Source organism: Lissotriton helveticus, chromosome 2_1, assembly GCF_964261635.1.
Source record: "Lissotriton helveticus chromosome 2_1, aLisHel1.1, whole genome shotgun sequence".
Classification (NCBI taxonomy): domain Eukaryota; kingdom Metazoa; phylum Chordata; class Amphibia; order Caudata; family Salamandridae; genus Lissotriton; species Lissotriton helveticus.
In genome coordinates this window covers 1,981,558,386-1,982,135,101 of record NC_136059.1, presented here as the reverse complement: position 1 = coordinate 1,982,135,101, position 576,716 = coordinate 1,981,558,386, and positions in this window count along the sequence as shown.

The window sequence follows — 576,716 nt, the reverse complement described above, 5'->3', positions numbered from 1 at the left end:
ATTTAAGGCTGCGTTTTAAATCCAGAGAATGGAGAGCTCTTTCCGGTGCCATTTGAGGATTTGGAAAGAAAGTTTTTAAGACAATGGGCTCATTTAAGTGAAAGTCCAATGGTACTTTTGGAATACATTTTGGGTTAGTCCAAAGAATTACCCTGTCATTTTTAAATTGTAGAAAGGGATCTTGAATCGTGAAAGCATGAAGGTCACTAAATCGCCTTGCAGATGCAAGGGCTAAAAGGAGCGCAGTTTTCCAAGATAGGAACTTGAGGTCAGCTCTGTGTATCGGCTCAAAGGGTTGCTTCCTCAGCTGACCAAGTACTGTGTTCAGTTGCCATGATGGAGGTGGCAACTTTACAGGAGGGAAAGTCTGAAACAGGCCTTCGAGAAACTGTTTTATTAATTTGTTCGACCAAAGAGAAGGTCCATTATAAAATCTCCTGAAATGGGATATTGCTGCCAGGTGTACTTTGATGGAAGCGTGGGCGAGGCCCGAAGTAGCCAAATGAAGGAGGTATGGTAATCTCTCTTCTGGAGAGGATGTGAAAGGATGCACTCCAGCCGACCTGCACCAGATACAGAATCTCTTCCATTTAAAGGAATAAGTCTTGTTTGTGCTATCTGCTCGGGCACGGGATAGGACATCTCTGCATTCCGGAGGAATGTTCAAATTCTGAAACTCGTGGGACTCAGGAGCCAGGCCTACAAGTTGAGAGAAGCTGGGTCCGGGTGCTGGACTTGTCCTTGGTTCATTGTGAGGAGAGATGGAAACAGTGGCAATGGAATTGGTGTTAGCCGGGAGAGGAGATGTAGCTCCGTGAACCAGTGTTGGAGAGGCCATCCTGGGGCTATTAGAATCAGTGTGCAAGGTTCTGCCTTTATCTTCCTTAGGATTCTGGAGATCAGTGGAATTGGCAGGAAGGCGTAGGCGAATACGCCGAACCATGCTATTGAAAATGCATTCCCAAGCGATCCCTATTGGGGATGCCAACTTGTGAAGTGTTGGCATTTGGCGTTTTGCCGTGTGGCGAAAAGATCCAACAGGGGTTCCCTCACAGAGAGAAGACACTGTCGAGAGAGAGTGTGTTGGTCTAACTCCCACTCGTGGCAGCTGGTCGGCATTCTGCTCAGTGAGTCTGGCAACGCATTGTCCTATCCTGGAACGTATTCCGCTCGTAAGGAAACTTTGTTCCGAAGAGACCAGTGTCCGATTTTTTGTGATTCTTAAGAGAGTGAGAGTGAACGTGTCCCCCCCTGTTTGTTCAGGTAGTGCATTGCCATAGTGTTGTCCGTCCTGACAAGCACTTGCAAATCTTTTATTCTGGGAAGGAAAGCCAGGAGGGCTAGGTAGACAGCTCTGGGTTCTGAGTTCTAGGAGGTTTATGTGTAGTCTTCGCTCAGGAGGTGACCACTTCCCGCTGATCTGAAGCTCCTGGAGAAAGTCTCCCCAACCTTCCAGAGACGCATCCGTAGTTATAACCTGAGGAGTGGCTTGAGTCAGGAAGGGTAGGCCTTGAGACAGATTGTGTGGCTGAATACACCATTTGAGAGCGGCGACCATCTGAGGAGTCACCTGTATGGTGTTGTCGAAGGATCCGCTGATTTGAATCCATTGTGTAGAGAGAGCCTCTTAAAGAGGACGCATGCGGAGACAAAAGTATGGAACCAGGAGGATGCAGGAAGACATCATTCCAAGGAGAGATTTGAAGTGGCGCACTGAAAGAGACTTTCTTATGCGCACATGTTCTGCCAATCGTAGGAGTTTTTGTTGGTGCTCCTGCGATGGATAAGCTTTCTTTAGGACCGTATCTAGGACCGCTCCCAGAAATGTTATCCTCTGAGAAGGCTGTAAAACGGACTTGTCTGGGTTGAGGGTAAGACCCAATGTTTTGAAAAGCTGTAGACAGGCTTTTGAAGATCTTCTCGCGCTGTCGAGAGAGTATGCCTTGACGAGCCAGTCGTCGAGATATGGAAAGATTTGGTGATGCTGTTGCCTGAGAAATGCAGCCACTGGCACAAGGCATTTTGTGAAAATGCGTGGGGCTGACTTGAGCCCGAAAGTAATGACTCTGAATTGGTAATGCCTGCCCGCTACAGCAAACTTTAGATATTTTTTGTGCCTCTTGTGGATCGGAATATTAAAGTAGGCATCCTGGAGGCCCAGGGATGCCAAGTAGTCGTTAACATTGAGAAGCTGTAGGACTTCCTGGATTGTGACCATGCAAAATTATTGTTTTTTCAGATATTTGTTTAGACTTCTCAAGTCTAGGATCGGCCTCCATCTCTTTTCCTTCTTTCGCACCAAGAAGAACCGGGAATAAAAGCCTTGTCCTTTTTGACGGACAGGTACCCGTTCTATAGCACCCTTCTGGCGCATCGCTGATATTTGCATGAATAAGAGGTGCAGATGTTTGTGATTTATATGTTGAGGGGGTGTTGGCGGTGGGGTTTGGACAAATTCCAGGGAATGTCCGAACTGCACCAGTTGAAGAACCCAATGATCAGTTGTGATTTGACTTCAATTGCGAAGATAGTGGGACATTTTTCCTCCCACTCTGGAAGGTGGAAAAGAAACAGAGACTGGCAGTAGAGAGAAGTCATTGACGTCTCGCCCAATCATTCTGCCGTCCGGCATTTCTCAGAAAGAAGACTTGTTGTATGAAGTTTGCGCTTGCTGTCTTTGCTGATATTGCGGCCTGTACTGGTTAGAGGAGGAATATGAAAACCTATATTGTTGGTAGCCCCCTCTATTGGAGTATTGTCCTCTGCCCCTCGTGCCATGAAAATTGGTGTTTTTTTATATTGAAAAGTACCCAGGGCTCTGGCTGTATCTATGTCTTCCTTAATGCCTTGGAGGGCCTCCTCAATGTGGGTACCGAAAAGGAGTTGTCCAACATAAGGCATATCAAGAATCTTGGTTTGTATTTCAGGCCGGAATGTTGTTGCCTTAAGACACCCTTGGCGCTGCATAACCAGTCAGTTGGTGGAAACTGGTTGAAGCGATGTCCATAGTGCAATCTATTATTTCGGAAGCTGACCTTTCGCCCTCCAGAAGCACTTTTCTTGCTTTGTCATTGGATTCTTGCGGCGAGGAGTCCAACTATGGTGCTATATCTGACCACATTTGTCTGTTGTAGCGTCCAAAGAGCGCCAGTGAGTTAGATGATCGTACTGTTATCACTGACATAGAGGAAACCCGCTTCTCTATATTTCCCAGGCGCCTGCCCTCCTTATCCGGGGGAGCTGAAAGTGTGACGGAAGGGTTTTCAGAGCTGCGCTGCCTAAGTGATCACAGAATCAGGCTTTGGATGCCAAATGAGACAGGCTGGAGTGTCGTCTGGAGCCCTATATTTCTTGTCCAACCTTGGCAGAACTACAGGGATTGTAGAGGGATTTTGCATGATATTGATGCCCTGATCCCAAATATAGTCAATGATGGGCATCGACCGAACAGACTTTTTATAAGATTCCTTAAAATCGTGAAGGAAACAGTCCTGCTGGTGAGAGGGTCTAGGTAGTTTGAATCGTTGGGCAGCTCTCTCCAGGAGATTATGAAAACCTCTTACATCCTCAGGAGGTGAGTCCGCCTGAGGAGGCAAAGGCGATGCGGGAAGAGGGATAACGTAGTCGTCCCATTCATCATGGTGTGACTGTATCCTGAAGCTCACCCTCCTCCTGTCCATCATCATCATCATCGTCCTTAGATGGAAGGGGTGGCACCAGCACCTCAATGGGAACACGTGGTGGAAGTGGTACGTGCACTCTGTGTGGCGGTGACGACACTGGAGCCAGATGCCAGTCTACACACACCACCAGACAGATGCCAGTCCACACACACTGCAAGACAAATCCCAGCTGCACACCCTGATAGCCACACACCAGTCAACACACACCACCAGCCAAATGCCAGTTCTTATATACACATCACCAAACACCAGCCAGAGCCTAGTCCACATACACTGGCAGCCAAACACCTGTTCACACACACCGCCAGGCAATTCCCAATTAACATATAGCACTATCCAAACGGCAGTTGACACACACAGAAACATATTCCCTGGCCTCTACTGGTTTCCGTCCACCCGTAGGCAGATTGGCCTGAAAAAAAAAAGTCTGACGTGCTTCTGGGGAAGCCAGAACAAAAAGGCGATGCCCATTTCAAAATGGGTGTGATGCTTGCCCAAGGGTCCGCTTCTCCAATATATGTAAATAAAAATTACCTGGTGTCTAGTAGTTTTCTTTAACCCCCCCCCCCCCAGGGAGAGATCAGCCTAAAGAATGGCTGAACACCCCCAAAGTGGTGGGAAATGGGCAAAAGATTTGTCCCAAACATGGATAGCGACCCCTGTCCAAGGGACTGCTCACCATACCAAAAAGACATCCCTGGTGTCTAGTGGGTGTATTCCTGCTGTGTGATCACAGACCCTCCCTGTCTCTTTTACATTCCTTTCTTCTTTTCACTATGTGCAACCAATTGACTCCTTGAAACCATTGGGTCACTGACAGGGAAGGTATGAAAAGACTATTAAAGCCCTGGAATCATACTTAGGAGCACAGGATTCCGTGACAACTATCACTGCCCTCCATATAGTGGCTAAAATGCTTTCTTTCCAAGCGCAGAAAAGCCATGTCTCTTGGAACTTTCCTATCTGTTGAGTGCACTATCACAACAGGAGTGCCTCAGGGTTCTACGCTAAGCCCACTGTTATTTAATATTTTCATGACTCCACTCATCTCGCTGATTACATCATTTGCGATCGAAGTTACTTCCTCCGCAGACGATACCCAAATTATCCTATACCTAGATCAAAACTCCAAGGACGCCGAACTCAACTTCAAAAGACGTCTAACCAAGGTCCTCCAGTGGATGAAGGATACCACCTTAGGTGTAACACTGATAAAACTGAGATCCTACCAATGGGGAAAGAGGTCTCATTCTTGCCGGGTGAGTGGTGGCCGGAGGGTACATCACCCCCGCCTGATACGGTGAAGGTTGCAATAAACCTAGGAGTGCAGCTTGACTCCGCCCTCACCTTCCAACCACATGCAGTGATGGTAGCAGGGACCTGCTTCAGCCTTATAAAATCCTTGAAGAAATTTTTCGATCTACTTCCACTTGCTGCAACGAAATCAGTAGTAGTCGCCCAGATGTTTTCATGACTAGACTACTGCAACAGCCTCCTGGCAAGAGCCAGCAAATAAACATTAAAAAGACTCCAAGTAATCCAACATGCAGCGGCGCAGTTGGTTTTAAAACTACCATGAAGGTCCTCCACATCCGCATCCCTCAAAACCCTTCATTGGCTCCCACTACATAAGAGAATACTTTTTAAGATCCTCCTAATGACCTTTAGAGCATCACTCAAATAGGGCCAAAATACCTCTCATCAAGATTCACCTCCTATATAACCAGAACTCTCAGGTCCTCATCAGCCAACCTGCTCAAACCCCCCAGTTTTAGATACAAAACAAAAGGAGGTAAAACAAAGGATGTATTAGGAACCAGAGCCTGGAACCTACTGCCTTTGCAACTGGGAATGTTAAAATCTGAAACACAATACAGGAAGGCACTACAGACTTGGATCTTCGGATCTTCAGATGAACTCTGTCTCTCTCTCTCTCATTTAAGTACTTCAGAGCTTCCTCTTACCTCCGTACCAGTGCCAGGATGCTCCTTTCGGAGTAGCAGTCAGTGCTCTATAAATACAGCTTTTCATTTCATTTAATCTATGATGTCAGAGAAAAGAATACATTCTGTATGACTCTTAATGCTCGATAGTGCTTGTGAGGAAGAGCATGCCCAATTTCCCGAGAATAAGTCATTACCCTCAAGGAACCCCGACCCGATATCCAAATCCAACTCTAACTTACCTCTTTCATCTAAGCACGACAAGCAGATTCAACAGCTCCTTCCCTGGGAAACAAAAGAGGAAGGGGTTAAGTCTCTCACGGTGGAGTCGCTGACAACAGAAGAAGGCGGGCGTACAAACATCAGGGGCCAAACAAACAGTCAGGCCGTGGGTAAAGAAGACGCAACCAGATTGGAGGAGGCAGACAGGAGGCTGAACAGCGCGAGGAAGGGCGAGCAAGAAGGGACATCCTATGTCGCCACTAAGTCGCGATAAACGGAAGAAGAAGACGAGACTCCGGAGGACTGGAGTGAAGAGTGATGGTTGCCCAGGGAGGTGTAGACATCCCGCTGCAACTCAGGAGAGTTGCGACTACTGCAGTACGTGTCCGGGAAGGAGGAGGGGAGGTGGGAAGAAAAGTCTGGGTTAAGAGTCAGGGGTTTGCACCGTTACTAATGCTGGGGCAGCAGTGCACTGTGAAGGCTGCAATTTCTTTCATTTCATTGTTTTCTCTCTCTCTCTCTCTTTCTGTCAATTATTTTTTATTTTGGACCATAAAGATTGATTCAAGCCTAAAGGTTGGCCTGAGGTGAAGGCCAATTGAATTGTGTATTGTAGATTTACCCTCCAATAGTGAAAACGGGTACTTTGTGATAAGTTTACCATACAGTGAAAACAGAAAGACTTCCAGGGACAGCAGTAGAACAGGCAAGAGGGAAAAAGATATACAAGACAACCAAGATAGGACAGGGAGTTGACTCAGCATAATTTCACTTACCTTCAGTGTGCACATTCCCTTTCCTAACTTCTAAGTGCCATCACAAGAGCCCCAGACAAATAAAAACCACCTAAGCCTTCGTCTGAACTGGAATCCTGCCTAGCACTCCTGAGTGTGGTGACGGTCTCTATCCTCAACAGGAAACCATTAGTTCAGTATACTTACCGGTCTCTCTATCCCTGTCTTTCATGGCATCCCGGGACAAACCACCAAAGTAAAAATCAAAAGAGAAGAACACTGTTAAGAGATGATAAGGATTGACAGCATATCCCTACAACTTCACACACCAATTATATTCCGTTCTGTTATTTTGGGTTTTTGATGTTTGGACTTCTCCCAAATAAACAACAAAATTGAGAGACATATGCAGCCTCCCAGATTCATATTTCGCCCATTCCTCTCACAGTGGTAAACTACTAAGAAAATAATTCCTTAGTGTCTAGTCAGAACTACTGGATTTTCAATTCTTTTTTAGTATAAATTATGCTGTACCATTTACCACTTTACTCTGGTATTTTTTACATGATCTCATGGAAGGTAGGTTCTCAACCCCTAAAAAATATGGGGGCATATTATCAAGCAGAGCGTTGAAAATTATCGCCGTTTTAGCGGCAGAAAACTGCCGCTAAAATGGCGATAATGGGCTTGATAATATGGCCTTGGGAATTCCAATAGAAACCCATGTTCTGGTGTGAACATGAGCTTCTATTGGAATTCTCCAGGGCATATTATCAAGCCCATAATCGTCGCTTTAGCGGCAAAACGGCGATAATTTTAACGCCCTGCTTGATCATATGCCCCTTGGTGTGCTCAAGGCTCCTTCACTTAGCTCACTCACATGGTCCACTTTGAAGCTGGTATTTATACACCATCACTTTAAAAGTCCAATAACTATCACTCCATGCAGGTGTCTGCTGCTAACATGGAAGACAATAGGCAATGTCAGTGAGGGGTTGAAGTGGGCAGTCCTAACAGAAACAGTGGATGACACTCTCCAAAGAAACATTTGAGGCCTCAGCACTAACTCTTTGGAAAATAAAGCGCTGGTAAGAAACAAGGAATGTCAGAGCTGGATGATTCACATTTTTTCCCTTGACATTTTGTTCCTACATTATAACATTACATCATGCCACATTACATGTGGGTAGAAATACAATGCTCTTATAGCCTTGATTGCAGATTGATGTAGCCTCCCTGATTGCAGATTGATGTAGCCTCCCTGTGGTTGGCTAGGTTATTTCTGCCAATTAAGGAGCCATTTCAAAATATTACCTTTCCTTAAACACTCCATGAGCAGCCTTTTACATATGGAAAAGTGGAATACTTGTGCTTTTGAAATGTCAAATCAACCCCTGTTGATTGAAACATTAACTGCAATGAGCACGAATCTAGCGTTGGTAAATACAGCATTTTCTCTTCTGCCTTATAACAGCACAGCTAAAGTCCTGTTTCGTAGAAATGTGTCATGCACTAGCCTTGCAATCCGGATCCATCGACAGCGATGTGTACTTCCACACTTCTCTACACCCACTCGCAACCACACACTGACAGTATGTTGGTCGGGAGTAGAAATGGGGAAGGTGAATGGGACAAGAGAGAGAGAAACAGAGACACTGGATATCGTCACAGTGCCTGGTTGCACTTCCGGGCTTGGCCTGCACAGAGTAGGCTTCTAGTATTCATATTATGCTGAAGGCAGCACCTTTCCTCTGATATTTTATATTATAAACCTATTGACATTTTTCCATTTTTACCTATCAGTGGTTGAATTAAACTCTGGCCAGATTTATCAAGGTTTTGTATCACCCTTGTGCCACACAAGGTGTGTCGCAAAACCTAGAATGAGATTTACCATGCCATGCAGAGGCACCATGCATGAACCATTTCTCTGTACCAAGAGTGTACACCGATTTTGTGGGTTGGTGTCTACTCTCTTTAATCTTTTTTTTTAGTGATCTTCAATATATTTCAATGCTATCGAATGCTGATGTTCTTTTTATTGATGGTCTCTGCGTCATCCTGCTCTTTGCAGAAATTGCTGTGCTGCTAAAATGCACTGAAAAATGCAGATAGAACATTGACAAAAAGCATTTGCTAATTACTGCCATAAAAATAAATTGATAATAAACATGAACCTGTGATAATGGTCTGTGGGAAAAAGGCCAAAATAAGATCTTTTATCAGTATCAAAGTCAATCATATGGCATGTGTTCATTTTTTTTATTATCTGATCTTCGCCCAGCAGATAATCTTTCATTAGTAGGACAAGCTGACAAAGCCAACAATACAGTAACTTTCACAAGTTATGCTATTACTCAAATTAGACAAAACCTGGAAGTTGAGTGAGTACAGAGGCCAAGGGCATTTTGAAGATTACTGCAGCTCTTCGTGGAGCAGTAATCTGGAAGTTTACACATAGTAAGTCAGTAGAGTTTGTGGAATAAACATTTCTAAAGTGGTTAATAGTGTGTCCAAAACCAGCACCATCTATGTGTCCAAGGGCAGAGATGGTGCTAATATGGATTAGTGAAATTGCTGGTCTTAGAAAGTTATTAATATAGTTAAGGATATGGCCGTATATTGCTGGCGAAGTCTATAAAGTTATGGTACAAGTTATATTGGGCCGTACATACGAAAGCAAGTGTTTGCGATTTCCAAATAGCGATTGTTTAGAGATCGCTATTTGGAAATCCCAAAAGGAGATGTGCAAAGTAAAGTATTCCACTAATAGGGATTTTTTTAAATTTGCATTCGCCAATAGGAAATTTCCTGTTTGGACATCGCACAGATGTGATTTCCAAATAAGAAATCGCAATTAGGAAAAGTTGCATTCTAGATTCAGAATGATGATGGAAGAACCAGGAAGTTTAGAAATGCAGGATGTGGTCACAGCCCAGAAGCCTAGTAAGGTAGTGGAAGGAAGGAGTGCCCTGTCTGACTTCTGGCAGTGGAAATATAATTTATGAAAAACACTTTGTCAAAGCAAGATGGGGACAAGGACCCTGGCAGCAGGAAGCACAAAGTAATATTTTCTGAGAAGGTGCTGGAGCTATTGACAGAGGAATGTGTGACACACATGGACTAGCTTTTTGGGAAGCATCATTATCTGGTCCTGAGTCCCAGAAAACTAAAACTTGGAACAGTATCCTCAACTCACTAGGTGTCACCCAGAAAAGCATACCAGAGGTTAGGAAACACTTGTATGACCTAAGATCCCACATCAAAGAGAAGGTGGCCAGCAGGATAGCTGAGGCGTGTGGCACATGTGGTGGACCCTCCAAACATCCTCCTTTGGCTCCAATAGAATCCCTGATTGAGGGGACACTTAAACCTGAAAGTGTTGAGGGAGTGTCAGACATTATAAATTGATACTTGCAAATTGATACTTGTATAGCGCACTACTCACCCGCAAGGGTCTCAAGGCGCTTGTACGAATACCGCTGTGGAACCCATCCTGGCTTTCCCTGTGAGGTGTCCACTCCTGGGCACCCCCAAGGTGGAGGCCAGGCATCCGTAGCGTTGTGGGGGCCGTTGTGGAGACTAAGCAAGCTATTGCCCAGAGTTGCAGAGTGGGACTCCATGATTGGAATAGGCACGAGGCGAGAATTATCAGGTCTGTGGAATTTTTTAGCCCAAGACCCGCCAAGGCAGGGAATTGAACCCTGGTCCCGGGCTAGACCTCTGCATCAGGGTCTGCTGCTCTAACCATTGAGCCACACATTGGCACCTCTACTCCCGCAGGTTTCATCCAAGGTAAATCATTTTCCTGTTAATTTCTTAAAATAACATACTGTCTTGAAGTCCACAAGTGCAACATCTTAGCTAGCAAAACTGCATGAAAATGTTTGCTGTACGTCGGAAATGCATTATGGGAGTTGTAGCACATCTTTAGTTTCATGGTGTTCTGTGTGCTAATTAAACTACATATATCTATACATATTCTCCTTGTCACAAACACATAAATTACATTTTCAACAACATCACGCAAACATCTTAGCTATTTATTTACAATAACTATATACATACATTTCCAGAGGTCACACCCAGGATGCATCTGAAGCCATTGAGGCTAACAAAGCAATTGGCACATGTGGAAATGGAGGAAAGCACAATTACTATTCTACACCCAGTACAACAACTCCAACTACTATCAGAGCAAACCTGTCACTACCAGACTATCGCTGAGCAGGAGCACACCTTATCTATGCGCAGGACACACAGAAACCGTAGAGTCCAACAACTAACAGTCCACAATAATAATGTTTCGGATGACATGGAAAACAGTTCTCCATTGTTTGGTGGCCATGAGAAATACATCATCACAGTACAGCACCTGCAAGCCAAACAGATAAAACTGTTAATAGACATTTGCAAAGCATGTCAAGGTTAATGCTGCCATTACAGAAAGGACAAGAACATTGGATTGCTGCCATCAAAAAGGACCAACACCTGCAAAGATGCAGGCATCAGCAGCACACGGCATGCTATGAGCTTGCACTAAATCTCTTGCTTGATTGGCCGTAGCAACAACCACCCTTGCCAGGATAACTTTCAATATCCAAAATGGCATGGGTCACTGCTGCCAAGATGTTGCACGCATGCTCGTCCAAGGGCCCACAGCTCTGGGAAACATAGACACATAACCTATCTGACCCCAACATTTAGCCACCACCTGAAAGTGAAGATAACTCTAGACCCAGTTCCACGTCTGTGCCAGATGCATAGTGTACCATGCAAACATGCCGACACACATCTGGAATTGATATATCCACTACCACAGCCCAGTTCTGCTGGGAAGGTGACCAATGTCAGAGGCCATAAAAGTGACTTTTGTAGATACTCAGATGTATGAGACCACTTTGTTATGTTTGTCTTTTTAAACTTTGTTGCTTTATTAAAAAAAAACATCCTATAAGGATACTGTTGATGATGAAGAATTAAATTGTTAAAACCTGAATATAAGGTTAACTTTCAGTCATTCACAAAACATTACCATCATGTGTGCTGTTGAGGGCTGTGAGCCCGAAACCTGTCCCAGGATGCTTGTTTTCAGTCCAGGGAAGACATGGCTTGGCAGTTTGGGCTGGACTGTTCCCATGAGGCACAGGGTCATACTGATTTGTACATAGCCATGTCTGAACTGGGGTGACGGAGTGAGCTAAAGAATGATGATGGATTAAACCCAGATCAGTTGACTGGGGGTGATTGCTTGCAATGTTCAACACTCCGTCCATCATCCCCTTTGGTTTTGCTTTGTTTCTTAGATGTGGTCCTCGTTCTTACCTTAAAAATAGTTGTTGGTGATCTCTGTACATCGAGCTTGAAGCGCTGCTGCATGTGTCACATCCTGCTGAATCTAAAGTGGTGGTAGTTCGTCATCTGAGTCTGATTCTGGTTCTATGTTGATTTTGTACAGACCCCTCCTCATGGCTATGTTGTGGAGAATGGCACATGTGGCAATGATTTCACAACAGGTGTCTGGTCTGTAAGGTAGTGCTCCACCAGTTTTGTGGCGACATCTGAATTGAGATTTGAGTATTCCAAAGGTTTGTTCAATTATTGATCGCATTGTCTTATGCGCCCTGTTGTACTGTCTTTCACTTCTGATTCTTGGATGCAAGTATGGTGTCAGTATCCAAGGGTGCAAGGCATATGCACTGTCTCCTTAAATAGTATGAGAAGGATAAACTATTAGGTCATTTTACAAACACACTAGTGGACACGGTTTGAATTGAGTTTGCAATTCTCTTACCAAGTAAAAGGCCACTGTCAAAATCACCCTGAGATAGACCGTTATGTATTCCACTGTGGCGGAACATATACGAGTTATGTGTGCTGCCTGAGAATCTGGCTACAAGGTCAGTTATGATGCATGAGGCTTGGCTTCACACACTACCTGAACATTGAGTGAATGGTTGCTCTTTCTGTTTTTATAAATTCATTCATTTCAGAGGGGGGATGTATGGCAATATATGTGCCATCAACAAAACCAATTACACTGGGAAACTGTGCTGCCTGTTAACACATTAGATTTGTCTCTTGCAAATATTGGGGAGTCTTTGGAAAATAAATATATTGGTTCACTTTGCTAGCCATAATACTCCGAAACCTGTGGGAAACCTAGTAAAAGCATTTTGTGAGACTCCTCCTGCCATTGCTATGACTCCCTGGTAACTGCCAGAAGCTAAACTGAGACAACAAGATACTTGCACATGAGTTGGAGTTGCATAGATTCGGAATTGTTGGAGTCTGTAGCACAGGAATTAAATCCAGATTTACCCCACTACTCAGTATGTACTTCTCATATTTCTCCTCTTCAGTCTGTTCAAACAGTGTGACCCTCACCCTAAATATACTCTACTGTCTTCTTTTCCTTCTCTGCCTACCAGCCACAATGCTCATCCTTTTAGCCAAGACATAAAGCCACCATTTTGAAAGAACCAGATGCATTTTGGGTGACATTTTATAATTTGCACCTGGTTACAACTTGATACACATTGATGGTAAGAGCATTTCCTAAATAGCCATTTTGAGACTATTTGCAATCAGAAAAATCCTTTAATATAGTGTTAGTGATTCACTATATAGAATTCCCAATTCGCGATTTCCCATCCAGAAATTCCAAAAATGCGATTTCTACATGATGCAACTAGCACCATCGATAATGCCTTTTACATGTAACAAAATGCGATTTTCCCTTCCTAACGGCTTGAAATTGCAATTTGCACCATTACGAAATGCAAAATGCCTTTCTACATATGACCCATAATCCCTTGAAAATGCAGAGAAAATACTCTGGTAATGATATGTTAAGAGCCATATGTACAAAACATTTGTGAATAGGTATTCATTTGCAAACTGAATTCTATTTGCAAAACTTTGAAATCTGTATGTATGAAACACATTCACAGCCCTAAATTTAGTGGTGCAAATGTATCCCGATTTGGTAATTTGCTGACTCCAAACAGCGATTTGAAAATAAGAAATGCTTAGTTCGTACTTCTTCTTTGTTAGCTCGGTGAGGGTGCTGCCGTCCATTAGGTTGGCGCGGTGCCCCCTTTCCAGTTCCCTGATTTGGTTTTCTAGCTCCGCTACTTTTTTATTTCTTTCCCTATTCATCCTGGCTTTGATGCTTAAGAATTTCCCTCTGAGTGTGGCTTTCAGGGCGTCCCACAATGTGCTTTTGTCAGTATCTGCGTTGTCGTTAAATTCAAGGTACTCTTTAATGGCCCCTACAATCTCTATGACATTGGCTGGGTGTTTGAGATGTCGCTGTTCAATCTCCATCTGCTGCTGTGTGTCTCGTTGTGTCTCCCGCTAAGTGCTAGGCTAATGTGAGCATGGTCTGAAAAAGTTATCGGTGCTTTTTCGGTTTGGTCTATCAGGTGTGTGTGGGAGGCTGACATGAGGATGTAATCTATCCTGCTTATGAGTTGTGTGGGTGGGAGTAGAATGTGTAATCCCTGGCATCTGGGTGCTTTAATCTCCACGGGTCACTAAGCCGGAACTTGGCACACAAGTTCTTCAGGGTGTTTGGTACCTGGGATCCTTGCTTCATTCTAAGTGGATGTCTGTCTAATGTTTGGTCTAGTACCTGGTTGAGGTCTCCTGCCACCAGCAGGAGCTGCAACACGCCTAATGTAACCCCAACGGCGTCGATTGCACAGCTGTATTACCCTCATTGTATAGATACTGTACTGTATGTATGAATATCTCTTAATAAAATTGGTTGAAATAAAAAATAAAAAAATAAGAATTGCTCATTTCAGTCGCAAATAGTGAATAGTCACGGAAACAGCAAATTGCACATGCAATTTGCCACCAACCCAATCCACATGGTAATCATGTGCAAACTATATAAATTGCCCCAGAATGCATCAGATTTTTCTAAAATGGCTGCTCTGTATGTTATGGGAAGGAGAATGTTGACTTTGCCTGGTTTACAGGGAAGGCGGAGACCAGAGGAGAGGATCTTTAGACTAAGGATCACAGTTTTTCAACAGGCAGATGAAGAGATATGCACAAAGTATAGGCTAAGTAGTGCAGTAATCCTTGATCTAATTGCTGTTGTACAGCCCCAGCTTGATAGACACACCTTAGGTCAGATGTACAAAGCATTTTTCTTGTCGCAAACAGCCTGATTCTCAGAATTGGTCCATATCGACCTGAAAAATTATTTATCAAATGTACAAAATGTGATTGGGTAACTTGTTACAGAATCGGATTTTGCATTTGCAATTCGGTATTTGGAAGACGCTTGTTTAAGCAGTTCTTTCCAAATACTGAATTGGTATGGTCTGTATTACTGTTGTGTGGCCGAATTCCAGTCGCAAAGCAGTAATACTTTACCACAAGTTTAAAACTGGTGGTAAGCCACGAGTAAAAGGGAAGGGGACTCCAAGGACCCCTTCCCCTTTGAGAATGTAAATAAAAATATTTTTTACAAGCAGGCAGTGGTCCCATGGACTTCAAGGTTTATTTTTTTTTTAACACATCCCATTTTCTTTTAAGGAAAACGAGCTGCATTCAAAAAGAAAAGAAAAAAGTTTAATGTATTTAAAAAAATCTTAGACATGGTTGTCTGCTGACCTAAGCAGGCCACCATCCCTGAGATGGCTGTGATTCCTAATGGGTCACAAACTAGGATGCACCTCATTAATATTCATGAGGTAGGGTTATTTGTGACCCACAAGGAATCCCGAAATGTAACCTGCTGAGTTTCATACGTTAGGAATACCGATTTCCTAATTGTAATTTGTAGAGAATTGCAATTAGGAAATATATGTTCCTAGTATTTTTACATCTGACCCCTTATGCAGTAAGTCCATCCCCACCCATGTATAGGTGTTACGCAGTTTGCATCAAATAGAGTATGGTAGCTATCAAGGTTTGATTGCTGCAGCTGGTGGGCAGTCCCAGAGTTGCAGTTTTTCTGTGCATTCCTTGATGCTTTGTTAATGCCAATCAATACCTACATATATCTCAATAGAAATGAACAGGAACGGCATACAGTGGCGGCCCTCACAGACACAAAGAGGAGGGGAGGGAGAAGGTGGGAGGAGCACTGGACGAAGCACGGGAGGGAGCACAGGAGCGGGCGTGAGGGAGGGTGGGGCGACATGAGCACTTAGGGAGTGCACTAGCACTCCCCCCCCACGCCACAGTCCAACCCCTCCCTGCACACACTAGCTACGCCAGCGGCTTGAAAATAAATTGATACTGAAATATTGTTTTATTTCTATGCTGCTGACTTTGAGCTAGTGGGGCGAAGCTCCTCTGTCATTACGGAGAAACCGCCCCTAACTGCACACAACCATGCTCCAATTCTATCATGTAGCCAACTTCCCCAGTTTCATAGGCTGTGTAAATGGTACACATGTGTCAATTTGCCCACCCTCCGCCATTGAGTATCTATTCTGCAACACGAAAAATACTCATTCTATGAATGTACAAGTGACATGTGATGCAAATCATGTAATTACAGACATACTAGCATGATTCTCAGGGAGCGCCCATAGTTCATTCATATTCTGACACAGTGACATTCATGCAAGGCTGAAAAGTGGAACATTTGATGACAAATTTGTTTTGGGTAATACGCCTATGTTACATTTTTATTGAAATATAAAAGCACTAACTTTGCAACTGTGATGTGCAAGACTATACATTATTATTTCCCTTACTCCAGCCACAAGCAGTGACAGTCACACATAGGAAAACTAAAGATGTAATTGAGCGCATATTTGGAAAACTGAAAAGTACATTCAGGTGCTTGTACAAAAGTGAGGGTGTCGGACTGTACTCTCGAGAAATCTGTTGTAAGATTGTAGCCACATGTGAATTCTCCACAATGTAGCAACTCGCTTAGGCTTGCCAGTTACTGTATCTGACTCTGAAACTGGTGATGAGGAAGAACAGCTAACACCATGTATTCAACATGATGCATTTTTTGTGAAGCAGAGGGTTAAATGCGCTGAACCACCATAACTGACAATTATTTTTCCGAAAAAGTGAACTATTGACTCTATTTTTGAAATCAAGCTCAAAGGCATGTATGCAGGTAAACATGAACCAACCTGTATTACTATGTTTTGTTCATAATGTTAGAATAGCAAATTACATTACATCATGTCACAATTAGATTTCGAGTATAGTTAGCCATATGTGTACAGACACACAGGAAATAAAAAAAAACACATGAGGGTATCGGGCTGTGGTTTACATTTGTTATGAACAGAAGTGCTGGCACCACATTTACACCTCGAGCACTGGTTTCAAGCACCCTCATTGTGTCACTGACAGAAATGCTATTGTGACTAGAGCAGTCCTCACTCTCAGGACATTCTACCTAACTGACACCTGCTATCTGATTGGTTTATAATACCTCTACAGCATTTGTTACCTTTATGAGTCCACGAGCTTCATCACCACTGTAGTGCCCCGTTTCTAGGGTGACAGTACGCCTTTACAACACAGATGTTGCCATTGCAAGTTTGTTAATTGATCTTGTCAATACATCAATGCAGGAAGACTGTTGGCATTCCCTACATCTATGTTGTACATGGTTGGAATTTGGATCTATGCATAGGGACTTCATAGCTTCAGTGGGATTGTCAACCTTTTCATTCATGTTCTATACATTATCAGATATGGTTGTTCCAATGTTTTTTCATTCTGTGGGTAAACTTTTTTTCAATATTTGTAACATTTTAATTGAGCAGTTTTATTTCCCTCTGTGGCAGGCTCTGAACTATAAGCATTGATGCCTCCAAGCCACCAAACACTGGCAAATTTGGGATATGTCACCACGTTCACTGTTTGCATAGGAGGGGGTATTGGCCACGTGATGAGTGTGACGTCTACGTCTTCTCCCTCCTGACCTGGGTACAGGTTTCTGGCTCACATTATGTGTACTTCCTGAACCCGCTACATTTGCTGGCTGTGGGTGTACTTGATCTGTGGGACATTGGTTGCAATTCTTAGGTTGTGCCATGGGTCTTATCGTCAAGTGGCTAACAAAACTGCACTTCGTAATACTCAAGCACCTCGACTTCAAATCCATTACTCCCATGGGCATGTATATCTGTTTGAAAATGGAATCCTAGTTATTTTCTGTACTTTGGCTAAGTAAAGTGTATTTAATTTTGTTGTGTTGGAAAAATAAACTTTGAAAAATATCACATCAGCCCATAGTGAATACACTACATCTCCCATGATGCACTGTGAATGTGCAAGGGCAATTTAGTTACACTGTAATGTGTATGGGCCATATTTTATACATATTTGCCGTTTGATATACACACATTTACACAACCCTATGCTATATTTACTGTGTCAATAGAAAACCTTTTATGGATTTAGTATAGTTATGAGAGTCTTCTAGTTAATTTACCTTGAGAGGGACTGGGAATCTCTGATGTGTACATTGCGCCGAAGCCTTTCACTGACTTTGGTTCCAAAGTTGTTTCCACAAGTTCCTCAAGGGCAGTAGCAGGTGGGACAGTGGCTGAACCTCCTCCAGTTGCTCTGGCCTCAGTAAGATGGTTTGCTAACTTTTCCTTTGTCCTGGATCTGAAGTCATACGATCTTTTACAGATTTCCTCAATGGATCTTTGTGCGACTCTCACTGCATTAATTCACATACTCATGCACCGCAAGAGATGCTTTACCAAATTCTTTGTCACAATGGGAGACATATTTCTTCGTAGGTATCTTTATATCTTTTTCAAAAAATGTCATTTTTAATTTTCTGGCCTCAGCCTCAGAAACGTTAAGCATGGATGGCAAACCCTTAGGGAGAGGAAGAATGGATTCTCACACACACTTCCAGTTCTAATCCTCTCCATTGTTCACCGATGTACTACTTCCCGGATGTGATGTCATCAGACAGGAGTAGAAATATCGGGGCATATGCATCAACATAATGATTTGCGATTCCCAAACTGTAAATTTTACAGACTCTAAGGGCCAGATGCATCAAGCATCCATTTTGCGATTCCTTATTAGCGAAAAATAAGGAATAGCTAATAAGGAATAGCAAACTGGAATGCATCAAGCAATCACTACAAAAATAGCGATTCCTTAGAATACCTTAATTGCGACTCGCAAATTGCGAGTCGCAATTAATGAATACCTCCCCATTTATTCCTATGGGCCCAGAGGCCCATAGGAATGAATGGGAAGACAATCTCAATTTGCGAATCGCAATTAGCGATTCACAAATTGAGATTGCGAGTTCAAGGGTGCAGGGGTGTCCAAAGGACACCCTGTTGCACCCCTGATTTTGATCTGTGCACATATGTTGCGCACACAGGCATGTGTGTGCGTAACATGAAACTTTGAAATATGCACAAAAGTGCATTTTTCAAAGTTTTTGCAAATTACCATGAAGTTGTACTTTGCGGTAATTTGCGTGCCCTATTAGCGAATTCGCTATTTTTGAAACTTTCATGCATTGCATTTAAGGAGTCTCAATTTGAGATTCCTTAAATGCAAACAATCGCAATTTAGCGAATTCTCTATTTGCGATTTTTGCATTTGGAATGATGCATCCCAAATGCAAAAATACCGGTCGCAAAGGGGCAGATTCTGAGAATCTGCCCCTTTGCGACCGGTTTTTAGCTTGATGCATCTGGCCCTAAATCACTATTTTTTGCAATTCGGTAAAATTCACAATCGCAATTTGCGATCATGAAATACCGACTCGCAATTATAGCGAATACGCTATTTGCGAATCGCAAATAGCGATTCCGAGAATCCGATGCAGCATGATGATGTCACAATCATAAAGTGAACCATCCCATGCTGTTACCTGTGTGCTGAGAGTGAGGAGGAGGAGGCAGACTGCAGGAGAACAGCATAAGGAAGCATTTTGGGACATCTGAACCGGTGCAGTTTCCAGCATGGCATGAGAAACACCACAGTAGGAGCACACAAAAAAGCTGAAATTCAGTGAAAAGGAGTTGGAAATACTCATTAAGGAAGTTGTGAGGAGCCATGAAAAACTTTTTGGCAAACAGTAACTACTGGTCCCAGAGACAGAAACACAAAAATTATGGCTGGGAATCCAAACAAAATCAGCCCCGTGGGGGTCACACAGCGCTCCATACCTGATTTGCATAAATGGTGGTATTACCAGCAAAGCTGGGCCAAGGAAAGGGTTTCTGCAAAATAACTGGAGGAGGTCCATCCACACAAACAGCACCCACAGCCTAAGAGGACCTTGTGAAGTCCACCCTACAACCGGAGGCTGTTGTTGGAGTGATGTCAATCGATTCCTCACACCTCCCAGTACCTTTCAAGCTAAGATGCATGCAAATTACCATACAATGTTAGAATTACTAAACATACTCCATAACCTAGATCTGGCTTAGTGTAGAAAATAGAATTCCAGGCCATGTTTTGCTTGTAGCACACAAATGTAGTATGGGAATAGCAGTCAGCAAATACAAATAGGCAGGCAAGTGGGTAGCAAACCAGCATAGTCGCAATCAATTGAGACAAGCAAGATAATCTCCACACACAGTGTGAATTGAAAAAACTTTATTTAACAATACAATGTGCAGCACTGTAAACATGTCCAAATATGCAAACTAAAAATGCACAGTTTAACGTCAGAGATGCATCCACCTGAGCATGAGTTCACCAATGCAGTGGAGCAAATGCAAACTAATTTGGTTGCTGCCAGTAGTGTCATGGTTTGAGGTAATTGTGAGGATGCCTCCAGCCACCAGCCGCAGTAGCAGCATAGCACCTGTGATGGAATGCTGGAGATGCAGAACACGGAATGCTCCAGCATCAGAATGCTCAAACAGGGATGTGTCAGAACACCCAGAACAGGCAGTGGGAGTGCCTGGATGCCGAAAATAGTGTGGACACGTGCACAGGATTGTCGTTTGGTGATGGAACCATTATCTAGATTTGTCTGGACTGATGTAGAAGTACCATGGCAAAGTTTTCCAGTTGCGTTCAAATTTACATATTGGAATTTCTCCTGTTGGCATGTCTGCATTAACACAAACGGAAGTCTTTCTTTTTTAAATAAATCCAAATGGCAAAGAAACAATGTAGTGTCTGGTTTATCATTACCATTACACACCTCAGAAATAATTCTACGTTATATGTGCACGCCGCGGTCTTCCTTCTGCTGCGCTCGATGAGCTTGCTGTGGTTGTGATGTCTCCTCGTCTTTGTCAGGTTCACTATCTGATATTTCCAGGGGTACGCATCTAGCAGTTGCTATGTTATGCCACATGGCACAAGTGGCAACAATTTTACAGCAAGTGTCTGGCCTGTACTACAACACTCCGCTGGTTTTATGTAGGCAATGTAAGCGACTTTTCAGAAGGCCAAAGATCCTCTCAACCATATTTCGCTTTGACCTGTATGCTGCGTTGAACCACAGTTTACTTGGTGTACTTGGATTCAGGTATGGTGTCAAGATGAATGAGCGCGCAGCACATGTGCTGTCACCTAAGGGGTAAAAGGCAATAGATTAGTCAGTGCTATGTCTCATAATGACCAGAGAATCAGCATAAGAGAGTGACATGTGGTTACCAAGCAGATATCCTTCGCCAAATTCACCCCCAAGGAGACTTGTATGTATGCCACCGTGTCTGAAGATGTAGGAATCTTGTCACTATGTCTGTGATGATGTGCATTTGCATTGCATATGACTTGAATATTCAGTGAATGATATGACTTCCTATTCCTGTAAACAAAACTCATTCACTGAGAGGGGACATATTGCTACACGTGTCCCATCAATGCAGCCAATTACATGGGGATATGGGCTATCTGATAAACATCCAATTTTATTTCCTGCAATTCCTGTGGGGTAGAGGAAAATCTTAGTGGTGGTGCATCCTCAGCAACATGGCGTCCAGGAATGAGTTAAAGAAACGCGATAGTCTTCTTTGGGAAACCCCTCCTGCTGCAACTATTACCCACTGGAAGCTACCTGAGGCTAGAGGTGCAGTGAACATAGGACCTGCACATGGGTGGGGATGGCATGTGTTCTACAAGTCTGATGCTGCAGTAGTGGATCTAATTCAGCTATCAGATCATAGATCATTGATGAATTCAACTAATATTTCTCAATAATCTCTTCCTCTGTCTGCCCCAACAATGTAATGCCCACTCTAAAAATGCGTTCCTGTATCCTCCTTCTTCTCTGTGCTGCTGCTTGTATCCTCATCCTCCTCGCCATGATGTACAGCGCAGCAATTGTGAAACATTCTGAGGCATTCTGGGCCTGTTTAAATAGTTTTCAGTTGGTTAACACCTGCTGTGAATTAGTGCTATTGTGCATGTGCTAAATAGCGAATACTAGAGTAATCACAAATTAAGAATGTTTGATGCATTGGTTTGCGAATACATATTTGCAGATTCACAAATAAGGATTTGCTATTTCATGATCGCAAAATTGAGAATCGCAAAATTAGCGATTTCACATCAAAATTTGCGATTTCAATGATGCATTGCATAGTGCTATTTTGCAATCGCCAACAGCTATTTTTTGTGATTCACACTATTTGCGATCGCAAATTAGCTTGATGCATGTGCACCATCATTCACTATTTGCAATCTGATTCGCTATTTAAGTAATCGCTATTGTGATTACCTAAATAGCGAACCGAATGAATACTGACTCTCTAATTCGCAATTCTGGAATTTCATAACATGGCTCCAAGTTATCACCGTTGTGTGTACCAAAAACATTACTCTGGAAAGGAGACTGTAAAAAGTGCATATTGGGTTTGGCTGTTTGAAACTTAATAGCATCAGGCTTTGTGTATCACGATGACCCCTAGCTAATTAGGAATAAAGTTTTCTTGGAGGGTGTGAATGGTAATTTGAATATATTGCATAACGTTTACATTAAATTAAGGCTGGCCATTTTGCAAACATGAATTGGAAAGGCTAAGGTAATAATGATCTGATTGACCATTTTTCATCTTATCTATCCCAAAAGCTACATATATTGTGATTCTTATTAATGAAGACTACTACCATCTGCTGAGTGTCAAGCCAGTCAATGAACACGAGACTCTTGGCTAATTCATTAGGGAGTATTTTTGAAAAGCTTAAAGACATTGAGTACCCAACCATACAGAAACTGTCACAGAGTCCCCAAAATTAAAAGAAAATTGACTCCAGGCAAGAGCAAGGTGGCGGACATATTAGAACATAGGTGCCTCATTTTAAAGAAAAGAATCCCCTGCAGTAAAAGGATGTGAATCAATATTTTGGGATCCTGTGCTTGACTCGTGGTACTTGACTAGGATTCGGCGCCACAGAGGAAAATTCACCTGATAATTTATAGTCCCTGTTTTTACAGTATATGTACGGTGCTATAAGGAGAAGAGAACCACATACCCTCTTCTAGTTTGGCAAGAGCCACAAGATACTTAATACTCCTTAGCACACGTTAGGTATTTACAGTTTCAACAGTATACTTGTGTTTCCACCATTCATCAATCATACAGTCACAAAAAGAATGTTTTCAGTTCCTCTTCATTCAGGGTTGTCGTTTGTTGTTATTTTATTTCCGGAGATGTTACAGCCGACACGTGTTTCGTCGTCATGGGGATGTAACCCACAACTTTTTCAAGGCTGTTAAGTAAAGAAATTATGTATCGTGACATACTTTTTTTTTTAAATAAAAAAACACAAATAATATATAATAGCATTACATGCATATTTGGTGTGCTGATCAAAACAACATTTTCAGGTGGTCAAAGATATGCATTTTATGTACAGTTACTTCGATAGTGATCAAAGTTATGTATAGATGGATATTCAATATTCTTCCTTTTAACATATACAGAAGCTTCTGAAAATTCAGAAGGTTATTTGGACCTCAAAAAAAAGTATTAAGGAGTATTAAGAAACAATATTTTGGGATAATGGCATTCATACACGTTCTTTGGACGGTAGCTAGATAAAACATTAAATTGATCTCAAATAAAAAATAGCATTTGCAATGCAATATGTCTCGCATTCATGCGGGTTTCAGCTATTGGCATTGTACATGACAATGCCTTTTATTTATTTTTGCGCTTTAAAACATAAATAAAAGGCATTGTCATTTGCAACACTAACAGCTTAAACTCTCGCTAATGGAAGACCTATTGCATTGCAATAAAGGGCCTTCTCAACCGCTTGTTAGATTGGAAATATCAGAGGAAGAGACCGGCCTGCAATGTCTTCAAAGTAGTGATAAATCGTGCAGTGAAGAAGATGTGTAAGTGTTGTAAATTACACAGACACAAAGTGTGAAGTGACAGTTACATATGATCTGAGGTATAAGCACTAACAAAGCGCTCCAACACCTTTTGCTCTGTGAATACACTGACACGGCTCAGGAGGAAGAGCGGGTGGGAGGGCTATTTCCTGCCCTCGCCATGATTTGAGTGTGCAGTGTGGCATTGCATGTTATCATTGCTATCTTTATCCTAATAAAAAAACACTCCAGCTGTAGTAGGGCCCTGGCGTCACCTCCTGGTACAGGGCGGGCTGTGCTTTACAGCAGGCATGAAGGGAGGGGGGATGGTCTCGGCTGAAGCTCTGGTCTCGTACTGAGCCCCTGCTATTACTAGTGAGCGAGAGGCACTGAGGTGATGATTTTGGTATTGGTGGTGGTGGTAGTGGTATAGGTGGAATTGGTGGTGGTGATGGTGTTGGTGGTGCTATTGGTAGGGGTGGTGGTGGTATTGCTATTTTTGGCGGTGGTATTGGTGGTGGTGGCAGTGGTATTGGGGGTGGTATTGGTGGCGGTATTGGTGGTGGGGATATTTTTATTGGTGGTGGTATTGGTGTTAGTGGTAGTGTTGGTATTGGTGGTTGTATTGGTGGTGGTGGTGGTATGGGTGGTGGGGTATTGATTGTGGTGGTATTGGTGGTGGTGGTATTGGTGGTGGTATTGGTATTAGTGGAGGTCATGTTGGTGGTGGTATTGTTAGTGGTGGTATTGGTATTGGCGGTGGTATTGGTGGTGGTGGTGGTATTGATGGTGGTGGTGGTGGTATTGAAGGTAGTGGTATTGGTGGTGGTGGTATTGGTGGTGGTGATGTTGGTATTGATGATGGTGGTATTGGTGGTATTTGTGGTGGTGGTAGTAGTGGTGGAATTGGTGGTGGTGGTGGTAGTGGTAGTGGTGGAATTGGTGGTAGTATTGGTTGTGGTATTGGTGTTGGTGGTGGTATTGATGGTGGTGGTATTGGTGGTGGTGGTGGTATTGGTAGTGGTGGTATTGGCGGTGGTATTGTAGTGAAGTTTCTATATTCCCATTAGGCGCTGCACATTGGAATAACATATCCTATAGATGTGACGTAGGACTTAGGTCGACTTGGTCTCTATCGAATATAGTAGACTTAATTGTGAGTGCCAGCTAGCTCAGAGGTCACTAGAAACTTTCTCGAATAAACAAGAAGGGATTCGTTTCTGACAACCGCATAAACATGCCAACTTTGTTTCCCCAAGAATAAAACTGATCTTAGGAGTCGTGGAAATAATAGATAGATATTTCACTCACTCAATTGTGCATGCTTCGTTTCATCAGAGTTGCAGAGAAATAGAGAGACAGGCGTTTTCAATAAAAGGGTTTATTGAACAGTCTTCTTTCTCAAGCAAGTAAAGTGAACTGCTACAATCGCAATGCTGGTTGCAAAGTATAATGCGTACAGTAAGAAGAGTATTATAAAATAATACTGTAAAAGCATTGTATGGTTCCTAAACCATAGATAAATACATACATAAATAACAAAGCTAAAAAGTACTCAACTGGTGCTTCTAAAATACACCTACCCCGATGTACCTAACCTAAGTCTCGTACAAAGGAAGAAGTAAGTGAGGTGTAGCATAGGTTTAGTTTTTCTTTGCCAAGAATCTAACCAAGATTTCTCTTAGGGTCTAATCAGCTCCGCACCTTGGTTTTAGAATGAAGGAGGTCTGTTATCTCTGTCTCGGGACTCAATTTCCCAACACCCCGTGAGGGGAGCTTGGAAACACTGGAGCTGGATTCTCAGCGAGAGAAAGGACAGCTTCTCTGTCAGTGCATCAGCTGGAGGGTCGGCTTCCTTCGGCACTTGCTGTAGCGCACTGTGTCGGGCAAGTAGATAGTCGAGCTGCTCAGAACCACTGTGTCTTTGCTAGGGTAAGTGTAGGCATATTTATACCTTGAAGGTGCCTAGTTTGACGTAAAGTCGGACATAATAACGTCACCAAAGAACCCCAAGAGAATGGTAGTTCTTTGAAAATGCCATGATTTCTAGGACAAATCAATATTCAAGTAAGGGGATGTCCCTGACTGCTGAAGCCGAGTTTTGCAAGAAATCTTTGTGGCTTTTTGGAACTAGTGGAAGTAGCCATGCCTGTATTTGGACTGGTTTGGTTATGTCTAAATATGGGTATGATTTCTATGTCTAAATAAGGGCAATGTGAATTATACATATATAAGGGCATGAATCGGTAAATTTTGCTCGGATCCTAAAATGCCATATAACAGTATTGGTATTGGTGATTGGTATTGGTATTGGAGGTGGTATTGGTGGTGGTGGTATTGATGGTGGTGGTTGTGCATTCCTTTCTGTGCAGGAACTGGGGGTGCAAATCTACAGGGGGACACAACATCTGCCCCCCCTTCATGCACTCTCATGCACAGGGGCTTTCTTTCCCCGCTGTCAGCCGCTATATAAGGAAGAACCTCCATGACACCGCTGGCGGTGAACAAAGTTGTATTATGCTTGGCGATGCCTCAGTGCATCACCACCAAGCAGCCACGGCCCGTGGAGGGAGTTCCGGTGGGGCAGAAAGGCGGGGGAGGGGCAGGGTGGGGGGTGCTAAAAACCGGAATATGGATAATTGGATGTAAGTAAATAATGTCATTATTAAAATGAATTTCGTAGCGCGCCCTGCATCGCAAAATGCACCCTCTGTAGCACCCCCCACCCTGGCCCTCCCCCGCTCCGCCTTTCTGCCGCACCGGAACTCCCTCCATGGGCCGTAGCTGCCACCAAGCATATTGCAGCCCTAAGACTGTCCCAGGACCACCAGGGAATGAGATTCCATGGCGGGTGTGATGGTGCAATGGCGATCTGACCTCCAAAGTCCTGGGAGGGTGGTTGGTCCGCCGGTGCGGTGGTGGATAGACTGCCTTCGTCGCAGTCCTTGGACCAGCAGGCTCGTAATCAGGGCCTCTGTGTGAACCCTGCACTCCAACGTTGCAGCAGGTGAGACTGGCACAGGTAAGAGCAGTGGGTCCGAGCGGGGCAGGACTCGGAGGAGGAAGTCAACAAGATAGGTAAAATGACATAGAAAAATAAAGAAAAACACCTTACTTTCGCTCGCTGCATCGCCAAGTCGGCAATGCAGCGAGCACAAGGTAAGTGGGTTTCTTTTTTCATTATTTAATGGTACCTATCCTGTCGCCTGTCGATTTCCCCCACCCCGGCCCTGTGCCGATTGCACCTGCGTTGCACTCAATGCTCCAGGTGATACCCTGTGATTTTATCCTTTTTTCTGTGCTGTCACTCTGGACTCCCAGCTGCACCCTTTCCTCCCTCTTCCTCCAGATGCTTGGTTACACTCTGCACCTCCTGCCCCTCAATTTAACCTGTATATACTGAAGTGGGGTTACCAAACTTCACTAACATACAACTCAGCTACAGCACCGCATGCACGGCTGGGAAGCATCCATAACACAAATGCCAGTTCCAAAACAGGCGGCAGCAGTGTATGCTTGATGTAATAATGAAGATAGACACTTGTAGGCAGGATGTCATGTAATCAATAATGAAGAAAATAAGATGAAGGTTTATTTTAAAATATAAGTTCAGGTTACAATTAGTTAAGATGGTAAATGTAAAGTCCCACCAGGAGGACTCTCCTCCTGCTCAGTCCACTCTCTCCAACTGATCTCTCAAGCATGCCTAAACATTCTATGACATCACACTCACACTCTGAGCAGTAGGCAACTAGTAACCGAGGAGATCCCTCTTGAATACACACACGGTCATTTCCCTAATGAAGTGCAGGGCCGGACTGGGAACCACAACCTGCCCTGGCAAACTGCTAGGCCGCCCCCCCCCCCCACTCTGGGGGGAGGGGTGGGGGGCGTTGAGGTGCCGGCGAGCTCGTTGCCGGGGCCGGTTTTCGGCCGATTTTGGTACAGGGCTGATTTTGCAAAAACGACCCTGTAACAAAAACGGCCCCCACCCGTGCAGCGCACCAGGGGTTTGCCCGGTGCCTGCTATGGCCAGTCTGGCCCTGATGAAGTGATTATTTACTATTCTAACCCGAGACATGCTTTGATATTGAAAAGTTAAAAAGACCCAGAGTAAATATTTCTGTGCTTTTAAGGTTTTTAAATACACTCACTCAACACACCACGGTGCCTGTTCCTCATAGCACAATGATACTCACATTGATAAGGTTTGTCTCAATTGGTCTCATTCTCACACACCAAGCTTCAGCAGTGTAAGAGTCCATTATGTATGAAAACAAAATCATCCACTACTTCTACCCATATTCCACCTCTTCTGTGTATTACTCACGCTTGCAAACAAGTTTTCAATTGACAAAAGCCACAACTACTGTCAATGCCAATGCTTGTCACTTAGGACGTGTTAGACACAAAATGTGTGAAAGTAAACTTTCTAGACTTACTCCTATGTTTTAAGTGGGCACATTACTTTTTTTATGGGGTCTCACCGAATACCACGAGATTCTGCATGAAACACTATGATAAACATAGATTTACAGGAGCACTTATTACCAAGATGCGTATTCTAATATAGAACTGTGCAAAAGCAATTGATTTTACAATAACATTTTCTCCATAGTGATAACATCGTCCTCATGGCGAGATCCCTACTCCTAATTTGCAATGACTATGAGGTGCAGCTATTCCTTTCAAGGTGATGCATACATTGGTTCACTGCCATTAAAGTTTGTTCCGTAGTGCATGCCATCATCAATGTTATTTCATAATCAACATGAATCACAGTAACATTTCATATAATGGCTCATGCACATGCTCTGCTAGTTTTCGTCTTCGGTTTTTACATGCCGCATGGACACGAAAATTGTTTCATGGATATAATAGACACCTCCTATGATGAGGGATGAAAGAGGGAAGCAACAAGTAGAGGCTCTTCTGCTATGGCGGAGGAGCGTCGCCCACTGCTTTCAAGCAGTGCGAGAAGTAGAAACATAAAATGATAATAACGTTCAGTTATTATCATTTTATGTTTGTGCTGCTTTGCGGGCGAGCGGGTGGGCGGGGCTGCTCTGCTCTCGGAGCAGGGGAGGAGTGGTTTGCCCACTCCTAAGTGCACAGTGACTGTTTGGTCGACCCTCTCCGGCTGCCCATTCCAGTCATGCGCACTTTCCCCTTGCTCCATGCAGGTTGCATTACAGCCTGCATTGAGAACATGCCCAGGCCCCCATCACTTGGTTGAGCATCATACCAGGATGCTCAAAACCAATCACAACGCTGCATTGCAGCATTGTGATTGCTCAGGGTAGCCTGGGTGCCTACCAATCAGAAAGCTACATTGCAGTGTTGTGATTCATCACTGGGGCCTGGCTGTGCTTCCTTTCCCTCGAGGAGAGCAGAGACGAGGGACCCGGTGGCAAAGTAAGTTCATTAAAAAAAATATTGTAGTATGCGCACCCTCCCACAATTGTGACCCCCCAGCAACCCCCTGTGCCCGCCCCCGCCTCACCACCCACTAGCCATGCCAGCTGCCACTGGAAGCAGCGGTTCTGCGAGAGAGCAAAAGAATGGTGCGGAGGGCCATGTAGTGAAATAGCTGTTATGGAGTTTGAGTTGAGCATCAGGCAAAGAGTGCCAGTGTGCCACCATCACAGGAATAATCAGGTTTCAAGTGCGTGTGAGTCAAGGACCATTGCAGACCTGTCGAAGCATCAAGGTTGTTTATCATTTGATTTTATATTTTTCCATCCAGGGTTGCTTGGGGGGGTCTTCTGCCACTTTCCATTACTCTGCCGTAGACATCATTGATTCACCTTCTGACCATCTTTCTGTCCTAACCAGGAGTATCGAAGTCTGTTTGATTTCTAGGTTACTCAAAAGTGACTAGTCAAACTTCATGATGGGCCTTTCACTGTGTGGCAACACATGTCGCTGCTTTTCTAGTAAATTTTTTTTGTTAACATTTGGAAATTATGCAGCAGATGACTGATTATGTTGCAAATGTGGTAAATCCCATAACTAAGCAAACACTGCAGCTGCCGCAGAATCGTATAATCCCAGTGGCCCTGCAGCCAGTTTCCCTTTGTGTTACATACTCGCCCTCTTCCAGATCTGCACGTCTATATCGCATAGACCACAGAATTCAGTGTCGCTCCGTGACGGTATACTAGCGGCATATGCACATTACCACTCCATTTTGGTGAGGCTCCTCGGCAGCAATATATTGTTGTACACTTCAGTTTAGGAACCATTGAGGGTTTGCAAATACCCTTCTCATTAACGCCTCAGGTGGTGTTAATAGTCTGAAACTTATTGCTAGTGAATAGACTGTGTATGATTTCTCTGCCGCACCCCACTTAACTACACACTGCAACTGAGCCACCAGGAAGCACAGTAGCAATCAACTGCCACCACCCACTCCTTCCTCTGACAGTGGGAGATGCTGATGAGTGCTATTATAAGCCTGCAGGAGTCCATACGAAGTCTTCTAATAAAAAAATTAAGTCCCTAAATATGGTGTGAGGTAATGTCACTGGTAGATTAGTAGAAAAGTACAGTAACTATGGCAACAATCTAATTTTGGAAAGGGCCACTCTGCTAATTCTAGACATTGGCAGCAGTTTCTAGAAGGTCAAAGAGCTGCACAGTGCTAAAAGGGCTATTGTGTTAAGGATGTCAAAGAATACTTTCTTTGGTCTTTCACTAGCATATAACACAGTAAATACCAAGCATTGGCATAGCCAATAGGTCTCGCCTGTGGGACCGTATACGTGTTTATCCATGCAACATTTGATGTTGTTGCACCAAGGATATTGTGCTGGATAACTAAACACTTATAAAGACCCAAAGGCTAGACCTATTGACTATGCCAATGCTTGTTTTCTTAAGGGGTGTTCTTAGTGACTCAATGGTGGGCTTTTAGATAAGGGCAGGTGTATACACTGATGCTAACTTTTTATGCCATAGTTTTGTCACGTGGCTGATTTTGAGTTTTACAACGTGCTTTGTTGAACCTAGCAACTTGAAAATCCTTTGCCTCAGGTCACAAATGGTAGAAAAGAGTATGACATATTTGAACCAATAGCTCGCCTACCCTACAGAACATTGACAGGTATTCCATGTCCCAAAAAATAAGCTTCAAAGCCCCGTAAACAGTACCTTAGACCTTCCTCAAAGAGGAGCCTAGATTCTTTGAAAAGAAAACTACCACACGTACACCACTGGCCCAAATGATGTGCAACTCGTCTTTCTGTTAGCCCGTCCCACAGCCAAGGGCAGATACACACGAGACGCGGCCGTTCAACTGCTGAAGTTTTGGCAGAAACATCAGCACAGACACATGATGCAGCACGAGAAGCAGCACACCTCCCTGCTCAGACCACGCTATGGCTGTAAGTTAACGAGATAGTAGGCTGGCGCCCCCCAAATAAATCCAGTATTATATCACTGCATTATCAAGAAGAGTCTGTGGTTTAGTTCGTGTGCGGGGGTGTTGTGGATGTACGATAAAGAGAAAATGGGCCCTAAAGGTTAGACTGCTTTGTTTTGGTGCTTTTTCGATTTGTTTAGTCTGCCCATAAAACATACTGTAATGTCTCAGTATTACCCAGGAAGAATAACTTTGGAGGCAGGTGAAGGTTAAACTCGTATTTATTCGATTTATATTGCTGCTAAGGAGAGCGCCGGGCGTCCGGTGATCTCCGATGCTTGCTGCGGCTCGCGCATGCGCAATGGCACCCAAAATGGCAGCACGCGCGCTACGTCGTGACGTAGCGCGCCTAGACTAGAGCGCGACTCTACATATCTCCCCTTTTTTCATATCAAAGGAAAACATACAGACTATATACACATAGAGGGCTATTTAGCTTCTCCCAGTTCAAAGTCTCGAAAACGGGTGGGCCTTACCACCACTCTGCCTGCTCACGTGCGTCTTACCGGCGTAGAGGAAACTTCCCTAGGGCTGACCTCTGTAGGGCTCACCGCCTTCTCGCCTTGGGTAGAGAGCCTTTCTCTCCTCGGGGTCGCACTCTCCCCTCAGGGCTGTTCCTCTGCCACTGGGATGTCATTGTCTCCCAACTCCTCGCTGTTTCTACCTGCTCCTTGATTCTCTTCTCCTCCCGGGGTAGTTTCTTCATTCTCCCGTGGCACCCGGTCTTGTGGTGTCCTTCCATTATCTTCATGGGACCATTGTACAATCTTATTGCATTTGGACATGCGGTCTTGGGGACCATACATTTCCATCGCTGAGCAATGCTGCTCTGTCGTATACTTCTTTTACTTGTAGGGGTGGGCTGTATTTGCTGTCCCCTTTTCTCCTTAGCACTGCTAATTTGACTCTCACCCATTCCTCTCTCTCAAGAGCGGTTTCCTTCACGTTCCTTCTCCGGTTGTAATGTTCGGTGTATATCCTCTGGGCCTTCTCTAGCTTGTGCTGCACCACCGCTGGGGACCACTTGCTTGTTACTGTCTTTTCCTTCCACGCTAAGTTGTCTTTAGTAAAGGTGCCTCGCCCTCTTAGGATCTGGAAGGGGCTATATCCGGTGCTTGTGGGGGTGATGCAGTAGGCCCACATCATGCTTTGGACCTCCTTTTCCCAATCCTTGCTCATCGTGATGGCGGCTTGTATGGATCCCATTATGACCCTATTGAACCGTTCCACCTGACCATTACCTGCCGGATGGTATATGGAGTTGTGTTTGGCTTTGATGCTGTTCCTCTCTGCGTACTTATACCACTTCTCCGAGGAAAACTGTGGTCCGTTGTCGCTCAGAATGGATCTGGGAATACCTTCTCTGAGGAAGATGGATGTAAGGAATCGAGCACTGTTTCTGTGTCCATCTCTTCCTGTATGTGCACTTCAGGCCACTTCGAGTACCTGTCAATGAGGACACACAGATATTTGGGTGTGCCCTGGGTATCTAGTACTGGTCCCAGGATGTCTACAGACACCTCCTCCCATGGATTGATCGGGTTGGCAAACTTCCCCAATGCAGGCCTTAGGGGCGTCAGAGTTTTGTCTGCCCTTTGACACTGGTCGCAGTCCCTTACGTGTCTCTCCACTTGGCTGTCCATTCCTGGCCACAAGTACATTTGCTTCGTTCTCAGCTTTGTCTTTACAATTCCTAGGTGACCCTCATGCAGTACTGCCAACAGGTGGGGTATCAGTGAAGTCGATTGAATTACTTTGTCCCCTCTGTAAAAGAATATTCCTTTGTCCCCCACCGACAGTTCCTCACGGACTTCAAAGAATTTCCTGAGTGCTGCCCGTAGATGTTTCTTTTCTGGCCATCTATGTAGTATACATTCCTTGACCTCTCCGATGTCCTGGTCTTCTGAATACGCTTCGGTCCACTCTTGGTTGCTTATAACTTGCTCCGGGTCTTCCATTAAGGCTACCATCTCCTCACTCTCTTCCACCTTGTTGGGGGCTTCTTCCATTGCTGAAGCTCTACTGAGGTAGTCCGCTACCTTGTTTCTTGTTCCTGGTATGTATTCCACATCATACCTGTACTCTAGTAGTTTCAAAGTCATCTTGGCGATGCGCGGTGTGGCGCTCGCATGTCCCCTCAAAGTGAGAACTTTGACTAGAGGCTTGTGGTCGGTCTTGAGTTGGAACCTCGTGCCCCATAGGAATTGGCGGAACTTCCCCAGGGCCCATACTACCGCTAGGATCTCCTTCTCTATTACGCTAAATTTTTGTTCCGTGGAAGATAGGGACCTGGAAGCGAAGCTGAGGGTCTCATTGTTCCGTCTTTTCTTTCCTGCATGAGGACTGCTCCCAGCCCTTTTTCGCTGGCGTCCGTCGTCAATACTGGCCGCCCTTGGGGGTCGTATCCCTGTAGAGGTATAGCTTGGCTGATTGCCTTCTTCCGGGTGTCAAATTCTTTTTGTGTCTCCTCCGTCCATGTGAACACTGTTTTGTCCCTAATGAGTTGCCTCAGGTGGTGCCTCTTGGTGACGAAGTGCTGTAAAAATTTGCTGTAGTATTCTGCCATCCCTAGGAAGGATCTCACCTCCTCTTTGCTGGTGGGTGCCGGGGTGTCACAAATTGCCTTCACATTGGCTCGTTTGGGCGTGATGCCGTGTTCTCCGATCTCGTGCCCCAAGTATGTGACCAACGTCATTCCGAGTCGGCACTTCTCCCATTCCGTTGTTAGGCCATTGCTCTCCAGGACTCGAAGCACCGTGTCCAGCTTCCTATCATGATCCTTTAGATCTTTTCCCATTATCAGTATATCGTCCTGGAAGTACTGTACGCCTTCAATGTCTTTAAATAGACGGTGCATCAGTTTCTGAAAGACTGCGCCGCTGATGCAAGACCAAAGGGCATGCGGAGGAATTGGTAACATCCGAAGGGTGTTATAAATTATGTCAGTTTCCGGCTTGCTGGGTGCAGGGCTATCTGATGATAGGCGGAAGTGAGGTCAATAGTGGAGAACCACTTTACCCCTTTCGTCTTGGCCAACATCTCTTCGATGCGTGGTAGCGGGAATTTTTCCACAATTATGCATTTATTCAGTTCTCTAAGGTCCACACAGAGAGGAACTTCGCCATTGGGTTTCATTGCTACCACCAGGGGCGCCAGCCACTCTGAGCAATTTATTGGCTCTATGATTCCATTCTCCTCCAGTCTGCGCAGTTCCTTCTGTACCGCTTCTTTTACGGCTATGGGCAGGTTCCTTACTTTGTGGAATATTGGCGTGGAGTTCTCCTTGAGGTCGATCCGATGTGTACATTTTTCTAATTTGCTGACCTTCCCGCCGAATACCTTAGGAAACTCGCTCTTCATCTTCTCGAAGTCTGGCCAGTGCTCTGGGGCTGTCATTAGCACTTGTGTGTCTCCTCCGGGATCCAACTGTATTCCTAGGTCACCTTGATCCATCCACCCTAGGTCCGACGGTCCTTTCTCTGCTACGTACAACTTGCATTCAGCACTCCGCCCTTTGAACTCAAAAGTTAGGACTCTGTAACCGACCATCGGAACAGGTTCACCTATGTACATGACTGGTTTTCTGTCTGGTGGTTCTAGCTTTGGGCCCAGGCTGGGTCTGAAATTCTCATTCCACACTGTCCTTTGGACTATGATGTACGGGGATCCCGAGTCCACTACAATTTTAATCTTCAGTCCTCCAATCACCATGTCACACTGGGGTTTACGGGAGCGCCTGCAGTCGGTGCCCAGTACCTGACCTTCTTCTTCTTCCTGCTGGTCCTGCGCCACGTACTTCACCGTGGGTCTTCTCATCTTGCGGCGGCATACCTTTTCGTAGTGACCCACCATGCCGCAGAACATGCATTTCGCCCTGAACGCCGGACATCGTTTGTCATGGGCCGCATGGGACTGGCTTCCACACCGGTAACATGTAGACGTGCTTTCTTTGTTCTGCTTCCTTTGCTGTACGGGTTTCCCCGTCCACCTGTGTGGTCCTTTACCTTCTGCCGTCACAGCTTTCTTCCTTCCTGGTGGTTCTGCATCATCTACTTTGTTCACCATGGGCCTTAGGGCAGGTTCTCTCTTTGCTGCGTCAGCACACCGTTTTGACAGTTCTGCTTTTTTCACCGTGGCGATCACCTCCTTAAGCGTGGTGTCTCCATTCACCCACAATTTGTCTTGTACTGTCTTATTGGTGGTGTGCATAACTATCTGGTTCTTTATGAATTAGTCGTGTAAGACACCGAATTTACATGTTATCGGCAGCTTCCTCAACGCGGCAATGTAGTCGTCTATCGATTCGCCAGCTTCTTGTTTCCTCTGCTGGAAATTGTATCGGTCAATGGATGTGCACACTGCTGGTCGATAGTGGTTGTTCAGGTCTTCTATTGCGTGTCTGAATATGTCGTCATCTACATTTGGCCTGGGAGTGGGCACAAGGTTCTGAAATCCCCTAATCCCCTCCGGGCCTAGGTTGTGCAGGAGTATCCTCCTCTTCCTTGTACTGGGGAAGGCTTCTCCATTCTCGTCCTCCAAAGCTTCTATGTAGTTCATGAAATACTCACTCCAGTCCTCCCACTTCATTAGAGGCTCTCCTGGCTTGGGTAAGAACGGGATCGGCGTCGTGAGCGAAGACGCTTGCGCACTCATTTTGGCGCATCTTTCTGTTTCTACCCCTGGACCTTTTGGGGTGCCTGGTGCGCTTGCACCCTCACCGTGCACTTGTTTTGGTTGGGGTCCCTTTGCGCCCCCTTCTCCGTTCCTCGCTGACTCCGCCAGGGCCTCTGAGGGGTGTGGGTGCTGTCTTGTATTCGCCACTTCTCGGTGTCCTTCTTCAGCCCCTGTTCTCTCGCACTCTGTGTTCACAGTGGGGTGAGTTCCTTACTGCCCACTCTAGTTGTCTTGTGCCACTGTATCTGGACCAATAATGTGTCCTTATGCTGCTTCCCCCTTTGGCCTCGGGCCTCTGCCATGCTCTCCTGCTGTATTTTCACACATAGGGTTCCCTCTTTGCTCCTCCTGTTGCTCCTCGTGGTCGCCCTCTGGTCTGTGTATGGGCCTCTCCGTCCTTGTGTTGGGTCCTTTTTCCTTATCTTTGTTTGTTTTTTTCTTCTTTATTGGGCATCCCGCCCTCGTCGCCACTGTAATGTCACAGTATTACCCAGGAAGAATAACTCTGGAGGCAGGTGAAGGTTAAACTCGTATTTATTCGATTTATATTGCTGTTAAGGAGAGCGCCGGGCGTCCGGTGATCTCCGATGCTTGCCGTGACTCGCGCATGCGCAAGGGCACCCAAAATGGCCGCCGCGAGCGCTATGTCGTGACGTAGCGCGCCTAGACTAGAGCACGACTCTACACAAACCATTGCTCAGTGGTGAACAGGTGCAGGTTTGCGAAGCACTCTATTTCAAAGAAGCACCATTTGTCTTGCTCATCAGTAAAGCGGATGACTTTACTGCAGCCCTGGTCTCAGTGTAATTGTCGCTTTGGCCTGTGCTGGGCTTTGATCGTGTTTACAGGGAAGGATCAGCCTCCTGTACCCAAAGCGGGCTCAGCCTCCTCGACTGTTTTTGTCTCCTGGGCGGGCATTTGGCCACTAAGCTCCTGGTAGTTTTCTTTCACCATGCTGAGCCAGTCCTTGGGGCGCGGGGTCACCTCACGGGGTGACCTCTTGAAAACCACCAAAGCACCGGCGACTTCAGTAACTCCAGCCGCTAAATGCGCCTCCTGGACCCCACTCCCCCACCCATGAACATTAGCGGGTTTTATTTATAGCTGGGGAGAGTGAGTGCACAGGGGACCAAGGACATGGGGGTGGGTGGACTGCCACTGGTATTCAGGTGTGTACTTCTTGTTGCAAACGGTGGTCCACGGATCTTCAGACGCGGGCCACTGTCGCCCTGGACTTAGTACTCCATCCAAGGGTTTATTTAGTGCAGGGCTGTACCTCTGAAATCCGCGGATTTATCGCAGATAACTAAAGATAGGTACCGCTGACCGCCAGACACCTTCACCTAGGCTATATACCACTAGAGCTGTGCCACTGACATCCAGGGACGTGCTGCAGATATCCAGAGCGGGACCACTGGCATCCAATGACGCAGTACGGATACCTAGCTGTAACACTGACTTCCTACGGTGTAGTCCTGAAATACAGAGCTTTCCTGCTTGCGTCCAAGGCCGTAGCAGGGTTTTCTAGAGCTGCACCGCTATCATCCAATGACGTATTACTAATACCCAAAGCAGTGCCTATGGCATCCAAGAATATAGTTCGGATTTCGAGTAATGCACCGGTGACATGGAGTGGCGACGTATGATACTGAAGTGTGTGCCACTGAAACAAAGATAGCAATATACACATTTGACCAAAGAAATATACAAAGAAAATAACATGTGAAAATAAAACAACCAACGGGCATTAGGAAGAAAGAAACAATGAAATAGGGCAGAAAGAAAAATATTATACTGAGACTATCAGTGTAGAATTTGCATAGTTTTTGGTGACAATATTCTTTAGATATCAATATACATTACAAATATTTTTAAAGCATAATCGTGCAAGATGAAACATTTTTTTAACTACTGTACTTGTTTTTCTATGCACATATTTTCTTCTGGAAATTTATGCAAGAAAATTGTCCATCAAAGATAAAGAAATTCATGCAAAAGTATGATAAAAATGTATGCATAATGGGTTACAGTAAGATACACAAAAATAAAAATGGTATGTATTTATATATGTTGTGGGGCGGGAAGAGAGCTACAGCAGGAGAAGCAAAAGGAAAAGACACAATGAAAGAAATAAATATAATAGGGAAATATACAAATAATAAAGAATGGAATAAAAGACCCACTGAAAAATATCTAAAGAGAAAACTTTTATAATATGAACCGAGGAAAAGAATGTTATAAAGAAAGAAGGGTATGGCGAGTACAGTGAGGGGAGCAGAATGGGCAGAAGAGAAAAAGCAAATAAGAGAAAGAAAAAGGAACATCTAGAAAACAAATTGTAGGAAAAAATTAGCCAAACCAAAAACACGAATAATGGAGTGGAAACAATAGAGCTGGTGTGTTTTCCAGTCATAGCTCCTTTCCCAAAAGTCTTGATAATTGAAATATGTTTTGGCGAGCCTGGTGCAGCTACACCTCATCGAGCCTCATACCTGCATCCAAAAACAGTAAACTCTAACATGCGCCCTCAAGCAAGAACAGCCCTTCCTGTCTGAAAACTAGGTCAGCCGCAACCCGCCCGAGCCTGCTTAGATCCCAGCTCACAGTCCATCACGTTACCTGTGGCTGCGCCCGCTCCCTCCTCGGGACTGTTCACTGAGCTGAGAGAAATGATGCTTTTATAAACCTAGCCCTATTTAGCAGGTATCCTAGGAAATGGAACAGCCCACTCCCGCTCCCCCGTCATTCATAAGCTGGCTTTTAATGCTTTCTCCCTGGTGCCTTACATGCACGGGAGCCAGCAGCGCATGCAGCCAGTGCGCAGGGACCAGTGTCCCCGGAAAGGGCTCCAAGAACTGAGGCCTAACCACGGCCTCCTTTATGTTCACACTTCGAGGGTCAGTGCAGACTCAGGATGTGCCCACTGCCTTCACAAGACGGCGTATTTTTAACGCCTCGTTAACAAACAGATTATATGCAAACCACTATCACCCTAAACCCACCATAACGGCGACCCTATTGTCAAAGGGCGGCATGCATTGCTAACTAAGGTCTGTGTGAAGGCAGACATGTCTTGTCTGTGGGGGAGGGGAGAGAGGAGGGGGCCTACGCCTGTTTCCCTTGGAGGAGTGCGCAGGGCACCATCTGTTTGCAAGTTAATTACAAACAGATGGTTCCCGCAAGGGAATCACCACGTTTTTGGGCGAAAAACCAAATCGATTTCAAGAGGTCTCCTCCTAATCAGCGCATGCACACAGCGTAGGCGAGACCTAAAAAGTTTAAAAAATATTTATATCTAAAATCTACCATGTACAAAAATTAAAAGACACAATATTAGCGCAAGTTTACAGTCCCATTTGTACCCTTATTCACTTAATTAGTGTCCACTTTTCGAAGGAGGGTACCAATCATTGTGAGTAACTTTTCCCCTCTACAGATTAAAAAGTTTGATGAAACCCCCGTCCAGTAGGTCACGGCCTGCCTACAAGCATGAATGTTAAGTTAATTTAAAATCAGTTTTAATAACGTCCTTCTTGTGTCGTTTACTTTGGGGCAGACACATATCAGGTGGCATATGGATTCTTTATGGTAACTACATGGGCGGCAATTTTCGTCTTCGTGTTTGTAACAATTCCTTAGAGTTATGTTCTCCTAATTGATACTGCATGAACCTCTTTTTTATCGCAAGTCAGGATTGTGCTGCTAAGTAAGCTTGAGTTTTAAGTTGTGAATAAGAATTTATTACAGACCAGGCGCGACAACGTTTTACTAAAGTTTTTTTGTCTTCCAAGAGGGACAGTTTATTTGCAGTAGCGTTGCACACTCTGTTAAATGCTACCTTTTCCATCTTGCAGTCCCATGCCTCTTGGATTTCTGATTCCACCAGAGCTGATCTCAAGTATTCGCCCCATGTGTTGGATATTTTCTGATCGAACTGGGCCTTTATTTCGGTCCAGCATAAATTGTTCATGGATCCAGGTTCTGAAGAGCGGAATTTCCAACCTAATTTAACAAAAGTGATTTTTCTCTGGTATTTTTGGTTCTGGGGACCGAATTCCATGTGGATCTGTGCCGGTGATGCGGCTTTTGTTAGGTTAACGACTGCTTTATACACCATGGTCTGAAGCTCATTTAAAATATCAATTTCCCGACCATGCCATGTTTCTAGGCTGTAAGCCAGTGTAGGTAATTGTTGTGATGCCATTACTTTCAGGAGGTGACTATAAGAGGGGCAGCTCAACTTCTTTTGCAACTGTTTGTATGCAAAGGTTGATGCTTTTCATTGTTTGAGTTGCTCTTTATTAGGTTGGTGTTGAAATCGCCTGAGATTATCAACTTGCAGTTTTGATGTGTGATTTGCAATGCCTTTAGCAGGTTCATCAAGCAAGATAGTCTGTCCTTTTTCTGATTTTTATCAGAGTCAACGTATGTATTTAAAATCAAGAGCTGTCAAGGCTTTTGGTATATGGAGCTTTTGTCTTCCAATTTCAAGACTTGCAGACAGTTTTCTCCCATGTCTAGCTCTTCCGATTTCCAATCCAATTTAACGTAACATATATTGACAACACCCCCCTTGAATACCCGTATTTGGATGTTTTTTCTGCCAAGACATGATGTTCTTCACAGCCAATAATGGATTTGGGTGTCAGATTCCATGTTTCTTGTAGTCAAATTATATTGAATCTTTGAAAATAGGATAAGGTCTCCTGGCCTTGTGACATTTTTCTGAAACCATGGGTGTTCCATGAACAGATTCTTATATTGTTTTCCTGGTGTCAACTTGGGCCATGCCTTGGTGTACTGTTTCCTTTTGAAACCTTTGCTTTCATCAGGATCATTATTGGCTGTTTTGGTCGTGTTTTATTCCAGCTTTATACCTGAATTTGAAGTGGAGCTTTGGGTGTGGCATGCCTTGTCCCCCCAAGATTGATGTTGGTCCTGTTTAATTTCCTATTATTTGCAGAGCTTTCGTTTTTTGTACTAGTGGATATGGGTATTTGGGGCTTTTTGGATGCGTTAATAATATTAACTACACATTGAACCGGTAGTCTCAACAAAATGCCACCAAATTCCAAAAAGAACAGTGAAAAGTAGGAGTATTGTAAAAAACAACAAACAGGGGACCCTTAAACAGAGCTTGGATTCCCATCAATTACCTTGGTGATCAGTATCATCATCTGGTCATCCTCCCAATTAATCAATATACCTCTTGACCATAGAGGCTATCTTCTTGGGAAAACTCTCTCAATTGGGTCAAGAAGGGAGAGCCAGAAACAAATGAAGCGCAGATCATGTGTTTCTTCAAAAAATGATCACAAAGGAATTCTAAAGTAGCTCTGAGAAACCGTGAAGTGCATGAATAGTGAGTGCAAATTTTAAAATAGAATTATTAGGAGAGAAACAATTTTTATTATAGATATTCCCTAACACTCTAAATAAAAACAGTGCAAAAAGCAGTGTTCACAAATAACTGCTTGCTATTAAGGTCGACATGTTTCAGCCATTTGGGTAAAAATACCCGAATCCTTCTTCGGGATCTGTCTCTGTCAATAGTTTGCTACTGCATCAACACAACATCAAAAGTGACCTCTAAAGTGTCCAAATCAAAATAAATCTTATAAAAATTATTATCACCACAATACAAGGTTGGAATGAATACAACCTTACTTTACAAATCCTCTGCTTCAAGGGATGCAGATGGCACCTAGATAGAAAAAAGAAAAAAACATCCAACACTCCTGAACAATTCACTTCCAAACGGGCCAACAGGCCTCTATTTTATCAACTGTTGCTATCACAACCTGCACAATCTATTATGTAACAGTCCAGATTGCAATGTATGAATTCCTGCTTACCCGTCTTGATTGGGGAATGGACCTCACCTCACCTGGTACCTCACTCAGGAATACGATGCCCCGCTCTATAAAAGGAAGAAAAGAAGGGGGTGAGAGAGACTGGTCCTAACCACAATCAGTCCCTGTCCTCACAACCAACCTCAACAATCCTGTGTAAGTATACTTTGTAATAAACAAATATGTTCTGCATAAGCATTCTTTCTTTAAAATACAACCATAATATATGTCTCAGTGTCTTACTTGGTAAGGTACTCTGACACAATTCTGAGGAACCAGAATCCAAATAACCAAAAAGGAAACTCTGCCTCAGAAAGCTGCAATGTTTTAACAGTTTCTTAGATGGTATTTTGAGCCCTCTAATCAAGAAATCTACCCTCCTTAGTGCATTAGCTCCTGATCCAGGATCCATACTTGGAAATCGTTTGGCTGATTTGAGCGTCCAAGTCATCGTATAGAGAAACCCCGAGTAGAGCTAAATTAAAAAAGAACCCAAGTAAAGCTCAATTCAAAAAGACGTCCCCTTACCTGTCCGTCGTTGTGTGGAAAAGTAAATTTTGCCATGTTCTGTGTCCCTACGCGTCCTCCGTCTCATGTTATGTGTGCATGATTAATATGCATATGTATTCCCCATGTTTGATTAAAGACGCAATTACAGTTGTGTCCATCTCTAGTATGTCAGTCTTCCGCTCTCGTGAATAATACGAGTATCAGACCTATGTAAAGCTACGTTGCCACGTTTCTCAGTGTGCACGTTATTTCATTGTAAAGTCCCCGTTCCTAGGCCTCAAAAGGGCCTGGACACTCGATTCAGCTTCTGTCTCCTGAGCCCTCGCTGAGGAGCGATACAGCCCCCACCTGTGTTCCTGACCCTTCACTTACTTCCTGCCTCACAGTGCCCGGTTCAGCCTGGCTCTGCCTTCGAGTCTGCCAAGAGTATGTTATGATTCTAGTTATCAGTCCAGCCCTCCTTCTCCGCATTCCTAAAGCTACTGAATCGCATCAATAGTTTCCGTCATTGTCTAGCCTTTACGTCTCCATGTAAGAGAAATACTGTATTAATGGTCATTTAATATTCTTCATCACGCACTACATGTAGAATAATGCATGCTCCAGTCTTAGAGTCTGTTAGCCTTTCCCCTCCTGATTCTTAAGTTTATATCAACATGTTCTCTAAACATCAGATACTAGATACTGTTTAGGTACATGTCGCTCCGACCCTCCAGACTTCAGTCTCTGCTCCTAGCGCAGAAGTCATAGCCCCCAGCTTCTCCTAGTAACACGTCATTGCCAGTTTGCGCGCACCATTAGGTTAGAGGTCCCGGCTCCTTAGGTAGCCCCCTCCATGTTTTCCGCCCCATTCATGACATATTCTGTTACGTCTGCATCACATGTCTATGTATACGCCCTGTTACACCCTCTTTCACCCTTATCTTTCGCGACTGCTACGCGTCACGCCTTCTGCTCCACCCACTGCTACGCCTACTGTATTCACTTGTAATGCTATTATTTTAGTATATATATGTTGTACATTGTTATTAAAATGAGAGCTCTGCCCTTCCTGCCCTCGGCAGCGCTGCCATTCTGTTCCCGTGCAGGTTGTCCTGTTCCTGTCCTTTATGCTGTATTAAAACCTGCAAAACTCCTACTACCTCGAACCTTGACTCTTATTTATTGAGCTATCTGTTATTGCTATGTCCAGACAAACCTAGATCCGGTATTATTTATTTATATACCACATAATGGCGCTCGAATAGGGACTTGCCCTTTCCCCACGCGCCGGTGAAGCCACGCCGGCCCCCTGACCCTCTGCAGCCGTGACGGAACCATACCGTGCACGTGCAGATATTTCTGCTTCAAGTATCCCTCAGGCCCACGGAGGAGACGGAGGTGGCGGTCCAGCATCCAGACGAGGCGGTGGAGGAACGCGGCGAGTCCCGACCAGAGCCCAAGCCGAGAGTCCAAGGTCCGAGGTATCCGGAGGCCCACCCGTAACTGAAGTCCGAAGTTCGTCCGTCCGGCGTCGTAGCAGTCCAGTCCAGTCCGAGGCCTTCCGTTCTTGCTGCCCGGTGAGTACCGTTGCTGGGGTAGTATCTAGACAGGGTCAATCTAAATTGTCTCTGGTCCGATGGGTCTGGGTACGCAGATCCGAAACAAAGTGTTCACCTAGGTGGATACGGGTCTTGATGCGTCCCTTTATGGGACCGGTATGTTCCGTACTGTTTCAGCAGTGCATCCAGTAACTCTAGTCTGTTCCGTTCTCGAGAAATTCATGTGTTTCTGTTCTCAGTATTCCAGGTAATATTCTGTCCGAACTGTTATGTTATGATGTTGTTCGATGTATTTCCAATGTCGTGGTATGCCTGAATTGTTCTCCCAATTGTTATTGTTCCTCGTGTATTGTATTGTGTTCCGATTCAAGTTTACAATGTCTCTCTTTTCGAGATTACGTCAGTTAAAAACTAGAAAGGGTCTGTTAGAAGAAGCAGTTTCTGTCCCGCCTAGGGACAGTCCAGGTCATTTCATGTATCAGAAGCATGGCATAAGTACCATATTATATCTAGATTTATGGGTAGAGTATACCAAAGAGTTGGAAGAAAAGTATAGATGGCCCGTATCAGGTACGTGGGATGCCGAGTGCATCATGCGAGTAGAAGAGGCATTATGGAAAAAGAAAGCCAGACAGTCACAGAAAGATGCCATCGAGTTATGGCGCAAAGAATCTCATAAAAGAACCGAAAAAGAAATCAGAAAGTCAGAATTAAGTAGAGAATCCTTAGAACGAGCCCAGGAAAAGGAATTAATCGAGATAGGTGAACGAGTTAAAACCGAACAGTCAGACAGACAGAGGAATGCCCTTGTTAAGGGTATGTATCCCCTTCTGGCCGAGGGCTTGCCAAAAGCGACCCCGGAGGCATCCAGTAATTTTCCGCCACCATTAGTTCCGACCAAGCTACGTCACAAACCGACCGCAGCTGATATTTTCATCTCGTCCTATTTGGACGACACAGTCCCGGAATATGCGAATCCTGTTCTGCCAGTCCCTGTAAATAATGTAAATCCAGCTCCTCCAGACACCGGGGCACCTCTGGCAGTACCTGCTACGGCACCCCCGGTCCAGCCTATATTCCAATTTCCCGCCGCGTCAGTACGAAGAGTATCAGTAGATGATTCCAGTTTAGGGGCCGCAGGGGGAGGTCCCCCTGGTACCCCGCCACCACACCAGCGTAGAACGTTGGCCGAGTTACATGAATGTGCGTTACAGCGTACGCCTAAATATAAGTCCGTTGCAGAAATCCGACGCGCTCTCACTGAATGCCGCTATGATCCAGTTGCAGGGGCCGACAGTACAGTAATATATTCCATCCGTGTAAGACGGGTGACCGGGTATTTAGACACCCTACCAGACATGAAAGAAGATCTAGACAGAATATATCGTTTCATCCGTACAGGGAATGATCCAGAAAGCATTGGCGAAGCCATGTCTCAAAGGAAAGCTGAGATCCAGCTCATGTTATTGAAGTTTCTGATTAATTGTTTAATAAGGGAACAAGATTACCCGTCTAAAGATCCGGCCGAAATGAAAGTCCTGACAAAGTGGAGTGATAACATAGCCGAGGGTAAGCACAGAACCATCAGTAGTATAGAGAGTATGTACAAGAAAATTCGTAAAGAAATTATAAGGTTACACGAACAACGTAAAGCAGCACAAGTAAGCGAGAAAGAGAGTGACTCTCCTACGGAGGAGGTAGAGGACGAGAATCCCGCTAGAATAGCGTATGTAGGAAAATCTAGATTTCCAGACCGACATTCACGTCTAGAACACAAGAAAATGTTCCATCCTCCAGCACCAGAACAAGGTTCCCTAGAACAAGTATTTCAAGCTACCGATCACATTCTGAAATCACGAATCGGTTACAGTGAGCTTAGTACTATGCATGAACAAGAATTAGCCCGATCAGCAGTCCGATGGATTACTGATTCTACCACTTTTCCGGACGTAATAGTGGCACAAATGTTTCTGAAACTGCCCCCAGCCGAGCAGCGACTGGTGGGTATGTATATGATCCAGCACCTCATTACATTGTATGAGGGTCAACATTCTGATCCAGGTCCGTTACACGATGTCCTGAACGAATTGCTCCAGTATAAATGGAAAGGTTTAGGTACCGATTTAATTAGTGTCATTCTAGAACAGCGCCACAAATACAGAACGTTTTTGAACCCGCATTTTGTTCATGTCTCACCCCCAGAAAGTAAACCGTTTTACATAGACAGACAGAATCCGTTACGAGAAGTACACCCAGTTAGGGCAGCGGGTGGCGAACTAGAACGAGTGTTTGTTTACACCCCGATTACAAAGATGGAACTCTTAGAGATGAAGAAATTAATTCCCTGTCATGATAAAGATCCAGCAGGGTTCCATAGAGAATTAAAAGACATGCTCCGTATGGGAGAATACACGTATCCAGATATAATTAAAATGTTAAAGGTTCTGTTGCCCGCAGGGGTATATGAGAAACTCAAGGAAAAAGATTGGGAGGTGGGAGAGAAAAAGATCGATTGGGCAGTTCTAGAAGCTGAAGATAAGGCACGAGTACCAGGTACCGGGCTTGGAGATAAATGTAAAGAATTACCAGAATTATTGATACAAGTTTTGCCTAGATTATTGGCAACTAGAAAGGAAGACTGGGATGCAATCTCAGCCTGTAAACAGAAACAAGATGAAGATACTAGTGATTTTTATTCTAGATTCGAGAAATGTTTCACTATAAACAGTGGCCTCAAGACAAGTAGCGAGTCATACCCTCATCTTTTTGTTACTAAATTAGTCGAGAATTCAAGCCCACAAGTTAAGAATCGAGTTTTGAAAGTCGAAAGTACTTGGCAAGCTAGTACCCCGTCCCAGATGTTACAGATGCTCCAATACCACCAGAATAGAATCAGAGAAGAGCAAGAACATGAGAGGAAACATATGAAAGACACGAAAATGAAAGTACTAGTTGCACAATCTGTTCCACAAGACAGAAGAGGGGTCCGAATCAAGCCAGTCATCCTGCAGCTCCCGTTAAAGGAAACTGCAACTATTGTAAACAGCCAGGTCATTATATAAACGAGTGTGCAGTTCTGAAACACAACATAGCTACCGGTAAGACTAAAGAAAGACCACGTCCGCCTAGACAAGAACAAGTTTCACAGACTCCTCAGCCACAGAATGCACCACAGACAGTTACAGTACCGCAGCCTATTGCTGCAACACAGCATGTTACACAACAGATGTACCAGTATGCACAGTCTGAGTATCCAGAGTACCAGCCATATTCATGAAACAGCCTAGAGAGGGAGGGAGGTAGGCTTGCCTCTCATCGAGATACCTGTAGATCAAGAAGGTCCCTATGTTCACAGTCAAGTATTAGGGAAAGACAGAAAGTTTCTGATTGATACAGGGGCAAGTAGGACCACAATTAGTCACGCCGAAGTTCCAGGGGCTCCGCTCTCAGGCTCTAGAAATGTTTCCCTTGGATTTTCAGGAAAGCCAATAGTTAATGAGATATCAAAGCCAGTTACTCTAGAAGTAGGTCCATTGTCCCGTACTACTGATCTGTTACTTACAAAGTCATGTCCAGAAAATCTATTAGGTATTAAAACACTGAAAGAGTTAGGTGCAGTTATTTGCTGCTCCCCCGAGGGAATACGATTGTTCTTACGTGACTTCAAGGGTCACTATGTATTACGAGATTTCGATCCGAGATTGTCTAATGTTCCGCAGCATCTATGGGCGCAAGGTCCAACTGATGTTGGTTATATGCAAATCACACCCCATCGTGTGACTCTCAAGCCAGGTGTAGTGTTACCACGAATCAGACAGTACAGATTGCCACCTGAGGCTGTAGCAGCCTTATCCAAAATTATTGACGAGCTCATGGCTCAGGGAGTAATTGTAGAAACTGACTCCAATGTATGTAATTCTCCGATCATTCCAGTCATGAAACGTACAGATCCAAATGCACCTCCAGTATATCGATTAGTGATTGACCTACGAGAACTTAATAAATGTATCATTCCTCAGTACCCAGTTGTCCCAGACATTTCGTCACTATTGACAGCCATTGATTCTGAAGCCACATTTTTCACAGTAATCGACCTCAAAAATGCATTTTTCAGTGTCCCCATTCATCCAGACAGCCAGTTTCTTTTCGGATTTTGTTTAAATGGAAGGAGCTATATGTTCACACGCGCTCCTCAAGGTTTCACAGAAAGCCCTAGTATTTACAGTCAGGCACTCAAGAGACAACTAGACAACATTCACATGCCAACTGACACTGCCCTGCTCCAGTATGTCGATGATCTACTGATCACAGCCCGTTCTGAACGTGCTTGCGAGCAAGCATCCCTTACAGTTCTGTATTTCCTAGCCGAGATGGGGCACAAGGTGTCCCCTTCAAAGCTTCAATTCTGTGTCCAGCAAGTGGTCTACTTAGGACACTTACTGTCCAAGAGGGGTAGGCAGTTGACACCAGACCGTATCCGGTTGATAGCGAGTCTTCCTCAACCCAAGACCCAGAAAGAGGTACGAGCTTTTATCGGCCTCACATCCTATTGTCGACAATGGATTTCTCAGTATGCATTTCTAGCCAAACCACTGATGCAGTTAACGACACAGGAGGCAGCCGTCTCGACTGTCCTCCCTTGGACATCTGAACATACACTTAGTTTTCATGAGTTAAAGAAAGCTCTATGCCAAGCTCCAGTTCTAGCTACACCAAACTACAGTAAGCCTTTTACACTTTTCGTCACTGAACGTGAAGGTACAGCATTATCTGTTCTTACACAAGATCAAGCAGGACAATACAAGCCTTGTGCTTATTTTTCGAGCACATTAGATCCCGTAGCCCAGGCTCTGCCTGCGTGCCTCAAGTCAGTTGCAGCCACAGCACTAGCTATCAGACAAAGTGATTCCATAGTATTAGGACACTCCTTGACAGTACAAGTTCCACACTCCGTGGAAGTTCTTTTAAACCGAACACAAACTCAGCACTTGACAATTGCACGTTTAACAGGTTATGAATTGACACTGTTTCAGCCACACATAGAAATCAGACGCTGCAACGTCCTAAATCCTGCTACACTGTTACCATCAGCTAATCCAAATCCTGCCACACACGATTGTGTGGAAGTAGTTAACATCATGACGAAACCAAGACAAGATCTGACAGATATTCCATTACCAGATCCCGACCTGACACTTTATGTGGACGGTTCATGTATGAGAACAAGTACAGGAGAACTAGTCGCCGCGTATGCAGTGACTACTGACACTGAAGTTATAGAGACACACCGTATTGACACTCTGTCCGCTCAAGCAGCAGAGCTAGTTGCTCTGACTCAAGCCTGCATACACGCTAAGAACCTGAAAGTTAATATTTACACAGATTCACGCTACGCATTTGGAGTCGTACACGACTTTGGAGTGCTCTGGCAGGAGAGAGGTTTCATGACTTCTCATGGAACCAAGATTCAGCATGGTCTCCTTATTCAAGCTCTGTTAGATGCCATACACTTACCGACATCCATTGCTATCATGAAATGCAAAGCACATACGAAAGTTACTGATATCATTTCTCAAGGTAATGATCTAGCGGATCGCACAGCCAAGCTTACAGCACAGACTCCAGACATTTCAGTTAACCCGACACAGACACTTACTCCAGATCCGACTACATGTATGACAGTTAAGGACCCTACTCAAGATGTCATAGATATCCAGTTACATGCTACTCCCGATGAAATCAAGAAATGGTCCGAACAAGGAGGGGTCCAGACAGATCAGGGATGGGTAACGAAGGGTAAAACCACATGGTTTCTCCCCGACTCTATGGTTCAAGTCATTATCAATACCGCACATAGTCCAGCACATTTAGGAGAAAAAGCTATGTTAGACAGTATCCAGAACCTTTGGTTCAACAAGCATTTACGAGCTGCAGCCAAGCAGAAAGTCCGTACCTGTATGATATGTTGTCAGTTTAATCCAGGTAAAAGTGTCCCGGTGGAACAAGGGGGATTCCAGCCCCCTGACCACCCTTTTGAAGTCCTCCAAATGGATTATATTCAGATGGAGCGATGTCGAGGTTTCAAGTATGTCCTTGTAGTTGTATGCGCTTTGTCCAGGTGGACAGAAGCATATCCAGTCCCAGATTACACAGCCGCGACCACTGCCAAGCAGTTGGTTCGTGAATTCTTCCCCCGTTACGGACTCCCTAGGGTCGTATATTCTGATAACGGCCAGCCATTCTCATCTGAGTTGATGAAACACGTTTCCCTGTTGTTAGGGTACCAGTGGAAGTTCCATTGTGTACGCCATCCTGAAGCAGCCGGTCTCGTAGAGAGACATAATCAGACCCTGAAAATCCGAATTGCAAAAGTTTGTCAAGAGAAAGGTGTAGACTGGCTAGTAGCTCTGCCAGTCGCTTTATTCTATATGCGCATGGTCGCACATTCCAGATCAGGTCTGTCCCCATACGAGGTCGTTTTCGGCCGCCCCCCTAACATGTGGGGTACACCTAGACCCCGAAGTATTACCGATGTTTCAAGTAATATGCTGACAGATTACCTAGCTTCCTTGATGTCTGCCCTCAACTCTTGTCGTTCACAGGTTGCCGCCGCATTTCCAGACAATACCGAGGTGGCACCGCATGAAATCGTTCCCGGATCCATGGTCCTAGTGCGAAATTTTGATCGTTCAAGTCCGCTGGAGCCTCGCTGGAAGGAGCCCCGACAGGTCCTCCTGGCCACCCGTACAGCCGTGAAGTTGGAGGGACGAAAAGGCTGGGTGCATCTTTCGCATATCAAGAAGTTTTATGGATTGAAGCCCGTTTCAAAGAACATTTCAGATCATTTGAAAGACTGCCAAAGTACTATTCTTAAGGACTGTCCCGCAAAAGACAATGATACTGCACCCTCCCTGTTAGAGACAACTCCGCAACAGGAGTATAAGAAAAAGCTAAGGTCTAGTAAAACAAGTCAGCCAGTTTGATTGTCTAAGTCCTCCCCTAGGTGAAACGGTTAGACCGGTTTCTGACATGTATAAAATAGACCCCCATAGTGAGAGAGTTAGTCAAAACTCAATCCGATGTATCGTTTTTCTAAGTTTCGTTTTGTTTCTCAGCATTATGATTTCCTGCACCAGTTATGCATTTTACCTGTATTTTCCAGTTTCTCATGAAAATAAGTCTTCTAATGCTACAGTAGAGCACACGTTTAGTGATCTGCCTCCTCATGAACTCTCTTACCGCCTCGCTATGCGTAACAATTCCTTTATCCGCATGCTACATTATTCACACCAGACCAGCAATGCCACTAATTGTTGGGTGTGTGGTCGACTCCCCCCTTTCCAGACACCGAAGGGAGTTCTGCCACTCTTTCCTTATCCATTTTCACATAATGGTTCGTGTGGAGCATGGTCCACGTTAACGTCATCCTCAACAGATATGTCCCTTCTAAACAGTACATGTTTTCCAGACAAGCAAGGTCTTTCCCATAGAACCGGGTTAGATCTAGAGAATGAAGTTTATAATTTAGGTAATTATTCTTCGAATTTCATGGTCCTGAATGTTCAGTCTGATACTACTCCAGACTTACCTGCAATTTCAGTACTACCAGTCAAAGGCGAATTATGTGTCCGAAATAATGGTTCTACACACGTAGGACATAGTGATTGTACTACTATTGTCAGTTATAGTGACAGTGGGAAATCTATTTTCAAAGCCTCACGTCATTCATATTTTATTTGTGGTCAGACCGCATATGTTCGTCTGCCCCTCGATTGGGAGGGAACCTGTTACATTGCCTTCCTACTGCCACCAGTTTTCCTAGCCCCATCTGATTATCATAGAAACACACATCTAGTACACATTAGACATAGAAGGGAGATCGAGTCCCCAATTGTCGATTATACTGAAACTGCTCTAGAACAATATACAGATTTCAATAAAGGATTCTTTTTCTTTATAGGCCCTGTCCAGAATAGTAAGTTAATACGTAGATTAACCAGAACCCTTGAAGCTGTAGTTAATGAGACTGCCTCTGCTCTAGGTAACTTAACCGAAGAGCAATCTGCTATGAGATTTGTAGTTTTGCAAAATCGTCTCGTCCTTGACGTCATACTGGCCGATAGGGGCGGGGCATGTACAGTCATCGGATCCAGTTGCTGCATTTTCATTCCTAATAACGCGCCGTCTGTTTATTCAGCTATAACCAGACTTCATAAAATTGCCCATCTGTTACACCAAGATCCAGGCACCTGGACATGGTCCGGTTGGCTCTGGAGTATAATCTCCGCCTGGGGATGGAAAGTATTGTCATTTCTAGGTATTGCAGTAGCGATCATATTCAGTTGCTGCCTCTGTTTACAATGTGGCCCTGCGATTTGCGGCATTTGTGCTACCTCTTGTATTCCTAGTCCCAAGTCCCGTCCTAAATCTCGTTCAAAGACAATTCGAGACGAGCAAATGATACTGTATGAAATGATAGATGGTATCATGAATATTGATGTTTCCTGATGGAAACGTAGTGACAAGGAGGGAATGTGGAAAAGTAAATTTTGCCATGTTCTGTGTCCCTACGCGTCCTCCGTCTCATGTTATGTGTGCATGATTAATATGCATATGTATTCCCCATGTTTGATTAAAGACGCAATTACAGTTGTGTCCATCTCTAGTATGTCAGTCTCCCGCTCTCGTGAATAATACGAGTATCAGACCTATGTAAAGCTACGTTGCCACGTTTCTCAGTGTGCACGTTATTTCATTGTAAAGTCCCCGTTCCTAGGCCTCAAAAGGGCCTGGACACTCGATTCAGCTTCTGTCTCCTGAGCCCTCGCTGAGGAGCGATACAGCCCCCACCTGTGTTCCTGACCCTTCACTTACTTCCTGCCTCACAGTGCCCGGTTCAGCCTGGCTCTGCCTTCGAGTCTGCCAAGAGTATGTTATGATTCTAGTTATCAGTCCAGCCCTCCTTCTCCGCATTCCTAAAGCTACTGAATCGCATCAATAGTTTCCGTCATTGTCTAGCCTTTACGTCTCCATGTAAGAGAAATACTGTATTAATGGTCATTTAATATTCTTCATCACGCACTACATGTAGAATAATGCATGCTCCAGTCTTAGAGTCTGTTAGCCTTTCCCCTCCTGATTCTTAAGTTTATATCAACATGTTCTCTAAACATCAGATACTAGATACTGTTTAGGTACATGTCGCTCCGACCCTCCAGACTTCAGTCTCTGCTCCTAGCGCAGAAGTCATAGCCCCCAGCTTCTCCTAGTAACACGTCATTGCCAGTTTGCGCGCACCATTAGGTTAGAGGTCCCGGCTCCTTAGGTAGCCCCCTCCATGTTTTCCGCCCCATTCATGACATATTCTGTTACGTCTGCATCACATGTCTATGTATACGCCCTGTTACACCCTCTTTCACCCTTATCTTTCGCGACTGCTACGCGTCACGCCTTCTGCTCCACCCACTGCTACGCCTACTGTATTCACTTGTAATGCTATTATTTTAGTATATATATGTTGTACATTGTTATTAAAATGAGAGCTCTGCCCTTCCTGCCCTCGGCAGCGCTGCCATTCTGTTCCCGTGCAGGTTGTCCTGTTCCTGTCCTTTATGCTGTATTAAAACCTGCAAAACTCCTACTACCTCGAACCTTGACTCTTATTTATTGAGCTATCTGTTATTGCTATGTCCAGACAAACCTAGATCCGGTATTATTTATTTATATACCACAGTTGCCTCTGACGACATCCGAGTCGAGGGTGGAGGTAACGCACCCTGTTCCTCGTTCATTGGAAACCAAGGCGCACTCCGATTACCTCACCAGGAAACTACGAAATGACGTCATCGGGATAGGACCTATAGTTCCACTAGTCTTACCAAACCTTTCCTAATTGGTTGGACCGGTCCTGACTGTCCGAACTAGAATTTGGCATCCAAACAGTCACGGCAGTAACTAATATGTCATAAAAACCTGATTCACTAGATGTAGTAGTTCGTCAGAGCCGTCATTTGTTATAACATTCCTGGCGCTCTAGACATGTTCTGACGGCGTCTCACATGAGACTACAAAATGACGTCATTGATACAGGAAACTGTAGTTCCACCAGTCTGTTCCAAACTTTACATGGTTAAAAGTAACTCCGTTGTTTGTCCCACCTGCTCTAAATGTCAAATCATTGTATACCTCAATTCCCCAGGACTAGACCCTAGATACAGTCGCATCCATTCTGGACGAAACTGACTTGAATTCCATAACTCTGGTACATTTCATTATGTCACTTGCCCGACTGGCTATGAAAGAAAACATTTTCAAATTTGAAGGTACAATTCCTATCCCTATGAGGTCATTTCGTAGTTTCCTGGTGAGGTCATCGGAATGCGCCTTGGTTTCCAATCACGTGGAACAGGTGTGCGTTTTGTCGACCTCCCATAAAAAGCGAGCAACCTGAACCGTGCGTTACCTCCACCCTGCCCTGACTATTTGGTTCTCTTTCTGGGTTAACTACTTTTTCTCTTTTTCCTATCCTTGCGGGCTCTTGCGTGGTATTTGTTTCAATTGGTAGCTTACATACCCTGCCTTGTTTGTCGATAGTGATTTTTATTTGGGTTTTTGCTATTTTTGGTGATACCCTGAAGTCCTGGTTTGAAGTTTGGTCTTGTTGCGGTCTTATAGGAAGGATTGTGGCTGAATCCTCTTTGTTGTTTCTATAATTGGAGTTTTAACTTGTGATTCCATGAATTTATATGTTTGCTCACTTGTCTTGTAGTTACAGCTTTAATTTCTGACCTCGTTTTCGTGGTTTCAATATTGGCCTTTGCCTGTTTTGTTAATTTTGTTACCACGTTTTGCTCCATCAGTGTTTTACTTTTTCTTATTCAAATGATATTGATTTGCTTTGAATTGAAATATTGGGGCTTTTCATAGTGTTTTGAGGATTTCGGCCTGGACTGCAGAGGTCCGCTGTTGTAGTATTGTTAATGTGGTATTAGTTTTATTAGTTTTATGATTTGGCTGGAATACATTTCGGATATATTTGTCTTTTTTCCAGGGCAGCTTGTTTACTGGCATTGTGCCTGGCCTTCGAGCACGTTTTTGTTGTCTTTTTGTTTGTACGCCGCTTGATAGACTATGTGTGGACATTTGTTGATGAGCATTTAGCTTTTTTTCCTGTACCTTTTATGACCACTACTTCCTTTTCTGCTATGCTGCCATCATGCTGTAAGTTGCGAGTCTTCTTTGCTGATCCTGCTGAATCTTATTTGCCGTCTTTTTGTTCGATCATGGTAATGCGTTTCTATATTTTCGGATGGTTTGACTACATGTAAGATTTCTGTGAGTATTTCAGGAAGGGACACCAATGTATCTACTATCTGTCCACATCCGCAATTTAAATTTGAAAAAAGATGATCGCTAACCGGGGCAACGTTTTTATTTCCTTTTGTGATTTGTGCTGTTATTAAGTCCAATGTTGTGTTTATTCCTGCGATATGTACCGCTATCAAGTTAATTAGGTCAATCTGAACTTCTAGTTTATCGGATTAGAAATTTAACACATCTATGGCTTGCTGTAGTGTTCTTAACAGTGTATCGCTCCATGTAGGTGTATGAATTAATTGCATCAAGATCCCCGAAATCGGTCCTATTCCACTAACTGATGAGATCAAAATTGGGGGTGAGAGTGGTTTTAGGCTTTCTAAAGCTGAAACGTTTCTATTGTTGTTTTTTCCCACTCGCTGATCCTGACTGGCAGGTGGTTTATTGGTGTGGAGGCGGCCCCCCTTTTCTCCCCTACTTGCCATTCCGTGGGTGAACCGACGTCTAGGATTGTCCCTTGTTTGTTTGTATGGGTATCCTCTTGGGGTTGTGTGTTTAGGTCCAATGCTTGAATGTGTTATTTGATAAGGAAAAAGAGCTGTACCACTCGTCAATTTGTATTTTATCTTGGAAACCGGGTTTACTAGAACTTCCTTTTATATCATGGGTCTTTCCTCTTTCCCGTCCCCTTCCTGACTTAAGTCTGTCTTATCCTTGGCAAATGAACCTGAGCTGTTATTACTGTTTTCGCTTTTTTTATGTGTTCCGCTTCAGGTTTCCGCCACAGAAATACTATTTCCTTGACCGGATTTTCTAAGTTGCGGGGGCCTTTCATTTTGTTGGGATGGTATCACTTGTATTACTTGTGTATTTGGGATTTCCAATGTCTGAGGACTTGCTTTTCCTGATTTTTCTGGAATTTTGGGACCTGGCAAGCCGAGGCCTTCATCAAGGGATGCGTAGATTGCAGCCAATGGATCCTTTAGAAAGTAAAACTTCTCCCCCCAAATTTAAAAAGAGCTGTTCCTGGTGTTGGAGCCGGGACCAGCCTCTTTTTGCAAAATGGATTTTTCTTTTTGTTTGAGTTGAAAATTGCGTTTTTTACGTCTTTTGTGGGTACGCTTTTCCTGGATTTGCTCAGGAGTGCCTTCTTGTCACTTTACTCAAAACCCCCTGCGAGACTGTTCCTCCGCGAAGGCTCTGCTTTTGGCTGTTGGCTTTTGGCCTCTCGCTTTCATTTTCCTCGGTCTAGTGTTCTACACTTGTTCTCAAACCTCACTGCCACTCCTGCCACCGGTCTGCCAGACCGCCAGACCCGGCAACCTATCTCCGGCAACCGCTCCTCTCGCTGGTTTTGTGGTGTCTGTTACAAAAGGCCGTATGCTGGATGGTAACTAACAGTGGCTGAAGCAGGTTAGCATCCAAGGTGGCAACTAGTAACTTGCATCAGTTACAGAGCTTGAACCCCCGTCTGTGCTGGAAATACTCAGGTGCTGGTCTAAAGAAGCTGAGGGAGTAGGGGGAGTAGAGGATTTGGGCAGAGAGCAGGGCACACTGACCGACTGCAAGCTGCACCCAACCTAGTTGGGCTGCTTTCGCAGTCTTGCAGGCACCACACTCAGCGGCCGCCAATAGTGACGGCTGCGCTCTCTGCAATGCTGCTCACCTCACCTCTCTCTCGCTGTTTGTGGTTCCGGTTGTGATCACCCCTGGATCTGTGGGAGTTGCGGGTATATCGCGATGCAGTGATATTTTCCGATATGACATCTGCACCCTTGTGGTAGACCTAAACCTCCACTTTTTTGCCTTGGAATGTCCCTACTGCAGAGTTTGGTCAACACACCTGGTTCACGAGTGTAAATAAGCATGACTCATCCCAGCTAACCTTCATTGATGTTTGCTTCCTTGCCAAGCCTTCCAAGAATATGGACAGACCCTTGAAGTGAACTCACTAATAATCTCCTTATGAGAAAATTCCTAGGGTAGAAAAATGACATGACCTATTTATGGTTTTGTGTGTGTTCATAGATGTTTTGATGAAAACCCTGTCAACAACATGCCCTTTTTCTTCGATGGCTTTTTCCAGCATTTACTCCAGCAAAAAGTCTGGGAAGCTGACTGGTTGTATATTTCCATGGGTAGAACCCTTTTTTGTGCAAATGTGTGCAAAACATAAGTGCAACCTAAATTATATATATATATTCAAAAACAGAAAGGTTTCATTGGCATGTAATGCACAATTTCTACAAAACCAGCAAAAAAAATACAAGGTAATTATAAAAAGTCAGCACAAACACTTCAATGGGGATTCAAAGTTTTTTCTCAAAATATATTTATTTTGGACGGTAAGCACATAGAATAAAGGCGGAATAATGTCCGCTCAGTTTAGCACTGGAACAGTGAGTTTTATAATTACCTAAACTGGGCCTAGGCTGATTAGTGGCACTGATGCTGCATGTGGCCAGTGAACTATCCGGCGCTGTAATTCTTAACAGTGTCTATTGAACTAATAAAAATATATGCCGAGATTGGAATGCGCGTGTAAAAGTATATGTTTCGTATCATTGGAAGGAGGCAGTAAAATGCTTGCAGCTTTTACGAGCAGACATAAAGATTCACCCTCCTCCCCTACATCCTGCCGACTGTTTCTCGAGGCTGTGACACTACATGCCTGCCAGCCTACCTCTCCTCCACTCCCCACTAAAATATGCCCTCAGACCTTTTTATTTATAAGGTCACTGAAGTTTCATAATATCATGTGGCTTTCTCGTAAACGTCAGCACTTCTGTGGGGACGTGAAAGGCTAAATCTACAATAAGTTATCTATATAGGAGAATCAACTCACGAAGACAGGATGTCCACCGTAGGTCTAGGAGGTATGGATGCATGACAGATTTTTAGAAGCACCACTGATGTAAATGAAAGCTATGCATATTCAGTGAATGTAACTTTATCTTAAGTGGATATCTTAAAGATTTGGGGCCTTATTTATGAGGCCTTGAGCCATTCTTACGCTTCCTGTGCGTCACTTTTTGTGACGCATCAGCGATGTAAAAAATGCGCCATGTTGGCTCCTATTTACAAAGTGATGCATCTAGGCATGTGCATCACTTTGTAAACCCCTGCTCCACATTATACCTGCATCAGGTATAATGTATGCAGGGTGGGCGTTCTCCCGCATCCAAGCCCCATAGAAGTGGCGCATTGAAATCTATAAGATTTCAGTGTTCCATTTCTAGGAGGCTACTGCGTTAATATCTTACGCCTGCCTCATGGCAGGCATAAGACTGATGCAGGCCATTTCACATGGGGCTTGCCCCATCTAAGAGAAACATTGTTCTAGTTGCGCCACGCTTCTGACACAACTCCAGAAATGCGTCAGTTTTGCGCCGACAGATATGTCATTAATACTGATGTATCTGTTATTCCTTGCGACATGATGCATCATACAGTCAATATGACGCATCCATCATGTCGCACGGAGGGTGCACTGAGGGGGGACGCATCGCTGTTTTCACGCAGTGATGCGTCACTTCTCATAAATAAGGCCCTTGTCATCGATCAGGCTCTTTTGGGCCTACTTTGTACAAGCTAGTGTTAGGGGTTCTTTCCAGTGATGTCCCAGCAGAGCGGGCTGGTTAAGTGCTACCTAAAAATCAGCATATATTAGAAACTGGAGATAATCGACCATTTTGGTGGTATGGTTGGCGAGCTGGTTTGGTAAGCATTATGGAAAGGACGTGAAAGAACCTCTGAAAAATACATTTGACTTACCTAATGTCAGAATTAAAATGCTAAAATAGAAAATAGCACACACACACAACTGCACACAGAAACTCAAGGAAATATTGACAAAGACAATAGGTCAGGACTGTAGGAGATCAGAAAAATGGGAGTGTGAGAAATGGGTAGAACTAAGCCATTTTGTTTAGTCCATGTTTTATTTCATGAATGTGTTACGAAACATTTCACATAAATAATTAAACATTAAAGCCTCTGCCATACGCAATGAAGGTTAAGGGCCACAAACCTTAGTTATAAGTCCAAGAGTCAGACATGGGTCTAAAACAAGGGTGAGAACCTTTACCAGCCGTTGTAGCCCAAAGCTATTAGTACATTTAACCTATTAGAGGTAGAATGTTATATATTAAAAAAACAGAAAAACAGAAAACAAACATTGAATGTAGAAGCAGGCCTGTACCAGCACTTATGGCTTCAATGGAGCTCAATGTCTTCAACAGGTTGTTACAAATCAATTAATAGTTTATAAAATAAAGAATGGAACTTCCAACATTTCAATGTTCTATTACAGCCTTGTAACTCACTGCCAAGAGCTATATAAGTTATTAAAGGCCCTGAACCCTAGTTTTAAGCCTGAGCTGAGTTAATAACCAGTATAGGCAAAGGCAGAAGTGCTGTATGGCTAGTGAGGAGTTACGGTCTTATTGCAGCAGAACAATAGAGTAAACACTACCAGCAAGGAAGATGACAGACTTAAATACTGGCAGCATTGCATTGGAATTTGACAGTAAGCAGTGATAATGATGATAATGATATTGATATTTATAAAGTGCACAAATACCAAAATGGTGTCTTGGCGCTGAGTAGTAACAAATGGGAACACATGGGGCCAAAGCTCTGACTTGTGGCGTGTTTATGTCAAAATAGGGGTTACTGAGAAGGAGGCATTATTTGAGGGATCTCTCCCATATACCAGTCTTTACTCTCAGTTAGGGGAAATCTGTTTCTAGAACAGTTGAGATGAAACACTACTAAAGAAGTACGGCAGCTCTGAACACTGGAGTTAGGACCCTGCTGGATTGAAAAACGGCTTCTGTAATAATTTGTAAGAAATTACACTAACTGCTCCAATAGGAGGATACCTGGACTGTGGAAATTCTGTGTAGATGAGATCATGGGTTGTTACAAATCTATGAATAGTTTATAAAAATGGCACTCCACCATCTCATCATAACACAACCAAGGGGCTCATTAGGATGGCGGACGGACCTGCGTCCGTCCGCCACCCTAGAGGAGGAGGGACCGTCCGCAGGGGCAGCGGCGGTCCCTCCAGTGCAATTAGGATGTGACCGCCAGCCTGGCGGGCACATCCTCAATAGTTAACATTGCAGCGGGTGCTGCTTTAAGCAGCACCCGCCGCAAGGTTAAATGTGCATGCTTAGTATTCGCATGCAAAAAGCGGCATGCACCGCGCGGTGCCTGCCGCTTCGTGCACGCAAATGCAGGGGGGTACCATAGGTACCCCCCATGTGCACCCCCACCCCCCCAATCAGCCTGGGGGCCCGCCACGGGCCCCCAAAGAAATCACCGTATGCCTTTCCACGGCGGAGATTCAGCCGCGGAAAGGCATCTGTTTTCCGCCATCCTAATATGGCTGGCGGTGTCTGATAGACACCGCCAGCCATGTTGGAGCTTTTCCGCCGCGGTCGGAAGGCGACTGCGGCGGAAAAGCTGCAGACCGATTTTGAGACCCACCGCCATCCTAATTTGGCGGTGGGTCTTTTGTGCCTCCCCAGCGGTTTTCCTGCATCCTCCGGGCTGGCGGTGGCTTCCGCCGGCCCGGAGGATGCGGGAAAACCGCGATCGTAATGTGCCCCTCTGTTTGGGAGAGACCAAAACACAAAAATAAGAAGAGGTCTGCTCGATGGCTGCTGTCTACTTTGACAAAAATGAAGAATTTATGGAAACCTGCTGCTCCTTCTACCATTGCTTTGAAAGTGCTCTCAAGGGTTAGTTTGGCTAGTCTTGTGTTTACAAACCAGGATGAAGAAAGGGACTCATCTGAGGAAAAACAGCTGACCAGTTGGCAGTAGACTTGACTTTGCTAGGCCCCTTTCTGGAATAAGAGTCGTTGAAACTGTGTCCTAATTCTAAATTGTGCCCTGGACCATAGAAGTCTCTGTCTGCTGTTTTTGAGTCTTGGGAGCGCCCAAATATAATTTAAGAAGAAATTTGGTTATTTGAATGCAAACCAAAGTAGAAGCAAAGAGTTCTAGAGGACCCCCTACTCCAAATTAACGATTCAGTCTCAACCCTTTCTTTTAGCACTTTGCTATACTACCTTTTCTACATCTTTTGCTCTATAACTGTTGCCTTCTTTCTCTCATCTTCTTTTTAAGAATCATTGTTCACTCCATTCTTTCTTTTTTCTACATCTCACTCTCTCTTTATCTTCATTCTCACAGTCACTTTTTCTTCTCATTCTATCTTGCCACCTCCCCTCTTTTGGCCCATTCCCCATGTCTCACTCTCTCTTTGAACCTCTTTCTCCACCACTACCTGTAACTCTGTCACCTATATTTTTAGTCTAGTTTAAGAAAGGTTTAGCTCTATCAAAACAAAGTGTCTGACGTAGCATAAATAAAAGGGACATTTTGGATAGACCTTGTCAGGATGTAAACAACATCAGATTAATGGATCCAATGGATACAGCTCAACTTTTCATTGCGGTTCAACTTGTAGTAGTCATGTCAGAGTGGATTAAGATGGACGTCTAATCTATTGGGATACAGTGACTTGTAAAGTAATACTATTTCTTTTATTTAAAATACAGAGGCATGCTACTATAAGAAAAGCTGGGCCATGATCAGTGCTTAATTTGTAAAATAAAGTGTGTGCCAGGGCTCTCGTCAGGAGGCCACTACTGCATGCAGCACCAATTGCCCCTACCAGCACTGCCAATGACAATAACAACACAACTACTAAACATCACACTCCTACAAGTGTGACAATTCTTACTATTCCAGCCTCAAAAGCTATAAAAATGGCTTGGGCGGCAGGTAATAGTCGTTTTAATGTAAAATGAATTAATAATTACCTGATGTTGAGGTCATCTTTAAATTAACCAAAGAGCAACACTGTGGCAGACTATCACAAGCACCGGTGAGGATAATTACGTCCCGCTGCAGAGCACCAGAAAGCACTGGCTCAAATTAAGCACAGCATGATGTTTCCCAGAAGAGGAGACAAAACATGTATCCATTTCCACCATGTTCTGAGTGCAGCTACATGAAACCACAAAGTGTTGTTGGTAGAGACTGATTCAACCATGCAGTCTCAAAGAGGAAATGTTTCATGTATCAGACGACAGTGAGGGATTTGTAGAAAAAAAATATTTAAATAATTATATGTTTATGCTTAACATCATAGGTATGCCATATAATATGGATAACATATAAGTAGAAGACTGTGTACATATGGGTTTATGTTTTTCTATGATAATACATATATATCACCATAAGTAAATAGGATTATAGGAAAGGTATGTGTAAGTGTTTAAAAATGTATTTAGATACAAAATAAATATATGTTTATTTATGCCCAACACATGTGAATGTCTAAGCATGTAATTATTAATACATGTATGGACAGAAGTGTATTTATATAGTGTGGTTTGTGCCTTGTACATAAAATTACATATGTTTAATGTGTTTAAGTGCATATGTATGTATACATATCTTTACATTTTTGGGTGTGCGTGTATGTCTCTATATATTTATATATAACCGTTTAATTGATGGGGAAGGGAACAAATAATTAAAAAAAAAACAATTCAATCTCTGCCCGTACCTCCACTCTCTGACTTATCCCAAAACTCTGGAACTACTATGGATTCCCAAACACCCTTTCCAGACTCTTCCCTTCTTTATCCAATTCATCTAACTAACAGGCACCAATGTCCACCACCAACTCACATATTCCCATTACTAATCCACTTCAATTAATCTTTCCCTTCATAACAATGCAGTAAATGCATGAGACCTCAATGAGCACCACCCCAATACATTTACCATAAACAATCCAATGGGAAACAAAAAAACAGTAGAGAGACAAATGTCACTTTCTACTAATGTACTCGCTTTTGAACTTTAACCTTGGGTTTCCGAGTGGCATGATGCTCGCCACAAACATCTTCAATGACTCGTCAGGGGTATTAAAGACTAAATAAATGCAATCTACAATTACATTTACATTTACAATCTAGCTGTGTGGTCCTCTTTATCCAAGAAAGGTGTTAAATGCAGTAAATAGCAGTACAAGATAGATGTAATTAAGCACCTTCTCCCATGTTGACCTTGATGAGTGGTTTATCAGTCTGCTAGTAAGGCAGGGGCCCTTTCTCCACTTCACTGGCACAGAGCCACTCCCCAGATTTTGAGATCTACACTGGCTTGGCAGTGTGTTGTGTAAGCACTGCTAAGGTGCATTATGGTAGGTTAGTCACTTGCCACTCATTACCATGTGGTGCATGAGTGCCCTCTGGGTGCAATGCAGCATGTCTAGTTAGTAGTTCCAGGATGCCATACAGTAAGGTAAATGAAGTCTGGGAATGAGGCAATGTAGTTAAAGTCACTAGGATGGAATGCAATATGGTGCTTTATTGTTCCCAGAGAGTATATCTGAATGCTGGGTAAGTGTTTCTGGGATGCAGTGAAATGAGCTAGGTTAGTGGCCATTGGAGGCTAGCCACTAGAGCCTGGTACACAGCACTATTACAAAAAAGGCTGATTTGCATATGGCCATGTCTAAAGTTGGGTGGCATGGTGACCAAAAGAATGATGGATTTAACCCAGATCTTTTGACTGGGGGTGAATGTTTTGATTTGCTCTGCATTCCGTCCATCAATTATGTGTCTTTTGCTTTCTCGCCCTAAGTGTGCCAGGTATGCCCAGACGTGGGTCCCCTGCTCTCCATGCCACTGGAAGTCAAGCTATCCTGGCTGATGAAGGTTGAAAACCCGAAACCGGTCCTAGGATGCTTGTTTCCAGTCCAGGGAGGACCTGGCCTGGCAGTTCGTGCTGGACTGTTCCCATTGGGCACAGGGTAAACCCTGATTTGCATATGGCTGAGTTCAAACTGGAATGGCATGGGAAGCAACAAAACTATGGATGTATCACATTGTTCTGCATTCTGTCCATCAACTGTTCTTTGTCCACTGAGCCCAAGGTCTAGGAATATCTGTAAAAAAAGAAAGACTCGAAGCCCTTATCACATTTTGTAGTGGAGGCATTGTTTTGTGTTATGCAACGGCCACTAACCAGCTGGGGCATATTTACAAGGGGATTACGTCACCTAAATGGCACTGTTACCGAAGTTCCGGTGGGGCCATGCCCTGCACCATATTTACAAATTGACATTAAGCCACTATTTTTGTGGCTTAGCGCCGCTTTGTAAATAAGGTATTCTGCCACGTAGGTATCTGCGTGAAAAGGGCGTGCAATGGGTGTTGCTGTGGGTGTTGCACCGTAACACCTATTGCTTTTGTACGCTACCCCAGATTTACAAGAATCTGTAAATTTGAGGCAGCGCCTAAAACAATGGCCATGCAATAGCAGGCGTTAGACTAGCGCAACGAAGAGGAATACCTTTATTTCTTCTTGTTTTTGCTTTTTCTATCTGTGTTGCATTCTGCAGCACACATGGAAACAGCAAAATGCCATTAATGATTGTGTGTGTACAGGAAGGTGTCCCTTCCTGCACATGAACAATCATTAAATAATTACAATTTTGCTACTTCTGCAGCACGCATAGAAGTTGCAAATTGCCATTATTGATTGTTTATGTGCAGGAAGGGACACCTTCAGGCACATAAACAATCATTCCCTGCAACGCTGGCACCCATACACTATGACACAAGGGTGTCTGTGTTGGGGCGAAGCAGCTATTTTTACCGCAGGTACAAGGGAAAACACAAGGGTTCACCATATTGTTGTATATACAGCGCATCCCTGCGTTTTGGAAATAACATAGCACAGCGCTGTGAAATTCGCTGCGTTCCGCCATATCCTTGTGAATATGCCCCTCTGCTGTTAAATGTTCTGCTTATGGAGGAGCTTCAAAAACGTTATGGAAGTCTCAAAAACTGATCAGTCAAATGAATTCTGACTGAAAGATCAGGTATGAAGGAGGGCACAGAATCTACGACTAAGGGATAACTTGCATATAATTAATGGGTTCATTTCATGCTAGTGACCTTCCCAGGGAAGGCAAAAAATCTATATTCTATGTTTGACTGGACTCGTCTAACTAAACTGGGCCTCTAAGCAGGTCAATAGGAGGTTAAGGAGAGGATTGCGGGATAAGTTAAATTCATATGTAGGGAGCAACTTGCATATAAAGTGTCCTTGTTTCATAGTAATGATTACATGCTAATGACCATTTCAAAAAGGTCAATGATCATATTAGGTTCACCAAATGATCTCTGTGATTTATTACAGCTATAGCCACAAACCACAACAGTATATTAATGCAGCCTTGAAAGAGGAACGACGACACCATGATCTCAAAGATTGACATTCACAACAGAAGGAAAGTAGCAGACGTTGTTGGTGTCCTCATGAACGGAGGAACGTTAGTGACAGTGGAAAGGGAAATTACATAAAAGAAGCAGACCTTGAAGAATATAATACAAAAAATGGCTATGAGATCAATCGCGCTAGATATGTGGGCTCAGAGTATATGTCAGACTGCCGCATACAGAACACAATACGATATTATCATAATGATGTCCTAACACCACATCAACATATTCATAAGCAAGTTCATACTATTCAGGATCCTTTGATAAGTCACCACTAAACAAAATCCCAAACAAGTACAAAACATATGAAGTCACCTCATGACATATATATTTTTGGAAAAGTATTAAGAGTGTCTATTTCTACCTGCAACAGTTTATAAAATAATTCTGTACATTTAATTACCGTAAAACGTGCATACAACAAAATGAGGGTTTAAAATAATCTACTCATTTGCCTTATACAAAGCAATCTGAAATTAATTGCTGCAGTATAGTTGGATTCATGATTTCTCTGACTCTATCTCAGTCTTTCTTTTTCACTCTATCTACACGCAGAGTTTGCAATGGGTAAGATTTGTAGGTTAACTCCAATACATAAATTGAGTGTGTGATATATTTGAAAGCAGCCTTCAGTGCAAAAGCAGATTGAGGAGCCTGCTAACCAACTATATGCATAGCCCTCGCCTGAAAACTCCTTACTGGCACACTTATTAAGTGGGAAAAGCACTACCCTTTTCTGTTGATGCCTCTCCAGAACGTGCATCCATGTTGGCAAAAAGCAGAAAGAAAGTACGGAAATGTTCTAACTGGACCAAACACTGTATTTCTGGCTAGTCATTATCATCTCATGAGAAGTTGGTTATTAAGAAGTTTTAAAGTTCAGAGATTTAGAGTTTGGCAGACGTAGGAGAACTGGCAAGAAGCTAAAGAAGTCCTGTCCACCCTACTTACAGAGTTCAGGCATGTATGCAGTCTAGATAGGGTTGACAGGTCAGTCTCTGCCTTTTGGTGGGTGTACCATATCTACTAAACTTGAAATCATGCATGTATGGCAAGATGTATCATAATACTGGTTGAAAACCCTAGTCGTAAATTGCAAAACATATTTTTTAACCTGTATTGAACTATCTAATTAATATTCATTAGGTAGGTCGCAAATTGCCACTCACTACAACTGACCTCGATATTAGGGATGGTGGGCTCCAAGAATTAGCATATCACCATTCCTGTGATTGATTTCAAATAAAGAAAACTTTTTTTGTAAGTAGCAAAATTACTACAAAATGGGGTGGTTTAAAAAAAATCTTTTTTTTGAAGTTTCATTGAGAGTTGGCATAGGTCCCTGGACAGCTGACTACTCTCTCTGAAGGTTTTGCCTCCATTCGCAAAGCAGAAGAGGTCACAAGTGGGTCCATTACGTTTACGTTTGGTGAATAGGTTAACCCCCAACTTGGGAGTCTGTAACTTTTCAATGATTTGTGAACAGAATTCTGTTTGCAAATCACTGATGAAAACCACTGATGCATATGTTACTGAATTGTAATTTGGACGGGACTCCCATGAAATGCCCCTTCCAAGCAGCAGTTCAGTAACCATTCTGCATTCCATTTCAGGAGTCTGTATATATTTACAAACTTCTAAAATCGATTTCATACATTAGAAACACCTATTTTGCAGTCATAAACGCTCAGCTTTTGCGAATTGGATTGTTTGAGATAAAAAAATATGTTAGTACTTCTGGCCCTTAGTGTTTTCAATGATTTTACTATCTGGCCTTCCAGTTGCAACAGCTATCTGTTTCCAGTAAAAGGGAGGCACACCAGCACCCATACATCAGACCACAGATGTCTTTCAAGATTTGTGGTAAGCTTGAAGGAACTAGAGTTGAATCCTTTCCAGTATACATTCGAGAGTCCTTTAGTGTGAAACTACATCATCTTCCAAATATGTCAAAGTCTTTTAGAATGGAAAAAGATTGAGACCTTCACTCATATAGACATACTATGAGATGTGGCAGTTATTTTGATGCCCCTTATAAAAAATTGCCTTAGCCTCAAACCTGAGTCTGTTGGCCAACTGTGTAGGTGAACGGTAGCAAGAGGGAGAGGGTGGACCTATATACTGCTTTAAGGCATGAGGAAATCATCTGAAAGTTCACCATTAGTGTGTACCATTGCAGAAGGACATTTACAATTGACGCATCAATGAGAGAAAGAGAAGACCAAAACATTTATTCACCATACAAAATAGCACCAACAAGGGAATAGTCTCATACCTGGACCTGTCACTACTTTGAATAGCTGACATATGTTTTGGATGTTAGGGTTGTGGGGGAAGAAGCAGATTTGATCTCAGTAACAAATACAAACATCTTGATATACGATGTAGAAAATAGAAATCCGATCAAAACGTTATTAACTAGCATTTTGAGTGACATACAACTGTTTGACCCATAGTTTATCAACTCTTTACTTAATTTACTAAACAGCAGCACTCCATTTCACAGTGCTCCTGCTCGATACCTCCATGGAAATAAAAGTGAGCAGAGACAGACGTTCCAGTACATGCTCCCCTGATAAAGATACCTTGTCAGTGGTAAAACACTAGTTAGCTTAGGTAAATCAAGCAAAGCCTCCAAAGCCACCACAAAAATTGACTCATAATTATTAGCTAGGATCACATAAGCATGTAGCCAGTAAATGTAGCACTGTAATCCCCAGTGGCAGGACACAGTCTAACAAGAAAAGTATTAAAGTACATAATTAATATTGTGTCACTCATTCATACCCTAGCCAGACATCTGAGTGAGGCTCTGATACAGAGGCTGCACCCAAAGTGCAATACTATTGTTGGTAGTGACTACCTTCCCCTCTACCAAAGACAGGGGATGCTGGCTGTGGTAGTAGGCCTAGCTCTGGTAATCCTATGGTGGGACAGACTACAAGCGCCCTTGATGTAAAGTCTGTGCAGTTTCCCCTAACAGAGGTCCTTTGCCTTCAGCTTGTCTGGGACTAATCTTGGATCCTACCTGTATGTGTGTGTTGCTTGTGTCCTTGGGAGAAGGGGTTAGAAATGTGTCTAGTCTGCTGAATGCTATAGTTCAATGGATTCTACATGTGCAAGAACCTAAATATGGTGGGCTGTTTTGTTTGAGGCATCCTGAGGGTCTTTTTGAGCCTGGGAGCAAAAACATACACAATAGCTTTTCACCATGTGTCTACATAAATGGGGAGTGGTAGTAGACCAGCACTTTGAAGTTAGATATGATTAGTGTTGAGTAAGATTTTTGTGGGTTTTTATTTTTGTGCATCATTAACAATGTGCAGAATGCATTTTCGTACTTGATTACACATGTATACACTAATACTGTACTATTGCATTTCCTGACATATTACTTTCAATTATCGTGGCCAGACACGGGCTCGATAATTCAAAGCATATGGCAGGAAAGGTGCACGCACCACTCGCGGCTTTGTTTTCCCGATCGCAAGGCATTAAGAGTATAAAATCCATGGCCCTTTTCTGTCCCTCCGCCGGGGTCAAAGTTTTCCTTTCGTGTTTACTTTTGCTCCCTCTTCTCAGGCTCTGCTCCTTTTCCCTTTCGGAGGCCAAGATTCCTGGAGGCCGAAACGCGTCCGCGTCGACATGCCATTTCAGACAAGAGGAGTCTTTTGATATTTTTTTACCTGATTTATTTGTTTGGTTGTACACAATCTTTAAATTTAGGTTCTGAATTGAATAGAACTGACTGTGTGAGTACAGGAGGTCCTCTTAGTGTACCCTCTGATCTAATAGGGGGACACTCCATTGAGTTTGTATGATCTTTTGGGTGAAAAAAGAATTCTTGTCTTAGTAGAATATTATTATTTTATTTTTTTTGCAGAGTTTTATATAGCGAGAACTAGACCCGAACCGAATCAGGTATCAGAGCGCTTTACTTATTTTTCCAGTTACGTTACATTTTTACGTTTTCCAGTTACTTTCATTTTAGGCACGGGGAGATTAAGTGATTTGCCCAGAATCACAGGAGGTTTTGGCGTCGTTACCGAGACTCGAACCCAGTTCCTCCAGGTCCGAGGTCGAGCGCCCTAGCCGTTAGGCCAACTCCTCTCCCCAATGTGGTTTGTTGTTGTTGTTATATATCATTTGTATTTGACTGTGAAATAGAAATGTATGTGTATATGTGTATTTTGTATGATTAACTAGATTACATATAAAAAAAACTTTACTTTGAAGTACAGATTGCTACAAATAAAATTAGTAATCTTGTTCACAACTAGGCATGTGATCATTGGTTACAAAGTTCCAAATTTATATAGGGAATTGTGTGCTCACTGTAGGGGAATTAGTAGTCCCTTTACACTGTAGGAATTTGAGATTGATCCCTCCCGACCACTTTGTTTTTTGCACCTTTTCCCTTTAAGGCCAACAATGCTCCCCATACTAATTTATTCATGTGGACTTGACGCAATCATTTTGTGATACATCGCAGCCTTTTCTTTGGCGATCAGGGAAGTGTCTGTCAGATTTAGGGTCCCCGGTACAAAGCTGTTCCCGGGGGCGCTGAGACGGGCCATTGATTCCCACTGGGAGCCGAGAACTCGCGGCGGCCATCATTACCTCATCACTCACGTGGCTTTAATAGAAGTTGAGCTCGACTGAGGTAAAACTTTAGCCATCCTGTTTAGGCCGTGGCGGACACTGTGAAGATTCGGTGTGCTACATTACTCCTTGGGGTAATGTTTGAAGATTGGGTGTTTCTCTCTGAAGTCTTCTTTTAATAGATAAAGAATTGTGCTTATTTTATCGAACTTGGAAGGATGAACATCCTAGTTTTTAATTGTAATTCCTCTCTATCACTCCTGTTCTCTTCCCCACCTCTCTCCTCTCAAACTCTGAAGCATGCAGTCAAGCCGAGATGTAGCGGTTTACTTCCATGGTTATTGATATTCTGTTCTCCAGCTTAGGTCATAACCTGCAACATTTCCATGGTTCTTCTGTTGGTTCACTGTGACTATTTATTCACATGACACTTTATTGTTAATGTGACTAGTTTTGCTCTACCATCTTCCAATGACATTAGCATAGAGGGCGCTGAATAAAATTATTACATAAATAAAGTGGGATAGGGCTTATGTGTTAAGGCAATATGATGTTTATTTTTCATGTGCTCTTATTTGCTGATGAAATGATACATTTTCTCACACCACGGTGAGTGGATTTCATATGTGAAAATAATGGATCAAAAAGCTCATTTTTGGGGGTGAGCTGGAAGAAGGCTTTCCTGTACTACGAGGGATGTGGGTTGTTTCTCTCTTGATTTTGCTGCTCATTTGGGGGCAGATTTATGTTAACTGGCGCATCCCCAGGGATGCGCCAGTTAATGTGCGCCACACTGCGCCACAGCTCCGCCACCCATGGTGCGCCGCATTTACAATGCGGCGCACCATGGGGCAAAAACAGCACAGATGCGTGACGCATCTGTGCCGTAAAGGTGGCACATTGCTGGAGTTGCGTCGCAAGCGCGACGCAGCTCCAGCAAGGCTCGGGGGTGCCCTATCTGACCAATGCTGCATCAAGACCTATGCCTGCTTCAAGCAGGCGCAGGCTTTTGACGCAGCATTGGCCTGAAAGTGACTGAGTGAAATCTTATAGATTTCACTCAGCCACTTTTGCGAGGCGCACCTGCCCCGGAACGCCCACCCAGCGCCGGAACGCCCACAAGCGGCGCAGGGCTTTACAACGTGACGCATCTGCCTAGATGCGTCACGTTGTAAATCGTTCGTAGGGATGTGCCACGTTTACGCCGCCTTGCGTGACGCAACAGCGGCATAAACGTGGCGCAAGGGCCTCATAAATCTGCCCCTTGGGACTTAGAATAATTTCTGATCTTGCATTTCTCTGTATACATTTCCACTTCTTTCATGGCACTGACTCTCTAATGCCTGTTTTTAAATTTGCAATAAAACTCTTTACCTTTTATTTGACTTGAATCTCAGTTGTTGAGTGAGCCCATTTACTTATTGGATTCCTAATTTTGATGATTTAGAGGGTGCCTTAACGTGGGGACTTATTGCGTCACAAAATTGAGGTTTAACACAGTCCTGAGTCAGTTAAATATGAGCATTTCGATTGAGGTATATTTTGGGGTATAACATAAACCAGATAAGGGAGGGTCTAAGGGATAGTTTAATGACCCAGCAATACTAGTATCCCAAAACCATATGCACAACACAAGATAGTAAGGCGTCAAGACATATGTTCTAACTGAATTCAATCTCTACAACACCGAATGGAACAAGAAGACAGACAGGAGAAAACAAAAGGAGTGTCAAATAAATCACACCTAGGGTCTCCTGTTGCTAAGGGAGAATTCCCATCAGTCACCACTCGGATCCGCCCTTCATCATCTGGGATCCTGCACCCTCTGAGCCACAGATGTATAGACCCACAGTGGATTGGCAGATGTCTAAGTGCCTAATCCTACATGTGGCGGACCATGAGAGGGAGAACATAGGTATTTGATGGTGACTGGAAGCAGTGCTTAAAGTGCGAAAAACGTGAAGTGCACAGTGAATAGTGAAAACTGGTTATAAAATTAGGTAAAGAAGCAGAGAGGAAATTTATTAGAGTTCGCTTCTTTCCTAAATATTAAAAGAAAAGAGTGCGTAGTGGTTTAAACAAATAACCACTGTTGGAAAAAAAAGGTCGACATGTTTCTGCAGACTTATCAGATCAAACAGTATCCAGCTGCTTCCTCAGGACCAAATTACGCTACTGCTTGTGCAAAGAATAAGTGGGAAATCAAAAAAGTAAATGGATATCACCTGCAATGTAGCGATACCATCTTTCTCCTGGCTGATTTGGTTCATATGCCATAAGCAGGTCCATTCAAAACAACATATATGTAGAGAAAGAAAACAGAAGAAGTACAACGTTTTTGAGTGCAAACCACAATGTAAGTGCACAAAACAGACAACCTTTCGTCATTATCAATGCTTGCCAGATGTGGTCGCCTGTGCGTGCGTCTAACACATCTCTATTTACAACACCAAGTTTGTAGTTGCTCACTTACCTAACTGGCAGGAGAGAAAGACCCACCTCACCTGGCTACAGCGCAGGTAAAGCGAGGCACCGCTCTAGAGTAGCGAAAAAACATAAGTAAAATGAAAGGGAAATATTAGGACATCAGAGTCATCACGCTATTCCAGCAGGATACCTCACACACAAATCATGTTTTTTAAAAGTATGTATCGTCCTGTTTCTCTGACCATAATAAATCGTGATCAGCCCCCTAAGAGCCCCACCAGTGATCGTTTTCCGATGGTACAGAAATGGTTTAGAGAATGGCAGAAAAACTGGCTCTTGGTTACACATGTGAAAGACCTGCACGTTATGCAGATCGCACCGGTGTCAGAAACACGCAGCCAATGCGAAATGCACTGCACATATAAACGATGTTACAAGTTACATGGCATGAAAGCCAAGACTACCTTCACAACCTCTTGTCAGAGCAGCGGAGAGCAAGAAGCCGTAAGCAGAAAGGATCAGTGAGTGGTCGCGCCTCTCGTGAGCGAAACTATCTAGAACGCTCGACGGAAGGAGCAAAGGCTGCCTCCCGAATTCCGAAGGGGACCTGTCTTGAATTGTTTCCCCGGGACCTGAAGAAAAGCGCACTAGTGGATTTGATGGACGCACCAGACACCGCCCTCATACAGACAAACAGACGTGGTCTAAGCCTACCTGTCCGTCGGTACCCCGGGCGTCCCTCTGGGCTGTCGTGGGAGGTACCGACGCGGCGTTCGGCTTGTTGATTATATCCGGCAGGAGCGGAAAGCGCCGCATGCCGATGACGTCAGTCTGTGTGCGCTCTACTGGGCATTATGGGGATTGTAGTCTTCATCCTGATTTCACTTTTGAAGAACTGAGCGAGTGTATTATTGTGGTAATAGTAGCGCTGATGGCATACATTACAATATGGTGTTGGCGATCATAAAGCGCTATATTAGAACAATGGAACACGGAGTGTCCAATAAAAATACACATCAATCTAACAGGTCGTAAACAAAATGTTGCGTACGGCGCTCAGTTGGAAGGGGTATATTGCAGGTATGTACCAAGCTTCAAAAGATCTTACTATTTGGCATTAGTGCAAAAGAAGGGGGATTAGTCAGTGATATTAATATGCAATGTGCCCAACAAAGGGGCCCAACTGATATAACTCAGTGGTCACAGAATCACGTCCCTTTCATCATAATGACATCCATGGGATCGGCTCGTTGAGACCTATTTTATCTGATCGGAGTTTGTACACCCATTTTTGCTCTTTACCGAATAGAAACCCACTGATGTCTGTAATGTGTGATGGAATCAGAGGTTGTTCGATAATTGTCCACTTGAGTTCGGAAGGAGAATGGCCAACCTCTATGTAATGAGCTGTTAGTCTGGTAGCCTGTTTAGAGCACCGGATGGAGCTCCTGTGCTCAGAAATCCTCAACTTCACTTTTCGTGCGGTCATCCCTACATACTGCATATTGCAGGGACATGTAATTAAATAGATGACATTTTGACTGTTACAATTAGTGAAACGGCGCTGCTCCCAGGGACGCCCTGTACCAATGTCAATCTGTGTCGATTTGGTTGTAAATGGACAGGCCACGCAGTTGCCACAGGGATGGTGTCCCGTGACGGCTGGCATATCCCAGAGGGTTCCTACAGTACGGGGATTCATGGTCTTAGGTCTCGTATGGACCAACTGATCCTTCACATTCCGTCCCCGTTTAAAAGCAAAGAGGGGAGGGGGTAGAGTGACAGTGTCTCCCCCTGTATTCAGGATGGCCCAGTGCTTCTTCACTATTTTCTGAATTAGGTTTGACTTAGTACTGAAGGTGTTGACATAAGTTATTCTCTTTGATGCTATTTTTGGAGGCAAAAGTTCAAGAAGACTATCCCTGTTATTGTTTAAAGCGCGCTTTTTGGCTGCTTTAACAAGTTTGTTAGGGTACTTCTTTTCCACCAACTGTTTCTCGAGGTTCGAAGCATGTACCTCAAAAGCCGGCCTGGTGGAACAATTTCGTTGAATACGAAGAAATTGTCCGTATGGCAGATTATCAAGAAGGGCTTTAGGATGAAAGCTCTGATAGCTCAAAAGGGAATTCCTTGCTGTGGGTTTCCGATAAATTTCAGTATGTAAACCTAACGGGGTGGGTGTAATCAACAGATCTAAAAAAGATAACTCCTCTGCACTATATTCCATGGTAAATTTCAGAAAGGGATTCAGCTCATTTAACCACACATGGAATCTGTTCAAGTTCTCAATTGTGCCACGCCATACCACCAACACGTCATCAATGTAACGCTTCCATAAACGCACATTGTTCCTGTATTTTTTGCTTTCGAGGACTCCCTGTACCTACAGACTAGCGGGACCAGCATGGGCAGCGTTTTTGCCCCTAGCCTCGCTAATTTGTATGTACATAATTTTGAGCAACAACATGTGGTCACTTCAACTAACCCATACAGGAACAATGTGCGTTTATGGAAGCGTTACATTGATGACGTGTTGGTGGTATGGCGTGGCACAATTGAGAACTTGAACAGATTCCATGTGTGGTTAAATGAGCTGAATCCCTTTCTGAAATTTACCATGGAATATAGTGCAGAGGAGTTATCTTTTTTAGATCTGTTGATTACACCCACCCCGTTAGGTTTACATACTGAAATTTATCGGAACCCACAGCAAGGAATTCCCTTTTGAGCTATCAGAGCTTTCATCCTAAAGCCCTTCTTGATAATCTGCCATACGGACAATTTCTTCGTATTCAACGAAATTGTTCCACCAGGCCGGCTTTTGAGGTACATGCTTCGAACCTCGAGAAACAGTTGGTGGAAAAGAAGTACCCTAAGAAACTTGTTAAAGCAGCCAAAAAGCACGCTTTAAACAATAACAGGGATGGTCTTCTTGAACTTTTGCCTCCAAAAAAAGCATCAAAGAGAATAACTTATGTCAACACCTTCAGTACTAAGTCAAACCTAATTCAGAAAATAGTGAAGAAGCACTGGGCCATCCTGAATACAGGGGGAGACACTGTCACTCTACCCCCTCCCCTCTTTGCTTTTAAACGGGGACGGAATGTGAAGGATCAGTTGGTCCATACGAGACCTAAGACCATGAATCCCCGTACTGTAGGAACCCTCTGGGATATGCCAGCCGTCACGGGACACCATCCCTGTGGCAACTGCGTGGCCTGTCCATTTACAACCAAATCGACACAGATTGACATTGGTACAGGGCGTCCCTGGGAGCAGCGCCGTTTCACTAATTGTAACAGTCAAAATGTCATCTATTTAATTACATGTCCCTGCAATATGCAGTATGTAGGGATGACCGCACGAAAAGTGAAGTTGAGGATTTCTGAGCACAGGAGCTCCATCCGGTGCCCTAAACAGGCTACCAGACTAACAGCTCATTACATAGAGGTTGGCCATTCTCCTTCCGAACTCAAGTGGACAATTATCGAACAACCTCTGATTCCATCACACATTACAGACATCAGTGGGTTTCTATTCGGTAAAGAGCAAAAATGGGTGTACAAACTCCGATCAGATAAAATAGGTCTCAACGAGCCGATCCCATGGATGTCATTATGATGAAAGGGACGTGATTCTGTGACCACTGAGTTATATCAGTTGGGCCCCTTTGTTGGGCACATTGCATATTAATATCACTGACTAATCCCCCTTCTTTTGCACTAATGCCAAATAGTAAGATCTTTTGAAGCTTGGTACATACCTGCAATATACCCCTTCCAACTGAGCGCCGTACGCAACATTTTGTTTACGACCTGTTAGATTGATGTGTATTTTTATTGGACACTCCGTGTTCCATTGTTCTAATATAGCGCTTTATGATCGCCAACACCATATTGTAATGTATGCCATCAGCGCTACTATTACCACAATAATACACTCGCTCAGTTCTTCAAAAGTGAAATCAGGATGAAGACTACAATCCCCATAATGCCCAGTAGAGCACACACAGACTGACGTCATCGGCATGCGGCGCTTTCCGCTCCTGCCGGATATAATCAACAAGCCGAACGCCACGTCGGTACCTCCCACGACAGCCCAGAGGGACGCCCGGGGTACCGACGGACAGGTAGGCTTAGACCACGTCTGTTTGTCTGTATGAGGGCGGTGTCTGGTGCGTCCATCAAATCCACTAGTGCGCTTTTCTTCAGGTCCCGGGGAAACAATTCAAGACAGGTCCCCTTCGGAATTCGGGAGGCAGCCTTTGCTCCTTCCGTCGAGCGTTCTAGATAGTTTCGCTCACGAGAGGCGCGACCACTCACTGATCCTTTCTGCTTACGGCTTCTTGCTCTCCGCTGCTCTGACAAGAGGTTGTGAAGGTAGTCTTGGCTTTCATGCCATGTAACTTGTAACATTGTTTATATGTGCAGTCTATTTCGCATTGGCTGCGTGTTTCTGACACCGGTGCGATCTGCATAACGTGCAGGTCTTTCACATGTGTAACCAAGAGCCAGTTTTTCTGCCATTCTCTAAACCATTTCTGTACCATCGGAAAACGATCACTGGTGGGGCTCTTAGGGGGCTGATCACGATTTATTATGGTCAGAGAAAAAGAACGATACATACTTTTAAAAAAACATGATTTGTGTGTGAGGTATTCTGCTGGAATAGCGTGATGACTCTGATGTCCTAATATTTCCCTTTCATTTTACTTATGTTTTTTCGCTACTCTAGAGCGGTGCCTCGCTTTACCTGCGCTGTAGCCAGGTGAGGTGGGTCTTTCTCTCCTGCCAGTTAGGTAAGTGAGCAACTACAAACTTGGTGTTGTAAATAGAGATGTGTTAGACGCACGCACAGGCGACCACATCTGGCAAGCATTGATAATGACGAAAGGTTGTCTGTTTTGTGCACTTACATTGTGGTTTGCACTCAAAAACGTTGTACTTCTTCTGTTTTCTTTCTCTACATATATGTTGTTTTGAATGGACCTGCTTTTGGCATATGAACCAAATCAGCCAGGAGAAAGATGGTATCGCTACATTGCAGGTGATATCCATTTACTTTTTTGATTTCCCACTTATTCTTTGCACAAGCAGTAGCGTAATTTGGTCCTGAGGAAGCAGCTGGATACTGTTTGATCTGATAAGTCTGCAGAAACATGTCGACCTTTTTTTTCCAACAGTGGTTATTTGTTTAAACCACTACGCACTCTTTTCTTTTAATATTTAGGAAAGAAGCGAACTCTAATAAATTTCCTCTCTGCTTCTTTACCTAATTTTATAACCAGTTTTCACTATTCACTGTGCACTTCACGTTTTTCGCACTTTAAGCACTGCTTCCAGTCACCATCAAATACTTATGTTCTCCCTCTCATGGTCCGCCACATGTAGGATTAGGCACTTAGACATCTGCCAATCCACTGTGGGTCTATACATCTGTGGCTCAGGTGGTGCAGGATCCCAGATGATGAAGGGCGGATCCGAGTGGTGACTGATGGGAATTCTCCCTTAGCAACAGGAGACCCTAGGTGTGATTTATTTGACACTCCTTTTGTATATTTTGGGGTGTCTAGAATCTCTGGGTACCCCGTGCTCACACTGTTTCCCAAGTTGATGTGACATTTGCATTTGTAAAATATATAGATTTCTGTTGGGGTCCAACATTCATTTAATCCGAGAGAGTTACCTCATGAGTGGCTCCATTGAAACATGAATAAGCCAGAAGCTGTCTATTCTGATGACTCAGACCCAGACTCGGCAGTAACCCGCTGAAACCAATACAGTGTTCAATGTTTTCTCTATATTCAAGTAGGAGATACACATTGGTGTAGGTGAAAAGAACCGATGATTATGAAGTAGAACCTTTGCATATTACTACTCTCTCTGGCCCAGAATGCACACAAGTCTAGAGAGGCTCTCAGAGCAGTTCTGCTGCTGAAGTGCATATAGGAAGACTTTTCTGTCTTTCTTAGAAGCTGGACTCCAAAGAAGTGTGACTAAGCCCACAACAGAAACCTGACCTCATCCTCTTAAAAGGTCCTGTTTAGGGCAGCCCAACATACTTTGACTATCTAAGGAGAAAAGTCACTAAGCCAGTTGATCAGGAAGTAAGATCTAGAGTGCGATGAAACATTGGCCAAGGAGATGATTTTTGCCTGGGTCTCATGCTGCAGGGCTACATCCTCCTCTCCAGTTGTCCCCCAGATGTCTAGAGAGATCTTCAACTTCACCATCTGGACTGAGAATCTATTGAGGAAGGTAGTGGAGGTTGCCTTGATTCCACAACTATTGGAAGTATCATTCACAAATGGTTGTGGGGATATGGTAGTTTGAACCCCGACTCAGGACCTTGTGCCATCTTAGTTTCCAGCTTTGTCTTGGTGTCATTGATGGCTTTAGGGAATTCCCCAAGTCATATGGTTGCCAGGCATAGGTAGAAAGAGACCGATCAAGAATCAACTGTGAGAGACCTCAAGGAAAACAATGCTAAAATCACAAAATAATTGAAATAGTCGAATGTAAGCATCAATAAGCCATGCTTCCCATTCTTATTGTCAAGCAAATTTGAAATACTGTGACCACGTCTCCCTTGACATTGTTTTGCAGTTCAGAGTTGTGTGGCTCACCCAAATACAGGCAGTTTGCTGGGTGTGTGCAGGAAATCCACCACTTTCCTTGCCCTTAAATGGAACAGATATGATTCAAACTGGAATCTGCTCTGCTCTGTTAGTGGCTAAACTCAGTGGATTTCAACAATTTCACTTTTTGAGAACATCTCTCATTACCGCTTTGCTCATTACCTGCCACTCAAGCCCACCAGAATACTCAGTCTTTTAGGCCAAAGGAGCCAAACTAGATATATATATTTTTCGTTATCATGAAAATACCTTATAGGGTATTGCATATTTCACACAGAATGATCTGCTACCATTGTGCAGTGAGCATATACAACACACCTCACTAAATGTATGTAAACTACTCATTTGACCCTAAAACACTCTGGCAAATAATACGTGAGGCATTACCTTAATAAAAGATGCTTGATGATTATGGAAGCGTTGTTCAAAAGCTCAATGACGCCCAGGTCTCTCTAAATATCACAAGAGGAATCCATCCAGTATGATGGTTTTAAAGATACTTCCTCACCACTGAGATAAGACTTCTGTAGAATTGTTTGAAGCGGCAGCAGGCCGTCATTTTATTCAAAAACTAGTTGTATGAACAAATATAGGTTTTCTTCTGTCTTTGGGACTTTAACAACACACTTATACAAATTGAATGTGCTTTGTGCTGAGTATTACCCTGTTATTTCAGTACAGTGTACAGTGTATAGTGAGTATTCCTTGAAAGGTTTCATTAACAGGCACGTCTCTACATTAGCAAAACTATTGTCTAAGGGCCTCATTTATGAAAAGTGACGCATCGCTGCGTGAAAACTGTGATGCGTCACTTTTCATTGCGCCCTTCTTGCGACATGCTGGATCCGTCATATGTACAATATGATGCATCATGTCGCAAGGAGTTACAGATACATCAGTATTTCTGACGTATCTGTAGATGCAAAAATGATGCATTGCTGGAGTGTGTCACAAAGTGACACAACTTCAGCAATGGGCCATTTAACATGATCAAGTCCCATTTCATGTGCCTGCATCAGTCTTACTCCTGCTGTGAGGCATGCATAAGATAATGGCACATTTGCGTCCTAAAAGTGACACAGTGAAATCTCATAGATTTCACGGCGTCATTTCTACGAGGCTTACTCGCGTCAAAACGCCCACCCTGCATGCATTATAGCTGGCGCAGATATAATGTGGCGCAGGGGTTTACAAAGTGACGCATCTACCTAGATGCGTCACTTTGTAAATATGACGCAACATGGCACATTTTTTTACCCTGCTGGTGCGTCACAAAAAGTGGCGCACCAGCGGTGCAAAAGTGATATAAGGGTTCATAAATAAGCCCCTAAGTTCCTAGGCATACGGCGGGTAAGCAAGCACGTTTCCCAGCAACACTCTAAGTGTAATAAGAACACAAAACTGTGTCCCTGTGGCCTGCAGGTAAAAGAAAGGACAAGTACGTCTTTCTAAACATCAGTAGGAGCCCATAATGTAATGAAAAAGAATTACAGTCTAAAATCCTACACAAAATGTAGAAAAATTACTACATGAACAAATGGATCGGTTTACCTCTGAAACTGCTCCTGTCAAAAAACATTATTTCCCAGTAATGCAACTGTGTTTTCCTTGCCTTGGTCACTTGTATAAGAAAAGTACTGCTTTGTATGTGTCACACAAAATGTGAATCTCTTAAATATGGTGAGATAATCATACCCATTAAGGATTTAAGTTGCACAACATTGGGTTCGATTTTAGAAACCCGGTCCAGCAGCCTGTGATAATACAGGAACTGGGTACAGCTGTTTTATGTATGTTGCTTGGTAACTGCATACTGATGCCCGTGCTCGAGTATCGGAATGCAGTAGGAAGGCAGTGAACAGCTGGCATAGGTCGTTGAAGGAAGTGTACAGGCCATGCTCTAGATATTAAAAGTGTGCACACAAACTGCGTCCTGTGCGTTTGTACACAAGAACATTTGGCGACGAGGATGCCTTGAGCTGTTCCCACGCTGATATATTGCCACGACAATTTTAATGCAAGTCGGTTTCTGCTACGGAACTTTAGGGGCATATGCCAGAATAGCCAGGTTGTCTATCCTCAAGCAGGATTATATGTATAAGGTGGGGTGGTGTATCTTCCTAGCAAAGAGAATGTCCTGGAAGACTGCTTATCTAGGTTGCCTGTCAAGTTCGAGGAATGCAAAGATGAAGTATGAATAATTTCCAAATTGCTTTTGTACATGGTGATGGAATTAGTGCTGTAAGCAAGGTAGGATGGTTGTCTGAATATGAAATGGATAGTGTGGTTAAACAAGTTAAGAAATGTATTCACAATAATTGAGGGAATGTGGGTAAAATTAACTCAGAACTTCGACCATTCTGGGAAGTCAGATCACATCTTACCATCAATAGTGACATCATTTACAGAGAAGAAAGAATTGTACCTCCAAACAAATCATGGAAATCGTTGAAGGTCAATTTCATAGAGTAAGGACAAAAAGTGCTATCAGGGATCGATTTTGGTGGCCAGGAGTGGATCTAGAGGTTGAAAGTTATGTGAGGGATTGTTCAGGCTGCTCTTCAGCTGACAAGACCTTACAGACCTTAAGACCACCTATGTGCGATGAACCTACTCCTAAGCATCCGTGGGATACTGTGGTGATAGATATTGGAGGTCCAGTTGGGATTTGTTAGAAATGTATCATCTTCCTTATGGATTTGTTTTCCAAATGGCCTGCAGTAAACATTGTGGACAAAGTTGACACCAATACTGTGTTAGAATAGTTTTACTCAAAGTTCATGTCTGAAGGGTTTCCTACCTCCATTCTCTGCAATAATGGAGTGCAATTTGTGTCCAATTCAGCCAAAGAGTAGTTAAAAAAGTGGGTGTAACAGACAAAACCACCTTTCTATACAACCCTAGTGGGAATGGAACCGTTGAGAGGTTGAATAGAGGGATTAAAGGGGCTATCCAATCTTCAATGATCAACAAGTTAGATTGGGAAGCTCAATTGTTCAAAGCTGTTTGGTAATACAGAGTTCCTCAGCATCATACTACAGGGTTAGTCCCTTCCATTATGATGAGAGGGTGCACCCACAGGTGTAAGTACAAACCACAATGGTTATGTAAAGCTGATGTACAACACTGGTCCCTGGAATCTGTCCAGTGTACAGTGGCTGAGAGGGACTCTAAAACGAACGAATATTATGATATAAAACATGGGGTGAAAACTCTAAATATTAAAGTGAGGTATTGAACTCGGGGGCGGGGGGGGGGACTAAGTAAGAAAAGGAGAGAGTCCATCCTTTCAACCTGAGGAGGTAGTAGAAGTTCTTAGAAATGCGGTTCAAGTAACTAATGGCCAAGTTTGAAATCCTAAACACGTGGCTCCTGTTTCAAAGGAAAAAGGGGGGAAGTTCCCTGTTACGAGCTGTGAAGAAGATTTTCAATGGTTGGAAACTTATGATGAGAAGTTAAATGGAGTTAACACCAATGAGGGGAATCCAGGGGAGGAGGGTGTTGTTGTGGAAAATGCAGAAAATGTAGTAGAGGATAGTACAGGTGATTATGCTGAAAAAGTTATGTCAGACAATTTGCATGATAATGATGTAGTTAGAGAAGAGGAGGGAGAAATGAGGGCAAATATGAGGGTGAGAAAACACCCTAAGTGGTTGGAAGATTAGTTATGTGAAGAAACAGGACTGCAAGAGTAGATTGTCTCTCAATTTTCTCTTTCCCCTCTTACTGCAAATGTAATTCTTATTATATTTGTTTTATTATATATTTTACATAGTGCAGTTTAAGTTTGCCATAGAATATACCTCTGAGTAACAAAGGAATATGTAATTGTGTTAGTTGTGTCTTTCCCAAATATAAAGGAGGGGGTGTGTTATGTATGTTGCTTGGTAACTGCATTCTGATGCTTGTGCTCGAGTTTCGGAATGCAGTATGAAAGCAGTGAACAGCTGGCGGAGGTCGTTGAAGGAAGTGTACAGGCTGTGCTCCAAGACATTAAAGAGTGTACACAAACTGCGTCCTGTGTGTTTGTACACAAGAAACTGCCTTTTCCAATGCAGGAAAGGGGGTACATATATCTGCATTAATGCAGGATGTGGGAGCAACTGCCTATATTAAAACAGAAACTAATGCAGGAACTGGGTGTAGAGGCCTCTACAAGTGTAAGAACTGGGTTCAGATGCCTGTACTAATGCAGGAAAGAGGTGCAGATGTCCACGCTAATGCAGGAAGTGGGCACAGATGCCTTCACTAATGCAAGAACTGGGGATAGATGCCTTCACTAGGGCAGGAACTAAGTGCAGATGCCTGTACTAATGCAGGAACTGGGTCTAGACGACTCTACAGGTGCAGGAACTAAGTGCAGATGTCCGTTCTAATGCAGGAAAGGGGTGCTGATTCCTACACTAATACAAGAGATGTGAGAAGCTGCCTATACTGGTGGAGGGGGAGCAGCTACATGCACTAAAAGACATGGTCCGATCCCGCCACAGATTTCGCAAGCTCTTTTAAAATAAAGGCACATACAAAAGCCATGTGTAATGCAATGGTATCAGGATTTGAATTCTTTGAAAATCTCCTTTTCTGTTTACTTTTCTGTACTCATGTGGAAAAAGCACCTTAGACTATTCCACTTTCAATTGCTGCCAAAACTATGGTGTGCTAGTCTGCAACTTTATTCCCACTTCAATGTGCAACTCAGGCAGCATAGATGTTCATTGAGCAAACTGGCAGTGGTTAGTGGAAATTACATCACAATCCCATCCATGCCCCCTGAAATCACCGGAACTCTGCAGCATGCTTTTTTCGGTTGGAGGAAAGGAATGGTCGAGAAGTGAAAGATACAGAATATAAGCAGACCCTATTTACTTTCTCTTCCTTGCACGCCTTTCATGGCCCTTGAGAGGAGGCTGGCACGGGCAGTGCCAGTAATATTAGAGTGCAAGACAGGGTTAGCAGCCACTACCTTTAAATAACGTCAACGAGTAGGCAGCTACACCGCAAATTGTTTTCTGCCTGTGGGGCTCCCCAGCTCTATGTTTAGGCCCACTTGTTAAATTGTGGGGTAAGTACACACGCGCAAAGACAGCTACAAAAATCACTATCATGATGGCACTGCTTTAGATGTATATTAAGTTCACATTTTTTTCTCACTTCTTTATCTCTGCCTTTCACCTTTATGCAACTACCACTACTTACTTACTTTTCTCCCCCTCCCTGTTCCATTCGCATTTTTCTGTCTCATGAGTCTGCACGTGCAAGGCTGTGTGTCCTACTTTAATTCATGACACGATTTCCGGCCAGGGAACAGATTATGGTGGCGCCTGCCTATCTTCTTTTGTGTGTTACTACTTTGTTCCTCTTTCCGCCCCCAAGGCCAGTATTTTTTATTCCTAGTGATGAAAGACTCATGCTTAGAATCAATGCAGCCGATGCCAGTGTAGCGAGCTGTGATGGACCTGAGAGCTTAATCAACAGGCGAGCAAGACAGGTTTAATTTGATCCATGAATCCAAATGAACGCAGATATGAATAAGAATTAATATAGACAAATATAATAAAAATAGATTGACTCGTGCATGGCGAGTGCGGTAAAATAGAAGCCCGCAGTATCCCTCTTCTATCACTTTGCCTAGGGCCATAATTGAAAGCCTCGCAGTGCTCAGCCTGCCCAGTGCAGGGGAGAGAAGAAAGACAGCGTGGACGAGCACGTATGACTCATCTTCTGCGAGCCTCGGCTGCTGCCTCGCCTCTCGTCATTTTACATTGAACGCTAAACTGACTCCCACCCACTGTCTCTGGCTCTGTAGGCGCATCTGGTTCCCGCGCGCAGCCCCTTCCGACGCAGAGCTGAAGAGGAGGTCTGAAGAGGTCGCAACGTGTTGTCAAGGAAAAAGAATTGCCGCGCTTTTCTTCCCTGTTGACTCCGAGGCTTCCTCTGAGACTGCTTCAGGAGCTTGTTAATATGAATGAGCTAAACACTGCAGAATTTCAAAACGCCTTCTCTCCCCAGCAGTACTTATTGAGAGAGCTGGTGGGGTGGTGCCTAACTCTTCTGGGAAATGCCTCTGAGGCATGCTCAGGTCAGATGATGTACAGTCTTTCTTCTGTTTTTTCATCTCCCGGCTTGCACAGCTCGTCAAGATGGAGATCAGATCAGTTGTTGTGCCCCATTTCCATCACCTGACTCAAGTAGGTGCGACGTTCTAACACTGTGAGGTCATATCTTGGTTTACTAGTTTAGTCAATCAATCAATCAAGCAATCAAGGCCTTGTAGAGCGCAGCTACTCACCCAAGGTGCTTATTATGAACATTGTAATAATAGTTTTCAGTGACAACACAATCCATTTGATACTTGAAAGGTGTGTGAACAATACCATAAGCCACATAAAGTTGATACACAGTATTTATAATTAAGGCTCCCAGTTTTCATTTTTTACCGATTTTTACAGATACAGACAGAAAACAATGTGTTTCCTGTGGTATTGATTTTTGAAAGTGAAAACATGCAGAAAATTGAGCTTCTTGTGGGTGACTCTCCATGCTGTTTCTTGTGATTTCCAGGAAAACAGCCGAGTAGATAGACAGCATGGGAAGTTAAAAAACCGGTTGAGATTTCCCTAAATACAGGTTTACGTTAACACGTTGTTGCAGGGATTCTGCACAAATACATAACTGTGTGCAGGAACATGGGACCTTGGTGTTTAGGGACTGGGTCTTCCTACCACCTTAGTACCTATAAACCCAGGACTGACTAGCTATAGTGTCTCTCTTGGTCTCCTACTCACTCACAGAGAAGCAAATGATTGCACACCCCAAAACACAACACTTCCAGATCTCTCAGGAATTGCGGTAACAAGACACACCCTTTCGCTCACACTCTTGTACTTGTGCACAGTAAGATTTGACAGAGACCCGAAACAGTTTAAATATTTATTTTAACTTACGTGCCCAAACATGCAGTATACGTGCCACAACAAGCAGGAAAATGCATAGTACAAACTTAGTCAGCAGAGCAGCTAGTCCATATATCATGAAGGGAGATGTCATCATAAAAAGACAAGGGAGAAAAGACTATAGTGCCTAATCTTCCTCCCATTGCTAAGAAGATATATTATTTTTTAATACAAGATCTCTGGGCTCTGTCAGCTGACCCCACACCTTAGCCTATAGTTTGGTAGATCTACATCATAGGTGCTGTCTCGCTCTTCTCTCTGGAAAGATCCCTCTCCAAGCAAGTCTCACTTATTTGTGTACCCCACTAAAAACCCAAGTACACTGTCCAAACGACAGCTGTATCTGTATTTGTCTAAGGGCTAAGGTCTGGCCAGAACAAAACAACAAGGGACATTGTATTTCGACCTTACACATAATGTTCAATCAAAATCCCAGACATATGCAGAGAATGAACACAGTGATGAGTTCTCATGTGAAAGCAGTCATAGAAATTATTGCAAAAAATGAAGACGTTTTAGTAACGTGTGTAAAGCAGCAGGCAAGGTGCAAAGTGCTCATGTTAAGTGAGTGAAAAACAAAAATATCCCCATGGGCCAAACACAACATATTTGTATAATAATTCTGTTATTTACCAGTGGGTGCTTGTGCAAAAACGTGAGAGGCAGCAAAGTATGAGTGCGTCTTTATCAGTTAAACATACGTGGAAATATACCATTTTACGACTCCAATTGTTTGTAAAACACAAAATAAATATGGCAAAGTACCAATAAGATGGCCAAAAATAAATATGGATAAATACAGACAGAAATGGTAAAAAAATAAATACCATAAAACCGAGAACCCTATTCATAACATCACAAAGAGAACTACAATTCTTTTTATTTCTTGTAAATGTACATTTACACCGTAATAGTGCTTACATGACGTCTGCTTAGACATGCGCTTATACAATTTTCTCAAAAATATCTCATATTTTCCTGAACATCTGCTGGCTGTGTTTATTTTTTTAGCAATTATCATATTTTTGTTCATTGGTCTCTGGATCATTGTTTACAGTGGCCATGGGTTTCATGCTGGAGAGTCGAAAAGAGACTACAGATCCGTGAACTTCTGCTACATGTTAGGCTGAAAGCCATATATGGGCACATTATAGACTGGTGGGTACCTTAAGCAGTTCATTTTCCCATATGCAAAGCACAAGGGGATGGATCATGGACTAAATAGTCAACTCTTCTAGGACCATGACGGAAGATAACATTAAAAAGCAGGCCAATCCAGATTATCTCAATGGCAATGCATCAGATCAGTGTCCTAGGAGTACTAAACCTCTTCTATGGCCACCTTAGCAGCAGGCTCTTCATGCTCCAGTAGCACAAGCCTTCCAGGCGGATCATTCAATTCTTTGAAAAATTCCACTGAATATTCTTGCCATTATTCGTCTGTTCTCAAATGCTGACTCCATCCATAGAAGTCTCATCATGGCTTTCTGCCAAAGACAATACTTTGCCAAATAGCGCCATTAAACGTTCCAGTTGCTTCTCTTGCAATAATGACTGCTGTGCAAACATCACAAAGACTGGTCCCGGGAAGCCTTTTCTCAACAGTTGATGAAGCTTTGCATATGATGTGAAGAGATGAGAAAGACTTTTGATGATTTTATTATCTGTTGATATAATTAGAGCTTCATATGTAGGCAGAGAAATTGTCTGCCCTTCTGATGAGTTCTGATATTTCATATTTCTAAACATATTTGTTAAAGAAATGTATTGTGAAGTTTTAATTAGGCATGTAACAATGGTATCTTGTCAGACATTGATTTTGTCTACATCACTATTATCAAAAGTAGCCCATTATGTAGTTTATATATGTCTGAAGCCTTATAAAATGGAGAACTGGGTCCTACTGCCCACTTTAATACTTCACCAAACTTTGTATCAATCTGGGCAAATAACTTCACATTTCTGTGCCTGATATCATAACTATGTGTAAAGTAAACATGATAAAGAAGTCAAAATGTGTTATACATATTGTGACTTGAGGTTGTACAACGCTTTGTTCGCCCTAAGTTGGCAGGGTATGCCCAGACGTCGGTCCCTTGCTCACTCTACCACTGGATTCAAGATAGCCTGGCTGATGAGGATTATGTCTGCCGAAACCGGTCCCAGGATGCTTGTTTCCGGTCCAGGAAAGACATGGCTTGGCAGTTCGGGCTGGACTGTTCCCATGAGGCACAGGGTCAGACTGATTTGCATATGGCCATGTCTGAACTGGGGTGGTGGAGTGAACTAAAGAATGGTGATGGATTAAACCCAGATCAGTTGACTGGGGTGAGTGTTTGATTTGCTCAAACGCTCCGTCCATCATCCCCTTTGGTATCGCTTTGTTCGCCCTAAGTTGGCAGGGTATGCCAAGACGTGGGTCCCTTGCTCACTCTACAACTGGATTCAAGATAGCCTGGCTGATGAGGATTATTAATCCGAACCCGGTCCCAGGATGCTTGTTTCCGGTCCAGGAAAGACATGGCTTGGCAGTTCGGGCTGGACTGTTCCCATGAGGCACAGGGTCAGACTAATTTGCATATGGCCATGACTGAACTGGGGTGGTGGAGTGAGCTAAAGAATGGTGATGGATTAATCCCAGATCAGTTGACTGGGGGTGAGTGTTTGATTTGCTCAAACGCTCCGTCCATCATTCCCTTTGGTATCGTTTTGTTAGCTCTAAGTTGGCAGGATATGCCCAGACATGGGTCCCTTGCTCACTCTACCAATGGATTCAAGATAGCCTGGCTGATGAGGATTATTAATCCGAAACCGGTCCCAGGATGCTTGTTTCCGGTCCAGGGAAGACATGGCTTGGCAGTTCGGGTTGGACTGTTCCCATGAGGCTCAGGGTCAGACTGATTTGCATATGGGCATGTCTGAACTGGGGTGGTGGAGTGAGCTAAATAATGGTGATGGATTAAACCCAGATAAGTTGACTGGGGGTGAGTTTTGATTTGCTCAAACGCTCCGTCCATCATCCCCTTTGGTATCCCTTTGTTCTCCCTAAGTTGGCAGGGTATACTCAGACGTGAGTCCATTGCTCACTTGGCCACTGGATTCAAGATAGCCTGGCTGATGAGGATTATGAATCTGAAGCTGGTCCCAGGATGCTTGTTTCCGGTCCCGGAAAGACATGGCTTGGCAGTTCGGGCTGGACTGTTCCCATGAGGCACAGGGTCAGACTGATTTGCATACGGCCATGTCTGAACTGGGGTGGTGGAGTGAGCTAAAGAATGGTGATGGATTAAACCCAGATCAGTTTACTGGGGGTGAGTGTTTGATTTGCTCAAACGCTCTGTCCATCATCCCTTTGGCACAGGGGAGGAGCCACCACCAGTTCAATGCATCTGTCACATGCGTCTGGCAGGCTAAGATCTCTAGATATAGCAGGTGATCCTCCTCCGGGGTTGGGGTGGTTTGGTGAGGGGGAAGGTTTGGCTTCCATTGTCGACTGGGGATCCCCAACCAAACATTATCTGACACCCCGCTGTCAGTGAGCCTCTTTCAGAATAATGGTATTCTATGGTATCTCTGTGAACATATATGACTGAATGTCATGCAAGCGAGAAAATCCCAGTTACCAGCTGTTGTCTGAGAACACCAGCCTGTGGCCTACATCAGTATTTTCAAATGTCGCAGTAGGTTCATGATGATGACCTAGTTTAGCAGTTCTAAGAGGTCACCTAGATTTGCAGCCCAGCTGAGCTTCACTCCTTTGGATTTTCATAATTGACAATCCCTCGCTCCGGGTGCATGCAAGACAGCCCTCCATGCATCACATTGCAACAGGAGCCAGAAGGGCCACTAATTTGTTTTTATCCAACACTGTGTTGTGATTTCGTGAACTGTGCATACTTTACCAGCATGTTTATATTTCTGATCATCAAACCCCTGTATTAGCAGTAATTCACTTTGCCTGCCTCTGGGCTTTGTTTTCCAAACAGAGCTGCAGTGCAATTGTTTCCTGCTGCTAAACCCAGCAAGCTGCCCAACAATTGTTTTTATCTCTTATAACAGCTTTCGATCTGGCCCAATTCCTAATTTATTTAAAAGAAAGAAGAATCAATTTTAAATCATATGCTCACCCAGTGCACCAGCATGAAGCCTTTCACTTGGTGTTTCTTTTTCTCTCTTTTATGAGCGGTGAGGCTGTCTTAAAAGACAGTGCTTACTTTGAGCAGGTGGTTACAGGTGGGGCACACCGGTACACAGTTTTTGGGGACCAGCAATCACTTTTCATCAGTAGACTTTGACCCCAGAGCAAGGGAGAAAAAACACAAAAGGGGAACATTAAGTGGGAGGAAAAGATGGGAAAATAGTGAAATTCAACCAAAGAGAGTGAAATAAAGAGGCAGGGAATGTCTTGTGGTGGATCAAAGGCGCATGGGATAAAATCAAAATTACGTGGCCTTGGTATTCGGCAACGCAACATTCAAGAGTGCCAAACACTGGATTCTTAGCAAAACTTTGGGCACATTGAAATTGTAATTGTATTTATATAACGCTTACTATCTCTGATTAGGCATTGAAGGGCTTCTCGGTGAGTAGAACGCTACCCCGGAACCCAAGGCGGATTAGTGGTGGATTAGTACAGGGAAATATAAGTGTTAGCTGGAGTGGTGTATGTAGGAGAGTGGGGTCTGCAATCCCATGGCCACCCCAGATTTTTGCTTTTTGCTTCACTGGTTTACGACTTTCCCTGGCTGTGGGCCTGCTAATCAGACCCACAGCCTAGCTGTTCTCTCTCTAAATTACAACCATGTACCTTAGGTGCATTTTACCAATTGGTACTGGGCCACCTTATCAGTCCCTGTACAGCATACCTTAGGTATCCAGGGCATAGGTGTACCCAGGGCCTACCAGGGGCTGAAGCATGTATTATGCCACCCCTGGCTGGCCACCCAAACAGACACAACTGCTGCACGACAGCTGGGGCAAGGTGGTGTAAACACCCTTTGCTTTAGATATAGTATTCCTATATCTAACCCTAAAATGAACACATATATTCCTATCAGTCACTCCTATGGCAGGCCTTATCAATCCTGAAGGCAGAGTGCTTGGAATTATGTGAGATGGTGCTCTGGCATGAGCTGAGCCCATTTGCAGCTTGCGGAACCAAGTCCTGATAGCTGTTCCATGATAACGCTATACCATATACTCTTAAGTGCATTATAATCCTCGCGGTTAAATGCTAACTTTGGTATAGCATTATCAAAACATGTTGAGTAAGGTGTCATACGAATTGGAATACTAACCCCTCGCCAATTCTGGCGACGGGGTTAGCATTCCACTCTTCTAGAGGGACACGACATGTATGTAACTGTGAACCCCGGTTAAAGTCAGACACAGCCTCAGCTCCACAAAATGGATGCTGCCACCGAGACACAAGTCTGCCCTCCTGCTGCTGGGAGTCCTTCCAGCAACGGAGGCCTGGACAAAGGGTTTCCTGTCAGGGGCAGTGCTAGCACCATCCCAGACAGGATTTTGTGTATCCCAGGTAGGCAGGGCTGAAAGGAAGGTGACTGCAAGTGGCACCCCGGTGCTCACTGTGCATATGCCGGCTCAAACCAGTTCCTGGGGCACCCCAGCCCCTGAGCTTGGGAGAGACCGGACAAAGGAGAGGGGTGTAACCACCCCCTCCTGGTCCCACCCATAGGGCAGGACCTAGTCGCGTGCCAGCCCCTTTTCTTTGGATAAAGGTAGGAGCAGGCCCCCTTCCCAAATTAGATCATCTTGAAACTTGAATTACTTTCTACGAAAGGAACTCTTGTCATCTCTGAAGACTCTCCCTTGTGGCTAAGGAGTAGCCACCCTGCACCAGCAGGCACCATCGAAGCTCTTGCGGTTTGCTGCACATCCATCCTCCGGATCAAGACTGCCCAGCTCGACGAGACCCGGATTCCCTGCCATCTCTGACCTCTACCTACATCATCCAGCCCAGCTGAGATTCGTGGGAGTGACGAGACCCGTGGGACCGGCCATCTTCAAGACCTGCACGACGCTTCACCAGCACGACCCCGAGAGACCCTCGAGTAAGTGCACTGGGGTTTGGGAAGCCCTAACCCTAAGCAGCTCCAGCACCGAAGTCCAGCCCCCCAGCATCCACGAGGTCTGCGTGGGGCCCTTCTGCTTCTTTGCTGCTTGCCACGTTGTCCGGTCACTTGCCCGTTGGCTAGTGACCCTCTTGACGACGTACCATGACGTTTTCACCGCTGGTCTAGGTCCCCTAGACTGGCCCTTGCTTCTTGCCCAACAAGAAGTGCCCTGGACCCTCCTGGTCCACTCCAGACGCCATCTTGACTCCACCGCGTGGGCTTGCCTTTGCCAAGGTTTGTTGCTCAAATCCTGAGTCCAGCATCGCCGACAGCCGACAGCCTCGTGGGACAGCTCGCACCTCCAGCCTGGACGCCGACAACGCCTCCTAGCAGAGTCCAGCGTTGCCCACTCACCTGGTCGAGGTGACTTCATCCGGTGCCATCCTGGTGCCCACATAATCACTGGCTAGTGATTAAGAACTAAGTCCCCTCTGCTTTCAGGTCATCTCCTTCACTGATCCAGCCTTGGATCACACCGAACTTCTTCACTGGTCGCCTGCCAGCAACTTCTTCTTTCAGGCTCCATAGACTTCAACGAGGATTCCCGACGTCTTTTGAACCCTATGCAGCCGCGGCCCCTGGGCTAGGTAACTTGAGTATTTTGGTGCTCCAGCACAGGTTCACTATCCAAGTGTCCAGATCCTTTTTCGTTTTTAGTCTACCTAGTCGGATTCGTCCGGAAACAGTAACTTTAGAAACGCTAGCATCCATAGACTTCTTCCCGCATCCCGCGTGAGAGTGCACACTCTGCACCCAATCTCCCTAGGCCTCCTGCTCCTAACCTTAGGGATTAGTAGTGTAGTCCTAGCGATCCTGAAGCCTCTGGATCTTGTTACTTACCTGCTAGTATTTCGCATTCCACTTTTTGTGTATATGGTTTTTCGTGCCCCTCGGGCATTTGTGTAAATTGAGCAACTTGAAGTATTTTCATAAGAGTTTTGTATTGTGCTTAGCTCCCTGACTCATAAAGAGTTCAGGGTAGACTTGTTATTAATAAATATCCTATATTTTTATAACAACTTGTGTGGTGTCCTTTCACTTGGTGTTCAAGGGGTATATGTGATGGTAAAACAGCTGGCTTAACACGCCCTCTAGAGTTTAGCCTAAAGACTGCTCTTGTCCACGCTACTAGGATAGCTGGTCTAATAAGGTTGACTTACAACCAATCATCAATAAGGGTTGTTTGGTATGATACAAAGTGATCACTAGAATAGTGAGCACTATATATCAGGCCAACTTCTCACATTGGTGTGCAGCGGTTGGGATTTGAGCTTGCTGTTGTTTTGCCTCGCACGTATCCTAAGAATATCAATTGAAAGATCACATAAGTACCCAGGTACATATAACTTAACTTAGAATACTCTGAGTTCTACTGAACCAGCTGTTGTAGTGCAACAGGGCTTAGCACACCCTGACTACAACTCTTAGCAAGGGATCAGTAGGTAAACCCATAGTGTAGGTAGGTGCATCACTTATACCACACTAGAAGCATGTCTACCCATGGAGAGTCTTCAGAGACTCCCCTTGTGGTTGTTGACCCTCCACAGGTCACTTCCAGATATGCAGCCCTTAGCTTCCAGGAGATGAGACAATTGTGTACCTCCAGGAAACTAAAACAGGGTTCTAACCCTACCACTCCCTTCCTGTTAGGTCTCTTAGAGACTTATGATGCTAGAAAGGTTTCTCATACAGATGGGAGCATGCCCCCCTTAGAAGGTACCCTTGGTGATCCTGACCTCCCTTAAACTGAGGAAGTAGAGGAGGAAGAAGATGAAGAGGTTATTTCTGGGGATGAGGCAGACAATTGTCCTGAGCTAGTCAGCAGACTTACTAGGGCCAACTTAGACCTACATAGGGAAGGATCTGGAGGACCCCCAGTACTGACCCTAAGCAGGCCTAACTTTGGAGTTAGAAGAGATAGGTCTCATTCTAGGGACTCCAATAGATCTGTGCACTCTCATGGCTCTGCTCAGAGGAGAATAACTTCCCCTCAGAGGAGAGAACATGAAGCAAGGATGAAACAGGCTAATCTGAGGATTCAGAGGGAAAAACTTGCCCTTGCCAAGGAGAAGCTTGCCTTTGCTAGAGCGCAACGGTTAAGTGGGGTAGTCCCCACTGGTGGCAGCAATATCCCTAAGGATAAAGACAGGAGTTTTGATACTAGACACCTGAGTAAAATAGTGCCCCCCTTTAAACAAGGGGATGACATCCACAAATGGATGACTGCTTTGGAGAGGGCCTGCACTGTCCAGTGCATCCCTCAGAGTCAGTGGGCAGCTATTTTGTGGCTCTCCTTTGAAGGTAAAGGTAGAGATAAGCTCCTCACTACTAGAGCTGAGGATGCTAACAATTACCAAGTCTTGAAAAATACACTGATTGATGGGTTTGGCTTAACCACTGAACAGTACAGGTTGCTGTTCAGAGACACCTAGAAAATTCAGTCTCAAGATTGGGCTGACTTTGTAGATTGTGCCACTAAGGCTTTTGAAGGCTGGTTACTGGGAAGTAAAGTTACTGATTACACAGGATTGTATAATCTAATGATGAGAGAACAAATCTTAAGTAATTGTCAAAATCAGTTGTTGCATCAGCACCTTATTGACTCAGATCCGACCTTTCCCCAAGAATTGGGAAAGAAGGCAGACAGATGGGTCAGGACAAGGGTCAAGCAGCAGAACCAGAACCAGGGTGGTGGCCAGAAGAAAGCAGATCCCAAGGGTAATGAGAATAAGCAAAATGACCAGAAGTCTTCAACAGGGCCCCAACAATCTAAAGAGGGTGGGTCCCAGAATTCCCAGAATTCCCAAAAGAAGAAGAATGGTCAGAAGAAACCATGGTGCCAATACTGCAAAAGTAATACTCACTGGTTTAGTGAGTGCACCAAGAAAGGCCCAACTCCTACCACTACTGCCCCTAAGGCATCTGCACCCCCTAGTACAGTTAGTAGTGGTAGTAATCCTCCTAAGGCTATAGTGGGGTTAACCCTGGGAACTGAGGCGGGCTCTGACTTAGTCAGAACACCTACTCAGGCTGTTCTTGTTTGTACTGGGGACATGGATATGACCCCTACAATAAGTCCCAGTACTCTGGGCAAGTACAGGCAGACGCCTTTGATTAATGGAAAAATGGCTCAGGCCTACAGGGACACTTGTGCCAGTGTCACCATGGTGACACCTAACTTTGTGGACCCTGACCAGGTAATACTGGGAGCAGACTACCTGGTGACCAATGCTAGCAATGCCACTACCTCCCATAGTATGGCACTTGTTAACTTCTCCTGGGGAGGGGTAAATGGCCTCAAAAGGGTTGTTGTTAGTTCAGACCTCCCTGTGGACTGTCTTTTGGGCAATGATTTGGAATCCTCCTTATGGTCAGATGTGGAGTATAGGACTCAAGTGGAAATGTTAGGTTTGTCAGCACATGTCCTTGCTGTGACTAGGTCACAGGCCAAGAAATGCCCAGCTGAACTAGTGCTGGATCCTGGAACAATGGACCAGACACTACCCAAGAGAAAGAGCAGTAGGGGTAAGATTGACTCTTCCCCCCTGCCTCAGGTGATGGATCAGCTCTCTCGGGAGACTGACCCCAAGACCCCAGAAGGAACTGTCCTAGAAGAGCTTGAGCCTGAACAGGTTGAGTTTCTTGGGACAGGGGGCCCTTCCAGGGCAGACTTGAGGCAGGCACAGTTAGACTGTTCCTCTCTTGAACCCCTCAGACAGCAGGCTGCTGCTGAGGCTGCAGGGAATGCCACAGGTGCCCATAAAGTGTACTGGGACGATGGACTCCTTTACTCTGAGGCAAGAGACCCCAAGCCTGGTGCTACCAGGAGGCTCGTCATCCCCTTGTCTCTGAGAGGTTTCCTTCTCACCTTGGCCCATGAAATTCCCCTTGCAGGTCACTTAGGCCAGAATAAGACTTGGGACAGGCTTGCCCCACACTTTCACTGGCCTAATATGTCTGAGGACACTAAGAACTTTTGTCGTTCCTGTGTCACCTGCCAAGCCAGTGGCAAATCAGGTGGCACAACAAAGGCCCCCCTTATACCACTACCTGTGGTGGGGGTTCCCTTTGAAAGAGTGGGGATTGACATTGTTGGACCATTGGACCCCCCAACAGCATCTGGGCACAGATTTATACTGGTGGTAGTGGATCATGCCACCGGGTATCCAGAAGCTATTCCCCTTAGAACCACTACAGCTCCTGTTGTGGCAAGGGCCCTGGTTGGAGTTTTCTCCAGAGTGGGGTTCCCTAAGGAGGTGATCTCTGACAGAGGTGCAAACTTCATGTCAGGATACTTGACTGCTATGTGGAAGGAATGTGGTGTCAATTACAAATTCACCACACCCTATCACCCACAATGCAATGGGCTTGTTGAAAGATTCAACAAGACCCTCAAAGGGATGATAAAAGGGTTACCAGAAAAGCTTAGGCGAAGATGGGACATCCTTTTACCCTGCCTTCTGTTTGCTTACAGAGAGGTCCCACAGAAGGGGGTTGGTTACAGCCCTTTTGAACTTTTGTTTGGACATCCTGTAAGATGACCCCTATGTCTTGTGAAGGAAGGATGGGAGTTACCTCTCAAAAAGCCTAAACTTGACATAGTGGACTATGTACTTGGTCTCCGCTCCAGGATGGCAGAGTACATGGAGAAGGCATCTAAAAACCTTGAGGCCAGCCAGGAACTTCAAAAAGCTTGGCATGACCAAAAGGCTGTCCTAACTGTATACCATGCAGGACAGAAAGTGTGGGTGTTGGAGCCAGTGGCCCCAGCAGCTCTCCAAGACAAATGGTCTGGACCCCACATCATCATTGAGAAAAAGGGAGAAGTCACCTACTTGGTTGACATGGGAACTCCCAGGAGCCCTCACAGAGTACTTCATGTGAATAGGCTCAAAGCATTTGTTGACAGGGAGGACATGGGCTTGCTCATGGCCACAGATGAGGGACAGGAGGAAGAGAGTGACCCTCTCCCAGACCTGCTCACTCAGAACCCTGATGATGGGTCAGTGGATGGTGTAGTCTTTTCTGACAGTCTCTCTGAGCATCAGCAACAGGATTGTAGGCAAGTCCTTCAATCCTTCAGGCAAATGTTTTCTCTGACCCCCAGTCAGACAAACTGGTGCACACATGAGGTGGACACTGGAGACAGTCTGCCTATAAAGAGTAAAATCTACAGGCAACCTGACCACGTCAGGGACTGCATAAAAACTGAAGTACAAAAGATGTTGGAATTGGGAGTCATTGAACCCTCAGAGAGCCCTTGGGCTAGTCCTGTAGTTCTAGTGCCTAAACCTCACACCCAGGATGGTAAGAGAGAGATGAGGTTTTGCGTAGACTACAGGGGTCTCAATGCTGTCACTAAGACAGATGCCCATCCAATACCCAGGGCAGATGAACTGATAGATAAGTTGGCTTCTGCAACTTTCTTAAGTACATTTGACCTAACAGCTGGTTATTGGCAAATCAGGTTAGCTGAGGATGCCAAGGCCAAGACAGCATTTTCTACCCCAGGAGGTCATTACCAATTTGTGGTGCCCTTGCCACTTTTCAAAGGTTGGTGAACCAAGTTCTCACTGGGTTGGATGACTTTTGTGCAGCATATCTAGACGATATTGCTGTCTTTAGCTCCACCTGGAAGGATCACCTGAACCACCTGAGGAAAGTTTGGGAGGCCCTGCAAAAGGCAGGCCTCACTATCAAGGCTACTAAGTGCCAGATAGGGCTGAGTCAAGTTGTATACTTGGGCCACCTTGTAGGTGGAGGCCAAGTTCAACCTCTGGAGAGCAAGATACAGGCCATAAAGGACTGGGCTCCTCCAACCACCCAGACAGAGGTCAGAGCTTTCTTGGGCCTGTCTGGTTATTACAGGAAATTTGTCAGAAATTATGGGTCCATTGTGACACCACTTAATGACCTGACAAGTAAGAAAATGCCAAAGAAAGTTCAGTGGACAGTCAGCTGTCAGAAGGCATTCGATGACCTAAAGCAGGCCATGTGCACTGCACCTATTCTCAAGAGTCAAGACTACTCCAAAATATTCATTGTCCAAACAGATGCTTCTGAGTTGGGTGTGGGAGCTGTTCTATCTCAGCTGAATATTGATGGTCATGACCAGCCCATTGCTTTTATAAGCAGAAGGCTGACCCCTATAGAGAAACGTTGGTCAGCTATTGAGAGGGAGGCCTTTGCTGTGGTTTGGGCTCTGAAGAAGTTGAAGCCATACTTGTTTGGTACTCACTTCAAGATTCAGACCGGCCATAAGCCCCTCTTATGGCTAAATCAAATGAAGGGTGAAAACCCCAAACTTCTTAGGTGGTCCATTTCCCTACAGGGGATGGACTTTACAGTGGAGCACCGCTCAGGGACTGACCATGGTAATGCAGATGGTCTCTCCAGGTACTTCCACTTAGAGCAAGAATACTCACCTGGTCAAGGTTAGTTTAATGTCCCTAAGTTTGGGGGGGGGGTTATGTAGGAGAGTGGGGTCTGCAATCCCATGGCCACACCAGATTTTTGCTTTTTGCTTCACTGGTTTACGACTTTCCCTGGCTGTGGGCCTGCTAATCAGACCCACAGCCTAGCTGTTCTCTCTCTAAATTACAACCATGTACCTTAGGTGCATTTTACCAATTGGTACTGGGCCACCTTATCAGTCCCTGTACAGCATACCTTAGGTATCCAGGGCATAGGTGTACCCAGGGCCTACCAGGGGCTGAAGCATGTATTATGCCACCCCTGGCTGGCCACCCAAACAGACACAACTGGCTGCACGACAGCTGGGGCAAGGTGGTGTAAACACCCTTTGCTTTAGATATAGTATTCCTATATCTAACCCTAAAATGGACACATATATTCCTATCAGTCACTCCTATGGCAGGCCTTATCAATCCTGAAGGGAGAGTGCTTGGAATTATGTGAGATGGTGCTCTGGCATGAGCTGAGCCCATTTGCAGCTTGCGGAACTAAGTCCTGATAGCTGTTCCATGATAACGCTATACCATATACTCTTAAGTGCATTATAATCCTCGCGGTTAAATGCTAACTTTGGTATAGCATTATCAAAACATGTTGAGTAAGGTGTCATACGAATTGGAATACTAACCCCTCGCCAATTCTGGTGACGGGGTTAGCATTCCACCCTTCTAGAGGGACACGACATGTATGTAACTGTGAACCCCGGTTAAAGTCAGACACAGCCTCAGCTCCACAAAATGGATGCTGCCACCGAGACACAAGTCTGCCCTCCTGCTGCTGGGAGTCCTTCCAGCAACGGAGGCCTGGACAAAGGGTTTCCTGTCAGGGGCGGTGCTAGCACCATCCCAGACAGGATTTTGTGTATCCCAGGTAGGCAGGGCTAAAAGGAAGGTGACTGCAAGTGGCACCCCGGTGCTCACTGTGCATATGCCGGCTCAAACCAGTTCCTGGGGCACCCCAGCCCCTGAGCTGGGGAGAGACCGGACAAAGGAGAGGAGTGTAACCACCCCCCTCCTGGTCCCACCCATAGGGCAGGACCTAGTCGCGTGCCAGCCCCTTTTCTTTGGATAAAGGTTGGAGCAGGCCCCCTTCCCAAATTAGATCATCTTGAAACTTGAATTACTTTCTACGAAAGGAACTCCTGTCATCTCTGAAGACTCTCCCTTGTGGCTAAGGAGTAGCCACCCTGCACCAGCAGGCACCATCGAAGCTCTTGCGGTTTGCTGCACGTCCATCCTCCGGATCAAGACTGCCCAGCTCGACGAGACCCGGATTCCCTGCCATCTCTGACCTCTACCTACATCATCCAGCCCAGCTGAGATTCGTGGGTGTGACGAGACCCGTGGGACCGGCCATCTTCAAGACCTGCACGATGCTTCACCAGCACGACCCCCGAGAGACCCTCGAGTAAGTGCACTGGGGTTTGAGAAGCCCTAACCCTAAGCAGCTCCAGCACCGAAGTCCAGCCCCCCAGCATCCACGAGGTCTGCGTGGGGCCCTTCTGCTTCTTTGCTGCTTGCCACGTTGTCCGGTCACTTGCCCGTTGGCTAGTGACCCTCTTGATGACGTACCACGACGTTTTCACCGCTGGTCTAGGTCCCCTAGACTGGCCCTTGCTTCTTGCCCAACAAGAAGTGCTCTGGACCCTCCTGGTCCACTCCAGACGCCATCTTGACTCCACCGCGTGGGCTTTTCTTTGCCAAGGTTTGTTGCTCAAATCCTGAGTCCAGCATCGCCGATAGCTGACAGCCTCGTGGGATAGCTCGCACCTCCAGCCTGGACGCCGACAACGCCTCCTAGCCCGTGTGACTGCAGAGTCCAGCGTCGCTCACTCACCTGGTCGAGGTGACTTCATCTGGTGCCATCCTGGTGCCCACATAATCACTGGCTAGTGATTAAGAACTAAGTCCCCTCTGCTTTCAGGTCGTCTCCCTCACTGATCCAGCCTTGGATCACACCGAACTTCTTCGCTGGTCGCCTGCCAGCAACTTCTTCTTTCAGGCTCCATAGACTTCAACGAGGATTCCCGACGTCTTTTGAACCCTATGCAGCCGCGGCCCCTGGGCTAGGTAACTTGAGTATTTCGGTGCTCCAGCACAGGTTCACTATCCAAGTGTCCAGATCCTTTTTCGTTTTTAGTCTACCTAGTCGGATTCGTCCGGAAACAGTAACTTTAGAAACGCTAGCATCCATAGACTTCTTCCCGCATCCCGCGTGAGAGTGCACACTCTGCACCCGATCTCCCTAGGCCTCCTGCTCCTAACCTTAGGGTTCAGTAGTGTAGTCCTAGCGATCCTGAAGCCTCTGGATCTTGTTACTTACCTGCTAGTATTTCGCATTCCACTTTTTGTGTATATGGTTTTTCGGGCCCCTCGGGCATTTGTGTAGATTGTGCAACTTGAAGTATTTTCATAAGAGTTTTGTATTGTGCTTAGCTCCCTGACTCATAAAGAGTTCAGGGTAGACTTGTTATTAATAAATATCCTATATTTTTATAACAGCTTGTGTGGTGTCCTTTCACTTGGTGTTCAAGGGGTATATGTGATGGTAAAACAGCTGGCTTAACACGCCCACTAGAGTTTAGCCTAAAGACTGCTCTTGTCCACGCTACTAGGATAGCTGGTCTAATAAGGTTGACTTACAACCAATCATCAATAAGGGTTGTTTGGTATGATACAAAGTGATCACTAGAATAGTGAGCACTATATATCAGGCCAACTTCTCACAGTGTACATGTGAATCTGATAGCAGGATAAAGGAGGGATATGTGAGGAAAGAGTCTAGAAGGGGTTATTTGGATATCATAGTAATAAAATGAGGTTTTGGATGAGTCAAAGGAGGTATAGAGGAGGGAAGAGTTTAGAACGGGTTATTTGGGAGATTATGGTAGTAATATGAGTTTTGGGATGAGTCAGAGAGTGGAAGTAGAGGATATATTAAAAGAGGTATAGGCTAACACAGAGCAGTGAATTGGAGAGAGTTGATCATTTTTTCAATCGACAGTGGGAATAAAGTAATAAATATATAGATACATAACTAGATACAAAAGGAATAAATGAATATGAAACAATAAAGAGATATAACATTGTTTGATTTAATGTTGCATATGTAGATGCATGGATAAATACTTAGATAGAAACTCAGGCTTTCAAGTTTTGCTGCACATACAGCTAATCGATTTCTCTATTTTCATTAATATTTGTTTGTCATTCTGTGTTTTTTTTAATTATTTAATACTACCACCCAATTAAGTAGCAATCCATTTCTCAACCCAAGATAGATGAATGGCCAAGTTGGTCTTGTAGATAATAAAACGCCTGGCTTGTACATCACAGATACCAGAAGTAAGCATTTAACAGAGGGCAGACATAGTTTCCGCATTGCACATAGCAAAACTTGATGTTGAAATCCTCCTGCCTTACAGGATTGCCTGTTGCAAATATGGTAGTCTGCCTCCCGATGCAAGCTGCATACACTATGTACATGTTGCAGCATATCCTGAGCCTCAAGCAACAAGGGTATAGTAAACAGTTAGATAATAGTAGTTTTTATTTTTTGAAATAAGACATTTCCCGACAAAACATCGAATTGTTTTCATTATTGAATAGGGACGCCATTATCATCAGTAAGGACTGAGCTAATTTCATGTTCTAAATATAGCCCTGGTGTATATTTAGGGGAGGTGCCTGTTAATGAGAAAACACAATTAGCTCTGAATTGTAGATGACCGACTTCTCTGCCTTGAAGAATAACCACACGTGACAACATGACTGTCTCCTGAGCTGCAATAGGGGATGGGGTGTGGTAGCTTTAATCTCAAAACGCTTAGCTGTTCAATCTTCTTCAGGCCTACTATTCTCCCTATCCCTACTGTATCCCCCTTTAGCTATATAATGATCACAGTAACAGTCCAAGGTCCTGGAATCCTATAATATACTGGCTGGTTATGCACCCTCCCTAATGGCTGAATACAAGCTCATGACCTTGTGTAGCAACAAACACAGGGGTTCACTGGAGCAACAACATAGGTTGAGCTCCTATATATACTCTGATAACCCAGCCAAGCCCACCTTAACCTGGGGGAGAGGGGGGAGTCAGAGCCTGGCCTCTAGCACCCCTAGGAGCAATCTTCCAACCCCGATTCTCCTTCCCTTCCACCTATGGAAATGTACAAATCAGCCCCAGCTCCCTCTTCAGTTGTCCAAGTGCAGCCAGCTGAGGGACAAAGAGAGATTCCTAATCCCAAGGGATTCTCCCATACGAGTATCCATATAGCCGCCTGTCTCCAGCCATCCGCAATTGTGATGAACTATGCAACAAACATTACCTACACCCAACACATCACACAACATGTACACAATATTAGACCAGCAATAAATTAACATGTCTCTGAAAGGCATGTTGCAGTTCTGTAGGGAAGGGTAAAACATGCGGCAAAGAACGGGGTTTTTTAATCTAAGAGGACATACCCAATAAAAGCAGACTGGTAGAAGAACACGATATCTTCTCCCAAAGATAAAGGGAGCGATGCTATAAAGGTGACAAAAACATTACCCAGAGCAGTACATTCAACTGTTCCCCCACATACTTCAATACATAGATTGTTAGAAATTGAGCTCACTAGTTGGCAGAGGTATGCACATTGTCCAATACAAACCCTTCCTTCTAGTCATGGTAAGGGAATTGCACTTCTAAAAAACCCTGCTCACATCCTTGGGAGCTAGGCACTAGCAGTCCGGCTTATCTCAGGGGCAATGTGTAAATCATTTGCACATAACACACAGTAATACAGTGAAAACACTACAAAAGTTCCCCACACCAATTTTAGAAAAATAGCTGTGTAAAACAAGATCAAAATGATAAAAATCCAACATACAGTAATCAGGATACGAATATTGCTAAAATATACTTAAAATACGGTTCTTTGAAGTCGATAGCTTCGCCTGTGGCTACCCTGACATTGTGAACAAAAATCCCAGCCATGGTGTCGGAAAGACCACCAAACAGTACCTTGGAAATGCAGGGCAACGTGGACCTTGCAGTGAGTTCCAAAGAGGCGGCGTCTGCAGGCATCAGTCCCAGAGGTCAGGAGCGCCAGCATCGGCAGGCACCGGGACAACACTGCTAAGAGGAGCAGTGGGGCATGCAGTGTCCTCTTGTCATGGTGCAGGCAGCGGCTGGGTGGCCCATCCAGTGGGGTTGGTAAGACGAGTGTTGTGGTGCTCCCTGTGGTGCTGGCAGATCATGGTGCAGGAAGCTGCATCATCGTTGCTGAAGCGCTGTCGTTGGTAGAAGATTTTGAGTCAATGGTGCCAGTGGACCATGGCTGCGGTCAGTGTGGTGCATTGAGTAACTTAGGAGCAGTGCCCCCAGGCCACGGTGCAAGCAGTGGCATCAATGTCAGCATGGAGTGATGGTGTCAGGGATACCAGGGTTACAATGTGAAGCAAGGCAGTGTGAAGTGAGCTGCCCTCAGGTCATGGTGCCAGCAGTGTCTCGGTGGTAGCGTTGGGTGGCATCGTCGGTGAGGCCAGGGTTGCTGTGCGAATGGGGCAGTGCTCTCGGCAGGGCCAACGTTCATGGAAACAAACAAGGAGAACCCCTCACACCATAGATACATCCGTTATTTTAAGTAGGCTACATAATATGTCCGCACCTCTTGATTCCACCCTATGTTGGGGATGTTTACTCTATCTTTTGTTTGTATAGAAATCCTCCCATTATTGCACTATGCTTTCTTGCATTCAAACCCACATTGGATGTGTATGTTGAAACATACAATGAAACAAAACTTTGACAAGACTTTACACTCTGGACGACATGAAAAACGTTAGTCTTGTGGACTATTCTGTCCCCAAACATTATATTGATATAGAAGTACACAACAATACTTTACATACATATAAATTACATAAGTCATAAAGGTTAAAAACTTTGACTCTCAAATGATTGACAATTACTAAATATTTACACATCATTCAACAACAACATGAATAAGTGTCAAACATATATACTATACTTTTTCTTATGTATATATTGTACTTTTTTATCTTAGTGACCGAACTAAACAAACACAGATGAATAGGTATCCATATATAGTGACATTTCCTGTCATGTTGATATATTGATACTCTAGTGGGTATATATATTTTATTTTATCACCAACAGCTGTATGATCCAGCAGTTGCTGGAATGCCCTATCAGGATTGGGGTGCACACAAATTGTTTAAGAAACCATAAAGTCAAAGAGATTTAAATCTTCATATTCTTTTCCCTGGTATTTGTATGTTCATTGCAGCAAATGGGTGCCCTCTAATCCTTAAATTATGCTGATAAGTTTCGACCTTCTGAATAGGCCTGTCACTTTAAAGAAGGTCTTCCTCACTGCTTGAAATTACAGAGGATCATGTAAGTGGGACATAGAGAAAGGGTGGCTTTAAATAACCAGAGTGTATGTCACGGTAATTGATAACCACATCCGTCCATCCTTGCATAATTACATACTATTCACCTATTGCTCAGTATGCCACATTGTAGGTGCTCACATGTATTATATGGTATTGTGGAGAGCTCAGCTTCTAATTAGAGTTAAAATCAAAGAGGAGAGAAGAGGGATTGGGAAAATGACTCAATTAGACATTCTGATGTCATCATGGAGCATTTCAGCTTTTGTTACAGGCCAATTGTGTTCAAAAGTGTTCTAAAGCTCTGGGGTCAGAGCCCCAATATTTATACTGCTTTTCCCTTTGAACTTGTAGGCCAAAGGTCTCTTTGGCTCAGTAACACCAGTTCTGCCCTCCCTGGTCCAGCTTCACTACAGGAGGTGGAGACAGCATTGTTCAGAGCAGACACAGTCTATTCAATTGCTAGTAAAAACTCCTCCCCCCAGTCTAAATGCAGAAATGTCTATTCAGCCTGGCAATGAGTCACGCAGGAATGGCAGGACACACCTCAACCCCCCTTGTGACTGTCTACAGTGAACACATATCCTCAGCTCCTGCCACTCTAAAACCAGATGGTGAATACACAAACAGGCAGAGGTACACAGGATGGCTATGCAAGAAAATGCCCACTTTCTAAAAGTGGCATTTTCAAACACACAATTTAAAGACCACCCTAACTAAAAGATGTGTTATTGAATTCTGTGCTCAGGGAACCTAAACTCAGTTGTTCTATCTTCTCCCAGTTGGAAAGTTACACTTGTAAAATATTACTAGGCAGCTCTAATAATCATCTATAGGAAAGACATCCTTTCAATAGCGAAAAACAAAATGCACAGCATTTCACTATCAGGGCATGTAACACACACTACTACACACCTTGCCATTCACATACACTGCAACCAGCCCATGGGGCTACCTTGGGCCTACTGACTTACATGTAGGAGAAGGGAAGGTTAGGGACTGGCAAGTGGGTGCACTTATAAAACACTATAATAGATGAAGGGTCTCAGGGAAAGGTATAAAGGCCTGCGTGGATGAAATCTCCTGAGCAATTATGTATCAAACAACAGATCCGCGGGTCTATCAGACTCCCTAAAGAGAGCTTTTGAGAACAACAGTATAAGCAAAAAACTCCTACTAAAACATGGAAGAAGTCCTATGTAAGAGGACGGAATCCCATCACCCACCGAGGTGGCATGCTTCATCATCTGGGATCTCCTCTTGGTTGCAAATCCTAGTGCAACCAAGGGCTACAACCCCTTCACTTGATCAGTTGATCGAATCCCCTAAAATCTGTTGATGTGAAGCAGAAAAATGTTAGGGGGGATGGTTGCAGTGCAAGGGATGTGTAAGGTGATGTTAAAAATGGCTACCAAGAGAAAAAAGAGAGTTTAATGATTAATGTGCTCAGTAACACCAGTTCTGCCCTCCCTGGTCCAGCTTCACTACAGGAGGTGGAGACAGCCTTGTTCAGAGCAGAGACAGTCTATTCAATTGCTAGTGAAAACTCCTCCCCCCAGTCTAAATGCAGAAATGTCTATTCAGCCTGGCAATGAGTCACGCAGGAATGGCAGGACACACCTCAACCCCCCTTGTGACTGTCTACAGTGAACACATATCCTCAGCTCCTGTCACTCTAAAACCAGATGGTTTATACACAAACGGGCAGAGGTACACAGGATGGTTATACAAGAAAATGCCCACTTTCTAAAAGTGACATTTTCAAACACACAATTTAAAGACCACCTTTACTAAAAGATGTGTTATTAAATTCTGTGCTCAGGGAACCTAAACTCAGTTTCTCTATCTTCTCCCAGTTGGAAAGTTACACTTGTAAAATATTACTAGGCAGCTCTAATAATCATTTATAGGAAAGACATCCTTTCAATAGCGAAAAACAAAATGCACAGCATTTCACTATCAGGGCATGTAACACACACTACTACACACCTTGCCATTCACATACACTGCACCCAACCCATGGGGCTACCTTGGGCCTACTGACTTACATGTAGGAGAAGGGAAGGTTAGGGACTGGCAAGTGGGTGCACTTACAAAACACTATAATAGATGATGGGTCTCAGGGAAAGGTATAAAGGCCTGCGTGGATGAAATCTCCTGAACAATTATGTATCAAACAAGAGATCCGCGGGTCTATCAGACTCGCTAAAGAGAGCTTTTGAGAACAACCAGTATAAGCAAAAAACTCCTACTAAAACATGGAAGAAGTCCTATTTAAGAGGACGGAATCCCATCACCCACCGAGGTGGCATGCTTCATCATCTGGGATCTCCTCTTGGTTGCAAATCCTAGTGCAACCAAGGGCTACAACCCCTTCACTTGATCAGTTGATCGAATCGCCTAAAATCTGTTGATGTGAAGCAGAAAAATGTTAGGGGGGATGGTTGCAGTGCAAGGGATGTGTAAGGTGATGTTAAAAATGGCTACCAAGAGAAAAAAGAGAGTTTAATGATTAATGTGCTACAAAAAGGCTGAGCTGTTCCTCAGAACAAAAAGGAATGTTCTAGTCGTACAGGTATGTGAGGATGTTGTAGAATCTCAATGGGAACTACAGCTGGGCATCCATAGTGTTGGATGTAATGCCCTCACACACCCTTGCGAGTGTCATGCTTCATCATCTGGGCTTGCTCCTCGTTGGGTCGGCGGTGCAATACCCAACGGGCGACATCTCAAATGTATGTGATACAAAAAGGCTGAGCTGTTCCTCAGAACAAAAAGGAATGTACTAGTTGTGCAGGTATGCGAGGATGTTGTAGAATCTCAATCGGCGACACCTCAAAGAGGGGCACTTTGGCGGAGATCTTTTATCCAACTGCCGTATGATGAAGTGGGGGTGTGGGGCCAGAATAACGTAGACTTGGTCTGTGAGTTTAAAATAGGGCTAGGAGTACCAGGATCAGGTTTATTCTGGGGGTCCCCTGCTCTAATTAAAAATTAAAACTAACTGGTGCTAGTTGGAATATTATGTTTCCTGTATCGAGTCTAGGTTTAGTATGTGCTCTGGTTGGTCGACATGTTTCTCGCCTTGTCTAGTGACTGTCGATTCTTCAGAACCCAGAATATCAAGAAAAATAACAAGAAAAATATTTTCTTTTGAATTACTGTCTACGTTGGTGAGATCTGTTCTACGATCGAATGTTCCGTGACTATTTAAACAAATAAAGTGAGTGTAGTACAATGTCTATACCTGTTTGCGCGTCATCTGCCTGGATGGGGAGAAAAGAAAGCAATGCAACAGGTATGAAACCCTTGACCAGGGTGACTCCTAGCCCTATTTTAAACTCACAGACCAAGTCTACGTTATTCTGGCCCCACACCCCCACTTCATCATACGGCAGTTGGATAACCGCCCTTCCCTAAATTATCTTTCTCCCTATTGCTGGAAAACAAGTTAAATGATTAATTCATGGTGTCAAGATTAAAAAACAGTGAAAGCGCGATTTGAAAAAATTGTCGAACGCGCAGGTCTAAACAAAAGGTCTACATGTTTCAGCAATTATGATAAATTTCGGATTGCGGCCTTACTCAGGACCTAGATGATTATTGCTACTGCAAAACTATGTGATCAAAATAGTAGTGTTGTGAATAGAACAATACAACCTAAACACATCTGTGGTCTCCTTTGTGAAGAATCTACAGGGTAGTTGTTGTCACCTCTGAAAAGAAAAATAATTTGACACACTAAACCATGATAGAGTGGAGAAATAAAATGTTAAAAACACTTTTACTGTACTGTGGGCTCTATTTGTTGGAACAACTTCCTAATTATTGTTCCAAACGTGCTACTAACAATGAGAAATTAGTAAATAAGTGGTTTCCTTATCCATATGTCCACAGGTGGATGCCTCACCTCACCTGGAAACAGGGAAGGACGTGAGGCACCGCTCTGTTAAAAGGATAGCTGTGATTATAGGCACTGTAAGTATACCATAAGACAGTTCTCATATGTTTGAAATCAACTATATCATTTCATTCATGACAAGACCATATATAGCAGATATAGGCTGTATGTTGTCATATGAGGCTGGCACATGATGTAACAAAGTATGAATCACTGGCTAACTCTCAATTCAGAAGATAGCTAGAAAAGAAATGTCAGCTATCAGAAGTAAGTACTCCCTAGGAATCAATGTCTCAATAGCGCATTGGTAAAACAAGACACCATCGCATCACTACTGGTAAAAAGCGAGGCTAATGTATATTATAGCAGTTGAAAAATGAGACATATAAAAACCATGGTAAATACAAATAATATGTTAATATTATAGTGAAGTGATGAACCAATTTTTGTAGAAAAATAAGACCTTCAAAGAAGGAGTGTAAATTACACAGCACCGCTGAAAGAAGTATCGGTTGTAGAGGAGGTGACTAATCCCTGGCATACAATGTCTAGGTAGCAAATTGTAATGACAAGATGCCATAGTGTCACCATTAGCACAGCACGGCTAGAAGAAGTGTCAATTACCAAAGAGAAAATGTGCTGAAAGTCACGGTTGATAAGGCTACCCTTTGCTGCGCGTTACCGCTTTGCTTAAAGTGCTGTCATTTTTTAAACTCCCGTTTTTGTATTTGCTTTGACTTTCTTTTTAATGTAACCTTGATTTTAAAACTTCCGCCCACATACTTGCACGTTAAATTGGGTCCTCACCGCGATTTAGCAGGTCTTCTGTGTGCTCTTCGTCACCCTTGACGCCATCTTAGGGGTCAGAAAGGGACGCTTGAGGCCAGTGCAGGTTAGCGCTCCAGCAGTCAGGTTGAGTGGTCTGAGGCAAGCGCGAAGCGTGAAGTGTATTTAAGGGCAGTCTAGAGGTAAGGTCAGCCTTGATAAGGCTACCCTTTGCTGCGCGTTACCGCTTTGCTTAAAGCGCTGTAATTTTTTAAACTCCCGTTTTTGTATTTGCTTTGACTTTCTTTTTAATGTAACCTTGATTTTAAAACTGCCGCCCACATACTTGCACGTTAAATTGGGTCCTCACCGCGATTTAGCGGGTCTTCTGTGTGCTCTTCGTCACCCTTGATGCCATCTTAGGGGTCAGAAAGGGACGCTTGAGGCCAGTGCAGGTTAGCGCTCCAGCAGTCAGGTTGACTGGTCTGAGGCAAGCGCGAAGCGTGAAGTGTATTTAAGGGCAGTCTAGAGGTAAGGTCAGCCTTGATAAGGCTACCCTTTGCTGCGCGTTACTGCTTTGCTTAAAGCGCTGTAATTTTTTTAACTCCCGTTTTTGTATTTGCTTTGACTTTCTTTTTAATGTAACCTTGATTTTAAAACTGCCGCCCACATACTTGCACGTTAAATTGGGTCCTCACCGTGATTTAGTGGAGAAGTGTGGCTCAGGGGTTAGAGGCGGCAGACCCGGAATCTGAGATCGGTCCTGGACCAGGGTTCAATTCCCCGCCCCGGCGGGTCTTGGGCTAAAAATTCCACGGACTCGATAATTCTCGCCCCGGTGCCTCCTCGACTCACGGGTTCACACTCTGCGACTCTGGGCAACAGCTTGCTTAATCTCCACAACGGCCCCTCGCGGCGGGATGCCTGACTTTCACCTTGTGGATACCCTGCTATCTCACAGGGGAATATCAGGAAGGGTTCCCTAAGCAAGCGCCGGGAAACCCACTGCGGGTAGCTGTGCGCTATATAAGCTCAACTACATTACATACACACACACACATTTAGCGGGTCTTCTGTGTGCTCTTCGTCACCCTTGACGCCATCTTAGGGGTCAGAAAGGGACGCTTGAGGCCAGTGCAGGTTAGCGCTCCAGCAGTCAGGTTGACTGGTCTGAGGCAAGCGCGAAGCGTGAAGTGTATTTAAGGGCAGTCTAGAGGTAAGGTCAGCCTTGATAAGGCTACCCTTTGCTGCGCGTTACCGCTTTGCCTAAAGCGCTGTAATTTTTTTAACTCCCGTTTTTGTATTTGCTTTCACTTTCTTTTTAATGTAACCTTGATTTTAAAACTGCCGCCCACATACTTGCACGTTAAATTGGGTCCTCACCGCGATTTAGCGGGTCTTCTGTGTGCTCTTCGTCACCCTTGACGCCATCTTAGGGGTCAGAAAGGGACGCTTGAGGCCAGTGCAGGTTAGCGCTCCAGCAGTCAGGTTGACTAGCCTGAGCCTTATTTTAATGCAAGGATGCTAGCGCACGGCGCATGCGCACGGCGTGTGTGCCGCAGTAACGCCGGAGTCACGCCAGAGTCCAGCCCGTCTGCGCCCGTCCGCGCTAAGGACGAGCTGGACGAGGGTATGCCTAATGGTTTTAGGGGCCACGCTATACGACTCTGGTATCCTCTCAAAGCACTGTTAGATCTGAAACCGGCTCGACTACCTTGCCATTATACGTTCCCCCCGGAGGCTGTACGCTTGTCCTCTACTTGTGGATGTTCTAGGTCCCATTGTATTGTTGCTGGGCCCTCATGCCGATATTCTAATACAATTCCTTTGGCGGACCGTCCTTCAGATACAACCAGAGAGCTTGGCTATCTGATTAACGCTAGATCTTTGATCAGGAATAATGTCTCGTTTAAAGATTTTGTTGGGGTAAACAACCCCTCCTGGGTTTTCATAACGGAAACATGGGCCAGGGAATCCTCGGGGCCTGATCTCGTTGAGGCGGTCCCAGATGGTTATACCTTGGCTAGGCTGGATAGAGTGGGACGTGTTGGCGGGGGGCTTGGTATCCTGCATAGGGACTCTTATTCGTGTCATACGACGCCTTTATCTGTTCCTGGTGAGGATATCGAGGCTATGCACTTTTCTATCAGTGCATCTCACTCCATCCCGTTTAAGGGGGTGCTCATATATAGACCCCCAGGGCCCAGAGCGGATTTCACTCACCATTTGCTCACTATTCTGGAACCATATTTTGGATCCGAGTCTGTCACAGTTCTGGGAGACATGAATTTCCATTTGGAAAATTCAGAGGTAAATGACACTCTCTGCCTCCTAGATACTTTATCTGCCTGTGGCTTGCAACAATTAGTCAAGGGTGCCACCCATCAGGCGGGCCATATTTTGGATGGAGTTTTTACAAATGATAGACGGCTGTCAGTTGAAGCACCTATGCCGCTTTCCTGGTCAGATCATTTCGCCATTCCAATGTTATTGGAGACCACTCTTACTAATAATATACCGAAAGGCCCCAGCAAAATGGAACTTAAGCGGAATCTGAGGAAGGTGACTAACGATTCCTTGGCGCCATTAACCTCTACGTTATTAATCCTAAGAGATGAGGAAGTAGACTCCGCGGTACAGAGGTTTGAAGACGTTACCTCTGCAGTGCTGGATGTGCTTGCACCTCTCTCTTTGCGCTATAGTGCTAGAAAAAGGCCATCGGCTCCCTGGTATGTTGAGTCCCTAAGGCTACTAAGACAAGCCTGCAGAAAGCGGGAACGATGTTGGAGATCCAGTGGGAATATGGAGGATAGAGAATCTCATAAAAATCTTCTGAGGGAATACAGGACGGAGCTCATTAGAATTAAACAAGAATATTTTTCACCTCACTGGGGCTCTTACTTCACCGAAAGAGCTCTTTAACATTGTCGACTCTTTAATCACTTTGAAGACCCCTGATCCTGTTATTAATTCACAGCAGCTTTGTGATAACATAGCCGAATTCTTTCAGGACAAAATTGAGGGTATCGTTTCGACTCTTGAGCTCCAAAGGATCTCTGCATCTCCACCCGCCCTCCCCGTTCCTCAGATCTCTTCTTCTACTGAGCCAGTCGGACCGGCAAATTCGATCTCGCTGTCTAGCTTTCCTTTACTTTCTTTACAGGAATTAGAAGTCCTCTTGACCAAGACCAAATCCGGCTCACCCCTCGATCCCTGTCCTCTTCATATCCTTAAACAATGTAAGGAAACCCTCCTGCCCCCGCTACTTCAAATTATGAATAAGGCCTTAAGTGAAGGCATCTTTCCTTCCCAATGGAAGAAAGCGGTTGTGAAGCCGCTCTTGAAGAAGCCGTCATTGGACCCAGGAGTGCTGAAAAACCTCCGCCCCATTTCGCTGCTCCCAGCCCCAGCAAAGATGCTGGAAATCCATTTACACCAGCATCTTTCTTCCTTTCTGGATTCCGCTGGTCATTTGGATCACTCGCAGCATGGCTTCCGGAGGGGTCATAGCACGGAATCCGCCCTGACCGTGGTGCTTGATAATATCCGGACCACGGTCGATAAGGGCAGAAGTACGTTGCTGATCCTTCTGGATCTCACAGCTGCGTTTGACACCCTGTCTCCCCTCGTTTTAACATCTCGTTTGAGGGAGATAGGGGTGGAGGGGCACGCGTTAAGCTTGTTGGCCTCTTTCCTGGACCAGAGGGAACAGAGAGTGAAGCTGGGAGAGTTCCTATCTCCATCCATGCCGCTGAATTGGGGGGTCCCACAGGGTTCGGCGTTGAGCCCGACCCTGTTTAATATCTATGTGACCCCCCTGGCCAGGCTCATCAGATCTTTCGGGATGGAGGTAGTGTCGTACGCCGATGATACGCAGATCTTACTGTCGCTCGCCCAGCCTGTTAGCTCCTCTGCCTCCAAGTTTAGACTCTGTATGGAGGCAGTTGCCTTCTGGATGATTAACAATTCACTGCGGCTAAATGGCAAAAAGACGGAGATCCTCGTATTCGGCGAGAAGGAAGACATCTGGTTTGCGGAATGGTGGCCCGAATCCCTGGGGACCTGTCCAGCTCCAACTCGGGCAGCACGAAATCTGGGGGTCATGATTGATTCCTCCCTTGATATGGCTCTTCAAGTAAGCCGGACTATTTCTACTTGCTGCGGTATCAATGCAATCTTGCGCAAAATCAAGTATTATTTGTCGGTGCAAGCTCGGAAACAAACTGTCGTAGCTTTGATAACATCTCGGCTCGACTATTGCAATGCCTTATATGTCGGAGCTAATAAAGGTCTGTTGCGAGGTCTTCAATCGGTGCAAAATGCTGCGGCGAAGTTTGTCCTGAACCTTCCGAAAAGGTCGTCTGCGACCGCTGCCAGGAAATCTTTGCACTGGCTCCCTATTGACGCCAGGATTTCATTTAAAGTGCTATGCCTGGTGTATGGTGCCTTAAACAGGAAAGAGACTGGAGGTATAAAAAATCTCCTCTCCCCGTATTTTCCCGCGAGGAACCTTCGCTCCTCGGCGAAATTGCTCCTTACTGTGCCTCGTGTGCGCAGAGCTAAATGGGGAGGCAGAGCCTTTTCCAATCTTGCTCCAAGATGGTGGAATATCGTTCCCTTGGAGATCAGGATTTTACCCTCAATGCCTTCTTTCAGAAAAGCTTTAAAACATGGCTCTTTGGTAAAGCATACCCTTAGCTTTTGGTTTAGCCTTTTCTTTCCTTTTTCTGATTTTTTTTTGGTAGGCGCCTTGATGCCTTTGGGCAAAGTTGCACGTTTATAAATTTACTTTCATTCATTCACGCTTACAAGGTTTTGAATCGTACTTAAAATTAAATAGGACGCCATTGACTCACCTCTCTGTGGGTACCCCGGACTACTCTCTAGCTGCCACCAGAGGTAACCGACAAAGGGAACATGTCTTCTTATATGTAGCGTGTTTAGATTAATCACACTCTGCTGTGTTTGTACTGATGTGTATTGATTGCATCATTCCGAGCTACAGAAACAAGCTGGGACTGATGGGAACCATAGTTGCAATTTAACAGACTCTCAATGGCACGTCGGAACTACTGAAAAACTGTGTGATCATGGGATCTGTAGTGTACCACTGAGTTGCCATGCCTGTATGTTGTATGGTACAGAAGTGAATTGAACTCCGTGGGGAGAGTCTCAATATTTATGCAAGTGCGAGCAGAGTGCACCTTCACTGCACAACGTCAACATAAGCAAGCCAGGTATTATTCAGATAAAGTTACCTTGAACATACCACACACCTCAAAATAGTCTCTCACACAGCTAGCAAGGGCATCCTGAAAGAACTCTGAATGGTTAAGCGATTGACCACCAAGGTCACCAAACAAACAAAGGGGTATATGTAGAAGGAGTTAATGCCACCATAGCGGCCCTTTTTTGACATTATTGCGCCAATATTTTTATCGGCATATGTACAAGCTGTTGCTAACCTCAGTTAGCTGCAGTTTTCCGGTGAAAACGTCCATAGAAAAGATCAGCACTTTGGTTAGCGATAATGACATGCAAGGGAGGTGTTCGCGCACAAAAACGGCCACTAACCCCACTTTGTGATATTTACAAGGGAATCCTTGAAGTTTGGAAGACCAAAAAAACGGGTTCTAATTGCAGTTAGAGGCAGTTTTTTTAAGACCAGAAAATAGCTGGTCTTAATAATGGAAATAACACTTGGGGCCTCATTTCAGCAGGTTTTGGTGCTGGACAGCGCTGCAAGCAATGTTGCTGCGCTGCCCTGGGACAAAATTACAGGGCAGGAATGCACACCACCAATAAGATATTCCTGGGACTCAGTCATGAAAAGTGTTGCAGCGCTGCGACAAGACAGCATTGTAACACTTTTCACTACGCCCTTCTTGCGACACCGTGGATGGGCTGTATTCACTGGACAGTGCTCCATGTTGTAAGTAATGAAAGATACGTCTGGAATCCCTATGTAAAGTCACGCATTGCTGCAGTTGGGTTACATGCATGACACAACTCCAGCAATGCATGGGGCTAGCCTATCCCTGTGGCACTGCGTCACCCTTATGCCACTGATGTAGTGCTGTCCTAAAATAGTTTTTTTTTTTTTTTTTTTTATTTATTTATCACAAAACAGCACAGTACAATAACGCAGTCAGCCATTCGCCTACATCCCTTCTCGGGCCGGCAGCAGTTCAAGTCATCTTCTCTGTGACTCCTAGACATAGTCCATGGAAGGTTATCAAACATCATGTTAAGCAATTGGCCAGCCAGAGTCTGGACCTCTCCGGCATTCTAAAACTACGGGTAGTGTGATGTGCATTGTGTGTGTATGGACAAATCTATATATTTTTCACTTTTTCACCCAACTTACCCCCCATCCCCAGAACCTCGCTACCCCCCAACTATTCCCCTAGCAGTGCTCCTCAGGTGTGGCAGTGTACATGATATTGACGTGTTGTGGCTTGCGTTGCATGCTGCATTCCGTGATTCCAGGGGACGTCCCCTCAGTCTACACCCTATCGGGGAAATCGTAACTCCCACCGGGGCAAATCACGCTGCCTTGTAAGGGACCCCACTAGCTGCACTCCTCCCCCTCCCCCGCCATCAGGTCCTCTTCCTCTACCCTGGAAGATAAGTAGGTCTGGTATAACCCCCAGAAGTTCTTGGGCCGGCTTCGTGGTGGGAGCAACTCACTGTAAAGCTCCGCTTGAGTATTGCAGTACGTCATGTCGTTCGACCAACGTTTCAGCGTCGGGAGTGGGCCCCTCATCCAGTGTAAGGCAACTACTCGTTTAGCGAGGAGCATACCCATACTCACTATTTTCCTCACCGGTGCGGGAACATTCTTAGCATAGCCTAGCAGTGCGAGCGCTGGGTCCCTGTCTAGCTCTACTTCCACAATAACGCTCATTTCAGCGAATATCTTGCTCCAGAACCTCTGTACCCCCGGACACGACCATGCCAAATGCAGGAAGTCCGCAACCGGAGCGTGGCACCTCTCGCAGCTTGGCGTGTCCCGAAGACCAAACCTGTGCAGCCTTTCCGGCGTATGATAAACCCGCTGTAAAAATTAAAAGTGGATCAGACGGTGTCGCCCATTCAGCGAAATCCGCCTTGTGGCCGCACAACAGTACGCCCACATGCTGTCGTCCAATTGGGTGTCCAGGTCGGCTTGCCAGGCCAAGCGAGCTCTCGTGTACTGTAGGGCCGTATGCTCGTGCCCTATTTTGTACAGTTTAGAGATCAGCTTCTGGGGCGCTATGGCAGCTATGACATAAACCAGCTCCGGTATTTCAGGGGGTTCCTCCATGTCTGGGCCCAACAGGTCTAGAAGGGCACTTCTGACTCTATGATACTGAAAGCGCTGGAGTAACGAGGGGCGATCCGTCCCCCGTATCAGTTGGTCCCATGTCTTTACCTTTCCATTCTCGAAGAGGTCTCCCATAGTGTTTGCGCCTAGTGCACCGAGGGCTCTATGTACTGCCGGTTCCGCCAGGGTGGGGAGCCATAGCGCCCAACGCGTCGGCATATTGGGTGCATACATCAGTACTTTGTCTTGCCGTTGTAGTATGGAATGCCAAGCGTGGTTAGTAGACAAAAGGGAGTCCAGTGTTCCCACTCTGCGGTCTCTGGGGCCGCAGATAGTTGCTGGGAGCGGGGTTGGGTGTGCGAACAGCCGCTCCAGTATCACGTGCGGAATGTCCTGGTTACCATGGATCCAAGTGTGAAGGTGCGAAGCCTGCGCAATTCTATAATAGCGCTCCATATCTGGCGCGGCCAGCCCCCCTTGCTCGTAAGGCAGCTTGAGGACCTTCCATTGCACTCTGGGCTGCTTTCCTGCCCAGGCCAGTCGCACTAGAAGTTTGTCTAAGGTTTTGAAGAAGGCTCTGGAGAGCACAATCGGGATATTGTTAAAGAGGAACAGGAATCGTGGCAGGACCACCATTTTCATCAATGCGATTCGTCCCATTAACGACAGCGGAAGCCTTATCCAGAGCTCAACGTCGTCTGTGAGTTTGCTAAAGGCTACTCCGTAATTTTCCCTCACCATGATTTCGGGATCCGTGTGTAGCATTATGCCCAGATACCTTATCGGGTCTGTGGACCATTGGAGCGGGTACTCCATCTCAAAGGGTTCAGTGACAGGCGTCAGGGGGAACGCCACTGATTTGGACCAGTTGACCTTCAGCCCCGAGAGCGCTCCAAAACGTACCACCTCCCGCAGTACCGAAGAGAGATTGTTCACTGGATCACGTACATATAGCAGTGTGTCGTCCGCGTACGTGGATATACCAATTTTGTAGGTGGGGTAGTTGATGGCTTCATATGAGTGGTACTCCCGAATCGCACAGGCCAGAGGCTCCACCACCAGTGCGTAAAGTAGAGGCGAGAGGGGGCATCCTTGTCTCGTGCCTCTGCTGATGGCAAACGGCGCCGAGACTGCATCGCCCAGTCTGACACGCGCAGTGGGTTTGTGGTAAAGCGCACCCAGGAGTTGCAGGAAAAGGTCTCCTAGTCCCAACTTCTTCAGGACTTTGCGCATGAATACCCATTCTATGGAATCAAACGCTTTCTCCATATCGAGGAAGACTGCGATGGCCTTAGTGTCTTGCTTAGTATGCTGCATGGTTCCCATCACTGTGCGGATGTTGTATGTGAGATTCCGAGCCGGGATAAATCCCGCTTGCTCCGGGGCCACTAGTTCTGGGGCCACCAGCGCCAATCTGGTAGCCAACACCTTAGCATAAAGCTTGGCATCAACATTGATAAGTGACAAGGGGCGGTATGAGCCTGGACGGTCATGCGGTTTTCCGGGTTTCAATATTGTTACAATGAGAGCCTCTCTCATTGAGGGCGGCATGGCGCCTTCCTCACAGATTTCGTCAAAGAGCGCGGAAAGGTAGGGCAAAAGCTTATCTTTGTACGCCTTGTAGAAGGTCACAGTTAATCCGTCAGTCCCTGGGGCACTCTCAGACCTCATGCCATCCAGCGCATCTGATATCTCCTCCCGGAGAATGGGGGACATTAGGAATTCCCTCTGCCAGTTCTCGAGGAACGGCATTTTGATATAACTTAAGTAGTTGTCAATCTGTTCTTCTACACCTGAGATCTTGTTTGTGTATAGCTCCTCGTAAAACCCCTTAAATTCCGAGAGAATATCCTCCTCCGCCGTTAACACCGTTCCCCCCGCCGATTGCATTTCTGTGATTACCTGCCATCGCCTGCCACCCTTCATTATCCTGGCTAGCAGTGAGCCTGGCCGGTCTCCCTCTCCATAAGAGCGAGCCGTCGCGTACTTTCCTAGGTGCCGCACTTCCCTGTCTGCCTCCTCGTGGAACTCTTTCAGGAGCTCCTGCAGAGTCCCGTCTCCTGTGGGGGTCTGGCCCGCCATCTGAGATCTTTCACACTCTGCTATGCGGCCCTCTAGGTATGCCAGCCTGTGTCTGATGGCTCTCAGGACACTGGGATGTTTTGCCATGACCACCCCTCTGACGAAGACCTTAAAAGTCTCCCATATCGTCCCGAAGGTGTCCACCGTGCCTATGTTGGTGTCGAAAAATACATCTATTTCTTCCCCTAGTTCGGCTCTGAACGTCTCGTCCAATAGTGAATATGGTGGGAAGCGCCACGTGAATGGGGGTATCCTCTGCCTGGGTGTGTCAAATACCAACAGTATAGGGGAATGGTCAGATAGTGTTCGGGGAAGCACCCTGCAGTCCCTCACAGCAGCCAGTAACGGGAGTGTGGATAGCCAGTAGTCTATTCTAGTGTGTATATTGTGGTACGCTGAGTAGTGTGTGTATCCCCCTCTATCTCGGTGTCTTTCACGCCAGACATCTACCAGTCCTAGTCTCACCATTTCAGCTTGCATTTTGCAGTGCGGCAGCTGCCGGGCGTCGGGGTGGACCCGCCGACCTATCCAGCTCCGGGCTAAAAATGAAGTTGAAGTCTCCCCCCCACAGCATTCTATCTGAGGGCCACTCAGTACAGTGTTCTGCCACCGCTGCATAGAAGTCCGGAGAGTCGTAATTCGGTCCATATACATTCATGACCAGTAGACTTTGCCCCTTGCCTGAACACTTGCTTCCGGGTCTGCGCTCAGCAGTGTGAGGGATAGTTTGGATTTTGGATTGACCCAAGTGAGGACACCCCTAGCATGCGTGGTGAAGCCTGCATAAGTAGAGACACCCTGGAGGCCCCTATGCGTAAGCATCTTACTGGAGTTTGGTAGGTGTGTTTCTTGCAGTAGGGCTAGGTCTATGTGGTGTCTTTGGAGGTAGTGTAGCACCCTGCGGAGCTTACGATAGTCGTTCAGTCCCCTTACATTCCATGTCAATGCCTTAATTGTCTCAGTATCACTCATTGACCCTTCGTGTGGTGCGTCAGCCATGTATAATGTAGCAATACATCATATGCAATACAAGTATAGGTACTGTAATTCGTCATACGAAACTACTGCCAAACATCACCATGTGAAAAAACACTGCGGAGCACAATAAACCCCCCCCCCCGAACAAACCCAGACCCCGAACATCCCCGTCCCCCCGCCTCCCACAGTCAACCATCCCCAACCTGGCATGACCGATGCCCCATCTCCCTTCCCCCCCACCCTTTTTCAAACCCATACAACAAAACCCCCAAACAGGCTCAACGCGAGCCGTTACTGCTGAAAGCGCTGGGGCAGAGGTAGTCTAAGCAGTCCTTTCGTCGTCCACCGTCTTCCGGGACTCCCGCACAGTGTCTATAGACTGCCCCTTCGCCAGCGCCATAGCGATAGAAATAAGCAGCGAGTGGTACACACAGTGTTCTACCAACCGGTTTTAATCCTCGCCACCCCTCCCCTCCGACCCCCAGCAACTCTGATCTCCCCTGTATCATGTGTGTAGGGACTAGGCCCTGCTTAGAGCGAGTACCTTAGTTTAAGCGCAACCCCATAGCGATCCCAACTGAAAGTGCGTAGATCTCACCCACAGTACAGCACACAGAAGTCCGGCGCCTGCAGCATCTCAGTTCGTGAGGTTCTCATCAAGCTATCCGCGGAGGGGGTCGGGGGCGTGCACGCAGCCAGTTTCCCTTGGGTTGCCATCCGCACCCCCCTTCTCATCAGTCCTGTTCCTCAAGAGCGCCATCACAGGTTTGCTCCGCCGTACGTGTCTCCGGACTCCCGCGGTTCTCTTTAATCCACACCTTCAGGGATTTTTGGAGTTCCTTGGGATCGGTGAAGAAATGCGAATGCCCCTGTCTGTTGATGCGCAGCCTCGCTGGGTACAACATGGCATAGTCCAATCCGAGGTCTCTAAGTTGCTGCTTGTACGGGACGAATCTACGTCTCTCCTCCTGTACTTTCGTGGTGAAATCGGGGTATAGCGATATGTCCATTCCCTCGTACTGCAGCTTCCCCTTCTCGCGGGCAACTCGAAGGGCTGCGTCCCTGTCTCTGTAATTTAGCAGTTTCGCTATGATCGGTCTAGGGTTGGCACCCGGGGGGGGGGCCTCGGACCGAGAGTGCGATGGGCGCGCTCCACTATAAACATATGGGAAAAGGTGTCATCCCCCAGCAGTGTCTTCAGGAGTTTCTCGATAAACAGTTCCATTTTGCCCGTTTGGGTCGACTCAGCCACTCCCGTTACGCGGATGTTGGAGCGTCTCGAACGTGCTTCCAAGTCCTCCGACTTGTCCTGTATTACCTGTAGGAGTCTTCCAAATTGTTTACGATCGGCATCCCATTCTGTTTGCGCCTCCTCCGCCTCTGTCAATCTTCGCTCCGCCATGTCCAGCCTCTCCGCTTGCTTGTCCACCCTTTCGGTCATGCGATCCATCCGATACGCCAACGCGTCAATCTTGTTGCCGATGGCCGACATGCCTTCCTGCAGGCCCTTCTCCATTGTAGTAAGCATCCCTTTTATCTCCGCACACAGTGAGGTACTCGGGTCGCCCGTGGCACCCGGGGACTGGGCAATGGGTTGTTCTGGTTCCTTCTGTCGCCATTGGTCAAACGACAGTTTCGTCTGGGTCCTGTCTCCCTTGCCCATCGTTATGTTATCCGATAAGGCCGGGGCCCACGTGGATGAGGGACCACCTGCACACCAATGCGCCGTGCGTGCCCCCTCTCTGAGTGCTAGCGGTTTCAGGGTACGTAGGGCGGGCCTCCCGCCGGGGCCCGTTAGTGTCACGAGTGGTCGCAGGCCTCGGTTGCTGCAGCCTGTAATACCCCCTCCGGATCCCCCTGTGTGGTGCTGGACAGTACTGGAGCTCAGTTCTTGTGGAGGGGGGGCCCTCGGCGATCAGAGAGACTCTTCCTTCCCAGTAGTAGCGCAGCTCCCCCGTGCCACGGGAAAGGCTGTGTGCACAGGTCCCGGGGCACTCGTACCTTCCGGGGGCTCCCAGTTGGCCACGTGGTCCGCCACCAGCCTCGTAGCTGGACCGGCGTCTCCCTCGCTGTTGCTGTCGGCCCTCGTGACTCGTAGTGCACCTCCGGCGCGCTGTCCAGGTGTGTGGGGTAGGCGGGAGGTCCGCCCCTGCCGGGTCCCGGCGAACCCGAGTCGTCAGCTCAGCGCGGCCGCACGTTGGGTGACGTATCGCGGCCTCGGGGTCTAGGAAAGACCGGGGATCTGGGCCTGGTCCGGCGTCTGCAACGTGGTCGGAGAAAAATGCGGGTTCCCAAGCCCGATTTTCCGGCAAACTTCGACCGGAGGTACGTTTGGGGCCGAGGCGACGATTTTTGCCGCTTCTGCTGTGTTACCACCGCTTTAACAGGATCTTTGGCGGATAGTTGGTAGCGCTGGCTCGGAGCTTCGCTCTTACGCGTCCACCATTGACGCCGGCTAGCTCCGCCTACCCCTGTCCTAAAATAGTTGCAGTGAAATCTGATGGATTTCACTGTTCCACTCCTACGAGACCTTGTCGCGTGGGAACGCACATCCTGCATACATCATACCTGATGCAGGTATGATGTGACACAGGGCTTCACAAGGTTGAGCAAATGCCTACTTGCAAATACGGTGCAACATGGTGGTAGATTTTGCCTGGTCTTTTATGGAGGTGTACTTGGGTGTTTGTGCAGTAGGAGATTCATCGGTGGCATTTGCGCGCTACAGTTTTATCATCTGTAAGCGTTGGCGGAGAGGGAGGGACGAGAAGTTCTTTGGTGGCCTTGATCCAGCTGCGAGGGGGGTCAATGATGGTGGTGGTGTCCGGTGGGTATGGTGAAGAATAGATGTATACAACGATGGTCAGTCCAGGAGAGTCCAGTGGTGTGGCTGTAGTTGAAGTTCTTGCTGGTGGAGGAGACATGCTCAAACCGTGTGTCCTCCTATGTGGCTTGGTGCGGTGACTAGCTGCTTGAGTCTGAAGTTGGCGAGCTTCCCCAGAAAGGGGTGGTGTTCTGGTCACTGGGGTTGTCCTGGTGGAACTAGAGTTCACCGAGTAGGATGTTGTTGGTGGATGGGAGAGCCTGGGGTGCAATGAGGTCTACAATGGTATCGGAAAATGAGGGTCCATGGCCCGGGGGCCTGCAGATGAGGGTGCCGCAGAGAATGGGTTTGGGGTTGGTCCAGATGTGAAAGTTGAGGTGTTCCATGGTCACTGTTGGGTCATTAGAGTGCGTGCTCAGTCAGAGTGTGCTTCTGTAGATGATGGCAATGCCTCCTCCTGCACGGTTGGGGTGGACCTTGCGGGTGATTTAGTAGCCGTCAGTGATGGCAAAGGCGATTTCCAGTCCGGTGCAGATGTTTGGCCTGGCAGGCAATGTGGCGTCCAGGGTTAATGACGAAGAGGGTGCTGGCGTTGTTGTGGTGGAGTGTCCGAGAGGAAGGGTCCTTGGTGCTGAGTGCAGTCCAGCGGCAGACGGACGCAGACGTCATTGCCTATAGCTTACCTTTGGCACTGAAGACGTCCACTACAACGCATGTACAACGCAACTTCAACAACACAGGTGCCTTTACATTGCATGCCATTCCAATGCATTGTGAGGTTAGTAATGGAGATTTTTAAGTATCATAGTGGGTATGGGTTTCTGGGGTAAGAGATGACATTTGGGGTGTATTATGCGGTCCAATATGAAATTTAGGGTGTGTTTTGGGGTCAAATATTAATTTTAGGGTGTGCTTTTGGGGTCAGAGATTAATTTCAGGGTGTGTTTTGGGTTTGGGTTTTGGGTGATGTTTTCGGGGGCAAGGGTTAGTTTTAGGGTTGCACTCACAGAGGTACACAGGATGGTTATTCAAGAAAATGCCCACTTTCTAAAAGTGGCATTCTCAAACACACAATTTAAAGACCACCGTTACTAAAAGATGTGTTATTAAATTCTGTGCTCAGGGAACCTAAACTCAGTTTCCCTATCTTCTCCCAGTTGGAAAGTTACACTTGTAAAATATTACTAGGCAGCTCTAATAATCATCTATAGGAAAGACATCCTTTCAATAGCGAAAAACAAAATGCACAGCATTTCACTATCAGGCATGTAACACACACTACTACACGCCCTGCCATTCACATACACTGCACCCAGCCCATGGGGCTACCGCGGGCCTACCTTAGGGGTGGCTTACATGTAGGAGAAGGGAAGGTGAGGGACTGGCAAGTGGGTGCACTTACAAAACACTATAATAGATGAAGGGTCTCAGGGAAAGGTATAAAGGCCTGCGTGGATGAAATCTCCTGCACAATTATGTATCAAACAACAGATCCACGGGTCTATCAGACTCCCTAAAGAGATCTTTTGAGCACAACCAGTATAAGCAAAAAACTCCTACTAAAACATGGAAGTAGTCCTATTTAAGAGGACGGAATCCCATCACCCACCGGGGTGGCATGCTTCATCATCTGGGATCTCCTCTTGGTTGCAAATCCTAGTGCAACCAAGGGCTACAACCCCCTCACTTGATCAGTTGATCGGATCGCCTAAAATCTGTTGATGTGAAGCAGAAAAATGTTTGGGGGATGGTTGCAGTGCAAGGGATGTGTAAGGTGATGTTAAAAATGGCTACCAATAGAAAAAAGAGCGTTTAATAATTAACTCATGGTGTCAAGATTAAAAAACAGTGCAAGCGCGATTTGAAAAAATGTCGAACGCGCTGGTCTAAACAAAAGGTCTACATGTTTCAGCAATTATGATGAATTTCGGATCGCGGCCTTACTCAGGACCTAGATGATTATTGCTACTGCAAAACTATGTGATCAAAATAGTAGTGTTGTGAATAGAACAATACAACCTACACACACCTGTGGTCTCCTTTGTGAAGAATCTATAGGGTAGTTGTTGTCACCTGTGAAAAGAAAAACAATTTGACACACTAAACCATGATAGAGTGGAGAAATAAAATATTAAAAACACTTGTACTGTACTGTGGGCTCTATTTATTGGAACAACTTCCTAATTATTGTTCCAAAAGTGCTACTAACACTGACAAATTAGTAAATAAGTGGTTTCCTTATCCATATGTCCACGGGTGGATGCCACACATCACCTGGCAACAGGGAAGGATGTGAGGCACCGCTCTGTTAAAAGGACAGCTGTGATTATAGGCACTGTAAGTATACCATAAGACAGTTCTCATATGTTTGAAATCAACTATATCATTTCATTCATGACAAGACCATATATAGCAGATATAGGCTGTATGTTGTCATGTGAGCCTAGCACATGATGTAACAAAGTATGAATCACTGAGCCAACTCTCAATTCAGAAGATAGCTAGAAAAGAAATGTCAGCTATCAGAAGTAACTACTCCCTAGGAATCAATGTCTAAATAGTGCATTGTGAAAACAAGACGCCATTGAATCACTACTGGTATAAAGCGAGGCTAATGTATATTATAGCAGTTGAAAAATGAGACATATCAAAACCATGGTAAATACAAATAATATGTTAATATTATAGTGAAGTGATGAACCAATTTTTGTAGGAAAATAAGACCTTCAAAGAAGCAGTGTAAATGACATAGCACCGCTGAAAGAAGTATAGGCTGTAGAGGAGGTGACTAATCCCTGACATACAATGTCTAGGTAGCATATTGTAATGACAAGATGCCATAGTGTCACCATTAGCACAGCACGGCTAGAAGAAGTGTCAATTACCGAAGAGAAAATGTGCTGAAATTCACGCTGACAAGGTTTTGAATCGTACTTAAAATTAAATAAGACGCCATTGACTCACCTCTCTGTCGGTACCCCGGACTACTCTCTAGCTGCCGCCAGAGGTAAGCGACGAAGGGAACATGTCTTCTTATACATGGCGTGTTTAGATTAATCACACTCTGCTGTGTTTGTACTGATGTGTATTGATTGCATCATTCCGAGCTACAGAAACAAGCTGGGACTCATGGGAGCTATAGTTGCAATTTAACAGACTCTCAATGGCACGTCGGAACTACTGGAAAACTGTGTGATCATGTAATCTGTAGTGCACCACTGAGTTGCCATGCCTGTATGTTGTACGGTACGGAAGTGAATTGAATTCCGTGGGGAGAGTCTCAATATTTATGCAAGCGCATGCAGAGTGCACCTTCACTGCACCACGTCAACATAAGCAAGCCAGGTATAAGTCAGATAAAGTTACCTTGAACATACCACACACCTCAAAATAGTCTCTCACACAGCTAACAAGGGCATCCTGAAAGAACTCTGAATGGTTAAGCGATTGACCACCGAGGTCACCAAACAAACAAAGGGGTATATGTAGAAGGAGTTAATGTCGCCCTAGCGGCCCTTTTTTGACATTATTCCGCCAATTTTTTTATCGGCATATGTACAAGCTGTTGCTAACCTCAGTTAGCTGCAGTTTTCCGGCGCAAACGTCTATAGAAAAGATCAGCACTTCAGTTAGCGATAATGACATGCAAGGGAAGCTTTCGCGCACAAAATCGGCCGCTAACCACACTTTGTGATATTTAAAAGGGAATCCTTGAAGTTTGGAAGACCAAAAAAACGGTAGTTCTAATTGCAGTTGGAGGCAGTTTTTTTAATGGAGATAACACTTTCAGCTGGTTTTGGTGCTGGACAGCGCTGCAAGCAATGTTGCTGCGCTGCCCTGGGACAAAATTACAGGGCAGGAATGTGCACCACCAATAAGATATTCCTGGGACTCAGTCATGAAAAGTGTTGCAGAGCTGCGACAAGACAGCATTGTAACACTTTTCACTACGCCCTTCTTGCGACACCATGGATGCGCTGTATTCACTGGACAGTGCTCCATGTTGCAAGTAATGAAAGATACGTCTGGAATTCTGATGTATCTGTCAGCGCTAAAGTCATGCATTGCTGCAGTTGGGTCACAAGCATGACACAACTCCAGCAATGCATGGGGCTAGCCTATCCCTGTGGCACTGCGTCACCCTTATGCCACTGATGTAGTGCTGTCCTACAATAGTTGCAGTGAAATCTGATGGATTTCACTGTTCCACTCCTACGAGATCTTGTTGCATGGGAACGCACATCCTGCATACATCATACCTGATGCAGGTATGATGTGACACAGGGCTTCACAAGGTCACGCATATGCCTACTTGCAAATACGGTGCAACGTGGTGGTAGATTGTGCCTGGTCTTTTATGGAGGGGTACCTGGGTATCTGTGCAGTAGGAGATTCATCTGTGGCGTTTGCGCGCTACAGTTTTATCATCTGTAAGCGTTGGCGGAGAGGGAGGGACGAGAAGTTCTTCAGTGACCTTGATCCAGCTGCGAGGGGGGTCAATGATGGTGGTGGTGTACGGTGGGCATGGTGAAGAATAGATGTATACAATGATGAGTCCGGAGAGTCCGGTGGTGTGGCTGTAGTTGAAGTTCTTGCTAGTGGAGGAGACATGCTCAACCGTGTGTCTTCTAGGTAAATGTAAATGTAAATGTGGTAGTACTTGTATAACGCACAAATCGACCCATGAGGGTATCTCGACGCTTGTACGCATACCGCTGTGGAACCCTTCCTGGCTTTTCCCTGTGAAGTACCCACTCCTGGGCAAGGTGAAGCCAGACATCCTAGCATTGTTGGGGCCGTTGTGGAGATTAAGCAAGCTATTGCCCAGAGTTGCAGAGTGGAACCCATGATTAGAATAGGCACCGAGGCGAGAATTATCAGGTCCGAGGAAATTGAGCCCAAGACCCGCCGAGGCGGGAATTGAACCCTGGTCCTGGGCTAGACCTCTGCATCAGGGTCTGCCGCTCTAACCATTGAGCCACACTTCTCCACTCCATGTGGCTTGGTGCGGTGACTAGCTGCTTGAGTCTGATGTTGGCGATCTTCCTCAGAAAGGGATGGTGTTCTGGTCACTGGGGTTGTCCTGGTGGAACTAGAGTCCACCGAGTAGGATGTTGTTGGTGGATGGGAGAGCCTGGGGTGCAATGAGTTCTACAATGGTATCGGAGAATGGGGGTCCATGGTCCGGGGGCCTGCAGATGAGGGTGCCGCAGAGAATGGGTTTGGGGTTGGGCGTTGTTGTGGTGGAGTGTCCGTGAGGAAGGGTTCTTGGTGCTGAGTGCACTCCAGCGGCAGGCGGACGCAGACGTCATTGCCTATGGCTTACCTTTGGCACTGAAGACATCCACTACAACGCATGTACAACGCAACTTCAACAACACAGGTGCCTTTACATTGCATGCCATTCCAATGCATTGTGAGGTTAGTAATGGAGATTTTTAAGTATCATGGTGGGTATGGGTTTCTGGGGTCAGAGATGAAATTTGGGGTGTATTATGCGGTCCAATATGAAATTTGGGGTCTGTTTTGGGGTCAAATATGAATTTTAGGGTGTGCTTTGGGGGTCAGAGATTAATTTCAGGGTGTGTTTTGGGGGATCAAAGATGATTTTTAGGGTTTGGGTTTTGGGTGATGTTTTCGGGGGCAAGGGTTAGTTTTAGGGTTGCATTCACTTAAGTGGGAATAGTAATTGTTTCATCTCCGCTATCCAGCACTTTCCCTACTGTTGCAATGTGCGTAGTATTAGTATGCATTGAAATTGAATGCGATGTAATTGTATGCGTATGAACATCATATTTACCTTTGGCACACCAGTGGTACGCCCGCTGCGCATGGGCACACAGCGCCCGCCATTGAAAAGTACTTCAGGGGGACTTGGAAGCTGGGAGGTGGGAAACGCGGTAAAGGACACTGGATGGGGCAGGGACGCAGGTGTGTGTGTGAGCGGGTGTTGTAAATATTTTAATGAATGAAATCTTACCTCGAGGCCGGATCCAGTGTCTTCATTGCTCCTGCTGTCCTGAGTCTGCTTCCAGGAAGAGAAGGTAGGCAGCCAGGTTCCCTCCCCACAGCCAATCACAACGCTGCAATGCAGCGTTGGGATTGTTCTTGAGCGCCATGATCAGGACCATACACTTTAAACAAAAGATTTAGACTAGATAACCCAGTGGAGTAAGTAACAAGCTAAGTGAATCGTGAATGTAAGAATTTACATAAAGGAACATTCAGAGCTGGTCAAGACTGTTAGCTTACTGAAAACCATAAACTGCATGCCTGTCTCACAATTCTTCATCACACTGTTGTGCTCAATAACATGATAGCCGCACCTCAGTGACCCCTATACTTGACATGAAAACACTCCCACACAGGATCAAAACAAAGACAACACTATTCCAACTACACAACCTACACAGTTCAGCATTTTACCTACGTAGGCAAGTGCTTCAGTTAGTTCAGAGATGAAGATATGCAGGGCTGTTGCACCTAAGTACACACAACACTCTACATCTGGAGCACTGTGTAACTGGGACTCTGAGCTCCCGTGGGCAGACACACACCAGAAAATACAAGGGTGGGGGAGGGTCGAGGGGAATATTTAAAGACCTGTCTACGCATACCCCTATTCACAGACTACAATACACAGTAGAGTAGACCAGGTCTGGAAAAAGTGTGTGTCTAAACCGGACTGTGATCCAGTTGGATGACTGTGTGGAAGTACTCTTGAACAGAAAAGCGGTGAAACGCATGATGTTATAAAAAGCACAGAGGGCTAGAGTGATTCCCATCAGACCACCGTTGTGGTGGAGATTGCGTCATGTGGGAATCATTTAGACAATCCATCATGCGACCGACCAGATAGTGCCGGGGCGCAAGTGGATGTCAGTAGTCTAGCTCTAGTGTTGGACCTAGACCAATGTGAGGAAAGTGCAGTGCTCAAATGATAGTGAAAATTGGATAAAATAGGCTACGTGGATCCTTGTGGCATTGAAAAGGGAATCCAGGTGTCTATGGTTAAAAACACGCTGGGTAGTAAGACTACCCTATAGCGCAATGTGCAATGGTCGACATGTTTCAGCTGTCGGGGCATTGCCCCAGCTTTCTTCAGGACCTATACCAGCTACTGCAAATACACAAAATACGTGCAGTGAAAAACAATTCATTTTGGTCAAAAGATTAATCAATAGATGTACTAAAAAGTTACATATCTGATCGGAGCCTTGCCCACTGGAGGAAGAAGGGACTGGCTTCTTCCTACTGATCAGAGCCTTGCCCACTGGAGGAAGAAGGGACTGGCTTCTTCCTATTGAAAAGACAGAAAGTCTTATTTCATTACAACAATACTTAAATACACAGAACAAGCCACTTGAATACACAATAATTAGTAAAGACAAACACACATGCATGAATAATCGGCATTCTGCATAATAAAGAAAAGCATATTAGCTTGATCACACGGAGGCATTTCCTCAATGTGATACTCACCCAGCTTTGTGTGGGTGAAGGCCTCACCTCACCCGGCGACCGCTCGGGAGTAGGAGGCCCCGCTCTGTAGTGTAGAAAAAGGACACTTGTAGCACATAACCATCAGGTGTCCAGCCTAATTGCTCTACACCTAAAACCCAGCCAAGGTGTGTAAGAGACCCACTCAGACCCCAGCGCCCCCTCTCACAGAGACTTGCACTAGTTGGTATCAGGGTGTTCCAAACAACGACATTGGAACCCAGTCTAGACACAAGGAGGTGCCTCTCTCCATCTAATAATGGAGACGTCGCTGAGCAAGAACTTCAGCTAAAAGGTAGGAATGGGCAATGAAAATAACAAAAGAATAACCCACTTAATCCCCTAGAGGAAATTGTTGAACAAGCGCCTCAGGACACCATAACTGACATTCCAAAGATAGCAGTCCAAAACGCTTAGAGAGCCCTCTAGGTTGCTGGCCGTCTTAATTCCCTTCAAGGTAAATCAAACCCCATGCACAGATACTGACTCGTGTGCTGTGAATGCATAAGCGTGTGGAGCAGAACCATCTGCAGCTTACCTGTCCGTCGGTGCCCCTGATTGAAAACCAAGCGGAAGTGGAGGTCATGATGAACCGGAATATGCCCCCTAAATAGACCCCTGTAATTGGGTGGTCGCTCTACCCTACAATCTCGGAGGGGGGGAGCGCGGAAACCGGCGTGAGAACAGGCGCTACTCACTCGCGCATGCGCGGAAGCGCTTCTCATGCACGCATGCGCCATGGTATTAACCGGCAAATTGCATATCACTAAATGGCAATGTCTGTGGCCCTGTCGGTCGCCACAAAGAATACTAGTATGTATTCAAAAAGTTCATATTCAGACCCCATGTATAAGGAATACTAAATAATACTGTTGTCAGCAGTCCGCCCTCTGACAACGCGCAAGCGCCCACAGGGAACACTAATCCCATAGGCATGTGCGCGGGGGCGTCCATAGGTACGACCCTAAATGAAATGGGGTCAACAAAATAGACACAAGATCTAGTAGAAAGACAACCCCAGAATCTGGGAAAACATAACTACACAGATATTTAAAGGTAGTTAAAACCTCTCTCCCATTGTTCCAAGTATGGAAATACACCATCAGGATGGCAATAGTAGTGCCCCACGAACAGGGCTGTATGTTGTAATGAACACTGAGGGAACTGTGGACATAATAGCCATAAAAGCGGCCCAGAGAGGGTCTCTATATGGTAGAGCCTAATTCTACCCCTTAAGAAAATTTAGTTTCTTTAAACTGCGTTCAGTCTAAGTATGCCCCAGCTATTACTAGAGAGTGCACGTGAAGTTGTCATAACTCTTACGTCAAAGGAGAAGAGGATAGGGAGAGGTGGGAACATACAAACCCGGGCTGGGTGAGCTACTGGTGCAAACGGAAATTCGTTCGCAGCTTCAACAACTGACCCGCAACTGAAAAGTTGCTCAAATACTAGAAAATACAAGGGTGGGGGAGGGTCGAGGGGAATATTTAAAGACCTGTCTACGCATACCCCTATTCACAGACTACAATACACAGTAGAGTAGACCAGGTCTGGAAAAAGTGTGTGTCTAAACCGGACTGTGATCCAGTTGGATGACTGTGTGGAAGTACTCTTGAACAGAAAAGCGGTGAAACGCATGATGTTATAAAAAGCACAGAGGGCTAGAGTGATTCCCATCAGACCACCGTTGTGGTGGAGATTGCGTCATGTGGGAATCATTTAGACAATCCATCATGCGACCGACCAGATAGTGCCGGGGCGCAAGTGGATGTCAGTAGTCTAGCTCTAGTGTTGGACCTAGACCAATGTGAGGAAAGTGCAGTGCTCAAATGATAGTGAAAATTGGATAAAATAGGCTACGTGGATCCTTGTGGCATTGAAAAGGGAATCCAGGTGTCTATGGTTAAAAACACGCTGGGTAGTAAGACTACCCTATAGCGCAATGTGCAATGGTCGACATGTTTCAGCTGTCGGGGCATTGCCCCAGCTTTCTTCAGGACCTATACCAGCTACTGCAAATACACAAAATACGTGCAGTGAAAAACAATTCATTTTGGTCAAAAGATTAATCAATAGATGTACTAAAAAGTTACATATCTGATCGGAGCCTTGCCCACTGGAGGAAGAAGGGACTGGCTTCTTCCTACTGATCAGAGCCTTGCCCACTGGAGGAAGAAGGGACTGGCTTCTTCCTATTGAAAAGACAGAAAGTCTTATTTCATTACAACAATACTTAAATACACAGAACAAGCCACTTGAATACACAATAATTAGTAAAGACAAACACACATGCATGAATAATCGGCATTCTGCATAATAAAGAAAAGCATATTAGCTTGATCACACGGAGGCATTTCCTCAATGTGATACTCACCCAGCTTTGTGTGGGTGAAGGCCTCACCTCACCCGGCGACCGCTCGGGAGTAGGAGGCCCCGCTCTGTAGTGTAGAAAAAGGACACTTGTAGCACATAACCATCAGGTGTCCAGCCTAATTGCTCTACACCTAAAACCCAGCCAAGGTGTGTAAGAGACCCACTCAGACCCCAGCGCCCCCTCTCACAGAGACTTGCACTAGTTGGTATCAGGGTGTTCCAAACAACGACATTGGAACCCAGTCTAGACACAAGGAGGTGCCTCTCTCCATCTAATAATGGAGACGTCGCTGAGCAAGAACTTCAGCTAAAAGGTAGGAATGGGCAATGAAAATAACAAAAGAATAACCCACTTAATCCCCTAGAGGAAATTGTTGAACAAGCGCCTCAGGACACCATAACTGACATTCCAAAGATAGCAGTCCAAAACGCTTAGAGAGCCCTCTAGGTTGCTGGCCGTCTTAATTCCCTTCAAGGTAAATCAAACCCCATGCACAGATACTGACTCGTGTGCTGTGAATGCATAAGCGTGTGGAGCAGAACCATCTGCAGCTTACCTGTCCGTCGGTGCCCCTGATTGAAAACCAAGCGGAAGTGGAGGTCATGATGAACCGGAATATGCCCCCTAAATAGACCCCTGTAATTGGGTGGTCGCTCTACCCTACAATCTCAGAGGGGGGGAGCGCGGAAACCGGCGTGAGAACAGGCGCTACTCACTCGCGCATGCGCGGAAGCGCTTCTCATGCACGCATGCGCCATGGTATTAACCGGCAAATTGCATATCACTAAATGGCAATGTCTGTGGCCCTGTCGGTCGCCACAAAGAATACTAGTATGTATTCAAAAAGTTCATATTCAGACCCCATGTATAAGGAATACTAAATAATACTGTTGTCAGCAGTCCGCCCTCTGACAACGCGCAAGCGCCCACAGGGAACACTAATCCCATAGGCATGTGCGCGGGGGCGTCCATAGGTACGACCCTAAATGAAATGGGGTCAACAAAATAGACACAAGATCTAGTAGAAAGACAACCCCAGAATCTGGGAAAACATAACTACACAGATATTTAAAGGTAGTTAAAACCTCTCTCCCATTGTTCCAAGTATGGAAATACACCATCAGGATGGCAATAGTAGTGCCCCACGAACAGGGCTGTATGTTGTAATGAACACTGAGGGAACTGTGGACATAATAGCCATAAAAGCGGCCCAGAGAGGGTCTCTATATGGTAGAGCCTAATTCTACCCCTTAAGAAAATTTAGTTTCTTTAAACTGCGTTCAGTCTAAGTATGCCCCAGCTATTACTAGAGAGTGCACGTGAAGTTGTCATAACTCTTACGTCCCTGTTCGTGGGGCACTACTATTGCCATCCTGATGGTGTATTTCCATACTTGGAACAATGGGAGAGAGGTTTTAACTACCTTTAAATATCTGTGTAGTTATGTTTTCCCAGATTCTGGGGTTGTCTTTCTACTAGATCTTGTGTCTATTTTGTTGACCCCATTTCATTTAGGGTCGTACCTATGGACGCCCCCGCGCACATGCCTATGGGATTAGTGTTCCCTGTGGGCGCTTGCGCGTTGTCAGAGGGCGGACTGCTGACAACAGTATTATTTAGTATTCCTTATACATGGGGTCTGAATATGAACTTTTTGAATACATACTAGTATTCTTTGTGGCGACCGACAGGGCCACAGACATTGCCATTTAGTGATATGCAATTTGCCGGTTAATACCATGGCGCATGCGTGCATGAGAAGCGCTTCCGCGCATGCGCGAGTGAGTAGCGCCTGTTCTCACGCCGGTTTCCGCGCTCCCCCCCTCCGAGATTGTAGGGTAGAGCGACCACCCAATTACAGGGGTCTATTTAGGGGGCATATTCCGGTTCATCATGACCTCCACTTCCGCTTGGTTTTCAATCAGGGGCACCGACGGACAGGTAAGCTGCAGATGGTTCTGCTCCACACGCTTATGCATTCACAGCACACGAGTCAGTATCTGTGCATGGGGTTTGATTTACCTTGAAGGGAATTAAGACGGCCAGCAACCTAGAGGGCTCTCTAAGCGTTTTGGACTGCTATCTTTGGAATGTCAGTTATGGTGTCCTGAGGCGCTTGTTCAACAATTTCCTCTAGGGGATTAAGTGGGTTATTCTTTTGTTATTTTCATTGCCCATTCCTACCTTTTAGCTGAAGTTCTTGCTCAGCGACGTCTCCATTATTAGATGGAGAGAGGCACCTCCTTGTGTCTAGACTGGGTTCCAATGTCGTTGTTTGGAACACCCTGATACCAACTAGTGCAAGTCTCTGTGAGAGGGGGCGCTGGGGTCTGAGTGGGTCTCTTACACACCTTGGCTGGGTTTTAGGTGTAGAGCAATTAGGCTGGACACCTGATGGTTATGTGCTACAAGTGTCCTTTTTCTACACTACAGAGCGGGGCCTCCTACTCCCGAGCGGTCGCCGGGTGAGGTGAGGCCTTCACCCACACAAAGCTGGGTGAGTATCACATTGAGGAAATGCCTCCGTGTGATCAAGCTAATATGCTTTTCTTTATTATGCAGAATGCCGATTATTCATGCATGTGTGTTTGTCTTTACTAATTATTGTGTATTCAAGTGGCTTGTTCTGTGTATTTAAGTATTGTTGTAATGAAATAAGACTTTCTGTCTTTTCAATAGGAAGAAGCCAGTCCCTTCTTCCTCCAGTGGGCAAGGCTCTGATCAGTAGGAAGAAGCCAGTCCCTTCTTCCTCCAGTGGGCAAGGCTCCGATCAGATATGTAACTTTTTAGTACATCTATTGATTAATCTTTTGACCAAAATGAATTGTTTTTCACTGCACGTATTTTGTGTATTTGCAGTAGCTGGTATAGGTCCTGAAGAAAGCTGGGGCAATGCCCCGACAGCTGAAACATGTCGACCATTGCACATTGCGCTATAGGGTAGTCTTACTACCCAGCGTGTTTTTAACCATAGACACCTGGATTCCCTTTTCAATGCCACAAGGATCCACGTAGCCTATTTTATCCAATTTTCACTATCATTTGAGCACTGCACTTTCCTCACATTGGTCTAGGTCCAACACTAGAGCTAGACTACTGACATCCACTTGCGCCCCGGCACTATCTGGTCGGTCGCATGATGGATTGTCTAAATGATTCCCACATGACGCAATCTCCACCACAACGGTGGTCTGATGGGAATCACTCTAGCCCTCTGTGCTTTTTATAACATCATGCGTTTCACCGCTTTTCTGTTCAAGAGTACTTCCACACAGTCATCCAACTGGATCGCAGTCCGGTTTAGACACACACTTTTTCCAGACCTGGTCTACTCTACTGTGTATTGCAGACACACACCACCCACAGAATAATGATACCAGATGGCACAGGCAGCAAAGAGGACACAAGAACCCAACAAGCGAGGCCGGCGTAAGGATGCGACCATGCACGGCTGCTGAACCCAAGTACATCCTTTAAAGACACATTCCATGCATGTAACATCTGGAGTAAGATGGTCCGGGTACTCTGAGTTCCTTGGACTCGCACACATCCAACCCATAGAATACCAGAGTGCACATCCTGCACCAACACTGTCAGAAAAGGGAGAGCACAAGAGCCCTGCTCTCAGCAGGGTCCAGCCAGCGAGGCAGGTATAAGCAGGGCTTTAATTGGGCATGGTCCTGCCAGTGTTGCGCACCGACAGTTCTGAAAAACAGGACCCCGGCCAGGTCCCTTTTGGGCTCATTTGTTTTAGACTTTTCAGCGATGCTACTAATGAAAAGCAGAGGCTAACAGATTTAGCCAAGTCTGTTCTAAGGTTGAGCAGAAGCCAGATAATCACATTTCTCTTGTGAGTTTGTAAGCAGGCTAACAATGAATGGAAGCTCACAGTAGTCTTATAAAATCAGTTCACAACACGTATTTTCCTAATCTTTAATTTTCCGGTTCATCCAGCTAGTTGTTATAGAATTTCTTAAACAAAAGCTCTGCTTTTAATGCGTGTGCCTTTTTCAATCTGTCATTCTATTTCGAGATTGACACTCCTTAGACTTATATCCGAGGAGAGAAACAGGGATGGTCACAGCAAATATATTCCAGTTTTTTTTTTATTGTGCTAGTACTTGTCCCAGACAACAAACAGTGATACACGCCCGTGCTTTGTCCCCAGCCACTTCCCTCTTTCTTAAAATTATGATCCTCGAAGGCCTGTGACCAGCAAACCAAACAGTAAACCCATAATGAGCATGTTTTCCCTTGTCTACATTTGACCAAAGATCTCAAGTTGCCCAGTTCAATGTGTGAGTGACTCACCCAGTTCACGTTTTGTTCATTGCATGCTGAGATTTGTGGTCCTTTGTTTTACCCTTTGTTAGACCTGGCATCAGTAGCGTGGGTTTCACCTGTATTTTTGCCTTTGCCGCCTTTATTTTTGCTGCGTGTTGGACTCCGTTTTGCTGTTCTAGATTCTTTGGGAGCTTTGCCACTGCTGTTCAGTGCCAAAGTGCAAGTGCTCCCTTTCTAAATTGTTGTTTCCATGATTGGCCTATTTGGTGTACTGATAAGTCCCTAGTACAGTGCACTTTATGTGCTCAGGGCCTGTAAACTAAATGCTGCTAGTAGGCTTGCAGAATTGATTGTGCCACCTACACAAGCAGCCCTGCAACAAGGTCTCAGGCTTGCCATTTCAGACCCTTTGTGCCCTCCGTTACTGCTATGTTCACTTGGCAAGTGTACCCACTTACCAGGTCCTAACCTTCCCTTTTCTTACATGTTATTCACTCCCAAGGTAGGCCCAAGGTACCCCTGTAGGAAGGGGGCAGTGTGTGTGAATGTAGGACATGCCCTGATATGTGTGGCATGTCCTGATAGTGAAATACTGCCAATTTCGTTTTTCACTATTGCCAGGCTATCTGTCCCCATAGTATAACATCCAACGGCATTACTACCCCTGGGAACAAGACAGGAAAATAAAATGTGATATGCCTGAACGCAGAATGTTAAGATGCATCTTTTAGTGAGGGTAATTTTTACATTCTGGGTTTGAAAATACCACTTTTAGAAAGTTGGTGTTTTCTTGCCTAACCATCCAGTATGTCTCTGCTAGGTTGTGTATTGACTTTGTGGCTTTGGAGTGACATGGGCTGGGATGTGAATTCTGTTCAGAGGGCCAATTGGGGGTTGAGGTGTGTCCTGCCTTTCCATGGTGAGTCAGGGCTGGGCTGAATAGACCTGGGCTGTATTCAGAGTAGGGGGATGAGATTTCTCTCACACCTGAATGGGCTTGGTCTGCCAAGGACAATGCTGTTTCCACCTCCTGCCAGGAAGCTGCACCAGAGGGGACAGAACTGGTTTTAACTGAGCAAAGTGCTTCTCTGCCACAGAGAACAAATAGATTTACTGTATAAAAAAGAGGGGCACAGATCTCAGACTATTATATCACTTCTGGGAATCAAGAGGAACTTTTGCCAAGGAGAAGAGCTGGAGAAACCGAGGAGGAATACTGCTCCTGTGCTGCTTGTTATCTGGGTTTGGCATGCAGTGGCTACTTTCTGCCAAAGAAAGGGAAAAGGACGTTGCTGTTTGCTGTGTGCCCTGCTTGAGGAAGATCTCCAAGGGCTTGGAACTGAGCTTTTCTCTTGTTCTGAAGTCTCCCCTGAACTTCCTTGCTGGAAGGTCTGACCTGCTAAGAGGTGCCTGCTTTTGTTTTGGACCTCTGCAGACTGTTTGCCGCCGAGAGGTGGAAAAATAAGGCAACTTCGAGAAGCGCAACTGCACCAGTTTCCGACGCATTACCTGAGAAATCGTTGCAGCGCCTGCCCCAGAAATCACTGCACACTGCAGCGAGTGTATCGATCTCTGAAATCCGATCACAGCACCAATTCCTTTGGAAGCCCTACTGTGCAGCTGCAAGAACCCACGCATCTTCTCAGATCGTAGCATCGCATCGAGGCGCCAGGTCTGTTGCATCACTGGGGGACGCACTGAGAAACCGACGCATCACCTCCCACGAAGTATGAAACCAACGCATCACCTCTTCTCCGGTAAAGAACCAACGCATCAACTTCCCTGCGAAGCAGTAAGAAACTGACGCATCACCTCCTACAGAGCAAGGAACTGACACATCACCTTACCTGAGTGTAAGGAACTGACTCATCACCTTCCCTACAACCCTTTTTGTTTGTGTGCGCTACGCATCCAAGGTACTTTGTGTAAAAAGAGTTTCATATGCAATTTGCTTTGAACTGAACTATTTATACAATTTGAAAGTCATATTTGTATTACTGTATTGTGGATTTTTGTTGTTTTAGTCTTTTTTGCTTTAAATAAAGATTACTTATTTTTCTAAACTGGTGTGGTGTCCGTTTGTAGTATTTTCACTGTATTACTGTATGTGTTCCAAATGCTTTACACACTGCCTCTGAGATAAGCCTGTCTGCTTGTGCCAAGCTACCAAGGGGGTGAGCAGGGGTTACTTTACAGGTGTTTCCCCCTTACCCTGACTAGGAAGAAGGGTCCCTACTTGGACAAAGGTACATACCTCTGCCAACTAGAGACCCCAATTTCTAACACCCATTAATAAACGTGGATTACAAGTTCCAGGATTTAAAAAAAAGTCCTGGACCAGCTGAACTACTCATACATGGAATTAGGAACTCAAGACTGGGTAACTTTTGATAATATCCCACCTGAGGGTACTATAGAAACTGTTGACTGTCTTACTCTGGTTGATTTCCATTATTGTCTCTTTAAGGCATAGCTCAATATATACAGCTAAAAAGCATACAACTCTAGTCCACATCTATTTGATCATTATATAAATCCTGTCTCTAATTAAAGGTTTCTTGATTCTGTTTCTAAGTCCATGCCCCTTTAGATACTCCTAGTGCAAGGAGTCAAGTGCGGCTGAGGTCTGCACCAAATGCATCCTAGGAAGAGACATGTCAGGAGTGGAGCGTTCCACATCTGGAGGAAGGCATAACTGGGACCCGAATTCCTGGACTCCCACATACATCCAACCCCTAAAGAGTGCAATGGTAGCGCCGAGCAGGGCAGGCACACAGCCCTCCTAAGTGTCGGAGCCACCGGGGAGTGATTCAATTGTGGAGAACAGAGGCCAGAATCAATAATATTTATATAAACAGCAGTACCTCGGACACCATGAATTACGCTTTTTCTTATTACCTCAAAAGTCCCTTTTATTGACTTTGGGTTTTTCGCATATAAATTTTCAATTATTTAATTGTTTTATACATTGAAATTATCCTTCATTCCAGAAAGGTTTTTTTTCTCTCCTAGGTTCGAAACTATACATTACATACAAATACACAATTTATACAAAATATATACATTTTGATCATTTTTCGATGCAACTTGTCATTTTTCAATGCAACTTAGAGTATTTCTGTGTGTAGTAGATTCATCACAATTGTACATACCATATTGGATCATCAATAGATAATAGGATTAAAGCAAATCATTTTCATATTTGTCCTACGGGATTTAGCAACACTATATACACCGGGACCAGAACCATATATTAGCCCTCAGTGTCAACTTTTTATAGAGTCCTAAATAGGCTTGAGAAAGTTCAAGCTCTTTTTCAGTGGAACACCTAGTCCATTCCACCGTATTTTATGTCAAAAAGAAGAAATCTATTCTTTTTTTGTGTAGCTTTTTGCACTCCAAACCACTACTGGTACCAACGCGTTTTGACCTTCTCTTGTGAGGACCAAGTTATTTTTGTCAAAGGTCTTCTTCGGGGCTGAACATTTTTTGTGTGGTAGGACAGCTTTACACCTAAAAAGGAATTAGAGTGTTTTTAATGTGTGAATCTTTTGAAACTATATTGTGTCTCAGCACTGTTGCATAATCAATGGAGTTTTATTGAGTTTTTCACGTACCAATATGTCTTTCAGAAAAGTCACTCCGAAGATGCTTCTTATCTTGATGTGTCAGCTCTCAGGTTTCCGTTATTTTTAACCACCTTCTCCTGATGGGAAGATGAAGGGTATTAATGTTATGTCTCTCATACTTTTATCTCTTACTGGCTCAAAATAGTTACTTTCTACATAGCCCAGGTTAAGTTGGTATCGCTATCTTTAATTTGGATCTGGTTTGAGCCATTTATTGATTGTCTGTTCATGGTGTTAACGATACAGGCCAGAATGCGACTGATATATTTTTTGGTTGGTGGTGAATAGATATTGTCCCAACTCTGCCTCTGAATACTATGCGTGTCCATCGTCCATTACACAATTATCGCGTGTGGTTTGGCATTTACCTTGAGGCTTCGTAGGTCCTGGTATCTTTGTGGCTTTTCCGTTGGACGGCGTCTTCCTCAGCATCGGAAATTGCTTCCTGTCCGGAACATTTCCTGGGTTTCGCGTGTGATACGTCGGTGCGTCGCTTCTGATTGGTTTGCCATTACTATGGAGAGAGGAGCGTCCTCCTGTTTACGCGTCCGGCTCTCTTCCTTGTTTTTTTCATTGTTTGTTTTAAGCCCAACTTTATTGCACAAGAGTTTTGTTTGCGATCGTTCATGTGCTGTATATCAAAAATGTCCGGTTACTTGAGAAACAAAGTTCTGTTTTCTATCCTCGGATTTGGACGGGTCTATCTCTGCCTTTGTTTAGGTGCCGGTGATCTTCTTAAGTCATTTGATTAGCAACAGAAGCTCATTATTTTATAAAGTGTTTATGGGTGGCGATTGGAGCCTCTGAGATTTTATTGCCTTAAGGCCTTTGTTTATTACCGCGAGTTGGAACAGGTTTTCTTCGTCCTATGTCTGTGAGCCGTTGATCATTTTAAAGTGTGTGAGAGTGTTTATCCAGTGAATTGTTGGTTCCAGAAGACTTTAAAGGTTCCTACCTTGGTCATCCACAATTCGTCAATTCTGACAGTTCGATGAGTCCATTCTCCGTTGTGCCCAGGAACATAATTGATTTGGCCTCAATTTTTGAGAGTATATTTTCAGTATCTTTTCCGGTAATGTGTCTTAATACCGTCCATTTGATATCATTTGGTCCATGACCCTTTTCGATGCAGTGTGCCACCATAGGTGCATTTATAGTTTTGCATCTAATCTTTGAACGATGTTGTGAGATGCGTGTTTTCACTGGTTGACTTGTTTTGCCGATATAGGCTTTACTGCAGTGACAAAGGATACAGTATATGACATTATGGGTGTTGCAGTTCGTAAAGTCATCATGTCTTATATACTTGTTGCCTTACGTAAACATAGTGCCTTCCAAGGTGCTGTCGCAGGATACACAGGTGCCACATTTTCTGTGCCCCTTGATGGGCGGCAGGGAGAGCATCGATCTCAAAGAGATCTCCTGTCTTGGTATGGAGGTGTCTGCTCTTACAAGTTTATTCCTGACACTTCCATTTTTCTTCAGTGCAAAAATGGGCATTGTTTGGAAGGGTTTCAGTCCTCTTACTGTATTCCAGTTCTTCCGGACTATTTTCTGTATCTCACTCGTTATCCCAGAAAATGTAGTCACACATACCAAGGGCATCTCTACATTCTTTTCTCTAGGGGAGAGTAGCGCGTCTCGGGGAGTGTACCACGCCCTCTTCATGGACCGCTTTAGGAGTTTTTTAGGGTAGGTCCTTTCCAACAATTTACTTACAAGCTCTTTTGCGTTGGTGAAATAGTCTTCTTTCGTTGTACAGTTTCTTCTTACTCGAAGAAACTGACTCAATGGCAAATTTTCTCGAAGATTACGTTGATGGAAACTTGAAAAGTGGAGGAACGTGTTTCTGTCTGTTTCTTTAGTATAGAGAGATGTGTATAGAGACCCATCTTCATGTTTTATCATTAGGTCCAGGAAGTTAATTTCAATTTTATATTTGTTCATCAAATGGTTGGTTTTCAGGAGGGCGCACCCCCACGCAATTACTCCGGTCTGAAAAACACCTCGACATTTTTTCCAAAAACGTCCGACATGTCGATGGAACTATTAACATTCAAGAAAAATGTACTACGAGATCTAGATGTCCTCGACAAAAAAAAAAGAAAAAATTCACAAAATGGAATTTGCGAAAAGAAGAAAAGCAGGCGCTAGAACAACTTAAAGAAAATAAAGATCTAATAATAAAGCCTGCAGACAAAGGCGGTGGAGTCGTTATTCTACCACGTGAAACATATGAACTAGAGGTGTCAAGACAAATATCGGATGAAAGATACTACCGGAAGACAGAAGAAGACTAGAATCCGAAAATAAAAGAGAAATTGGTCAAGTTAACAACCTATGGCGAACAAGAAGGTTGGCTATCAAAGAAAGAGGCACGGTACCTAATCAATGAAAATCCCCGGACTCCTTTAATGTATATTCTCCCGAAAATACATAAAGATGTGAGGAATCCACCAGGACGCCCAATTATTTCAGGTGTTAATTCAATACTATAACGTCCGACGAAATACATAGATATGTTCTTGAAACCTCTGGTGAGCTCAACAACAAGTTACATCAAAGACACAATGCAGGCAATCAATCTTCTGGAAAACCAACCATTTGATGAACAACACGAAATATTAGTAACATTGGATATAGTCAGTCTGTATTCAAATATCCCCCAGGAAGCTGGTCTAGAGGTCCTTGAAGTGTTCCTGGACAGAAGAGAGAGACCACATAATGTTCCTTCCAACTTTCTACTCGAACTAGCTGAAATCTGTTTGAAATACAACTTCTTCACGTTCAATGGTGTTCAATACCTGCAAGTGATGGGAACGGCGATGGGATGCCCTTTAGCGCCGGAAATGGCTATAATGTTCATGGCATTATAAGAAGAGCAGTGGATTTTTAACAATAACTCATACGACGGCCATATCAAAATCTGGCGTCGTTATATTGGCGATGTTTTTATGCTATGGAGAGGCAATGAAGATCAACTTCAGGAATTTGTGATCTGGTTGAGCAACCGGAATCCCAATATCCAATTCACATTGAGCCAGAGTAAAATTGAAATTAACTTCCTGGACCTAATGATAAAACACGAAGATGGGTCTCTATACACATCTCTCTATACTAAAGAAACAGACAGAAACACGTTCCTCCACTTTTCAAGTTTCCATCAACGTAATCTTCGAGAAAATTTGCCATTGAGTCAGTTTCTTCGAGTAAGAAGAAACTGTACAAAGAAAGAAGACTATTTCACCAACGCAAAAGAGCTTGTAAGTAAATTGTTGGAAAGGACCTACCCTAAAAAACTACTAAAGCGGTCCATGAAGAGGGCGTGGTACACTCCCCGAGATGCGCTGCTCTCCCCTAGAGAAAAGAATGTAGAGATGCCCTTGGTATGTGTGACTACATTTTCTGGGATAACGAGTGAGATACAGAAAATTGTCCGGAAGAACTGGAATACAGTAAAAGGACTGAAACCCTTCCAAACAATGCCCATTTTTACACTGAAGAAAAGTGGAAGTGTCAGGAATAAACTTGTAAGAGCAGATACCTCCATACAAAGACAGGAGATCTCTTTGAGATCGATGCTCTCCCTGCCGCCCATCAAGGGGCACAGAAAATGTGGCACCTGTGTATCCTGCGACAGCACCTTGGAAGGCACTATGTTTACGTAAGGCAACAAGTATATAAGACATGATGACTTTACGAACTGCAACACCCATAATGTCATATACTGTATCCTTTGTCACTGCAGTAAAGCATATATCGGCAAAACAAGTCAACCAGTGAAAACACGCATCTCACAACATCGTTCAAGGATTAGATGCAAAACTATAAATGCACCTATGGTGGCACACTGCATCGAAAAGGGTCATGGACCAAATGATATCAAATGGACGGTATTAAGACACATTACCGGAAAAAATACTGAAAATATACTCTCAAAAATTGAGGCCAAAACAATTATGTTCCTGGGCACAACGGAGAATGGACTCAACAAACTGTCAGAATTGACGAATTGTGGATGACCAAGGTAGGAACCTTTAAAGTCTTCTGGAACCAACAAGGCACTGGATAAACACTCTCAAACACTTTAAAATGATCAACGGCTCACAGACATAGGACGAAGAAAACCTATTCCAACTCGCGGTAATAAACAAAGGCCTTAAGGCAAGAAAATCTCCCAGGCTCCAATCGCCACCCATAAACACTTTATAAAATAATGAGCTTCCGTTGCTAATCAAATGACTTAAGAAGATCACCGGCGCCTAACCAAAGGCAGAGATAGACCCGTCAAAATCCGAGGATAGAAAACAGAACTTTGTTTCTCAAGTAACCGGACATTTTTGATATACAGCACATGAACGATCGCAAACAAAACTCTTGTGCAATAAAGTTGGGCTTAAGACAAACAAGGAAAAAAAACAAGGGAGAGAGCCGGACGCGTAAACAGGAGGACGCTCCTGTCTCCATAGTAACGGCAAACCAATCAGAAGCGACGCACCAACGTATCACACGCGAAACCCAGGAAGTGTTCAGGACAGGAAGCAATTTCCGATGCTGAGGAAGACGCCGTCCAACGGAAAAGCCACAAAGATACGAGGACCCACAAAGCCTCAAGGTAAATGCCAAACCACACGCAATAATTGTGTAATGGACGAGGGACATGCAGAGTTGGGACATTATCTATTCACCACCAACCAAAAAATATATCAGTAGCATTCTGGCCTGTATCGTTAACACCATGAACAGACAATCAATAAATAGATCAAATCAGATCCAAATTAAAGATAGCGATACCAACTTAACCCGGGCTATGTAGAAAGAAACTATTTTGTGCCAGTAAGAGATAAAAGTATGAGAGACATAACATTAATACCCTTCGTCTTCCCATCAGGAGAAGGTGGTTAAAAATAACGGAAACCTGAGAGCTGACACATCAAGATAAGAAGCATCTTCGGAAAGCCTTTTCTGAAAGACATATTGGTACGTGAAAAACTGAATAAAACTCCATTGATTATGCAACAGTGCTGAGACACGATATAGTCTCAAAAGATTCACACATTAAAAACACTCTAATTCCTTTTTTGGGTGTAAAGCTGTCCTACCACACAAAAAATGTTCAGCCCCGAAGAAGACCTTTGACAAAAATAATTTGGTCCTCACAAGAGAAGATCGAAACGCGTTGGCACCAGTAGTGGTTTGGAGTGCAAAAAGCTACACAAAAAAAGAATAGATTTCTTCTTTTTGACATAAAATACGGTGGAATGGACTAGGTGTTCCACTGAAAAAGAACTTGAACTTTCTCCAACCCTATTTAGGACTCTATAAATAGTTGACACTGAGGGCTAATATATGGTTCTGGTCCCGGTGTATATATTGTTGCTAAATCCTGTAGGACAAATATGAAAATGATTTGCTTTAATCCGATTATCTATTGATGATCCAATATGGTATGTACAAATGTGATGAATGTACTACAAACAGAAATACTCTAAGTTGCATTGAAAAATGACAAGTTGCATCGAAAAATTATCAAAATGTATATATGTTGTATAAATTGTGTATTTGTATGTAATGTATAGTATCCAACCTAGGAGAGAAAAAAAACCTTTTTGGAATGAAGGATAATTTCAATGTATAAAACAATTAAATAATTGAAAATGTATATGCGAAAAACCCAAAGTCAATAAAAGGGACTTTTGAGGTAATAAAAAAAAGCGTAATTCATGGTGTCAGAGGTATTGCTGTTTATATAAATCTACTTTTAGTTTTGGCATAAATGTGCTTTAGCAAAAATATAGGAAAAATATTTTATTTTTAATGTAAGAGAATGGGCCTTAGGGCAGGAGGTGTCTAACAACATCTCATAACTTACCTCTTATTTAATCCCCAGGTACATGAGAATACTTACTCCCAGGTGTAGGAAGAAATCAAGAAAGATGATTTTAGCCAGTTCGCAGCTCACACTGTACACTGGCAGTCAAGTACAGAGTCTGGAACAAGTGGTTAGCGAACAACAGGTATGATGGTCTATCGAGTCCAATCACTTATGACCAGGAGTAACTCTCCAGACAGGCACAGAAAGCTCACTGCTATAGTAAATACTCTTTATATACATTAAAAGTAGTTTAACACGATTACATTTCTTTAGCAACTCCCTCTCAATGAGATGAAAGGGACTGGTGGGCATTACCGGCTCTTCCTTGTAGAAGGTAGTCAGGGTAAACGACCTATAGTAAGCACTAACTGATGTGACAAGAGCAACTCATCACCTGTTGCACTTAGGTGATGAAGAAATTAAAGACCAGTTTTCAAGGTGAGAGGGAGACACTGGAGAAAGAGGGTGCTCCTGAAGAGTAATCCACCTCATGCACTGGTTATAGGTAAACATGGTACTTAAGTTTCAAACAAAGACCCTAGGGAAATGGCGCAAACTAAACAATCACACATGGTAGGCCTGCTTATGTCTTCTTTGCCAATACCCCCAAATACTCATGCGACTGTTTCCTCCCTCTAACTATTTCCAGCTCCTGTATGTGTGAGTTGCTAATGTTTGTTTGAAGATACCTCCCAATACTGATGATTTAGATAGGGATTCGTGTTTTAAGCCACAATTTGTTTTGGCTAGCTAGCTAGCTTTCTTCCACTTAAAACGTTCTCATTTTTAATCCAAGTAAACGGAGAAATTAATTTCCACCAAATTTATTTTCAACATCTCCCTCTTATCGCTTGGCATGTATATCCTTGCTCCCCAAGGAGCCTCCGATATTACTCTTGTTTTCCCTCCCTCTAAGCTTGGTTGGTGGAGCTGACAAGAACAAGCCCTCACCAGGAACTCTATGACACTGGTAGAGGCCGAGGGCTTGATTTACAAAACCATTCTGTAGTTGTAAACCCTGAATTTCGCAAAATCATAGGATTTGCAACTGTAACATGCTTTTTTACAATGCACTAAACTCATTTTGAGATTTAGAAAAGCATTTCCAAATTGCAAAACGAGCTTGGAGACCCATTTCGAATTACAATTGCGGTCTTTTGAAAGAAGTGTCCTTTTCTAATTGTGATTCTGAACTGTATTAGTGGTTTGCAACCACGACTGGTTCGTTTTTTTGGGATTATTTTTATTAATTTTTCAATAGGAAATCAGCAAAGTTACATCAGCAGGCTTACCTATACCTCACAGAAATCTTCCTCATAGTGACTATGCTTCTCCACTGGTGGGTTACACCTCATATATAATTTTGTCTCTTGTGCACATAGGAAAGAGGCAAAGCATAATTCAAAAAGCATCCGTCGTTTAATATGCCAAATAAGTACAGGAAACAACCCATGATCCAACAAAGTAAAAGAAGAACCCATACTAAAAAAGAAATAGAAAGGAAAAGGGTAGTCAACAACCAACAATTACAAAGAGTCTGAGTGTGATGGCAAATCCAGAAGTTACATTGTTATTAAACATTATCTACCAAGGGATCGATTAGGGCCAGGGAGCATTTTTCATAAGCATGGGAGGATGTTGCGAATCTGGCGTACGCGAACTTGCGTATTTCCGGATTCGCAATCCGCAAAATCCGCGAACTCTCGCGAATTTGCGGATTTTTGTGTTTTTTTGTGTTCGCAAGGGTTTCTGCCAGTTTGCGAGGTTTGTGTACCAGTTCGCAATTTCCGAACTTACTTGTCGGCTCGCAACGGCCGCGACTATGTTGTTTCTACGTCTGGTTCATCATCACAGGTTCACAGCACCCTCTGTTTCACCACTGCCACCCTCTGGTACACCCATGCCACCCTCTGGTACATCCTCACTGCCACCCTCTGGTTGGTTTATCACTGTGGATTATGGGGGTGAAAAAAAGCAAGCACACCTGCCCTGCTTCAACTGCCATGAATTAATTTGGGGTTGATTAATGTGTCACTGATTTTTAAACTTCCTGTCTGGCTGGCACCTGCTTCCTTCCTTATCTGTAATTTGCTTTCTGTTGCAGTGCAATTTTTTTTCACAGGACCTTTATGGTCTACTTGTAGCTATTCTATGAGCCTGCTGTGAGGGTCAGAGCAGGGTCATAGAATAGTTGCAAATAGGCAACTGAACTCTGGAGGGGCCCCTCAGGAAGCACTAGAGTGAATGCTTACTAATGTTAAGATTGAACTTTTGCACCTGCTGAGTGCTTTCAGTTTTGCAAAAATCGTTTTTCTGCAATTTCGCGCGATTTGCGGGGCGCGAATCCGTGCGAGATCGATTTCGGAAGCCGCGAATTCGTGCGAATACACAATTTGTTTTTTTTGCGGCGTGTTAGTTTGCGTGATTTTTTGCGTGTTCGCAAGCCGCTTGTAGCGCAACGTTTGCGAAGTTACCCTAGTGGTCGTACATGTGCGCGGCAATCTTGTTTGCGTGACGTAATTCCGTTTCGGGCGCTATGTGTAATCTCGCAAAGTGTGCGGCTCGCTAGTACAATTTCGCGTGTGATCGCGAGGAAAATCTCGCGCGAACTTACCCACGCGGTCGTGAACAGGCACGGTCATCTTGTTTCTCATTCATTGCTATGGTTCTGGGCATGCTCTCTGTGTCCTTTCTTAATCTCTGCCATCCTTTGCTTGTTTGAAGTTTTTTTTAATCTATTTTACTTATTATCTATCCCTCTATTTTTCTAGCTCTATATTTTTGTGTTTTCTGCTACTTTTTGTTAATTTTAAACTACTTTTTTAAACGCTTTTCTTTTCTTCTTCCCTGTTCTATTTCTTTTTTCTTATTTTGCTTCCTTTCTGCCCAGACCATGGTAAAGGGAGCCGGGAAGAAGCCCGCGAAGGGGAAGGGTCCCGCACCCCGTGCCCGGCTCCCGTGCGGGCGTTTGAGGGGGGAGACAGTTATAGCTCGGGAGATTTTTAGTGCGGAGGAGGTGGCCGCACTAGTCTTTCACGTCCAGCGCCGCCTCCCCAAGACCATCATGGGAGGCGGCAAGATCGCTACCGGCTACGGGATCCGGGAGCGCCGGAAGCGGTGGGAGAAGGTGTGCCGGGCCATGTTTGAACACTCTGGGGTCCGGCGCACCTATAACCAGGCCACCCACCGCTAGACGGATCTCATGGACCGGGAACGCGACTTGCTGGACGTGCTCGGCGTAGAGATCCCCGGGCTTGGTGAGTAGTAGTAGCAATTTCTAGCTATTTCATCACTACTCTGTTTTCTCCCGCTCTGTGTGTTATTATATTGCAAATTTTTGTTTTTTACCAAGAGCAATAATGCTGCCGATTACATTGTAGGTAAATTATATTTCAACATCGTCTGTGCATTTCAGGTGCACTGCTCTCCTTCTCAGTAGCCTTGCTACTATGCTTATTTGTTTTCTATTTTGTGTTCATTTCATTGGCCTGAGAAATTATGTATGAGTGTAGTGTAAAGAACTGCGTAATGCTAGACACTAAGGGTCAGATTTTCAATTACCGGCGCATCCCTGCAAAGTAGCAGGGATGCGCCAGTAATTGTGCGCCATGCCACCACCACCCATGGTGCGCCGTATTTACAATGTGGCGCACCATGGGCCCAAAACGTCACAGAAGCCTTACGCATCTGTGCCGTAAAGGCGGCGCATTGCTGGAGTTGCGTGACAACGATGGCGTAGCTCCAGCAATGCTCTGGGGTGCCCTATCTCCCCAATGCTGCATCAAGCCGTACGTCTGCTTCAAGCAGGCGCAGGGTTTGAGTCACGCATCATTGTCCTAAAAGTGACTGATTGACATCTTGTAGATTTCCCTCAGCCACTTTTAGGATTCGTTCCTGCGCAGGAACGCCCTCCCTTGCGCCGGAACGCCCCCTGATGGTGCAGGGCTTTACAACGTGATGCATCTCCCATATGCGTCACGTTGTTAATATACGCGCACCATGGTGCCTCTTTTGTTCTGCCGCTGCGTCACAAAAGTCACGCAACAATGGAGCAAATGAGCCGCAAGGGGCTTCTAAATCAGCCCCTACAGACTCAAGTCCAGTCCTTCCTTTAGACACATGGCTATAAGAAGAAATAGTGGTGGTGGTCGGTGGATTGATAGTTTGAGTATTCACTGATCTGCAATCACGATGGACTTTGTCTGTCACTTCGCGTGCTGCGGACTGTTGCCTGCCAGGCCTAGGCAAACCTTTTTAGTAGTTTGTTTAGTGAGTTACATAGGAACTTTCCAAGTCAACGGTCCGCAAATCAAGCAATACTAATAATGTAGTAGACCACATGAGATCGGTCAATATATCCTGTGGAACAGTTGTCTATTTGCTATTCCGCCAAAATATTTTGTTATTGTTCTTTTGAAATGTTTGATTTGGTTGACAATAATCAACCATGTTTTCGGGTCTTTCTTTCTTTCATGTTGTACATCAGCTCCCCCCAGGGGCAAGAGGACAGAGGAGGAGGTGGTTGCTGCTGCTGTAGAAGGCCAGGATCGGCCAGGCGAGGGCAGTGGCCCCAGTAAGGTTTCATTTTAATATAGAGTACCTATTTTTTCCTAGCGTTCCTCATTCAATTTTTTATAAATCGTCTTTGATCTTGTTCTAGACTGTATCTAAATTCTTATCCTGCCTCGACTATGACTCCCTGTGGTATTACTAGATTATTCTCATTAGTCTGTCTGTGTAGCTAACTAAGATTGCACATTTGGCAATTCCATTGGACTCCCATTCTAGTCAGCAATAGCTCTATGCACTGAGCCTTCCCTGGAAAAAGGAACATTTTTACTTTAGATTAGACAGTCACAAATTATTACATTGTTTTCTGTTTTTTTTTCACATTTCTTTATTCCTAGACCAAATATTATATAGTAGTGAGTGGTGTATTCTAACATTCTTAAATGTACTTTGTAGGTGGAACATCTGGTGGCGGGGCCAGCGTGGAGGTGGTGGTGGTGGTCGATGAGGAGGACATTTCTGGGGAGGAGGCGGTGCAAGTGCCGGACGACACCAATGTGCCTGTGAGGGTTCACACGGTGGTGGCGGGCAGAGGTAAGCTATATTCCTTACTTATTGAGATTGAAGACTGCAGAGTGTGCTTTCTGCACGGGTGTATCAACCAGGTAGTAGCCTCCTCTAAATGTACTTCGACTTAGCTGTGAAGTTTTTGGCGAGAAGAATCCCAATCAGATCTGAGATGAACTTGATGGATGGGATGAATGAAAAGCAGTATTTTATGTGCATATGTCTGTGGTTACTGCTTTTGTCACAGAGAATCTTTTGTTAGTGTGCAAATAAAAAAACGAAAAGCGAAAGAAGGGTGCAAGTAAGTGTGGAAGGACGAGAAATTTAATGATGACTGGCAAAGAAGAATGATATGTGTTTGCTTGGTCCCCAAGGTGGCTGAGAAGAATATGGTATGGTGCATGGCTGGGTGAATGATGAAGCAAGAATGGGTGGAAGGAGAACAGCCTTGGTGGGTGAAACAGAAACTGTATGTGTGCATATACTTTGAATAGATGGATGCCTGGATCATGGTACTATCTGACTCTTAGATAGCATATGTGTATCTAGAGAGAGTAGACGGTCACTGGATGAACTAAGTCAGGGGTCTCCAAACCGGTCCTGGAGGGCCGGATACATGCCAGATTTTTAAAATAACTACATGTATCTCAATGGGGATATCCAAAAAATCTGGCATGGATCCGGCCCTCCAGGACCGGTTTGGAGACCCCTTAACTAAGTGTTACTTTGAAGAGCATGTAACACCGCACCCGCACGTCCGTTCCAGTGTAGGAAAGGCAAGGAAAAGAAGTTGTAATTTTGTCCAAATACTACCATGAATAGTAGCAGTAGTTTGTATGCAACTGCAAGCACAGCATATATCCGGTTATTACTGTGGACCCTCCCTACCTCTCTTAATAATTTTTGTTTAGTAGTAGTACGTCATTCATGTGTGGGTGTATCACTGTTCACTCAAAAAAGCAAAGCACCTAAAGTCATCCCACATGTAATCAAATACATCCCATGTGAAGTGATAGATAATCAGATTATTTAGTTTCTTCTTTTTCCTTCTCTAGTACTCATTTGCACTGTAGGGTGAAAGTTAAATTAATTAAGCAGTAGCCCTTTTAACAGAGTATTCTCAGTGCCACCTGTAATGGAAAAATATGAGCTTCACCACCTGCATGTACTGTACCGGTACAGTAACAAGTCTGTCTCACTCATCATGGTGTGCGTCTGTTTTTCTCGGGTGCAAGTTCACTGCGCTGGCATTATGCCGGCTTGCAGAAGATAACGTACCAATTTTCCTAAACAAGAGAGAAGAAGAAGAATAAGACTGGTGTACTGTCATAGTCGACTGTAATGGAAGTCCATAGTGCTCGTAGAATTTGTTCCTTAAACTCCCACTAATGTTAGAGCAAGGATGAAGAAGTGGGAGGTTAGATAGATACTGGCCTCAATAGTTATGTACTGTGCATTCAAGTTGCTAGTTGTACTGTGACACAACTTTCTGCTCAATCATTTTGTGTTAATCTTAAGAGCATTGGTTACAGACTATGTCTTTCTTTCTTTATATAGTTGCTCCTTCCAAATCTCATAAACCATCAAGGAAGGAGCAGGCTCGAATGGCCCGGCAACGGAGGCTGGATGCCACTGTCGCTGAATATCGGCGGCTGCTGGCCCTGGAGGAGGAGGACACGCAGTCTACGACTACATCTACTGCGACAGCTGCATCCTCCCCCGGGCCCACACGGGCTGCCAGCCAGCGCAGTGCTCCAGCGGTACGGAGCCGGGCTACCAAAGCCAACCGCCACCGCCGAGCAGCAAAGACATCAGCTGCACCTCACAGGAGTTGCAAGGCACACCAGCGCCGCTTATCCCTCAGAGTGTCCTACCTGGAGCAGGAGGTCTTGACCTATAAGAACTTGGTGGAGGGCCTCCGCTTCGACCATGCCACCCTCCGCAAGGAGTATGATGCCCTGGCCGCTACAGTGAACAGCAGCCTGCCGTAGTGTCCCTTGCCCCTTTTTTAGAGACTTTTGGGGGGTGGGATTTGGGAGTTGGGTTCTTTTTGGGACTTTTGAAAGACAATCGTTGGGGTTATGGAGGGTCTTGAGGGAGATTATTTTGTTAGAGCTATACAAATATACTTTTTGAAACTTTATCTGAGCATACCTGTTTTTTACTGCTTTTGAGTCTGGTGGGTGGTGGTTTAATAGTAAGTTTGTTTTCCTGAAACTTTAGTCTGTGTCATTTTCTTCCTTTAAGTGTAAATGGCTAAATGTTTTCAACACTAAGTGCCTCTCACAGAGTAAGTGATCCCCCCTTTCCCACCATGGATTTTCTTCAAATCGCTTGCAACTAAAATTACACATTCCCACGAGTGCTCTAAAACCCCAGAACTCAGTTGCAAAAATCAAGAACACCCTGAAACACATGCAATCCTGCTGCTAGGGCTAACCCTAACGAACCCTAAGTTACAAAAAGTGACAAAACCTTTTTCCTCATGGATGTTGTTTAAACCAGTTTTATCCGGTATTAGACCTTCCCAGCAATGGCCCCAGAGCCGTCAACCCAGGCGAAAACAAGTAGAAGACCCCCAAACAGCCAAAAAGCAAAAGTACAAAAATGTGGACTTAGTCACTTTTCTGAAAATGTCCAAAATCACTCAGCGCGCGCTCTGCAGCTAGGCCCTAACTCCCCTCTGCCTCCATGGATTTCCTTCAAACCTCTTGCTATCTAAACTATCCATACCCAGTAGTGCTCCCAGACCCCGAAACCCACACACAAACACCAGGAAGCCCCCCAAACAGGCCCCCGAAAACGCTACATTGAGCGAAAAGTCAGAAAATGCAAAACCTTTTTCCTCATGGATGTTGTTTAAACCAGTTTTATCCGGTATTAGACCTTCCCAGCAATGGCCCCAGAGCCGTCAACCCAGGCGAAAACAAGTAGAAGACCCCCAAACAGCCAAAAAGCAAAAGTACAGGTGATTAAAGTTTTAATTATATTAACTTGTGCAAAACAAAGAAAGACAGAAACACAGGAATAAAAGTGAATAAGTACGAAAAAGGAAATTTCTGAATTCATTGGCTCATTTTCAGGCCTCGGTGTCAGGGAAGAAGAGTTCGTCCTCATACTCTGCGAATTCAGGCAGGAGTAGGTCAGTGTCACCTAACACAGAAGAAATTCCCTCATCTAAGTTGCTGTCCTCCTCGTCTTCTTCCGTCGTGCGATCTGGTACTTTGAAATCTGGTGGTATGAGGTGCGCATTCATCTTGATCATTGTCAATATCTCCACATTTTTGGGCGAGAGGCGGGTCCGTTTGCAAGTTACAATGCCACCAGCAGCACTGAAAACACGTTCAGAAGACACGCTTGCGAGTGGGCAAGACAAGTAATGTATAGCCAGGCGGGTGATCTCTGGCCACAATTCTTTTTTCCCATGCCAATCAGCATTAACATAGACCTCTGTTGAGTCATTCAGATAGTCCTGCACCATCGACTCAAAGTTCTCCACGGTTCCTCCACTTTGCTGAATTTTCGCTCGGACCTTTTCAGAACCATAACCAATCTCAGCTAGCCAATCCTCTTCATCACCCGATATTTCTGTTGTGTCTGGTGCAGATGATGCAGTTGCCGGTGTCTTTAACGGCTGAGAGGTCACTTCTGCCACAGCCACAGGTGCAGAAGTGGAGTCTTTTGACTGGGGATGGCCTGCTGATGCTGATGTACTGCCTTTTCCTTCAATTTGCTTCCCTTCTCTTTCAAACCTGATGGCTGACCAGGCTAGCCAACGTTTGTACTTTGTAACATCTTCATCACTAAAAGGAAATAATGCAGAGCCTGCCAGCGCCTTTTTGTAGCGTGGATGGAGAATAGTAGCACAAATGTAATGCTTTTTGTTTTTTGGATCTTTTGAAGACGTTCATCGCCAAGTAGGCGCTCTAATAATTTCTCCGCCAAAACAAAAGCTTCTTGCTTTTCTTCATCTTTTTGAAACTTTGAAGACACCGCCTTCAGTTTGTGCTCCAGCATGCGCAACAATGGGATAGCTTTTCCCAAATTACAGTTCTCCCTGCTGACTGCACGCGTGAAGACCTCAAAAGGACGAAGCATGTCTGTCAGGCTTTTAACTAGCTCCCATTGCGCCGCATTTAACCTCAGGTCCTCCTTCACAGCTGTACCCATTGTTAAGAAATACTGATCGAGTACCGTAAACTGCTCATACAGACGCTCAAGCATGTAGAAGGTTGAGTTCCAACGTGTTGGCACCTCCTGGATGAGTGCTTTCACTGGCATTCGACGTTCATGTAGCAGGCTCCTCAGATGCTTCCGGGCCTTAAAAGAATGGCTGAAATGGTTGCACATTTTTCGGCAGGTGACCACTAACTGGCATGCTAGACTGTCTTTATCCAAGAATTTTTTAACAACCAGGTTTATACAGTGCGCCAAACACGGCACTCTGAAATAGTCACCCAGTTCCATGGCCTTAACTACACTGGCGCCATTATCCGTGGAAACATAACCAATGCCGCGTTTTTTTGGAGACAGCCAGTGAAAGATCTTTGTGTTGAACTCATTCAAAAAATTTTGTGCTGTATGACGTTTCTCCAAGCCAAACATGGCTAGTGTTGCATGTTTCCGAGCAGCTTTAAAAACTTGGTCCAGGTCAGCACCTGCGTTTAGCTTTGCTTTAACCCCTGAAAAAGAGACCCAGTGTGCAGTGATGCACATGTAATCAGTGCCTGCGCCACTGGTCCACATGTCTGTTGTCAGATGTATAGTGTGAACAGCACTCTTCTGCAAAGCTGCCCCAATCACCTCCAGCACATCTTCATGTAGTGCTGGAACCGCAACTCGGGCAAAATAGTACCAGCTAGGAACCTTCCATTTAGGGCAGAGCGCTGCCACTAATTCTAGAAAACCAACCCCTTCTACAAAAGAAAAAGGGAGAAGATCCAGAGCTAGCATTTTAGCCAGCTTAGTGTTATACAGACGCACCATTGGGTGGTTGCGGTCATATGGCGCGTCTGAAAACAACATTGTTTTAATGTTGCCCTGGACCATTTTACGGGATGATGATGATGACTTCTTCGACCCAGTTACGCTCGCTGATGAACTTTTTCACATTGGTGTCTCACTCTGTCCCACACTCTTAGTGTGGCTCCCAGGGGTACTGGGTGTAAGTGAAGTGTGTGACACTTCTTCCTCCTCGTCATCATCAGATGGAACATCAACGTTTTCTCGACTTGCAATTCGGGCTTCCTTGATCTCCTTTAGGTGCGCCAACTTTTTTTGGGGCCATCTTCTTCAGATGCCACTCTGAACAGCAGGCCGCAGTTGCACAAGTTGCAGAGTTGTCTGTGGCCACACGTGACATTGTGCTGCACACACCGCAGCAGGACTTCTTCCTGGCACTGGTGGTTCTCTTGTGCACCTACAAGCAATGGAAGACAGAGGAACATCAGTTATACACCCCAAAAAGTTGAAAAAACACACAAAAACAGCACAATCCCAGCCCATCCATGGCCTCAATGGTGTTTAAATCCAAGAAGACACCCCACAGAAAGACTAGGCCCATGCACCACTCACTACCCCTGGGCAAAAGGCCCCACTAGCAGCCCCAAAAAAACGACAAAAACACACACAAAATTCAGCACAATCCCAGCCCATCCATGGCCTCAATGGTGTTTAAATTCAAGAAGACACCCCACAGAAAGACTAGGCCCATGCACCACTCACTACCCCTGGGCATAATGGATGAAAGCTAGGCAAAATGGGTGCAGGCCTCAGACACTGCCTCTCTTCAAAATGGCCCCTTGAACCCCAAGCACATGTTGCCTGTACCAGCACTCAAGATGGCCACCACCACCACCCACATGGCCAGTCCACATCAACAGTACACCCCAAAAGGAAACGAAAAACACACAAAAATCACCACAATCCAATGCCATCCAGGATGTTTACATTAAAAAGACCCCACAGGCAGACTCAGTCCATGCACCGCTCACTACCCCTGGGCAAAAGGCCCCACCAGCAGCCCCAAAAAAACAACAAAAAACACAAAATTCAGCACAATCCCAGCCCATCCATGGCCTCAATGGTGTTTAAATTCAAGAAGACACCCCACAGAAAGACTAGGCCCATGCACCACTCACTACCCCTGGGCATAATGGATGAAATCTAGGCAAAATAAGTGCAGGCACATGTTGCCTGTACCAGCACTCAAGATGGCCACCACCACCACCCACATGGCCAGTCCAAATCAACAGTACACCCCCAAAAAAAGAAAAACGCACAAAAATCAGCACAATCCAATGCCATCCAGGATGTTTACATTAAAAAGACCCCACAGGCAGACTCAGTCCATGCACCGCTCACTACCCCTGGGCAAAAGGCCCCACCAGCAGCCCCAAAAAACAACAAAAAACACAAAATTAAGCACAATCCCAGCCCATCCATGGCCTCAATGATGTTTAAATTCAACAAAACAGTTGTATCATGCACCCATAACCAACCCTGGTCCTACTGGATACTGTGGCTACCCACAATCTATTTTATTTAATGTTCTGAAAAAGTTCCAAAATTGTAGTTGCAGCAACTGTAATGCCCCAAACAAACTTACTTGTGAAAGTTGATTTCTAATCCAAAAGTGATCCAAAGAAAGTCAAAAAGGCCTCAAATCCAAATATCCAGCAGCACCCACAAAAAGTAATCCTTCCAGGTCAAGGTCCAAATGAAAGTGACCAGCACATGAAGAAAGCACTGGGAGGAGCCTGCTGGACAGGAACAGGAAGTTGGAGACTGTGGGGCACTTCCTTCCTCCCCCCCCCCAAAAATGGACTCCTTGCAAAAAAAAGTGATTCTGATAAAAATCATCATTTTCTGAAGGTTTATGCTGTTTGCTGGTGGATTTCTTGTGCAGAATTGCAAAATCTCTATTTCGCGAGTGCGAGATTGTTCCTGCCCGCCGCACCTACGTGTTCGCAATTGCGAACTCTCGCGATGCGTGCTGTGCAAGGTAAGGTGGCAAGCCGCGATTACGTATTCGCGGGCGCCAAACTCCCGCGGGATCCCGCAGCAAGATCCAAAATGGCGCAGCACTCGCAAAATATCGAGAAAAACAATTCGGCAAACGCTGAATGACGGAAAGTGAACGCCGTGCGCCACGCCGCGCGCCGCAATATTGTATCACCAAGCAAAAAAATCCGCCGCGTGCGGATTTGCGGATTTTTGGCAAATTTGCGAGAGTTCGTGGATTGCGAATTTACCGAAAATCCGCAAATTCCGCGAGCGGAACGGATTTTACGCCCATGCTTAATTTTTTAGCAGATCTTCAATCTTGGCTATCCATGTAGCGAACATAGAGGCCTATTAGGATGGTGGACGGAAACGGGTTTCGTCCGCCATGGTGGAGGCAAAAATACTCCCGACCGCACCGCGGATAATTCGCAGTTGTGATTACGATATTTCTGTCATCACACACCGACCGCGGCGGACGGATCACACCAAAGACCGCCGTAAGACAGAAACACCCTCCGCCGCGGACGCATTGACCGCGGAAACAGGCCCAACCGCTGCCAGAACTGCGGAGGGTCCGGTCGCACGATTAGGATAACCCCGCCATCCCAACGGAACTCACCACCTTCCTCGACCGCCACGGAAAAAAAGCAGCGACAAACAGAGCATGACTGCGGAAGGACCAAACGGACATCACCCCTGCCGTCAAACCGATTAAAAAATGGCGGTCGGAAGTAAATAGAAAACACCAAAAACAGGACACACACCCACCTGAAACACCCACCCCCAACAACTACATGCCCCAATGACACCCCCCAGCACAAACAAGAGCACCCAAGTCACCACACCCACAGAACACCTGACTGGCAACAACCATTGGGACACAACCACCACAAAGAGTATAAAATGAATCCCTCCCAGTACCACAATCCTTTGCATCACAGCACAGCTGGAACAAAGAGGCAGAATAGCACAAACTGCAGACACACATAAACACACATACAACCTGCACACCAACACACCCACCACACAAACGCCCACAACACCATCCCTACATACCACACACCTGCACACCCCACCCCACCCCACAAACACCTTGCACATCACACACCATGGCACCCAAGAAAAAGCCCAAGTTCTCAGAGAGTGAGTTGAAGGTCATGGTGGATGAAATCATCCGTGTCGAACCACATCTGTTCGGTACCCTAGTCCAGCAGACCACCTTGGCAACTAAAACCACCATGTGGTACAGGATAGTGACCAGAGTGAATGCTTCAGGGACCGTGCCACGCACCAAACACGAGATCCAGAGGGGGTGGCACGACCTCAAGGCAAGGGTGAAAGGCATCAGGGCCAAGAACCACCTGCGGGCACAACACACTTGCGGCGGCACTCCCCCGGAGCCTATACCATTTGCCGAATGGGAGGAGAAGGTGCTGGGCATACTGCACCCTGAGAGCCTGGAAGGAATCGAAGAGAGACTTGAGGCTGGTAAGTACAAACCAATGACCACTATCACACTGTTATGGTCTGCCTTGCACAACTGCCAATACACATCTCCCAGGCTCCAATCCATGCAGTCACCCAAATGTGAAGTCCTGGGCTCAAATGCACCCACCATGACCAACCACAAATGTTGCCTCCTACGTTCACAGGCTTGCATGTTGTCAAAGCAGCCAACACCACAACTCCCAACAGGCCCACATGTCCACAGGCCCACATGTCCACAGGGAGGGTGGGGGTGGGTGGGTGAGAGTCCAGCACTACAACTCCCAACAGGCCCCCATGTCCACAGAGAGGGTGGGGGTGGGCCCAGCACTACAACTCCCAACAGGCCCACATGTCCACAGGGAGGGTGGGGGTGGGTGGTTGAGAGTCCATCACTACAACTCCCAACAGGCCCCCATGTCCACAGGGAGGGTGGGGGTGGGCCCAGCACTACAACTCCCAACAGGCCCCCATGTCCACAGGGAGGGTGGGGGTGGGTGGGTGAGAGTCCAGCACTACAACTCCCAACAGGCCCCCATGTCCACAGGGAGGGTGGGGGTGGGTGGGTGAGAGCCCAGCACCACAACTCCCAGCAGGCCCCCATGTCCACAGGGAGGGTGGGGGTGGGTCCAGCACTACAACTCCCAACAGGCCCCCATGTCCACAGGGAGGGCGGGGGAGGGTCCAGCACTACAACTCCCAACAGGCCCCCATGTCTACATGGAGGGTGGGGGTGGGTGGGTGAGAGTCCAGTACTACAACTCCCAACAGGCCCACATGTCCACAGGGAGGGTGGGGGTGGGTGGGTGGGTGAGAGTCCAGCACTACAACTCCCAACAGGCCCCCATGTCCACAGGAAGGGTGAGGGTGGGTCCAGCACTACAACTCCCAACAGGCCCCCATGTCTACAGGGAGGGTGGGTTGGGTCCAGCACTACAACTACCAACAGGCCCCCATGTCTACAGGAAGGGTGGGGGTGGGTCCAGCACTACAACTCCCAACAGGCCCCCATGTCCACAGGGAGGGTGGGGGTGGGTCCAGCACTACAACTCCAAACAGGCCCCCATGTCCCATCCCAGAGCTAGATGGAGTCCGACCACCATTTGCTGACCAGTGCATCTCCTCCTTCAAACCTACAGGTAGCTAGCCATCTTCACAGGGGCACCATCCAATAGCAAGACCGGACCACACATATAGAAGGATGTATGACGTTACAACTCATACTTTTACAACGCATACCATTACAACAACATTTTTACAACGCAAAAACTATTACAACGCATGTATTTACAACGCATGTATTTACAACGCAGGTACCTTTACAACGCATACCATTACAACGTAAGTATTGGTAAGTATATATTAATTTTTTTAATTTAAAATAATAAAAAATAAACTATTTTAATTTAATTTAATGTAATGTTATTTAATTTAATTTAATTTCGTTTAATTGATTTAATTTAAATTTAATTTTATTTTTACCCTGTACCCCTGTACCCCAAAAACTCAAAACTGACCCTGAACCCTAAAAATACCCCTACACCCCAAAAACCCAAAACTGACCCTGAACCCTAAAAATACCCCTTTACCCAAAAACCCAAAACTGACCCTGAACCCTAAAAATACCCCTTAACCCAAAAACCTCAAACTTACCCTGAACCCTAAAAATACCCCTTTACCCAAAAACTGAAAACTGACTCTGAACCCTAAAAATACCCTTTTACCCAAAAACTGAAAACTGACCCTAAACCCTAAAAATACCCCTTTTCCCAAAAACTGAAAACTGACCCTGAACCCTAAAAATACCAAAAACCCAAAACTGACCCTGAACCCTAAAAATACCCCTTTACCCAAAAACTGAAAACTGACCTTGAACCCTAAAAATACCCTTTTACCCAAAAACTGAAAACTGACCCTGAACCCTAAAAATACCCCTTTACCCAAAAACTGAAAACTGACCCTGAACCCTAAAAATACCCCTTTACCCAAAAACTGAAAACTGACCTTGAACCCTAAAAATACCCTTTTAACCAAAAACTGAAAACTCACCCTGAACCCTAAAAATACCCCTTTACCCAAAAACTGAAAACTGACCCTGAACCCTAAAAATACCCCTTTACCCAAAAACTGAAAACTGACCCTGAACCCTAAAAATACCCCTTTACCCAAAAACTGAAAGCTGACCCTGAACCCTAAAAATACCCTTTTACACAAAAACTGAAAACTGACCCTGAACCCTAAAAATACCCCTTAAAAAACCAAACATATAAAATTTAAAATATAATTATATACTTACCAATACTTACGTTGTAATGGTATGCGTTGTAAAGGTAACTGCGTTGTAAAAAAATGCGTTGTAAATACATGCGGTGTAATGGTTTTTGCGTTGTAAAAATTTCGTTGTAATGGTAGTGCGTTGTAAAGGTTGTATACCACAACCATGTCCTGATTCCCTAGAAATTTGTAATATAACAACAACAAACCTGTCATGTCCACACCATTGATTCTTAAATTCTTGTCCCTCAGGTGATCGCAACTTGACAGGCGAAACCAGGAACCGCCAGCACCAGTCGCCCCCCTCACAGCCAGGACTCTCCGGTGAAGATTCCATGGACACCTCGGGTGCAGAGGACGATGCTGGCCCAAGCACACTCCCGGGGCCACCAGGCTCCCAGGACATCCCTGCCTCCACCACCTTGGCCAATGTAACAACACCAACACCTGCCATTGTGAGCTGTGCAGCTACCACCACCACCACCACCACCACTCCTGCCAGTGCCACCCTGCCTGACCCATCGTCCGATGATGGGCCATCAACATCTCAGGCTAGCAGGGAGAGTGGACGGGGAAGGACACAGGTGAGGCCACAGCTCACAAACAGGAGTGCAGGTGCATGGCGAGGTCGGGAACAAGACCCAGCCCATCCTGGGACCAAGACCCTGGATGCCATTGCCAGAGTGCAAGCCTCCTACGAGCGGTCGCAGGCACAGGCGGATCGGGCACATCAAGACTCGCTACAGACCTGCCAGCTGTCGCGGTCCATGGACACCTGCATGGGACAAATCGTTGACCTCATGGGGCAGCAAAAAACACAGTTGATGGACAGAATGTAGAACAATGTCATACATTCACCCCAGTACAAGGATCTGGGCCTAAATCCATCGTTTTTTTGCACTCCACACCACCCTGAGTTAGACACTGGCTATATGCAAATCAGCTCTGACCCTGTGCCTCATGGGAACAGTCCAGTCCAAACTACCAAGCCATGTCTTTCTCAGACCGGAATCTAGCATCCAAGGACCGGTTTCTGGCTATCAGCCTTCATCAGCCTGGATAGCTTGACTCCAGTGGTGTGGAGAGCCTGGGACTCACGTCTGAGCATACCCAGCCCACTCGGGGTGAAAATTGCAAAAAACACAGTTGATGGACAGAATGTAGAGCAATGTCATACATTCACCCCAGTACAAGGATCTGGGCCTAAATCCATTGTTTTTTTGCACTCCACACCACCCTGAGTTAGACACTGGCTATATGCAAATCAGCTCTGACCCTGTGCCTCATGGGAACAGTCCAGTCCAAACTACCAAGCCATGTCTTTCTCAGACCGGAATCTAGCATCCAAGTACCGGTTTCTGGCTATCAGCCTTCATCAGCCTGGATAGCTTGACTCCAGTGGTGTGGAGAGCCTGGGACTCACGTCTGAGCATACCCAGCCCACTCGGGGTGAAAATTGCAAAAAACACAGTTGATGGACAGAATGTAGAGCAATGTCATACATTCACCCCAGTACAAGGATCTGGGCCTAAATCCATCGTTTTTTGCACTCCACACCACCCTGAGTTAGACACTGGCTATATGCAAATCAGCTCTGACCCTGTGCCTCATGGGAACAGTCCAGTCCAAACTACCAAGCCATGTCTTTCTCAGACCGGAATCAAGTAAGCATGGGCGCAAAATCCGTTCCGCTCGCGGATTTTTCGGATTTTTGGTAAATCCGCAATCCGCGAACTCTCGCGGATGTGGCGAAAATACGCAAATCCGCGCGCGGCGGATTTTTTGCTTGTGTTCGCACTGCTCGCGGGCCGCAGCCCGGCCAGCAACAATCTCGCACCCGCGAAATTACAAAAATTACAATTGGGGAGGGGTGAAGGAAGTGACCCAGTCTCCAACTTCCTCTTCCTGTCCAGCAAGCTCCTCCCATTGCTTAGTCCATTTCCTGGCCACTTTGAATTCGATCTTGACTGGGAAGGATTACTTTTTGTGGATGCTGCTGGAGATTTGGCTTTGAGGCCTTTTGGATTACTTTTTGATTAGAAATTTGATTTACAAGTAAGTTGATAAGTTGATGTTGTTTGTTTGTGGTGATTTTTGTGTGTGTTTTTCGACTTTTTGGGGTGGGTTTAGGGGCTGGCTATGTGTGGGAGGCCATTTTGAGGCATGGTCCTGCAGGTCCTGGCCATGTGGATGGGGTCAAGCGGCCATTTTGAAGTCAGGCAGTGTGCTTTGTGCCCTATGCCCACCCAGTCTGCTCTGATTGCTTTCATTATGCCTAGGGGGCCTCGAACTCCCGCGGATTACCCGAAAATCGGATTTTATAAAAAAAAATGTGCCTGTGTTCGCACTGCTCGCGTCCCACGCAGCAACAATCTCGCACTCGCGAAATTGTAAAAAAATTACAATTCTGCACATGAATTGAAAACTACCAGGCTTAGTTATGGGTGCATGCATGATACAACTGTTTTTTTTAATTTTAACATTATTCTGGCCAGGGCATGGATGGCATTGGATTGTTGTGATTTTTGTGTGTTTTACGACTTTTTGGGGTGGTGTTGGGGGCTTGCTATGTGGGTGGGGGCCATTTTATTGCCTGGTCCCGTGTGGGTGGGGGTCTAGGAGCCATTTTTAAGCCAGTTTGTGTGCTTTGTGCCATAGGCCTGCACCCAGTGTGCTGTGATTTTATCATGCCCAGGGGGCCCAGGCCAGAATACGTCTGTTCGCGGATTTTGCTGGTTTTTCGCCACGTTCGCGTCGTGAAGCAACAATCTCGTACTCGCGAAATTGCAAACATTGCAATTCTGCACCAGAAAACCACCAGCAGGCAGCCTAAACCTTCTGAAACTTGATGGATGGCATTGGATTGTGGTGATTTGATTGGTGTTGTGTTTTTTGACTTTTTGGAGTAGGGGTTGGGGGCTGGCTATGTTGGTGGGGGCCATTTTGAGGCATGGTCCTGGCCATGTGGATGGGGGTCAAGTGGCCATTTTGAAGGCAGGCAGTGAGCTTTGTGCCATAGGCCTGCACCCATTTTGCCTTGCTTTCACCCGTTTAGCCCAGGGGGAGTCAGTGGTACATGAAACTATAACCCTCTCTGTGTGTGCTCTCTTGGATCAATGTTAAATTCCTGTTTCCTCCTGTTTCCCAAAAATTTTGCAAATCCTAATTTTGAAATTTCCATATTGTGTGGTGTGCATGTGTGTATTCATAAATGCCTACTTGCAAACTATTTATTGAAGTGCTACATATGCAACATATATTTACTGATGTTCCTCTGTCTTCGTTTGCTTTTAGGTGCACAAAGTCCATAACTCCGCATCATCGTTGAGCATCAGTGCCAGGAAGAAGTCCTGCTGCGGCCTGTTGTTCCGACATCTGAAGAAGATGGCTCCAAAAAGAGGTGCCCGTAGCTCCTCTTGCAAGAAAAATGTCTCTACTAAGGAGAAGAAGAAGCAAGTGGCACCACTTACCAAGGAGACTGGTGGCTCGACCACTACATTTTTGTAGAACAAACAAAGGCCCACCATGAGTGCTGCACAGGTAGCCTGTTTAGTGGTTCAATCACCATAGCTGCCAAGGTTTCAGATTGCCATGTGTGACATTTTCATAATTTCAGTGAAATTATGAGTGACATTTCACCAACTATGAGTGACACTTTCTCGTGAGCTAAAATCATCCAATGAAGATGAGGGAAACTTCTAAATATCAGAAATTACAGCTATTTGAGCAACATGAAACTCCAAGAAGTTCTTGAAACTGCTGCAGAGCACCAGAAATAGAAGGGCACTAACCCTAGTGCTCCCTCCTGTAACAGGACTGTCCTGTAAAGGAATGGGTAAGACCTCTGGCTCCTCCTTCCTAATGATGCTGCAGTTGGGGAGCATTGTCATGCATCATCACTTCAGGGCCTCTCTCTCTCTCTCTCACGTGGTGGGAGTCGACCCACTAAGCTTAAATAGCAGAGAGGCCGGGCAGGCTGAACCGAAAGCGAACCTGCCTGGCTGGCTATCTGCGTTGTGCTGGTGGGGGCAGGTAGGGCCTTTCCTCCTCCCTTTAAATGATCATGTGGCCGGCTATTGCTTAGAAACTTGACCCCACGGTCTCTCTCATGTGGTGACTGAGACCGTCCATGCCCCAGATGTGTGAGCCGAGGAGCCTGAATCAAGTAAAAACAGGAGCCAGTCATTGTGTTTCTGGGTGGGCCTGGGGAAAAACAACACTGACTAGTACACACGTTTGCCGGCCAGTAGCAGGGTCCGGACGGCTTGCTTCTGCCTGCAAAATCTGCAGAGAGCATGATGAGAGGACTGAGGTGCCTCTGATAATGACACGCGAGTCGTGACGCCCCCGACCCCCCAGGATGAGAGAGAGCAGAGAGCCCTGGCATTTTATATACATGATTACTTGCGCCATTTTATAAATTAAGTACAATGTAAAAAACGACAAACTCTCAACTCGAGTAAACATTCAATTAGTTAGATTTATCTGATAGTTATTTAGCTACAGACTCAGTCACTGACACTGTCTCGTTGAATTATAATTTTGTCCATAACAGCTTAAGTAAGTTAAATTACTTAGTGTGTCATCGTCATTGTTACTAAGTGAGACGGTGCCCAATGAAAACTTCAGATAAGCCGGATGACGAGACAGAGGAGCCCTGCCTGCAGATTACTGTCTGAAATGAAAGCAGATCTTGCAGAAACCTCAGAAGGATGATGAGTAAGAGCAGCCCTGCCTGCAGATTTTACTGTAAAATAAAATAATGAAGCATCAGATGATATTGCAGTGCGTGTGCGTGCTGTGTGACTGTCACATGGTAACAACACTACTAAAGTCAGTGGCAGGCTGCCTGACCAAAGCAAGTAGTACTTACTGTGTATTTCTGTAGTCTCAGTCCAGTCTGGCAGGCACTGTCTCTCTGAGCGCCGGGTCCGGCTTATGCAGCAGTGACTGGGTTGCACGGGGTCGTGGCTGCACTTCATACAGTCTACCTGCAGGCAGGCAGCGCCTGATGTCTCTCATGCCGCGCGACCGGGACATACTGATACGGACGTCAGTGTGAAAGTATGCGGAATACTGCATTGTGATTATGTCAACACCGATCTTAGTCTTTAGTACATCACTTGCTTCAATCCTGCCTACCTCGTACATTTTGTTTGCTTCAGATACGCACAAGTGCCACCATTGCCTACGTAACGTTTGTTATTTGAGTGCTTGCTGTCTGCCATTTAGTGCAGTATAAGGCTCTACTTGCACGCATGCCACTTTTTTTTCCTGTAATGCACCGTTTCATATGTCTTGTATTTTGTTTGCTCGCAATTGTCACCTTAGTGTTGCCTCGTGTTAAATTAACCTTTGCTTTTGTGTAATATGGGTTGTCTTATCATTTTCTCCTCATCATGTACTACAGTCTGTTCCTATTCAATTGTGAAGCGCTACACCCGAGGTAAAGTCGCGCTATAATTAACGCATAACATAGAAAGTAAATAATAAATAAAACCATTACCAGACACCCGGCGTCGCGTGCGCAGCATGGGGACAAGTGACTGACACTTACTTATTAGTTATGATGACTCTCGGACTCCAGTCGACAGGCAGCCCGCCCCACACCCCCCTGCAGACTGTACTGAGGAGTTTGAGGTAGCCGCGCCGGCGCCACACCATTTGCAGCACTAAGTTTCCAGGGCAGCAGGAGTCGGGACAGCAGGCAGCTCCGCAGAGCAGAGAGAGATACATTGTAGCGCGCCACTGACACTAGCGAGATGAGAGCTCAGCTGCAGTCTCGTTAACTGTTTAGACACTCTGTCGGGCAGAGCAGCACCTCTCAGAACAGCAGAGAGAGCCTAGGCACAGGAGCTACTGGCGCGCCTGGCACAGGTGGCAAAAATGCGTGACATTGGCATTTCAGTGCGGTGATGCGGATCACCCACTGAAATGCGTGAGCGTCACACCTGTTGCGTGACGCTTGGCAGGACTGAATCACCAACGACCAGTGATGTTGGCTCATCGCAAGAAAGTAGCAGCACACCATCAACACAGGTTGTAACTCATCTCACAAGTACTATTCAACAACCAAAGCCGCAACAACAACTGCATGGGCTACTAGTACAAGCACAAGTACATGCGCAAGGAGCTGTCCGAGAAGGAGCTGTCCGAGAAGGAGCTGTCCGAGAAGGAGCTGGCCGAGAAGGAGCTGGCCGAGAAGGAGCTGGCGAAGGCCGAGAAGGAGAAGGCCGAGAAGGAGAAGGCCGAGAAGGAGAAGGCCGAGAAGGAGCTGGCCGAGAAGGAGAAGGCCGAGAAGGAGAAGGCCGAGAAGGAGAAGGCCGAGAAGGAGAAGGCTGAGAAGGAGAAGGCCGAGAAGGAGAGGTCCATGGAGAGTTGCAAGTAGAGGTCAGTGAAGAGGCCCATGTAGCGGCGCATGGAGCGGTGCAACTGCCCACAATGGTTGTTCTTCCAGAAGTAGGGGCACAGGAGGAAATTGACTTTGGAGCCGGGGTATCATGTCAGGAAGACGAAGGCATTCCTCCTGATGATTCATTTTCTCCCAGCTCCCCACCAAGGAAAAGATCAAGGAGTGTGTGTAGAAGTTCCTCTTCAAGCCCCGCTCCATCAGATGATGATCTGGATCTAGATTGGCAACCATCTCCGACGTCTGAGAGGGAGGCACACCATGAGCTGCGAAAGGTATCAAATGTTAAAAGGAAGGGCCCCGGAAAGCTCATACTTATGGATCAGAACGTCGGACTTGAAGAAGTGGTGCATTCTGATGTTGTTGAACAGGATGACAGCAATGGCGTAGTCATCACACATGTCATTCTAGCCACACCGGCCATGCAGCAGACAGACATTTATACCCTATCCCGACGTCATGCTGAGCGTGACCCTGGCGACGTGGCACTGGTAGCACCACCAACGCAGTCAAGTAGTACAACAAGTTCAACAAAACCTACAGCTCCCATATTTTCTCCCCAGAGGGGGACTCCATCCAGCTCGACTCCCTCAAGTAGGGTTGCTGCAATAATTGCACAACCGAGTAGATGTCTGCAAGGCTCATCCACCACTGCTTCATCTGGCATTGGCAGTATCATCTCGTGCGGCAAAACCAGAAGTTTCCAGTCCCCAGTTTGGAACTTTTTTAGTGTCCATGCAAAGTATGATAACATAGCCGTTTGTTGCATTTGTATGACTAGAGTTAGCCGTGGTAAGACTGGTACCAACTATGGAACCGGAGGCCAGATAGGTCATCTTCAAAGAAGGCACGCTATCGAATGGTTTGCGCACCTAGCAAACATCAAGGGAAAGCAATCCCAAAGGGCAAGTGGCCAAAATATACCCATACTAGGTGTTTCATTTGAAGATGACGGGGAGGTAGAAGAAGCGTCAGACATTTGTCCGGTTGCACCCAGTACCCCTGGCAGCACCACACCCTCCGGAACACATAGGAGGCACACTGAGAGTCTGGGAGACACACCAATGCGGAAAATGTCAACACTGAGCAGAAGTGGGTCGAAGAAGGCATCAGCATCATCCAGTAAATTTGTCCAGCGCACCATTTCAGCCATGTTCTCCTCAGAAGCGCAATTTCAACGCAACCACCCAACTGTACGCCTGTATAACACTAAGCTGGCTAAAATGCTAGCGGTGGACCTTCTCCCTTTTTCGTTTGTCGAAAATGTGGGTTTTCTTGAACTCGTGGCAACACTGGCCCCTAAATGGAAGGTTCCTAGCCGGTTCTATTTTGCCAGGGTTGCTGTTCCAGCACTACATAAAGAGGTGCTTGAGTTGGTTGGGGCAGCTTTGCAGAAGAGTGCTGTTCACACTATACACCTGACAACAGACATGTGGACCAGTTGCCAAGCCCTTGATTACATGTGCATCACTGCACACTGGGTCTCTTTTTCAGGGGTTGCACAACAGATAAATGCAGGTGGTGACTTGGTCGAGATTTTTAAGGGTGCTCGTAAACATGCAACATTAGCCATGTTTGGCATGGAGAAAAGTCATACTGCAGTCAACATTTTGGATGACTTTAACAAAAAGGTCTCGCAATGGCTGCCCCCAAGAAATTGCAAGGTTGGTTATGTTTCTACTGATAATGGCAGCAATGTAGTTAAGGCCATGGAGAACGGTTACTATTTCAGAGTGCCGTGTTTGGCGCACTGTATGAACCTTGTCGTGCAAAAGTTCTTGAAAAAAGAACTTGCAGTCGACCAAATACTGACCATCTGCAGAAGAATATGCACACACTTCAACCATTCTTTTAAGGCCCGGAAGGAGCTGAGGCGCCAGCAAAATGTACGTAGAATGCCAGTGAAAGCACTTATCCAGGAGGTGGCAACACGTTGGAACTCAACCTTCTACATGCTTGAGCGTCTGCATGAGCTGTTTCCAGTAGTCAATGAGTATTTCTACAACCTGGGTGGTGATACGACAGAAATGATGCTAGCGGTGGAGCAATGGCAGCTAGTTAAAAGCCTGACAGACATGCTTCGTCCTTTTGAGGTCTTCACGCGTGACGTCAGCAGGGAGGACTGTTCTTTGAGCAAAGCTATCCCATTGTTGCTGAAGCTCGAGCACCAAGTCAAGGTGGTGTCTTCAGAATTAAAAGATGCTAGAAAGAATGAAGCATATGAGTTGGCGCAGAGATTATTACATCGCCTAGTTAGCAATAAACGGCTTGTAAATATCAAGAAACAACAGCACTACATTTGTGCTACTATTCTGGATCCACGTTACAAAAAGCCATTGTTTGGCAAAGTAATAATTCCTTTTGAAACATCAGATGTTACAGAGTACAAAGGTTGGATAGCTCAGTCAGCCATTCGTTTTGAAAGAGAGTGGAAGGAAACTGTAGGAGAAGACAGTACTACTAGTGAATCAGCAGGCCATCAGGCGTCCCAAAAAAACACTTCTGCATCTGTGCCTGTGGCAGAAGTGAGTGACTTTTCCTCTGAGCCGTTAACCACACCAGCAACCGTATCATCTGCACCAGGCCCAGGCGATATGTCTGAAGCGGATTGGCTAAGTGAGCTAGGGTTTCCTTGTCCCAGAAAGGACACAGAAGTGCAAAGTACAGGAATCCGGGAGGACATTCTTTCAATGGTGCAGGCATATCTGGATGACTCAACAGTCAATATTACTGAGGACCCATTGGCGTATTGGCATGGGAAAAGAAACATATGGCGAGAGCTCACCAACCTGGCTATCAATTACTTGTCTTGCCCACTCGCAAGCGTGTCTTCAGAACGTGTTTTTAGTTCTGTTGGTGGCATTGTAACTTGCAAAAGGTCCCGCCTCTTGCCCGCAAATGTGGAGCGGCTCACCATGATAAAGATGAACCAGCACTTCATACCACCAGATTACAAAGTACGAGAATGCACGCAGGAAGAAGAGGACACCGACCTACCTGAGGAAAGTTCTCCTCAGTTACCAGAAGTACTACCGACTCAATTTGCAGAGTTTGAGGACGAGCTCTGCTTCCCTGACAGCGAGTTCTGAAAATGAGTCAATGATTCATTAACTTTAACATTAGTCCTTATTCACTTTTATTCCTGTGTGTCTGTCTTTCTTTTTTTAGCAAGCGCTTCATCACATTCACAACAAAACTGTAATCAACCAATCAAACAACAAGCCCATCAGCAGAACTGTCTTGATTTTGATGCCGCAGCATTCCTCAGGTTCACAACAGTTAGTTGACAAGAACTTAGTCCTGGTCGTCTATCCTCCTCCTCCAGACTCACCCTATCCATTTCCCATTTCCCGTAATGCTGATGCCTGGAATCTGCACAATGAAGAAACTTACGTTGACGAGTCCCCTAAAGAGGGACTGTCTGGAAGTAGTGAGTTCTCATTTAAATACATTTTGCTAAGTGTGACTTTTTTGCGTTTGGGTTTACGGGTCTTGGCTGGGCCATTGCTGGCAAGGTCTATTAAGGGATGAAATTGGTTAGGCATTTACTTTGGAAAACATTTGGCCTATTACACGTGAACGTTTAGGCGTTATTATTGCTCGCTTGCCTGTCTTAGGGGTGCTGTCTGTGGGGCTTCTAGGATTTTGGGGTCTGTGAGCACCGCTGCCATATTTCTAATGTTGATTGCTTTTGTTTTGCAGAAAATCCACGCTGGGAAACTCCAGTTGGGGCCCTGCTGCAGAACGCTTTAGGACACTGTGAATTCCAAGTGGAGCCAGCCCTCAAACACAAATTACAAGTAAGATAAGCGTTTGGATGGGAGGTAGTATAATGGAGTATTAGGAGAGGCGAGAGAGTGACAGTGGTACTAGTAGTAAAGTCCGAGGACTCTTCAATTAACAAACTCTGCGACAGGCATTTACTTTGGAAAACATTTGGCCAATTACACGTGAACGTTTAGGCGTTATTATTGCTCGCTTGCCTGTCTTAGGGGTGCTGTCTGTGGGGCTTCTAGGATTTTGGGGCATGTGAGCACCGCTGCCATATTTCTAATGTTGATTGCTTTTGTTTTGCAGAAAATCCACGCCGGGTAACTCCAGTTGGGGCCCTGCTGCAGAACGCTTTAGGACACTGTGAATTCCAAGTGGAGCCAGCCCTCAAACACAAATTACAGGTAAGATAAGCGTTTGGATGGGAGGTAGTATAATGGAGTATTAGGAGAGGCGAGAGAGTGACAGTGGTACTAGTAGTAAAGTCCTAGGACTCTTCAATTAACAAACTCTGTGACAGGCATTTACTTTGGAAAACATTTGGCCAATTACACGTGAACGTTTAGGCGTTATTATTGCTCGCTTGCCTGTCTTAGGGGTGCTGTCTGTGGGGCTTCTAGGATTTTGGGGTCTGTGAGCACCGCTGCCATATTTCTAACGTTGATTGCTTTTGTTTTGCAGAAAATCCACGCCGGGAAACTCCAGTTGGGGCCCTGCTGCAGATCGCTTTAGGACACTGTGAATTCCAAGTGGAGCCAGCCCTCAAACACAAATTACAGGTAAGATAAGCGTTTGGATGGGAGGTAGTATAATGGAGTATTAGGAGAGGCGAGAGAGTGACAGTGGTACTAGTAGTAAAGTCCTAGGACTCTTCAATTAACAAACTCTGTGACAGGCATTTACTTTGGAAAACATTTGGCCAATTACACGTGAACGTTTAGGCATTATTATTGCTCGCTTGCCTGTCTTAGGGGTGCTGTCTGTGGGGCTTCTAGGATTTTGGGGTCTGTGAGCACCGCTGCCATATTTCTAATGTTGATTGCTTTTATTTTGCAGAAAATCCACGCCGGGAAACTCCAGTTGGGGCCCTGCTGCAGAACGCTTTAGGACACTGTGAATTCCAAGTGGAGCCAGCCCTCAAACACAAATTACAGGTAAGATAAGCGTTTGGATGGGAGGTAGTATAATGGAGTATTAGGAGAGGCGAGAGAGTGACAGTGGTACTAGTAGTAAAGTCCTAGGACTCTTCAATTAACAAACTCTGTGACAGGCATTTACTTTGGAAAACATTTGGCCAATTTAATTTAATTTAATTGTGGGTTTATATAGCGCTAGGAATCGACTCCCGGAGGAGTATCTCCACGCTTCGACCGCTGGGGAACCCGTCCTGGCTCACCCTGAGAGATGGTCCCTGATGGGTATCTCTAAGGTGCGACCAAGCATCCCCGGCGGTCTGGGGGGGCCGTTGTGAAGATGAGGCAAGCTGATGCCCAGAGTTGCCGAGTGTGGTTTCTGACTAGAGTAGGCACCGAGGCGAGAATTATCGAGTCCGCTGACCCTGGTCCACGACCCTGCCGCGTCGGGAATCGAACCCTGGTCCCGGGCCGTTCTCTGCTTACGGGTCTGCCGCCTCTAACCAGTGAGCCACACTTCTCCACAATTACACGTGAACCAACACGATGACAGTGTTCAGTAAAACGAACTTACTGCAAAACCCCCACCCACCAGGCTCAAAAGTAGTAAAAAAAAAGATATGCTCAGATAAAGTTTGAAAAAGTATATTTTTATATCCCTAACAAAATAATCTCCCACAAGACCCTCCCTAACCCCAACAAATAAATAGTCCATCAAAAGTCCCCAAAAAACCCAACTCCCAATTCCCACCCCCTAAAAGTCACTAAAAAAAGGGCAAGGGACACTCTAGGGATGCATGGTGTTGTTAACTTTGGCCTCCAGGGCATCATGCCTTAGGGCCAGGGCATCGTATTGCTCCCGGAGGGTGGCGTGATCTAAACGGAGGCCCTCCACCAAATTTTGGTACTCTTTCCATTTCCGGACCTCCGCCTCCAGGTCCGACACTCTGCGGATTGCTCGGCGCAAGCGAGCCTTTACAGTACTGTGAGATGCAGCCTTTGCTGCTCGGCGGTGGCGTCTGCCAGCACGGCTCCGTTTGGCTGGAGCACTGCGCTGACTGGCAGAACATGGGGTCACTGAGGAGGATGCAGATGTTATATTGGAAGTACTGGACTGCGTGTCGTCCCCCTCCAGTTCCACCAGCCGCCGATATTGGGCAACAGTTGCATCCAGCCTCCGTTGCCGGGCCAGTACAGCCAGCATACTCCTTGTTGGTTTTGTTTTAGTATGACCAACTATATGAAGAAAGAAAGACATAATCTGTAACCAATGCTCTTTAAGAATATGATTAACACAAAATGATTCAGCAGGAAGTTTTGTCACAGTACAACTAGCAACTAGCCAGCGAAGTACAAAAGAAACTATTCAGGCCAATATCATGGGTGTCCGCAGGGATGGGCAAGAGAGGGCGCGATTGCCCCCCCCTGGATCGCAGGTCCATCCAGTGCTGGCCCAGTGACAAATTACAATATGGTAATTACAGCAGGCTGGGACCGACAGACAGATAGAGGCAGAGACAGAGAGAGAGGAAGACAGAAGGAGAGAGAGAGAGAGGGAGGGAGCCAGAGGGTGACAGAGGGAGGATGAGGGAGGGAGACAGAGAGAGAGGGAGGGGGAGAGAGAAAGAAAGATGTGTGTAATGTGTATGCCAGGTCTGGTGGCTCAGTGGACGAAGGCATCCGCTCCAGGGGCATGATTTCAATTTCATGGTCATATTTTTTGTTGTTGCTCTAGATACACCCCCCTCCCCCACCGACCCTGCCCCCTTCGGTGCGGCCCTTGGCCACAAACCACACTATCAATCATGTCAGGAGTAGGACTCAGGAGATGGTGATGATGTTGCACCCCCCCCTGGAAACATTTCATAGTATGTTCGTAGTTCATCCAGTGACCGTCTACTCTCTGTAGATACACATCATATGCTATCTAAGAGTCAGATAGTACCATGATCCAGCTTACCTGTACCCGCCACCACCACTGTCTCTTTCCTCACAGTCTGTACTTCTTGGTCCGACTCCTCTTGCGCCGCCTCCTCCCCAGAGTGGTCCTCGGACTCGGAGTCGATCACTATTACCACATCCGAGCTGGCCCCGCCACCAGATGTTCCACCTACAAAGTAGATTTAAGAATGTTAGATTACACCACTCACTAGTAGTTGGTCTAAGTATGAATGAAGAATGTGAAAACAACAGAAAAAGTAATTGACTGTCTACTCTAGTCTAAAGTAAAAATGTCCCTCCTTCCAGGGAAGGCTGTTGTCGTGCTGCATTTTTTTGACATAATTGATGAATGCTTGCTTAATTTTAACACACACCATTTTTCTCTGAACAGACAGAAACTGGACTTCTAAGGACAAGAGCAACATCAACTTCAAACCAGGTGAAAGCTCGGCTCGACCACAAGAAATGTGTTCCATTACTCATCAACTCAGCACCAAGCACTTTTCCATTTCCAACTAACTTTATTTTAATATATGTGTTTACTTAAACTTTTAATAAAGCTTTTAAACTTGAATAGACTCTGTGGTTTTTGGTCCTCCAGACTAGAGTGACTGAGCGAAAGGTTTTGCAATTTTTGCAAGGAGGAGTCCGTGCCGCTGACACTACCAGGTTTATACGGTGTGCCAAACACGCCACTCTGAAATATTATTACTCTGGTCTTTGGTGTCCATAGTTCGGTTTGTGGAGAATTGTCCCTGCAACAGTAGTATTATTGATTTTGCTCCTATCTAAACACTATTTCAAAAAAATTAAACTAGGAACGCTTGGACAACAATAGGTCCTCTATATTTAAATGAAAACTTACTGGGGCCAGCAAAGGAGCACTCGCCGCCCTGGCCTGCATCCTCCTCCTTTGGAGCCACTGCATCCGCTTTTTCTGTCCACTTGCCCCTGGGCGGACCTGACGTACAACATGAAAGAATGAACAGAAAACATTGATGATTGCTGCTTGTCGATGTCCTTGTCAACCAAATCAAACATTTAGAAAGAACAAGAACCAACTATTTCAGCCAAAAAGAGGGCTACAAAGGAAGGACTGCACCTGAGCCTCTACTCTAGGGGCAGATTTACAAGCCCCTTGCAGCTCTTTTGCTCCGTTCTTGCGTCACTTTTGTGACGCAGCGCCACAACAAGAGAGGCGCCATGGTGTGGCGTATATTAACAACGTGACGCATATGGGAGATGCATCCCATTCTAAAGCCCTGCGCCATAAGGGAGCGTTCCAGCGCAAGGGAGGGCGTTCCTGCGCAGGAACGCATGCTAAAAGTGGCTATGGGGAATATATACAATTTCAATCAGTCATTTAGGACAATGATGCGTCACTGAAACCCTGCGCCTGCATGAAGCAGACTTACGGCTTGACGCAACATTGCTGGAGCTGCGCCATCGTTGCAACGCAACTCCATCAATGAGCCGCCTTTACGGCACCGATGCGTAACGCTTCGGTGACGTTTTGGGACCATGGTGTGCCGCATTGTAAATACGGCGCACCATGGGTGGTGCTGGCGTGCCGCACACTTTGCAGGGATGCGCAGGTAATTGCTAATCTGACACTTAGGGGCATACTTACGAGTTCTGAGCTGGACACCTCCAGATGTGCACCAGAACAAATGCGTAACGCAAAACTAACCTTGCGTCACGGCAGATGCGCCGCAATTACAATGCGGCAAACCCTGGCGCAAGGGTAGGCAGATGCGTGACGCATCTCGTGTCGAAAGAGGGGCGCATTAGCTGCCTGACCGCCACCCCCCCCCTTGCGTGGGAACGCACCCATTGTGGCGCAGGCCCAGGCCTTAACGTGGCGCATCTCCTTAGATGCATCTCGTTGTACATGACTCGCAGGGATGCGCCACGTTTACGTCGCTGTGCGTCAGGTAAGGCAGCGTAAACGTGGCGCAAGGGGCTTGTAAATCTGCCCCTTTGTGTCTAGCATTACGCAGTTCTGTAAAGTACACTCATACATTACTGAGCCCAATTAAATGAACACAAAATAGAAAACAAATAAGCAGTGGCACCGCCACAGAGAAGGAGAACAGTGCACCTGAAATGCACAGAAGATTTTGAAATATTAATTTACCTCTCCTATCAATGTAATCAGCAGCATTATTGCTCTTTGTAAAAAAGTTAAAGCAAACATTTGCAATATAGCACAGTCACACAGAGCAGGAGAAAAAACAGAGTAGTGAGTGATGAAAAAATTGCTACTACTACTCACCAAGCCCGGAACCTCCACTCCCAGCAGGTCTAGCAGGTCGCGCTCCCAGTCCAGGATATCGGTCCAGCGGTGGGTCACTTGATTGTAGGTGCGCTGGACCCCCGTGATGTCAAAAAGGGCCCGGCACACCTGCCCCCACCGCTTCCGTCGCTCCTGGCTGTTGGTATAACCAGCAGCGATCCTGCCGCCTGCCGCGATGGTCCTGGGGAGACGGCGCTGCACATAAAAAACGAGTGAGCCCACCTCCTCAGGGCTGAAGATCTCCCTGGGCACCACCACTTCTGCCCTCAAATGGCCACACGGGAGCCGGGAACGGGCTGCGGTGCTCGTCTTGGGCAGCTTGACAGCTGTCTTCACCATGTTCTGGGCAGGTGAAAAAGACAAAATGAAAAAGAATAAGAGTAGGGAAGAAGGAAATAAAAGTTTAAAAAAGTAGTTGAAAAGTAAACAAAAGTAGCCTAAAACACAAAAATATAGACCTAGAAAACTAGAGGGATAGAAAAAAAGTTAAATAGATCAAAAAAATATTAAAACAAGCAAAGGATGGCAGAGATATACAGAGGATAGAAACACCATGCCCAGACACATAGGAATGAATGAAAAACAAGATGGCGGCCCGAACACGTGCGTGTAAGTAAGTTCGCACGCAATTTCTCTCGCGAACTCGTGCGAACTTGCATTCGCAAGGCGCTCATTGCGCGAGATTACACATAGCGGGCGGAAACGGAAATACGTCACGCAAACAAAATGGCGGCGCCCATACTCAACCTTGGGGTAACTCGCACGAGTTCGCGGCTTCCACGGTCGATTTCGCACGACGCCGCGCCTCGCGAATAGGGCAAAATTACCGAAAAACGAGTTTTGCAAAAGCAAAACCAACGAGCAGGTGCAAAAGTTCGAGCTCATCATTTGTAACCATTTCCCTGTAGTGCTTCCTGAAGGGGCCCTCCAGAATCCGGTTGCCTACTTGCAACTATTGTGTGACCCTGCTCTGACAGACACAGAATAGTTACAAGTATGCCATTGCATCCTGTTATTGCAACAAAAAGGAAAGGGAGCAGACAAGCAGGTGCCAGCCTTCAATAATGTCAGTTGGGGCAGGGCAGGTGTTGTTGTTTGCAAAACTTAAAGCACTTAGCAGGTGTGCTTGGCTTTGCCACAATAATGTACACTCACTGGTCAATCAGAAGGTGCTGTGATGACACCGAGGGTGGCATGGGTGTGCCAGCCAGAGGGTGGCATGGGTGAACCAGAGTGCCAGTGTTGACAGAGGATGGCAGTGCTTTGCTTTGCCCCAATAATGTACACTGGTGAACCAGAGGGTGCTGTGATGACACAGAGGGTGACATGGGTGAGCCAGAGGGTGGCATGGGTGACCAAAGAGAGTGCCAGTGGTGACAGAGGGTGGCAGTGATGAAGAAAGCCTTGCAAACAGGCTGGGCACGTAGAAACAACAAGTTCGCAAAACTGGCGACCCGACAAGTAAGTTCGCAATTTGCGAAATTGTACAAAACCCTCGCGAACTTGCAGAAACCCGTGCGAACACACCCCCCCAAAAAAATACGCAAATCCGCGAGAATTCGCGGATTTTGCGTATTGTCGCAATCCGCAAATCCGCAAATCCGCAAATTCGCGGATTGCGAATCCGCAAAATCTGCCCATGCTTAGAATCAAGCATCCAAGGACCGGTTTCTGGCTATCAGCCTTCATCAGCCTGGATAGCTTGACTCCAGTGGTGTGGAGAGCCTGGGACTCACGTCTGAGCATACCCAGCCCACTCGGGGTGAAAATTGCAAAAAATACAGTTGATGGACAGAATGTAGAACAATGTCATACATTCACCCCAGTACAAGGATCTGGGCCTAAATCCATCGTTTTTTTGCACTCCACACCACCCTGAGTTAGACAGGCCACTGGATTCAAGATAGCCTGGCTGATGAGGATTATGAATCCGAAACCGGTCCCAGAATGCTTGTTTCCGGTCCATGGAAGACATGGCTTGGCAGTTCGGGCTGTACTGTTCCCATGAGGCACAGGGTCAGACTGATTTGCATATAGCCATGTCTGAAATGGGGTGGCTGAGTGGGCTAAAGAATGGTGATGGATTAAACCCAGATCAGTTGACTGGGGGTGAGTGTTTGATTTGCTCAAACGCTCTGTCCATCATCCCCTTTTGTATCGCTTTGTTCGCCCTAAGTGTGGCAGGGTATGCTCAGACGTGAGTCCCTTGCTCACTTGGCCACTGGATTCAAGATAGCCTGGCTGATGAGGATTATGAATCCGAAACCGGTCCCAGGATGCTTGTTTCCGGTCCATGGAAGACATGGCTTGGCAGTTCGGGCTGTACTGTTCCCATGAGGCACATGGTCAGACTGATTTGCATATAGCCATGTCTGAAATGGGGTGGCTGAGTGGGCTAAAGAATGGTGATGGATTAAACCCAGATCAGTTGACTGGGGGTGACTGTTTGATTTGCTCAAACGCTCCGTCCATCATCCCCTTTTGTATCGCTTTGTTCGCCCTAAGTGTGGCAGGGTATGCTCAGACGTGAGTCCCTTGCTCACTTATCCACTGGATTCAAGATAGCCTGGCTGATGAGGATTATGAATCCGAAACCGGTCCCAGGATGCTTGTTTCCGGTCCATGGAAGACATGGCTTGGCAGTTCGGGCTGTACTGTTCCCATGAGGCACAGGGTCAGACTGATTTGCATATAGCCATGTCTGAAATGGGGTGGCTGAGTGGGCTAAAGAATGGTGATGGATTAAACCCAGATCAGTTGACTGGGGGTAAGTGTTTGATTTGCTCAAACGCTCCGTCCATCATCCCCTTTAGTATCGCTTTGTTCGCCCTAAGTATGGCAGGGTATGCTCAGACGTGTGTCCCTTGCTCACTTGACCACTGGATTCAAGATAGCCTGGCTGATGAGGATTATGAATCCGAAACCGGTCCCAGGATGCTTGTTTCCGGTCCATGGAAGACATGGCTTGGCAGTTCGGGCTGTACTGTTCCCATGAGGCACAGGGTCAGACTGATTTGCATATAGCCATGTCTGAAATGGGGTGGCTGAGTGGGCTAAAGAATGGTGATGGATTAAACCCAGATCAGTTGACTGGGGGTGAGTGTTTGATTTGCTCAAACGCTCCGTCCATCATCCCCTTTTGTATCGCTTTGTTCGCCCTAAGTGTGGCAGGGTATGCTCAGACGTGAGTCCCTTGCTCACTTGGCCACTGGATTCAAGATTGCTTGGCTGATGAGGATTATGAATCCGAAACCGGTCCCAGGATGCTTGTTTCTGGTCCATGGAAGACATGGCTTGGCAGTTCGGGCTGTACTGTTCCCATGAGGCACAGGGTCAGACTGATTTGCATTTAGCCATGTCTGAAATGGGGTGGCTGAGTGGGCTAAAGAATGATGATGGATTAAACCCAGATCAGTTGACTGGGGGTGAGTTTTTGATTTGCTCAAACGCTCCGTCCATCATCCCCTTTTGTATCGCTCATGGGGCATCAAACAGCTCTTTGGAGGGAGTGGTTATCCCGCGCCACACAACCTCCCCCTCCTCCAAGTGACCAGCGGGACAGGGCATCAACATCACCGCCACCATCACCTGAGGCCACTGACAGGGAGGTGGTCCCTGAACAACCTGCCGCCACAGCTGGCTCCGCTCCAGCTCCAAGACGGAGGGGCCGTCCAAGGCTGGATCCAGCAGAGAGCAGTGGCAATGCACCATCTACCCGCTCGAAGAGGGGTCGCCACTGACTTCACCCTTCCTTGAGCCTGGCATTCACTCTGCGAACTATCTTGCCCCACAATGTCAAGCATTCGCACACGTCTGTTGGACTAGGTGTACATCACATAATGTGGTGTCCCTACGGTGTTGTCATCTGACATGACCTTCAACTCACACTTCCCCCCAACACCTAATTGTAAATATGCACTAACAGTTATCCACACCCTGTAAATAAACACCACGGAAACACTCAAGGCTGGGTGACCTCCATGTTTTAAACACAGGTTTGTCTTAGTAGTTGTCATTACCAGGTGCAGGGATCAATGTTCTTCAGAATCATGGCTCTGTGGCAGTGACCTAGGGATAATGAGAGAACAGCAAGCACAGGTCAGGAAACTGAATCACACCCATCACACCACACCGTACTGCAACATCCCACAAACCACACTCATCACTAATTAAGCGGATCACAGGACACACATCAGTGAGCATTGCATGTACACCATCTCACACACCCATTTGCAAACAGAACATTCCAGAACAGGCAGCATTCACACACCACATCCACACATCACCAGCAAACATACTTCACGCATTGAACAGCAGCACAAGAGGTAGTTACTCACATTCAAGGAAAGTAGCAAGCAATGAGCTGACGCCTCTGGTCCACACCTTCTTACTCCCCACTATCCTCATCACTGGACATGGGTGGCATGGGAGGCGGAGCAACCTGTTGGTCTGCAGGGTCCATGATCAGTTCAATGTTGTCGCGTAAGGCCAGGTTGTAGAGCATGCAGCAGGCAATCACTATTTTGCATACTTTGCCGGGTGAGTATGGCAGGGCCCCTCCGGTTTTATCCAGGCAGCGAAACCTAGTCTTCAGCAGTCCAAATGTACGTTCCACCACCCGACGTGTCTTCCCATGGGCCTCATTATATCGCATTTCACCTGGGGTAGTAGGATTCTGTAGGGGGTTAGCAGCCACGGGCGGTTTGGGTACGCAGAGTCGCCTAGGTGGGGGGATGACAGACACATACATCATTACCAGTATTGGTGGGAACAGCAAGGCACACATACAACACAGTAGTCATCACAGCACACTCACCTACAAGCCACACAGGTACTTGACGCAGATTAGCCATCAGTTGGGGGACAATGCTGCTCCACAGGATGTGGGAGTCATGTGCGGACCCGGGAAAACTGGCACACACATGGGAGATGATGTGTCAGCCAGGCACACCACTTGCACATTGATGGAATGGTAGTGCTTCCGATTGCGATAGACGGGTTAAAGTGCCTGGGATGGAATCAGACCAATATGTGTGCCATCAATGGCACCCACTATGTGTGGAATCTGGGCCAGGGCATAGAAGTCACCTTTCACTACAGCCATCTCTGCCGGACGTGGGAAATGCATGTAATCATCCTTGTAACGCATCATGGCTTGCAGCACATCCCGCAGTACTATGCTGAACATGGATTGGGACATCCCCCCGGCATGACCAACTGTGTACTGGAAAGTGCCTGTCGCGAACAAGTAAAGTGCCGCCATCACCTTTGCTGTGGGTGTAATTGCTCCTGGATATGGCCTGCGTGGCTGCAGATGAGGTGCCAATTGGGCTACAAGGTCCTGCAATGTCCGTCAGTCAAGCCGGAATTTGCGGATTACCTCCTCTTCAACCATGTCCTCCAGCACAGTGTATGGTCGATGCACATTTGGAGTCCTCATGTGTGGGAGTAGATGGGAGCAGATGTCAATTAACCAACACCGCACAGCTGTGCCACACTATCACATCTTGACCAACACAATTTAAATAATACATGTTGCAGACACAGATTGTATGTGTGACGTGACCGAAATATAAGGCACTACAGCTAACTACACACACAATGTTCACCCACAAACAACATCCTGTGTGCAAACATGTCCAATGGTATGTGCACACATGTTAACAGCCAACATCACATGACTGAGGGCCCATGTGTGGACAAGCATCCCCACAGACACACATGGGCGTGCACACACAACACGAACATGGAACACACCCTCCTTGTCTTCATGCACCCATGACCCCACCTACAATGCTGTGTATCCTCACATGACAGGCATGTGCATACAACAGGCGACACACAGACGCATACACAGAATGCATGTATACCCCCATCATTGCTACTTGCACACACAAACCACACACTCACGACAGCTTCAAAATGTGGGTACACAGGCTTGATGTACTGTGTAAATGTGTACAATTAGAAACGTGTGAGCGCAAAACCAAGACGTCACTGGCCTTTGTTAACCACTGGCAAGGTCAATAGTATGACCACACATGCAACTAATGGACATAAATGAGACACGTGGACACGGGCCATTGACATGACATAATGATTCTTGACGCATTCCTGACACGGCCTGACACACATGTACACCTATAAACATTACATGTGTGCGGAGACATGCAGTGTGTGTTACACACGGCATCCGGGTACGCCTTCCGCCAACAGAGAAGATGATCCTTGATACTGCAATTGTGCGTAACATTTGCTGCATGGTGAAGGACCATCATGGTCACACACCGCCAACCGCATGTGCGCACTACCGCGATGGTGCATCTTTTGAAAATCATCACTCACTGGCATCGCAATGGCGGAGCACGCATTCCGCGGGGGTGGGGCAGGCTAACACATACATTTGAATGTGTGTGGAAATGGCAGTTGGTATCCCCCTTTCAGTCACATAGCAGCACCCACCGCAGACCGCCGGGTGCGGGCGGTCACCCACCGCCGGCCATGGCCAGTCATCCACCGCCAGGTGCGGGCGGTCACCCAACGCAGGGTGGGGGTGGGGGTGGTGGGTGACCACCCTGTGTATTACCCTGGCATGGATGGCCATGGCTGGTCACCCTCCGCCGGGTGCGGGTGGTCACCCACCGCCCGCACCCGGCGGTGGGTGACTCGCCGGAAAACTAACATGTGCAAACAAGAAAGAGACCCCTTGTTTGTTGCAGGATGTTACTGAGGTCTTCCCTACCTTGGCCAACACTGTGCAATCTGCTGTAGCACACATGAATGTGTGTGTGTCCTTAGAAATCCAGGGTTCAGGACCCATTCTAGTCCATGCGTTATTGGATTCCGGTGCTACTGGAAACTTCATGGATCAAAAGTATGCCTACGAGTTAGGCATCCAGTGCGTCAGAAAGCTAAAACCAGAGCCAGTCAAAGCGGTGGATGGAACTGCCTTGACGTCCGGACCTGTGTGTTATCACACTCAGTTGTTGCCCATGCAAGTTGGGTCAACACATTTTGAAGTTATACAATTCGACCTCATTCACGCCCCCAACTTCAAGCTCATTTTAGGAATGCCATGGCTCACTCTACACGATCCACTGGTGAAATGGGCGGCTCGCACCATAGACTTGAGTTCCTCCTTTTGTGATGAGCATTGCACCCGAGAGATGACTTTTTCTGCCCGAATACAAGACAATCCTGCGGCTCTCCTAGCCTCTAATTGCAGCACCCCGCCAGTATGTCTTATCAGTTCCATACCTAAAGAATACCTGGTGTATAAAGAGGTGTTCAATGAGCAAGAAGCTGGTAAATTGCCTCCCTATAGGGCGTATGATTGTGTCATCGATCTGGAACCCGGAGCATCCATACCCTGCAGTCGGATTTACGCTCTTACAGAGGCTGAAAACACTTACCTGCAAACTTATTTGAAGACACTGTTGAGCTCAGGATTTATCCGCCCTTCCTCCTCTCCTGTGTCATCGCCACTTTTTTTTATCCCTAAACGGGAAGGTGGCCTACGCACGTGCATTGACTACAGAGCCATCAACAGGATCACCAAAAAGAATAGGTATCCGTTGCCATTGATTCCTGTTTTACTCGACCAACTGAAAGGATCCACCATATCCACGAAACTGGACCTCAGGGGAGCATACCACTTGGTACGAATGCGGCGGGGAGACGAATGGAAGACGGCATTCCGCACCAAGTATGGATTATATGAGTACCAGGTAATGCACTTCGGTCTATGCAAGGCCCCGCCGCATTCCAATACTTTATGGACGATGTGTTGAGGGGATTGCTGGATGTCTGTTGCATTGTCTACATAAATGATATATTGATCTACTCTGTTTCCTTGGATAAGCATGTGTAACACGTAGCAGCAGTATTGGAAAGACTACAGAAGCACTGCTTGTATGCCAAGTTGGAGAAGTGTCTATTCCACACTAAAGAAGTCGAGTTCTTGGGGTATGTTATAGGGCCAGGAGGTCTCTGTATGGACAAGAAGAAGACTGATGCCATCGTACAGTGGGAGTCGCCCTCAAGTGTGAAGAGCCTCCAGAGCTTTTTGGGCTTCTCTAATTTCTATCACAGATTCATTAAAGACTTCTCGAAAACCATCCAACTCATGACACTTCTCCTTAGAAAAGGAGTCCAGTTCCGGTGGTCTAACGAGGCCGAACAAGCTTTCCAACATTTAAAGGTGTGTTTCACCAGTGCACCGATTCTGTGGCATCCTGATCCTAGCCAACCCTTTATCGTGGAGACAGATGCTTCTTACCATGCCGTAGGAGGAATACTGTCTCAGAGGAATCCCGACACAGGCCAAGTACATCCCGTTGCCTACTTCTCCAAGAAATTATCTCCATGTGTGACTAATTATAGTATCACCGACAAGGAGTTATTGGCGATAAAAAGGATCTGCGAAGACTGGAAGCATCATTTGATGGGGGTAGGACATACAGTAGAAATTTATACAGACCATCGTAATCTACTGTTTCTGAAGAGCGCCAGGGCCCTAACACCCAGACAACTTCGTATGTCCCTGTTCTTTGCAGATTTCAATTTCATAATCAAATTCAGACCAGGACCTCAGAATGGTAAAGCAGGCGCCCTGTCTCGGCCTCCCGGTGGGGTGGGGCCTAGTACGGTCACAATGGAAGAAGCTCCTTGCATATTACAGAACGCATCATTCCAATCTGTGATTCCTGCTGTGACGACAGTTGACGATTTTCTTGATGAGGTAAAGAATCACTATAAGCAGTTGGACGAACAGGAGTGGTTGGATGGAGTCCCACAGCTTAGGTCCAAGTCGAATGCCTTGATGTTCCACAATAAGAAGCTGTATAGTCCCTCATGTGTCTCTACAACATAGGGTACTTCAATGGACTCATAATTCTCCTCTGGGTGGTCATTTGGGACTACAAAAGACACTGCAAACCCTTTCTAGGTACTTCTGGTGGGACAATATCAGAAAAGATACAGAGACCTATGCCCAAGGTTGTTCTATTTGTGCTCAGTCCAAGGCCAGGCATCAGCCTTCTAGTGGTTTATTAAGGCCCATACCTGTACCTCCAGTGCCGTGGCATATTGTCTCCATGGACTCTTCATTGTGGAAATGCCCCCTAGTTTAGGGTATGATACCATTTTAGTAGTCATAGACCACTTGACTAAAATGGGGCATTTTATAGCATTACCCAAACTACCTACATCTGGGGAGTTGGCCATAACCTTTCTGCATCAGGTTGTAAGTTTACACAGTCTTCCTTCTGTTTTAATCACTGACAGAGGAACTCAGTTCACCTCTAGGTTTTGGAAGGCGCTATACAGAGCCATGAAGATTGATGCCAGGTTGTCGACTAGTTATCACCCTCAGACAGATGGCAAAACAGAGAGGCTGAATCAAACATTGGAACAGTACCTTAGATGTTTCACCTTACAGCACTGCGAGGAATGGAGTACGCTTCTCTGGACAGCTGAATTTGCGTACAATAATGCAGACCATTCCTCCTTAGGATGCTCTCCTTTCTATTGTCTCAATGGATATCATCCTAATATGATGCCATTTGAGCAGCCCGTTACATCTACGCATCCGACTATACAAGAACATCACGCACATCTTCAGGCAGTGTTGCAAGAGGCTAGACAACACCTAGAAACATCCAGAGCTAGGGACAAGCGCCAGGCAGACAAGAAAAGAACACCCGAACCTCTGTATAAGGTAAGAGATAAGGTATGCCTAGACACTAAACATTTGCGGTTCAAAGGTAACACAAGGCTGAAGCCTAAATTCGTAGGACCTTACCCAATCCATAGCATCATCAATCCAGTGGCCATGAAACTCACTCTACCCTCATCCTGGCACATTCACCCTGTATTCCATGTTTCCCTCTTGAGACCTTGCCCCCTTCACACTAGATTGCCAACCAGGCCTTCTCCAGTGTTAGTTGAGGGAGAAGACGAGTACGTGGTACAGGCCATCCTAGATTCCAAATGTGTGAGAGGGAGAGTACTGTACCTCATTTATTGGAAAGGGTATGGGCCTGAGGAACGATCTTGGGAGCCTTGTGCCAATTTATGTTGCCCTGTCCTTCTGTGGCGTTTACACTCTCGTTTCCCTGCGAAGCCTGGTGGTCCGCCGGGACGTCGGTCATGGAGAGGGGGTTCTGTCACATTTCACTCGCGGATGTTACGCACAAGAGGAATGACTGGGAATGAAAGTTGAACTACATCGCTCAGAATGCTCAGGGGCGATGTCCTTTCTCTCTGTCCACTCAATTTCCTTTCTTATACTCCTCCTATCCTTTCGTCCGGTGCTTGTCACCTGAACCGAGGAGTCAGCTGTGTGTAACAGCCTGAATCACCAAAGACCAGCGGAAGCCTGCTACGGTGATTTTCAACCCGTTTTCGGATTCCTGTAATCTTGTGGAGCCCGATTCTCTTTGTATCACGCCCTGATTAGCTCCGTGCGGCGCCTTTCCTCGATCGCGCATTGAACGTGCTGGGATCGGAAGGAGCACGGCACGGCTTTACACTTCAAGCTGAGACACTCGTTAGTGCATACTCCCGTAGTAGGTAACACGCCCTTGGTGCGACCCAGTATTTCTGAACTTTGTCATAGAGCAGAAGCTCTGCTTTTCATTGAATTAAGAAAAGGAGATTACTCACGTAATTTTGTTGGGGTCTTTTCAATGGCTACAGATTAACCCTGTCGCAAAGCTTGTTGAATCTCAGGACTTTTTTGTTTGTTACTTATGATTCAGTTGTATGACTATCAATGCAGCTGAGAGATAGGAGAAGTACCATATATTTTTACTTGCATTATTTTTGATTTCTGCGACAACTGCACAGGATATATTGAAAATACTTTGGTCCATGTTCTATAAAACTTTGATGCCAGTACCAGTGGATTCTTGTGACAATCTGTGCTCTTTGTAATATTGAGCGGCATATAGACTTCAAGAGCCCGCAAGTTGCTGCTACTTGAAGGAATAGAGCCTTTTCTTTTATGGTTTATGGTTTTTTATGGAGCTTATGTGGCAGCTTAAAATTGTAAGTTACATTACACACATAGGATATTGATCTATGCATATAGTAAACATGTATGTGTGAGTGACTCCCTCTCTCTCCTACTACAGGGATTCCAGTCAGATACCAGTGAGGTTCAAGCTTCATACACGTATCCGAAAGCAACTACCAGATCATTTGAGCTGCTGCAACCTTATTGTTTCCTTTGTCCCTTTTTTCCCCTTCCCTGGTGGTGTTTCACTCTGTGGAGCCTACTATATGCTCGCAGGTTGTGCCATTGCTAGAGGATAGGGAGAACTAGCACCATTCATCGCTCCCGCTGTACACGGCTGAACAGGTTAGTGGTAACCTACATGAGATCACGACAGCCATAGACTGTTGACGCACTTAGCCCCTCTCATGTGCTGCCTCTGAGGTACCTGCTCTGTTGTGAACACTGCCCTGTTGCTGTTAGGATGCTGCATTGTGCCCTCATGTGCTGCCTCGGATGTACCTGCTCTGTTGTGAACACTGCCCTGTTGCTGTTAGGATGCTGCATTGTGCCCTCATGTGCTGCCTCTTATGTACCTGCTCGGTGCCATGGACTGTTGATGCACTTAACTCCTCTCACGTGCTGCCTCAGATGTACCTGCTCTGTGCCATGGACTGTTGGTGCACTTAGCCCCTCTCACGTGCTGCCTTAGATGTACCTGCTCTGTGCCATGGACTGTTGATGCACTTAGCCCCTCTCATGTGCTGCCTCAGATGTACCTGCTCTGTGCCATGGACTGTTGATGCACTTAGCCCCTCTCATGTTCTGCCTCAGATGTACCTGCTCTGTACCATGGACTGTTGATGCACGTAGACCCTCTCATGTGCTGCCTCTGATGTACCTGCTCTGTTGTGAACACTGCCCTGTTGCTGTTAGGATGCTGCATTGTGCCCTCATGTGCAGCCTCAGATGTACCTGCTCTGTGCCATGGACTGTTGATGCACTTAGCCCCTCTCATGTGCTGCCTCTGATGTACCTGCTCTGTTGTGAACACTGCCCTGTTGATGTTAGGATGCTGCATTGTGCTCTCATGTGCTGCCTCAGATGTACCAGCTATGTTCTATCCAGTGCCCATGCTCCTGGCTACTCTAGGATTCAACCCCTATTATGTGCAATAAATCAAGTTAATAGTGTGTAGTGGTTTCTCTGTGTCATTCTTGGTAGTCTCCTTGCATTGTTGATATATTGGTGCTATCGTAAATGCTGTTTCCCCAACATGCCCCTCCCCACGTCACGGCCCCGGCAGGTACTCCCCTTACGACAGCAATTGGTGTGTTTGCGTACCTGCGTCGTCGTCGGCGACGGTCCATGACTTGCTGGTGGTGAAGCACGAAGAGTATCGGAAATGTGTGTAGAGCTGGGTCCATGACTGCGATCTGCCTGTAGTGGGTATCTCTGCAATGTTTTGTCTCTCCGCTGTGGTGAATCCACCGTGTTCAGGCTGGTGGTTTTTCTGCTGCGATTTGCTGTGTTTTTTTCCGCCATCGTGATTTGGAGGACGGTCGGAGACGTCATTCCGTACTGCGGTGTCTCTGGATTGGTTACGTCCGCCACAGGGTCGGGTGTATTTACGCGGCGGTGCATGTTCTTCCGTGGCGTACGGACATTTGAAAGTGCTTCCCATCCTAACATGGCGGACAGACTGGCCGCGGCTGGTGGACTGTAAAAAGGCATTTACCGCCTACTCCAGGACGGCGGTCGTCCTTCCGTCCGCCATCGTAATCGACCCCATACTAAGGCTGTGGCTACGTGGGCATGAACAGCGGTAGATAAGTAATCCAAGAGGTATTTCTGTCCTGGAATGTAGTGTTTGATGCCGGATAGCACAGAGAATGTACGAATGAAAGTGTAGTGCTGGATGATGGTTGTGCAAGAAGTTTCTGCCATTGGCCATTGTGAATGTAAGTTTAGTCCCTTTTCTGGGAGGTCTGCCATCATTTACTGTTTTAGAGTATCAATTTTTGTTTCTGAGACCCTTGGTAAATCTCTGCTCTATTACCCTTCCTATATTTCATCTGTAGTATTGTACGCACCAGCTCAGTCCAATGGACCAATCCCCTCCTGCATTTCTTTTTTTTCATTCAAGGTATTGTTTTGAAGTTTAGAGGAAATACAAATAATAAATGGGCTGGGTAATACAGGCTAGACAAACCAGTATATAGCTATCAAGGAACATATGAAAAACAGATATAAACAAAACTCCGATGGCAATAATAAAAAGGAAAAGCATTACAATATGCTCCTGTAAAAAAGTTATGAAGGAACGGTATGAAGGCGGAGGAAGGATATATAATCCAAATGCATTCGAATATGTTATAACGGGATTGGGAGGAAACAAGCCATGTGTCACAAATAATACTTTAAAAGTTTGGTAAGGGAGAACACAAAGAGACAATAAAGGGTGAAAGATAGGGAAGGAGCGGTAACAGGAGCACCAGTGGAACACCTGCTTCAAAAAGTAGAAAAGATAGAAAAGTGAACTTGAAAATAGTATTAAAATGGTTCAGGTAATAGGACAGTTAAAGATATGTGCCCCGGAATCCTGAGCACAGTGTTGAAAATAATTTTCCAAAGATCACCAGGCAGCTCTAGAAATAGTAGGAGAAGAGTCCCTAGAGTTCAAATTGTGAGCACTACAAAAGTATGATACCCAGGCCCACGAAGTTTGAAAAGAAAGATGTTGGAGGGACTTTTATTCTGTGAGGATCACTTTGATTGCAATAGACAAAAGAAAGTCCAGTAGTGACATATCAGTCTTGTCTAAAGGTAGAGAAACAGTAGAAGCCCGGGGATCCAATGTTACCATAGAGCAGGATAAGGTAATAGGAACATTAAAGATACTCTATAGGTGTTTTTGCATACAGGCCCAATAATCAGCTAATAGTGTACAGTCAAAGAACATATGCTGATGTGTTTCTTGTTCCAAATCATAACTTCAGCATTTATTATTAACCCTTAGCTTCAAGTTATATAGCTGATTAAATGATTAATCCAGCAAATGCATTGTCAAACATTTGGATTAGATAAGGCCGGAGCAATTTTTTGCATAAGGAGAAATTTCCAATTAGAAACCAGTCATTCGGGGAAATATGTTCTTAAACCTATTTATCAAAGTGTTTAGACCATGTGGTGTAACTAGATGAACATTACGGGGTCTGTTGCTTCAATACAAATTTATAAGCTTGGGACGCTACATGCCCCACCAGGAGCCAAAGGATTAAAAGGGTAAATAAAGATGAATGTTTAGAAATTTGGTATTTTGAGAGTTGAACCTTAACCTTCTAAAATCTATAAAAATCTAGCTTAATAAAATCATATTTTGTGGCAAGAGTTGCTAAAGGAAGCGTGTCACCCTTAGAATCATAAAGGTCCTGAAATATTTTAATGCCTTTAGAAGCCCAAACAGAGGAAAGGTGAGGGTCAACATCAAAAGTGAGTTTTGGATTGAGCCAAAGAGATGCCTTTCTAGAATTATTAAAACAGCTTTCCAGCTGTTTGTCAATGACCTTTAAAGCAGAGACTGTATCCGAGAGAATACGCTGTGAGTGAGAGGGGATACATTTAGTTATCAAGAGGAAGGACAATAGACTATAAGGGTGGCAAAGAGAACACTCAATATGTATCCATGGGGTAGAGTATAGTTGGAAAACCAAACCGCCCTTTGAGACAATAAAAAAGCGATTTGATAAAGATACCAATTCGGAAAGTTATAACCTCCTATTGCAACTGGCTTCCTAAGAATCAATCAGTACATTTGTAGAGCGCGCTACTCACCCGTGAGGGTCTCAAGGCGCTGAAGGAAAAGAAGGGAGGTGGGGTGCTGCTACTGCTCGAATAGCCAGGTCTTGAGGTGTTTCCTGAAGGTGAGATGTCCTGGGTCAGTCGTAGGTGTGCGGGGAGGGAGTTCCATGTCTTCGCTGCTAGGTAGGAGAACGATCTTCCTCCCGTGGTGGTTCTGCGAATCCATGGGACGGTGGTGAGGGCGAAGCTGGAGGAGCGGAGCTGGCGGGTGGGAGTGTGGAACGAGATGCGGTTGTTGAGGTATTCGGGGCCCATGTTGTGGAGCGCTTTGTGTGCGTGGGTGAGCAGCCTGAACGTGATCCTCTTGCTGACTGGGAGCCAGTGCAGGGTTCTCAGGCGGGCGGATATGTGGCTGTGGCGGGAGATGTCGAGGATGAGTCGTGCGGAGGCGTCTGTATGCTCTGAAGGCGTTTCTGAAGTTTGGCTGTGGTTCCTGCGTATAGGGTGTTCCCGTAGTCCAGTCGGCTGGTGACGAGGGCCTGGGTGAGATTTATATGAGACCCTTGCTCGCTTGTTTTTCCAAAGAAACTTAGGGGTAAGTTAATCAAGCTCATGAAAAAAGGTGGCTGTGAGTCTTAGAGGTAGCATTGAGGATAAAAATTAACTATCAGGGTGATCATCATTTTGTGGGTATGTAATCTTCCCCACCAGGAAATGAATTTTGGAGACCAATTATTGAGAAGATCTTTAACTTTGTCAAGTGTATATGATTAATTGAAGGAAACTGTTTCCATGAGATCTCTACCGAACCAGATACCCAAATATTTAAGGCAGGAGGATTGCCATTTCAGACCTGAAACACCAAGGTGGGAGGTAAAGCAAATAGGATTAAGAGGGAAAACTTCAGTTTTATCTTTATTAAATGTACATCCAGAGCTCTTCAAAAGTCCTGGATAATACTAATTATGGAGGGGATAGCCAACTCTACATCCTCAGAGACTATGACTTAACAAATGACTTAAATGTAAAATGCCAAAATTGAAAGCCTTTAAGGTTAGCATCTGAATTAAGAAGTCTAAGTAGAGGATTAATTGTAAGTAAGAAGAGAAGGGGCGACAAAGGACACCCCTGTCTCGTACCTTGGTGTAAAGTCAAAGAAAGAACAAGTAGAGCCATTAATTCTAATATTTGCCTTAGGGTTCGAATACACAGCTAAGATCATGTTAGTAAAGGAAGAGCCAAAGTGATAACCTTCCAGGACGGCATGTAGAATAGACCAATAAACCTTATCAAACGCCTTTTCTGCATCAGGAGCAATGGCAGCCGAAGGTAGTGTTGATAAACTAGCCTATTCTTTAATATGGCATAAAGTATGGATGTTACCCCTTGCAAGGTGGCCTTTGACAAAGCCAGTTTGAGAGTCATGAATAAGATTAGGGATACAGGGTTCCAATCTGTTGGATAAAATCTTTGCCTAGATTTTAGCTTCCAAATTTAAAAGCGAAATAGGATGATAGTTTTTTGGGTCAGAATGATCCTTACCCTCCTTCAGAATGACCACAATGGTGACCTCATCAGCCGAACCTGAGACTCTGGCAGTTAAGGCGTACTGATCAAAAACTCTCTTAAGCTGGCCAATGATTGAGCAAGTAAAAGTTTTATAGAATATGATTGGGAAGCCAGCCGGGCCCGGAGCCTTGCCCGAATGCTTGGCTTTAATAGCTTGAACAATTTACTCAGAGTGTGTTGCTTTATTCAAACAGAGGCTATCAGTGTCAGAAACTGTGGGTAGTGAAAGGGGGCGAAGGAATTCTAGACAAGTTGATTTATCACAAGACAATTGAGGAGTATAGAGCTTTTCATAGAAATCTCGGAATACCTCAAGGATATCTTGATTAAGAACATTTTGAGAATCATTTCTATCTGTGATATGAGTAATTTGGGTGCACCAGTTGGTGGATTTAAGGGTAAGTGCAAACAATTTACCAGCTCTATTACGTAATAGAAAATGACGAGAGTTTTGAGCATGAGCCCTTGGATAGGCTCTCTTGCTAACAATAGAGTAATTAGAGTATTTTAGTTGCTTAATATCCTGCAGAAGAGATTCCTTATTGGAGTTCTATATAAAACTTCTTTCTGTTTAATTTCTTCTCCAAGTGATTGAAGAGTATATGTAATTTCACTGTTTCTTTTGGACATTGTTTTGATGATTTGGCCTCTCAACACATTTAAAAAGCATAACAAAGAAGCATCAGAGAAGCAACCGAGTTTTCATTTTCATGAAAGAAAAATGTGATCTCTTGTTGGAGGTCAGAAACATCAGAATCATTGTCCAGGATTTCACTGTTTAGGTGCCACATACGGTCCCCACCCTTGACAGCTAAGCTAAGAATGAACATTGAGATTGACACATGATCAGACATGACTATTGGATGGATCCGTGCATTAGACGTATCTTGGAGGAGGGAGGCATCTACAAGGAGATAGTCAATGCAGGAAAAGCAGGAATGGGTGAAGAGAAGAACGTAAAGTCACAGCCCTTTGGATTATGTAGTCTCTAAACATCCACTACCTGATGGGACGTGCAAACATTAAGTAATTGTTTGTGCGCCCTACGAGCTCTGTATCTGAAAGCCGAATGATGGTCTAAGATAGGGTCCAAAAGAAGATTGAAATCAACTCCTACAATTACTTTAGAACATGAAGGAATATCAGAAAGGTTTTTGTTCATTGTACGCCAAAACTCAGGGTAATCCGAGTTGGGTGCATAAATATTCATGACATATGATACTTGAGAACCATTGGTCAGTCTAGTAAGTAGCCATTTACCATTAGTGTCATGTTCCGCTGTGACTATGGACAAACTGGATTGTTTAGAAATAGGGGTAAGGACCCCATTACACTTCCTCAAGGCCTCAGAGCAAGTAACATCAGCAACCCAACCCTTCCTCATGAGCAGAGCCATTTGAAACCCATCTTGGTTTGCTGAAGGAGAACATTGTCCCCCTTCAGACCTTTACAATAATCCAAAATGTTGGCCCTCTTCATAGGGTGGTTCAGTCCTTTGGTATTTGAGGAAACAACTTCTAAGGGGGGCATTTGGGCACTAATATAACATTGAATCCACAATGGAGTTTAATGAGCTCAGAGTGACACTGAGCAGAGAAGTGCATTGAAAATGAAGCTGATGTTCCACTGGAAAAAGGGAAAAAAGGGCAATACAAGAAAAGAAAAATGGAAAGTGGGGACACATACCTACCCCAAGCCAGGACAGAGAGGTGATGCGATCCCTTCCTACCATGGGACGTCTGTAAGAGACAACTTGCAAGGGGGAAAGATGTGGGCAAAGCACAGCAATGGCTGACAAGAGTAACACCGGCAAAAAACTGTCAGGAAGGGTAACGAGCACAGGTGGCAGGTCATGAGGAGCAGTGAAGCAACTGGAAATGCATTCATATAAAAGAATACCACATAATACAAAAATTGAGCAGCACCAACATGGGTACAAATAAGGTACATGGTAAAAAAAGAGAGAACCAGGATGAAAAATGTGTTATATCAGTTGTTAAATAAGTAGTATATATAAATATTGATCTTGGACAAAATTATTCAGATTCAAATTAAAACTTGAGTAAGTGAACATGCAAACTTATAACAAAAGACAGTAACTAGAGAGTCACCAATAAAGGATAGGAGAAACAAAAAAGTATAGAGGATCAAAAAGATGTGGGAAAGAAACCTGGAGATGACAATATTCAGTGACAAAGTGTAGTGACAATAAATGTATTGTACGTAGACAACATTACAGGAACAACTGGAATGACAACGACAATATATAGCAATGATATGTAGGGACAGTAAGTGGCGATATAAAGGCTAGGAGTGGTGATAGCAGAGGGTGAGAAACATACTAGATGAAAAAGTGAGGTGATTTTGATTGTAGATGTAAGGAAGTGATTATCAACACAAATGTGAGAGAGGACGAAAACAATAAAGCACCTGATACGAGAAGAGGCACCATAAGACACAAGTATAGCCAGTAAAGACAGAAAGTATATGGCAGTCAAAAGACCCAGAAAGGTATCAAGATATCAAGAGATATCAAAAGGAATAACATCAAAACATCCCGAAAGGATATAAACTGTGAGTCAAAAAACAGAAAAAGAGGCATAGATCAGGTCAAGCATACCGATGAGGAGAAGAGACATTTGGCGAAGAATCAGCATCCATGTGTGTTTCAGATTGGTTATCCTGGAATGTCACCAAGTGTAGAGGCTCAACAAAGATCTTTGATTGGTCTTTAAAGGTGATACAGGATTTCGAAGGACCTGCAAAAGGGAAAGGAATACTCAAATCCAAGAATCTTTTCCTCAGATTCAGAAAACCTTTACGATGAATGACAGTGTCCCTGGCATAGTCCTGGGAAATTGAAATTTTGTGTTCATGATTTTGCACCAATCGTATCTTCCTCATTTAGGCTAAGATTTTCTCTGTGTGTTGATGGCGCAATGGTTTAAAGACCTAAGGTCTCAGATATGCAATATTTTTGGGCTTGAACGTTAGAACCCTATTGGATCTTTCAATCTTAAAGTCTTTATTGAGCAAAGAAATCAGAAAGTCATCAACTGATTGGGCAGATGATTCAATCCTCTCTTGTAGAACAAAAATGCGCAAGTTGCTCCTACAGTTGCGGTCCTCCTGATCATTGAGGTCTCTCCTAAGAGCTAAAATGGACTGTTCGGGGCTTTGTATCTGCTTGGCTTGAGAGTTTGTATAATCTTCCACTGTTCTAATTCTGGTTTCAGCCTTGGACATTCGAAATGACATCTCCTTAAAATTATTGCGGATGGCCGCCACTTGCAATTGAAGAAGGTCAGTATTTGTTTTAGTACTCTGGGCAATGTCGTGAACATTATTAAGGTTACGCAAAATGGCCTCCAAGGTAGATGCCGAGTCAGGGCTACCTTTGATCAGGATCTCAGGGAGCGGTGGGGATTGCTTTGACCATTTCAGGGTCGCCTTATTGTCTCTCTCATGTTTCCATTCACATCTTCCACTGGAGCGCCTTGGAGACTGAGAGCGTTCCTATCGGAAGAAAAGGCTGAGATACAGTAGAGTAGCACCCACTGACACGCACTGCCCCACACTAATTACAGAAACTCCACTGACCTGACTGAGAACCACTGAATTACACTGGTTTTCACTGGTTTACAGTGTATGCCACTATGACCAATAGCAAAAGAACAAAGCAAACACAAGGAGATGATGGACGGAGCGCTGAAACTTTTCAGACACTCACCCCCAGTCACAGATCTGGGTTGAATCCATCATTGTTCTTTAGCTCACTTCGCCACCTCAGTTCAGACCCAGCTATATGCAAATCAGTCTTGACCCTGTGCCTCATGGGAACAGTTCAGCCTGAACTGCCAAGCCAGGTCTTCCCTGAACTGGAAACAAGTGTCCTGGGACCGGTTTCTGGGTAACACCCTTCATCAGCCAGGCTAGCTTGAATCGAGTGGCAAAGTGAGCAAGGGACCCACATCTGGGCATACCCAGCCAACTTAGGGCGAACAAAGCAGAAACTCACACCCAGTCACAGATCTGGGTTGAATCCATCATCATTCTTTAGCTCACTTCCCCACCTCAGTTCAGACCCAGCAATATGCAAAGCAGTCTTGACCCTGTGCCCGAAACTGGCCCTAGGATGCTTGTTTCCAGTCCAGGGAGGACCTGGCCTGACAGTTGGGGCTGGACTGTTCCCATTGGGCGCAGGGTCAAGACTGATTTGCATATGGCGGGGCTCAAACTGGAATGGCATGGTGAGCAAAAAAACAATGGATTTAGGCCCAGATCTCTGTACTGGGGTGAATGTATGACATTGTTCTGCATTCTGTCCATCAATTGTTCTTTTTGCAATAGCAAAAGAACTGCAGCGACAGTCCTCACACAGTAGATAGGGCCTAAAAACAGTATGTATATAGTTGATGCAGAGATTGTTGGTAAGACTGCCCCTTTATTTATTTAATTATCTGTACTATATTTGACCTGCAGAGTTAGACCAGAGACAATCCAGGCGATTCCGAACTAGAACAATAAAGAATTGAACCAGCCAAGCATTAGGGTCTGCAACAAACCAGTCGGTGGCAGCAGACGTGGGGTCTGACTGAAAACAACGATGCTACAATTTTGGATAACAAAGGGGGCCTCCAACAAAAACAAAAAGATAAGATCTTACTGCAGGAATAGGATGAAGATCTTCCTTATTATGCAGAACAATTCACCTAAAAGCAGGTATTCATAGTCACGACGCAGATAAGATGCAGCTTACTCGACTAAAGCTGCGAGCCGAAACTGCCATCTTGATGTGTTCGTTGGCGAACTCAAAAATCAGTGAAAGCGCAGCCCAAATAAGACGCGGAGGTCCACCAGCCACTCCTCCGGTGCCCGCAATAGTCCGCCACCGGCGAGCTTAACTATACAACCATTTCAGGTGCCCTGGACAGAATGTATGCCGGCGTATGAGCAGAGCTCAGGGAAGAGCAGTCATCTTAGCTGTGGATCCGGCTCTTCCCTCTCCCCTCTTGCATTTCTTGAGGTTGCAGGCACTAATGGATTTTCGTCTGTGCAATTCATCACTTCGTCAGCAAAGACCCAGGTCAATAAATTTGGTATCAATCTTTTCTTTTTAGGTCTAGGGCCAAGGCCAAGCAAAAATGTTTATTGACCATATAGTCCACGCCTACCAGTCGCCCTCTCAATATTCACTGTGAGCTCCCCCTATATTCAACTATTATAGACCATCTAGTAGAATCTTGCTTATCCCATCAGCAATGCAGACATGTGTCAGTGACCACCAGTAAACATTTCAAACATGTGTCCAGGCTCCCCGAATACAGAGCTGATTACATTCTTATATGCTACTTAGAGAATACATGTGATCTAACACAGACAATGGGGCCGATTAGGATGGCGGTTTTTCCGCATCCTCCGGGCCGGCGGTAGTGTCCGCCGGCCTGGAGGATGCGGAAAAACCGCGGCGGAGACTCCAAAGACCCACCGCCAAATTAGGATGGCTGGTGGGTCTGGAATTCCGTCCGCCGCTTTCCCGCCGCGGTCGGCTTCCGACCGCGGCGGAAAAGCTATAACATGGCAGGCGGTGTCTATGAGACACCGTCCGCCATATTATGATGTTGGTGTAAATATGCTTTTCCACGGCGGCTTTTCCGCCATGGAAAAGCATACGGACATTCACTTTGGGGGCCCGTTGCGGGCCCCCTGGGTGAATGGGGGGTGGGGGGTGCACATGGGGGGTACCTATGGTACCCCCCTGCATTTGCGTACACAAAGCAGCAGGCACCGTGCGGTGCCTGCCGCTTTGTGCATGTAAATGCAACACATGCATTTTTAACATTGCGGCGGGTGCAGCTTGAAGCTGCACCCGCCGCAATGTTAAAAATAGAGGATGTGACCGCCACCCTGGCGGTCACATCCTAATTGCCATGGAGGGACCGCCGCTGCCCATGCGGACGGTCCCTCCTACTCAGGGGTGGCGGACGGACGCAAGTCCGTCCGCCATCCTAATCGGCCCCAATATGTGGCATTTCCACAACACGTGGATAATTAAACAAACATTGGAGAAACAGGTGCTGATCACACACTAAATACACTATAGCTCAAACATCATTGGTAGATCAGAAATAAGGCAAGCAGCATAGCAAAAGCATATTTCCCATATATATTTTCCTACAACTATTTATTACACTGATTTTCTGAGTATTTGCACATTTTCAATCAAATTCCAGTAAATTCTGAACTCTTGTTCTAGATCACATGCTTACCTACTAAAATGGTCTATTCTGCTAAACTGCAAACACATATGCTTCTCCAATTCTCGCGTGTTGATTTAATCTCAGTCTTTTTTTTTCACCTATAGTTACACAACTAGATGCTTCAAGCAAGCAAAGGAACTTTGCGTCCTTGCGTCACACCACTTCAGCTCCTTCTTCTGATTTTTTTTTTTAAAAAGGTACCATTAGACACATCTTATTTATTTCAGAATATCTATTTTCCCTTCTGTAGAGCGTTAGTGGAAAGATAGAATCTCTACACGTTTCTAAAGAATCTGAGCTATAACATTTTTCAAATATCAGTTACATTAAACCGATTCTAAAATGTGCTTTTTGGTATTTAATTTCACTGCACAGATTCTGCTTGTATAATTCATGTCTACAATGAGCATGAAAGAGCAATTTATCAAGAATTTAAGTGATTTGTGTGAAGGGTGATGGTGTGAACATATATTATAGTAAAATAACTTCTGGTGAACATTAAAATGGTATTGCAAATCACCTTTTAACAGGCTCCTTTACATTGTCCCAGAAGTCCTCATTGACTTACAATGTCCTTATATTGGACAGCAGAGGGTACTTTATACATCATTAGCATAGTTGTAGCATGAAAGGTCAGGGAGAGGGTCGTCAACAGGAGAATTTACCTGGAATTTACCATTAGACAAAGAGGAATCAATGATTGAACTCACCAGTATTGCAGCAAGGAATTTTAAAATAATTATTTTTTGATCCATTTGTTTAGATCATTGGTTTCCTTTCCTGTCAGTAGGTAGAAGGAGCACAGTTTAGCTTATGTTCAAGTGTACATTTTTGACAGAGGAGGCGATTAATACAGTCATCGCCCACCTATGTGTGTAAAAAAGGTTAACATTTTCCAGTTTTCTAATTGAAGTGTTGCACTAATGTGTTGTAGAGTTCCTGAAATTGTTTGACACATGTTGAGATATTGGTAGGGTTATGGAATGTATGAACTATTTTGCTGTATATGATGAGATGCCTTGCCCTTTTTGATGGAGGTTCCAGATTCAGTACTTACTTTTGAGCAAATTTAGGTTGCATGCTTTGTTTTCCTCCATATTCTTTCAAGGAACCTGGTTTCAATGTTTCTACGTTCTACATCTGAATTGAGCCTTCCGGCATTTCTCTTGGCAAGAGGCAGCTATTTTGTTTAAGAGATTATACTTTTTAGAGTAAATATATTTTAAAGGTAGTAGCTTGGTGAATGGATGGGTTTAGTGATAACAAGGAGAAGTGTCAGAACACTGTGATTAGTGATAACAGCAATTTCTCAATGTGTACCCCACTTCTTTCCGCAGGCCTTAGATGTTATACCAGCTAAACCGAATTGCTACCAAAGAACCATAGGAAAAGGAGGGGAAATAAGAGGGCAAAAGCCTTCATGCAGTGAAGTCATGGCACAGGTGTACTGATATGGTATGGCAGGAGTTTCGTATAGAGGCATGGTAGACAAAGCCAGTATCACATAAGAAAAACAAGACAAACTACAGTAATGGTAAGAATGTGTGTGTACATACTTTTTTTTGCTTCCGAGGTGGCAAGCCTAGGGAGAACTAGAAAGCCTCACTTAAACTTGCAAGAAGCCAGAGTATGCATTTGTAAGAAAAATTATATAATACCGCCGTAACTTTTCAATAGAAAACATAATCGAAATTTCAGATTTAAATCAAGGGAGGAAGAAAGTAACAAATGTGTAAGATGCTAGCAAATCGTGATGAGACCACAACACAGGAACCCTACAGCTAAGGAATTTGGGAGGCAAAGTGACTTCCATCCCCTGACTATTCATAGTGCCCCAGAAATACCTTTCCTGCGTCCTGAGAGCCCCAACTTTTCCTAAGTGACCCAGTCTTCACTGCCTGCACTACAGCCATGTCCCCTCCTGCCTCACATTCCTGCCTTGGAAACCTCTTGTCCATCATGTGACTCTGCCTTAGAGCCTTTATGTACTTACAGGTTAGTTAAGTGACCCTCTTGTGATCTGCCAAAAACTAAAATAGTTCAAAGTTAGCAAGTCAGTAGGAGGTATGGTGTAGTGGTTGTTCATCAACCCAGAGGTTAGGATGCTATAGAAAACAGATGGATGTATGGTTTGTTGAAATATCTGCAATTGAGTCCAGGCATGATAAATAAGGAGGAAAGAGATAGAAAATGTCATGGACAGAAATCACTGAACAAATATTGATTTAGATTCTTAATGAAGTCTTTAATGTAGGATCATGGTAGTATATTTCTGTTGAACACTGGAGGGAGTCAGAAAACCGTCGGGGTTGCTATATGCAAACGTGTTCCACATCATGACCTAGTTACGTTTCTGTAATAAAAAGGAGGTGTTGAGATACATTTGTATGTATGTGATCAGACTCCTGTCTTTGCCTAATGATCTGAATTTGATTAGCACACAACAAATGCGTTTGTTATGGTGGTTAATTGTAGCTATATCACAATCGTCTAGCTGGTTAGTTGTCTCGCTGTAGGGATAGGTGGGGTGGAAATTTCAACCATAGCAAAGAAAGTTAGGTATTACCAGTAAATTCACTACTAGTCGATGTCACGTTGGCCTTATAGGAGGGTTGAATAGCCAAGCAGGGATTAGCCAACTTGTGCATGTTTCAGGGAGTCAGAGCACATACACTGAACACTGGAGAGAAGTGCTCCAGTGAGCAAGTCTAAAAGCCAGCAATAAAATTAAGCAAAATATGGGTGACCACGCAAAAGGAAGATTTTCTCAAAAGTGGTTTCACCCATCTCCAGAAGTAAGGGCCCATTCTAAAATGTTCCAGTGTGTGGAATAGAAACTGCCATTCAATTGAGTCGGCTTTTCACAGCTAAGAACAGAATCACTAGTGGGTTGTCTCTCTCTTGCATTGTGGGCACCAGTTACGAAGTCTGCATATCTTTAATCTTATCAATGGGCCTAACATCCTGATTGATTGGGTATGTTATGGTACAGATTACTGTGAGCAGAGTATTTGCTCAGATCATTGTCAGCAACTGTGTTGCCACATTAAGGATTGATATTGGCCTGAAGAAGAACACTCTAAGGCTGGACTTCCCTCCTTGGTTATAACTACTGTTGTCATATGCGGGAGGCCCAGAGAAATCTTCCATCTCCTCTAGTTTCTTTAAGCATAGTTAACAGGTGAGGTGCCATCTGCACAGCAGGACACTAAAGTAGCTCTTTTATAATGCGGTTCAGATCTCATCTTCCTGGCTTCAAGTTGATTTAGAGAGTTCATTTGGATAACTGATCTGGTGCAGCATGAAAGAACAACTGTACCTCGGCATTCTCCAAAATTTGTATCACTATTTTTAATAGTGTAACCAGTTTATGATTCAAAAGACAGTATGACCGCTCACAGGAAACCAGTCCAAGAAATAAATTCTGCAAAATTCTATTTAATTACAAGTGAAAATGTTTCATTCAAGTTGTGGTAACCCAATATTTAAGATACAATCCACAACAGAGACATATATTGTTTTACAAGAATGCTATTATCGCTAGTTGTCCCACGGAGGTCCTATTCTTGAAACCTCCCTGTTGGCAACGATGGAAACAGCCTCTAAGAGGAATATATCCCTCATATTATCAAAGGATGCCATTCCTAGGTTTAGGCTCAGCAGGATGGGAGGTCGCTCTTTCAGGGTGAAAGCAGCATTAGTCTGGAACACCCTCCCAGTCGAAATCCGGCTGCTTGAGGACCTGTTGTCCTTCCGTAGAGCCATCAAGACTTTCTTGTTTTAGCTTCCTCTCCATGGCACTGTTTCCTTGTTATGTTGTGTTGCTCCGTTGTCTCTGCGCCGGGATGCCCCTTCGCTGGGGTCGCTGAGCGCATTATAAATTGTTATAACATAACATAACATTTACTATTGTGCTAGTCAAGCAAACTAACGTAACCCACAATTGTGAAGAACTGAGTGCAACCCTACCACATAAAATTCACAAGAGACGAAGAAGGTAGTGGTGGTATAGAGAGTAGCACATCAATTCCAAGCGTTATGTTTTTAAAGTTGTCTGTATCAGAATAACAGTATTGGTGCCACTCAAGGTAAAGTTACAGAAACACCCTACTACCACGGAAGTTCAAATGAACTCCTGTGCAAAGCCTAACAGAACAACTGTACCTCTGCACCCTCCACACTTTGTATCACTATATTTAATAGTGTAGCCAGTGTATGATTCATAAAACAATATGACCACTCACAGGAAACCAGTCCAAGAAATAGATTCTGCAAAATTCTATTTCATTACAAGTGACGATGTTTCATTCAAGTTGTGGTAACTCAATATTTAAGATACAATCCAAAACAGAGACATATATTGTGCCGTATTATACTGCGTATTTTCTTTTCCCATAATTTACTCAACCCTGCGGCATATGTCTCTCCTATGCTACATAATTCCAGTGGCCTGAAAATATTATCACAATAGTAGTCCTATTGATCTGGAACAAAGGAAGCTTCCCTACCAGCTCTGGGTTCTGGGAGAGAAGAACTTAGTTGCCAGCTGGATGCTAGGTTACACTTGTAAGTTCTAGGCGTTTAACGCATACAGCAGAATAGGAGAAGCCCAGAGTATAGCCCAGTGGTAAGTCATTCTTGTCTAACCTGGTAGCATAAGAGAGATAGCCAGTGTATTCTGCAGGTACCACAATGGTCAGCCTAGAAACAGGTTGAGGACAATCCTGTATAAACCCCGCACACAAAGATTGTAGACCTAGGATCCCAAATCAGAATAGACAACAGGCACCAAACTAGACCATGTACAGTATGTCTATTGGGCCTACCCATCAAGGATAGGACCGTCCCTTGTAATACCCTAGCGTCTTAGTAGTAGGAATGGACGGCCTACCTTGCAAAACTGTAGAAGCACCCAGTATAAATCCTAGATATCACAATAATAGATTTAATTAAAGCAAAGTAGAAGTGAAACATGAGAAACCCAGGCTAAAACGGAGGACACCACTATAGTAGATCTGTGTGGCCTACTAAGAAGTGCAAAGGAGACAAGCTCAGAGAAGTAGAACGGCTGAAGATGGTTAGAAAAACCTTGGACACTCATGTGATTTGTCTAAGGATTTCCTAGCAACACTTCACCGTAGCTCGTCTATGTGCCCTATCCAAAGCAGGATAGTGTCAACCAAGAATATATCTCAGGGGTATTTGATAAAAATATGGAGTTTTAATATTGTGTTGTTAAAGCTTTTTTTAAATGTGCAATTTTGGATGACAATTAATTTTTTTAATACCAAGGATTTTTAGGATGAATGCAGTCGTAACTGATGATTTATTAATTTTGCATTTGAAATTATTTTATTTAGAGGTTTAAAAGTGAGCTTATTAACCTAAATTATCTATGATGCATTTTTACAGAGACACCATTTTATTAAAACGGATGCTGTTTTGGTGTTCTGGTGATGCTGCTCCTGCTCATTACCTCTCTCAATCAATAACCTCACAGTTTTCGCCGAGCACACGCATACTGTGATGCAATTGGTTATTTTCCTTAGATAGTATGCATTGAGAAAGAAACTTTTCCGTGTTCCTAATGCAACATCCTTCTGCTGGAAGTTTAGATTCAAACTTGCTAGCACACTGGTGAATGAGTCTTTGTTTTTCAATGTTTCATATTATGCTTGTCACTTCCGGACTGAGCTGTTGTTGTGGAAGCTAATAGATTTCCTCTACCTTAGAAATGGGTTAGTGTTAAAATAAGTTAAGCTAGTGTAATAAAAAGTTAAGCTATGGAAGTCATATAATTTTTTTTAATTTATAGCTAATAATATTTAATTTATTAATTGATAATTATTCATGCATTTTTAATAGTATAAATATATATAAAGGTTTTTTAAATTATTTTATTTATTGTTTTGTGAGTTTTTGCAACAAAAATATATGTAATTCTTTTTCATTTATTGTATTTTACATTTAATTTTGTAGCTTATTTAATTTATTTAAAAAATATATATTTTTCATTTGTTTGTTTTTGGGTATTTGCTGTTTGTTATTTTTAGGTAGGGAAGTAGATGCCATTTAAATTATTATTATTTTTAAGTTTATTAAATTTCTAATAATATATAATTAGTTTTTATATAATTTGTTTTTCAGATACTCGTGTATTTACATAAAAAAAAATACATTATTAGGAGACGGAATGCGGGTAGAGACAAGATGGCGGCCGTGGCGAGGGCTGTGTAAGCAGCTCAGCTCCTCTCTCCTGACCCTGGACCCCGGACTAGAAGAACTCGAGAGAACACCCTGACTTTTTCGGCAATTATGTGAAAACTATGACTCGCTGAACAAGAGCACCAGCTTTCGAGGGTACTCCGTGAAGGAAGCCGAGGGGATGAGATGCTAAAAGACACCGAGAGCCTGTAACTTAAAGTCTTGGCAAGTTAACGAGAGTCAGCAAGAGAAGTCGGAGCCTCTAGACCAGTAGCGGAAAAGAAAAGTTTCTTTCTCTCTGGAAGCACAATTTTGGCGGCTCAGGTGAAACGAGGGAAGCTGAAGACGGACACGGATGCTGGGTGATTTGCTAGTGCTTCGGCACAGAGCTCCGGCATGGAGATTCCCTGCTCTGTTCTTCCCTAGGCATTGGTACGGAGTCATTCGTGGCCGAGGAGGTGCCGCAAGGAAAAGTCACCGGAAAGTTAAATGAAGCAGGGAAAGTGACTACCCGGAGTGAAAAAGCTAAGGAGCTAACTGGAGGAGTCGACCTGGAAAATACTGAAAACATGGATGGCAATGCAGATCACTGCGAAGAAGGTGAGAGTGCCCCCGATAATTTCAGTATCTCCAGCAGTGTTAAGGTGAATGTAAAGAAAGGTGGCCAAAATAGGGGGAAGAGTGGCGCGGTACAACGTATGCCTAAGCAAGGAATTCAGAGTCAGACTCTCCCCGCAATGTTTGAGCGTCATAATGCCCGTAATATAGATTCTGTGGTGGAGCCGACAGGAGTGGGGGGTGCTGCTGTGTCAGACGAAACTCCAAGTGACCAGATGCATTCAGATGAGGTGTTATCAGACTCAGCAGCAAATTCTGAGAGTGTTGGAGCAAATTTAAATGAGGAGCGAGTCTGTACGGGACAAATTAAAGCTGAAAGATGCATTATGGGACATGTAGTTTCGGAAAATGTCGACACAGAGAAAAACCATAATTTCGATATTACTGTTACCGAAAAAGATCTGGCTATGCTTAATCATGAGAAACACAGAGGGGCAGGAGCGCTAGAGCCCGGCGAAAACTTGTATTCACTCTCTGAGGCGTCTTCTGATGAGGGCTCAAGCATGAGCAAGGACTGGGTAGATTATAGTGAAGGCAGCAGCCCTGAGGTAGAGTTAAGAGAAAGTGCTCCATCCCCCGACTCCAACATCACAACCATCAAAAAGAAGAGGAGGAAAAAATCGCGACAGGCTACACTGGAAAATGCCCCAAATTCTAATGAAACTTTAAAGGAAGCTCAACCGCCAAATACAACTGGGTTACCCGGTACACCATTGCCCCAGGAGATTACTCTGGTTACCATATATGAAACAATGATGGGCCACAGAGTGGAGAGCAAAGTAGAGAATATCAGAATGCAGGCTACTTGTAGCAAGGTTAAGAACGCAGTTCGGCGGGCATTGAAATTAGGGGCAGAAACAGCGGACAGAGTTACAGAAGCTGAGGTGCGAATTTCTGTCCTCGAAGACTACGCCTCGGCGCAAAAAGAAGAGTTAGAATCCATCAAGGCTCATCGGGACGATTTGAGCTATAAATTATCGCAGCTTGAAAATCAGTCCCGCAGAAATAATCTCCGCTTTCTGGGGGTTCCTGAGAAAAAAGAGGGGGCAGATGTGTGTGCTTTCGTTACAGAACTGCTGAAGGAAGCTTTTCTGGAATTAATAACATGGGACTGGTCTAGGGAAATACAGCGAGCACACCGGATTCGTTTACTGTAAGAAAGCCTCGTCATGGAGAAGAAAGCTTTCCCAGAGCTATATTAGTTTGCTTTAACAATTTTCTGGTGCAAGAGGAGATATACGACCGGGCTTCTTGGGAGCTACAATGGCCCCGAGTCTGGCCTGCATTTATGTAGGCCAGTTTGAAGAGCACATCATCTACCCTACCAGCAATCCCTTCAGAGACCATGTGTGTCTCTGGAGGAGATATATAGATGATGTGATCTGTATTTGGACTGGAGAGAAGACTACTCTGCTGGAGTTTCTTAATTGGCTTAATTGCCAGGATCAAAGCTTAAGATTCACTTGGTCCTACAGTAGAGAGTCTGCTGTGTATTTAGATCTGGACATCACAGTGAAAGACAAAACTTTGACCACGAGCGTTCATCAAAAACCCACGGATAAGAACTCATTATTATCCTACCAGTCTTACCACCCACGGGCCCTCAGGGATAATCTCCCGGTGGGTCAATTCCTCCGATACAGGAGAAATTGTTTAACCACAGAGAATTTCATGGAACAATCACAAGTGCTGGGAGAGAAACTTCTACAAAGACAATATCCTGCAAGAACAATCAAAACTGCTAAAAAGAGAGCTTTAAATACACCACGTAGTGCTCTGTTAGAAGTCAACACAAAAGAAAGAAAGGACTGCCTTCCCGTAGTCATGACTTTTAACCCGTTGGCTTCTAAAATTAGACAGTCAATACGAAAACACTGGGCGATTCTTTCCAACAAAGACTTCAAAATGCCACAGCCTACATTTGCTTTTAAACGTACCAGCAATTTAAAAGACAAATTGGTACATACTCGGGTACAAACACCGAGAGCAAACAGTAAACGACACCTCACAGGTCACCATCCCTGTGGAACTTGCTCTGTGTGTCACCTTACCGAAAAAACGACCCGGGTCACCTTACAGTCAGGCAGAGAATGGGAGCTAAGACAGTTCAGCAACTGTAACACCACAAATGTGGTGTACAAACTTAACTGTGAATGTGGACTACAGTATATAGGCCTCACGACGCGCAAAATAAAAACGCGCATTCAAGAACACCTTAGCACTATAAAATCTGGAAAGCTGACAACCAAACTAGTGCAACATTGTCACACGAATAAACATGCATTTAAGTGGTTGGTGCTGGAGAAAGTGACAGGAGACACACATTCAGTGGAACGCCTGTTAGCTAGGAAAGAAGCCAAATGGATTTTTCAAGAGAAATCAGATAAAGTGGGGCTGAACGATTTATTGGAGTGGAACAAGATACACTGAACCCCCCATCAGAAATGAGTCTCTTTGGCATTTGTATGAGGTTACACATATACTCTAAATACTGCATGTTATAATCCATGATGGTTCATGTATATATGTTTAAATCAGTACATATACAAATATTGGATCCTCTAGAGATAAGGGGTTTATCAATTGCACGGGGAACATCCTCCCTTGGGTGTATATGGAGTTTCAATCATTTTAGTGCAGATAAAACTGTACTGTATCCATTGGATATTGACGCTCAAGTCTATGTGGTCCAAAATAGCAACATACAAAAGGGTTCGATTGTATGTATTAAAAAATCCATGAGGATGTAAAAAAATTGTTGGGACTCCGGGTTGAGGCTAACTATGTAACTAACAGGTGTTTCCAACATGCACATTTATTTTTTGAAAACTATAAGTGAGGCTGGATTTTCTACGTAAAGTTGCATAAAGTTTTAATGTTTTGATCCCTGAAAAAGAGAGATCGAGATCACGAGCGAAAATCTCGCGTGATTTAGATCTCGTCGAGCATTTCACATTAATGGAAATAGGATTTTGCCCAATCTAAGATGGCGGACGCGTGTTTACGCGAGACCGCGCAATGCACTACAATTACTTCCCTCTTCCCAACGGTAAACATGCATGGGCTGAGATACGGCTGCCGATCCTCCACCATCCGGTAAGGGGTAGGGTCGTCCAATTGGCGATAGAAGTATTGAGGTGGCGTTCTCCGTAGCTCGGGGTGTGTGTGAGAGACACACCGAGCGTGATAAAGACGGATCGCCTTCAATTATTGGGAGGCACTAAGCGTAGCTAGACTGTGCTGTGTGTTTATCGAGTGTCCATTTTAATAACTTGGAGGGCTCAGTATCTACATTGTTGCATCACGTATAGGTAGGCACTTGTGCAATTGCCTAACGAGTGAACTTTTCTATCACTTCCAGTAGTTCGAAGGGGAGGAGTGAATAATCGACTTATGGCGATTTTCCTGTCATTTTAAATAACAACCTTGTTCCACCCGGCTGGTAGGAGCACCTATGGCCAAATGAGGGTAATTATCAGGAGGTCAAATATGTGGTATACTGAGTAGACACGCGCTAAGTGCCTGGATTAACTACATTGGTGTGGATTTTATGTTTTTACAGTTGTGAAGACGTTTGGGTCCATTTGCAGTGGCTTTAATACATATGATGCCCTGATGAAATTGCCTAAAACCTAAAAGGCAATGAAACATGTCGGCAAGTAAAAGATTGAGCGGTTAAATAGGTGATAACCACATCTACTTTTTTCTTTTTATCCTTCCATACACAACACAAGAAACTGAATAAAATTGTACTAATGTTTTGACTGACACTGTACTGGTCACTTTTTTTGCTTTATGTTCACTGCACTTTTCCACAAATCTCTTGTGTGTTTGGACACTATTTTTCTGTTTCGAGCTTGATGGTACCGATGATGACAACAGGGCTGTCCTGGCGAGTACCAGTCAGGTCCCCGTTTGGTGGTGCGCCCGTGAGGTGCCTTCTCGCTCTTGCACACTTTTTTTCGGTTTAGCACTATATATGTTGGACACGAGATTAAGTGTGGCATGATTGGACTCACAACTGTATTTTAGTTTTGTATGAGAATCAGGCAACTGTTTGAATATAGCACTACCCTTAGGTATATCGGCTACCCCATTCAATACTTAAAAAGGGGAGTAAGGTTTGCAAATAGAAAGCAACAAACGAAATATCCTAAATAAGGGTGGAATTTTTTCAAGTGCTTTAATAGTCTAGGTCTTGTTTTGTATTTATTGCAGACTTTTGTCAGGCCACAGTCTCAAAGCGCTGGCATTTACACCAATTGATACCAGACTTTCAAAAAAAGGGGGCTGTGGTATATTTGCAGAACCCTGCGAAATTGAAAATTATGTTTAAAGGTCAAACTAAATTTTTCTGGTCAGAGATACAAGCTAAATAATACTTGGATACTTTATAGGGTGTGGTATCAGGAGGTAAAAGAAGCAAAAGAGGAAAGACTAGGGAAAGCCGGGGGATCTCAGTTATTAAGATCGGGAGTTTTTTTCTTGAGGGGATGATATTGACTTAATTATCGGTTCTTTGGGCTGGGGGCGGCACACGGCACTCTATATATTGCAGGGACAAATGGACCCTGGGCCTCATAGGTTGAGAAGGATGGGTGGGGGGGAGGTTGGGAGGGGTAAAGGGAGGGGCACGGGGTTGTGGTGTTGGGGGGTGAAAAAGACAGCAACAAACAGCAAGGATTGTAAACAGGTTGATAAAGCACAGATGGCATAGAAAATGAGTGTGAAGAGTTTTAAAAAATGTGGAAGATGTAAAAGTGCCTATAAAATGGAGAAAATTGGTTACACAAGCACAGAACAGGACTTAAACAATAATACCAATGGATAGGAAAATTAGGATTTGCACTTTAAATATATGTGGCCTAAATGACCCCAAGAAATGCCAAATTTTAGCTAAAATTATACAGATATTACAGCTAGATATATTGTGTTTGCAGGAGACACACATTGCATGGGCTAACAGAGAATATTTAAAAAATATTGGAATGGATCTGGTTGTCTGCTCCAAACAAACTGGAGTGAAAAGAGGGGTAGCAATACTTAAAAAGAGGGGAGTGGGAGATTGTCCAAGGGCAGAGGCAGATAAGTGGGGCCGGTGGGCTATTTGGGAATTTATAGTGGGACAAAAAAGGTTTTCATTGTGTAATGTGTGTGGGCCGAACTTGGACGACATGGAAGTTTTTAATTTTCTAAATCTGGAAATAGCACAGTGGACACTGCCTGTATTAATGTGTGGAGATTTCAATATTCATATTGATTCATCTATGAATGTTAGACTCAATCAAACATATATAGGAAGAAAGAAGCTAGTTTTCGCAGCAATAAGAGGTTTGCTCTTGGACCATGGTCTCCATGACTTTTGGAATGCAATATATCCACAGGATTATGGGTTTACCTTTTACTCTGCCCCCACTCCAAATTCGTACGCTTGGATTATTTTTTCATATCATCTGAGTTGTTAGCTAAAGCTAAAATCAAGATCCACCCTAAATTGGTCTCCGACCATAATCCGATAGTGTTAGAACTGGCTTTAGATCTGGAAGATAAAATAGAACCCACACAGTGGTCTTACGAGAGGAAGTTGCTTTTTGATGAGGAGTACTGTAAGGCAATGGGTAAAACAATACAGGAATTTTTTGTTTTTAATAAGGGCACAGCTCCCAAGGAAATAGTGTGGGACGCGTTTAAATCAGTAATCAGGGGGGAAACCATCAGCTTTTCCAAGTTTAAACGTAAAAAGATACAGCTCAAATATCGGCAGAATTTTATGCAGGTTCTTAAGGCAGAGGAGAGGTTGGCAGAGGTCATTAAGCAAGGAGCAGAGATTGAAGCAATTCAGTCGGCCCAAAGAGACCTTACAATTAAAAGATCTAGTGTATATGCCAATATTGCTGATCAAATAGCTGTAAATTATGTACAACACAAAGAAGAGGCATATGAGTTTGGGGAAAAAACAGGAAGAATTTTGTCAAAAAGAACAAGGGAGAAAGTGGTGTATAATAGTATTTCTAAAATTAAAGACTTACATGGGGTGCTAGAAGAGACTAAGGAAGGCGTGTTAACTGCCTTTCAAGGGTTCTATCAACAGTTATATACTGACGAGTCAGGCAGGGTGGAGGCTGGCGATTATCTAAGGGATTTGATTCCAACAACTCTGTTGGAGGCACAAAAGACAGCTTTGTTGGCTCCACCAGATTGGGAAGAAATCGAGGCTGCAATTTTAGGTTTAGCTCAGGGCAAGGCCATGGGACCGGATAACATCCCATTGGCATTCTACAGAATTTTTAGGAATATATTAAAAAAAGAATTAGTGGAAGTTTGTCAACAAGCATTTCTGGGGAAGGCTCCGTGCTCTTGGTCGGAAGCCACTATTGTAGTCTTCAAAAAAGAAGGCAAAAAAGCGGAGGAGATGGGCTCATATCAGCCGATATCATTATTGAATTCAGACAGCAAAATGTATTCTAAGGTAATTGCTAATCGGCTAAATAATCTGATGCCGGAGCTAGTTTCTCCTAGACAACATGGATTCATACAGCACAGAGGCACCACAAATCACATAAGACGGATCATATCTTTGCTGGACTGGGCTCGGGGTATGCAGTCTCCTGTCGGCGTGGCCTTGTTGGACGCCGAAAAAGCGTTCGACAGGGTCACCTGGGGCTTTTTGTGGTTGGTTTTAGAACGGAAGGGGTTACATGTAGAATTTGTAAGGGCAATTCAGACTTTATATTCTCATCCGTCTGCTGTTACCCGAATCTCTGGGAATGTGTCAGGGAAAGTGTCAATAGCAAGGGGGACAAGACAAGGGTGTCCTTGTTCCCCCTCGCTGTTTGCCTTATATATTGATCCGCTTATCATCAGCCTAGAGAAAAATATTGTGATTAAACCTGTAAAGATAACGATTTATGATTTTAAAGTTTGTGCATACGTGGACGATATTGCGATTGTGACATCAGATATGGCTGCCGCATTACCTGCCATTATAGAGGCTGCTGAGATATTTGCTCGATTCTCTGGTTATAAATTGAATGTTGACAAAACGCAGCTTATCCATTCAGAAGCCAGCTGCCCAGAGAATATCAAGTTTGAAAAAGAAGCTAACTATTTAGGGATTAAGATTTTAGCCAAAACTGAAGAAATTATTCCTATAAACCTTGACCCCATAATTATTTCTTCTAATAAATTACTAGAAAGAATAAATAATTTAAAATTCTCACTCCTTGGGCGCAGCAATGTGCTTAAAATGCTTATTTTTCCTAAGTTTTTGTATGTATTTCGGTCTATCCCCTTTATTATCTCCTGTGGTTATTTTTCCAGAATAAAAAGAATGGGCTCTAGATTTCTCTGGGGATATAATCGGGCTCGTAGAGCATTACATAAATGCGAGCTGCCCCGAGAAAGAGGAGGCTGGGGTATACCGAACTTTCAGTTCTACCACTGGATTGCGATATTAGAGCATATGGGAATTTTTATTTCTCCTGAAGATTCTAGCGAGGATTTTTCTATGCCCTCTATTTATGAGATGCTCTTAGGTGCGGAGGCCAAACAGTGCTTAAATCGGATTATCGAGCCCAGTTATTACAAAAAAACTAAATTCAAGAGTATTTATTCCGCCTATGTTATGTGGAGGACAATGAAAAAAAAAGACTTAAAATAGGCCCCAATATAAATATGTATACTCCTTTGCAGAATTGCTCTTTTTTTCCAGACTTTTTTCGAGATGGGGTGATGCATAGATGGCATAATTTGGGGATATGCAATTTTGGAGATTTGTTTCAAGTGAATGACTTTGCTTCTTTTGACTGTTTAAGGAAGGAATATAATCTACACCACATTGATTTCTTTAAGTATCTTCAGATACGCAGTTTTTGTGTTCAGAAACTGTCAAAATAACTGATCCTACCGGGGAAAATTAGGATAAAGAAACGGAATAAAATGGGACCTCTATACCAGCTGCTATTGGAGAAGGAAGAAGATGACTTAGAGGATAGGGCATCTAAATGGCAAAATAAGCCAAGTGTTGAGTATGTAAATTTGGAGAGAAGTATAGAGATATCGATTAAGGTATTACTCAATGGATCAATGATTAGCCAACACTTTATGTCAGCCTTTGAGTTATATTATACGCCAGGGAAACTGGCTAAATGGAATTCAGGGCGAGGGACGAATTGTAACCGATGCAATCTATACACAGCGGATGCCGCTCATATGTTCTATAGATGCCCTAAACTGTTGCAATTTATTACTGATATTGATTTTTTTTTAACGAACAGTTTGAGTATTTCAGTTAAATTTACGGCTCCACTGGTCATTTTGGGGTGTGATGAAAGCAAACCTTTTCAGATCTCAAAAGCAGAGGAAGGTTTTATTTTTATGCTTTTTATGATATGATGCAGTCTGTGATTTGATAAACTTAAGTTGTACTTTCTTTTTTTTCCCCTGCTGAATGTATGCTGTTATAAAAACTTAATAAAATTAAAAAAAATTAAAAAAAGGAGACGGAATGCTATTTATTGTCCCTCCGAAGTTCAACACTTTCGCTCCTGTTGCTTGTACTGAAGTGGGAATAGTAAATCTAAATCCAAAAGTCAATGCTTCCCCTAGTGTTACTTTGACTGGGCAGAGAATAGTAAATCTAACCCCTCCGTAGGTCAATACTTTCCTTACTTTGCTTAGACTGGAATGGGAGTAGTAAATATAACCCCTCCGGAGTCAAGCACTTTCCCTGCAGTTGCTTACACTGGAGGGCAATAGTAAATCTAACCCTTCTAGAGCTCAACACTTTCTTTAGTGTTGCCTTTATTGTAGTGGGAATAGTAAATGTAACACCTCTGTGGAGTCCAACATTTCCCTACTGTTGCTTAGAGTGGAGTGGCAGAAGTAAGTCTAAACTCTCCAAAGTCCAACACTTTCCCTACTATTGCTTAGAATGGGATTGAAGTAGTAAATCTAAACCCTCTGGAGTTCAACACTTTCCTTACATTTGCTTAGACTGTAGCAGAAATAGTAAATGTAACCCCTCTGAAGTCCAACACTTTTCCCACAGTTGCTTTGACAGGAGTGGGAATAGTAAATCTAACCCTTTCAGAATCCAGCACTTTCCCTTCTGTTGCTTAGATTAGAATGGGATTCGTAAATGTAATCCCTTTGGAGTCCAACTTTTACGCTACTATTGCTTAGATTGGAGTGGTAAAAGTAAATTTAACTACTCCAAAAACCAACACTTTCTTTAGTGTTGGTCAGAATGGGATGAGAATAGTCAATTAAACCATTCCAGAGTCCAACAATGTCCCTACTGTTGCTTAGACTGGAGTGGGAATAGTAAATCTAACCCCTTTGGAGTGCATCACTTTTTCTACTGTTGCTTAGACTGGAGGGGAAATAGTGAATCCAATCATTCTGAAGTCCAACATTTATCCTACTGTTTATTGGGATGGAGTAGGATTTCTAAATAAAGCCATTGCATGGTACATACTTTATCTAATGTTTGTCGAACAGTATTGATAGGAATTAATTTCTGTATTGGTATTTAATATTGCAAATTTTCTCAGTGGAGACCAACTACATTTCATGAATATTTACAAATGTATCACAATGTTCTTTGCATCAGAAAAAATTATTTTAAGTACAATTCACACTCATCTGAAATGAATGGATCTAAATTCCAAATCAAATCAATTCATATAACTAAAGGATAATCATGGGACACATCTTGGAGGAAATACAGGCCCCAACACTCCCAGTCACACCAAAGGTACACAGAAAAATGGTACAGTTATAATTGTAAACATTGCCCATGATATAATTTCATGAACGAGCAGAAAACAATGCTAAATTAATAAGTATCACTCAAATCTATTACAACACTCTCATTCAATCATCGCACAATATATCAGCAGTGTAGATGAATATACAACAACGTTTAGCACTAACTCTTCGGGGCTGGTATGATGGAAGAATAACGTTACCCAATATCCGTGCGTATTACTGGGCCTCACAACTGGTTATTATAAATAAATGGGTACACCGAGAGCAGAGTATTTCATCTTATCAAATGGACGAGTGGCTAATGGGGGTCGAGGGTACAGGGAAGCCTTGTAAACCAACCCCAAAAAGCAGCAGCTTGCAGTGCCCATGGCACAAACAGTCGCAATCTGACACAAAGTCACCAAATACCTTGGATTGGGGGGGGGACAGTGTGAGCTTTGCCACACCCCGTTGGTGGGCAGAGAGCTTGGGTAAATTTGGCCACTATCAGGGGTTTGATAAATGGGACACTATTGTCATTTCCTCGATCAGGGATATGTGGGCAAAGGGAAAATTGAAATCATTCTTGGAACTACAGAAAGAGTACGGACTCTCTGATAAAGAACTTTTTAGATAATCCCAAAATCGACATGCCCTCATGGGAGCGGTCCAGAGAGGGAGGGATGTACCGGTGGCATCACCGCTAGGGGACACACTCCTGACCCACTGCCCACAGTCTAAATCTATATCCCTAACAAAAGCATCAATAATCTGCCTGGCCCACTTCTTGTCCTTCATGGGCATTGGCAGGTGGACTTTGGGCTCTTCGAAGAGGAAGACTTGCATCAACCTAGGAGGTGGCAATTTCGTCACAACTGCGCATCTTTCAGTTGAATTGACTACACAGATGATATATCATGCACACCACACTGACCAAAATGGACAAGACAGAAGATGCTGGGTTTAAAAGGGTTTGGGGTAAGGTAGGTACATTCTTCCACATGATATGGGAGTGTCACCTGATTCAGGCGAATTGTGGGAAAATAATCAAGTGTATGACAGATGTCGGGGTGGAATCATCCCTGTTTCCCTGAAACTGTCCTTATTGAATATATGGGAGGCAACCGACATGAATCGAACGGAACAATTCTGGACTACTATGGGTCTCCTAATTGTTAAACATAACATCGCCCAGAGGTGGGGGCTGGCAGAGACACCAACCCTGAAAGGCTGGAATGGGATATGGACTGGTGCATGGTCGCGGAAGTGGGAATCTATAAGAATAGAGGGTTCCCTCGGAAATGGGACATGGTGTGGGGCAGGTGGAATTCGTTCAGGGGGAATATTTGCATTGCGCCAAGTGTAGGGGGTGCTAACACTGTTGCTATATATTGAAAGTCGCGTCTATGCAATCTGGATGTTATGTGTAATGCTAAGTTCAATAAACAGAATATTTTTAAAAAAGGAACATTTAGCACGGTCCCTAAATTTTCACTTCATGTCCTGATGTTTACATTTACGTTACCATTATGTATTAGGCACTTCATATCTACATTTACTTTAAAGCCAGTGTTTCTAGCAAAAAAGACCATAGTCGCTTACTACCCTGGGGTAAGGATCAGCATTCATAAGGAAAACTTAGTGTTGGGTTTCACTAGTACATGTCAACATCGAAATGTTAGTTCTTGTCCAGGGTTCCTCCATAATTATGAAAGTTTCAGGTTTCAGGATAAAGCTAGTTGGTAATAAATACTCAATACAAATGAATTTGCATACAGTCTTCTCTCAGTTTTTTATCTCAGGTTATATACTTTTTGCACTTTTTAAGCGATTTTTGCACATGTTTATAGCCCACTGAAGTCTGAATTCTGTATTTAGAGGAATTGAATAGAACTATTATGCACTTTGTCATACACATATCTCTCGAACCATTCAGATTGATTGGTACAGTATTTGAATAGATATTTATTTCAATTTACGTTTTTAAAAAAAAGGCCACTTTTAAGGATATTTTGGGGAAAGCTTTTCAACAGGAGTCTCCAGTATGTGTTTTGGTCTAAGGTGTTCAATGTAACATTAACAGAGGTGGGACTGCATCCAGTCCCCAGTGAGTGCACAGCGTAGTGCCACTTTAGGCTACTATTTGATCTATCATTTTAATTCTTATGATTTTTATCCATGTCATCATAATCCTTTGAACCATAATTTTCAAGTTTTTAAAAGGTTTTTTTGGAACGGGACCACACGCTGCGTGTTCACGTTATTTTCAAGTTTCTACTGCTCAATGGTGTCACTCCGGACTTTTTCCAAGAACATGATGGATACGTGAATTCATACAAAGCAGTGTTTATTCCAGTAAAATCACCCAATGCATTTCGGGCTACATGCCCTTCTTCGGGGGTCACTGTGAAGTAATCACAAGATCACACAATTAACTAACTGTTAACTCAACTTTTCACGAATTTAATATAACAATTTATGGAACAATATAATGCTATCTGTTCTGCGCAAAGTTAATCACCCTGTCTTGAAGATAATCACAATGAAGTGAATGAACCAACGTAACATGCCACTCTGATCAACGTCCCTCGTATCCAACCATAATGATGTACTCTACAACCCAGCGGCTTTTTTTAAATTCGCTGTACCCCTTCTAACCTCCCTCCACCTTCCTCTGTTATGTATCTACCCCAGCATGCTCTTCAAACAGTGATACAAGAATTAGCCCATATTATACTTTCAACATTATTGCCCTGTAAACCAAAGCGGAAAACTAAATCTCATTACGCGCTGATGTTTTTACTGTTATACTGACGGTAGAATACCTTTCTATCTAATCCCAAGAAATAAAGAGTTCTAGAAGAGCACTACCCATATTCCTTGAGTTCGTTAATCTAATCCCCCAAATGTCACGTACCTGCCGTTCATAGTTAAAAACACACCGCTTCCCTCATAGTACTCTCCAATCCCCCTTCTACCTCCCACAGTCCCTCTGCATTTTTAACTAGTCCCAATGGTCCTGATTGGTTCATCATATCAACGTTCCCGCTCTCCCCGTATGGCTGTTCGTAAAACCTGATGCCTATCTCTAAGGGACTCCATTTCCCACGATTCACCCATGAGGACAACGTCAACTTTCTATATACTGACGGTTTTCTACCGTCAGTATAACAGTAAAAACATCAGCACGTAATGAGATTTAGTTTTCCGCTTTGGTTTACAGGGGAATAATGTTGAAAGTATAATATGGGCTAATTCTTGTATCACTGTTTGAAGAGCATGCTGGGTTAGATACATAACAGAGGAAGGTGGAGGGAGGTTAGAAGGGGCACAGCGAATTTTAAAAAAGCCGCTGGATTGTAGAGTACATCATTATGGTTGGATACGGGAGACGTTGATCAGAGTGGCATGTTACGTTGGTTCATTCACTTCATTGTGATTATCTTCAAGATTGGGTGATTAACTTTGCGCAGAACAGATAGCATTATATTGTTGCATAAGTTGTTATATTGAATTACGTGAAAAGTTGACTTAACAGTAAGTTAATTGTGTGATCTTGTGATTACTTCACAGTGACCCCCAAAGAAGGGCATGTAGCCCAAAATGCATTAGGTGATTTTACTGGAATAAACACTGCTTTGTATGAATTCACGTATCCATCATGTTCTTGGTAAAAGTCCGGAGTGACGCCATTGAGCAGTAGAAACTTGAAAATAACGTATACACGCAGCGTGTGGTCCCGTTCCCCAAACAATTTCTAAAAACTTGAAAATTATGGTTCAAAGGATTATGATGACATGGATAAAAATTATAAGAATTGAAATGATAGATAAAATAGTGGCCGAAAGTGGCACTACGCTGTGCATTCACTGGGGACTGGATGCAGTCCCACCTCTGTTGATGTTAGTACCCTAGTGCTATTGGGCACGGCACTACAGTAAAATTGCACGCATGCAAAGAAAAAAATGAATAAAATAATGGATTTAATTTGGAACTAACTGAAGTCACAGGTGTGCGTCCGTACTTCATGAACAAGCAATGTAACATTAAGTCATTTTGCATATGAGCATTATCAAGGATACTGTATTTCATCAGAAATGTGACTTCTTATATTTTTATGCGAATATTTAAATTTTAATCGTGTTAGTTTAGAACAGTTACACATGCATGGTTATTTATGAATTGTGTTTTCCTTATCTAAATATGCAATTCGCCATTAGTATTAATTTATCAGTAAGTTCTTCATCAGTTATGTCCATTCTAATGTTGATATATTTATATATCTGCAAGTTCACATGTCCCACAATGGCATGTTTATTCAAACTAGGTGTACATGTATAGTATTTCCTCTATGTCCATACAGTCAGTGGGCGTATCACTACATGGTAACTAGATCGCCTTATTTAAAAGTCATTCACTTGCGACGCATATATGTGATCAAGGCCACCCCATAGGCAGAAAAGTCATGTTCGTTTTCTGCACTTTTGAAATGGATTTAAATAAACGTTATTGCGGCTGGCAGTATCGGCTCATATCCAGTAGTCCGTCTCTCTCTTTTCAGTGCCTGGAAGCACCTCTGAGTGCTAATTGCATATATATGTATGTATATATATATATGCACTTACCACTCAAAGGTCCTACATATATATATATATATATATATTCACTGAAAAAACCATAGGTTATAGACCATATATAGTTAGGAATTAGCATTTACAAAACCTTGAAAATTCACTGAAAAAACCATAGGTTATAGACCATATATAGTTAGGAATTAGCATTTAAAAAACCTTATTTTACTCACACAAAACCATTGAAATTCCATATATAGTTAGTTGCACTAACTATATATCGCGCACCCGCAATCCACTGCTGATCATGTCACATATTACATCATTCATGACATGGTCAGTGACATCACTGATGACATCACTGATGACATCTCAAATGACATCACTGATGACATCACTGATGACAACATCCAGTGACTGTATTTTTCTGTAAAGTTAAAATATGTCTTGAGTGGATGTATAAGTGTCTGGATGAAGGATTTAGTAGGTGCATGACTGACTGTATGAGTGAGTGATTAAATGTGTCTCACTGAATGCATGGGTTAGTGACTAAACTGTCTTAATTTGTGCATCATTATGTCTGTTGTTCTGTAAACTGCTGCATGTGTTGATCATTAGCTATACGAGAGGCTATATGTGTTATTAATTGGTTGCCCAAGTATTTCTATGGGAGATTGAGTTTGTGTGGGGGTGGCTGGAAGGTGTGTGACTCTATGCATAGATGTGTGAGCAGTTTATTCACTAGGTGTATGAGTTCAAGAGTGCATGTGGAAACAGCTACATGGGCAGTTGACTGTGTGCATGAGTGTATTGATGAGTGAATGGATATCTCAATGCTACATGTCATAGTAAGTACATATGTAAAACACAGTACATGTGAGAGTTGGCATATATAAATAACTGTGCATGAGAGCCACTGAATGAGTGAGTGGTTGTATCGATCATTGTGAACTTGTATCAGGGATTGTATAAGAGAGTAAATATGTGTTAGTATATGTTTCAATAAGTAACGTGTGTTTAACTGTATAGTTGAAGAAATGGAGGTGAGATTGTTTCTTTGCATGACTGACTGGGTGTGTGAGTAACTCCATGGATGAGTGGCAGTGTGTGAGTGTCTGTATACACTGAGTGTATCTAAGGTTATATTAGAGTCTGAAGAGGTTTATCGTATTAGCACAAGAATGATGTCAAATGAGATGTCATCAGTGATGTCATCAGTGATGTCATTTGAGATGTCATCAGTGATGTCATCAGTGATGTCACTGACCATGTCATGAATGATGTAATATGTGACATGATCAGCAGTGGATTGCGGGTGCGCGATATATAGTTAGTGCAACTAACTATATATGGAATTTCAATGGTTTTGTGTGAGTAAAATAAGGTTTTTTAAATGCTAATTCCTAACTATATATGGTCTATAACCTATGGTTTTTTCAGTGAATTTTCAAGGTTTTGTAAATGCTAATTCCTAACTATATATGGTCTATAACCTATGGTTTTTTCAGTGAATTTTCAAGGTTTTGTAAATGCTAATTCCTAACTATGTATGGTCCATAACCTATGGTTTTTTCTGTGAATTTCATTGGTTTTTTAACAGCTAATATCTGTAGCTGTAAAATGTATTCTTCTTTAAATCCCAAAATATATTTTATATGTTTATGAATAATTTTTTTTTAAAATATTTTTTTTTCTTCGTTCCCGCTTCGCAAATCGGGAAGCTTCCCGTTAGCTGACCTTGATGCCGCGAAATGGACCGCGAGCCGGTAAACGTTTCTTTACCGCAAGTGCCGCGTTACAAAACAACATCGTGACGCCTCCCGTCCGCATGACGTTTCACGTTGTCGCGTGATACGTCATATGACGTACTACGTTAGCGAACTGGTACGCGAAGCGAGTCGCAAAGCGCAGGTTTCTGGAAGCAAACCGGGAGGCCCTGCAAAGCGCTTAACGTAAACACAGCAAGTCATGTGACTTGGTAATAACACTTTTCATTGGTTCATTTCACTTTTGGTTTCCTAATGATGTAAGACTAGGTCATATAATCTAAAATGAACACTTTTGATTGGTTGAGAACTCTTGTTTTTCCCAAATGATGAAAATCCCTCCTTCTTTCCTCACTCTGACTTTCATCATTGTGAGAGAAAGACCCTTTGTGATCACTGAGCAATGGCTTCTTTAGTAGCTTCAGCTGGTGCTTCCCCACCACCTCCACCACATCCAAGGAAGAGTGGACCACCTGCTCAAGTTATAATTCAACAAGAAGAAGAAGAGGAGGAACAGGAGGACGAGCACGAAGAGAGGCAGTTTTTGCCTGAGCAGCCCAGGACGTCTCACCGGAAAGAAAACTTCATTTGGCAATTTTTTAAAATTCCCAAAGGTCAGAAAAAAGTAAATGCAAGATACGTAACTTGCCTTATATGTCAAGATAGACTGTCCAGAGGGACCGACAAAAAATACAGTTTCGGAAACTACACAATGCATCGCCATATGACTAGGTGGCATCCTAACAACTACAGTGCTGCACAGTTTCGGAACGACCTAGATAATCTCCCTATTATGGCCAGAAGATCTGTTGTACCGGAAGTAACGGGACCAGAGGGCAGGGAGATGGTGCCAAATATACAAATGAGATTTGGTGATGTAAAACACATCTGCGCATTTTGCGATGGATTCATTTCCTACGGAGAAAAAAGCATCACTCTGATCAACAGAGCTATTGACTATCATATGCAAGTTTGTCCGAAACGCCCAAAATAATAAATACTTCTTTTTTTTGTTTTGTTGCTCCTGTTGAGCCCTTTACAATGAATCGTTTTCATTGCCCCCTCCAAGAAAAACCCCAAAAAATATAAAACTGTTCCGAAAAATTCAAAAACAGTAAAAAAATGTTCAGAAAAATAAAAAAAAAAGTTCTTTTCAGAACTACCTCCCCGTTATTAAAAAATTGGTACAATATTTGGAACTGTGCCAACCTCTATTTCTCTTAGTTCGCTTCCCAGTTCGCTCGCCGGTACGCGAACCGGAAGCGAACCAAAAACAGTAAGTATAAGGGAAGGAAACAGACACTTATGTTAAAAGAAAGACAGCTATAACGGAGTAAACTAGAGATACCATTACCCGTAATCCACTGCTGATGATGTCACATATTACATCATTCATGACATGCTCAGTGACATCATCAGCAGAGGATTGCGGGTTTTTTGGCAACATGCCTTATCCACGGTTTAATAACGCTGCCTTTTGCTTTATATAAGTTTTCAAATTGTATCAAATATATACCAATAGGTCGTTATGAACCTTTAGGTAGTGCTTTTCTTCATGAGGTCTGGTCGCTTCCATACACATACAGATGTTTCAAAGATGATCAAGAAGTTTATCTGAATGGAGAGGAATGCACTGAGACGCCAGATCATTCACTAATGTGTAGGCACATACAGTTACACGGTTCATGCAACAAACACCGACCAAATATGGCTTGCGTGTTGCAAGGCACGCCAGTTCCTGCTATCATCCCCACGTTCAAGTTGTTGGAAAATGGTAGTTATTTGATGCTCAATAATGAAGATTGTTCTGAGTTAATTAAAAGTATTCCTTTTATCGTAACAGTAAGTGAACGGGTTATTTGCTGCAGAAATGTTCTATTTCCTCCCACACATGAACATAGGGAGTTTTCAATCTGGCCACAAATACCAACCTTGGGACACGTTTCAACGGCATGGCAAGAATAAGAGCTCTTTTGTCTCAGAGAGAGGTGGCCTTGAGTTCGGCCCGTGAAACTTTCGTACTTCACATAGCGAACACCCGTACAGAGGTGCACACCCTTTTCAATTAAGATTTGCCTTTCAATTTCAGCAACATGTTTCCGACTATCTTTAACGCATCCTCCACAAAGTCCCTGACGCACTTCTTTAAAGTTGTTACCAGTGGTCTCGTGACTTCATTTGAGAAAATCTTTGGAGTCATCCCTGCTTCCTTTCATTGTATTTTCTGCACTCTGGTTCGTGGATTGGCATTTTTACTTGCATTACCAGCGGACGCTCTTGTGCTTTTTTACATTTTTAAATATGGATGTCCCTCCTATGCAACCTCCGACCCTGCAGCTGCTGACACTGTTCCGCAATCGCATGCTAGAATATTATGGCACAATGCCGTTGGCGATATTAAGCACGGCATATGGATTATCTTTTCGATTCTCCTACTTCACCTGTGTCCAGCCTGTATTTCACTGCCTGACCTGTGATTTCGATTGGGCCATTGATTTGTGTCTCTGCGGACCGGTTTCTCCTGACGTCGACTTTAATCAGCTGATGACTCCTATCATTACTCACGAGTTGGTTTGTCCTGGCGAAAGGATTATGGCTGTGGCATTGATGCATGGACTACTTGGTCCCTGGAATTTACTGGCGGCAGCACAGTCTTTCTTGGAACAGAGCTTTCTTGAAAACCCACCGAGCTGTCCTCTGATGGTGATAGAGGATCCGGTGCTGGGAGAGCACGTATGTTCTTTTCCGCTTTTAAATTGGATGGCTGAACTGTTTTCGGATGAAGACGGTGACTTCCTATTGGAGGCTGTTGCAGCTTATTTTGCATACACAGTTATGTCATAGACCTTTTTCATGTTTGATATGCTGAGTACTAGCATTTCATTGACAATTCATTGACTTATTTGTCAAGTTTTTATTATTTACCTTGCCTATTGGCTTAAGACTCGATAAAGTACTTGGCTGTTTTATTTTTCTTTAGCATTACATTTTCCTAGTTTTTAATGCTTTACCTTGCGGACCGTCCACATATAAACTTGCAATCTGCTCTCATGAGATGGCACTTCTATTATCTTATTCAGTTCGTTTCCGGATCATGAGGAGGTGTCATCTAGGTCCTGGATATCTTTACACCGTGTTAAGTTAGCATGGGCTCATTACCGGTTTAAACGCCATTTTTCCTTTTTTGCAACTTCTGCACACGACACTTAGTTGTTGCTTTAGCTTTCCACCTAGTAGTTCATCGTGGTTTACATGAGAATAATATGTTATTGGTCTACTATCTGCTTTACTTGTTAAACTATATCTGTACAGCGAGTGCTAAAGTTTCAAGAACAACACGATACAGAATTGTTATGAGGTCTGATCTCCACGACTTCATACTCATAACATAAGTGCAACTTCTGCCAATTCTGGGCATGAGGCGGGTTTTATATTGCTTTGCCGAACACACATACACAACAGTTGATGCGGTTCACATGAAGAGAGAGCTGGTGTATGCTGATGTGATTCCTTCAAATCTAAGACACTAAAGTATGGGCACGCCCTAAACCAACACAAAGAGACCTTCTTAGCAAATAATATAATATGTGTATTAGGGAGGGTGAGATATAAGCAGCCGCGGGCCGTGGAGGGAGTTACGATGGGGCAGGGAGGCGGGGAGGGGGAGAAGCAGGGTGGAGCCCTCTCTACCTTGCCCCTCCCCCTCCCCGCCTCCCTGCCCCACCGTAACTCCCTCCACGGCCCGCGGCTGCTTATAAGTGTTGCTAACTCTTATTCATTTACAGCATGTTAACATACTGTCACCATTCGCTTTTTATGTACTAGTAACTATGCTGGTAATTTTGCTACTGATAATATGTGTACTTGTATTCTCCACCCTGCTTCTTCCCCTCCCCGCCTCCCTGCCTCACCGTAACTCCCTCCACGGCCCGCGGCTGCTTATAAGTGTTGCTAACTCTTATTCATTTACAGCATGTTAACATACTATCACCATTCACTTTTTATGTACTAGTAACTATGCTGGTAATTTTGCTACTGATAATATGTGTACTTTTATTATCTAAGGTACTACGCCTGAGAAGACGGCATTAGTAAATAAACATTTCAAATACACATCTGTTCTTCTTAACTCCATGTTCTGGTTTCTAAGAAATCTATAACGACCGACTGTTCATGAGTTCCACGTATCCTGAGGTACTATAAGTTCATATTCTGGATTGTCTAAACATTGAGAGTTTGTTATATCCAATGTGACACTGTACCTAGCTTGCTAAGGAGTTTTTGATTACTAACGTGAGTTTTGGGACACCCTAATTCGCCGAGGTTCCAATCCTCTGTCCACAGTTCTGTGTGAGAACAGAAACCCTGCGACAGGGGCACCCCCGACCCTTGCTGGAGCTTCATCACACTTGCGATACAACTCCAGCAATGCATTCGCCGAGGTTCCAATCCTCTGTCCACAGTTCTGTGTGAGAACAGAAACCCTGCGACAGGGGCACCCCCGACCCTTGCTGGAGCTTCATCACACTTGCGATACAACTCCAGCAATGCGCCACCTTTACGGCACAGATACATCACGCATCTGTGCTGTTTTTGCCCCATGATGCGCCGCATTGTAAATGCAGCACACCATAGGTGACGGAACAGCGGCACAGAATGACTAACACATCCCTGGTGATGCGCCAGTCATCATAAATGTATCCCTATGCTTCTTATCTTGTTAGAGAGGAACCGCCATATGTATCATCAAAGTTTTTTGCATTTCCTAAATAGCGAACTTTAAGGAATAAATAGCGATTCTTTACCATTCCTAGTTTGCGATGAGCTATTTGCTAATTAGCCGAATGTAGCCCAATGAAGCCCAATGTAGCCCAATGTAGCCCAAAGATGGCCGCCAGACACACAAAAAAACAAATGTAGCCCAAATATCAGCCAGATGTAGCCCAACTATAGCCCAGTGACAGAATGACCAATCAGCTTCGCAAACCTCCGTTACGCGAAGCGGAGCGCTGTTACAGATATATATCTTTTTTTGAACGTTAATTTCTCAAAATCCACTGGAGCACATATATTGAGACCTAGCAAAGGCACATCGGGCTACCAGTCCCTAATATTTTGCCAAGTTTCGTGCAAATCCATTCAGCCGTTCGATTATTATTATTATTATTTTTTTTTGCCCCGCGGGGCCCTTTTAAAACCTCCACATCAAACCTAGGGGGTCAGCGAGGATCTACTATGCCCCCTTATAGTTATTTCCCCCTTTGTTTTGACCTCCTCTTGTCTCTCGATCCTACCGAGAGACAAGATGGCGGCCGCTACGGACTGTTTGGAATGTTGACAGACGCCGGAGAACCAATCAGCTTCGCTTCACAAAGCTCCGTTGCGCGAAAAGTCCGCGAACCAGAGCGCTGCCCGGTCCGCTGTTACAGATATATATCTTTTTTTAAACATTAATTTCTCAAAATCCACTGGAGCACATATATTGAGACCTACAAAAGGCACATCGGGCTACCAGTCCCTACAATTTTGCCAAGTTTCGTGCAAATCCATTCAGCCGTTCGGGCTAAAAGTGAGGCCAACCGCCCTATGGAAATTAACATGGGAAAAACGCGTTTTGGGACCCCCCTTTTTTCTCGGCCCCCCCTTGACGAACCCCCCCAAAATTTTCAGGGGCTGCTCAGAAACAAAATGTGCCATTATCCTGAAAATTTCAGCCAATTCCGTCCACAAACGCCAAGGGTTATTAGACATAGAATTTTCAAAAAACCCATAGAGAAAAAATCCTAACTATATATACCTACTGGCGACCGCCAGTAGGTAATATATATATATACATATATATATATATATATATATATATATATATACATACATATATATATATATATATATATATATATATATATATATATATATATATATATATATATATATATATATATATATCCAAAGCTTCAAAACACCAGCCGGTTGCACTCGTGGGCGGGTGCACGCCAAACGGGGGTGTGCCCATTACACAATGTCAGTTTCACACATCCAAGGATCGTACATCCAAAAGGAAAGCAGCACTCGCAGGAGGTAGTTCCAAAACCAATTTATTAGTGGCGGAACTAAACAGCAACCAAAGTTCAAATATGCTGTATCCCCCCTTCCGCTCTGAGTTAATGTCTGTGCGCAAAGAAAGTCTTAAATGCGCTCACCGCGCCTTACCAGAGAAGAAGGATAGATGCCTAAATCCTTGGAATGTATTCACTCGGCAACTCTTCCTGGTCTAGGCAATGCGGGGTTTCTTAGACAAACTCGGTGCATCCAGAAATTAATCTCCAAAGCTTCAAAACACCAGCCGGTTGCACTCGTGGGCGGGTGCACGCCAAACGGGGGTGTGCCCGTTACACAATGTAAGTTTCACACATCCAAGGATCGTACATCCAAAAGGAAAGCAGCACTCGCAGGAGGTAGTTCCAAAACCAATTTATTAGTGGCGGAACTAAACAGCAACTAGTGCTGCTTTCCTTTTGGATGTACGATCCTTGGATGTGTGAAACTGATATATATATATATCTATATATATATATATATATATATATATATATATATATATATATATATATATATATATTACCTACTGGCAGTCGCCAGTAGGTATATATAGTTAGGATTTTTTTTGAATAGGGATTTCTGAAAATTCTATGTTGAATAACTTTGGCGTTGATGGACGGAATTGGCTGAAATTTTCAGGAAAATGGCACATTTTGTTTCTGAGCGTCCCCTGAGAGGTTGGGGGGGTTTCGTCAAGCGGGGGCCGAGAAAAAAGGGGGGTCCCAAAACGTGTTTTTAACATTGAGTTTTCCATAGGGCGGTTGGACTCACTTTTAGCTCGAACGGCTGAATGGATTTCCACAAAACTTGGCAAAATTGTAGGGACTGGTAGCCCGATGTGCCTTTGCTATGTTTCAAGATATATGCTCCAGTGGTTTTTACGAAAATTTACTTTGAAAAATATATATTGGGCTACATTGGGCTATATATATGTTAGAGCCCAAATGTAGCCCAATGTAGCTCAATGTAGCCCAATGTAGCCCAAAGATGGCCACCAGAGACAAAAAAAACAAATGTAGCCCAAATATCAGCCAGATGTAGCCCAACTATAGCCCAGTGACAGAATTTCCCAGAGTGTTCTAAAGAACAACTAGAGCGCTAACAGTCTTACTTATGACAAAAGTATGGCACACCTTAAGTCATCTTGATTGGAATAAAGTGTTAACACTTAAAACATTTAATTTGCAAAGGAACAAAATGAGGGTGTTCATTTTGCCATAGAAATTATGATTAGTGCTGAAGAAATAAAAATTAGGGCACATTTTGAGTGACTTCTCAAATCCTCTTATATTGCATTAAAAAAATCTGATATGCAGTCTCCCAAGATGGCCACCAGAGACAAAAGAGCCCAAATCTAGCCCAAATATCAGCCAGATGTAGCCCAACTATAGCCCAATGACAGAATGTCCCAGAGTGTTCTAAAGAACAACTAGAACGCTAACAGTCTTACTTATGACAAAAGTATGGCACACCTGCAGTCATCTTGATTGGAATAAAGTGGTAACACTTAATACATTTAATTTGAAAAGGAACAAAATGAGGGGTTTCATTTTGCCATAGAAATGTTATATATATATATATTACCTACTGGCAGTCGCCAGTAGGTATATATAGTTAGGATTTTTTTGAATAGGGATTTCTGAAAATTCTATGTTGAATAACTTTGGCGTTGATGGACGGAATTGGCTGAAATTTTCAGGAAAATGGCACATTTTGTTTCCGAGCATCCCCTGAAAGTTTGGGGGGGGGGTTCGTCAAGCGGGGGCCGAGAAAAAAGGGGGGTCCCAAAACGTGTTTTTAACATTGAGTTTTCCATAGGGCGGTTGGACTCACTTTTAGCTCGAACGGCTGAATGGATTTCCACAAAACTTGGCAAAATTGTAGGGACTGGTAGCCCGATGTGCCTTTGCTATGTCTCAAGATATATGCTCCAGTGGTTTTTACGAAAATTAACTTTGAAAAATATATATTGGGCTACATTGGGCTATATATATGTTAGAGCCCAAATGTAGCCCAATGTAGCTCAATGTAGCCCAATGTAGCCCAATGTAGCCCAAAGATGGCCACCAGAGACAAAAAAAAACAAATGTAGCCCAAATATCAGCCAGATGTAGCCCAACTATAGTCCAGTGACAGAATGTCCCAGAGTGTTCTAAAGAACAACTAGAGCGCTAACAGTCTTACTTATGACAAAAGTATGGCACACCTGAAGTCATCTTGATTGGAATAAAGTGTTAACACTTAAAACATTTAATTTGCAAAGGAACAAAATGAGGGGGTTCAAAATTGTAGAGACTGTTTGCCCGATGTGCCTTTGCTAGGTCTCAAGATATGTGCTCCAGTGGATTTTGAGAAATTAACGTTAAAAAAAATATATATATCTGTGACAGCGTCCCGGTTAGCGCCCCGGTTCGCGTACCAGACGCGTAACGGAACTTCGTGAGGAGAAGCGGATTGGCTCTCCGGTGACTGTCAACATTCTAAACAGTCCGGAGTGGCCGCCATCTTGTCTCTCGGTAGGATCGAGAGACAAGAGGTGGAAATAAATGAAGGGGGAAATGAATGAAAGGGGGCAAGGTAGACCCCTCCTGACCCCCTAGGATTGATGTGGGGGCTATTAAAGGGCCCCGCGGGGCAAAAAAATTAAATTAATTTTTTTTCGATTTTTCGCGGTGGAAGCGCTACCCGGTACGCGGACCGGGTAGCTCACCGGTAGCGTAACGGGAGTCCGCCATCTTGTGTTTCGGACGAATTTAGTCACAAGATGGAGGATAAACAATGTTGGGAATGGGTATAAGGGGGCACGGGAGACATATCCTGACCCCCTAGGTTTTCTGAGGGTGGCTGAGGAGGCCCATATATGTAAAAAAAAAAAATATTAAAATAATATTTTAGAGTGCTTTGAGGTAGGGTAGCTCTGAATAGAGCTGTTGTGTTGTGTGGGTGATGTAAGTACCAACATGTAGGTACCAATGAAGAGTCTAAAATTCAATGTACACCGTCTCCTCTGTAGATATTTTGTATGTTCTAATATGGGTTATTTAAATGTAAATGTGTGGAAAAGCACTTCATGCTTTAAAGCAATTGTATTTTTGAACTGATTGTTCTTTCCTCTTAGTCCTCCTCTTTGTTTTTTTTTCCCCACACTCTTCTTCAGCATGATAGTTGATAAATTCGTTCCCTCAAAAAATTTATATACATAAAAAAATTATATTAAATACATATAAAATATATTTTTCCTTTAAAAGAAGAATACATTTTACAGCTTTGATATTTTCTATTAAAAAACCATTGAAATTCACTGAAAAAACCATAGGTTATAGACCATATATAGTTAGGAATTAGCATTTACAAAACCTTGAAAATTCACTGAAAAAACCATCGGTTATAGACCATATATAGTTAGGAATGAGCATTTACAAAACCTTATTTTACTCACACAAAACCATTGAAATTCGCATATATAGTTAGTTGCACTAACTATATATCGCGCACCCGCAATCCACTGCTGATCATGTCACATATTACATCATTCATGACATGGTCAGTGATATCACTGATGACATCTCAAATGACATCACTGATGACATCACTGATGACAACATCCAGTGACTGTATGTTTCTGTAAAGTTAAAATATGTCTTACATATTGAAGAATGAGTGGATGTATAAGTGTCTGGATGAAGGATTTAGTAGGTGCATGACTGACTGTATGAGTGAGTGATTAAATGTGTCTCACTGAGTGCATGGGTTAGTGACTAAACTGTCTTAATTTGTGCATCATTATGTCTGTTGTTCTGTAAACTGCTGCATGTGTTGATCAGTAGCTATATGAGTAACTATATGGGTTATTGATTGGTTGCCCAAGTATTTGTATGGGAGACTGAGTGTGTGTGTGGGTGGCTGGGAGGTGTATGACTCTGTGCATAGATGTGTGAGCAGTTGATTCACTAGATGTATGGGTTCAAAAGTGCATGTGGAAACAGCTGTATGGGCAGTTGACTGTGTGCATGAGTGTATTGGTGAGTGAATGGATATCTCAGTGCTACATGTCAAAGTAAGTACATATGTAAAACACAGTACATGTGAGAGTTGACATATATAAATAACTGTGCATAAGAGCCAGTGAATGTGTGAGTGGCTGTATGGATCATTGTGAACTTGTATCAGGGATTGTATAAGAGAGTAAATATGTGTTAGTATATGTTTGAATAAGTAAGGTGTGTATAACTGTATAGTTAAGGAAATGGAGGTGTGATTGATTCTTTGCATGACTGACTAGGTGTGTGAGTAACTCCATGATGAGTGACAGTCTGTGAGTGTCTGTTTACACTGAGTGTATCTAAGGTTATATTAGAGTCTGAAGAGGTTCATCGTATTATCACATGAATTATGTCATCAGTGATGTGATCAGTAATGTCAAATGAGATGTCATCAGTGATGTCATCAGTGATGTCATTTGAGATGTCATCAGTGATGTCATCAGTGATGTCATCAGTGATGTCATTTGAGATGTCATCAGTGATGTCATCAGTGATGTCATTTGAGATGTCATCAGTGATGTCATCAGTGATGTCATTTGAGATGTTATCAGTGTTGTCATCAGTGATGTCATTTGAGATGTCATCAGTGATGTCATCAGTGATGTCACTGACCATGTCATGAATGATGTAATATGTGACATGATCAGCAGTGGATTGCGGGTGCGCGATATATAGTTAGTGCAACTAACTATATATGTGAATTTCAATGGTTTTGTGTGAGTAAAATAAGGTTTTGTAAATGCTAATTCCTAACTATATATGGTCTATAACCTATGGTTTTTTCAGTGAATATATATATATATATATATATATAGTCACTGATAAAAACAAAGTTATGAGGATGTGATAGCTAGGCTTACATTTAACAGGCAAAAAAAATAGAAATTCAGCTCTTATATTTATCAGAGCGAACTATACCATGAGCCACTGCAATGCACTCCTTATGACCACACACATTAACATCACTCGTGACATGGCCAGTGACATCACTGATGACATCAATGATGGCATCTCAAATGACATCACTGATTATATCACTGATGACATCATCCATGTGATAATCTGATGCACCTCCTCACACCCTAATATAACCTTTGATACACCCACTCTAAAATACAGACTACCATTTTCGAAACCATAGACGCACCAATACCAGTTACTATATACGCATTAACTGATTCTTAGGTCTACACACATATCCGCTCATTCACCCATACAGTAATTCATACATGCAGTCACTCATCAATACAGCACAATCATTTGCACTCATACACCTATACATACACTCACACATTGCCACTCATAGACTTACTCACACACCTCCTCAGTCATGCATAGAATCAATCACACCCATTTACTCACCTATACAGTTATACACAGACCACCTCACTTAAATATACAAATACTAACACATACTTACTCTGATACAATCACTCATACAGCAGACACTTATCCATACAGCCACTCTCACAATCACTCACTTGCACGTGTAGTCAGTTATATACCCCAAAACTCACATATACTGCCTTTCACATATGTAGTTAATCACACACAAATACCACTGGGACATCCATTCACTCACCAACACACCCATACACACACTCACCCACCCATACAGCCCTTCACAGATGCATTATTGAACCCATACACCCAGTGAATCACCCATTCACACATCTATGCACAGTCATCCACCCACCACCCACTCACAAAGACATTCCAGCACCCATACAGATACTCAGACAACTAACCAATAACCCATATATTCAGTCATGTAGCTACTCACCAACCCATGCAGCCGCTTATACACCAACTGACAGACTGATACAGACATTTACACAGTTTACTCACTAACCCATGCATTCAGTAAGATACGCTTAATCAGTCACTTATACAATCAGTCACGCACCTACTAAATCATCCATTCAAACACTTATACACCCACTCATTCTTCAATACACCTAGATATATATATATATATATATATATATATATATATTCCACGATTTATCCTCCAAAGGAAAAGAATGAGGGCCACAGCAGGGGAACATTCGGAGGCCACTTTAATTCACAGCATGGGCGAATGCATTTCGGCTTCACATAAGCCTTCGTCAGCGCCAGGTGAGTCAAAGAGCACATAAGCAGGTCTGTAGTTCAGTGTTGGTAGAAGAACTTGTTGCTCGCTCCACATTGGTTGCTCCCAGATCCGCCCCTTAGCGTATACTAGGGTCCACCTGCTGCGCGTAATAGCAGCGCAGGCGGACTACAATACCCAAAATGCAATGTGGATTTCAGGTAGGTCCAAAAACGCTGTAGATGGTAAAATGCGAGCAAAGTCCCACACAGATGTTACAGTGCCGCTCTCTTGCTGTCTGTGAACCGCGCCTCCTCAGGCCCCCAGGACGCAACAACCACCGGAGCCATAGAGTTAATGTCACGGGGGCTGTAGTGCAATGCACCTCGCCCAAGGAGGAGCCGAATGGCGCCTGCACCGCTTCCTTCTTCTTGGCTGAGGGGTGGGAAACAGCAATATCCAGTAACCTGGAAAGTCAATAATTCACCGAAGCGAACACAACCAGCGATATATATATATATATTACCTACTGGCGATAGCCAGTAGGTATATATAGGTAGGATTGTTTTCCATAGGGAAATCGCAACATTCTATTGGGAATAACTTTGGCGCCGGTGGAGGAATCTTCCTGAAATTATCCTTAACTTTGCCTCGCAGCGCTCCGCTCCTGCCCTGAAAGTCTGGGGGGGATTCGTCAAGCGGGGGCCGAGATAAAAGGGGGTCCCAAAACATGTTTTCCCCATGTTAATTTCCATAGGGCGGTTGGACTCACTTTTAGCCCGAACGGCTGAATGGTTTTCCACCAAACTTGGCAAAATTGTAGGAACTGGTAGCCCGATGTGCCTTTGCTATGTCTCAAGATATGTGCTCCAGTGGTTTTTACGAAAATTAACTTCGAAAAAAGATATATTGGGCTACATTGGGCTATATATATGTTAGAGCCCAAATGTAGCCCAATGTAGCCCAATGTAGCCCAATGTAGCCCAAAGATGGCCACCAGAGACAAAAAAAAACAAATGTAGCCCAAATATCAGCCAGATGTAGCCCAACTATAGCCCAATGACAGAATGTCCCAGAGTGTTCTAAAGAACAACTAGAGCGCTGACAGTCTTACTTATGACAAAAGTATGGCACACCTGAAGTCATCTTGATTGGAATAAAGTGTTAACACTTAAAACATTTAATTTGCAAAGGAACAAAATGAGGGGGTTCATTTTGCCATAGAAATTATGATTAGTGCTGAAGAAAGAAAAATTAGGGCACATTTTGAGGTACTTCCCAAATCCTCTTATATTTCATTAAAAAAAATTCTGAAATGCAGTCTCCCAAGATGGCCACCAGAGACAAAAGAGCCCAAATGTAGCCCAAATATCAGCCAGATGTAGCCCAACTATAGCCCAATGACAGAATGTCCCAGAGTGTTCTAAAGAAAAACTAGAACGCTAACAGTCTTACTTATGACAAAAGTATGGCACACCTGAAGTCATCTTGATTGGAATAAAGTGGTAACACTTAATACATTTAATTTGAAAAGGAACAAAGTGAGGGGTTTCATTTTGCCCTAGAAATGTTATATATATATATATTCACTGAAAAAACCATAGGTTACACACCAGTTATAGTTAGGAATTAGCATTTAAAAAACCTTTGAAATTCACTGAAAAACCATAGGTTTCAGGCCTTATATAGTTAGGAATCAGCATTTAAAAAACCTTTGAAATTCACTGAAAAAACCATAGGTTTCAGGAGTTATATAGTTAGGAATTAGTGTTTAAAAAACCTTTAAAATTCACTCAAAAAACTATAAGTTTTAGTGGGGTTATAGTTAGCTGGACATTTTACTCATACAAAACCAATGAAATTGCTGCTATATAGTTAGTTGTACTAACTATATTTTGCGCACCCGCAATCCACTGCTGATGATGTCACATATTAGATCATTCATGACATGGTCAGTGACATCACTGATGACATCTCAAATGACATCACTGATGACATCACTGATGACATCATCCAGTGAATGTGGTTTGCTTCGTTATTTAAATATGCATTATATATATAGCAATTTACATTGAAGAATGAGTGGATATATATAAATAAATATTTGGATGGAGGATTTAGTAGCAGTGTAATTGACTGTTTACTTGACCAATTTATAATGTCTCACTAAATATAGTGGATAGTGACTAAACTGTGTGAATATCTGTATCACTTTGTCAGTTGTTGTGTAAACTGATTCTACAGTTGGTTACTAGCTATGTGAAAGTCTATATTAGTTATTGATTAGTTAACTGAGTATTTGTATGGGAGTGTGAAAGTGTGTGTGGTTCGGTGGGGGGTATGTGACTGTCCAAAGATGTGTGAATAGTTGATTCAGTAGATATATGAAGTTAAAACTACATGTTCTAACAGTTTGGGTGAGGGAATCTCTTTATGGGTGTGGTGATGAGCAAATATATTTCTCAAAGGTACAGGTCCAACAAACTCGAAAAATAAAAGGCAGTGTAGGTGTCAGTTGTTGTATATAAATAAGTATACATAAGACACAATGATTGTGTGAGTGACTGTATGGATAACTGTATACTTGTAATAATGATTTTATAATTCACTAAGTATGACTTACTATCTAAATGAATAGAAGAAGTGGTGTTTGTATAAGTGTTTTGCTAAGTAAATATGTAAGTATGATCCATTGTTTGCATAAGTGAGTAGGATGACTTCATATGTGAATAGGATGCGTGCTGTTGTTTAATGTCGATATAGATGTATAAGTATTTTTGATAGTGTTCTATTGTTCATTGACAGCATGTATGAGTGAATCCATAGGTAAGTGATTAGATGTGTGTATACATCTATGAATCACTGAGTGGATTTTTAGATACTTGTATTGCTGTGACAATGGATTTAAATATGATACTCTGTATTTTACAAACAGTGATGAAAAATTGTAATAGTGTATAAAAAGGTGTATGTGATTGTCACGTGGATGATGTCATCAGTGGTCATCAGTGATGTCATTTGAGATGTCATCAGACATGTCACTGACCATGTCATGAATGATCTAATGTGTGACATCATGTGACATCATCAGCAGTGGATTGCGGGTGCGCGAAATATAGTTAGTACAACTAACTATATAGGAGCAATTTCATTGGTTTTGTATGAGTAAAATGTCCAGCTAACTATAACACCACTAAAACTTATAGTTTTTTGAGTGAATTTTAAAGGTTTTTTAAAAACGAATTCCTAACTATATAACTCCTGAAACCTATGGTTTTTTCAGTGAATATATATATATATATATATAAATAAAACATATTTAAACTTTAAAGAAACACATATTCACACGATGTTGTCATCAGTGATGTAATTTGAGGTGTCATCAGTGATGACACTGACCATGTCATGAGTGATGTAATAAAGTCAAAGTCAAAGTCAGAAAATCTTGTATAGCACACATATCATAGGTCTCAAGGCGCTTGCAGACCCTTCAACTAGCTGAGTTCTGTCCCATTTCACTTAGAGAACAGCAAGTCTTTAGTTCACTACAGATATGTCGATTGTCTGGGATGGACGTAAGGTGGAGCGGAAGCTGGTTCCCAAAATAAGGGGCAAGATAAGAAAAAGAAAAATAAGAAAAGAAAAGAAAGAAAAGAAATATGTGACGTCATCAGCAGTGCATTGCGGGGGCGCGAGTTATAGTTAGCTCTACTAAATTTCTCTGGTTTTGTATGAGTGAAATGCCCAACTAACTATAACGCCCCTGAAACCTATGGGTTTTTCAGTGAATTTCTAAGGTTTTTTAAAATGCTAATTTTTAACAATAACATGCCTGAAACCTATGGTTTTTTCAGTGTATATATATATATATATATATTTATAAATATATATCAACCTTGCGTTTGCGTGCTTCTTTTTGAAAAACAAACGGAGCCGACGCCATGTGGATTTGCGCTTCTTTCTCTACTTATATATATATATACATATAAGGTATGTGAATGGGTGGATGGGTGTGATAGTTTGTGTTTGACCTATGAGATATAGCCACAGGCCAGTGTTCAGGGTACAGAGGTTATCCTTGTTTTTTGGTTGCAGGTGGGTCACTCAGGTCAGAGTGAAGTGAGGCATCCCTCTACTCCCTTTTAGTGGAAAGGTGCGCTGAGAGTGCTTGGGCATATCAAAACTTTCCACATTTTCAGTATTGGGGTTCTGAACATCTCTAGTTACAATAATCTACCCCCTTCTCATGCTTTGAATTAAGCAGCTCGTTGAAATCTAGACTTAAATTGTGAAGGTGACCATGAGCAAATCTGTGTCTTTACTAGAGGAGATCCTCATATAGAGCTGAGTGCCATCTGCTTATTGATGACTTGTTGTTCTTGATGACCCGGAGTACTCTAAAGGGTGACATTAAAAGCTTGAGGATTATTTAAGCGGATAACACAGATACTGTGATTCCTTTGCTCTGACAAGCACGCAATATTACATTTTAAAAACATTTTCAGAATGAGACTGGCTCTGAGAACTACTGAAAGCATTCAGAACTGGTACAATCAGCTTTACAAAGAGTCGCACTGAAAACAGAACATTGTTTTCTTGGATTCATGGACATAAAAGAGTGCCAAGATTGTGGCATAACTGAGAGGATAATGGTTTTTCAAAGTAGCCCTTTGGATATAGCTAACAGCGCATCAATAATGCACAGGGGAAAATAAAGCAAATAAATATACAACATTGTTTTCATCTCAACCTGTTACTGAGCCAATTATTTCAAGCCGTCAGCAAAATAGAGTGCCAAGGGGCCGGGGAAGAGGACTTTTGCAGATGAGACAAAATGAATGAGACTCTATGTTGTACAACAGTCTCTATTTTTGTTTTGTGACGCGCTCAGACCAATTCAGGCAAAAGCAATTGGCCTGCAGATCATCCGAACGAATGTCCCGGCTGCTCAAGGGATTTCTGAATAGGTTTACTTGATACTATTGTTAACGTTTCCAGTGGATTCTACCAAGCCAAATAATTCTCAAACCGGTCATCAGTAAAACGAGAATAGACAAATGTAATGATTATTGTTTGTGCCAGCTGCTTACCCTTGTCTGAGCCGAGTGGCATTTGTAAATGTAAATGTCATATAATATAGGTGATTGGCTTTAGTGCTACTGTGGCACAATGCCGTTTCAGGAATATTCAAAAGCCTTATAGGCATATAAGCGTTAAAGGTTCTGAGCCTGAGCTAGGATTTCTAATACCCTAGGCCTAGTCGAGGTCTACAGCCCCTGGCACTCAATGTTTTTAGGGACAATCTAAGTCCGCCCTGCCAGCAAAGCCCTAGGCTTTAGACAGGGTCTCTGGTTCATTCCATGAACACTAAATGACATGGTCCAAGGTACAGTAGTTTTATCCCGTGCAAGGGTGGGTGGTAAATATTACATCCACCCCAATCGTCATCCTTTTTGCCAGGGCTGGGGAAAAGCTAACCAAACCATCTTCCGGCCACCTGGTTATTTTCTGGCGGTGCTGCACATCAACTAGGCTCTTAAAAAGGAGGAGCATGTAGTACCTACCCAAGTGGAGGGTCCTATGCCAACCTCGTCCTGCGGCTGGATGTATTGTATTGTATTGTAATTGCATATATATAGCGCTTACTACCCCTGATGAGGCGTCGAAGCACTTTTTTGGCGAGTAGCACGCTACCCCGGGACCCATAGAGTTTTAGTGTTTCATATATGGATGATGTTTGCTTTGTAGTGGGTCATATTCCCATTTACATTGGGATACGACATGCAAGTTCCTACCTGTTCATCCATCCTGCTGCAGATAGCCATTGTCAGAGCGTCGGCTGGCAAGAGATTACAGCGAGTGGAAGGTTCTGCCAGTCACTTCTGGGAGCTGCACAGTTGGGCTGGAGGTACTGTATCGAACCATAACCCAACCACATGCTTCCAGTTCTATTTTTCAGTATAACAAATCCTGGGAGTTGTAGTAGTTTACTTCAGGTGAGCCGTATTCAAATGATAATGATTTGTAGAAAAAAAAGTATACTAGCTACATGGGAACTAAAATCATAAATGCCTTTGTAAGTAAGTGAGTACTATTTCAGGATATTCTTAAATGTCTTTGTGAATCAGTCCCAGGACACAGGTATTTGTAGTGAATGATGTATATGAATGTGCCCTACATATTCACATGTTAGATGTTTTGGGACCAATCCACAAAGGCATGCAATTGTGCCAGATGTAGCCTGAGAGCAGCCCTACATCACATACTCTTAAAAAGATTTGTAAATGGGCCCCAAGGTGTTTGGAGTAGAGGAAAATAAAGGAAGAACAAAGTGAACACTGACTTTTTGTCCAGGGGTTGTGTCTGTAAAAGCACATTAATGTTTTTCTCAGTCTAGTAGCCTACAGAATGTCAGGCGGCAAGAGGCATCCCTCACAGCGTCAAGAGACAAGTTTGCCTTAATTTATCATATGATAGCATTAAAAACACGCCAGTACTGAACTCAACAGAAGCAAACAAACGCTGGAACTCCATTCGAAGTGAAGGACGGATTCTGAACAGCTAATTCCCAAAAGTGAATTCCCAAGAAATTGCCACTATCCAGCATCTGACACGAGCTTCTGATTATATTATTATCATCACATTGTTTGTTTTCTCGTAATTAAGGAAAACTATGTGAAATGACTCATTAATTATACACAGGTATAAATGCATAATTAGATTAATATTTTGCAACAAAAAGCGTCTTTGAGGCAATATTTGATCTGAGGATACATTTTGCATAAAAAAATGTGAAAAACCCGCAATTGTCCTGAATAACAGCTGCGCGTGTTCTGGTGGTTCGCGTTGATCTGTTCCCACGCTCCTGCTCTATAATGTTGTCATAAACAATGGTGTAATTGTGCAATGCGTAGGAATGGTGTGATCTGGGTAATTTCATATAAGAAGCGTAACGAGAAATTCGCGAAATTATACGAATTATTTAGAGCGTACTTTACTCAGGTCTATTGGTGACCACCACCCCATACTCATATAACACTTTCCTCGAAAAGTGCCCTCTCTAGGCAAGGTATTCATTCATGTCAAAGAACAAAACAAAGTGAAATGCAGTTATTGAATAGTATATTAATTAAAGAAAAGATGAAAGAACAATTGTATTTTTTAACCCACAAACCTAAATATTTGTAGTTTTAGAAAGTGTCAGTTAAAGAGTACACAACACTGTTAGTGTTTGCCCATTAACATCCATAAAGCAACGCTTGAAGATCAAGCATAACCTGGGCAGTCCCACATCCTGCTTTGGAAAACCAGAGAGAACAAGAGAGACAACATACAAAATTGACAAATTTTGGCTTTGACATCAAGGCAGGTATAATGCTCAAATTTACCCATTGTCCACATTGCCTTCCAAATGATAGTGAGCCTCTTTTAGACTATGGAGAGAAATGTAAATTCTCCAATTTCTATAAGATGTTGTAGATATGGTGTGGTCTACCGGTTGGATTTACTCCACCGTAATGACAGTATTGTGAATGAGATTCAGCCACTGGATTATACTCTCTCGTTGAGTTTCCTGAAAAAATATGAGAGCTTTCCACACTCCCTCTAAACTCCAAATGAGGCTATATGTCCCTAAAAACGGACTGGTATATTGTTTCATTGATTCTCTCCTGCCCCCTAGATTATTCACCCATCTACCCGATTGCTGTTACTATACCATAATTCCTCCTCTACTGCCCTGCAGGTCCCATCCGAACCCTGCACCCTGTAAAATATTGTTAGAAATGGGGGTCTCTACTTGGCAGAGGTAGGTACCTTTGTCCAAGTAGGGACCCTTCTTCCTAGTTAGGGTAAGGGGGATGCACTTCTAAAATAACCTCTGCTTACCCCCTTGGTAGTTTGGCACGAACAGACATGCTTATCTCAGAGGTAGTGTGTAAAGCATTTGTGAACACATACAGTAATCTAGTGAGAACACTACAAATGGACATCACACCGGGTTAGAAAAATAAGTAATCTTTATCTAAACCAACAAGACCAAAAACGACAAAAATCCAACACACAATACTCTTAAAAGTAGTTACTGTGCAAAATAATCTTTAAATTGCAGGAAAAATGTGAAAATACAGTTCCTCCGACTCGGTAGCTCCATCCGGAGCTACAGCGATACTGAATATGACAGAGTCTAACAATTACGGCCAACAGCAACGATATGGGATAGCCAAAGCGTCGACAGACTCGGAGAAAGTGCCTTTTGTCATTGCAGCCGACATGATGGTACGAGCCGGTCCAGGGCAACCATCCCAGTTGCGATGTGAGATGAAAGCATTGCAGTGTGCGGTGTCCTCACGGCTCGGTGCCGGCAGCGGCTGTTGATAGTCAGTGAGACCAAGGATTGTATTGTGGGGTGAGGCAATGCTCGATGGGGTGCTGGCAGGTCATGATGCGACGACGGAGCCAGTTGATGTTTGAGTCGGGCAGCAACGGAGTCGAAGACGTCAATGCAGCCAGAGGCAAACCGTTGCAGAGTGCGATGCCCGCAGGATGCGGTGCAAGCAGCGGCTCATGACGGAGTCGGTGAGACCAGTGTTGCATTGCGAAAGGAGGAGGTGCACTCTATGGTGCCTTTAGGACACAGAATCCCGCGACAGACTTGGCAACAGAGTTGGTTACCCTTTTTTTCTCCAGGCAACTGAAACCAGCGGTTCCAGAGACGTTGCCAGAGTTTGGTGAGGTCTTTGATGTTCCTGAGACCTTGTGAATTTGGGGCCCGCTCAAATCAAGCCCTTGGAGATCTTCCTCATGCAGGGGTCCCAGCAAAGTCCTTTCTCCTTTCCTTGGCATCAAGTAGCCACTGCAGGCCAACCCCAGACAGCAAACAGCACAGGCACAGTATTCCTTCTCAGCTTCTCCGGCTCTTCTCCTTGGCAAAGGTTCATCTTGATTAACAGAAGTGATTTAAAGTTCTGGGGTCTGGGCCCCAATATTTATACTACAAAATCCTTTGTTATCTGGTGACAGAGAAGCCCTGTGCTTGGTCAAAGCCGGTTCTGTCCTCTCTGGTGCAGCTTGCTGGCAGGAGCTGGTATCAGCATTGTCCTTGGCAGACCAGGCCCATTCAGGTGAAAGGAAATCTCCCCTCCCTACTCTAAATGCAGTCTCGGTCTTTTCAGCCCAGCCCTGACTCATCAGGCTCTCTGGAGCCACTGCTCCTCTCCAGCCCCTGTCATCCAAAAGCAAGACATGCAATACACAAACCTAGCAGACGCACACTGGATGACTAAGCAAGAAAATACCTGCTTTCTAAAAGTGCTATTTTCAAACACAGAATGTAAAAATCACCCTCATTTAAACATGCATTTTATCATTCTACGTTCAGCATACTAAAATTCCTACCTTGTTCCCAGGGGTAGTTATGTTTAAAATATGTTATAAAAAAACTCCCCATTCTATCCTATGGGAATAGATAGCCTTGCAAAAGTGAAAAACTAAATTGGCAGTCACTATCAGGACATGCCACACACACCAGGGTATGTCCTACCTTTCGCATACACTGCACCCTGCCAACAGGGGTACCTCGGGCCTACCTTAGGGATGACTAACATGTAAGAAAGGGGAAGGTTAGGGCCTGTCAAGTAGCTACACTTGCCAAGTCGACATGGCAGTACTAGATTGCTCACAGGCTCTGCAATGGCAGGCTAGAGTTACATTTAAAGGATGCTTATGTGGGTGGCACAATCAGTGCTGCAGCCCACTAGCAGAATTTGATTTACAGGTCCTGGGCACACACAGTGCACTGAACTAGGGACTGACTAGTAAATCAAATCAGCCAATCATGGAAATACCAATCCATAACAACAATTTTCAAAGGAAGCACTTGCACTTTAGCACTGAACGGCAGTGGCAAAGTGCCCAAAACATCTAGACCAGCAAAAAAAATTCTAACAGACAGAAAAAAAACAGGAGGCAAAGGCAAGCATTGCAGGGGAGACCCATGCCAATTATGCCAGGTCTAACAAATATACATTGCAAAACTATATTTTCTTCTTGTGGCCTAACTTCCTCTTGCAATAACCTACTACAAGCATCTATGCTAGCCCATATACGGTAAGCATCTTAGATTTCATCTGTCGATCTAGACATTTTAACTTTGAGAGTTCTTACTAACAGATGGAATTGTGGCAATCCTACTAGCAGCCATTGCTCTCAGTACCAGAGCAAGGCTTGGATGCATTTCTTGTTTGGGTATCTCCTGTATGCGGACAAAAGAAAGCATTGCCTAAGACCTCGCTTTTCGGAAGACAACATTTCTGTTTTGATGCACTGCCTCAGCATATGTAACTGCACATAAAATGGTAAAACCCAGGTCTGTACTACCACCTGCATGTGATGTGCATTGAAAATATGTAAAAGAGAATTAAATCAGTACTAAGTGACTCCTACACGAAGTCTTCTTTATAACTATGTTTATCCAGTGCCTTTGTTTATTAAATTATATCTTTTAGATGGGTACTGTACTGCATATACCTACTGAACAGCTTCTTTTCTTGCTTAGTCACACACAGATTTTACTTTGTACTTTACCATAATTGTTGTGTGTATTATTTATATGTTAAATTCTATTACTGTCTCTCATTTCTTTATAATTGGTGGCTTGTGACACAGTTGCTAAAGAAAATATGTCAGAACTCATCTATTATTAGTTACTACAGTCTAGTTCTGACTTAAGATGCCTCCTGCCATTGCCAGCAGCTGATGTGAAAAGCAGATCTTTACACAGACCATCACAGAAACAGCAGTTTAAAGAAACAAGAACAGAACATTGTTTTTCTTTCTTCTGCTCTATTTTGTAGCTGACAATGACAATTAGAGAGAACATGTTTAATTGTTTGTTCTCCTTTTTTTATTTTTTGTTTTATATAACGCGAACTCAACCCGAAGATATAAGGTATCAGAGCTCCTTATATAGAGGAAAGCTTTCTGCATGATTCCACATGATTCTACATGAGTGCTCTTTCATGAAAGAGCTACGCACCAAGGTTTTCAGTGGTTTATGTGAAAGGCGATGGCGTCACCATATACTGTATGGCATCAAGTACCCTGTGGGGTACATAAGAAGGATATTGCAAGTCACTAAGGAGGTCTATAGCCTTATAAAGGTCATGTAACTCCTCGATGACGTGCTCACAATATCCTTATTATGTGTGGTAGTGAGTACTTTACTTTGAATCGGCAGGGTGTGTAGATGGTTATAGGCTATATAAAAATAAAAAATAAAACGTTGTTTAAAAAATGTAAAGTAAAAAAAAAGTAGTCCCTCCGAAGTAGCGCCAGCCGTGACTTGCGTGCTTGATCAGGAGCGCGGGAAGGAGCGGCGCCCAGGAGTGTGACGAGGAGCGGTGGGCATGGCGCGGGGGAGGAGCAGTGACGTGAGGAGCAGCGGACAGGCCAGCGGCAGTGCGAGCAGCAGACAGGCGGGAGGAGCGGCGGCTCAGGTAAGGGGACCCATGTCAGGGCAGGCGGGGTCGGGGCGGGCGGGGGTCGGAGAAGCCTGTTGCACCCGGACAAGGTCGGGACGGGCTGCTAGTTTTATATATAAGTCTGAAATATGCTTGGGAGTGAGTTAATCAGATTCAGAGATGCGGAATGTCAAAGGAGCAGGCCAAAAACCAATACCTTCCCCAGGAGAGGAACTTAATTTTTTATGCGAAGAACGACGACAAAAGCTACGACCAAGGTTACCCAGAAAACCAGAAGCGCAAACATCAAACGGCGGGAGAGGCGTAAAGCAAACGCAAGAAGAACAAAATCCACCCAGAAGACGGGGAAGGGGATATTGGAAAAACAGGTCACAGAAGTAGATGATGACAACAATAATATGATTTTTAATTTGGCCAATATCAAACTGACAACACAAGAGGCCAATATATTGAAATTAGGATTATCTTATGCCCCACAAACAGATTTCGATTACGCTACAACAAGATTGGATATCTATAAAGGAGTCCGGAAATTGAAACTAAAAAAACATTTCCTAGCAAATCAAACTAATGCAAAAGAACCATCGCAGACAACTCCAATGAGGCAAACATCCTTTCCAACACAACTTTTACCACGCAGTGCCTTTACGACGCAACTTTTACAACGCAAACCATTACAACGCATAGCGCTGGGGGGCGCTCTAGGATAGGGAATAGGTTTAATTTACTATCCAACACCTTCCCTACTATCCACGGGGACTGGAGTTGGAATAGTAAATTTAATTATTCACTATCCAGCGCCCCAAAGCACTATGCGTTGTAAAGGCATGCGTTGTAAAAACCGTGTTGTAAAGGCATGCGTGGTAAAAGCATGCGTTGTAATGTCATACATCCCTCCAATGATTGATAAGATACCGGTGCCATAACAGTCGGATGAAACATGTCTTCAAATATTGCAAGATCTCTATGAAGAAAATACAGTTGAACCAAATATAAGGGAGGTAACATCAACAGATCAAGGCCAATCCGGGACGGCAACCAACAAGCTAGTTAGTCCATTCATGCTTAAATCATCGTTCAATCCAATAGCAGTTAGAGATGCAATTGACATTTTTCACGAGGCAGTGACAACACAAATGATGAATTTAAACAGGACGGTACAACAAAAAAACTGAAATTGGAACAAAAACAATCAACTATATAGAAATCTCATCTCAAAGCTCCAAAAAGGCAAAAACATTGTGATCAGAAATAGCGACAAAGGTGGAAATATTGTTATCTGGCCCTTGAAAGACTATAATAGGGAAGCTTTTCAGCAGCTAAATGTTCGCTTTTGCTATGCTCGCACTAACATTAGTAATCTTCAAGCAACCTACTGGGAATTTAAGAAAAAACGTTCAGGATGGAAACGTGCTGATTTACTCAGTGTTGATGAGTATAATTACATCAAGAATGACAACCCGACCACTCCAACAATGTATTTCATCCCCAAGATTCATAAAAATCCTGATAAACCACCGGGGAGACCCATTATCAGGGCTAGGGGTGGTCTAGTTGAACATGCAACCAAATACATCGATTTTTACCTACAAAGCTTTGTTCAGGATTTACCATCATATGTCAAAGACACAAATGACTTTTTAAGAAAAATATCTAAATTGATCTGGCAGGACAATTTTCTCCTGATTGCATTGGACGTAACAGCGTTGTATACAAGCATTGAGCATACGGATGATTTGGCAGCTATTGAACATTATCTCATGAGAAGACCCTCAGAACATAAGGAACACAGCATAATGTTTTTAGAAATGATCACATTTTGTCTTTATAATAACATTTTTATGTTCAGCAGCCAACTATACCAGCAAACCAGGGGTGTGGCCATGGGGGCCAGTATTTCTCCAAGTTATGCTTGCCTGCATATGGGCATGTGGGAAGAACTGGTCCTCATGGAGAAACACAGTCATTGTATGAAGAACAATGTTATAATGTGGTTATGTTACATTGATGACCTCTTTGTTATGTGGAATGGTACGATAGACGAGGCAACCAGTTTTGTTGAGGAAATTTATGTCAATGAGGTCAATTTACATTTTACAGCAGCAATAAGTAAAACCAGTATTGAGTTTTTAGACACACAGGTCTATATCAAAAACAACAAAATTGAAACTTGCCTCTTCAGAAAAATAACAGCTGGAAATTCCACATTACATGCGAGTAGCTCGCACCCTAAACATTTAATTAACAGCATTCCCTACGGGGAAATGCTACGGTTGCGACGCATTTGCAGTAATGATGAGGATTTAAGGACAGCACAACTAGAGAGTAAGAGACGATTCCTTCAGAGAGGCTATCCTGATAAGGTGATTGAGAAAGCCATTACTAAATCTAGGCAACATAGCAGAGAAACAGCTTTTCAGGATAAAACAACACATATCAATGTCAGTACAAATCAAACTGGGATAGAAAAGGAAGAATTCAGATTAATAATTAAATTCAGCAAGCAGCACAGGTCACTTGAGAAGATCATCCAGCAAAATTGGCCACTAGTTAAGAGTGATCCGGTGATTGGACCCCTGCTACCGCAGAGGGTGTCCATCACCTACAGTAGGGCACCTTCAATGAAAGACATTTTAGTAAAAACAAGTGCTGAAGTGGTAGACAACAGCAGCTGGATCAAAGCTAACAAGGGATTTTATCGATGTAAAACATGTAAAGCTTGTTCTCACGGAATCAACAAGAGCACTTACCTTACACCCTTTAGCCAAAAAACACATTCAATAACGAAGTTGTTGACATGTAAGACTGAGTTCGCTATCTATGTCCTGCTGTGCCCATGTGGACTGCAGTACATAGGTAGCACGAAACTACCGGTTCACAAACAGGTGTTACAACACCTGAGAGCCATTACAAATCAGGATGACACCTATCAGGTGGCTCGTCATTTCAGGGAACATCCTAATTCAAACAACTCAAACCTGAAATATTATGTAATTGATGCGGATGTATGACATTACAACGCATGCTTTTACCACGCATGCCTTTACATCGCGAGTTTTACAACGCATACCATTACAACGCATAGTGCTTTGGGGCGCTGGATAGTGAATAGTTCAATTTACTATTCCAACTCCAGTCCCCGTGGATAGTAGGGAAGGTGTTGGATAGTACATTAAACCTATTCCCTATCCTAGAGCGCCCCCCAGTGCAATGCGTTGTAATGGTTTGCGTTGTAAAAGTTGCGTCGTAAAAGCACTGCGTGGTAAAAGTTGCGTTGTAAAGGATGTTTCCCAATTGATGCAGTTCCCCCGTGTAGGAGAGGTGGCGATCGAGAGAAAAAGTTGAGAAAACTAGAAACACGCTACATCCTACAGTTAGATTGTAAATATGCGGGGGGCTGAATGCCACAGAAGATTTACACACATGTCTAACATAAATCTGGAGGAATGAAACATTTAATGAATTGTAGGACCAGTTAGAAAAGTTTTTTAGCAAACATTTGATAATCAAAATCTATTTAAAGTTTTATCAGAAATCTTATTCATTTATCTATGTTTTACCCACGTTTTAGAAATCATTTGTACTACAAGAATTATTTATAATGGATGTGTAGGAGTTTTATACATCCAGCATGAGATTACAAATGTAGCACATGAAGGATACATAAAAAAGTGGATCAATAATGGTATTTATTTATGTATTGATACATTTATTCATGTCTATATTTAATAATTTTTTAAAAATATTTATGTACGTGTGATATTTACATTCAGACAAAACATTATATTAATTATTAATTTGCACAAGATCTCTGCTGCTAATATCCACCATTATCAAACGAGGGGTGGTCTATAGATATTTAGAGAGAGAACTAGAAATCAAACTATGAGATAGATTTAGATCAACTCTGATTATCAATTAAAAGCCAACATCATCCTTAGGTTATACCTAACATCCCACCACACAATGGCTCGGGACAAATGAGAGAAAAAAAGAAAAGAAAGAAAAGAAGCAAGAGAAACGTAAAAATGACTTTGTACTGTTTTTTGCATATTAATTGCAATTTTTTTTGCACTAGCACTTAGCACTTTTTCACTTAAGGATTTGGGTTCAAACTGGCCAGGCTATTACATTATAAAAATGAAGATTTATTGGAGGACAGCACAAACAGGGATTTAACCCGTAATTTTTTGCTTGACCAGCCTTCAATTATAGCACAAGACAACAAATTTAGTATTTTACCTAAATGTGTATGAACAAATTTAACACATGTTCACAAAATGTGATTTTAAGTTACTTTATTGAAATCACTCGGAGATTGATAAGTGGATATTTGATTCACTTTATTTTATCTGCATTGTGTTTTGTGTATACCAATGATTAATTGAAAACAATGAATTTGAACCATTGGTATATGCAACAAGGCATAGTATGATTTCCAGTTTTATGGACAGCCAGGAAACACGTAACGATTTGCCCTGGTAGCACTGTCACTTTAAATATCGCACTGTTTAATCTTACCACTGTCGTGTGATCAAGGAACTGTGGTTCCGAAACGCGCATGGCGACTGGTAAGCGAGAAATAAATTGTTAATTTCGCACCATCTTCTGGGTCCGTGTCCATATATGAGGAGAAAAGACTGTATTAGCGGATAAGCGTGATATATATATATATATTACCTACTGGCGGTCGCCAGTAGGTAGTTATAGTTAGGACCTAGTTTCCATAGGAAATCCACAACATTCTATTTGGAATAACTTTGGCACCGGAGGATGAATCTTCATGAATTTCTCCAAGCAAATGGCCTGTTCGGTTTTGCTCCTTCCCTGAAAGTTTGGGGGTGATTCGTCAAGTGGGGGCCGAGAAAAAAGGGGTCCCAAAACATGTTTTCCCCATGCAATTTTTCATAGGGACCTTTAGCCAGGGTTGCAGCACGAACGGCTGAACGGAATTACACGAAATTTGGCAGAGAGGTAGAGTTCTGTTCGCAGATTGTGCTTTTTGTTAAATGGTATAAATCCGTTCAGTAGTTTCTGAGGAAATTTCAAGTAAAATCATAGCGATATCTAGAGTCGGAGTTCAGTACGTGTACTGAAATCTGTTCAATTACGAGAGCGAGCTGCATGCTGATTGGCTGTGAACTGTCTGTCAACACTCGAAACCAGGAAGTGTTGGCGGCCACGTTGTGCGTCGCTAGAACCGAGTCACAAGAAAACAGTAAAACAAAGTTGAGAAATAAGGGAAGGGGGTAGGGTAGAGATATTCTCACCCTCTAGGCTTGCTCAGGGGGACGTACATGGATGTTTAGGCTTTTTTTATTATTTTATTTTTTTTAAAGAAAAATCATGGCGTACGAGTATGTAAATACCTACAATTATGAGCAGGAGCCTCATGCTGATTGGCTGTCAATACTCCAAACCAGGAAGTGTTTGCAGCCATGTTGTTTGTCGGGAGAGCAGAGTCAAAAGAAAACAGTAAAACAAAGTTGAGAAATAAGGAAAGGGGGCAGGGTAGAAACATTCTGAGCCTATAGTCTTGGTCGGGGGGTATGGTACATGGATCTTTAGGCTAAATTTTTTTTTTTAAATAAAAAATGGCGGGGTACTCGTGCAGTACTTGTACGCGGGGGAAAAGGCGGAAAAAAAGTAGAAGTCCGTTTTATTCATTAGGTCCCGGGGGGGTAAATTACGGGGGCAATTTTTCTGCATAATGAGGGCTTGTAAGGTACCCCAAGCACTGGGGAACGGCACTCCCCTTTTTATGTTTGAAGTATGCGGGGGGGTTACGGTCCTACTCCCCGCAGTCTCGGGGAGCGGCACCCCTCGAATCTTTAAAAAAAAAAAAAATATGTTTTGAGCTCTCTCTCTCTCTGTCCCCGTACACATCGCGGGGAACGCCACCTTTCTGGGGCAGTGATATGTAAAATGACCTTCCAGCTCCGGGTATCTGCATTGTCTGGAGTTTTTTATTAATGTTGGGAGAGTGGGCTTGATAATACGTCCTTGTTAATTCCCATAGAAGCCTATGTTCTGGTGCTAACTTGGGGTTCTATGGGAAATAACAAGACCGTATTATCAAGCTCACTATCGCCGTTTTTATCGGCAGTTTCTTGCCAATAAAACGGCGATCATTTTAACATCGGTCCTTGATAATATGCACTTAAGTTTACTGGTCAAAAAGAGCAATGAGCCATATTATCAACAAAAGTAGATACATTATCGTCGGTTTTATTGGCAGGAAACTGCCGATAAAGTGGAGATAATGGGCTTGATAATATGTACTTGTGAATAACCATAGCAGCCTAGGTTGGGATCAGAACCTGGGCTGCTATGGAAAGTTACAAGGGCCTATTATCAAGCACATTATCGCCGCTTTATCGGCAGTTTCCTGACGATAAAAGCGGCGATAATGTATCGCCTTTTGTATGTAAAGCTTTCCTTTTTTTTGGTGTAGCAGTTGTACTCTCTTCGCATGCTCAGCGTCGTTTTGAAGTTCAAGTTTTTTTCTTCAAGTTCAATATGCAAACCTTTTATTTATATCAGTTAGTAAATCTGTCGCTTTCTTTTCCCGGTTCGTGTGATTCATCCGGTGCTGTACTTTTGTACAGTATTAATAGTCATATTTTTTATATATTTATTTGAAAGGTAGTGCCGAGGCGCCAAACGTTGATTACGTACTCCGTCCACCGCCATTTTAGTAGTTTCTCACCGTTGTATTTATTATATCAGTTAGTTAGAACTCAGTAGTTTTCAATCCTAGTCTTGGATATCTTACTATAGTATTTCAACATTATTTTTATTGTGGACCGGCATACCCCTCCCCCACAAAATAAAAGAAGTATGTAGTTGATTTTTTAAAAAGGAGACCGCCTCAATCACGCTTGCTAAAGACCTATTTCACTCCTCAATTCTCTTGTTAAGATGGCGGGGCACGTAATCTTAAAAAGGTTGCAGGACTGGGCGGAATGACAAAACATCCCGTCAGAATTACATTATTGTATTGTATTGTAATTGCATTTATATAGTGCTTACTACCCCTGACGCGGCGTCTAAGCGCTTTTTCGGCGAGTAGCACGCTACTCTGGGACCCATAGAGGATTGGTGTTGAATTAGTATAGTAAAACATGCAAGTACATTTTAAGTGGTGGATAGGTTAGTTAGATATTTGGATTTGGAATGATAGCAGAAGGATAGAGGGGGAAAAAAGGTTTGTATTTATATAGCGCTTGTTACCCCTGATGGGGTGTTGAAGCACACTACTCCGGAAGCCCATAAAGGATTAGTGGTGAATTAATATGGTGAAATATGAAAGTAATTTCAGTGGTGGATATTGTCAGTTATTTGGAGTGAGAAGGAAAGCAGAGGAATAAAAGGGGAAGAAAGGTTTGCATTCACATAGCACTTGTTACCCCTGCTGGGTGTTAAAGCACTTTTCTGGCGAGTAGCATGCCACTCTGGAACCCATAAAAGATTAGTGTTGACAATTATTATATTAAAATATGAAGTAATTTGAATACTGGATATGTTATTCAGTTATTTGGGTAGAGAAGGGTAGGTGGCGGGATAGAAGAGGGAAAGAGGTTTGTATTTATGTTACGCCTACTACCCCTGATGGGGTTTGAAGTGCAAGTAGCACACTACTCTGGAACCCAAAAGTATTAGTGTTGAATTAGTATGGTGAAACATGAAAGTAATTTTAGTGGTGGATATGTTAGTCAGTTATTTGGATTGAGAAGGGGAGGGGTAGAAAAGGGAAAAGGTTTGCATTTATATAGCTCTTATAACCCTGATGAGGTGTTGAGACGCTTTATTGGCGAGTAGCACGCTACTCTGGGACCCATAAAGGATTAGTGGTGAATTAGTATAGTTGAATATAGAATTTGAGAAGTGAACATGTTAGTCTGTTAATTTTGATTGAAAAGGATAGTGGAGGGATAAAAGAGTGAAGGTTTTTTCTTTAAAGGTCTTAGCAGGAGGAGGCTTTTGGATGAGTGAAAATGTTTTGGAGGGGAGGAGTCGAAGGGAAGAGTTTAAAAAGGTATGTTTTTTTGGGGATCGGTATAGTAAAAGAGGTGTCAGGTGATGCAAGGAGGGGTAGAGTAGGAGAGAGACTAGAAAGGGTTATTTTGGGGATCATAGTAGTGGTATGGGGTTTGGGATAAATGAGAGAGTGGATGTAGAGGATATATTGATAAAATGTATAGGATGAGAGATAGGGTAGTGCATTGGAAAGAGTAGTAGAAAGAAGTTTAAGGTGAGTCAGAAGGTTGAGCTAGAAGATATATTGAGAGAAGTATAGGCTGAGAAATAGGGTAGTGCATTGGAAATGCTAAATTAGTAGAACGTAATAAATGTATAAATCCATAAGTACATTGAAAGTATATAGCTACATAAAGGAGGTAAGTAAATGTAGATTAAAGATATTGATAGAGGCATAGGATGAGAATTAGGGTAGTGCATTGGATATGCTTTTTCAGGAGAAAAGTAACAGACACCCAGATCCAAGTACGTGGAAGGTACATAGATGCACAATGGAAGCAAGCACATGTAGACCAAAGATGATTTTTATCTATTATTATTTTTATTTTTTTTGCTCAACAACATAACTATCCCCTTCACTGCGTTCGTCGGCCAACGACCGTCGTGAGCACTACCTCCGTAGTGTTGCGCACGTCCATTGGCCGACGCGGCCCGCCCACTCTGCTAAACCGCACACCGTCGGTGTATCTTATGTTGAGGGGTAAAGAGTTCCATAGGGTTTGGCTGCTTGAACAGAGAAGGATGTGCCACCCATGTTTTTATTCTTGTATCTTGGGATTTTGAGGCAAGATGCTCCTTTAGAGCAGAGGTTCCTCTGTTTAATGTGTTTGGTGATTTTATTCTGATGAAGAGTGGTCCCATTCCATGTATTGCTTTGTGAGCGATACAAAGCAGCTTGAACGTGGATCTTCTGGCAACCGGTAACCAATACAGGGCTTTCAAGGCAAAGGAGATGTGGTCTCGCGGTTTGATATGCAAGAGTAGTCTGGCAGCCGAGTTCTGAATCAGTTGTAGTCTTTTCATGGTCGTTAAAGGTGATCCGTGGTAGAGGCTATTGGCTTAATCAAGTTTGGACAGAACAAGGGAGATGGTAGCTTGGGCCTTGTGTGGAAATGCCAAATGAGGGAAAATTTGTTGCAGCGTTTTTATAGTGAAAAAGCTTGATCCTGCTAGTTTGTCCACTTGTGCATTCATCGACAACTTGGAGTCCATGGTCATTCAGAGGTTTCTTACTTCCTTCGATACTTTAAGCTGTGATCCCAGTTCATTAGGCCATGTGGCAAGCAGGTTGTAATGTTTCCAATCGGCACACATGAGTATTTCCGATTTGAAAGCATTCAATTTGAGATGGCTCCAAGTCATCCACTGATCTAGGGCTCTGAGACAGCAGAAAATTGGCGATTTTCCAATGTCTTTGAAGCATTCCAGTTGAAGGAGTATTTGCGTGTCATCTGCATAGTTATAGCATGTGAGGTGACATTTATTGATCAGTACTGGTAATGACTTCTTGTAGATGTTGAAAAGCATGGGGGAGATGATAGAACCTTGAGGGATCCCTGCTTTTGTGGAGTATGGTTTGGACGAGAAAGGTGGGGTATGGATGACATTAGTTCTGTTTTGAAGATAGGACGCGATCCAGTCAAGAACAGTTCCCTCTATGCTGGCTTCATAGAGTCTTTGTTTCAGAGTGTCATTGTCAACCATGTTAAAGGCAGCTGAGAGGTCCAAGAGGAGTAGCGCATCAACCTCTTTGTGGTCAACTGTATTCTTCAGTCATCCCAGCTGACAAGGAGGGTAGATTCAGTGCCTCTTCCCGGACGGAATCCTGTTTGGAAGTCTGAAAGTATGTCATTCTCTTCAATGAATTCTGACATCTGGGCGAAAGTTGGCCTTTTTATCAGTTTGCCCAGGAAAGGTCCAGTTGTAATGGGTCTGTTGTTGTTAGGGTTCAGCGGGTTCAAGTTTGTTTTCTTCAGTAAAGGGTGTATGTGTGATTTTTTGAGTTCTTCTGGAAATATTTCGATAGTGAAGGAATCATTGATGATTCTACTTACTGGAGTGGCAATAGAGGTTGTTAAAAGAATTGTCTTGGAAGTTTGTGGTGGACATGGGTCAGAAGGGCTGCCAGCAGGCCTGCTTGCTTTGACCAGGTCCATAAATTCATTGTGTGAGATGTGTTGGAAGGAATGGAGAGGATTGGTTAGAGTATTTTTGGAAAGTTTTTTTTTGTACAAGGGTTAGTGCTGGTGCTTTGTTTCTGTTTTATGTACGAGTCCAACGAGTCTGCTTTGTCTGTGTAATGATTTACCAGTTTGTCTGTGAAATCTTGAGTAACAGGATGAGTTCCTTCTAGGCAATTTGGTTTGCGAAATTCATTGAGTATTTTATAGAATTCTTTATTTGCACATTTAGGGCCCCATTAGGATGGCGGGCGGATCGCCCCCGCCGGTAGTCACCTCCGGCCCGGCGGGGACAATCCCCCCGCCATCCGAGCAGAAATGATCCCCGCCATATTACAATGGCTGGTGGGTCCGCGGCGGATGGGAAGACCGTCCGCCACTTTTCCGCCCGGTCGACATGTCAACCGGGCGGAAAAGGGTTCTATATGGTGGCGGTGTCTGAAAGATACCGCCATCCATATTAGGATGTGGGGTTTGAAATGCCTTCAATGCCACCATGGAAAGGCATGCTTAGGCCCAAAGATACTCGGGGTGGGGGTGCACATGGAGAAGTGTGGCTCACTGGTTAGAGGAGGCAGACCTGGAAGCAGAGGTCAGCCCGGGACCAGGGTTCAATTCCCGGCTCAGCGGGGTCTTGAGTCCTAAAATGTCCATGGACTCGACAATTCTCGCTCCGGTGCCTACTCGATTCATGGGTTCACACTCTGCGACTCTGGGCAATAGCTTGCTTAATCTCCACAACGGCCCCTCGCGGCGGGATGCCCGGCTTTCACCTTGCGGATACCCTGCCGGGGCTATCTCACAGGGGAATACCAGGATGGGTTCCCTAAGCAAGCGCTTAGAAACCGCTCGGTGATTTGCGCTATATAAATTCCTGTACATTTACATTTACATTTACACAGGGGGGATACCAATGGTACCCCCCCCGCAGTTCCATGCACAACATGGCAGGCACCACGTGGTGCCTGCCATGTTGTACATGGAAGTGCACAACATGCCTTCCTGGCATTGTGGCGGGTGGTGCTGAGCGCACTGCCCACCACAATGTTGGGAATGCAGGATGCGCCTGCCACTGTGGCGGGCGCATTCTAATGGTAGACATGGCACCCCCGCCCTTATGGCGGGAGGTCCCTTTGTACAACAGGATGGCGGGCGGACAAAGTCCACCCGCCATCCTAATGTGCCCCTCAGTGTTTTGAATTCTGTCTGAATAGTACATTTTCTTAGCTTTTTTGAAAGTCAACTTATATATTCTGTTAATTTTTTGTAGGTGAAGTTTGTCTTGTTAGGCGTTAGTTTTGAGCCAGGTACATTGCAGCTTTCTACTTTGTAGTTTTATGTCTTTTATTTCTATGTTTCTCCAAGGCGCTTTTTTTCTTTTGTTCTGTTGTGTGGTTTTGAGTGGTATCAGGATGTCAAAAGCTTCCTGTAGCCACTCATATAGATTTTGAACAGAATTTATTGTTTACAGATTTGTACTTGATGCTAGTTGTGTTTCTAAGTGTTCCAAATTGAGTTTGTTCCATGGCCGATAGGTGGATGGATGTAAGGTAGTTTTAGGTGAGATGCTTAGCGTTGTTTTATGTTGGAAAGCAAGCAAGTGGTGGTCTGACCATGTGACTGGAGTTATAGTTTGAAAGGTAACTAGTTCAGTATTAGCGAAAATGACATCTAGGATATGTCCAGTGGTGTGTGTGGGTTTGTTGACAATCTGATGCGGGTTCAGTGCATCTAGGCCAGTGATTATTGTTTTTGGATGGGTCATATTGGGTTTGTCAAACCAAATGTTGAGGTCACCCAGAACGCATAGGTTGGAGTGTACTGTTATCAGGTTTGAAACTGTGTCTATAAGTGCGTCTGGGAATGTTGCCTTGCTAGGTGAAGGTCTGTAAAGGAGCAGGAAGTTACAGGAGGAAGACGGTGTAGGATTGCATCTTGTTAGAAGAGCCTCACAATTCTTTATGGAGATGGAAATGCTGTCAATTTTAGTGATATGTATTGTTTGGCTGAATACAACAACTAGACCACCTCCTTCTTTGGCTATACGATTTTGGGTGATTGTTTGATAGCCTAGAGGAATGGCTTCATGCAGGACTGGAGTCATATCCTCTCCCAACCATGATTCAGTTATGACTAGTATGTCTTGTGTTGCATCTGTTAGAAGGTCGTAGATGTGAGGTTTGTTTTTAGAGAGGGATCGAGCATTTTTTAGTAGACAGTTTAGAGAGTGGCCTTTGGTGATAGTGAGACTTTGTTTTGTAGAAGAGTGATCAGTATTGTGTGGGTTGGTAGCAGGTGTGTTTTTCGAGCTGGCATTAGATGTATTAGGATAGTAATCGTGTAGCTGTTCTGTATCATGTTCCACATTCAGCATGCTAAGAAGGCATTTTGATGGGTCTGCGTGTGTATGTGGTGGAGATGGGGTTTGAGAGTGAGTTGGAGTGCTGTGTTGTTTTCGTGGTGTAACATTGTTGTGAAGTATATGGTTATCGCCCGGGAATTGGGACGATTGAGCAGAGTCTTAATTTAAACATGTTAATTGGAAAGTATTTCCATGTCAATAAAGGGAACATCTACCAAGCCTTTGTCAATTTATCCTTTGCTTTTGACTGTGGCATACATTCCAAGCTCAGGCAAACACTGACGGACGTGGTAGTGGAGGCACCAATTATCAGTCTATTGAGGGATCTGTACTCTGGCTGTAAAACCAGGGTTAGAAATGCCCGAAAGGGAGAATGCACAGAAGCATTTAGCGTTGAGAGAGGGGTCAGGCAGGGATGCGTCCTGGCCCCCTTCCTGTTTTCACTATACATCAACAGTGTAATGGAGGTACTCCCAACATCAACCACAGATTTACAACAAAGAGGAACATGCCCTGTCCCATCCCTCCTCTACTCTGGTGATGCCTTTCTCATGGCCCGCATACCCTTAGCTCTGCAGTCCCTGCTGTCTAACTTCTCACAATACATGAAAGATCTTGGCCTCCTTATCAATATAAGCAAGACATTTATGATGAAATGCAGCAGGACACGCAAACAATATAGAGTTATAAGAACTGATGACACTTCCATTGGCTTTACCAATACATTCTCTTACCTTGGAGTTTTATTTGACAGTGATTGTTTGTGGAACAAAGCTATTGCTAATAGGAAGTTATTATTTAGTAAACCCTGAATGGCTCTTAGGTGTTTCGTAAAACGCCTGGGCACAAGTCACCCCCGAGGTAATGATGAAAGTTTATAAAGCTAAGTGTCTGAGCATAGCTACAAATGGGGGAGGACTGTGGGGGTATAGAAATTGCACAGACTTACAAACAATGGAAGATGAAATTTCAGCCTATGGCAGTCACGCGGAACTGGGGGCACAACATGCCACAGACTCGATAAAGCTTCAACCAACACTCCTCTGGCACAACATTTGGACCTGGTAGTATACAGTACAGAATCAAGCAATTATTGGGGACTGTCTAAAACTCAGTTCACATAAAAGAAATTTATGGTTAGCGTATGTTCAACGTTTCTTTCATGATATGGGTTGCCGTGAGTATTATGAAAGACCAGATACCCTTTGCACTATTAGTAAACGAAATCCTGAAAGAGAAAGGTTTGATGCATTTAGAAAACCTTAGATGGACACTTGAGGCACCTAAACCTAGAGCATTAAAGAACCAACTCATTTTAACTACTTTTAATATGCAACCCCATCTTAAATCAGTTATGCATGGTAGACACAGATTTGTTCTAATTCGCCTAAGACTAGATATTTTCCATCGACTAGTCAGTTCCCAAAACTAAATGATTGAGCTGCAAATCTGACTTACTATCCTTGCGACAATTTGCTGCCCCAGAATACAATGCATGTGGTCCTTTTTTGCCAGTTTTATGATCGCCAACGGAAAAGATACATCCTACCAACATTAAAACAGCATGGCTTTACCCAATGCCGTCCAGCATATTTATACCTGCAAACACAATCTACTCTAGAAATATGTTGCAGAATGGCACAATTTTTATAGTTTATCTTTCTTTTATATCAGAAAGAATATGGTTTTAATATTGTGATTGGGCTAGATTGTACAGTATGAAATGCTCAAATGTTTTAGAAATATTGAAATGAGCACCCTACGGAAGGGATGTGTAATATAAGAATTTTATGGCCATATTTTGTAACTTTTTAAATCTTAGCACATAGGCACTTTATACAAATTGGGCCAGGCATATTTGTCATTAAAGCTGTACCCATAGTTGATTAGGATTTGCACATAAGTTTAGAATGCCAACATAAATGGCCTTTTTAAGTTTTACCACCGTTTGAGTATTTTAAGCGATTATCACAGTTGATTCTTACTTTAGGATAAGTACTGTATAATGCTGCTTTGATATTTGATATGCTTTTATGGATGTTTTTATGCATTTGGATAAAGCGTACCAATACATATATATATTAACTGAAAAAAACAGGTTTTACAGCCGTTATAGTTAGGAATTAGCATTTAAAAAACCGTAGAAATTCTCTGATAAAACCATAGTTTTCAGGGATGTTATAGTTAGTTGGACATTTGACTCATATAAAACCAGAGAAATTCCCTAGTTATTGTTGGTTGAGCTAACTATAACTCATGTGCCCGCAATGCACTGCTGATGACGTCACATATTACATCACTCATGACATGGTCAGTGACATCACTCATGACATCATGGACTATTTAGTAGGTGCGTGACTGACTGTATATGTGAGTGGTTGAACGTGTCTTACTGAATGCATGAGTTAGTGACTAAACTGTGAAAGTCTATTAGTCTCTCAGTTGGTGTGTAAGCGGCTGCATGGGTTGGTGAGTAGCTACATGTGTGCTATATAGGTTATTGATTTGTTGTCTGAGTATCTGTATGGATAAGACACTGGATGTGTGTATAGACCTAGGAAATAGTCAGTGGTATGTAGTATCTGGCATTGTTGTGTGTATGGTTTTAAAAATAGTAGTCTGTATTTTATAGTGTGTGTATCAAAGTTTATATTAGAGCATCAGTATGTGCATCAGATTATCATGTGGATGATGTCATCAGTGATGTCATTTGAGATGTCATCAGTGATGTAATCAGTGATGTCACTGATCATGTCATGAATGATGTAATATGTGACGTCATCAGCAGTGCATTGCGGGCGGGTGAGTTATAGTTAGCTCAACTAACTATAACTGGAGAATTTCTCTGGTTTTATATAAGTCAATGTCCAACTAACTATAACGTCCCTGAAACCTATAGTTTTTTCAGTGAATTTCTAAGGTTTTTTAAATGCTAATTCCTAACTATAACGTTTGTAAAACCTATTGTTTTTTCTGTGAATTTCAAAGGTTTTTTAAATGATAATTTCATATTTTCATATTTATAAATCATATATTTTTTCTAATTGTTTTTTAATATTTTGCAACTCTATTATCCTTTTTTTACCTTTAAAAATTATGTAATGTTTTATATCTACCACCAAAAATATGTATATCTTTTCATTTTTTTATTTTTTTTTAAACTACAGTCCCATACCAGTAGTCTACCAAGCTCGATAAGCACGTGAATCCTATCCACCACATTTAAATGATGCTCATTTCATATCCGACGGGTTTGTGGCACCACGTCCCGCGTAACAACATATACATATGAGGTCGCGCCAGCTGCTACCTTGGTATGCGATGGGTACGCACTACAAAGCCGCGGGTTATGTCATGTACGTATAGAGTCGCACCCGCTGCGCGTTGCGTATTTGACAGGGTGCACGCCCTGTGTTATGTCATAGACGTACGTGGCACGCCGCGTAGGCCATTCCCTAATTTTTTTGTCCCAAAACTAATTCTATATAACTTTAAAGTGTATATGCGAACAAGCGATAATCAAAAATATTTTAAACATTTATATATTTCTAACTGTAATAAACTTATATTATAGTAAATATTTTTTCTCAAAATCACATCGGTGCGGTCTCCTTCCGCGCTGGATGCGCAATTGCCATGTGACTCATAAAAAAAAGCATTTCATTAGTTCATAACATTTCCCATTGTAACAGTTGGAAAACGCCACCCATTTTAGTCAATCTCTGTACTGCATTTGATGAGACACACCTCTTCTGCTTGTAGAGCTTTTTTCTAAACTTTTTGCTACATGCACATATATTACACTACACACAACATGCAAGCATCATCTTCATCAATATTCATAGTTTGTAAAGCAGCCTTCCACCTGTAATAGCCATACACCTAAAAGTTACATAACCAAAGTTTTCTCCACTAACAGAGGTAACATGGTTGCATACGCTGTCCAGAGCACAATATAATGCGGTACAGCCCAGGGGCAGTATCATGCATAGATAATGAACACAATGACACAGATAGATAGTGGAAGTGGGTACGGGCATGTGCGATCGACACCTTTTTATTACCAGGGTTACATATCCAGTGACGTCTATGCTGGATGCATGTGGGGTGAGTGTAAAGCAGCCCTCAGGGAATGGTTGCTGCTACTATCAACTACAACAGTAATCATTGGATCACACACCGAGATTCAATATTAAGAGAATCGATAATTTGTGCTGCAGTAAGGTAGGGACAGTAGATGTGAAATAATACGAAAAAATTCTATTGTAAAAGAACCACAACTTGTGGTATACTGAGACACAATCAATAGGTCTGAAATAATACACAAAAATATTATATCATAAACGCTCCATCAGTTCTACTGCGCTCACATAGACACATAAAAAGCATTCAACATGTGCACAGCCAGCGATGATGCGTGCTTCAGGTGGGTCGTACTAGGAGCAATATCTGTTGCCATCAACACTGCACCATCTGCAATAGTGACTCGATCTGAATTGTGAACACTGCTGTCTACAGTGTAGGCCAGACAGAGCGGTCAGCAAAGGCTCACAGCCACGTGGCATTAACTTGAGCTCCATAGTTTGCAATACGCGAAGCAACAAAAAAGCATGTGCGGAGCCTGCAATGATGCATATGAGTGGTGCAGACTGAGCACACTGGAGCAATGTCTTTTCCTACAGGACTGCGTCATCTACAATACCAACTTAATCTCAAATGTGAACATTGCTGTCTGCAGTGTAGGCCAGCGAGAGCATTCAGCAAGGGCCCACGCCACGTTGCACTGACTTAAGCTGCCCAGTTTGTCATACGCGAAGCAAAAAAAAATCGTGTGCGGAGCTTGCAATGATGCGTATGCGTGGTGCGGACAGAGCGCACTGGAGCAATGTCTTTTACTACAGGACTGCATCATCTACAATACCGACTCAATCTCAAATGTGAACACTGCTGTCTGCAGTGTTGGCCAGAGACAGCATTCAGCAAGGGCCCACAGCCACGTGGCATTGACTTGAGCTCCACAGTTTTCATTCCACGAAGCCACAAAGACCGTGTGCGGAGCCTTCAATGATGTGTATGAGTGGTGCACAAAGTGCATTAGAGCAATGTATTTTCCTACAGAACTGCGTCATCTGCAATAGCGACTTGATCTGAATTGTGAACACTGCTATCTGCAGTGTTAATTGAAGGCAGTACTCACACACACAACCATGAATAATTTTTCTCACTGCCTCTTCACAAAATACAACAACATAAATTACAAACAACTCTGCAATAAATAAATCAAAACAATTCGAATAGGGATTTCATCTGTCCATAGTCTACGCTATTCACTGTTACTTTTGACTTGCAAGATGAATTTGGTCACTTTACTAAACCTATAACGCATCTAAAAAAAGTTCTTCAAGCAAGTATACTAAAACAATATTGTATATATTTCATTAGATGTTATAGTTACTTGACTACTAGATTCTGTAATTAAACAATCACCACTCGATCTAAATTGTGAACCCTGCTAACCGCAGTGTAGGCCAGTGGCAGTCGTCATTAACGCCTCACAGCCACGTACTGTTGGATTCGAAAGCACGGACTTGGTTGCATCTGATTGGAGGGGGTACACAGAAATCAACACAGACTTTAACTTATGACATCCTCAATCATAGAATCAATACCCCTTTTCACTGTTCGGACCTGCTGTACCGCGGTGTACTCCACTGACTGGTGTCAACCAAGAACAATAATCATGTGCAGCAGTGAGCTACGGAAGCACAGAGTTTGATGCACCTCAACGGAAGGAGGTCTGTGAAAGCCAAGCAGAAGGTAATATCGGACATCTTCCATTGTGGGATCAAGACACCGTTCCACTGTTGGGACCTAGAGTTGGTTGCACCTGGTCGAAGGGACTACCTACATCTCCACTCTCAGATGCAGTTCTAACATCGTCCATTATGGGATCAAGACACTGTTCCACTGTTGGGACCTAGAGTTGGTTGCATCTGGTCAAAGGGAATACCTTTATCTCCACTCTCAGATGCAGTTCTAACATCGTCCATTGTGGGATCAAGACACGGTTCCACTGTTGGGACCTGGAGCTGGTTGCACCTGATTGGAGAGGGTACACAGAAATCATCACAGATTTAACTTCTGACAACCTTCATCATAGAATCAAAATCCTGTTTCACTGTTCAGACCTGCTGTACCGCGGTGTAGTCCAGCGACTACAGTAAACAAAGCTCAATAATCCTGTACAGCAGTTAGCTACGGAATCACTGAGTGTGATGCACCTTAACGGAGGGAGTTCTATCAAAACCAAGCTGCAGATAATATCGGACATCGTCCATTGTGGGATAAAGACACTGTTCCACTGTTAGGACCTAGAGTTGGTTGCACCTGATCGGAGGGGGTACACAGAAATTAACACAGACTTTAACTTTTGACATCCTCAATCATAGAATCAAGACCCTGTTTCACTGTTCGGACCTGCTGTACCGTAGTGTACTGCACTGACTGGTGTCAACCAAGCAAAATAATCATGTGCAACACTTAGCTATGCAAGCACAGAGTCTGATGCACCTCAACGGAGAGAGTTCTGTGAAAACCAAGCAACAGGTAATACCGGACATCTTCCATTGTTGGATCAAGACACCATTCCACTGTTGGGACCTAGAGTTGTTTGCACCTGGTCGAAGGGAGTACCTTCATCTCCACTCTCAGATGCAGTTCTAGCATCGTCCACTATGGTATCAAAACACCGTTCCACTGTTGATACCTGTTGGACTACTGTGTTTGTAGTATACAGAGCACTCCATGTTACTGGGCCTCGGGCAGGGCGCTGTGTGCATGTGTTGCGGTACACAGCATTAATCTGAGGAGCCTTCCATGCTCGCAGACCTCGGCCCAAGAGCTTCCGTCAGCACATGGTGGGCCCTCTTTCACATAGGGCGGTGTGGAAAGGTGAACTGTGGAGCATATATGCTTCGCAGCGGCCATGACGGTTTCTGGATACCAGCATGCTGAGAGCATCATTCACGCAGCCACCTTCGCTCACAGCGTCAACCTCCTGGCGGTGTAAGCTGCACAGACCTGGCAGACACGTTCGCCATTCTGGAATAAAACCACACCCAGAGAAATGTACCTCTTCTTCATACCCCTACGCTACCCTTGCGTACGCCGAGCCAGCCCACTACGCTAAACATTTGGGGGGGGAGGTACCTACGCGCTACCTTTCCGTAATCTTCCCTACTGACTGTACCATATGCGTCCACTGTCTACTTCACTCAATAGACCATCAGTGTATGTTGACATGTACATATCTGTGCTCTGCATCCTCAAGTCTGTCCGGCCCATCCCCTCAACACTTTGCATTGTATACTTTTATAATCGAGAATCACTTGCCACCTTCGCACATTCTTTACTCCCATCTCTCCCTGCATTCTGCATTGTGTGGCAGAGGTACCATGCCATATTTGCCTTGTGTTAATGGCCAGCCACGGTTTCCACAGTACGTAGTATTGTTGTGTCTGCTAGGTGTACATGTTGTTTGTCATGTTGTATGTGATTATATAAGATACTGCGTTTATTCACGAGCAGTGGTTTCTCCCATCTACATATAGCTGTCTTAAAGAGCATACAGAAGTTTTTCTCAGAGGTGAAAAGTGCAACCACAATGGCAGTCATTCATTACTATCCAAGAATGTCCTACTACACGGCGCTTCTAAGCTTACAGCCCCCAATATTGTGTGCTTTTTTTACACAATCAGACCAACATTCACACAGCTTTCTAACGGCAGTTATCTGCTTCTCATTAACATGCATTCCTACGTAAAGAGCGCTGGCATACCGCATGTCCTTACTGTTTCAAACCGAGTAAACGGCACTTTCACACTGGTAAGGGTAAATACTTTGCTTCGGCCAGAATGCTACAGCGCCCACAGCACATCAGTTTACAGCACTCAGCTCACAGTTTAGGCACACGCTTTCATCTCCGAGTGTGTCAGCACCTCACTTTAGCACCACCTCACAGTGGGCAAAACAGCACTTTCACACAGGTAGGGGTAAATACTTTGCTTCGGCCAGTAAGCTACAGTCCCCAGACCACATCAGTTTACATCACTCAGCTCACGGTTTAGACGCACGCTTTCATCCCCGAGTGTACCGGCACTTCACTTCAGCACCATCTCACAGTGGGCAAAACAGCACTTTCACACCGATAGGGGTAAATACTTTGCTTCAGCCAGTATGCTATAGCGCCCACAGCACATCAGTTTACAGCACTCAACTCACGGTTTAGGCGCACACTTTCATGCCGAGTTTACCAGCACCTCACCTCACCACAATCTCACTCTGGGAAAACAGCACTTTCACACCGGTAAGGGTAAATACTTTGCTTCACACTCCCTCTATAGCACACCCTAACAACCCTACAGAGCTCACAGTGCTCCCACCCTCCTATATTCCTGGTGGCAAGTTCTCTGCGGCCAGGCTACCACAACCTTTTTGATGGATTTAATTGCGGCAGCCTGGCCATAGAGAACCTGCCACCAGGAATGTTTTCATGGGGCCAGCGACGGAGGAAGGTGTTTTTCACGTCGATTAAAGGCAAGTGGGACTGATATGCAAATTGGCCTGTTTCCTCGGCCCAAAGGCCCACAGGGGCATTTTATGGATTGTAGTGGAGTGTCAGAATAACAGTGCCCATGGGGGTAATACCACGCTGATCATGAAAATGAAAACTACAGGTACCAGCATGCCATGGAAGACAACACACCTGTGAATATTGAGCGCATGCTTTTAAGTACCTAAACAGCGATACCTTTTATTTTCTGCACACTATATACTCTGACGAAGAGGCCAGGAGGCCTTGAAACGTGTAAGGATGATGTTAATAAATTAACTTTGGACTGAGTTAACTTGCAGTCATTTATTTATGTCCCACTGATGGCGAGTCCTCACAGCAGGGCAACCTTTTTGAGATATATATATATATATATATATATATATATATGAGAAAAACTGAAGGCTTCTTCTGGAGCACTTGGAACCCGTGGAAGGTGGCGCAAATACCGGCGAAGCAGTCCGGTGAATTAATGTAATTGGAGTCTTTCACAAAGTGAATTGCATGCGCTCTCGGACAAAAAGGCAAGAAGAGGGTCAAAATAGTTGGTAATGCAGTTTAATGCACAACGCGTTTCAGCAAAGAAAGCCTTGTTCACGTGCAACCCCACACTCACAGACACCAAGTATAAATAAAGTTTTTTCAGACTGTAGGCTCATAGTCAACAACGAAGTAGGACTGGCAAAGCAGATGGTTTTGTGGCAGACATGTTGGAATGGTAAAACGGAATATACATCGTTTTTACAAAATCTTGCTCGTATTCGATGAATGATACACACAATTAATAAATAATTCATGCAATTTGCAAATCAATAATTATAAAGGTGTAACATGTAATCAAAACATATATTGCGGAAAAATCCCATTTTTGAAAAGATATGTAAATACCACAGAATCCGAATATCGGCTACTCCGTTAGCCAAGTGGCATCAAAAGGAGAAGTTGAGGCACATACTATGCATCTATTGCCAGGAGAATATTTTCAGGAGAATATTTTGCAGCACTGGTCCCATTAGCTATGCTTAGACACATATATATACATGCAAACAGCCCCGGACTGCAGAGCAATCTCTGCAGTATTACAATCAGGCTCAATGCGCTGGAGAAAACAACACACAGCTCAAATCAAATCGAATCAAAGCTAACAGCACCCAATGCTGCATAGCTTATAAAAGTGATGGTACAGCCTAAAAAGTAAAATACACTTGCGTGGCGTGGATCTCTTCCACCAAAAATTATGTGAATGTATGTATAATACAAGTTTGTAAAGTCCATCATGGGCCTCTGTGATAGGCATGGATCCGGGCAACGGCTGGGGAAAGTTTTACTGAGTAAGTGTCACCATCAACCCAACCATGAAATTCAAACAATGCCTGGTAATTGTGACTGCCCAATGCTGTTGTATTCACTCTCTGCAATGGACCAAAATCTTATATACTTGGAAAGGTCAAACCTTAAAGCTATGGTGTCTGGACGTGTGGTACAAACTCGAGCAGTGATTCCAGGAGTGCAAAGGTTGGGTGCGCCCGTGCAGGTGTGATCCAGTGGTGGGCCCCCTCCTTTCCTCCTAAGGAATGAGAAAGAACAAAAGATAGAATCAAAATTTAAAAGTGAAATGTGACTAATCAATAACATGAGACAGACTAAATGAAAAATATATGACTAGACAACATAATAAGAAAAACAATTATGTTAAAAACATGTCAGAAGACGATGAGCGGAGTCGGTGCTTAACATCATAACAAACTATGCTGAGAAAGTCTAGACAATGCTGGCAGTTAGCGAGGTTGATAGACACTACTCTCTCAGGTGAATGGCCAGTTCCTCATCCATGTTGAGACCTCCCGGGAATCTGGTTTGGAACTCAATTATGAGTTTGGATTCACGTTGTCTCAAGTTGAGTACCCTGTCACCCCCTCTCGGATGTTTGGGGACCTGTTCCAATATGAAGAAATTTAATTCAGAGGTATTGGAATAGTGTTTCTGTTCAAAATGACGTGCCACAGGGTATTTAGGGTCCTTGTTGGTAATGGCCCTGAGGTGCTCAAGGATTCTTTTTTTGGCAGCACAGCTGGTACTGCCTATATACCACAGTTTACAGGAGCATTCGATGACATAAATCACAAATGTGGTGCTGCAGGTAAAGAAAGAGGTCAGATTTTTATTGATGTTATTATATTCTACAGATCCTCTGTATTTACTGTGCTTGCAAGCTTTACAATGGCCACATGGGTAAAAACCCACTAGACCATGTTCAGAGTTAGTCTTACTGTGTTTAGTAATGTCATTCCTGACCACTAGGTCACCTATATTCCTACATCTTTTGTAAGTGATGGCAGGACGATCAGGTATACTGTTACCAAGAATGGAATCTGTCTTCAGAATATCCCAATTTTTGGATAACAGTTTTTTGACTTGACTAACTTCTGAACTGTAAGTTAAGATGAGTCTGGTAGATTCATCTTGCTCTACAGTGTCAGCAGTCTTCTTGTCAGTTAATGTTTCAGGTCTTGTTATTTCATCTGCTCTCATTTTGGCTTTTTTAAGGACCCAACTAGGATAGCCTCTGCTTTGAAACCTGGTTATGATGGTTGCCTGCTCTTTCAGGTAAGCATCATTGGTGTTACAATTTCTTTTGGCCCTGAGCAGTTCCCCGTAGGGGATGCTCCATTTTAGAGCTTCAGGGTGGCTACTTTGTGCGTGAAGCACACTGTTCCCCGCCGTGGCCTTGCGAAACAAAGAGGTGTAGATTTTATGGTCTCTAATCTCCAGTTTGACATCCAAAAATTCAGTTTGGATGTCACTAACGTTGCCAGACAAAATGATGTTATAGCTGTTACAATTAAGTTTCCTGACAAACTCTTCAGCTTCAGATTTAGTACCACTCCAGATGATAAAAAGGTCGTCGATGTAACGGAGCCATGCGACGACCTTCTTAAAATCCTCTGCCAGTGTGATACTACCATGGATTTCCTGCTCCCAATAGCCCATGAACAGATTCGCTAAACTAGGAGCGAAGCAAGAACCCATGGCAGTACCACTGATTTGCCTGTAGAGGGCGCCATCAAAGGAAAAAATGTTGTTAGTTAAACAAAAATTCATCATTTCCATTATCATTTTGGAGTGTTCACGATAACATAAGGGTCTTTGTTTCAAAAAATGTTCACAAGCTTGAAGACCATGTTGGTGATTAATTATCGTATAAAGAGATTGCACATCCAAAACAACAAAAATGTATTCGGGTTCCCACACAATTTCTTCAATGTGACACAGAAAATCTTTAGTGTCTTTTATGTAGCTTGGTAATGAGATAACATAGTCCCGAAGAAAATGATCTACATACTTGGAGATACCTTCACTGATACTTCCGATAGAGGACACTATCGGGCGTCCTGGAGGAGCTGTTGCATTTTTGTGGAGTTTGGGAAGTAGGTACAGAATGGGAAGTCTAGGGAAATCTTTTTTCAGGTAACGATATTCTTCCCAGACCAAGAGCCCCTTATCTTTCCATGTCTCCAATTTCTCCCAGATTTCAACGATGCTCGTATTGTAGGCATCGATGTTGATCGGAATATAAAACTTGGTGTCACTAAGTTGTCTGAGTGCCTCCTTGACATAGCTGTCACGGTCCATGATAACAATATTACCACCCTTATCAGCAGAACGTATTACTATGCTGTCATCTTCATATAGAGCCCTGAGTGCTTTCCTTTGGGAAAAAGATAGATTATTGTTCCAACCTCTTTTGTTGAATGTATGTTTCTTGTTCCTAAGGCCCACCAACCCCTTGATGACGCAGTCATGAAAAGTGTCTATGTTGTCGTGTGGAAGTGTGGGCATAAATGTGGACTTGGCTCTAAAGGTGGTTTTTGCGTGTGCATCTTGTGTTAAGCTCATCTCATCGAGGCACTGTGTGATAGGCATCGGTAGGTCATTGTTACAAGTGTCAGTATTCTCATTAAGATCTACCATAGTAGCTAATGTATCTGCATCTCCAATTGTGAAATTGGAAGTAACGGTGTTATTGCTGTTGCCGGTGGAGAAGTTTTGACCTAATCTCTTGAGTTTATGCCATTTGCGTAATTTGAGTTTACGTACAAACTTAAAAACCTCAATTCGTGTATCAGTGAAATCAAGCCTGGCACTCGGGCAGAAAGAGAGACCTAAGCATAGAGTCATTTTATCATTAGCAGAGATAGTTCTTTGAGACAGGTTAATAACAGTGTCATTTACCGTTTGTGCATCCATTAGTAGTTTTTGTTGGAGCGTGTCTTTCTGGTTCCCACTGCGCCCTTTGTTTTGTCGGTGTTCCCACCGTTGCCTGAGTCGTTTTTTCCTGTTTCTCCTCTTCCTCGGCCTCTGCCCCTTCCACGTCCCCTTCCTCTCGGGTTTGGCGATGGAAACTCCTTCTGGCTGTGTTTTTCTTTGTGGCGATTTTCCTTCATCACCCGGAATTCGTCTAAAAAATTCCTCCTGCGTACTACTTCTTCGCTGGACACACTGCCTAGTGTTGCATCAGATTCCGTATCGCTCACCGACGGATGTTCTTCCAGGACCCCACTGGTACTGCCTGTACTTCTGAAAACATCATCTTTTTTGTAGAGAAAACCTTTGTTTTCCAGAAAACCAGGTGTTGCAGGAAACACTGATAATACAAAAACAACAGAATCAACGAATTCAACAACTGAAACAAAGCTTAAAAAATTGGAAAAACTAAAACGTGCAGAAATCGGCAAATGGTGGGAAGCTATTTCCCTGCAAAATTATGTAGACCAATCAATGGTACCCCGGGGTTTGAGAATTTTTATCACACCCACATATGAGGCGCCTAACCCGTTGATGCTGAAAGCCTGGTCTGAACATTCAGCAGCAAGCTCCAAGGGAATGCTGGAGATTTTAATCCAGTATGCCTGGATTGACAGAGAAACGCTACTGAAAGAAATTGGGGACTTGATATCAGATTTGTCAACACTCATGGATGAGGATACCCTCAAAAAAACTCTAGATGCTATGAAAGAACGTCTGATCAAGCACGAGGAAGAAATTAAATTGCGAAAACAACGCAAAATGAATCGGGATTATGCTGACTATGACTGTGGAAGAATACTCACCTTTAGCCGGAAGTATGACCATCTCTACAAAAAAGATGATGTTTTCAGAAGTACAGGCAGTACCAGTGGGGTCCTGGAAGAACATCCGTCGGTGAGCGATACGGAATCTGATGCAACACTAGGCAGTGTGTCCAGCGAAGAAGTAGTACGCAGGAGGAATTTTTTAGACGAATTCCGGGTGATGAAGGAAAATCGCCACAAAGAAAAACACAGCCAGAAGGAGTTTCCATCGCCAAACCCGAGAGGAAGGGGACGTGGAAGGGGCAGAGGCCGAGGAAGAGGAGAAACAGGAAAAAACGACTCAGGCAACGGTGGGAACACCGACAAAACAAAGGGCGCAGTGGGAACCAGAAAGACACGCTCCAACAAAAACTACTAATGGATGCACAAACGGTAAATGACACTGTTATTAACCTGTCTCAAAGAACTATCTCTGCTAATGATAAAATGACTCTATGCTTAGGTCTCTCTTTCTGCCCGAGTGCCAGGCTTGATTTCACTGATACACGAATTGAGGTTTTTAAGTTTGTACGTAAACTCAAATTACGCAAATGGCATAAACTCAAGAGATTAGGTCAAAACTTCTCCACCGGCAACAGCAATAACACCGTTACTTCCAATTTCACAATTGGAGATGCAGATACATTAGCTACTATGGTAGATCTTAATGAGAATACTGACACTTGTAACAATGACCTACCGATGCCTATCACACAGTGCCTCGATGAGATGAGCTTAACACAAGATGCACACGCAAAAACCACCTTTAGAGCCAAGTCCACATTTATGCCCACACTTCCACACGACAACATAGACACTTTTCATGACTGCGTCATCAAGGGGTTGGTGGGCCTTAGGAACAAGAAACATACATTCAACAAAAGAGGTTGGAACAATAATCTATCTTTTTCCCAAAGGAAAGCACTCAGGGCTCTATATGAAGATGACAGCATAGTAATACGTTCTGCTGATAAGGGTGGTAATATTGTTATCATGGACCGTGACAGCTATGTCAAGGAGGCACTCAGACAACTTAGTGACACCAAGTTTTATATTCCGATCAACATCGATGCCTACAATACGAGCATCGTTGAAATCTGGGAGAAATTGGAGACATGGAAAGATAAGGGGCTCTTGGTCTGGGAAGAATATCGTTACCTGAAAAAAGATTTCCCTAGACTTCCCATTCTGTACCTACTTCCCAAACTCCACAAAAATGCAACAGCTCCTCCAGGACGCCCGATAGTGTCCTCTATCGGAAGTATCAGTGAAGGTATCTCCAAGTATGTAGATCATTTTCTTCGGGACTATGTTATCTCATTACCAAGCTACATAAAAGACACTAAAGATTTTCTGTGTCACATTGAAGAAATTGTGTGGGAACCCGAATACATTTTTGTTGTTTTGGATGTGCAATCTCTTTATACGATAATTAATCACCAACATGGTCTTCAAGCTTGTGAACATTTTTTGAAACAAAGACCCTTATGTTATCGTGAACACTCCAAAATGATAATGGAAATGATGAATTTTTGTTTAACTAACAACATTTTTTCCTTTGATGGCGCCCTCTACAGGCAAATCAGTGGTACTGCCATGGGTTCTTGCTTCGCTCCTAGTTTAGCGAATCTGTTCATGGGCTATTGGGAGCAGGAAATCCATGGTAGTATCACACTGGCAGAGGATTTTAAGAAGGTCGTCGCATGGCTCCGTTACATCGACGACCTTTTTATCATCTGGAGTGGTACTAAATCTGAAGCTGAAGAGTTTGTCAGGAAACTTAATTGTAACAGCTATAACATCATTTTGTCTGGCAACGTTAGTGACATCCAAACTGAATTTTTGGATGTCAAACTGGAGATTAGAGACCATAAAATCTACACCTCTTTGTTTCGCAAGGCCACGGCGGGGAACAGTGTGCTTCACGCACAAAGTAGCCACCCTGAAGCTCTAAAATGGAGCATCCCCTACGGGGAACTGCTCAGGGCCAAAAGAAATTGTAACACCAATGATGCTTACCTGAAAGAGCAGGCAACCATCATAACCAGGTTTCAAAGCAGAGGCTATCCTAGTTGGGTCCTTAAAAAAGCCAAAATGAGAGCAGATGAAATAACAAGACCTGAAACATTAACTGACAAGAAGACTGCTGACACTGTGGAGCAAGATGAATCTACCAGACTCATCTTAACTTACAGTTCAGAAGTTAGTCAAGTCAAAAAACTGTTATCCAAAAATTGGGATATTCTGAAGACAGATTCCATTCTTGGTAACAGTATACCTGATCGTCCTGCCATCACTTACAAAAGATGTAGGAATATAGGTGACCTAGTGGTCAGGAATGACATTACTAAACACAGTAAGACTAACTCTGAACATGGTCTAGTGGGTTTTTACCCATGTGGCCATTGTAAAGCTTGCAAGCACAGTAAATACAGAGGATCTGTAGAATATAATAACATCAATAAAAATCTGACCTCTTTCTTTACCTGCAGCACCACATTTGTGATTTATGTAATCGAATGCTCCTGTAAACTGTGGTATATAGGCAGTACCAGCTGTGCTGCCAAAAAAAGAATCCTTGAGCACCTCAGGGCCATTACCAACAAGGACCCTAAATACCCTGTGGCACGTCATTTTGAACAGAAACACTATTCCAATACCTCTGAATTAAATTTCTTCATATTGGAACAGGTCCCCAAACATCCGAGAGGGGGTGACAGGGTACTCAACTTGAGACAACGTGAATCCAAACTCATAATTGAGTTCCAAACCAGATTCCCGGGAGGTCTCAACATGGATGAGGAACTGGCCATTCACCTGAGAGAGTAGTGTCTATCAACCTCGCTAACTGCCAGCATTGTCTAGACTTTCTCAGCATAGTTTGTTATGATGTTAAGCACCGACTCCGCTCATCGTCTTCTGACATGTTTTTAACATAATTGTTTTTCTTATTATGTTGTCTAGTCATATATTTTTCATTTAGTCTGTCTCATGTTATTGATTAGTCACATTTCACTTTTAAATTTTGATTCTATCTTTTGTTCTTTCTCATTCCTTAGGAGGAAAGGAGGGGGCCCACCACTGGATCACACCTGCACGGGCGCACCCAACCTTTGCACTCCTGGAATCACTGCTCGAGTTTGTACCACACGTCCAGACACCATAGCTTTAAGGTTTGACCTTTCCAAGTATATAAGATTTTGGTCCATTGCAGAGAGTGAATACAACAGCATTGGGCAGTCACAATTACCAGGCATTGTTTGAATTTCATGGTTGGGTTGATGGTGACACTTACTCAGTAAAACTTTCCCCAGCCGTTGCCCGGATCCATGCCTATCACAGAGGCCCATGATGGACTTTACAAACTTGTATTATACATACATTCACATAATTTTTGGTGGAAGAGATCCACGCCACGCAAGTGTATTTTACTTTTTAGGCTGTACCATCACTTTTATAAGCTATGCAGCATTGGGTGCTGTTAGCTTTGATTCGATTTGATTTGAGCTGTGTGTTGTTTTCTCCAGCGCATTGAGCCTGATTGTAATACTGCAGAGATTGCTCTGCAGTCCGGGGCTGTTTGCATGTATATATATGTGTCTAAGCATAGCTAATGGGACCAGTGCTGCAAAATATTCTCCTGAAAATATTCTCCTGGCAATAGATGCATAGTATGTGCCTCAACTTCTCCTTTTGATGCCACTTGGCTAACGGAGTAGCCGATATTCGGATTCTGTGGTATTTACATATCTTTTCAAAAATGGGATTTTTCCGCAATATATGTTTTGATTACATGTTACACCTTTATAATTATTGATTTGCAAATTGCATGAATTATTTATTAATTGTGTGTATCATTCATCGAATACGAGCAAGATTTTGTAAAAACGATGTATATTCCGTTTTACCATTCCAACATGTCTGCCACAAAACCATCTGCTTTGCCAGTCCTACTTCGTTGTTGACTATGAGCCTACAGTCTGAAAAAACTTTATTTATACTTGGTGTCTGTGAGTGTGGGGTTGCACGTGAACAAGGCTTTCTTTGCTGAAACGCGTTGTGCATTAAACTGCATTACCAACTATTTTGACCCTCTTCTTGCCTTTTTGTCCGAGAGCGCATGCAATTCACTTTGTGAAAGACTCCAATTACATATATATATATATATATATATATATATATATATATATATATATATATATATATATATATATATATATATATATATATATATATATATATATATATATATATATATATACATATATATATATATATCATGTCAGAACGCCAGTGCCGAGGCATTAGCACCGCCTATCCCTTGCCTCTCTCAACGGCGGTCCGCGGCAAGGCAGGCAAGCCTCAAAATTTGCAAACAAACAAACGCTGTACACCACTTCTGAGAACAGCAGCCACGGACAACAAATAGACTTTTGTCGTTATTTAATTGCACAATTCGGCAAAATCGGCAACTTACCCTACGCATTTCACAAGTGTACAAGGGACAAAGCGTTCTCTGCTTCTTTTTTGCATAATTTATTCGTCACTCTATGCCTGAAAGGGTATTTTTTTTACTTATACTGGGTGCTCTCTTGTGTCTGGACAAAGCTATACCTCTCTGAAGAGCTCTAATTAGAGCGAAACTGTGTCAGGGCCTGAAATTTGCTGTGGGGTCTGCGTCTCCTTCCTCGCCGCACCGCTGCTGTGTGGGAGTCGGAAGTGGCAGAAGCAGTAAAACTTATATATATATATATATATATATATATATATATATATATATATATATATATATATATATATTCACTGAAAAAACCATAGGTTAGAGACCATATATAGTTAGCTGGACATTTTATTGACATAAAACCAATGAAATTCCATATATAGTTAGTTGCACTAACTATATATCGCGCACCCGCAATCCACTGCTGATGATGTCACATATTACATCATTCATGACATGGTCAGTGACATCACTGATGACATCACTGATGACATCTCAAATGACATCACTGATGACATCATCTAGTGTCTGTGTGTTTTTGTAAAGTTTAAATATGTTTTACATATTGAAGAATGAGTGGATGTATGGAAGACTGAGTGTGTGTGTGGCTGGCTGGGAGGTGTGTGACTGTGCATTTCAATGTGTACTTGTATCAGTGATTGTATAAGAGAGTAAGTATGTGTTAGTATATGTGTGAAAAGTATGGTGTTCTGTGTTTAACTGTATAGATGAGGAAATCGAAGTGTGATTGATTCTTCACAGGACTGACTAGGTGTATGAGTGCATATGATAGTGTTGTAATAATGAGTGACTGTATGTATGAGTGATTGTATGGGTGAATGAGTGAATGTGTGTGTAGACGTAGGAATCAGTGAGTGTGTATGTAGTAACTGGTATTGGTGTGTCATGATGTCATCAGTGATGTCATTTGAGATGTCATCAGTGATGTCATTTGAGATGTCATCAGTGATGTCATCAGTGATGTCACTGAAGTATGGTGTTCTGTGTTTAACTGTATAGATGAGGAAATGGAAGTGTGATTGATTCTTTACAGGACTGACTAGGTGTGTGAGTAACTCCATGGATGAGTGGCAGTGTGTGAGTGTCTGCATAGGTGTATGAGTGCATATGATAGTGTTGTAATAATGAGTGACTGTATGTATGAGTGATTGTATGGGTGAATGAGTGAATGTGTGTGTGGACATAGGAATCAGTGAGTGCGTATGTAGTAACTGGTATTGGTGTGTCATGATGTCATCAGTGATGTCATTTGAGATGTCATCAATGATGTCATCAGTGATGTCATTTGAGATGTCATCAGTGATGTCATCAGTGATGTCACTGACCATGTCATGAATGATGTAATATGTGACATCATCAGCAGTGGATTGCGGGTGCGCGATATATAGTTAGTGCAACTAACTATATATGGAATTTCATTGGTTTTATGTCAATAAAATGTCCAGCTAACTATATATGGTCTCTAACCTATGGTTTTTTCAGTGAATTTTCAAGGTTTTGTAAATGCAAATTCCTAACTATATATGGTCTATAACCTATGGTTTTTTCAGTGAATTTCATTGTTTTTTTAAAAGCTAATATCTATAGCTGTAAAATATATTCTTTATTACGTGACGTATCACGTAGCCACGTGAGACGCCTCATGACACGTCGCATAACCGTGACGTATCGGCTCTGCAGCGCAAACAAAACCCGTAACGTAAGCGTGCCGGAGCACGCTTACAGATATATATATTTTTTTTAACCTTAATTAGACAAAATCCACACGTGCACATATCTTGAGGCCTTGCAAAGGCACATCAAACAAACAGTCCCTACAATTTTGCCAAGTTTGCAGGAAATCTATTCCCTTAATTTTTTTTTTACTGTTTCTCTTGGTTTTCCCCTTGTTACGCTTACCGGGACGCTATCGGGTACGCGAAACGGACGCTCCAAAAACACAAGATGGCGGACTCCCGTTACACTGTCGGTTAGCTGCCCGGTTTGCGTACCGGGAAGCGCCTCTACCGCGAAAAATCGCGGGGGACTTTAATATCCCCCTCATCAATCCTAGGGGGTCAGGAGGGGTTTACCTTGCCCCCTTTCCTTCATTTCCCCCTTCTTTTTTCACCACATCTTGTCTCTCGAACCTACCGAGAGACAAGATGGCGGCCGCTCCGGACTGTTTACAATGTTGACAGCTACGCTGCCGGTTAGCTGCCCGGTTAGCTGCCCGGTGAGCTGCCCGGTTCGCGTACCGGGACGCGCCTCTGCGGCGTAAAATCGCAAAAAAATTATTTTTTTATTTTTTTCCCCGCGGGGCACTTTAATATCTCCCTCATCAATCCTAGGGGGTCAGGAGTGGTCTACCTTGCCCCCTTTACTTCATTTCCCCCTTCGTTTTTCACCACATCTTGTCTCTCGATCGTACCGAGAGACAAGATGGCGGCCGCTCCGGACTGTTTAGAATGTTGACAGACACCGGAGAGCCAATCAGCTTCGCTTCGCGAAGTTCCGTTACGCGTCAGGTACGCGAACCGGGGCGCTAACCGGAGCGCTGTCACAGATATATATATTTTTTTAAACGTTAATTTCTCAAAATCCACTGGAGCACATATATTGAGACATAGCAAAGGCACGTCTGGCAAACCATATCTACAATTTTGCCAAGTTTCATGTAAATCTATTCAGCCGTTCGAGCTAAAAGTGAGTCCAACCGCCCTATGGAAAAATGAATGGGAAAAACGCGTTTTGAGACCCCCCTTTTTTCTCAGCCCCCCCTTGACGAAACCCCCCCAAATTTTCAGGGGCTGCTCGGAAACAAAATGTGCCATTTTCCTGAAAATTTCAGCCAATTCCGTCCACAAACGCCAAAGTTATTAGACATAGAATTTTCAGAAATCCCATAGAGAAAAAATCCTAACTATATATACCCACTGGCTATCGCCAGTAGGTAATATACATATATAAACATATATAATCTGCATATCTATATAAATATAAATGCATGCATACATATACATATATGCATACATATGCATGTTATTTACATGAAAGTTATAAAAACACTAATAAAAGCAAAGCTAAAAAGCCACCTCATTACAAACAGAATGGCTTTAACTTAAACGAGGGCGAGATCTATTGCATTTTCAATGCTTGTTTACTTTGGTTCTATCAAGAAGGCATTCAGATGTGTCACACATTTGCCATAAATTCTGAATGTTAGCACTCTAGTTGCTCATTAGATCACTGTAGTAAAGCTAGTGCTCACCAGGGAAGTCTGCTGCTAATCATGGTTTGCAGCCATTTTCCCGCATTTTTTATCCCGCAGACTTTCAGTCCGCATACCATTATCCCGCAAGGTCATTGACCTCGCATACCATTATCCCATTTTTCAAAACGCATGTGCATTTATCGCGCATGCCTTTACAAAGAATTACGTTTTAAAGGCATGTATGGTAAATGCATTTGCGTTGTGAAAACCACGATGACGAGAGAGGTAAGTGGGTTTGTGTTAATTTTTTCGTGGGTTAGTGATTCTGTAGTGTAGTGTAGTGTTGTGTAGTGTAGTGTTGTGTTAGTGTAGTGTAGAGTTGTGGTGGTTGTTTAGTGTAGGGTCATGCTGGGGGTAGTGTTTTAGGGTTTAGGGTTGTGTTGTAGTGTTTGCGTAGTGTAGGGTCATGCTGGGGGTAGTGTTTTAGGGTTTAGGGTAGTGTTGTAGTGTTTGCGTAGTGTAGGGTCATGCTGGGGGTAGTGTTTTAGGGTTTAGGGTTGTGTTGTAGTGTTTGCGTAGTGTAGGGTCATGCTGGGGCTAGTGTTTTAGGGTTTATGGTAGTGTTGTAGTGTTTGCGTAGTGTGGGGTCATGCTGGGCGTAGTGTTTTAGGGTTTAGGATAGTGTTGTAGTGTTTGCGTAGTGTAGGGTCATGCTGGGGGTAGTCTTTTAGGGTTTTGGGTAGTGTTGTAGTGTTTGCGTAGTGTAGGGTCATGCTGGGGTGTAGTATTTTAGGGTTTAGGGTAGTGTTGTAGTGTTTGCGTAGTGTAGGGTCATGCTGGGGGTAGTGTTTTAGGGTTTTGGGTAGTGTTGTAGTGTTTGCGTAGTGTAGGGTCATGCTGGGGGTAGTGTTTTAGGGTTTTGGGTAGTGTTGTAGTGTTTGCGTAGTGTAGGGTCATGCTGGGGTGTAGTGTTTTAGGGTTTTGGGTAGTGTTGTAGTGTTTGCGTAGTGTAGGGTCATGCTGGGGTGTAGTGTTTTAGGGTTTTGGGTAGTGTTGTAGTGTTTGCGTAGTGTAGGGTCATGCTGGGGGTAGTGTTTTAGGGTTTTGGGTAGTGTTGTAGTGTTTGCGTAGTGTAGGGTCATGCTGGGGGTAGTGTTTTAGGGTTTTGGGTAGTGTTGTAGTGTTTGCGTAGTGTAGGGTCATGCTGGGGGGTAGTGTTTTAGGGTTTTGGGTAGTGTTGTAGTGTTTGCGTAGTGTAGGGTCATGCTGGGGGTAGTGTTTTAGGGTTTTGGGTAGTGTTGTAGTGTTTGCGTAGTGTAGGGTCATGCTGGGGGTAGTGTTTTAGGGTTTAGGGTAGTGTTGTAGTGTTTGCGTAGTGTAGGGTCATGCTGGGGGTAGTGTTTTAGGGTTTAGGGTAGTGTTGTAGTGTTTGCGTAGTGTAGGGTCATGCTGGGGGTAGTGTTTTAGGGTTTAGGGTAGTGTTGTAGTGTTTGCGTAGTGTAGGGTCATGCTGGGTGTAGTGTTTTAGGGTTTAGGGTAGTGTTGTAGTGTTTGCGTAGTGTAGGGTCATGCTGGGGGTAGTGTTTTAGGGTTTAGGGTAGTGTTGTAGTGTTTGCGTAGTGTAGGGTCATGCTGGGGTGTAGTGTTTTAGGGGTTTGGGTAGTGTTGTAGTGTTTGCGTAGTGTAGGGTCATGCTGGGGGTAGTGTTTTAGGGTTTAGGGTAGTGTTGTAGTGTTTGCGTAGTGTAGGGTCATGCTGGGGTGTAGTGTTTTAGGGTTTAGGGTAGTGTTGTAGTGTTTGCGTAGTGTAGGGTCATGCTGGGGGTAGTGTTTTAGGGTTTAGGGTAGTGTTGTAGTGTTTGCGTAGTGTAGGGTCATGCTGGGGGTAGTGTTTTAGGGTTTAGGGTTGTGTTGTAGTGTTTGCGTAGTGTAGGGTCATGCTGGGGGTAGTGTTTTAGGGTTTAGGGTTGTGTTGTAGTGTTTGTGTAGTGTAGGGTCATGCTGGGGGTAGTGTTTTAGGGTTTAGGGTAGTGTTGTAGTGTTTGCGTAGTGTAGGGTCATGCTGGGGTGTAGTGTTTTAGGGTTTTGGGTAGTGTTGTAGTGTTTGCGTAGTGTAGGGTCATGCTGGGGGTAGTGTTTTAGGGTTTAGGGTAGTGTTGTACTGTTTGTGTAGTGTTGGGTCATGCTGGGGGTAGTGTTTTAGGGTTTAGGGTTGTTTAGTTGTTTAGTGTATGCTAAAGGCATATTCGTTCTAAAAGTTTTCGTTATTTTAATTCGCGGCCTAATAGTACATGCGGGATTTTTTTTGCGGACTGATGGTATGCGGGATTTCGTCATATATTCGCTAATCATACTTTCTATGGCAAAATGAACCCCCTCATTTTGTTCCTTTTTAAATTAAATGTTTTAAAAGTTACCACTTTATTCCAATCAAGATGGCTTCAGGTGTGCCATACCTTTGTAATAGGTAGGACTGTTAGCACTCTAGTTGTTCTTTAGAACACTCTGGGACATTCTGTCATTGGGCTATAGTTGGGCTACATCTGGCTGATATTTGGGCTACATTTGTTTTTTTTTGTCTCTGGTGGCCATCTTTGGGCTACATTGGGCTACATTGGGCTACATTTGGGCTCCAACATATATATATAGCCCAATGTAGCCCAATATATATTTTTCAAAGTTAATTTTCGTAAAAAACACTGGAGCCTATATCTTGAGACATAGCAAAGGCACATCGGGCTACCAGTCCCTACAATTTTGCCAAGTTTGGTGTAAATCCATTCAGCCGTTCAGGCTAAAAGTGAGGCCAACCGCCCTATGGAAAATTGCATGGGAAAAACACGTTTTGGGACCCCCCTTTTTTCTCGGCCCCCCCTTGACGAAACCCCCCCAAATTTTCAGGGGCTGCTCAGAAACAATATGTTCCATTTTCCGGAAAATTTCAGCCAATTCTGTCCTCAAACGCCAAAGTTATTCGACATAGAATTTTCAAAAATCCCATAGGAAAAAAATCCTAACTATATATACCTACTGGCTATCGCCAGTAGGTAATATATATATATATATATATATATATATATATATATATATATATATATATATATATATATATATATATATATATATATATATATATATAAATATATTACCAACGATCTCCACACCTTCATCCAGCGAGGACTTCACGGCACCATAAAGAGTAGACTCGACAGGAACTTTTCCCTTTTAAAAGAGTGTTCATTGAACACACTTAGTGCAAAACATGGACGGTCTGCGTGTTTTGGCTCTCCGCCTTCAACTGGACCAATATATACATAGTGTCTTTAAAAGTAATTGATAACAAAGGTTGTTTCTTGAATGTTATTACTTAAGCTAAACTGTTGTAGTTTTCCATCTGCATGTTGGTTCCAAAATAAACTTTTTTCATACTACAGTTTCATCATGTATTATTGTGTTTCCCCTTTCTAATTCTGTTTCCACAACTTGCGCCTAGTAGATCTAATGTAACAAATGAGAGTAAGCTTTTTGCTTTGCCTCCTTTAATCCACAGCAACACACCACCCAAATCCATCCTTGTCCCTACTCCTTGTGTCTCCACAGTGCAGTGGGAGACAGCCTCCCCTCTAGTCTGTCTTCCCACCACACGGCATTTGGAAACAGGGGACAATTAGATGGAAACTTTTTTAGGTATGATAACGCTCACATTGACACATCGCATGTCCGTTGACTACAATCTATTTTCCTTAGACAAATCCCTCCTTAGCCCTGTGAGAATTTTTCCTGGTATATGCTGTCCACTAAAGTGAGCACCTTGCACCAGTCCAAATTACCCTTATCCTAGTGGTAGCTGTGGAGAGCAGCCTTCAGGCTTAATCTTGAAGGAATGCATAGCAGCTTGTGTTACCAGAATATCACCTCCTACATTGATTAAATGAAAGGAGAACCGCACAGAAGTTTGATAAAAATATGTATTTATTAATATAACACTCTCTAGTATCCTCTACATGAGGATAGAATACAAAGCACAAAATACAAAATCAATAGAACAGTTGTAAATAGCACAATACGCAGTGGGCGCCAGGGGGGTCACTAAACCTTATACTTAAATAGTGGTATAACAATCACAACTTGAGTCAAGACACAGTCTAGAGAAGCTAGAATCGCTGGGACCTCAAGGAACCACCCAAGGTGAGTGGCTAGGGACCGCATGGAGGACAGGTGCAGTGTGCTAACACAACCATGGGCTCGGTCAATTCTATGGGAAAGTCGCGGTTATAGTTTTAAAGTTTAAGGACCCTTTTGGGAGGACTTAGAGCAAACCCTTTGAAACTTAAGAGGTTGGAGAGGCACCCCACTCATGGATACCATAGTACCCGAGTTACCTATCCCAGAGGAGCCAGGTGCTTAGGTCTGGATTGGTGTCGGAAACTGCTGCTGTTTCCAATGGAGGGCTGTGAAGAAGTAAAGAGGGTCCGGAGGAATCCAAGGCTGGATTCTTGAAGGAAGGAACCTGAAAGCTGAGGGGACAGAGTCTGTGTCACTTCAGAGGGGCCATGGGCTCATTAGACGAATGCCCACCAATGTCTGGGGCTTCAGGTGCGATTAAGGGATGCTTGACTCTGCAGCCACGAGTACCAGAAAATGTAGAGGACAAGCAAGAGCCGGAGATGAGCTGTCTCACGAAGGATGTCGAGTGCTCAGAGGTCGGTGTCCGGCTGGAGCACCAACAAGCCTTGGCAAAATCAACCCACTCAGGAAGGTCAAGCAGGTTACGGTGTGGACCATCAAGATCCAGAGGACTCACCAAGCAATGAGGATTGATGGCACGCCTGGAGCAACCAGGAAAGTCCAACAGAAATCAAGATGACCCTCAAGGGGACCCACAGGCCAAAGGACCAGGAGTCGCAATGGGACCTCGAGCAAAATTGCAAAGTACCAGCCCACGGAGCACTAGGTGCACGGAGGCCAGAGTTCTTTGGTGCAAATACTGCTCTGGGTGAGGACTACTCAAAGTTCAATGCGCAAGCTCGGGAATCACCAACAAGCATATGCAACTGAAAATGGACGCTGTGCACAGGGGTTCGGGTTATGCAGTCCCACAAGGGATACTGGCCTCAAACTTGCTTAGAGGGCAGCTCAACCTCAGTTACTTTTGAAAACATCCTCCTGTATTGCTGAAATCTTCAGAGTCTGCAGGAGCTCAGGAACAGCAGACTGGTCAGATGTGGTTAGGTGCCTGCTGGGGCAAGGGAGTGACTCCTTCACTCCAAGGGAGATTCTTCAGTTGTCTTTAGTGCACCACAGGTCCTGCACAAAGCCTGTATGGAGCAAGGGCACAGACAGAGCTTTGGACGGAGAGGGAGATGAAGTCGGGCCCAGTCGAAGTCTAGTGAAGTCCAGAGTGTCCAGACAGTCGAAGGACAGTGGTTTCTTCTTGTAGAATCTTGTCCACATAAATTCCTAAGTCTTACAGCCAGGTAAGCCCTTTCGTACCCACAGGAGAGGGTTGGACAGATTCAGTGGACCCTCCTAGGGGAGGGTCAGGACAGAGGGGTGGTTACACCCATGTCCTTTGTCCATTTATGTGGCAGAGCAGGAGCCATTGGCTCCCAGAACTGGTTTGAACTAGACTATGCACAGGGACACCAAATGTGCCCCAAGTGCATACTTTCAGGCACTCTCAGAGTGTACCCTCCCAGCCCCAATACACTAAATCCTCTGCTTGGGCTTGGCTCAGCAGCAGGAGGGCAGAAATGTGTCTCTGGTTGGCAGCATCCATTTTGTGCCGTCCGGGTCAGGAAGACTGGCACTGGTTAGACTAGTGACCCCACGAAGCTTGCTTCTGAAGTGGAATCATACCTCCCACACCGGTTACCAGTGTGTAGGTATGATTCCAAGGTGTCTGATACCAAACCCGATGTTCTATGCTGCCGTTTTCGAGATAGTATCAACCCCGAGGTTATAATGCACCTCTACCTACATGTCTGGCTGAGTCACAGACAACCCAGGGAATGGTCTCTGATGCTGCAGAGGGGTTATGCTCATGCAAGAGCAACCTCTCACTAAAAACCCAGCACCCTGCCTTCAGGATTGATAAGGACTGCTATAGGGGTGACATAAGTTTTACGTGTAGTGACCTGTAGATATAGTGAACCTATATCTAAGAAACCGGTGCAAGCACCATCTTAAACAGGTTGCAGTAGCAGACCTGTAGTTCCATTTTGCATGGCTTCTCAAGGGTGGCATAATACATGCTTCAGCCCTTGGGAGGCCTCTGGGATACCTATGCCCTGGGTACAAGGGTATTATATACTAGGGACTTACAAGGGTACCCCAGTATCCAATCTGGAGTGTATCAAAGTACATGTGTAACAATTTAAGGAAGAAAGCAGATAGACTAGGGTCCTGATTAGCAGGATCCCTGTCAGACTAGTCAAAAACAATGAAACACAAAGCAAAGAGTGGGGGTAACCATAAGAAGCAGATCCTACTTTCCTATACGCCTTGTTTATCTGTAAGGCACTCTCCCCTCAAAATCTTTTCATTCTCTACACTCCATGCCTTTATCTATTTCCAAGGACTCCTTGTTCTCTTACATGTCACCTTTTCCCCTAAAGACATACTGGGAAAATAACATTTGCACAAACACAATTGCCAACATTTATTACTTTTGGTCTGTCACAAAAGCAGAAGCGAGTAGCAAAAGTCAGAGGTATGAGCTAATAAATCTAATACAATCTTAGAAAGTTGGCAAATTCAGAGACATGGAAGAACATAGGAGTGTGAACATCAAGAGGCAGATGTACAAAGCAGTTGTTTGTTTGCATTCATTTTGATCTGGAGTTTGGAACTTCAAAACTTCTTTTAGTGATGTACTAAACCAATTTCAGTAGTCAATAACATTTTACGGACTTCTGAAATGAGTTTAGAAATGGATGAGGAATCGCGATTTGGAAGGGCTGCATGGTAGGCATTCCTTACACATAGCAATTCCAAACAATATGCATGAATGGTTTAGGACCGAAATAGCAGTTGTCAACCATTGAATAGTTACCATCACCCATGTAGGAAATCCATTGGCAAAAGGGATGGGATCCCATGTTAAACCTGTCCCCTTTGTGAATGTGAAAAAAAGGAAAATAGGGTGCATTTTAAAAACAAAACTCTTTGTGTTTGCTTTATTCACCCTAAGTTGGCAGGGTATTCGTAGACTTGGGTCCCTTGCTCGCTTTTCCACTGGATTCAAGCAAGCCTGGCTGAGGAGGGGTCTTACTCTGAAACCGGTCCAGGATGCTTGTTTCTGGTCCAGAAAAGACCTGACTTGGCATCTCGGCCTGGACTGGTCCCATGAGAAACAGGATCAAGATTGATTTGCACATGGCTTAGTTTGATCTGGGGTGGGGCTTAGTGAGCTAAAGAACGATGATGGTTTCAACCTAGATCTATGACTGGAGGTGAATGTCTGAAAAGTTTCAATGCCCAGCCCATCATCTCATTTGCTTTGTTCCCCCTAAGTTGGTAGGGACTGCAGGGCCAGACTGGGAACAGCAACCAGCACTCACAGGTACTGTTTGATTGGCCCAGGGAGCAGGGGGTGGTGTGGTAGCTGGAGGCACTGCTCCCGCTTTTCTTACAGGGTGTAATATTGCAGCACTGCTTCAAAACCTGCCCCCTCTAAGAAAAGTGGCCAGACGCCAAAACAGACTCCCCCCCTTCGGCCCATTGGGGGAATGCTCGTTGCCCGCAGCGGCCAGTGCGGCCCAGACGGTATGCCCAGAAGTGGGTCCCTTGCTCACCTTGCCACTGGATTCAAGCTAGCCTGGCTGATGAGGGGTGTCACCCCGAAAGCAATCCCAGGATGCCTGTTCTGGTTCAGGGAAGACCTGGCTTGGCCGTTCGGGCTAGACTGTTCCCATGAGGAACAGGGTCAAGACTGATTTGCATATGGCTGGGTCTGAACTGGGGTGGCAAAGTGAGGCAAAGAATGACAATGGATTGAACCCAGATCTGTGATTGGGGAGAGTGTCTGAAAACTTTCAGCTCTCAGTCCATCATCTCCTTATGTTGGTTTGCGACCTACTGTGATTAAATTTTTTTAATAACCAACCTATTTGTGCATTGACATTACTAGTTACTCAACATTTGACATAGTTCTTAACAATTCAATCAATCTTTATTCGGATATGAATATATCCATAAAAGCACAGATCAAATATCGGCAATAAAATACATAAGACTATAAAAATACACAAATGTGAAAACCAGCAATATCATAAAAACAATATCCAAATAGGGTCCTGTAGCACATATCGAAAAGCAGCATAATGATACAATAATCTATAAAGTGCAGTCAAGTAAATAAAAATGCAACAATCTAAAATAATTCAAGAAGAAGCACGTATGAGGTTAGCATAGAAGCTGTCAGAGCAAATACAAAAATGGATAAATAGTTACACACAAAAATCTAAATATTTTACTGGACATCAAAGTCACTAGGTTAAAAACAGTGGAAAGCAGTCATCATAGGGTGCTCATTGAGGCACGTGAACCAACTGTAACTTTCAAAAAGGATCCCAAACGAAAAACCAGGTCATCCTCCTCCAATTTAAGAATTTCCATGTAGGCTGCTTTATGATCAGTAATCACAAAGAAGATTGGTGGTAGTGTCTCCCTACCTGTTTTGCTACCGGTTTTGGAGGTCGGCGGGCCACTTACTAGTGAAGAGACTTATCAAGGTCTTGAATTTCGTGTCTGCTAACATAGAAGAAGAATCTCCACTCAACAATTTCGTCTTGTTTATAAAAAAAACAGTGGAGCGGTAGTTATCTACATAACATGGCATATATAGCCGTGAACTGAAAATACAGAATTTCATTATCAAATGTGGTGCTGACATACAGCATGCGAGGCTTTGTAGATTGACTTGGCCTTAATACTCGATATCATTTCGGACATATCACAACGGCTGTTCACTATATGAAGACTCTCTACTCAGATTGAACGCATGGGAGAGGAACTTTGGCTAGGCGGTTGACGCTATAAGCAGCACCTAATAGTTTCCATCTGAGGGATACGGTTCAACTTACTAAGGCGGAACACGAACACGTCCACACATTGACTATCCTTGCCTTGAAAAAGTCTCATAGAGATGAAACACGTGTCGCCGGTGTGAGCTGTGAAGTTCTTTTATGTCTATGGATACAAAATAAAGTGTTGGAAGAATACTACTTGGTTTGGATCTTTGAATTTGGAGTTTTGCTCCACAATAATAGACATTACATTTTGTGGATTGTGAATGAACCTACAATACATTTTCGTGCTTTGACAGATGCAGAACACTTATCTAGGTTTTCCTAGATCAATTATTAATTGGACAATTTTTGTGAGTGCTGTGTGGCCTGCTCTCATTTTCTTATGATCAGTAATGGCAGTTACCTTAAAAAAAGGAATCAAAAATCGTTTTGTATATTTTTGATAACATTTACAAAAGAATAAAAAAGTTAACATTGTTTGGTTGCTGTGATTGTCACAAGGGCCGGGCATTTGGTCAAGGTTGACATTGAACCCCAAGGGAAAGCAAGGCAGAAATTTCAAAGTACCAGCCCTCAGGCAAAAAAGCAGACCTCATTCCCAGCGACCTATGTTCTTCAAAAGATAGTTAGATGGCAAGTGTGATGAAGAACAAAATGTGTCTGCTAGGGATATATACCTTGCAACAGTAGATTTCGAAAACACTTTTTCATATCTATGTATATATAGAGCCCTCTAAAGAGATTGTTTATCTTTACCCTTCATATCACTTGGATTTAAAAAGATATGCTCAAGGTTCACATTGTTCAGGCTCTCCCTTACAGCGGCAAGCCAAGGTATGTCCCTGCCCGGATCACATTTTAGGCAGTCAACTATTATATCTATAGTAAGGATCACTGCCGGATTTTGCCACATTTTAAGCCAGAATAGGGCTGGATGAGCCCTAATATAATCTTCAATGTATGGCAATTTCAATTCCTTGTGGCAGACATACTATGAGGAAGAAATTGGGGCCCCCAAAAGTTTCCAGCAAAATCTATTTTCCTCACCCTGGATACTACCGCACTTTGTAGAATCACAAACTTCAGCGCCATATGTTGCAGTGGGGTTGCACTGTGATTTATACATTTTAATAATAGGATAAAACCACCTCGGCCTTTTTTGGTTATGGGAGGCACAGAATTGAGTTAGTGACTTTTAAAAACGTGCTCCTACTATTTGCCACATGATCAACGGTGATCCATCTGCCCCCACTCTGGTTTCGGTTGGAGTCCCCCAAGGATCAACCCTCTCCCCTACCCACTTAAACCCTTACCTTGAACTTCTCACCGAGGTGCTTTGTGCTGCCAACATCTCTTACCTTATGTACGCCGGCGATACACAGATCTACATAAATATCTCTTCCCCTGAGGATATTTTCCTCCCTGAACGAGGACCTGAAGCTGACAGTCCATTGGCTCACCGCCAACCAGCTTAAACTCAATGCAAATAAAACTGAATTTCTTCTGATCTCCCCACCCAAACCCAATCCAGACATCCAGGAATGGATCAAGACCATCACAGCACTAAACTGCCCTCCTACCATTGTTGACTCGGCGAAACCTCTTGGAATAACCCTTGACGGCAGCCTGAATATGCATGGCCATATAAACGCGATGGCCAAAATGGCTAGATTCCACCTGAGCTACCTAAGAAACCTAAAACCCTTCCTCGATGTGTCCGACCTTAAAATTGCAACCCAGGCCCTAGTAATTTCCAGACTAGAATATGGATGCTCTACGCTCCCTAAGAACTCTCTGGCCTCATTGAAAGCCTGCCTCAACAATGCCGCCAGAGTCCTAACGGGCTCAAAGAAATTTGACCACATCTCTCCCCACCTCAAAGCTCTGAACTGGCTTCCTCTAGAGGCCAGAATCCAATTTAAACCTGGCCTGCATTACTCACAAAGCTCTTTACTTCAATTCCCCTACATTTCTTGCACAAAAACTTGTGGTATCTGGAGGAGCCAGAAACTCCTGATCTGCCAAAGACCTATTGCTGCAACCAGCACGCTTCCGGAAGAAAAAAATCTACAATCGGGCCTTCTCTGGGGCAGCACCAAGAATTTGGAACTCTCTCCCACCTGCCACCAGAAGACTTCCACCCTTGGCACACTTTAAGAAGGAGACCAAAACCTTCTTAATGGGAAAAAACCTTATCTAATGAATACTTTACAATCACCTCATCGACATGCTCCACCCTCCACCTCGGCATTATCCACGGCCTCCACGGATGATACATTTTTCTGCTCTCCTGGGCATCCCCCCAAGAGCTGAGACTGCGTGCCTTCTTGTATATTATATCTACCTGCTTTAATTTTTATCCCACATGTAGCTTGGACTTTAGACTGCGTGCTCCTCCTGTATAATGTGTCCCCTATCTTTTCCAATTTGATCCCTCCCATCCTTACGCTTTGTATTCCTCCCCCTTAATCCTGTAAAGCACTCTGATACCCTCACAGGTCTGGTTTGCGCTCTATAAAACTAACAAATAAAAAATTAAAATAATAATAAAAAATTAGCCCAGGTACCATTGGCTGCGAATACCAACCCCCAGTAGGGGAAAGTGCAAGTGTGATATAAACATTCACAGCCTTTGGAGATTGTATTAATAAGGTGCTTTTATGGGCCACAGGCAATTAAAAATGATTTTTAAAAATTGGTACAGAGATCGAGGCCAGCCATAAAATCCACAAAGCCCCGGACTAATGTGCGTAGTTCATTGGGTGTGTGACCCATTATGACCGCATCATCCGTGTACAGAAGGGCTGGAAGTGTATTGCCATTGATTCGCGGTCATCATTGGCAAGTTTAATCAATGTGTTATGTAAATCATTGATATATAAAATAAATAGGAGATGGGCCAGTACACACCCCTCCATGACCCCTCTACCAATATTAATGTCCTGTGAAACCTCCCCGTCCTTACTGATCCTCACCCGGGCTTTCAGGTCCAAGGGCAAATAAGCTAAAAAAATGAAGTAAAACCTCATCCAACCCATATTTTAAAAGAATCGACTATAGGCGTGACCTATTAACAAAATCAAAGGCTGAAGTAAGGTCTATAATAGCCAAATAAATGGGAGATTTCCGGACTATGGAGTATTTGCCAATAATCAAGTTAAGGTTTAGGCACTGTTCCACTGTGCCTATTTTACTTCTAAAACCTAACTGGCACAAATGTGTTCCTCCTCAGCCCAGAACCTGATCTTATTAAACAGGATCTTCAATGTATTATTGATCAGGGAGATCGGTGTATAACAACTAGGGTTGGAGCGGTCACCTTTTTTTAAAATAATGCTGGTAGACCATGTGCTCGGAATTGAAGCATTAGTTAAATTATTAAAAATATTTAATAAAAAGAGCGCTCAAAACTCTGGTTTATGTTTGATGAGATCAATAGGAAGCCCATCAGGACCAGGTGCCTTATTGCCTAGGGTTTGCTGGATAGCATCCTCCTGACACCGATATCTGAATCCTCGAAGCTGCTTGGTGGTTGTAGTGATCCTCATTTTGTATTGGAGTTAGATAAATCTTCGAAAAATGGGCTTCCCATGCTTCGTTAGTTATGTTACAGCTTATGGGAGTGAGTGTAAGGCCCATAGATCTGATGTCTTTTACTGCTGCCCAAAAACCATTCCCATTGTTGAGTCTGGCAGCACATCCAAGATTATCCCATCGCTCTTTTAAAATCTCATCTTTTCGTTGCCTTGATATATATTTATATTGGTGCCTCAAGAACTTAACAAGAATTGCGGGGTATATTATCAAGGGGTTTTATCTCCGCTTTTTTGGCTTTAAAAGCCAAGAAAGCGGAGATAAAATTATCTCCCTATTACCAAGCTGTCGCTAACACCAGTTAGCGACAGCTAATAGGAGATAGCGACCATCATGGGCCCCACTTTGCATGTCAGTGATATTTATCACTAATGACATGCAAAGTGGGCGTGCCAAGATGTTAGCGACTGGAAACAGTCGCTAACATCGCTATCTCCTATTACCAACTTTTGGAGATATTCGCGCTAAGCGCGAATATCTCCAAAAGCTAACACCTGCCCTGAGCAGTTCTTAGCCATGTTATCCAATGGGAGGTGGATAACATGGCTAAGAGCATTTGCTCGATAATGCATGAATATCGCTGACTTTTCAGCGATATTCATGCATTGCGGCCGTTTTTTATCGCATTTGCGATAAACCTTGCTAATAGCAAGGTTTATCTGCGATAAAAATCGCCGGTTTGCGGCGATAATTTTTGTCTCTAAACAAGTTAGAGACAAAAACTATCGCTAGTTGTTGGTAATATACCCCTGCATCCCTTGGCTTCATTGAGAGAGCCTTGTGAAGCTCTCTGTTTGCTCGAGTGCAGGCGCTGTTAAACCATCTTGATCATTGGTTGGATTCTACTGCGGGTCTAGAAATCAGTTGTTTGATACCCCAACAGTGATGATTGAAAGCGTTGATTACCTCACAGTTGTGATCAATTTATGATAAACAGATGTCGATAAGTAATGGGTGTGCTTTTATCATTCTAAACAATAAATCATTATTATCAACACCACGCCAAATCACTCTTAAATTATCAGTAGAGGATACTAAATTATCTGCCCCACACTCTTTGGCGTATTCCGGCCTAGGGACGAATCTAATTGTTGTTACAATAGGGTTGTGATAGCCCTGAATATTCGGTATGACCTCAGCCTTTAATAAGCAATCTTCTAAAGAGGCAGATATAAAAACATTATCAATGGTAGAAGCGCAACCTCGACCTCTGTATGTTGGCACAATACGCTTCTCTTTATGGGGTACAGCTGCAATTTCCATTACATTTGTTAAATTGTGGTCAGACAATTGATCCAGAAATTCGATCCCCCTATTACATGGGAGCACATTGGCCAAAGAATCTGTGAATAATTCATTTTTCCTAGAGATATTGACATTAAAATCAACACCTAGGCAAATACAAGCTAAGTTATAGTGCACCTTTTTACTTTGTAAGCTAAAGATAAAATCAAACAAATTGATAAAATTCATATTCCGGGAAGCATGAAAATCATTATTATAACAATGAATAAACAAATGGAAGCCCCCGTGTGTAAATCAAAGCTTGGAACTTGTTGTTGTCTGTGACAAGAGCCTTAGCACTACCACCTGAGGAGATGTTAACCCAAGTTGAAAGACCACCAGATGGGCGAACGATCTTAGGAAAAGAGACGATGGCATTAAAACATTCAAAACCTTCTAAATGTAAATCCTGTGTAGTTAAAGTTTGTTGCAACATAAGGTTGTCATATTTTTGGACTATGTTTATCCATCTTCGGAATTTATTTTAGATGCTAAGCTGGCAACATTCCAACTTAGTATATTTAAGTTTGAGTCGATATCAGAGATAACTGAAATATCATGACCTGAGGGTTTTGGCGTGATTGGAACGAAGGTGGACTAATCTGGTGTTAGAGAAGATGCCAGTCAATCCTGACTATCTAAGCCAGACAAGGCAGAAAACCTATTATGCATCAATTGGGCAAAAGCGTCATGGGTATTTGGCCTTTGGAATTGGCTTATAGAAAAAGCCCAATGGCAGTGACCAAATAAGAGTTGGGATGGCAGTGTTAAACTCCTGTGTTATCAATAAAGATTTTACCAATGACGGATGTCGGAAGTTAATGACTATGCAATCTCCCTCAAAGTTCTTCGGGGAGGTACCAACCCACCCTACCCTGCGTACCATTATGATGTCACTAGTATTTGCCAACCGAAACCCTTAATGTTTTACAAGCCAATCAGCACTTTTATTCCGCAATTAGTCCCAAGTCTCCGTCGGGTTTTTCCTAAGGGGAGGTACACTTGCTAGGACTAATACATAGGGACATGCTGCCAGAGATAGGCTAAGAACTTCCCTGCTGGCCCCGATGATTACCATATTCGTAGGATTTTCGGCGATCTCGCCTTGCGCGCCACCCCCTGGGTTAACTCAATGTGAAGTGCTCACAGAGACTGCACATGAAGCTGGAGGCGTATGTGAAGATATAGTGGTTGAGCTTCTAGTGCATCCAGTATTCAATGGATTTTCCTGGGCAGCAAGAGTTTTAAATGAGAAACATTCCTTAACTTTACTGCAGATGTCACAGGCACCAGTAAGAGAAATAGACGTTGGTGCCTGTGCCTGCGACTGCTGACTAGGATTTATTTCCATTAGTAGTCTGCAGATTCGAGTTCGCCCCAAGTTGGACAGCGGGCTTGGGGATGTTAATTTGTGAACTTAATCTATTTGACAATGTCTCCAAATGATCTAAACATTTCCAATATGCAGTAAAGTTCTTATCCACGAGTTGTTTAATACGCTCACATACAGTGTCCACAATAATGTCAATTGAGGTGTTGCCAAGTCTGCAGTGGATAGTAGAAGCTGCTACAGTGTCAGTCTGGTACAGATAGAAAGATTTAATGCCTCAACTGATTTAGATTTGGCAGTGGGCCCTGTATCCATGAACTCAGGGCAGTGCCGGGATGGTTAACATGAAGGGGTTGTTTCCTCTTAGAACTGGTAGGTTTAGCTAATTTTCTTTTCCTTTTATCCCCTGAAGTTGCAGGGATCGGGGGTGCGTCCCTGTTTAATGTGCTTTCGCCGTTGCAGGCTACCATAGATGAATCCTCATTGCCCTCGTTATTGTGACTAAGTCTTGAGAGCGGTGAATGGCCTAATGGTACTGGTCTGAGTACTAGGCACCGGAGAAGGGCCAGCATGATCACCTCTGGCCACCCCTACCAAAGAGCCAGACGCCTCTCAGTTAGCTCGATCTCATTAGCAACAATGTTGACTGCCCATCCTAACATATGTCTATGCTAGTAGAGGGTCGAGAGCTTGATATACAAGTGCGTTTCCCCATGGAGTGTATATCTCAACACTTAATGCTATTAGTTGAATGCAGCTCACCTCAGCAAATTTGGTGGGTGACACCTGGAAGGCGTGCCAACCTTGGCCCAGGCTTCGCTTGGGTGCGGCCTGGGCACGCCGGCGTGCGGCCCGCACTGCGGGAGCCCTGGGCGCAATTTGAGGGCCTCCTGGCGCTCTCTGTGATGGTGGTGACAAGCGTGCCGCTAAGGCTGCTGGGAACTGTAGTCTGTCCCCCTCGCGGGACCGATGGCTCAAAGAAACCGGGGCAGCAGGCGGTCGTGGCTGTGGCAGGTTGCAGGCACAGAGGGCAAATAAAAAGAACTCCCGCGCTGCTGGAGCCCTGGGCTTCGCTTGGGTGCGGCCTGGGCACGCCGGCGTGCGGCCCGCACTGCGGGAGTCCTGGGCGCAATTTGAGGGCCTCCTGGCGCTCTCTGTGATGGTGGCAGCAAGCGCGCCACTAAGGCTGCTGGGAACTGTAGTCTGTCCCCCTAGTGTGACCGATAGCTCAAAGAAACCAGGGAAGCAGGCAGTCGTGGCTATGGCAAGTTGCAGACACAGAGGTAAAATAAAAAGAACTCCCTTAAGATTTTGACTTATATCTACTCCCTAATCATTACTTGAATCCGGGGAGGCCTGACTGAATCATTACTGGAATCCAGAACTATTTTACGTAATTAACAAAACAACTACAAAAAATAGAAGTGTCAGGAAGGTTGGAGTTTTTCTAAATATGTTTTTTAGTCTATAAGACAAAGCCCCCACATAGACACAGCTGTATGAAGAGAGTGCTAAATAAAAATGTTGGTTGCTAAGATTGCCACGTCAAAATGTTATAAAGTGGAAAAATTGTTATCTTCACTCAGGGCCCGAATCACAGAACTAACTTAAAATAAAATGTAAATGTCAGAATTTGTAAAGCGCACAGCTACCTCCACCGGAGGTGTCCCGGCGCTGTCTGTATACCGCTTAGGAACCCTTCCTGGCTTCCCTGGGAAATTTCCACTCCTGGCCACCCCCCAGGTGCAGCCAGGCATCCCAGTGCTTTTGGGGCCGTTGTGGAGACTAAGCAAGCTATTGCCCAGAGTTGCAGCGTGGGACCCATGATCAGAACAGGCACTGAGGCAAGAATATCCAGTCAGGGGAATTAATGAGCCGGAGACCCGCCGAGGCGGGAATTGAACCCTGGTCCCTGGCCAGAGCTCTGCATCAAGATCTGCCTGCTCTAACCATTGAGACACACTTCTCCACTAACTAATAAGACAAAATCCTAAACTTGCTAGCATTTTGGTTTTCACAGAAGGCACTTACTCATTTTGGTATTCACAGAAGGCACTTTACTCATTTCGGTATTCACAGAAGTTAGGGCTCCTAACTTTACTACTCCTAAATTGAGAAAAATCCTAACTTTAGGACTTTCGGTATTCACAGAAGGCATTTAGGAGTCCTAAAGATAGGACTCCTAACTTTACTACTCCTAAACTGAGAAAAATCCTAACTTAAAGACTTTCGGGATTCACAGAAGGCATTTAGGAGTCCTAAAGATAGGACTCCTAACTTCTGTGAATACCAAAATGAGTAAGTGCATTCTGTGAATACCGAAATTGTAGTAAGTTTTGGATTTTGTCTTAAGTTAGTTCTGTGAATCGGGCCGTCAGCTCTTAAATAGGTTACATTTCCAACAAAATAATATTTTAACAAAGATGTTTGCTGCAACCCTTTTTCACTGAAATTCCTCTGAAAAAAGAAGCAGATTTTACTAATATTTTTCACAACACCTTGCTTTGCAAGATTTTTCACCTGCATTATTGAAAGAAACTCAGCAAAGATTATGTAAATAAAATTGCTTAACTTAACATAGGACCAGATGTATTAAGCCTTTAAATGGTCACAAATGATCCTGTTCAGCATTTACAAAAGTTAATTTGCTTTTACATATGTACTAATCCCTTCAGAAACATTTCTTCAAATCCTAAAATTGGATTGCAAATGGATACCGATTAAGTACACAGAAGGGTCATGTTGTAGGCGCCCCTTTCATGGAACTACTGCCAATTTTTAAACAAGCAAAAAGAAGGATTTTTTTCTTTTTAAAACATTCTACTTCCTTTGAAGAAAACCACCTGCATTTGATAAAAGAGTTCACTTTATTTAAAATCCGTCATGGATATGGTGGTCGGCTGGCCAAGCGCAGGCCACCATCCCGGTGATAGCCTCCAATCGCAGTGAGTCACAATTCGTACCTTACCCCATTAATATTCCTAAGGTTGGTTAGATTGTGACCCATTATGATTTTGGTTTTTAAAAATCGATTAGTGCATAGGTCGGTTCTAAATAAATTTACAGGTCGCAAAAATATTGGTCACAGTTTGGCCACAATTTGCAACCACTATTATTCATCCATCTGGCCCATACTTAGGTATTAAATGGCCACACATAATTTTAAGTATACATGAAAAGATTGTCCACAATCATGGTTTGTTCCGGCATGATCTTCGATTGCTTTCTTTTGTTAAGCTGCAGGCATTCTCATGGTGGTTTAAAACTTTGTTCAGCTTCTATTTCAACTATTTAGCATGCACATATTTAGTCTGGTGTGAATGCGACCCTTAAGGCATGCTGATTGCAAAGCACACACATTTTCAATGTTTTGAAATTATGTTAATTATTGTTTCTGAGAGGATATACTTATTGCCAGAATATAAAGGCAGGGAAGTGGCTTCTCATAAATGGATAATGTTTTTAATTGCATGAAAACAACAATAAAATTAACAGAACTAATTGAATATGGATTGACAATTATACTTTCAAGATTTTTCAGAACTTTTTAGAAAGGGTAATTAATACATTGGCATGCACAACATACAGAAACAAGTCATTTCTTTTTTCAACAGGCTCATTTTGAATAAAGAAATTGACGCTGCTCAGAGAAATGTTTTAATGTATGGCCACTTTAGACAAGACTGTTTAAATGGAGTGTTAGGACATTCATCTTCCGATCACAAAATAATTTCGAATGAATACATGAGGAGTGGGGGGAAGACCGAAGGGTATAGAATAAATACTTAGCATTCATCAGCACATTTTTCTAATAGAGTTTCTGCAGGAACCAGCATAAGAGAGATGCTGCCTAGTGCTTAGTGTTTATGTTTCTGCCTGACCTCTCCCACTGCCACTTGTAAAGGCCAATGGTGGATACCTCCTACCCGTCATAATAACAGATCACTGAACTGACACAGAGTTCTCTATGAAGGTTTCAGCCAGGATTTTCCCCCACTATTCTTAAAGATGCTAGAATACTTCGGACCATATTATGGGGTCGATTAGGATCGCGGACGGAAACGTGTACCGTCCGCCGCGGAAGGTGGCAAGATACTCCGGACCTGTCCGCGGAAAATCCGCAACAGCAATTAGGATAAAATATGCTAAAAACGCCGATCGCGGCGTACGGAGCACACCAATCCCCGTCCGCGGCGGTCGGAGCACACCTGAGTCCGCGGCAGGCGGACGGAACAGAAAGAACACCGACCGCCGCGTACGCACATGACCGCGAATACATCCACTTCCCCCGCGATACCTGCGCAGTGTCCGTGTCCGCAATTAGGATAACTCCGCAAGTACCCCGGTAGTCACCGCCATCCACATCCGCAGCGGTACCAATGCACCGAGAATCCGTGCTCCACAGCGGAACGCCAACACAAACAACATCCCTACTGTCAAACCAATGCCATACATTGCGACGGAAGTTATCACCAAACACACGAAAATGAACGACCACCCACCGAAAACATCCAAACCAATCACAACACACAATGATCCACCGCCAAGCACCACACAATGCACACCTGGCAACACACCCACCTATCACCTGACTGCCAATAACCATTCAGACACGGCCAAGACACACACCATAAAATAACTCCCACCCACTCCACAAATCCTCTGCATCACTGCATAGCTGCTAGCAGGATACACGACTCAACTGACAGCAAAGACATATATCATTCACATAACCCACACCCAAACACACCCACCACACAAAGACCCACCACACCATTCCTACACACCACACACCTGCACCTCCCCATTCACGCAAACCCACACCCCGAGCACCACACACCATGGCACCAAAAAAAAACCCAAAATTCACTGACACCGAGTTAAAGGTTATGGTAGATGAGATAATCCGTGTCGAACCCCACTTATTCGGGGCCCTAGTGCAGCAGACCAGCATAGCCAGGAAAAACAGCATGTGGGACCGGATAGTCACCAGGGTGAATGCCTCCGGGAGCGTCCCGAGGACGAAGCAGGATATACAGAGGCGGTGGCATGATCTCAAGACCCGAGTGAAATCCATTCGAGCCAAGAACTATCTCCGGGCAAATCACACAGGCGGTGGAACCCCCCCGGAGCCCTTACCCTACACCAAGTGGGAGGACAAGGTGATGACCATCATCCACCCTGAGACCCTTGATGGACTTGCTGAGGGAGAAGAGGCTGGTAAGTACAAACCAAGCACCACGAGCACAACTACATGGTGTGCCTCACACAACTGTGAAGACACATCTCCCAGACCCCAACCCATGCATGCAGTCCACATACTCACCAACGTCGAAATCACTCCAACAGGCCCCCATGTCCATAGGGATGGCGGTGGTGGTGGTGGGTGGTGGGTATGAGGGGACGGAACTACAACTCCCAACAGGCCCCCATGTCCATAGGGATGGCGGTGGTGGTGGTGGGTGGTGGGTGTGAGGGGACGGAACTACAACTCCCAACAGGCCCCCATGTCCATAGGGATGGCGGTGGTGGTGGTGGGTGGTGGGTGTGAGGGGACGGAACTACAACTCCCAACAGGCCCCCATGTCCATAGGGATGGCGGTGGTGGTGGTGGGTGGTGGGTGTGAGGGGACGGAACTACAACTCCCAACAGGCCCCCATGTCCATAGGGATGGCGGTGGTGGTGGTGGGTGGGGTGAGTACCAGTGCAGACAGAATCGGCAACAAAATGAAAACAACCTGTCAAGTCCACATTACTCATCCTCACATTATCGTTTTGCAGGTCATCCTAATCTGACAGCTGGAATCAACACCCGCCCTCCAGACTCGCCACACACAGAAGTCTCAGGGGACGATTGGGCAGCCACCTCCGGGGCAGAGGATGATCCCGGCAAAAGCAGGCAGCCAGGGCCATCTGGCTCCCAGGTAACACCTGCACCAATGACTACGGCCTCTGCCATTGTCACAACACCGGCCACTGTGACCTGCACAGCCACCACCAGCACCACCTCCACCACCACCACTACTACCACCACTTCTGCCCCTGCCACCCTGCCCAACCCACCGGCCAACGCCGTGCCAGCGCCATCCCAGCCACGCAGGGAGAGTGTGAGGCAAGGCAGAGATGCAAGGCCAGATCCGGCAGGCAGGAGCATAGGCCAAAGACGACATGAGGATACCAACACACACATTGCTGTGCAACAGTCATTGGAAGCACTGGGCAGGGTGGAGGTAAGCTATCAACGTGGTCAGGCACAGGCAGACCGGGCCCACCAGGACTTTGTTGACAACACTGCTATGTTGGGGGCCATTGAGAGGCGGCTTGGCCAACTAGTGGACATTTTTACCATGACAACCAACATGCGGATGCCATGTACATCCGCCAACACCACCCTCCCCACAACCCCACAAACAACGCCACCGCCACCGCCACCTGCGGCGGATGTGGTACCTGATGCGCCAGCGCACCCAGCTGACTCCGTACTGTCACAAAGACGGAGGGGCCGTCCGAGGCTGGAAGTGGGCGAGAGCAGTGTGGAAGCAGCTGGCACACGCTCCAAGAGGAACCGAAAATGACTATAACAGTACCTGAGCATGCCATTCACCCTGCCAACTATCCGGTCCCACCTGCCACAGGCCTGCTGCACTAGGCAGACACCACCCTATGTGGTGTCAGCACGGACATTTCATCTGCCATAACCTTCTACTCTCACTCCCCCACCCCTTCACTCATTTGTAAATATGCACCTACACCCATGCACAATTTGTAAATAAATGCCACTTACTCACTCAATCATGTGTTGCCTCCATGTTTATTCACATGAATGCATCAGAAACAGATGTTACTAGGTACAGGTATCCAACTGGTACAGAATCATGGCGCTGCGGGAGTGACCTAGGGAAAATAGAAACAGCAAAGACACGTCAGGAAACATGATCACAGTCATCAGAACACACTGCAGTGCAACATTGAACAACCCACACGCATCACAACAGTAATGGATGAGACGACACACATCATGGAGACGTGCATTGACCAAAAATTAACACACACACACATGCATGCATCACATTGCAGAACACAGAGATGAAGCACACCACAATGCCACAACACCAGCACACATTCACAGGGCATACCCAAGCAGCACAAGAGGAGCACACTCACAATCAAGGGAAGTAGCGATCAATGATCTGGCGCCTCTGGTCCACACCTTCCTCCTCACCACTATCCTCATCAGTTGACATGGGTGGGTCGGGAGGGCGAGGAACTTGCAGTTCATCAGGGTCCAAGAGCAGTTCAATGTTATTGCGCACAGCCAGGTTGTGGAGCATGCAGCACGCTATCACGATCTTGCATACTTTGCCTGGTGAGTAAGGCAGGGCCCCTCCAGTCTTATCCAGGCACCGAAACCTAGACTTGAGCAGGCCAAATGTTCGTTCTACCACTCGACGTGTCCTACCATGGGCATCATTGTATCTCATTTCTCCAGCTGTAGTGGGATTGCGTATGGGACTGAGCAGCCAAGGCCTGTTTGGGTAAGCCGAGTCGCCTGTGTTGGTGGAAGAGAGAGAGAGAGAAACATCACAACCTGCATTGTGGGGCACACCATGCCACACAGATATCACTCCTGTCACCACAGCATACTCACCAACAAGCCACGCTTGTGCCATCAGTTGGGGGACAATGCTGCTCCGCATGATGTGGGCGTCATGTGCAGAGCCAGGGAATCTTGCACACACATGTGAGATGATGTTGTCAGCCTGGCACACCACCTGCACGTTGAGGGAATGGAAGTGTTTCCGATTCCTATACACCTGCTCACGTGCCCGTGGTGCAATGATAGCGATATGCGTGCCATCAATGGAACCCACAACGTGTGGTATACGACCCAGGGCATAGAAGTCAGCTTTGACCGCTGCCAACTCCGCCGCCTGAGGGAAATGTATATAGTCATGCTTGTACAGCATCATGGCTGTCAGTACATCCCGGAGTACCGTGCTGAACATGGCCTGTGACATTCCCCCGGCATGTCCAACTGTGTACTGGAATGTGCCTGTTGCAAAGAAATGGAGTGCCGACATCACCTTTTGCGTGGGTGTCATGGAACCTGGATAGGTTCTTCGCGGCAGCAGGTGAGGAGACAATAGGGTCACAACGTCCAACAATCGACGGCGATCCAGCCTGAATTTCCGGATCACCTCCTCGTCCACCATATCCTCCAGCACAGTGTATGGGCGATGGACATTTGGAGCCCTCCTGTGTGGGAGTAGATGGAAAGGAAGTCAATTCACATACAACGCATGTGTGTGCAACTCACTCACATGTCAACGCCCTCTACCAACATGTAGTATCCAGTGTATGATTGTCATATGTGTGACTTCTCTGATTGTCAGGACAACATGGAGTGACGTAGCAACAATGTGCATCCACTAGCAACATGATGTTTAGCAACATGTGCAATGCACAGTGTCTCACCTCAACATTACTGCTAACCAGACATGTGACATGACCCACATGTGTAGGCCCAACATCACATGCACACATGCAAGTACATGCACACATACTAAAATAAACCCCCCCCCCATTTCATGATGCACCAATGGCAACACCAATAATGGTGGCCATACGGACATCACATGCATGGAGACACAATAGGCAACACACATGTACAGTACACAACAGAACCCCCACCATAGTCATCATCTGACACATACCACTCACTGACAACTGATTCACAGGTGCCCATACATACGGGATCTACTGTGTAGATGTGAGGTACGACAAACTTGTGTAGGGTACTACCCGATGTGGACATGCAGACGTGATGGACACTTGTGGCTCACCGATGGCTATGGTATGGACACACATGGGATAGAGCATGACATGTGTAGCCACGCAATCACGCACACAACCGTCAGCAGGCAGCTGCAGACAATGGTACAAGGTGCATCATCAGCGAAGATTCAAACATTGACCCCGCCATGGCGGTGCACTGCTTTCGCTGTTTACGTCTAGGCATACGCGGCCCGCCTTCGACATTCACATTGTCTGCACGTGCACAGACCGTCACACTCACACACCGGCAAGTGCATGTGCAAGGTTCCGGGACGGATGGTCGATTTGCAACAATGTTGTATCACTGGCGCCAACATGGCGGGGCACGTGTTCGGCGGGGAACGTGCAGGCCAACACATCCATTAGCTGATGTCAATGCACATGGCAGGTCATGCCCCCCCTTAGACTGACATTGCATCATCCAGCCTTCACCGGCCGGCCGGCCGGCCCTGCCCTGCCCAGGACCGCCGTGCCGGCCATGCCAACCACCGCCGTTGCACGGCCCTTCCACTACCGCCGTTCCCTGGCGGTGCCCAGGACCGCCGTGCCGGCCATGCCAACCACCGCCGTTGCACGGCCCTTCCACTACCGGCGTTCCCTGGCGGGCCGTGCAACGGCGGTGGTTGGCATGGCCGGCACGGCGGTCCTGGGCACTGCCAGGGAACGGCGGTAGTGGAAGGGCCGTGCAACGGCGGTGGTTGGCATGGCCGGCACGGCGGTCCTGGGCACCGCCAGGGAACGGCGGTAGTGGAAGGGCCGTGCAACGGCGGTGGTTGGCATGGCCGGCACGGCGGTCCTGGGTCTCGTCCCTTCACCGCCGCGGAGCTGGATGTCCTCGTGGACGGTGTGCTCCACAACTACGGACGCCTGTACGGCGCACCCGGACAGGTGGTAAGTGCAGTGGGGGACAAGTTGGTGTGCATGAGGTGTACCATGACACCTGGGCTCTGGGATCTTGGCGGTGTGATGTGGGACCAACACATGATTCGCAATGTGCATGGCTGCTGAGAGTAACGTGTTGCCCCAATCTGTGTGACTGGCCAACTGTCCACTAACTTGCACCCTTTTGTCTCCCATCATGGTAGGTCAAGCTGCACCTTCGCAAGGACGTGTGGAGGAGCATTGCACGTGATGTACGAGCAGTGGGGGTGTCCAATAGACGACATACACACTGCCACAAACGCTGGGACGACATTTCCAGGCTGAGCAGGAAGGTAGCGGAAGTGACACTAGGGATGATTCCAAGAACGGCACGACTGGCCCGACGCTCAATGACCCCTCTCATGCACCGTATCATAGCTGTGACGCATCCTGCCCTGTCCGAGCGGTTGCGTGTGGATGACCAGCAACGTGGCGGTAAGCATACTGTCAGTGAATGTTGCTTGTGAGTGCAATGCATGTTATGTTGGCCAGACACATTAGTGACTTCCGTGAATCGTGCGTCTCGTTGCAATGCCATGTTGGTGACATTGGCGCAGTTAAAAGTCACTTTCCGGTGCGGCATGTTGAGACGGCACTCGCTAAGCAGTTGAGTGTTGATGCACATGCTGTAGTGCTCCGTCACCCCATGGCAAGACTGGTGTGCAGATGTAGTTGCTCATACCCTGTCCGCATGCTGTACATGTCGCACGGACAACGCCACTTATTTCGTGTGAGGATGACTGGTAGGGGTGGCCCGTGTGCAGGTTGGGGGATCGAAGTACATCGTCAGCAATGGCAATAGGGATTCCGTACCAGTACTGTACGTGAGTGTGGCCGTGACTTACACCTCTTTTCTGTGAATTTCAGCTTTGGCAGAGGACACTCAGCCACAGACCGAGGAGATGTTTGAAGCCAATGCATCCGGATCAGACGTCGGGCACACGCAGACTGACACAGAAGGGGGCAGCGCCGGAGAGGGGGACAGGACCGTCCCGGAGGACTTGCATGTGGAGACAACATCGTCAACATCTTCCGACAGTGTTGGTGAGTCAGCACTGTTGTCACAGACTGGGAGTGGGCAATCAACACCTTTGGTCGGGACACAGCACACAGGGCCCACCCTGCCGCCAACTGCACCATGTACTGTTCGTGCACGCAGGAGTAGGGGGAGCAGAGTAGCGTTCGGTGCCGGAACCGCTGCCCCGGCCTCCGTGAGCCAAAATGCTCTTTGTGCTGAGGCTGTTGATCTGCTGCGACAGCTGTGTGTGGGGCAGACCAATATGATTAATGCTTTCCAATACCACGATAGGAAGTTGGGGCAGGTGGTAGCTTTCATGGAAGGTATGCATGGCGATCTGGCTGCTCTACACAGGACAGTGCAGTCATTGGGGAACAGTGTGTCGTCTGCCATTGTACAGTCGCAGGGACTGGGTGCAACTTCTGTTCCACCATCTACAACACTGGATGTCTCAGGGGGGAGTCAATTGTCTGACCAGGACTCGAACACAGGTCATTGCACTAGAAGCAGCGTCAGCCAGCACGTCAAGTCTCGGAGGGCTCAGACACCATCCCCTAGGTCAGCTAAATCTGTTCACAGAGACACCGTCAGAGACAGTGGAGTACAGACACGTGATCCAATAGAGGGTTTGGGTTCAATGGCTACACATGCTGCACAGGCATCCCACACACAAGGTACTCCCAAGGCAAACCTTACTCCCAGTTCCATTGACACTACCTTGGACATGGACAGTGAGAAGAGGAAGGCACCTCATGAGAGCAGGGACACTCCCAGGGGCAGGGAGACTAGGAAGGAAGGAGCCACTCCCAAGGGCAGGGAGACTAGGAAGGAAGGAGCCACTCCCAAGGGCAGGGAGACTGGGAAGGAAGGAGCCACTCCCAAGGGCAGGGAGACTAGGAAGGAAGGAGCCACTCCCAAGGGCAGGGAGACTAGGAAGGAAGGAGCCACTCCCAAGGGCAGGGAGACTAGGAAGGAAGGAGCCACTCCCAAGGGCAGGGAGACTAGGAAGGAAGGAGCCACTCCCAAGGGCAGGGAGACTGGGAAGGAAGGAGCCACTCCCAAGGGCAGGGAGACTAGGAAGGAAGGAGACACTCCCAAGGGCAGAGACAAAGACAGTCACAAGACATACGCACCTAAGAAGAGCACGGACACTCCCAGGGGCAGGGACACACACAGGGAGAAGGTGTGTCCTGGGGATGTGTACACCAAAGACAAGTCTGCTGCCTGGGACAGGGCACCATCCAGGGAACAGGGAAGATCCACAGACATCATTCCTCCTACGGAAATAGGACATCCAAGGGCAAAGGCATCTCCCATGGACAAAGGTGCTGTCAAGGACAGGCATACATCACCCCTTGATGCACTGCGGTTGCTGTTTTCTGGGAAACGGAATACAGATGTCTCCGCAGTGGAGTCACCCCTTACCTCCACTTCCATCAGGGCCCGTCAGGAGCGGATGGAAGTTGACCCTGTAGTAGCATCCCCCATGCCACATGTTGCAGAGGCCAGAAGGCAGCCACACAGCAAACGACAAGCTGGCTCAAGCACGTCCCCAGAGAGCATTCCCCCGCCAGCAGATGCACCTCCCATGGTGGGTGAGATTTCTACCCAGTCAGGCCCACTTGCCAGTCCTGTCCTGTCCAGGGTGCAGTCACATGTCACCAAGAAACGGAAACACACACCATTGACACATGCCCAACCCGATGTCGGCCAATTGCAACTATCCCCCGCTCCCAGAGCCACCCTGCCTCCTGGCCCATACAGCCCTGTGGCTCATCATTTCAGTGGTCCCAGTGGCGCCGCTGCAGTTGACTCGCATGTGTCAGGTAGTGGCACTGTGTCTGTTGTTTGCTGTCATGCATCATGTAGTGGCACTGTATCAGTTGTGCCTCATCCTGTTTCAGGTGCTGGCAGTCTGTCTGGGTGTGTGGCGCATGTGTCGGTCACTCGGGCTGTGGCTGTGTCTCACACTCCTGTTTCAAGTGCTGGCAGTCTGTCTGGGTCTGTGGCCCATGTGTCGGTCACTCGGGCTGTGGCTGTGTCTCACACTCCTGTTTCAGGTGCTGGCAGTCTGTCTGGGTCTGTGGCCCATGTGTCGGTCACTCGGGCTGTGGCTGTGTCTCACACTCCTGTTTCAGGTGCTGGCAGTCTGTCTGGGTCTTTGGCCCATGTGTCGGTCACTCGGGCTGTGGCTGTGTCTCACACTCCTGTTTCAGGTGCTGGCAGTCTGTCTGGGTCTGTGGCCCATGTGTCGGTCACTCGGGCTGTGGCTGTGTCTCACACTCCTGTTTCAGGTGCTGGCAGTCTGTCTGGGTCTGTGGCCCATGTGTCGGTCACTCGGGCTGTGGCTGTGTCTCACACTCCTGTTTCAGGTGCTGCCAGTCTGTCTGGGTCTGTGGCCCATGTGTCGGTCACTCGGGCTGTGGCTGTGTCTCACACTCCTGTTTCAGGTGCTGCCAGTCTGTCCGATGCGGGAACTTCACGCAATCCACCTGATAGTGTGATGTAAGGTGCTGTTGTCTTCACTCACATGTAATTGGACATGGTGTGTGAATTGTCCATTGTACACAGTCTTCCACTGCTGTGGACCTTGTTACGGGTTGTTGGTGATTCGTACTTGTGGTGCCTCAGATACTGCTGTATGCCCTGTGATGTACTGCCTCTGATGTACCTGCTCTGGTGTCCACACTGCCCTGTTGGTGTTCTCATGCTGCTCTATGCCCTGTGATGTACTGCCTCTGATGTACCTGCTCTGGTGTCCACACTGCCCTGTTGCTGTTCTCATACTGCTGTATGCCCTGTGATGTACCTGCTCTGGTGTCCACACTGCCCTGTTGCTGTTCTCATACTGCTGTATGCCCTGTGATGTACCTGCTCTGGTGTCCACACTGCCCTGTTGCTGTTCTCATACTGCTGTATGCCCTGTGATGTACCTGCTCTGGTGTCCACACTGCCCTGTTGCTGTTCTCATACTGCTCTATGCCCTGTGATGTACTGCCTCTGATGTACCTGCTCTGGTGTCCACACTGCCCTGTTGCTGTTCTCATACTGCTGTATGCCCTGTGATGTACCTGCTCTGGTGTCCACACTGCCCTGTTGCTGTTCTCATACTGCTGTATGCCCTGTGATGTACCTGCTCTGGTGTCCACACTGCCCTGTTGCTGTTCTCATACTGCTCTATGCCCTGTAATGTACTGCCTCTGATGTACCTGCTCTGGTGTCCACACTGCCCTGTTGCTGTTCTCATACTGCTGTATGCCCTGTGATGTACCTGCTCTGGTGTCCATACTGCCCTGTTGCTGTTCTCATACTGCTGTATGCCCTGTGATGTACCTGCTCTGGTGTCCACACTGCCCTGTTGCTGTTCTCATACTGCTGTATGCCCTGTGATGTACCTGCTCTGGTGTCCACACTGCCCTGTTGCTGTTCTCATGCTGCTCTATGCCCTGTGATGTACTGCCTCTGATGTACCTGCTCTGGTGTCCACACTGCCCTGTTGCTGTTCTCATACTGCTGTATGCCCTGTGATGTACCTGCTCTGGTGTCCACACTGCCCTGTTGCTGTTCTCATACTGCTGTATGCCCTGTGATGTACCTGCTCTGGTGTCCACACTGCCCTGTTGCTGTTCTCATACTGCTCTATGCCCTGTGATGTACCTGCTCTGGTGTCTACACTGCCCTGTTGCTGTTCTCATGCTGCTCTATGCCCTGTGATGTACTGCCTCTGATGTACCTGCTCTGGTGTCCACACTGCCCTGTTGCTGTTCTCATACTGCTGTATGCCCTGTGATGTACCTGCTCTGGTGTCCACACTGCCCTGTTGCTGTTCTCATACTGCTGTATGCCCTGTGATGTACCTGCTCTGGTGTCCACACTGCCCTGTTGCTGTTCTCATACTGCTGTATGCCCTGTGATGTACCTGCTCTGGTGTCCACACTGCCCTGTTGCTGTTCTCATACTGCTCTATGCCCTGTGATGTACTGCCTCTGATGTACCTGCTCTGGTGTCCACACTGCCCTGTTGCTGTTCTCATACTGCTGTATGCCCTGCGATGTACCTGCTCTGGTGTCCACACTGCCCTGTTGCTGTTCTCATACTGCTGTATGCCCTGTGATGTACCTGCTCTGGTGTCCACACTGCCCTGTTGCTGTTCTCATACTGCTGTATGCCCTGTGATGTACTGCCTCTGATGTACCTGCTCTGGTGTCCACACTGCCCTGTTGCTGTTCTCATACTGCTCTATGCCCTGTGATGTACTGCCTCTGATGGACCTGTGCCTTGCCAAGGACTGTTGGTGCACTTAGCCCCTCTCATGTGCTGCCTCTGATGGACCTGTGCCTTGCCAAGGACTGTTGGTGCACTTAGCCCCTCTCATGTGCTGCCTCTGATGGACCTGTGCCTTGCCAAGGACTGTTGGTGCACTTAGCCCCTCTCATGTGCTGCCTCTGATGGACCTGTGCCTTGCCAAGGACTGTTGGTGCACTTAGCCCCTCTCATGTGCTGCCTCTGATGGACCTGTGCCTTGCCAAGGACTGTTGGTGCACTTAGCCCCTCTCATGTGCTTCCTCTGATGGACCTGCTCTGGTGTCCACACTGCCCTGTTGCTTTTCTCATGCTGCTGTATGCCCTGTGATGTACTGCCTCTGATGTACCTGCTCTGGTGTCCACACTGCCCATGCTCGAGCCTACACTGTGATGTTACCCCGATTATGTGTAAATAAAGTTGTCATTCATGTGTCGTGGGTTGTCGGAGTCATTCTTGCGTGTGTGATGCTGGTGTGTATTTGTTTTTCCTTCAAGGCAGTGTGTTCGGATAAATGTCTCTCCCCCCTACCTAGGTCACGACTCTTGCAGGTGCTGCCGTCCACACGACTCAGTGGTTTCAGGTACATGTGACTCCCCCCTACCTGGGTGACGACCCTTGCAGGTGGTGCCCTCCACAAGAATCAGTCGTTTCCGCTACATGCCACTCCCCCCTACCTGGGTGACGACCCTTGCAGGTGGTGCCCTCCACACGTATCAGTTGTTTCCGCTACATGTCACTCCCCCCTCTCTACGTCACGTCCCTTGCAGGTACTCCTCACCAGGCAGCAAAATGTTTGTAGCCTACCTGCGTCGTCCTCGATGGTGGGCCAAGACTAGGACGTGGTGGATCGCGTACAGTATCGGGTATGCGTGTAGTGCAGGGTCCATGTCGGCGAGCGGCTCGTGGTGGGTATGGTCGCTGTGGTGAATCCGCTGTGTTCAGGCAGGTTGTTTATCCGCGGCGCTTTTATGTGTATTTTCCGCTATCTTGATTTGGTGGACGGGCGTAGACGTCAGTCCGTACGGCGGCGTATCTGGATTGGTTACGTCCGCTGCGTGGTTGGGTGAGGTTGTGCGGCGGACCGTCATCTACCGCAGCGGACGGATTTTGACCTCTATTTGCTATCCTGATCTGGCGGACGGAGTGTCCGCGACGGGCGGACGGAGAATAGGCATGTTCCGCATACTCCGGTGCTGCGGAGGCACTTCCGTCCGCCATCCTAATGACCCCCTAAGTGTGGAGAAGGGGGGTCCTGCTGTTAGCTCCATTATTGCTATAATTATGCTGTCCTTCTCAAGGATGACTTTGAACATAGCTCTTCTTGAATCTTTTCCAGCTCTTATTTCTGATGACACACGAATCGTCTACATTCTTAAAGGTTTCAATGTGTGGCCTCCATTGGTCACAGTTCTTTTCACACAAGTTCAAATCAGGCCCACAAAGATGTGGGAGGGTAATTTCATATCACATTTTCAACACCATCAGTAAAGTTACCAACAAAAGCAGAACACTCTTCAAAACAATCAATCACTGTATCAACCCCCTGTCTGACCATTCTATTCCATATTCAACGGACAAGTGCAATGCATTCGATCACTTCATTAATGACAAATAAAGAAGATCTAACAGTATATGAACAAGAACAAGTATATGTCTTCTCTGATGCCCACACCTCCTAGCTACACCCCCCTTCATCATCCTTCAGACTCCTGTCTCTCACATTCCCTCAAAGTCACCCCAATGTGAAGATTATGTCTTACGATTGTCCATCAAACCCTCTTCAGAGAAGATCATTCACCCCTAATCATGATTGTCAACACTTTGCTCACTCAAGGAATCTTCCCTGTAGCTCTCAAAACAGTCTAGATACTCCGACTCCTGAAAAAACCTACAACCTCACAAAACCCATAGTGTACCTTCCCTTCAACAGCAAGATCATCAAAAAAGCAGACTTTGCACTACTTTCACTATCTTATGTATGACAAACAAACCAGCTTAAGATCATGTTGCAGCCTGGAGATAGCTACTTTACAAATCAAAGATGGCATGCTCCTGACTCATAGTTCCTTGTATTATGTGTCTTCTTCACTACCTTCAATACCTGTAACCATTTCACCATCATACACACTCTAAGTCTCAAATGGGATTCAATAGAAACATCATTCGCTGCTTCCCTTCCTACTAATCAACCAAAGGTCAGTTCATTCACATGGACACCTACAGATCCCAAAAGATACAAATCGCCTGAGGAGTGCACCAGAGTTCCATCTTGTTCCCCATCATCTTTAACCTCAACATGCAGTCTCTTTGGACACAAGCCAGAGATAACAACATAAATATTCTCCAAAATGCCAATGTCTCTTAGTTATAATTGAAATTCTCCCTGCTCAAGACATTACTTGAAACACTGCTTGCGCCAGATCCAGATGACTAGCACCTACCTCAAACTTAACCTCACCAAAGCAGAATTTTTGTTATTCACCAAGAACAACTACAAACAACCAGCCAAAATGTAGATCAATTACATGAACCTGGAAGGATTCAAACCCTGAATTTCCCCCAGTGGCAAGGTCACTCGGATATGACACCATGTCTATGAGCCACTGGGAGCAAGATGCCTGCGGTTTGTAAATGCGACACTTTGAAATGGGAGAACATTGAACTTAATAGCTAACATTATATTGATATGGATTCCATAAAACTCATCATTTAATTTTTCTCCCATTCCAAAGTGTCTCATGTACAAACTGTGGACATCTTGCACCCAGTGGCCTGTAGACGAGGTACCATATTTAAAACAGAAAAATACAGCTATTGTTTAAACAGGAGGAACTTAAAGGAGAGAAACATGCTTCATAAAATGTTAAGTTGTAATTGGCTTCATTGAAAGTAGAGTAGAACATTGACTAAAAGCATCATAGAAATATCTGTATCTACTTTCAATTCTGACCATTTGAAAAAATAATACTATTATTCAGTTATAAATATGGCACAGTGTCTACTGGCCACAGGGATCAAGCGGCCAGCTGTTTGTAAATGAAACACTTTGAAATGGGCTAACATTAAAATGAAGAGTATTTTTGATCATTGAGTTAACTCTTCATTTGAATTTTCTCCCATTTAAAATCATTCAGAAACATCATTGTGTTCTCATGCTACAATACTGAGTTGACAAGTTCTTTTATTAAGGTTTAAATACCAAATACCTCAGTTCTACACCTCTGTGCCCCAGCCTTGGTCATACTGCTGACTCCAGCACTGTCCTGCGATCTGCAGACTGACAAAACTAATGTAAAATAAACATAGCCTTCCCTTAACTTTAAAAGGAAAATGTGACCCTGTGCGTATTTAACAAGCATTGGCAAATGCATTAGGTTTCGCCTATGTGATTAATAATAATTTGTTTTTTGTAAGTTTTAAGTTGGTGAGCAGTTATGCAATATCAGTTAAACCCTTCGCTGCTAGGCCCCCCCGGTGCTAAGCCTTTATTTGGGCTATTTGGGTTAGTTCGCGCATAGGTCCATGTAACTTTTTGACCACATAAGGTATCGACGCCAAATTTCTGTCCTTTTTTCCCATCATCATGGGGATTCTAAAGGTACCCAGGATTTGTAGATTCCCTTGGAGGGGACCCAGAAATTAGCCAAAATACAGCTAAACTTTGTTTCTTTTGGAGAAATGGGAAAAAAGGGCTCCAGGTGAAAGTGATAGAGATCGCAGGTCACCCGACCAATATTTTCACCACTTTGGTCTCGGGCCCATATACTTCAATTCACCATTTGCATTGATCCGATGACCTTACAACCTACTACCAATAATCATGAGTCCCTTTCTACTATTTCCAGTGTACCCGACTTACCAACCACTGTTACGGGTACCTATGACCACGATGGGTCAGGGAGCTAGCTGTAAAAGGAAAGGCAGAAGAAATACAAACCCAACATATAAATTTTGATTTTCTATAAAATGACCACGGACAACTGGAAGTTTTAAAAGATTTATCTAGATTTTATTTTCATAAAGCATTAGACTTACAGTTAGGAGACAATCAATAATCAGGATAACGGAAAGCATATAACTAAAAAAGAACAGTGTAAGGGCAATCATTTAAGTTTTTTCTAAGTAATAGTGAAACAGGGAACACGCTAAGGGGAGTAAAAATGGTAATGCAAGAATACATTTTTATAATTTGGGCAAACTTATGCACAAATAGAATTAAGCTATTGGGTATACTTCATAAACCTAACTAAGAACTCTGGAAATCTTAAACAGCTTATAGAATGAGCAAAAGTGAAATACGCTATAAATCAAAGTTCAGCTTTATGAAAGTCTACAATGGAGAAAATGATTTCTAAAAGGTAGGGTAACATAGTAACACGCTATGAAATCAAATGCAAATGACTTTTGTGATGTGAAATAGTTGCGGAAAAGCATGGAAAATTATCATATGCAAAGGTATGTCTTTATTGAAGCAAAGACAGAAAAATAGAAAGGTGCAGTTTTAAAGTTTTCGGTACGATATTTACCTAGACTGGTGTGAAAACCAACCCTGGCCACGGGTCAGTTAAGGACAGGAAAACCCTCAAGGACGGATAACCCTCAATGGGACACCAGGTGCAGAATGGACACCCCAGGACAGGACAGGAAAACCAGATTAGGATCAGGACAGGACCACCAGGATACGACCAACACCCGCAGTTTGGAAGCAACGCCTGCGCTCCACCCTCTCTGCAGCTATCAGTCAGGACCCCGATTGGGTCAGCGAATTCCCCAGCAAAGTGCTCCGCCAGCACTTAAGGTTTAGTAAAACCTTTAGAGTCTATGGTCAAATACGGACAGAGTGCTCCGCCGCACCACTGTATCAGGTCACCTATTGAGTGCGTTGGGTCAGTGACAGGTCAGCTATTCGGACAAGTCGGACAATTTCTCTAGCTGAACCCAGGCTAGATATACTGTTTTTTGGTCAGTGTACCACCCCCAAATGTTGCAAAGTGTCAGAATCCCCAATTTTGATTGGTCCTAAGGTAGGATGGGTTAACACACCAATCAGAACAGACTTTTCTAAGGCAAAATTTGCATTTTATGGGTCCGCCTAGCAGATTTGGGGTTCCCATGACCTATTCTACAGAATACAATAGCAAGTTAAACAATGTATCTCATGTGGAACATTTCGATTTCTCTTGCTGGGTGAAGGTGCATCTTCCCAGGCGCATTTTGGCTGCTGCTTCTGGTTGGCAATCATTCAATGCCACCTTCCACACATCGGACATGCGCAACAGGGACCTTCAAGATGGTTCTCGCTTCACTCCGACCCCCCCCAGTCATCGTGATACATGAAAAGTAAGCGAAAACAAATTAAAACATAGAAATAAATGCATGTATTACATTTTATGATTTTGTACTTCAGATTTATCATTATAAAAATATGCTATGCTGTTAAGGGTAAGTGCAACAGACAACATCACAAGAGCAGCGATGCAAGCTTCACCTCGGTATTACAAAGCGCAGCCATTTTGTGGCTATTACGCATGCGCACCCTTTCCCTCCACAATGCAACTAAGTCAGGTCACGTGAGTGTGCCTAACGCACGCGCAGAAGCAAATGTCAAGCAGCGGCCATTTTATTCACAAGGATTACTCGTATTAGTAAACCACATAGGCAAGCATCACTATGATACACACGCACATTAAAAAATACATAAAATTAGTTAAAAAAAACGAAACAATTGGGATTATATGATTATAACAGATTTCGAGGTTGAGTCGAGCAAGTCGCGATGCGAAATCTTGCTCTATCAAAAGCGTCTGTTTTTTTCCCTGCAAATGGTATCAGAAAAGGGGTCATGGTGCTGAAATCACCTTCTTACCAGCTTTCAGGGACAAGCAGACTTTTGTCAGAAAACCAACATTTTTTACACAGTTCTGGCATGTTTCTGGGACATACCCTATTTTTGCTATTTTTTGTGCTTTCAACCTTCTTCCAGTTAATAGTAGAAATGGGTATGAAAGCAATAATGGATCATAGAAAGCTATACGTTTTAGAAAATTAGACACACGTCTGAATTCAGCAAAGGGTCATTTGTGTAGATCCTTCAAGGTTTCTTCATAGAAACGAACAGTTAAATATAGGAAAAGTTGAAAATTAGTTGAAAAAAACAGCCATTTCTATTAACGTTTTCACCTGTAAGTTCTTCTAATTAGGTTATTGGAGAGCACGATTCATTGCCCTCATGTCAGTAAGCCTTCTGCTGTGACAGTCAGCTCTATCAGACATGCTGGAAGGAGAGGAGTTAAGACTTGGCCTTCTCAGGGGTTTGGATCGGTTGACTACCATTCAAACATACTCTTCCATATCCTGCGCTTCTTTGGCTTTGGAGGGAGTAGCAGAGTGGGCATGGTGAGACAGAAAATCTGCAGGGTTTCCAGTACCTAGACTGTATTCAACAGTAATGTTGAATTACTGTAGCTGCAGGATACATTTTTCGCATCTCAGGAGTAGTTTTTTTTTTTTTTTTTGCAGAGTTTTATATAGCGCGAACTAGACCCGAACAGAATCAGGTATCAGAGCGCTTTACATATTTTTCCAGTTACGTTACATTTTTACGTGTTTCCAGTTACTTTCATTTTAGGCACGGGGAGATTAAGTGATTTGCCCAGAATCACAGGAGGTTTTGGCGTCGTTACCGAGACTCGAACCCAGTACCTCCAGGTCCGAGGTCGAGCGCCCTAGCCGTTAGGCCAACTCCTCACCCCTAGTTAAGATGAGGACCCTCAGAAAGATGGAATGAGGGGTTTGTGGTCTGTGAAAATTGTGAATAGATGTCCATACAGGTAGCTGTAAAAGTTCTGGCACCCCCAGTGTATAGTGATGGTCTCTCGCTCTATTTGGGAGTATTTTTGCTCCATCAGGGTGGGTGTTCAGCTGGCATCTGTGAGCGTGGTCCCTTCTCTGCACTCTTGACACTGGGCCAACACTGCTCCTAGTCCTCTGTAGTTAGCGTCTACCACCATCTGTGGGTCGTTCTTGATACTGAATTAGACCAGTGTACAAATCTGTATTTAATATCTTGAAATCAGCCTCTCCAGCACAAGTTCGATTAGAGTTTGCTCCGGCAAACCTAACTAACACTTCAAAGCAAATCACATACATTAAACTATGTTGGAGGCTACGTGCCTCCGAAAGAAGCTCCATCGATAACCTATGCTGGAAAGAAATTGTGGAACAAAAACAGGACAACATAAAAGGCTCCTGGGGATTCCTTCTATATCAGGCTATTGCGGAACTAAGCACAAGTAGTCTGGAAAGCCAGTATTGGGAAAGCGTCATTTTATGAAGCAAGCAAGGCAACAACCAACAGATATGAACACCTTATTACAAAGATGCCATGCCTGGTCAGTGATCTGTTCATATATAAACTTGAAGCCTCAGGAATACTTATCAGCTCATTTTTCAATGACTATAAAACATCACTTTATGCATTTCTGCTTCGGCATGTAGGAAACAAAGGATCTTATCCCCAACTGGAAAGAGCAGTTTCAGAACAAAGACTGTTGACACTGCAAATATAAGTAAGGACCTCTAACACATATTTTTTGCGTATGCCCAAAGTTCATGGCAGAAAGGAAAGAATTACTGAAAGAAATATTTATAAAACTGAATATCTGCACCTCTAGATAAGTGGCAATCACAAGGCAAAGGGGTTCTTTAATCTGCAGGGGGGTACAATTTTTAAACCTGAATCTAAAAAAACAAAATAGAACAAACAAAGGTTAAATAGAGTAAAAGGATCATGAGGGAGAATAGAATATTTAAGAGCACTAAAAGATCATCCGCATCTCAGAATAGGACAACTGACAGTAGTAATGTGAATTGTTAAGAGTACAGTTCTTAAAAAGCACAAGCACTTTCACAAGGATAAAGTCCGGGACTATTAGTAGTCATATAGAAGAAAATGTTTTTTTCTGTCCAGTAGCCATAAGTAAATCAATTAATACCTTCAGAGGCCTTACACAGACGGGTGACCTCCCTTCGAATCCAGCCGAATCTGACAACACACAAGCACCTTATCTACAACAGAACTGTTTCTGTCTCTGTAAGACTTAACGTTTTTATACTTTTTATATCAGATTTACCAAGTAATTTTACTGTGATGTTACTTTTTAAATAAGAGCTATACTCGAATTATGAAGGAGTAAAATAAGCCTGGGACACTATGCACTTTAAAAACAATACATTTCCCATCTATGTTTATATATATACATTCAAATCTTGGCAAAATAAGTGACCATATGTTTTTTTTATCTATGTATTTTAGTATAACGGTTTTAAAAGACTAAACACTTGAATGAACTTAAACTTGAAACTTGAATTAGACCAGTGTCGTGCTCCACACCTAGGGGCTAGTGGATTTTGTGAGATCTCTAAGGGAGCGGGTGACCTCTGACAAGCCTCTGCTCCTGGTGGCTAGCCCTGGAGCCTATAAAAGACGCAGGAAGCCTCATTGCCACTGCCTGCTCTGCCTCTCATCCAGCGTCCGCGTCTCCAGTCCCAGCCCAGTCTCAGCGGCCTGCCCCATTAAGCCTTCCTATGTGCACTGTCAAGGAGGCCCTCCCATCAGCTCTCACTGTGGGACAGGATAATGCTGGCAGCAATTGCTGTCGCATAAAGCCCTGGCACCCATGGTGTGCTGCAAGGCTGGGACTTTTGCGAAAGGGGTGGAAGCTAACGCTCCCTGCTGACTCAGGCACCACCTGACGACTCCCAAGGCAGGTATATCACAGGCAACTGACACCTGAGTTCCCGAGTTAGTCACTTTCCTGGAGCTTAGCTTCTTTACCATCCTTTTAATTGGATGCCTCATAGCCTTCCACTGCTCACATCGAAGAGATCATTTTTTCTTTTTCAATACAGCGCTCTCAATATATATGTGTATTCAGTTGTAATGAATGAGCAACACATCACTTCAAGTTTTTATAATGCCGTCTTCAAAGAAATGTCCCAGTGATCCACAACTTTTATAAGTTACCTTTTTCTGTAGCCAACATGTTTCGTTCTGTGCAAACTTCATCACGGCTACAAAAATATATATATACTGTTAGCCTCATATAAATATAAACATGTCTTATATGCATCTTACAAACATGTATTCAACTATTCCCCCACTCCAATTACAATCTATGTACACTTCATTGAGCAAACTGATCCTTTCATAAAAGAACAATTTCCACCGAGAAATGGTTTCCCAATTTACAAACATTATTTTCCATTTCATATACGTATTATACATGCTGACCCATGTCCCAGTGCCTTAGTCACCTGATTTTCCACTTGGATGGATGAAATTAGTATCTCCGATGGGTGCATTAAGAGCAATTGAGAGGTGTGTTGATTATGGTGTTACTCTTGTAGGTGATTTATACATTATATGGAGCATTACTTTTATTTGAAGAATTTGCAGCAGAGTTTGATGTTTCTGATGGGTACTTTTTGTTACATAGGGCTGTGGTTGCCAGGATTGTAAATCACTGGGGGAATGGAGGGAATGAGCCTGTAACACATCAAGTGTGTCAACTACTCTTTACAACGACAAGCCTGTAAAAGTGGTTTCATGCTTATATCGTGCTATACAAGCTGGTGTCCTCTCTCCTTGCTAAACTGAAAATAAAGTGGGAGACGGACCTAGAATTCAAGACTGCAGATATGGACTCGGAGAGGATCCTAGCACATATACCTGTTGTCTCGGGATAAGGCAGGTTTAAATTAATTTCTTTGTACATTTTACATAAAGCATACCTTATACCTGGCAACATCAACTGGTTCTATGTGACTGTTGCTGTGAAATGTCTGAGAAGTGGGGAGTTGGTAGCAGAATTTTTCCACATGATTTGGTCCTGCCCAGGTTTAGCTGGGTTCTTGGAAGCGGCTGTGAGTTATGTAAATGACATAACTTTACAGGTGATCACTTGTACTCCTTTAACCTGCCTTCTTGGAGGATATCCTCACCCAAAAAAGATGAAAACCAACACTAGAGTTACAGATTTGACATTGATTCTAGCTAAACATGAATTGACCATGCACTGGAAGTCTATGGGGCCCTCGAATAACTAGCTGGAGAAAAGAACTGGTTATATTGGCATGACTGGAGAGTGCTGTATTGTTTTGGGAATTAAAGAAATGGTGAGGAAAGACTGAAAATGAACAAATATGGGACTTGTGGACTGTGTGTTGACCCCAAACGCTAATATAATCACACGGCATAGATCCCTGATATATCAGGATGATTTAGAGTGTGGTAAAAACTGTCCTTGCATGAGTTCAAGGGTAGGACTTTGAGCTACTGAACTTTGAGATACTGGCCATTAGGGTGTTTTATATAATTTGAAGTTTGAGAGGGAATAACTATAGGTAGAGGTGTTAGTTGTTATTGACTGCTAATTGGAAGGGGGAATGATTTAATGGGATGTTGCAATGTGTTTTACACTCTGATTGTATGTATTGTATGTACTAGCTTTCAAAACCATCTATTACTTGAATTTATGTACTTGACAATTGTAATGCTAAATTTTGTAATTTTTATTTATTATCTGTTATATGTATTATTTGAAAGCTAAATTTTAAACTATAATTCATGATCTATTTATTTATTATATTTATTTGCTTGACAACCTTTTTCTGTGCACTTGAAGTTTCTGTTTTATGTTCAGTATTATGAATAATAAAGTTAGTTCAAAATATTATACAATCAACGTACGCTCCCTGCACAGGCACGCCTTAGAAATCTGGGACCTCCTCAACACTCACATGCCCGACGTCGCCTTCCTCACGAGACGTGGACCAATGCCAGCTCCACACCCCAAATCGCAACCGCTATCCCAGACGGATGCAAGATCCTGAGTAAAGACCACCCCAACCGACTGGGAGGAGGCGTCACCATTGTCCACAAATGCTCCCTCTGACTGATTTACAATCTGTATTGTAAATATTAAATGTTGGTTGATGTTAGCTACAAGGCACTTTTCTACGTATGTAATGACATATGGTGTTGACTTGTCTTTTGCTTGTACATATTTGTATATGTTGTGCGCTACACGATATATGGCTGATAATATAATGTTCTCTTTTTGAATCTATAGCGTCAGTCTCAGTGTGTCAGTATGGTTTACAATGTGGAATATATATAATTGATTGTTTACCTAGTGGTCAGGACAAAGAAAAAGCTTAAATAAATTTGGCCTTGCTTGACAGAAATATACATTAGTACATACTGTTCTAGTCCCCCAGGTTCTGTGAAATACTGGGTTTCCACACTAATCTTAATGGGCAGGTGATATTGTAGCGTGTTATCCCACAGTTAGTCCCTAGTTCTCTGTGCAGTGAGTTTGGTCAGGCAGAACTGGGCTTGTGCCATGTGCTAGGGTGCATGTTCAATAGCTGGTACTGCATCAGCTGGTGCATTCGAGTTCGAGGTGTCAGCATGCTCCTGGTTCAGCACAGCGCAATCCGCAGAGTAGCATCGACAGAAATCTTGTGCAGCAGAGGGAGTGTCGAATATGCGCGGTTTGCCATTTGCATCCACTCAGAGATGCGCCTGGTAGATCATACCATAACGTAGGTCCATATTTTGAAGCATGGCTTTCACCCCCATAAACTTCCTTCTGGCCCCCTGCACCATCGCTGTGATGTCTGGGAAGATGCTTAATGTTGCTTCCTGCCAGCGAAGTGGTCCCTTTTCGCGTGCCAGTCGCAGGACTGTGTATCAATCTCTGAAATTTAGCAATCGGGCAATCATAGGTCTAGGGGGCAACCAGGATTAGGCCGTGCCCCCAACGAGCGGTGGGCATGGTCCACCACTAATGTGGGTGTGAAGAGGTCTCTACCAAAGAGGTCGACCAATAGGCCTTCAACTAATTGGTCTAACCTACCAGTATTCATGCTCTCTGCAAGGCCAAGTATACAAATGTTGTTGCGTCTGCCCCTTGCTTCTAAGTCCTCATTCTTCAGGCCCATGGTTTTCATTATCTTTTCAAAGTGCTCTATTTTCTTGGTTGTCTGTGCTGCTTTATCTTCTAGGTCCGATATCCTGCCCTCTTCAGCATCTAGTCCGTGTTTGTGTCGATCTATGCATTTGTCCATTCTGTCTAGGATGTCAAATCAACCCTCCATTGCCCGGAACCCTGAGCTCAACTTGAGTATGAAGGTATCTAGCCATGTTGGCTGCCTTGCAGCAGTGTCTGGTTACCATCCGCCATCTTAGTCCCTTGCTTCGCAGATGATGTCTTGGTTTTGTTGAAAGTGAGGTGGGATTGTTCAGATCACCCTTCACCATAGTCCAGGACCAGATATACTATGTTAGGGGGTGGGGGGGCAACCTCAGAGAGTGTGCTGCGACGCAGCGCCTATGTACCACTCCTCTCCAATCCTTTGGATGTCTCCCAGCTTCTGTCCCAGTAGGGGGTCCGTGCTGCTCCCTAGAAGGTCTACCAGCCAGCCTCCAACGCTGGTGCATCGAAGGAGGCAGGCAAGAGCGTGCCCCCGTGGTCGCCTGATTGTGAAGTTGAAAACTGGTAGGGGCCTTTGCTGTTGGCACCCCAGTTGAAAGATGTTAATACTACCCCCCGCTTCCTGGAGGCCGGGGCGTAGGAAGAAGGAAAGGAGCTTTACCAGATCGTTTGATTCAAGATGTAACAACAGGTGGGGAGCAGGGGGGGTTCCTCTTTCCTGGGGCCGCACACGTTGTGGTCTAGTGCAGTGGTAGCAGCAGGTAGCCGGCCCGCCCTGGCATCAGCAGGCGTCTCACCAGTCACATCCGTGGTCCCTGTCACCATAGGGCCTTCGGGAGGGGGCGGACCGCACTTACCTTTCACCTCGGCGATGTCGAGTCCCCACCTTGCCAGCACTGCTTCTTCGTTCCAGTCATGGCCTCCTGTGCTGCTGCCATACAGCTCCACTCCAGCAAGTAGTCCTCGGTCAGCAGGCACCACAGGTCGTCTCATGCAGTCCCTCATCTCGCTCTGATCTTCAGTAGGGATCAGGGGTGTCTGTCTCCGCTCCATCTTCCGCAGCCCAGTGCTGCCACAGGCTGCTGATTTTGTAGGCAGTGGCGCACCTCCGCTGCAGGCCGCGGGTCCACCCCTCAGGCCCAGTATTTCCATAACCCCACAGGTGAAGGGTGCCACCAGCGTGTGAAACCCAACCCGATTCCACCAGCGGGAGCATTCAGACACAAAGTATTAGTCAAGATTGATGGGGATGTCGGCAAAGCTGCAAGCTTATGCAGCCATCTTGGTCGGCAGCTTGGCCACGCCCAGTAATTTACATGGTGGACTCACAATTTGTGAAAATTTTTCAACAGCGTGTTTTTCTTTTTTCAGTGAGAATTCTATGACGTTCCCTCCATCCTAATACACATGCGATGTAAACACTCTATGCTCTTGGGAAGGAGCGGTGGGGGGAAACAGACCACAAACCTGTTTTTGTGTGAAAAAGGCCGCTTTATTGAAACAGGTGCACATTAACATTTAACCAACCTCGACTAACGCCTTACAAAACTAATCCTCACTAAATAACCAACTTCCTTAAACCCCAATCACCGCCCCGACCCTAACATTTCTTTGACCCCGCCCTTAACCCGTACATTACAATATTACAAAATACAAACAATGCAACTCCCTGCATACCTGTCTAAACCCAACAATTCAAAACAATCCGATACACAAACTCCCCTGCCTGCACCTTAACAACTTTTTATCCCCCAACCTGTGGGACCACCCCACCAACTTAGTCTATCCAACTTATCCTGTCAATGACCCAACTACCCAAATGAACAACCACAATTCTGCAAATCCTGACAAAACACCACTAACCCCCGCACAGCACCTGTTCCAAGCGACAATACAACGTAAGAACCCCTGTCCACCTGTTCCAACCAAAACCGCTGAATAAAACTATCTGGAACCACCAGAAAAGAAAAATAATTAAATAAAACCAATCGCAAAAAAGAGGGAGGGCCAAAAAAGAAATAGCCTAAACTACTCCCAGTCACCAGGTCACCGAACCTAAAATGGTGGCTGGGAGGGGGAGCCCAAAGCATTTATACTTGGGCTCCCTTTGGGCTATAAAACAAGCCCAAAGTATTAAAAACCCGCCTTGCTTACTGCCAACCCCCTTCCCCCCCGCCCCTCCCAAACCGCCGGGGGGAGACCTCCCTGTGGTCGGCTGCACCCCCAAGCCCTTCTTGGGATGGAGGGGTGGGGGGGAAGCAGACCACAAACCTGTTTTTGTGTGAAAAAGGCCGCTTTATTGAAACAGGTGCACATTAACATTTAACCAACCTCGGCCAACACCGTACAAAACTAATCCTCACTAAATAACCAACTTCCTTAACCCCCTATCACGCCCCCGCCCCTAACATTTCTTTGACCTGGCCCCAACCCGTACATTACAATATTACACAATACAAACAATGCAACTCCCTGCATACCCGTCTAAAACCAACGATTCAAAACAATCCGATACACAAACTCCCCTGCTTGCCCCTTAACAACTTTTTATCCCCCAACCTGTGGGACCACCCCAGCAACTTAGCCTGTCCAACTTATCCTGTCAATGACCCAACTACCCAAATGAACAACCACAATTCTGCAAATCCTGACAAAACACTACTAACCCCTGCCACCCAGAAAGCCGGTGGGGGAGAAAATCACCCCCCCAACAAGCTGCAAAAGATCCCCTCCTGACCTGTAACGGGATATGTCTTATCTGGCGTATTCCTGAACTTTCAAACACCTAGAGAGCACCTCTCTCAGCTCCAAAAGATACAGGTCCATCCCTATCCTGGACAAGTGAACACATTCGCTCCTAAAAAACTCAACCGTGTCAAAGCGGATATCGCCATGAGTCACTCTCCCAAAACCCAAACTCCTGCAAAACCGTGAAATCTCCAGGTTCACCTTCTTGCACGCCCAATCAATCACCTTAGGCTTATTCGCACCCCTCCAAATCCTACGGGGCATCAATTCCGTCCATAAGACATAGCAACCAGCCCACTGCTCCTTTATAAGTGCCAAGTCCTGTTTCATTGCCCTCAGCAAAACCACACCCTTGACCCCGCACAGATCATTTTCCCCCAGATGAATTAAAAGTACATCCGGGCACTGGCCCCCAACCAACCATGAATTGAGCGCCGAAATTAACTCCCTCCAACGCATCCCCCCTTTTCCTTTCCACACCACTCTGAAAACACGCTCATTAAAGCCCAACAACGACCCAAAATAACTATGACACGCTTGAACATGAGCCCATTTGACGAAAGAATGCCCCTCAATCCATATAGTTAATTCCGTCGAACTGGGGCCAGCCACTGAACCTACAACGAGAAAAGCAATATCAGACTTATGGCAAAGAGGATGACGCGTGCGCCTCCCCAACCTTGTTTCTCACATAGCGCTGCAAGCAGTTCGAAGACCAGCGCCCCAAGCGCATAATGTCCCCCCTGGACCAACCCCTAATGTGAGCCTCCGTTGCTGACCCGATTCTGAAAAAATGAGTCCCATATTGTGTCCCATCCAACCCAATGGCCAGCAAAGCTTTAAGAAGCACCATGTGCAACTGGTATTCATAAACCCGGCTCCCATCTGCATGTTGAAAAACCACCTCCCCAGCTTTTCCTCCGGATTGCTCCCTCCATCGCTGGGCCCACTTTAAAGGACAAGTCGCCACCGGGGAGGAAGCTTCCAACCAGACCCCTTTTCCCTGACTCTCTGATCTTTCTTTGAATTTGGCATCCAAATGTGAACTCCTGTCTCTGATCATCCTATGTCCTGCCACCCTATGCCCCTCTTGTACTTAGAACCCAACAGCTCCGAAACTCTAAATGCCCCAAAAAACATCCACACCATGAGCGTGGAAAACAGACAAGTCTCAAAACCATCCCTACAAACCAACGGTAACACTTCTAACAAATGGGATATATTCTGCCATGTCCAGGCGTTCCGAACAGACCGTTCTGCTCCCCTCTCCCTAGCCCAACCTTCCAACATTCTCCTCCCCACCTCCCCTGCAGAAGGAGAGTAGCCCCAAAGGAGTTTCCACATGAATGAAATACCTGCTAACTTCCCTGCTATGGTAACCCTAGACAGGCCTTTGTCCATTAAGTCCAGGATAAACTGTATCACATCTTCCGACCTACGCCACCCTACCTCTCATTTACAAGCTTCTGACGCCAAGAAATCCTTCCAAGCCAGCGCATATGCCGCCCGGGTTGAAGCAGACAATGAACCTACCACCAGTTGTATGACCCTGCATTGCCTACATACCACAAGTGATCCGGCATGGGGGTCGGTGTCCTGTCCGCCTCCTTGGCAAGCCCATGGAATCTCTCCCACTGCGAACGAGACAAAACATCCGCAATGTCATTGTCCACACCAGGGATCTGTAGTGCCCTAAAAGCGATGTCATACCTGAGGCAACCTAACACAAAAAATCTCAGCAATTTCGGAATATGTTCGTCCCTTGCTGTTGAGAATCTCCACCACAGCCATATTGTCGATCCGAAACAGAACCTTCTTATGTGCCAAATCTTGCCCCCACAATGTCAAAGCCACCAACACCGGAAACAGTTCCAAAAAGGCTATGCTCCTACCACCATCCCTCCACTGAGCCGGCCACTTCTCCGCACACCACCGACCCTGCCAGTAGAGACTGAAACCATCACTGCCCGTTGCATCCGAGAATATCTGGACATCCCATTGAAAATCCTTGTCCCTTGCTAAAGGGACTCCATTAAAAGAGTGCAGAAAGACCGTCCACATCCGCAGATCTTCCTTCACCCCAGCGGACAAACGGACATGATGATGAGGTAAGTGGTGACCTGACAATGCCTGACCCAAACGCCTACAAAAAGTCCTCCCTGCCCTGACCACCCTGCAAGCAAAATTAAGATGGCCCAGCAGAACCTGTATATCTTTCACTGTCACCTTCTGTCTGGCTAGCATAGTCTCAAGGAGCTCGAACATCTTCACCTTCTTTTCAAGCGGCCCCTTGTAGCCTAGCTGGAACCCTTCTTGAAAACCTTCCAATATGATCCTTTTCGCCCTCAAATCGCCATAGTACCTCAAGCCCTCTGCCAACTGTACCAACTTAACCGGAGTATGAGCCTTTAGGCCCAGCCCCTTGTGGTCCTTTACCACCTCTAGTGCCCTGGAATTGCTGAGAGGGGCCCGCATTACTAGGGCCCAGCTGTTGCCACTGCTGACTGTTTGTATTTCTAACTCCCCAGCACTTGACCAAGGGGTGCTTTTTACCACACTGTGAACACTCATGCTTGAACCTACAGTATTCTCTTGTGCATACACCCTTGTTAAAATCCCAGCATGCCCCAGCTCCTGTTTGCCCTGCCGCTGCATTTCCCACCCCTTCCTGGGTGGGCTGCCCCTGAAAGGGCCGATAAACTAACGGTAGACCACTAGCCGTGAATATGGTCTTACACCCTGCTGGTACGCCCATTGTGTGCTGCCACAAATCGGTATCCAACTCTCCCCACTTCGCCTCCGGCTCCCAAGCCATACGGGCCCGAAACTCCTCATCGTATTGCGCCCATGCAAAATCACTACCAGTGATCTGCGCCTTTCTAATAACGTCCATATATTTCAAAATGGCTACACGGCGCTCCGGGAACTTCTCACAGTACACGCTGGCGTGAATTAGGAACGCTGCCATCCAGTTTTCAATTGTTTAAGGCACTTTTGGACATTTAGCCAGCTAATACTCCTCCTCCTTAGAACCCTCTTTGGATCGTACTTCTCTGTGTAACAGTTTAAGAATTTCAACGTATTCCCCCTTCCAAATTCTTTCTTTGGTGGACAACATCAAGTGTGCCCCCAGCGGTTTCGTAACCCCCATATAGGGGAGTTTCTTAATCTTCAACTCCTTGCTATGTAAAGCATCTTTACCTGTTTCTATCATCTCGGTGTTCACCCCACTCTCCACTTTAGAACTCAATGCTCCTTCCCACTCGCCGGTCCCTATCCCTTGATCTTTAACATAGCGACCTTTGTAGAGCTTCCCCTCACTGGCCCCCCAACTTCACCCCCCCCAGTCCCCACAGACACCATTTTAGGTTTGGCCCGTGGTTCCACATTCTCACCTGGTTCTAACAAGGGGGCCCGACTGGGCGCCGACCTCCAAGCCATATTCTCTGTGTGGTCCACCATCCGAGGAGCCTTCACTGAGGGGCCACGCTCTCTTCTGGGTCCAAATGCCACTGCTCTCTTGGGCTGCACCACCTCCGGTGCCTGCAAAATACTATGGCAGACATGAGAAGGACTCCCCCTTCCTAGTTATCCCTCACTTCACCTTCCTCTGGACTGTCTTCATCATAGTCCAGTACCACCGGCTCCTCTATCAATAGAGGGTCTGAAACCAACACAACACCACAGGCCTTACCGGACCCTTCACCACCTGTAGCGGCCCTTCCGGCCTTTGCCTGTACACCTGGTGGGGGAGCCGACTGTACGCTCCGGTAAATGTAAATGTAAATGTAGTATACTTGTAAAGCGCACAGCTGCCCCAGCAACGGCGCGTCCCGGCGCTGTATAACTCTGGGGAACCCGTCCTGGCTTTCCCTGTGGGATGGTCCCTTGCTGGGAGTCTCCAAGGTGGAGCCAGGCATCCCCGGAATTGGTGGGGCCATTGTGGAGATTAGGCAAGCTAATGCCCAGAGTTGCCGAGTGGAACCCCTGATTAGAGTAAGCACCGAAGCGAGAATTATCGAGTCCGCTGACCAAGGTCCACGACCCTGCCGCGTCGGGAATTGAACCCTGGTCCCAGGCTGACTTCTGCTCTCAGGCCTGCCGCCTCTAACCAGTGAGCCACACTACTCCCCCGAACGTTGACCACACCTAGCATCTCTATCCGTTGAGCATTCCATTAGTCGATTCCTGTCTAAAGTTGGGGCCAGCGAGGTCGCGCTTGACCTTTTTGTGCTGGCCGGGCTGGGATCCCCCGACGGTACAGAATGTGCCGCGTGAGGCTCCACCCTCCCTTCTCCTCGGCGCAACTGGGCCGCACTCCACCCTACCGAGTCTGCTGTTCCAGCGTGCTTCCTGACCTGTGGAGAAAAAGGCCGGACTGATGTGCTGGGACCCATACTACAGCTAGCCTCCTAACCCCTTGAACCACCGAAAGCTGCCTCCCCAGGCCCCTTGGTCCTGCTCCGCTCTACCTGCACAGGCTTCCCCCTACCTACCCCTGCAATTAGCGTGGAAGTATGCCACACTTCACCCTCTTCCTTACTGCTCCACTTTAGCATGGCCTGTAACACCGCCACCGCCGGCCCTTGCACCAGGTTTCCACTACCCCTACCACCTAAGCCTGATAACGTCACCGTGCCCAGACCGCCCCCCACCGTGCCCGCCAAAGTATCTCCTGATGCCATACGCTGGGGAGAAACCGGGGGTATATTACTCCCCCCGTGCCCCTGCCCCGAACCTCTTCTGACCATGCCGGAAAAAATATCCATGCCCTCCCAGGATCCACTCCCCCCAGCCTGGAAGCCCTCACTTGTCCCTCCTTCTATTGGGCCCCCCATGTCCCCTCCCTCCCCGAAAACCAGACTCATGTGACCCCACAAGGGCGCTGCTGGTGAAATCCTGGGCCCCGTACAGCCCAACTGAGAGTTAAAACTACCCCACCCTCCCACCTGTGCCCATTTCCCCTACCCCAAAGAGCTCCCAACCACGAGCCTGCCTCCCACCTAGAATCATAAGGGAGGGGAAAGGAGTGGGCTGGACATGTCCCTGCCCCCCTCTGCCTCCAATCCTGCCCTGCTTGCCTCATTCCTGCCCCTGCCTGGCCACCTGGAGGGGCTGGTATCCGCATCTTCTCCAACTGGGGCGCCAAGGTCCACCCCCCCTAGCCCCTACACCTGCCTGCCGTCTTGTGTCTCCAAATTGGCACGGGGCGCCGCTGTGGCCTGCTGCCCGCCCTTTCCCTGCCTCATGATACCACCCAGGGCCCCGACCACCTCCCGCTATTCCATCTCGGATGCTCACCCGTCAGCCGCTGTCTCTTCGCTGGCCGGGGCCGCGGAAACTGAGGCCGAGCGCTTCTTAGAGCCCCGCCCTCCCCCGCGCTTCACAACCAGCGCGGAAGCCGACCGAGCTCTCTCCTCCGCCGCCGGAGCAACAAGCCGCTTTGGCAGGTCCACGAGCCCCGCTCCCCCTGCTCCGAGGCCTGCCCCACCCAGGAGCTCCATACCGCTCGCTGCCCCAGGGCCGCTCCTACCTTTCCGGCCTGCTTTCGCTGCCGGGGCCGCCTTTTTACAGCGCGGGCGGCCACTCTCACTTCCCGGGTCCAGTCTGGGCCTTTTCGGGGACATGCACGCTGCAACGACAGCTGCTACCCCGGCTGAGGCCTGCCGCGCGGGGCGCGACGTCCCCCTTGCGTCCCCCAGCACCAGGTCCGTCCTTCCTGCCTTGCTGAGAAGCCGGAGGGCTTCCAGCACGCGAATATCCTCAGCCGCCATGAAAATTCCCTGACTAACACCTAAGCTCACTAAAAAAGTAATAGCCTAAACTACTCCCAGCCCCCAGGTCACCGAATCTAAAATTGTGGCTGGGAGGGGGAGCCCAAAGCATTTATGCTTGGGCTCCCTTTGGGCTATAAAACAAGCCCAAAGTATAAAAAACCTGCCTTGCTTACTGCCAACCCCCATTGCCCCTCCCAAACCACCCGGGGGGAGACCTCCCTACGGTCGGCTGCCCCCCCCAAACCCCCCTTCTCAATAGCGAGAATAGCTGTGCATCATGGGACTATATTTGCCATTGAGAATAGCAAAAGCGTTTTTTCCTGAAGGCCCATAAATGTTCTCCCTGGGCGACTGCTGAGTACCAAATGGTTGGAACGTTTGTTTCAGTTCTGAGTCCCGTTGAACATAAATTAGGCCTTGGAAAGAGTTTTCACTTAAATTCTGACACTGCTTTAATCTTTTTAAATTCTGTTCAGAGTGTCTTGAGTGAGAAATATTTGAAAAATAAATCATATATATAAGACTGAAAATACAGTTTCAAAAATACCTTAAGATATGTTTTTGTTTCATTTCTAGTGTTTTATTTCTTTACAGTTTTTTAAACAAAACATCACAAACAAGCATTGGAAAAGCCAGTGACTTGGAACTCGTAATGCAAAAGTGAGACGATTGGTTTTGCTAGTGCTTGTTTTGTAATACCAGCGCTAGATAAGCACCAAGCCGCTTTTAGAAAGGCAAAACCTGGGATCAGTTTCTGGGGATTTATTTTCTCCTCAAGATAAATAGCCTGGGTTTATGTTATCATACTTCCATGCCCTACTTTCATTGGAATTTAAAGTATTTGGTTTAACCTGGAATATCTGGCAGTTTGAAATAATGATACATTATAAGTACGTGCGCATTTTGAATTATAAAGACTCTGTGCGGTGCTGGCACATGATTCATCCTCCAACAAAAAGGGACGAGTCCGCGGGATGTAAATTAGTGTCGGCGTGTAAGGAAAGGCTGTAATTTTGGAGAGGAGGGTGCAGAGAAAAGAAGAGTGTGCTCTGGGCTGTGGTGAATTGACTGCAGGTGCCGGTAAGATGCTTCCATCATTAGAAACAGTGGTATTTCTGGCCGTTTTAGAGAATGCAAGGTTAATGCAGGTCATGCATTGATCTTGTTAGAGAAGCTGCTGAGCAGAGTGCATTTGTAATGCATGAGTAGTGGCACGGCTGGCATTCTGCTGCTGGAGATAGCGTAGGTGGCATACAGATGGGCCCAAAATTAGACCCTTGTGTCGTGCCCATGAAAACTAATGATAAAGAGCGCAGCGGTTCTGATGAATTCTCTCTCCAAAACAAAAATAGATGAATGCGTTGTAGGGTAGAGGGAGGCAGTGAAGGATTGCAGAGCAGTCCTTGTTGTTGGGGTTTGAGAATGCAAGATGGCAGACACCGACAATCTGCAGAGAGGAGAGCGTGAGGGAAATTGATCATGTAAAATGGTGTTTATTCTTTCAAGGGCAGAGGGTGTAGAATTGATGGCATAAAACTTTTGCAATAAAGTGAGATCAGACACCCGTCATCCAACTTTCCTATAACTGGAAGTGCAAGGGTCGCTCAACGTGGTGTAAATTTACAAAAAAAAGAAATCATTTTACCATTGAATTTTGGCTGAATAAAATTGACAATATAGGCAATCGTAGGAAAAACATAAAGCACTGTGATAATTTCTAAAAGACTGTGGTGCTAATCAGATGTTTAGTGTGACCTAGAAACTGTATACTTCCTGACAAATCACTAGGAGTTGATGCTGGGTGCTTGTCTGGATACTCCACACTTAGGGGTTTATTACAAGAATTGCAGCTAAGCAGTTTTCCCGCTGCTTAGCGGCAATTTTTTTACCGCTTTCAAATGCCAAATCCAAACATTATGTTTGCGACATATTTACAATACATCACCCCATGGCATTAGGATCAGCTAGAAGCTGGGAAAAATGTCCCTCACACTAGTCAAAGCAAAAGAAAAATACACGCTAACGTGCAAAAAGTGACGGCCAGCCAATTAGCGGCAAAAAAAATCAGGCTAGTCAGCCCAACGTTACTTTTGGAAAAAACAAAATGAAAGCACTGGAATGCAGAATGGAGCAGCCAGGACCAAGTTCAGCACAGGTCAACATGCCTCTCCCCCAACTGCGAGTATGACGAGCCAGAGTACCAGGGGAAAAGGAAATGCAGATTCAGGGCCTCATTAATGAAAAGTGGCGCATTGCTGGATAAAAAACAATGATGTGCCACTTTTTATTGCACCATTTTTGCTACACCATGGATGCACCATATTTACAACAATATGGTGCAGCCCTGCTTTTGCCCCTATGCTGGCGCTAATTTCAGCTTCCTAGCACCAACGCAGGCACCCTTGCACCTTGGTGCTAGGGTGCCTGTGTGGTGGGGTATGATTGTTTATGTGGAGGAAGTCGTCCCTCCCTCGTCCACTGGCCCCACAGCCACCACCCACCCACTGATGCCATTGTAGACCTCATCGCACCCCAGGCTCCCGCATCCACCAAGGAGACCTCAATTTCCACCTGGGCAACCCCAGTGACCAGTACACAGCATTCTTACTGGAGAACCTCAACAGCATCGGACTAAAGCAGCTTGTCACTGCACCGACCCATGCAGCCAAACACACGCTTGACCCCATTTTCTCCGCCAGCAGGAACTTCACCTACACTTACACCACCAAACTCCTCTGGACTGGCCACCACTGCGTACACCTCGCCTTTGCCATGCCCACTGTACACCACTGCCCTCATCACTCCCCCTGTCGGACCGGGAACAAGGTCACCGAAGAACTACTTGTCGACTTCGTCGGCACTCCATTAACACCAACAGATGCCAACACCGCAGCGTGCAACCTTAACCGATGGATCTCCAACTGCACCAACACTCTGGCACCTCTCAAGAAGACACCAGGCAAGCAACACTCCAAGAAGGCCAGCTGGTTCACTTCCGCCCTTCACAACTCCAAACACATCTGCAGATGACTTGAGAAGAGATGGAGGAACAACAAAACCTCGGAAACCCATGCAACCTTCAAATCCACCGTCAACACACACCACCTTCTCCTCAAAACCACAAAGAAAACGGACTTTCAAGACAGAATCAACACCAACGCACACAACAGCAAAGAACTCTTCACCATATTCAAGTAGTTTGCCAGGCCCAACACTGCAACAAACTCAGCACCTTCTTCCACCACAAGATCCGGCAGATCTGTAACAGCTTTGACACCCATGACCCCTGCACTGCCCCCGCCACAACCACACGCAACCATGTCACACCCCAACAGATCATGCCCAACTGTACTCCACTCACCACAGACGACACACTCAAGACTATGAAAAGCATCCACTCGGGAGCCCCATTGGATCCATGCCTGTACCACATTTTCCATAGATTAGTCACCTCCATCACACCCCAGCTTCTCCACACCGTCAACTGCTCCATCGAAACCGACACTTTCCCCGATGACTGGAAACACGCCAAGCTCAAACCCCTGCTTAAGAAACTGTCTGTCGACCCGACAGACCTCAAGAACTTAAGACCCATGTCCCTCCTTCCCTTTCCAGCCAAGGTCATCTAGAAGGTCATCATCGCGCAACTCTCTGAGTTCATCATAGAGAACCACATCCTGGACACCTCTTAAGCTGGCTTCCAAAGCAACCACAGCACCGAGACCGCACTCCTCACCGCCATCAACGACACAAGCTCGCTCCCCATCCAGGGCGAACCCACAGCCCTCATCATAAAGGACCTCTCGGCCGCCTTCCACACTGTCTCCAACTGCACCCTAATCATGAGACTCTACGATGCCGACATCTGCGACAAGGCACAGTACTGGATTTACTCCTTCCTGACTGGCTGAACACAGCAAGAATCCTCCCGTTCCTCTCAGAACCTACACAGATCAGCTGCAGAGTGCCCCTCTTCAACTTCTACATGGCCCCCTCACAACCATTGTCAGAAGCCACTGAGTTAGTACAGTCTCCTGCACAGACGACACACAGCTGATCATCTCCCTCACCAACGAAGCCACAGCTGCCTGAATCAACTTTCACAATGGAATTGAGGACAGTAGCTACTTGCATGAAAGACAGCTGCCTCAAGCTCAATCGAGAAAAGAACAAAGTACTCATACTGGGATCCACCCCCTCAGCCTGGGACAACTCCTAGGATCACTTAGAACCTCTCCCCCACCCTACGGACCATGCACAGAACTTCAGCATCATACGGACTCCACTCTCACCATGAACCGCTAAATTAATGTAGGATCCTCATCCTGCTTTCACATGCTCTGCCTGCTTCGAAAGTTATTCAGATGACTCTCCACAGAATCCAGAAAGCCAGTTACCCATGCACTCATCACCAGCAGACTTGACTACGGCAACACACTCTACGCCGGCATCACCCAGAAACAGCTCAGGAAACTATGGAACATCCAAAATGTCGCAGCCAGGCTGGTCCTCGACATCCCCCGCTGTAACCACATAACACAACACTTCACAAAACTCCTTAAGTATAAGAAGAAGGCCCAGGGATCCTGGTCCTAGATGGTAATGCCAGTATTTCTCTAGAATGAGGGAGGAGGTTAGCTTGAGGCACTGGACCCTTCCAACCTCTTTTGAAGAACTGTGCAATGAAAGTTTGAGCGTTGTCTCCTCATTTCTTTAAAGGTTAGTTCTACCAAGGAAAACCCTGTTTAATTTTGATGTGTAATTTTGAAAGAAAGGCAAGATTTTTTTATTGTCATTTTTTTTCAAAAAGTCTTATATTGGTTGTACTCTTATTTTTGTATTATTTCCAAGAGTCGACACGTGTTTCCCCCTACTTGGTCTATTGGGCCAGGGCTTTCTCAAGGCGTATTGGTTAATCATGACAGCTGTATGCAATTTTATTCGATTTGAATACAGAGTATTATGTACCAAATTTTCAAGGCAACAAATACGCAAAAAAGAATTGAAATCCAATAGAGCAAGGGATTACCCCAGGACTACTGCTCTATTGGATATCAATTATATTTAGCATATTTCTGACAACTCCACTGGCTCCCATTCAATAAGAGAATCACCTTTAAGCTCCTCACACATACCTACAAGGATCTCAACGACGCAGGACCAGAATATCTGAACCACCGCCTCGCTTTCCACACACCTGCTGACATCTATGCCCCAACCAGCTCACCCTGGCCTCCATCCCACTGATCCACAAGACTGGAACCGGAGAAGATCCTTCTCCTACCTTACCCCAAAGAACTGGAATACCCTACCCATCCACCTAAGGCAATCTGCATTGTTGACCCAATTTCTGACAACTCCACTGGCTCCCAATCAACAAGAGAATCACCTTCAAGCTCCTCACTCATACCTACAAGGCTCTCAATGACGCAGGACCAGAATATCTGAAACACCCCCTCGCTTTCCACACACCTGCTGACAACTCTGCTCCAACCAGCTCACCCTGGCCTCCATCCCACTGATCCACAAGACTGGAACCGGAGAAGATCCTTCTCCTACCTTACCCCAAAGAACTGGAATACCCTACCCATCCACCTCAGGCAATCCGCATTGTTGACGCAATTCATGAAGGGCCTAGAGATCTGGCTCTTTCACTAAAACCGCCACACTCAGATGGATAAGCAGCCCCCCCTCTTGAGTGGTTTGAAACCCTCACTGGTGAGTAGCCGCACTATATAAACCCTTGATTGACTGATTGATTCCAGCAGAAAATCAATCAGCCCGCAAAGCAGGCACCCTTGTACCATTGGTGCATTGCAGCCCATTGTGCACCAGCACTGGGGAAAAGGGCAGGAATGTGCTCTATCTTATAGATGTGGCATATTCCTGCCCTTTTCTTTTGATAAAGGGTAGAACAGCAAGATTCCTTGCAGTGCTGCCCTGCTCCTAAACCTCATAAATGAGGCCCCTATTACACAAGTGTGTTAGCATAAATTTTAAGACCCGGTAATTCCTAGCGGTAAGGAACTGTCACTAATAAGCCACTAATGTGACTTAGAGTTTGTCTTTTTTAGTGTCATACAAGGACATCCTTTTAAGTATGGTGTTGTGTGTTTTGCTGTAGTGTTTTTGAGGGCAAACATCTCATTTTCAGTAAGTCACGCTAACAGAAATGGCGCTGTGAAAAATGTGTTGCTTTGCCGCAACTTGTAAATTAGGTGATAAGAAAAAAGTCCCTGTAACATCATAAAATTTACACTATGGCGGCGTTAACTCCTTGTAAATATACCCCTTAATTTTGATAGAGTGACCAATACATTTGAACCCAGTAAGCAACTGCTAGCAGAGCCTCTGGATTTGTGTAATTCCACAGATGCAGTGTTTTCTGCATAATGTCAAATTCCCATAGCTATTTGTGGTAAATAAATTATTTACACTGCCATAATTTCTATAGATACCAAAGGGGTCAAGTATAAATGAGGAGCAGAGTCCGTGGTGCCAGAGTCAATGGGCTTTATTGCATTAACTCGAGTTAAGGGAGAGCTCCAGCACCAAGCGGGCACAGGAGTGGTCTGAACTTTATTCACAGAGTACAATATTTATACATTCTTTGCATACATAGGGAGGAGCCCTCCAAACAGAAGAAAAAAAAAGATATGAGCATGTAGGCGTTTACTGTAATGAGTCATAGGTGGGTGGGTGCATAGAGGGGGTTGCAAGGTCAGCTAAAAACTCCCACTGCCTGTTTGCGTAACTTTATCAGACTTTTCCATGAGGGCTGTTTATTTTCTGTTGGTTAGGGAGGGCCCTGGGTGTCAGAGTGACTAGCATGTCTGATCTTATCTCTAGCTCGGGGCAGGAGGCAGATTGCTCTCATCTGTAGAAGTGTTGCTGCTTCATACTAGCAAGTCGGTTTGGCCCTTCATGTCCACCCATTGTGTAACGGTCTTGGAGGTTTCCCTTGACATGGGCCCCACTTATCTCTGAGAGCCGACAGGAAAAACTGGGCCTTATCTCTGCAGATGGGCTTCTACTCGCCTCCTGCTCGGGGCCGGAATGCAAAACTGGACCTTATCTCTGCAGATGGGCTTCTGCTCGCCTCCTGCTCGGGGCCGGAATGCAGCTTTATCAAGTCGACCCTTGTTTAACACTGTTAAGACACCCCGGGCTGGGCCTCTTCTCCGAGACTGCTTTAGCAAAAATATCTAATGTGCTGCAGAGAAATGCAACGTGTGCCTTTTTCAGGGTCTGGCATGGAGAGGCCTGGTGACAGAGAAATAAGGCCTCTGAATGTGAAGTAATGCAGGTTTTTTTTATTCAACATGGCAGATGGTGAGAGGGTAGCACGTGGGGGCACAAATACATATAAATATGTAATTTTCTTAATTCCCTCCTTGTCCCCAAGCGCACCCCTCTAATACACCTCTATTTTCATCAGGCCGTTAATGTGTTCTTGCAACATGGTCTTTTCATTTTCTCTGGTCGGTATGTGTGGGCGGGGTATGCAGGCGGTGACGCACAGACCGCAGACGGCCGGGCCGCATTGGACACAAAGGCAACAACTGATGATGATAAGCAGTATTGATCCTACTACAGTCAACACTTTCCATCCCCATGTTGATATTAATCCCCACAACCAGCTGCTTAAGGACCACTCTCCTACGTCCATGTCCAGCTAATTCGATATCTTGTGTGGCTTGACAATGGCTTGATATACCGTGGGTGCGTTATCTGGAATAAACACACAACAACTTGTGGAGATCAATAGGCATACACCACCGCGATCAGCCAGAACGATGTCTAAAACAATGCTATTTTGTAGGGTCATGATCCAGTGTCCGCGGCCACCTCGGCTGTGAGATTAGAGAGGGCACCTGTCGTTGCATCTATCGTATTTTGCACCACTCGTGTGAGGTGGCGGATGTTCCTGCTGTTTACTATTGGACCCCAAAATGGAATGACTCCGGCAAAGAAGTCTCCCGCCTCCTGCCCTGCTGTATCTTCTGTATCTATGACCCCCCTTCGCCGTCTGTTATAGACAGTCAGAGGCTCAATTTCATGGTAGTCCGCAGGGGCAGTGTAGGTGGGGGGGAGGAGAAAAGCAATGTAACAAGTGCCGGACCAGCCCTGTGGGAGCCATGTATAACCTTTATCCCCACATATGAAATAGGTGCCCTGTGCGGCTACAAGCCGTGTATTGTTTGTTCCATTCAAATTGACTGTGTGATTGCGGATGCTATCACCCATACGTATCTTTCCTTTACTTTGGACACAAAAAGGGGCTTTTGTTGATGCCACAAAAACAGGTGAAACGGATCTTTTTCTCCTGTCCATATACTGATAATATAACTCATTAGATCTGTTACCGCGGTCAGCATAGGCTTCCTGCTCTAGTGAGGTGCCATTTGCCCTGTTCTTTTCACCTGGCCAACATAAAATGTGTAGGTGATTTCGGAGCTGAGACTGCTCTTTTGTATCCGTCTTGGCCATATAGGAAGCTTTGTTTGTTTCCCACCAACCGGTACAAGAGCCTTCATAAGAAAAAGGGAGAGTGATGAAAGGCATGCCTTTGGCAACTGTATGGGGAAGAAGACCGCACACCCAGCAGTTGGATGTGTTTATGGCCAGTTGATGTTGTTGTAAAAGGGTGATGAAAGTATTCTTAAATTCATTTCTTCTGTTCTCTAAGTGTACTGGGAGCTCCACATGTGAGTGTACTATAGTGGCGTTGTGACAGCAGGTGGATAGAGAACATGTAAGAACCAGCCAATACTTATTACCACAATGCTCATAAAAAGTACAATAATCAGAGACACTATACATCTGCTGTGTAATAACTTGCAGTACTTCTCTCTCATTTTAGTCCTTTTTTCTTTACTGTTCACTAGTTTATTCAAGTCAGACATCATGTTCAACCGCTTCACCACCAGGTGGACTTAATTGATCAAACGTTGGCTGACTTCCTGGGTCTCAGTTTAGAAGTGTACTCTTGCTGGGGAGTTATTTCGAGTAAGGGGGGCTCGCTTTCTGTACTGTCTTTAGTCTTAGCGAAAGTTCCAGTGTCTCCAAAGTATTTTCTACAATGGCTGGCATGGAGCCAACCTCTTCTTCCCTCGACTTTGATGGCCGTCCTCGTGGTCAGCAAGACCAACTTCGGCTCCTTCCACCGGGGTTCCAGAGGGCTTGTCCTGTCAAAGTTCCTCACTAGCACCCAGTCCCCTGGGGCTATGGCATGGTCCTCAACCTGGGTATTGTCAGGGAAGGCAGCGGCAACCTGTGAACGACAAGAGAGTAGTGCAGACATCAAGGAAGCCAGGTAATCTGTAAGCATAGTACTGTCAACATCAGTTATTCTTTTAGGTATTGGTGTACCCCACATATTCGGTGGTCGGCCAAAGACCACCTCATATGGGGATAGGCCAGTTCTAGAATGAGCTACCATGCGCATGTAAAAGAGGGCAACCGGTAAGGCTACCATCCAATCCACGCCCTTTTCTGCACAGACTTTAGCTAATTTTGTTTTGAGGGTCTGGTTATGTCTCTCTACTAGACCTGCTGCTTGGGGATGCCTCACACAATGGAACTTCCAGGTATATCCCAACAGAAGGGACACCTGTTTCATGAGCTCGGAGGAGAAGGGCTGGTCATTGTCTGAGTAAATGACACGTGGCAACCCGTATCTCGGGAAGAACTCCCTCACCAACTGTTTGGCTGTTGTAACTGCAGTATAATCTGGGACTGGGTAAGCTTCTGTCCATCTGGTTAGGGCACACACTACTACCAGGACATACTTGTAACCTCTACATCTGTCCATTTGGATATACTCCATTTGGAGAACCTCAAAAAGGTGATCAGGGGGATGAAATCTACCCTGTTCCACTGAGATGCCTTTTCCAGGGTTGAATTGGCAACAAATCATGCAAGTCTTCACTTTCTGTTTTGCTGCCGCTCGCAAGTGTTTGTTATACCAGATATTCTGCAGGCTATCCAACATTCCCTTCTCTCCCAAGTGTGCCGGGCTATGTGCTGTCTCTATTATCACCTGTACCATAGAATCTGGGAGGAACCATGTCTTTTTGTTTTTAGTCATCCAACCCTGGTCAGTCTGGACCCCTCCTTGTTCAGTCCATTTCTTTATTTCATCTGGAGTGGCATGGGTCTGTATATCATGTACATCTTTGGAGGGATCCCTGACTGTCATAGTCAGTGGTAATACCTGTGAGTTTGTTATGTCAATTGGAGTCTGAGCTGTCTGTTTAGCAGTTCGGTCTGCCAGGTCATTACCTTGGGAAATGACATCTGTGGCTTTGGTGTGTGCTTTGCATTTCAGGATAGCTATGGCTGTGGGTAGGTGTATTGCTTCTAACAAGGCCTGTATGAGAGGGCCCTGCTGTATCTTGGCCCCGTGTGAGGTCAGAAAACTTCTCTCCCTCCATAGTACCCCAAAGTCGTGAACTACCCCAAACGCATATTGTGAATCAGTGTAGATTCTTAACTGTTTTGCTCGTCTACAGGCTTGCGTCAAAGCAATGAGCTCTCCTGCTTGTGCTGACAGGATATCTATTCTTTGTGTCTCTATGATCTCATGGTCAGTAGTTACGGCGTATGCTGCCACTAATTCTCCTGCCCCTGTTCTCATGCATGATCCATCTACATAAAACGTTATGTCAGGGTCTGGGAGTGCAACATCTGTCAAGTCTTGTCTTGGCTTCGTCACTACATTTATTACTTCCACACAGTCATGGGGTGTGGTGTCATCTGTTCTTGAGGGTAAAAGAGTGGCAGGGTTGAGTATGTTGCATCTTCTAATCTCTATGTGGGGTGGAAATAGTGTCAGCTCGTATCCTGTCAATCTTGCTACAGTCAGGTGTTGCGTCTGTGTCCTATTCAGGAGAACTTCCACTGCGTGTGGTACTTGTACTGTCAGAGAGTGTCCCAGCACTATCGAGTCACTTTGTCTTATGGCCAAAGCTGTGGCCGCAACAGATTTCAAGCATGCTGGCAGAGCCTGTGCTACCGGGTCCAGTGAACTAGAAAAATAAGCACATGGCTTGTGTTTCCCTGCTTGGTCTTGTGTGAGAACAGATAGTGCTGTTCCATCCCGCTCTGTCACGAACAGGGTGAAGTGTTTCTTGTAATCAGGAGTGGCTAAAACTGGCGCTTGACATAATGCCCGTTTTAGTTCCTCAAATGCTAGGGTGTGCTCTGATATCCAAGGGAGGACGTTAGAGGTGGACGCCTCCAATGTAGTCAATTGTATGAGTGGCTTCACTATGTGGGCATACTGGGGAATCCATTGTCTGCAATAGGAAGTAAGGCCAATGAACGCACGTACTTCTTTCTGTGTTTTGGGTTGTGAAATGTTGGAAATTAATTTAATTCGTTCTTGTGTCAGCTGCCTACCCTCCTTGGACAGCAAGTGCCCTAAGTAAGCCACTTGCTGTTCACAGAACTGTAACTTCGAAGGGGACACCTTGTGCCCCTTGTCCACCAGAAAGTGAAGGACCGTGAGGGAAGCCTTTTCACAGTCAGTTTCTGATCTTGCTGTGATGAGAATGTCATCCACGTACTGTATTAATGCTGTGTTGGTAGGTATACTAATACTGTCAAGTTGTCTCTTCAATGCCTGACTGTAAACACTTGGCCTTTCTGTAAAACCTTGGGGAGCTCTTGTAAATTTGAAGCTGCGTCCTTTTAAACTGAATCCTAAAAGATATTGACTGTCAGGATGTATAGGAATGCTGAAGAATGCATTCTTCAGGTCAATGACCGTGAAAAATGTTGCCTCAGAATCAATGGCAGTCAATAATGAGGAAATATCTGGGACCACTGGGTATTGTGGGACCACGCATTTGTTCAGTTCTCGAAGGTCAACTACTAGTCTGTAAACTGGGGGTGCTTGAGGGTCTGTGCGTTTAAGAACAGGGAGGACGGGGGAGTTACACACATTAGAGTCTGTCTCAAACCACCACCCCCTGTTCAATGAGTTCTTAAATTATTTTTAATAAGGCTGTTTCAGTCTCAGGTGGAATCCTGTAGTGTAGTATTCGGGGTAGGACTACTCCTTCCTTAAGAGTGACCTTGTGTGGTGTTATATCCATGTAACCTACGCCAGTCGAACCTTGTGCCCATAGATACTGTGGGATATCCTGAAGTCTGGAATCAAAATCTCTAACCGTGAAATGCCCTTTGAAATCACGCAAAAACAGTCTTACTCCTTCTGGTGAGCAACTGATAACTGCTCCCAGTTCTTTTAGGGTCTTTATACCTAGTAAATTTTCTGGACATGTTTCGGTGAGTAGTAGGTCTGTGGTGCGTGTCAGTGGACCCACCCCTAGAGATACTGGTTCTGATACTTTGTTGATAATTGGCTTTCCAGAAAATCCCAGGGATATATTCTGTGAGCCCGAGAGAGGTGCCCCTGGGACCTCGTCATGACTGATGGTAGTCCTGCTCGCCCCTGTGTCAATCAGAAACTTTCTATCTTGTCCCAGCAAACGAGCATGCACATAAGGACCCTCTTGGTCCACAGGAACTGGGATAAGGGGCAAGCAATCTTCCCTCTCGAGGCTGTTTCATGAAAAAGATTGGTATTCTGGGTAGTCTGACTGCGTGTACTGATACATTTGAGGTGCAGCGGCAGCGGGCGTCTGGACCTGCTGCAGGGTGGGGGCTTGTGTCTGTTGAGTGTTGTACTGTCTGGGTGTATAGGGCCGTTCCTTTGTTTTACCTGTGGCTATATTGTGCTTTAGGACGGGGCATTCCCTTACAAAGTGACCCTGTTGTTTACAATAATTGCAGGTCCCTTTAGTGGGTGCGGTACCATTCTTGTTCGTGTTTGCAGGTACTGTTTGGGCAACTAGCACCTTCATTTTTGTATCCTTCATGCGCTTCTTTTCTTGTTCTTGCTCTTCCCTTATTCTATTTTGGTGGTATTGCAACATCTGTAACATTTGTGAGGGGCTATTTGCTTGCCAAGTACTCTCAACCTTCAGCACTCTAGTCCTAATCTGAGGAAGGGCGTTATCTACCAGTTTGGTCACAAAAAGGTGGGGATAGGCCTCACTACTATGTTTTAAACCACTGTTGACAGTGAAGCATTTCTCCAACCTAGTGTAGTAATCGCTCGTGTCTTCCTCTGGTTTCTGTTTACATGCTGAAATTGCATCCCAGTCTTCCTTTTTGGTCGTCAATAGTCTTGGTAAAATTTGTATAAGGAGGTCGGGGAGCTCCTTAATTTTTCCACCAAGGCCATCCCCCGGGGCCCTACCAGCATCTTCCGCTTGCAACTCTGCCCATTTCAACGTTTTATCTCCCACATCCCAGTCTTTCTCTTTAAGTTTCTCGTAAATGCCTGCTGGTAACAAGACCTTTAGTAACCTTAGGATATCAGGGTAAGTATAGTCTCCCATACGGAGTATATCTTTTATCTCTCTGTGAACCCCCCCCGGGTCTTTATCATGGGAAGGTAACAACCTTTTCTTTTCCAGTATTTCTAGCTTGGTGAGAGGGGTATAGACATATACCCGCTGGACAGTGCCATCTGTTTTTCTTATGGGGTGGACCTCTCGCAGAGGGTACTGTCCTCTGGGGCGAGGGTCGGGTGTCATGGAGGCGGACAGGAATTGTTCATATTGGAGACGCAAGTCTAAAATGATGTTAATCAGTTCTGGGCCCTGTTTCATTCATCTATCTAGTATTACCTTTTCCAGTATTTTATATAATTTACCAGGGTGGTGATATTGGCTCTCATACAACGTGATCAAGTGTTGGACCATATAGATACTGGCCAGGCGTTGTTCGAGTGGTGGGTGGCTCAGGAACATCTGGGCCACTATGTCGGGATTATATACATGATGTTGGGACACCCACTGGGTGGCCGACCGAGCCAACTCCCTCTCATGTGGCGTGAGGGGTGGCTTGTCGTCTATCCAATGGTCTAGGGCCTTCTCCGTTGTTTGGAACAGGTCCTCAGGGGAAAAACCCTGTTCTTTTACTAACCCTTTCTTCTGGGGACGGTGGTACTTTGTGCCACTGTAGTGTCGTGCCATGCCCAGAAAATTCAGTTTGTCTACCGTATCGTTATCGTCCTCCTCTACTGACGTGTTGTCCTTGCCATCATTCTCATCTTTGCGTATTGCTAGTATTTTCTTTCTAATCTTGTTCGTCATAGTGTCTGTCTGTGTTGCCTTATCATGTTTACCGGCATCTATGCTGTTGCTCCATTCTATCAAATCAGCTTCCACATCTCCCTCACCCTCATCAAGTTCTCGGATCAGGCAGTTGATAAGGAAACGGAGAATGTTGTTCCTAGTCTTTACCTTTCTATTTTCCATAGCACAGGCTATACATTCAGGATTCTGTCCAGTTCTGATAAACTCATATATGGCATCTAAATGTATCTTTATATCAGGCAGTCCGTCCAATTCTGCGACGGCTTGTCTTATCCGTATCGATATGACGCGCATATGGCCGATACCTGGTTGTAAATCGTATGGGCATCTAGGGAGTTTGATGTCATCTTTTATTTCCTTATCCACCCCCCTTCCGCACCCCCGGAAGCCTGTTGTTGGTCCTGGACTGGCTGGGGCAGGGCCTCTGGTGGGAGCGGGGGAAATGGTGCATCTATGTAGGCTGGGGGTGGCTCTGCTAGGTAGGCGGAAAGGAACGCCTCTGGTGCCGTTGGTTTAATTTCAAGGGGTACATCTTGGGGAACTTCCTCCTTGATCTCCTCTGAGAGTACAGGGTAGATACCAGTAACAAGAGCGTTTCTCTACCTATCCATCTGTTCTGATCTGACCTGTTCACCCTCATCTTGTAACTTCTTTTCTTTAGCCTGTTCTGACATCTGTCTACCTTTCTCAGCTTTGTTGAGTTCTTTCTGGGCTCTCCTATTCGCTTCTTTGCGCCATAAGTCAATGGCTTCTTTTTGAGAAGGCCTTGATTTCCTTTTCCATAGTTCCTCTTCTACTCTCATGATACATTCTGCATCCCACGTTCCCGTAACAGGCCATCTATACATTCCCTCTAAATCCTTTGTATAATCTACCCAGAGATCTAGGTATAAAACGGCGCCTATGCCATGTTTGTTATACATAAAATGGCCAGGCGTATCTCTAGGCGGGACTCTAACTTCTTCTTCCTGTATCCCCTTTCTGGTACCTATTTTACGCAACTTTGAAAACAGCGGCATATTGGAATCTGATCAAAACAATCTAAAAATTAAAACATGTACAGAATACTCTTATGAACTGAAATACAGTACAACCATACCGGTCCCGCAAGCGAGACTCGTCTTTACCGTGCTCATTAAATGAACCTGTCTTTATGCGTTTCCAGTAGTACTCCCCGGGAAGCAGAACTTGAGGACCTGGTCATCGGACGCTTGCGCAGGAAAGGCAGATCTCTGAAGACCTCGGACTCGGCGCTCTCACTGGTTGGGCTCTGGGTCAGGACGCTCCGCAATCTTCCTCACCGCCTCGTGTTGATGTCTGGTCGCAGTCCGCCTCCTCCGTGGGCCTGAGGGAGTTGGCGGGAAGTCCCGCTGGCGTGTACACTTGAAGTCCGTCGAGGCTGTAGAAGGGAGCAGGGGCCGGACCTACATCACCGGCGCGTGGGGAAGGGGATGCGTTCCTGTTCGGGCGCCATGTAATGTGGTAAATAAATTATTTACACTGTCATAATTTCTATAGATACCAAAGGGGTCAAGTATAAATGAGGAGCAGAGTCTGTGGTGCCAGAGTCAATGGGCTTTATTGCATTAACTCGAGTTAAGGGAGAGCTCCAGCACCAAGCGGGCACAGGAGTGGTCTGAACTTTATTCACAGAGTACAATATTTATACATTCTTTGCATACATAGGGAGGAGCCCTCCAAGCAGAAGAGAAAAAAAGATATGAGCATGTAGGCGTTTACTGTAATGAGTCATAGGTGGGTGGGTGCATAGAGGGGGTTGCAAGGTCAGCTAAAAACTCCCACTGCCTGTTTGCGTAACTTTATCAGACTTTTCCACGAGGGCTGTTTCCTTTCTGTTGGTTAGGGAGGGCCCTGGGTGTCAGAGTGACTAGCATGTCTGGTCTTATCTCTAGCTCGGGGCAGGAGACAGATTGCTCTCATCTGTAGAAGTGTTGCTGCTTCATACTAGCAAGTCGGTTTGGCCCTTCCTGTCCACCCATTGTGTAATGGTCTTGGAGGTTTCCCTTGACATGGGCCCCACTTATCTCTGAGAGCCGACAGGAAAAACTGGGCCTTATCTCTGCAGATGGGCTTCTACTCGCCTCCTGCTCGGGCCGGAATGCAAAACTGGACCTTATCTCTGCAGATGGGCTTCTGCTCGCCTCCTGCTCGGGGCCGGAATGCAGCTTTATCAAGTCGACCCTTGTTTAACACTGTTAAGACACCCCGGGCTGGGCCTCTTCTCCGAGACTGCTTTAGCAAAAATATCTAATGTGCTGCAGAGAAATGCAACGTGTGCCTTTTCAGGGTCTGGCATGGAGAGGCCTGGTGACAGAGAAATAAGGCCTCTGAATGTGAAGTAATGCAGGGGTTTTTTATTCAACATGGCAGATGGTGAGAGGGTAGTCCGTGGGGGCACAAATACATATAAATATGTAATTTTCTTCATATTGACCAATAGTGTCTGCATAGTCTTTGGAAATATCAAGCTCACAGACACAACTCCTCTTTTCTGCACTATCCTCCACAAAGACCAGTGCATTTGATCAGAGTTGAAAATCTGATCATAGCTTGTCAGTTTGATTCTGTTCAGATCTTACATAATGGAAAAACAGTTTGGTCAAGAACTTTTGCCAAATATAACTCTACCTGGAAAGGGGAATTTCGAAGTTAATAGCCAAATGCAAATAAGACGCAATCCCAGGTAACATTCTACACACAATATAACTGATTTTCTAGAGCCCATCAGGAGGGTCTCCACAAGGGAACTTCTGAGTCCTTAATAGAACAGTAACTTTCTTTTATGTTTGCAATTAATTTTTACATTCTTTGTTAGGGTCGGAGGTGAGGGTAATGCTAATTTAAAGCTTACTCAACACTAAAGTCTACGAGCATTTTTAAAATGAAACTTCGGGAAGTTGCATTCAGAGGACCAATCTGCCATTTTCAACATATCTTGTAGCCAGGTTCCTGGCAGAAAAAGCATTGGTGGCCGTGGCACCACTAACTAAATAGGTACCAAAATAAAGCAACTGGTTTACATGCCTAGACCAAAGCTCTTTGGTCACCATCTCCTTTTGTCTCACAACGCATAGCTTGATGTGCAGAGAGGTGGTTGGCAAAGGACAGGTAAACATGCAAGTGCTTGACATGGCAAGAAAAAGTAACTTCCTTTTGAATAATAATTATGCCAACCTGGTTCACAGACCTAGCACTCAACATGCTCAAACATTTAGCAAATAAAGCAACATGGTGAGCTTATCCCCCAGCCTCTTTCGCAATAGGGTATCAGACAGTATCAGGCCTGCACTGAAGTGAACCCTGCTGATGACCTAAAGGTAAGACTATTTGCATTGTGCGAGTTTCAAAAGTCTGATTACACCAAGTAGTTGGCATAACAGTTGAATTTCATTCACCAGCATGCCATTCCCAGGGATATGATATAAGTTGCCTGACCTATAAGAATTAATAGATCAATATAACGTTGTTTCCTGCCAGCTCTGACAGAAAGTTTAGAATGTGGATAAGATCTGATACTGATCATTACTTCTAGGCTGGTGGATAATATTTCTTTCTAGCTCAGAGAAGCAGTGACTGTTAAAAAAGAATGCAGGCTCTTACAAAAGTTAAAATATTTGCCAATGTCCACAAAAATCCATCAGGTACTCAGGTCAAACAAAATTGTCATAATGAATAGGTCAGCCTCTCTCTCTGGACTAAGGTAACGAGTCCAAATGTAAAATAGTGGGATTGAAGAACCCCAGGAAAGTTACAGAAGAATGGCAAACTTCGCTTGAGCTCTACAAATCAAAGTGAGTGGAACAATCTCTATCCTTTATCTTCAGAGCAGGGATGCCACCCAGGCAACCCTCAGGGAAGGACAAAAGGTATAGTTCATGTCGACACTTCAGCACTGCAGGCAGTATATGTCACTTTTTCTAGCAGGTCACGTCTACTGCGGAACAGCACAAGAAGTTGGGTCCTCAGACTCAATGTGAAGAGGTCTCAGGAACAAGGGACTCACCTGTCCAAGACGGCTGCAAGCACTGCTGGCTCCAATTGCTGGATTCCTTCGAAACCAGTAGCCTTATCTGGAATGTACTACATCAACATCTTGGACAGCTTGCATTTTAGGTAGTTGATGAATCTGACCGCCAAAGTGTGGTCCATCTTCAGCAAGAAAAATGCAACATGACCCTTGTTGCAGACAGGCACCACACCATGTGCTCCAATACTTTTCTGTAAATCTGAAGGTCATCACATGACCACCTCCATGTTGTTGGCACATTGCCACAAAGTGCTCCACATGCAAGATTGCTGCTGTCCAAAAATGGCCTAACCAGTCCAAGTCTTTGCATTATCCAGCTACCACTGATTTTTCATCCTGACATTTATTTATTTTTATTTGCATGTTTGTATGGCGCTGTGAATCGACTCCCGGAGGAGTATCTCCGCGCCTTTGGCAGCAACTAAAGAACAGCAACTCGTCATGATATAGTTCAAAGCCCTAAACCAACTAATAATTAAAAAGGAACGTTTTGAGTTTCTTCCTAAAAGGGAAATGTTCCCTGCATACTCTGATTTCCTTCGGGAGTTGGTTCCACAACTTAGGGCCAGCTACAGATAGAGCCCTACCCCCCTTTCTAGCCTTCATGGCCCTAGGAACACATAGCAATTCCTGATCTCCTGATCTCAGGGATCTGGATGGAACGTAGGGGATGAATTTTTCAGTGAGGTAGCCAGGACCCTTTCTAATAAGGCATTTATGGATGACACAGCAGATCTTAAACATCACCCTCTGCCTTACTGGGAGCCAGTGCAGTTTGGCCAACAATGGTTTAGAGGGAGTACGAGGCGGGACGTTTAAAACTAGTCGTGCAGCAGTGTTTTGCACAACCTGCAATCTAGCCAGGATACCCTCATTGGCAGCCAGCAACAAACCATTGCAGTAGTCCAGCCTACTTAACACTAGTGACTGGACCAACGTTCTCCTGGTGAAATCCGGTAGCAGAGGGAATACTCTCCTGAGAAGACCAATGACATGAAAACATGAACCCACCACTTGATTAGTTTGTTGTGTTAGGGTGAGCTCATGATCCAGTTTCACTCCCAGATCTTTTACCACCGTTTTGGGCTCAGGGACGGGGCCAAGATCTTGAGGCCACCAGTCCGGGGTCCATAAACGTTTGGCCTCTCCGAAGAGCATAACCTCGGTCTTGGAGACGTTGCACTGCAGGAAGTTGGCTGCCATCCAGCGTGCCACCTCCTTCATCCCCCAGGCGAAGGAGTCACGCACCTCGGGAGTCATGATTTTAAAAGGGAAGAGGAGTTGGGTATCATCTGCGTATGATACTGGAATGAACCCGTGGGATCTCATGATGTTAGCTAGGGGCGCCACGTAGATATTAAATAACGTAGGGCTCAGACACGAGCCCTGTGGCACCCCCTTTGAGATCGCCACCACCTCTGATTGGTATGGTCCCAAGATGACTCTCTGGGTGCGTTTACTGAAGAAGCTCCTTAGCCAGGCCAGAGCCTTGCCTTCCAGACCGATGTCAACTAGTCTGGAGGTCATGGACATTGGACAGCACAAAGGTCTAAATGCAAGAGAAACCCTTCCTCGGATTCCTCTGCAGCCACTGAAGTGCCTAGAAAAATAGCATGATTGAGAAAGCCAAAAGTTCTCCCGCCAAATCTTGTTTGAACTCAAACTTGATGGCTGTCATCCCCTTTTATAGTAACTGCAGAGTAGTTTTCATTGAATCTCCATGATTCTTTGGGCAACAAGTCTGATTTCTTCTTGTTTATCAGAAAACCCATTTCCTATACCAGTGAGGCTGCCATCCACAGGTGATGAATACAACCTTGATTTCCCTGGGCCATAGAAAATCCTGTCATCTAGACAGATTATCCGTCTCACTTCCTGGGCTTTTAGATGAGATCAAAATGGCTAGAGGAGCTTTGTAAAGCACCAGGAGGTGGACCAAAGCCTGAAGAGAATATCCCTAAACTTTACTGTCTGGCCAACCAGGGAAACTGGAAGAACCACCAATCTGACCCAAAACCCAGTACTGTCATGTAAGAGTAATGAAGATCCTTCAATCAAGCAGTCCCTGAGGAGGTGCACTCCCTCCTTCTTTAATAGGTATGCGCTATCCAATGTCATGATTACAATACACAGCATGGGTAATAATGGATGAGCTACAAGAAATAACAAGTATAAATGGTGTTTGTTAAATGCTTACTGCACTTGGAAAGCAAGCTTTGAGGATGTTAACGATCGAAGGAAAGTCAGAACATGCATGTGACAAAAAAAACTAACTTCATTCTCACAGAAGCAGGATTTTACATACGGTGTGCATCTTGGATTGTGATCGTATAAAAGGAGAGTTTTATCAGAGTGTCATCACTTTCCAAAGCAGTTCGTGTTTTGCAGTTGTCAGAAGATCATCGTGGAGTCAGTGTTTTGGATAGGAGCATCAGATGCGAACTTTGACTTTCTACCTTTGCACTATCTTCCCTATGCATTTCATTCTCACAATTATTACCATTTTCAAGGCCTTTTATATTTGTACTTTGCACTGCAAGCACTATTTTCTGTCATGTTTTTGCTTTTACTACATTTTTATTTTTCACTTTGTTTTTCTCCTGTTGCCATCGTTGATATTGTAAATATCATCATTTTTCCTGGATTTACAAGGCTGAAACGCATTTCGAACTATATGCACTATATTCACCTGGGAGTTGTGGAGATTGCTGCCGTCCTCTCGACCTTGGGACTTGCTCCTGTGTTGTTGCCGCCACCTCTCGCCGCACCCGCTTCGCGGGTGCCGCTTCGCGGCTTCGGGAGGTGATAGAGCTCCGACCAAACCGCTGGGCTCCTTGAGGCGCTTGCGGATCACAGTGGGCTGGCGTTCTAGCAGGGACTCGGAGGTCCAGGAGTCCCTGCTTCCACAGGTGCGTTAGCGGACGCGCCCACCACCAGACACGCCCCCCGCTGGAACAGCGAGAAAAGGCGCGTGTCTCCTTTCCGCTTTGGGATTCACCTGGGAGTTGTGGAGATTGCTGCCGTCCTCTCGACCTTGGGACTTGCTCCTGTGTTGTTGCCGCCACCTCTCGCCGCACCCGCTTCGCGGGTGCCGCTTCGCGGCTTCGGGAGGTGATAGAGCTCCGACCAAACCGCTGGGCTCCTTGAGGCGCTTGCGGATCACAGTGGGCTGGCGTTCTAGCAGGGACTCGGAGGTCCAGGAGTCCCTGCTTCCACAGGTGCGTTAGCGGACGCGCCCACCACCAGACACGCCCCTGCACGCAACGTGCTTACTTTACGCTCTGCTAGACGCTCAGCGGGACGCGAGCGGGACGCCGAGGGAAGCCCGAGCAAAGGGCGGGCAGTCTGTGGCAGTCAGGGGCTGTCAAGGCTGGGCTGGGCCACGTCCCTTTCCCTTTAACAGCAGTGTCTACAAACGGGCGTTGCGGCCCTTGGTGTTCTCTACTTCCATGTCTACCCGCTCAGGAAGACCCCTCAGGAGTGAAGGTGACAGAGGAGCTATTGCAGGGAGCCCTGTTATAGGAACAATGGATCGTTTTATTACCAGGGTGGCGGCTGTAATAGAAAAGGAGATCGCTATGTCAGAGCGGCGCCTATCCGAGATCTACCTCCCTTCAAGACGCTCATCATTGGGGGCTGCTGCACAAGCGCTTACCCCGGCCTGTGAGCGGGTTCAACTTGCCCCTACTGCAGGAGTTCTTGGTGATTCTACAGACCCTCCCCACCTGCTTGGAATGGGGCAAGATATAGACAGGTTGGAACATCTGGCCACGCTTCTTCCTAGTGGTACTGAGGCGGAGGTTGGTCCTAGTATTCCATCTCCACCTCTATCACCTAAACCCCTAAACGAAGCAATTAGTCAGTCTTTATTGCCAATTTCGCCCACCCCCATTATTATAATAACAGACGGGGTCTCAGATGGGGTGCCCTCAAGTGGCCAGATTCCCGAAACTAGACAGGATAAGAGAATCAAAAGTAAAAAGACAGGACATCGTAAAAAGGGTAGATTGGTGAGTCAGGCGACACTTTACCTAAAAACAATAAAGCCCCTGGGTTTTGGCGTGAAAAATGTAAGGGGCACGACTATGGGGAATAAAGATGAGGCAGAAGGGGTTGTAGTGGCCTCCCCTAAGGGGCCACTTACTAATGATACCACAGTTAATGCCTCTAACCTCCCTGACCCTGTAACTATTGAAAATATCCTAGAGAGGGTAAATAGTCTCTTGATGCCCCTCCTAACACAAGTCAAGAGCCTGGGGTCCAGAATAGATAAATTAGAGCAATCAACCCTCGATGGGTTTTACTCACTCAAATCCACATTTAAACAACTAGTCAGAGTGAGTGAAAACCCTGACATGGGTCTGATGGAGAGTGAGCCCCCAACAGTTTCTTTACCACCACAGAGAGTCCCTAAGCCCTCAAAAAATCTAAATAAGGTTGATACTAATAGATCACAAACTTCAGTTCCCAAAACTTCTCCCCCTCTTAAAGTAGGGTCAAATCTTAAGGGGCCACCAGCGCATTCAGAGGTTGCCACAACTAAGCCCAAACCACTGCCACAAAAACAGCCCCAGACAACCAGTGGCAAATCAAAAAATATTCAAACATTAGGCTCATGTGACAAAGTTCAGGGACTATTAATAGGGAAAATCTCCAGACCCGCCTCCCAACCTACACCTACAACTACCTCTGTACCGGCTCCTAGGAATCCAGTACGTCGGACTCCTCCAATAAACCTCCCGCCAGACTGTCAACCTTTTGTTGCAGTTCTGGTAAATGTTCCCCCACTAAAGGAAGGCCAGTTGGAAAATCACCAATCCCTCAAGAACAAGTGCATCCACTGGCTAAAGCCAAATAAGCCAATTCCGTTGGGTGTGGACGGGATTATTCTAAGTGTCCGTAGAGTAGGCTGGGTAGGGCAGGGAAAGAAAACCCAGGAGGGGGATTGCATAATAATAAACTTTCAAGACCCCAGAGTAGTGCCTTCCATCTGCACTCCAATAAAAAATATGGGGGCCCCAGGGGTTAAAGTAGTAGATTTGTCCTACTTCTATCCCAGGCAAATTGCTAGCCTAACTGGAGAAAGCCTAGGCTCCCCCGTTTCTTGCCAAAATCGGGAGACACCTTGTGCTGGGGCACCTGGGGGTAGAGGGATGAACCCAGTGTGGGCGTTAGGGTCCAACTGACTGCAGGAGGATGACCCCTGGGTATGCAAGAATTTAGCCGCAGATAAAGTATCTGTGAGTGTTCTAGATCCAATGGTAGTATTAACCTCCCCAATTGACTCCTCTCCAACTGGGGATACTGGAGATACTGGCGGGACGAGGTCCACAGACAAGGGTACTCCTGCGACTTGCGACATTCCACCTGTGACGGGCCTAGTATTTAAGGTTTTCAGCTGGAATGTCGCAGGGATCGCAAGGAAGTTGGCTTTGCCTGACTTCACTGCATGGGTGGATGAACATTCTATGTGTATCTTTCAAGAGACCTGGAGCTTAGTGCCGGTACACAGGGTTGGATTTTCTTCCTACTCTGTCCCAGCACTGACCTCGGAAACTGGAAGAGGGCGACCTTCGGGCGGCCTGCTCATTTGGGTAGCAGCCTCCCTAGACTGCAGAGTAGAGGAACTTCATACAGGTCACCCGGACATCCAAAACATTATCTTAATAGATCAGCGGGGAAGACTGGTTTTAAATGTTTATAATGTTTATGCCAGAGGGACTAAGGGTGGAAGAAAGTCACCTGTAATATCACTTCTTGAGACCCTCCTAAATAAAACCCCTCACAGGTTGCGTACACTGGTCATGGGCGACATGAACTGTACGTTCGAGCCTCTGGGCTCGGATGTTGCCCTTGAACAAGATGAGGAGGATATTAGGTTGGGGATCCCTGTATTGGAAATCCCATCTATCAGAAGGTGGTCTGAAGTGGCGCTACAGTTATACTCCCTGAGCCTGGAATTAAATCTAAGGGCAGCAAATGGGAGGACAACTTCGGATAGGGGGGGTGCCCACACGTATAACAGACCAGGACACACCTCCAGGATAGACTACATATTAGTAGATGTGTATCTATGGAAGCATGTGAGGGACATGCTAGTGGTCCCAACTACTGAAAGTGACCACAACCCACTTTCTTTAAGCATGAATCAGTGGTGGCGACCTGCAATAGAAGGTCACGATAACCCGGTAGTAGTGCCCCCCGATGAGTCTGAAGTCTCGCCCTGTGGCAGACGAATAAAATGGGCTAAACTGGTCCTATCGGAGGCAAGGGTCGGAGAAATTTTTTCCCTCCTAAATCATGCAGTGACATCCTTGGGGTCGCCCCTAGATGGGGTGGGTAGGGCAAGTGGACTCTTTGTCTCCTTAGTAGAGGCCTTGTCTAATGTGTTTACCATCCACTCTAGTAAGTTGGGTAACAAGAGAAGTAAAAAACTAGAAGACGGCTGGTATACTCAATCATGTAGGGTCCACAAGGCAAGGCTTGTTGAGGCAGTAAAGTGTAAATCCCACAGCGATATACAGGTAGCAAGGAAGGCCTACATCAGATCCCTCAAAAGCGCTAAGAGGGAGTGGGAAGATAAATTCTGGGAAGATCTGCTCCAAGCTAGCAAATGTAGGGACTCAAGGGTTTTTTGGAATCTTATAGGATCACGGAATAGGCCCGAGGCAGTTATGAGACCCTGTAACATCCCGCCACAAAGTTGGGTAAAACATTTTGGGACTTTATACCTCCCGGCACAAGGGGAACTGAATGTTAGGGCGTACTCCCCGCTAGTAACTGAACCGCACGCCTATGATCTCTTTACCCCTTTAGAGATTGAAAAAGTAATAGGGTGGGTAGCCCCCCGCAAGGCAGCTGGCCCAGATGGCCTTCCGGGGGACCTTATGAGGGCATACCCAGTAGAGTGGGGAAGGGTCATTGCAGCTCTCCTTAACGACATCATGAGGGGAGGGCCAGTGCCAGAATCATGGAAAGGGGCGGTGGTGGTACCGATTTATAAAAAAGGGTGTAGAGAAACCCCGGGGAACTACCGCCCCATAAGCCTGATAGACTCCACCCAAAAGATAGCAGGCAAAGCCATTCTTGGGAGGATTCTCCACTGGGTGGAGGAGAATAAAATACTATCGGATTTTCAGGCAGGTTTCCGGGCAGGAATGTGGACTATAGAGCAGGTGTTTAGGTTGGCACTTCTGGGGTGGAAGGTGGTGGAGCTAGGCAAGGGCAGTCTATATCTGGCCTTTATAGACCTAAAGACTGCCTTTGACCTAGTCCCCCGGGAAGAATTGTGGAGGGTGCTTTATGAGTTGGGATTGCCCCCTTACATTCTGTCCCTCCTCGTCAGCCTCCATGCCCATACCTTCGCCCAGGTCCCTTGGGGTAAAAGCGGAGAGCTCACTGAGAAAATACCGGTATCCAGGGGCGTGAGACAGGGTTGCGTTCTGGCGCCCACCTTATTTTCACTATATGTGAACGGGGTGGTAGAATATCTTCAACTGGACCCAGCCGACGCTCCTTGTCTCGGAGGAGTGCGGATCCCCACCCTGCTATTTGCGGACGACACGCTTTTGATCTCCAAGACTCCGCAAGGTCTCCAAAAACTGTTAACCCGCTTCCAGGATTTTTGTGCTGCAAAGGGCCTAGTAATTAATGTGGACAAAACTAAATATCTAGTCCTAAATCCCCCAAGGAAACTGGGCCGCCCACCTATGCTCAATTCTGTTGCCTTGGAGAAAGTATCCGAATTCGATTATCTTGGAATTCGGATAACGGATAGAATGTCCTGGGCACCCCACATCGATAAGATGGTTCTTAATCACAAGAGGGTAGGAGGAGCCTTGCTGAGGGAATTCCGGGCTTCACCTAGGAGATCGCCTACCCCAGTAATTGATATCTACAAGGCCAAGGTAGTAATATCGGCCTTGTACGGGGCAGAATTGTGGGGTCACTGCCGTCTGGAGGCCCTGGCCACAGTGGAAAGTAAGCTATTAAAAACCATTATCGCCATCCCTCTGAGCACTCCAACTATACCTGTGTTGTTGGACACAGGATGTAAAAACATCAAAGACCAGGCCCAACTCCGCCCCCTCCTTTTATGGACACGAATTTGGAGGGGTGAAGAACTGAAATCATATGCTGATGGTCTGGCAGAAATAATGAGTTTGGGTGGCTGGGCAAAAATAAGATGGCTGAGAGACACTAAAAGGCTTCTGGAGAAAATCGGACTGGGGGACTGTTGGTCAACTCGCACAGCCCCACCAAAAGAGGTTGTGAAGAGTCTTTATTGGAAATGGACTGCGGAGCATTTAGTTACAAACCCGAATCACTGCAAGTCCACTGCTGCTTTTTTAGTGGTAAAAGATGTGGTGGCATTTGAGCCTTATTTGGACCTCATCACCCTCCCTTTTGACCGAGCACTATATTTTAAATTTAGAGTTGGCTCGCTCCCGCTTGGGGCTGTGGTATCAAACTGGAAATCAGCTGCTCACATGTCTCCCAACTGTGCATGTTGTCCGAGCAGGATTGAGTCCATCAAGCATATCCTGTTTGAATGCCCGGACTATGCAAAGCCCAGGAGTTTTTGGCTTAAACCTCTTTGCCGAAACATGGGTACACGTAGTTATCTAGTAGCTTTGCGCATCCTAATGACGGACACATCCCCCCCAATTATATGTGGAATAGCAAAATTTTTAAAGCAGTTTTGGCTTATTCGTTGCAAGAGACTGTCAGTAGTGGTTTAATTCTTTTTTTAGCTAAATTATTCTGGGCATTTTATGGCCTTTTATCTTTTTTAAACAAGATTAATATTGACTTTTTTATGTAATGGTTTTGTACATTTGTAAACGGCTGTATTGTATTTGTGCTTATAAGATATCTTGCATATCGAATAAAAGCTTATGACTGACTGACTGACTATATGCACTCAACTCTTTAGTAAGTCCATAAGAGTCAAACAGAAGAGCTACACCACAGGGATTTCCAAGTGGACAAATAATATCATTTTTTATAGTTCCAGTGAGACAGTGGGAGAACTGCATCATGTGTTTGAGAAAAAGAGCTACGCTAGAGGACGTTCTACTTAAGCTAATTAGGTAAAAGTGCTGTGTATAATTTGAATGTTAGATGGGCCATGTCTAATCTAGTATCCGTTCTTTGCAGACTTCCATGAGCAGTACTAAGGTAATATGAGGAGGCTCACATCAGTGTTTTTTCTCTTCTCCCCTTACCCTTTCCCCCTCTGTTTGAGCTGCTGTGGTTTCTGGTACAATTAGAAGTCAAGATCTCTCTGTGAAGGTGACTAGGATTGGTTTCATGTAATAAAAATCCATGAAGTACGGCATCCAGGTATTGAATTCCTTTGAGGTGATAACAACATTAGGACCCTTCTTACATTTTTGCTATCAATACACTGCCTAATAACCAGAAGCGTGCAGAACGAACGTTTCAATTACCTCTTTTCACATCAACTAATATCTCCTCGTATAATAGGACCTGCTCTGTCTTGGAAAACACTAATATCTCCTCGTATAATAGGACCTGCTCTGTCTTGGAAAAAACATGGAAACATACTTGCACAGGTTGCATCAAAGTTCCATTAAAATGCTAGCATGGTCATCTGTACCATCTGTAGCACCCAAGCATCGGATGTAATCTCTTTCTATCTGGAATGGCAAACAACAAATATTCCTCCCACGTTTAGTTGGGAAGGAGACACAATTCTCCCCTCTTGAGGAGAAGAAGTACCTAGCCTGTAGCTGTTTTTACACAAAACCTTCTCTCTTTTGATATAAAATCAGAGGAGACTTTGAAAATCGACGCACCTGAATGGGTATACGTATGGTGCCTGGCCCATTTAACCCTGGGTTGATTGTTACAAAAAGCAGTCAGGCTTAACTTAGAGGCAATGTGCAAAGTATTTATGCAGCACACAAATAGTAATAAAGGGAAAAAACAACACAAGAAAAATCCCAAACCAATTACAAAAAATAGAGTACATTTTAATGAACGATTTGATACAAAAATGACAAAAAAGCAATCAGCAGAACTGGAGCTATGATTTTTTAAGTTTTTAATCAAAATTAGCTCCTAAATGATCAAAGCCCCAACCGCAGAACTGTGATTGCGCGAGCGCGGACATCTGATTGCGCGAGACTGCATCAAAATAAAAATATATGGCCAACCGTGATGGAGTGTGGTTTGTATACAAGAAGGGGATTGGTCGCCGTCAGCACTCACCTTCAGACTTAGAAGAAATTCTGAAAAAAACTGTTTGAGAAGGCAAAGTTCAGTGATGCAAGGCCGCATGAGGTGTTGAAGGCCATATCGTCACCGTCGAATAACCTTGGGTCGAAGCCGCTGTGTAGATTTGGACTGAATCTCTGAAATGGAAGTCAAAAACGTCCAGCGGGATGAGGCAGAGGGCTGTAGCCGTAGACAGTTTCACGAGTCTGGATACCCCTTTGACAAAGGACAACTGATAAGTGTTTGCTGCTGCGGAGAAGAACATGGCAGAAGGAGCACAAAGTCAATCCAGCCGGCGAAAGGCAAGCAGGTTGGTCCCGGTCTCCTACTCGTTCTCACAGCAGATTTTGACCCAAACATTTTTAAGTCCTCAGTTTTGGAATTTGGCCATCTGGGCACCTTTAGGACCACAACCAAGGGTTCAGAACAGCTGGACACCTCATGGGGGTTCATGGCTCTCTCAGGCTGGGTCCAGCTGCAGGCTCAAGATGGTGGGAGCCTTTTGTGTCCTTGTGGCTCTGAACAGAAGGCCAGTAAACTACCCCTTGGAGTCACTCTGGTAGTCCTGGGTGTAGATGAAGATCAGGATTCAACAGTAGGGATGACTACTGAGGGTTCAAGCCAGGCTCCAGGCTGCAAAGCTTGAACTCTTGAAGGCCTTCCAGGTACAGCAGCAGTCTGGCAGAGTGCACAGAAGGTCACAGCAGCAGGCAGTCCTCTGAGAAATCTTCCACAGGTCCAGTAGTGAACAGAAGAGTGGATCTGAAGGTCTTATTTTTACTTCTTAGTATCCTTTTTCTGGAAGGTGGGAGAAGCTTCTAGAAAGGTTCTTTTAGGTGCATGGAATATCCTGCTTTGCCTGCCCTGGCTCCAAACTTGCTGCAGTGACAATGTGGAGGCAATAGGCCCTTTGTTTGGAGGCAGAGCACACCCTATTTAGCTGCAAATGGGGCTGTGTTCAGCTCTGCCTCCCATTCTGCCAGCAGATGGCCCATTGAGGCGATCTAATCCCTCTATTGTGTAACTCTCTGTAAGGAATTAGCAAAGTCTGACTTTCAACTACACCCACTCATGTGAACCAAGACTGCTGCTGACACAAAGGGCTAAGGGCAAGAAAATGCCAAGTTTAAAAAAGTGGCATTTTCAAAATTGTAATGAAGAATCTGACTTTATCAATAAAGAAGGTTTATCATTACAATTTCATAGACACCAAACATGAGATAGCAAACTGCTACCAATTAGAAATAATAGCTTATTAAATGCAATAAGGAGTCTCCAATGTTATCCTATGGGAGGGGCTAGGCCTCACAATAGTGAACAAATTATTTAGGGGGTTTTCAAACTATCAAACTAGGACATGTAAAACTTAAAAGTACATGGCCATCCTTTTAATTACACAGCACCCTTCCCTATGAGCTACCTAGGGCCCACGTTAGGGGTAACTTATATATAATAGAAGGGGAGTTTAAGGCTTGGCAAGAGGGTTTTAATGCCAAATCAACCTGGCTGTTTAAATCCTCATTAGGGCTGCAGTGGCAAGCCTGGGAAATGTGTTAAGGTGCCACCTAGGTGAATGGCACAACAAGTACTATAGGCCCATCTGTGGTATTTAATTTATGGGCTCTGGTTATATGGTATACCACTGTACAAAGGACTTGTATGTAAATTATATATGCCAATCAGGTGTAAGCCAATCAAACCATTTTTAGGGGAGTAAGCACAAGCACATTAACACTGGTTAGCAGTGGTGATGTGCATAGAGTCCTAAGTCCCACAAAAAAACAAATTTCTGCGAAAAAATGGAGGTGAGGAGGAAAAATATTTGGGGAAGACTGACCAAGGCTGAAAGGTCTAACAACTGGCCTCAAGGGAAAACATTTCTCCTAACTTGAGGTCAATCATGGACTAACTCAGCTATTTTATTATTTTGGTCAATGGGCTAGCTATATCCAGGGGTGTAAACTAGAAATAACACCAAGAACGATTTAATCCACCTTAGGGGTCTCTGAGATGCTTGCCAGTGGATGATCTTGGGGCCAAAATCATGAGTTAAAGAAACGCACAAAGGGAGGCAGCTCCTGGTATGTTTTTCAGGGGTCTTCCAGGACTTGGTTGCAAATGAAAGGCATCTCAGGGTATTGTGGCTATCTCTAAAGATTGACGACGATATCAGTCTTGCAGTCTGAACAGGTCTTCCAAGCCCTCAAAGAGTTGCTCCTCTAGCCCCTTGGCTATGCTTGCATCTCTTCTTGCAATAGACCCTCTCAAGTCCTCAGCCATCAAGCTTGTCATCATCTTCTTAAAATAGGGGTGCATCAACCTGCCACTTGATACTATCTATACCAGAGAGACAATGCTAAGTAAAGAATCCTTTCTTGAGTATTTTGCCTTGATGAAAAACAAATAAACCCCAACATCACCTCTTCGATGCTACTGGGGACAAGCTGTATGATGACTACAAAAGAAAACAATAAGACGCATATTTAGGGGTTGCATCACTTTTGTGTCTCAGATAACGAGGTACAAAGTAGACGCAACCCTTAAGTGTGATTTATCAAGCAATGCAAAGCCACGTTTTAACCCCTGGGTGGCTTGATAAATCTGGTCTAACGCGACGCAGTGCAAATCGATACATTGCCTTACTCTGCCCCAGGGAGGTGTTCAATGGGTTGTGCGTGATTGTTCCAGTGCACAGCTCATGGATTTGGGCACATTCCCAGATTTACCATAAATCAATACTGATACGCATCCCCAGGGGAGGCGTAATGAGGAGAAATATGTTTTTTTCCTCATGTTTTCACTTTCTATGTGTGCTGCATTCTGCAGCACACATAGAAAGCGGAAAATCATTCAGAGGATTGTTTTTGTGCAGGAAGGTGTTCCTTCCTGCACAAAAAACAATCCTGGTTACAAAGCATGCACCCTTGCACCATGGTGCAAGATTGTCTGTGTTGGCAAACTGGCAGCACATTGTATGCCAGTGCTGGGCAAAGACAGGAATGCACTTTATAATTTAAAATATGGGGCATTTCTGATCTTTTTCTGTCAGTGCAGTAATGCGACTTGCTATGCTATACTGCATGATTGGATTCCCCTAAATTATGTATGTTAAACTGCAGGGCTCCTACTAGAAATACAATATTTCCCTGTTCGCATTCCTGCATGAGCCCGGTTGACTGGTACTGGCTCTTCCACAACGATTAAAGGAAGTGGGAGAACCGAGTGGAAAAATACACTTGGGAAAAATCTCCTGGCCAGGCAGCATGGGACTGTACGTGGTCAACAAACCAATTCCGAGCCTTCCCCTTGCAAAAATGACCTCCAGCTGGAGAAAAGTTGCAGCATAAAAATCTCTGGAAGAAATGGTCAAAAGGGAAAGTGAGTAGGTCAAACGACCAGAGATGAACATAAGAAAATGAGGAAAAACAAAGCATGCAAGCGAGAACAATATTGCCAGCTGCAATACTATTATCAAAGAGCAAATATTTACTACAAACAGAAAACAGTAATCAAATCACATTATAAAAAAGCAAGAGTATTGCTTAACCTGCTGCTGAGCAGCAAAGAAAATGAGCAGCAAAGAAAAAGGAAGTGTCTTTGAGCGGTATGTTATGAAGGACTGTGGTGGAGACTTGTCAGGAGTTACATACAGTTGTAGATTTTCTTCTTATTGCTGCAGTTTTGCTATTATATTTCTGTGGCTCTTGAAATTTTGCAGGCTAAAATTGTGGCCTTGGCAGAATTATGGAGGTACTTCACTGGCCATTTAATCCAACATTTGCTGCCTAGTTAGCAGATTAAAATATTTTGCTACTAGACCAAATTGATTAAAGAACTTCATATGGAATTTCAAGCTGTGTATGACTTTCATAACATAATACTGATCACCTTTCACCTGTTGATTGCACCATACAGGCACGAAGGAGGAAAGAATAATCCCTGTAGGGGCCTGGTTATGATTGTTCACACTATTTCGACCAATGTGCCAATCCCCTGTTTACGCATGGGTCGGAATTACGAGTTTGAAGGTATTCAAAGCATCGAGGGCCATATTATCAAGGAAGCTGCGGTAGTTTATCGCCGCTTTACCGGCAGGAAACTGCCGATAAAGCGGCGATAATGGGCTTGATAATATGCGATTCGAATTTCAATCGAAGCCCAGGTTAGATGTGTGAACATCTAATCTGGGCTTCGATTGAAATTCGAATCGCATATTTTGATGACTCTGATCAATGAGGCACTTCTTTACAGGAAAGGGACTTCCTAGCTTGGGTCTCACTGTTGACATTATTCAAGGAAGGCAGAACACTATTGGAAGGTGAGCTTGCGGACAATAAAATACTGGAGGTGATCATTGGTCTGCCCTATGTCAAAGGGCTGGTAAATAAGCATGGCACCATTTTCACTCACGTTCTTCAAGGACACAGAACCGGTGGATAGCTTTTGCACGGAATTTAAGAAGACTATCATTACATTGATGCCCAAACTGGGAAGAGACCACTTGTTAAGCTCAAGCTGCAGGCCAATTTTTTCGTTCACCGCCAAGCTGGGCATACTGGCGAAAATATTGGTGAAGCGGCTTAGGGAATTCAGCGTTAACTTGATCCCTGAATCACAAGTGGGAGTTGTGCCATGCAGAACCACTAGGAACAGCCTCAGGCTATTGCCAAATATACTCTGCAGGCCAGAGATGATGCAGACAACATAGTGGAACAAACATTAGACTCTGAAAAAACGTTGGGTCTGCTTGAATTGGGGCATTTATTTCGGATGCTCGAGAGAGCAGGCATTGGCCCCAGTTGGCCCAAATGTTCTAAACAATGTGAAATGCCACTGTAAAGAACCTATGGCTCAAATGGACTAGTGGTTTTTTTTATCAAACACTTTTTGTATTCACAGAGGAAAGGGACAGGGCTGCCTACTCTCTCCAGTCTCTTCTTCCTTGTGCTAGGTCCATTGGATGCGGATATATGACAATCATGGCTCAACGAAGGGTTAGATATCACTCCAGGCCAATTTAAGACCATGCTGGGCGCAGATCATACTCTCCACAACTTGAACGAACCAAGTATGCCGATTCCAAGCTTAAAGCTCTCTTGTCAACTCCTCATTAACGGGATATAAGATAAATTGGGGCAAAAGCGAAATCCTTGCTCTGACTAAGCCCACAGAAAGAGCAGCAATGAGTTACTATGAGCTCAAATAGCTTGTCCATAGCATGACCTATTTGTGAGGAATGGACAACATGGGACTGGAGAATATGGTTTCAGACAACTTACTTCCCTGATGACTAAAACAGGCAATAATTTTGCATGCTGGTCCTCAATGCTGTTGTCACTATGGGGTAGAGTACAGGTCAATAAGATGGTTGTAGCACACCGATACAACTACAACATGGGCATGTTGCTGCTCCTGATACCAAACACTATGGTCGATCAATGTTTGTATAAAGGTTTTGTGTGGGCGGGCAGGAACCCCAGACTTAAACTCACAAGACTATAGAGGGGCACAGAGGCTGGGGATTTATATCTACCTAACATGTTCTCATACCACCTGGTGCACCAAATGTCGCAACTGTAATACTTCACACATGACCACAACCAGACCCTGATGTGGGGTATGATAGAATGATTACATCTGGGTGACAGACCTATGTTTTTTGGGCCTTATTGCAGATGGTGGACACATGATGCAAGCCCCTCTCTTAGAATCCTTGAGCTAAAGCTCACAATCGCCTCAAAGTGCACAAATACGCACCTAAAGGGGAACGTGTGGTAACGTACAATACTGACAATAGGGTACTCAGATTTATTTCAAAATTGGACCACATGGAAGAGTAAAACTGTGGACGATCTACTTTGTGAGGTGCTCCTGGAAAACCTCTGACTTACGCACAAGCTCTCTCCCTGCTTTGGAACGTATAGGCAGCTGAAACATTGCTAGTGTGCTGTACTGAGGGAAGCACTCCAGACATAACCTACTCCAAGATAATGCATAATTGGTGCTGGTCTCCTTCCAGACAGATTAAGGCAATGCTCTGCATGAATTACAAAGCTAAGTCCCGCTCCCGAGCAGACAGTGAATTTATTTAAACAAAAGGAAAAAAATCTTCCCGCCACCGCTCAACGCCAGGATAAATCACGCTGCATTGCTGCTGCCTAACTGGTGCTGCTAAAACCTCGGGAGACTTTGTGTAAAACTTTTGCCCCTTTTCCACTCACCTCTCGCGGCCCCCGCTCCGCGGGTGCTGCTCGTGTGGGCAACTTGGGGTGCTGGCTGTGGGGGAGAGCGCTGAGCATCGCGGGACTGCGAGGACCAGACTGCAGTGCGGCATATCATCAGCCGCAGCTGGTCCTCTTCCCGCCACCGCTCAACGCTATTTAGGCCCCTCCCTATCCGCGCATGCGGAACGCGCGCAGGCGGTCGCCGGGCTAAGCCCGGGCAAAGGGCGGGCCGTTTGAGGCCGTTCGAGCACGGGCGAGACCGGACCGGGCCACCCCCCTTGGCTCTTCTCCCGTACGCTCAAGCCAGACTTCTGGTTACAGTGAAAGGACCATGTCTACTAGAGAAACAAGGAGCAAAAGTGCCCTGGGCGGTGGAGCTCCTACTGGCACCCTGGACAATTACTTTGTTAAAGCGGGCGCCCTCCTGATTGATTAAATCACAGTATTGGAACGGTGTATATCCCAGGAAATCGAATGGGTAAGAAGATCTTCTATGGGAACCATAGCACAAGCAAGGACTCCTGAGAAAGAACTTGATCGTATGCCGCTTAGCACAGGGGTCAATGGGAACAGTGGGGTAGCGGTTATGTCTGATGTAGATATTTCGATTTCTTTTAATGAACTACCCCACCCACCAACTCCACCACAGATCCACATACAATCTAGTTCCCCCCCCCTTGTTGTTAACAATGTAAGTCCTAATCCTAGCGACAGTCGCTTAAAGCAGGGAGTTAGGGAAGGAGCAATACCGAAAAGGAAAAGAGTGACTCAAAACCCAGGTGGTCGTAAGGCAAAAGCTGCAAAGCTTAATCGCTTACTGGAGGCCGACTCCGTAGAAATTAGTAAATCTGCGCCCACACTACCCGAGAAAACTACACCAACATCTCGAGTGAACTCACCCCTGCGGGTGACGGAGCAGGCAAATTACAATTCTAGCCTGACTGAAGGAGGCGACATTACTATTGCTAATATTGCCGCTCTCCTGAAGTCTCTCCTTAGCCCTCTAGAAGCCCGCCTAATAAAGATTGAGGCCAGGCTATCGAACATAGAAAAATCAACGGTGCGATTAGCAGATGTCCTCATAGTTGATAACAATGCCGATTGGGGCGGGGCTGAGCCCAAGAACAAGAGGGGTACACTAGTTCCTCCAGTGAAGGATGCCAGACAGCTTTTAAAAACTGCACAACTTGAGCCGACCATCACCCACCCTTTAATTCCTCAGCCCATTGAAGGAGCTCCCAAACCAACTAATCTAGGGCCTAACACCTTAGCCAATCAAGGAGTCCCGGTCATGACACAAAAATTCAGGCCCCTGAATCTCCCCCCAGAGGCGAGACCATATGTAGTCATTCTAGCTGGCATACCAGAGTTAAAACCGGAGACCATAGAATCGGCCGCCTCTCTCAAGAATAAGGTGGCCAACTGGCTTACCTTAAATCGACCTCTCCCCTAAGGAATAGTGAGCGAGGTTCTCATGGTAAGAAGAGTCCCCTGGGTTGGCAACTCAAGGAAATCAATTAATGGGGATTGTGCCGTGATCAACTTTAGGGATCCAAGGACTGTCTCTCACATTTGTGGTTGGCCACATCGTGACCAGGGGACTTCTATCGAATCTTTACCTCTTTCCTTCATTTATCCACCCTTGAAGTAGGTATCCGATGAGTAGGATGGGAAATAGTCCCTAGGCGAGGGGGGGGGGGGAGGCTGGGAGGGAGGAGATTTCTACCGTCACATAGCCAGGCAGCCCTCCCACTTTAATACATATAATAGGTTTAGCTGCCTGGATATGATTGATTGACACTTTCAGAAGTGGTGGGGGGGTGGGCCAACAGCGAACTAGGGCTGACCAGGAGGGAAATATCAGCCCATTCAACAATCACACTGATTGAATCTTAGGGATTACGCCCCGCGTCGAACAGCACTAGGATCAGGAAGGCAAACACCCCCTAATGGGGATGTCGCCCACTCATGGGGAACTGCCAGGTAATCGAGGGGATCCGGCCCACACCATAACACCATCGGTTAGTCCATATGACAAGAGGAATGCCCCAAGTTCCGTTCCCAATCCCAGGCCGCATCCTTTAAAGATACCTGATGAGAGTCCCCCCTTCCAACTACTGATTGGGACTCGAAACGCGTAGGCCTATGTACAAAGTGTTGCTCTCACTAAATTTATAAAGTTGAGAAACCCTGTGCTTTAATTTGTTCACACACATTGTGTTTCATCAATCAAGTCGATTGAGATCTAACTCCAGGTGTGTATATGTACATTATATCACACATGTTGACCGTTTGAGCAACCTTTGTCTTTTTTCTTTTCCTTTTTTTTCCCCCTCCACTAATAAGTTTCCCTGTGGTATTCTTTCTAAATCTTTATTTACCAGATTTATGTACATATGGTTGTTTGATGTTGAATGATTGTGATATGTCTGACAAGTATGAATGACTATTGTTACATTGAATAATGGTGTAGTATTTGTATATAAAATGTAAAAAAAAATTTGTTAAAATAATCACGTTAAATTGAATGAATAAATCGCTATTGATTAGCAACATCTCAGGTTGAAATGAGTTTTTTCTCCCTTGTCGAGTAAATTTTACGTCAAATTTTTGTATCAGTTTAGGCACGTCTCTTTGGTATAGTGTTATAGGTGCTCAGCCTAACTGATTAGAGCCAACTCTTTATTGTTTATTTAGTTCCACCCACGGCACCCCCCACCCCAGAGCCTGGACACCCTTTGCAGTACAGATCACCACTCTAACCCTCAATCATGGCATTAGGGCCTGTAATGGACGTACGAAGTCTGACATTCCCTCAAAATGTACATTTAACAAAGTGGGAAGGGAGTCAAGATTGGACTACATTTTAATTCAACTGTCTTCCTGGTCGCACATTGAGGACTTCAGGGTGATACCCAGGGAGGACAGAGACCATAATGCGCTAGAACTAGAATACTCCTTCCCTGGCACTGATATTGAAAATGGGGCTGGTGTAGACGTGCCCGATATGGGGTTGTCCTTGGCGAACAATAGACGGAGAGTGAGGTGGGAAAAGCTAGCCGCTAACCCAGAGAAGGTCTCAGGGCTGTATGCCCGTGTCATTCCCATATTTGAAAGGGTGTGCGCACTAATGGAGCATCCCAACATCGGCGATGCGCACACAAAACTCTGGTCGGCACATGAGGACCTTATTAAGTCCATGGCAGAAGTTCTTTTCTCCATGGGAAAGACAGGGGGAGGGAGGCCACATTGTCCTACCTGGTATAATGCGGCATGCCGAAAAGCTAAATCTGACCTACTGACCACAATCAAGGAAGGCAAAAATAGATCTCTTATACAGGAAACGAGAAAGGATTATAAGCGGCTGATCACCTACGCCAAGGCCAAATGGGACCACGACAAATGGGAGAATCTGACTATTACACTAGCTGTTAGGGACTCCCGGAAGTTTTGGCGATTGGTGAATACAGGGTCTGAGGAACTATCTCCCGCTACTGAGCCTAACATCTCAGCCAAGGTCTGGCAAGACCACTTCCAGACCTTGTACACGGATGGAGATAGGGCCCCAACCAAAGTATTGCCAATCACTGGTACACTGCTAGAGGGGGGTCTTTTCACAGAGGCGGAGTTACGGGCGGCCATTCTAGGGCTGGCTTCAGGAAAGGCGCTTGGTCTGGATGGGCTCCTGGGCGACATTTTCAAACATTAACCGGATATATGGGCTCCCTACCTGCTGACAATTTTTAACGCCGTTTTGAGGGGCATGGAGGTGCCTTGTACTTGGCTGGGAGCAGAGATCGTCCCTATATTTAAGAAGGGATCGCCTCTGCTTCCAGCCAACTACAGGCCCATCAGCCTTATCGATGTGTCCCAAAAACTTTTCGGCAGGCTGATACTAGATCGCCTCCAAAACTGGATTGAGGAGTTCTCCATTCTCAGCCCCTATCAGGCTGGTTTCCGAAGGAAGATCTCAACTACGGACCAGATTTTCCGACTGAATCTTTTGTTTTGGAAAACTGCTATAATCGAGGGAGGCAGCTTATACACGGTCTTTGTAGACCTGCATGCCGCCTTTGATTTGGTCCCAAGATCTAGACTGTGGACCGTGTTGGCGGAGATCGGTATCCCTTCTGACATCCTGAATATCTTGATAAGACTGCACCAAGAAAACTACGCATGGGTCAGGTGTGGTAGAAATGGGATGCTCTCAGGAAGATTCCCCCGTTGACAGGGGGGTGAGGCAGGGTTGTGTGCTCTTGCACCCACCCTGTTCTGCGTCTTTGTCAATGGGGTAATCGACCACCTGACTAGGATAGCTGACATTGATGCCCCAAAGCTCAACGGTAGCAGGGTGCCCGCCATTATGTTTGCGGACGACACCCTGCTGCTGTCAAAATCCCCGAAGGGAATACAACGGGTCTTGGATGGGTTCGAAACCTTTTGTGTTGAGCGGGGACTGGAGATCAATGCCCTGAAAACCAAATATATGATTCTCAGTCCTCCACCTTCAACACGCCCCAATCCCACCATAGGCACATTGAGATTAGAGAGGGTCCACACATTTGAGTATCTAGGGGTGACCATCAATCAAAATCTGACCTGGGATACACATCGGACAAAGGCTAATATCAAATTAGCGCAGTTAACGGGTGGTATCTCCAGGATGGCGAACAGATCAACTTACAAACCCCTCGGCCCAGTGCTCCAAATTTATAAAATGCAGGCCCGGGGGGCAGTCACACATGGGGGGGAGTTGTGGGGGCATTTACCCGCCCAAAACCTGAGAATCACTGAGAATAAATTTATCAGGCAGATGGTAGCCTTACCACCAAGCACCCCACTCTTCCCGCTCAGACTACATCTGGGCTTAAGAACAATTGAGGAAGAACTGGGATTAAAACCACTAACTTTCTGGCGACGAATCTGGAGTACCCCAGAGCTCATGAGCTACAGGACGGAGTTGCAAGAAATGTTATCTATACCAAACATAACGAACATTCCCTGGCTAAAATACATAAAAAATACATGTGAGAGTCTGGGAAGGCCAGAACTGTGGATTGACCCAGCAAATGCTTGTAGCAAGGTTTCGCGTAAATCTCTATCAAAGGACTACTATGACTTTAAAATAACATCTTTACTACAGAATCCACGCCTGGGGTCTTTAACTCACTTATTTCTTCAATCTAAAGACTCAAATCACCGGGAACTCGTCCTTGATATAATTAGCCCTGTCCTGACAAGAAAATTATTTTTACAGTGGAGGTATGGCACACTCCCTCTTAGAGCATTTAGCAGTACATGGTCCCAGCCACCTACCCCAGAGCAATGTCCAGCATGCTCATACCAACAGGAAAATGATTTGCATGTTATATTCTTCTGCAATGCTTACCAGAAACCCAGAAAGCATTGGCTTGTCCCCCTTCTTAAAAACTTAGGGTTCAGGCATTACTTGCCCGCTTACAGAATCTTAAAGACGTACGTATCACCCACGACTGTGTTTGCAGTAGCCAAATTCTTAACTGCGATGTGGCACATACGTACCCGTTGCATGCATTTTGATAAAGATTCGGTATAAGTTTTATAACAATTTTATGTTTTGTTGACTTCTAATTGAAACACAGTGCAATCAATCTACGATCTTTTAAATTTGACTTTTGATTTATGATAGGCAAACTATGGTAACAGCCTGATTCTGTATATTAGGATGAAAACTGTATTGTCCTTTTTTTAATTCATGCTGAATGAATTTGTAATAATTAATTGCACTTTTTAAATTCTTGATGTAATCTTTTATGATCTAATCGATCGAAATAAAGAATGAAAAAAAAAAGATAAGATGAATGTTCTACAGTTATGCAGGGTTTTTTAATTTGTTTATTTGTTACTTGAATTTTGGCACTTTAATTTCTTTAAACATGGGCTCTTCTTCAGTGTTCATTTCATGGGTTGTTAGACTTGACCACGTAAAGAATTTTGTGCTAACTGTATTGAGAACTGTAGAAAGTATTGGTCAATTAACATAAACACATTTGTGTTGGTGGTATTTGTTGTTGCACGCAGAACATTGCACAGTCTTGAAGTTAGAAATCCCCTTTAACATGTACTGTATTTTAATTTGCTGCATTTACAAACAGTGCGGTGAGGACAGTCACATCATCATTCATACACCTCATACTTCTTTTCCAGCTTTTTTTAAACTTCTTCTTATCTGAAAGAGGCAGGAAATGCACAGCACACAAGATGGGGATTTGCTCAGGATCACACTGTTCTGGAGAAGTGAGAAAGCCAGGCCTAGTTTATCTAGAACCTACCAGCTCCTCATTGGCTTCCCTTTTTTCCTGTGTCACGCTTAAAAAGGAAGAACAAAACGTGCTTCTCGACACCATAATCCAATTATAGTTACATGTACATCCACACCTGGAAACAAAATCTAACTGAAGTTATTTGGCATGTTCGAGTTAAGTTCACATTCATTAATGTAACAGCAGCAAAACCTTCAGTGTGACATTTGAAAAGTTATTTGCTTTAGACTTTATAGATTACACACTGGGGGCCTAATCACAAAGCTTGAAAGTAAAGTATTTTTCTGTAAATTTACTTTTACACTTTGAAACACATTTACTACTTTTTGTTATTTCCCATTTCCAAGAGTAAATATACTAGTGTGATTCATTTACTTAACAAAAATCCCTCCTAAAGTAAAATGTTAATATTTGTTTGTTATGTATTAGAACATTAGAATGTTGAGAGTTCCAATTAAGACAGTGAAGTGATTCTGAGCTTATAATGACTGGTATGAGCCTTCTGCTACAACATTCCACTTGGTAGTATATATTCCCTATATTACAGCCACTCTCCTGTTGTCTCCCTTATATACTACTAAATAGTAAACTTACATCTGTGAGGATCTCCCCAAAGAAAATATAGCAGTAGTAGAGGTGGAAAATTCCAACATTAGGTTTCTGAATTCCATTTTGTAGTAAGCAGTACTACTTTATGTACTACAAAATGGACTTTGTGACTCTACTGAAGGAGAACATTGCACAATATGGTCAGTGGCAAATTTTCAGTTAACCGTTGCAATGTGATGTACTTCTAGATTTAATAAAACATATTGTGGTTTTCTTCCTTTATATACGACTGCCAGCAACAAATTATCAGCTAACAAATATATTTTTGATGCAATTCTAGAGCCATAAAAAATTATTTTCAGATTTATTATGTGTGACACATATGGACAGCAAAAGAAGAAAAAAGTTAGAGAAATTACACATCTGTATTTTATTTGTATGTAGTATTTTATATTTAATGATCATTTGATTGCTGTATCACTTGTCTTCTGGTAAATGGGGGGGGTTGATATATTTACTTTCTTTCTTCCTGCCTATATTATTTGATAATGAAAGTAATCCTTACTGACCTAGGAATCGAACACACATGTGCATGTGCTTTTCCTTTTGGGCCACGCTATTGCCCTTTGCGTGCGTCTTTTTAATAAAGACAGCACGCAATTGGCCAAAGGCGGGCTCATTGCTCCGCCCATGGCCTATTGGTGTGTGTTAGGTGCAGCAGCAGCATATGTTTCCAATTATCGTGCCCAGACACGGGCCCGATAATTGGAAACATATGCAGCGGCTCGCAACCGCGTGAGCACACCAGCAGCTCCCGCATCTCACGCACACCATTCACGGGCTTGTTTGAAGAGACTTTCTTTGTCTTTAATTTATGCCCTGCGACACCATGCACAAGATGGAAGTACAGTACTTACTTAGTGACCCAGGTCCAAGAGTTTTCAGGGCCCACCCCGTTAAAACTCAATACACACAAGATGGAAGCCTCACTTCCGCCCCAGAAAATGGGTTTACGGAAAGCCTTCTCCGAGCGAGCAGTCGATAGGGAGCAGCTCACCATACCTGCTTCACTGGCAGTTACACACATTCCAGGTACTGGGCTTCTTTCACCATAGTACTCTTTCCAACGCAAAAGCTGCTTTGTCTTTAAACATAGGTCGTGACCATGGCTGCTTAGATTGCTTTGTTCCGTTGATCTCCAGAAAACAAACTCTGCGCATGTACGTGGATGCGCATTAATTACACTCAGAGCTGTTAAGAGTCCACTCACAGCACTGCATACCCTGCAGTCACAGTAAGGGGCATAGCAATGTTATAGTATTTGTTTATATTTAAAGCAGTTTTATGTAGCGTGAACGTGCCGAAAGCATTTACAAAGCAATATGACATTGTAAATGACAATACCTTTTATGTATCTGTTAAGAAAACCTACAAAGTGTGTGTTTACGTGCACCACTTGCAGGTTTTCAAAACACATAAATAAAAGGCAGCGTCATTTACAATGTCAATAGCACAAACTCTCACAAATGCGAGACCTATTGCATTGCAAATGCTTGTTGTGTTCGCCCAAAAAAAATTCACAAATACGATTGTAAATACAGAGGTTTCAGTTGATAGAGATCACTCTTCCCTATGCACAGAAGCACACATGATAATGAAACGCGTGTAGATTCAATAAATGTGGAAAACAACAACAAAAACTTATTGCAATCATTGTAAATGCAACAGAATTAATAAATAATAGCTACAGGAAAGGCAAGACACGCTGCAATAGAGGTAACAACTCCAGAGAGAAGTTTTCTTTGAAAGAATCCAAAGAAAACTTGCAACAGCATTTCTCCAAATATAAAGGAAAGGTAAGGATTCCCAAAAGATGCTTAGGGTGCAGACACTAACAGTCTGGATAAAGCTTGTTTTTTTCCAGCCTTTGACACGGTAAACTTGAATGAACCCAGTGATTCTGAGATGGTAGCTGCATATCGACATACAAAGGAGGAAGCTCAAAAGTTGCATGGTAAGACCTGTATGCCAGTCATAATGGATTGATAAATTATGTCAACCAATGAGCCAAAGTTCAATCAGAAAGGGTCTTTCATGCTTATGCCACTATTAATATCTAAGATCATTTTCGGATGAACAATGTAGAAGTTATGAATTGTACTACTAACAACGTAATATACTCACATATACACTCTTAGAGAGTGAGAGTACACATTTTGTTACTATTGTTTACCTTTTTCATGTAAAAGATTGCAGTTTATTAAATTGCAATTTGGTGATGCGTCCATTGTTTACCTACAGATACATTAGGGTGGCAGCAATTCTTCCCTAAGGACCACAAAGTGCCAACAAAGACGGGAGGCACATGGAGTAAATGTTAGTGCTCGTCTTTACATTAGTCATGAATATAGGGCAACATGGTATTAGTGCTGCGCATGCCGATGCTGAGGGATTCTCGGATCTATCATTAACGTTTCCATAGAGGTGCAATGTAGGCTCCAGAGTATAGATGAACAATAGCCCTGCATTGGATTAAAAGTGTGGGGGGCAGATTTACAATTACTGGCGCATCCCTGCATATCAGCAGGGATGCGCCAGTAATTGTGCGCCGCCTCTCCGCCACTCTGGATGCGCCGCATTTACAATGCGGCGCATCATGGGGCAAGAACGGTACAGATGCGTCATGCATCTGTGCCGTAAAAGCAACACAGATGTGTGACGCATCCTCAAGCATTGCTGGAGTTGCGTCGCAAGCGCGACGCAGCTCCAGCAAGGCTTGTGGGGCTCTATCTCCACAATGCTGCGCCAATCCTTACGCCTGCTTCAAGCAGGCGCAGGGTTTTACGCAGCATAGGCCCAAAAGTGACTGAGGGAAATATTGTAGATTTGACTAAGCCACTTTTGGGAGACGTTCCTATGCCGGAACGCCCCCCCTCCCCTCCCCCCCTGCGATGGAACGCCTCCTTCTGGTGCAGGGCTTTACAACGTGACGCATCTGGGAGATGTGTCACGTTGTAAATACCCCGCACCATGGCGCATCTTTTGTGCCGCCGCTGCATCACAGAAGTGACGCAGCGGCGTCGTAAAAGAGGATCAAGGGGCTTGTAAATCTGCCCCTAGGTATGCAGAGCGGACCATGAAAATAGGACATCTCTGTATCCTTACTGCTAGAGCTTTCGACCTCGAAGTTGTGGACCTGGGTTTGAGTCTCGACACCGCCGATCAACATCCTGTGGTCAGGGGCAACTCACGTAATCGCTCCGTCCATAACATAAATATTAATGTGTCCATCAGTAAATTGAGCTCATGGAAAGCAGTCCGATGTCTCGGGTCTAGTTCGCGCTGTCTGGGGTCTAGTTCGTGCTATATATATATATATATAAAACTCTGGGGGGAAAATTGAATCAGCAGTTATTGAATCTTTTGTTTTTATATTGATTGCAGAGATTACAGCACAGATTACAGTGTCATTCATCAGGAAGACATAGTCAAGGTGGGATTCTTGTGTATACCCTAACAGGTTATAAAGAGATCTTCTGTCGACTGACATCTGAACGCAGCGAGTTATGAAAACAGATTTTACATCCTGATAAACGCACAGGATATTAATGACCATAGAATGCACTGAAATATGCCTCCTTGTTGGTGAGAAATAATGTATACATTCTTAATCTTATGATGGGCAGGCTCGTTTTTATTAAACACCATGAGCCAAATTCACAAAGTCATTTGTGCTTGTAAATCAGATTTATGAGTGCACTGGCTGGATTTATGACTGCAAGAAGTTCTGAAAAGGTGACCTTCCAGACATTAATCTTTCTACTTTTGTATAATATCACCCGCCTTTATAAGTATATTTCATGTAAAGCATGGTTAAGGATTGACGTCTGTGAACACTCACAAATATGTCACTTTGTAGCCATCCATCAGCTTCTCTCTGACCCTACCCACCTTGGAAATAGTCAGAGATTGCCTCTTGTCAAGAGCTGGAGTAATCTCTTTTGTTGGTGGGAAAGTACCAGCCCACCAGTCTTATGGTTAGCAGAGAAGGGCTTCTGGATGGAAAAAATTATTTGCCCCGGGGAAAAAAGTTGAAGAAAAATGTTCGTAATAAAGGTGCTAACTTTCCATGGTGCATAATTGTAGTTTGTGAACAAATACTGCATTAGAAAATACCAATAATAAAAATTTATAAAAAACAGGTGCAGCCTGAGAAAGTTTAGCAAATCGGTGCAATGCATCAAATGAGCCGATGGATGAGACTAATGATCTTATGTGGGAGCGCAAATCTCTGGGAATGGACTAACAAGTTTCATTGTGAGTCGCTCCCTGTACTTTGCTTGCCATTACGCAATGTTGCGTATTTGAGGGCTTTTTTTTGTGCATGACACTCTAATCAGTGGCAGCTCTTCCACTAGACGGAGGAGCGTCGACTCACTACTTCACAGCAGTGCCAACTTTAGAAACATAAAATGATATAATTTAGTTATTATCATTTTATGGTTCGTGTCCATCTGCGTTGTGTTGTTGTTGGTGGGTGGTGCTGCTCAGCTTTGTGAGCTCTGGGAGCAGAGGAGTGGTTTGCCCACTCCTAAATGCGCAATGACTGTTTTGTCAGGCCTTTCAGGCCCCCCAAAACAGTCATGCACACTTTTCTGTTCCTCATTCAGTTTGCATTACAGCCTGCATGGAGAACATGCCCACCCCTCCAGCCCCTGGCTGAGTGCCGTGTCACGGCGCTCAGACCAATGGCGCTCAGACCAATCACAATGCTGCAATACAGCTTTGGGGAGGGAGCCTGGCTGCCTGGCTGCCTGCTTTCTGTTTCTGTAATCGGAGACAGGAGAGCAGGAACAGCGACACGGGATCAGCCTCACAGTACCCCCGCATGACCCCTATGCTCCCCCCCTCACCCGCGAGCCATGCCAGCCACTCTCTGACTCTAATTCTGTTTTTGTGAATTGCACATCAGCACACAAGCTATTTTGTAAAATACAGAAGGTATTTTTTGATTGTCAACATGAATATATGGAAAGTCTTGATTTTGTATCAAATAAATACGTGCAGAGGTGCAATGTTTTTCTTAGAATCTGCATCCGGTTCTGCTGAATGCCAGTGTTGCTGACTACTAGCCTTTTTTGTTCCACCACCTTACATTTCTTTTCATTATCAGTACATCTTGCACATCCTTTTTCATCCTTGCTTTGTCCATTTATCTCTACTTTCATATTTTTCTCCTTATCATTTTGTTCTGTTCCTGACATTCTCTCTCTTGCTTTGGGTCAATGTCTCATGATGAAAAATAAGTGCAGGACCCCAAATATGAGTGTGAGTGTCCACCACCTGCAACTACCTGAACAAATGAGGCACTGAAAGTTGACTGCTTTAAGGATTTACAAACAACGAATACACTCACGTATAACTTCATGAAGACGTCACATGACTGTGCATCCTCAAGTAATGGTATATGCACCAGCGGGATGACTCCTTTGCTTTTCATTCAGTTAGGGATATCTGCCATTCAGAAAATACTTTTTTTCTCGCATGTGGCAATAATTTGGGGAAACAAGTCCCTCAGTCCTTTTTGAAGTTATGGCAGGGCAAATTTGATCCACTTCATACTGCTACTTAAAAACATATGAGGCAATTAGCAAAAGAACTATTTGGTACATAGGGGGTCATTATGATGGCGGATTTTCCGCATACTCCGGGCCGGCGGAAGCCACCGCCGGCCCGGAGTATGCGGGAAATCCGCCGAGGAGGCCTGAAAGACCCACCGCCAAATCAGGATGGCTGGTGGGTCTCACAATGTGTCCGCCGCTTTTCCGCCGCGGTCGGAAGGCGACCACGGCGGAAAAGCAGTAACATGGCTGGCAGTGTCTATCAGACACCGCCAGCCATATTAGGATGTAGGGAAAGTAATGCTTTTCCGCGGCGGCTTTTCCGCCGTGGAAAAGCATACGGACAATCACTTTGGGGGCCCGTTGCGGGCCCCCTGGGTGAAGGTTGCGTGGGGGGTGCACATGGGGGGTACCTATGGTACCCCCCTGCCTTTGCGTACACGAAGCGGCAGGCACCGCGTGGTGCCTGCCGCTTTGTGCATGCAAATGCACAGCTTTCATTTTTTACATTGCGGCGGGTGCTGCTTCAAGCAGCACCCGCCGCAATGTAAAACATACAGGATGTGACCGCCAGGGTGGCGGTCACATCCTAATTGCCATGGAGGGACCGCCGCTGCCCATGCGGACGGTCCCTCCTACTCAGGGGTGGCGGTCCGTCCGCCATCCTAATCGGCCCCATAATCTGGAAATCTGGTATTGGAACAACTGCAAATATGATGGTGCACCTTCTTAGGAGCCAGTAGGTCGCAACATGTAAAATAAGTAAATGCCGAAAGGAAGTAACTAACAACCGCAGTTCCCACAAACACCTCAAGGATGATCGGTGACAGGAATAAACTGCACTGGAATACTGCTGCAACAAACACTGACACACTTGTGTGAACACACTCGCCGCAAAGCTGTCCATTGCACACAAATGCATCATCAAACTTTCTAGTCTGTCACAGTAAAAGGTATTTATATGAAAACTGTAACTTTCACTAGCACAAACCTCCACCAGATAAGGCCTCAAGTTGCTTCTTTATACGACATGTAAGTAGCTCATCCTGCTGTAATTTCCTATAAGTTTGGAACTTACCTTTACATTTTTCCATCATACGTACAGGAGTACGAGATTCAAATGAAATGACTAGGTCATTTGAGCAATGCCAAAGAAGACCAATAGTCCTATAATGTTACTTTCTGTTATGTCACTCAAGAAGCAGGGAGATGCCACTGGGGACTAATCAAACCACTCTGGGGTCACATAACATATACAATTCAAGACCTCCATTAATAACTGAGGCGGAGGGTTACCATACAATCAACCCCCGGAGACACTATTAAAGAAGACACCATCTACAAGTCGGTGCCTCCCCCAAGTCTCAGATGGAAGCTTGAGGTACCGACGGATAGGTGAGTCTACAACAGATCAGACTAATAAGGAGTCTTTTTAATCCCAATATGTAAATACAGTTATAGAGAATGTTGTTGATTTAGTTTGTAGCTTTTGACTAGTGACACTAGTAACACGTAATATATCTGTATGAGTACAATTTTGTGTTAGATGATAGACCTGGGAGTCTTTGAGGCAGGGCGCACTAAGTTTGAGTGCTAGAGTCTCATTACATGTTGGTCCCTAGATATAAGGGGATTTTTATACAGGAATCACATTGGGCATATCAATAGGCTGTGTAATCTACGCTTTAGGGTGCTCCATTTCTGTTTCCCTCCTTGTATCTATGTAGCGCGGGGCCTCGTACAACCTGAGCAAGGTCCAGGTGAGGTGAGGTCCTTCTCCCTACCATGGAGGGTGAGCATGAATATATTATATAGTTTTTTTCATTTATTTTTGGTGATACCAGGTGTGTGGGTAACTGACACAGTCCGTCCATAATTAACGACTATACATTTTCCTCCATAGAATTTGTATTTCCTTATTGACATGGAGGGCTAATGTCTGCGGTTGTTACAGGTTGTACCGTATTCAACCGTTCTAATTTTTTATTTCTCTCACTTTGGTGGTGGTGGTGTTTCTTTTGTTTCACTACTACTTGTGCAACTATTGAAAGAACAGAGGCCCTGACGAATGCCATGGGATTTTATACCCGATAGGCAGAAACATGTTGGCCCGTTATCAGACAGATATTTGTTTGACTGTCTCTCTTGCACTGTTCTTGGTTTTTAACTAGGAGGTGTGGTTCGTCCGCAGAATAAAGTTATTAGTAGGAGGACACTCCATTTTATTTTAAAGTCACTATTTCTTTGTTGCACTGCTATTCACTTGACCATCAAGGATCAGCCATCACTGACGGTTCGCGTATGTTGGTGGACCAAATCCTTAACCAGCAATAGATGGTGCAGTGTTTGCTGTCCCAATGATCAGGGGACCAGACTGACATGCACTTCGGTTTGGCCAAATGATAGGACTGATCACTGAGTCTATTTGATGGAAACCCTTCACTAATTGTTCTGGATTTGTCAGCCATGTATGAATGATCTGCGCTGTGTTGGCTTTTCCTATACACATGGTGTTCACCGTATATTGAATTATGCTGTCTTCATGTGATTTATACACCCCGAGATCCTGGTGACTCGGACTGACAGTCCAGCTATATAATTAAGCTGATAGACCCTCTGTGTTTTCTGTGTTATACACTTCTTGTGATCTCACATGCAGATTAGAGGGGCCTCACATTTTCCCTTTCGCTGGGGCAACATAAGTTCCTGCTCCCTGCCCCATGGAGTAGAATGTATGAGTGCCTGTTGACGTCATTAGTTCTATGTAACTTTAACCATATCCCTCGTCAATTTTTTGTGCCTACTCACCTGTACCTCTACCAGCAATGGTTGTAACCTTATGTATTGACTACAAAAATAGTGACCTAAAAAAGGCTGATGTCTAAATATCTAGGGCTAAAATATACATTTCTAATACTACTTATTGAAATTACCAAAATAACTACTACCAACATATCAATATACAACAGACAAACTATCTAGTTCAATATGAACCAAAAATATAAACTAAGATTAGAATTATCCCAAATAGTGACAAAAACACAGTGTTCCAAACAATTGTTAATGTAATATATATACATACACAAATTAAACATACGACTCAATCAATCAAAAATCCTTTATTCGGTATTTAAAAAATACCATAAAAGTGCAAGTTCTACATTTAAAATACAATAAAATACAATCCATAACAGATTACATTGGAGATAATTGGTCAGCAATTAATTCAGCAGAGCCCTCTTGAATTCCTGCGTCTTAAAGCAACCTCGATAAAATTCATGATACATAACAGTGTCAAGAGATGACTAGCCCTTTGCAAGAATAAGAGGGCAACCTTAGCATGTCTAAACTTAGCCTGTTTTAAAATTCTTACTAAAAAGCTGCGCCTGGGTAAAGCATAAAATGGACATAATAGTACAAAATGAAGGGTGTCCTGCGGAGACCTATTTTCGCAGCCGCAGGCACCCTTCTGCTCAACCGTGACAGTAAAACCTGGTGGGTCAGCCAGTAAATGATGTAAAAGGTTGAGCCTAAAACGGGTAATTAAAAATCTTTCCTGTGTATTATGCATGAGAGCTAGGTAAGGTTCCATTCCTTCCCCTGTCTTTACGTACTATGGAAGCAGACTGTGGGCCTCCTACCTTCCGTGGCAGCCCTGCGTGAGGCTACCGTGTCCAGAAAAATTCTTTTAATTCTCAGTTTGTCTTGGGGGACAATTACCATTGGGTTGGTAAAAAGATCCTTACACCCAATTCCCTCAAGGGTAGTCTTCACGTATTTTAGCCACAGAATAGCATGCCTTTGTCCCTATCTATACAATCTCTAATAATTTGTCTACTCAAATCTGCCTCCGTGTTGGACCAGATTTTTAACCAGGCCATTAGAGGTCTGGCCTTGATCAGGTCCTCAATATACACCCTGCCTAATTCCTCATGAATGACTCATTTTTAATAATTAAAACATATATTAAAACTTTCTAAATGTATTTATTTGTTAACTTTCCTCAGGAAAAGGGTCAGACTAGGTTACAAATATCTGAGACGGTGGCAGGAGAATCATCGCAAACACTCTAAAATCCAATGCTTGCAAGGCCAGGCATCACAAAAAACATAATACTATATTGTTGAGAGGAAGCAACACTGTAGCGAAGAAAATTAGAGGAAGAGTAGCAATAGATTATTTGTCTTAATTAGTAGGGTGGCCAAGTCAAGTGTGTGCTGCTATCTTTTCTTGCATTACACTTGCACCGGAAGGTACCCACAATTTGCCTTTCACACGTTGTAATTAAAAATTCCAAGGGTAGCTGCTTTTGGTCAATATTTCGCTCAGACAGGGACCATACAAATTTCATAGAAAGTGTGCGTCATTCCCAGCAGACTCTACCTCAGAACTGCTACTCATGCTGTTATGTTATGTTATGTTATGTTATGTTAAATTTTATTTCTATAGCGCACGGCTACTCAATAAGAGTGTCCCGGCGCTTTACTTAGGCAGCTCAGTGTAAAAAACATAACACCATAAAACAGAGACAGACAGGGGAAAGAAAGACCTCCTAAAGGTTAAAAAGCCAGGTCTTGAGGCTCTTCCTGAACAGGATCAGATTAGGTGTGGGCCGCAAGGCCAGAGGCAAGGTGTTCCACAACTGAGGGGCCCTCAAACTAAAGGAGCGACCCCCGGCACTCGGGGGACCACGGCCAAAAACAGAGATTCCGACCGCAGAGATCGAACCGGGCGATAAAAGACGAGCTTGCGCTGTAAGTACCTTGCTCCAGAGCCAAAAAGCGCTTTGTGAGCCAGGGTCAACGCTTTAAACATAATCCGCTTCCGGATGGGCAGCCAGTGAAGCGACTGCACCAACCCGGATGCTCTCGCTCGCCTATGGAGGCCGAAGATGGCGCGAGCCGCAGAGTTCTGCACAACCTGCAGCCGCTGAACAAGATAGTCCGGAAGACCTAAATAGAGGACGTTGGCATAGTCCAGTCTGGAGTCAATTAAGGCTTGCACAGTGATCTTTCTATGCTCTTCTGTGTGCAGAGGCAGGAACTTCCGGAGCATCTTAAGAATGCCAAAGCAAGTGCCCGTCAAACCAAGAATATGTGATCTCAGCGTCAGATTATTATCAATCTTAACTCCCAGATTTTTTGCCACCTGGGATGCCTGAGCAGGGGGACACATATCCATTGGCCACCAGGCCAGCCAGTCAGTGTCCAAGGAGCAACCAAAAAACAGGACCTCCGATTTGTTGGAATTAGCCTTGAGGCTGTTCTGCTGAAACCAGTTGAAGACCATCCCTAAACAGCCCCGAATGCTCTCTCCATCAAAAGCCTGATCTTTCCCACACGTGAAGAGCAGTTGAGTGTCATCAGCGTAGGACACGATCTGGGCCCCAAAGGACTCCACCAGTGCCGCCAGAGGGGTCATAAAGATGTTAAAAAGAGTCGGGCTCAACACAGAACCCTGCGGAACTCCGACTCCCAAAGGCGGCATCTCAGCGGAGCTCGGGGAGGCCCAGACCGTTTGTCGGCGGCCCTCAAGAAAAGATGTAAACCAGTTGAACACCGTCCCCCTCAGACCGATGTCATAAAGTCTGGCGAGGAGCGCCTCATGGGGGACGGTGTTAAAGGCCACCGACAGATCAAGCATGACAAGCATGGCCTTGCCTCCTGAATCCAGTGTCTCCCTGATGACCTCTGACACCTCCAGGAGTGCCGTCTCCGTACTTAAATTAGGGCGGAAACCGGATTGCGAGGGGTGCAGCAGGTCATTAGATTCTAGAAAGCTAGAAAGAACGTCATGCACATGTTTCTCCGTGATTTTAGCCAGCGCCGGGAGGAGAGAAATCGGCCTGTAGTTGGCCAAAACCTCTGCGTCTAACCCAGGCTTCTTGAGGAGGGGAATCACCATTGCCCTTTTGCAGGACCGCGGGACCCTCCCCTCACTCAGGGACAGGTTCAGGAGAGGGTTGACCAATGGGTTGACCACAGCCGCCATCCTGGCCAAAAATTTGGCCGGACAGGGGTCTAATGGCGAGCCCGATTTAAGATTGGCAAGAAGTGCAAGGGAAGCATCGGTGGAGACAGAGGGAAACTCCGCCAGAACAGCATCCCGAGTGGTCAACGGAGCAAGTCCGGCCTCCATGCTGGAAAACACTTCCACAGACCTCTCTGTAAAGGAGTCCTGAATAGATTTAATCTTGTCCGTGAAGAACTTGGCAAGATCGCAGACCCACGACTCAGATGGCGCTATTAGAGGCAAGTTGGATCTGGGGGCCGTGAACTCCCTCACCACAGTAAAGATCTCTTTGCATGAATTGGAGGCAGCCTCTATCCTCCTGGCAAGATAGTCCTTTTTCTCACGGAGAATGTCGCGATGGTAAGCTTTGACCGCTGGCCTGTAAGCAAGTCTGGCCTCCAAGTCATACTGGAGGCGCCACGCCCTCTCAGCCACCTTACACTGGCGACGAGTGGCACACAGTGCCTCAGTGAACCACGGTGCAGAGACCCGCTTAGCCGTGGCCCGAGGGGCCATTGCGGGGGCTAGGTCATTCAGCCTCTCCAGCAGCCACACCTGCATGGACTCTACGTCCTGCTCTAAGTCACCTGAGAGGGGGCACGGATGGTCCACAGAAGCCTGAGCTAACAGCTCAGGAGTCACTCTGTGCAGTGCCCTCGAAGCAGAACCATACTGTCTAGGGGCGCTGCTGGGTAATTGCTCACTGCCCAGTACAGAAAACTTGGCCAGCCTGTGGTCGGTCCAGAGCACCGGGAGAAGCTCAATATCCACTAGAGGGACCGAGGAAAAAACCTGATCCAAGGTGTGTCCCCTGTCGTGTGTGGGGCCCACAAGAAAAGGAACAAGGCCGAGAGGAGCCGTAATATCAAACAATTTGTTCGAGTCCGAGTCCTCACCCACATCCATAGGAAAATTAAAATCTCCCGCCAGCAAACAGTGCTGCGCACTCAAAGCCAGTCCAGAGATGGCAACCTGGAGGTCCTCAAGAAAAGAACCCACTGGTCCAGGAGGTCTGTATACCGGCAACCCTTTCAAGGCTTGTTGCGGGGTCAACCTAATGGTGAAGGCGAGGGATTCGCCTGTTACACTTGAGACTGTTACTAGTTCAAATCATTTGAAACATGATGGCCCGACTGTTACTACACTAGTTGCCTTGTTTGTTTAATGTTTATATAGCGTGAACCAGACCCCAGGGGGTATCAGAGTGTTTACATTTAGGATTATTGCTTTACAAGTTACATCAGCTACAAGAGCGTAGCAAAGTACAGTAAAAAAATCATGTTGCGAGAGTTTCTGGGAGGGAGGGGGAGGAGGAAGGAGCCAAAAGCAGGGAGACGAAGGAGAACTATGTCCAATATCCGGCTGGGTAGGTGACGGTCGAGGGGGATACCAGGGCCAATCTCCTCTTTAGCAGTCTAGCAGCTCCACCGGGCATCAGCCACGTTGCTCAGGTCTCAGCATTCAGGAATAAAAACAGATTAGACCCGAAGGTATCAGAGCTCTTTACATGAATTCTACAGAGTTCCAAAATTACATCAGTTACAGGTTACATCAGTTGCAGGAAACATATAAAGATGTTTCACCGTAGAAGGGTAAGGGGTAGGGTAACGGGGTAGGGGGGAGATATGACAGAGAGACGAAAGGAAAAATCTGCCCGAGGTCTGGCTGGGTAGGATGACGGCCGAAGGGGAAGTCAACAGCCCATCTCCTCAATAGCTATCAGGTAGCTCCACCGGGCATCAGCCAAATAGCTAGGTCTCCACAGAACAACATTTAGAGATCATAGAGGACAGGATGAATGGAGCGTAGAGGGGTAGGGTGAAGGGGAAAGAGAGAGGTACGACAGAGAGATGAAGGAAAGTCTGTCCAAGGACCGGCTGGGTAGGTGACGGCCGAGGGTGAAGTCCATAACCCATCTCCTCTTTAGCTACCCAGTAGCTCCACAGGGCATCAGCCAGAAAACTAGATCTCCACAGAAAAACATTTAAATCATAGAAGACAGGACGAATGGAGTGGGGAGGGGTAGGGGGTAAGATAAATGGGAAGGAGGGAGGTACAACAGAGAGACAAAGAAGGTCTGTCAATTGGACAGGCTGGGTAGGTGACAAATGATGGGAAGACCACAACCCATGTACTCTTTAGCTATCCAGTAGCTCCACCAGGCATCAGCTAGAAAGATAGGTCTCCACTGTCAGAGGAGAGATCGACAAGGGCTAAGTCCTGACGGGTTATCATGATGGGGGATAGGTTTAAGGTCAGGTTGAAGTTCAGTTTATGTCCCAGAGTAGTGGCACAACATGGTAGGGAATACAGTGGGAGGCGTCTTGAGGTCAAGCAAGGGAATTCTGACATTAGTGTTACATTCGGCCAGTCCCAATGCCTTAGTCTAGTTCTATCCTTGCTAAAAGGTTGCAGTAACCCAGTAACCATTTACTTAGTCATCCATCTTGGCATGCTCCGCAACCAGAGGATTGTTGTGTTTCGTAGCAGCTGTCAAGAAACGAGGACGAGGGTGGCTGGGCAAAATATAAATTAAAAAAATATGTTACTTTCATACAGCTGCTGTCTCTTCTCAGCTTCACTTCTTGACAAGTCCCGGAAGCACACAGGCTCCCCTAAACCAATCACAATGCTGCAATGCAGAGTGTGATTGGTCTGAGCACCGTGGTTTGGCGCTGAGATGGGTACTATGAGCCTGTGCATATTCCCCACCAGGCTGTGCATTAAAGCCCGATGGGGAACATGCAATGTGCGCATGAATGTTTGGCCTGCCTGAGACGGCTGACCAAACCGTCATGCGCACTTAAGTACATGAACCACTCCTCCCCCTGTGGTACTAGCCCCACCCGCCCTAACCCAGCCCGTAGCTTAGAAAAATAAAATGATAACAATACATTTCATTTTGTTTTTCCTTTGTCCTGCTCTGAGAGCAGTGGGCTATGCTCCTCCGCCTTAGCGGAGTAGCCTCCCCTGATTGTAGTTTTTGACAGTTCATTGACATGAATTAGTGAGTTTGCTATTTATCAGAGGGTGAAGAACTTTCGCATAGTCATGCTTCGTGGAGTGGCAGTTATTGCAGTCTGTCGACCATACCTGTGTACATGTAGTACATGCCATGAATTGTTGTGTTGCGTTTTCACAATGGGGTGGGCAGGGGATGAGTATTAATGCCCTTCAGCTTACCTTATTAGCGATACCAGGTTATTTATTGTTTTCTGTTAGGTTGTGGTGGACCTTCCATTGAGTGACCAGACTAGTAATGTTTTATTTGGCACAAGTGTGTGCATGCTAGAGTAGCTGTAGTGTGATCCTTTACTTTAAACTCCTAAATTGCACTCTTTCTATTGAGCTCTGATATATTTTTCACTTGTGTAAGGCATTTGCTGACCCACTGTCCCTCAAATACATGCTTTCCTTTTGCAGGTGTAGAAAATCCCCTTGTCAATCTGTCCCTGGATATTGCCTCTAAAGTTCACAATAATCCGTTTAATGGCTCTCAGGACGCACATCCTTCAAGACCTTTATTCTCTTGTGGCCATTGCACCATCTTTGAAGTTATATGGTGTGGTCTTCAATCATGACCTGACTGCAAATCTCAGTAATTTGCTCACTTCAAGAGAAAGGTGAATAACAGCTTCAACAGTAGTCATGAATATTGGGATCTACACCAATGGCTATGGATGAGCAGAAGAGAAAGTTTCCAGCCCCTGGTTTAAGGATCTCAATCGATGGCTATAGCAATAATTTTCAAAATCATGGACTGAACATGGTATGTAATGAGAAGGTGGAATCCCACAGTTGAAGACAACCTGCTTTGGGATTGTCTGAGCCATACTGCCAACCCCTCACCCCAATACAGCAGTGTAAATTTCTTAGAACAGAACTCAGTTCTGGAAAATGTGTATTGTTCAAACTATTTTAACTGACTTCTCAGTAGCTAATCTGAATGTTTTAATCATAAATATGAACACTGATTGGCAAAAGGCTTCTAACTTGATATGCTTAAACACAAGGGGCCATATTATCAAGAACAGGCGATAACATTATCACTGCTTTAGCGGCAGAAAACTGACGCTAAATCAGCGATAAAGGGCTTGATAATATGCCCTATAGAATTCCAATAGAAGCCCAGGTGTGATGTCCTTCACTCAAGAACCTGGGCTTTTATTGGAATTTTATAGGGCATATTATCAAGCCCTTTATCACCGCTTTAGCTGCCGTTGCCTGCGGCTAAAGCTGCGATAATGTTATCGCTCGTTCTTGATAATATGGCCCAATGGTGTTTTATACAATCTGATTGTTCACTATTCGATTAGAAATGGTAACTGAGTTTAGACCATTCTGATTACTATTCAACAGCTAACGAGAATAGCAAGAGCATCCCACATCTTCCTGAGCAGGATTTGCATTCTAGGGAGATACTGAGGGTTTAGGGCAAGGCGGGTTGGAGAAATAGATGGATTCTAAGTGTTTTTCTATTATGCATTACATTTTATCCAGCACTATACACAACCATAGCTCTATTTCCCTTCATGCAAGGCCTAAATTCATTATCAGATGTTAGCCATGACATTCCCACAGAATACACATATGCTTTCCAGGGGTTTGGTTCACAAAGATTTTAGTGTAACTTACTCCTATAGTAATCCAACATTTAAGAAGTAAGCCTTACCATATCTAAAGAACAGGCAATTGATTGGACAACTGGTTATTTCCATTTGTGTGCCAGTGTTTACCTGGCTTCCAATTTCTCACAAACAAAATACCTATTCACATGCTTCGGATCCTGATCAACAATTTTGTCTGTTGGAGAGGGACCTTCTGTGTAAATTGAACTGTCCTGTGTATTGCATTAATGATGATGCCTTTTTGGATGTTCCTTTTGACATTGAAAATATTTTAGCTGTGTTAAATGAATGACCATATATTGCCAATGCTGAAGTAAAACTTTCCTTCCAAGATATTTCTGATTTTTCAAAAAAATTAACCAGTGTTTTATCACGGTTTACTGAGAACAATACAGTAAAGACTTATGTTCCACTGCCATGCACAATTGTATGTTACAACACCACATTAGTTCATTCCATTCATTGAGAAAAAGGATAAACAATCCTGATCCCCATTTATCAATCAACCCCTTAACGCAAAAGGATAGTCCGACCTGTGCACAACTGTACATGGGCAATTATTTGCTTAGTTCATCTACCCACAACTTAGAACTACGTTTAGTACATAAACAAGGTTTTCCTACTGTTTGTAAAAACAAAGTCTTTTATCAATTATGTTGATGTGAACTTCAAAAACAGATATGCATCCTCTGTAAAAGAAATGAATTAAGCTGTTCTCTATAAGGAAACAAAAACAAAAAGGCCACAGTACTAAAGTCATAAGTGTGACAAAGTTAAACCATATATTAAAAAAGCACAGTATGAGTAATGATAATGGTATTCCTACAAAAGGCTATGTTTTGAGTGACACAAGTATAATTGCTAACAGTTGCAGCATAAAAGGTACAGTAGGAGTATTTTGTGCTTAATTTGAAAGACTAAGCTTACGGACCCTAAGTTTTGCCCAGAAACCCTCAGCCGACACAATCGAAGGTCGGGGTGCTGAATACCACGACTGCACAGACTTGATTCCACCTCATGCCACTTTCACCTACCACCAAATGTTCCCTGCAACTTCATTTCAAATGTGCAGGTTTTTTTAATCCCCGCTTTCTGCCTTTATGACAATGTTTTCAGTATTTTTCTCCTTTTTATGTCTCTTGCTATGGAATAGAGTATGGTGAAGAAAAATAAGTGCTGGCCCCTAAACATGAGTGCCAGTGGTCACCACCTGCAACCACCAACTCAGATTAAGCACTGAAAAGTAAATAGCTTCATTATTTATTGTTATAAGTCTCCCGATCTCAAGCCTGCAATCTGATTGACTGCCAACGGTTGTACGACAGTACAATGCAGGTAAAGACATCATATGCCTTTACCACGCATGTTTTACCACGAACATGCTTTCACAATGCATGCCTTTATCACACATTGTTGTTTATATATAAAAACAATGTATTTGTGGGGGCAGACCCCACATACCCCAACTTACCTTAAATGCGTGGTAAAGGCATGCGTTGTAAAGGCATGCATGTGGTAAAAATATGCTTCCTAGAAAATGCGTGCTAAAGGCAAGGTAAAGTCTGTTTCCCCAATAAATCCATCGAATAATTAAAATAAACTTAAAATAATAAAAATGAAGGTCTAATTACTCTTTCTAAAATACATGCATAAATAACGCTTTATGTTAAGAGACTTTTAGTAATAGTAATGAAGTATGTACAGATAAAAAAAGTGTCTATACTCATTGTAAAATGCTTGCATTGTAAGCCTGATCTATTTTAAGTTCCTTCTCAGAATGAGACATGCAGCCCAGATGTAACATACTACTGAAGTAAATAATCTGTTCTGTAACAAAGGGTTACTGCATCAGTGCATGATTTTATGTTGGAAAAATTGAAATACTGGAACAGATCATTTACAATGGACAGAATGCATCTTTGTGTAAAAAAGCATAAAGCACATTATTGTTTCGTTGTTACTGTTGCAAGGCTCATTAATACCTTGACCTCTGATCCATTTTGACAAGTATGTTGCAGTTGGGAGAGTGTCCTTTCTAAATGTTCCATATAAAGTACAATGAGCCTTCAGTTGACTATAGTCCAGATACTGGTAAACCCAGATTTATTTTTATTTTAAGGCAACTTGAGCTCATTGAAGCTGGCTTGAGGTGCACGGTCATACTTTTCATGTAACCAATATGCTTCTGTGACTAATTTGGTCACATCTGGGCAGATGATTACTGGGTTATTTCATAAAGTGACCAAACCCCTTTGTCTGTGAGGGTGTTTTTAATATGTAAAACCCAAGAATTACTGTCAGTCCTGTTGTAGGAAATGTACCCTTTCTGCAAGATCACTTTGGATTTTTTCGCCTTCTGCTGGATCCTAAACATTTTTGCTGACTGTAGAATTTTGTGCTCTTTACCACTACTAACAAGTGATAAAAAGTCTATGATCTTCCATTTAACAATGTGAAAAAGGTATATCTCTATTCATCATATTTAACTTACCTATAATTCCCTAGTATATGGTGCAAAATCTACCTAGGCGGTGTAAGTTAAATATCACCAGTCGACTGCTGCACCCATTATGCCACCCACTACAGTGACAGTGCAAACATGACTACAGGCCTACCATTTTGTAGCCTGCCTGTTTGGCCTTTGCCTAACACCGAATGAGTCTCTAAGCACCTCCCTTGAAGGCCTGCAGGGGTTAGAAGTGTACTCCTGTGTGGATTGGGACTTAAAACACTAAAGTCAGAAGGCAAAATCTTTGATCAGGATGAACCGGTTTGGTGTATCTGACTTGTGCTCCATCGCGGTCAGCGTCAAATTGCGCCTAGGCCCTGGACTACTGTGACTGTTGAATATAACTGGCACTTTATACTACATGGTGCTATTTTTTCTTAAAACTTTAAAAATTCAGATCTCCGGTTCCCCTATTCAGATTTTTGTCATTTTGGTGTCATTTGTTTGGTATTGCATGTACTATATTTTTCTAATTTGGTTTGGGATTTTTTTTGTTTTGCATTTTGACTTTATTACTGTTTTGGTACTGCATAAAAACTTTACACATTACCCTAAATTAATCCTGCCTGCTCTGTGCCATATCTACCAGGGGGTTGAGCTCAGGTTAATTTGGTGACTTTCAGCATCCTGTCTGACAAGGGTTGGGATTCTTCCTTGAAGTGAATAGTCACTCCCTCAAATAATAATCCAATTTCTTACACCTCCTCTTGAAAATTGCTTTTGCTATAGATTTGAGATATATTTCCCCACAGCAATTTCTAATCGTGTCAATTCAGGACAGGGCTCAATACGATGACATCAGATAGGTTTAATACCTGTCTGCATTTACAGAGGGACTAGTTTGGTGTCAGGGGATTTTGGCAACAGCACCTACAAAATAAACTCAGTACCATCCTCTGCAACCAAGAGACTGATTACTGATAAAGAAGCCCGTCTGTAAAAGCAGCCTCAAACCCAGGTGGAAAGGGCCACTCGCTTGTGACCTACACTACTGTAATCCTGCAGTGGATCCACAAGCTCACACAATAAGAGTGAAGTTGGCAGATGAAAAGGTGGTGACCACAACCACTGATTCACAGAGTCAAGCTCAAGTTCACAGAGTGGATCCAGACAGGGAAAGTTGAAGAAGTGAATCTAGAGAGTGGTGAAGTTGGTGAAGTCAGGGATGAAAGTCAAACACTGACCCTGCCTACCTAATTCCGTATCTAGCACACACCTCATGCATACTTAAAAGCAGGGGGTCGTTCCTTCTTGTACCTGACCCTAAAGCCTGGAATGACCTCCGACAACACATTAGAGCCTCTTCCTTTCTTCTCGACTTTCTCAAGAAGCTGAAGGCTTGACTTTTCAACTAAGCCACCAGGGCTGGCATCACACACCTGCTACAGCCTGTCTGAGTACCCTCATAGGTGATTAACGTGCAATAAAAACACTGATAACATTACATAACATAACAAAGTGAAGATCCTGATGGAGGAACCAGTTGCACATTTCAATTTGAAAATTAGAGTGAAGAACTTTAGCGAAGTCACAAGCAGGAGTAAGAAACAGCCTCTGATCCAGTTCATGAAAAACTTCCACTGAAACTTAGAGTCTTGAGAACTCCAAAGGGAAAAAAGCAGTGCACATTGAGTTGAGTTCAGATGCTGGTCAGATCACAAATTTGACTGTGAATGAAAAAGACTCATCAGTAGTCACAATTGATGATACAAGAGTTGAGAAAGTACAACGAGGAGACAAGTGGCCTAAGGCAGTGAAGAGAACTTGCAAAAGAAGACACTGGAAACATTAAAGATCAGAATCAATCAGAGAAGATCCAGAAATAATCACAATCGATTCTGAGGCCAATGATAGTGAACCATCTGTTACTATGAAACAAGAAAGAGAGTCCCAAACAGAAAGCACACTTCTTGGCGTGGATGTATCTTGCATCTGGGTCTGGAGAAGAAGAAGCACCAGATGTGGAAGACTACAATTCAACAAACTGTTGACAATTTATTTTTGAAGAACGACCTTGAGCTTTGCAAGTCTTTATGGTCAAGAAATGTTTAAACTAAGATTTTGACCTTTTAAAAGAAATTATTATTTTGTCTCTACTAAAGAATCCAGATGAAGAAATTGAACATTGAACCTATGCGCTGAAAGATAAAAAAATACCTCTGAAGTTTGAGTTCTGATTATTGAAGAAAAGAAAATTGATAATTGTTTAAAAAAGGTTTTGAAAACTGATTTTAGAGTTCTGAATCTTCTTTTAATTTTTGTTTTTTAGCTCTAAAGAAATTCCATACAGGGGTGGCTGTAAAACTATTAGCATTATGTCACTAAAAGTGATAATTAGAGTGTCAATCGGCCTCCTGTTATGCTTAATTCCTCCTGCTGCATATGATTCTTCACAGGTTTAATTAACTACAGTACATAACGAAATTCAGCACAATACACATAGGGAAAGACAGATCTGTAGCTTTAAAGAAAACATTTATTAAACATTTGTTGAAGCAATATATAGATTTAATAGAAGTTAAGAATTGCCTGGTGTGTATTTTAATCCTTTCTTCCGCAGGTGAATGTTCAAATCTAATGCCAACTGCTGATTTTGATTAGTCTTTCCTGTAACTATTTTTAGTAGTAGTAGTAGAAAGCTTTATTCGATTTAACACATGTTTATAAAATCATAAAAGCGACAGTTCATCATCAGTTAATACAGTCAGGAAAGTTACAAATCATTTCAGTTATATGACCATAAAAACATTTTAAGAACAGATTAAATTTTTCCTTTTCCTCAAGATACTTTTTTAAAAAACCTATCATTATACCAACACAATACATATCATTTAATAAGTTTAAAAATAATAGCGCCGGTCGACATTGTCGCCATAAACCCTGGTTTAAAAAAGGTTTAATCCATTTTGTCCTTTCTAAGGAATAAAACTTACAAAAAAAGATCACGTGGACAGTAGATTGTTCTGATTGGTTATTGCACGGACATTTACAAAGGTTTCTGGACCAATTATTCATTTTAGGAAAGGTAATTAAACGAAAAAAAAGATTGAATCTAAATCTGGTCAAGATGTATCTATCATACCCCTCTTGACACCAGACCAGATAAGGTTGAATTGAGGTTGAAACCAGGGTGAGCTGGTGTTGAATTACAGATTTTTTATTGAGCTCCACCCCTAATCTTAGTGACTCAAAATGATAGCAACAAAGTACCTTTAACTCCTTCCTGGTAATGGCATTTAAAGAGACTGGGTTACTATAAAACTCAGGCCTTCCCATATCTTTAGTGATGTTACAGATATAATTCAACCATGGGATCCTTGAGACCCAGTCTAAGCCCATAGAATCTTTGATTATTTCTTGATTTAAAAGTAGATCAACTGAGGTCCAGACTCTGTGCCACAGCAGTAGGGGTTGCATTTTAATTACATCACTAATAGAGCGAATCCCCAGTTCTCTGTGACAGTTAAAAACAGCTGTACTTTGAGGCGTGACTAAAATAAATCTTAAAAATGCGTTTTCTACCCTTTGAATATGTGATGCGTCACCAAACCCCCAGACACCTGCTCCATATGTAGCAATACTGGTGCACTTAGCCTGATAATTTTTTAATACAATTTCAGGAGGCCTTTTACCCATCTTTTTTGTGAAAATCATTACTGCCGCTATTGATCTTTTAAACAGCAGTGCTCTGTTTTTTATAGCTGGTCCCCAGGATCCTTAGTCCTCTAAAAGGATACCTAAATAAGAAAATCTTTTAGTAGGAGCTATTTTTTCACTCCCGGCAACCAGGGTACAAGGGCTATTTTTACCGTTCCCGCAGGACATCGCAAAGGTTTTCTTGACGTTAAGTTTCAGTCCCCAATTATCCATAAAGTTTATATAGGTGGCTAATGCCCTCTGAAGACCAATTTAGGTTCTCGCCATTAAAACGGCGTCATCAGCATATAAGAGCGAAACAATCTGGTTATTTTTAACCTGTGGGGATTCTCTTACTCTAGCCACCAGTTCCTTTTCCAAATCATTAGTGTATAAAGAAAAGAGGAACGGGGCGAGGACACAGCCTTGACTAACTCCTTTTCTTACATGGAAAGGCTTGGTACATTCTCCTTTTAAACCAAACCTCACCTTACCCCGCATAAAGTTGTCTTAAAAATAATATAAGTGCTTTCTCTACCTTTAAGTCTGCTAAAAACTGCCATAACAGACTGTTAACTACGGAGTCAAATGCCGAGGTTAAGTCGACAAAGACCGCAAACAATTTACCACTCTTGGCCTGAGTGAATTTCCCATGTAGGATGGAAAAGTTCAGCACCTGCTCTACAGTGCCCCACCCCTCCCTGAACCCATATTGCACTGGGCTAAGGATATTGTTGTCTTCCGCCCATTGTTGTAAGCGATTAAGAATCACCCTGCCAGTAACTTTCATAAATGAATCGAGCAAGGATATGGGGCGGTAGCATGCGGGATTTTCCCGATCCCCTTTTTTGAAGATGGAAATAATTATAGACTCGTACCAGGATTTAATAAAACCCCTCTCACAGCTGGCTTCAAGGACACGAGTTAGTAATAGGGACCAGAGCTCGGTCGAGTATTTGTATAGATCGATCAGGGTGCCGTCCGGGCCCGGCGCTTTGCCTCCTCTGCTATTTTTTATTGCTGCAAGTACTTCCTCATTTGTAATATGGATATTAATTGGTAAAAATGTTGCTAACTCCGCCTGAGGACCGTGCTCCGTGGCTACTATTTTATCTTTACCCCCTGGGTTGTACACCCCTGAAAAGAAATCCACCCATGAGTCTTCGGTGATAGCCACCTCAATTCTTGCAACTTCCCCTGTCCTAAAAAATGGTGCCTTAACAGCACTCCAAAAAGGGGAGGAATCCCTCCTTTGTGAGGCTTCATATAAATCGGTCCAGCCCTTTTCCTTAATTTCCCTCTCGCGCCTACTTCTCGCTAAATTGTATGCCCTCCTTCGTGACCTGACCTCCTCGCTATCCCTCGGTGTTCTTTGTAGTGCCGCTTTTAGCAGAGTGTAGGCTTTGGTGCAATTGGTATCGAACCAACCATATTTAACAGGTTTAAACTCTCTATATGGGCGAATCAGGGTTTTTTGTATTACCCTGGTAATGTCGAAAAAGGAACCCAATATATCGATATGCGATGACTCTTCTTTCAGGCACTTAATTATTGGAATTTTTTCTTGGGTCATTATTTTGAGGTTCAAGGCCTCTGGGTCACTGTTTGCCCAGCATAATGAATAGCCATTTAGGTGTTCCAGTACACACCCTTGGGTCCAGGTTAGACTCTCAACCAGAGAGCTAGCCTTTTTGCAGGGTAATGTGATATTAATACTAAGTGGAAGATGGTAGCTAATCCCAACTGTGTGTGTGACAAAGTCTGCTGCCCATGTCACATAACACTTTGAAAGGATAATAAAATCTATCAAGGTGCTATGACCCCTGCCTATGAAAGTGGGACTAAATTCTACGGGTGGAGAGCACAAGATGTTTGCAAGACCTAGTTTGTGTGTTGCCATAACTTCGTTAAAACTGCCCCCCCCCCCGCTTGAGTGGGTAAAATGGGGCCGTTGGTCCAGGTCCTCGTCCTCCGGATCCCCAACCCCACACGAGAGCTGTGAGCAGATGTTATTATTAAAATCCCCACCCAATATAATAATGGAATCCTTCCTTGCTGAATCGCTTAGCCTCTTGAGTTCCTCATTTAATTTGTGTGACATATCGGTAACGGAGCCCTTGTCCAGATTATTGTACATGTTAATGATCACTAATTCAACCAATCGAGACACTTTGATGACAACAATTTGGTAGAAGCTTGACGATTTTACCATTTTTATCCATACATGCCCCAGAAGATTAGTGATATATACACAGATCCCCCCCTTATGCCTCCCACGACAAGAGCTGCCCGCTGGGACATGAAACGTCTTGAAGCCGTCCAGGTGTATTGCCTCCAATGTCCAGGTCTCCTGCAGACACAATATGTCAAAATGACTAATAAAGTCTCGCCAAATAGGGTCATTGATCTTGGTTTGGAGCCCAGATATGTTCCAGTAGGCTGCCCTCACCCGCCCCTGGACATACATAGATTGGGTATCACATACAACAACCCTCCCCAGCCCAACTTCCTCCTTCCTTATCTCTCCAGTTACCAAATCGCTAGTCACAGATCTTCCAACTAATAATAATTCAGGGTGCGGGAATTTATTCAGGTGAACGTTATGTTCCTGCACTGGCATAATCGTACTCAGGGTTTCTCCTCTAGCAGGCAAAAAAAGAGATAGTCGTACTGTGGAAGCCTTGAGAGGTGGCATAGGTTCACTAATCATATTTTCACCCACGAGAGCCCGTTCATCTGAGCATTGGAGGGCTGTGTGGCCGATATTAATTTCACCTTTACTGGGCGCCCTGACTTGTGTTTGTCAATCCACATCCTCTAGTGTATTGATTGGGGGGTAAATGCTCAGGGGGAATGTTATATTTATTGATCATCATCTTAGGCTGATAGAAAAAACCAAGCGGGAGGACTTGTATCCCCTCAGTCCGCCTACCATTAGCACCTACCCGATATAAGATTTCTTGTACTAAGGGAGGGGAAGCAAGTGATAAAACAATACAATCCCCATCAAAAGACTTCATACTCGGGCCAAGCCACCTCACACATCTCACCATTTTAAATGCACGAAACATTTCTTGAGTTAAGCCAGTCTTAGGGCCTAGAAAATGTATGGCTTTATTTCTTAACGTTTCCCAATTTTCCCCTTCTCCCTCATCCTATACGGGGACATTAGCCAGAACCACAGTATACGGGGTTGCTGCTGGGGGGAGGTTCAAGTTAGTCACGGTATCACTTTGAACCTGATGATGAGGTTTTCTATTTACCATCTTAGTAGGACTATCTGTGCGTGGCAAGCTGGTTCTTTGCTCTCTGTGCGTTTGAGTGGCGGTAGTAGGGAAGCTCTCTGTGGTCGGCTGAGTGCACTGTCTGTTACTATCCCTACCTGGTATAGCCTGCATGCTAATTACTTCCTTCAGTTGACCAGGAAGAGTAAGCAAAGTGGACTCTATTTGACCCAGTCTATTCCCAATAGTGGCTATAGCTTCTTTAACGAAGAGAGTTAGATTGGCGATAGATTTCACTATATCGCTTAATTCTGGAATCTTTTGGCCTTTATTTATGCTATTAGGTTTTTTACAAATTTTTGTTCTATTTCTAGATGCCTTTTTAGTAGAAACCTCTTTTCCTGTCAAGACTCTGCATTTAGACTTTAGATTATTTGGGGTTGACGGGACTTCGTGGATCTGGGGGGGTAGTGCAGTAAGGGCTGATTTTTTTGACACACATACTCTTTTATGGGGTGGTAATTCTGCCCCCTCCAAGTCGTTTACAGAGATCTCATCACAACCCCTCTGCACACACCCATTTTGGGGTTCAGTTACAGATTCATTTGGAATAATAATAACAGCTTCACCTTTTGATTAATGGCCAGGCGAGTCATTTATTCTAATACCAGTCAAGCCTGACGACTCTTTATTCAGCTTCTCCTCTACATTAGAGATTTGTTTTTCTAATGCTCCCACTGCCCCCATCAAATATTTCATCAAGGATGGGCTAGAATCTTTGACTTTGGACGTTTTTGTGCCCGGAGGAATAGTATGCAACTTTCTTTTCCCCATTTCGAGTGGCCTAAACGTGGTGGACACTACCCGATCAATAATGTGGAGCTTATACTAACTTAAATGGTAAGTGCTGTTATAGAATTACCCAGCTTAATAACATAGCTCCACTCCTCGAAAAATGAAAACGACAATGGGGGTCCTTTTATGCTGGTAGATACAAATTTACCCACAAGCTATTCCTACAGGTAACCCAAACACCTCTTTAACAGTGGCAAGACTCTTTAACCGTGGCAAGAGTTGTACGTGTCCCGCTTAACTAGGGGCTGAGAGCTGGGCACAACAAAACAATATGAACTTACAAATTAACAGTGATTACCAGTATTACAAGTGCAGCAATAATTCCACGTGCGAAGGATAAGTCCAAGAGTCCTGGCCCAGCCCAGCATCCACCAGGCTCTGACGGGCGCGAACAGGCTCCCCCTTGGCCCGGGCTTCACCCGCGCGCGCCCACGCGTGTCCCACGCGCGGGAGGCGCAGCATTGTTTTAAGCGCCTCCGGGCGCCTGCCATGACGTCCTCGGTGTGCGCTGTCCCCAGGCACACAGGGAAATGTAGTCCCCACGCAGCAAGAGTAGAGAGAGTGTCAAGAAACTCGGGTCAGTGTGGCCGGGCCCTAAGCAGAGCAACAGATCTCCCAGAAACAATCCGGTAAGTACACCAAGCTGGATTTGTGTCCCCTTTTTAGTATATTTATTAAACAAGTGTTTACATCACCGTACCTGTAGGATTTCAACGCTTCGCTGGAAGACCTTGCTGTTTCTCAAGATACTAAGAATTTGTTAACCTATAGTAAATATCTGAATACAATTGCACACACTAGCCATGATATTAAAATGGTTAAAGGGGATAAAGTGTGTAGTTTGAATAAAGAAGAATGTGAATTTGTTAAATAATATGAAGGAATATTTTGAGGGACTGGAGGATGAGAGGAAAATTGGGGAAAATATGAAGACTGAAGCGGAATTTAGGACTTCGAATTTGCATCCAAGGTTGAGAAGGGAGCATGAGAGAAAGGGTGAATTGCGAATGGTACATCATGAAGGTATATGGACAAAATATTTAGTTTTGAATATCAAGTTACAGAAATATCACCCAAAAAAATAGATACACAAACATTGTGATGCAGAAATATTTTGGTAAGAGTACTGATTTTTTCAAGTAAGTAATATCGTTGTCAAGAATAGTGTTGTTGTTTATATTGTATTCATTAACATACTTGTAACAATATTCTTTTACATTTACTGTATGTGTTTTACTTCATATAATAATTTGATGTATTATTATTGTTTGGATAATTGTTAATAATATTTTTAAATATAGTTTGTCATTTATAATTTTTGTATTCATTGCTAATAGTAATTTGTAGTGTTGTAGCAGGTTGCTAGGTCTGTATGGGAAGCTAATTAAGCTATTAAGATTATATTTAATATATACATACTGGCGCTCGTCAACTGGTAGTTATAGTTAGGACCAAAGTTTGATACGGTCTCTCATGAGGTGCTTCTGTACAGACTGGAGGCAGCAGGAGTGAAGAACACAGCTCTGGCTTGGTTTAAAGCATTTCTATCAGACAGATCTTTCCAGGTAGCTACTCCTCCTTTTGTCTCTAAAAAGTGCAACATAAGTCAGGGAGTACCTCAGGGTTCAGCGCTCAGCCCAACACTCTTTAATCTATATGTTCAACCACTAGCTGAGGTCGCCAAAAGGTGGGACCTCTCCATCGTATCATACGCTGACGACACTCAGCTAGTGGTAACATTGAGTGATGACAACGGATCAGGAGCACTGAATTTTAAACATGGCCTCACTGCAGTAACTGAGTGGCTGACGGCCAATTACCTACAACTCAACGCCGATAAAACGGAGGTGTTAATAGTAGGAAAAAATACCGAAACCTGGGGAAAAGACTGGTGGCCAGACAATCTTGGCCCCCCCCCCAACCCCAATACAGAGCAGCACGAATTATGAACTGCGAAACGGTTCAAGGATTGCTGATACCAGAATGCATTGCGCTTTATCAGGAGGCCCACTGGGGTAATAAATTCAGGTGTGATTAATCAGCAGTCTGGCTTTATTTTCAGCGATGTCCCTGCCTGTGAACAAGGACTGTGAAAGTCGGAAACGCGTCTGGCACAGTGATTGAAAACCCAAGTTTGCGGTTTGTGTTGCAGCCTGATGTGAGCTGTTGGACGAGTGCTTCCTATTGCATGGGCATCTGTGGAACTTTGATTTATATGCGGCAGTCCAGCCGCAAGGAAGCACCTCCGCTTTGTCATAAGCGGGCCGGGGGCCTTGTGAGTACGAGGCTCGGTCCGGACCAGCAGCATGGCGTAAGATGTTTTTGCACGCAAGCTAAAGACTCAGAGTTAGCCCATTAATAGCTGGATTGTTTTAAATTATTGAGTGACATTGCTGCTGTATTTTTGAACTGTGAGCAGCACGAATTATGAACTGCGAAACGGTTCAAGGACTGCTGATACCAGAATGCATTGCGCTTTATCAGGAGGCCCACTGGGGTAATAAATTCAGGTGTGATTAATCAGCAGTCTGGCTTTATTTTCAGCGATGTCCCTGTCTGTGAACAAGGACTGTGAAAGTCGGAAACGCGTCAGGCACAGTGATTGAAAACCCGAGTTTGCGGTTTGTGTTGCAGCCTGATGTGAGCTGTTGGACGAGTGCTTCCTATTGCATGGGCATCTGTGGAACTTTGATTTATATGCGGCAGTCCAGCCACAAGGAAGCACCTCCGCTTTGTCATAAGCGGGCCGGGGGCCTTGTGAGTACGAGGCTCGGTCCGGACCAGCAGCATGGCGTAAGATGTTTTTGCACGTAAGCTAAAGACTCAGAGTTAGCCCATTAATGGCTGGATTGTTTTAAATAATTGAGTGACATCGTTGCTGTATTTTTGAACTGTGTGCAGCACGAATTATGAACTGCGAAATGGTTCAAGGACTGCTGATACCAGAATGCATTGCGCTTTATCAGGAGGCCCACTGGGGTAATAAATTCAAGTGTGATTAATCAGCAGTCTGGCTTTATTTTCAGCGATGTCCCTGCCTGTGAACAAGGACTGTGAAAGTCGGAAACGCGTCAGGCACAGTGATTGAAAACCCGAGTTTGCGGTTTGTGTTGCAGCCTGATGTGAGCTGTTGGACGAGTGCTTCCTATTGCATGGGCATCTGTGGAACTTTGATTTATATGCGGCAGTCCAGCCGCAAGGAAGCACCTCCGCTTTGTCATAAGCGGGCCGGGGGCCTTGTGAGTACGAGGCTCGGTCCGGACCAGCAGCATGGCGTAAGATGTTTTTGCACGCAAGCTAAAGACTCAGAGTTAGCCCATTAATGGCTGGATTGTTTTAAATAATTGAGTGACATCGCTGCTGTATTTTTGAACTGTGAGCAGCACGAATTATGAACTGCGAAACAGTTCAAGGACTGCTGATACCAGAATGCATTGCGCTTTATCAGGAGGTCCACTGGGGTAATAAATTCAGGTGTGATTAATCAGCAGTCTGGCTTTATTTTCAGCGATGTCCCTGTCTGTGAACAAGGACTGTGAAAGTCGGAAACGCGTCAGGCACAGTGATTGAAAACCCGAGTTTGCGGTTTGTGTTGCAGCCTGATGTGAGCTGTTGGACGAGTGCTTCCTATTGCATGGGCATCTGTGGAACTTTGATTTATATGCGGCAGTCCAGCCGCAAGGAAGCACCTCCGCTTTGTCATAAGCGGGCCGGGGGCCTTGTGAGTACGAGGCTCGGTCCGGACCAGCAGCATGGCGTAAGATGTTTTTGCACGTAAGCTAAAGACTCAGAGTTAGCCCATTAATGGCTGGATTGTTTTAAATAATTGAGTGACATCGCTGCTGTATTTTTGAACTGTGAGCAGCACGAATTATGAACTACGAAACGGTTCAAGGACTGCTGATACCAGAATGCATTGCGCTTTATCAGGAGGCCCACTGGGGTAATAAATTCAGGTGTGATTAATCAGCAGTCTGGCTTTATTTTCAGCGATATCCCTGCCTGTGAACAAGGACTGTGAAAGTCGGAAACGCGTCAGGCACAGTGATTGAAAACCCGAGTTTGCGGTTTGTGTTGCAGCCTGATGTGAGCTGTTGGACGAGTGCTTCCTATTGCATGGGCATCTGTGGAACTTTGATTTATATGCGGCAGTCCAGCCGCAAGGAAGCACCTCCGCTTTGTCATAAGCGGGCCGGGGGCCTTGTGAGTACGAGGCTCGGTCCGGACCAGCAGCATGGCGTAAGATGTTTTTGCACGCAAGCTAAAGACTCAGAGTTAGCCCATTAATGGCTGGATTGTTTTAAATAATTGAGTGACATCACTGCTGTATTTTTTAACTGTGAGCAGCACAAATTATGAACTGCGAAACGGTTCAAGGACTGCTGATACCAGAATGCATTGTGCTTTATCAGGAGGCCCACTGGGGTAATAAATTCAGGTGTGATTAATCAGCGGTCTGGCTTTATTTTCAGCGATGTCCCTGCCTGTGAACAAGGACTGTGAAAGTCGGAAACGCGTCAGGCACAGTGATTGAAAACCCGAGTTTGCGGTTTGTGTTGCAGCCTGATGTGAGCTGTTGGACGAGTGCTTCCTATTGCATGGGCATCTGTGGAACTTTGATTTATATGCGGCAGTCCAGCCGCAAGGAAGCACCTCCGCTTTGTCATAAGCGGGCCGGGGGCCTTGTGAGTACGAGGCTCGGTCCGGACCAGCAGCATGGCGTAAGATGTTTTTGCACGCAAGCGAAAGACTCAGAGTTAGCCCATTAATGGCTGGATGGTTTTAAATAATTGAGTGACATCGCTGCTGTATTTTTGAACTGTGAGCAGCACGAATTATGAACTGCAAAACGGTTCAAGGACTGCTGATACCAGAATGCCTTGCGCTTTATCAGGAGGCCCACTCGGGTAATAAATTCAGGTGGGATTAATCAGCAGTCTGGCTTTGTTTTCAGCGATGTCCCTGCCTGTGAACAAGGACTGTGAAAGTCGGAAACGCGTCAGGCACAGTGATTGAAAACCCAAGTTTGCGGTTTGTGTTGCAGCCTGATGTGAGCTGTTGGACGAGTGCTTCCTATTGCATGGGCATCTGTGGAGCTTTGATTTATATGCGGCAGTCCAGCCGCAAGGAAGCACCTCCGCTTTGTCATAAGCGGGCCGGGGGCCTTGTGAGTACGAGGCTCGGTCTGGACCAGCAGCATGGCGTAAGATGTTTTTGCACGCAAGCTAAAGACTCAGAGTTAGCCCATTAATGGCTGGATTGTTTTAAATAATTGAGTGACATCGCTGCTGTATTTTTTAACTGTGAGCAGCACGAATTATGAACTGCGAAACGGTTCAAGGACTGCTGATACCAGAATGCATTGCGCTTTATCAGGAGGCCCACTGGGGTAATAAATTCAGGTTTGATTAATCAGCAGTCTGGCTTTATTTTCAGCGATGTCCCTGCCTGTGAACAAGGACTGTGAAAGTCGGAAACGTGTCAGGCACAGTGATTGAAAACCAGAGTTTGCGGTTTGTGTTGCAGCCTGATGTGAGCTGTTGGTCGAGTGCTTCCTATTGCATGGGCATCTGTGGAACTTTGATTTATATGCGGCAGTCCAGCCGCAAGGAAGCACCTCCGCTTTGTCATAAGCGGGCCGGGGGCCTTGTGAGTACGAGGCTCGGTCCGGACCAGCAGCATGACGTAAGATGTTTTTGCACGCAAGCTAAAGACTCAGAGTTAGCCCATTAATGGCTGGATTGTTTTAAATAATTGAGTGACATCGCTGCTGTATTTTTGAACTGTGAGCAGCACGAATTATGAACTGCGAAACGGTTCAAGGACTGCTGATACCAGAATGCATTGCGCTTTATCAGGAGGCCCACTGGGGTAATAAATTCAGGTGTGATTAATCAGCAGTCTGGCTTTATTTTCAGCGATGTCCCTGCCTGTGAACAAGGACTGTGAAAGTCGAAAACGCGTCAGGCACAGTGATTGAAAACCCGAGTTTGCGGTTTGTGTTGCAGCCTGATGTGAGCTGTTGGACGAGTGCTTCCTATTGCATGGGCATCTGTGGAACTTTGATTTATATGCGGCAGTCCAGCCGCAAGGAAGCACCTCCGCTTTGTCATAAGCGGGCCTGGGGCCTTGTGAGTACGAGGCTCGGTCCTGACCAGCAGCATGGCGTAAGATGTTTTTGCACGCAAGCTAAAGACTCAGAGTTAGCCCATTAATGGCTGGATTGTTTTAAATAATTGAGTGACATCGCTGCTGTATTTTTGAACTGTGAGCAGCACGAATTATGAACTGCGAAACGGTTCAAGGACTGCTGATACCAGTATGCATTGCGCTTTATCAGGAGGCCCACTGGGGTAATAAATTCAGGTGTGATTAATCAGCAGTCTGGCTTTATTTTCAGCGATGTCCCTGCCTGTGAACAACAACTGTGAAAGTCGGAAACACGTCAGGAACAGTGATTGAAAACCCGAGTTTGCGGTTTGTGTTGCAGCCTGATGCGAGCTGTTGGACGAGTGCTTCCTATTGCATGGGCATCTGTGGAACTTTGATTTATATGCAGCAGTCCAGCCGCAAGGAAGCACCTCCGCTTTGTCATAAGCGGGCCGGGGGCCTTGTGAGTACGAGGCTCGGTCCGGACCAGCAGCATGGCATAAGATGTTTTTGCACGCAAGCTAAAGACTCAGAGTTAGCCCATTAATGGCTGGATTGTTTTAAATAATTGAGTGACATCGCTGCTGTATTTTTGAACTGTGAGCAGCACGAATTATGAACTACGAAACGGTTCAAGGACTGCTGATACCAGAATGCATTGCGCTTTATCAGGAGGCCCACTGGGGTAATAAATTCAGGTGTGATTAATCAGCAGTCTGGCTATATTTTCAACGATATCCCTGCCTGTGAACAAGGACTGTGAAAGTCGGAAACGCGTCAGGCACAGTGATTGAAAACCCGAGTTTGCGGTTTGTGTTGCAGCCTGATGTGAGCTGTTGGACGAGTGCTTCCTATTGCAAGGGCATCTGTGGAACTTTGATTTATATGCGGCAGTCCAGCCGCAAGGAAGCACCTCCGCTTTGTCATAAGCGGGCCGGGGGCCTTGTGAGTACGAGGCTCGGTCCAGACCAGCAGCATGGCGTAAAATGTTTTTGCACACAAGCTAAAGACTCAGAGTTAGCCCATTAATTGCTGGATTGTTTTAAATAATTGAGTGACATCGCTGCTGTATTTTTGAACTGTGAGCAGCACAAATTATGAACTGCGAAACGGTTCAAGGACTTCTGATACCAGAATGCATTGCGCTTTATCAGGAGGCCCACTGGGGTAATAAATTCAGGTGTGATTAATCAGCAGTCTGGCTTTATTTTCAGCGATGTCCCTGCCTGTGAACAAGGACTGTGAAAGTCGGAAACGCGTCAGGCACAGTGATTGAAAACCCGAGTTTGCGGTTTGTGTTGCAGCCTGATGTGAGCTGTTGGACGAGTGCTTCCTATTGCAAGGGCATCTGTGGAACTTTGATTTATATGCGGCAGTCCAGCCGCAAGGAAGCACCTCCGCTTTGTCATAAGCGGGCCAGGGGCCTTGTGAGTACGAGGCTCGGTCCGGACCAGCAGCATGGCGTAAGATGTTTTTGCACGCAAGCTAAAGACTCAGAGTTAGCCCATTAATGGCTGGATTGTTTTAAATAATTGAGTGACATCACTGCTGTATTTTTTAACTGTGAGCAGCACAAATTATGAACTGCGAAACGGTTCAAGGACGGCTGATACCAGAATGCATTGCGCTTTATCAGGAGGCCCACTGGGGTAATAAATTCAGGTGTGATTAATCAGCAGTCTGGCTTTATTTTCAGCGATGTCCCTGCCTGTGAACAAGGACTGTGAAAGTCGGAAACGTGTCAGGCACAGTGATTGAAAACCCGAGTTTGCAGTTTGTGTTGCAGCCTGATGTGAGCTGTTGGTCGAGTGCTTCCTATTGCATGGGCATCTTTGGAACTTTGATTTATATGCGGCAGTCCAGCCGCAAGGAAGCACCTCCGCTTTGTCATAAGCGGGCCGGGGGCCTTGTGAGTACGAGGCTCGGTCCGGACCAGCAGCATGACGTAAGATGTTTTTTCACGCAAGCTAAAGACTCAGAGTTAGCCCATTAATGGCTGGATTGTTTTAAATAATTGAGTGACATCGCTGCTGTATTTTTGAACTGTGAGCAGCACGAATTATGAACTGCGAAACGGTTCAAGGACTGCTGATACCAGAATGCATTGCGCTTTATCAGGAGGCCCACTGGGGTAATAAATTCAGGTGTGATTAATCAGCAGTCTGGCTTTATTTTCAGCGATGTCCCTGCCTGTGAACAAGGACTGTGAAAGTCGGAAACGCGTCAGGCAGTGTGATTGAAAACCTGAGTTTGCGGTTTGTGTTGCAGCCTGATGTGAGCTGTTGGACGAGTGCTTCCTATTGCATGGGCATCTGTGGAACTTTGATTTATATGCGGCAGTCCAGCCGCAAGGAAGCACCTCCGCTTTGTCATAAGCGGGCCGGGGGCCTTGTGAGTACGAGGCTCGGTCCGGACCAGCAGCATGGCGTAAGATGTTTTTGCACGCAAGCGAAAGACTCAGAGTTAGCCCATTAATGGCTGGATTGTTTTAAATAATTGAGTGACATCGCTGCTGTATTTTTGAACTGTGAGCAGCACGAATTATGAAATGCGAAACGGTTCAAGGACTGCTGATACCAGAATGCATTGCGCTTTATCAGGAGGCCCACTGGGGTAATAAATTCAGGTGTGATTAATCAGCAGTCTGGCTTTCTTTTCAGCGATGTCCCTGCCTGTGAACAAGGACTCGGAAAGTCGGAAACGCGTCAGGCACAGTGATTGAAAACCTGAGTTTCCGGTTTGTGTTGCAGCCTGATGTGAGCTGTTGGACGAGTGCTTCCTATTGCATGGGCATCTGTGGAACTTTGATTTATATGCGGCAGTCCAGCCGCAAGGAAGCACCTCCGCTTTGTCATAAGCGGGCCGGGGGCCTTGTGAGTACGAGGCTCGGTCCGGACCAGCAGCATGGCGTAAGATGTTTTTGCACGCAAGCTAAAGACTCAGAGTTAGCCCATTAATGGCTGGATTGTTTTAAGTAATTGAGTGACATCGCTGCTGTATTTTTGAACTGTGAGCTACACTAATTATGAACTGCGAAACGGTTCAAGGACTGCTGATACCAGAATGCATTGCGCTTTATCAGGAGGCCCACTGGGGTAATAAATTCAGGTGTGATTAATCAGCAGTCTGGCTTTATTTTCAGCGATGTCCCTGCCTGTGAACAAGGACTGTGAAAGTCGGAAACGCGTCAGGCACAGTGATTGAAAACCCAAGTTTGCGGTTTGTGTTGCAGCCTGATGTGAGCTGTTGGACGAGTGCTTCCTATTGCATGGGCATCTGTGGAACTTTGATTTATATGCGGCAGTCCAGCCGCAAGGAAGCACCTCCGCTTTGTCATAAGCGGGCCGGGGGCCTTGTGGGTACGAGGCTCGGTCCGGACCAGCAGCATGGCGTAAGATGTTTTTGCACGCAAGCTAAAGACTCAGAGTTAGCCCATTAATGGCTGGATTGTTTTAAATAATTGAGTGACATCGCTGCTGTATTTTTGAACTGTGAGCAGCACGAATTATGAACTGCGAAACGGTTCAAGGACTGCTGATACCAGAATGCATTGCGCTTTATCAGGAGGCCCACTGGGGTAATAAATTCAGGTGTGATTAATCAGCGGTCTGGCTTTATTTTCAGCGATGTCCCTGCCTGTGAACAAGGACTGTGAAAGTCGGAAACGCGTCAGGCACAGTGATTGAAAACCCGAGTTTGCGGTTTGTGTTGCAGCCTGATGTGAGCTGTTGGACGAGTGCTTCCTATTGCATGGGCATCTGTGGAACTTTGATTTATATGCGGCAGTCCAGCCGCAAGGAAGCACCTCCGCTTTGTCATAAGCGGGCCGGGGGCCTTGTGAGTACGAGGCTCGGTCCGGACCAGCAGCATGGCGTAAGATGTTTTTGCACGCAAGCGAAAGACTCAGAGTTAGCCCATTAATGGCTGGATTGTTTTAAATAATTGAGTGACATCGCTGCTGTATTTTTGAACTGTGAGCAGCACGAATTATGAACTGCAAAACGGTTCAAGGACTGCTGATACCAGAATGCATTGCGCTTTATCAGGAGGCCCACTGGGGTAATAAATTCAGGTGTGATTAATCAGCGGTCTGGCTTTATTTTCAGCGATGTCCCTGCCTGTGAACAAGGACTGTGAAAGTCGGAAACGCGTCAGGCACAGTGATTGAAAACCCGAGTTTGCGGTTTGTGTTGCAGCCTGATGTGAGCTGTTGGACGAGTGCTTCCTATTGCATGGGCATCTGTGGAACTTTGATTTATATGCGGCAGTCCAGCCGCAAGGAAGCACCTCCGCTTTGTCATAAGCGGGCCGGGGGCCTTGTGAGTACGAGGCTCGGTCCGGACCAGCAGCATGGCGTAAGATGTTTTTGCACGCAAGCGAAAGACTCAGAGTTAGCCCATTAATGGCTGGATTGTTTTAAATAATTGAGTGACATCGCTGCTGTATTTTTGAACTGTGAGCAGCACGAATTATGAACTGCAAAACGGTTCAAGGACTGCTGATACCAGAATGCCTTGCGCTTTATCAGGAGGCCCACTCGGGTAATAAATTCAGGTGGGATTAATCAGCAGTCTGGCTTTGTTTTCAGCGATGTCCCTGCCTGTGAACAAGGACTGTGAAAGTCGGAAACGCGTCAGGCACAGTGATTGAAAACCCAAGTTTGCGGTTTGTGTTGCAGCCTGATGTGAGCTGTTGGACGAGTGCTTCCTATTTCATGGGCATCCGGGAACTTTGATTTATATGCGGCAGTCCAGCCGCAAGGAAGCACCTCCGCTTTGTCATAAGCGGGCCGGGGGCCTTGTGTGTACGAGGCTCGGTCCGGGCCAGCAGCATGGCGTAAGATGTTTTTGCACGCAAGCTAAAGACTCAGAGTTAGCCCATTAATGGCTGGATTGTTTTAAATAATTGAGTGACATCGCTGCTGTATTTTTGAACTGTGAGCAGCACGAATTATGAACTGCGAAACGGTTCAAGGACTGCTGATACCAGAATGCATTGCGCTTTATCAGGAGGCCCACTGGGGTAATAAATTCAGGTGTGATTAATCAGCAGTCTGGCTTTATTTTCAGCGATGTCCCTGCCTGTGAACAAGGACTGTGAAAGTCGGAAACGTGTCAGGCACAGTGATTGAAAACCAGAGTTTGCGGTTTGTGTTGCAGCCTGATGTGAGCTGTTGGTCGAGTGCTTCCTATTGCATGGGCATCTGTGGAACTTTGATTTATATGCGGCAGTCCAGCCGCAAGGAAGCACCTCCGCTTTGTCATAAGCGGGCCGGGGGCCTTGTGAGTACGAGGCTCGGTCCGGACCAGCAGCATGACGTAAGATGTTTTTGCACGCAAGCTAAAGACTCAGAGTTAGCCCATTAATGGCTGGATTGTTTTAAATAATTGAGTGACATCGCTGCTGTATTTGTGAACTGTGAGCAGCACGAATTATGAACTGCGAAACGGTTCAAGGACTGCTGATACCAGAATGCATTGCGCTTTATCAGGAGGCCCACTGGGGTAATAAATTCAGGTGTGATTAATCAGCAGTCTGGCTTTATTTTCAGCGATGTCCCTGCCTGTGAACAAGGACTGTGAAAGTCGAAAACGCGTCAGGCACAGTGATTGAAAACCCGAGTTTGCGGTTTGTGTTGCAGCCTGATGTGAGCTGTTGGACGAGTGCTTCCTATTGCATGGGCATCTGTGGAACTTTGATTTATATGCGGCAGTCCAGCCGCAAGGAAGCACCTCCGCTTTGTCATAAGCGGGCCTGGGGCCTTGTGAGTACGAGGCTCGGTCCGGACCAGCAGCATGGCATAAGATGTTTTTGCACGCAAGCTAAAGACTCAGAGTTAGCCCATTAATGGCTGGATTGTTTTAAATAATTGAGTGACATCACTGCTGTATTTTTGAACTGTGAGCAGCACGAATTATGAACTGCGAAACGGTTCAAGGACTGCTGATACCAGTATGCATTGCGCTTTATCAGGAGGCCCACTGGGGTAATAAATTCAGGTGTGATTAATCAGCAGTCTGGCTTTATTTTCAGCGATGTCCCTGCCTGTGAACAACAACTGTGAAAGTCGGAAACACGTCAGGAACAGTGATTGAAAACCCGAGTTTGCGGTTTGTGTTGCAGCCTGATGCGAGCTGTTGGACGAGTGCTTCCTATTGCATGGGCATCTGTGGAACTTTGATTTATATGCGGCAGTCCAGCCGCAAGGAAGCACCTCCGCTTTGTCATAAGCGGGCCGGGGGCCTTGTGAGTACGAGGCTCGGTCCGGACCAGCAGCATGGCATAAGATGTTTTTGCACGCAAGCTAAAGACTCAGAGTTAGCCCATTAATGGCTGGATTGTTTTAAATAATTGAGTGACATCGCTGCTGTATTTTTGAACTGTGAGCAGCACGAATTATGAACTACGAAACGGTTCAAGGACTGCTGATACCAGAATGCATTGCGCTTTATCAGGAGGCCCACTGGGGTAATAAATTCAGGTGTGATTAATCAGCAGTCTGGCTTTATTTTCAACGATATCCCTGCCTGTGAACAAGGACTGTGAAAGTCGGAAACGCGTCAGGCACAGTGATTGAAAACCCGAGTTTGCGGTTTGTGTTGCAGCCTGATGTGAGCTGTTGGACGAGTGCTTCCTATTGCAAGGGCATCTGTGGAACTTTGATTTATATGCGGCAGTCCAGCCGCAAGGAAGCACCTCCGCTTTGTCATAAGCGGGCCGGGGGCCTTGTGAGTACGAGGCTCGGTCCGGACCAGCAGCATGGCATAAGATGTTTTTGCACGCAAGCTAAAGACTCAGAGTTAGCCCATTAATGGCTGGATTGTTTTAAATAATTGAGTGACATCGCTGCTGTATTTTTTAACTGTGAGCAGCACGAATTATGAACTGCGAAACGGTTCAAGGACTGCTGATACCAGAATGCATTGCGCTTTATCAGGAGGCCCACTGGGGTAATAAATTTAGGTGGGATTAATCAGCAGTTTGGCTTTATTTTCAGCGATGTCCCTGCCTGTGAACAAGTACTGTGAAAGTCGGAAACGCGTCAGGCACAGTGATTGAAAACCCAAGTTTGCGGTTTGTGTTGCAGCCTGATGTGAGCTGTTGGACGAGTGCTTCCTATTTCATGGGCATCCGGGAACTTTGATTTATATGCGGCAGTCCAGCCGCAAGGAAGCACCTCCGCTTTGTCATAAGCGGGCCGGGGGCCTTGTGTGTACGAGGCTCGGTCCGGGCCAGCAGCATGGCGTAAGATGTTTTTGCACGCAAGCTAAAGACTCAGAGTTAGCCCATTAATGGCTGGATTGTTTTAAATAATTGAGTGACATCGCTGCTGTATTTTTGAACTGTGAGCAGCACGAATTATGAACTGCGAAACGGTTCAAGGACTGCTGATACCAGAATGCATTGCGCTTTATCAGGAGGCCCACTGGGGTAATAAATTCAGGTGTGATTAATCAGCAGTCTGGCTTTATTTTCAGCGATGTCCCTGCCTGTGAACAAGGACTGTGAAAGTCGGAAACGTGTCAGGCACAGTGATTGAAAACCAGAGTTTGCGGTTTGTGTTGCAGCCTGATGTGAGCTGTTGGTCGAGTGCTTCCTATTGCATGGGCATCTGTGGAACTTTGATTTATATGCGGCAGTCCAGCCGCAAGGAAGCACCTCCGCTTTGTCATAAGCGGGCCGGGGGCCTTGTGAGTACGAGGCTCGGTCCGGACCAGCAGCATGACGTAAGATGTTTTTGCACGCAAGCTAAAGACTCAGAGTTAGCCCATTAATGGCTGGATTGTTTTAAATAATTGAGTGACATCGCTGCTGTATTTTTGAACTGTGAGCAGCACGAATTATGAACTGCGAAACGGTTCAAGGACTGCTGATACCAGAATGCATTGCGCTTTATCAGGAGGCCCACTGGGGTAATAAATTCAGGTGTGATTAATCAGCAGTCTGGCTTTATTTTCAGCGATGTCCCTGCCTGTGAACAAGGACTGTGAAAGTCGAAAACGCGTCAGGCACAGTGATTGAAAACCCGAGTTTGCGGTTTGTGTTGCAGCCTGATGTGAGCTGTTGGACGAGTGCTTCCTATTGCATGGGCATCTGTGGAACTTTGATTTATATGCGGCAGTCCAGCCGCAAGGAAGCACCTCCGCTTTGTCATAAGCGGGCCTGGGGCCTTGTGAGTACGAGGCTCGGTCCGGACCAGCAGCATGGCATAAGATGTTTTTGCACGCAAGCTAAAGACTCAGAGTTAGCCCATTAATGGCTGGATTGTTTTAAATAATTGAGTGACATCACTGCTGTATTTTTGAACTGTGAGCAGCACGAATTATGAACTGCGAAACGGTTCAAGGACTGCTGATACCAGTATGCATTGCGCTTTATCAGGAGGCCCACTGGGGTAATAAATTCAGGTGTGATTAATCAGCAGTCTGGCTTTCTTTTCAGCGATGTCCCTGCCTGTGAACAACAACTGTGAAAGTCGGAAACACGTCAGGAACAGTGATTGAAAACCCGAGTTTGCGGTTTGTGTTGCAGCCTGATGCGAGCTGTTGGACGAGTGCTTCCTATTGCATGGGCATCTGTGGAACTTTGATTTATATGCGGCAGTCCAGCCGCAAGGAAGCACCTCCGCTTTGTCATAAGCGGGCCGGGGGCCTTGTGAGTACGAGGCTCGGTCCGGACCAGCAGCATGGCATAAGATGTTTTTGCACGCAAGCTAAAGACTCAGAGTTAGCCCATTAATGGCTGGATTGTTTTAAATAATTGAGTGACATCGCTGCTGTATTTTTGAACTGTGAGCAGCACGAATTATGAACTACGAAACGGTTCAAGGACTGCTGATACCAGAATGCATTGCGCTTTATCAGGAGGCCCACTGGGGTAATAAATTCAGGTGTGATTAATCAGCAGTCTGGCTTTATTTTCAACGATATCCCTGCCTGTGAACAAGGACTGTGAAAGTCGGAAACGCGTCAGGCACAGTGATTGAAAACCCGAGTTTGCGGTTTGTGTTGCAGCCTGATGTGAGCTGTTGGACGAGTGCTTCCTATTGCAAGGGCATCTGTGGAACTTTGATTTATATGCGGCAGTCCAGCCGCAAGGAAGCACCTCCGCTTTGTCATAAGCGGGCCGGGGGCCTTGTGAGTACGAGGCTCGGTCCGGACCAGCAGCATGGCATAAGATGTTTTTGCACGCAAGCTAAAGACTCAGAGTTAGCCCATTAATGGCTGGATTGTTTTAAATAATTGAGTGACATCGCTGCTGTATTTTTTAACTGTGAGCAGCACGAATTATGAACTGCGAAACGGTTCAAGGACTGCTGATACCAGAATGCATTGCGCTTTATCAGGAGGCCCACTGGGGTAATAAATTTAGGTGGGATTAATCAGCAGTTTGGCTTTATTTTCAGCGATGTCCCTGCCTGTGAACAAGTACTGTGAAAGTCGGAAACGCGTCAGGCACAGTGATTGAAAACCCAAGTTTGCGGTTTGTGTTGCAGCCTGATGTGAGCTGTTGGACGAGTGCTTCCTATTTCATGGGCATCCGGGAACTTTGATTTATATGCGGCAGTCCAGCCGCAAGGAAGCACCTCCGCTTTGTCATAAGCGGGCCGGGGGCCTTGTGTGTACGAGGCTCGGTCCGGGCCAGCAGCATGGCGTAAGATGTTTTTGCACGCAAGCTAAAGACTCAGAGTTAGCCCATTAATGGCTGGATTGTTTTAAATAATTGAGTGACATCGCTGCTGTATTTTTGAACTGTGAGCAGCACGAATTATGAACTGCGAAACGGTTCAAGGACTGCTGATACCAGAATGCATTGCGCTTTATCAGGAGGCCCACTGGGGTAATAAATTCAGGTGTGATTAATCAGCAGTCTGGCTTTATTTTCAGCGATGTCCCTGCCTGTGAACAAGGACTGTGAAAGTCGGAAACGTGTCAGGCACAGTGATTGAAAACCAGAGTTTGCGGTTTGTGTTGCAGCCTGATGTGAGCTGTTGGTCGAGTGCTTCCTATTGCATGGGCATCTGTGGAACTTTGATTTATATGCGGCAGTCCAGCCGCAAGGAAGCACCTCCGCTTTGTCATAAGCGGGCCGGGGGCCTTGTGAGTACGAGGCTCGGTCCGGACCAGCAGCATGACGTAAGATGTTTTTGCACGCAAGCTAAAGACTCAGAGTTAGCCCATTAATGGCTGGATTGTTTTAAATAATTGAGTGACATCGCTGCTGTATTTTTGAACTGTGAGCAGCACGAATTATGAACTGCGAAACGGTTCAAGGACTGCTGATACCAGAATGCATTGCGCTTTATCAGGAGGCCCACTGGGGTAATAAATTCAGGTGTGATTAATCAGCAGTCTGGCTTTATTTTCAGCGATGTCCCTGCCTGTGAACAAGGACTGTGAAAGTCGAAAACGCGTCGGGCACAGTGATTGAAAACCCGAGTTTGCGGTTTGTGTTGCAGCCTGATGTGAGCTGTTGGACGAGTGCTTCCTATTGCATGGGCATCTGTGGAACTTTGATTTATATGCGGCAGTCCAGCCGCAAGGAAGCACCTCCGCTTTGTCATAAGCGGGCCTGGGGCCTTGTGAGTACGAGGCCTCGGTCCAGACCAGCAGCATGGCGTAAGATGTTTTTGCACGCAAGCTAAAGACTCAGAGTTAGCCCATTAATGGCTGGATTGTTTTAAATAATTGAGTGACATCGCTGCTGTATTTTTGAACTGTGAGCAGCACGAATTATGAACTGCGAAACGGTTCAAGGACTGCTGATACCAGTATGCATTGCGCTTTATCAGGAGGCCCACTGGGGTAATAAATTCAGGTGTGATTAATCAGCAGTCTGGCTTTATTTTCAGCGATGTCCCTGCCTGTGAACAACAACTGTGAAAGTCGGAAACACGTCAGGAACAGTGATTGAAAACCCGAGTTTGCGGTTTGTGTTGCAGCCTGATGCGAGCTGTTGGACGAGTGCTTCCTATTGCATGGGCATCTGTGGAACTTTGATTTATATGCGGCAGTCCAGCCGCAAGGAAGCACCTCCGCTTTGTCATAAGCGGGCCGGGGGCCTTGTGAGTACGAGGCTCGGTCCGGACCAGCAGCATGGCATAAGATGTTTTTGCACGCAAGCTAAAGACTCAGAGTTAGCCCATTAATGGCTGGATTGTTTTAAATAATTGAGTGACATCGCTGCTGTATTTTTGAACTGTGAGCAGCACGAATTATGAACTACGAAACGGTTCAAGGACTGCTGATACCAGAATGCATTGCGCTTTATCAGGAGGCCCACTGGGGTAATAAATTCAGGTGTGATTAATCAGCAGTCTGGCTTTATTTTCAACGATATCCCTGCCTGTGAACAAGGACTGTGAAAGTCGGAAACGCGTCAGGCACAGTGATTGAAAACCCGAGTTTGCGGTTTGTGTTGCAGCCTGATGTGAGCTGTTGGACGAGTGCTTCCTATTGCAAGGGCATCTGTGGAACTTTGATTTATATGCGGCAGTCCAGCCGCAAGGAAGCACCTCCGCTTTGTCATAAGCGGGCCGGGGGCCTTGTGAGTACGAGGCTCGGTCCAGACCAGCAGCATGGCGTAAAATGTTTTTGCACACAAGCTAAAGACTCAGAGTTAGCCCATTAATTGCTGGATTGTTTTAAATAATTGAGTGACATCGCTGCTGTATTTTTGAACTGTGAGCAGCACAAATTATGAACTGCGAAACGGTTCAAGGACTTCTGATACCAGAATGCATTGCGCTTTATCGGGAGGCCCACTGGGGTAATAAATTCAGGTGTGATTAATCAGCAGTCTGGCTTTATTTTCAGCGATGTCCCTGCCTGTGAACAAGGACTGTGAAAGTCGGAAACGTGTCAGACACAGTGATTGAAAACCCGAGTTTGCGGTTTGTGTTGCAGCCTGATGTGAGCTGTTGGACGAGTGCTTCCTATTGCATGGGCATCTGTGGAACTTTGATTTATATGCGGCAGTCCAGCCGCAAGGAAGCACCTCCGCTTTGTCATAAGCGGGCCGGGGGCCTTGTGAGTACAAGGCTCGGTCCGGACCAGCAGCATGGCGTAAGATGTTTTTGCACGCAAGCTAAAGACTCAGAGTTAGCCCATTAATGGCTGGATTGTTTTAAATAATTGAGTGACATCGCTGCTGTATTTTTGAACTGTGAGCAGCACTAATTATGAACTGCGAAACGGTTCAAGGACTGCTGATACCAGAATGCATTGCGCTTTATCAGGAGGCCCACTGGGGTAATAAATTCAGGTGTGATTAATCAGCAGTCTGGCTTTATTTTCAGCGATGTCCCTGCCTGTGAACAAGGACTGTGAAAGTCGGAAACGCGTCAGGCACAGTGATTGAAAACCCAAGTTTGCGGTTTGTGTTGCAGCCTGATGTGAGCTGTTGGACGAGTGCTTCCTATTGCATGGGCATCTGTGGAACTTTGATTTATATGCGGCAGTCCAGCCGCAAGGAAGCACCTCCGTTTTGTCATAAGCGGGCCGGGGGCCTTGTGGGTACGAGGCTCGGTCCGGACCAGCAGCATGGCGTAAGATGTTTTTGCACGCAAGCTAAAGACTCAGAGTTAGCCCATTAATGGCAGGATTGTTTTAAATAATTGAGTGACATCGCTGCTGTATTTTTGAACTGTGAGCAGCACGAATTATGAAATGCGAAACGGTTCAAGGACTGCTGATACCAGAATGCATTGCGCTTTATCAGGAGGCCCACTGGGGTAATAAATTCAGGTGTGATTAATCAGAAGTCTGGCTTTCTTTTCAGCGATGTCCCTGCCGGTGAACAAGGACTCGGAAAGTCGGAAACGCGTCAGGCACAGTGATTGAAAACCCGAGTTTGCGGTTTGTGTTGCAGCCTGATGTGAGCTGTTGGACGAGTGCTTCCTATTGCATGGGCATCTGTGGAACTTTGATTTATATGCGGCATTCCAGCCGCAAGGAAGCACCTCCGCTTTGTCATAAGCGGGCCGGGGGCCTTGTGAGTACGAGGCTCGGTCCGGACCAGCAGCATGGCATAAGATGTTTTTGCACGCAAGCTAAAGACTCAGAGTTAGCCCATTAATGGCTGGATTGTTTTAAATAATTGAGTGACATCGCTGCTGTATTTTTGAACTGTGAGCAGCACGAATTATGAACTGCGAAACGGTTCAAGGACTGCTGATACCAGAATGCATTGCGCTTTATCAGGAGGCCCACTGGGGTAATAAATTCAGGTGTGATTAATCAGCAGTCTGGCTTTATTTTCAGCGATGTCCCTGCCTGTGAACAAGGACTGTGAAAGTCGGAAACGCGTCAGGCACAGTGATTGAAAACCCAAGTTTGCGGTTTGTGTTGCAGCCTGATGTGAGCTGTTGGACGAGTGCTTCCTATTGCATGGGCATCTGTGGAACTTTGATTTATATGCGGCAGTCCAGCCGCAAGGAAGCACCTCCGCTTTGTCATAAGTGGGCCGGGGGCCTTGTGAGTACGAGGCTCGGTCCGGACCAGCAGCATGGCGTAAGATGTTTTTGCACACAAGCTAAAGACTCAGAGTTAGCCCATTAATTGCTGGATTGTTTTAAATAATTGAGTGACATCGCTGCTGTATTTTTGAACTGTGAGCAGCACAAATTATGAACTGCGAAACGGTTCAAGGACTGCTGATACCAGGATGCATTGCGCTTTATCAGGAGGCCCACTGGGGTAATAAATTCAGGTGTGATTAATCAGCAGTCTGGCTTTATTTTCAGCGATGTCCCTGCCTGTGAACAAGGACTGTGAAAGTCGGAAACGTGTCAGACACAGTGATTGAAAACCCGAGTTTGCGGTTTGTGTTGCAGCCTGATGTGAGCTATTGGACGAGTGCTTCCTATTGCATGGGCATCTGTGGAACTTTGATTTATATGCGGCAGTCCAGCCGCAAGGAAGCACCTCCGCTTTGTCATAAGCGGGCCTGGGGCCTTGTGAGTACGAGGCTCGGTCCGGACCAGCAGCATGGCGTAAGATGTTTTTGCACGCAAGCTAAAGACTCAGAGTTAGCCCATTAATGGCTGGATTGTTTTAAATAATTGAGTGACATCGCTGCTGTATTTTTGAACTGTGAGCAGCACGAATTATGAACTGCGAAACGGTTCAAGGACTGCTGATACCAGTATGCATTGCGCTTTATCAGGAGGCCCACTGGGGTAATAAATTCAGGTGTGATTAATCAGCAGTCTGGCTTTATTTTCAGCGATGTCCCTGCCTGTGAACAACAACTGTGAAAGTCGGAAACACGTCAGGAACAGTGATTGAAAACCCGAGTTTGCGGTTTGTGTTGCAGCCTGATGCGAGCTGTTGGACGAGTGCTTCCTATTGCATGGGCATCTGTGGAACTTTGATTTATATGCGGCAGTCCAGCCGCAAGGAAGCACCTCCGCTTTGTCATAAGCGGGCCGGGGGCCTTGTGAGTACGAGGCTCGGTCCGGACCAGCAGCATGGCATAAGATGTTTTTGCACGCAAGCTAAAGACTCAGAGTTAGCCCATTAATGGCTGGATTGTTTTAAATAATTGAGTGACATCGCTGCTGTATTTTTGAACTGTGAGCAGCACGAATTATGAACTACGAAACGGTTCAAGGACTGCTGATACCAGAATGCATTGCGCTTTATCAGGAGGCCCACTGGGGTAATAAATTCAGGTGTGATTAATCAGCAGTCTGGCTTTATTTTCAACGATATCCCTGCCTGTGAACAAGGACTGTGAAAGTCGGAAACGCGTCAGGCACAGTGATTGAAAACCCGAGTTTGCGGTTTGTGTTGCAGCCTGATGTGAGCTGTTGGACGAGTGCTTCCTATTGCAAGGGCATCTGTGGAACTTTGATTTATATGCGGCAGTCCAGCCGCAAGGAAGCACCTCCGCTTTGTCATAAGCGGGCCGGGGGCCTTGTGAGTACGAGGCTCGGTCCAGACCAGCAGCATGGCGTAAAATGTTTTTGCACACAAGCTAAAGACTCAGAGTTAGCCCATTAATTGCTGGATTGTTTTAAATAATTGAGTGACATCGCTGCTGTATTTTTGAACTGTGAGCAGCACAAATTATGAACTGCGAAACGGTTCAAGGACTTCTGATACCAGAATGCATTGCGCTTTATCGGGAGGCCCACTGGGGTAATAAATTCAGGTGTGATTAATCAGCAGTCTGGCTTTATTTTCAGCGATGTCCCTGCCTGTGAACAAGGACTGTGAAAGTCGGAAACGTGTCAGACACAGTGATTGAAAACCGGAGTTTGCGGTTTGTGTTGCAGCCTGATGTGAGCTATTGGACGAGTGCTTCCTATTGCATGGGCATCTGTGGAACTTTGATTTATATGCGGCAGTCCAGCCGCAAGGAAGCACCTCCGCTTTGTCATAAGCGGGCCAGGGGCCTTGTGAGTACGAGGCTCGGTCCGGACCAGCAGCATGGCGTAAGATGTTTTTGCACGCAAGCTAAAGACTCAGAGTTAGCCCATTAATGGCTGGATTGTTTTAAATAATTGAGTGACATCACTGCTGTATTTTTTAACTGTGAGCAGCACAAATTATGAACTGCGAAACGGTTCAAGGACGCCTGATACCAGAATGCATTGCGCTTTATCAGGAGGCCCACTGGGGTAATAAATTCAGGTGTGATTAATCAGCAGTCTGGCTTTATTTTCAGCGATGTCCCTGCCTGTGAACAAGGACTGTGAAAGTCGGAAACGTGTCAGGCACAGTGATTGAAAACCCGAGTTTGCAGTTTGTGTTGCAGCCTGATGTGAGCTGTTGGTCGAGTGCTTCCTATTGCATAGGCATCTGTGGAACTTTGATTTATATGCGGCAGTCCAGCCGCAAGGAAGCACCTCCGCTTTGTCATAAGCGGGCCGGGGGCCTTGTGAGTACGAGGCTCGGTCCGGACCAGCAGCATGACGTAAGATGTTTTTTCACGCAATCTAAAGACTCAGAGTTAGCCCATTAATGGCTGGATTGTTTTAAATAATTGAGTGACATCGCTGCTGTATTTTTGAACTGTGAGCAGCACGAATTATGAACTGCGAAACGGTTCAAGGACTGCTGATACCAGAATGCATTGCGCTTTATCAGGAGGCCCACTGGGGTAATAAATTCAGGTGTGATTAATCAGCAGTCTGGCTTTATTTTCAGCGATGTCCCTGCATGTGAACAAGGACTGTGAAAGTCGGAAACGCGTCAGGCAGTGTGATTGAAAACCTGAGTTTGCGGTTTGTGTTGCAGCCTGATGTGAGCTGTTGGACGAGTGCTTCCTATTGCATGGGCATCTGTGGAACTTTGATTTATATGCGGCAGTCCAGCCGCAAGGAAGCACCTCCGCTTTGTCATAAGCGGGCCGGGGGCCTTGTGAGTACGAGGCTCGGTCCGGACCAGCAGCATGGCGTAAGATGTTTTTGCACGCAAGCGAAAGACTCAGAGTTAGCCCATTAATGGCTGGATTGTTTTAAATAATTGAGTGACATCGCTGCTGTATTTTTGAACTGTGAGCAGCACGAATTATGAAATGCGAAACGGTTCAAGGACTGCTGATACCAGAATGCATTGCGCTTTATCAGGAGGCCCACTGGGGTAATAAATTCAGGTGTGATTAATCAGCAGTCTGGCTTTCTTTTCAGCGATGTCCCTGCCTGTGAACAAGGACTCGGAAAGTCGGAAACGCGTCAGGCACAGTGATTGAAAACCTGAGTTTGCGGTTTGTGTTGCAGCCTGATGTGAGCTGTTGGACGAGTGCTTCCTATTGCATGGGCATCTGTGGAACTTTGATTTATATGCGGCAGTCCAGCCGCAAGGAAGCACCTCCGCTTTGTCATAAGCGGGCCGGGGGCCTTGTGAGTACAAGGCTCGGTCCGGACCAGCAGCATGGCGTAAGATGTTTTTGCACGCAAGCTAAAGACTCAGAGTTAGCCCATTAATGGCTGGATTGTTTTAAATAATTGAGTGACATCGCTGCTGTATTTTTGAACTGTGAGCAGCACTAATTATGAACTGCGAAACGGTTCAAGGACTGCTGATACCAGAATGCATTGCGCTTTATCAGGAGGCCCACTGGGGTAATAAATTCAGGTGTGATTAATCAGCAGTCTGGCTTTATTTTCAGCGATGTCCCTGCCTGTGAACAAGGACTGTGAAAGTCGGAAACGCGTCAGGCACAGTGATTGAAAACCCAAGTTTGCGGTTTGTGTTGCAGCCTGATGTGAGCTGTTGGACGAGTGCTTCCTATTGCATGGGCATCTGTGGAACTTTGATTTATATGCGGCAGTCCAGCCGCAAGGAAGCACCTCCGCTTTGTCATAAGCGGGCCGGGGGCCTTGTGGGTACGAGGCTCGGTCCGGACCAGCAGCATGGCGTAAGATGTTTTTGCACGCAAGCTAAAGACTCAGAGTTAGCCCATTAATGGCAGGATTGTTTTAAATAATTGAGTGACATCGCTGCTGTATTTTTGAACTGTGAGCAGCACGAATTATGAAATGCGAAACGGTTCAAAGACTGCTGATACCAGAATGCATTGCGCTTTATCAGGAGGCCCACTGGGGTAATAAATTCAGGTGTGATTAATCAGAAGTCTGGCTTTCTTTTCAGCGATGTCCCTGCCGGTGAACAAGGACTCGGAAAGTCGGAAACGCGTCAGGCACAGTGATTGAAAACCCGAGTTTGCGGTTTGTGTTGCAGCCTGATGTGAGCTGTTGGACGAGTGCTTCCTATTGCATGGGCATCTGTGGAACTTTGATTTATATGCGGCATTCCAGCCGCAAGGAAGCACCTCCGCTTTGTCATAAGCGGGCCGGGGGCCTTGTGAGTACGAGGCTCGGTCCGGACCAGCAGCATGGCATAAGATGTTTTTGCACGCAAGCTAAAGACTCAGAGTTAGCCCATTAATGGCTGGATTGTTTTAAATAATTGAGTGACATCGCTGCTGTATTTTTGAACTGTGAGCAGCACGAATTATGAACTGCGAAACGGTTCAAGGACTGCTGATACCAGAATGCATTGCGCTTTATCAGGAGGCCCACTGGGGTAATAAATTCAGGTGTGATTAATCAGCAGTCTGGCTTTATTTTCAGCGATGTCCCTGCCTGTGAACAAGGACTGTGAAAGTCGGAAACGCGTCAGGCACAGTGATTGAAAACCCAAGTTTGCGGTTTGTGTTGCAGCCTGATGTGAGCTGTTGGACGAGTGCTTCCTATTGCATGGGCATCTGTGGAACTTTGATTTATATGCGGCAGTCCAGCCGCAAGGAAGCACCTCCGCTTTGTCATAAGTGGGCCGGGGGCCTTGTGAGTACGAGGCTCGGTCCGGACCAGCAGCATGGCGTAAGATGTTTTTGCACACAAGCTAAAGACTCAGAGTTAGCCCATTAATTGCTGGATTGTTTTAAATAATTGAGTGACATCGCTGCTGTATTTTTGAACTGTGAGCAGCACGAATTATGAAATGCGAAACGGTTCAAGGACTGCTGATACCAGAATGCATTGCGCTTTATCAGGAGGCCCACTGGGGTAATAAATTCAGGTGTGATTAATCAGCAGTCTGGCTTTCTTTTCAGCGATGTCCCTGCCTGTGAACAAGGACTCGGAAAGTCGGAAACGCGTCAGGCACAGTGATTGAAAACCTGAGTTTGCGGTTTGTGTTGCAGCCTGATGTGAGCTGTTGGACGAGTGCTTCCTATTGCATGGGCATCTGTGGAACTTTGATTTATATGCGGCAGTCCAGCCGCAAGGAAGCACCTCCGCTTTGTCATAAGCGGGCCGGGGGCCTTGTGAGTACAAGGCTCGGTCCGGACCAGCAGCATGGCGTAAGATGTTTTTGCACGCAAGCTAAAGACTCAGAGTTAGCCCATTAATGGCTGGATTGTTTTAAATAATTGAGTGACATCGCTGCTGTATTTTTGAACTGTGAGCAGCACTAATTATGAACTGCGAAACGGTTCAAGGACTGCTGATACCAGAATGCATTGCGCTTTATCAGGAGGCCCACTGGGGTAATAAATTCAGGTGTGATTAATCAGCAGTCTGGCTTTATTTTCAGCGATGTCCCTGCCTGTGAACAAGGACTGTGAAAGTCGGAAACGCGTCAGGCACAGTGATTGAAAACCCAAGTTTGCGGTTTGTGTTGCAGCCTGATGTGAGCTGTTGGACGAGTGCTTCCTATTGCATGGGCATCTGTGGAACTTTGATTTATATGCGGCAGTCCAGCCGCAAGGAAGCACCTCCGCTTTGTCATAAGCGGGCCGGGGGCCTTGTGGGTACGAGGCTCGGTCCGGACCAGCAGCATGGCGTAAGATGTTTTTGCACGCAAGCTAAAGACTCAGAGTTAGCCCATTAATGGCAGGATTGTTTTAAATAATTGAGTGACATCGCTGCTGTATTTTTGAACTGTGAGCAGCACGAATTATGAAATGCGAAACGGTTCAAGGACTGCTGATACCAGAATGCATTGCGCTTTATCAGGAGGCCCACTGGGGTAATAAATTCAGGTGTGATTAATCAGAAGTCTGGCTTTCTTTTCAGCGATGTCCCTGCCGGTGAACAAGGACTCGGAAAGTCGGAAACGCGTCAGGCACAGTGATTGAAAACCCGAGTTTGCGGTTTGTGTTGCAGCCTGATGTGAGCTGTTGGACGAGTGCTTCCTATTGCATGGGCATCTGTGGAACTTTGATTTATATGCGGCATTCCAGCCGCAAGGAAGCACCTCCGCTTTGTCATAAGCGGGCCGGGGGCCTTGTGAGTACGAGGCTCGGTCCGGACCAGCAGCATGGCATAAGATGTTTTTGCACGCAAGCTAAAGACTCAGAGTTAGCCCATTAATGGCTGGATTGTTTTAAATAATTGAGTGACATCGCTGCTGTATTTTTGAACTGTGAGCAGCACGAATTATGAACTGCGAAACGGTTCAAGGACTGCTGATACCAGAATGCATTGCGCTTTATCAGGAGGCCCACTGGGGTAATAAATTCAGGTGTGATTAATCAGCAGTCTGGCTTTATTTTCAGCGATGTCCCTGCCTGTGAACAAGGACTGTGAAAGTCGGAAACGCGTCAGGCACAGTGATTGAAAACCCAAGTTTGCGGTTTGTGTTGCAGCCTGATGTGAGCTGTTGGACGAGTGCTTCCTATTGCATGGGCATCTGTGGAACTTTGATTTATATGCGGCAGTCCAGCCGCAAGGAAGCACCTCCGCTTTGTCATAAGTGGGCCGGGGGCCTTGTGAGTACGAGGCTCGGTCCGGACCAGCAGCATGGCGTAAGATGTTTTTGCACACAAGCTAAAGACTCAGAGTTAGCCCATTAATTGCTGGATTGTTTTAAATAATTGAGTGACATCGCTGCTGTATTTTTTAACTGTGAGCAGCACAAATTATGAACTGCGAAACGGTTCAAGGACTGCTGATACCAGGATGCATTGCGCTTTATCAGGAGGCCCACTGGGGTAATAAATTCAGGTGTGATTAATCAGCAGTCTGGCTTTATTTTCAGCGATGTCCCTGCCTGTGAACAAGGACTGTGAAAGTCGGAAACGTGTCAGACACAGTGATTGAAAACCCGAGTTTGCGGTTTGTGTTGCAGCCTGATGTGAGCTATTGGACGAGTGCTTCCTATTGCATGGGCATCTGTGGAACTTTGATTTATATGCGGTAGTCCAGCTGCAAGGAAGCACCTCCGCTTTGTCATAAGCGGGCCGGGGGCCTTGTGAGTACGAGGCTCGGTCCGGACCAGCAGCATGACGTAAGATGTTTTTGCACGCAAGCTAAAGACTCAGAGTTAGCCCATTAATGGCTGGATTGTTTTAAATAATTGAGTGACATCGCTGCTGTATTTTTGAACTGTGAGCAGCACGAATTATGAACTGCGAAACCGTTCAAGGACTGCTGATACCAGAATGCATTGCGCTTTATCAGGAGGCCCACTCGGGTAATAAATTCAGGTGGGATTAATCAGCAGTCTGGCTTTCTTTTCAGCGATGTCCCTGCCTGTGAACAAGGACTCGGAAAGTCGGAAACGCGTCAGGCACAGTGATTGAAAACCCGAGTTTGCGGTTTGTGTTGCAGCCTGATGTGAGCTGTTGGACGAGTGCTTCCTATTGCATGGGCATCTGTGGAACTTTGATTTATATGCGGCAGTCCAGCCGCAAGGAAGCACCTCTGCTTTGTCATAAGCGGGCCGGGGGCCTTGTGAGTACGAGGCTCGGTCCGGACCAGCAGCATGGCGTAAGATGTTTTTGCACGCAAGCTAAAGACTCAGAGTTAGCCAATTAATGGCTGGATTGTTTTAAATATTTGAGTGACATCGTTGCTGTATTTTTGAACTGTGAGCAGCACGAATTATGAACTGCGAAACGGTTCAAGGACTGCTGATACCAGAATGCATTGCGCTTTATCAGGAGGCCCACTGGGGTAATAAATTCAGGTGTGATTAATCAGCAGTCTGGCTTTATTTTCAGCGATGTCCCTGCCTGTGAACAAGGAATGTGAAAGTCGGAAACGCGTCAGGCACAGTGATTGAAAACCCAAGTTTGCGGTTTGTGTTGCAGCCTGATGTGAGCTGTTGGACGAGTGCTTCCTATTGCATGGGCATCTGTGGAACTTTGATTTATATGCGGCAGTCCAGCCGCAAGGAAGCACCTCCGCTTTGTCATAAGCGGGCCGGGGGCCTTGTGGGTACGAGGCTCGGTCCGGGCCAGCAGCATGGCGTAAGATGTTTTTGCACGCAAGCTAAAGACTCAGAGTTAGCCCATTAATGGCTGGATTGTTTTAAATAATTGAGTGACATCGCTGCTGTATTTTTGAACTGTGAGCAGCACGAATTATGAACCGTGAAACGGTTCAAGGACTGCTGATACCAGAATGCATTGCGCTTTATCAGGAGGCCCACTGGGGTAATAAATTCAGGTGTGATTAATCAGCAGTCTGGCTTTATTTTCAGCGATGTCCCTGCCTGTGAACAAGGACTGTGAAAGTCGGAAACGCGTCAGGCACAGTGATTGAAAACCCGAGTTTGCGGTTTGTGTTGCAGCCTGATGTGAGCTGTTGGACGAGTGCTTCCTATTGCATGGGCATCTGTGGAACTTTGATTTATATGCGGCAGTCCAGCCGCAAGGAAGCACCTCCGCTTTGTCATAAGCGGGCCGGGGGCCTTGTGAGTACGAGGCTCGGTCCGGACTAGCAGCATGGCGTAAGATGTTTTTGCACGCAAGCTAAAGACTCAGAGTTAGCCCATTAATGGCTGGATTGTTTTAAATAATTGAGTGACATCGCTGCTGTATTTTTGAACTGTGAGCAGCACGAATTATGAACTGCGAAACGGTTCAAGGACTGCTGATACCAGAATGCATTGCGCTTTATCAGGCGGTCCACTGGGGTAATCAATTCAGGTGTGATTAATCAGCAGTCTGGCTTTATTTTCAGCGATGTCCCTGCCTGTGAACAACAACTGTGAAAGTCGGAAACAGGTCAGGCACAGTGATTGAAAACCCGAGTTTGCGGTTTGTGTTGCAGCCTGATGTGAGCTGTTGGACGAGTGCTTCCTATTGCATGGGCATCTGTGGAACTTTGATTTATATGCGGCAGTCCAGCCGCAAGGAAGCACCTCCGCTTTGTCATAAGCGGGCCGGGGGCCTTGTGAGTACGAGGCTCGGTCCGGACCAGCAGCATGGCGTAAGATGTTTTTGCACGCAAGCTAAAGACTCAGAGTTAGCCCATTAATGGCTGGATTGTTTTAAATAATTGAGTGACATCGCTGCTGTATTTTTGAACTGTGAGCAGCACGAATTATGAACTACGAAACGGTTCAAGGACTGCTGATACCAGAATGCATTGCGCTTTATCAGGAGGCCCACTGGGGTAATAAATTCAGGTGTGATTAATCAGCAGTCTGGCTTTATTTTCAGCGATGTCCCCGCCTGTAAACAAGGACTGTGAAAGTCGGAAACGCGTCAGGCACAGTGATTGAAAACCCGAGTTTGCGGTTTGTGTTGCAGCCTGATGTGAGCTGATGGACGAGTGCTTCCTATTGCATGGGCATCTGTGGAACTTTGATATATATATATTTTTTTTATGCCAACAAAGACTGCAAACACTGAGGGCAAGCACGCAACAAAAACATATAAGCAGCGAGCAAACTTCAGGAGGCGCCAGATGGCCCGGGCCAGCAAGAGGAGGCTATCAAAGAAGAAAGAGAGGCAGGGGCCAGGGCCAGAAAACGGGGAATCAGTCGAATTAGTTGCAGGCAGAAACAAAACAATTGTAAACTTAACTCCCTTAACATTGACATCGGAGGAGGAGAAAATCCTACAACTAGGTTTGTCGTATGCACCACAATGCAATTTCAATTACCCAGCAACGAGATGTGACATATACAAGGCAGTAAGGAAATTAAAACTACGCAAATTCTTCGCTGCCAAAACCAAACAGAAAGAGAGAATAACAACGACTATCAGTGAGGAACATGGAGATACGTGTAGTCAAGGAACTCAAACCATAATGGAATTATGGGAAACAGAGGGAGTTGGATATGAAGACAATACACAGGATTTAAATCTAAAGGGAGATATAGATGATAATGGTAACAGGACAATGACAACTACTCCCTTCAAACCTCCATCTACTTTTACCCCGGTTCTCCCGAGAGATTCCATTGATATATTCCATGAAAATGTGGTGAGTGACTTGAAGGAACTTAAAACTAATATGCCTAAATGGAAATACAACAGACTAGCACAAGGATACAAAGCACTAATAACCCGCCTGACTAAGGACAAAAATATCATTGTTCGTGGAAGTGATAAGGGGGGCAACATAGTGCTAATGACGAAATCGGATTATGACAGAGAAGCTTATTCTCAGATCAATGATAGAGAATGTTATGAACGCATCCAAGTTCAAACAGCAACTTCAATCAAATTGGAATACCATAAAAACTATCTGGTTGGAAAGCTGCGAATTTAATCAGTGGGGAATAATACAAATATCTAAAAGTGAACAATCCAGTTCTACCGATTATGTATTTCATTCCCAAAATACATAAAGACCCTCTAAAACCCCCTGGCAGACCGATCATCTCTGCCAGGGGTAGTCTGTTGGAACGAACTTCAATCTATATAGACTATTTTTTGCAGGGCTATGTACAGAAACTAAGATCATATATACAAGACACCAGTGATTTTTTGGTAAAGTTGAAAGACATTGATTGGAAACATGGAGATTGGCTTATGGCCTTGGATGTGTCGTCGCTGTATACCAGCATTGTACACAAACAGGGACTGGAAGCGGTGAAACATTTTTTATCTAGAAGAACTGATGAATGTGATGCACATAATGTTATGTTGTTGGATATGTTGAATTTCTGTTTATCAAACAATATCTTTATGTTCAACAATTTGATTTATCGTCAGATTCAGGGTGTGGCAATGGGGGCCAGCTTTTCCCCAAGCTTCGCATGTTTGCACATGGGGGCTTGGGAGGAGCTGGTCCTCAGAACCGCATACCTGGAGGAAATGGAGAACAACATTATTGTTTGGTTTCGTTTCATTGACGATTTGTTTATTGTTTGGAGAGGCAGTGAGGATTCAGCTCAAAAATTCATTGCAAATATCAATGACAATGAATTAAATCTTAAATTCACTGCCACCCTCAGTCAAAGCACTGTAACCTTTTTGGACACTGAGATATATACAAAAAATGACAAACTACATACTAGGATATTTCGGAAGAAAACGGCAGGGAACAGCAGTTTACATGCTGCTAGTGCCCACCCTAAGCACCTCATCGCCAGCATCCCCTATGGGGAAATGCTAAGAATGAAAAGAGGATGCAGTGATCCTATTGAATTGAAAAAAGCCCAAATTGAGAGTGGGAGAAGATTTCTCGACAGGGGATATTCAACCATGATAGTTGACAAAGCTATTATTAAATCAAATATGTTATCCAGGGATGAGTTACTAGAGGGCAATCCCCAGAACAGAGAGGATAAAGTAAAAAAAGATAAAAGTGACTTTAGAATCATAACGGGATTCAGTAGACAATCTAAGGACATCTATAAGATTGTCAATACATTTTGGCCCCTGGTAGTCAAAGATCCTATCAGAGGTAGGGAGTTGCCGGCTAGAGTTTCCCTAACTTACAGCAGGGCTCCATCCCTTAAAGATCAAATAGTGGATACCAACCCCGAACCTGTCAAAAAGAGCAATTGGTGGCAATCGAACAAAGGGTTTTATAAATGCAAGACATGCAAAGCGTGTACTCATGGTGTCAATACCAAAACATATAAAGACGGATTTAGTGATGCAGAGCATCCAATATCCCAGGTATTGACGTGTAAAACCGATCATGCGGTGTATGTCTTGCAATGCCCTTGCTCACTAAAGTACGTTGGTAGCACCAAACTTCCAGTACACCAACGAATTCTACAACACTTAAGAGCGATATCAAATGGGGACAACACTTACCCTGTAGCCCGCCACTATCGTGAAGTGCATCAAAGTAATAACAAATCATTAACGTACTTTGTGATAGACAGCATTAACACAAATAGACGGGGTGGTGACAGAGAATCAAAGTTGAGGAAACTTGAAACGAGATACATTCTCTTACTAAACACGAAGGCTCCAACAGGATTAAATATCACTGAGGATATGTACACTTGTTTACTTTAAATCTATTTGGTTCGATACAAATTAATTCAATGAACCAACTATGATTAAAATGATATATGGACCTGATTTATAACTATAACATCCTTTAAAAACATAGCCGTATCCCGGCTAGGATACAAGATGGTATTACATGTTTAATTGGATGATAGTTCACTTCTTTTAATTTCAATTTGATATGAAGTCTTAAGAACCAAGTGGCGGCTGCCAGCTGATTAGAAAAAGATATAGGATTTACATATGTTTGTTTATAAGTCAGTAATAATCTAGTATAAAGGTCCTTACTCCTTGGAAACTGATTTTATAAATACTGGCTTGTTTTAATATGTTATAGTATAGTTTGCACTATTTCACTTTATTATGGACTATGTTGATATTGAAGGCTAATAAATAATTTTGAATAATTGATTGAGATATGATGTTATACCATGAGACTATTTTGAGTTTGCACATATGATGAATTGTGATTATACTAGCGTCCTTGAGGGAAACCTCACCAGTAAGGAAGATATTTTATTTACATGGGATTGCGTTCCTGCGATATTTTGCACAGATTGCTATGAAAGATGTTATTATAATATAATCATAGTGGCACTTTTTTGCACAATAGTGAGATTTTGCACATATGACATATGCACTTTAGCAGAAGCACTTTACACGTGAAAACATACGATTTTCATGTAAATATGTAAATATGTAAATATTCTACCTTAAAAGGGCGACAGAACAGTGAATAGAAGTTTTTTGTATTTGACAATCATTAGCAAACACATATCTATCATATGTTTTAATTGATGTGGTATTTAATCATTGATCTCTACAATGTTATGTGAAAGATAAATATTTTAAAATACTATGCCTTCAAAATTTGAACTATGCTTGATTGGATAAATATCCAGAAAGTAAAAGTATTTTTTCTATGTCCATTTTTAATACAAGCATGTGACCCACTTTTCACAACTGAAGCTGTCCCTTTAAAAGAACGGCTCATTATGTTGGACACTGTCATGTGAACAAGGCTCCTCGGAGCCGAAACGTCATGCGATGTGCTTGCACTAATTAAAATACTTGCACGAATTTGGACCGTGTCTGCGTCGATCTATGGTGTGTGGGGGACCCCTAACCTATGGAGACAGAGCGCTGTTCTACGGATATATATATATATATATATATATATATATATATATATTCACTGAAAAAACCATAGGTTATAGACCATATATAGTTAGGAATTAGCATTTACAAAACCTTGAAAATTCACTGAAAAAACCATAGGTTATAGACCATATATAGTTAGGAATTAGCATTTAAAAAACCTTATTTTACTCACACAAAACCATTGAAATTCCATATATAGTTAGTTGCACTAACTATATATCGCGCACCCGCAATCCACTGCTGATCATGTCACATATTACATCATTCATGACATGGTCAGTGACATCACTGATGACATCACTGATGACATCTCAAATGACATCACTGATGACATCACTGATGACAACATCCAGTGACTGTATTTTTCTGTAAAGTTAAAATATGTCTTGAGTGGATGTATAAGTGTCTGGATGAAGGATTTAGTAGGTGCATGACTGACTGTATGAGTGAGTGATTAAATGTGTCTCACTGAATGCATGGGTTAGTGACTAAACTGTCTTAATTTGTGCATCATTATGTCTGTTGTTCTGTAAACTGCTGCATGTGTTGATCATTAGCTATACGAGAGGCTATATGTGTTATTAATTGGTTGCCCAAGTATTTCTATGGGAGATTGAGTTTGTGTGGGGGTGGCTGGAAGGTGTGAGACTCTATGCATAGATGTGTGAGCAGTTTATTCACTAGGTGTATGAGTTCAAGAGTGCATGTGGAAACAGCTACATGGGCAGTTGACTGTGTGCATGAGTGTATTGATGAGTGAATGGATATCTCAATGCTACATGTCATAGTAAGTACATATGTAAAACACAGTACATGTGAGAGTTGGCATATATAAATAACTGTGCATGAGAGCCACTGAATGAGTGAGTGGTTGTATCGATCATTGTGAACTTGTATCAGGGATTGTATAAGAGAGTAAATATGTGTTAGTATATGTTTCAATAAGTAAGGTGTGTTTAACTGTATAGTTGAAGAAATGGAGGTGAGATTGTTTCTTTGCATGACTGACTGGGTGTGTGAGTAACTCCATGGATGAGTGGCAGTGTGTGAGTGTCTGTATACACTGAGTGTATCTAAGGTTATATTAGAGTCTGAAGAGGTTTATCGTATTAGCACAAGAATGATGTCAAATGAGATGTCATCAGTGATGTCATCAGTGATGTCATTTGAGATGTCATCAGTGATGTCATCAGTGATGTCACTGACCATGTCATGAATGATGTAATATGTGACATGATCAGCAGTGGATTGCGGGTGCGTGATATATAGTTAGTGCAACTAACTATATATGGAATTTCAATGGTTTTGTGTGAGTAAAATAAGGTTTTTTAAATGCTAATTCCTAACTATATATGGTCTATAACCTATGGTTTTTTCAGTGAATTTTCAAGGTTTTGTAAATGCTAATTCCTAACTATATATGGTCTATAACCTATGGTTTTTTCAGTGAATTTCATTGGTTTTTTAACAGCTAATATCTGTAGCTGTAAAATGTATTCTTCTTTAAATCCAAAAATATATTTTATATGTTTATGAATAATTTTTTTTTTTAAATATTTTTTTTTCTTCGTTCCCGCTTCGCGAATCGGGAAGCTTCCCGTTAGCTGACCTTGATGCCGCGAAATAGACCGCGAGCCGGTAAACGTTTCTTTACCGCAACTGCCGCGTTAGAAAACAACATCGTGACGCCTCCCGTCCGCATGACGTTTCGCGTTGTCGCGTGATACGTCATATGACGTGCTACGTTAGCGAACTCGTACGCTTACCGAGTCGCAAAGCACAGGTTTCTGGAAGCAAACCGGGAGGCCCTGCAAAGCGCGTAACGTAAACACAGCAGGTCATGTGACTTGGTAATAACACTTTTCATTGGTTCATTTCACTTTCGGTTTCCTAATGATGTAAGACTAGGTCATATGATCTAAAATGAACACTTTTCATTGGTTGAGAACTATTTTTTTTCCCAAATGGTGAAAATCCCTCCTTCTTTCCTCACTCTGACTTTCATCATTGTGAGAGAAAGACCCTTTGTTACCAGTGAGCAATGGCTTCTTTACTAGCTTCAGCTGGTGCTTCCCCACCACCTCCACCACATCCAAGGAAGAGTGGACCACCTGCTAAAGTTATAATTCAGCAAGAAGAGGAAGAAGAGGAACAGGACGACCTAGATAATCTCCCTATTATGGCCAGAAGATCTGTTGTACCGGAAGTAACGGGACCAGAGGGCAGGGAGATGGTGCCAAATATACAAACGAGATTTCGTGAAGTAAAACAAGTCTGCGTACATTGCAGTGGAATCATTTGCTACGCAGAAAGTAGCATCACTCTGATCAACAGAGCTATTAACAATCATGCTCATGTTTGTCCGAAACTCCCCAAACAATAAATTCTTTTTTTTGTTTTCTTCCTCCTGTTGAGCCCTTTACAATGAATCGTTTTCGTTGCCCCCTCCGAAAAAAAAACAAAAAAAATATAAAACTGTTCAGAAAAATTCAAAAAAAGTAAAAAAATGTTCAGAAAAATAATAAAAAAAATATAAAACAACAAAAACAATTTAAAAAAAAGTTCTTTTCAGAACTACCTCCCCGTTATAAAAAAATTGGTACAATATTTGCAACTGTGCCAACCTCTATTTCTCTTAGTTCGCTTCCCAGTTCGCTCCCCGGTACGCGAACCGGAAGCGAACCAAAAAATTTTTTTTTTAAAAAAGAACAGTAAGTATAAGGGAAGGAAACAGACAGTTATGTTAAAAGAAAGACAGCTATAGGGGAGTAAACTAGAGATACTATTACCCGTAATCCACTGCTGATGATGTCACATATTACATCATTCATGACATGCTCAGTGACATCATCAGCAGAGGATTGCGGGTAACAGTATCCCTAGTTTATTCCCTATAGCTGTGTTTCTTTTAACATAACTGTCTGTTTCCTTCCCTTATACTTACTGTTCTTTTAAAAAAAATTTTTTTAGATCTGTCAGAAACAGTGAAAGTAATGAAATATAAAAGACTACGTAGAATATGAGCACTGTATGCAACAACTTTGACACTGACAGAAGCCTCACCTTCTCCATGCCTCCTACACAGTTCTACATGTACATCATAAATGCAAACAGAACAGAATTAATTATACATGTTAAATGGTTTATTTTTGCTGTTCTCAGAATGTATCAAATTTCACTAAAACAGTGACTTGAAGGTATTCATCATATAACAGCGGGGAAAAAAAAACACAATCAAAATGATTGTGTTTAAAAAACCCATACATTACAAATCAGAATTCAGAACTCCTTAAAGTTAACTTACTTTCCATGACGGCCAAGGATGTCCTATGAACAGCTTACACTCTGTTGTGCTGTTATTACTTTCAACCCGCCACTTTCTGAAAGAAAACCTCCATCGTTTTCAAAAACATGTTACATACAATAAATGACTTCTCGCTCTCTACCACACGATTCCACAAGGCCAAATCGTGTCAGAGCCATGTATAACTCTTGGATTTCTTGTAAGCCAATCCCGTCTTTTCGCATTTCCGCAACTTTCAGAATTAAAATGTTGAAGATCATTTACACAATCCTGGACTAGTAATATCTTCCCCTTCTTGCTCAATCATGTTCTACATTTCCTATCACACTGATACTGCTTACTATGAAGCAGACTTACACTACCTTTATGACTAGTACAATTATTTAATTCTCTACATCACTTTTAATCACAAAGCAATGTAAAACAGTAGACAGCATTGCAGACTTACATTCCCTCTACTCCATGTTTTGATTCGCTGCTTCAATTAGCTTATAAAAAGAAATAGTTTTTCTGAACTCATTCAAAGTGCACGTATTTCTCAATAACGTCCAGTGTTATGGTAAAAAGTTATGTCTCTGTACTACACTTATCCTCAAGGCCAAATAGTGTAGGAGCCATGAGAACTTCTTGAAATTCCTCAGAGCACATCCCGAGATTCTTTCCCTAAAATTTTGGTTTTAAAAACACCAGGTAAGAGTTTTTAAGGTCATATGGCAATTTTTTTTTGAAAATTAAAACAGAATCATTGCAGAATGACCAGCCATTTCTACACTTTAAATAAGCTGTATAATGTCCTGATGTTATTGAAGGACCATCATGATATATAATTGCTACAGTTACAAAAGTCCTTCCTGATATTGACAACTGTGAAGCCACAAAATTTTTAATTAAAGTTGTAAATTTTGTTCCATCAGGCCTACATCGTTGGAACATTAAAATGACATACTGGCCATATGTTCGTATAAATAATGTGGACATCATTTCAGATTTACATTGGCTACACTCCATGTTGTGATCAGCTGCTTTTACTAGCTTATTAAAAGAGACTGATTTACTGTCTGGCAAAGTTAAATATATAAATCTTTCTGAGTCTACACTAGTAGTAGCTGATACCCTACAGTTCTCGCAGTCATGCTGCCATTGATAAGAAAGCCCAAACAGGTGATCTACATCTACACCTTCATCATGCAATACATCAAGCATATACATTAAAAACTCCTGACAATCTTGCTGACTATTTTGAGAGAATTGTGTTTGGCCTGAACATCTGTCTAACAGATTTCGAATTTCAGACACACTTTCTATGTTTGTTCTATCAGTGCTACATTTCTCTAACACAGAATTTAACAAACTGCAAAATCTTTGATCCGAATTGACCACAATCTGTTCTTTTAAAGTTTCTAGAGAAAAGACAACATTAACCACTACATTAGCATAGCAGTTGACACCAGAACTGTTTTCAAATTGAAAACCAACAACATCTTCAACAGAATCCTTTTTGTTTCTGCTTATAATTTCAGGTTCATCAACTTTTCGTCTTTTTGCTACAACCTCCCCAGTATTGGTCACATTTCTTCGTTTCCGGCCTACCACACGTTTCTCAAACAAAGGATACTGAGGCAAATGTGGCGCATACTCTCTTCTCAACCTATTGTATTCCTTAACACAATCTAGATCCGCACAAATGTTTGTGACATCACACTCAATCAAGTACAATCCCGATAAAGTCCTAACTCGTGACAATGCCACATATGCCATACCCTCCTTGAACACAGAACTGCCAATATTCACCAATGCACAGTCTACACTTAAACCTTGCGATTTATGGATTGTCACCGCATATGCCAAGCAAACAGGAAACTGCTTACGACGAACATATAAGTCTTTTACAAGCAAAAATCTAGCAGAACAACGAGCAATTAGCTGTACTTCCTCAATGCCATCAAATTTAATTTTTAAAAATTCAATTCCATCTCTATTTCTGTATTTCACAAAATCAACAACATTACCCATTGATCCATTTACCAGACCTCTTTCAACATGTAAATTCCTTCTTAAAATTATACGGCAGTTCAAGCACACATTCAGAGTCTTTTCAAAACCCGCAGTTTTAGATATACTCTTCTCTAATGAATCCAATTTTGTTTTCAGATTCTCAGACAAAATAATTGTTGATCCCATATGCTCTACTCTGTCAATAGCTTCCAATTTCACAATCTCTTGCTTTTCTAAATGCAACATTTTGTTGTTGAATTTGGCACATTCTGCAAGAGTTGGCATCAAACATATTCCAGATTTTTTCTCAGTAACTTTCTGAAAAATATTCTCAGGCACAACATCTTCGTCTGGATATAAATTTGTCAGTAATCGTGCATGTAAAGCTTCTTTCCCATGCTCGGTCACTTTTCCAATTCTAACATCTTGTAGAATAGTCTTGTAAACTTCATCCTTTGCCTGACGCATATTTTCATGCAGTTCAGCATAATTGAAGTTTAACCATATATTGACGTTGCCAATACTCCCTAAGCACTTCCTGGTATCTTCATGCGTGAGCATTTTGAACACAGGTTGCCCTTTCACTGGTGTCAGCTGCAGAAGATCTCCAAAAACAATGATGTGTTTGCCACCAAATAACACATCATACTCTGTTTTGAGAACTTCTTGCATTCTCAAATGCACAAAGGCAAGCATGACATTGGAAACCATGCTTACTTCGTCAATGATAAGAAGTTTCATTTTCCTCAAGACTCTTGAAACTTCAAAACAAGCATCTCCAGATAGCTTGTGATATTCTAATTTGTTGTCATGCTCCACTGGCAGCATCAGTAAACGATGTAAAGTAATCCCTTTAATGTTATGTGCTGCCAGTCCAGTTGGAGCGGTGACAACACAAGACAGCGATGACTCTGTCCTTTCCTGCAAATAACATGAAATTGCTTTAATAAGGAAACTTTTTCCAGTTCCCGCTTCTCCACTCACGTACAGTCGGACAGGCTTCAACGACGTACATGAGCACTCTTTCTTGTCATGACTTAATCCATGATCAATTTGCATGGTAAGTTCGTCATATATTTTCCTCTGCTCAACGTTGAGTTGTCTTTCCAACTCTTCTAAGTTAACCGCATCCTCCTGAGCATGTGCCATGGCTCTTTCCACTTCATTCATAGCAGTGGCAGCTTCATTTTCGATAAGAGGTCCTCCTAGTGGATCCTGACTCAATGAAGCAGAACTCTGACTGTCCTGAGAACTGTCTCTGGCAATCTCGGCTGCAATCGTTGCTTCCTGCTCAATTTCCACATTCAACATTTCTACATATTTGGGAAAAGCAGGACATTCTATGGTCTCCTTGGCAGCATTGAAAGAGTCTTCGTAACAGAGGAAATCTCCAAGCAGTTCCTCTTCTGCACGCCAAGGCTTAAAAAGTTGCAAAAGTGCTAAATAGAAAAACTCCTTTTTTTCAGGAGATTCGCCACTCAATTTTCGATGGTTTATCAAGTGGCATTTTCTTTGCTTGACCAGACATCCCTCACTTCCTATTACAGCATACACTCCTTTCTCAGTATCTTCTTTGATGTTCCTCTTGAATATGTAATTTTGCAGAACCTCATACAGACAAACATTCTCGAGGTGACTGCTTCGATTTGGATAATATGTATCCAACATGTTGCTCTTCAAAATGTCGGTACTGTTTGGCTCCTTTTCCGCCAAATACTCAATTTCCCGCACAGGTTTCAGAACTCGATTACGCGTTGCAGCAAGACCAACACTCGCCCAAACGATACTCCTGGACTTGGCATAGAGACTTGCTGAAGACAACCGGTCAGAACATTCGTAAGCTCCGATTTCTCGATGCGACAACATCTTCAGACTGAAACTGTACAACTTCTTGCTGAGGCTCTTTTCATGGGAAATGTCCTCCCACATATCCTTCAATTCTGTCTTCTCTTTTTTGGTGATGTAAGATGTCACATACCTAGCCACAGCCATACAGTTATCAGCCACAAACTGTATATCCATGTTAGCATTCCACATGGACAAAATCACCGGGTTGTAGTCGTTGATGTACTTAGACTCTTCGTTCCTCTTCAAATTGTATGTGTTTTTAGGTGATTTCTTCATCACATTATGTCGCAGCGAAGACATCAAACTGTTCACTCTTCCTTTAGAAATCACCGATCGTGGAAAGCCGAAACGACATTTGGTGTAGAACTTGTCTTTGTTCCGGAATTTACGGCGACAGTACTTTCCACATCGATGGCTTTGGAAACGTAGAACTTTTTCTCTTAGGCTTTTTTTCTCCTTTGCGTTTGGAACAGCACACGTAGAATACTGTTCTATGAAACTCATCACTGAGTCGTCTGCATCCGTTCCAAATTTAGGTGCATCCTTGATCCACAGCAACATATGTATATGAGGAGCACCTCTTGCTTGGTACTCCTTCCTCCAGAAGAAATCCAACACCTCTCCAAGAGGTGGATTCTTCTTATTCATGATGAAAGACATCATACCTTCAAATCTATGATTGAAGTACCTACATACATTGACTGGATCCAAAGAGCACAGTTCTCCGGGTGTCTTGAATTCGATGTTTTCTACGTTAGCATTTGCCTCTCGTAGAAATTCAAGTAAGTCTTCCCAGCCATACTCAGCACAGCTCAAAGTGAGGAACCATGTGGGAGTTCCTAAGTTCCTCAGCATACATTTTAAATCACCATGACGACGGTACCAGTACTCATTAGTACCACGCTGACACGCCATGAGATTAATCAGGTGAGAATCCAAAATACTGTCTTGGACATTGACTTTATCCATAAAGTCACTTGCCGAGATGTTTTGCATGTGTATACCACTTTTCAAGATGTGGTTCACTGCATATGACAGTCCAGACAGATCGCTTTCAAACAGGAGATGAAACAAATAAGGAATGCATTGTCGAAACCTAGGATCTCCTGCATACAATCGCAAAGTCCGGTATTCAGAAGCAGGAATTTGATGAGGTCGCTCATCATATCTTCCTCCCTGACCTGTTGGAAAAAGCTGTGGGAAACACCGAGCTTCCAAACTTTCCTCCCAAACACTAATGGGACTCCCTTTCGCTTGTTTCATTTGAAACAACTCAATAGCATTCCCCATGACTTCCTTGGAATGCAAAGGATGAACACTATAATGTTCATATATTTCTTCACTAGTAGAGGGTTCTACTTTCTCAATTTGACCAGCACACAAATCGCTATCCTCTTCCTCACTTACTTCCTCTTCTGCAACATATACATTTTTATAGTATTTATTATATTTTTTCAATTACAATGTTGCCCTTTTGACTTTCCTAACATCTACTAAATCTTGCCATATTTTCTTATTCTTTGTCGGAACCCCATTAACTAAGATAACCAGAGGTTCCTCTTCCACTTTTTCTACTCCAATTGTGTTAATGTTTTTCTTCAAATCTAGAGGCAAATAAACAACTCTTCCCTTTAATCCTCTCTGTAAATCTGATGGAGGCAATTTCCCTGTCTTTGGCTCCATTCTTACAATAGCCTGAAAGGGATGGATACTTTGAATCAAAATAGATTCATAAGTATTTAAATCCTTCAATTCAGAAGGAATTTCAACCAATTCCAGATTATTATGAACTGCTCTAGCAGGCATCTGGTTTTGATTTAATTTGTTACAACAATAAGTACACACACGTTGATCCAATCCCAAATCAAAACAATTTTCTACCATCAAGTATGTTGTAAAATCCTTCCATTCACTATTATTTTCCCTTTCACTTTTTCCATATAAATCCACTAACTTAGTCTGATTCTTATAATAAGTGCGTCGACAACACACACAAGTGAAATTTGGCCTCTCACTTGATTTCACCTCAAACGTCGCAATTTCCCTCTGGAAAATATCTGTACTGGAAACCTGTACACTATCTTCCACATTACTCTCTTCTTCTTGGTCAATTTCAACATTCTCCTCTTTACTTCCAAAGTAACAAAACTCAATTTCTTCACATATATTCTTCACATCTATTTCAGAACCATGCAAAAGAGCAGCGCATAATTGTTTAAGCATAATTGCTGGACTCTTAGCATAATACAACATTCTAACTAATTTCCTCACTTTATTATGATGCACTGCTAGCATCCTGAAATGATGAAAAACACTCTGGCATACTCTCCTGGAAAGACAAGCCAGTGAATGACCATGCAAACCTATCACTTCTCTCACTCTGCAAGGATCTAATTCTTGCAACAACTTCATTTTCTGCTTCAAACTTTTCTTACTAAATGACCGTATAAAATCACAAAGCAAATTGATGGAATCCTGTCGTACACTGCAAATACTACTACACTTCCAGGTGTACACAGGACCCTTAGGACGTCTCCCTAAAACCTCATTACCTAACACCTCTTCTATCTCTGTTCTCACAAGTTTTTCTTTTTCAACTGGACAACCATCTTTCACTTCATAAGCTCGACCACTGGTGTCAACTGCATGCACCAAATCATTATCCTGGAAATAACTCTCCTCATTAAAAAATGCCTCAGAGCTTGAACTATGCATCCATTCTCCAGAAAAAACTTCACAAAAATTACTACGATTAACTATTCTCTTCCATCTACTATTTCTTTTGAAATCATAAATTACCTTGTTTAGCTTCCTAATTCTATTGATTGTCAAAATAAATAACTTACGTTTAATTTCAAATGCCTGATCAATAACTTTCTCAACTATTTTTTTTCTCTTATAAAAAACCACTTTCTGCTGACCTTTCTTAATATTTTTTAACAAATTCCCAATTATCCTGTTGCGGAACATTCGTTTACGAATATCCCTAAACTGTTGTTTCCTTCTACTTTCATGCATAGAGTTATCTCTTACTCTAGCAGTAACATTTCTCATTGGCCTTTCCTTACCATTTGAATTCATTCTCCTTTTCTGGAGTGAAACATTTTCTGTAGTAATATTTTTTTTACTACACATATTTCTTATGACTGTTTTTCGACTCTTACCCGGTGCTTTCTTGGTGACTTGACAAATCTTTTTGTTAGAGGACTGCTGCAATATTCCATGCTCCTGCTGTCTTTGACGTTTTCCAGCCTTTCTTACTCTTTCTTTGCTAGGCATCCTAAAATCTTGAAATAATCTGCAGTTGAATCTGTGGTAAAATATAATAAAAAATGTTATTAACCACTATTACCCAACAGTAAATTAATAACAGTCATCAAAAACTTAACACACTACTTAAGTATATAATATACTGAAGCCTATCTCCAATTTTTCACTGAACAGGACTCATCTCTTCTTAACCTTGGATAAACCTCACCTACTCTGTGTCCCCTGCACATAATTAAATGTAAAGGGGCAGATTTATATTAACTAGCACATCCCCAGGGATGCACCAGTTAACGTGCACCGCTGCTCTGCCACCCACGGTGTGCCGCATTTACAATCAGATAGGACAAAGCTACATCAAAACCCTGCGCCTGCTTGAAGCAGGCATAGATCTTGACGCAGGTAGGCTGAAAGCTAAAGCAACAACTAAGTGTCGTGTGCAGAAGTTACAAAAAAGGAAAAATGGCGTTTAAACCAGTAATGAGACCATGCTAACGTAATACAGAGTAAAAATATCCAGGATCTACATCAGTTTGGGGTTCACGAACCTGGCAGGTACAAGGCACTGAGGCTTTCCACCGTGCATGTCTCATCCCAAAACATATGTTGTTTGTGAATGAAACAATTTCCCAGACCAAATGCTTTGGATTGGCTACTTCTAAAAAATTAAACACCCCTACTATCCCGGAGTTAGAGGAATACGATGGTTGGAGTAATTTTACTCGTTGTCTATTAAAGATTTACAGGCCCTACTCCGTAATTCTTCCTTTAACATTTCCAGTATAAATCCAAAAGGTTGACTGCTTTGGCAACGTGCCTTATCCACGGTTTAATAACGCTGCCTTTTGCTTTATATAAGTTTTCAAATTGTATGAAATATATACCAATAGGTCGTTATTAACCTTTAGGTAGTGGTTTTCTTCATCAAGTCTGGTCGCTTCCATACACATACAGATTTTCAAAGATGATCAAGAACTTTATCTGAATGGAGAGGAATGCACTGAGACGCCAGATCATTCACTAATGTGTAGGCACAGACAGTTACACGGTTCATGCAACAAACACCGACCAAATATGGCTTGCGTGTTGCAAGGCACGCCAGTTCCTGCTATCATCCCCACGTTCAAGTTCTTGGAAAATGGTAGTTATTTGATGCTCAATAATGAAGATTGTTCTGGGTTAATTAAAAGTATTCATTTTATCGTAACAGTAAATGAACGGGTTATTTGCTGCAGAAATGTTCTATTTCCTCCCACACATGAACATAGGGAGTTTTCAATCTGGCCACAAATACCAACCTTGGGAGCACATTTCAACAGCATGGCAAGAATAAGAGCTCTTTTGTCTCAGAGAGAGGTGGCCTTGAGTTCGGCCCGTGAAACTTTCGTGCTTCACATAGCGAACACCCGTACAGAGGTGCAGACCCTTTTAAATACAGATTCGACTTTGCATTTCAGCAAGATTACCCATTCATTTCCATGCAGCAGGAGGCCCATAGGAATGAAGGTGCAATTTGCGATTAGCAATTACCTCATCGCAAATTACGAATTTTTCCGACGGTGCAGGGGTATCTCAAGAACACCCTGCTGCACCCCTGAAAAAAAATGTGGGGTCATATGGCGCACATAAATTTTGAAAACATTCCTTTACCTCAAAAACGATTTTCAACTCATAATTTGAAAACACTGCACATGGGGAAATGACTTAAAATGTCCTTAAGACACATAAAAGCATTTTTTGATTGCCTTTGCAGCATGTTTCAGTCACCTTTAACATGCCTATGTAACGGAAACATTCAAAATCTAAATTTGCCATGCACAGGTGGGAGCATATTTACAAGCAATTTGCTCCACAGACAAACTTCTTACATTGAAATGGGAAAAATAACATCAGAGACTCTCAATTACCTTATAAAGAAGCAGACACCATTATGTCCTTCTCATCAATATTAAAACCATTGCTTTTTCTCAAAAACGATTTACAAGTCATAATTTGAAAACACTCCACAGCTCCTATGCACATAAAAGCCCTGTCAGTACTAATACTTCACATTTTCTCCAATTACAATTTCTCAAAGAAACAAAATCTATTTGTGAAACACTTGAGACAAAGCAACATTTGAAAAACACAACTTTCTTCATAATTTTCTCCTTAAAGCACACTATTTTCTATCTAAATTAAAGAAATTTTTTCTCACCTTAGCAAATACTTTGAGTTTCAAAACAGTCTCAGAAACACACCAATTTGTCTTCAGCAGAGCAAAAGGTATGCACTCCAGAGTCTGCAGCTATCAAAAGCACAGAAATGCTGTAATTCCTCACACAGATCTCTCATGTCACCCAATCAAAACTCTTCCCTCACTTTTTTTCAAAGCAAAACCCTTCCCCCCTCTGCCCCCTCTCTGCTTTTTCTGCATAGCAACCACCTCTTGCAAGACCTCTCACACAACAATGTTGCAATTGAACTCTGAACTCTCAGTGCACCTGCATATCCAAAGCATTCTTTCATTTAATGATTTTTTCTTCGCCACTCAAAATACATCTTTCAACGAACTCATCCATGCACACTAACTTTCTGTTTTCAGCAATCAAAATCCACCAATCACTCTTACTGCTTCATTAACACAGAAACTCCTCAGTTTTTTTCATTTTACACTCTCATTTTTTCAACTGCCATTTCATTGCCACACTTCATCTGACTGCAGGAGAACCTTCTCTCGCCATGTTTTCTGTCTGGATTGTTGGACATAGCTACATCTATTGGGCTCAAAGGTACGCTGAAAACAGGAATTTACCTAACCTCAATTTACAAGATGTGGAAATTAAGTGGTTTGGCCACAGAGGATTAAAATGTCACCAATTGATACCATTGGTGAAAACCTTTATGCATTTGCCAAAACCTGACCTGTTAATTGTGCACTGTGGAGGTAATGATTTGGGCACTTTGACTGGGGTAGGTCTGGAAATGCTTTTAAAGGACACCTTTGAGCAATTGATGGCACGTTTTCCTCAGACTGCCTTGGTATATTCAAATATATGCCAAAGACAGAAATGGAGGTGGTCGAACCAATTTTGTCCACAAATTGAGAAATCGAGGAAGCATGTAAACAAATCTGTTTCAGCTTACATGAGAGACCATGGAATGGGCTCCCTGTACAACAATAACTTGCGTTACTACATGCAAGATATCTACAGAGGAGATGGAGTTCACTTCTCAGATGAGGGCAACAGAGTTTTCACTCTGAATTTAAGAATGTGCATTGGTACCTACTTATAAGTACCTAAATGTACCATAAACCCAAAAGCTCTTCTCAGAGCTACCCTACATCTGATCACTCACAATTATTATTGTACTCTAACTTTTTTCACTAATTTTCAAGAAAGTACGCTCCCCAGAACGCTTCCCGGTTCGCGAACCGAGCGCACTCCACGCAAAAAAACTAAAAAAACGGTATATATTTTTTTGCCCTGCGAGAACCTTTGAAAGCCTCCACATCAAACCTAGGGGGTCAGGGACGATCTACTATGCCCCCTTATGGTCATTTGCCCCTTCGCTTTGGCCTCCTCTTGTCTCTCGATCCTACCGAGAGACAAGATGGCGGCCGCTACGGACTGTTTGGAATGTTTACAGACGCCGAAAAACCAATCAGCTTCGCAAACCTCCGTAACGCGAAAAGTACGCGAAGCGGAGCGCTGTTACAGATATATATCTTTTTTTGAACGTTAATTTCTCAAAATCCACTGGAGCACATATATTGAGACCTAGCAAAGGCACATCGGGCTACCAGTCCCTACAATTTTGCCAAGTTTCGTGCAAATCCATTCAGCCGTTCGATTATTATTATTTTTTTTTTTTTTGCCCCGCGGGGCCCTTTTAAAACCTCCACATCAAACCTAGGGGGTCAGCGAGGATCTACTATTCCCCCTTATGGTCATTTGCCCCTTCGCTTTCACCTCCTCTTGTCTCTCGATCCTACCGAGAGACAAGATGGCGGCCGCTACGGACTGTTTGGAATGTTGACAGACGCCGGAGAACCAATCAGCTTCGCTTCACAAAGCTCCGTTGCGCGAAAAGTACGCGTCCTGGGCCGCTGCCCGGTCCGCTGTTACAGATATATATCTTTTTTTAAACGTTAATTTCTCAAAATCCACTGGAGCACATATATTGAGACCTACAAAAGGCACATCGGGCTACCAGTCCCTACAATTTTGCCAAGTTTCGTGCAAATCCATTCAGCCGTTCGGGCTAAAAGTGAGGCCAACCGCCCTATGGAAATTAACATGGGAAAAACGCGTTTTGGGACCCCCCTTTTTTCTCGGCCCCCCCTTGACGAACCCCCCCCAAATTTTCAAAGGCTGCTCAGAAACAAAATGTGCCATTTTCCTGAAAATTTCAGCCAATTCCGTCCACAAACGGCAAAGTTATTAGACATAGAATTTTCAAAAAACCCATAGAGAAAAAATCCTAACTATATATACCTACTGGCGACCGCCAGTAGGTAATATATATATATATATATATATATATATATATATATATATATATATATATATATATATCGGAGTCCACAGTCCTGCAGCGCAACGAACACCAGCGCGAAATCAGGTACAGACCACAACAAAGGGAGAGAGTTGAAATAAGTGCTTTAATATATATATATATACTCACTGCACGAACCAAAAGTTACAGGGACATTATAGTTAGGTTCAGATTTCACTCTTACAAAACCATATATATTCAGCAGTAATAGTTACCTGAGCTAACTAAAACTTACGCCTCCGCAAAGCACTGCTTATGACCTCACATATTACATCACTGATGACATGGTCAGTGACATCACTGATGCTATGTCAAATGACATCACTGATGGCATTTCCAGTGAGTGTCAGTGTTACATGAACTTTTTGATACTTAATAATAATAATAAAAAACATTTATTAAGCGCCTGGTTACACAAAGGAACAGTGCGTCCCCGCGCTATGAATGCATTCCGTCAGAACTCCCAAAACAAACCAAGCAGAAGGGGAAAAGACAGAAGAGTACTATAATCACTAGATTTGGGGAACAGATATGTCTTCAATTTCAGCCTGAACCGTTGTTCAGATGGTTCCATCCTAAGTTCAATAGGAAGTTCGTTCCAGTATTTACTGGCTAGGAACGTAAATGACCGCCCTCCCATCCGCGCTCTGCGGATACGGGGCACCACCAACTGCATGCTGCCCATGGATCTAAGCAATCGTTTGGGACGGTATATAGTCAGCATATTTTGGAGATAGACAGGGCCGCGGCCATGTGCTATGCGGTGGGTGATGCACATGGTTTTAAACCGAACGCGTTCCTGCATGGGAAGCCAGTTCAGAGTTTGTAAAGCTCGCTTCCCAGATGACTTCCTGGGTAGGTTCAAGACCAATCGAGCCGCCGCATTCTGAACACATTGGAGTTGGTTTAGACCCTTTTTGGTAAGTATACTTGTAAAGCGCACTGTTACTCCATCTCGGAGTGTCCTGGCGCTGTATACCGTGGGTAACCCGTCCTGGCTTTCCCTGTAAGATGGTCCCTCCTGGGCACCTCCAAGGTGAAGCCAGGCATCCCCGGCGCTGATGGGGCCGTTGTGGAGATTAAGCAAGCTATTGCCCAGAGTTGCAGAGTGGAACCCATGGTTAGCGTAGGCACCTCGGCGAGAATTATCGAGTCCGCGGACATTGACCCAAGACCCTGCCGCGTCGGGAATTCAACCCTGGTCCCAGGCCGATCTCTGCTTCAGGGTCTGCCGCCTCTAACCAGTGAGCCACACTTCTCCACAACTGATTCCACAGAGCAGTGAGTTCCCATAATCGAGATGGGAAGTAACTAAGGCATGCACCAAGGTTTTCCTCGCTTTAATGGGAAGAAGATCTAAAATTTTGCGGAGGACCTTTAGTATGCCATAGCATTTCCCGGCTACCATTCCAGCATGTTGGGAGTATGAAAGATTGGAATCCAGACAAACACCCATATTTTTCACCGTATCAGAGGGAGATGGCATAGTACCCAAATCCACTTGCCACCAGGCTGATGTCCAGATCGAGGGAGACAAACCGATTATTAGATGTTCTGTTTTGTTCCCGTTAAGGCGCAAACAGTTATTCTTCATCCAGCCAGCAAGTGCCACAAGACAAGCGGAGAGATTCTTGGCTGCCTCAACTGGGTTATGGGATAAGGTGACCACCAGTTGAATGTCATCCGCGTATGACACAATATCCACCCCATAAGATTCTACCAGCCTAGCCAGGGGCTCCATGTAAAGATTAAACAACGTGGGGCTCAATATAGAGCCCTGTGGAACCCCTTGCCTGAGAGAACGAGGTTTGGATTTAAATGGGGGGCAGTGCACTTGAAATTTCATGTCAGCTAAAAAGGAGCCCATCCATTCATAGGCTGGGCCGGCTATCCCCATCTCACTTAAAGTTATATACTAAGTTTCTCTCATAAGTTAAATCACTATTCTTTCAGTATAGTAATGAGTTATACTATTTCTAATATATGTCATCTGAATGGCTGTGTGACTGTATTAGTGTGTGAGTTGGTGTCTGAGTGGCTGTGTGGGTGTGTGAGTGGCTGTATGCATCTGTCAGTTTGTGTGTGAGTGGCTGTATGGATCTGTGAATGGGGTTTTAAGTGGTTTTCTGGATATGTGAGTGCCTGTGTACGCAGTTGTATTGCTGTGTGAGCATGTGAAGGGTTGTATGGCTGCATCAGTGGTTGTAGGGGTGTGTAGGAGTATGTGTGATTGGTTGTAGGAGTGTTTGGTTAAGTTAGTTGATGTGTGAGTGGCTGTATAGGTGACTGAGCAGGAGTTGGCTGTACAAGTGAGTGAGCAGGTGTTAGTGGTTGTATGGATGTGTGAATGAGTATATAGGTGGTTGTGTGGGTATGTGAGTGGGTGTGTGAGTGGTTGTATCGGGGAGTGAGTGTCTGTGTTGAGAGGCTGTATGGGTAAGTGAGTGGGTGTGTGAGTAGCTGTATGGGTGAATATGTGTGTGTGAGTGGTTGTGTGAGAAGGTGTATGGGTGAGCGAGTAATCATGTGTGTGGCTGCATGAGTGAGTTAGTAGGTAGATGAGTGGCTCTATGGAGTAGTGAGTGGGTGTGTGAGTACTGGTATGAGTCTCTGAATGGGCATGTGAGGGGTTGTGTGGGTGGGTGAGTAAGTGTATGAGAAGTTGTATGGTGTCTGAGTGGTTATGTGAGTGGTTCTACGGATGATGTCATCCGTCAAGTCAAGTGAGATGTCATCAGTGATGTCACATGTGGGGTCATAATAAGTGCATTGCGTGTCATAAGCTATAGTTAGCTCAGGTAATTACAACTGCTACGTTTCTCTGTTTTTGTCAGTCTAGCTATAATGTCCCACTAACCTTTGTTTTTTTCAATGAATTTCTAAGGTTTTTTAAAATTCTATTTCCTAACTATAATGTCTCTGTAACCTGTGATTTTTAAGTGAATTTCACTGGTGTTGTAACTAGTAGAGTGGTGGAGAAAGAGGTAGGGCCTATGACCAGCTCACAGCAGTCCCACTGTATGGGACTTACTGGAGGTAACAGCAGGGGTTTTTGCCCCCAAGGACCCTCAGCATCCAAGGGGAGTTTATTCCACAAACAGTGGTGGGCCAGGATGCACGTTTGCAGAGTGGAGCAGAAAAGGGGGCATGGCCTCTGAATACCTCTCCGCAATCCCACTGTGTGGGACTTACTAGAGTTAACATGAGGGGTTCCTGGCCCCCAAGGACCCTCAGAAGACATGGGGACTTCATCCACCAACTAGTAGTGAGCCAGGAGGCATGTTTGCAGAGTGATGGAGAAAGGGGGGTCCACTGATGACCTCTTGGCAATCCCTTTGTGTGGGACTTACTGGAGGTAACAGGAGGGGTAGTTGACCCCAAGGACCTTTAAGAGCAGAGGGAACTTCATCCCTCAACTAGTAGTGTGAAAGGAGGCACATTTGCAGAGTGGTGGTGAAAGGGGGCCGGACTTCCAGCAACTTCCCGGGCTTGCCTTTTACAAAAATATTTTAGATTTATTAGGGGGGGGGGTGGCTGATTTCAGTCCTGGAAACCCCAATCCCCGGGACCAGGCCTTTAAAAACAAACATTATTTAGGGGAGGAGGGTTGTGTGGCTCACCTCCCTGGGATGATTTTGGTCCAGGGACCCCCATCCCCTGAGGCCCGGTCATTCATAGATGGGGAGGGGGGATGCACAGCATCCCCTCACTCGGACGAATTTGGCCCCGAGGACCCCATCCCCAGGGATGTTCTGGGTGCCCTCAGGGCATCCTTTTTACATTGGCATCACAGAGGAGTCTGATGGCTCCCACAGTCCCTTCAGGCTCCCTACCACCTGTGGGAGCCAGCATTGCTTTCAGACATAGGGAGCTGCTAAACATGCAGCTCCCTGTGTCTAAAAGCACTTGTGCTCTGCTTCCAGCAAGCAAGAGCATTTCTGAGCTCTTGCTTGCTGGAAGCAGAGCGTAAGGGTCCCCCCATTGAAAAAGTAAACATCATCGAGGAGGTGATGGTCCACTGGGGCATGGGGTCAACTGGGCCACAGGAGGCCCCTAGTACTATTTTATCAGCCCCAGGGAGCTCTCAGTACCTGGGGCTGTGAGGGAGGCCATGCAGGCATCGTCAGCACAAATGTCATAAATAGCCCTGGTGAGGTGGCGATGCCCGCAGGGATCCGCGAGACCCCCCATTACTTATGAATAAGTCCCACAGAGGTGGCGGTCTTTGAGGAATTGGGGGTCTGTGAGGCCCCTCAATACTTTACAATACTAATCCCTGCTTGCCCCTTGGACCTGGTCCATCCAGGACCTAATCAATAGAGAAGCACGGGAGCCTGCGCTTCTCTTTTTTTCCGGCATGAGCCTCAACTCTAGCGCGACTTATGTCAAATTGTTCATGCCCTCCGCGGTCCCCTGGGACACCCCCAAATGGACTCTGGGGTCAGGTTCTTCATATCCTGCCCCTTCTCTTTCCTGCGAGAAATGCGCATGCGCGGGTGTCTGCACATGCACAGTTTTTACCGCAAACGCGATGAAGAGAGGAGGAGGCCAGCTGGGGACGCCGCAGACGCCGCAGCTAAGGTAAGGTAATTTAAAGTTATTTTTTGAAACTTTAGCAATTGTTAATAATAGGGCATGTGGGAGGTGGGTGGTTTAGCAGAGCTACGTGGAGTACCACGGAGTTTGTTATCAACTCCGTGGTGCTCGCGTAGCCCCGCTACACCCACTACGCCCAGGCTTACACTTCGTCCGATTTCAGTCCTAGGGACCCCATTCCCTGGGTTTGGCCTTTTCATCCTGGGAGCCCTGAAACCCACCAAGGGAACCCAGTGTGCTATGTTAGGGACCGCAGGGGAGCTTCAATGCCCCTGAAGTCCATGCTGGATCCTCACCTCCTGCGACCGCTGGCATTGCTCCCACATGTAGGAATCAGTTAAAAATGCTACTCCCTGCATTTGGGAGCAAAGGTGGCGGACCCCGGAGCTATTTTAAATGCGGGAGGGCGTCTGCATGGTCCTCTTATTTCCCTATAAATCCCTATGGAGGTCCCGTTTTTTTTTTAAGTATACGGAGGGGGGCATGCATGGCCCCCTCCTATTACTGAATAAAGCCCCATGGAGGTGGTGATCCCTAGGGATCAAACTGGCCTTGGGGAGGGGGGCTGCATGCGTCCCTCTCCCCATTTCTTATTAATATATATGCCCCTGGGGCCTGGCCCACCCAGGGGCTAAAAGGTGTCATTTCATTCAGTGGTTCTACTGAGGTCGTGTCCAAAATCCCTATGAGAATTAACATGGGAGTCTCACTCCCCCCTTTTTCTTGCCCCCTCCTCCCAGAAAATTTTCCATGCACAACAAGACACACTAAAATACTTTTTTGGGTACATTTCGTGAAGATTCGTCAAATGGCACCAAAGTTATAAGCGATTAAAAAATGTTTTTCCTAAGGAAACTAGGTCCTAATTATAACTACCCACAGGTGACCGCCAGTAAGTTATAATATAATATAATATATATTTATATATGCTTTTTGTAGTAGTAAATTAAAAAATATTAACCCAAAAAAGTAATATAGTCTCAAATCTATATTTTTAATATTAGTGTTACATTATATATGCACCTACACATATATATGTGTGTGTGTTTACATGGGTATATATTTATATACAGTATTAAATACGATTTAAATGCATTTAATTTACATTATATTAGTTATATATTAAAATATTTTGCTATTTTAAACTATATATATTAAGAAACTAATATTTCGGTATGTTTTATAATGATATTAGTCTGAAACAATATTTTAAAAAATATTTTTGTACTTACCATTGTAATTATTTGGAAGAAATATTTTTGTAATATAAAATCCTAAAATTTGGGGATGAACTAGAATTCCTATGATGACTTTCCAATGTTACTAGGGATGCTGTCCGATTTCTTACTGATTTTGCTGCTCATTGAGACTTATTGCTGAATGCCTTCATGGCAATGACTTTATGCACTTTGCAATTTCTGCATTGCACTTTATGCATTTTTTAAATAAATTGTACTACATTTTCTAATTCCTCCCAAGAATTCACTTATTGAATCTGCTCTTCCTTATTTGAAAGTATTTGTGTTTTACGCTGTTTTTCAACTTATCTTGTGACCCATTGCCTCAACAGTTTAGTGGCACCCCATGCCCACACCTTTAAGGATGGTTCTTCACTGTTGTGCCACTGTTCGTTGTCAGTATTGGATAGGTGGAATCTGATTTTGGGCCAGTCCTTCAGCGGGTGAGTCCCCAGATGGGAGTGCTGTGTACGTCACTATATTGTCCATTATCTACCTGCGGATATTTGTTGTGTGGCAACAGACCTCCTTGATCTCGCACTAATCAGTACATGTTACCTAATTGCCTTAACCCATCTGAGTTGGAGCGACTATTCCTTCCTTTATAAGTGCTTTCCCACAATGTAAGCAGATCTGGGTGCTTGTTATGAATGTCGAGGTCTTCGTGGGCATCTTGCTATTTATTTCTCTCCTAGCATGGCTTTCATGTCCTCACTCTGGCGTTGTAAGATTGGCTCCACTGCTCACTTCTCATTCTGAGAGACCCTCTAATAACCACAGGCAACACCAAAAGTTAAATTCCAACATCTGGGGCAGCTATTACAAAGGGTGTCACTCTCCAGCTGAGCATCCTTTCTTCTCTGCTTCTGGTAACTGATTGGTTTACTCTTTTTGGGTGGGGGCACATCCTAAAGGTAGAAGCTGCCTATATCCTGGCCTCATCACTTGATAGTGCCCATATTTCTCAGGTAGTTTCACTCTTCAGCTTATAGCAGTTTTCATCAATATGGCCTTTCCCGCTAGCCATGGGTGTGTTTTTTAGCAGTAGCTCACCAATCTGCACGGAACTCTCCGCCGCTTCCAGGCTCCTGTCTTTGTCTGCTTGCTGGAAGGTCTTGCTCAGGTTGGGGGAGGTCATCTTCACCACACTTGCTTAGAACCAACACCACTTAGCAACAATTTCACTCTGTGGCCAATCGATTTACTCTATCATTGCCATGAGGTTGTCTGCTCTGCGATGTCGGTCACTGTGTTCTAAGGAGCGAGAGAGGGTCTTCATGCTCCACCCTCTATGTCTGATGCTTTAGCACAGGTGCCCCCTTTTTGTTGTCACAACATGCTGGTGAAATAGAATGCATTTTTTATAGCTGGCCCTGTTAAAATCCATTTACACTCCATGGAGTATATCTAATTTTGCCCTTTAATTTTAGGCAGTGGGAAGTCGTCCTTCAATTGCTACACTTCTAATTAAGAAGCTAGGAAGGAGACCTATTATTTTGTACACGACCTTAGAGTTATTATTACTCTTGTGTTGTCCAGTTTTCCTGCTATTATATTGTCTTACATTCTGCCCTCGGCAACTTGTTAACTGTTGTTGATATATGTTCTGCTTTCTTTTCCATTTCGAAAAGTAGATTATATTTTGCACTCTTATGCAGTAGCCAACATGTGACATGGATGAGGCTCTCACAAGGGTCTACTGAATCACTCTCCATATTTTAGACACTTTGGTGTTTTTATTGGTTCTACCCTTGTTTAGTATGTAGACCACCTGTTGGAAACTTCCAATTCCTTTATTTTCATTATTAAACTTTATAATAAAATGAAAAAATATATTTGAAAATAAATACAACATATATTTAAAATAATTATATCAAAATGAATATATGTACATTCATATATCCAAAACCAAGTCAACAGCACCAAAGACACTCCTTCGGAGACACGCTGCAGTGAAAAAATATGAGTGTTTATTCCCAAAAGGATCGCATACCTCAGAAAGCGTATCTCCAAGTGAGCCTCTATAGTGTTGTCAACGTTGTTTTAGAAATATATATATATATATATAAAGTTGCTTCCTGACTGTGCCCTGTTGTGGCCTCTGCTTCTTCGAGAGGAGGAGGGTGTGTATATATATATAGGGCGGTGTGTGCCGAATTGAATAATAAAAAAATGAAGGCAACAAAAGGCGGGTCTCCTACATTCCTCTGTGTGTCCCCATGATGAAGAGGCGGAGTGGCCTCGAAACGTGTCGTGAGTCATAACTATTGCATGGAGAAAGTGTGTGAGAGCTACAAGAGGCTTATAGGCAAGGTTGCAGAGATGTCGTGATGTGCCTCTCGAGAGCACAAGAGCTCCTTTGGTGATTTGGATTTAGACACGGCTACTCTTGGCCGTGCGAGGGTGCACCGCTCTGCTCACTGGGAAGGTCGAGGTGAGCAGAGTAGCCGTGGGGGAGAACAGTTCTTCACCGGTCGGCCCGACTTCTCATATTAATATACAGCGCTGACCCCCTGCTTCTCCTTCCCTACTAAAGGATATAACGAAGGACCTTAAAATTGTGCACAGAAGTATGTTACCTACTTAAGGGAAATAACAGACCCACCCCAAGGACTACAAGCACCATCATGCCGATGGTAAAGTTGTGGAGCCACGCCCACTGAGGGCGGTGTGTGCCGAATTGAATAATAAAAAAATGAAGGCAACAAAAGGCGGGTCTCCTACATTCCTCTGTGTGTCCCCATGATGAAGAGGCGGAGTGGCCTCGAAACGCGTCGGGAGTCATAACTTTTGCATGGAGAAAGTGCGTGAGACCTACAAGAGGCTTATGGGCAAGGTTGCAGAGATGTCGTGATGTGCCTCTCGAGAGCACAAGAGCTCCTTTGGTGATTTGTATATATATATATATATATGTATGTATATATTCCAAGAACCAGGCAAACAGCCCAAAAGCGGCCCAAAGCGGAGAGCACACACACAGATAGATTTTAAGATAAATGCTTTATTGTGCAGACCCCCCCTGACATACGCGTTTTGCTTTACAGCTTCCTCAATGTCAATTTCTTTGTGTATCACAAACGTATTTAAAATGACAATACAATACATCACGTGTTATCACTGACCATAAAAGATAGACTTATGCATCATTCAATGTAAAATCCACGGGGGCCATCTTTAAATGTGCTATTTACAAAAGTGCTATTAACCAAAGTGCTTAGTGCTATGTGCAAAGTTAAAAACAACATTATTGGAAATCTGTCTGGCTGACAAAAATTCATATGTACACATTTATAAACAATTTAGCATTCTAAAATTAGAAGAATTTTGTGCTAAAAACCAAGTTATTTGTTTTTGTTTACGCCTACTTAATATCAATTTCATTCATGTATATACATATTTAAATACATTCCAATACTGCATAAATTGATATAATAGAAAAACTCATCTTCATACTGATGACAGAATTATTTGCCTTTACTTGTATATACTGAATATCAGCATCACCTCTTTGCATTCATAATTGCACCCTGAATGGGCAATCACAAAGTCATACCTGTTGGGAGTGCGATATCTTAAGCTTAAAGAATTCATAGTTCAACTAAGGAATGGAATCTCATTATGTGGCTTCAATTAGTTAATCTAAGTGCACCCACATCTCCTCATCATTATTCAGCCCTTTGGTTTGGAGATCGATAATATATTTTGATTCCAAAATCCAAAGCTTTCGCACCCTATCTCCTTCTCTCTCATGTATTTCTACCTGGTCAATACAGCAGAATTTGAGGAGGTCCCGGCTGCTCTGATGAAATTTCTCAAAATGGCGAGCAACCGGGTAAGTTGCGTTCTTATTTGTAAAAGCACGCAGGTGCTCAAGGATGCATTTCTTTGTCGGTGGATTGTGCTCCCAATATATTGTTTTTGACAAGGGCATGTTAGGCAATAAACCATGAATTCAGAGTTGCAGTTGAGGAACTGTTTGATCATTCTGATAGGCCTAGGATCCCCTGGTCTGCCAGCAAAGTTGGTCGTTTTGCTACTCCGTTTGCAGGCCTTACATCGTTTGCACGGGAAATAACCTGCAATACTTATTCAATTTTTTACCCTGGAGATTGAGCTTTAATGGATCAGATGATCTCCCACTGAGGGACATTGTTTGTATGTTATAAGTGGGCGGACTGGGAGGTTGTTCTTAAGAATATTATCTGTCTGCAAGATATGCCAGTTCTTTTTATTCCCTTGCTTGGGTTCGTCGGCCAACGGCCATCGCGAGCACTACCTCAGTAGTGCTGCGCACATCCGTTGGTCGACGCGGCCCCGTCCGCACATTCGAATGCCCGCATCATGGTGGAATTGCCGCCACGGTAAACGGGTTAAAGATCTGTAGAATATTGCTTTTAATTGTAGCTGGTTATCATTCTCACTGTGCCCTCCTGTATGGTTCTGCTAGGTCCCTTCGCTACCAGTAGGTCTACTCTAGTAATCATTTCTACCCTTGTTTCAGCCTGATGTAAATCTGCATTGGTATAACCTCTCTCTTTGAACCGTTGCAGTGCTTGTTAGCCTGTCTAGAGCTCTGCACGGTGGTTCAATTGCTTCTAAGGCACAGTAGCTCCCCGAAAGGTATATTTTTTATAAGGTTTTTAGGGTGATGGCTTCCTGCATGTCGAACAGCATTTCCCACCGTGAATTTCCTAAACAAACAGGTCAATAAAGTTGTGTTTTCAATATGTACTTCCAGATCTAAATAGGTCACAGAGATATCATTAATGTGGCTCATAAATTTCAGGTTGAGATCATTGTTTAGCGAGGCAACATACTTCTCAGCCGAGGAGCGGCTGCCACGCCAAACAACAAAAAGATCATCTATATACCTAGCCCACAAAGTTATCTTGTCGATCCAAATGTCATTGTGCTGCCCCCAGGCAAAGTGCTTCTCCCACCAGCCCACGAACAAATTTGCATAGCTGAGGGCGAAGCACGTGCCCATCGCGGTTCTGCCTTGTTGTTTATAAAGGTGACCTGCAAATGTAAAGATGTTATTATTTAAGCAAAAAGTGATCATGTCTAGAAGCATCTTGTTATGTTTCAGAAATGTCAACCGTCTCTTGTTTAGGAACCATTCTACAGCTATAAGTCCATCTTGATGTTTGATGCACATGTATAAGCTTGTTATATCCAGAGTAATAAGGAGCATGTCTTTTCCCATGTGACACCTTTGATTAGTCTCAAGAAGTCCTGAATGTCCTGAACAGAGGAGGCAGGATCCCTGCCTAGGGGTGCTGGGAAGGAATCAATGTATATTGCTGTGTTCTCTAAGAGGCTAATAATAGAGTCCATAATTGGTCTACCTGGCGGATCGTTCAAATCTTTATGAATTTTGAGCAGGTGGTAAAATGTTGGTAGGGTTGGTGTTTCACAGTAAAGAAACAGATACTCATCCTGCCCCAGCATACCATCATCTCTCCAATCCTGCAGTAATCGATGATATGCATTGATACGCGCCAGGTATTCCTTCTGTTGTATTGGAATTTAGCATTCCCTGTTATCCAACTGTCTCATGGCCTCTTTGTGATACTGTTGATTGTTAAAGATGACCATGGTGCCCCCTTTATCTGAGGGCTTGATTTCGATATTTAGATCTTCTTTGAATGATTTCATTGCCTCCCATTGTTTTCTTGGGATATTATAATACCGATTCTTTATGTTGTGTTTGGCCAAATTTTTCAAGTCAGTAATGACCTCTTTATTAAACACATCGATTGCAGGGGTAGTAGTCAATGCGGACCTCTCACTTAGAGGGCAGGTGGGCGCGGTGATCTCCACCAGTCTCTATCAGCTCCGCAAAATCAGGAAGATCGCCCACCTGCTGACCCACTCAGCCCTAATTCAAGTGGTGATAGCGTTGGTCCTTTCACGCCTGGATTTCTCAAACTCCCTCTATATTGGTCTGCCTCAGCACCTGCTAAAATGTCTGCAAATAGTGCAGAACCAGGCGGCAAGATTAATTTACAAACAGCCAGAATGGCACTCTGCCAGGGCCCTGCTGATCAAGCTTCACTGACTCCCTGTGGAGCAATGTGCGGCATTTAAGACTGGATGCCTAGCCTTCATAGCATTGCATGGCAACAGCCCAAGATTAATTGTGACCATGATCAATAAGCACGTTCCCAGACGTAATCTTCGTTCATCTCACCTTCATCTTCTATCTGTCCCGACAATAAAACTCAAACGTGCTGGAGGCTGCAGATTTTCTTATTTGGCACCCATCTTCTGGAACTCCCTCCCAGTAACAATAAGAAGCTGTGACAACTTACTGGGCTTCAGAAAGGCACTCAAAACTTGGCTTTTCAGACTAGCCTATTAACAGGTTTCTAGGCAACTACTTGAAGCATGATTAGCCCCTTGAAACCTTTGGTGACCGTGCGCTCTATAAATTACTGACAACAACAACATTGCATCAAATGGAGTCTGAGGAATTGTTTGTGACTTCGTTTTAAAATTACTATGTCCGCCGGTTTGCGTGATGCCTGCCGCCTCCAGGCAGTCATCGACATTGGTATCTCCTTCTTCTGTGGATGTTGTTGTTTCTAAAGCTTGTAACGTTATTAAGGTTTGAAGATCATGGCCTACTAGGAGGTCAGATTCACTGTCATCGTTGTTTAATTTGCCGCTTGGTATCTCCAACGGTCTTCATTTGGGATGGAGTAGAAAGATCTTTTATAATTTTAACTTTCTGATATATATGAATAGATCTATTCTAGTCTCTGCGTAATCGTATCTTGACCTTGGGCAGAAGGTGGGACCAAGTTGTAATATTTTAATTGGGTCCTGGCTCAATATTTTATTTGAAAGATTGATTACAGTTCTATCTTCTGCCAGGTTTACCATTTGCCCCTCTTCCCTTTGCTGTTTTATTTTATTTATACGATTTTATATAGCGCGAACTTTACCCGAAGGTGTCAGAGCGCTTTACATGAGAACCAGTTGAAAAACATAAGGACTTAGGATTACATGCGTTACATAAAGGATACAAACAGAAAAAAATTGCAAATGTACAAGATGTAAAGTCACACAAGGAGGAGATACAAATGGATATACTCTAAGAGTCACATAGGCATGGTAGATAGTACAAAGGTCTACTGCATATACTAGTGATTAGAGTTATCTCTATATACATAGGGAAGGGAAACACATGGATATACTCTAAGAGTCACATAGGAATGGTAGAGAGCACAGCGGACTACTGCATATACTAGTGATTAGAGTTATCTCTATATACATAGGGAAGGGATATGACTGGATATACTCTAAGAGTCACATAGGAATGGTAGAGAGCACAGCAGACTACTGCATATACTAGTGATTAGAGTTATCTCTATATACATAGGGAGGGGATATGACTGGATATACTCTAAGAGTCACATAGGAAAGGTAGATAGTACAAAGGTCTACTGCATATACTAGTGATTAGAGTTATCTCTATATACATAGGGAAGGGATACACATGGATATACTCTAAGAGTCACATAGGAATGGGGGAGAGCACAACGGTCTACAGCATATACTAGTGATTAGAGTTATCTCTATATACATAGGGAAGGGATACACATGGATATACTCTAAGAGTCACATAGGAATGTTAGAGACCACAGCGGACTACTGTATATACTAGTGGTTAGAGTTATCTCTATATACATAGGGAAGGGATACACATGGATATACTCTGTCACATAGGAATGGTAGAGAGCACAGCGGACTACTGCATATACTAGTGATTAGAGTTATCTCTATATACTTAGGGAAGGTATATGACTGGATATACTCTAAGAGTCACATAGGAATGGAAGAGAGCACAACGGTCTACTGCATATACTAGTGATTTGAGTTATCTCTATATACAGAAAAGCAGAGTTCCATTAAGTGTGGTTGGAGGGGGAATGCAGTCGGAGGGGGGATGCAGTCACAGCACCAGGGGAGGTGCTATTATCCCAATAGGCTCTGCGCATTGGAATAATATCTTCAATAGTATAGACGTAGGACTGGGGTTAACTAGGTCTTCTACTGACGATATTAGACTTAAAGTTTATGTGTGTGCCAGCTAGCTTAGAGTTCACTAGAAACTTTCTCGAATAGGCAAGGAGGAGTTTAACCTCCGTGGATAGACAAGAAGGGATTTAGTTTCTGACAACCATAGAACATGACAACTTTGCTCTCCCCTAATCAAGAGTATATCTCTAGAGTCGTGCAAAAACAAAAGACAACTTATTTTACTCAGTCAGTACGTGCATTCTTAGTTTCACCAGATTGTAGAGAAAAGGAAGAGACGGGCGTGTTCAATAAAAAGGTGTTATTTATTGATCAGTCTCTTTTCTCATACAAGAGAAATGAATCGCTATTATTGCAATACTTATAGTTAAGTAAAGTGCATACAGTAAAAGCAGAATTATAAAATAATACTGTAAAAGCATTGATATGGTTTCTTAGCCATATGATACTTAAAAATTGATAAAATAGATACATACATATATACATTGACTAATCGTACTCAACTGGTGCTTCTAACTACGCCTACCCCAGTGTACCTGACCTAAGCCTAATACGTGGGCGGGAGTAGATAAGTAGCAGTTTAAGTTAAGTTTGCTTTGCCAAGGGTCTGACTCAAGAATTCTCTGTAAGGGGTTATTCAGTTCTGTACCTGGGATTTAGAAGGCTGGAGGGCTGGTATCTCTATTTCAGGACTTGATATCCCAGCTGCCTGCGAAGGCGGCTGGAAACGCCGGAGCTGGATTTCTCGGCAGGAGAAAAGGCAGCGTCTCTCTCAGCGCGTCAAAAGGGAGGGGCAGCGTCCGTGGGCTTTCTCTATCAGCTGGGCTCCTCGGCAATTCGCGCAGCTCCAATCTCGTCACCACCACCGTGTGTTGCTTAGGGCAATGTCGGTAATATTTATACCTGAAAGGTGCCGAGATTGACGTAAGGATGGACATAAATACGTCAATAAGGATGTCATAAGAACTGGTCGTTCTTACATTCTTTACTGGAGTTCTTGGCTAAATCAAAACAATAGCTGCGGGGGATTTCCCAGGTTGCTGGAGGTTTGATTTGTTTTGAGAACTCGGTATGCTTTCTATGGGGGCTGGAGGAATAGATCTTGCTTAATGTGGTAGCATGCGCTATGACCTAATCAGAAAGCGGGTTTCTGTGCCGTTGTATGGCCACTATTGATTTATTAACCGGGCAAGGGTCAGAAGCAGGAATATTGATACAGTTCCCATAGGAAATACATCACACCCACTCCACGGAATCTATGTCCATATTTACTAACCTAAGCATAGTAAACATAACTAATAATGGATGTGTATTTAAACCGCCCCAAAATACATTAATTTGCATTAATTGGATTAGCGTAACACATGAAAAATATGAATATAGTTACTGTATGCATTCAAGCAGTGTAATCATTCAAAGAGGATGCACTTTTTATATCAGCACAAATGATTTGCGAAAATAACACATGAAATGGCTCTTAATACAGAAGAAAAAGTGCGAGACCATTTCATCACATAGAAATACAATCGTATGTGTAAATAACCTAGAGGTCGAGGTTAATGTCTTCTAGAGGTACCTAAAAATAGAAGTTTCTGTTCTCCAAGAATAGTTTACTTTAAGCAGAAGATAAGTGCCTGAAAGGTAAATATTTTTGATGTTGGAGAAAAGTTCCTGTTTGCAGGAGCAGACTCGAAAAAATTCTCAGTGGCTTTGTTTTTTAAAATTGAAGGCCAAATTCAGAGTTCAGGGAACGCTGTGTGCATGTTTGCTCAAAGTCATTCTTTCTGTTCTGGTGAAAACATCATATCATTAAGATGTTCGAAAAAACAGTCAACAGCTTCTGGTGAGAGTTCGACTAGGTTGGAAAATGACGCTACCATGCAGTCATGAGCATGATTGCTTTCAGTGATGGTTTGATCAGCATTGCTGACAGATGGTCGTACCTGATCTATGCTGCTTTCATCTTGTACTTCACTACCCTTCAATCGTAGTGGTGAAGTCTCCACGAATGCCGTCATCAGGATTGGTAGCCGCTGGGGACAGCACAATGCATGAGCCTTAACTGGACTCAACAAAGTCTCTGCATCCAATGGCACTTCTGATTGTAGTGTGAGACAGGTGTCCAACACGCATTCCTCGCCGCATAGCATGCACCTTAATACAGGCATAACACAAGACTGCCACAAGGGTCTGAATGAAAGAAACCAAGTCATATTTAAATCTCGTAGCCGTGCTAGTCCAAGGACTTTAGTTATGCGGTCCCGGTAGCGGATAGCTAGGATTGTTTCTTCCATTGTTGCTGGAGTCATGTCTGTGACATGGTTTGCCACAGCGAAGCAAAAGTAGCAAAAATAGGACGCCTGCTACTAGTCCAAACAGGAGAGGAAGTCCGCCAAAGATGGAATGGACGAAGTTAGGAAAAATACCCAGGATGGCTTTGAATGGGGTCAAAGCTCCCGAAAAAACTGTCTTAAATACACTTGCGATACCATTTGTATCAGAAATATTTAAGATTTCGTTTAGTATTTCTGCGAAGTGTAGGGGGCTATTTGTTGATAACAGTGAATGAATCTCTGCCGTTGTCCTTGCAACTTGGAGATCATACGTTTCTTTTGATGACGTTAACTGGGTCGGCGTCTGCAGGAGCACAGTCTTCATTCTGCTTAAAGTATCAATTCGAATAGAAGAGAAATTAAAACTGGGCCATAACCTTGCCTCCCTGCCTGGAGCATCATTCAGGAACAATACTCTTTCACAGCACATGACCCTGGTAGTCGCGCTTACGAGATAAGGTTTTCCGGGCATTAAGCCACAACACTTGTGATCTACAATTAGAATGTAACTCCCGTTCGAGAGTCTCATAAAGAATGGTTCTATTTGTGTTGCAGGTGCGCCTAGCTGGTGACATGAAAGGTTATTTGAAGTCCCTTCACAGGCCCCATGCAAACTTATACCCTGACACAGAAGTATACCGCTTAGTGATTTTGCACAATTATTGCCACTAAGAAATACACTCTGTCCTTTATTACTGACACATGTGTGTGTATAGGGAAAGTTCCATGTTGACTTAATGTATCCTTTACCCAACCTTTCATACTGGCCTGCCTGTATATATTTTTGGCAGTATTGAAACTGGAAAGTCGTTATCGGAATATTTATTATCCCATGTATTATCCATTCAATGACAGGTCGTTCTGACATTGTCAATGGTAATCTCTCAAGTTTTTCAATGCTCAGAATTGTATAGTCAGCACCCTTCTGTGCCAAACTGATTTGTTTATCAGTAAGGTTAAAGATATTAAATAATGACGTTGTGTTGATTAAACGCCAAGGCACATAGCCTGAACGCAGATTTTGTAACGTCCAGCCAAGCTGTACAATAGAACGTAATTGAGACTGACCGTGTTGTAACATCAGTAAGTCTTGCTCTATTATATCAATTGCTGAAGACACAATACTGTTCAGTGAATATATTCTGGAAGACAGAGTCATTAACCCATTGTCCACAACAGAAAGTGATTTTTCCAAATTAATACGGTCAATTTCCCGTATTTTTTCTGCTGCCTCAATTTGAGTTTCTTTCCAAGCTTCGTTATAAGCTGCATATATAGAGGCCGCTATGAAACGTTTTTGACGCTGTTTGCGTGGTCCCATAATGAAATCATGCAAGTCAGCACCTTCTTTAAGTAAATTTAGGTGTTGCTTAATTTCTGCCAGTGTGGAGGTATGTAGCCATTGAAGGCAGAGCTTTCCCACACTGTAAGTAGTTACTATCCCTGGATGTTGTCTCTGGGCGTATCTAGGGTCTGTCCTGGTCAATTTGAACCCCTGTATTTTGTTCAGGAATCTGTCTTGACAGTTATTTGTGTCTGTGGGCCAGATCAACCATTGTTTCCATTCAGGATGTGTTCTGTTTTGGTTTAAAATATGGTTTACGTCTATCTCAACATCCGTAGTGCTATTACTGTCCGTTGTTGGCTTTGGAATAGACGGTTTGTTCAAGTCTTTGATTTTGGCTAGACCAAGACAGGTGGTCTGTTGAATTGTGTCATTCAAAAATATAATTTGTTCTGGGATCATGCAGGCTCTAAACAATGATTCTATACCCTGCACTTGCCAATCTTTTGTGCCCCAGATCGTTTTCGTTTCAATGTTATTGTTCCAGAAATCAAAACCAAATGTAATCATTTTTTCAAAAAATGAGTCTGAATATATCAATTTTGTGTTTGTAAGCATTGTTTTTACTCCTGTCTTATTTAACAATTTGAAATAGAATGTTTCTGCATTACTTGTGTTAAACCCTGAAAAGTATGAATATTTATCATAAAATGTTTTTGAACTGCCTTTTGGTGGAGTTGCACAATGTTCCCATTGGTTATAATTTAAAACATTTCTAGGCTGGGTAGATTTATGCAGATAATGGTTACCATAATGGTTATAGCAAAACATTTGATCGTAATTAGATGAACCTTGTAAATAATCATGTTCTGTAAATTTAGCTGACATCACTAGATCAGACATCATATCATTAATACTTTCAAAGTCCCAATCATCAGCAAATGTGCTGGGTTTTACAAAGTCACTTAATGAAATCTTAAATTGGTGTGGATACTTCAGGAGTTCAACCGGGCCATATATTTCATATTCAGTTTTGTCCCATGCTACCTCGCCGGGTATAGGATTGGCTGTGAAGTTTACTGAAGAAAGTTCTCTTTTCTCGACGTGTGAAGATGTGTGTGGTTTAAGGACCAAGTTGATTTTCTGGCTTGCTGTGTCCATTGTAGCATATTTTCCCTCAATGAAATGTCCCAAGCATAGTACCATGATGAGCCAAAGTATGAGGATAAATGCACCAAATGCCACCCAAATTTCAATCCATGGAGAAATCAGATAGGTTTCTTTTAGTTGGTGAAAAAGTTCCTTTGCTTTGTCTTTAAAAGTTTTGGTTGTCGGTTGTACTTCTGATTCACTTGGATCTTCAGAAAAATCATCGAAATTGATGAAGTAGCCGGATGCTGTTCTGTCAATTGTTCCAATTGCTTCTGGATTACTTTTTGCTTTTGGATATTTGTTTTGTTTCATCAGCATAGTCATTTGTTACTTTATTGTAGGTTGGTGTTTCTTGATGAAAAGTTTTGATTTGGGTTTTAAGAGGTTCAAGTTCTATTGCTTTGTTGCATAGTCCTTGTTGATTCACTGTAGATTTTTCAAATGTGATTAGTCTTTCAGTTTGAACCTCTGTGGATGTAGCAAACTTTGGTGTTCTGCTACTTCTTGGGAGTCCACTTGGCCTACTACTTGTTATCGGCCACATGATTGTGGTTTAACCAGGTCGATGGATACAACTCGGTTCTCCTTTTTACCAGCAAGGGGCAGTAGTACTACTGATCTTGTCCCGTTGACAGACAAGACAGGAACTGCTTTTCTGTAAGAAGGCCCAAATTCCTTCTTTACCGCGATCTTCTCTCTGACCAGATCCCCGATTTTTGGAATCCAGACAGGCCTTGCTGGGACAGGTGGTTTCTCTTCAGTGGTTGTTGGCTGTTGTTTCAACTTTATGTTGCTCAGGTCCTTTCTTGTTTCATTTAAGTCCTGTAAAATAGCCAAGCGATCTTTGATATCAAAGCATTTTTCTTTAACCACTGAAGTCTGACTATCTAAGTCCTGGACTAACATTCTAGTCCCAAACAATAGTTCGTACGGACTGAGACCTCTCAGAGAATTTCTTGGCAGATTATTAAGACTACGTTGGACACTTATTAAATGTTTGACCCACCCAGCTCCCGAACCTAATACCTTTGCTGTTATAGATTACTTTATGCCTTGGTTTTTTCTTTACACCATCCCGTTTCCCTCAGGAAGGAAGTGAGAAGAGTCCCGCAATGCAATGCTCATTCTGGCCAGTCACCCCCCCCCACAAGCTCGAGAGCTAAAGGAAAGATATTGGTCAGAACGTAGCATGCTTCTAGCGTATATGCCATTATAGACTCGCAAATCTTTGTATAACAGTTCAGACGTCAGCCGAGAGTTGGTGGTCTACATTATAAGCGAAAATAGCCTTTACATGTTAATTTGACGCATTATTCATACTGGGTTTTATTTTTTATTGTTCATCCAATCTGGAGCGAAACGCCATGGTAATATACCGTCTCGGTCGCCACTGCGATCTCTGTTGCAGTCTGGGCAGTTTTTTACAAAAATGTGATGATGCAGGCTCATGCCTGGCCACCAGTACACTGATTGTAATTCTTCCAGAGAATCTTTAAGCTTGAGGTGTCTAAGACCCTCACCCATATGTGCGTCTGCTATTAACAAGCTTCTCCTGTCCGTGTTTGGAATTACTCTACCCCCCACTCCAGGGATTCGAGCAAAAGGAACGGAGTTTGCATCAGTTATGTATGAGTACTTTACTGGAAAGCCTTTCGGGAGTGTTTCTATCGCACCTTTTACCGTAGCGCAGACAGCCTGTAATATTTCGCTGTCTATTTTTGTTTTCGACCGAGTGATGGCAGCTATGGAAGCCGTTTGCACAGCTGCCTTTGCGGCCTCATCAGCCAATGAATTCCCTGCAACGTGAACGCCATCACGTTGATGACTCAGTGTATGTATCACGTGAGTCTTTTGTAGTTCTTTTTGTAAAATAACTACTTGTTCCCAAAGCATTTTATGCTTGATTGTGCCACCTTTCGCATCTTTAAAACCGTTCTGAACCCAGATCTGCAAGTATTCATTATAAGATTGAACGCAATAGTACGAATCGCACACTATGAGTGTGGGGAATTCTCGATCGGTATTTTCAAGCGCCATCTTAAATGCTAGTAGTTCAGCTCGCTGAGCTGTACAATCTCCTAGAGATTGCGTTTTAGTGACCATTGGTCTAAATTTTCCTTCGTGCCAGCGACCTTTAACGATCGCGCACGCAGCACTGTATGCTTGTTTACCCCCTACTGCGGGTTGTGCTGATCCGTCCGTGTATATTATACAGCCGTAATGTTCTAGAGGCAGAATTTCAGTCGGCAGAGGACATTCAAATTTATATTGGAGAAACTCTTGTGTTTTTAAATTAGGGTCAAATTCGTATACCACGTCTGTTGCAGCAAGGGAATTAGCCCACTGTATCCATCTAGGATGTAATGCTTTAGCATTCGGAATGCTCGCCTTTGTCACCGCCTCCAGGGCTGGTATAGGTGTCACGATGATTATTTGTTTACCTTGTGCTAGGGCTCTTTCTTTTGCTACAGCTGTCTGTACCGCGGTTAGAATTTTTTCCGTTGGGCTAAATTTCATTTCAGCTTTTGTGTATAAATGTGATTTATATGCAATTGGTACAGTTTCTCCCTCATTAGAGGTCAGGTATGTGAATCCGCATCTTCCTGGGATGACTCGAATCACAAGGTTGCGTGTGTTGTCGCGTGTTTGTAGTTTTGTTTTAACTAACATGTCTGTTTGTAAAGATCTCAAAATTTCTGTGTGTTTTTGAGTCCAGTTGATTCTTTTAAAATCTGGTTTTATTAGATCATAGAGGGGTTTGACCCTCTCTGCATAATTTATAATGTAAGTTCTTCCGGGGGGCGTGGCCACGGCGGCGTGCGGAATGGCGGCTCCGCAGTGAAGCTCCTCCGAGCGGGCGCCCTGTGACGGCACACGGAGATGCAGACCGGTGTTCTGAAACACCCCTCGAGCCTGTAAATGCCCCTGGATGACACCGGACCACGGTAGAGCCATTTCCGAGCCGCTGGAGTGGCCGGACGCAGAGAGCACGGCGGAGGGGTCCTGAAGCCTCCGGGCGTCGGCGCCATCTTCCCTCTGCACTGGAGCGCTGGGTGAGTCCCGCTCTGCCTTGAGCGGCCGCGGCGTCCTTCCCCCTCGGTAGCGTTCCCTTGCTGGGTTGTTGTGGGTGCCGCCGCCACTGCGCGGTCCCTGCTCGCCGGGGACCCTGTTCCCTGGCTGCGGTCGAGGCCTTCGGCCCGGGCGTGCGGAGGAGCCGGGGCCTGGGGTTTGGGCTCGCGCGGCCCGGGGTGGTGCCTGCGGGGCCTTGCCGGGGGTGGGGGGGGTCGCTCGGCTGCTGGTGGGCCGGGAACCTTATTCGGCGTGGCCCGGCGGACCCGCTGTGCCTCTGTGCTTCATACTACTGTGCTGCCTCGTGAAGCTCCACAATATGTACCCTGAGCACACCAACGACTGAGGTGGCGACGCGCTGCACGTGGTGCCCACATAGAAGCGGTCCGTTGCCCTACCAGTGACTGACCTGCGCCTCCTTGTACTCTCTCTCCTGCTCTGGGCCCACACTACTTGCCTGCTGCAGTTGCCGGGTGGGGGTTATACCCGACCACCTGCACAACAATTGATCCCTGCTCTCCGCCATTGTCGCTGCGTTTGCGACCCCGACACACGACTGCTGCCATGGGGAAGAAAGACCCGGCTCAGAGGACACTTAATTTTGATAAACCTCTACCGCCTGCTTCGGACCCCCCTCCGGGTGCGGTTTCGAGTGCACAGGAGGCACCAGCTATTGCCGACGCAACGTCCATGATGGCCGCCATGTTGGGGGAGATGCGCGCCGGCTTTAAGGCGCTAGACACTCGCTTTGATAGTTTGGAAAAGAAACTGGCTGACATCGGCTCTACGGTGCAGGCTCACAACCGAAGACTGGACCTAGCGGAATCAAGGGTGTCTGATTTGGAGGACGGGTCATCCAAGGCTCTGAAGAGGCTAGAGCGGGTCGAGAAAATTCTCAAGGACGTGGCCATCAAGAATGAGGATTTGGAAGCCCGGAGCCGGCGCAATAATATCCGTATCCTTGGCGTTGCGGAGACGACAGCCACCGGCCGCTTCGATACCTTTGTGGAGAAGCTCCTCGTTGAACTGTTTGGCAGGGACACCTTCACGACTGGCTTCGTGGTAGAGAGGGCCCACAGGACTTTGGGGCCTAAGCCGAACTCAGGCCTGCCTCCTCGGCCCATCATCGCCAGGATCATGAACTTTCGCGACCGCGATGCCGCCCTCCGGGCTGCGCGGGAAATGGGTGAGGTGCAGTGGCAAGGGACTACACTTTGATGGTGCAGGAGGCACGTCGGAAGTACACCAGTGTTAAGGCAGCTCTCCGCAATCTCGGCCTGAAATACAGCATGCTGTACCCTGCCCGGCTAAAGGTGGACGTTCATGGCAGGTTCCGTATCTTTGACTCTCCGGCTGTCGCTCAAGAATTTTGCCGCTCCTACTCACAGGGGCAGGATTCAGCCTCTGGATCTAGACCTACATCTCCGCAGCAGCCGGACACGCAAGCTAGTGCAGATTTATTTGCTGACTCTGCCCGGGGCTGATCACCTGTGTCACTCCTGCTGGGGTTCAATTGTCAACCGGGGTGTGGTGTTTTCTCCGGTTTTCCATGCTTGCTAATATCTCCAATTTGGTGCTGTTGGGTTGCCCGCTCGGGGGATGGCGTTGCCTCCCCCCATGGCGTATGCCTATGTGTTTTGCTCTTCTTTCTGGGGCGTTTTACGCTTCTGTTTGCAGAAATGTTTTGAAGCTTTGTATTACTGTTCATTGTTCTTCTGCTCTGTTGCTCGAAACCTAGATGGGTTCTGCCTCTCTTTTGGAGCTGGGAGGCTGGGTGGTTTGTGGGGGGGGGGAATATGTGTGTTCTTTATGGTCCCCTTTTATTTTATTTTTCTTATTCTTATTGTCTTTTGCTTGCGGGGCACATATAGTTGGTTGGCTACATCACTGTTTCTTGCTTGCACATTTTGATCTGATGCCATGGCCAGGGTAGGCTTACAGGTTGGGCCATCGGGGCTGACAATGATGACTTGGAATGTTAGGGGGCTGAATTCCACCCGTAAAAGGAAACAGGTACTGCAATACGTGGAGAGGTATAAGACATATGTCCTTTTAATACAAGAAACCCACATGACTCAGGCGGACACGTCATCATTTGCTAGGGGCTGGGGTTCCCACAGAATATTTTCATGTTACAGCAGATATGCGCGCGGGGTGGCGATCTTGATACATAAGCGGATTCCTTTTGTTTTTCTCCATAGCAAAGCAGACAGCGAGGGAAGGTACGCTATATTATCTGGACAGCTGTATGGCCATAAAATTGCTTTTGTGGTAGTCTATGGTCCGAATGTGGACTCCCCGACATGTTTTGAGGACCTATACCTCTCCCTTCTACACTCTGACGTAGACATGCTGGCGATGGGGGGTGACTTCAACATGCTTATGGACGCCGGCAGGGATAGTACGTCCACCTCGCGCGGCGGTGGCGTCCATTTGCTCCCATTTCTCTCTTCTGGACATTGAAGCTAAACTACACTCTACCTCACCTGCTTTCATGCATCACTCTGGCTACCACAATACCAGCACCAGGATAGACTACTGGCTACTTTCACCGGGTTTGGCGGGTTGGGTCACCGACCATAGCACTCTTCCCCGCACCTTTTCAGACCACTCCCCCGTTGTCCTGTCCCTGGCAGTTTCTCGATTGGGTGGCTACGAACGACAGTGGAGGTTTCCTGGGATGGCTTTAACAGACCCGGTATTTACAGAAGAGGTGCGTACTGCGATTGAGGAATATTTCGAACTGAATACTGGATCGGTAACCACTTGGGCCACACTCTGGGAGGGGTTCAAAGCCACCATAAGGAGGGTGTGCATCACTAAACATGTTGGGGCGCTGCGAGACCTCCGTGCTACTCTGTCCCGCCTGGAGAAGGAGTTGTTGGCTGTCGAACATGCGATCCTTACTAATCCCTCCCCGGACCACGAGGCACGTCGCCTCGAGCTGCTCCTGGAGCTCAGAGACACGGCAGACAGGGAACTGAAGTATGTCGGCAAATACCACACGGCACGTCAGTATGGTGAGGGTGATCGGCCGGGTAGATTGATGGCTCAGCTATTGCGCCCTCCCCGTCAGGCGACGTACATTACTGAGATAATTGATGCGCAGGGTGATCGCCATGTCGGCACCCCCGCCGTCTGCGGCACCTTTTTGGCCTACTATCGGCAGCTTTACTCATCTGCCCTTTCGGTGGAGTGTCGCGATCCGGGGCCATACACTAATGAAATCGCTATGGTATACCTGGAGAAATACATGCAGGATTTTTTGGCTCATCCCATCACGCCGGAACTGATAACGGAGGCGATCGACTCCTTGAAAGGGTCCTCAGCGCCTGGCCTTGATGGCTTCACGGCGGATTTTTATCAGGAATACAAGGACGAACTGGTGCCCATTCTTATGGAAGTGTACGCCGAGGCCTTAGAATCTGGCATTCTTCCTCCGACTCTTCGCGAAGCGGTCATAGTTCTGTTGCCCAAACCAGGACGCGACCCCACGGTCTGCAGCTCCTATCGCCCACTTTCGCTTCTCAACCTGGACTATAAGATCTTGGCCAAGGCGTTGGCGATTCGGTTAGCATTGCTGGTCAACACCATTATATCTCCGACACAATCAGGCTTTGTCCCTCAGCGGTCAACCTCACTGAACTTGCGCACGATTTTTTCGGTTCTCCATAGAATCGATCCAGCTACCCCTGCTGCCGCGGTCTTTTTGGACACCGAAAAGGCTTTCGATACGCTGGAATGGCCCTTTTTTCTAGATGTGATGCGCAGGATGGGCATGCTCGCGATGTTTGTCGCGACAGTGGAACTACTGTACACTGCTCCCGCGGCCCGCATCCGCATAAACGGCACCATATCCGACAAATTTACTTTATCTAGAGGTACCCGTCAGGGATGCCCATTGTCACCCTTGCTTTTCATTTTGGCGATGGATCCCCTGGTGCGGCACTTACAGGAAAACCGATTCCTCTTACCAAGGTTTTTTTTACGCAATTACGCACTGCATTGCTGAGATTGGTATGGGGGGGCAGACGCCCACGGCTGGCTTGGCGCACGCTAACACTTCCGTACGAGAGGGGTGGCTTTGGGGTCCCGGATTTCCACCTTTACTACCTGGCCGCCCAGTGCTCCTACGCACACTCTTGGTATCATCCTGATGCCAGGATTCCGCACCTGAGGCCTGAAGCTGACGCGGCGCTCCTGTTGAGCCTTGCGACGGTTCTTCCTAGAGGTCTCCCCCGTGAACATCAGGACATACTCCCACTCACCACAACGACCTGGGCCTGGGACAAACTTAAGCGCTTGCTACGCATAGATACACTGTACTCCTCCGCCCTCCCGCTGCCCAACTCCCACTGGCTCCCCATAACGGGCGAAACGGTGGTCTGTAGAACACTGGCGAAATTCCAGTTACACACGATTGGTGACCTGTTCACCAATGGCCACGTATTCACAATCACTGAGGATTCCCGATTCGCAGACCGCACATTCATGGACACGTTCATTCTTACAAGAATACGAGCGATGCTGAGAGCTACATTCGACACATTTCCTCTCCCGCCTGAAGATACTCCGGCCCTTACACACATCATACAGGACACATCAGGGGCCCACTTGGGTGTCGATTCCGATCCGGTAAAATGCGCTCCGAATGGTCGTACGGAGAGTTTTTTCCCCGTACGAATCGTATCCGTAGACGTCCCGTACGTACGATGAAGTACGATCCGTACTAGGTGCTGAACTCCGTACGAGTCGTACAGGACTCCGTACGACTCAAATCTCCATACGAATCTCACTCGGAACCCGCTGTACGCGACATCGCGGCACGTTTTTACGACCCAGCAAGTACGATTCGTGTCGGGTACGCGCCGTACGACCCTTTTCCTACGGAGCCGAAAACAGTCGTAAACGCAGAGTTCGCGCCAAAACAGGTACGGAACACCGCCCCCCGGGTACGGCACGTACCCCCCATGATCGCAGGGGTACGCGGCGTACCCCTGTGGTCATGCGGGGTACGTGCCGTACACCCAGCGTACATGGGGTACGCACCGTACCCCATGTACAGTGGGTGTACGGCACGTACCCTATGTACGCTGGGTGTACGGCACGTACCCCGCATGACCACAGGGGTACGCCGCGTACCCCTGCGATCATGGGGGGTACGCGGCGTACGGTGTGTAGGTGATCGTGCGCTTTTCCGTACGAATCGACGTGTACCGTACGAATCGCGTACGGGTCGGCCGATCGGGATCCGAATCGTCCGGTCGTACGGCGTCTGTACGAGTCGTACGGAAACGGCCCCGGATACGATTCGTACGCCGGATTATTTTACCGGATCGGAATCGACCCCTTGGTGTCCAAACTTTACAAACTGTGCCTGCTTTCACATCCCTCGTCAGACGAAACGGTCCGCACCGCTTGGGAATTGGATCTAGGCACACAGATCACGGACGATCAATGGGAAGCATGCTGCGCCATGACCAGGGAGTCTCTATGAATGCCAGACACAAGCTTATTCACTTTAAATTTCTCCGTAGACTGTACCACACACCGGCACTTTCACATAGGATTGACCCCACCAGATCCCATACCTGTCCTAAATGTGGCGCCCCCCAGGCTGATTTTGCTCACCTTTCCTGAACCTGCCCGAAATTGCACTCCTACTGGGTTGAGGTACACAGAACATTAGGTGAAATACTGACACTATCATTGACTGTCACGCCTGAGATTGCATTGCTGGGGTATGTGTCCAATTTCCCTCGTAAAACCCGCAGATTGGCGTCCATTTGCTTCCTGCTGGCCAAGAGAGAGGTGGCGCTGCTTTGGTGTTCACGGCGCGCTCCCACGGTGGCGTCATGGCTTGGGAGCCGGGCATTCTGTAATATTAACAGCGTGGAATATTCGGAACAACTTCCGACCTCCTCCCGCCCCGTAGATATTTGGGGCCCTTATCGCCATTATATAACTGAAAAGGCGAAGATGGCGCCCTCTCAATCCCTACATCCTAACACTCCAACCGGGGTGGGCTAGTTCGTGAACTCTCCCTACTTGCATCCGCTTCGAACATTCCCTCGGAGCGGCACACTTACTTTCCTGGTGTATGATGACCTGATTCAGCTGGGCCGGTGGTTCTTCTCTTCTCCTTGCACTGGAGCATGTTCTTGCTGGAGCTGTGGGCGATGGAGCGATTCTGATCCGCCCTGTGGTATGTTCCGTCCCCTGATACTTGTGTTGGCACTTGCGGGTTGCTTGGGCCCTTGCAGGGTGGTGCCGGTCTTCACCGCTTTTTGTATTGCCCTAGGATGGTTGTCACCGATTGTTATGTGCATTGTCTTACAAGCTGACTTAAGGTGCTGTTTTCGCAAGATAGCCCGTATGATTTCTGTTTTTTATATTCCCTTTTCTGTTCTGTACGTGCATTTTGATTTACAGTATATCCACACCTGTTGCCTTATCAGAAAAATAACACTATTGTATGCATGTTATCCTACTATGCAATCTTACTGTACAGTTGCAGGTTCAATTTGTATTGTTGATACCGCCACTTGCTATTCCAGAGTACGAGAAATGTATCAAATTGCTGTCACTGTAGATTGCTTTACTGACTTCAATAAAGTGTTTACAAAAAAAAAATAATAATGTAAGTTTTTCCGAAATTTAGGAAACCTAGAATTGATTGTAAGTTTTTTAGTGTTCTGGGTGCTTGGATTACAGCACATTTCTCTAGGAAATTGTCAGCCAGGCTTTTGCCTTCACTTGATAGTTCATATCCTAAAAACAGGACAGTTAGATGGGCAATTCTTGACTTTTTAAAGTTGAATTTGTAACCCTCTGCTGCAAACCCAAGTATTATGGTGTTCACTCTTTTCAAGTGAGTATCCAAGTCATCATCTGTTAGATAGATGTCATCGACATAAGATAATGCCTCATCATCATATATTTGTAGTAGCTCTGTTACTCTCGCTGAGAATAATCCTGGGCTGTTCTTGAACCCCTGTGGTAAACGACAGAATTTTTTTTGCGCGCCATTTATTGAAAACGCGGTCAAATATCTGCTTTCTGGTGCTATATTTTGACAAAAGAATCCATTAGAGATGTCTAATGTTGTTTTGTATTTTTTGCGCACTATGTTATTCATTAGTGCTGCACTGTGTGAGTTTTGCACTGCAAAAGTTTTGCAACATAAGTTCAAGTGTCTGTAGTCCAAAACAAGACGATATGAATCATCTGGTTTGGAGACAGGAAACAAAGGATTGTTCATTTGTGAGGTGCAAGTTTCAGTCACCCCCTGGTATTCAAGTTGATCTAGGATCTCTTTTACCTGTTTTTTAGCTTCTTGCTTAATTGGGTACTGCCTCTGTGCAGTAGGTTGTGATTTTAACTGGAATTTGTGAGGAGGAGAGTCCTCATCCCATCCCACATGATTTTTATATAATGCAGGAGCTTGGGCTACTGCCCACTTTCTTGCAAGTGTATATTTTTTATGTATTGGAATATGATTTGAGAAGGCAGGCATAATTATTTCTTCGCCATGAGGGCACTCCCTGACAAACTCTGGTGGCCAGTCTTTTTCAGCTAGAAGGATGTCATAGCCCTTGGAGAGATTATCCCAAAATAGACCCCTTATTTTCCTAGTCTTATCCCCCTCTATACGCAATGTTATTTCATATATTTTATGAGGTTTGCTAACTCTGGTATCTGCAGTTTCCACCTGAATGTGTTCATTCGTGTCCACTGTCTCCAGATGATTCATCAGGATCTTGCGAGCTATGCTCACTTCTGCTGCGCTGTCTAGCATTGTCTGAGCCCATTCTCCGTTTTTCAGCTGTGTCCTCAGTATTCTCGGCATGGTTGATTACTTTAATACTGGCTACCTTCTTCTTTGGAAATTGTAATTTTTTATTTTGATGAGCAGGTTCCTTGTCTTTGGACTTGACGTGCTCTTCCCTGTGTTCTGATCGTCCTCTTCTTTCCGATTTCTGCGAGGAAGTCTGAAAAGATTGAGAGGGACGTGTATCAATATCTTGATATCTATCAGGTTTCTTTATATTATCCCTATTTCTAAGGTTGTATTTTTTCACAGAGGGCTCCCTTTGGGGAGACTTGCGTCCTTGGTCCGGAGATCTTTCTCTCCGCCGAGGAGACCTTCCTCTGGTTTGGAATCTTTTTTCCTTTGGAGTGGATTGTTTATTTCCATCCCAGCTCTTTTTTTGAGTGTTTAGATTATTTTTAATAAATACCTTTTCAGGATTTTCAATTAGTTGGGGTTTCACTGGTTTCCCACCCAAACTATCTCTTCCTAGTTCTTCATAGGATTTTTCTATGATTCTGGCAATTTCAAATGGTTGGTCTGCTATATTTGTCTCTTTCAACCTCTGGCGGATCGCCACGTTTGCTGCTTCTCCCTTTATATTGGCTAGTAATATTGCCGAGACCTGTTTGAAGTCTTTTAGTAATTTCATACCAAGAGTTAAAGCAGGTTCTGGACCATATTCATCTTGAATTTGTTTTAGCACATCTGGTATTACTGACATGGATGGAACACCATGTGTTTTTGTGTAAATGGAAGCAAAGACTGTACCCCAAGTGTCACAGTCCTCCACATGTGGTGCGATTCCCATTGGAAGACAGATAGTCAGAATCCTGTGTTTCTCAACAGGGGTGGTATCCGGAAATACCGCCTCTATTTGAGTGATTTTTTGTGCTAACCAGAATGGAATTTGTTCCTGTTTTGCGGGTACTTTTCCTAGACAGGACTGTATGTTCTGTGGTGTAATTTTATTTGTGTTCCCCTGATGAGGGGTCAGCTGTGGAATTTTAATAGCTGGTTGGACTGTTGAAGTCCACATTACATATTGGACTAATTGTCTATGTATTTTAATTAGTTGTTTTAGCTGTGCTAAATGATCTGGTGCAGACATTTCTTCAATGTCTGGATGTGGTGTGTATCCGGCTAGGACCGGCCACGTTGCTCCTGGTCTACCTAGTGGACCGAGCCTGGTGATGTGATTATTATGTTTTCGGGCGCCATTAAACAAGAGCAAGTGCTCTTGATATTTGAGTGGTATTTCCACCTCCTCGAAAGGAGTATACTCATTCGGAGGTTCCTCTATTTTGTAATAGTGGAAGTCCTTTGTTACAGCGTTTGCTGCTGGAAAGTTTATCCATGAATAGAATACCTCTGTCTGCCGATATTCGTGTGCCTCAATTACGAATATTACTGTACCACCTATCGGTGTCAGCCCATTTTCTATAAGTTTTAAAGTTATAGTTTTTCTTATGTGGACCGGGATTGGTATTGCCCCGGTTCTTGTTGTAGGAGACTATTGTCATCTGCTAGGAGTTGAGCTGCTACTCTAGCTGTCTCCCTTTCTACTTCACTGTCTGACATTTTACTGACAGGAAGGTTATTTTGTTTATTTGCAGGTCAGGTTTCTACGGAAACAAAGATTAGATGCACAATATTTTGGAACAGTGTATCCTTCAACGTTGAATAAACCAAGAACCATACATAGGAGTCTCCTCCTACTAAGTTTGGCGGATTTAACCTTTCACCCACTCCAGACGTCTTTGGAGTATTATGGGAAAAAAGGGTCTGTGTGAAAAAGCACGACTGAGTTACTCTAATGTCTTACGTTAGATTTATCGCCTATCCAAACCTTTGGGCGCCATGTAGTGTAGTTCCTATTATCCCAATAGGCTCTGCGCATTGGAATAATATCTTCAATAGTATAGACGTAGGACTGGGGTTAACTAGGTCTTCTACTGATGATATTAGACTTAAAGTTTATGTGTGTGCCAGCTAGCTCAGAGTTCACTAGAAACTTTCTCGAATAGGCAAGGAGGAGTTTAACCTCCCTGGATAGACAAGAAGGGATTTAGTTTCTGACAACCATAGAACATGACAACTTTGCTCTCCCCTAATCAAGAGTATATCTCTAGAGTCGTGTGAAAACAAAAGACAACTTATTTTACTCAGTCAGTACGTGCATTCTTAGTTTCACCAGATTGTAGAGAAAAGGAAGAGACGGGCGTGTTCAATAAAAAGGTGTTATTTATTGATCAGTCTCTTTTCTCATACAAGAGAAATGAATCGCTATTATTGCAATACTTATAGTTAAGTAAAGTGCATACAGTAAAAGCAGAATTATAAAATAATACTGTAAAAGCATTGATATGGTTTCTTAGCCATATGATACTTAAAAATGGATAAAATAGATACATACATATATACATTGACTAATCGTACTCAACTGGTGCTTCTAACTACGCCTACCCCAGTGTACCTGACCTAAGCCTAATACGTGGGCGGGAGTAGATAAGTAGCAGTTTAAGTTAAGTTTGCTTTGCCAAGGGTCTGACTCAAGAATTCTCTGTAAGGGGTTATTCAGTTCTGTACCTGGGATTTAGAAGGCTGGAGGGCTGGTATCTCTATCTCAGGACTTGATATCCCAGCTGCCTGCGAAGGCGGCTGGAAACGCCGGAGCTGGATTTCTCGCCAGGAGAAAAGGCAGCGTCTCTCTCAGCGCGTCAAAAGGGAGGGGCAGCGTCCGTGGGCTTTCTCTATCAGCTGGGCTCCTCGGCAAGTCGCGCTGCTCCAATCTCGTCACCACCACCGTGTGTTGCTTAGGGCAATGTCGGTAATATTTATACCTGAAAGGTGCCGAGATTGACGTAAGGATGGACATAAATACGTCAATAAGGATGTCATAAGAACTGGTCGTTCTTACATTTTTTACTGGAGTTCTTGGCTGAATCAAAACAATAGCTGCGGGGGATTTCCCAGGTTGCTGGAGGTTTGATTTGTTTTGAGAACTCGGTATGCTTTCTATGGGGGCTGGAGGAATAGTGCTTGCTTAATGTGGTAGCATGCGCTATGACCTAATCAGAAAGCGGGTTTCTGTGCCGTTGTATGGCCACTATTGATTTATTAACCGGGCAAGGGTCAGAAGCAGGAATATTGATACAGTTCCCATAGGAAATACATCACAAGAAGGGCAGGAAAGTGAGACAAACGAGAGAGGGAAGCAGATAGTAACGATTAAGACAGCGAGGAGTGTGTCAGAGGCTCAAGGAGAGACAATAGAAAGGTCTCTAGGACAGAGAGGGGAGATGTCAGAGAACGCTAAAATGGCGGAGGAGAGAGGTAGCAGAAGAAGCGAGTCATAGAAAGAAAGGAAAATGGCGGGGAGTGCATAGGTCCAAGCCCGAAAGTCCAGGAAGAGGGCTGCCATAGCCAGGAAGTCCGGGGGAGAAAGGCAGTCCTCAGCAAAGTCACAGCCTCATTGTCCATGAGGAGCTGGGGCTGAGGAGTTCGATCTGGAGACCAGGGATCAGGGAAGGAAGACCTCAGGCGCCAAGGCAGCTGTTCCCAGAACGGGAGGCAACAAAGTCAGAAAAAGAAAGTTAAACAAGGGGACGACCCCGGGCTCACTCTGGTTTTTCGACATCTTTCTTCCCTTGTTTTGTAACATCAGAAGGGCCTTGTGATCACCGGGGTAGATTGGCATTTTTCTACAGCGCTCTCTACAGCGCAGCCAGGGCTCACCTTTCTCGGCAGGGGCTGCATGGTGACCTGCTCAATGTTGCCTCCATACTGAGCGCGGTAGGAGCCGTCACCTCTGCACCCGTCTCTGATGTGCTCACTCTAAACGAGCGCATCCGTGGGGGGGCATTGCCTCTCCTGCAGCTGGCTGTTCATGGTGCTCTGTCTCCGAAGCGCTTGCCGCGCGGGATCGCAGTGCAGCCCGCACCAGCTCCCGCTCTGCCCCTCCGGTGTGATTGCTGGGGGGGGTGTCTCTGGGCTTATTTCAGGGCTTGCGGTTGGCAAAGGAAGGGGGGACACCCATCGCTTTGATCTGTCCCGGCTCTGTCCCGGCCATCATCCCAGCTGTGTTGCTCCACCCTGGGCGCCGCCATCTTTGCTCGCCTCGCGGCTGCGATCGGCTCCCCGAACTTTGCCGATTTCAGCCTCTCATCCGGGATTTCTAAGTCTGCGTGGTACAGCACTACCTTGTGCAGCTGCGAGGGTGCACTGTAGGATCCCCGGATTTGCTCAGGGCGTCCGGATGACCTCGGATGGCGGCCGACCGACCGGAGCTCATGAGCTTGCTGCTCACTCCATCGTAGCTCCGCCCCCAGCTGTGGGTAATTCTTGTGGTTGGTGCTTCTTCTCCCTCACTTCTTGCCCCTTCTTGTTATGCGTTTGTTGCACTTTTCAGTTGTGTTTGTTGTGGGGGTGGGTCCTTGGGGTTGGTCTCTGGCGTGTTTCCCTTATTAGTTGGTATTTTTGAAAATTAGAAGACTCTCGGTTCACCCTTCTCTCTTCGGTGCTTGAAGATTGTTTCCCTTCTGAGGTCTCTACCTCTGATTCGGAGGTATTCTTGCTTCCACCTGCCATTGGGCCATTTTGGCTCATCTAGGCCCATCAAATTTGCGGGCAAACGTCAGGATACGGCCCGTGGTGTAATCCTGTTCATCCCTCTGGAATTGAGTCTGTTTCCGACGTCTTACGACCGCCTCATAATCTTTTAGGCGTTTCATCATCGCATTTCTCAGCTCTTCGCCGTGCTTCACATCTTTCTCCTTGCTTATGAGTTCCTCCAGTCTCTTAATATCTGTTAAGAACGTTTCATGATCACTTCTTGTGTATTTAATTAGTATCTTCACCATTCCTTTTGAAGACTCTGTGGTGTGCTCTGCCCACTCTTTTAGGAGCTGGGGGTCTGGATTTTTATAAGACGGGACTGTGAATATACGAAGGCCCTGGGAATTAATTTGCAGTCAATATATCTTAGCAGTGAGGTGGCTTGCCACCACTTACGCAGTTCTCTCTTCTGCCCTTTTTCTAGCGATTGAAACAGAATTATGAGATTAGAGGAAGTAGAACTCGTAACAGCATTGTTCTTTGATTGCGTTTTTTTTACCCCAGTTCCTGGTTTAAAGATATCCATTGCTGCTTCTTCCCTCTTACTTAGGCTTGACATTTTGAAGAATATTATACGGCACAGTTCTGTATATTTGAAAAATATATATATGTATATATATATATATCTTTATATACACATTAAAAATTAAAATAATATGCAAACAACTAAAATAAATCAGATTAAATTATTAATAATATAAATAAATAAACATATATGTATATAGCCAGTTAGATCTGTATTTGCTAAATAACGTTGGTACCCTTTGACAATTCTTTATGAAACTCTCCAAAACAGTGCTCTTTTTTGGCTAGTTTACTCCTTAAACATTTTGGGGTATACAAAAAGGGAGATCCCAAAATGTAAATTCCTCATGCATTTTTCATAGACGTTTTTAAACACTGCTGCCGCAACAACTGTTTTGTGAATGTGTAAATGTGTTCCTCATCATGCACTGCTAATTACCCAACATATTACATCACTCATGCCATGTTATATGACGTCACTGATAACATCACTGCTATAATTGAAATGGCATCATTGATGCCAAAACTGTGAACGGCCGTGTGTGAGTTATAGTTACTTTAGATCATGAGTTATAGTTGCTTGAGATAACTATGAGGGGTGAATTTCAGTGTTTTTTTTGTTTAAAACATTTTGTTGTAACAGAAACTTTCACCTTTATCGGTTTTTAACCTTTGTTTTTTTCAGTGAAGTTTTTAGGTTTTGTTTTGGCTAAAGGAAGATATAATTACAATTTCTAACTATAACACCACTTTAACCTTTTTTTCAGTAAACTATTACAATCCCATAAATTTCAGGCATGCAGATGGGTGTCTCGCTGGTGTGATGTGTTTCTTTCACCTTCCCTTACCCCTTGTTGCCTCTTCTGGACTGATCCTGGAGTTTAGGTTCTCTGTCCACCTCTAGGAAAGACCTAATGGGGAGATTGGTGGATTATCATCTGAGTACATAGCCTGACTCTCCCTCATAGGAATGGACACATCCCACTTAGGGCAAAAAGTGCAGCAGCAACAAATGATGGACAGAATGTTGAATAAATCAACCCCAGCTATGTTCGCCTGGATGATGAGGGGTGATACCCCGAAAATTGGTGCCAGGATGCGTGGTCCCAGGAGGCCTTGCAATTCGGCCTAGACTGTTCCCATGAGGGGCAGGCTCAAGACTGATTTGCATATGGTTGGGCCCAAATTGGGATGGCGTAGTGATCAAATATGAGCAGAAGAATGATGGACTTGTTTGTGAGGAAGAAAATGGCATCAGTGAATGTAACGTGGCTGTAAGCTGTCACACAGACATTCTTCTCTTTCTAATTTTCACCCAAGTTGACATACCTAGAACTGTTGCTCTGTCTGGAATCCTGATCCCACAAAGTAGAGTTTTGAACAAATGTAGACCACTATATTGGTAGCAATAGAGCTTATGTATGGATACCCAAGACATTTATCAGGTTCTTTTTTCCCTGGTTGTGTGGTACCTGCCACATTCAACTGCAGCGCCTTCTATTTTGCACTGAATTGTAAAAAAGCAATCTCAAGAACTGCACGATTATTTATTATCATGTTTACAAACTAATGGATGGGCTTTTTCACCAGTCTGATCCAACAAGTTGTCAGAATCCTAGAGGATGCTAGAGAATGCTAGAGGACATGTCCACTGAGAGTGGTCTTGAACCTATATATATCCAATTGCCTGTGCAAATAACTGTTATTTTAAATGACTGGATGCGTTTGAGCTTCATTCTGACAGCTAAGTGTGGGGCCTGTGCATTAAGGGATTAGGGCAGATGATCATGAAAGTAATGCTGACTGACAACGGTTGCTGTTCTTCTCATCTGAGTACATAGCCGAGTTTGTATCATTTCAATACAGGGTATAACCCAAAGCAAGGGAACCTTCGCTACTAAACCCTTGGGGGTACTTGACCTAGGCAAGTTGCAAGAAACAGAAGATGCATAAGGACAAGAAGTACTTCACTTGATGAGCATTGAGTTATGTGATTGTGTCCTCAAATGTGATATACGAGAAGGCAAAAGGAAGGCATTGTTAGATTAAATGAACTAGCCTATTTTACTCCGTGACTGAAGTAACTTAGAAAGCCCATGTTTCTCTGCTAATGCTAACCCATTTTTGCTAATTCTATAGAAGTTCTGTACTAATACTGATAGTGTCGTTTACATAAGCTCACCGCCACACGTGCTTGTGGCTTCTATTGAAATGGATGGTCTTGTGATTGATTCTAGAAGCCTCTAAATTCAGGTATACATGTGCATTCTGCTTTGTTTCAGGTAGGCCGACTCCATCTAGCGAGCTGGATTAACCCCTTGCTCTGGTGTCCCGTGATTCACTGCCTTTTTTTTGTAATAAATGAATTTCCAGGCTTAACTGAAACCCAATTGCAAAAAACACAGTTGATGGACAGAATGTAGAACAATGTCATACATTCACCCCAGTACAAGGATCTGGGCCTAAATCCATCGTTTTTTTGCACTCCACACCACCCTGGGTTAGACACTGGCTATATGCAAATCAGCTCTGACCCTGTGCCTCATGGGAACAGTCCAGTCCGAACTACCAAGCCATGTCTTTCCCAGACCGGAATCAAGCATCCAAGGACCGGTTTCTGGCTATCAGCCTTCATTCAGCCTGGATAGCTTGACTCCAGTGGTGTGGAGAGCCTGGGACTCCGTCTGAGCATACCCAGCCCACTCGGGGTGAAAATTGCAAAAAACACAGTTGATGGACAGAATGTAGAACAATGTCATACATTCACCCCAGTACAAGGATCTGGGCCTAAATCCATCGTTTTTTTGCACTCCACACCACCCTGGGTTAGACACTGGCTATATGCAAATCAGCTCTGACCCTGTGCCTCATGGGAACAGTCCAGTCCGAACTACCAAGCCATGTCTTTCCCAGCCCGGAATTAAGCATCCAAGGACCGGTTTCTGGCTATCAGCCTTCATTCAGCCTGGATAGCTTGACTCCAGTGGTGTGGAGAGCCTGGGACTCACGTCTGAGCATACCCAGCCCACTCGGGGTGAAAATTGCAAAAAACACAGTTGATGGACAGAATGTAGAACAATGTCATACATTCACCCCAGTACAAGGATCTGGGCCTAAATCCATCGTTTTTTTGCACTCCACACCACCCTGGGTTAGACACTGGCTATATGCAAATCAGCTCTGACCCTGTGCCTCATGGGAACAGTCCAGTCCGAACTACCAAGCCATGTCTTTCCCAGACCGGAATCAAGCATCCAAGGACCGGTTTCTGGCTATCAGCCTTCATTCAGCCTGGATAGCTTGACTCCAGTGGTGTGGAGAGCCTGGGACTCACGTCTGAGCATACCCAGCCCACTCGGGGTGAAAATTGCAAAAAACACAGTTGATGGACAGAATGTAGAACAATGTCATACATTCACCCCAGTACAAGGATCGGGGCCTAAATCCATCGTTTTTTGCACTCCACACCACCCTGGGTTAGACACTGGCTATATGCAAATCAGCTCTGACCCTGTGCCTCATGGGAACAGTCCAGTCCGAACTACCAAGCCATGTCTTTCCCAGACCGGAATCAAGCAACCAAGGACCGGTTTCTGGCTATCAGCCTTCATTCAGCCTGGATAGCTTGACTCCAGTGGCGTGGAGAGCCTGGGACTCACGTCTGAGCATACCCAGCCCACTCGGGGTGAAAATTGCAAAAAACACAGTTGATGGACAGAATGTAGAACAATGTCATACATTCACCCCAGTACAAGGATCTGGGCCTAAATCCATCGTTTTTTTGCACTCCACACCACCCTGGGTTAGACACTGGCTATATGCAAATCAGCTCTGACCCTGTGCCTCATGGGAACAGTCCAGTCCGAACTACCAAGCCATGTATTTCCCAGACCGGAATCAAGCATTCAAGGACCGGTTTCTGGCTATCAGCCTTCATTCAGCCTGGATAGCTTGACTCCAGTGGTGTGGAGAGCCTGGGACTCACGTCTGAGCATACCCAGCCCACTCGGGGTGAAAATTGCAAAAAACACAGTTGATGGACAGAATGTAGAACAATGTCATACATTCACCCCAGTACAAGGATCTGGGCCTAAAACCATCGTTTTTTTGCACTCCACACCACCCTGGGTTAGACACTGGCTATATGCAAATCAGCTTTGACCCTGTGCCTCATGGGAACAGTCCAGTCCGAACTACCAAGCCATGTCTTTCCCAGACCGGAATCAAGCATCCAAGGACCGGTTTCTGGCTATCAGCCTTCATTCAGCCTGGATAGCTTGACTCCAGTGGCGTGGAGAGCCTGGGACTCACGTCTGAGCATACCCAGCCCACTCGGGGTGAAAATTGCAAAAAACACAGTTGATGGACAGAATGTAGAACAATGTCATTCATTCACCCCAGTACAAGGATCTGGGCCTAAATCCATCGTTTTTTTGCACTCCACACCACCCTGGGTTAGACACTGGCTATATGCAAATCAGCTCTGACCCTGTGCCTCATGGGAACAGTCCATTCCGAACTACCAAGCCATGTCTTTCCCAGACCGGAATCAAGCATCCAAGGACCGGTTTCTGGCTATCAGCCTTCATTCAGCCTGGATAGCTTGACTCCAGTGGTGTGGAGAGCCTGGGACTCACGTCTGAGCATACCCAGCCCACTCGGGTGAAAATTGCAAAAAACACAGTTGATGGACAGAATGTAGGACAATGTCATACATTCACCCCAGTACAAGGATCTGGGCCTAAATCCATCGTTTTTCTGCACTCCACACCACCCTGGGTTAGACACTGGCTATATGCAAATCAGCTCTGACCCTCTGCCTCATGGGAACAGTCCAGTCCGAACTACCAAGCCATGTCTTTCCCAGACCGGAATCAAGCATCCAAGGACCGGTTTCTGGCTATCAGCCTTCATTCAGCCTGGATAGCTTGACTCCAGTGGTGTGGAGAGCCTGGGACTCACGTCTGAGCATACCCAGCCCACTCGGGGTGAAAATTGCAAAAAACACAGTTGATGGACAGAATGTAGAACAATGTCATACATTCACCCCAGTACAAGGATCTGGGCCTAAATCCATCGTTTTTTTGCACTCCACACCACCCTGGGTTAGACACTGGCTATATGCAAATCAGCTCTGACCCTGTGCCTCATGGGGACAGTCCAGTCCGAACTACCAAGCCATGTCTTTCCCAGACCGGAATCAAGAATCCAAGGACCGGTTTCTGGCTATCAGCCTTCATTCAGCCTGGATAGCTTGACTCCAGTGGTGTGGAGAGCCTGGGACTCACGTCTGAGCATACCCAGCCCACTCGGGGTGAAAATTGCAAAAAACACAGTTGATGGACAGAATGTAGAACAATGTCATACATTCACCCCAGTACAAGGATCTGGGCCTAAATCCATCGTTTTTTTGCACTCCACCCCACCCTGGGTTAGACACTGGCTATATGCAAATCAGCTCTGACCCTGTGCCTCATGGGAACAGTCCAGTCCGAACTACCAAGCCATGTCTTTCCCAGACCGGAATCAAGCATCCAAGGACCGGTTTCTGGCTATCAGCCTTCATTCAGCCTGGATAGCTTGACTCCAGTGGTGTGGAGAGCCTGGGACTCACGTCTGAGCATACCCAGCCCACTCGGGGTGAAAATTGCAAAAAACACAGTTGATGGACAGAATGTAGAACAATGTCATTCATTCACCCCAGTACAAGGATCTGGGCCTAAATCCATCGTTTTTTTGCACTCCACACCACCCTGGGTTAGACACTGGCTATATGCAAATCAGCTCTGACCCTGTGCCTCATGGGAACAGTCCAGTCCGAACTACCAAGCCATGTCTTTCCCAGACCGGAATCAAGCATCCAAGGACCGGTTTCTGGCTATCAGCCTCCATTCAGCCTGGATAGCTTGACTCCAGTGGTGTGGAGAGCCTGGGACTCACGTCTGAGCATACCCAGCCCACTCAGGGTGAAAATTGCAAAAAAACACAGTTGATGGACAGAATGTAGAACAATGTCATACATTCACCCCAGTACAAGGATCTGGGCCTAAATCCATCGTTTTTTTTGCACTCCACACCACCCTGGGTTAGACACTGGCTATATGCAAATCAGCTCTGACCCTGTGCCTCATGGGAACAGTCCAGTCCGAACTACCAAGCCATGTCTTTTCCAGACCGGAATCAAGCATCCAAGGACCGGTTTCTGGCTATCAGCCTTCATTCAGCCTGGATAGCTTGACTCCAGTGGTGTGGAGAGCCTGGGACTCACGTCTGAGCATACCCAGCCCACTTGGGGTGAAAATTGCAAAAAACACAGTTGATGGACAGAATGTAGAACAATGTCATACATTCACCCCAGTACAAGGATCTGGGCCTAAATCCATCGTTTTTTTGCACTCCACACCAACCTGGGTTAGACACTGGCTATATGCAAATCAGCTCTGACCCTGTGCCTCATGGGAACATTACAGTCCGAACTACCAAGCCATGTCTTTCCCAGACCGGAGTCAATCATCCAAGGACCGGTTTCTGGCTATCAGCCTTCATTTAGCCTGGATAGCTTGACTCCAGTGGTGTGGAGAGCCTGGGACTCACGTCTGAGCATACCCAGCCCACTCGGGGTGAAAATTGCAAAAAACACAGTTGATGGACAGAATGTAGAACAATGTCATACATTCACCCCAGTACAAGGATCTGGGCCTAAATCCATCGTTTTTTTGCACTCCACACCACCCTGGGTTAGACACTGGCTATATGCAAATCAGCTCTGACCCTGTGCCTCATGGGAACAGTCCAGTCCGAACTACTAAGCCATGTCCTTCCCAGACCGGAATCAAGCATCCAAGGACCGGTTTCTGGCTATCAGCCTTCATTCAGCCTGGATAGCTTGACTCCAGTGGTGTGGAGAGCCTGGGACTCACGTCTGAGCATACCCAGCCCACTCGGGGTGAAAATTGCAAAAAACACAGTTGATGGACAGAATGTAGAACAATGTCATACATTCACCCCAGTACAAGGATCTGGGCGTAAATCCATTGTTTTTTTGCACTCCACACCACCCTGGGTTAGACACTGGCTATATGCAAATCAGCTCTGACCCTGTGCCTCATGGGAACAGTCCAGTCCGAACTACCAAGCCATGTCTTTCCCAGACCGGAATCAAGCATCCAAGGACCGGTTTCTGGCTATCAGCCTTCATTCAGCCTGGATAGCTTGACTCCAGTGGTGTGGAGAGCCTCGGACTCACGTCTGAGCATACCCAGCCCACTCGGGGTGAAAATTGCAAAAAACACAGTTGATGGACAGAATGTAGAACAATATCATACATTCACCCCAGTACAAGGATCTGGGCCTAAATCCATCGTTTTTTTGCACTCCACACCACCCTGGGTTAGACACTGGCTATATGCAAATCAGCTCTGACCCTGTGCCTCATGGGAACAGTCCAGTCCGAACTACTAAGCCATGTCTTTCCCAGACCGGAATCAAGCATCCAAGGACCGGTTTCTGGCTATCAGCCTTCATTCAGCCTGGATAGCTTGACTCCAGTGGTGTGGAGAGCCTGGGACTCACGTCTGAGCATACCCAGCCCACTCGGGGTGAAAATTGCAAAAAACACAGTTGATGGACAGAATGTAGAACAATGTCATACATTCACCCCAGTACAAGGATCTGGGCCTAAATCCATTGTTTTTTTGCACTCCACACCACCCTGGGTTAGACACTGGCTATATGCAAATCAGCTCTGACCCTGTGCCTCATGGGAACAGTCCAGTCCGAACTACCAAGCCATGTCTTTCCCAGACCGGAATCAAGCATCCAAGGACCGGTTTCTGGCTATCAGCCTTCATTCAGCCTGGATAGCTTGACTCCAGTGGTGTGGAGAGCCTCGGACTCACGTCTGAGCATACCCAGCCCACTCGGGGTGAAAATTGCAAAAAACACAGTTGATGGACAGAATGTAGAACAATGTCATACATTCACCCCAGTACAAGGATCTGGGCCTAAATCCATCGTTTTTTTGCACTCCACACCACCCTGGGTTAGACACTGGCTATATGCAAATCAGCTCTGACCCTGTGCCTCATGGGAACAGTCCAGTCCGAACTACTAAGCCATGTCTTTCCCAGACCGGAATCAAGCATCCAAGGACCGGTTTCTGGCTATCAGCCTTCATTCAGCCTGGATAGCTTGACTCCAGTGGTGTGGAGAGCCTGGGACTCACGTCTGAGCATACCCAGCCCACTCGGGGTGAAAATTGCAAAAAACACAGTTGATGGACAGAATGTAGAACAATGTCATACATTCACCCCAGTACAAGGATCTGGGCCTAAATCCATTGTTTTTTTGCACTCCACACCACCCTGGGTTAGACACTGGCTATATGCAAATCAGCTCTGACCCTGTGCCTCATGGGAACAGTCCAGTCCGAACTACCAAGCCATGTCTTTCCCAGACCGGAATCAAGCATCCAAGGACCGGTTTCTGGCTATCGGCCTTCATTCAGCCTGGATAGCTTGACTCCAGTGGTGTGGAGAGCCTCGGACTCACGTCTGAGCATACCCAGCCCACTCGGGGTGAAAATTGCAAAAAACACAGTTGATTGACAGAATGTAGAACAATGTCATACATTCACCCCAGTACAAGGATCTGGGCCTAAATCCATCGTTTTTTTGCACTACACACCACCCTGGGTTAGACACTGGCTATATGCAAATCAGCTCTGACCCTGTGCCTCATGGGAACAGTCCAGTCCGAACTACCAAGCCATGTCTTTCCCAGACCGGAATTAAGCATCCAAGGACCGGTTTCTGGCTATCAGCCTTCATTCAGCCTGGATAGCTTGACTCCAGTGGTGTGGAGAGCCTGGGACTCACGTCTGAGCATACCCAGCCCCCTCGGGGTGAAAATTGCAAAAAACACAGTTGATGGACAGAATGTAGAACAATGTCATACATTCACACCAGTACAAGGATCTGGGCCTAAATCCATCGTTTTTTTGCACTCCACACCACCCTGGGTTAGACACTGGCTATATGCAAATCAGCTCTGACCCTGTGCCTCATGGGAACATTCCAGTCCGAACTACCAAGTCATGTCTTTCCCAGACCGGAATCAAGCATCCAAGGACCGGTTTCTGGCTATCAGCCTTCATTCAGCCTGGATAGCTTGACTCCAGTGGTGTGGAGAGCCTGGGACTCACGTCTGAGCATACCCAGCCCACTCGGGGTGAAAATTGCAAAAAACACAGTTGATGGACAGAATGTAGAACAATGTCATACATTCACCCCAGTACAAGGATCTGGGCCTAAATCCATCGTTTTTTTGCACTCCACACCACCCTGGATTAGACACTGGCTATATGCAAATCAGCTCTGACCCTGTGCCTCATGGAAACAGTCCAGTCCGAACTACCAAGCCATGTCTTTCCCAGACCGGAATCAAGCATCCAAGGACCGGTTTCTGGCTATCAGCCTTCATTCAGCCTGGATAGCTTGACTCCAGTGGTGTGGAGAGCCTGGGACTCACGTCTGAGCATACCCAGCCCCCTCGGGGTGAAAATTGCAAAAAACACAGTTGATGGACAGAATGTAGAACAATGTCATACATTCACACCAGTACAAGGATCTGGGCCTAAATCCATCGTTTTTTTGCACTCCACACCACCCTGGGTTAGACACTGGCTATATGCAAATCAGCTCTGACCCTGTGCCTCATGGGAACATTCCAGTCCGAACTACCAAGTCATGTCTTTCCCAGACCGGAATCAAGCATCCAAGGACCGGTTTCTGGCTATCAGCCTTCATTCAGCCTGGATAGCTTGACTCCAGTGGTGTGGAGAGCCTGGGACTCACGTCTGAGCATACCCAGCCCACTCGGGGTGAAAATTGCAAAAAACACAGTTGATGGACAGAATGTAGAACAATGTCATACATTCACCCCAGTACAAGGATCTGGGCCTAAATCCATCGTTTTTTTGCACTCCACACCACCCTGGATTAGACACTGGCTATATGCAAATCAGCTCTGACCCTGTGCCTCATGGAAACAGTCCAGTCCGAACTACCAAGCCATGTCTTTCCCAGACCGGAATCAAGCATCCAAGGACCGGTTTCTGGCTATCAGCCTTCATTCAGCCTGGATAGCTTGACTCCAGTGGTGTGGAGAGCCTGGGACTCGAGCATACCCAGCCCACTCGGGGTAACAATTGCAAAAAACACAGTTGATGGACAGAATGTAGAACAATGTCATACATTCACCCCAGTACAACGATCTGGGCCTAAATCCATCGTTTTTTTGCACTCCACACCACCCTGGGTTAGACACTGGCTATATGCAAATCAGCTCTGACCCTGTGCCTCATGGGAACAGTTCAGTCCGAACTACCAAGCCATGTCTTTCCCAGACCGGAATCAAGCATCCAAGGACCGGTTTCTGGCTATCAGCCTTCATTCAGCCTGGATAGCTTGACTCCAGTGGTGTGGAGAGCCTGGGACTCACGTCTGAGCATACCCAGCCCACTCGGGGTGAAAATTGCAAAAAACACAGTTGATGGACAGAATGTAGAACAATGTCATACATTCACCCCAGTACAAGGATCTGGGCCTAAATCCATCGTTTTTTTGCACTCCACACCACCCTGGGTTAGACACTGGCTATATGCAAATCAGCTCTGACCCTGTGCCTCATGGGAACAGTCCAGTCCGAACTACTAAGCCATGTCTTTCCCAGACCGGAATCAAGCATCCAAGGACCGGTTTCTGGCTATCAGCCTTCATTCAGCCTGGATAGCTTGACTCCAGTGGTGTGGAGAGCCTGGGACTCACGTCTGAGCATACCCAGCCCACTCGGGGTGAAAATTGCAAAAAACACAGTTGATGGACAGAATGTAGAACAATGTCATACATTCACCCCAGTACAAGGATCTGGGCCTAAATCCATTGTTTTTTTGCACTCCACACCACCCTGGGTTAGACACTGGCTATATTCAAATCAGCTCTGACCCTGTGCCTCATGGGAACAGTCCAGTCCGAACTACCAAGCCATGTCTTTCCCAGACCGGAATCAAGCATCCAAGGACCGGTTTCTGGCTATCAGCCTTCATTCAGCCTGGATAGCTTGACTCCAGTGGTGTGGAGAGCCTCGGACTCACGTCTGAGCATACCCAGCCCACTTGGGGTGAAAATTGCAAAAAACACAGTTGATGGACAGAATGTAGAACAATGTCATACATTCACCCCAGTACAAGGATCTGGGCCTAAATCCATAGTTTTTGTGCACTACACACTACCCTGGGTTAGACACTGGCTATGTGCAAATCAGCTCTGACCCTGTGCCTCATGGGAACAGTCCAGTCCTAACTACCAAGCCATGTCTTTCCCAGACCGGAATCAAGCATCCAAGGACCGGTTTCTGGCTATCAGCCTTCATTCAGCCTGGATAGCTTGACTCCAGTGGTGTGGAGAGCCTGGGACTCACGTCTGAGCATACCCAGCCCCCTCGGGGTGAAAATTGCAAAAAACACAGTTGATGGACAGAATGTAGAACAATGTCATACATTCACCCCAGTACAAGGATCTGGGCCTAAATCCATCGTTTTTTTGCACTCCACACCACCCTGGGTTAGACACTGGCTATATGCAAATCAGCTCTGACCCTGTGCCACATGGGAACAGTCCAGTCCGAACTACCAAGCCATGTCTTTCCCAGACCGGAATCAAGCATCCAAGGACCGGTTTCTGGCTATCAGCCTTCATTCAGCCTGGATAGCTTGACTCCAGTGGTGTGGAGAGCCTGGGACTCACGTCTGAGCATACCCAGCCCACTCGGGGTGAAAATTGCAAAAAACATAGTTGATGGACAGAATGTAGAACAATGTCATACATTCACCCCAGTACAAGGATCTGGGCCTAAATCCATCGGTTTTTTAGCACTCCACACCACCCTGGGTTAGACACTGGCTCTATGCAAATCAGCTCTGACCCTGTGCTTCATGGGAACATTCCAGTCCGAACTACCAAGCCATGACTTTCCCAGACCGGAATCAAGCATCCAAGGACCGGTTTCTGGCTATCAGCCTTCATTCAGCCTGGATAGCTTGACTCCAGTGGTGTGGAGAGCCTGGGACTCACGTCTGAGCATACCCAGCCCACTCGGGGTGAAAATTGCAAAAAACACAGTTGATGGACAGAATGTAGAACAATGTCATACATTCACCCCAGTACAAGGATCTGGGCCTAAATCCATCGTTTTTTTGCACTCCACACCACCCTGGGTTAGACACTGGCTATATGCAAATCAGCTCTGACCCTGTGCCTCATGGGAACAGTCCAGTCCGAACTACCAAGCCATGTCTTTCCCAGACCTGAATCAAGCATCCAAGGACCGGTTTCTGGCTATCAGCCTTCATTCAGCCTGGATAGCTTGACTCCAGTGGTGTGGAGAGCCTGGGACTCACGTCTGAGCATACCCAGCCCACTCGGGGTGAAAATTGCAAAAAACACAGTTGATGGACAGAATGTAGAACAATGTCATACATTCACCCCAGTACAAGGATCTGGGCCTAAATCCATTGTTTTTTTGCACTCCACACCACCCTGGGTTAGACACTGGCTATATGCAAATCAGCTCTGACCCTGTGCCTCATGGGAACAGTCCAGTCCGAACTACCAAGCCATGTCTTTCCCAGACCGGAATCAAGCATCCAAGGACCGGTTTCTGGCTATCAGCCTTCATTCAGCCTGGATAGCTTGACTCCAGTGGTGTGGAGAGCCTCGGACTCACGTCTGAGCATACCCAGCCCACTCGTGGTGAAAATTGCAAAAAACACAGTTGATGGACAGAATGTAGAACAATGTCATACATTCACCCCAGTACAAGGATCTGGGCCTAAATCCATCGTTTTTTTGCACTACACACCACCCTGGGTTAGACACTGGCTATATGCAAATCAGCTCTGACCCTGTGCCTCATGGGAACAGTCCAGTCCGAACTACCAAGCCATGTCTTTCCCAGACCGGAATCAAGCATCCAAGGACCGGTTTCTGGCTATCAGCCTTCATTCAGCCTGGATAGCTTGACTCCAGTGGTGTGGAGAGCCTGGGACTCACGTCTGAGCATACCCAGCCCCCTCGGGGTGAAAATTGCAAAAAACACAGTTGATGGACAGAATGTAGAACAATGTCATACATTCACCCCAGTACAAGGATCTGGGCCTAAATCCATCGTTTTTTGCACTCCACACCACCCTGGGTTAGACACTGGCTATGTGCAAATCAGCTCTGACCCTGTGCCTCATGGGAACATTCCAGTCCGAACTACCAAGCCATGTCTTTCCCAGACCGGAATCAAGCATCCAAGGACCGGTTTCTGGCTATCAGCCTTCATTCAGCCTGGATAGCTTGACTCCAGTGGTGTGGAGAGCCTGGGACTCACGTCTGAGCATACCCAGCCCACTCGGGGTGAAAATTGCAAAAAACACAGTTGATGGACAGAATGTAGAACAATGTCATACATTCACCCCAGTACAAGGATCTGGGCCTAAATCCATCGTTTTTTTGCAATCCACACCACCCTGGGTTAGACACTGGCTATATGCAAATCAGCTCTGACCCTGTGCCTCATGGAAACAGTCCAGTCCGAACTACCAAGCCATGTCTTTCCCAGACCGGAATCAAGCATCCAAGGACCGGTTTCTGGCTATCAGCCTTCATTCAGCCTGGATAGCTTGACTCCAGTGGTGTGGAGAGCCTGGGACTCGAGCATACCCAGCCCACTCGGGGTGAAAATTGCAAAAAACACAGTTGATGGACAGAATGTAGAACAATGTCATACATTCACCCCAGTACAAGGATCTGGGCCTAAATCCATCGTTTTGTTGCACTCCACACCACCCTGGGTTAGACACTGGCTATATGCAAATCAGCTCTGACCCTGTGCCTCATGGGAACATTCCAGTCCGAACTACCAAGCCATGTCTTTCCCAGACCGGAATCAAGCATCCAAGGACCGGTTTCTGGCTATCAGCCTTCATTCAGCCTGGATAGCTTGACTCCAGTGGTGTGGAGAGCCTCGGACTCACGTCTGAGCATACCCAGCCCACTCGGGGTGAAAATTGCAAAAAACACAGTTGATGGACAGAATGTAGAACAATGTCATACATTCACCCCAGTACAAGGATCTGGGCCTAAATCCATCGTTTTTTTGCACTACACACCACCCTGGGTTAGACACTGGCTATATGCAAATCAGCTCTGACCCTGTGCCTCATGGGAACAGTCCAGTCCGAACTACCAAGCCATGTCTTTCCCAGACCGGAATCAAGCATCCAAGGACCGGTTTCTGGCTATCAGCCTTCATTCAGCCTGGATAGCTTGACTCCAGTGTTGTGGAGAGCCTGGGACTCACGTCTGAGCATACCCAGCCCCCTCGGGGTGAAAATTGCAAAAAACACAGTTGATGGACAGAATGTAGAACAATGTCATACATTCACCCCAGTGCAAGGATCTGGGCCTAAATCCATCGTTTTTTGCACTCCACACCACCCTGGGTTAGACACTGGCTATATGCAAATCAGCTCTGACCCTGTGCCTCATGGGAACATTCCAGTCCGAACTACCAAGCCATGTCTTTCCCAGACCGGAATCAAGCATCCAAGGACCGGTTTCTGGCTATCAGCCTTCATTCAGCCTGGATAGCTTGACTCCAGTGGTGTGGAGAGCCTGGGACTCACGTCTGAGCATACCCAGCCCACTCGGGGTGAAAATTGCAAAAAACACAGTTGATGGACAGAATGTAGAACAATGTCATACATTCACCCCAGTACAAGGATCTGGGCCTAAATCCATCGTTTTTTTGCAATCCACACCACCCTGGGTTAGACACTGGCTATATGCAAATCAGCTCTGACCCTGTGCCTCATGGAAACAGTCCAGTCCGAACTACCAAGCCATGTCTTTCCCAGACCGGAATCAAGCATCCAAGGACCGGTTTCTGGCTATCAGCCTTCATTCAGCCTGGATAGCTTGACTCCAGTGGTGTGGAGAGCCTGGGACTCGAGCATACCCAGCCCACTCGGGGTGAAAATTGCAAAAAACACAGTTGATGGACAGAATGTAGAACAATGTCATACATTCACCCCAGTACAAGGATCTCGGCCTAAATCCATCGTTTTTTTGCACTCCACACCACCCTGGGTTAGACACTGGCTATATGCAAATCAGCTCTGACCCTGTGCCACATGGGAACAGTCCAGTCCGAACTACCAAGCCATGTCTTTCCCAGACCGGAATCAAGCATCCAAGGACCGGTTTCTGGCTATCAGCCTTCATTCAGCCTGGATAGCTCGACTCCAGTGGTGTGGAGAGCCTGGGACTCACGTCTGAGCATACCCAGCCCACTCGGGGTGAAAATTGCAAAAAACACAGTTGATGGACAGAATGTAGAACAATGTCATACATTCACCCCAGTACAAGGATCTGGGCCTAAATCCATCGTTTTTTTGCACTCCACACCACCCTGGGTTAGACACTGGCTATATGCAAATCAGCTCTGACCCTGTGCCTTATGGGAACATTCCAGTCCGAACTACTAAGTCATGTCTTTCCCAGACCGGAATCAAGCATCCAAGGACCGGTTTCTGGCTATCAGCCTTCATTCAGCCTGGATAGCTTGACTCCAGTGGTGTGGAGAGCCTGGGACTCACGTCTGAGCATACCCAGCCCACACAGTTGATGGACAGAATGTAGAACAATGTCATACATTCACCCCAGTACAAGGATCTGGGCCTAAATCCATCGTTTTTTTGCACTCCACACCACCCTGGATTAGACACTGGCTATATGCAAATCAGCTCTGACCCTGTGCCTCATGGAAACAGTCCAGTCCGAACTACCAAGCCATGTCTTTCCCAGACCGGAATCAAGCATCCAAGGACCGGTTTCTGGCTATTAGCCTTCATTCAGCCTGGATAGCTTGACTCCAGTGGTGTGGAGAGCCTGGGACTCGAGCATACCCAGCCCATTCGGGGTAAAAATTGCAAAAAACACAGTTGATGGACAGAATGTAGAACAATGTCATACATTCACCCCAGTACAACGATCTGGGCCTAAATCCATCGTTTTTGCACTCCACACCACCCTGGGTTAGACACTGGCTATATGCAAATCAGCTCTGACCATGTGCCTCATGGGAACAGTTCAGTCCGAACTACCAAGCCATGTCTTTCCCAGACCGGAATCAAGCATCCAAGGACCGGATTCTGGCTATCAGCCTTCATTCAGCCTGGATAGCTCGACTCCAGTGGTGTGGAGAGCCTGAGACTCACGTCTGAGCATACCCAGCCCACTCGGGGTGAAAATTGCAAAAAACACAGTTGATGGACAGAATGTAGAACAATGTCATACATTCACCCCAGTACAAGGATCTGGGCCTAAATCCATCGTTTTTTTGCACTCCACACCACCCTGGGTTAGACACTGGCTATATGCAAATCAGCTCTGACCCTGTGCCTCATGGGAACAGTCCAGTCCGAACTACCAAGCCATATCTTTCCCAGACCGGAATCAAGCATCCAAGGACCGGTTTCTGGCTATCAGCCTTCATTCAGCCTGGATAGCTTGACTCCAGTGGTGTGGAGAGCCTCGGACTCACGTCTGAGCATACCCAGCCCACTCGGGGTGAAAATTGCAAAAAACACAGTTGATGGACAGAATGTAGAACAATGTCATACATTCACCCCAGTACAAAGATCTGGGCCTAAATCCATCGTTTTTTTGCACTACACACCACCCTGGGTTAGACACTGGCTATATGCAAATCAGCTCTGACCCTGTGCCTCATGGGAACAGTCCAGTCCGAACTACCAAGCCATGTCTTTCCCAGACCGGAATCAAGCATCCAAGGACCGGTTTCTGGCTATCAGCCTTCATTCAGCCTGGATAGCTTGACTCCAGTGGTGTGGAGAGCCTGGGACTCACGTCTGAGCATACCCAGCCCCCTCGGGGTGAAAATTGCAAAAAACACAGTTGATGGACAGAATGTAGAACAATGTCATACATTCACCCCAGTGCAAGGATCTGGGCCTAAATCCATCGTTTTTTGCACTCCACACCACCCTGGGTTAGACACTGGCTATATGCAAATCAGCTCTGACCCTGTGCCTCATGGGAACATTCCAGTCCGAACTACCAAGCCATGTCTTTCCCAGACCGGAATCAAGCATCCAAGGACCGGTTTCTGGCTATCAGCCTTCATTCAGCCTGGATAGCTTGACTCCAGTGGTGTGGAGAGCCTGGGACTCACGTCTGAGCATACCCAGCCCACTCGGGGTGAAAATTGCAAAAAACACAGTTGATGGACAGAATGTAGAACAATGTCATACATTCACCCCAGTACAAGGATCTGGGCCTAAATCCATCGTTTTTTTGCAATCCACACCACCCTGGGTTAGACACTGGCTATATGCAAATCAGCTCTGACCCTGTGCCTCATGGAAACAGTCCAGTCCGAACTACCAAGCCATGTCTTTCCCAGACCGGAATCAAGCATCCAAGGACCGGTTTCTGGCTATCAGCCTTCATTCAGCCTGTATAGCTTGACTCCAGTGGTGTGGAGAGCCTGGGACTCGAGCATACCCAGCCCATTCGGGGTAAAAATTGCAAAAAACACAGTTGATGGACAGAATGTAGAACAATGTCATACATTCACCCCAGTACAACGATCTGGGCCTAAATCCATCGTTTTTGCACTCCACACCACCCTGGGTTAGACACTGGCTATATGCAAATCAGCTCTGACCATGTGCCTCATGGGAACAGTTCAGTCCGAACTACCAAGCCATGTCTTTCCCAGACCGGAATCAAGCATCCAAGGACCGGATTCTGGCTATCAGCCTTCATTCAGCCTGGATAGCTTGACTCCAGTGGTGTGGAGAGCCTGAGACTCACGTCTGAGCATACCCAGCCCACTCGGGGTGAAAATTGCAAAAAACACAGTTGATGGACAGAATGTAGAACAATGTCATACATTCACCCCAGTACAAGGATCTGGGCCTAAATCCATCGTTTTTTTGCACTCCACACCACCCTGGGTTAGACACTGGCTATATGCAAATCAGCTCTGACCCTGTGCCTCATGGGAACAGTCCAGTCCGAACTACCAAGCCATATCTTTCCCAGACCGGAATCAAGCATCCAAGGACCGGTTTCTGGCTATCAGCCTTCATTCAGCCTGGATAGCTTGACTCCAGTGGTGTGGAGAGCCTCGGACTCACGTCTGAGCATACCCAGCCCACTCGGGGTGAAAATTGCAAAAAACACAGTTGATGGACAGAATGTAGAACAATGTCATACATTCACCCCAGTACAAGGATCTGGGCCTAAATCCATCGTTTTTTTGCACTACACACCACCCTGGGTTAGACACTGGCTATATGCAAATCAGCTCTGACCCTGTGCCTCATGGGAACAGTCCAGTCCGAACTACCAAGCCATGTCTTTCCCAGACCGGAATCAAGCATCCAAGGACCGGTTTCTGGCTATCAGCCTTCATTCAGCCTGGATAGCTTGACTCCAGTGGTGTGGAGAGCCTGGGACTCACGTCTGAGCATACCCAGCCCCCTCGGGGTGAAAATTGCAAAAAACACAGTTGATGGACAGAATGTAGAACAATGTCATACATTCACCCCAGTGCAAGGATCTGGGCCTAAATCCATCGTTTTTTGCACTCCACACCACCCTGGGTTAGACACTGGCTATATGCAAATCAGCTCTGACCCTGTGCCTCATGGGAACATTCCAGTCCGAACTACCAAGCCATGTCTTTCCCAGACCGGAATCAAGCATCCAAGGACCGGTTTCTGGCTATCAGCCTTCATTCAGCCTGGATAGCTTGACTCCAGTGGTGTGGAGAGCCTGGGACTCACGTCTGAGCATACCCAGCCCACTCGGGGTGAAAATTGCAAAAAACACAGTTGATGGACAGAATGTAGAACAATGTCATACATTCACCCCAGTACAAGGATCTGGGCCTAAATCCATCGTTTTTTTGCAATCCACACCACCCTGGGTTAGACACTGGCTATATGCAAATCAGCTCTGACCCTGTGCCTCATGGAAACAGTCCAGTCCGAACTACCAAGCCATGTCTTTCCCACACCGGAATCAAGCATCCAAGGACCGGTTTCTGGCTATCAGCCTTCATTCAGCCTGGATAGCTTGACTCCAGTGGTGTGGAGAGCCTGGGACTCGAGCATACCCAGCCCACTCGGGGTGAAAATTGCAAAAAACACAGTTGATGGACAGAATGTAGAACAATGTCATACATTCACCCCAGTACAAGGATCTCGGCCTAAATCCATCGTTTTTTTGCACTCCACACCACCCTGGGTTAGACACTGGCTATATGCAAATCAGCTCTGACCCTGTGCCACATGGGAACAGTCCAGTCCGAACTACCAAGCCATGTCTTTCCCAGACCGGAATCAAGCATCCAAGGACCGGTTTCTGGCTATCAGCCTTCATTCAGCCTGGATAGCTCGACTCCAGTGGTGTGGAGAGCCTGGGACTCACGTCTGAGCATACCCAGCCCACTCGGGGTGAAAATTGCAAAAAACACAGTTGATGGACAGAATGTAGAACAATGTCATACATTCACCCCAGTACAAGGATCTGGGCCTAAATCCATCGTTTTTTTGCACTCCACACCACCCTGGGTTAGACACTGGCTATATGCAAATCAGCTCTGACCCTGTGCCTTATGGGAACATTCCAGTCCGAACTACTAAGTCATGTCTTTCCCAGACCGGAATCAAGCATCCAAGGACCGGTTTCTGGCTATCAGCCTTCATTCAGCCTGGATAGCTTGACTCCAGTGGTGTGGAGAGCCTGGGACTCACGTCTGAGCATACCCAGCCCACACAGTTGATGGACAGAATGTAGAACAATGTCATACATTCACCCCAGTACAAGGATCTGGGCCTAAATCCATCGTTTTTTTGCACTCCACACCACCCTGGATTAGACACTGGCTATATGCAAATCAGCTCTGACCCTGTGCCTCATGGAAACAGTCCAGTCCGAACTACCAAGCCATGTCTTTCCCAGACCGGAATCAAGCATCCAAGGACCGGTTTCTGGCTATTAGCCTTCATTCAGCCTGGATAGCTTGACTCCAGTGGTGTGGAGAGCCTGGGACTCGAGCATACCCAGCCCACTCGGGGTAAAAATTGCAAAAAACACAGTTGATGGACAGAATGTAGAACAATGTCATACATTCACCCCAGTACAATGATCTGGGCCTAAATCCATCGTTTTTGCACTCCACACCACCCTGGGTTAGACACTGGCTATATGCAAATCAGCTCTGACCATGTGCCTCATGGGAACAGTTCAGTCCGAACTACCAAGCCATGTCTTTCCCAGACCGGAATCAAGCATCCAAGGACCGGATTCTGGCTATCAGCCTTCATTCAGCCTGGATAGCTTGACTCCAGTGGTGTGGAGAGCCTGAGACTCACGTCTGAGCATACCCAGCCCACTCGGGGTGAAAATTGCAAAAAACACAGTTGATGGACAGAATGTAGAACAATGTCATACATTCACCCCAGTACAAGGATCTGGGCCTAAATCCATCGTTTTTTTGCACTCCACACCACCCTGGGTTAGACACTGGCTATATGCAAATCAGCTCTGACCCTGTGCCTCATGGGAACAGTCCAGTCCGAACTACCAAGCCATATCTTTCCCAGACCGGAATCAAGCATCCAAGGACCGGTTTCTGGCTATCAGCCTTCATTCAGCCTGGATAGCTTGACTCCAGTGGTGTGGAGAGCCTGGGACTCACGTCTGAGCATACCCAGCCCACTCGGGGTCAAAATTGCAAAAAACACAGTTGATGGACAGAATGTAGAACAATGTCATACATTCACCCCAGTACAATGATCTGGGCCTAAATCCATTGTTGTTTTGTACTCCACACCACCCTGGGTTAGACACTGGCTATATGCAAATCAGCTCTGACCCTGTGCCTCATGGGAACAGTCCAGTCCGAACTACCAAGCCATGTCTTTCCCAGACCGGAATCAAGCATCCAAGGACCGGTTTCTGGCTATCAGCCTTCATTCAGCCTGGATAGCTTGACTCCAGTGGTGTGGAGAGCCTCGGACTCACGTCTGAGCATACCCAGCCCACTCGGGGTGAAAATTGCAAAAAACACAGTTGATGGACAGAATGTAGAACAATGTCATACATTCACCCCAGTACAAGGATCTGGGCCTAAATCCATCGTTTTTTTGCACTACACACCACCCTGGGTTAGACACTGGCTATATGCAAATCAGCTCTGACCCTGTGCCTCATGGGAACAGTCCAGTCCGAACTACCAAGCCATGTCTTTCCCAGACCGGAATCAAGCATCCAAGGACCGGTTTCTGGCTATCAGCCTTCATTCAGCCTGGATAGCTTGACTCCAGTGGTGTGGAGAGCCTGGGACTCACGTCTGAGCATACCCAGCCCCCTCGGCGTGAAAATTGCAAAAAACACAGTTGATGGACAGAATGTAGAACAATGTCATACATTCACCCCAGTACAAGGATCTGGGCCTAAATCCATCGTTTTTTGCACTCCACACCACCCTGGGTTAGACACTGGCTATATGCAAATCAGCTCTGACCCTGTGCCTCATGGGAACATTCCAGTCCGAACTACCAAGCCATGTCTTTCCCAGACCGGAATCAAGCATCCAAGGACCGGTTTCTGGCTATCAGCCTTCATTCAGCCTGGATAGCTTGACTCCAGTGGTGTGGAGAACCTGGGACTCACGTCTGAGCATACCCAGCCCACTCGGGGTGAAAATTGCAAAAAACACAGTTGATGGACAGAATGTAGAACAATGTCATACATTCACCCCAGTACAAGGATCTGGGCCTAAATCCATCGTTTTTTTGCAATCCACACCACCCTGGGTTAGACACTGGCTATATGCAAATCAGCTCTGACCCTGTGCCTCATGGAAACAGTCCAGTCCGAACTACCAAGCCATGTCTTTCCCAGACCGGAATCAAGCATCCAAGGACCGGTTTCTGGCTATCAGCCTTCATTCAGCCTGGATAGCTTGACTCCAGTGGTGTGGAGAGCCTGGGACTCGAGCATACCCAGCCCACTCGGGGTGAAAATTGCAAAAAACACAGTTGATGGACAGAATGTAGAACAATGTCATACATTCACCCCAGTACAAGGATCTTGGCCTAAATCCATCGTTTTTTTGCACTACACACCACCCTGGGTTAGACACTGGCTATATGCAAATCAGCTCTGACCCTGTGCCTCATGGGAACAGTCCAGTCCGAACTACCAAGCCATGTCTTTCCCAGACCGGAATCAAGCATCCAAGGACCGGTTTCTGGCTATCAGCCTTCATTCAGCCTGGATAGCTTGACTCCAGTGGTGTGGAGAGCCTGGGACTCACGTCTGAGCATACCCAGCCCCCTCGGGGTGAAAATTGCAAAAAACACAGTTGATGGACAGAATGTAGAACAATGTCATACATTCACCCCAGTGCAAGGATCTGGGCCTAAATCCATCGTTTTTTGCACTCCACACCACCCTGGGTTAGACACTGGCTATATGCAAATCAGCTCTGACCCTGTGCCTCATGGGAACATTCCAGTCCGAACTACCAAGCCATGTCTTTCCCAGACCGGAATCAAGCATCCAAGGACCGGTTTCTGGCTATCAGCCTTCATTCAGCCTGGATAGCTTGACTCCAGTGGTGTGGAGAGCCTGGGACTCACGTCTGAGCATACCCAGCCCACTCGGGGTGAAAATTGCAAAAAACACAGTTGATGGACAGAATGTAGAACAATGTCATACATTCACCCCAGTACAAGGATCTGGGCCTAAATCCATCGTTTTTTTGCAATCCACACCACCCTGGGTTAGACACTGGCTATATGCAAATCAGCTCTGACCCTGTGCCTCATGGAAACAGTCCAGTCCGAACTACCAAGCCATGTCTTTCCCACACCGGAATCAAGCATCCAAGGACCGGTTTCTGGCTATCAGCCTTCATTCAGCCTGGATAGCTTGACTCCAGTGGTGTGGAGAGCCTGGGACTCGAGCATACCCAGCCCACTCGGGGTGAAAATTGCAAAAAACACAGTTGATGGACAGAATGTAGAACAATGTCATACATTCACCCCAGTACAAGGATCTCGGCCTAAATCCATCGTTTTTTTGCACTCCACACCACCCTGGGTTAGACACTGGCTATATGCAAATCAGCTCTGACCCTGTGCCACATGGGAACAGTCCAGTCCGAACTACCAAGCCATGTCTTTCCCAGACCGGAATCAAGCATCCAAGGACCGGTTTCTGGCTATCAGCCTTCATTCAGCCTGGATAGCTCGACTCCAGTGGTGTGGAGAGCCTGGGACTCACGTCTGAGCATACCCAGCCCACTCGGGGTGAAAATTGCAAAAAACACAGTTGATGGACAGAATGTAGAACAATGTCATACATTCACCCCAGTACAAGGATCTGGGCCTAAATCCATCGTTTTTTTGCACTCCACACCACCCTGGGTTAGACACTGGCTATATGCAAATCAGCTCTGACCCTGTGCCTTATGGGAACATTCCAGTCCGAACTACTAAGTCATGTCTTTCCCAGACCGGAATCAAGCATCCAAGGACCGGTTTCTGGCTATCAGCCTTCATTCAGCCTGGATAGCTTGACTCCAGTGGTGTGGAGAGCCTGGGACTCACGTCTGAGCATACCCAGCCCACACAGTTGATGGACAGAATGTAGAACAATGTCATACATTCACCCCAGTACAAGGATCTGGGCCTAAATCCATCGTTTTTTTGCACTCCACACCACCCTGGATTAGACACTGGCTATATGCAAATCAGCTCTGACCCTGTGCCTCATGGAAACAGTCCAGTCCGAACTACCAAGCCATGTCTTTCCCAGACCGGAATCAAGCATCCAAGGACCGGTTTCTGGCTATTAGCCTTCATTCAGCCTGGATAGCTTGACTCCAGTGGTGTGGAGAGCCTGGGACTCGAGCATACCCAGCCCACTCGGGGTAAAAATTGCAAAAAACACAGTTGATGGACAGAATGTAGAACAATGTCATACATTCACCCCAGTACAACGATCTGGGCCTAAATCCATCGTTTTTGCACTCCACACCACCCTGGGTTAGACACTGGCTATATGCAAATCAGCTCTGACCATGTGCCTCATGGGAACAGTTCAGTCCGAACTACCAAGCCATGTCTTTCCCAGACCGGAATCAAGCATCCAAGGACCGGATTCTGGCTATCAGCCTTCATTCAGCCTGGATAGCTTGACTCCAGTGGTGTGGAGAGCCTGAGACTCACGTCTGAGCATACCCAGCCCACTCAGGGTGAAAATTGCAAAAAACACAGTTGATGGACAGAATGTAGAACAATGTCATACATTCACCCCAGTACAAGGATCTGGGCCTAAATCCATCGTTTTTTTGCACTCCACACCACCCTGGGTTAGACACTGGCTATATGCAAATCAGCTCTGACCCTGTGCCTCATGGGAACAGTCCAGTCCGAACTACCAAGCCATATCTTTCCCAGACCGGAATCAAGCATCCAAGGACCGGTTTCTGGCTATCAGCCTTCATTCAGCCTGGATAGCTTGACTCCAGTGGTGTGGAGAGCCTGGGACTCACGTCTGAGCATACCCAGCCCACTCGGGGTCAAAATTGCAAAAAACACAGTTGATGGACAGAATGTAGAACAATGTCATACATTCACCCCAGTACAATGATCTGGGCCTAAATCCATCGTTTTTTGTAATCCACACCACCCTGGGTTAGACACTGGCTATATGCAAATCAGCTCTGACCCTGTGCCTCATGGGAACAGTCCAGTCCGAACTACCAAGCCATGTCTTTCCCAGACCGGAATCAAGCATCCAAGGACCGGTTTCTGGCTATCAGCCTTCATTCAGCCTGGATAGCTTGACTCCAGTGGTGTGGAGAGCCTGGGACTCACGTCTGAGCATACCCAGCCCACTCGGGGTGAAAATTGCAAAAAACACAGTTGATGGACAGAATGTAGAACAATGTCATACATTCACCCCAGTACAAGGATCTGGGCCTAAATCCATCGTTTTTTTGCACTCCACACCACCCTGGGTTAGACACTGGCTATATGCAAATCAGCTCTGACCCTGTGCCTCATGGGAACATTCCAGTCCGAACTACCAAGCCATGTCTTTCCCAGACCGGAATCAAGCATCCAAGGACCGGTTTCTGGCTATCAGCCTTCATTCAGCCTGGATAGCTTGACTCCAGTGGTGTGGAGAGCCTGGGACTCACGTCTGAGCATACCCAGCCCACTCGGGGTGAAAATTGCAAAAAACACAGTTGATGGACAGAATGTAGAACAATGTCATACATTCACCCCAGTACAAGGATCTGGGCCTAAATCCATTGTTGTTTTGCACTCCACACCACCCTGGGTTAGACACTGGCTATATGCAAATCAGCTCTGACCCTGTGCCTCATGGGAACAGTCCAGTCCGAACTACCAAGCCATGTCTTTCCCAGACCGGAATCAAGCATCCAAGGACCGGTTTCTGGCTATCAGCCTTCATTCAGCCTGGATAGCTTGACTCCAGTGGTGTGGAGAGCCTCGGACTCACGTCTGAGCATACCCAGCCCACTCGGGGTGAAAATTGCAAAAAACACAGTTGATGGACAGAATGTAGAACAATGTCATACATTCACCCCAGTACAAGGATCTGGGCCTAAATCCATCGTTTTTTTGCACTACACACCACCCTGGGTTAGACACTGGCTATATGCAAATCAGCTCTGACCCTGTGCCTCATGGGAACAGTCCAGTCCGAACTACCAAGCCATGTCTTTCCCAGACCGGAATCAAGCATCCAAGGACCGGTTTCTGGCTATCAGCCTTCATTCAGCCTGGATAGCTTGACTCCAGTGGTGTGGAGAGCCTGGGACTCACGTCTGAGCATACCCAGCCCCCTCGGCGTGAAAATTGCAAAAAACACAGTTGATGGACAGAATGTAGAACAATGTCATACATTCACCCCAGTACAAGGATCTGGGCCTAAATCCATCGTTTTTTGCACTCCACACCACCCTGGGTTAGACACTGGCTATATGCAAATCAGCTCTGACCCTGTGCCTCATGGGAACATTCCAGTCCGAACTACCAAGCCATGTCTTTCCCAGACCGGAATCAAGCATCCAAGGACCGGTTTCTGGCTATCAGCCTTCATTCAGCCTGGATAGCTTGACTCCAGTGGTGTGGAGAACCTGGGACTCACGTCTGAGCATACCCAGCCCACTCGGGGTGAAAATTGCAAAAAACACAGTTGATGGACAGAATGTAGAACAATGTCATACATTCACCCCAGTACAAGGATCTGGGCCTAAATCCATCGTTTTTTTGCAATCCACACCACCCTGGGTTAGACACTGGCTATATGCAAATCAGCTCTGACCCTGTGCCTCATGGAAACAGTCCAGTCCGAACTACCAAGCCATGTCTTTCCCAGACCGGAATCAAGCATCCAAGGACCGGTTTCTGGCTATCAGCCTTCATTCAGCCTGGATAGCTTGACTCCAGTGGTGTGGAGAGCCTCGGACTCACGTCTGAGCATACCCAGCCCACTCGGGGTGAAAATTGCAAAAAACACAGTTGATGGACAGAATGTAGAACAATGTCATACATTCACCCCAGTACAAGGATCTGGGCCTAAATCCATCGTTTTTTTGCACTACACACCACCCTGGGTTAGACACTGGCTATATGCAAATCAGCTCTGACCCTGTGCCTCATGGGAACAGTCCAGTCCGAACTACCAAGCCATGTCTTTCCCAGACCGGAATCAAGCATCCAAGGACCGGTTTCTGGCTATCAGCCTTCATTCAGCCTGGATAGCTTGACTCCAGTGGTGTGGAGAGCCTGGGACTCACGTCTGAGCATACCCAGCCCCCTCGGGGTGAAAATTGCAAAAAACACAGTTGATGGACAGAATGTAGAACAATGTCATACATTCACCCCAGTACAAGGATCTGGGCCTAAATCCATCGTTTTTTGCACTCCACACCACCCTGGGTTAGACACTGGCTATATGCAAATCAGCTCTGACCCTGTGCCTCATGGGAACAGTCCAGTCCGAACTACCAAGCCATGTCTTTCCCAGACCGGAATCAAGCATCCAAGGACCGGTTTCTGGCTATCAGCCTTCATTCAGCCTGGATAGCTTGACTCCAGTGGTGTGGAGAGCCTGGGACTCACGTCTGAGCATACCCAGCCCACTCGGGGTGAAAATTGCAAAAAACACAGTTGATGGACAGAATGTAGAACAATGTCATACATTCACCCCAGTACAAGGATCTGGGCCTAAATCCATCGTTTTTTTGCACTCCACACCACCCTGGGTTAGACACTGGCTATATGCAAATCAGCTCTGACCCTGTGCCTCATGGGAACATTCCAGTCCGAACTACCAAGTCATGTCTTTCCCAGACCGGAATCAAGCATCCAAGGACCGGTTTCTGGCTATCAGCCTTCATTCAGCCTGGATAGCTTGACTCCAGTGGTGTGGAGAGCCTGGGACTCACGTCTGAGCATACCCAGCCCACACAGTTGATGGACAGAATGTAGAACAATGTCATACATTCACCCCAGTACAAGGATCTGGGCCTAAATCCATCGTTTTTTTGCACTCCACACCACCCTGGATTAGACACTGGCTATATGCAAATCAGCTCTGACCCTGTGCCTCATGGAAACAGTCCAGTCCGAACTACCAAGCCATGTCTTTCCCAGACCGGAATCAAGCATCCAAGGACCGGTTTCTGGCTATTAGCCTTCATTCAGCCTGGATAGCTTGACTCCAGTGGTGTGGAGAGCCTGGGACTCGAGCATACCCAGCCCACTCGGGGTAAAAATTGCAAAAAACACAGTTGATGGACAGAATGTAGAACAATGTCATACATTCACCCCAGTACAACGATCTAAGCCTAAATCCATTGTTTTTGCACTCCACACCACCCTGGGTTAGACACTGGCTATATGCAAATCAGCTCTGACCCTGTGCCTCATGGGAACAGTTCAGTCCGAACTACCAAGCCATGTCTTTCCCAGACCGGAATCAAGCATCCAAGGACCGGTTTCTGGCTATCAGCCTTCATTCAGCCTGGATAGCTTGACTCCAGTGGTGTGGAGAGCCTGAGACTCACGTCTGAGCATACCCAGCCCACTCGGGGTGAAAATTGCAAAAAACACAGTTGATGGACAGAATGTAGAACAATGTCATACATTCACCCCAGTACAAGGATCTGGGCCTAAATCCATCGTTTTTTTGCACTCCACACCACCCTGGGTTAGACACTGGCTATATGCAAATCAGCTCTGACCCTGTGCCTCATGGGAACAGTCCAGTCCGAACTACCAAGCCATATCTTTCCCAGACCGGAATCAAGCATCCAAGGACCGGTTTCTGGCTATCAGCCTTCATTCAGCCTGGATAGCTTGACTCCAGTGGTGTGGAGAGCCTGGGACTCACGTCTGAGCATACCCAGCCCACTCGGGGTGAAAATTGCAAAAAACACAGTTGATGGACAGAATGTAGAACAATGTCATACATTCACCCCAGTACAAGGATCTGGGCCTAAATCCATCGTTTTTTTGCACTCCACACCACCCTGGGTTAGACACTGGCTATATGCAAATCAGCTCTGACCCTGTGCCACATGGGAATAGTCCAGTCCGAACTACCAAGCCATGTCTTTCCCAGACCGGAATCAAGCATCCAAGGACCGGTTTCTGGCTATCAGCCTTCATTCAGCCTGGATAGCTCGACTCCAGTGGTGTGGAGAGCCTGGGACTCACGTCTGAGCATACCCAGCCCACTCGGGGTGAAAATTGCAAAAAACACAGTTGATGGACAGAATGTAGAACAATGTCATACATTCACCCCAGTACAAGGATCTGGGCCTAAATCCATCGTTTTTTTGCACTCCACACCACCCTGGGTTAGACACTGGCTATATGCAAATCAGCTCTGACCCTGTGCCACATGGGAACAGTCCAGTCCGAACTACCAAGCCATGTCTTTCCCAGACCGGAATCAAGCATCCAAGGACCGGTTTCTGGCTATCAGCCTTCATTCAGCCTGGATAGCTTGACTCCAGTGGTGTGGAGAGCCTGGGACTCACGTCTGAGCATACCCAGCCCACTCGGGGTGAAAATTGCAAAAAGCATAGTTGATGGACAGAATGTAGAACAATGTCATACATTCACCCCAGTACAAGGATCTGGGCCTAAATCCATCGGTTTTTTTGCACTCCACACCACCCTGGGTTAGACACTGGCTCTATGCAAATCAGCTCTGACCCTGTGCTTCATGGGAACATTCCAGTCCGAACTACCAAGCCATGTCTTTCCCAGACCGGAATCAAGCATCCAAGGACCGGTTTCTGGCTATCAGCCTTCATTCAGCCTGGATAGCTTGACTCCAGTGGTGTGGAGAGCCTGGGACTCACGTCTGAGCATACCCAGCCCACTCGGGGTGAAAATTGCAAAAAACACAGTTGATGGACAGAATGTAGAACAATGTCATACATTCACCCCAGTACAAGGATCTGGGCCTAAATCCATCGTTTTTTTGCACTCCACACCACCCTGGGTTAGACACTGGCTATATGCAAATCAGCTCTGACCCTGTGCCTCATGGGAACATTCCAGTCCGAACTACCAAGCCATGTCTTTCCCAGACCGGAATCAAGCATCCAAGGACCGGTTTCTGGCTATCAGCCTTCATTCAGCCTGGATAGCTTGACTCCAGTGGTGTGGAGAGCCTGGGACTCACGTCTGAGCATACCCAGCCCACTCGGGGTGAAAATTGCAAAAAACACAGTTGATGGACAGAATGTAGAACAATGTCATACATTCACCCCAGTACAAGGATCTGGGCCTAAATCCATTGTTTTTTTGCACTCCACACCACCCTGGGTTAGACACTGGCTATATGCAAATCAGCTCTGACCCTGTGCCTCATGGGAACAGTCCAGTCCGAACTACCAAGCCATGTCTTTCCCAGACCGGAATCAAGCATCCAAGGACCGGTTTCTGGCTATCAGCCTTCATTCAGCCTGGATAGCTTGACTCCAGTGGTGTGGAGAGCCTCGGACTCACGTCTGAGCATACCCAGCCCACTCGGGGTGAAAATTGCAAAAAACACAGTTGATGGACAGAATGTAGAACAATGTCATACATTCACCCCAGTACAAGGATCTGGGCCTAAATCCATCGTTTTTTTGCACTACACACCACCCTGGGTTAGACACTGGCTATATGCAAATCAGCTCTGACCCTGTGCCTCATGGGAACAGTCCAGTCCGAACTACCAAGCCATGTCTTTCCCAGACCGGAATCAAGCATCCAAGGACCGGTTTCTGGCTATCAGCCTTCATTCAGCCTGGATACCTTGACTCCAGTGGTGTGGAGAGCCTGGGACTCACGTCTGAGCATACCCAGCCCCCTCGGGGTGAAAATTGCAAAAAACACAGTTGATGGACAGAATGTAGAACAATGTCATACATTCACCCCAGTACAAGGATCTGGGCCTAAATCCATCGTTTTTTGCACTCCACACCACCCTGGGTTAGACACTGGCTATATGCAAATCAGCTCTGACCCTGTGCCTCATGGGAACATTCCAGTCCGAACTACCAAGCCATGTCTTTCCCAGACCGGAATCAAGCATCCAAGGACCGGTTTCTGGCTATCAGCCTTCATTCAGCCTGGATAGCTTGACTCCAGTGGTGTGGAGAGCCTGGGACTCGAGCATACCCAGCCCACTCGGGGTGAAAATTGCAAAAAACACAGTTGATGGACAGAATGTAGAACAATGTCATACATTCACCCCAGTACAAGGATCTGGGCCTAAATCCATCGGTTTTTTTGCACTCCACACCACCCTGGGTTAGACACTGGCTCTATGCAAATCAGCTCTGACCCTGTGCTTCATGGGAACATTCCAGTCCGAACTACCAAGCCATGTCTTTCCCAGACCGGAATCAAGCATCCAAGGACCGGTTTCTGGCTATCAGCCTTCATTCAGCCTGGATAGCTTGACTCCAGTGGTGTGGAGAGCCTGGGACTCACGTCTGAGCATACCCAGCCCACTCGGGGTGAAAATTGCAAAAAACACAGTTGATGGACAGAATGTAGAACAATGTCATACATTCACCCCAGTACAAGGATCTGGGCCTAAATCCATCGTTTTTTTGCACTCCACACCACCCTGGGTTAGACACTGGCTATATGCAAATCAGCTCTGACCCTGTGCCTCATGGGAACATTCCAGTCCGAACTACCAAGCCATGTCTTTCCCAGACCGGAATCAAGCATCCAAGGACCGGTTTCTGGCTATCAGCCTTCATTCAGCCTGGATAGCTTGACTCCAGTGGTGTGGAGAGCCTGGGACTCACGTCTGAGCATACCCAGCCCACTCGGGGTGAAAATTGCAAAAAACACAGTTGATGGACAGAATGTAGAACAATGTCATACATTCACCCCAGTACAAGGATCTGGGCCTAAATCCATTGTTTTTTTGCACTCCCCACCACCCTGGGTTAGACACTGGCTATATGCAAATCAGCTCTGACCCTGTGCCTCATGGGAACAGTCCAGTCCGAACTACCAAGCCATGTCTTTCCCAGACCGGAATCAAGCATCCAAGGACCGGTTTCTGGCTATCAGCCTTCATTCAGCCTGGATAGCTTGACTCCAGTGGTATGGAGAGCCTCGGACTCACATCTGAGCATACCCAGCCCACTCGGGGTGAAAATTGCAAAAAACACAGTTGATGGACAGAATGTAGAACAATGTCATACATTCACCCCAGTACAAGGATCTGGGCCTAAATCATTCGTTTTTTTGCACTACACACCACCCTGGGTTAGACACTGGCTATATGCAAATCAGCTCTGACCCTGTGCCTCATGGGAACAGTCCAGTCCGAACTACCAAGCCATGTCTTTCCCAGACCGGAATCAAGCATCCAAGGACCGGTTTCTGGCTATCAGCCTTCATTCAGCCTGGATAGCTTGACTCCAGTGGTGTGGAGAGCCTGGGACTCACGTCTGAGCATACCCAGCCCCCTCTGGGTGAAAATTGCAAAAAACACAGTTGATGGACAGAATGTAGAACAATGTCATACATTCACCCCAGTACAAGGATCTGGGCCGAAATCCATCGTTTTTTGCACTCCACACCACCCTGGGTTAGACACTGGCTATATGCAAATCAGCTCTGACCCTGTGCCTCATGGGAACATTCCAGTCCGAACTACCAAGCCATGTCTTTCCCAGACCGGAATCAAGCATCCAAGGACCGGTTTCTGGCTATCAGCCTTCATTCAGCCTGGATAGCTTGACTCCAGTGGTGTGGAGAGCCTGGGACTCACGTCTGAGCATACCCAGCCCACTCGGGGTGAAAATTGCAAAAAACACAGTTGATGGACAGAATGTAGAACAATGTCATACATTCACCCCAGTACAAGGATCTGGGCCTAAATCCATTGTTTTTTTGCAATCCACACCACCCTGGGTTAGACACTGGCTATATGCAAATCAGCTCTGACCCTGTGCCTCATGGAAACAGTCCAGTCCGAACTACCAAGCCATGTCTTTCCCAGACCGGAATCAAGCATCCAAGGACCGGTTTCTGGCTATCAGCCTTCATTCAGCCTGGATAGCTTGACTCCAGTGGTGTGGAGAGCCTGGGACTCGAGCATACCCAGCCCACTCGGGGTGAAAATTGCAAAAAACACAGTTGATGGACAGAATGTAGAACAATGTCATACATTCACCCCAGTACAACGATCTGGGCCTAAATCCATCGTTTTTTTGCACTCCACACCACCCTGGGTTAGACACTGGCTATATGCAAATCAGCTCTGACCCTGTGCCTCATGGGAACAGTCCAGTCCGAACTACCAAGCCATATCTTTCCCAGACCGGAATCAAGCATCCAAGGACCGGTTTCTGGCTATCAGCCTTCATTCAGCCTGGATAGCTTGACTCCAGTGGTGTGGAGAGCCTGGGACTCACGTCTGAGCATACCCAGCCCACTCAGGTGAAAATTGCAAAAAACACAGTTGATGGACAGAATGTAGAACAATGTCATACATTCACCCCAGTACAAGGATCTGGGCCTAAATCCATCGTTTTTTGCACTCCACACCACCCTGGGTTAGACACTGGCTATATGCAAATCAGCTCTGACCCTGTGCCTCATGGGAACAGTCCAGTCCGAACTACCAAGCCATGTCTTTCCCAGACCGGAATCAAGCATCCAAGGACCGGTTTCTGGCTATCAGCTTTCATTCAGCCTGGATAGCTTGACTCCAGTGGTGTGGAGAGCCTGGGACTCACGTCTGAGCATACCCAGCCCACTCGGGGTGAAAATTGCAAAAAACACAGTTGATGGACAGAATGTAGAACAATGTCATACATTCACCCCAGTACAAGGATCTGGGCCTAAATCCATCGTTTTTTGCACTCCACACCACCCTGGGTTAGACACTGGCTCAATGCAAATCAGCTCTGACCCTGTGCTTCATGGGAACATTCCAGTCCGAACTACCAAGCCATGTCTTTCCCAGACCGGAATCAAGCATCCAAGGACCGGTTTCTGGCTATCAGCCTTCATTCAGCCTGGATAGCTTGACTCCAGTGGTGTGGAGAGCCTGGGACTCACGTCTGAGCATACCCAGCCCACTCGGGGTGAAAATTGCAAAAAACACAGTTGATGGACAGAATGTAGAACAATGTCATACATTCACCCCAGTACAAGGATCTGGGCCTAAATCCATCGTTTTTTTGCACTCCACACCACCCTGGGTTAGACACTTGCTATATGCAAATCAGCTCTGACCCTGTGCCTCATGGGAACATTCCAGTCCGAACTACCAAGCCATGTCTTTCCCAGACCGGAATCAAGCATCCAAGGACCGGTTTCTGGCTATCAGCCTTCATTCAGCCTGGATAGCTTGACTCCAGTGGTGTGGAGAGCCTGGGACTCACGTCTGAGCATACCCAGCCCACTCGGGGTGAAAATTGCAAAAAACACAGTTGATGGACAGAATGTAGAACAATGTCATACATTCACCCCAGTACAAGGATCTGGGCCTAAATCCATTGTTTTTTTGCACTCCACACCACCCTGGGTTAGACACTGGCTATATGCAAATCAGCTCTGACCCTGTGCCTCATGGGAACAGTCCAGTCCGAACTGCCAAGCCATGTCTTTCCCAGACCGGAATCAAGCATCCAAGGACCGGTTTCTGGCTATCAGCCTTCATTCAGCCTGGATAGCTTGACTCCAGTGGTGTGGAGAGCCTCGGACTCACGTCTGAGCATACCCAGCCCACTCGGGGTGAAAATTGCAAAAAACACAGTTGATGGACAGAATGTAGAACAATGTCATACATTCACCCCAGTACAAGGATCTGGGCCTAAATCCATTGTTTTTTTGCACTACACACCACCCTGGGTTAGACACTGGCTATATGCAAATCAGCTCTGACCCTGTGCCTCATGGGAACAGTCCAGTCCGAACTACCAAGCCATGTCTTTCCCAGACCGGAATCAAGCATCCAAGGACCGGTTTCTGGCTATCAGCCTTCATTCAGCCTGGATAGCTTGACTCCAGTGGTGTGGAGAGCCTGGGACTCACGTCTGAGCATACCCAGCCCCCTCGGGGTGAAAATTGCAAAAAACACAGTTGATGGACAGAATGTAGAACAATGTCATACATTCACCCCAGTACAAGGATCTGGGCCTAAATCCATCGTTTTTTGCACTCCACACCACCCTGGGTTAGACACTGGCTATATGCAAATCAGCTCTGACCCTGTGCCTCATGGGAACAGTCCAGTCCGAACTACCAAGCCATCTCTTTCCCAGACCGGAATCAAGCATCCAAGGACCGGTTTCTGGCTATCAGCCTTCATTCAGCCTGGATAGCTTGACTCCAGTGGTGTGGAGAGCCTGGGACTCACGTCTGAGCATACCCAGCCCACTCGGGGTGAAAATTGCAAAAAACACAGTTGATGGACAGAATGTAGAACAATGTCATACATTCACCCCAGTACAAGGATCTGGGCCTAAATCCATCGTTTTTTTGCACTCCACACCACCCTGGGTTAGACACTGGCTATATGCAAATCAGCTCTGACCCTGTGCCTCATGGGAACATTCCAGTCCGAACTACCAAGTCATGTCTTTCCCAGACCGGAATCAAGCATCCAAGGACCGGTTTCTGGCTATCAGCCTTCATTCAGCCTGGATAGCTTGACTCCAGTGGTGTGGAGAGCCTGGGACTCACGTCTGAGCATACCCAGCCCACACAGTTGATGGACAGAATGTAGAACAATGTCATACATTCACCCCAGTACAAGGATCTGAGCCTAAATCCATCGTTTTTTTGCACTCCACACCACCCTGGATTAGACACTGGCTATATGCAAATCAGCTCTGACCCTGTGCCTCATGGAAACAGTCCAGTCCGAACTACCAAGCCATGTCTTTCCCAGACCGGAATCAAGCATCCAAGGACCGGTTTCTGGCTATTAGCCTTCATTCAGCCTGGATAGCTTGACTCCAGTGGTGTGGAGAGCCTGGGACTCGAGCATACCCAGCCCACTCGGGGTAAAAATTGCAAAAAACACAGTTGATGGACAGAATGTAGAACAATGTCATACATTCACCCCAGTACAACGATCTGGGCCTAAATCCATCGTTTTTGCACTCCACACCACCCTGGGTTAGACACTGGCTATATGCAAATCAGCTCTGACCCTGTGCCTCATGGGAACAGTTCAGTCCGAACTACCAAGCCATGTCTTTCCCAGACCGGAATCAAGCATCCAAGGACCGGTTTCTGGCTATCAGCCTTCATTCAGCCTGGATAGCTTGACTCCAGTGGTGTGGAGAGCCTGAGACTCACGTCTGAGCATACCCAGCCCACTCGGGGTGAAAATTGCAAAAAACACAGTTGATGGACAGAATGTAGAACAATGTCATACATTCACCCCAGTACAAGGATCTGGGCCTAAATCCATCGTTTTTTTGCACTCCACACCACCCTGGGTTAGACACTGGCTATATGCAAATCAGCTCTGACCCTGTGCCTCATGGGAACAGTCCAGTCCGAACTACCAAGCCATATCTTTCCCAGACCGGAATCAAGCATCCAAGGACCGGTTTCTGGCTATCAGCCTTCATTCAGCCTGGATAGCTTGACTCCAGTGGTGTGGAGAGCCTGGGACTCACGTCTGAGCATACCCAGCCCACTCGGGGTCAAAATTGCAAAAAACACAGTTGATGGACAGAATGTAGAACAATGTCATACATTCACCCCAGTACAATGATCTGGGCCTAAATCCATCATTTTTTGCACTCCACACCACCCTGGGTTAGACACTGGCTATATGCAAATCAGCTCTGACCCTGTGCCTCATGGGAACATTCCAGTCCGAACTACCAAGCCATGTCTTTCCCAGACCGGAATCAAGCATCCAAGGACCGGTTTCTGGCTATCAGCCTTCATTCAGCCTGGATAGCTTGACTCCAGTGGTGTGGAGAGCCTGGGACTCGAGCATACCCAGCCCACTCGGGGTGAAAATTGCAAAAAACACAGTTGATGGACAGAATGTAGAACAATGTCATACATTCACCCCAGTACAAGGATCTGGGCCTAAATCCATCGGTTTTTTTGCACTCCACACCACCCTGGGTTAGACACTGGCTCTATGCAAATCAGCTCTGACCCTGTGCTTCATGGGAACATTCCAGTCCGAACTACCAAGCCATGTCTTTCCCAGACCGGAATCAAGCATCCAAGGACCGGTTTCTGGCTATCAGCCTTCATTCAGCCTGGATAGCTTGACTCCAGTGGTGTGGAGAGCCTGGGACTCACGTCTGAGCATACCCAGCCCACTCGGGGTGAAAATTGCAAAAAACACAGTTGATGGACAGAATGTAGAACAATGTCATACATTCACCCCAGTACAAGGATCTGGGCCTAAATCCATCGTTTTTTTGCACTCCACACCACCCTGGGTTAGACACTGGCTATATGCAAATCAGCTCTGACCCTGTGCCTCATGGGAACATTCCAGTCCGAACTACCAAGCCATGTCTTTCCCAGACCGGAATCAAGCATCCAAGGACCGGTTTCTGGCTATCAGCCTTCATTCAGCCTGGATAGCTTGACTCCAGTGGTGTGGAGAGCCTGGGACTCACGTCTGAGCATACCCAGCCCACTCGGGGTGAAAATTGCAAAAAACACAGTTGATGGACAGAATGTAGAACAATGTCATACATTCACCCAGTACAAGGATCTGGGCCTAAATCCATTGTTTTTTTGCACTCCACACCACCCTGGGTTAGACACTGGCTATATGCAAATCAGCTCTGACCCTGTGCCTCATGGGAACAGTCCAGTCCGAACTACCAAGCCATGTCTTTCCCAGACCGGAATCAAGCATCCAAGGACCGGTTTCTGGCTATCAGCCTTCATTCAGCCTGGATAGCTTGACTCCAGTGGTATGGAGAGCCTCGGACTCACATCTGAGCATACCCAGCCCACTCGGGGTGAAAATTGCAAAAAACACAGTTGATGGACAGAATGTAGAACAATGTCATACATTCACCCCAGTACAAGGATCTGGGCCTAAATCCATCGTTTTTTTGCACTACACACCACCCTGGGTTAGACACTGGCTATATGCAAATCAGCTCTGACCCTGTGCCTCATGGGAACAGTCCAGTCCGAACTACCAAGCCATGTCTTTCCCAGACCGGAATCAAGCATCCAAGGACCGGTTTCTGGCTATCAGCCTTCATTCAGCCTGGATAGCTTGACTCCAGTGGTGTGGAGAGCCTGGGACTCACGTCTGAGCATACCCAGCCCACTCGGGGTGAAAATTGCAAAAAACACAGTTGATGGACAGAATGTAGAACAATGTCATACATTCACCCCAGTACAAGGATCTGGGCCTAAATCCATTGTTTTTTTGCACTCCACACCACCCTGGGTTAGACACTGGCTATATGCAAATCAGCTCTGACCCTGTGCCTCATGGGAACAGTCCAGTCCGAACTGCCAAGCCATGTCTTTCCCAGACCGGAATCAAGCATCCAAGGACCGGTTTCTGGCTATCAGCCTTCATTCAGCCTGGATAGCTTGACTCCAGTGGTGTGGAGAGCCTCGGACTCACGTCTGAGCATACCCAGCCCACTCGGGGTGAAAATTGCAAAAAACACAGTTGATGGACAGAATGTAGAACAATGTCATACATTCACCCCAGTACAAGGATCTGGGCCTAAATCCATCGTTTTTTTGCACTACACACCACCCTGGGTTAGACACTGGCTATATGCAAATCAGCTCTGACCCTGTGCCTCATGGGAACAGTCCAGTCCGAACTACCAAGCCATGTCTTTCCCAGACCGGAATCAAGCATCCAAGGACCGGTTTCTGGCTATCAGCCTTCATTCAGCCTGGATAGCTTGACTCCAGTGGTGTGGAGAGCCTGGGACTCACGTCTGAGCATACCCAGCCCCCTCGGGGTGAAAATTGCAAAAAACACAGTTGATGGACAGAATGTAGAACAATGTCATACATTCACCCCAGTACAAGGATCTGGGCCTAAATCCATCGTTTTTTGCACTCCACACCACCCTGGGTTAGACACTGGCTATATGCAAATCAGCTCTGACCCTGTGCCTCATGGGAACAGTCCAGTCCGAACTACCAAGCCATGTCTTTCCCAGACCGGAATCAAGCATCCAAGGACCGGTTTCTGGCTATCAGCCTTCATTCAGCCTGGATAGCTTGACTCCAGTGGTGTGGAGAGCCTGGGACTCACGTCTGAGCATACCCAGCCCACTCGGGGTGAAAATTGCAAAAAACACAGTTGATGGACAGAATGTAGAACAATGTCATACATTCACCCCAGTACAAGGATCTGGGCCTAAATCCATCGTTTTTTTGCACTCCACACCACCCTGGGTTAGACACTGGCTATATGCAAATCAGCTCTGACCCTGTGCCTCATGGGAACATTCCAGTCCGAACTACCAAGTCATGTCTTTCCCAGACCGGAATCAAGCATCCAAGGACCGGTTTCTGGCTATCAGCCTTCATTCAGCCTGGATAGCTTGACTCCAGTGGTGTGGAGAGCCTGGGACTCACGTCTGAGCATACCCAGCCCACACAGTTGATGGACAGAATGTAGAACAATGTCATACATTCACCCCAGTACAAGGATCTGAGCCTAAATCCATCGTTTTTTTGCACTCCACACCACCCTGGATTAGACACTGGCTATATGCAAATCAGCTCTGACCCTGTGCCTCATGGAAACAGTCCAGTCCGAACTACCAAGCCATGTCTTTCCCAGACCGGAATCAAGCATCCAAGGACCGGTTTCTGGCTATTAGCCTTCATTCAGCCTGGATAGCTTGACTCCAGTGGTGTGGAGAGCCTGGGACTCGAGCATACCCAGCCCACTCGGGGTAAAAATTGCAAAAAACACAGTTGATGGACAGAATGTAGAACAATGTCATACATTCACCCCAGTACAACGATCTGGGCCTAAATCCATCGTTTTTGCACTCCACACCACCCTGGGTTAGACACTGGCTATATGCAAATCAGCTCTGACCCTGTGCCTCATGGGAACAGTTCAGTCCGAACTACCAAGCCATGTCTTTCCCAGACCGGAATCAAGCATCCAAGGACCGGTTTCTGGCTATCAGCCTTCATTCAGCCTGGATAGCTTGACTCCAGTGGTGTGGAGAGCCTGAGACTCACGTCTGAGCATACCCAGCCCACTCGGGGTGAAAATTGCAAAAAACACAGTTGATGGACAGAATGTAGAACAATGTCATACATTCACCCCAGTACAAGGATCTGGGCCTAAATCCATCGTTTTTTTGCACTCCACACCACCCTGGGTTAGACACTGGCTATATGCAAATCAGCTCTGACCCTGTGCCTCATGGGAACAGTCCAGTCCGAACTACCAAGCCATATCTTTCCCAGACCGGAATCAAGCATCCAAGGACCGGTTTCTGGCTATCAGCCTTCATTCAGCCTGGATAGCTTGACTCCAGTGGTGTGGAGAGCCTGGGACTCACGTCTGAGCATACCCAGCCCACTCGGGGTCAAAATTGCAAAAAACACAGTTGATGGACAGAATGTAGAACAATGTCATACATTCACCCCAGTACAATGATCTGGGCCTAAATCCATCATTTTTTGCACTCCACACCACCCTGGGTTAGACACTGGCTATATGCAAATCAGCTCTGACCCTGTGCCTCATGGGAACATTCCAGTCCGAACTACCAAGCCATGTCTTTCCCAGACCGGAATCAAGCATCCAAGGACCGGTTTCTGGCTATCAGCCTTCATTCAGCCTGGATAGCTTGACTCCAGTGGTGTGGAGAGCCTGGGACTCGAGCATACCCAGCCCACTCGGGGTGAAAATTGCAAAAAACACAGTTGATGGACAGAATGTAGAACAATGTCATACATTCACCCCAGTACAAGGATCTGGGCCTAAATCCATCGGTTTTTTTGCACTCCACACCACCCTGGGTTAGACACTGGCTCTATGCAAATCAGCTCTGACCCTGTGCTTCATGGGAACATTCCAGTCCGAACTACCAAGCCATGTCTTTCCCAGACCGGAATCAAGCATCCAAGGACCGGTTTCTGGCTATCAGCCTTCATTCAGCCTGGATAGCTTGACTCCAGTGGTGTGGAGAGCCTGGGACTCACGTCTGAGCATACCCAGCCCACTCGGGGTGAAAATTGCAAAAAACACAGTTGATGGACAGAATGTAGAACAATGTCATACATTCACCCCAGTACAAGGATCTGGGCCTAAATCCATCGTTTTTTTGCACTCCACACCACCCTGGGTTAGACACTGGCTATATGCAAATCAGCTCTGACCCTGTGCCTCATGGGAACATTCCAGTCCGAACTACCAAGCCATGTCTTTCCCAGACCGGAATCAAGCATCCAAGGACCGGTTTCTGGCTATCAGCCTTCATTCAGCCTGGATAGCTTGACTCCAGTGGTGTGGAGAGCCTGGGACTCACGTCTGAGCATACCCAGCCCACTCGGGGTGAAAATTGCAAAAAACACAGTTGATGGACAGAATGTAGAACAATGTCATACATTCACCCAGTACAAGGATCTGGGCCTAAATCCATTGTTTTTTTGCACTCCACACCACCCTGGGTTAGACACTGGCTATATGCAAATCAGCTCTGACCCTGTGCCTCATGGGAACAGTCCAGTCCGAACTACCAAGCCATGTCTTTCCCAGACCGGAATCAAGCATCCAAGGACCGGTTTCTGGCTATCAGCCTTCATTCAGCCTGGATAGCTTGACTCCAGTGGTATGGAGAGCCTCGGACTCACATCTGAGCATACCCAGCCCACTCGGGGTGAAAATTGCAAAAAACACAGTTGATGGACAGAATGTAGAACAATGTCATACATTCACCCCAGTACAAGGATCTGGGCCTAAATCCATCGTTTTTTTGCACTACACACCACCCTGGGTTAGACACTGGCTATATGCAAATCAGCTCTGACCCTGTGCCTCATGGGAACAGTCCAGTCCGAACTACCAAGCCATGTCTTTCCCAGACCGGAATCAAGCATCCAAGGACCGGTTTCTGGCTATCAGCCTTCATTCAGCCTGGATAGCTTGACTCCAGTGGTGTGGAGAGCCTGGGACTCACGTCTGAGCATACCCAGCCCCCTCTGGGTGAAAATTGCAAAAAACACAGTTGATGGACAGAATGTAGAACAATGTCATACATTCACCCCAGTACAAGGATCTGGGCCTAAATCCATCGTTTTTTGCACTCCACACCACCCTGGGTTAGACACTGGCTATATGCAAATCAGCTCTGACCCTGTGCCTCATGGGAACATTCCAGTCCGAACTACCAAGCCATGTCTTTCCCAGACCGGAATCAAGCATCCAAGGACCGGTTTCTGGCTATCAGCCTTCATTCAGCCTGGATAGCTTGACTCCAGTGGTGTGGAGAGCCTGGGACTCACGTCTGAGCATACCCAGCCCACTCGGGGTGAAAATTGCAAAAAACACAGTTGATGGACAGAATGTAGAACAATGTCATACATTCACCCCAGTACAAGGATCTGGGCCTAAATCCATCGTTTTTTTGCAATCCACACCACCCTGGGTTAGACACTGGCTATATGCAAATCAGCTCTGACCCTGTGCCTCATGGAAACAGTCCAGTCCGAACTACCAAGCCATGTCTTTCCCAGACCGGAATCAAGCATCCAAGGACCGGTTCCTGGCTATCAGCCTTCATTCAGCCTGGATAGCTTGACTCCAGTGGTGTGGAGAGCCTGGGACTCGAGCATACCCAGCCCACTCGGGGTGAAAATTGCAAAAAACACAGTTGATGGACAGAATGTAGAACAATGTCATACATTCACCCCAGTACAACGATCTGGGCCTAAATCCATCGTTTTTTTGCACTCCACACCACCCTGGGTTAGACACTGGCTATATGCAAATCAGCTCTGACCCTGTGCCTCATGGGAACAGTCCAGTCCGAACTACCAAGCCATGTCTTTCCCAGACCGGAATCAAGCATCCAAGGACCGGTTTCTGGCTATCAGCCTTCATTCAGCCTGGATAGCTTGACTCCAGTGGTGTGGAGAGCCTGGGACTCACGTCTGAGCATACCCAGCCCCCTCTGGGTGAAAATTGCAAAAAACACAGTTGATGGACAGAATGTAGAACAATGTCATACATTCACCCCAGTACAAGGATCTGGGCCTAAATCCATCGTTTTTTGCACTCCACACCACCCTGGGTTAGACACTGGCTATATGCAAATCAGCTCTGACCCTGTGCCTCATGGGAACATTCCAGTCCGAACTACCAAGCCATGTCTTTCCCAGACCGGAATCAAGCATCCAAGGACCGGTTTCTGGCTATCAGCCTTCATTCAGCCTGGATAGCTTGACTCCAGTGGTGTGGAGAGCCTGGGACTCACGTCTGAGCATACCCAGCCCACTCGGGGTGAAAATTGCAAAAAACACAGTTGATGGACAGAATGTAGAACAATGTCATACATTCACCCCAGTACAAGGATCTGGGCCTAAATCCATCGTTTTTTTGCAATCCACACCACCCTGGGTTAGACACTGGCTATATGCAAATCAGCTCTGACCCTGTGCCTCATGGAAACAGTCCAGTCCGAACTACCAAGCGATGTCTTTCCCAGACCGGAATCAAGCATCCAAGGACCGGTTTCTGGCTATCAGCCTTCATTCAGCCTGGATAGCTTGACTCCAGTGGTGTGGAGAGCCTGGGACTCACGTCTGAGCATACCCAGCCCACTCAGGTGAAAATTGCAAAAAACACAGTTGATGGACAGAATGTAGAACAATGTCATACATTCACCCCAGTACAAGGATCTGGGCCTAAATCCATCGTTTTTTGCACTCCACACCACCCTGGGTTAGACACTGGCTATATGCAAATCAGCTCTGACCCTGTGCCTCATGGGAACAGTCCAGTCCGAACTACCAAGCCATGTCTTTCCCAGACCGGAATCAAGCATCCAAGGACCGGTTTCTGGCTATCAGCTTTCATTCAGCCTGGATAGCTTGACTCCAGTGGTGTGGAGAGCCTGGGACTCACGTCTGAGCATACCCAGCCCACTCGGGGTGAAAATTGCAAAAAACACAGTTGATGGACAGAATGTAGAACAATGTCATACATTCACCCCAGTACAAGGATCTGGGCCTAAATCCATCGTTTTTTGCACTCCACACCACCCTGGGTTAGACACTGGCTCAATGCAAATCAGCTCTGACCCTGTGCTTCATGGGAACATTCCAGTCCGAACTACCAAGCCATGTCTTTCCCAGACCGGAATCAAGCATCCAAGGACCGGTTTCTGGCTATCAGCCTTCATTCAGCCTGGATAGCTTGACTCCAGTGGTGTGGAGAGCCTGGGACTCACGTCTGAGCATACCCAGCCCACTCGGGGTGAAAATTGCAAAAAACACAGTTGATGGACAGAATGTAGAACAATGTCATACATTCACCCCAGTACAAGGATCTGGGCCTAAATCCATCGTTTTTTTGCACTCCACACCACCCTGGGTTAGACACTTGCTATATGCAAATCAGCTCTGACCCTGTGCCTCATGGGAACATTCCAGTCCGAACTACCAAGCCATGTCTTTCCCAGACCGGAATCAAGCATCCAAGGACCGGTTTCTGGCTATCAGCCTTCATTCAGCCTGGATAGCTTGACTCCAGTGGTGTGGAGAGCCTGGGACTCACGTCTGAGCATACCCAGCCCACTCGGGGTGAAAATTGCAAAAAACACAGTTGATGGACAGAATGTAGAACAATGTCATACATTCACCCCAGTACAAGGATCTGGGCCTAAATCCATTGTTTTTTTGCACTCCACACCACCCTGGGTTAGACACTGGCTATATGCAAATCAGCTCTGACCCTGTGCCTCATGGGAACAGTCCAGTCCGAACTGCCAAGCCATGTCTTTCCCAGACCGGAATCAAGCATCCAAGGACCGGTTTCTGGCTATCAGCCTTCATTCAGCCTGGATAGCTTGACTCCAGTGGTGTGGAGAGCCTCGGACTCACGTCTGAGCATACCCAGCCCACTCGGGGTGAAAATTGCAAAAAACACAGTTGATGGACAGAATGTAGAACAATGTCATACATTCACCCCAGTACAAGGATCTGGGACTAAATCCATCGTTTTTTTGCACTACACACCACCCTGGGTTAGACACTGGCTATATGCAAATCAGCTCTGACCCTGTGCCTCATGGGAACAGTCCAGTCCGAACTACCAAGCCATGTCTTTCCCAGACCGGAATCAAGCATCCAAGGACCGGTTTCTGGCTATCAGCCTTCATTCAGCCTGGATAGCTTGACTCCAGTGGTGTGGAGAGCCTGGGACTCACGTCTGAGCATACCCAGCCCCCTCGGGGTGAAAATTGCAAAAAACACAGTTGATGGACAGAATGTAGAACAATGTCATACATTCACCCCAGTACAAGGATCTGGGCCTAAATCCATCGTTTTTTGCACTCCACACCACCCTGGGTTAGACACTGGCTATATGCAAATCAGCTCTGACCCTGTGCCTCATGGGAACAGTCCAGTCCGAACTACCAAGCCATGTCTTTCCCAGACCGGAATCAAGCATCCAAGGACCGGTTTCTGGCTATCAGCCTTCATTCAGCCTGGATAGCTTGACTCCAGTGGTGTGGAGAGCCTGGGACTCACGTCTGAGCATACCCAGCCCACTCGGGGTGAAAATTGCAAAAAACACAGTTGATGGACAGAATGTAGAACAATGTCATACATTCACCCCAGTACAAGGATCTGGGCCTAAATCCATCGTTTTTTTGCACTCCACACCACCCTGGGTTAGACACTGGCTATATGCAAATCAGCTCTGACCCTGTGCCTCATGGGAACATTCCAGTCCGAACTACCAAGTCATGTCTTTCCCAGACCGGAATCAAGCATCCAAGGACCGGTTTCTGGCTATCAGCCTTCATTCAGCCTGGATAGCTTGACTCCAGTGGTGTGGAGAGCCTGGGACTCACGTCTGAGCATACCCAGCCCACACAGTTGATGGACAGAATGTAGAACAATGTCATACATTCACCCCAGTACAAGGATCTGAGCCTAAATCCATCGTTTTTTTGCACTCCACACCACCCTGGATTAGACACTGGCTATATGCAAATCAGCTCTGACCCTGTGCCTCATGGAAACAGTCCAGTCCGAACTACCAAGCCATGTCTTTCCCAGACCGGAATCAAGCATCCACGGACCGGTTTCTGGCTTTTAGCCTTCATTCAGCCTGGATAGCTTGACTCCAGTGGTGTGGAGAGCCTGGGACTCGAGCATACCCAGCCCACTCGGGGTAAAAATTGCAAAAAACACAGTTGATGGACAGAATGTAGAACAATGTCATACATTCACCCCAGTACAACGATCTGGGCCTAAATCCATCGTTTTTGCACTCCACACCACCCTGGGTTAGACACTGGCTATATGCAAATCAGCTCTGACCCTGTGCCTCATGGGAACAGTTCAGTCCGAACTACCAAGCCATGTCTTTCCCAGACCGGAATCAAGCATCCAAGGACCGGTTTCTGGCTATCAGCCTTCATTCAGCCTGGATAGCTTGACTCCAGTGGTGTGGAGAGCCTGAGACTCACGTCTGAGCATACCCAGCCCACTCGGGGTGAAAATTGCAAAAAACACAGTTGATGGACAGAATGTAGAACAATGTCATACATTCACCCCAGTACAAGGATCTGGGCCTAAATCCATCGTTTTTTTGCACTCCACACCACCCTGGGTTAGACACTGGCTATATGCAAATCAGCTCTGACCCTGTGCCTCATGGGAACAGTCCAGTCCGAACTACCAAGCCATATCTTTCCCAGACCGGAATCAAGCATCCAAGGACCGGTTTCTGGCTATCAGCCTTCATTCAGCCTGGATAGCTTGACTCCAGTGGTGTGGAGAGCCTGGGACTCACGTCTGAGCATACCCAGCCCACTCGGGGTCAAAATTGCAAAAAACACAGTTGATGGACAGAATGTAGAACAATGTCATACATTCACCCCAGTACAATGATCTGGGCCTAAATCCATCATTTTTTGCACTCCACAGCACCCTGGGTTAGACACTGGCTATATGCAAATCAGCTCTGACCCTGTGCCTCATGGGAACAGTCCAGTCCGAACTACCAAGCCATGTCTTTCTCAGACGGGAATCAAGCATCCAAGGACCGGTTTCTGGCTATCAGCCTTCATTCAGCCTGGATAGCTTGACTCCAGTGGTGTGGAGAGCCTGGGACTCACGTCTGAGCATACCCAGCCCACTCGGGGTGAAAATTGCAAAAAACACAGTTGATGGACAGAATGTAGAACAATGTCATACATTCACCCCAGTACAAGGATCTGGGCCTAAATCCATCGTTTTTTTGCACTCCACACCACCCTGGGTTAGACACTGGCTATATGCAAATCAGCTCTGACCCTGTGCCACATGGGAATAGTCCAGTCCGAACTCCCAAGCCATGTATTTCCCAGACCGGAATCAAGCATCCAAGGACCGGTTTCTGGCTATCAGCCTTCATTCAGCCTGGATAGCTCGACTCCAGTGGTGTGGAGAGCCTGGGACTCACGTCTGAGCATACCCAGCCCACTCGGGGTGAAAATTGCAAAAAACACAGTTGATGGACAGAATGTAGAACAATGTCATACATTCACCCCAGTACAAGGATCTGGGCCTAAATCCATCGTTTGTTTGCACTCCACACCACCCTGGGTTAGACACTGGCTATATGCAAATCAGCTCTGACCCTGTGCCACATGGGAACAGTCCAGTCCGAACTACCAAGCCATGTCTTTCCCAGACCGGAATCAAGCATCCAAGGACCGGTTTCTGGCTATCAGCCTTCATTCAGCCTGGATAGCTTGACTCCAGTGGTGTGGAGAGCCTGGGACTCACGTCTGAGCATACCCAGCCCACTCGGGGTGAAAATTGCAAAAAGCATAGTTGATGGACAGAATGTAGAACAATGTCATACATTCACCCCAGTACAAGGATCTGGGCCTAAATCCATCGGTTTTTTTGCACTCCACACCACCCTGGGTTAGACACTGGCTCTATGCAAATCAGCTCTGACCCTGTGCTTCATGGGAACATTCCAGTCCGAACTACCAAGCCATGTCTTTCCCAGACCGGAATCAAGCATCCAAGGACCGGTTTCTGGCTATCAGCCTTCATTCAGCCTGGATAGCTTGACTCCAGTGGTGTGGAGAGCCTGGGACTCACGTCTGAGCATACCCAGCCCACTCGGGGTGAAAATTGCAAAAAACACAGTTGATGGACAGAATGTAGAACAATGTCATACATTCACCCCAGTACAAGGATCTGGGCCTAAATCCATCGTTTTTTTGCACTCCACACCACCCTGGGTTAGACACTGGCTATATGCAAATCAGCTCTGACCCTGTGCCTCATGGGAACATTCCTGTCCGAACTACCAAGCCATGTCTTTCCCAGACCGGAATCAAGCATCCAAGGACCGGTTTCTGGCTATCAGCCTTCATTCAGCCTGGATAGCTTGACTCCAGTGGTGTGGAGAGCCTGGGACTCACGTCTGAGCATACCCAGCCCACTCGGGGTGAAAATTGCAAAAAACACAGTTGATGGACAGAATGTAGAACAATGTCATACATTCACCCCAGTACAAGGATCTGGGCCTAAATCCATTGTTTTTTTGCACTCCACACCACCCTGGGTTAGACACTGGCTATATGCAAATCAGCTCTGACCCTGTGCCTCATGGGAACAGTCCAGTCCGAACTACCAAGCCATGTCTTTCCCAGACCGGAATCAAGCATCCAAGGACCGGTTTCTGGCTATCAGCCTTCATTCAGCCTGGATAGCTTGACTCCAGTGGTGTGGAGAGCCTCGGACTCACGTCTGAGCATACCCAGCCCACTCGGAGTGAAAATTGCAAAAAACACAGTTGATGGACAGAATGTAGAACAATGTCATACATTCACCCCAGTACAAGGATCTGGGCCTAAATCCATTGTTTTTTTGCACTCCACACCACCCTGGGTTAGACACTGGCTATATGCAAATCAGCTCTGACCCTGTGCGTCATGGGAACATTCCAGTCCGAACTACCAAGCCATGTCTTTCCCAGACCGGAATCAAGCATCCAAGGACCGGTTTCTGGCTATCAGACTTCATTCAGCCTGGATAGCTTGACTCCAGTGGTGTGGAGAGCCTGGGACTCACGTCTGAGCATACCCAGCCCACTCGGGGTGAAAATTGCAAAAAACACAGTTGATGGACAGAATGTAGAACAATGTCATACATTCACCCCAGTACAAGGATCTGGGCCTAAATCCATCGTTTTTTTGCAATCCACACCACCCTGGGTTAGACACTGGCTATATGCAAATCAGCTCTGACCCTGTGCCTCATGGAAACAGTCCAGTCCGAACTACCAAGCCATGTCTTTCCCAGACCGGAATCAAGCATCCAAGGACCGGTTTCTGGCTATCAGCCTTCATTCAGCCTGGATAGCTTGACTCCAGTGGTGTGGAGAGCCTGGGACTCGAGCATACCCAGCCCACTCGGGGTGAAAATTGCAAAAAACACAGTTGATGGACAGAATGTAGAACAATGTCATACATTCACCCCAGTACAACGATCTGGGCCTAAATCCATCGTTTTTTTGCACTCCACACCACCCTGGGTTAGACACTGGCTATATGCAAATCAGCTCTGACCCTGTGCCTCATGGGAACAGTCCAGTCCGAACTACCAAGCCATATCTTTCCCAGACCGGAATCAAGCATCCAAGGACCGGTTTCTGGCTATCAGCCTTCATTCAGCCTGGATAGCTTGACTCCAGTGGTGTGGAGAGCCTGGGACTCACGTCTGAGCATACCCAGCCCACTCAGGTGAAAATTGCAAAAAACACAGTTGATGGACAGAATGTAGAACAATGTCATACATTCACCCCAGTACAAGGATCTGGGCCTAAATCCATCGTTTTTTGCACTCCACACCACCCTGGGTTAGACACTGGCTATATGCAAATCAGCTCTGACCCTGTGCCTCATGGGAACAGTCCAGTCCGAACTACCAAGCCATGTCTTCCCCAGACCGGAATCAAGCATCCAAGGACCGGTTTCTGGCTATCAGCTTTCATTCAGCCTGGATAGCTTGACTCCAGTGGTGTGGAGAGCCTGGGACTCACGTCTGAGCATACCCAGCCCACTCGGGGTGAAAATTGCAAAAAACACAGTTGATGGACAGAATGTAGAACAATGTCATACATTCACCCCAGTACAAGGATCTGGGCCTAAATCCATCGTTTTTTGCACTCCACACCACCCTGGGTTAGACACTGGCTCTATGCAAATCAGCTCTGACCCTGTGCTTCATGGGAACATTCCAGTCCGAACTACCAAGCCATGTCTTTCCCAGACCGGAATCAAGCATCCAAGGACCGGTTTCTGGCTATCAGCCTTCATTCAGCCTGGATAGCTTGACTCCAGTGGTGTGGAGAGCCTGGGACTCACGTCTGAGCATACCCAGCCCACTCGGGGTGAAAATTGCAAAAAACACAGTTGATGGACAGAATGTAGAACAATGTCATACATTCACCCCAGTACAAGGATCTGGGCCTAAATCCATCGTTTTTTTGCACTCCACACCACCCTGGGTTAGACACTGGCTATATGCAAATCAGCTCTGACCCTGTGCCTCATGGGAACATTCCAGTCCGAACTACCAAGCCATGTCTTTCCCAGACCGGAATCAAGCATCCAAGGACCGGTTTCTGGCTATCAGCCTTCATTCAGCCTGGATAGCTTGACTCCAGTGGTGTGGAGAGCCTGGGACTCACGTCTGAGCATACCCAGCCCACTCGGGGTGAAAATTGCAAAAAACACAGTTGATGGACAGAATGTAGAACAATGTCATACATTCACCCCAGTACAAGGATCTGGGCCTAAATCCATTGTTTTTTTGCACTCCACACCACCCTGGGTTAGACACTGGCTATATGCAAATCAGCTCTGACCCTGTGCCTCATGGGAACAGTCCAGTCCGAACTGCCAAGCCATGTCTTTCCCAGACCGGAATCAAGCATCCAAGGACCGGTTTCTGGCTATCAGCCTTCATTCAGCCTGGATAGCTTGACTCCAGTGGTGTGGAGAGCCTCGGACTCACGTCTGAGCATACCCAGCCCACTCGGGGTGAAAATTGCAAAAAACACAGTTGATGGACAGAATGTAGAACAATGTCATACATTCACCCCAGTACAAGGATCTGGGCCTAAATCCATCGTTTTTTTGCACTACACACCACCCTGGGTTAGACACTGGCTATATGCAAATCAGCTCTGACCCTGTGCCTCATGGGAACAGTCCAGTCCGAACTACCAAGCCATGTCTTTCCCAGACCGGAATCAAGCATCCAAGGACCGGTTTCTGGCTATCAGCCTTCATTCAGCCTGGATAGCTTGACTCCAGTGGTGTGGAGAGCCTGGGACTCACGTCTGAGCATACCCAGCCCCCTCGGGGTGAAAATTGCAAAAAACACAGTTGATGGACAGAATGTAGAACAATGTCATACATTCACCCCAGTACAAGGATCTGGGCCTAAATCCATCGTTTTTTGCACTCCACACCACCCTGGGTTAGACACTGGCTATATGCAAATCAGCTCTGACCCTGTGCCTCATGGGAACATTAGTCCTAACTACCAAGCCATGTCTTTCCCAGACCGAATCAAGCATCCAAGGATCCGGTTTCTGGCTATCAGCCTTCATTCAGCCTGGATAGCTTTGACTCCAGTGGTGTGGGAGAGCCTGGGACTCACGTCTAAGCATACCCAGCCCACTCGGGGTGAAAATTGCAAAAAACACAGTTGATGGACAGAATGTAGAACAATGTCATACATTCACCCAGTACAAGGATCCGGGCCTAAATCCATCGTTTTTTGCAATCCACACCACCCTGGGTTAGACACTGGCTATATGCAAATCAGCTCTGACCCTGTGCCTCATGGAAACAGTCCAGTCCGAACTACCAAGCCATGTCTTTCCCAGACCGGAATCAAGCATCCAAGGACCGGTTTTCTGGGCTATCAGCCTTCATTCAGCCTGGATAGCTTGACTCCAGTGGTGTGGAGAGCCTGGGACTCGAGCATACCCAGCCCACTCGGGGTGAAAATTGCAAAAAAACACAGTTGATGGACAGAATGTAGAACAATGTCATACATTCACCCCAGTACAAGGATCTCGGCCTAAATCCATCGTTTTTTGCACTCCACACCACCCTGGGTTAGACACTGGCTATATGCAAATCAGCTCTGACCCTGTGCCACATGGGAACAGTCCAGTCCTAACTACCAAGCCATGTCTTTCCCAGACCGGAATCAAGCATCCAAGGACCGGTTTCTGGCTATCAGCCTTCATTCAGCCTGGATAGCTCGACTCCAGTGGTGTGGAGAGCCTGGGACTCACGTCTGAGCATACCCAGCCCACTCGGGGTGAAAATTGCAAAAAACCACAGTTGATGGACAGAATGTAGAACAATGTCATACATTCACACCAGTACAAGGATCTGGGCCTAATCCATCGTTTTTTGCACTCCACACCACCCTGGGTTAGACACTGGCTATATGCAAATCAGCTCTGACCTGTGCCTCATGGGAACAGTCCAGTCCGAACTACCAAGCCATGTCTTTCCCAGACCGGAATCAAGCATCCAAGGACCGGTTTCTGGCTATCAGCCTTCATTCAGCCTGGATAGCTTGACTCCAGTGGTGTGGAGAGCCTAGGACTCACGTCTGAGCATACCCAGCCCACTCGGGGAGAAAATTGCAAAAAACACAGTTGATGCACAGAATGTAGAACAATGTCATACATTCACCCCTGTACAAGGATCTGGGCCTAAATCCATCGTTTTTTTGCACTCCACACCACCCTGGGTTAGACACTGGCTATATGCAAATCAGCTCTGACCCTGTGCCTCATGGGAACAGTCCAGTCCGAACTACCAAGCCATGTCTTTCCCAGACCGGAATCAAGCATCCAAGGACCGGTTTCTGGCTATCAGCCTTCATTCAGCCTGGATAGCTTGACTCCAGTGGTGTGGAGAGCCTGGGACTCACGTCTGAGCATACCCAGCCCACTCAGGTGAAATTGCAAAAAACACAGTTGATGGACAGAATGTAGAACAATGTCATACATTCACCCCAGTACAAGGATCTGGGCCTAAATCCATCGTTTTTTGCACTACACACCACCCTGGGTTAGACACTGGCTATATGCAAATCAGCTCTGACCCTGTGCCTCATGGGAACAGTCCCAGTCCGAACTACCAAGCCATGTCTTTCCCAGACCGGAATCAAGCATCCAAGGACCGGTTTCTGGCTATCAGCTTTCATTCAGCCTGGATAGCTTGACTCCAGTGGTGTGGAGAGCCTGGGACTCACGTCTGAGCATACCCAGCCCACTCGGGGTGAAAATTGCAAAAAACACAGTTGATGGACAGAATGTAGAACAATGTCATACATTCACCCCAGTACAAGGATCTGGGCCTAAAACCATCGTTTTTTTGCACTCCACACCACCCTGGGTTAGACACTGGCTATATGCAAATCAGCTCTGACCCTGTGCCTCATGGGAACAGTCCAGTCCGAACTACCAAGCCATGTCTTTCCCAGACCGGAATCAAGCATCCAAGGACCGGTTTCTGGCTATCAGCCTTCATTCCAGCCTGGATAGCTTGACTCCAGTGGCGTGGAAAGCCTGGGACTCACGTCTGAGCATACCCAGCCCACTCGGGGTGAAAATTGCAAAAAACACAGTTGATGGACAGAGTGTAGAACAATGTCATTCATTCACCCCAGTACAAGGATCTGGGCCTAAATCCATCGTTTTTTTGCACTCCACACCACCCTGGGTTAGACACTGGCTATATGCAAATCAGCTCTGACCCTGTGCCTCATGGGAACAGTCCAGTCCGAACTACCAAGCCATGTCTTTCCCAGACCGGAATCAAGCATCCAAGGACCGGTTTCTGGCTATCAGCCTTCATTCAGCCTGGATAGCTTGACTCCAGTGGTGTGGAGAGCCTGGGACTCACGTCTGAGCATACCCAGCCCACTCGGGTGAAAATTGCAAAAAACACAGTTGATGGACAGAATGTAGAACAATGTCATACATTCACCCCAGTACAAGGATCTGGGCCTAAATCCATCGTTTTTCTGCACTCCACACCACCCTGGGTTAGACACTGGCTATATGCAAATCAGCTCTGACCCTGTGCCTCATGGGAACAGTCCAGTCCGAACTAGCAAGCCATGTCTTTCCCAGACCGGAATAAAGCATCCAAGGACCGGTTTCTGGCTATCAGCCTTCATTCAGCCTGGATAGCTTGACTCCAGTGGTGTGGAGAGCCTGGGACTCACGTCTGAGCATACCCAGCCCACTCGGGGTGAAAATTGCAAAAAACACAGTTGATGGACAGAATGTAGAACAATGTCATACATTCACCCCAGTACAAGGATCTGGGCCTAAATCCATCGGTTTTTTGCACTCCACACCACCCTGGGTTAGACACTGGCTATATGCAAATCAGCTCTGACCCTGTGCCTCATGGGAACAGTCCAGTCCGAACTACCAAGCCATGTCTTTCCCAGACCGGAATCAAGAATCCAAGGACCGGTTTCTGGCTATCAGCCTTCATTCAGCCTGGATAGCTTGACTCCAGTGGTGTGGAGAGCCTGGGACTCACGTGTGAGCATACCCAGCCCACTCGGGGTGAAAATTGCAAAAAACACAGTTGATGGACAGAATGTAGAACAATGTCATACATTCACCCCAGTACAAGGATCTGGGCCTAAATCCATCGTTTTTTTGCACTCCACACCACCCTGGGTTAGACACTGGCTATATGCAAATCAGCTCTGACCCTGTGCCTCATGGGAACAGTCCAGTCCGAACTACCAAGCCATGTCTTTCCCAGACCGGAATCAAGCATCCAAGGACCGGTTTCTGGCTATCAGCCTTCATTCAGCCTGGATAGCTTGACTCCAGTGGTGTGGAGAGCCTGGGACTCACGTCTGAGCATACCCAGCCCACTCAGGGTGAAAATTGCAAAAAAACACAGTTGATGGACAGAATGTAGAACAATGTCATACATTCACCCCAGTACAAGGATCTGGGCCTAAATCCATCGTTTTTTTTGCACTCCACACCACCCTGGGTTAGACACTGGCTATATGCAAATCAGCTCTGACCCTGTGCCTCATGGGAACAGTCCAGTCCGAACTACCAAGCCATGTCTTTTCCAGACCGGAATCAAGCATCCAAGGACCGGTTTCTGGCTATCAGCCTTCATTCAGCCTGGATAGCTTGACTCCAGTGGTGTGGAGAGCCTGGGACTCACGTCTGAGCATACCCAGCCCACTTGGGGTGAAAATTGCAAAAAACACAGTTGATGGACAGAATGTAGAACAATGTCATACATTCACCCCAGTACAAGGATCTGGGCCTAAATCCATTGTTTTTTTGCACTCCACACCACCCTGGGTTAGACACTGGCTATATGCAAATCAGCTCTGACCCTGTGCCTCATGGGAACAGTCCAGTCCGAACTACCAAGCCATGTCTTTCCCAGACCGAAATCAAGCATCCAAGGACCGGTTTCTGGCTATCAGCCTTCATTCAGCCTGGATAGCTTGACTCCAGTGGTGTGGAGAGCCTCGGACTCACGTCTGAGCATACCCAGCCCACTCGGGGTGAAAATTGCAAAAAACACAGTTGATGGACAGAATGTAAAACAATGTCATACATTCACCCCAGTACAAGGATCTGGGCCTAAATCCATCTTTTTTTGCACTCCACACCACCCTGGGTTAGACACTGGCTATATGCAAATCAGCTCTGACCCTGTGCCTCATGGGAACAGTCCAGTCCGAACTACTAAGCCATGTCTTTCCCAGACCGGAATCAAGCATCCAAGGACCGGTTTCTGGCTATCAGCCTTCATTCAGCCTGGATAGCTTGACTCCAGTGGTGTGGAGAGCCTGGGACTCACGTCTGAGCATACCCAGCCCACTCGGGGTGAAAATTGCAAAAAACACAGTTGATGGACAGAATGTAGAACAATGTCATAAATTCACCCCAGTACAAGGATCTGGGCCTAAATCCATTGTTTTTTTGCACTCCACACCACCCTGGGTTAGACACTGGCTATATGCAAATCGGCTCTGACCCTGTGCCTCATGGGAACAGTCCAGTCCGAACTACCAAGCCATGTCTTTCCCAGACCGGAATCAAGCATCCAAGGACCGGTTTCTGGCTATCGGCCTTCATTCAGCCTGGATAGCTTGACTCCAGTGGTGTGGAGAGCCTCGGACTCACGTCTGAGCATACCCAGCCCACTCGGGGTGAAAATTGCAAAAAACACAGTTGATTGACAGAATGTAGAACAATGTCATACATTCACCCCAGTACAAGGATCTGGGCCTAAATCCATCGTTTTTTTGCACTACACACCACCCTGGGTTAGACACTGGCTATATGCAAATCAGCTCTGACCCTGTGCCTCCTGGGAACAGTCCAGTCCGAACTACCAAGCCATGTCTTTCCCAGACCGGAATCAAGCATCCAAGGACCGGTTTCTGGCTATCAGCCTTCATTCAGCCTGGATAGCTTGACTCCAGTGGTGTGGAGAGCCTGGGACTCACGTCTGAGCATACCCAGCCCCCTCGGGGTGAAAATTGCAAAAAACACAGTTGATGGACAAAATGTAGAACAATGTCATACATTCACACCAGTACAAGGATCTGGGCCTAAATCCATCGTTTTTTTGCACTCCACACCACCCTGGGTTAGACACTGGCTATATGCAAATCAGCTCTGACCCTGTGCCTCATGGGAACATTCCAGTCCGAACTACCAAGTCATGTCTTTCCCAGACCGGAATCAAGCATCCAAGGACCGGTTTCTGGCTATCAGCCTTCATTCAGCCTGGATAGCTTGACTCCAGTGGTGTGGAGAGCCTGGGACTCACGTCTGAGCATACCCAGCCCACTCGGGGTGAAAATTGCAAAAAACACAGTTGATGGACAGAATGTAGAACAATGTCATACATTCACCCCAGTACAAGGATCTGGGCCTAAATCCATCGTTTTTTTGCACTCCACACCACCCTGGATTAGACACTGGCTATATGCAAATCAGCTCTGACCCTGTGCCTCATGGAAACAGTCCAGTCCGAACTACCAAGCCATGTCTTTCCCAGACCGGAATCAAGCATCCAAGGACCGGTTTCTGGCTATCAGCCTTCATTCAGCCTGGATAGCTTGACTCCAGTGGTGTGGAGAGCCTGGGACTCGAGCATACCCAGCCCACTCGGGGTAAAAATTGCAAAAAACACAGTTGATGGACAGAATGTAGAACAATGTCATACATTCACCCCAGTACAACGATCTGGGCCTAAATCCATCGTTTTTTTGCACTCCACACCACCCTGGGTTAGACACTGGCTATATGCAAATCAGCTCTGACCCTGTGCCTCATGGGAACAGTTCAGTCCGAACTACCAAGCCATGTCTTTCCCAGACCGGAATCAAGCATCCAAGGACCGGTTTCTGGCTATCAGCCTTCATTCAGCCTGGATAGCTTGACTCCAGTGGTGTGGAGAGCCTGGGACTCACGTCTGAGCATACCCAGCCCACTCGGGGTGAAAATTGCAAAAAACACAGTTGATGGACAGAATGTAGAACAATGTCATACATTCACCCCAGTACAAGGATCTGGGCCTAAATCCATCGTTTTTTTGCACTCCACACCACCCTGGGTTAGACACTGGCTATATGCAAATCAGCTCTGACCCTGTGCCTCATGGGAACAGTCCAGTCCGAACTACTAAGCCATGTCTTTCCCAGACCGGAATCAAGCATCCAAGGACCGGTTTCTGGCTATCAGCCTTCATTCAGCCTGGATAGCTTGACTCCAGTGGTGTGGAGAGCCTGGGACTCACGTCTGAGCATACCCAGCCCACTCGGGGTGAAAATTGCAAAAAACACAGTTGATGGACAGAATGTAGAACAATGTCATACATTCACCCCAGTACAAGGATCTGGGCCTAAATCCATTGTTTTTTTGCACTCCACACCACCCTGGGTTAGACACTGGCTATATGCAAATCAGCTCTGACCCTGTGCCTCATGGGAACAGTCCAGTCCGAACTACCAAGCCATGTCTTTCCCAGACCGGAATCAAGCATCCAAGGACCGGTTTCTGGCTATCAGCCTTCATTCAGCCTGGATAGCTTGACTCCAGTGGTGTGGAGAGCCTCGGACTCACGTCTGAGCATACCCAGCCCACTCGGGGTGAAAATTGCAAAAAACACAGTTGATGGACAGAATGTAGAACAATGTCATACATTCACCCCAGTACAAGGATCTGGGCCTAAATCCATCGTTTTTTTGCACTACACACCACCCTGGGTTAGACACTGGCTATATGCAAATCAGCTCTGACCCTGTGCCTCATGGGAACAGTCCAGTCCGAACTACCAAGCCATGTCTTTCCCAGACCGGAATCAAGCATCCAAGGACCGGTTTCTGGCTATCAGCCTTCATTCAGCCTGGATAGCTTGACTCCAGTGGTGTGGAGAGCCTGGGACTCACGTCTGAGCATACCCAGCCCCCTCGGGGTGAAAATTGCAAAAAACACAGTTGATGGACAGAATGTAGAACAATGTCATACATTCACCCCAGTACAAGGATCTGGGCCTAAATCCATCGTTTTTTTGCACTCCACACCACCCTGGGTTAGACACTGGCTATATGCAAATCAGCTCTGACCCTGTGCCTCATGGGAACATTCCAGTCCGAACTACCAAGTCATGTCTTTCCCAGACCGGAATCAAGCATCCAAGGACCGGTTTCTGGCTATCAGCCTTCATTCAGCCTGGATAGCTTGACTCCAGTGGTGTGGAGAGCCTGGGACTCACGTCTGAGCATACCCAGCCCACTCGGGGTGAAAATTGCAAAAAACACAGTTGATGGACAGAATGTAGAACAATGTCATACATTCACCCCAGTACAAGGATCTGGGCCTAAATCCATCGTTTTTTTGCACTCCACACCACCCTGGATTAGACACTGGCTATATGCAAATCAGCTCTGACCCTGTGCCTCATGGAAACAGTCCAGTCCGAACTACCAAGCCATGTCTTTCCCAGACCGGAATCAAGCATCCAAGGACCGGTTTCTGGCTATCAGCCTTCATTCAGCCTGGATAGCTTGACTCCAGTGGTGTGGAGAGCCTGGGACTCGAGCATACCCAGCCCACTCGGGGTAAAAATTGCAAAAAACACAGTTGATGGACAGAATGTAGAACAATGTCATACATTCACCCCAGTACAACGATCTGGGCCTAAATCCATCGTTTTTGCACTCCACACCACCCTGGGTTAGACACTGGCTATATGCAAATCAGCTCTGACCCTGTGCCTCATGGGAACAGTTCAGTCCGAACTACCAAGCCATGTCTTTCCCAGACCGGAATCAAGCATCCAAGGACCGGTTTCTGGCTATCAGCCTTCATTCAGCCTGGATAGCTTGACTCCAGTGGTGTGGAGAGCCTGAGACTCACGTCTGAGCATACCCAGCCCACTCGGGGTGAAAATTGCAAAAAACACAGTTGATGGACAGAATGTAGAACAATGTCATACATCCACCCCAGTACAAGGATCTGGGCCTAAATCCATCGTTTTTTTGCACTCCACACCACCCTGGGTTAGACACTGGCTATATGCAAATCAGCTCTGACCCTGTGCCTCATGGGAACAGTCCAGTCCGAACTACCAAGCCATATCTTTCCCAGACCGGAATCAAGCATCCAAGGACCGGTTTCTGGCTATCAGCCTTCATTCAGCCTGGATAGCTTGACTCCAGTGGTGTGGAGAGCCTGGGACTCACGTCTGAGCATACCCAGCCCACTCGGGGTCAAAATTGCAAAAAACACAGTTGATGGACAGAATGTAGAACAATGTCATACATTCACCCCAGTACAATGATCTGGGCCTAAATCCATCGTTTTTTGCACTCCACACCACCCTGGGTTAGACACTGGCTATATGCAAATCAGCTCTGACCCTGTGCCTCATGGGAACAGTCCAGTCCGAACTACCAAGCCATGTCTTTCCCAGACCGGAATCAAACATCCAAGGACCGGTTTCTGGCTATCGGCCTTCATTCAGCCTGGATAGCTTGACTCCAGTGGTGTGGAGAGCCTGGGACTCACGTCTGAGCATACCCAGCCCACTCGGGGTGAAAATTGCAAAAAACACAGTTGATGGACAGAATGTAGAACAATGTCATACATTCACCCCAGTACAAGGATCTGGGCCTAAATCCATCGTTTTTTTTGCACTCCACACCACCCTGGGTTAGACACTGGCTCTATGCAAATCAGCTCTGACCCTGTGCTTCATGGGAACATTCCAGTCCGAACTACCAAGCCATGTCTTTCCCAGACCGGAATCAAGCATCCAAGGACCGGTTTCTGGCTATCAGCCTTCATTCAGCCTGGATAGCTTGACTCCAGTGGTGTGGAGAGCCTGGGACTCACGTCTGAGCATACCCAGCCCCCTCGGGGTGAAAATTGCAAAAAACACAGTTGATGGACAGAATGTAGAACAATGTCATACATTCACCCCAGTACAAGGATCTGGGCCTAAATCCATCGTTTTTTTGCACTCCACACCACCCTGGGTTAGACACTGGCTATATGCAAATCAGCTCTGACCCTGTGCCTCATGGGAACATTCCAGTCCGAACTACCAAGTCATGTCTTTCCCAGACCGGAATCAAGCATCCAAGGACCGGTTTCTGGCTATCAGCCTTCATTCAGCCTGGATAGCTTGACTCCAGTGGTGTGGAGAGCCTGGGACTCACGTCTGAGCATACCCAGCCCACTCGGGGTGAAAATTGCAAAAAACACAGTTGATGGACAGAATGTAGAACAATGTCATACATTCACCCCAGTACAAGGATCTGGGCCTAAATCCATCGTTTTTTTGCACTCCACACCACCCTGGATTAGACACTGGCTATATGCAAATCAGCTCTGACCCTGTGCCTCATGGAAACAGTCCAGTCCGAACTACCAAGCCATGTCTTTCCCAGACCGGAATCAAGCATCCAAGGACCGGTTTCTGGCTATCAGCCTTCATTCAGCCTGGATAGCTTGACTCCAGTGGTGTGGAGAGCCTGGGACTCGAGCATACCCAGCCCACTCGGGGTAAAAATTGCAAAAAACACAGTTGATGGACAGAATGTAGAACAATGTCATACATTCACCCCAGTACAACGATCTGGGCCTAAATCCATCGTTTTTGCACTCCACACCACCCTGGGTTAGACACTGGCTATATGCAAATCAGCTCTGACCCTGTGCCTCATGGGAACAGTTCAGTCCGAACTACCAAGCCATGTCTTTCCCAGACCGGAATCAAGCATCCAAGGACCGGTTTCTGGCTATCAGCCTTCATTCAGCCTGGATAGCTTGACTCCAGTGGTGTGGAGAGCCTGAGACTCACGTCTGAGCATACCCAGCCCACTCGGGGTGAAAATTGCAAAAAACACAGTTGATGGACAGAATGTAGAACAATGTCATACATCCACCCCAGTACAAGGATCTGGGCCTAAATCCATCGTTTTTTTGCACTCCACACCACCCTGGGTTAGACACTGGCTATATGCAAATCAGCTCTGACCCTGTGCCTCATGGGAACAGTCCAGTCCGAACTACCAAGCCATATCTTTCCCAGACCGGAATCAAGCATCCAAGGACCGGTTTCTGGCTATCAGCCTTCATTCAGCCTGGATAGCTTGACTCCAGTGGTGTGGAGAGCCTGGGACTCACGTCTGAGCATACCCAGCCCACTCGGGGTCAAAATTGCAAAAAACACAGTTGATGGACAGAATGTAGAACAATGTCATACATTCACCCCAGTACAATGATCTGGGCCTAAATCCATCGTTTTTTGCACTCCACACCACCCTGGGTTAGACACTGGCTATATGCAAATCAGCTCTGACCCTGTGCCTCATGGGAACAGTCCAGTCCGAACTACCAAGCCATGTCTTTCCCAGACCGGAATCAAACATCCAAGGACCGGTTTCTGGCTATCGGCCTTCATTCAGCCTGGATAGCTTGACTCCAGTGGTGTGGAGAGCCTGGGACTCACGTCTGAGCATACCCAGCCCACTCGGGGTGAAAATTGCAAAAAACACAGTTGATGGACAGAATGTAGAACAATGTCATACATTCACCCCAGTACAAGGATCTGGGCCTAAATCCATCGGTTTTTTTGCACTCCACACCACCCTGGGTTAGACACTGGCTCTATGCAAATCAGCTCTGACCCTGTGCTTCATGGGAACATTCCAGTCCGAACTACCAAGCCATGTCTTTCCCAGACCGGAATCAAGCATCCAAGGACCGGTTTCTGGCTATCAGCCTTCATTCAGCCTGGATACCTTGACTCCAGTGGTGTGGAGAGCCTGGGACTCACGTCTGAGCATACCCAGCCCACTCGGGGTGAAAATTGCAAAAAACACAGTTGATGGACAAAATGTAGAACAATGTCATACATTCACCCCAGTACAAGGATCTGGGCCTAAATCCATCGTTTTTTTGCACTCCACACCACCCTGGGTTAGACACTGGCTATATGCAAATCAGCTCTGACCCTGTGCCTCATGGGAACATTCCAGTCCGAACTACCAAGCCATGTCTTTCCCAGACCGGAATCAAGCATCCAAGGACCGGTTTCTGGCTATCAGCCTTCATTCAGCCTGGATAGCTTGACTCCAGTGGTGTGGAGAGCCTGGGACTCACGTCTGAGCATACCCAGCCCACTCGGGGTGAAAATTGCAAAAAACACAGTTGATGGACAGAATGTAGAACAATGTCATACATTCACCCCAGTACAAGGATCTGGGCCTAAATCCATTGTTTTTTTGCACTCCACACCACCCTGGGTTAGACACTGGCTATATGCAAATCAGCTCTGACCCTGTGCCTCATGGGAACAGTCCAGTTCGAACTACCAAGCCATGTCTTTCCCAGACCGGAATCAAGCATCCAAGGACCGGTTTCTGGCTATCAGCCTTCATTCAGCCTGGATAGCTTGACTCCAGTGGTGTGGAGAGCCTCGGACTCACGTCTGAGCATACCCAGCCCACTCGGGGAGAAAATTGCAAAAAACACAGTTGATGGACAGAATGTAGAACAATGTCATACATTCACCCCAGTACAAGGATCTGGGCCTAAATCCATCGTTTTTTTGCACTACACACCACCCTGGGTTAGACACTGGCTATATGCAAATCAGCTCTGACCCTGTGCCTCATGGGAACAGTCCAGTCCGAACTACCAAGCCATGTCTTTCCCAGACCGGAATCAAGCATCCAAGGACCGGTTTCTGGCTATCAGCCTTCATTCAGCCTGGATAGCTTGACTCCAGTGGTGTGGAGAGCCTGGGACTCACGTCTGAGCATACCCAGCCCCCTCGGGGTGAAAATTGCAAAAAACACAGTTGATGGACAGAATGTAGAACAATGTCATACATTCACCCCAGTACAAGGATCTGGGCCTAAATCCATCGTTTTTTGCACTCCACACCACCCTGGGTTAGACACTGGCTATATGCAAATCAGCTCTGACCCTGTGCCTCATGGGAACATTCCAGTCCGAACTACCAAGCCATGTCTTTCCCAGACCGGAATCAAGCATCCAAGGACCGGTTTCTGGCTATCAGCCTTCATTCAGCCTGGATAGCTTGACTCCAGTGGTGTGGAGAGCCTGGGACTCACGTCTGAGCATACCCAGCCCACTCGGGGTGAAAATTGCAAAAAACACAGTTGATGGACAGAATGTAGAACAATGTCATACATTCACCCCAGTACAAGGATCTGGGCCTAAATCCATCGTTTTTTTGCAATCCACACCACCCTGGGTTAGACACTGGCTATATGCAAATCAGCTCTGACCCTGTGCCTCATGGGAACAGTCCAGTCCGAACTACCAAGCCATGTCTTTCCCAGACCGGAATCAAGCATCCAAGGACCGGTTTCTGGCTATCAGCCTTCATTCAGCCTGGATAGCTTGACTCCAGTGGTGTGGAGAGCCTGGGACTCACGTCTGAGCATACCCAGCCCCCTCGGGGTGAAAATTGCAAAAAACACAGTTGATGGACAGAATGTAGAACAATGTCATACATTCACCCCAGTACAAGGATCTGGGCCTAAATCCATCGTTTTTTGCACTCCACACCACCCTGGGTTAGACACTGGCTATATGCAAATCAGCTCTGACCCTGTGCCTCATGGGAACATTCCAGTCCTAACTACCAAGCCATGTCTTTCCCAGACCGGAATCAAGCATCCAAGGACCGGTTTCTGGCTATCAGCCTTCATTCAGCCTGGATAGCTTGACTCCAGTGGTGTGGAGAGCCTGGGACTCACGTCTAAGCATACCCAGCCCACTCGGGGTGAAAATTGCAAAAAACACAGTTGATGGACAGAATGTAGAACAATGTCATACATTCACCCCAGTACAAGGATCCGGGCCTAAATCCATCGTTTTTTTGCAATCCACACCACCCTGGGTTAGACACTGGCTATATGCAAATCAGCTCTGACCCTGTGCCTCATGGAAACAGTCCAGTCCGAACTACCAAGCCATGTCTTTCCCAGACCGGAATCAAGCATCCAAGGACCGGTTTCTGGCTATCAGCCTTCATTCAGCCTGGATAGCTTGACTCCAGTGGTGTGGAGAGCCTGGGACTCGAGCATACCCAGCCCACTCGGGGTGAAAATTGCAAAAAACACAGTTGAAGGACAGAATGTAGAACAATGTCATACATTCACCCCAGTACAAGGATCTCGGCCTAAATCCATCGTTTTTTTGCACTCCACACCACCCTGGGTTAGACACTGGCTATATGCAAATCAGCTCTGACCCTGTGCCACATGGGAACAGTCCAGTCCTAACTACCAAGCCATGTCTTTCCCAGACCGGAATCAAGCATCCAAGGACCGGTTTCTGGCTATCAGCCTTCATTCAGCCTGGATAGCTCGACTCCAGTGGTGTGGAGAGCCTGGGACTCACGTCTGAGCATACCCAGCCCACTCGGGGTGAAAATTGCAAAAAACACAGTTGATGGACAGAATGTAGAACAATGTCATACATTCACACCAGTACAAGGATCTGGGCCTAAATCCATCGTTTTTTTGCACTCCACACCACCCTGGGTTAGACACTGGCTATATGCAAATCAGCTCTGACCCTGTGCCTCATGGGAACAGTCCAGTCCGAACTACCAAGCCATGTCTTTCCCAGACCGGAATCAAGCATCCAAGGACCGGTTTCTGGCTATCAGCCTTCATTCAGCCTGGATAGCTTGACTCCAGTGGTGTGGAGAGCCTAGGACTCACGTCTGAGCATACCCAGCCCACTCGGGGTGAAAATTGCAAAAAACACAGTTGATGCACAGAATGTAGAACAATGTCATACATTCACCCCTGTACAAGGATCTGGGCCTAAATCCATCGTTTTTTTGCACTCCACACCACCCTGGGTTAGACACTGGCTATATGCAAATCAGCTCTGACCCTGTGCCTCATGGGAACAGTCCAGTCCGAACTACCAAGCCATGTCTTTCCCAGACCGGAATCAAGCATCCAAGGACCGGTTTCTGGCTATCAGCCTTCATTCAGCCTGGATAGCTTGACTCCAGTGGTGTGGAGAGCCTGGGACTCACGTCTGAGCATACCCAGCCCACTCAGGTGAAAATTGCAAAAAACACAGTTGATGGACAGAATGTAGAACAATGTCATACATTCACCCCAGTACAAGGATCTGGGCCTAAATCCATCGTTTTTTGCACTACACACCACCCTGGGTTAGACACTGGCTATATGCAAATCAGCTCTGACCCTGTGCCTCATGGGAACAGTCCAGTCCGAACTACCAAGCCATGTCTTTCCCAGACCGGAATCAAGCATCCAAGGACCGGTTTCTGGCTATCAGCTTTCATTCAGCCTGGATAGCTTGACTCCAGTGGTGTGGAGAGCCTGGGACTCACGTCTGAGCATACCCAGCCCACTCGGGGTGAAAATTGCAAAAAACACAGTTGATGGACAGAATGTAGAACAATGTCATACATTCACCCCAGTACAAGGATCTGGGCCTAAAACCATCGTTTTTTTGCACTCCACACCACCCTGGGTTAGACACTGGCTATATGCAAATCAGCTCTGACCCTGTGCCTCATGGGAACAGTCCAGTCCGAACTACCAAGCCATGTCTTTCCCAGACCGGAATCAAGCATCCAAGGACCGGTTTCTGGCTATCAGCCTTCATTCAGCCTGGATAGCTTGACTCCAGTGGCGTGGAAAGCCTGGGACTCACGTCTGAGCATACCCAGCCCACTCGGGGTGAAAATTGCAAAAAACACAGTTGATGGACAGAGTGTAGAACAATGTCATTCATTCACCCCAGTACAAGGATCTGGGCCTAAATCCATCGTTTTTTTGCACTCCACACCACCCTGGGTTAGACACTGGCTATATGCAAATCAGCTCTGACCCTGTGCCTCATGGGAACAGTCCAGTCCGAACTACCAAGCCATGTCTTTCCCAGACCGGAATCAAGCATCCAAGGACCGGTTTCTGGCTATCAGCCTTCATTCAGCCTGGATAGCTTGACTCCAGTGGTGTGGAGAGCCTGGGACTCACGTCTGAGCATACCCAGCCCACTCGGGTGAAAATTGCAAAAAACACAGTTGATGGACAGAATGTAGAACAATGTCATACATTCACCCCAGTACAAGGATCTGGGCCTAAATCCATCGTTTTTCTGCACTCCACACCACCCTGGGTTAGACACTGGCTATATGCAAATCAGCTCTGACCCTGTGCCTCATGGGAACAGTCCAGTCCGAACTAGCAAGCCATGTCTTTCCCAGACCGGAATAAAGCATCCAAGGACCGGTTTCTGGCTATCAGCCTTCATTCAGCCTGGATAGCTTGACTCCAGTGGTGTGGAGAGCCTGGGACTCACGTCTGAGCATACCCAGCCCACTCGGGGTGAAAATTGCAAAAAACACAGTTGATGGACAGAATGTAGAACAATGTCATACATTCACCCCAGTACAAGGATCTGGGCCTAAATCCATCGGTTTTTTGCACTCCACACCACCCTGGGTTAGACACTGGCTATATGCAAATCAGCTCTGACCCTGTGCCTCATGGGAACAGTCCAGTCCGAACTACCAAGCCATGTCTTTCCCAGACCGGAATCAAGAATCCAAGGACCGGTTTCTGGCTATCAGCCTTCATTCAGCCTGGATAGCTTGACTCCAGTGGTGTGGAGAGCCTGGGACTCACGTGTGAGCATACCCAGCCCACTCGGGGTGAAAATTGCAAAAAACACAGTTGATGGACAGAATGTAGAACAATGTCATACATTCACCCCAGTACAAGGATCTGGGCCTAAATCCATCGTTTTTTTGCACTCCACACCACCCTGGGTTAGACACTGGCTATATGCAAATCAGCTCTGACCCTGTGCCTCATGGGAACAGTCCAGTCCGAACTACCAAGCCATGTCTTTCCCAGACCGGAATCAAGCATCCAAGGACCGGTTTCTGGCTATCAGCCTTCATTCAGCCTGGATAGCTTGACTCCAGTGGTGTGGAGAGCCTGGGACTCACGTCTGAGCATACCCAGCCCACTCAGGGTGAAAATTGCAAAAAAACACAGTTGATGGACAGAATGTAGAACAATGTCATACATTCACCCCAGTACAAGGATCTGGGCCTAAATCCATCGTTTTTTTTGCACTCCACACCACCCTGGGTTAGACACTGGCTATATGCAAATCAGCTCTGACCCTGTGCCTCATGGGAACAGTCCAGTCCGAACTACCAAGCCATGTCTTTTCCAGACCGGAATCAAGCATCCAAGGACCGGTTTCTGGCTATCAGCCTTCATTCAGCCTGGATAGCTTGACTCCAGTGGTGTGGAGAGCCTGGGACTCACGTCTGAGCATACCCAGCCCACTTGGGGTGAAAATTGCAAAAAACACAGTTGATGGACAGAATGTAGAACAATGTCATACATTCACCCCAGTACAAGGATCTGGGCCTAAATCCATTGTTTTTTTGCACTCCACACCACCCTGGGTTAGACACTGGCTATATGCAAATCAGCTCTGACCCTGTGCCTCATGGGAACAGTCCAGTCCGAACTACCAAGCCATGTCTTTCCCAGACCGAAATCAAGCATCCAAGGACCGGTTTCTGGCTATCAGCCTTCATTCAGCCTGGATAGCTTGACTCCAGTGGTGTGGAGAGCCTCGGACTCACGTCTGAGCATACCCAGCCCACTCGGGGTGAAAATTGCAAAAAACACAGTTGATGGACAGAATGTAAAACAATGTCATACATTCACCCCAGTACAAGGATCTGGGCCTAAATCCATCTTTTTTTGCACTCCACACCACCCTGGGTTAGACACTGGCTATATGCAAATCAGCTCTGACCCTGTGCCTCATGGGAACAGTCCAGTCCGAACTACTAAGCCATGTCTTTCCCAGACCGGAATCAAGCATCCAAGGACCGGTTTCTGGCTATCAGCCTTCATTCAGCCTGGATAGCTTGACTCCAGTGGTGTGGAGAGCCTGGGACTCACGTCTGAGCATACCCAGCCCACTCGGGGTGAAAATTGCAAAAAACACAGTTGATGGACAGAATGTAGAACAATGTCATAAATTCACCCCAGTACAAGGATCTGGGCCTAAATCCATTGTTTTTTTGCACTCCACACCACCCTGGGTTAGACACTGGCTATATGCAAATCGGCTCTGACCCTGTGCCTCATGGGAACAGTCCAGTCCGAACTACCAAGCCATGTCTTTCCCAGACCGGAATCAAGCATCCAAGGACCGGTTTCTGGCTATCGGCCTTCATTCAGCCTGGATAGCTTGACTCCAGTGGTGTGGAGAGCCTCGGACTCACGTCTGAGCATACCCAGCCCACTCGGGGTGAAAATTGCAAAAAACACAGTTGATTGACAGAATGTAGAACAATGTCATACATTCACCCCAGTACAAGGATCTGGGCCTAAATCCATCGTTTTTTTGCACTACACACCACCCTGGGTTAGACACTGGCTATATGCAAATCAGCTCTGACCCTGTGCCTCCTGGGAACAGTCCAGTCCGAACTACCAAGCCATGTCTTTCCCAGACCGGAATCAAGCATCCAAGGACCGGTTTCTGGCTATCAGCCTTCATTCAGCCTGGATAGCTTGACTCCAGTGGTGTGGAGAGCCTGGGACTCACGTCTGAGCATACCCAGCCCCCTCGGGGTGAAAATTGCAAAAAACACAGTTGATGGACAAAATGTAGAACAATGTCATACATTCACACCAGTACAAGGATCTGGGCCTAAATCCATCGTTTTTTTGCACTCCACACCACCCTGGGTTAGACACTGGCTATATGCAAATCAGCTCTGACCCTGTGCCTCATGGGAACATTCCAGTCCGAACTACCAAGTCATGTCTTTCCCAGACCGGAATCAAGCATCCAAGGACCGGTTTCTGGCTATCAGCCTTCATTCAGCCTGGATAGCTTGACTCCAGTGGTGTGGAGAGCCTGGGACTCACGTCTGAGCATACCCAGCCCACTCGGGGTGAAAATTGCAAAAAACACAGTTGATGGACAGAATGTAGAACAATGTCATACATTCACCCCAGTACAAGGATCTGGGCCTAAATCCATCGTTTTTTTGCACTCCACACCACCCTGGATTAGACACTGGCTATATGCAAATCAGCTCTGACCCTGTGCCTCATGGAAACAGTCCAGTCCGAACTACCAAGCCATGTCTTTCCCAGACCGGAATCAAGCATCCAAGGACCGGTTTCTGGCTATCAGCCTTCATTCAGCCTGGATAGCTTGACTCCAGTGGTGTGGAGAGCCTGGGACTCGAGCATACCCAGCCCACTCGGGGTAAAAATTGCAAAAAACACAGTTGATGGACAGAATGTAGAACAATGTCATACATTCACCCCAGTACAACGATCTGGGCCTAAATCCATCGTTTTTTTGCACTCCACACCACCCTGGGTTAGACACTGGCTATATGCAAATCAGCTCTGACCCTGTGCCTCATGGGAACAGTTCAGTCCGAACTACCAAGCCATGTCTTTCCCAGACCGGAATCAAGCATCCAAGGACCGGTTTCTGGCTATCAGCCTTCATTCAGCCTGGATAGCTTGACTCCAGTGGTGTGGAGAGCCTGGGACTCACGTCTGAGCATACCCAGCCCACTCGGGGTGAAAATTGCAAAAAACACAGTTGATGGACAGAATGTAGAACAATGTCATACATTCACCCCAGTACAAGGATCTGGGCCTAAATCCATCGTTTTTTTGCACTCCACACCACCCTGGGTTAGACACTGGCTATATGCAAATCAGCTCTGACCCTGTGCCTCATGGGAACAGTCCAGTCCGAACTACTAAGCCATGTCTTTCCCAGACCGGAATCAAGCATCCAAGGACCGGTTTCTGGCTATCAGCCTTCATTCAGCCTGGATAGCTTGACTCCAGTGGTGTGGAGAGCCTGGGACTCACGTCTGAGCATACCCAGCCCACTCGGGGTGAAAATTGCAAAAAACACAGTTGATGGACAGAATGTAGAACAATGTCATACATTCACCCCAGTACAAGGATCTGGGCCTAAATCCATTGTTTTTTTGCACTCCACACCACCCTGGGTTAGACACTGGCTATATGCAAATCAGCTCTGACCCTGTGCCTCATGGGAACAGTCCAGTCCGAACTACCAAGCCATGTCTTTCCCAGACCGGAATCAAGCATCCAAGGACCGGTTTCTGGCTATCAGCCTTCATTCAGCCTGGATAGCTTGACTCCAGTGGTGTGGAGAGCCTCGGACTCACGTCTGAGCATACCCAGCCCACTCGGGGTGAAAATTGCAAAAAACACAGTTGATGGACAGAATGTAGAACAATGTCATACATTCACCCCAGTACAAGGATCTGGGCCTAAATCCATCGTTTTTTTGCACTACACACCACCCTGGGTTAGACACTGGCTATATGCAAATCAGCTCTGACCCTGTGCCTCATGGGAACAGTCCAGTCCGAACTACCAAGCCATGTCTTTCCCAGACCGGAATCAAGCATCCAAGGACCGGTTTCTGGCTATCAGCCTTCATTCAGCCTGGATAGCTTGACTCCAGTGGTGTGGAGAGCCTGGGACTCACGTCTGAGCATACCCAGCCCCCTCGGGGTGAAAATTGCAAAAAACACAGTTGATGGACAGAATGTAGAACAATGTCATACATTCACCCCAGTACAAGGATCTGGGCCTAAATCCATCGTTTTTTTGCACTCCACACCACCCTGGGTTAGACACTGGCTATATGCAAATCAGCTCTGACCCTGTGCCTCATGGGAACATTCCAGTCCGAACTACCAAGTCATGTCTTTCCCAGACCGGAATCAAGCATCCAAGGACCGGTTTCTGGCTATCAGCCTTCATTCAGCCTGGATAGCTTGACTCCAGTGGTGTGGAGAGCCTGGGACTCACGTCTGAGCATACCCAGCCCACTCGGGGTGAAAATTGCAAAAAACACAGTTGATGGACAGAATGTAGAACAATGTCATACATTCACCCCAGTACAAGGATCTGGGCCTAAATCCATCGTTTTTTTGCACTCCACACCACCCTGGATTAGACACTGGCTATATGCAAATCAGCTCTGACCCTGTGCCTCATGGAAACAGTCCAGTCCGAACTACCAAGCCATGTCTTTCCCAGACCGGAATCAAGCATCCAAGGACCGGTTTCTGGCTATCAGCCTTCATTCAGCCTGGATAGCTTGACTCCAGTGGTGTGGAGAGCCTGGGACTCGAGCATACCCAGCCCACTCGGGGTAAAAATTGCAAAAAACACAGTTGATGGACAGAATGTAGAACAATGTCATACATTCACCCCAGTACAACGATCTGGGCCTAAATCCATCGTTTTTGCACTCCACACCACCCTGGGTTAGACACTGGCTATATGCAAATCAGCTCTGACCCTGTGCCTCATGGGAACAGTTCAGTCCGAACTACCAAGCCATGTCTTTCCCAGACCGGAATCAAGCATCCAAGGACCGGTTTCTGGCTATCAGCCTTCATTCAGCCTGGATAGCTTGACTCCAGTGGTGTGGAGAGCCTGAGACTCACGTCTGAGCATACCCAGCCCACTCGGGGTGAAAATTGCAAAAAACACAGTTGATGGACAGAATGTAGAACAATGTCATACATCCACCCCAGTACAAGGATCTGGGCCTAAATCCATCGTTTTTTTGCACTCCACACCACCCTGGGTTAGACACTGGCTATATGCAAATCAGCTCTGACCCTGTGCCTCATGGGAACAGTCCAGTCCGAACTACCAAGCCATATCTTTCCCAGACCGGAATCAAGCATCCAAGGACCGGTTTCTGGCTATCAGCCTTCATTCAGCCTGGATAGCTTGACTCCAGTGGTGTGGAGAGCCTGGGACTCACGTCTGAGCATACCCAGCCCACTCGGGGTCAAAATTGCAAAAAACACAGTTGATGGACAGAATGTAGAACAATGTCATACATTCACCCCAGTACAATGATCTGGGCCTAAATCCATCGTTTTTTGCACTCCACACCACCCTGGGTTAGACACTGGCTATATGCAAATCAGCTCTGACCCTGTGCCTCATGGGAACAGTCCAGTCCGAACTACCAAGCCATGTCTTTCCCAGACCGGAATCAAACATCCAAGGACCGGTTTCTGGCTATCGGCCTTCATTCAGCCTGGATAGCTTGACTCCAGTGGTGTGGAGAGCCTGGGACTCACGTCTGAGCATACCCAGCCCACTCGGGGTGAAAATTGCAAAAAACACAGTTGATGGACAGAATGTAGAACAATGTCATACATTCACCCCAGTACAAGGATCTGGGCCTAAATCCATCGTTTTTTTTGCACTCCACACCACCCTGGGTTAGACACTGGCTCTATGCAAATCAGCTCTGACCCTGTGCTTCATGGGAACATTCCAGTCCGAACTACCAAGCCATGTCTTTCCCAGACCGGAATCAAGCATCCAAGGACCGGTTTCTGGCTATCAGCCTTCATTCAGCCTGGATAGCTTGACTCCAGTGGTGTGGAGAGCCTGGGACTCACGTCTGAGCATACCCAGCCCCCTCGGGGTGAAAATTGCAAAAAACACAGTTGATGGACAGAATGTAGAACAATGTCATACATTCACCCCAGTACAAGGATCTGGGCCTAAATCCATCGTTTTTTTGCACTCCACACCACCCTGGGTTAGACACTGGCTATATGCAAATCAGCTCTGACCCTGTGCCTCATGGGAACATTCCAGTCCGAACTACCAAGTCATGTCTTTCCCAGACCGGAATCAAGCATCCAAGGACCGGTTTCTGGCTATCAGCCTTCATTCAGCCTGGATAGCTTGACTCCAGTGGTGTGGAGAGCCTGGGACTCACGTCTGAGCATACCCAGCCCACTCGGGGTGAAAATTGCAAAAAACACAGTTGATGGACAGAATGTAGAACAATGTCATACATTCACCCCAGTACAAGGATCTGGGCCTAAATCCATCGTTTTTTTGCACTCCACACCACCCTGGATTAGACACTGGCTATATGCAAATCAGCTCTGACCCTGTGCCTCATGGAAACAGTCCAGTCCGAACTACCAAGCCATGTCTTTCCCAGACCGGAATCAAGCATCCAAGGACCGGTTTCTGGCTATCAGCCTTCATTCAGCCTGGATAGCTTGACTCCAGTGGTGTGGAGAGCCTGGGACTCGAGCATACCCAGCCCACTCGGGGTAAAAATTGCAAAAAACACAGTTGATGGACAGAATGTAGAACAATGTCATACATTCACCCCAGTACAACGATCTGGGCCTAAATCCATCGTTTTTGCACTCCACACCACCCTGGGTTAGACACTGGCTATATGCAAATCAGCTCTGACCCTGTGCCTCATGGGAACAGTTCAGTCCGAACTACCAAGCCATGTCTTTCCCAGACCGGAATCAAGCATCCAAGGACCGGTTTCTGGCTATCAGCCTTCATTCAGCCTGGATAGCTTGACTCCAGTGGTGTGGAGAGCCTGAGACTCACGTCTGAGCATACCCAGCCCACTCGGGGTGAAAATTGCAAAAAACACAGTTGATGGACAGAATGTAGAACAATGTCATACATCCACCCCAGTACAAGGATCTGGGCCTAAATCCATCGTTTTTTTGCACTCCACACCACCCTGGGTTAGACACTGGCTATATGCAAATCAGCTCTGACCCTGTGCCTCATGGGAACAGTCCAGTCCGAACTACCAAGCCATATCTTTCCCAGACCGGAATCAAGCATCCAAGGACCGGTTTCTGGCTATCAGCCTTCATTCAGCCTGGATAGCTTGACTCCAGTGGTGTGGAGAGCCTGGGACTCACGTCTGAGCATACCCAGCCCACTCGGGGTCAAAATTGCAAAAAACACAGTTGATGGACAGAATGTAGAACAATGTCATACATTCACCCCAGTACAATGATCTGGGCCTAAATCCATCGTTTTTTGCACTCCACACCACCCTGGGTTAGACACTGGCTATATGCAAATCAGCTCTGACCCTGTGCCTCATGGGAACAGTCCAGTCCGAACTACCAAGCCATGTCTTTCCCAGACCGGAATCAAACATCCAAGGACCGGTTTCTGGCTATCGGCCTTCATTCAGCCTGGATAGCTTGACTCCAGTGGTGTGGAGAGCCTGGGACTCACGTCTGAGCATACCCAGCCCACTCGGGGTGAAAATTGCAAAAAACACAGTTGATGGACAGAATGTAGAACAATGTCATACATTCACCCCAGTACAAGGATCTGGGCCTAAATCCATCGGTTTTTTTGCACTCCACACCACCCTGGGTTAGACACTGGCTCTATGCAAATCAGCTCTGACCCTGTGCTTCATGGGAACATTCCAGTCCGAACTACCAAGCCATGTCTTTCCCAGACCGGAATCAAGCATCCAAGGACCGGTTTCTGGCTATCAGCCTTCATTCAGCCTGGATACCTTGACTCCAGTGGTGTGGAGAGCCTGGGACTCACGTCTGAGCATACCCAGCCCACTCGGGGTGAAAATTGCAAAAAACACAGTTGATGGACAAAATGTAGAACAATGTCATACATTCACCCCAGTACAAGGATCTGGGCCTAAATCCATCGTTTTTTTGCACTCCACACCACCCTGGGTTAGACACTGGCTATATGCAAATCAGCTCTGACCCTGTGCCTCATGGGAACATTCCAGTCCGAACTACCAAGCCATGTCTTTCCCAGACCGGAATCAAGCATCCAAGGACCGGTTTCTGGCTATCAGCCTTCATTCAGCCTGGATAGCTTGACTCCAGTGGTGTGGAGAGCCTGGGACTCACGTCTGAGCATACCCAGCCCACTCGGGGTGAAAATTGCAAAAAACACAGTTGATGGACAGAATGTAGAACAATGTCATACATTCACCCCAGTACAAGGATCTGGGCCTAAATCCATTGTTTTTTTGCACTCCACACCACCCTGGGTTAGACACTGGCTATATGCAAATCAGCTCTGACCCTGTGCCTCATGGGAACAGTCCAGTTCGAACTACCAAGCCATGTCTTTCCCAGACCGGAATCAAGCATCCAAGGACCGGTTTCTGGCTATCAGCCTTCATTCAGCCTGGATAGCTTGACTCCAGTGGTGTGGAGAGCCTCGGACTCACGTCTGAGCATACCCAGCCCACTCGGGGAGAAAATTGCAAAAAACACAGTTGATGGACAGAATGTAGAACAATGTCATACATTCACCCCAGTACAAGGATCTGGGCCTAAATCCATCGTTTTTTTGCACTACACACCACCCTGGGTTAGACACTGGCTATATGCAAATCAGCTCTGACCCTGTGCCTCATGGGAACAGTCCAGTCCGAACTACCAAGCCATGTCTTTCCCAGACCGGAATCAAGCATCCAAGGACCGGTTTCTGGCTATCAGCCTTCATTCAGCCTGGATAGCTTGACTCCAGTGGTGTGGAGAGCCTGGGACTCACGTCTGAGCATACCCAGCCCCCTCGGGGTGAAAATTGCAAAAAACACAGTTGATGGACAGAATGTAGAACAATGTCATACATTCACCCCAGTACAAGGATCTGGGCCTAAATCCATCGTTTTTTGCACTCCACACCACCCTGGGTTAGACACTGGCTATATGCAAATCAGCTCTGACCCTGTGCCTCATGGGAACATTCCAGTCCGAACTACCAAGCCATGTCTTTCCCAGACCGGAATCAAGCATCCAAGGAACGGTTTCTGGCTATCAGCCTTCATTCAGCCTGGATAGCTTGACTCCAGTGGTGTGGAGAGCCTGGGACTCACGTCTGAGCATACCCAGCCCACTCGGGGTGAAAATTGCAAAAAACACAGTTGATGGACAGAATGTAGAACAATGTCATACATTCACCCCAGTACAAGGATCTGGGCCTAAATCCATCGTTTTTTTGCAATCCACACCACCCTGGGTTAGACACTGGCTATATGCAAATCAGCTCTGACCCTGTGCCTCATGGAAACAGTCCAGTCCGAACTACCAAGCCATGTCTTTCCCAGACCGGAATCAAGCATCCAAGGACCGGTTTCTGGCTATCAGCCTTCATTCAGCCTGGATAGCTTGACTCCAGTGGTGTGGAGAGCCTGGGACTCGAGCATACCCAGCCCACTCGGGGTGAAAATTGCAAAAAACACAGTTGATGGACAGAATGTAGAACAATGTCATACATTCACCCCAGTACAACGATCTGGGCCTAAATCCATCGTTTTTTGCACTCCACACCACCCTGGGTTAGACACTGGCTATATGCAAATCAGCTCTGACCCTGTGCCTCATGGGAACAGTCCAGTCAGAACTACCAAGCCATATCTTTCCCAGACCGGAATCAAGCATCCAAGGACCGGTTTCTGGCTATCAGCCTTCATTCAGCCTGGATAGCTTGACTCCAGTGGTGTGGAGAGCCTGGGACTCACGTCTGAGCATACCCAGCCCACTCAGGTGAAAATTGCAAAAAACACAGTTGATGGACAGAATGTAGAACAATGTCATACATTCACCCCAGTACAAGGATCTGGGACTAAATCCATCGTTTTTTGCACTCCACACCACCCTGGGTTAGACACTGGCTATATGCAAATCAGCTCTGACCCTGTACCTCATGGGAACAGTCCAGTCGGAACTACCAAGCCATGTCTTTCCCAGACCGGAATCAAGCATCCAAGGACCGGTTTCTGGCTATCAGCTTTCATTCAGCCTGGATAGCTTGACTCCAGTGGTGTGGAGAGCCTGGGACTCACGTCTGAGCATACCCAGCCCACTCGGGGTGAAAATTGCGAAAAACACAGTTGATGGACAGAATGTAGAACAATGTCATACATTCACCCCAGTACAAGGATCTGGGCCTAAATCCATCGTTTTTTTGCACTCCACACCACCCTGGGTTAGACACTGGCTATATGCAAATCAGCTCTGACCCTGTGCCACATGGGAACAGTCCAGTCCGAACTACCAAGCCATGTCTTTCCCAGACCGGAATCAAGCATCCAAGGACCGGTTTCTGGCTATCAGCCTTCATTCAGCCTGGATAGCTCGACTCCAGTGGTGTGGAGAGCCTGGGACTCACGTCTGAGCATACCCAGCCCACTCGGGGTGAAAATTGCAAAAAACACAGTTGATGGACAGAATGTAGAACAATGTCATACATTCACACCAGTACAAGGATCTGGGCCTAAATCCATCGTTTTTTTGCACTCCACACCACCCTGGGTTAGACACTGGCTATATGCAAATCAGCTCTGACCCTGTGCCTCATGGGAACAGTCCAGTCCGAACTACCAAGCCATGTCTTTCCCAGACCGGAATCAAGCATCCAAGGACCGGTTTCTGGCTATCAGCCTTCATTCAGCCTGGATAGCTTGACTCCAGTGGTGTGGAGAGCCTAGGACTCACGTCTGAGCATACCCAGCCCACTCGGGGTGAAAATTGCAAAAAACACAGTTGATGCACAGAATGTAGAACAATGTCATACATTCACCCCTGTACAAGGATCTGGGCCTAAATCCATCGTTTTTTTGCACTCCACACCACCCTGGGTTAGACACTGGCTATATGAAAATCAGCTCTGACCCTGTGCCACATGGGAACAGTCCAGTCCGAACTACCAAGCCATGTCTTTCCCAGACCGGAATCAAGCATCCAAGGACCGGTTTCTGGCTATCAGCCTTCATTCAGCCTGGATAGCTTGACTCCAGTGGTGTGGAGAGCCTGGGACTCACGTCTGAGCATACCAAGCCCACTCGGGGTGAAAATTGCAAAAAACACAGTTGATGGACAGAATGTAGAACAATGTCATACATTCACCCCAGTACAAGGATCTGGGCCTAAATCCATCGTTTTTTTGCACTCCACACCACCCTGGGTTAGACACTGGCTATATGCAAATCAGCTCTGACCCTGTGCCTCATGGGAACAGTCCAGTCCGAACTACCAAGCCATGTCTTTCCCAGACCGGAATCAAGCATCCAAGGACCGGTTTCTGGCTATCAGCCTTCATTCAGCCTGGATAGCTTGACTCCAGTGGTGTGGAGAGCCTGGGACTCACGTCTGAGCATACCCAGCCTACTCAGGTGAAAATTGCAAAAAACACAGTTGATGGACAGAATGTAGAACAATGTCATACATTCACCCCAGTACAAGGATCTGGGCCTAAATCCATCGTTTTTTGCACTCCACACCACCCTGGGTTAGACACTGGCTATATGCAAATCAGCTCTGACCCTGTGCCTCATGGGAACAGTCCAGTCCGAACTACCAAGCCATGTCTTTCCCAGACCGGAATCAAGCATCCAAGGACCGGTTTCTGGCTATCAGCTTTCATTCAGCCTGGATAGCTTGACTCCAGTGGTGTGGAGAGCCTGGGACTCACGTCTGAGCATACCCAGCCCACTCGGGGTGAAAATTGCAAAAAACACAGTTGATGGACAGAATGTAGAACAATGTCATACATTCACACCAGTACAAGGATCTGGGCCTAAATCCATCGTTTTTTTGCACTCCACACCACCCTGGGTTAGACACTGGCTATATGCAAATCAGCTCTGACCCTGTGCCTCATGGGAACAGACCAGTCCGAACTACCAAGCCATGTCTTTCCCAGACCGGAATCAAGCATCCAAGGACCGGTTTCTGGCTATCAGCCTTCATTCAGCCTGGATAGCTTGACTCCAGTGGTGTGGAGAGCCTAGGACTCACGTCTGAGCATACCCAGCCCACTCGGGGTGAAAATTGCAAAAAACACAGTTGATGCACAGAATGTAGAACAATGTCATACATTCACCCCTGTACAAGGATCTGGGCCTAAATCCATCGTTTTTTTGCACTCCACACCACCCTGGGTTAGACACTGGCTATATGCAAATCAGCTCTGACCCTGTGCCACATGGGAACAGTCCAGTCCGAACTACCAAGCCATGTCTTTCCCAGACCGGAATCAAGCATCCAAGGACCGGTTTCTGGCTATCAGCCTTCATTCAGCCTGGATAGCTTGACTCCAGTGGTGTGGAGAGCCTGGGACTCACGTCTGAGCATACCAAGCCCACTCGGGGTGAAAATTGCAAAAAACACAGTTGATGGACAGAATGTAGAACAATGTCATACATTCACCCCAGTACAAGGATCTGGGCCTAAATCCATCGTTTTTTTGCACTCCACACCACCCTGGGTTAGACACTGGCTATATGCAAATCAGCTCTGACCCTGTGCCTCATGGGAACAGTCCAGTCCGAACTACCAAGCCATGTCTTTCCCAGACCGGAATCAAGCATCCAAGGACCGGTTTCTGGCTATCAGCCTTCATTCAGCCTGGATAGCTTGACTCCAGTGGTGTGGAGAGCCTGGGACTCACGTCTGAGCATACCCAGCCTACTCAGGTGAAAATTGCAAAAAACACAGTTGATGGACAGAATGTAGAACAATGTCATACATTCACCCCAGTACAAGGATCTGGGCCTAAATCCATCGTTTTTTGCACTCCACACCACCCTGGGTTAGACACTGGCTATATGCAAATCAGCTCTGACCCTGTGCCTCATGGGAACAGTCCAGTCCGAACTACCAAGCCATGTCTTTCCCAGACCGGAATCAAGCATCCAAGGACCGGTTTCTGGCTATCAGCTTTCATTCAGCCTGGATAGCTTGACTCCAGTGGTGTGGAGAGCCTGGGACTCACGTCTGAGCATACCCAGCCCACTCGGGGTGAAAATTGCAAAAAACACAGTTGATGGACAGAATGTAGAACAATGTCATACATTCACCCCAGTACAAGGATCTGGGCCTAAATCCATGGTTTTTTTGCACTCCACACCACCCTGGGTTAGACACTGGCTATATGCAAATCAGCTCTGACCCTGTGCCACATGGGAACAGTCCAGTCCGAACTACCAAGCCATGTCTTTCCCAGACCGGAATCAAGCATCCAAGGACCGGTTTCTGGCTATCAGCCTTCATTCAGCCTGGATAGCTCGACTCCAGTGGTGTGGAGAGCCTGGGACTCACGTCTGAGCATACCCAGCCCACTCGGGGTGAAAATTGCAAAAAACACAGTTGATGGACAGAATGTAGAACAATGTCATACATTCACACCAGTACAAGGATCTGGGCCTAAATCCATCGTTTTTTTTGCACTCCACACCACCCTGGGTTAGACACTGGCTATATGCAAATCAGCTCTGACCCTGTGCCTCATGGGAACAGTCCAGTCCGAACTACCAAGCCTTGTCTTTTCCAGACCGGAATCAAGCATCCAAGGACCGGTTTCTGGCTATCAGCCTTCATTCAGCCTGGATAGCTTGACTCCAGTGGTGTGGAGAGCCTGGGACTCACGTCTGAGCATACCCAGCCCACTTGGGGTGAAAATTGCAAAAAACACAGTTGATGGACAGAATGTAGAACAATGTCATACATTCACCCCAGTACAAGGATCTGGGCCTAAATCCATCGTTTTTTTGCACTCCACACCAACCTGGGTTAGACACTGGCCATATGCAAATCAGCTCTGACCCTGTGCCTCATGGGAACAGTCCAGTCCGAACTACTAAGCCATGTCTTTCCCAGACCGGAATCAAGCATCCAAGGACCGGTTTCTGGCTATCAGCCTTCATTCAGCCTGGATAGCTTGACTCCAGTGGTGTGGAGAGCCTGGGACTCACGTCTGAGCATACCCAGCCCACTCGGGGTGAAAATTGCAAAAAACACAGTTGATGGACAGAATGTAGAACAATGTCATACATTCACCCCAGTACAAGGATCTGGGCCTAAATCCATTGTTTTTTTGCACTCCACACCACCCTGGGTTAGACACTGGCTATATGCAAATCAGCTCTGACCCTGTGCCTCATGGGAACAGTCCAGTCCGAACTACCAAGCCATGTCTTTCCCAGACCGGAATCAAGCATCCAAGGACCGGTTTCTGGCTATCAGCCTTCATTCAGCCTGGATAGCTTGACTCCAGTGGTGTGGAGAGCCTCGGACTCACGTCTGAGCATACCCAGCCCACTCGGGGTGAAAATTGCAAAAAACACAGTTGATGGACAGAATGTAAAACAATGTCATACATTCACCCCAGTACAAGGATCTGGGCCTAAATCCATCGTTTTTTTGCACTCCACACCACCCTGGGTTAGACACTGGCTATATGCAAATCAGCTCTGACCCTGTGCCTCATGGGAACAGTCCAGTCCGAACTACTAAGCCATGTCTTTCCCAGACCGGAATCAAGCATCCAAGGACCGGTTTCTGGCTATCAGCCTTCATTCAGCCTGGATAGCTTGACTCCAGTGGTGTGGAGAGCCTGGGACTCACGTCTGAGCATACCCAGCCCACTCGGGGTGAAAATTGCAAAAAACACAGTTGATGGACAGAATGTAGAACAATGTCATACATTCACCCCAGTACAAGGATCTGGGCCTAAATCCATTGTTTTTTTGCACTCCACACCACCCTGGGTTAGACACTGGCTATATGCAAATCAGCTCTGACCCTGTGCCTCATGGGAACAGTCCAGTCCGAACTACCAAGCCATGTCTTTCCCAGACCGGAATCAAGCATCCAAGGACCGGTTTCTGGCTATCAGCCTTCATTCAGCCTGGATAGCTTGACTCCAGTGGTGTGGAGAGCCTCGGACTCACGTCTGAGCATACCCAGCCCACTCGGGGTGAAAATTGCAAAAGACATAGTTGATTGACAGAATGTAGAACAATGTCATACATTCACCCCAGTACAAGGATCTGGGCCTAAATCCATCGTTTTTTTGCACTACACACCACCCTGGGTTAGACACTGGCTATATGCAAATCAGCTCTGACCCTGTGCCTCCTGGGAACAGTCCAGTCCGAACTACCAAGCCATGTCTTTCCCAGACCGGAATCAAGCATCCAAGGACCGGTTTCTGGCTATCAGCCTTCATTCAGCCTGGATAGCTTGACTCCAGTGGTGTGGAGAGCCTGGGACTCACGTCTGAGCATACCCAGCCCCCTCGGGGTGAAAATTGCAAAAAACACAGTTGATGGACAGAATGTAGAACAATGTCATACATTCACACCAGTACAAGGATCTGGGCCTAAATCCATCGTTTTTTTGCACTCCACACCACCCTGGGTTAGACACTGGCTATATGCAAATCAGCTCTGACCCTGTGCCTCATGGGAACATTCCAGTCCGAACTACCAAGTCATGTCTTTCCCAGACCGGAATCAAGCTTCCAAGGACCGGTTTCTGGCTATCAGCCTTCATTCAGCCTGGATAGCTTGACTCCAGTGGTGTGGAGAGCCTGGGACTCACGTCTGAGCATACCCAGCCCACTCGGGGTGAAAATTGCAAAAAACACAGTTGATGGACAGAATGTAGAACAATGTCATACATTCACCCCAGTACAAGGATCTGGGCCTAAATCCATCGTTTTTTTGCACTCCACACCACCCTGGATTAGACACTGGCTATATGCAAATCAGCTCTGACCCTGTGCCTCATGGAAACAGTCCAGTCCGAACTACCAAGCCATGTCTTTCCCAGACCGGAATCAAGCATCCAAGGACCGGTTTCTGGCTATCAGCCTTCATTCAGCCTGGATAGCTTGACTCCAGTGGTGTGGAGAGCCTGGGACTCGAGCATACCCAGCCCACTCGGGGTAAAAATTGCAAAAAACACAGTTGATGGACAGAATGTAGAACAATGTCATACATTCACCCCAGTACAACGATCTGGGCCTAAATCCATCGTTTTTTTGCACTCCACACCACCCTGGGTTAGACACTGGCTATATGCAAATCAGCTCTGACCCTGTGCCTCATGGGAACAGTTCAGTCCGAACTACCAAGCCATGTCTTTCCCAGACCGGAATCAAGCATCCAAGGACCGGTTTCTGGCTATCAGCCTTCATTCAGCCTGGATAGCTTGACTCCAGTGGTGTGGAGAGCCTGGGACTCACGTCTGAGCATACCCAGCCCACTCGGGGTGAAAATTGCAAAAAACACAGTTGATGGACAGAATGTAGAACAATGTCATACATTCACCCCAGTACAAGGATCTGGGCCTAAATCCATCGTTTTTTTGCACTCCACACCACCCTGGGTTAGACACTGGCTGTATGCAAATCAGCTCTGACCCTGTGCCTCATGGGAACAGTCCAGTCCGAACTACTAAGCCATGTCTTTCCCAGACCGGAATCAAGCATCCAAGGACCGGTTTCTGGCTATCAGCCTTCATTCAGCCTGGATAGCTTGACTCCAGTGGTGTGGAGAGCCTGGGACTCACGTCTGAGCATACCCAGCCCACTCGGGGTGAAAATTGCAAAAAACACAGTTGATGGACAGAATGTAGAACAATGTCATACATTCACCCCAGTACAAGGATCTGGGCCTAAATCCATTGTTTTTTTGCACTCCACACCACCCTGGGTTAGACACTGGCTATATGCAAATCAGCTCTGACCCTGTGCCTCATGGGAACAGTCCAGTCCGAACTACCAAGCCATGTCTTTCCCAGACCGGAATCAAGCATCCAAGGACCGGTTTCTGGCTATCAGCCTTCATTCAGCCTGGATAGCTTGACTCCAGTGGTGTGGAGAGCCTGGGACTCACGTCTGAGCATACCCAGCCCCCTCGGGGTGAAAATTGCAAAAAACACAGTTGATGGACAGAATGTAGAACAATGTCATACATTCACCCCAGTACAAGGATCTGGGCCTAAATCCATCGTTTTTTTGCACTCCACTCCACCCTGGGTTAGACACTGGCTATATGCAAATCAGCTCTGACCCTGTGCCTCATGGGAACATTCCAGTCCGAACTACCAAGTCATGTCTTTCCCAGACCGGAATCAAGCATCCAAGGACCGGTTTCTGGCTATCAGCCTTCATTCAGCCTGGATAGCTTGACTCCAGTGGTGTGGAGAGCCTGGGACTCACGTCTGAGCATACCCAGCCCACTCGGGGTGAAAATTGCAAAAAACACAGTTGATGGACAGAATGTAGAACAATGTCATACATTCACCCCAGTACAAGGATCTGGGCCTAAATCCATCGTTTTTTTGCACTCCACACCACCCTGGATTAGACACTGGCTATATGCAAATCAGCTCTGACCCTGTGCCTCATGGAAACAGTCCAGTCCGAACTACCAAGCCATGTCTTTCCCAGACCGGAATCAAGCATCCAAGGACCGGTTTCTGGCTATCAGCCTTCATTCAGCCTGGATAGCTTGACTCCAGTGGTGTGGAGAGCCTGGGACTCGAGCATACCCAGCCCACTCGGGGTAAAAATTGCAAAAAACACAGTTGATGGACAGAATGTAGAACAATGTCATACATTCACCCCAGTACAACGATCTGGGCCTAAATCCATCGTTTTTGCACTCCACACCACCCTGGGTTAGACACTGGCTATATGCAAATCAGCTCTGACCCTGTGCCTCATGGGAACAGTTCAGTCCGAACTACCAAGCCATGTCTTTCCCAGACCGGAATCAAGCATCCAAGGACCGGTTTCTGGCTATCAGCCTTCATTCAGCCTGGATAGCTTGACTCCAGTGGTGTGGAGAGCCTGAGACTCACGTCTGAGCATACCCAGCCCACTCGGGGTGAAAATTGCAAAAAACACAGTTGATGGACAGAATGTAGAACAATGTCATACATTCACCCCAGTACAAGGATCTGGGCCTAAATCCATCGTTTTTTTGCACTCCACTCCACCCTGGGTTAGACACTGGCTATATGCAAATCAGCTCTGACCCTGTGCCTCATGGGAACAGTCCAGTCCGAACTACCAAGCCATATCTTTCCCAGACCGGAATCAAGCATCCAAGGACCGGTTTCTGGCTATCAGCCTTCATTCAGCCTGGATAGCTTGACTCCAGTGGTGTGGAGAGCCTGGGACTCACGTCTGAGCATACCCAGCCCACTTGGGGTCAAAATTGCAAAAAACACAGTTGATGGACAGAATGTAGAACAATGTCATACATTCACCCCAGTACAATGATCTGGGCCTAAATCCATCGTTTTTTGCACTCCACACCACCCTGGGTTAGACACTGGCTATATGCAAATCAGCTCTGACCCTGTGCCTCATGGGAACAGTCCAGTCCGAACTACCAAGCCATGTCTTTCCCAGACCGGAATCAAGCATCCAAGGACCGGTTTCTGGCTATCAGCCTTCATTCAGCCTGGATAGCTTGACTCCAGTGGTGTGAAGAGCCTGGGACTCACGTCTGAGCATACCCAGCCCACTCGGGGTGAAAATTGCAAAAAACACAGTTGATGGACAGAATGTAGAACAATGTCATACATTCACCCCAGTACAAGGATCTGGGCCTAAATCCATCGTTTTTTTGCACTCCACACCACCCTGGGTTAGACACTGGCTATATGCAAATCAGCTCTGACCCTGTGCCACATGGGAATAGTCCAGTCCGAACTACCAAGCCATGTCTTTCCCAGACCGGAATCAAGCATCCAAGGACCGGTTTCTGGCTATCAGCCTTCATTCAGCCTGGATAGCTCGACTCCAGTGGTGTGGAGAGCCTGGGACTCACGTCTGAGCATACCCAGCCCACTCGGGGTGAAAAATGCAAAAAAAACAGTTGATGGACATAATGTAGAACAATGTCTTACATTCACCCCAGTACAAGGATCTGGGCATAAATCCATCGTTTTTTTGCACTCCACACCACCCTGGGTTAGACACTGGCTATATGCAAATCAGCTCTGACCCTGTGCCACATGGGAACAGTCCAGTCCGAACTACCAAGCCATGTCTTTCCCAGACCGGAATCAAGCATCCAAGGACCGGTTTCTGGCTATCAGCCTTCATTCAGCCTGGATAGGTTGACTCCAGTGGTGTGGAGAGCCTGGGACTCACGTCTGAGCATACCCAGCCCACTCGGGGTAAAAATTGCAAAAAACATAGTTGATGGACAGAATGTAGAACAATGTCATACATTCACCCCAGTACAAGGATCTGGGCCAAAATCCATCGGTTTTTTTGCACTCCACACCACCCTGGGTTAGACACTGGCTCTATGCAAATCAGCTCTGACCCTGTGCTTCATGGGAACATTCCAGTCCGAACTACCAAGCCATGTCTTTCCCAGACCGGAATCAAGCATCCAAGGACCGGTTTCTGGCTATCAGCCTTCATTCAGCCTGGATACCTTGACTCCAGTGGTGTGGAGAGCCTGGGACTCACGTCTGAGCATACCCAGCCCACTCGGGGTGAAAATTGCAAAAAACACAGTTGATGGACAGAATGTAGAACAATGTCATACATTCACCCCAGTACAAGGATCTGGGCCTAAATCCATCGTTTTTTTGCACTCCACACCACCCTGGGTTAGACACTGGCTATATGCAAATCAGCTCTGACCCTGTGCCTCATGGGAACATTCCAGTCCGAACTACCAAGCCATGTCTTTCCCAGACCGGAATCAAGCATCCAAGGACCGGTTTCTGGCTATCAGCCTTCATTCAGCCTGGATAGCTTGACTCCAGTGGTGTGGAGAGCCTGGGACTCACGTCTGAGCATACCCAGCCCACTCGGGGTGAAATTTTCAAAAAACACAGTTGATGGACAGAATGTAGAACAATGTCATACATTCACCCCAGTACAAGGATCTGGGCCTAAATCCATTGTTTTTTTGCACTCCACACCACCCTGGGTTAGACACTGGCTATATGCAAATCAGCTCTGACCCTGTGCCTCATGGGAACAGTCCAGTCCGAACTACCAAGCCATGTCTTTCCCAGACCGGAATCAAGCATCCAAGGACCGGTTTCTGGCTATCAGCCTTCATTCAGCCTGGATAGCTTGACTCCAGTGGTGTGGAGAGCCTCGGACTCACGTCTGAGCATACCCAGCCCACTCGGGGTGAAAATTGCAAAAAACACAGTTGATGGACAGAATGTAGAACAATGTCATACATTCACCCCAGTACAAGGATCTGGGCCTAAATCCATCGTTTTTTTGCACTACACACCACCCTGGGTTAGACACTGGCTATATGCAAATCAGCTCTGGCCCTGTGCCTCATGGGAACAGTCCAGTCCGAACATCCAAGCCATGTCTTTCCCAGACCGGAATCAAGCATCCAAGGACCGGTTTCTGGCTATCAGCCTTCATTCAGCCTGGATAGCTTGACTCCAGTGGTGTGGAGAGCCTGGGACTCACGTCTGAGCATACCCAGCCCCCTCGGGGTGAAAATTGCAAAAAACACAGTTGATGGACAGAATGTAGAACAATGTCATACATTCACCCCAGTACAAGGATCTGGGCCTAAATCCATCGTTTTTTGCACTCCACACCACCCTGGGTTAGACACTGGCTATATGCAAATCAGCTCTGACCCTGTGCCTCATGGGAACATTCCAGTCCGAACTACCAAGCCATGTCTTTCCCAGACCGGAATCAAGCATCCAAGGACCGGTTTCTGGCTATCAGCCTTCATTCAGCCTGGATAGCTTGACTCCAGTGGTGTGGAGAGCCTGGGACTCACGTCTGAGCATACCCAGCCCACTCAGGGTGAAAATTGCAAAAAACACAGTTGATGGACAGAATGTAGAACAATGTCATACATTCACCCCAGTACAAGGATCTGGGCCTAAATCCATCGTTTTTTTGCAATCCACACCACCCTGGGTTAGACACTGGCTATATGCAAATCAGCTCTGACCCTGTGCCTCATGGAAACAGTCCAGTCCGAACTACCAAGCCATGTCTTTCCCAGACCGGAATCAAGCATCCAAGGACCGGTTTCTGGCTATCAGCCTTCATTCAGCCTGGATAGCTTGACTCCAGTGGTGTGGAGAGCCTGGGACTCACGTCTGAGCATACCCAGCCCACTCAGGTGAAAATTGCAAAAAACACAGTTGATGGACAGAATGTAGAACAATGTCATACATTCACCCCAGTACAAGGATCTGGGACTAAATCCATCATTTTTTGCACTCCACACCACCCTGGGTTAGACACTGGCTATATGCAAATCAGCTCTGACCCTGTACCTCATGGGAACAGTCCAGTCCGAACTACCAAGCCATGTCTTTCCCAGACCGGAATCAAGCATCCAAGGACCGGTTTCTGGCTATCAGCTTTCATTCAGCCTGGATAGCTTGACTCCAGTGGTGTGGAGAGCCTGGGACTCACGTCTGAGCGTACCCAGCCCACTCGGGGTGAAAATTGCAAAAAACACAGTTGATTGACAGAATGTAGAACAATGTCATACATTCACCCCAGTACAAGGATCTGGGCCTAAATCCATCGTTTTTTTGCACTCCACACCACCCTGGGTTAGACACTGGCTATATGCAAATCAGCTCTGACCCTGTGCCACATGGGAACAGTCCAGTCCGAACTACCAAGCCATGTCTTTCCCAGACCGGAATCAAGCATCCAAGGACCGGTTTCTGGCTATCAGCCTTCATTCAGCCTGGATAGCTCGACTCCAGTGGTGTGGAGAGCCTGGGACTCACGTCTGAGCATACCCAGCCCACTCGGGGTGAAAATTGCAAAAAACACAGTTGATGGACAGAATGTAGAACAATGTCATACATTCACACCAGTACAAGGATCTGGGCCTAAATCCATCGTTTTTTTGCACTCCACACCACCCTGGGTTAGACACTGGCTATATGCAAATCAGCTCTGACCCTGTGCCTCATGGGAACAGTCCAGTCCGAACTACCAAGCCATGTCTTTTCCAGACCGGAATCAAGCATCCAAGGACCGGTTTCTGGCTATCAGCCTTCATTCAGCCTGGATAGCTTGACTCCAGTGGTGTGGAGAGCCTAGGACTCACGTCTGAGCATACCCAGCCCACTCGGGGTGAACATTGCAAAAAACACAGTTGATGCACAGAATGTAGAACAATGTTATACATTCACCCCTGTACAAGGATCTGGGCCTAAATCCATCATTTTTTTGCACTCCACACCACCCTGGGTTAGACACTGGCTATATGCAAATCAGCTCTGACCCTGTGCCACATGGGAACAGTCCAGTCCGAACTACCAAGCCATGTCTTTCCCAGACCGGAATCAAGCATCCAAGGACCGGTTTCTGGCTATCAGCCTTCATTCAGCCTGGATAGCTTGACTCCAGTGGTGTGGAGAGCCTGGGACTCACGTCTGAGCATACCCAGCCCACTCGGGGTGAAAATTGCAAAAAACACAGTTGATGGACAGAATGTAGAACAATGTCATACATTCACCCCAGTACAAGGATCTGGGCCTAAATCCATGGTTTTTTTGCACTCCACACCACCCTGGGTTAGACACTGGCTATATGCAAATCAGCTCTGACCCTGTGCCACATGGGAACAGTCCAGTCCGAACTACCAAGCCATGTCTTTCCCAGACCGGAATCAAGCATCCAAGGACCGGTTTCTGGCTATCAGCCTTCATTCAGCCTGGATAGCTCGACTCCAGTGGTGTGGAGAGCCTGGGACTCACGTCTGAGCATACCCAGCCCACTCGGGGTGAAAATTGCAAAAAACACAGTTGATGGACAGAATGTAGAACAATGTCATACATTCACACCGGTACAAGGATCTGGGCCTAAATCCATCGTTTTTTTTGCACTCCACACCACCCTGGGTTAGACACTGGCTATATGCAAATCAGCTCTGACCCTGTGCCTCATGGGAACAGTCCAGTCCGAACTACGAAGCCATGTCTTTTCCAGACCGGAATCAAGCATCCAAGGACCGGTTTCTGGCTATCAGCCTTCATTCAGCCTGGATAGCTTGACTCCAGTGGTGTGGAGAGCCTGGGACTCACGTCTGAGCATACCCAGCCCACTTGGGGTGAAAATTGCAAAAAACACAGTTGATGGACAGAATGTAGAACAATGTCATACATTCACCCCAGTACAAGGATCTGGGCCTAAATCCATCGTTTTTTTGCACTCCACACCAACCTGGGTTAGACACTGGCTATATGCAAATCAGCTCTGACCCTGTGCCTCATGGGAACAGTCCAGTCCGAACTACTAAGCCATGTCTTTCCCAGACCGGAATCAAGCATCCAAGGACCGGTTTCTGGCTATCAGCCTTCATTCAGCCTGGATAGCTTGACTCCAGTGGTGTGGAGAGCCTGGGACTCACGTCTGAGCATACCCAGCCCACTCGGGGTGAAAATTGCAAAAAACACAGTTGATGGACAGAATGTAGAACAATGTCATACATTCACCCCAGTACAAGGATCTGGGCCTAAATCCATTGTTTTTTTGCACTCCACACCACCCTGGGTTAGACACTGGCTATATGCAAATCAGCTCTGACCCTGTGCCTCATGGGAACAGTCCAGTCCGAACTACCAAGCCATGTCTTTCCCAGACCGGAATCAAGCATCCAAGGACCGGTTTCTGGCTATCAGCCTTCATTCAGCCTGGATAGCTTGACTCCAGTGGTGTGGAGAGCCTCGGACTCACGTCTGAGCATACCCAGCCCACTCGGGGTGAAAATTGCAAAGAACACAGTTGATGGACAGAATGTAAAACAATGTCATACATTCACCCCAGTACAAGGATCTGGGCCTAAATCCATCGTTTTTTTGCACTCCACACCACCCTGGGTTAGACACTGGCTATATGCAAATCAGCTCTGACCCTGTGCCTCATGGGAACAGTCCAGTCCGAACTACTAAGCCATGTCTTTCCCAGACCGGAATCAAGCATCCAAGGACCGGTTTCTGGCTATCAGCCTTCATTCAGCCTGGATAGCTTGACTCCAGTGGTGTGGAGAGCCTGGGACTCACGTCTGAGCATACCCAGCCCACTCGGGGTGAAAATTGCAAAAAACACAGTTGATGGACAGAATGTAGAACAATGTCATACATTCACCCCAGTACAAGGATCTGGGCCTAAATCCATTGTTTTTTTGCACTCCACACCACCCTGGGTTAGACACTGGCTATATGCAAATCAGCTCTGACCCTGTGCCTCATGGGAACAGTCCAGTCCGAACTACCAAGCCATGTCTTTCCCAGACCGGAATCAAGCATCCAAGGACCGGTTTCTGGCTATCGGCCTTCATTCAGCCTGGATAGCTTGACTCCAGTGGTGTGGAGAGCCTCGGACTCACGTCTGAGCATACCCAGCCCACTCGGGGTGAAAATTGCAAAAAACACAGTTGATTGACAGAATGTAGAACAATGTCATACATTCACCCCAGTACAAGGATCTGGGCCTAAATCCATCGTTTTTTTGCACTACACACCACCCTGGGTTAGACACTGGCTATATGCAAATCAGCTCTGACCCTGTGCCTCATGGGAACATTCCAGTCCGAACTACCAAGTCATGTCTTTCCCAGACCGGAATCAAGCATCCAAGGACCGGTTTCTGGCTATCAGCCTTCATTCAGCCTGGATAGCTTGACTCCAGTGGTGTGGAGAGCCTGGGACTCACGTCTGAGCATACCCAGCCCACTCGGGGTGAAAATTGCAAAAAACACAGTTGATGGACAGAATGTAGAACAATGTCATACATTCACCCCAGTACAAGGATCTGGGCCTAAATCCATCGTTTTTTTGCACTCCACACCACCCTGGATTAGACACTGGCTATATGCAAATCAGCTCTGACCCTGTGCCTCATGGAAACAGTCCAGTCCGAACTACCAAGCCATGTCTTTCCCAGACCGGAATCAAGCATCCAAGGACCGGTTTCTGGCTATCAGCCTTCATTCAGCCTGGATAGCTTGACTCCAGTGGTGTGGAGAGCCTGGGACTCGAGCATACCCAGCCCACTCGGGGTAAAAATTGCAAAAAACACAGTTGATGGTCAGAATGTAGAACAATGTCATACATTCACCCCAGTACAACGATCTGGGCCTAAATCCATCGTTTTTTTGCACTCCACACCACCCTGGGTTAGACACCGGCTATATGCAAATCAGCTCTGACCCTGTGCCTCATGGGAACAGTTCAGTCCGAACTACCAAGCCATGTCTTTCCCAGACCGGAATCAAGCATCCAAGGACCGGTTTCTGGCTATCAGCCTTCATTCAGCCTGGATAGCTTGACTCCAGTGGTGTGGAGAGCCTGGGACTCACGTCTGAGCATACCCAGCCCACTCGGGGTGAAAATTGCAAAAAACACAGTTGATGCACAGAATGTAGAACAATGTCATACATTCACCCCAGTACAAGGATCTGGGCCTAAATCCATCGTTTTTTTGCACTCCACACCACCCTGGGTTAGACACTGGCTATATGCAAATCAGCTCTGACCCTGTGCCTCATGGGAACAGTCCAGTCCGAACTACCAAGCCATGTCTTTCCCAGACCGGAATCAAGCATCCAAGGACCGGTTTCTGGCTATCAGCCTTCATTCAGCCTGGATAGCTTGACTCCAGTGGTGTGGAGAGCCTGGGACTCACGTCTGAGCATACCCAGCCTACTCAGGTGAAAATTGCAAAAAACACAGTTGATGGACAGAATGTAGAACAATGTCATACATTCACCCCAGTACAAGGATCTGGGCCTAAATCCATCGTTTTTTGCACTCCACACAACCCTGGGTTAGACACTGGCTATATGCAAATCAGCTCTGACCCTGTGCCTCATGGGAACAGTCCAGTCCGAACTACCAAGCCATGTCTTTCCCAGACCGGAATCAAGCATCCAAGGACCGGTTTCTGGCTATCAGCTTTCATTCAGCCTGGATAGCTTGACTCCAGTGGTGTGGAGAGCCTGGGACTCACGTCTGAGCATACCCAGCCCACTCGGGGTGAAAATTGCAAAAAACACAGTTGATGGACAGAATGTAGAACAATGTCATACATTCACCCCAGTACAAGGATCTGGGCCTAAATCCATGGTTTTTTTGCACTCCACACCACCCTGGGTTAGACACTGGCTATATGCAAATCAGCTCTGACCCTGTGCCACATGGGAACAGTCCAGTCCGAACTACCAAGCCATGTCTTTCCCAGACCGGAATCAAGCATCCAAGGACCGGTTTCTGGCTATCAGCCTTCATTCAGCCTGGATAGCTCGACTCCAGTGGTGTGGAGAGCCTGGGACTCACGTCTGAGCATACCCAGCCCACTCGGGGTGAAAATTGCAAAAAACACAGTTGATGGACAGAATGTAGAACAATGTCATACATTCACACCGGTACAAGGATCTGGGCCTAAATCCATCGTTTTTTTTGCACTCCACACCACCCTGGGTTAGACACTGGCTATATGCAAATCAGCTCTGACCCTGTGCCTCATGGGAACAGTCCAGTCCGAACTACGAAGCCATGTCTTTTCCAGACCGGAATCAAGCATCCAAGGACCGGTTTCTGGCTATCAGCCTTCATTCAGCCTGGATAGCTTGACTCCAGTGGTGTGGAGAGCCTGGGACTCACGTCTGAGCATACCCAGCCCACTTGGGGTGAAAATTGCAAAAAACACAGTTGATGGACAGAATGTAGAACAATGTCATACATTCACCCCAGTACAAGGATCTGGGCCTAAATCC